Source organism: Lycorma delicatula, chromosome 3 (genome assembly GCF_047948215.1).
Source record: "Lycorma delicatula isolate Av1 chromosome 3, ASM4794821v1, whole genome shotgun sequence".
In the NCBI taxonomy this organism is placed as follows: domain Eukaryota; kingdom Metazoa; phylum Arthropoda; class Insecta; order Hemiptera; family Fulgoridae; genus Lycorma; species Lycorma delicatula.
Window position 1 is genome coordinate 107,127,396 of NC_134457.1, and position 576,716 is coordinate 107,704,111.

The 576,716-nt window shown below is 29.6% G+C and overlaps 5 protein-coding genes across 11 annotated transcripts in view; 3 read left to right on the plus strand and 2 right to left on the minus strand.

The window, feature by feature from the left end:
• Window positions 1-29,267: 29,267 nt before the first annotated feature.
• LOC142320959 (semaphorin-1A-like) lies at window positions 29,268-334,444 on the plus strand. Its single transcript, XM_075358947.1, has 19 exons — window positions 29,268-29,637; window positions 299,220-299,385; window positions 303,036-303,132; window positions 309,715-309,766; window positions 310,341-310,403; window positions 310,693-310,800; window positions 311,924-312,017; window positions 314,637-314,741; window positions 315,229-315,317; window positions 317,298-317,439; window positions 318,785-318,978; window positions 320,805-320,950; window positions 321,654-321,962; window positions 322,908-323,047; window positions 326,291-326,338; window positions 328,457-328,525; window positions 329,959-330,130; window positions 333,645-333,798; window positions 334,229-334,444. Exons 2-19 carry the CDS (start codon window positions 299,247-299,249, stop codon window positions 334,256-334,258), a joined length of 2,151 nt encoding a protein of 716 aa, XP_075215062.1. The 5' UTR covers window positions 29,268-29,637; window positions 299,220-299,246; the 3' UTR covers window positions 334,259-334,444.
• A 22,482-nt stretch (window positions 334,445-356,926) lies between these two features.
• PIG-U (phosphatidylinositol glycan anchor biosynthesis class U) lies at window positions 356,927-376,175 on the minus strand. Its single transcript, XM_075360334.1, has 7 exons — window positions 375,764-376,175; window positions 374,441-374,640; window positions 374,093-374,297; window positions 369,484-369,712; window positions 363,206-363,477; window positions 360,280-360,422; window positions 356,927-357,624 (listed from the first exon to the last, which is right to left on the minus strand). Exons 1-7 carry the CDS (start codon window positions 375,891-375,893, stop codon window positions 357,499-357,501), a joined length of 1,305 nt encoding a protein of 434 aa, XP_075216449.1. The 5' UTR covers window positions 375,894-376,175; the 3' UTR covers window positions 356,927-357,498.
• Window positions 376,176-379,148: 2,973 nt separating this feature from the next.
• Art8 (Arginine methyltransferase 8) lies at window positions 379,149-401,588 on the minus strand. 6 transcript variants are annotated; one of them, XM_075360339.1, is made up of 5 exons: window positions 401,572-401,588; window positions 387,674-387,730; window positions 385,910-386,024; window positions 384,301-384,422; window positions 379,149-380,016 (listed from the first exon to the last, which is right to left on the minus strand). In XM_075360339.1, the coding sequence occupies exons 3-5, from the start codon at window positions 386,010-386,012 to the stop codon at window positions 379,240-379,242; spliced, it is 1,002 nt and encodes a 333-aa protein (XP_075216454.1). In that variant the 5' UTR covers window positions 386,013-386,024; window positions 387,674-387,730; window positions 401,572-401,588; the 3' UTR covers window positions 379,149-379,239. The 6 variants fall into 6 exon arrangements, with proteins under 6 accessions (XP_075216454.1, XP_075216453.1, XP_075216455.1 ...); XM_075360338.1 differs by lacking the exons at window positions 387,674-387,730; window positions 401,572-401,588 and adding an exon at window positions 387,372-387,530; XM_075360340.1 differs by lacking the exons at window positions 387,674-387,730; window positions 401,572-401,588 and adding an exon at window positions 387,363-387,529.
• A 144-nt stretch (window positions 401,589-401,732) lies between these two features.
• On the plus strand, window positions 401,733-422,432 carry LOC142321872 (peptidyl-alpha-hydroxyglycine alpha-amidating lyase 2-like). Its single transcript, XM_075360341.1, has 7 exons — window positions 401,733-401,890; window positions 406,536-406,681; window positions 409,875-410,073; window positions 414,297-414,498; window positions 415,244-415,429; window positions 416,022-416,134; window positions 420,861-422,432. The coding sequence occupies exons 1-7, from the start codon at window positions 401,759-401,761 to the stop codon at window positions 420,996-420,998; spliced, it is 1,116 nt and encodes a 371-aa protein (XP_075216456.1). The 5' UTR covers window positions 401,733-401,758; the 3' UTR covers window positions 420,999-422,432.
• An 18,427-nt stretch (window positions 422,433-440,859) lies between these two features.
• LOC142321873 (uncharacterized) overlaps window positions 440,860-576,716 on the plus strand; it is a 220,921-nt gene continuing 85,064 nt past the window's right edge. Inside the window, exons 1-3 of one of the 2 annotated variants that reach the window (XM_075360342.1) lie at window positions 440,864-441,042; window positions 480,407-481,406; window positions 490,301-496,784. In XM_075360342.1, the coding sequence (XP_075216457.1) occupies window positions 440,982-441,042; window positions 480,407-481,406; window positions 490,301-490,412 (1,173 nt within the window). In that variant the 5' untranslated portion in view covers window positions 440,864-440,981 and the 3' untranslated portion in view covers window positions 490,413-496,784. Of the gene's footprint in view, window positions 441,043-480,406; window positions 481,407-490,300; window positions 496,785-576,716 lie in introns of those variants that run through there. The other variant, XM_075360344.1, reaches the window with a different exon arrangement.

Below are 576,716 nucleotides of genomic sequence, written 5' to 3' on the forward strand. Positions count from 1 at the left end.
GTATGTAGGTTTTACCTTTAAAAGATATTATCTGTAATACAACAGAGGAACCCCCAACACAGGTGATATCAGCAAAAATAGTAGGTCATTGGCTGAAAATTTCATTTGCTCCAGAAAATTTACCAGTGAAGGAGTTGTTTCATCTATTTTTATATGCATTTTTAGTTGTGAATATCATCCCAATAAAACTTTTATTAAAATATCTGTAAATTAAGATTTATATAAAGCATAATATTGATAACATACAGCACACAGTTTATTTTATATATACTCCAAATCAGATTCACACTTGCTGACATTATTTTGTAGTATATAAAAATGAAATCACTAACATTATTAACAATAAATATAAAATATTTTTTTACGTTAATAATAAAACATACACAAACAACAACATAATTAAATCAAACTACATCACCAATTTTAAAACAAAAAATTAGTAATACATTAATCTATATTCTATTTTAATTAAGTAGCAGAATAATAAACTAGTAAATTGGAATAATAATTAAAATAATATATAAACCCAATAAATATAGCACTACTTTTCTTAATTCATAAGTAAATAATAAAGTATTAAATAAAAAAATTCTGTCAGACTTGAGTGCTTTTCTCCTTAGTTTTCATTGTTTTCAATTATTTTTGTTTTGTATATGCAACTATGCAGTCAACAAAAAATGTTATGTTGATATTCAATAATAGATGCAGATAGTAGCAGGGTTGGGGAATGTCATAAAATTGAGATTTACGGCAGTAATAAATTTCCAATTAATATCTAGTTCAAAACTATTCTAAGACAAAAAAAATTGAACAACAAAATGTTTTTACATTATTGAATTAAAAGTGTACTTAGAAGTTAATTACAAATTTAATGATCCTTAAAAGTATGTTAGCTATAAATCTAATCAAAACTAAGATTAATTACTTGTAAATCAAAATTTATAATAAAAGTAATTGATATAAAAAATACAACTTCATTAATTTTTCCTTTTAATTAAGCAGTAATAGATAATGGTATAAAATGCTTAATAACTAAAAGAGTTTACTACATTTCACAAATGGATACAGTCAATACAGTAAGTTTTGATATGCTTGTTTGTTATAAACATCACTTCATATTTCTAGTTAAATATGTTTACAATTCTCTTTTGGAAGCCAGAAAATGTTTCCTTTATCTAATTATAGAATCAATTGAAACAAACTTCAATTGTCTCAAAATAAACTAGCAAAATTACAAGTAAATATTGTGTACTGCTCAATTTGAAGATTGTTTGATAGCATTTATCCAAGTAACTCTTTCTATTATTAACAATACAGAAATAATTTTTTTTTATCATTTAATATTCAATGGTAGTAGTTTTTTATTGTTAATATCAACAACCATTAATGACTGATCTTAATAAAATTTTTACCTTCATAGTATCATATACACAATTTATTAACTGTTGTATATTTTCTGTTTAACAGTTAATATTATACACTGTAACATTTCGGTAAAAATAAATTGAATAAAATTATCATTTAATTATACCCGTTATATATACATAGAATTACAAACAATAAAACTAAGTGTAGCACCAATTATATATTATACATGTATTATGGTACTTAAAATTAGCAATAGACATGAACAGATGCTGAAGAATGTGGAGCATATTTAATGAAATCTTAATATTGCATGTAATAAATTGGTTCAATATTCATGTTTACTGTTAACTAACAACACATAGTTTATGTGTACTTTCAAATGTGTAATCTTTGTCAAATACTTAAAAAATTTCATTATGCATTATATTAACCATTGAAAATCCACACTAACATAATGTTTACCTTTTTTTGTAATGCTACACAATTCTAATGATAAAGATGTAATATTAAACTTTTTTCCAATAAAGATAAAATGAATTAATTATTACTCATATAAGGAATAACATAATTAACTTATTCAAAATGAGTAAAATTTATTTATTTGTGAAAACTATGTTTTATAAAAAAAAAAATAAGATAGTAAGACACTACAATATTAAAAAAAAAAATCTATATAGTAATCCAAATCAAAATATGTTATGGTTAGGTTAAAATAACAACATACAACTTTTTTAAGACATTCAACTTAATTTTATACAAATTCAACATAGAACTAATAAACTTTTCACATAATAATGACATTTATATTTATTTACAAGTTATTATTTATTAACGAATCATTAAATAATTTGCTTTCCATTTAATATGTTAATTCTCTTAAACTTACTTAGGAAGGTAAGTTGTCAGTTTTAATACTAAACTGGATGTTTATCTCATTTTAATTAAATAAGAGTGTAAGATTTTGCATGGCCAGACAACTAGCCTCATCATGAATAATTCTTTTAATAATTCAATCCCAAAATAGGGGTTTATTACTTCCCTTAAATGTTCCTACACATTATAACATAAAAAAAATCAAAAAATAGTTATAGACATGTTATTTAAAGTCCAACCATTATAATCTGAAGATTGCATAATATCTAGAAAATCTCAGTAAGTAACATTCTAAAAATTAAAGGATGTAAAATATAACAGCAAATCTCAAAACGGTGGATAGTGGGCAAATCATAATTTACAGAAACGGGATTATGAAATTAAATAAACATTACTACCCAAAACATTGGTACAAGGTCCTTCCAGGCTCTGGGAGCCCATCCTATCCACAGCTATTTAATAAGTATGTGTATTCTTACTTAAGATGGGACATAACAGTACTGATTATTAATTACTGACTTAAAAGAATGTAACAAAAAAACTGCTTTTCTTTAAGCAAACTTTTCTCAAATGGCCGTTTTCAAAAAGATTCAGGATTCATTAAGCAAAACCCAAGCTTATCTCCTGAAAAGTTTTGTAATGTATAGAAGAATTCAGCTAAATTGTTAACTGTTGATTTGGATTTCTGCTGTAAGATATCTATGGGGAGGGCTATCTGGGAAGGTCAATATATTTTAACCATCTAAGCAAGATTCAAACCAACACCCATCCACACTAAGATTGGACTGTTTAACAATTCCAATCATCCCCCATCATTATATTAGTTTACAAATTATCGCATAACCAAATATGTGGTATAATTTTTATATGAATGGTAAAACAGTTTCTCTCATTTTTTTCTTCATTACGGGTTCCAAAATAATATTATGTTATAGTAAAATCATTATAATCAGCGCTTCTGCAAAGCAATATTGAGATGTCAATAAGCAAGAGTTATTGAGAGTGTGGGGCTCATTACTTTCTATATTTTAGACAAATAAAAATGTTTACTGCCGATTTAAATACACCAAGTTCTCCCTAACAAAAATTAATCAATTGTATCTCTGTAAAGAAACAATTTCATTACAAATTATACATTTTACAAAACATTTTTTTAAGAAAATGGAGAGCTTATGTTTTGACCTCCATGCATAGATTACTAGATTTATATTACTGGATGTTAAAAAAAAATTAGATAATGTAATACAGGATTCAGAAATTGTATTTATATACATTAACGGGGGCATTGTTTTTTTTTTAATTAGAGTTTATTGAATAACTACTTCCATAAAGTAACTGAATTATTTTTTGACATTTACTCATATTGTTTGGTTGCTGGATGGTAGCACATGCTTATGTAACAATCAGACAAAAAAGATAAATATAATGCTGTTAAAGCAGTAGCCCTTAAAAAAAAATTGTTGCAATATTCATACTTGAATTTCTCAAAAACATATTTATTAATTGTAAAAATAATATTAAAATATGTTTTAACAACAGTATAGTTCAGTAGTAGTATCAGTATAGACTGATGATATCTGCAAATAGATAAGTGCTGTTCCTGCAAATTATTTCTCAAGATCTCAAAGCACAATAATTAATCCCATCAAACTTATTTATTTTGATGGGATTATTTTGATTCATAATAATGAGTATTGTATTGCTACATTTAAATCAGCTTATTCTAACATTTCAGTCAACCACAGGTATAACTTGGTGAGTTCAGAGACTAGTGTACATGCACAAAACTTCACAAGATTATGTGGAAGTGCAAACACTTCACAAGATTATGGGGAAGTGCTTAGTTTGAATAAAAAAGGTTTCTGAACCACTTACATTTGTTTTAAAGGTGACAGTATGTCACAATAAACTTTCACAGAGATCCTCTAAGCTATTAATGAATTCTGGCAATATTGATCAACAAACAAAATACCAGAAAATAATTCAATTAGAGGTAAAACGTATGGAAACAATTTAAAGAATATATATATATATATACTTTAAAGAAAGATGAGTGATCAATTTTGTTCAGGTAAACAAAATTATACCTGATACAATGAGCATAAGCTGTTAAATGTTTTCAAGAGGGCAGAAGTTATTGCATTGCCTAGAAATATTTTTTAATTGATTTATGGTATGAAAAAAAACTAATTTGAATTAATATAAGTTTACCTCGAAAAAGAAAACCCACTAAAGTAAAAAAATGTGCAGCAATATTAGACTTTGAACACAAGGCAATTTGACAAAGAAAAACATATGTAAAAATTTTTACAACAGTAAATTAAGCATAATCACCTTTATTGGATAAAGCTAGAATGATACAGCTTGTTATAAAAACGTTACATATTCACATATACATCTCTGGCCATGAAAATGGAAAACTACAGATTTGGTTAGAAAATATAATTTTTTATTGCATGGCATGCATGATTGATAATATTTTATACATTAATTATTAATGAGTAATTTATACTTTTGAAATGGAAAAAATTAGCTTTGATCCTGTAATATTTTTTAAAAATATCTCTCTCTAGCACTGTCTAGTATTTAACAGCTGACAGAATTATATTAGGTTAAACTGCTTTCAAGCTGATAATAATATTTGTATATACTTTCTTTTAAATTAACATAGGTGATATACATAATTCAAATAACTAATTTTGGAATTAAAACTTACAACCATTCTGCCATGCAGGTTTAAGTCTATAGCTATAATGAAATTTTTTGTTTCATTCGAAGTACTTTTACTGTCTCGTAAAAAAGAAAAAAAATTAATACGTTAGCATACTTCTTATTTTGTTTAATAACTATTTATATAATTGTGTATCAATAATTTTTAAGGTCAAAGATAATATATATCAAACATTTTTAATGTTTAAAATTTTTATATGTTCCATAACATTTAATATGCAGCAGCTTTTGGTTTGAAAAATTCAATCTAGTTGACTATTTGATAAGTAAAGGTTGTGTACTGATAAATAATTTTATTCAAGTTTTCAATTTTTGAAAACTTGGAAAATAATCTGAGAATATTTTAGATTTAAGAGTTTGTTAAATCAAATATATTAACTTTTTTTTATAAATGCAAATCTTCCTGTTTAGAAAAAAAATATATAAGAAACATACATTTTATAAATAACATATATAATCATTAAAATATCTTGCTACACTAAAAATACTTAATACTCAAACTATAAATCAATTATAATATTCTACTTTCTTTGCACTAGTCCTATGCAGGAGTTGAAAAACATCATAAAAATTGGTCATGTGAAAAAAGGTTAAGCAGGGAAAAGTGTTTAAATCTTGATCTGGAGTCTCAATATATTAATAACATTTCATTGCACAGCCAAACTTAATTAAACCTCTCGTTTCCTTATAGTAAATAATATCAAATTAATACTTTTTAAAATCATAAATCAAATATAAAAAAAGAGCCAACATCACTACTTCTAAATTTAAATGTATATTACATCATAACAAAATAAATTACCTTACCTTACTTGTTCCTGAAGAAGGTTTACGTTTGTTTTGGCAAAAAGATTATATGAAGTGATCGGAGCAGCCCCTCCTTGACGTACAACTAATCATGTTTATTCACTATTTCAATATATGGTGGTGATGCACGAACATCCAAAGCACCTTCACATGATGAACACCATCACTGACCCGTAAACTAACTCTGCTTTCAACTACATCACATTCATGGCGAAATAAAACTTTCCCATCATACAAATCAGCCCGAAAAAAGCAAAAAAAAAAAAAAAAAAAAAAAAAATTGAATATTTAATTTACAGGTATGTCTTATCTCTAAAAGAAAAAAAGCCACAAAATATCAATTTGCGATGAATTGAATCCATCCTCCTTTCAGCTACACTGATAATATACAATTTAAATCACACAAAGTAATAATTAATGAATTGATGATGCATTGAGAATGTGTGCATAGTAACAGCTGCATGTACACAGACGCCCATACGATTGTTTACAAAATTACTTACAGTAGATAAGAATTCTTAGCATAATAATTTTTAAATAGTTCTTTTAATGTTTTTTTTAAAATGGATTTAATAATTATTTTATTTCCTAATGATGACATATTGTTATTGTCAAATGTTTTGTCCACTGAAGTTCTCTTCATACTACTGCAGGATATGTAGACCATTTCACTAATCACAGAGTGAGATGGTAGTTCATAGTCATTCTCTGGAGATTTTCTTTTGAATGATCTATCTATAAAGTTCTTATGTTACATTACATGTTTTAATCATCTTAGCTTTTTTTTCTAGTCATTGTATGAATGTTCTTTTTAAATTTATTTCTCCTAGCAGTTGCTTCTTAGCTTCCCTATGAATCCATTTCATTTTTGTTATCCTTTTCGATATCCACACCACTATAGCTTGTATTCTGTCATGTTCTGGTATTTCAAGAATTCAAAACCAACTTCCACATGGTAAAACATTATACACCAATATTGTAAACATGTAAACCAACAGTTTGGGGAACTTTTCCCTCAATATGAAACTCAGGAGTTAGTTAGCAACAAGATTAATATGATTTCTTATTATACTTTCCATGAGATATCAAGAGACTTAAAATTTTTTAACAAACTACTAGAATATCATGTTTGTTCTACAACGGTCAGTCAAATACAAATTGCATTTTTGTCTTCATGGCTTGCATATGAACATGAGAGGGCTGGTGCAGAGGAATGTTAAATGATGGAAATGTAAGGAGGAGTAGATTATCCAACAACCTTGGTATCTGTGTCTGGTCAGTAGTGACATGAAAAAAAGCAAAAGATTCCATTGTTGGTTATGCAACAAATTATCATCAAGTTTTATGAATGAGCATGTCAAATGCTCCAAAATTTTGTCTAGGCTGGGTATGCAGTCTGAAGATACGATGTTATCACAATTCAAACAGACATGAGCAAAACCATTGTTCTCTTAAAAAAATAAGAAGAAAGCTGCAGACAAACTAGTTTGACCAATTTATTAATAATTTTAAAATAGCAGTATGGAAAAAAGTTACAATGAAACTACAGCTATTGCTATGAAAAAAATTCAGAGAAGCTAATGATTTTATAATTATTTATATAATTTTAATGAAAAAATAAGATTCTTCCATGACACAATTAAAAAAATTCAAATTGATAATTTTGTATGTTTTTACTCTATTTGGCTTAAAAAAGATTCAATAAATATATAAAATGATGTTGATTTTCTGTTTTACTAAAATATTAACTAAAACGATTAAAAAAAAAACTAAAAAAGAATTATGAAGCAACAAAAAATTAATTGATAAAAAACCCTAATAAATAAAAGGTTCATTAATATATAATAAATTCCTGAGTAAATTGGAAAATAGGCGTGGATGGATGTTCAGCACTATATATACCATCATTAGGAATACCTCTTCGAGTATAAACAATATCATTAGGTGTACAATCAATATCTTCATCAACATATTTTAGATATTGCCCTGTTAATAGACGTTCACTACTCTGAATACACTCTCAACTGCTCTAACTGGGGCATTATCATTTGTTAAATTTACTTGTATAACCAACTCATCAACATACTGGAAAAATGTTATAAAAAAGTTATTGAAATACCTAAGACACATAATTCTAAACAAAATTTACAAAATAAATTATCTACTTCACATTTAATTATTTAGTTACTGTTAATTACTATTTTTAATATTTTTATACTAAGTTTTTAGAGTTACTCCACTCTTTAGGCCATTTATGTGTTTATAAATGCATTTATTTGTAACACTCTCCTCACCATTCGCGAATGTAATTCGATAACAGATGGTGAATCTGACGTCAGATTAGAAATAATGAAGATGGAAAACTGAATACAAAAATAGGAAGAGAAAAGATTATGGAGGTAGAAGTAAAAGGCTGGAGGTCAAAGTGCATCAGAAATGTAAAAGGCCTCGAGTCATTGTCTATGATAGGCAGTACCTCACTGCCGAATGCGGATCAGAGCAGAGAGAAGGGTATGTTTTTATTAGAGGCTTACTAACTTTGTAAATGTGTTTCTTGATTTTTAAGCAAATCAAGACGACTTTAAGTAAATTGAATTGTAGGACAAAACTATCGTTGTTGCAGTCAACACTTGTTTTGTTAGCATGAGGATAGTATTTTGTGTGAGACCTTCGGTGTTAGCAAAGGCCGGACCTAATATATCCCATTTAATAAAAAAATATTATGTATGGAAATTAATTTATAACAAAATTCATTTTATATTTAGCAATTTTCACTGATATTACCTCCTCTATGAATCATGAAACATTGCCGTTGGTGAGGGGGCTTGAGTGCTCAGGGTTACAGAGTAGCTGGACCGAAGGTGCAACCATATCGAGAGGTATCTGTTGAGAGCCAGAATAAGGAATGATTCCTGAAAGAGGACAGCAGCTCTTCCAGTAGTTGTTAAGGGCGTGAGTCAGAATGACTTAAACGGCCATATCAACATCACTCAGTCCTCTGAGTACTGCGCAGCTGAAAGCAATGGAAAACTACAGCTGCTTTTTTTCCAAGAAAATGTGGCTCTCTGCATTTTCATATAGCAATGATGGAGGCGCCTTCCTTGGTAAAATATTCCGCAGGTAAACTAGTCCCCCGTTCCGATCTCCGGGTGGGGACTACTAAGGAAGGGATCACCAAAAAATTAAAAAATAACATTCTTCGAGTCGGAGCGTGGAATGTTAGAAGTTTAAAAAGGTTGGTAGGCTAGAAAATTTAAAAAGGGAAATGGATAGGATAAATGTGGATGTAGTAGGAATTAGTGAGGTGAGGTGGGAAGAGGAAGGCGACTTTTGGTCAGGTGATTTTAGAATAATTAACAGCTTCAAATAATGGGCAGGCAGGAGTAGGTTTCATAATGAACAAGAATATAGGGAAGAGAATAGAGTAAGGAAAAAATTGTGTAGGCAGGCCACGTTTGGAATATGTAAAACAAATTGTTAGGGATGTAGGATGTAGAGGGTATACTGAAATGAAACGACTAGCACTAGGTAGGGAATCTTGGAGAGCTGCATCAAACCAGTCAAATGACTGAAGACAAAAAAAAACTGATATTAATTAACAAATTAATACCTTATGCTGTCTTGGAGAACATAATATTACCAAATTTTTTTTCTTAACAGAAAAAAATAAATATCGGTGCAAAAAACAAAAGTTCAGTTCTGTAAATTACATTTGAAAAAAAATTCTGTTAATTTTCGACTACATCGGCAATTCTGATGACGTAATTTGTTTTTATAAAATAATATTTTAACACAGGTAAAGGCAAAAAAAAAATTGTTTTGAAATTAGTTCCTTCTTATTATTTTAAATTTAGATTTATATTTTCAAGTGATTATTTACTCAAAATTACTAAGAAGTTATGTCGGAGGGATTCATTAGAACGATTAAACTGTAATACCATAGACCAATCAGAAACACAGAAAAGTAATTAACTTGTTTTTCAATTCTTTTGTCTATTGTCTATAGTTGTGTATTGTTTTAACTGCGCACGGATTACGATACGTCATGAGGGAGCGCTTGAGTCTCTAGCAACTACACAACTCCGATATGACTGACCAATCAGAAACACAGAACAGAATTCAGTTGTTTTTCAAATCTTGTAACGTCATACGAAGTAAAAGCCAGTCTTGTTTCAGTATCGCCGAATCCGTTCATCTGAGTGCTTGTCATCCGTGTGGAAGTTTGAACAATCTTCTAGAAAAACCACACAATTTAGGACATTATTTTAAGTGAGGAACATTTATTTTATTGCATGCAACATAGATTTTTTTTTTTTAATATATCGGTTTTAAATTAAACATTTCTTTCTTAATTTACAGTTTAATGAAAATGAAAATTTAACGTGGTTTTTAAAGCACGTTGTTACAGTTTATTTATTGAACTTTTTTACTGTAATTTTGTTTTTCAATGATTTTTTTTTAAATTTAATATCTATTATATATAAATAATAATCTTACATTTTACAAAATTTGTTTTATTTTTTAAAAAAACAAAAAAACAGGGGTGATGTAATCTTTTTTTTGAAATGGATACATCAACATGGAAAAAGTTTTATAAAATTAATTACTGATGAATTTTATGTAGGATCTAAAATTAATTTTATTCAACAAAATGCTATAAAATGTATTAATATTTTCAATAATTTTATAGGAATTGCCTATTTTTATATTGCATCTGGATACATTATCTGTATAAATAGTAAATGTAATTTATCTGTACTGAATAGACATGTTTAATCTTGCACTTCACTACCTTTGTCTACTGAAAATAAGTACAAATACCTTAGTACAATGAATATCTCCCAGGAAATATCAAATTTTATAGTTTGATGTATCGAATACTTTAATTATTATTGCTGAAACAGGAAATATTTTTTTTAAACTGCATTAAGAGAATAGTTTGTATTTTGAATTAGGAAAAAAAACAATGTGCAGTTTTATATCATATTTAAAATATACTTATTCCTTTTTAGTTTTTTCAGATCATAATAATTGTGTTATCATCCCCACTAGAACAATCAGAATCTTCTTTCATACAAAATCATTGAACTAAATCTTATTGGACATCCACACATTTTCACATCTATGTTGTTTAATTTCTTTTTTCTGTAGTTCTCTAGAAAATTCTAGAAATAAAAGCCACTTCTACAAATATTTTCCTTTATTGAAGATATATTCTTCATTTATTTCTCAAGAGTATATAATAATTAGAAATTATCTTTTATTTATTAAAGTTAATTTAAAATTTACTTTTGTTTCCTATGTTTCTAAATTTTTCCTGGACGTCAGTTGTAGTTAACTGCATTCATTTCTGGGTCTCTCAATTGTAACCTGATAAAGAAATCTTTTGTAAAGCTGTTGTATTGTGTAATCAACCAATCCTGTTTCAAATTTTTTGCCTAAATTTATTTTAATGTTGTTCAGTTCACTAATAAATACCAACAGAATATTTTAATCCAAATAAAACTTGTTCTAATCCATTTTTAATATTTTCATTTGATCCATTACCATGTTTAGTGAATTGCCAACCGGCACACAAATTTCTGAATACTTAATACAATCAAAAAAGTTTAATCATATTTTTTAATTATTTTCAAGCAGGTGCAAATTTTTTATTTTTCTGATTATACAGGAGACTAGGTAGAAAGAAAAATAAGGGCATAATTTTTTTAATTACTCATTTTTCTTCTAAATGAATTTTAGTTTATGCTTTAATATATTTTTTATGTAATTCTTAACTTTGTTAGGTTAGGTACTTTGGTGGTTAGGGTACTGATGTCCTATACCTCCCTTGTTGTAAAATTCATATAAAAAAGTTAGCCAATTATTTCAAATAATTTCTTCATTGAAATCATTTACAATTTTTTACTCTGCTTTTACTTTTCAGTTACGATTATTTTACTGAATTTTTTAATTATGTATAGCCGTTTGTAAAACTTCATACAGGAAGAAAAATACAATCCCATTTTATATTCATGCCTTTAAGTAAGTAGTCAAATGACCATATACTGTAAAGGTTCCATATATTTTCATAATAACAAGTAGTGCACTGTAATTTTGTTCTTTATATGAATTTTTAATGGTTTTTTAATGTAATTTAAATAATACAATTTTTTTTAAATATTAATAAGCATTATTTTCCTAACCTTTTAATTAAATATTTAACTTTAACCTCTTTGGAGAGAGATAAATGTTTTTACTATGCATATTTCATATGCAAATTATGTTAATGTGGTTTTGTTGGCTCATATACAGTAATTTTAATGACATACATAAAATAATTAGGTAGCTTGTAATTGCATGTACTTGTTATGTGGCTAGTAATTTCATGCATTTTTATGTAGCTTGTAATTGCATGTTCTTTTTATGTACCTTAGATATATAACTGTTTTATCATAAAAAATTGTTTTACTAACATTGACTAACTTAATTATACATTAACATTAATTATACTAATTGAAGTTTTGTCGATGGGTATTTTATGTATATCATTCATTCTGCTGTATTTGAGTTGAATATCTAAAGTTAAATATAATATAAATTGATTTTCAAGTATTAAATTAGAACTGTGTCTTCAAAGAGGTTAAACTATAATATAATTGATTCTAAGAAACCACTTAACAGGCTGTTTATTCAATTTCTGCTGTTTTCATTAAATTTATTATTTTTACTACAGTTTTTTTTTTAGATAAGCAGAATTTTGTGATTTGCTAATTCATAATATTGGCTTTTTTCAATCTTATTTGATCTGTATATGTAAAACAGCCACGCATCTTATTTTCTTTGTGGATTCAATTTCATTTTATAATTACACTAAGTAATTTCTTAAATAAACAACCATATTTAACAACAAAATTAATTCTAAAATGTCCCTTTGATTATCTACATATAAACAAATTTATGAATACAACACATCATCAGATTTTTTAGCTTTCATTTAAAAAGATCTTTATTTCACCCTAACCATCTAATGTTACATAAATCTAGTTTTGACACCATCAAACAGTAATTGAAGTATACTGGTCTTATGCAGAGAACCATCAAGGAACTATTACAGTATATCAGTCAGGAATAATTTTAGTTCTATTTAAAAGGCCCATGACCATTACCATTGATAATTTTTACAGGAATGTTAAACCTAAAAATGCACTACATTAAACCTTTCGTATGAGCAAACTATATATATAAACCCCATGGTTTTAGTCTTCTACAGTATATGCAATATCTTACTGGTGTTTATTCGCTGAAATTATTAGTTTATTTCTATAAATGTATATTTTTTGTAAACCATTTTCCAAAACCATGTAAAACTGAAATCGAGCACATTCTCTTTTCTTATACGAGATTAGAATTTATGATTTAATTGGTACCTGTCACCTGCTATTAATCATTTTGCACCTCCCACTGTTCACAGAATTTCATTGTAATTATATTTCATATTGTTGATGAAAAAAGACCTCCTTATGGATTACTGAATAATAAGATTTAATTTTTTTCTGTAAACCTACAGATAAAGGTAACTTCAATATTTCATTAAGTATTTTCAATATTTAATACCCCCTTTTCACTTGGATTGTCATCAATCACAACCTGATTCCATTTGCTATTCATTAGTAACTTTACCTTTTTTCAATAATATAAATTATAGACTTTTGTTTTTATAATTCCAACTGGGATTGGCCATATTATGCTGTAAAAATGCATTCTTAAGAGAATCTTAAAAGGGATAATTAAGAGGTCTGTTTGTAATGCATACATCTGCACAAGTGCAAAAGGGAAAAAAGAAATATGGAAAATACAAGTAAATTCATTATGATTAAAAACTCTCCGAGTAACTGATTTCTTTGAAAAATCTTCGATTTTTAATATTGAAAATAATAGAAAAATCCTGTAAGTTATATTTCATCAAATCAATAACATTTTTGTGTTGAAATTATAAAACAAAAATCTTATGGTTGATTCATATATTTCCCTAGTTCAATCTTCTAATTCGGTTTCATTTTTAGAAATATAGTTTCAAATTATGTTATTGTAAAAATACACATATTAGAGGTAATACATATATTACAGATAGCAAAATTGCAGATATACTTTGGCACAGTTCGGGTGTATTATTTTAGATTGTTACACAACAGCTAGCAAATCTGATATCCTCTGACAAATCAGGGTGTATTATTTTAGATTGTTACTCAACAGCTAGCAGATCTGATATGCTCTGACAAATCAGGGTGTATTATTTTAGATTGTTACTCAACAGCTAGCAAAATCTGATATGCTCTGACAAATCAGGGTGTATTATTTTAGATTGTTACTCAAAAACTAGCAAATCTGATATGCTCTGACAAATCAGGGTGTATTATTTTAGATTGTTATTCAACAGCTAGCAAATCTGATATGCTCTGACAAATCAGGGTGTATTATTTTAGATTGTTACTCAACAGCTAGCAAATCTGACAAATCAGGGTGTAATTATTTTAGATTGTTACTCAACAGCTAGCAAATCTGACAAATCAGGGTGTAATTATTTTAGATTGTTATTCAACAGCTAGCAAATCTGATATGCTCTGACAAATCAGGGTGTATTATTTTAGATTGTTACTCAACAGCTAGCAAATCTGACAAATCAGGGTGTAATTATTTTAGATTGTTACTCAACAGCTAGCAAATCTGACAAATCAGGGTGTAATTATTTTAGATTGTTACTTAACAGCTAGCAAATCTGACAAATCAGGGTGTATTATTTTAGATTGCTATTCAACAGCTACCAAATCTGATATGCTCTGACACAGTTGAGGGTGTAACCTTTTTAATTTTTCATCAACACATAGCAAATCTGATTAGCTCTGAAGCAGTGTAGGGTGTATATTATTTCACCTTTTGCCTTAACGGGTAGGAGATTCGAAGTGCTCTTGCACAGTTCGGGGTGTATTATTCACATCTTAGCTTATCAGGTACCAAATATGATACACAGTTATTATTAATTATAATTCTTGATTACAAATTGACATTGTAAATATCTATGTTGTATGCAATGAATAGTTCTCGCGATTGCCGGTTACATAAAACATTCGTACCGCGTTAACCTCGTCGCGACCGTATTTCATCATCCCGATATCGTTCATCGGGTTTCGGTTTGTGGCGGGGGGGAGGGGTGCTGTGTATATAAATGTGTCTATCTATTGGGGGGGGGGGGGTGATATATAAATATGTTAATGTTAGAAATAGTTTAGTCATAATATTTATAGTTATTGTCTGTTTGTTATGTTTCTTTGTCTCTTTAGCTCATCACTTCACTACCCATGGCTGAAGTCCTCCTTATAAATCAATTTACATCACGTAAAAATTACATTTGTAGTTTAAATTGCTTAATAAAACTTTATTTGAAATATTAATGAGTAGGTTTTTAAAATTACCATTTTTATTAATTATTTTAATTTTATTCATTTCATTGACAAAATTAATCATTTAAATAAGTTCAAGAAATTAAAAAAATAAGTAAAGATATAGAGGCAATTTCTTAATTAACTGTAGCTTTTAAATCTGGTTCACGTAGGATATAAAATATATTTATTTATATATGTATATATTTTTTTTTATATTTATTATATTACATAAGCTTTTTCTTATTTTTTTTTTTGGTAGGCGTTAATCAAATTGAAGGTTAGAGCATATTTATATCTAATTACAATTTAAAAAATTTTATTTTTTTCTTTTATTTGAAATATTTTAAATTTTGAATACCCCTTTGCTTTCCCCAATCAGCATTCAGCCACCTGCTTCAAAGAAGATGCATGCTTGCATGTTAGTTTAATTTTTTCAAACCAGGGTCAGCTGTACTAAGAGGTGCCATAATAAATTATTTCATTTTATTCATTAGTTTTTTTTTTTAAAATTAACTCACTTGCAAAATTGACAATTTTATTGTGGTAAAATCCTAAGTAGAATGATTATTTGAAAAATTCATCTAGCACAACAGTAATCCAAATTTCTTCAAAATTTAATCATTTATATATGTAATATATTTGCCTTGCATATTAAAAAGGCATGAACTGACCTTGGTTTTTAGTGTTAATTATTTTATTTTTTACGTATTTTGAAATTGTGGGGGAAATAAGTGATTGGTGTAAATAAAGTGTGAAATTGAAGTGTGATCAAGATCAAAGTGTGAAATTAACTTTATCTTCCTCACTACAAAAATTTACAAACTATAAATAAAAATGAGACTTGAAATAATACAGATTACCAGGTTATATTCAACATCTCATCAACTTTTCACTTCATCCTGCGTCCTATACCTTCAGAGTACCAAATCGATAGATTCTTTCAGCTGCTCGATGGATTTGATCCTTGGATTAGCCGTGGTGATGAAAGCTGTGTAGCCAAATGGTAAAATATTAAGGTACTACTAATTCTTTACTACATCATATATATTTCACAATAATACTAGTATTTATTAAAAGACTCCATATCCATTTATGCAATGTTTAGCTTCAGCTAGAGCAACCAAGTAATGGAGCTACTCACTCTGTGGCTTCAACCAGCCACTACCACTTACCTTGTACCAGGGGCCAGGGTCAGGGCTTTACCTCACCCGGTCTTGTCCAGTGGTTAACTCATCATTGCAAGTCAAATGATTTCAAAGTTGAGAGTTCTAAGGTTCAAATCCTAGTAAAGACTTTTAAATGGATTTGAATACTAGATTGTAGATATCAGTGTTCTTTCAAGGTAGGGTTTCAATTAACCACACATTTCAGGAATGGTCGACCTGAGACTAAACAAAACTACACTTAATTTGCATTCATACATATCATCATCCTCTGAAGTAATATCTTATGGTAGTTCTAGGCTAAACAGAAAAAGAGAGGGTCAGGGCAATGTTTTAGACCCCAGTTTACATCATCGATAGGTAACTTTCTCTTTTGATACTGCAGTTACTTTTATTCCTAACTTTTTTAATAATTTTATGTAGATCTGGCATTAAATGTCATGTGAAACACAGAATTTTTTGTGGCAAATTACAATATAAATGCAATAAAGGAAAAATAAGTATAATAAAGAAAAGAAATTTAGTAGTGTTGCATATCAAGATATGCCAGTATCTGGTCAATGCCTAATTTGTTTCTGATAAATATATTTTATTTGACATATAAAGTACAAAAACACACTAATTAGATAAGTTAAACTTGCCATATTAATTTCCATTGACTGTTTTTTGCAGTACAGATCTTCAATCTATTAACTTCTATTTTTATTACATTAAAACTTATTCTTTTTAATGATTTCTCTTTTTTAACATAAATTATAATGTTATCTATTGTGAAATTTTAAATGATATTATGAACATAAATGTAGTTGTGAAAATATTTATAAACACAAAAAAAAAAATACAAATCAATTAAAAAGTACAAGTTATAATTTAATACACACTGAAGGTGCAAGATACTGCACAAACCGGTTATTGGAAATAGATGGTAAGTATAACTAATCTAATTACTGTGTTTAGGTGGTTTATATTTCATATAATGTTAAATTTTATATATATATATATATATTATATATATATTCAAATTTTGTTAGTTACTGCAATGAAACTTCATAAGATTATCTTGTACATTTGTTGGCTTATATTTCAAGAAGACTGTTATTCATATTTTAAACCTATCTAATAATATTTTAAGTATTTGTCAGTTAACAGTACATCACTTGATTTTTTCATCATTGTTAATAAAATTGAAATGCAATATATACCATTAACTAAATTATTCTTTTTGTAGACAACAATTATTTGTTTATAATGTAAATAATAGTTATGAAAAGCAATTGATTTTGAGACATTACATAGTGTAAAATAAATGAAATAAGAATCAAATTATTGTCGTCAGTCAACTTTCACTTAGATACCCCCAAACATTTAATTATAATAAAAATGAATTTTATCTATGTTTACAGATAGAGAGCGGGTTTTGATTGATGAAACAAAGCGATATCTTCATTTAACAAATTATTTTAATAGAAGATATACTGTGTGAAAATTTAGAAATAGTTTCACAAGTTTTTTTTTTTACATGGAAATTCTGTTTAGTCCTTTATTGTTTTGCTTGCTTTGATGAATCTCTTGCCTGACAGTGGTTTGAAAATTGAATGAAACCATGCTCGCACCTATTTGTCAAAACTTTTGTAGAATATACTTACAAAGTAGATGGTACATAAATATTTCATGAATTTTAAATACCAGAACAATCAAAGCAAGTGGAAACCTATATAAAATTGTAAAAAATAATAAGAAAATAAATGATGCATTTCATTCTATAAAAATATTAAGTATGATTTAAAAAAAAATAATATAAAAATTAGTAAAAGGATCAGGTGGTATACCGATATCCTGTATTGATTTTTGTTACTATTCAACATTATTCTTAGCTGAAAATTTTAGCTCGGGCAAGTAGGTTCATATAACACACATTCCTGGATGCGATATAGATTTGTTACCATCTACATCAGTGAACCTTAATTCAGAATAATGTTTTTGCATTTACTCTTGGTAAAGCGCTCTGATCTTGTACGAGAGGAATCCTTGCTGCCTTAAAAGGAGCTTAGAATTTTTTTGAGCAAGTTGTCTTGTTTAGCAATCTTCTGTAGATTATTCCTTTCTAACCTTCTAACTTCCACTTTTTTCCTTTATTTTCTTCCACCTTGATTTATTAAAAGGGTGTTTTTCAATGATTTCTCAATGGATATCCAACGATGCGGGGTCTGTAAAAAATTCAATGTTCTTTGTATCTATCTAGTCTGGAGGAGGGTCTTTTCTTGTGTACCTACCTAGCTAGTGATTCTATTTCTGTAAAAAAAGTCTATATAAATACTTCTACCTCAGGTTAAATATTAAAGGAGTAAAAATGGAGCACCTAATCAATCCTAATAAATATTTTTGTTAGAAAAAGTTCAGTGCTATCATACATGAAATGAATTTAATAACTAAAACAAAACTATATTAATTTCACAACTGCTAATTGAATTTGTCTTATTTTCTTTTGTTTCAGGTAACTCAACGGTTCATTTAATATTCTAAGGGAGAGCTGCCATGTAAGTGGCCCTCCTTACATTGTGGTACTCCCTTTTATTGTAGGATAATTTTCTACTAAAGGTATTTACTTTTGTTATTATTGTTTAATATTATAAATTTTCATGTTAAAAATAAGTTGTGTAGTTTTAAAGTTGATAGTATAATATTCTTATAAAATCGCGGTAGGTGCCTAGTCCCAGTAGGGTCCCCTGATAGGAACTTTCCTGTAGGGAATTTTTTATGTTTATTTTTGTGTATGTATCTGTTTCAGGTTTTAACATAAATTTTACATTAAAATTACTTAGATAAGCAGTGTAAATTAAGTTTTATGAAAATAGATATAAATTTTGTATATGCTGTGTATGTTTTTTCAGGTACAACGTAGATATTATTTTATTATTAGTTACTTAAGTCGGGTCCGCGATCCCAATTCCTAGTCCCAGTAGGGTCCCCTGATAGGAACTTTTCTGTAGGGAATTTTTTATGTCTATTTTTGTGTATGTTTCTGTTTCAGGTTCAACAAAAATTTTACATTAAAAATACTTAGATAAGCAGTGTAAATTAAGTTTTATGATAATAGATTTAAATTTTGTATATGCTGTGTATTGTTTTTCAGGTACAACTTAGATATTATTTTATTATTAGTTAGTTAAGTCGCGTCCACGATCCCAATCCCTAATAGGGTTCTCCTCCCTAAGGGGGAGGTTTTTTAGTCGGTGAGGGCCCGACACTACCGTCTGTTGCGGGCGCAGACGGTGGCTGTTAGAGCTTTTTCCTCCTCCTACGCAAAACAAAAAAAAAAAAAAAAAAAATTAACTGTTCATATTATGTGCATTACTAATCGTTTACAAAGTGATTTTGAGTTGTAGGTGCTGTGCTGGGAGTATTTTTAAATTCATGGAAGCTGTGACAAAAAAATGGTTACCGATTCTCAAATGTAATATTGAAAGTGGAGAATTATTATGGAAAATTTTAATTAAAGTGACTATCAACCGTAGTTTCAAATCTGGATTGAATATTTATCTTGATCACTGAGTGCGCAATCAAAATTAACAGGGAGTTTTTATCGATTCATAAATAAGTTTTTCTTTGAGATTTATGCGTACATTTACCTCTAATGTAACAATAACCGTCTGGATGATTTGAGCATCCACTAACTTTTACAGAGACCATGTAGCAAATAAAAATGAGAAAAAAATCTCAGTATTATAAAGAAAATATAGTATTTATGAAAATAGCAAAACACTAATAACTGTGTGAATACAACACACAGTATAGACAATTGAAGCTAGACTGAATAAAATTTTAAGCTTTGTAATGGTAACAACAGATATCTGTATGATATCATACATGTCTACTTCCATGATACAATATACACATAATTTATTTATTTTTTCTTTATTTTTTATTTTTTATTTTTTAAAAGTAAAAATACAGAAACTATTCTGAATTATAACGAGTAGTTGATCAAAATGAATTTATTATAAAAAAAACATTACAAATTTATGATTTAAGTAAAACCTTAACATAGTAACACAATTTCAATGGCATATTTGAGATCAGCACCCAAATTACATTGAGGAAAGTTGTGTAACATGTTAGATACAAATTTTGCGTCGACAGTGTTATTTCAACATTTGACAATATGTTTAAATTTAAATAATGTTTTTATTAAAATTTAATAAAACGTTTAATTATTTAAAACAAATAATTTTAATTAACTATTTTACATCTGCAATGATATTACATTATAAGAATTAATTACATTTTTTGTAAGTAGAAGCAAAGTATATAATGCGCTAACACCAATCAGCTATGCATAATCTAATTACATGTTCACTCATTTAATGCTGGTAAAAAAGAAGTCGATGAAACACATGATGTTACTGTTCCCAACTGTGAGCACATTTCGCGAATCATTTTCTGTGACCTAGCAGAAGTTGTAAATTCAGTTACAGAATTACATAATCTGTCACAATCACAATGTAGTGATGAATATAAAGTACAAAAGAGGTAAGAGGTACAATTGCTTTCTATTTTATTAAGAATGATTTTCATACGCGACCAGTCCCACTGGTGAACGGAGTGAAGGTGTTGCTTGTAGAGCTGAAAGATTTCCTGCATTTTAGTGGGCTAGGCCTACTCTGTGTAGAAATGAGGGCAATTGCTTCAGCCCTCACTTTCCTTACTAAGCCCGGCATGAAATACTTTTTTCTTGAGAATGCCAATGCCATTTTGTGGGACATGCATCTCGTATCTTGTCGCATTCAATTTTTTGTTTACAGCAAATAACATATATAAATGATTATAATTATTTTATTGATTTATATTTTCAAAGTACAATTTCTTCATAAGTAACTAGAAATAAAAAAAAAAATATAACAGCTGCGGTTCCTCTATCGTGTTTTAAAATAAATATCTAAATATCAATCAGGTTTAAGGTTATTCTTGATTACAAATCATTATTCAGCTGTTCTGCAATTTTTGGACAAATTAATGAAAACTGCCAAGTTTTACTTTAGTGAAGATCTAAAGCTATCGTGAAAAGTCTCTAAAACGTATAGACAAATATGGCATGACCATGAATTTTGGTAAGAAAAAAAAAGTCTAAATATTTTATTTAGACCACTATATACACTATATGCACATATCTAAAAATGCTGCACTATCAGGCACTTGTTGCACCACAACAAACTTTTGTAGAAATGATTTTAGAAAACAACCACCCATCCGTTTCTGAACCCCTTGTTAGTTTCATTATACTGATTAACAGACAAATCTTTATCTTAATAAAGAGATGGTATTCAAGCAGAGTCCAAACAGGAGTAACAATAAAATCTCCAACTTGAACCGACAACTAAAGCCTTTGAGTGGCATTTAGCGTAAGGTTATGCGTTTTCATTCAGAAGAATAATCGCCATTGAGAGCAGTCTGCACAGTTTGATTTGTCCAAACTCCTTCAATTCATAATAAGACTCTGATATGGCTGCAGTCCCAAGATCCATCAATTCTGCTAGTAGATTCTTTTGTTCCCAAAACGTTGTGAAAATCATGTTTCAGTTCAATAATATCATCTGAATCTGTATGGCTCACTTCTCTCTGATTTTCTGGCATCATGACTATGTCACTCATAACATTAGTATAAACATGAGATTATCATCTACAGATTTTAGTTTCACTGTATGCTTAATCATAAAAATGAATTACAAAACACAGAATTAAAAGTTGGAAACAGCAATATCATCATGTCTATCATCAATTGCTCCTTTACCAGCACTAGACAGAATGAATAAGCGGTTGAACAAGTGATTGCATAATAAATTCCTAATCTGTGACTTCTGTGTTATACAAGTCATGTAAGATACAAGTGATACCATATAAAGTTGATTTCTTTATATTTATTATGACACGATATAACCATTCAATGTGAATAGAGTAAAAGGACCAATTTCAGGGCTGAATATCAGCTATAGTTTAGTCAGCTTCGTGCTGGTATGTAATAATTTTTAGACAAAGGCATCATTAAAACAATTAAAATATCCATTTTTCTCAGCAAGCCTAACTCGTGATGTTGAGTTTTTATTAAGACTGGCTCAGCGTTTTTTTTGGGAATAGATATGTGTCATGTCAGATTATCTGTTGAGTTGTGACACCTTCAGAGTCATATAAATATTAATTATTATTATTATTGTGAATTGGACTTCTTGAGTCGATTGGAATCCCTTTTCCTCAAATAAATTCCATGAATATCAATTACATCTTTGAACTTTGTCTTTGATAAAATTCTGGATTTATCTCTTGTACTGAGGCAATAGCTACTTTCTTAATGTCCCCTTAACAAGAGTGATATCTGTCTGCTTATGAAACTTATTTCTCAGGCAAATTATTCTATTAAAAGCACAACATACTAGACTTGGATATCTTGATGAATTAATTTACATTTCTTATAATTTAATTCACCGAATTTCTTCGTAACGTAAAGCATAAAGATAATTTTATTATCACTAAACAAATATAGTATAATTACTATACAACTTGTAGACTTGTTATTTATTTGCAATAATTTAATAACTAAACTGGTAATTTTTATTATTCAGCAATGTCAGGAGTACTGATATGGAGGACTTTTATCCCAGAATTTAATCAGAAATAGAATCTTCATTTTCATTAAATTAGATTGGAGAGGAAACGGTAAATCGGTGAGTTTTTAATTTATTATAATATATAAAATGTGGAACAGAATAAGTAAAAACCATTAAAAAATTAATGTGGAAAAGTGGTAACATCAACGTACATTTAAGTGTCCAGCGGCTGTTAGAGAGGGGAAGACAGTTGTAACAAAAGATTAGAAGGGCTCTAAGAAAAAAAAATTCCATAGGTTTTTTAAGTTCACAGAAATTATTTAAAGGATTATGAAAACTTGGGATTAACTCATCGCTTCTTGATTCTACAAATTTTTATTTATTTTATTATATTTGAAGGCTTAGTTCTATATCATAGTTTATAAATGTAATTAAATTACATTATATCAAAAATTATTATCTTGATCAATACAATATTAGTAATGAAGCGATTAATTTGTATAACATCGAAAGTTCCAAGTTAACTTCAAGTCTTTTAGATTACTTGATATAAGAGATGCAGCATATCCTGGTGGGTTTCAATCTACTTAATTTTAAAGGGAAAATTTTTTAAGTTTTTTGGGATAAGAGTGACATTTACACTTTCACTGTTGGGAAATTTTACTTATAATCACCAATATTCTTTAGCAGAATTTACAAAATTTACTGGAATATTATAATTTTCAAACAATATAAAAATCATTTTTTTTTTAATAAGTGTTAAGAGAATCAAGCTCATCAAATGAAAACACCTTTAAACCATTAATTCACTTTCAGGCATGATTTTTATTTGTAACTTACCTGTAAATTATGGTAGTAAATAATTTACTTTGTTATCCACTAAAAATTTCTGTACCTGCATCTTCATATAGAATCTGCCATAACTGTTTAAAATTATATTTTAATAAATGATTATTTTGTCATTATAAAATTTTTAACAGTAAAGCCCAAAAATATAATTTTAATAGAACATATGAGATGAAGAGGTAATAATGATTTGAAAATTAACATAATCACAGTTTACTTATTAACTAGTAAAGAAAAATTCTATTTTAAACCAGACTTTTGGCATTTTGTAGTGTTGTTCAGGACAGGTACAAAATGGTGGAAAAATTTCTGTTATCACACCATAATTTCTAAAAAAAATGAACAAACCTTCCAGCTGCTGTTGATGTAACCTATCATCGAAATAATCTGTTGGTTCCAATCTATTCTCAGCAGTTATATAAAATACACTTTCATGATTTATTACACCTTCAAATCTAACATTTTCCTCCGAGATCGTTTTGTTATTATGTAGCATTACTTTGTTCTTAGTAGTATATTAAATTCTTAATTTTTATAAATATATTATTTTTAATTTTACCTTCAAATAATTTTTGTGAACAAAAAAGAAAACAAAAACAAAAAAATGGGCATGTGGTGGTTGTAACTTTTAAAATATTATTAACATAAATTTATATGTAAATTACAATACAATACTATTGCAAACAATAATTCCATTTTACAATTTAATTTAATCTTCATTGTAGTTATTATCTCTTTTAATTATAAGAGTTTAATTTATTGTTAAATTTATTACAAAATCAAGCATTATTTGTCACACAATTATTAGTTTATCAGAAAATGTAATAACTATATAAAATATTATCAACATACCTCAAAACTTACTGAGAAATAATTAAAAAAAAAAAAAAAAAAATGGGAGAGATAATATAGATAGATACATAAAACTTTTGATGGTAATAAATGAACTTTTATTCTGTTTTTCATATACTGAATCTGTTCTTAAAGTATGCATTTCTTAAAGTTCTGCATTACCTATCTAAATGCTACTTGATCAGAGTAAGATGTGTATATTGCATACTTAAAATATCATACTCAAATGCGTGATAACTAAAAGAAAGTGTATACTTATACTGCTATGTTTATTCTTGATAAATATTATTGTGCAGTATACTGACAGGACAGCTTAACAGCAAGTGCACCATTATATTTATAAGGTAATCTAATTTTTATATTTCCATTAGCAAACATGTCTTAAAAGACGTAGCCATTTCCCAGATTTTGGAAAATATTTTAAATTCTTTAAGACAAAAAAAATTTCATTTTCAATTTTCTAAAATATAAAAACACTTATTGGTACTTACATATTAACGCCATCCCAGCTACAGCTTTATTTAAAAACAAAGTGGAAAATGAACAGCCTCTTTATTAATTTTAATAAATGGTTATTTATATTTATTTATTTTATAAATATATTTTAACCAAACTTAACCTACGCTCGCTAACCTTGACTAATTAACACTGTAATTTTTTGAGTATTTATTTAATAAATTCAGTAATTATTGCAATTATTTATTATTTAAATAATCAAAGCACTCCTGTTAATTAGTCAAGGTTAGCAAGCGAAGCGAGCGTAGATTAAGTTTGGTTAAATTATATTTATAAAATAAATAAATATAAATAACCATTTATTAAAATTAATAAAGAGACTGTTTTGAATCTATGTTAAACTAACTCTATATCGGCCCATTTTCCACCTAATTTAAACAAACCCTAGGCATTTTGTAACTAATGAATAATTAAAAGAAATAAGATTGTAAATATGTAATACACAATTATTCAGACACACAAATCACTCACAATGACGTGTTTACTGGTTCACTACTATCTCACAACTGGCATTGTTCTGATGAATGTGTGCTGCAGTAGATCACGCTTGTACATGTCTGAACTTGCACAACAGTAGCAATGGTTCCATCATATTTACAATGCTCTAGGTGCTTTTACTTGACAATTGACAAAAAGAGTTGTAAAATATTTAAAATAACAAAAAACTGTGGGTGATGGAGAAATTCCAAACACATATTTGAAAACAGGATAAAAAAACTTCATTAATTACACCTATTGGTACTTGACAAAAATCATGTTGGCCAGTGTAATTATTAACCTCTGATTGTAAAAAAAAATTTACAATAAATAATAATTCAATAATAACAAAAAAAAGACAAAAAATCAGAACTTAATGAAAGAAATATTTTTTTAACTTTTCATTTTAAAAAAAAATATGGATATATAATTTAATAGGTGTACAAGGAAGTCATATGGTGTCCACATAAGATTTTTTTTATACCTAAATGATATTTGATGTGATGTCATTCAGTTATTTAAATTATTTTCATGTGAAAATTCAAGCAAATTTGTAAAAAAACATAAACTCTAACTAATATATCTCTACATTTGAGAGAAGTTCACTGGCAGTCTGTTTACACTATTTCTTTGCATTCCTTTTCTTATTTTTACAAATAAGTTGTCTTTTTTTTCATTTTTTGATAGTTTTCCACCATTAAAAAAATAATGAAACTATAATGAAAGATTTCAATCAAGGTAAACGTAAAAAAAGCTTAAAAAAAATTACTTCACAATTCATAAAATTTTTACTTTTTGAAATTGAAAAGAAATTACAAGTTACTTGTTTTTAATTTCACCATATCATGCAAGTGAAATTTAGAGCATTGTAAACGTTTATTTTTAATCTTTAGAGAGTTTTTTGAATCAATATTATGTATTGTTAAAGTTTATTTCATGTTATATGTGGAATATCCCACTTACCCATTCCTAACATGATCTAATGCATAATTAATAATTGCTGATCTAAACAAAATATTTATTTTTTAATAGAATACTGATGCATGTAATTTTTTAAAATATTTATAATGAATAAAAACATGCTGAGGGCATGAAACTCTTTTCTAAGTGGAAGTATTTGTTTTTCAGGATAAGCAACTTCACATCTCATCTAAAAGATTTTGAATTCAAAACCTGATCATGCTTGCCTAATTTTATGTGCTAAAAAAATCATATTCATAAAAAAAAGGTATTTTGATTTCATCCTGTACTTACTAAAATGAATGAATAATTTTATAGTTTTAAATATTAATAATTAAAATTATTTATTTAAAATAAGCATTTATTTCTCCCTTATACATAAATAATATTATGTATTTTAGTATAATCTTTTTGTAAAACCAAAAAGGTTGTAGGCACTTTGACATGAGATTCAAGCCCTCCTAAAACTGACATACCAATTCTTAAGAAAACAAGCATCCCATTACAGGATTACGAAAGAAATTGAGTAATGAGGAAGTTTCCTGTTCTCTGCTTTATTAAGCCAAACATACTGTTGCACATTGACATGCTAAACCTACCGAAATGCAGATGTTCAGCTTCACAAGTGATTCTTTCTTTCTATTCATCTCGGAGACTAATTGTGTAGTGACTCCTCTCAGAAAAAGTAACTCCAATTAGTTCCTTTTGTATCTCAGATACAAAATATATGCTTTATAGGTGTCACATGATAAGAAAGACTGACACAGATAGTGTAAAGCATCTCATGTGTTTTATATTGTTCATTATATGCATAATAGTGATTCTTAATAACTATTACATTATAGTTATTATTAGTAAACTTACTTTATTTCATACTGAATTTCAGAGATTTAACTCTACAATGAAACTGAATTAATTAAGTACAAACTAAAATGTTGATCAAAAATGATTGTGAAATGTTTAGCCAGAATTAAAATTACTGGTTAATACAGGGAACTTACTTTATTAGAAGTACTACAGCATTGTTTCCAGGGACACCAGATGAATTTTGAGGAGTTACTTTCACTAATATTCCTATGTTTATTATTAAAAATATTTTATTTTTTTAAAATTATTCAACAATGTTAATATCTACAAAGTAATATGTACCGAGACCATTAGGTAATGGCTTGTTGGTAACTACGGCTAACAGTTTTCGAACAAATATACTGGGTACTATTTTAAAACAGTAAACTTATGAAAATTTATTATATGCCTATTATTTTGCTTGCTAACAAGGAGTATGTTATAAAAGTTCATAAAAATTGTAAATTTTTATGTAACATTTTTAATTGTAAAATTGTAAATTGTAAAAATTGAAATTGGAATGCATATTGCAATGGTTATAAAGCAAATGAAAACATTTTGAAATAAGTTTTTAAAGATGTTTTATGTACAATTTGGTTCAGCTTCACATTGTAAAAGTTTAAATTTTAAACAAACATCATTGTCAGCAATATTTATCATAGACACGTATACCAAATTTCATAAAAATGTAAAACTTGCTTGGTCAATTATTGTTTAAGTCTGAAGAAACAACTCCTAGTCTACTTTTATTAATCTGTTATTGACTGCTTTTGTTAAGAACTTCAGATGCCCATCGCTGATGAAAAGTAATTATGTTTTAAATTATAGTAAATAATAATTAAAAAAATTATCATTATTATAATATTTGTTCAAATAATTTATATTGAAATACTTTATAAGCAATGTTAAAAATTGTTTTCAAATTATGCAAATTTATCATAGTAATTTTCATTGAAAGGAATATGTTGTTATTCCTTTCAAATTTCACGAAAATACCACTAACAAAATATCTCATAGGTAATTATATGGCTCTATCAATCGCATGGAGTTATTTCAGAAATTGTACACTAACACTAAAGACATCTTTTAGAAACAATATTCTACTGTAATTTGAGTGTCACATCAACGACGATTTCAAAAATTATATCACCTTTTTTTTCGGCCAGGAATAAATCAATCAGTATGTATTTCTTGAAATTAATTTAAACTCTAAGATTAAATTGAACGCTTATAAAATAAAAAATTCAGAGCAAATATATGTATACTAATCTAAACAGGGATTTTGTTATGAAATATATCAATTGACGAATGTAACTGAAAATGAGGTGATTGTTAAACCCTGTTAAAAAGGATTAATTAATATTTTTGTAATAGATCTATAAATTAAAATATTAATTTAAGTTATCGAAAGATTTAGAAAACTTTAAAATTAAATAAAAAAATTTCTTACAACTTCGAAAGCCACAAACATTAGTTTTATTTTAGTTTCAGGTTTTGTCAATAGATGGCGTAAAAGTGAGTTGATTAATTCGTGAAGTTTGCGAGACGGTTCTAATCCTGAATAAAACACAAGTGAATGATATAATGTATGCAGATAATTCGTTTATAATAGGTTTTCATATTTAAAATCCATACCAATTTTTTTCAAATGAAAAAAAATATACGAGGTAATTATTGGGGTCTACGTTTTGAGTACTATTGAGAGCCGCCCATTGTAACTGGTCAAGCAAGTTTTTTCCCCCACTACCACCCTCTTAGCGACTGATGTCTCGAGCGCTGCAAGCGAGTGTGTGAACGAACTGTGTTGTTTAGTTTAGTTTTTTGGTAGTATACTATACGGCTTTTAAAAGCTGCTGTTATGAAGTAATACTAAATTAATCCTTTCGTTGCTGTTTTTGAGATAGTTAATTATCATGATTTAGAATAACATTGAACATACGAAATTTAAAGAAAACTGTGATTTTGTTTTGTCATTAATAGTTAACGTTGTAAACAGATTAGACTCATGCTTGTTACATACATACACAATTCGTGAAGTGAAAGTTAAATGCAATGACACTAAGTTGTTAAGTTTGCATCTGTTGTAAGCACCCGGTTTGAGTGAAAATTTCGTTTTTTTTTGTTAAATGACATGCTGCAAAGGATGTCAGTGAATTGTTATGGATTACAAATCTAATGGTAAGTTTTATTTTATACATTGGATGTATGTAGCTTGTATGTTTACTGTGGTAATATAACATTATAAGTTTATTTTTTATGGACTAGATGATACAAAACTTTTTCATTTTCTTGCTCAATATAGTCTATATAATATTTTCAAATTCAGTTTACTTTATATGTAAACAATGAATTTTATTTAGTTTAAATTTCCGAAAATTAGAAAACTGTTTACGAGTGTATAATCGTTTAAAAATCATTCGTTAGTTTCAGAATTTCTTCAGATAAAGTTTTGAGTAATTTCGTCAGTACAAATGGATACGTCAATAGTTTTATACTTATATATTTGTAATGACACTTTGAAATCATTCAAAGGATGAGATTAATTTCCTCGTAGTGAGTGTGTGTGTGATTTTATTTTAACAAGCTATCGTAGCTCAACTACTATTCATAAAGATGTAATGTTAGTAATTTATTTGATTTAAGTGTTTGAGCTACATCAAATAGGGTTAGGATATTGGTACATAAAAAAACGAATGGTCATTTAAAGTCTGGTATGCGATAAATATGACTTGTTTTTTTTTTTTTTTTAATTTAAAAATGCTAGACGTATTTATAGGATGTGAAAAATGATGTGGCCTATCAGTATTTCAATTCGTTTTCGTTTTTCTGTTGTTTATAAAATAGCTTCTAATGTTAAAATTTTAAAAAGTTTGGAAGAAAATGCAATCGATTTAAGATGATCAATTATAATTTAGTTAATATTATTACAAATTGCGCAGTGATTTTAAAACGTTTGTATAAAGTCATAACGTTTTTGTTGGTATGTGTTTTTTTTTTTTTTAGTGGTGTATTAATAATTTTCTTGTAACTTTCTCGAAAGTTGGAGTGACCAGTAATAGATTGAAGAGAAAATAAATTGAAGATAATTATTCATGGTAGGTGATACAATATAAAAATATTTCGGGTAGGTATTTAGGCGTATAAGAGGTCCAGCGAAAGGATTTGTCCACACTTCAATATTTTTGTCCTGTACCCGGTTATCTTAGCTAAAAATAACTTCCGTGCAATTTGAGATTCACATATAAAATTGAAGACAGGGAATCGTATTATCCTCTGTAGCTGAGACTTAACGAAAGTTTAACATCTTGTTCAAGTATAATATTAAAAAACTACTACTAAGTGACTTAATTGCTTACATGTTAAAACTAGCGTAATAGTTGGTAAACTACTAACTAGTAAAAAAACGAATAAAAGAAGTATTCATTAAAATTTATTGCAATTTTTCTGATATTGTAAAGTTTTTGAAGGTTTGATCACAGAATTTTGTGGTAAATGCAAAGATTTGATTGCGTTAGAGTTTTTTTTTTAATAATTTGTTACTTTGTTAATTTAAAGCAAATCCCAGTAAAATTGTATGCAGCATTATTTTTGTGTTTCCATCCTTTTAATTTTTAATATCATAAACCTATATGTTCTTATTTAACAGCAAAACATTAAACCGAAATTGTGTTATTCTGATTAGCATTATAACGGTAAACCATATTCTTAAACTGGCAAAAAAGATGATAAATTTGAATTTAAACTCCTAAAAAAAAAGCTGGGTACTTATGTATTAACGCCACCGCAGCTACAGGTTTATTTAAAAACAAAGTAGTCAATTGGATTTCGGTGGAAAATGGGCCGATATAGAGTTTAACATAGATTCAAAACAGTCTCTTTATTAATTTTAATAAATGGTTATTTATATTTATTTTTTTTATAAATATAATTTAACCAAACTTAATCTACGCTCGCTTCGCTTGCTAACCTTGACTAATTAACAGGAGTGTTTTGATAATTTAAATAATAAATAATTGCAATAATTACTGAATTTATTAAATAAATACTCAAAAAATTACGGTGTTAATTAGTCAAGGTTAGCGCGTACGGTATGTTTGGTTAAATTATATTTATAAAATAAATAAATAAATATAAATAACCATTTATTATAATTAATAAGGAGACTGTTCATTTTCCACCGAAATCCGATTGACTACTTTGTTTTTAAATAAAGCTGTAGCTGCGGTGGTGTTAATACGTAAGTACCAAAAGCTGATTAGGTATTATATTTTGTGCACACAAATGTTTCTTTTTTGATTTGTAGAATTTCTGATACTTTTGGTGGAGAATACCTCCTTGCTGTTTCAAGATGGCTCTGAGATCTAATACTATATTTAAAACCATCTCGTCTTTGTGTGCGCGTCTGTGTGTATTCATATGTTTCCAGAAATATCGTATTTATGATATTTTTGGTAGATAATGTCTGACTACCTGCATTTGTCTGTGGGACACTTTTGTTAATATTATTTTAAATTACTTGGGCATGGGACGTTAAGAGGATTGATTACAAATGAAATATTTAACAACGAACAAAACCCTGGCGAAAATAGTGCCCCTGACAGATATTCTTTACCGAGAAATTCATCTGACCTTTTCTAAACGTGCGTATATACAATAGTCACGCACAATGCAGCCGTGTCTGTTAATAATTATTATTACTTATATTTCAGTTGTAATGGAAGTAAATTTCGGTTGACAAGTGTAAATTTTAAATGAATTAAATTAACTTTACATTTATTGTACTGGAACTACTTAAAGTGTAATTAATTGTTCTGCATTTAAATTTCGTCGGAAACCATTAGGAATTATCTCTAAAATTTGGAAATTTTCTTGTTTGCCTTTTAAAAATTGTTATAGAATTAATGTATTTTTGAAAAACTCAAAAGAAATAAAAAACTACTGAAGGTGTATTTGTTAGTAGTTTTGTACCTACCAAAATTTATATTTTACCTTTGTTTATCTTTTCGTTATCGTAAAATTCTGAAGAGTAAAAAACTACTACTTTACAAAAATGTTTCTATTTTTCGCGATTATTAAAGGTTTGTATATTATTTCAGATTCTTTATAAATGTATCTAATAATTGAATTAACTGTTGTAAATTAAAACAAAATATATAAAAGAAAAGATTTATTTATATATATATATATATATATATATATATATATGGAATGTAATGCAAAGTTGGCGGGAGTTTATTTCTCCCTACAATCGCAGAACCTGGACAGAGTCCCTTGCTGCTGGATGATTCTAATCGGGCGTGTTTTAAAAGGTTTATTTTAAATGGCGGGTCTAATTTTTCAAGTTTTGTTTATTATTTAGTATTTTTAAGACGGATTTAGTTGCATTCCAATCCGTTGTTGAACCAGCGTTATCGAACCCATTTTATGGGCCGACCGCGGAAGGCTAGGCTTATGAAGCCTGTCCTCCCGACGTAATTCCCCTTATATATATATAAATTTCAGGGATAAATGCAAAATTTTATTATTTGTACGTGGTTTACAAAATTATAATTGTTTAGTACAAATTTCCCTATTTTTACCTTACATTAGTATGTTTATTTGTATTCCCATGACCCCGAAGAAATTGGTTTTACCAGTTCTCACGAGTAGCTATCAAACAATTCGTCCCAATCATACAAATGAGACGGGATATTTATTTAAAAAGAGAAATTTAAAATCTTGGATGTAATTTTATTTTTCTTTAAATTGAGAAAGCAAAATTTAAGAATATGTACGTATAATATTAATTTACTGTTTATTTAGTAAAGTAAAGCCTCGGAACATTTTTAATAGCTCTACTTATTAATATTAAATAAATTAGTTCAATAGTAGAAACAGAAATTTTATTAACCACTTAATATAATAGTTCTGTAATATTTTTTTGTTTTACCTGGATACATTTTCGAAACGTAAAATAAATCACATACAGTAAAATAATTAAGAGTTAACAATGAAATTATTGCAGTTAGAATCTTAGGGTTGTGCTAAAAATTTTTATTATTTTTAAGTTGCAATACAGATTAACTATAATTGACACTAATTGTCTTATTGTTTTTGTGTTCATACTAGAAAATGTCTACGAATGAAATAAAAAGTACTTGACCATTGTAATTTATTTATTAGATAAGAGCGATTTATTGTGTGTGCGCGCGCGGTTTGGGAGCAACTGGTAATACAAAACAAGGTCCTTTAACCTTTTGCAAAATATATAATCCAACCATTAGAAATTATGTTTTCTTCGTTCTGTTCTTTCATAACAATTATAATTGATTTATTTACATTTTAAATTGTAAACAATTGTGAGTGTACACGCCGCGTGTTCATTCATAATATTCTAGTAAGAAGCTGAATATGTAGGCGACATACCGTAAGTTTTGTCACCTGCGCAAGTTTATCGATACACGCGCACTACGTTTGACTCCCTCTACGTCAGTTTGATTCAAGTTTAAAAGGACATTACGCGCAGGTCAGAAGTAAGTGAATCATAAAACTTTCCTCCTTTTATTTATATTCGCGTGTATCGCCACTATGAACAGTCGACGAGCCATTTTAATTTGTGTCTTCGCTTTCGTGTTTGAATCCAGTCGGTCGCAATACTACTAAACTGGAATTCAATATTAGAAACGGTTAACTTAGTAGTTCATTTTTTTTTGTTATTGTGGTATTACATGCAATAAAATATAGTCTGCTTTAATGATCAATAAATTATTTATTCTTTAATTTTTACTTTCCCTTGTATCTTTTATTCCACGTAGGATATTACAGATATACACTTTTATAAATCAGTAATTAAATTAATATATCGCATACACGTCTTGAATTACTTATGAAGTTGGGGGTTTAATTTTGTTGATCATACGTGTAATGATAATTATAACTTCTTTTAATATAAACTAAGTTTTTTTCGCTTAATTATCTGCTTACTTTTTAATTAATTTTTTAGAATGGACAAAATTACTGCGGTCATTAGTCGCTAATTTCCCTCATCAGTCATCCAAAGTAAAACTACCATACAGTGATGTTCTTTACAGTGTTTTTCTTTACTTATTTTTTTGTATTTTTAGTAAATTCTGGGTGTTTGTTCCTATGATTTTACATATGAGATGGAGAAGTTACCAATTAACGATTTTTAATTTACCATTTTCCTTATAGCAACCGTGTGTAATTGTAACGTCATAAAATTGTCTTTTTCGTATTGTATTTCTTATAAGCGTATTATTTTTACAGTAAATTGCCGGTTTTTAATTCAATTTTTAGGTTAACTTACAGCATGTAGTGGAGAGATTAATAATTTTGGATCAGCTACCAGCTGTTCCAAATTTTGAGAAGGAAACGAATGGTTCTCGTTCACTATCTTTTAGAAAATGCGGACCCTGCATCATCCAACTGGGTTCTCAGGAAACAATCTCGTCGTAGAATAATTAGAAATAAAATTGTATTCGATCTTGATGACATCTGTGGTAGTAAGACGGATATTAACATCGCAGATATACAGACAACTCCTACACATGATAAATTGTGCCAGTCTTGCGTACCTCAAAAGAGTTGCGGACTCCCGTTCCTGTCTGTTACTGAATAACCTCTATCAAATCGTTACCAGGACCTCCCCGATGGAGAGTGATAACATTGAGAATTCTCGAAAGAACGCAGTTATTTCCAGCCAATAGTTCTATACGGCATTACCCATGTTATGCCTAGAAATTGTGATTAGTAAATGTGATTACAATATAAAGGTAATTAGCCCTAAGCAATTGTGATCTCGAAGGATGTTAACGTGTACAATAGGATAATTGATTCACAGTTTGATTCACGTGAACACAGTTTGATTGGTCACACGTTTACGAGGAAAGACAAGAAGAAATTTAGGATTTTTCTAAGGAAGTTACATGGCTTAGTTCCGATAGATATCACCAAGGGAGAAGTTGAAGAACACAGACACGTAATCCGAAGCATAATCAACGCTCCTCATCGGTTCACAAAGACGACGCTTTTCATCAATCTAGAGTAGAAAGATAACAACGAGATACATCGCGAATTGTGGGGTTACATTTGAGACACCCATAAAACTTCCTAGATTAATGAAATACATGCGATACCAACAGTCTGGCCACACTAAGAACAACTGCATTCGGCTTTACCGTTGTGTTATGTGTGCAGCTGACAGTAGAACTGCAGATTTTTCTAAAGACAGAAATTCTCCGGCTACTTGTGCTCTCTGCGAGTTGGGCCGTTCCGCTAACTAGTGAGTGTGCAGGGTTAATAAGGAAATTTTGGACAGGAAACAGTGGCAAAGGGTACAACCTTCTATGAAAAATGCTTCTCCACTATAGACTCGGAACAAACAGAGCGCTTCCTTTGACTTAGGCAATGCAAATTTCTCTTGGTAGTTTCACAGAGCTGTCATGGTTCGTAAGAAACAGTGAAATCCACGAATATCTGTGTTTACCGTATATTCGAGAAGAAATACAGCGATTCGGTACAAAATATAAATTTGGGCTAAACACCCGCGTGAACTATTTAGCTATTAACCTTCTAGACGGTAGTCAAGACGTTAGAAATCTAAAATGACTCTACGTGATGGTCCTTGGTCCTTGATGACTAAGTGGTTTGAGGTGGAAGTGCATCAACTTTGTGTTACCCATCATATTATTATTTCACTTCGTTAAAGTTTAGTTATTATTATTTCATTTTTAATTATTGTTTTATTTTCATTTTACCTTTTTTTAATGAATTTTTATGATTGTTTTTGTTTTGTGTTTAACTATCACTGTTATTAAAAAATTAATTAATTAATTAAAAAATTATCGTTATTAACAAATTAATAACGATGGTAATTCGTAAGTATGGAGATATCAGAAAAATTAATTACAGCTTCTTTGATTATAGGGCTCGAAGGTAGATGCGTCTCTGATCTAACTCTATGTGTGAACTTGCATTAATTGTTCGGTATAGGAATCTTAGTACGAATAAGTAATTTTTGAGGGGCTTCGATGGAAGCCTCTTTGCTTGTGATGGTATTATGATTTTTTTTTTAATGCTGTAACCAAATGTAACTTTTATTTTGAGACAAAAAAAAAATTATAATTGAGAGAACTAATAAAATGTTCTGTATCCGAAATTTAAGTATTTAATTTTCTAACAATATATAAGTTTTACAGAAATTAAACACCGTCTTATATCGAAAGAGGTATTTAGGATATGAAGAAAAACTGATTACTTAATAATTTTCATTGTTAATCGTATATATGAAGTATTGAAATAAGTATTATGCCGTATTAATGTCTCTATGCCGTGACAAGCATGAAAATCCGTGACATCCTAAAAAACGACACTTCAGATTTTGTGATCATCCATTTGGCCTGCTGAAAAGCATCTGCTGCATTCTGACAATAAATAATACAATATATTAACCCAATAATTTATTAACGTAAGGCTTGTTCATAAAAAAAAGTTTAAGTAAACAACTTTTCTAACGAGACATGAGAAAAATGTGAAAAATACAAATGAAATGAGAAAAATACAAATGAAAAAAAAAATTAATAACGATGGTAATTCGTAAGTATCGAGATATCAGAAAAATTAATTACAGCTTCCTTGATTATAGGCCTCGAAGGTAGATGCGGCCCTTGTTGCTGTGCTGAGTGTAACTATAGCTTGATACAGAATAATAAGTATGTATATAAAATAAAAACATAGATACCTTTTAATATATTTATCACGGATATGTTTTAAAAATTCATATAGCGGTCTAAAAATTTGTCAGTAGCTTTAACCGAGTATGCTTTTTATTTTGAATCAATCACCTGTGGAAACAAGAGGTAATATTTAGAAAATATTTTCAGTGCTAAATGAAGCAGAGATTTTAGATTTTCATCAGTTAACATTTAAGTGTGTGAAGATGATACTTGTTTCTAGTATTAAAGCGGTGAACAAATTTTAAAAAATCAAATTATTTATATTTTCTTTAATGTACATTAATACTGATTTGTCATTATATAACAACTAGTATTCTAAATTGCATAAAGCTCTGCAAATATCTAAATTAAGAACGATCTTGTTAGCTCGTTTTGAATATATTTTCATTTAAAAAAGCACATCTCTGGTATCAGAAACATACAAACCGTACATTGGATGATATTGAAACAAAGAGAATTGTCACCACATTAAATGGTACAATAGAATAGTCTCCCAATTTTTTTGAGGGTGAACAAAATGGACAGTTTTTTTCGAGGAGGAGAGGAATTTCTACCAGACATCCCCTGCCCACGCACAGGTGGTAGTGTCGGATTCTCACCGACTAAAACCTATCCCCTTTGCTAAATCACACGCGGACCGGACCCCCCTGAGCATTACTCAGTCCCCGGTGAGTCTTTCTGCCATAACTCGAGCAAAGGGTGGCGTTGCACAGGACCCCTGTGGAGTCCCATGTGCAACATCGACTACGTCCACCTACGCTGAAGCGTGGGCGAACGCCTCCGTAACTCGCAGGCTGTCCCAACGTCCTATGCCTTTGCCTCCTTTCTCCGGATGGACACTGGACAAAATGAAGATCTTGTTTCTTTTTCTGTTTTACCTTCCGGAACCACCGTAAGGTATTAACTTAAGATGATGAATGATGATGATGATATGTATGAATGTAAATGAAGTTTAGTCTTATACAGTCTCAGGTCGGCCATTCACTGCGCTGTAGAATAAAAAAATAAAATAAAAAATCAATAACAGAACAAAAATTTGCGTTTTTCTTTGCTATTTACTTTTATCTTAAAAATTGAAAATAAATAGCTTGGATTTGTTTTCAATTACATTTTAATGAAGATTGGTCCATCCGTTTATTTTCAATAAAATAAAAGAAAACAATTCTTGTTATACTAATATAATTATGATATAACTATTCTTGGATATCGTAATCTATAATTGCTAATTAATTATGTACTTCTAAATAATAAAGCCATTGTAACATTAAATTTAGTAGTATTTAGATATTACAGTAACATTTACTAACAATACATAGATTGATGTTCGTATATTAATCTTTAATTATCAGATGTATGAGTTGAATTATAGAGATTTTGTAAAATTGCAATTATGTTCGTATTCATTCAGTGTTCATGATTAGTAATGAATATCCAAGTAGCATGGTAACATCCGTACTTCTTGTAATGGATCCATAAAAGAATGGTGTCGGCGAGAGTCTGTAAGTACTGTTGGCGCTGTATATAATCCTGCCGTCAGCCCATACAATATGGAGTGAAATTGCTAACACACTGTTTGGATATAATAATGATAATATATTTTACTGTGTGTTAATATTTTATTTCAGTCCCCTTCCGTACATAAGGGTGTTATACGTTAAACAATGTATTTTTTGTGATTATTATTTTTAACTGAAGTAGTATTAATGTTATAAAGTAAATATATCAAATGTGATTTCTCTGCTGTACCGGTTTGATAGCAGACATAAGATTTCTTTACTGTAATATTCTATTAATATAAATATTGTAAATTACGAGTACCGCATTTTATAACGCATCTAATATTAAATCTTAGAATTTACTGTAACAAATTATTACATTTATTAAAGAAATTATATTTATGATCAATATTAATAATGCACGTATATAAGTTAATGAAATTTAATTAAATTTAAATGACTACGACAGTCATTTTATTTTTCGGTGCTATTAATATGTCCTAATCTAGTCAGGCCCTATCCGTACACCCTCACTCGTTTCGTGTTCTGGTTAATTATACTAATGATACAATTCAGTTAAATATGTGTTATTATTTTTAAAAAAAAGGTTCGAGTAAGGTTAAAAAAATTACTTCCTATTAAGATATATTACGGTCTGCCCATTCATTACCTAAACGATGAATATTTTTTACGTTATGAAATAAATTTAATGTTAAAGTTATTTTTACTTGCTCTTAATGAATGCAAAAAATAGAGAGTACTGTTATTTATAGCTATTAATATTACTAACTACTGGTATAATATTATTTAGTACATTATTTTTATTGTAGTACAGTAGAGAGTACTGTGTATTTTTTGTATTAATTAAAATTTTGCATTCGCTGAAAAAAAACCTACTTTTTACTTCCTTGGGAAGTATTGTAATCGCGAAATATTTCGGTTTTCAGATTTCAACGGAAATATCCATTTTGACTATCTCTGAATTCATTTTAACTAGTTTCGGCGTGACGTCTGTAAGTACTTATGCGTATCTCCCATAACTCAAAAATGATTAGCCGGAGAATGGTGAAATTTTGGATTTAGGACTGTTATAACACCCCCCGTTTTGATTGCAATCGATGGAACCATAAGTGTACAAAAAAATTGGTATTTTGAACTTTTTCTTAACTGGAGTAATAAGCCCTCATTGAGTGAGAGCTTAACGATATATTATAAGTGGTACTTATTTTCATTGGTTCCAGAGTTATAGCTGAATAAAAGTTTAATTAATGAAATATTTGGACTTAGGGGAAGGCATATCGGTTTAAATCAGACTTCATCTCCTTTTTTTCTTTAATTTAAATATATTTGTTTATTAATAATTATTAACCTCTCATTGTAAAACATATTTTACGATGAATAATAATTCAATAACAAAAAATATATAAATGAAAAAATATCAGAAGTTACTAATGGAATAAATTTTATGTAATTTAAAAAAAAATGAATAGATGTAATTTATTAGGCGTACAAGGATTTTTCGGTGCTAAATAAAAAATCTGATGTGTCCACATCAGATTTTTTCAATGAGTATAATCATTATAAAAAAAGGTTTACTTTTTCTTTATCAGATTATTTTTATACTATTCATGTAAGAGATGGTGTTTTATTCTTTCGAAAATTAAATAGAAAAATCAATGAAAATCTATTTGTACGGATAAAAAATCATTTATTCTTATCTTTCCTTATTTATTCTACTAAAGTATTTGTGGGACTGTATTTATGTGCATTATATATTTGTGGGGTTACGTAGGTTTTTTATTACGGAATTATAGATTATTTCTATGCACATCCTGATTCATAATTCAGCATTCTCATGAAATTCAAGATTTTTTATTAAAACTATAGTTGTACTACAGTTGTAATAAAACGTTAAACATTTTAAAAATATAAAGGTATACAATCTTTTTTTTTATTTTATTACTTACTGTTCCTCGCGTTATCCGGATAATATTCGCTTACCTGAAATTCTTCGTGAGCTTGATAAAAGTTATTTCTATAAAATAGTTTTATAGAACCCAACTGATTCGACATACTCGTAATTCAAAATTAAAAAAAAAATTACGTTCTGTTTGTACATTAAATTGCTTTCTACAAAAATATATTTTCCATGTTGTCTTTTTTAATCTCATGGTTATTATTTCTTTTATAAAATGTAACATGAATGAATCAAAAGTTAGATTTTTAAAAAAAATAAACCCCCCAAAAAATTGTTTATTTTTTAAAAGACGAGATTATTTAGTAGAATGTTCAAAAAGCTATGTAGGAAAAGATAATTATAATTTTCTTGATGCCATTCATCTTCCCCTCTTTTTTTTTAACTACATAAAAATTTATGGACAATTACTTAGGGTCTTATCTGACCGTTAACAAAACTATCGATTGATCTAATATGAGACAAAAATCATTGTAAGAAATATCTTGTTTAACAACATTTCTTGCCAGGCTTATTATGAGATATACAAAGTTTCCCGTTGCCAGTTTCATTAAGCTGAGTAATTTTTTGGGTATGAGGTGATAAATGTCATATCTACTTTGATTATCTCAGTGGGACGTTCATTTTTGAACTTAATTGTTGTTAGATAAAGGAACTGTATCAGGTGCTTCTAATTTACAGGGAAACTTTTGGCAGTATTAATAATTATTATTGAACATGATAGATTTATCATGATTTATATTATTTCACCCGTAATATTCAGACAGTAGGTTGCCTGAGAAGATCTGTCCTGTCTATAATGATAATTAATATAATACCGTATTTTGTAGAGGACTATGATGAAGTAAATACCACAATTTTAATATAAAAGTTTTTCTATAAACTTCATAGTTTTGGAATAACCTAAAGTTTTACTACTACTGAACATTAATATTTTTCAAAATGTGGGTCAGAGAAAATTTATTTTAATATTACTGTCTGAGAAAGCAGTTCTGATTGGTTCCTCTTGTATTTCAGGAGCTATACATGCGCCACAATCATAATAAAGCCTGGGAAAATATATACCAATGAATTATAATTTTCTGATCTAACGTGAAGTACAGATATCACTATTATTATTATTATCATCGTGTGGTTTCAGTGGTTTAAAGAGATTTCGATTAAAATAAGGCCATATTTGGTTACTTATCTGTATGTTTATTAAAGATTTATTTTAATAAATATACTCGTTGAAATGACGCTCATTAAGTTTTATATTAAATAATTGCTTTTGTATTTACATATTGGTTTAATTTTTTTTTTGTTTTATGTAACACGAAAGTATGATGTAACCGATACAAAATATCCATGGTTATTCTTAATGATTTTTTTTAAAATCTGTTACGAATTTGTATAATCTATAGGTTTTTTTAATTTCCTACATTCTGTTATTAAAAAATAATATAATTGTCATAAAACAAAACACATTCTTAAAAAAAAGAGTTAACTGTTTTAACTGAAAATTAGCGTAAGTTGAAATTGTATATTTTCATTATTAGCTAGTCTCCAAATTTAACCGTCACAATAACTTTTAAGTAGATTGTTAATTTCATATAACGATAAAATATTATGAATTTTATATATTTTTCATTTATTATTATTTTTTTAAATACTTTTATTTATAGTCGTATCAACAATTAAAGTCATTACCGACTTATCAGTGTATTGTAATTGTATCAGTAAATTTGTAGTCTTGAACGAAGTTAGGTCGGCTACTCCTGAGACGTGTGGTTAATTGAAACCCATCCACCAAAGAACACCGGTATCCACCATCTAGTATTAAAATCCGAATAAAAATAACTACCTTTATTAGGATTTGAACTTGAGAACTTCGACTTCGAAATCAGCTGATTTACGACGACGAGTTTATCAGTAGACTAACCCGGTGAGTTATATGTATTTTTTTGAAATTGTTCTATTATATTCTGTTGTAGTATAAATCATCAGGGTAATTCCTAATGTTGTTAATTAAATATCTAAAAATATCAAAATATATCAGTGACTGAAGTATTTATTCGCAGTTAAAACTATCAGAATTTGAACTTCACTGTTATAGTATCACATCATGGAAAAACTTACATTTTACGATGTGACACAACCAAAGAAATTTTTTAACCCATAATACTTTAAATGATTTATTGATTTACTTTTACTTGCTGGATGATTACGTCACAGGTAAAAGTATCCTTAGTCTGTTAAATAGTCTGTAAAAAAGATAATAATATTGAAATAAAACATTCTAGTGATCTTTTTATTATCAATAAAGAATCCTTATAACAATTTTTATAAAAAAAATGTTGTAAATATTATCAAACCACAGATCATTTAAATAAGTTCACGATTTAACAGTTAATTTAGGAATAACAATTAATAAAGGAAGTAAAAAAATTGTGGTTTTGTTGAAACTTGTGCAGTAATATAATTAGAAGAACGATGTGTCTACTTTCACTGAACATAAATTAGTTTTTTGTTTTAAGGTCGATCTAAAAATAAAAAACCGTTTGCAATGTAGAAAATAGGTGTAAACTCTTGTTAATGGTGTTTCTTAAAAAATAAACCGTAATAGTTGGTCGTTTGGCTGACTTAGTTATTTTTCTTATTATAATTACTATAATGATATTTTGGAAAAAAGATTTCTTTTTGTACTTGAGAATAATCCTATTAATTATTATTGCTTGTTTTTTTTATCACTATTTATATGTTATTACTCTTTCCTTACATATCGATCTCTAAATAACTTTTTAATTAGTTCTGCTAATGAGTTATTAATGACATAAAGTTAATGTTTTATAAAAAAAAGTTATTAATGATGTCATATGAACTTTTAAAACTGGTATATTTTTATATATTTCTGAAATTAGTTTTTAATTAATTAAAGTCATAATGCAAAGGATTTTTCTATGGTAGAATTTTTTCTTCTGATTTAAGTGTTTTAAGATCTAATTAAAATTTGTCAAATAATGCTGATGATGATAATGCTAATGATAATACTTCAGAGGATGAATGAGGATGATATGTATGAGTGTAAATGAAGTAGTTTTGTAGTCTTGTAAAGTCTCAGTTCGACCATTCCTGAGATGTGTGGTTAATTGAAACCCAACCACCAAAGAACACCGGTATCCACGATCTAATATTCAAATCCGTGTAAAAATAACTTACTAGGACTTGAACGCTGGAACTCTCGACTTCCAAATCAGCTGATTTGGGAATTTGAATACTAGATCGTGGATACGGTGTTCTTTGGTGGTTGGGTTTCATTAACCACACATCTCAGGAATGGTCAAACTAAGACTACAATACTACATCGCATTTGTCCCTGTCGGAAACCGTTGATAGTGGAATAAGATGTCGTAATCTTCTTCGTCTATAATTATCCTATCATTACAGAAATATTTAATCCCATTTATAACTTATTCACTTACAGTTCTTACTAGCGAATGATGAAAGTTGATAAAATTTATTCCATTTTATAATTGTTTTGTCGATCTATTTACTTTTTGCTTGCGTACATTTCGTCCATTGTTTCATATTGGAGTTTTAACTCTTAACAACTAATGATAATAAAAAAATAAATGAAAATGAAGAAAAAACAATGTAAATATTGCGAATAATCTGGTTTGTAATTTGCCTGGAAATTTTGTTTTACGAATGACTAAGACACTAAGAAGATTATAAGAAAACGTGTATTAGTCATGAAAGATCTAACCTGTAATCTTTGCAATCATCAATTCTTAGAACGGTTGTGTTTAGTCCGATCTTTGAAAGTATCTACCTGTTAAATGTCTACCATAAAATGTCAGTTTTATTGAACGTACTCTCTATTTTTAAACTAATGCATACGTGAATGCCACTTTTTTCAGATATCGCATGTAAATCTTGTTCTTTCCGAGTAAATTACATTCTTTTTTAAATTATTCTTTTATGGTAAATACTACATAACATTTGAGTTGTGTATATATTTGCACGTGACATGAGACTGATAACAATGTCAGCTCGTAACGAGAATCAAACCGGTAATCTTCTAATAAAACAGTTATATTTGTAATATTAGTTTATTATACAGAATATATTCCGACAAACTGGACTAATCGCAATTCCTTTATAAAAAAAAATCGTTTCCCATTAATTATTAATATTTCACAAAGCTGTGCTTCTCCACTTTTAAATTTTCGGTTACGTCTCTGGTCTTTAAAACACTTCAAAACTAATATAAATAAGATTCATATTTTACCATCTATGAAACATATTAAAATATTTTCGATTAAGTTCTTTGTCTGGTCTATTATTATTATTATTATTTTTTTAAAAATATCTATTGTTTTTTCATGGAATAGTAATTATCTTTGTGCCTTTCCGATTTTGTTTATTCGTTTTGTTTCTAATTTATTTGGTTAAATTACTAAACCAGCTTTAGAAACTTCATAAGGAAAACATTTGTTAAAATTAATTTATTAACTCCATACCGATTTGTTATAGATTGAAGTAAAGCTTTTGAAAAAAGCGTAAATTGCATCCTAACAAAATTTGGTCATTTAATAATTAAACACTGATATGAGATGGAAAGTTGTTGAAAAACATATTGTAAATGTTTTCTTGTTTCCATCTGTTTCTACAAAAAGAAACGTTTCAATTTGTTTTAACGGCATTTGAATGATTAAAGGAAACGCCAAATTATAGAAACGCCGATAGTTGACCTCAAAATGCCGCCGATTGGCTTGATATATATATATATATATATCACTCTAAAAAGATAAACAAAATCTCATTAAATCTTATTGCTGCTTTTCCGAGTGCTGAATAGTCTATTCATCTTACGAAGCTGGTGTAGCCGAACAGATTAAGGCGACAGTCGATTCATCTTCTCTACAACTTAAAATGCAACACATTGTTTTACCTGGTTTGATTATTGTTTATTTGAATGGTAATTGAATCTTTTTTACTTAACTATGTAATTATTTCAAATCTCTTTTAATTGCAGATATTATTATGTATATATACGAGTATATATATATTTATTCGAAAATGAAATAAACGAATATTAAGTACAATACATGAATAAAGGCTAAAAGACAAATTAAAATTCACAAAAATTGTTTTGCAAATTTTACTTGTTGCCTACCTTACCACTGACCAGAAGCTGCTTGCGCTAGATAATTGATTCTCAAAGATTTTCGCCCACATTAAACTTACCATCTGTTAAAACAATAATTGCAAATGCTGTTTTTAAGATGCGCTCTTAAAAAAAAGCAATTGCAATTATTGTTTTTAAACGTGGCATACCCTATTTCTGAGTTGGAACTTACATTTTAAATTAGAATAATTAAAACGCATATTTATTTAATCATATTTGGAACTACTTTTATTAAAATTGCTTTCAAAAAAATTTAAATTGTATCTATACAGTTATTTAATAACAATAGTAATAGCATATTTAATATAACAATACAATAATTAAAACAAAGTTTTCAATTGAAAAATTACACTTACATTAATGTGAAGGGCGAATGATGTACTTTAACGAGTTTGTTAATAACAGGCTCGAATTTACTTAAAAACAGCGGGAAGTCACCGCATTCGGTTACATGCAGTCGATTTTTCTTTTTTTGTTAGCAACGTTTGCTACAGCACTAAATCCACGTTCAAACAAATAAGACTATAGGAATGCTATCAGAAATCGTTGAACAGTCGAAGATAATACAGTTTCAGGATTGGCTTTTGCAGCCAAAATTCTTGGTAGCCTAACCCAATATTATTTCTGCCTTTTTTTTTTTTTTTGTCAGTCATTGCCCTCCTAGACCGCTTCAACGTCCCGAATTTTCTGTGAGCCTTCTACCGCTCCCCCGCTGAAGGCTTCCAGCGCCTACAACGGGGTGTTTCGCTCACATTGAGATGTAATGCGCTAGATAATGGGTAATTGGGCTCATTTTCGATGTAAATAAATTTTATGTGAATTTTCCTTTTTAGCGGTTGTAATTTTCTTCAAACAAACAAAAATTCAGCTATTGCTATAATTTTCCATTTAGTTATTGATAAAAAAAAATCTAATAAAGGTACTGGTTCTACTATCGATAGGACAAGGTTCTAGTGTTACAAGTAATTGTATTTTACAGAATTAATCACCTATGTACACGCTAACGCTAAATATTACTCGTATTTGTAGTATTTTCTTCCCTTTTCTATTTCATTAGTTTATTTACTCGATCACTGTGTACAGTGAAGCTAGTTTATACAGCTGACGCTACTGTATCTTATTGCTTTCGTGTGTTATTCTGTGTTGTAATAAGGAAACGCCTCCGTAGATGATCTCACTAACAGAGAGACGAGAAATTTATTTTGGCTTTCTTCCATGTAACTGAAATCGATAACGAATGAAAGAGCGAGATGAAATACGTAAGAAAAAGAATGTAGTAATTTACAAGTCTTGACATATCGTCTGTTATAATTATAATAATGGTAATAGTAGCGCCACCCCCTTTCTGTACGTTCCTTAACTTATATATTACCCGGACATGACGTCATAAAATACCGTATTTATGAGTTAAGTAACTTTAAATTTTCTTTACATTATTATCATATGATGATATTATTATTTATACATTGATTGTTGTAACCTAATATTTTAATTTTATGATCCTGTTAATATACATCGCCTACGTGAACAACCGTAGAACGTTTGATTTTCCTTTCATTTTTACCGATCGGATTTTCTTTCCTTCTTCCTTTCTTTGACTACTAGAATTATTCTTTCATAATTTTTTTTTTAAATGAAAAAACAGAATATTAATTAAAAATTTATTGTACATATTACTCCATGTTTTATAGCATAGAATGATTCACGAAGATTGTAACAATCGGGACATATTTAAACAAGAAAGTTCATAGGTTCAGAAAGCTTCGTTTGCTAATGACTTAAAATTATCTTTATTGCGTTATTTTTTTATAATCCTCTACGTGTAAATAAGCGATTCCTCACCAATTTAATCACATTTAACACCTTTAATTACATCTGTTTAAATCAAAATCATTTAAGTGCCCAGCGACGTAATTACGGAAAATGCTCCACCCAAAAAGACGAAAACTGATTCGTCTGAATTTTGGAAGGAAATAAAGGAATCGTTTGAAACTGTTATTTCGGATAAAAGATATAATTTTAATATTTAAAAAAAGAATTAATAAAACTGTTAAAAGATCGACACGACTGGATTTTTTAAATAAAACATTTCTCTTTTTGAATTTCAAGATAATTAATAAATTTAAACTTTAAAAGTTTAAATTTTAACAAAGAAACAAAAAAAAACACTAGTTAAGATAAAAATGTTACTTAAATATAAAGATAAGTTCGCACTAAATAAATGTTTAATTCACGTTTCTGATTACAATTAATTACACATATGTTCTTATATAAAGATTAAAATGTACCAGAAGATAACTTTACTTAACTTCAAATTATATTTACGTGAATATGAAAAAATATTCGTACTTATATATTAAACTAAAATATACAAAAAAAGAAATCAATAATAATCACTTGTTACATAAACATCATGTAAACTTTTCCTATAATTTATGGAAACATATCGTATCAATATTATTTGTAATTCTTTGTACTTTAAAGATTACTACAAGTACTTTAAAGATTGTAGTATAAGTGAACTTGTTAAACGATTGATAATACGTTATATTGCGCATAATATCAGCCGAACGACTGATATTACTTTTTTTTTTTAATCGTGTGATTTATTAGTCAATGACAAAAACAAGTAGAAGTGCTTCTATGGAGAATTTCGATGAATATTCATTTTTTGTTTTACTTATTTAAACTGAGGAAATCATTAGCAAAAAATTTAGTGATAGAGTCAGGCCGCCACTTTATATTATAACGGTTCAGTCCCTTTATCAGTATTTTCCTCCAAAATGATAAGTTCTTTAAGAAATTCGAGGGATAAAAAATATTATACTTCAATGAAATTCGTTCAATCTAACATCGAGTATGCCTGGGTAATCATACAAAAAGTTAATAAATGATTAAACACATAATAAAACAATAAATTTGTAAGTAGTTATAGTTATATGTTAGCAAGTAATAAAATCTTAAATCTTTTAATTTCACTCCCTTTAAATGTTTTTACACGATTAACATTCATACATTAAAAAATAGTCTCGACTAAAGACCGTAATTTTTACTACTTTGACAGGCATTTAAGTAAACTGTATTACCATATTTCAATTTAATGAGTTCTGAAGGAATGGATTTATAAAAAAAAGTTGTAGAATACAGGTAACAACAATTTATGAATACTACATTAATAATCAGAATTTTTTAACAAAAGGTTTTCTTTTGAAATTTCTAAATATATTTTAGTTTATTTTAATTATCAAATGGAAATTCACTTTTCCTTGAAGAACAGTAGATTTTCTCACTGTTCCTTCCATTAGCAGGATAACTCACTGGCTAATTGTTTAAAATAGATTAATACGTAATAAGAGACTATAAAATAATTTTATAAACGCTTTAACATTTTAATTTCTTATACTGCAAATGAAATGAAATGAAATTTTTGTCAATATATTATTCAGCATAGGTACTCTTTGCGCATAAAAAGTTAAAGAAAAGTATTTAATTAATCTCAACACCGCATTAGATTTTGGACTTTATTTGTCTGTCAACTTTCGTTTCACTAAAGAATTGGAAAAAATAATTGTTTAATTAAATTAGTATAACGAATTCATTTTAGACCTAATCGACTTCATCTTGAATTACATTACCAAAGGAGAGGGTTATTCCTTATTAGCAAAAAGTAGTTTTTTGACATTCAGTTCAGAATGCGTTAAAAAAAAAAAACATAAATATACAAAAATCAAAGCTCGTGAAATCTGCAAAATATTTTTAACGTACAATTTTTTTAGGCTCCAAAATTTCTTTCGGCAAAAGAGGTTTTAATCCTTATGATGAATTTTATTTAAAAAATTCAAAGGTCAAGATAGAAGTGAATAAAATAAAATTTTCGACTAAATTAAAACGTTATAAAAACATAAAATTTCATAAGTAACCTTTTGTTATGGGAATTTTCCCCCTTCCCAGGTAATATGAACTGACAACTGGGGGAACATCGTGGGATTCAGAGAATGTATTTATAATATAGATAAATGAACTGTCTTCAACTGCAATAAGTTATTAAACTATGAATCGTTTTTAAAGGAAGAACTCGTGTTTCCTCCACTCTCAACTTAACACATGTACCGTAATAGTAATATTTATATCAATTTAAATACGCCTCTGCGCCAAATGAAGTACTGGATGCTGACTGACAGTAGAAAGATTCTAATCGGACACATGTAGCGACTGATACATTTATCATATAATAAGGAAGTAGAAGGTTTTGTTGCTAGTTGTCTTCACTATCAACACGTCTTGTTAAACGTACAGGCGGTAACATGACCTGATTTTAAACTAAAGATGTTATTTCAGTTAAAACGTAAAACATTAGCCGAATGTTGGTTCATTTGTGCCTGCTGTTCGTCTCCCTTCGTTTCTGTTATTCTATCCTACTTAAAATAATCGTTTTCCGATTCGTCTTCTTTAATTCTATTGTAGTAAACGGTGTGCTTGTTGTTTATTTACATATGTCATAAACAAGCTAAAATTATGTAAATGAGGCCACTGACTGTAACTATTGTAAACTTTATTCCAAGGCATCAAATGAAACAAGAAAAAACTTTAATTTTACTTCGTTAATTTACTTTTTTTTTATTTTACTGATGATAGAAGGATTTTGTAATGTTACTTTAACTCCAATGACACAATTCTAACGCCTTTTTTTTTACACATTTTTGTTGTTTTATTATAATAATGACTAATATTTAATGATCGTTAATTTGTTGAATTAAACATTAAACATGACAAATAAACTGTCGTATTTTTGTAAAAAAAAAAAAAAAACATAAAAGGCAAGTAAACGCCTATCTATACATGTAAGTAACCTTTTACATCAAGAAATGAAAGTAACAGTAAAAATTAATAATCGTGATCAAATTTTATAATATTTCTTATACAAAGTTATTTTTATTCTTATTTTTTATACATTGAGTTTTTTTAAGGTAATATTCCCTCAGGGTAATTCATTTAATTATTTGAAAATTAATATTTCTTACCAAATTTAAAATTAATATGTATTTGTATAAAATAAATTACAATATATATATATATTTTATTTTTATTGTTTATACGCAATAAACACAATTTTAATCTACGCTGATTGACACCAACAACAAAATTACCGAAAATTAAATTAAATTAATTTTTTTTTTTTAGCAAATACGAAAAAAGATTTGACATCTTTAGAAAAAATAATAACATTAAAAACGAAACACTAGGCACTACAAACAAAAAAGTACTAAGATAAATAAACTATTATAATTTTTCAATAATTGAGGATGTAAACAGAAACACAACTATTAAGAAAAAATGTACAGCTACTAAAACACGAAGCTATAAGGTTTTTTTATAATAATTTGATTCTCTGTAATATTGAACATTTTGTTTGGTTTTATCGTGTATCTAATTACTAAATGCCACATTTTTGTATGTTTTGTTTTAATAAACTTCAAAATTCGTATGCTTGTATTTAATTTCTGTGGACTTTATTCGTAACATTTTACTCAGAATCAAATTCTCTACAAGTTTTTTTAAAACTTTTATGTGTTTATTACCATTTTAACAAAGTTAATCATACCAACCACAAAATAGTGCGTTTTTCGACTTCAATCTTTTGTCTTTTACCCCAATTTTCTTAGCAAATATAGTTTGGGACGTATTTGTTTTTCTTCAATTTTTCAGGTGTCATTTCCTACACTAAATTTATTTCTTAATTTCGATCGCAAGAATTATACTGTGATACAGTTTTACCGAAAACGCAGAAATCGCAGCGAAATGTTTCGCCAGCCGACACTCGCTAACTACGCGTTTCCGAACCTATTTTTAAATGAATTTCCTTCTATATCTTCATCAGTAGAAAATGTCCTGCAAATGCATAGGATCTTCTTTATAAAGTTACAAAACGTAATTAAAATGAGTTTCTTTTTAGTCACATTGTCATAGGATAAACTTACAAAATAATCTAATAGGTCGAGTTATAACAGTCGATTAATAACCCATAATGATATCTATAAAATTATATTATATGACTGCATTAAGGTGTGGTTTTAGTTATTCTATAAAATGAAATGTTTCAACAATAAAAATAAATTAAACAAAGCATCTACACATGCTTCAAATTTATGCATATCAACACCGGACGGATTTGATACCGCTGAAGAGAAGATAAATGAAACTTTATCAGCAACAACAGTATTATTATTAAATTTTGAAACGAGCTTTTAGTCAGAAATATAATTTGTTTACATGAAAAATTAATTTAAACATCAGGAAAACATTTTTGACAGTATATGTTTGGAGCGTAGATTTGTTTGGAAGTGAAACTTGGACGATCGGAGTTTCTGAGAAGAAAAGATTAGGAGCTTTTACATGCTGCTATAGGAGAATGTTAAAAACCAGATGGGGGGGAAAAAGTGAAAAATGAAGAAGGTGTTGCGGCAGATTGATGACGAAAGAAGCATTTGGAAAAATATAGTTAAAAGAATAAGAGACAGTATAAAAATATCAGAATGAGTTTTCAAAATATAAATTGAGTAAAATCATTATTTAACTCCCATAAATATCAGTCATGTTAATCGATATTTAAAAAAGTAAAATTTTTCCTATTTATTAATTTATTGTTATATTTGTTTCTATTTGATAAATAATTAAAATATAAAACCCACTTACTACAAATTTTTTAATGAGTTCTAGTGGTTTCGGAAACAAATTCCACTATCGACCACTTTAAACAGATTCGATACTGTGCCTATTAAGGAAAGTATGATTTTTTTTTGTCTTCGAAATTTCATTTTTTCCACCTAATGGCTAATGGTTGGTGATATGAAAAAAATTTACTTAGATACATTTTAGGCCCTTATCCAAAGAATAGTATGAACTTTAAATAAATTAATTATTTTACTTAATGTTATATTTTATGTATATGTAGTATATATTATTTATGTTTATGTTATATTTTATGTATCAATTTCAAAGTGACTGGTGCAAAATTACGGCAGTTATCGTTTCGACAAGAAAATGAAATATATATGTGTAAATGTAAATTTATATATATATATAAACTTTTGAACTGACAGTGATTTTGGGGTCTGGGGGATGAAACGCAAAGATATTCCGAAATTTTCCGGAAGTCGAATCATGGTATCCATTACAATTGGTAGCCTTCTTATGAAATCTACATAATAAAGATGACGTTTAGTGACGAAGATAAACAATCTTTCAAGTCGGCAGCACGGTGCGAGATGTGTTTAGAGCGGTTTACGAAGAAGCCTGTCAGAGAACACTGTCATATAATTGGGAGAATCAAAAATTCATCCCTATATTTTTACACAATGGTTCCAAATACGACTTTCACTTCTAGTGATGGAATTAAGTTATGACGATAAAAGAATAACCGTAAAAGCGAACGCGACGGAGAAATATATTTCGTTTAGTAAATATATTACAGAACAACTGTCGATACGATTTCTGGACTCATGCCGATTCATGGCTGATAGTTTGGACACGCTTGTGAGAAACCCCTCGTGTGAGATGTTCTATCACATTCGTAAATTCTTCGTCGAAGAAGATACGTAACAACTACGGGGATATACCCTTATGAATATACTGCAGAATGGAATAAGTTCAATGAAACGATTCTTCTCTTTAAGGAGCAAACTGACTGGACAGCATGAAATTTTAATATCAAAACTCTAGGCGAATACAGCGATCGCTGTCTCAAATGCGATGTGCTGCTATTGGCTGATGTATTAGAGAATTTCAGAAGTCTGTATGAGGGAGTAAGGGCTAGACTGCGCTTACTACTACACAGCTCCAGGATTTGCATTCGACGCCATGCTACTGAAGGCTGAGATCGAAAACGAGCTTATTTCTGATTATGATATATATATATATATATATATATATATATATATATATATATGTTTCTTATGAAGGGTATACGAGGTGGTATAACTACATGTGTGAAAAAACGCTGTAGCGAATAATCCATATGTATGAGTCTAGTCATCATATGAGGTTATGAGTCTAGCTCGATGATGAACTATCTGATGTTTGTTGACGCCAATAACCTTTACGGCTGGAGAATAAGAAAAAAACTTTTCGTATACAGATTTTGCATGGTTGCCATAAAGTAATAAAAATATATTGTAAATAATAAATGTTTAATATATTCCATCAAGTGGTAATATTAATATTATTATACATTTATTTCTCTTTTAAATTATGAAAATAATGGTTATTTTATTTTAATAATTATATCCACTTACGTTCCATTAATTTGTAATTTATCTGATAAGGTTATGGCAAAGTAATATATATTGTAAATATGAATTTTAAAATAATAAACATAAAATCTATTAATTACAACATTAACAATTAATAATTACTAATAAGCTGAATATTTTAATTATATACAATATTTAAAATCTAATAATTACTATTCTATAAATTAATAAGTACTAATAAACTATTATCAGCTTTAACAAATACTACAGTAGCGTTTATGAAAATGATAATTATAACATATTAAATGGAAATGAGATGAATAAACGATCACCTCTTACTAAGGCAGGAAGTCAAGGGTGTTCTCCACCGCTTCGTGATCCAAGTCTGATGGATGCGAACAGTGACCCCAAACGCTTAACCCGACTTTCATCACTGACTCTAACCTATAGGGGGTTACCCTATCAGTGTAACCCACTATAGGGAGACCCTAACCTAAGGGGTAAGGATCAGAGATCTGTGTCAAGCACCTTGACACTGACTTCTAACCCTGACCTTCTGACCACGAATGCTAACTTCGACTCTAACCCTTAACCTAAAAGCTACCCCAAACCCTAACCTTGACCTCTGACCCGATCTTGGCGTCGACCCACCATCCGATTAAGGATGGTAGTCGACGTGGTGGCGGTGGCTAGGAAGAAGACATCTGTTTCCAGACCTCATATTCCTCTGACTGCAAGAATGCCCACATTCGTCGCCGATTAAGGATGGTAGTCGACGTGGTGGCGGTGGCTAGGAAGAAGACATCTGTTTCCAGACCTCATATTCCTCTGACTGCAAGAATGCCCACATTCGTCGCATGGGCATAATCTTAGTATTGGTTTTTTATTATGATACTTAAAACACATAAACAATTTTTGCTTTGTCCTGCGACAATTATCGCAAGAACTTCGTATAATTTTTCCACATCTCCTACGAAAAATTGGGCATAATATGTATGGCATTGTTCCTTTTAGACAGAACGGGCAGTCATATAAATTTGGCTACCCATCTAGCGTTGATTTAATTTCCTGATAGGCTGTATCCAGAAGCGCGAAAACATTTTGAACCACATTTGTAACAGTCACCATCATGAGACTTGTCTTACTTCCTTAATAAACTAAAATAATTCTTAGTTTTTCAAAACTAAAAATCCATTACATTGGAAACAGATTAATTATCCACGTAAATGAATCGAATTATTTACTTAGTTTTTGGAAATTATTTGATTTAATGATTTGATATTATTTTCTTTGTTCCTTTCATAATCTGCCAAAATTTATTTTCATATAGTTTTACTATATCTTGCATCTCAAAATACATGTATATCCTTATCGTTGTTTATATAATATTTTCATATTCATATATTTTGTAGATTAAATTAAACTAAATTTAATAAATGTGAATTGCTTAATAACAAATGTAAAGGGATTTTTTCTTAAACACTAATGGATATAAATTGTTTCTAGTTTTAAAAAATCTCAAAAGTTATTCGACTTATAATAATAATTTTTAAAAATCCATTACGAAGATCTTACTCACAATCATCTTCACATTCATGAGATTAAAGCATTTCTAGTAGTGCTTTAATAAAAAAAGAGTACTGAAATCCCGAATAACATATAACCGTTTTAAGTTTAATTCACTTATACGCACTATACCAAATTTAACCTTTATTATATAACGAACGCACTGCTTTATAAACCAAACACTTAATTAATGGGAGATCAAGGAAAACTATTATTTATTAAACACTAGAAAAAAGGCAGGCCTACGACCCGTCTTAAAATTGTTACAGTTTATGTGTCATTACACATGATTTTGTTAAACTTTTGCAGCGTTTATGAATCTCGCGTACTAGCGACAACAAAACCCTTTACAACGAAAAGTTTCAAAATAGTATTTAAAAAAGTTGCAACAGCAATGAAAAAATAATACAAAGAACTCCAATAAATTTTCCTTATATTTTTCAATACAATAAACGGAATTTTCCAAAAAATGAAGCAAGTAAATGCAGTTTGCTATTTTGTTGCATTTTGCCAAAAAGCGCTTCATTGAAAACAAAAATGTGACCACATGCAGCAAACAAACCAAAGCAGCACGGTTCTTCATCTGGTTATTAGTTTAATTTGTAGAAGTGTGATATTTTCTTTTTTTGCATTGTAAAGGGAAACGTTTATTTTATTTAAAATTTCTACATAACAGTACTTTTATCTCTTTGTAATCGTTATCCTAATTTATTTCTGACGTATTTTACGAAAAGAATATGTTACTTTAATATTTATTATTTTTGTTTCTTCTGGAACGGATTTTTAAAATTTTTAATAATAAGCACACTATTATTTTTATATTTGAACAGTATTTAATGTTTTTTTTGTGCAAATAAATTACTGCTTTCAATATCTATAAACAATAGTACTTTGCTTAGAGCTATTATTGTTATCGGCGATTTCTGTTAGTTCGAAAAACTGGCACAGATGGCAAGAAACGCTCCAGCTAAGAAAAATGTAAATTTCGTTTGTTCAAATTCTTAAATCTCCGAAAGTTCTTCACCGATTGCTTTGAAATACTGACGTTGCATTGGAATACGCGCGTATTTTGTATACCGAAGATGTCACACTTGGGACAGGTAAAAACAAGCTTTTTTAAAAAATAGTGCTATCTGTTGGATGTAAAAGCAACACACGCTTTATTAAATATTTTACAATTCCATTTTAATGTTTCCGGTATGTGTGTCCGCTACAGAATAAAAAACTACTGGATTGATTTACGCGTGGGGAAAATGGGAGAAGAGGAAAAACCGGAAAAGGGGAAATAAAGGAAATAAAAAATGGGGAAAAGAAACGAAAGGGAAAGGGGGAAATGGTAAAAGGGGAATTTTATAAAATGTAGGAAAGAAATGGGAAGGGGAGTGTGGTAAAAATGAAATTGGGGAAAAGAACAGGGTGAAAAGGGATGGGCAGGAAAAGGGTAGAAGGGGAAAAAGGTAAAAAGGGAATGATTAAATTTTGTGAAGTTCCGTAACGTTCATTTTGTTAATGTTTTATCAAACTTTCAATAGTTCATTTAATCTATATATATATATATACTCAAATCTAGCAATAGCGAAGCACTGTCGAATACTACACGGAAGCGGTTGTTGCTGTAAAAAAAAAAAAAACTAAACTAAGAACTTTGAACTTTGAAAGGAGAAAAAAAATATTTTCCTTTTTTTTAAATCTTAAAATTTTTTAATTAATGCCCTTTTTTCTAAAAAGGGTAATAAAGGAAATAAAAAATGGGGGAGAGAAAGGAAACGGGAAATGGGAAAAGGGGAGTTTGATAAAATGGGGGAAAGAATGGGAAAGGGGAGTGTGGTAATTAATAAATAATTTAATACTTTTAAAAATTAATTAATAAATAAAAGTTTGTAAAAATGAAAATGGGAAACAGGGAAAAAGAACACGGTGGAAATTGAAGGCCAGGGAAGGGTAGAAAGGGAAAGAAAACCCTTCAAATGTTTTTAAATAAATAAAAATCATTTACATTATCTTACCGCCGTAACGATCCAACTGAAGGTTCAACATCGGATAGTTCTATCCATGTTACTAATTCTATCCGTGTTACTACTAAGATTAACTAACAATTTATGTAATGCACAAATTTTATTTTAAGTTTTTGGGTTGCAATGTCATTATTTTTCACAGCAAAACAACATAATTCTACTTTTAAAACAAGCAATAAAATACCTAAAACACCAAAATACCAAAACTAACTAAAATTAAATTTACAAAAATTAAATTAAATTTTGGGAAAACAGTAGATCTTCCACCAGAACGACTTCCGTATCGCTATAAATAATTCAGAAAATAATCTACATTTTAAAGCCGAATTAACACCACGTAACAAGTTTTAAACGTTAAAAAATTAAAGTGGAGTTTTAAAATAATTTTCGTGTTTGTAATAAGAAACAGTTACATTTTTTACCCTACGTGTTGGTAAAGATCAAAGAAAAATGTATATATATATTTTTTTAAATCTTATTTTGTATCATGTAACAAGTTACATAACCAACGATTGTAGATTCAGTATTTTATTTTGTTCACCGTAAACGTATTTCCGCGTACTTTTTTGAAATTCCAATAATTATGACAAACTAAGAACTGTATATCTTTTGTTCAATAAAATTTATAAGAATGACGATCACTTCGAAACCAAAGCAGAAAAAAACACTAAAAATTCAAGAGAGGGACGTTAAATATCACAATAAAAACATGTCATGTTGCAAGAATCTGATAATGCTACTGATTTTGAAGAAGGCGAGCCAGAGAAAAAAATACAAAAAATGATCGCACAGTTTAATAGGGAATAAAAGAGAGTAATCGGTACTGCAGCCAACAAACTGAATTTTTCTTTTTCAGGAAATTATTTTTACTGAGACAAAAAATCGACCGCAGTCTACTGTTGAAGTTAGAATTCAGAACGACATAGAGCTATGTAAGAATAAACTGAGAAGTCTGTAGATGTTCCACCTGAGCTCGAGCAAGAATTTATGTATTTCCGTAATTTTTTGTACAGTAACTCGGTAAATCCGAATTCGAGTCGAATTCCAGTACTGTACATTTTGAAAAATAATAACCAACCCGGTTACGGTATACATCCTCTTCTCAAATGCTGCCATGTTTATGATCAGGCTATAACAATAAATTTAATAATTAAAATCCCCTAATGATAAATACAGTGAGTAAAAATAAAATACATATTACCGAAGTTTTTAGATCGTTACACAAACTGCGGCCACTAAAACACTTTCGCTAGTTGTTTCTGATAACTGAACTTTAGTATACTTTAAGCTTTAAAAAGAAATGCTTTAAAAAATTAAAGTCACAAACGCAAATTAAAAACTCTCATAATGCTTTATTTTTGTATTGTAAATCCGGTTTACAATACATACTGACGATCGATACTGGTCGTATGGAAGTCAAATCGTGTTACAAGCATATGAATTTTGAATCTATTCAACACATACAAAAGTAATTTGAATTTACATAAACATCTGTTATAAAATCTACAAACATCGCCAAATCTCAAAAACAGCAAAGGTATAAAACAACGCTTGCAATTTTTGCGAGAAGCTTTAAGTCTATAATACGGTAATTGAATGAGCTTGTCCCAAAAATTAATTAATGATTTTGACATAAGTAATTAATGATTAATTATTTTATGGTGGAGGACATAAACAAAACGAACATGACAATGTATGTACGTACTATTGTCGTCAGTACTACACGGTCTGGATTATGCGACCGGTAGTACGACCTAGAGCAATGGTACACGCCACTGTGCATGCACGTTAATTATTTATATTTGTACATATTTATAAATAACATTTTTAAATTAATAAATTAAATCGAGACAATATATATTTTAATTCCTAAGTCACAGCTATAGATAACAGATAAAAATTTAAATAAATTATTATGTTTATATAACAGCCTACGATAATATGGAGGTAGTTTTAATATAGTGCACTTCCTAAACACATGTGCATATTATATATATATATATATATATATATATATATATGAATCATATTAATTAATTATCATCAACTTATAACATTATGTAAATTAATAATCAAATAAATCACATAATATTACTAATTTAATTAACATACTAGTGACAATATTATTAACCTAAACGGAAAAAGAATTAAAATAAAAAAATATCATCAGGTAAGGAAATCATCCACGAGTTTTTACTCTAACTCTTCCACGACCAGTTTTGTATTCTTCAAAAAATAACTGCCACTTCATCAATAATTATGAGTTTATAAGTAAGCAAGTGTTTTGTTTTGGGTACACTATGAAAACGAATTTACATTATAAACTAATGTCCCAGCTTAACCGATGTAATTATTTGGAAGGCGGGAAGTTTTTTATTAATCCATTTTGGAAAATCAGTTTTTTATGCCACAATCATATCGGTTCTTAAAATGTCTTATTGGAGACGATTGCTAAATAACATTACATTTAAAAACAAGGGATTAAAAAATACTACATCCGTTCGTTTTCGTTTACTGAAGCATACGGCTTAATTAGGAAAAAAACATTGTTTCCCACCGAAATGACTACATTAATTTGCTGCTTCACTATATCTGGCCGTTTTTATTACGGGTGACATAAGAAAAAACTATGGTAGAAGAGGTTATCAGTCAGAATCGAGTAGTGGTCATTATACGGCTAGTCACTAAGGTAAACAGGTATGAACATCCCATGCATTTCGTCTTGTTTGGCGTGCTGAAAAGAAACCTTTTTTTATTGCGCCTGTTTCGGCGGAATGAAGAAAGTGATGGAAAACTACTACATCCCTTATTTTTCATTTAATGTTGGCATGGGATTCGCTTATTCTTGGTAACGACTACACTATTTTCATGACTGATTAGTTTCGTACCAGGTTACGAACAATCAAAAATTTCCTTATACCTTTTAGATATTTATAGATAATTTTTTTCGTACAGTATTTTCATTGTCAAAACACACACACAAAATAACTACAAGATCCAACTATTAGACCACAAAAGTCATCGAGATAATTTAGGATAAAAAATCAGGGAAGATCGACCCCCTCACCCATATGACTTACAATCAACCAGAAAATTGCACGAATCGAAAATTGAAGTCTGGGTCGGTGTGAGTAGATCGCGCATTGTCGGGTCCAATCTTTTTTGAAAATACAGTTAAATTGATCGTTATATGCACGCTCGCTCGATCTCACTCCCCCAGATTACTTTCTATGGGGGCGGAGGGCAGTGAAGCAAGCAGTTTATCGCAACAGACCACACAATATTGATGAAATAAAAACCACAATAACGATATTCGTACAAGACATTCCAGTAGATCAACTGGTTAAAGTGTTTGAAAACAAATTGAAACGTGCAGCGTTGTATTGATGTTGGAGGAAGTCATTTTCAACACTTTTTTATAAACTTCCAGTTATTGTAATAGCCGTTTCTATAAAATAATAAAATAAAAATATAAAGTAATAATTAAGAAAGTTTCGTCATTACAGTTCGATTATCCCAGTGCACATCAACTTTCCGAAAGGTCTATAAAAGAGAACCGGTTTTATTTCATATTAAATCATAAAACTTGTATGAAGTAATATGTGAAGACTGTAAAACCTTTACAAAATAAAGTAAAAATGTTCAGTAGTGCTATTTGATACAATTTTTTTACTACTTAGCCGATCGAACTTTGTATGATTATGTAGAAAATTCAGATATATCTTAAAAAACTTATTGTTCAAATTATTATTAATAAAATAAAACTCATCTATTGAGAGTAATATTGTTTCTGTAAAAGGGAGTATTTTAATTGTATTTTAAATAAATTGGTCGGAAGACAAATAATAGAAATTGAAGCATAGCATCTTTTTTTTAAAAAAATCTATATATAAATATAAATTCCATTTAGAATTTGAATTCACTAAAAATCGTTCCGTATGAATCATATTTACTAAATTAAGAACTGACGTTTCCATTTTTGTACCCCGAAAATTCGTTGTGATTCTTTGAAGTAGCTCCTAGATATTATTATGTTTTAGACTAGAGTATATGTAGTCGATAAATATTCATCTAATGCTAAAATTAGTCATTAATACGTCTCAAAACAAAACTGAACGGTATGATTTTGTTACAAGAATGTAATCAAATTGACCGTTCCGACGAAAATTAATGATCTGTAGTGGTAGTTTACCAATAGTAGCTGGTGTTAGATTTGTATTTGCTCTTTTATCTTTTCAAATGGAAATTTATGGGTAAATCAAAAAATTTCGTCTGAGATATCGGAAATTCTTAAAAACTTACACCGTTTCTGTTTTTCTTGCAATACAAGAAATTGTTTTATTTTTCTTGCAATTTACTACGTTCAAATTTTGTAGTAACATTTTATTTAAATTACAGTAAAATTACAATTTTAAAATCAAGAAAGTTGTCGTAAATTTTTAACATTAAAAATGACTGATTTTGTTTATTTATTTATTCACTAAGGCAATGTTGTTATATATAAGTATAAATTTACAGAATTAAACTATTATTGTTATATCTGTGACTGTAATTTTGTTTATATAAATGTATTGTAATACGATTGCATATCACACGCTTTAATAGAATTAGAAAATTTTCTATTTCTTTGTAATAATAGTTCTGTATTAACATTTCTTGTTTTTTTTTTGTTCTTATTTTTATTGTATCTTAATCTCCTTTTTTTCTTTTTTTTTTTCAGTGAAAGCTTTGAGTTTTTAGTTCTTTTATATTATTATTTTTGTTTTTTTATTCTTTGCTGTAACTACTTAATTCAGTTAGTATAATTCAGCTGTTTGATCTATATTGTGGTAGGTGTTATTATTAAATCTTGTCGTAGAAAATGCTACTAAATCAATTCGTTTCGGCCATCAAACTAATTATATCCTTTTAAGTTAGACACTCTCACTTCTTCCATCTATAATTTATTTTGCTTTTTTGTTTTACTATTATTTTTTTTGTGTTATTGATTATTTGACTTTACATTAATTTTATGCTTTAGTTTAATTTCGTTTTCATTATTAAAAACCGTCAGTTTTTTTTTTAAATATTTGTTTATTAATTTTGGTATCGCATTGAAAAAAATAGCGCTTTAAATTATTATTTGTCTGTTACTGTAATAACAGTAAATTGTGTGCAGAAACTCTTGAATCTATTTTTAATTAATAGATTTATTGGTATCCTCTTTTATTTAGTAACAGCATGATTTCTCATCGGTAGAATTTTTTTCGTAGTACAGGAATTTCAGATTCAAATTCATGTTGGACGTATTGGTACAACATATATATAACCTTCTAACCTATCTTGTAAGCTGTTTGTTTACTCATCTCCATTAATGATTCGGAAATAAAGGATCCTATTAAGTATTTTGTTTAATCGAATTTGAGGCTAAATATCGTAGAATTTGAATGCAGGATTTTTATATAATTTGATCCCGTGAATTTTATGTTTGATAGTTGTCTTTAAAAAAAAAAATTGAAACATTATTCGTCATAATGTTTAAATAGATCTTGCTAATCTCAAATTACTAACTAATTTTTTACTTAATTTTTTATGAATTCTTTGAAGACGTGGTATTAATGCGACTACAATTACTACAGATATGGAATACACTATATCGATTCCGTTACGTATTAAATGTATCTATTATAATAGTAATAACTATTTTTTATAGTTTTTCTCATATTGGTGGATGCATCCGGAAAGGTAATGCGTAATGAATTTTTTTGGGCAAACAAACTTTTATATCTGCGTGGAATTTATATACTTTTAAATTCGATAGAAATATCTTTAGCTTGTAACACATCTTAGGTCTTCGATCTATTTTGGAATGGTGTTAAAAGAATTATTTTCAGATAAACGAATTAGAGGTATATATTTCAAAAACAAAACATTTAGTTTTAGATTTGGAAGCAGACTACAAAGTCTGCTTCCAAATCTAAAACTAAATTTTCCATCTTTTTTCCTGCTACATATTCCACTTATTACGTAGTTGTATCATAGAGTAAACTTTTTTTTTGTCAACTCAGTCATTTTATTTTCGATTGTAATCTCATTTTTCTTGTAATCGTAAGAAAATTTGAAGTTAAAAATTACCGATTCCGTAATTTTTCAACAAATTTTATAATTTAAAAAGAAATTAAATTGTGAAATGACTAATTTTTACATGCTTTTCTTTAACTCACTTTCGTTCCACGGTTAACGGATAGTAGTACACAAACCCAGAAGGTGGAGAGGAGTAGTACATATGCGCAGTAGGATTTTGGAATTTTGGCAATGATGTAGTCGATCAACCGACATAACTCTTCGAACACCTTTGTACGAGATATCGAAACCTTCCGTATTATATTCAGGTTTTCAAGATTTTCTATAACAGCCACAATACCTGCATCTTGCCTCGATGTAGGTAGCATTTGTGCTAATATTTAAATATTTAAACATCGTACTAATAAAAAGTATAAAATAAAATTAAAATTTAAAAACATGCTTTTACAAAAAATCTAAAAAATGGATTACCCAGCAAACATAAATAGAATTTAATTTTGTTTTCAACAAAATAATATGTGAAAAGTTGTCTATTTTCGCAAGACTACAATGAAAACCATGAGGCGCGCGTTCATATTCAATATCTATATGAATTCTTTAAATATAACGAAGGTTTTGATGCAAAACGGAATGATAGCTTCAGTATACCATATCTAGTAAATCTCTGGATAAACTAAAGTTAAGGTGCAAAATAGAACTGAGGTCGCGACTCGTACTTTTCATTGTGATCTTGCGAAAACAGACAACTTTATGCATTCTATTTTGTTGAAAATGTTATTACTAGTATTAAGTAGATTTCATAAGAAAGCTACCTATTGTAATGTGTACCATGTTTCGACTTCAGCAAATTTCGACATATTTTGGCGTTTCACATTCCCCAGACCCCAAAATCACCGTCAGCTCAAAAGTTTATATATATTTCACTTTCTTGTAGACACGATAACTACCGTAATTTTGCTTTCAAATTGTTAAATAAAATATAAAGACCCAAAATCTCGTTCGAGTTGGTTAATGGGCAAACTTGGACCATGGGAGTGGAAATGGGAGGACTTAAAAAAAAAAAAAATCGCTATAACTTTTTTATTAAGTAAAATATTGAATTCCTACTATTCGATAATAAAGTTAATAATAGTAAAGTTCCTACTATTCTTTGGATAAAGCCTAAAATATATCTAAGTAAAGTTTTTTTGATATCACCAACCAACCCATTGTAACACCAACCATTCGCCCAGGGGGTGGAAAAAATGGGGTTTCAAAGATTAAAATATTCATACCTCCCTTAATAGGCACAGTATCGAATCGGTTTAAAATGTTCGTTATTCCTCTAAACATTACCTAAAACTTTTGTCTGAAACAGTTTTTGATATGACCAACCCTTACGGCAAGGGATGATGACCAACATGTTGCTAGAATTGTAAGAAGGTGGGGCTTGTCGTCTAAATATGTGAAACTTTTTTTGACATGCAACCACTGTCGTATTGAGTAAATTTGAAGTTTTTCTTAACTTTAAGGTGGAAATGTTTTTATCCCCTACTTAGCACCGGTGAAATCTACCTTCGCCTTCCGGCATGCCGAAAGAGATTTTTTTAAATATAGTAAAGGGTACAAATTATGAAATACACTTGTATAATTATGTTTATAAATTTGATTTTTTTTTTTAATATGCAATACATAATTATACAGTTTGACGGTTTCCTGGATGTAGATAATTTAATTTATTATGCTTGTTGAGTATTGTTTAGCGCTTCCTGATTATTATGTATTTTAGAATCGCATGACTTTCCGTAACAGATAGTTTTTTTATTATTAGCTCTAGCTCACCGTTAAAATCTCTTACCGTAATGGGAAATCGAACAAAAGACCTCCAGTTTGTAGCTAGTGATATTACTAAGCTACCGTTATTTAATCATTCATATTTTGTTTTTTATAGTTGAGATTAAGAGTTTACGATACTAAATCATTTTATAAGTTTCTCACTCAAATGAAGCGTCTTTAGGATTCTGAAATTTAGAATTTATTCTAAACCTACTATATTTGAGCAAAAATAGACGTATTAAAGAAGGAAAGTCTGATGTAACAAAAACATTTTTGTCAGCCATTAGCATTAAGTATTACGAGATGAAAATCCTGAGCTCGATTCCCATTACGGTTATAGTTTTTTCTTAAAAATACAGTTCTTTTTTTTTTGTTCTCCCAATCTATAAAGTCGATTGTTTTAAATGTATAAAATCGATACACATAACATATCCTTATTATTCTTTTATGAATATATATATATATATTTATAATAAATAAAATGATATTTTCATAGATTTCCATCTGTTCGATTACATTCAGATTTAGGAGATCTTTGTCAACAGCTAAAAATTAAACTTAAAATGCGTTTAAAATCCACTTGAGATAATTAAACAATGAAATAACTATCATTACCATTCTCTGTATATGCGCGTGCGAGCATAAATAATACTTTTGTTTCGTAGATTCTTCTTTTAATCCGATCATAAAACCGGTATGAAATCAAAGGTGAAGGTAAAAGTATTACTAAAGTAATATGAACATAATCATTTTATTGCTATTATTCCATCTAATCGTAATCTATTAAATGTTAATGAACAATGCTGTAAATTATATTGTCTATCTTTTTTGTAATAGATCAATTATGTAGATAACCTGCTCTTAACAGACTGAAGGGTACCAATAAAAGTTTGTATTTTTTCCTTCACGTACGATCCCCCGAGGATCGTACGACCACAATTTTGCTTTTAGTACTTTTCTTATATCATTTTTTTGTAACCATCATTCGAAATTATTTTGTAAGTGCCTAAAGTATATATAATACGCTGTAAATAAAATTACCGCCCTTTGGAAGTGTAGCAAATTTATTTAGAGTAGAATTGAAGTTGAAATATTCTACATGTTAATACTTTTTAAAAAAGGAAGACCGACAACTCATTTGATAAATTATTATAATAGTAAATTTCAAACAGCACAATTGCAGTTTCATTCTTTTTGATGTAGGCTACAAATTTTTAAATTACTTCAGATGTACAAACTTATTAAATCTAAACCTTTATGGGAGCTGTATATTTTCCCAAAAAATATTAGACTTATTCTTAGGAACGAACGAGTATTATCACTAATAATTGCTGTTTAGTTTTTTTTAATTAAATACAATTATATTGAAATTTGGTTGCTGTATACAGAAAGAACTCCTATTAATTTATTTTTTTATGTGCAGTAAAACTTTCAACATTTTACTGTCCATTTAAAATCGAAAAAATTCAAAAACGATAAAATCAAGGACAGGGACAAAATCTAAAAGACTTTGAATTGATGTTTTTGGCTCTTACAGATGATTTAGTACTTTTAGCAAAAACAGAAGAAGTAAAACAAAAACTCTAAATCTTTGAAAAACACACGAATAAAAAAGGTTTACAAATTTCGCATGAAATAGTCCAGCGTTCAAATAAAAAAAACAAAGAAATTAAATTATCAAAAACCAATCAAAAGGTAAATAAATTAAAATATTTGGAAATAACCCCGACAAAACTAGAAGTAGAAGAAACCTACAGAAATTGGAAATAGCGTATCATTTAATTGGAAACCTGAACAATAAAAAAAGATCCATATTAAGAGAGAGAAAAGCCAAATTAAGAAACTATATACAGTAATCCTTGCAGAAGCTTTTATGGTTCAAAAACAAAAAAATAAATTCTCTAGCAAAAACTTAAACAGAATTGAGAAAAAGATGTATCATCAACTAAGAAAACATCAAGAAATAGAAAACATCAAAAAGAAATCTCAAGTGGAGGGAAAGAAAAAAAGCCAAATTATGTAATTGTGCTCCAAAGTTGGCCTGAACGAACAAAACAGTTTTCAACAGTGCGTAATAAAATAAATATTGGGAGCTGTTTTAATTTTTTATGAAATGGAATGCTACTGATGGATTTCTTGCTACATAACTGTAAAACATCTAGTTCTATTATTGTATTATAAAACTAATTAGAATTAATTCTAGTTCTGTAAAACGATTGTTATATATTTATTAACTAATTTTTGCACTTGGCATCTATTCTTAGTTGTTAAAAATTTTTAGATAGTTTTTAAGTGTGACATACAGGAGCCATATGCGGGATTAAAAAGTAATTTTTTTCTATCTTCGCGTTTTTCATTAGGAAAATATCATTTTAATCAATCGGTATTCCCTTGTTAACTTATCAAATTTGAATACGAGCGTGCGCGCGTGTGTTTGCGTAAGCATTCATTTTTGTTCCTGTAATGGCAATCTTTGACTGATGTAAATATTGATGAAAAGTAGTCATTAAAGGTAGACAATGTTTATGATGAGTCATAAAGTCGGATCCTTTTTAACAACAGAAGTACTCCATAACAATAGAACTCATTAATCCTCTCTGGCAAGTTTTTGCTGTTAAACAGCGGCGGCTTGCAATTACGTACATCAAGTTGTTAGCGATTTATGTAAGTGTTTTTATTCTCTTCTCTTCTTTTTGTTATGGAAAAGACCGGTTGTTGTTATATGCTTTACCTTATTTCATGTTAAATAGCTTCGCTTTTTTATGAAATCGTTCAAAAGATGTGGTGCGATTTTTTTTTTAAGTAATACGAACGTGATAATATGAGCTATCAGGTTTATGCTGATCAGAAACTAATTGTGTTTTTAAATTGTTACCGATTTCACCCAATAAAGCAAGGAAAAAAGCTGTTTTGCACAGGTAAGTTTTTACAACCGTACAATTTATAGCTGGATTATCTCATCACGTTTCTTCGATTATCAGTTCTGTTTATCGGTATATTTAATAAGTAACCTCCCTGTTCAAAACAACCTAAAATAAGCAGGTTTTTTTATAAAATCTCTTTCAATTTTTTATGCTTTATTTTTAAACTCGTGAATTATTATACAAGGGTGAATACCGCTAAAAAAAAACCTGTTAACTAAAGTGAGTCCTTCGAAATTTCAAAACTTTCGTGTAAAATAGGTAAATGATATATATCTACATGGAATATGCGTAAAAAAATTATAAAAAAAGAAAGAAAAACTTTTTTAGAGTTTTCCATTCCGAAAACATTTTAATTAAGTCATTTTCCATATTTCATTCACACTTGAATTAATGAATTTCATTAATTTTCAAGTTAAATTAAAGTCGGTTTTGGTAAATTAATTCTTATTCGTTATGTGATCGCTTTACCGATTACTCGATGATCGCCTACATCTTTGGCTGACTTATCTTGATCTCCCCTTCAACGAGAGAGAGTCTTCTTTTTTATCCACCGGAACGAGATGAAATTGTGATTTCATAGCGTGTGAAAAATAATGCCATGCCTCACCGGGATTCGAACTCGGGATTTTCGGATGAAAGGCGGAGAAGCTACCAATCGCGCCACGGAGGCCGGCAACGGGGGTCTAGTCTAGCCGAAGAGCTTTTAGTTCAATTGAATCGAGATGTCATACAATTCCAGGGATGGGTGAGATTCTTCCTTTAGAAATCCTATACCTATTCCCGGGGGACTTGTTTAATTTTTTTTAAGCAAAACAGTTTCAGTTACAGCACACGTTTAAGTTGATGAAAGGACCTTAGCTTTCCTCCGGGTGGGATTGTTTGTTTCGTGCTGGAAGGTCCTTAGCTTTCCTCCGGGTGGGATTACTTGTTTCGTTTTGCGGTTTCTACTAGGGAGAAGTCTTTTCTTATAACTCATCCCTTTTTCCTTATGTCTGATCTCTTATTCGCTTTTAGTTTTTTTGCTGGAAAATCGAACGCTGCTAGGTTCATACTAAGGATAGCCATGGAGGGGCTGCATGTGAGCCATTTCGAAGCTGAAGTGTTTATTATCTAAAGTGTAAATTATTTTTTATTATGTAATCCCACCTAAAAAATTAATTTTTAAGGCGAGATGTGTTAATTCTTTCATTTTTAATAATTGATAGAGAATATATTTTAATACATTATGTTCGATTTATTATAGTGTGGCCTATTTTAACTTGTTAGTTATTGAAAAGGTTAAATGATAATTTTCGTAATAGATTTTAATTATTCCGTTTTTCTTTTACAAAACACTTGTTTTTTTTTCTATTTAATAGAACAATTTAGGTTTTTAATAACTTTACAGATTGGAGATAATTTTTTGCGATTAGGTGACGCACATACTGCTGAACGATTTTCTGAAATTTTAAATTTGTTCTGCAATCAATAGTAAGAAATAGCGTTCCCGCTAATAATACTTATTTATTAGAACTTTTATTATGCTTTTAAAAGTTATTAATTACAGTTTTATGTTTAATACTTTTTTTTTTTACTTTGCTGGCATTCATTATAGCTCTAGAACTATGCCGAAAGAAGGAAAGTGTGGTAATCGGTCAAAAGGGAATGGGTTTTTTTTTACATTTTTCGATGTTTCATGACTCAGGGACAACAAAAAACAAAAGAATAGGTGGGGGCTAATGTTCGCACGTAGTATATACATGTTTTGGCGTATTTGAAGCTCAATAACTTGCTTAATAACTTTGATTGAATAAATCGTACGAATTGTATGTAGCCTCGTGTGGGCAATTTGTTGGTAAAATTTTGGGATCAATATCTTCAGGTGGTGAATAGGGGACATTTTGGAGGTCAGTTTTCTCAAAGTTTTGCAAACATAACCCGACTTTATATTAAGCTCAGAACACGTGTGCATGCTTATTTTACTATTAAAAAAATATATATATATTCGCCCCAAAATTCCCCCTTCACCAAAAATCGAAAAACGGTAACTTTTCATTTATTGTATATTTTTTAACCGATTTTTTTAAAATGTCTAGTAGTCTTTTTTTTAATAGTAGTAGTGCAAGTGACCCCAAAAAAATTCCTTTGAGATAATATTGGGAGTTGGGTGCCGATCAAAGTTTAAAGATACAGATTTTTTTTTTAATTTTTCAAAAGTTTTTTGGGTTTATTTAAACTTTTAGTAACAGTATTACTATAAAATTTCATCATAATTCACCCCCTCCACTCACAAAAAAGAAATCTTAGGTAACGTTTTATTGGTTGTACATTTTTTAGTGGAATTCTTTCTTTAGTTTTTTCCATTTAACTTAGTAAACATAGAAAAATTAATTATTTTTCTTGAAAAGTGATTTTGTAGGTGGGGAGCACAAAAAAATAGAAAACAGATTTTTTGAGTCTTTAATTTTTTTTATTTATTTAAACATATAATGATAATTTTACAATAAAACTTCATCATAAATTATCCCCACCCCAAAAAAAGAAATCTTAGGGAATTTTTCGTGTATGATTTTTTTTCCAGTAACTAAGAATAAATAACCAATGTCAGCAATGTATCACAGTTTTTTTTGTCAGAGTTTTTTGATTACTAACCTCTTTAGTAGTTTACTTATTTTGTACCCAAATCTTTTTTTTTTTTTATTTTAGAAGAATTATGTCTTTATCATGTTGATTGATTGTCAAAATAAATTATCTTAAATTTAATTTCAAATTAATTGTTGTTTCTGTTTATTATAAGCGAAAATGATATTTTATTGAATTATTCATAGACCGTTTAGGATAAATTTACGGTAGAGTGGTACTTGTGACGATCGCTCTTGTCACCACGTGGCATCAATATTGCTAAACTGGTCTATCGGATTATGCTGTGCGCTCTAGTAATTTTCCTCCTCCTAATAGCACATCTACGTTTATGCCAACAGCACGAATTATTGTTTCCACGATCGTTTTTTTTTAATATTCATTTTAAATTGCTTACATAAAATTTAAGGTCATTCTTTGTTGTAAATCTAATTTAAATAGTGTGTTACCTATTGTTACTGAATTTATTGATTCGAATGGATTTTACGTATTATTCTTTAATTTTGTTTGTATTAATAAAATATAAATATGTTTTATGGATTTTACTTGTGATGTTGGAGTTACATCAACCACTTTTATTGGTTTCGTTTCCATTTAACTGCAGTAAAAGGCTTCTTAAATCTGGGTTATATACTTTTTAAAATTTTCTCTATTGTAACTTTTTTAAATCTCTTTTCTGCCCTATCTTAGTAACAATTATTTTTAAATTTTACGTATCTTATGGTAATTTTAGAAGCTTGCTATACAGATATATATATTTTTAAAATTAAATTCAGAGTAGATTTTTGAACTAAAGTTATTTAAGAATTTGACTTGAGCAAAAAAACTTTTAAAAAAAAAATTGATTTATAATCTGTTTTTTAGGTATTACTGATATAATTAATCAAGATTTTTTATTAAGTCATTTCTTAATATTTAATAAAAAATTGATTCGTGTTCATTAATTAATCTTTTCACATTTAATTTTATTTAACCTTGTGAATATTAGTGCAAGGGAGACTGGATTTTTTCTACGTATTTCTTTCTTGTTAAAGTAGCTAAGTATTATATGTTTTACATTTCCATTGAATTTAATTCATACATAATGGATATGAAAGTGAATTTTTAAGGTAGTCCAGTCTTGTTTTTATTCTGTTTAATTGTAGAAATATTCTTAGATATTTATTTTTTGAAGCACTCGCGGATTTTTATATAAATTATTTCAAAATTGATCTACTTAAGATGTTTTTTTCTGATTTTAATTTAAAATTTTGCAGTCCTTTATTAGTGTATAATTAATTTTATTTAATATATTAAAAACTAATCGGTAAAGTTGAACTATACTAATAATACTAAAAATATTTTTGACGTAAAAACACATTTTATGAAGGATTTAAATAAGATTCTTCACATGCTTATTACCTAATAGATGTTAACTATGTATTCAGAAAAAGACGTAAACATTCCTTCTCCAATTTTAATTTTTTGATTTTAAACATTACTAATCGGTACATTCATTTTAAATTTATATTCACACTTTAATTTAAATGATTAAGTAAACGCAAGGTAATTTTAAAAAATAATTATTTTGAATTAGTATTTTATTTAAGAACAAAATAATGCTTAAAAAATAATAAGACGATAAAATTCTGAAATCACAATTTACCAAATTTCTAGTCCGAACCAGAACACATCCGAAACATATTAGTAAATAATTCGAAGAATTGGTAATCCATAATATACTTAAAAGTTTGAATTGTAACTATATATTGTTTGTTACTATTGAGTTACATTATTATTAAACTTTCCTCTCAATATCTGATTGATCGTTTATTGAAATTCATCCCAAAATTGTGACGTTGTCTGTAATTTAAATCATCTAAGCCGTTTTTGAAAAAGGACATTTTTTATTTTATAAATTTTTACCCGCGATCGTAAATATTTTTACCTTAGATTATAAAATCACTGTAATAAAGAAAAGTTCGAAGAAAAGTTAAATTTCTTTGGCGAGTAAATCGATAAATAGAAAAACACATTTTATTTAAATAAATATATTTATATATTTAGGGGCGTTCAAAATAAGCGCATAAAAAATAAACTCAGAAAATTGGGTTTATTCGAGTCCTCTTAATCGGATTTTTAATTTTGATTTTTGAAATAGAACGTTCTTCAGTAAAAATGACAGTGAACGTTCAATTTTTACTTTTTGGTTTTAGATAATATAATATTTTATACTTTTATATGTGGATCGTCTTTTTCTTGTAGCTAAATTTTTTTTTCTTGTAAGTTAAAAGAAGTTGTGATTTTTGTTTACTGCCCGGCTGTTTAAATACAGAGTTTGACAGTGTTTTCTCTGCTACTTTAACGATTATTTTTGTTTGCTGTCACAATCTTTTTTTTAATACTACTTTAATAAATTATTTTCTGCGTGCTATTTTCTTAGGTATATTTGAAATAAACTAGAAATACGTAATTACTGTCGACATTATAGATGGCATTCTTCTTTTTTTTTGGCTTTAGTTATTTTTAAAAGTTCTCTGGTTATTTTAAGTAATACCGCTTGCATTTTTTCACATGATCCTAGTTTTCACTTTATAAAACAAATACTGAAAGACATATACCGTCTTCACTTTTTGAAAAACGTTCAGAGACATCGTATGATATTTTTATAATAATGATACAGCATTTCGTAGATTCTTTACTTTCAACCGTTAACGGAAATTTTGAATCTTTATAATTATATATAATTTTTTTTAATTTTAATACGGTATGATTGATTAATGCGTTGTATGAGAATTTGTTTAAAGGATTGTGAGTCTATGATAAACCAGAAAAAAGAGTTTTTTGTTTCGTAGTTTCTCCCTATATTACTTGCATCAAACTTGTAACTTATTTATATAAGTATTATATATTACATAATATTTATTAATAAAGATAAAACACGTTGAATCTATTTGTTTAATAAAGATAAGTAATTAAATTTGCGCAAAACTTCAGTAAATTTATGTGTTTGAAAAGAAATTGTGAATTAAAATGAATATATAAAAAGATTTTCTTTAATTATTAAAATATAAAAAACTTAAAATTAGAATTCAAGTATCGACAACTGCGTTACTGATGGAAGTCGATCGCCCTCTCAATATAAAGAAATTTTTATAAAAAGAATATTTTTGATGTTTTGAAAAAGAGGAATTTCCCGTATTTTATTCCTCAATTAAGATACATATTGTTATAAACTTTATAAGGAAGTTTAAATCCGTAAGTTTTGCTCGCTTCTTTAATATGTTTAGCTCGGTCAATAAAAATTTTATGTATATTACAAAACTTATTTAAAAATAAATTTTGATTTATTATAAAAAAGGCAACCCTTCCATTTGTTATACTCGTATATTTTATATATACATAAATTAAATCTTGAAAAGATAAGAATCTTTCACAATAATTAATCACTATATTAATTACTGAATATCATAAATCTAAGAAAAAACTATGAAATGTTAGTATATAAATACTTTGTTTGGTAATTAGTCTCCGTATTTCTGATTTTTCTTTAACGGACATAAATTCCTTCTGTCTGAGAATAATTTTTAGTTAGTAAAAAGCTGAATATATTTAATTAGTGTATTCTTTATTTTGCGGCTCATATGCGAAAAGTGCTATCTAAGTTGGTTGATGATCTGTATTTCCGTGGGAAAGGAACAAGCCATAACTTTTTTTAGGGGAAATCATCTCCCTGTAGTTCACCTAAATTTTGGACAATAATAGTGATAACACTGGATAGGAAAATCAGTCCTTTGGGTGATGAATACAACAAGCATGTATATCGTAATTAAGTTTTTCAGTGTGTTAAAAAATTTACATTTTATTAAAGATTGTTTAATGTTCACCTTTCGATGTTTTTTGTTATCGCATTTTTTATATCATTACGTAATTTGTTTTTTATTTTGAATAAATGATTCATTTTCTGTTTTGTTTAATAATTATAATATTAATAATGGGCCTTTAGTTATAAGCTGAATAATTGAGTTGCGTAATTTGCTATTTTATTATTTATTGTGTTATGATTTTAACTTTATTTCGTAATATAATTTGTAAATGACATAATACTTGATTTCTTACAAGCCTATTGTAATTATTTTATTATTGCAATGATTTTTCTTACTATTACGCATCGTTATTCCGAACAAATACAATAGCTGTTGCCTTTTTTTGATAGTAGATTGTTTTTTAGATATTGAAGAATTATTATTATGTATAACATGACTAAATTACAAAGAAAATTATCGATTTCTAGTGTCGAAATTTTCCTTCTGATAAAAGTGTGTATATATTATATACATAATTGGTATAAAATTATGTTTATGTAATATAGAATTTTTACTTCCATGCGCGGAAATAAATTTAGGTAACGTATTGTAATATTTAATTTTTACGCAAGTTCAAATTTTCATAATCTTTAATTCCTTAAAACTTGAAAAAGTCGTTAATTTGTGAAAGGAATAAATTTCAATAATGGAAATTAATTTTATATTTTTAAACATGTAACTGTTCGATTTATATTGTTTCTTAGTACAGCAATGAATAAGCTTAATATAATCCCATTAAAACTACCAGGAGGCACGAAAATGAAAGCGCTTATATAATATACGCCGAAAGAAAATTTGCTTTCAACAAATGAAAAATAAGTAAGTTCTGATATTAGAAAGTTTTTATTTGATAAAGTAATTTATTTTGAAAATGAAAACTTTTCTATCTTGATGACAGTGTATAAAATATAAAAGTTTTTTTTTGTAATACATTAATTACGAATTTTAAATTCATTATTGTAGATAATGAATTTATGTAATATAGTAGACATATTGTGACAATTTCGGCTAGCTCCGTTGTTAAGTTGGCCTATCCAGCAGCGTTCTTTATGTTTTATGTAGTTGATATATTAGTTTTATGTTTTATTTGATATATTTGAAAGATAGACAAAATGTATTTGAAAGATGGTCAGATTACTATATATTCATATATGTGTGGTTCAAACATGATGTATACGAATTTATCACAATTAACAAAATGTGTGAGTAACCACTGTCCACAGTCACTTAAATAGTTGCTGAAGTTTTCCGGGAAATAAATTATTAGGCCTCTGAGTATAATAATTCTCGATATTTTTCAGCGTGTAGATTTAACCAGTTTGAACTATTTATCATTTTAAGTCCCAAACTCCAAAATATAATGGCAGTAATACTTTATACATACACAATATAGGCTTGCCATAATTTTTTATTGAACAATCGGGACACATGAAGAGCGTTGGAGGGGTATTAAGTTGAGATGGAAGGCTGGAGTTAAAAATGTACTGTATTCTAATACATTATAATTTATATATAAGGCATTTGGTCTATGTAATGTATAAATATATAATACTTAATACATAACAAAAGTGTAAATAAAAGAAAAGAAATTACAAATTGTGTTCAATTAAAAGATTACAAATACAAATTACATTAAGAATTTACAGGAAGGTGTAACTTAAACTTGTTTATTAAATTATAAACCAATCATATTTTTCGCTTGAATGTACCTTTCTCAGTATATCGTTTTTGTTTTTTAGTTTGTCAAAATATTCAGTACAAGTCTAAAATTTACACAGCATAAACGATTACATTGTTGACAATTAAATTAAACCTCTTTCATATGTCCAAGCGTTGTTCATCAATGAGAACACTCTCTCTACTGGAGGTGATGTTCCAGGAAGGCAAAAGATGTACTCAACTATCAGTCCAAGATTGCTTATTGAGATGTCATTTTCCTTAGTGTGGCTGAAGAATTGCAATCATTTTTCTTCCAGGATTGCTACTCATAAACAAATTTGTTACTTTTGAAGACCCGGGAGAGAATAAACTAATTTTGTATCTATTTGACTATAAATGGTCGTTTATGTCCAAATGACACTGTGAGAAACAGAAAATTCTCTTCCACACTTTTTACACTTATCTTCATCATCATGAGTAGTTACCTTTTTTAGAAAAAGAAATTCACTTTCTCGTATCTCGGTAAATTTACAAGATTTTTTTGGTATTCTTGAATTTAGAACTATACGGCAGGATAGTACAATCTAAACTAATGTAGCACTACACGCAAGCAGACTTCTTACTATACGAAAACCCTAACAGGCAACATCACTGCGTAACTACTAACAGAACTAAGAAAAAAAGCGTGTGTATTGAAGTTTAACTTAACGCGTTGGACTCGCCAGCGGTATTGATATCAAACCCCCAGTTTCGCCTACAAAACGATATTATTGGACCCGATCATTGTTTTTCTATGAACCGGATTCACCGACCGGGACATTTCGGCAACCGGGCGGAATACCGGGACAGCACTCTAAAACTGGGACGTTTGGCAAGTATATGCCAAGTTTTTTTTAGCGAAAAAAGAAATCTTATGGAAGTTAATTATTTCCATTAAAAATGTTATTACTTTAAATTTGAAGGCCATTTTGGAAACGAATTTGTTTCCAAAATGAGATAAAAGTTTTGATTAGATAAACTTTTCGTAAACAAACTTTTCAAAACTAGTAATAAAATATTTATTAAATCTAGCATGAGCAGAGATGTGAACTCTGCCCCCTCTGTCTTTCTAGTCTTTTGATATTCCTACTCCAGATTTTAATAACATAAATGACTAATGTATAAAAGCTATCATTTCGAATTTGAAGGTAGTTGGTTCCCAAGTTATTAACGCGTTGGATACCAAAATACTAACACATACGAAAAAAAAATTTGGCCCGATTACCAACTTTCTCAGTGATATATACATCACAATTACAAGTTTTGAGATAGGGAAAAAAATTCTTTGTCTTATTCTCGATCTATCTAGTTTGCCGTGTCTTCTTCTGTCTACTCGTTCTTATGGGCCTGTATTGAAGAAATGTTTAATTTCTTCGCGCCTTCTAATCAGCCTTTTTGCAAATTTTTTTACCCTACACGGTTGCTCTATATTTTTTCCTCGGAAATATTCACGAACCATATTTTTCCGATTACATTACTTTCAAAGATATTACGCGTACAACGAATCATAATAATCAATTTTATTTTCAAATGTTGGATTTACAGTTCGAATTTAGAATTTTTCGTTAATCATTTCTTACGGTTAACGATGAGGTTTCATTAAATTCGTGCAAAATTTATCGTAAAATTTTTCCCTCTAAAAGAATTTATTAAAAAAAAAACTTTTCATCGAATTTTTTTATTCGGAATACTTATAGGTATATAAAGTTCAAGTCTATTATATGTAATGGGAATTTCCATGAGTTCTCTTCTGAAGTGTCTGTGGCTTGTGTATCGTTGTTAACGTAAATTTCTGAGAACAGCGTACAATTGGTGGTAGTACTGGTATAGCCAAGAGGTTAACTGTATCGTAAACTTCTATGATACTATTGTCCAGTCGCCAATGAATGTAGGTTGGGATTTATCCAGTATTCACACTTTTTTCACGCTTTGTGATTTATTATTAATGTCAATGAATTATAATTTATTTATTATTATTAGATTGTATTATCTGCGGTTCATTTCATAAAATACAGTTACTTGCACGGATAAATTATAAAATAATATTTAATTATTTTTTATTCCGCTCTATGTAACAATTAACTCTGTACATGTCGTTACGGTACTTTTTTTACAGTTAGAAAAAAACGTATATTATTATAGGCAGTTTCAATTAAACCAGTTGTAAGGTAATTGAAGTTGTAATTTGTATTAAATTTATTACTATAGTGAAGTCGCAGTTAAAATATGTTTATATACGTTCATATAACCGGTTACACGTAAATATTGTTTTACGACTCAAATGTATGGAGAAAAAGTGAAGTGGAAAAAGATGTTGTTGAAGACGATTGTGATGATTATAATTTAAGATAATTTTTTTTTTGTCTGTTGCAGTGGTTGTGAAAGTTAAATAAATTTGGTTGCTACGTGACCACTTTTTCAAATTACAATATATGCCCTATGCGAATTTCAATTTATTAAACGCTTTCTGTATGTGTATAAACGTATTATCTTATTTATTTGCTGTAGGGAGTTTTATTGCAAATGAAAACACAATAAAGTATCATAAGGAAAGTTGGTGTTTGATTATTGTAATACGTTGTTAGCCGATTGGAAAAGAAGTAAATGCGAGATCGCCACTAACCAATATGATTCTTGAATCTGGTTAATCGATCATCGATGTTGCTTAAGACTAGTTTTAGTTTGTATTTTTATTACCTATACAGTACGGCATGCAGTTCGCATGTAACTTAATTATTTAAAAAGTTGTTTAATATTATTTTAATTATTCATCAAACGTGATCGTTAGTCGCTTAACTTTTAGGTAATAACACCGAATTTGCACAAAACTCGACCGATTACGTATGTGATTTTGAACATTTCTTTTTTCATTCATTGAACAATTTTATGTTTGATGGGTTGTTAATTTTTAATATTTTCATTATGGCAGTACTTTCACTACGGGTAATCGATCGAAATTATCCGGATATACCGTTGTATTTTGTGGGCCTTGAACTCCGTAGACTTGCGGGATTTTCAGAGTAGTCGCCATTTTGTTAACGCCGTTTGTCTCTTGGGTAATATACTAAAGTCGATAAAGATTAATTCCTTCGTTGTATACCGTGTAGTAACTTTTATTGCGCTAATAATTCCGTCGCCTGTTACGAAAGACTATCGTATACGGCTTAAGTGACACTCATTTAATTAGAAGTTTGCTTATTTTTAGATGATTGTGAATGGTGTTTCAGTCGTAAGTTTATTTATATAGTTTGGTTGAATACTTCTAAAAGGTACAAAATTCTAGGATGAACTATGAAGGCTTTCTTTTTCTTTATTAAGGAAGACTGATCCTGTTTTCAGGAGGATTTTTAATGACTGGAAGAAAAGTAATTTGTTGCAACGTATATTTAAATCGATCTAAGCAAAAACCATCGATCACGAATGTCCACTTCCCAGTTTAGAAAAGATACCCTGATCCTCCTAGGGTTTGTCGGGGATATGATTGTCCCCAATACCTTGAAGTACCCTTTTGGTCGGGTTGTTTATCTAGATTTACTTTGTGGGAAAAATTGTTCTTTGTGACCATCCACTCCGTCCATTTTCTTTATCCTTTCCTTCTCGGTTAAGATTCTGTGGGTTTTTGACCGTCACCGGCTGGATCCGTTTAAGGATACAGAGATCTCTCATCACAATGATGACGGCTGTGCTTGTTGATTTGTCGGAAACTGTTTATTTATTTCGAGACTTTTATAAATCCTAACTCGGAATTGAGGTAAAGGCAGACCTCTAATCCTTCCTGAAGTTATCCACCGTCTTTGATACGACACAGAAGATTCTTTTCCACATTCTTTATACGTTTATGGAAATTAGATTTTAGCACTTTCTATGTTGTGGCATTTGTCTTTCATTTGGCAGAATCTTGGTTAAAATAAGAAAATCAGATTTGCTTGAGCATTCTTCGATCTTTATCTTTTCAATATCAAATTTAAGAATTTTTTTATGCGACTCATTTGAAAAAATTACGCAACACTTCGGAATTTTAAGTTTTTAAAACTGGTTCCTTATCCTGATAATGATAAGACTACCTGTTTATAGAAAAAATCCTGAGAATCATTTCCTACTATATTTTTTAAAAATTGCATTCCTCAAACTCATTTTTTTTTTTACCTTGTGTAAGAAAATATTTTTGTAAAACCTTTTTTGAAATCGTACAGTGGTACGTGAGTGTATTAAAACATGAAAATATCTCAATAAAATTTATTCCTTTGTATTTTGGAAGATTTAATAGCTTGTGTGTGCGCGCGCGCGAGTGCGCGTAAAATGATAATAAATTAATTTTTTTTGCTGATTTATTTTTAATGCTGATGACTTATTTTTAAAATGATAAATATGTATACCATTTTATATCTAATAATACGGTAATTACAAAGGTTTTTATAATATTAATTGTAATTAATTGCTTTATTAAAAATTAATTAATTAAATTTGCGTATCAATATTTGTATTATCTGTTCGAGGCATAGATTAGGCTAATTAATAATAAATACGCTGTTATTGCAATATACAAGTTGAAAAATAAAAAATTATCCGTAAATATTGTTGGTATATTTTATCTAATGTATGAGTTATTTTAATGACTGCGTAAGTTTTCTGTATTGAAAATTTTGTGTTCGGTTTATTATACGCGTATACTATACCATTTTTTTTTCTTCAGTCATTTGACTGGTTTGATGCAGCTCTCCAAGATTCCCTATCTAGTACCAGTTGTTTTTTATTTCGATATAACCCTACAACTTACATCCCTAACAATTTGTTTTACGTATTTCAAACGTTGCCTTCCTGCATAATTTTTCCCATCTACCTGTCCCTCCAATATCAAAGTGACTATTCCAGGATGCCTGGAATAGTTGTGGCCTATATGTCTGTCTCTTCTTTTTGGTATATTTTTCCACATGCTTCTTTCTTTATCAGTTTGCTGCAACACCTGTTCATTTGTCACTTTATCCATGCATCTAATTTTTAACATTCTCCTATAGTACCACATTTCAAATTCTTTTAATTTTTTCTTGACAGGTACTGCGATCGTCCAATTTGCACTTGTATGTAAAGCTACGCTCCAAACATATACTTTCAAAAATGCTTTCCTGAAGTTTAAATAATTTTTTATGTAAGCAAATTATATTTCTGCCTAAAAGCTCGTTTCGCTTGCGCTAATCGGGATTTTATATAGCTCCTGCTTCGCCCATTAATTTAACTTCCCAAATAACAAAATTCTCCTACTCCATAATCTTTTCTTGTCCTACTTTTATATTCAGTGGTCCATCTACTTTATTTCTACTACATTTCATTACTTTTGTATTGTTCTTGTTTATTTTCATGCGATAGTTCTTGCGAAGGACTTTGTCCATGCCATTCATTGTTTCTTTTAAATCTTTACTCTCAGCTAGAATTACTATATAATCAGCAAATCGTAGCATCTTTATATTTTCACCTTGCTATGTTACTCCGGATCTAAACTGTTTTAGCATCATTAATTATTAATTCTATTTAAAGATTAAAACGTACGGGGATAGGGAACTTTCTTATCTGACTCCCTTTTTTATGACTGCTTCTTTCTTATTCTCTCCGATTATTACTGCTGCACTTTGGTTCCTGTAAATGTTAGCAATTGTTCTTCTATCTCTGAACCCTAATTTTTTTTTTAATTCTAACATTTTATTCCAGTCTACGTTATCACATGTCTTTCCTAAGTCTATAAATGCCATGTATGTCGGCTTGTTTTTCTTTAATCTTCCTTTTACTATTAATCTGAGCGCTAAAATTTCTTCCCTTGTCCCTGTATAAAATTCAAAAAACCAAACCGGAGAAACTTCTCATGATGTGGTTTTGTACTATTTTATTTTCTTTAATTTTCACAATGTAGAATGTTTTGCTGTAATCCACCTTGACAGTAATTTACAAGAAAAAATTATCAACCAACCGTGGGACGGGTTTAATTCTCATTCTATTGCGTTTATTTTTTGTTGCAAAGTGTTTGTTGAGCGAAAAAATTCGCTTTCTACGAAAAATAACGACGATCGCTCGCTAAATAAAATTATTGTACCGTAAAAGTTTTTGTTTTTTACAGATATCTTGCGAACAGTCTACCCGATTTCGATAAATGAAATATGAAAGTAGAATTCAATATTTATCGAAAATTCAATCGCTAGAAATCATATAGCAGTCTTTATATAATTTTTATATGCACTTGCATAGAAGTAATTTTGTCGGCGACCCAAAATACTACTGTATGAAACAAGACGCTTTAAAATTTGATACGCTCTCTATTTATGAATTACTGCTACCCAGTAATGAAGTTGTGTGAATAAATTTACGATTGAAACAGTTCTCAAATTTCAATAGAAACATCGGTAAAATAATTGTTCAGATTGACCTTAAACGACCAGTGGCAAGTACACTGTTAGAAAGCGTTTTCTATTGTTCTAAGAAAGCGGCATCGAAATTGTTGAATTGGTTCCGCAGTTATTATATTACAACCAGACGTGAGTAACCCTTTCTTTCTTTAAATAAAATTACAAAAATCCATTAACGATTAAATCCACCATGATGATGTAAACATACCTTTTTGAGTCCATATTTTCGATATGTTTAAAACTGGATATCTTGTCTATCGTCACATGTATTTAACGTAAACTCCGCTCGTGGATTTTTATGTTTATGTTTGTGAACAAGATATTTGTGCCACGATTTGAAATTAATTAATTAATTAAATAACATTTGTATTAATAACCATACTATCATTAATAGCCGAATAATTATGTTGTTTAATCATATTTTAATATTGCGTTAATGTATCTGTTAAATCTTTAAAAAAGAGAGCTGTTTTTCTTAAAATGTATAATTCTTTACTTTTTTTCAATTAAGTGGTATATTCTATTATTTCTCATATGTTTGTGCGCGCTTCTAAGCTTAAATGGACTTGACCCTTTAGATCACAGTTATATTTCCCGCCTCGACATACATGGTATAAGCTAGTATGTTTGCCAAGCCGCTAACCGGAAGTCGTGGACCCATTAAGGACAACCAGTTTCACACGTGCAGTTTGTATGAACGCTCTTGTGTATGTGTGTATGTTTATAGATTTTTGAGTGTGTAGTTTGTAGTTAAATCACCGTTGTTAGTTTGTACCTACTACTTATTTATTTAATTTTTTTTAAGGAAATTACATTTTAGGAATAATTTGTTTTTAGTGATGTGTGGCCTCATTGATTGTTAAATTTATGTATACACTTTATGTTAAACATAATATTAGATATTTACCTTTACTCGCATACGCACTCAAGTTCGCGCGTACATTTCGCATTTACACTTGCGATTATACTTCATTCGTGTACTAAAGCTATAAGAAAAAAATATAAAGGATTAAACTCATATTTTTAAGTTTGTTCAATTATGGAAATAGTCTCTACCCTGTAAATTATGTGATAAATAATAATAATAATTATATATATATATATATATATATATATATATATATATATATATATATATATACATATACTTTTAGTATAAAGTTTGCTTTATTTTCATGTATGAAGTACCTACAATAGTAAAGAATTAATTTTTTATGTTTGTGTTGCTTAAAATATTATTTAAAATTTCGATGTTTCATTTCTAATGAATTTTTCTATTCTTCAGGTGTTTTTATTTGCATTTCACAGTTAATATAATTAGACACGTGTATCTTTATTGATATTATTTATTTTTATTTTTTTAATGGTGTATTCTGTTTTAATTAAAACTGGTGAGTCGTTTATACGACTTAGGTGTACGGAAGAAAGTCGTTATCGGTACGTGGTGATAAATTCAGTGTCCGCCACTAAATTGCATTTGTCTATAAAATCTTTTGTTATAATGTAATGTGGACACCACATGACTCCTAGTACATCTATTAAATTACATACACATACTTTTTCAAAATGAAAAGTACATAAGATTTTATTTCATTAATAATTCTGATATTTTATCATGTTTTTTTTTGTTTTACTGTTGTTATTGAATTATTATTTATTGTAAAAAATTTTTACAGAGATTAATAATTATTAATAAATCAATATATTTAAAGTTAAAAAAAAGGAGATTAATTCGGATTCGAACCGATGTGCCTTCTCCTTGTAAGGTCCAAATATTTCATTAATTAAAGTTTTATTTGGCTATAACTCTGGAACCAATGAAAATAAGTACCAATTATGATATATCGTTGAAAGGCTCTCAATGAGGGCTTATTACTGCAGTTAAAAAAGTCCAAAATTCAAATTTTTTGATTTTGGGCTTTTTTGGGCACAATCGTTTATGAGTTATGCGAGATAATACGTACGTACGTACAGACGTCACGCCGAAACTAGTCAAAATGGATTCATGAATGGTCAAAATGGCTATTTTCTTTGAAATCTGAAAACCGAAATTTTCGAGATCACAATATTTCCTTTACTTCGTGCAATGAAGTTAAAATGAAAGTATCATCGGAATCTGCAATTTGTTTTATTTACAACTAATAAATCAAGAATATAATTTTAGGTTTTTCGTAAAATAAGTGCATAGATTAAAAAGGTCATTTTTTTTAATTAAAAAAAAAATTGAGTGTTTATCTATAACGGTTTAAACGAGATAAAACGTTTAAATATTTTTAGATTCAATAATCCATACTCATAATGTGTTTACACATTTTCATACATTTTTTATCCAAACATTACGCTTGTTTTAGTGTACAGACATTTTGCATTTTACTTTCGAACTTTTTTAAAAAGTCAAAATATTAAAAAACAAATTGTTTGTGCAGTCTTCCTTAAGTATTTCCCAATTATGTTTGCTTTATTTCAGTTAAATATTCTAAACTTTTAATAGGTCGTCGTCATCTAAACAACTCTGAAAAATGTTATAAAAACCTGTTATTTGCGTACGAAAATGCCTAATCTGCTACTGAGCCAGACAGAAAAAAGAAGTGTTGTATATATATTCTATCCAAAATCTCATTAGCTTGTGATCATATGTGATTTGATTTTATATATATTATGTGTTTTATAGTATATATATTTATTTAAGAATAAATATATATTTTTAAACAAACAGTATGTTACACATACTTTTATAATTAATCATCAATTAATCTATGGGAAATATTAAAAAATCTGCATATGTAACTAGTACATTAACTTTTATTTATCAAAGTTAAAATTATTTCTGATATGAAGAGAAAAAAGTCAAGCCCTTTTTTTGGAAATATTTTCTATTTTTACTTACGTATTAAAAAAAGAAGTTAATGTTTGGCTTAGTAATTAATGCCTAATTAAAAGGCATTAATTAATTGCCAAAAAGAACAAATAACTCTTTTTTCAATATTGCAGTGCGTACAATAAACAAAATATTAATTATGCGATGGTGTGTACGCAGCACCTAATTGTACATACTAGTATAGATAGATACACTCTCGGTATCGAGCCGATTGCATTTTTTAAATGTAATTTTTTGCTTCTTCAAGCTCCATTAGAAGCTTCCAACCTTTTAATATATTTTTAAAATATCATAATGATATCGATGATTATTTAATGTATCTAACGATCCCACTCTTCTAAGAAATATTAATTGCATCGCGAAATGCATGCATGGATTTAACCATCTCTCAAGAGAATTGAAATTGTTTATGACCGTTGCCAAGACATAAACAGTTACGTATTGCAATCTGCCATCACAATTACTTTAATAAACAACTAAAAATAGTTTAAAAATGTTTTCTCAGCTCATTTTTTGCTTGTTGATATTTGAAGTTGACATTTCCAAAACAAATCTTGAAGTTTTCTCTCTTCGTATTAGTAATAATTTTAACTTCGATAAATAAAAGTTTATGTATCGGTTACACGCAGAAATTAAAGCGGTTTTTTTTTAAGACAATAGTTTAAACACAAATGCCAATTTACTTCGTCCCTCACACTATTATGGAAATTGCTGACAAATAAATTTATTTAAATCTCGTGGACCGATTGGTTCCATAAAAATAAATCGCTTCTGTAGAAACTTTATTAATCTTACATAAGTACGTGGTGGTATGAATTATTCGTATTAGAAATATACAAGTTTACTTTTTATACAATTTGTGTTGTATCTTTGCCGATGAAGCTTATTAACTCTCTTCGTAAATTACTGTAAAATTCGACGGTAGTCTTAAAATTATTTACTGATAATTTTTATGTTAATCTACTCAGTATCATTAATTTAATTTTTGCATTAAATCTTGAAGGAAAACTAAAAAATCATTTTTATTACTTTTTGTCGCTACTCGAATTTACGCTCGTATGAAACACAAAAAGATTCTTTGCGTATTGCCTAGTCATTATTTTCTCATTATTTACGGCTAATTTAAATGTTTTTGGACCATTGATTTCCTGTTTATTTAAGAATTAGTTATTTCAGCCACAATAATTGCTTTTAAACCTTAAAATATGTTTAAGTTTGTTTTGATAAGCCGAGTAAAACAATCATTACTTTGTAAATGAAAATAAGATTTAATATTAAACGATTATGCGGGTAATGAACTCACGTAAAAAAAAAAATAAGAAAAAGTTACCTGGCAGATAATCTTACTAGCAGCGGATCACTATGCAGTCTACGTATTTTACAGTACTTTTTTCGTTATATTTTGAAAGATTTTTTTTTTAAATATCACTTTATCCTCGTCTTAGTAATGGTTAATTTTAATTAATATTCCCTTTTTTTACATGCTAGCTTTTTTTTTATAATCACTCCTGGCTGAAATAGTTGTTTCTTGGAAAATAACCTATTATTTAAAAATCTTTCGTTCAAAAATGCCCTACTTTGATATTAGGGCATAATTTCAAATTAGTCCTAATTTTAGATTAAGGAGCAGGTGAACTGCCTCTTACGATTAGTTGTAGGAGGCAGTTAAGAGAACATGAAAAAGTTTTCCGTCTTTCACTTTGGTATATGTTTTAGATTAATAACTAATAAAAAAAGAAGTTACCTTTACTTAGCTTTTATTAAGTTGTTGAATAGAGATTTAAAAAAAAAAAAATATTGCATAAGTTAATAATTAAACTTGTTCGGGTAATAAAATAAGACCAATATCCATTTTTTTTCAGTATTAAAAAGTGAATTGTTTAACCTTAAGCTAATCAGTAAAGATATAACGCGAATAGTTTAGATCCAGTAGAAGTGACCTTGTTTGATTAATTAAAGAAAATTTATTGCATTGTTGCTTTTTACAGTACTAAAATGATTAAAAATTATCATGGAATAACGAATGATATGCTAAAATAAATGTTAACTAATAACTTACTCGTATTTGTAAGTGCAAATCTGTATTGCAAAATCTGTTTTAATTTTTAACTACTTTACTGTAAAAAACGTAAGTTCTCGTAATTATTTTTTATTTATTTATTTTTACTTCCTTGTACGAAGTAAAGGAACTATTGTGATCGCGAAATATTTCGGTTTTCAGATTTCACCGGAAATATCCATTTTTACCATTCCTGAATCTATTTTGACTAGTTTAGGTGTGACGTCTGTACTTACATACGTACGTATGTGCGTATGCATCTCGCATAACTGAAAAACGATTAGCCATAGAATGCTGAAATTTTGGATTTATGACTTTTGTAGCAACTAGTTGTCCACCTCCTCTTTTGATTGCAATCGACTGAACCAAAAATGTCCGAAAAAGCCTAAAGTAAAAAAAATTAGATTTTTGGATTTTTTCTTAATTTAAGTAATAAGCCCTCATTGAGAGCTTTTCAACGATATATCGGAAGAGGTACTTATTTTCATGGGTTCCAGAATTATAGCCAAATAAAAGTTTAATTAATGAAATATTTTATCTTACAAGGGGAAGACACATCGGTTCAAATCCGTCTTCCTCTCCTTTTTTTAAATTTAAATATATTGATTTATTAATAATTATTAATACTATGATTGTAGAAAAATCTTTACAATAAATAATAATTCAATAATAATAAAAAAAAAAAAAAAAATATGAAGAAATATCAGAAGTTATTAATGAAATAAAATTTTATGTACTTCTCATTTAAAAAAAAATGTGTATATGTAATTTAATAGGCGTACAAGGATTTTATGGTGTCCAGATCAGATTTTTTTAAATAATTAAAAAACGTATGTTACATTGATTGTTTTAGCCCCACATATAATACATTGTTGAAATAACATTTTAATACTGATTCATCGAAATAAATTCTTTTATTATAAAAAAATTTTAGAGAATTTATTTTAAAAATCTAACGTAACAACCTCGTAGAAAAACATTAACTTGAATAACTGGTGAGTGTTTCACATTTTAACTACTCATGCAAAAAAATTATTATAATTTTACTAAGTATTATATCCCATTTATGCACATTGTCTTTATGATGGTATTTAAACATTTAAAACGAATATTCTTTAATAAAATATCGTGCCGAAGATTAAAACGTATTCACTAAAACTCCATTAAACTGTTTAATCAATAGTAGGTCACGGATTATGCAGTATCATCACGGTTTTCGTTAAAAGAAAATAGAAAAAAAAAGTTCAATCGTGCTTTAAAATTGATCTGTTTCAATGAGTGTTCCTTTGCAAAATTGTCGTCGTATCATGACAGTTAGATTTATTATAACAGTCTCTTTGAATTTTATAACATATCGCATACCATGGGTTTTGCTTGTGTTGTATGTAACTTATGCTTCATGGACTTTATGATTTTTGTGTCGAGTTCCAGTTATTTGTGTTAATTTAAAATCTTATTATAAATTAACTTTACATAATTCTTTATTGATGAAATTTTACCTTTCATTAGATTTTTGATATCGAAGAATTTTACTTTCTAAAAAGGAAAGGAGTATTCATATTTTTAACATATATTTGAAATTATTTTGAGCCCGCGAGAGTGAATAGTTTATTAATTTAATTTAATAATTTTTCGAATTTAAATTTTGCCGGGAAAATACAGTCTAAAACAGTACATGAAGCCAGAAGTTATTGAATTTAACAAAAACCTTTTTTTTATTTGAGAAACTTAATATCCACTATTAATCATTTGATAATAATCATAAAAAGCGTGTCTTCAAACGTCTCATCTGATTTTTAGTTCTTAAAAATCGTTAAATTTAACAGTGCGCTTTAAGTTTAGAAAGTACGTTAGTGGTTAATCACTAAGAACAATTGGGAAATAAGATATTGCATTGTCTTAATTGCAGGTTAAATTTCTTACAGTCATTTAAAAGTGTACAAATATTGCTTCCTTAAATTCTAGTTTTATTTTGTTTTGATTAGTTATAAAAGAAAATTTTATTTCGGAAACTAAAAACTGATTAAAACCAAAGGCCTTTTTCTTTTTCTAATTAATCTGTAACCATAATCTTTAATGATCGTATAAAGAAAGCTTTACTTAATATATTGGCGTAATTCAAAAGTTTATTTCAAAAATGACCTTATAGAGAAAATATTTTAAATTGATGAAAGTTATATTTTTAGTTTCTGTGCAAAATAAATGATGTTTGGATTTTTATTTTCTCTACTTCTTAAATACACGATGAATCGATTCGAAAAATATGACAATTAAGAACAATTTGTCTTTAATATGAACGGACATAATTATAAAATATGAAGGAATTAGGGTAGGTAAAATTGCAATACTGAGGAAAGCAGGCGTAAGACGGTACTTTTTATTGGTAATTCTTACAAGTTTTGTGAAATAAATTCCAAGTTCGTATACGTAAAAAATTAAAAACTTTAACACGGTATTCTATCCAGTAAGTTATAAGATACCTCTTTAAAAACAAGGTTTTCTTTCGTAACGTATATTTAATGCTTTTAATTACATAAATTAATAATTTAATGTATATATTATATAAATAAAATAACGGTTTCTAAACAAATTGGTCTGGAATACGACTCTAGACGAAGGTCTTTCATTTACCTCATATTTCTCGTTAAGTATATCCAGAAGCATGTCCGAGGTCATTAAAGAAAAGTACCTTTATTTTACTTCACTTCAATTTCCCTTAATGTAGATAAGTATTTTAAATAAAGAATAATTCAGTTCGATTCATGGTTCAGAAAGATAGTGTTAGTTTCTTTTATGAAGATTGAATTTGAAAATAATTAAGTCTGTTTTCGAAGGATGGGAAAGCAAGGCGAAATTTTTAATCATTTTTAAAGGAAGTGATCTATAAATGTTTTATTCTCATTATTTTAAATTAAGTATATTTTATAAACATTTTTTTACGCTGTGTGTTTATGCTATTTATTTTTTTACCGGATAATCAAGAAATAACTGTAACCGTTTGAACATTACTAAAGAATTTCTCTTCTTTTTTTAATTTTGTTAAAACAGAAAAATAACTTTTATTTACTGTTTTTTAGCGATATATCTTAATTATTTCCTTTAACTCTTGAACAGTAATTAACTTTGCTACGTGAAAACCTTTAAATTACTGTACATTTAACTTGTTATTTAATATTATCGTACTAAGTTGATACCATTAATTTAATCTCAGCATTTTTAAAATAATGTGTACAATTTTTTATCGGTTAACTTATGTTATTATTAAAGTATTTTTAATGTTCAATAACGAGTATTGCTGTTAAATGTTTTTCTTTGCTAACGATATTTTACAGTTAAAGAGAGAGACCAGTTTTCAACATGTATACAACCTCGTTTCGTTTATCTTTTTTTTTGTGCTTGTACAGTGAATATGTGTCGGTATCTTAGTTTTCTGTTAATCGGTATTTAACTTAATTGCAATTCTATATTAATACCTTGACCTAAATTTAAAAAAAATTAACAAATAATTTGATTGGTCAATCAATGTAATAATGTGTTAATTTATTACTTGTTTTCAAGGTTTTTTTTAACAGACACTTAAAAAAAATGAAAATCATTTTGTGGCATTTTTATGTTGCTTAAAATACGGGTTTAATTTTGTGTGACTTACTTTTTATATAGATTCGTTGATTTATTACATTTCTGAATTTTTAAATGATCGATACCGTGTCATTGATGTCCTTAGCACTCTAGGCAAGGTCTACCTTCTCATGTTTTAAATGTACGGATATAGTCATTAATATTTCTAAAAGAAAATTAATTTTGAGATTCTAATGAATTCTTGGAAACCCAAAGGACCGAGAGTTTCTTTTTATTATTATTATTTTTAATTATAATTATTTGATGTGTGAATATAACCAATTTATTTATAACGGTGCAATTATATCTACAATCTACTTGTAGTACAATACATAGACGTCTTAAATGTTTCTTATTTTAATCGGGAAGATACCTGTTTGAATTTTCGTGGTTTCTAGTTTTTCGTATCTGGTGATGAAGTGTGTAATTTTTTCTTGATTGTAGAAATGTTGTTCATTTCTTTTTATACTAATGTGTTGATGCGTACGATTATACGATTATCAAAATGTTTGATGTGTAGCTCAATGTTCCTGTGACGGTATACCACGTATTTATATGTTGTATTTCCAGAAAAAAATTATGATACCCCTCCCCCTCCATCGTAACAGTTTTCTTCCTTAAATATCCAATAAATATCCTACATATATATACTTATTGTTAAAATTTGTGGCTCGAAAATCTCCAAAACTACTACATAAATTTCATTGAAATATAGATATGCTGTTGTAGTATATAAATTGTGCATTTGGAAATTTGATGAAAATTGGTTTAGTTGTTCTTGATGTATTAACTAAACTAATTTTCAAGTTTAAGGTTGAAAAAAGATTTAAGGTTATCCTGAATGTGACGAGTGTATTTTTCATTACGCGCTTATGCAATGTCACACTGGTGAGTGAGTTTAAACTTGACGCTTGTGTGTAGGGGTCTACTAGTTAAACGAACGTATGTAGTGCCTTATACTCTGAAAATCAGTGCTTTTCTGACTGCGAATTAGTGAGGGCGTCGGAAACGAAAAGTCGGTTTTCTTGCGCAGAAATGGTCTATGTATTTATTTATTAATTTTTTTTTATGCCTGATGAATTAATTCCACACATAAGCCTGAGGCTTGTCCGTGGGAATGTCGAAATGGAATTTATAGCTTACGAAAATGCCATGCCTGACCGGGATTCGTACTCGGGAACTATGGATGAAAGGACGAGAAGCTATCATTTCGTCACGGAAATTGGAATTTTGTTTTATTTGTAATTTTATAATAATGTTTTCAATAAAAACGAAGTAATTAATCTCTACATTCACATTTAAAAAATACTTTGTATTAGAAAATTAAAATAATAATAGTAATAGTAATTTCATGTTTTAAACCATTTTTCTCGTTTATCTTTGGTATTTAGTCTCCACTTAATCTGTTTATATAAAAATGTTTGTTGAATCCACTGAAAGTTGATATTTTGTTTATGAATGCGTGTAAGAATTGATTGAATTTAGAACGTGTTTGATAACATGATATTTATTAAAGTTGTTAAAAAATAAAATCAAATTAATGTGCTCATACACCGTAAATAACAACATAGATCCATTTTAGATAAAACAATTAGATAATATACTACTCCATTTGTATTATAGTACCGCTAAAAATTGAAGATGATTAAGTTATATTCTTTTCGTTTATGAAGAACGAGTTATGTTAATACTCTATTCGTAACTTGTAATTACATAGTACGTTTCCACCAATTAACACCTTTTTGTTTAATGTTTTTGTTTACGTAATTTTTGTTAGACTTCGAAAATAATAATAATAATAATAAAAAGATAGCACTCATTTAGTTTATTGTTTATTGTTAGCTTACAAATTGTTAATCAAATTATTACCACCATTTTTTCGTTAACAAATGAGGATAGACTGTTGTTGCCTTCATAACATTATATTTTCAATGTTATAATTCAGTTAACTTTTAATAAGTCTAATGATTATAAATTAATTCCAATTTAAGTTGTTAAAGACAGTAAACATGATTGATATCTACATTCACATTTACCGAATATTAATATAATAAATAAATATGAATGTGAATATGACAGTAAATATGTCCTGAAGTAATATACATTAATGTCTGGTAGCGGTAATCATTTAAAGATGAACACATAGAAAATGTTACTTCAACTTTTTAGAGGTAAATTAATCAATTTTGCTGGAGCTATTTGATCTTAATTATTCGTAAGATTTAGGTATTCTTATTTTTAATATTTTTCATCTAGAGTAAAAAAAAAAATAAATTTCATTCATTAAAACAAAAGCGCATTTGTTGGTCAGAGATTCAAGTTATCTCCTAAACAGAATCATTTATTGACAAAATTATAGATATATTCTTATGACGTTTTGTGATATCCCAGGTAATCTTAATTGTCGTTTTTAAAATATCATAAATTTTTTTCAAAATGTTAAAATGGATTCTAAAAGATGTTAAGGAGGTTGAACCAGCGGGAGAATACCAGAACAGCCATTGTAAATATTTTTATTAGTTTCGAATGAAATTATTTTAAAATTATAAGTTTCATCTTTTGACTTTATAAATGTTTTTTAAACTACTTACTACCTCAGAAACCTTAACAATTTTCAGCAGGTGATAGATATAGCTGACTATGTTTTCTTATACATTATTTTAATGGTATACCTTTCCGTTTGCCTATTACCTAGCGGATTAATTTTAATAAAATTACCGATTCATTTATACATTTTACTTATTAAATACTTGGGTTTTGTCTCACACATGTATATTTTTAGTATTAAGATTAAAAAATTTGAACAGATTTACAAAATAAAACATCGGGTGTAATATTTCACTGTATTATAGGATGTCAAAAATCGAGTATTATCAATTTTTTTAAAAACTTCATCATTCATAAAATAAAAAAATACGTATCAGGATTCAATCATTTCTATAAATTGAAGTTTTTGAATATTCATTAATAATTCTATTAAATTATTGCTTATTGATTAATAGGAGATCCTTTCATTCTCTAAATGTAGCTCCCACAGGTTTATCTTGATGGCATTTTAATCCCGCATACTGAAAGTGTAAGGTACCTGGGTCTTCACCTGGATCGTCGTTAGACATGGAAAGTTCACGTGATGGAGAAGAGAAAGCAAATGTAACATGAAGTTCAAGGAAATGTACTGATTGCGGGGCAGGAGGTCTGAGTTATCTTTATCTAATAAGCTACTTTTATATATTGCTCTAGCGTAGAGATAACAGCAGCATTCCCATATTTTTCCTTAAAGAATTACAAACCGATTATTCCAACGCATGCTACTACACACCGTACAGTTACTTTAGTACTGTAGAGTGGTTTTAAATACGTCTCATTAAGGTTTTTTTGGTAGTCCAGTATCGAATGTTTTGCTTATACACATAAGTGGAAATGTGATTTATTATTCATTAAAATATTAAGAATAACATCTTCGTTTAAGTATATAAAATAGAAAATTTGGCGGGAAAATGTCGTACGATTTACTCCGAGGGGTTTATTTAAAGCCTCCACTACTTGAATTTGCATACGCGAATAAATTCTTATGAATAATCCTTCGAACAATTGGAATACGAAAATTCGAGTGAAAATGAAAGGCTGACCGTTCGGGCATCGTAGCACTGCAGTTTTACACATATTCCGGCATACATACATTCTTTGTTTTCCAGGAGGCTTTTTGTTCGACGCTAATCAGTTCCTACAAAATTCTGGACCCGACCTTAATGAAAATTCATCATTCCGATTGATGTCGCAGTGGCATCGAATTATTCTTTGAGCAACTTTAAAACTATCGTAATTTTTGTAGAATGCTTTAATCGCAAACACTGTACAGTTAATTCACCCATTGATCTGTTATAACCAAATGCAGTAAAAAGAAACTGTTGTGGGAAGGAAAAAATGTTTATAATGGCCCGTTTCAACGGTTAATTTATGCAATTTTAATAAAATTTTATCTACCGCTACGTCACTTCTGGGAGTAATGTTATCAGTAAACGATTTCCGACATCGTTGTTTGATGTGTTAATTAATTTACGCATTTAATTATTTTATATATTTTTTCAAATTTTTATTTACAATCAATTTAATTTACATTTTCTTTGGAACCTTAACTAAATCTTATTACATATATTTACATTATAAAGGAATCCCCATTGAGATTTCTTATATAGAACTTCTGAGCGTAGAACGTAGAATCGTACACAAGGTAGTTTTGATAAACTGTACTTTCAAAAGTATAATAGAAAACAAATAACAATAATCACAAAAATGGCAGATTGATGAAACACTTAGAGAAAAAAAATAAACCAAATAAGAAAAAAAGTTAAAACTGAATATGAAAACAGAAAGAGAAAGGAAGGGAATGTAATGCACAACACTCAGCGGGTGTAATTACTCTGTAGAGTTACGTCCAGAATGTGTAGTTGTTTAGGTCTTCTAACTTCCTCACCGTTAGCCAGAAAGTTTACGGAAACCAATTGGTTAACCACTTGGCCGAAGTTTAAATTTTAAACTAAAACGATGTACCTTGACGTGCCGTAGATCCAAATATTCGTGAATTTCACTGTTTTTAGAAAACCACGGCGCCTCAGCTATATACCTCGCTGGTTTGTTATGATTTCAACATTTATCTTCCTTGCCGTGCCCCATAATTGGACGCTATATGTGATTTCAAAATTGCTGAGTATAGCAATTTTAAGCGGTTTCAACAGGATCGGAGCTAGGCAATCGATAAATACGATTGATAAACGATTGTTTCGATATCACTTTACCTCCAGGCTAGGATTATTCCTTGGTCGTGAAATCGACTGATGTCACTTTTGTGATAAAGATTCAGTGATCCATCCCCGCGAAACTTTGAAGCACTCAAAGAAAAAATTCGTACGAAGTTACACAACATTAAAGCTCGATCTGAAATTTTATGAATCGAAATATTGACAATTTTCAGGATATGTTGACAATCTATTTAATAAAATGTTTAGGTACATTTAAAATACTACTACATATATTCCATTTAACAAATTCTTGTAAGTAAATGTATTTTATGAACTATTAAAGAACAGGCTATTAAATAAAATTCTAATATAAGCTATTTTTTAAATATATAAAAATATATATTGAATTTTTAAAATCGCCTGTTTTATTGGCTCACTCATTATACAGATTCAGGCTTAGTTTTGTAGGTTATTCACTTTAGAGGCCGTTACTCTTGATGTTATATTATTCTGCAAAAGATGATGGGAAAGTGTGTTGAAGCGGTACTAATATGTAAGTAATGTCAAAATTGGTCTTACAGTACGTTATGTTATTCGTGATGACTCTTTAGGAAGTGTATTTTTATCGAGGTTAACGCCTCGCCTCAGCGAAATTTCGATACTTAGTAGGAAAAATCGTAGAGCTTTTTGAAATATTTGTTTGCTGCATCAAAAATATTGCTGAAAGTTAAATAAGGTATGATAATATTCATTAGTTTTTTTTTAAGGATTTAGAGGAACTGAGAAGTTAATCTTAGAATCTTTTACAAACTTATTAATTCTAGTTCTATATTTCTTAAATTCTTCCTTTATAAATAACAAAATAGTATTAGAAGGAGGTTTAGAGTATAAAAACTTTAATGAAAGTTCTGATGGGGACACCATATGACTTCCTTGTACGCCTATTAAATTACAATTTTTTTCTGCACTTCATTTAAATTTATTTCATTTGAAAGTGAGATACGATTCTCCAATTCTTTAATGAAATGGACAGTTACAAAACTGCATTGTGGTGGCCTCAACATTGCATCACATTTTTTTATTGAGTCCGTATCAGCATTTTATATTAGTTTATATATTAATTTTGTTTCACGGCACTCAAGTAGATAATGTGGTGTAAGTGAGAACGTGTCGGATTCGTAATTACGCACACATCGGTTCGAATCCGACGTCATATTCACATATATTTTTTTAAATTTAAATATACTGATTTATTAATAATCATTAACCGCTGATTGTAAACATTTTTGAATTAAAATGAAAAGTACATAACATTTTTTCCCCTAATTTCTGAATTTTCCATATTTTTTTTTACTGTTATGGAATTATTATTTATTGTTAATTTTTTTTTACAATTAGAGGTTAATAAATCCGAAATTAATAAATCAATGTATTTAAATTAAAAAAAGAAAAGTTAAAAAAAAAGATGTGTATGAAGTCGGATTCGAACTGATGTTTTCTCTCCTTGTAAGATCAAAATATTTCATTAATTAAAATTTTATTTGGTTATTACTCTGGAACCAATAAAAATAAGTACCATTTATGATATATCGTTGAAAAACTCTCAAAGAGGGCTTATTACTGCAGTCAAGAAAAATTCCAAAATCCAAATTTATTTAGAGTTCTGACTGTATACACATTTTTGGCTCAGTCGACTGGAATCAAAAGGTGAGATGCATAGCTAGATGCTACAACACTCCTAAATACAAAATGTCAATATTCTACGGCTAATCGTTTTTTAGTTATGTGAGATACGTATATACAAACGTCACGCCGAAACTAGTAAAAATGAATATTTCCGTTGAAATGTGAAAAACGCGAATTTTTGCGATTACACTTCCTTTACTTCGTACAAGGAAGTAAAAACAAATGATAATTTGAGGACTGGAATGTACTAAATTTGATAAGATTAGATTGTCTGCACAGAAAGAAAAAAAATTAAAGCATTTTTTTTATAACCAAAAATTCGTTAAAAAAAACAGTTTAAGCTTAGTGATATCATCGATCCTTTAGTTAGCATTATGCTGATTTTTTTAAAGATGCTGTTTGTTAGTGAAAAAACAGTAATCTAATTTAATTTTTTGGTTAAATTATATTAAAAATTTACTACTATTACATTTAGCTTCATATTAAATTGTTAGTTCTGTTCTTTTTTCCTGTGACTAACATTTAATCCATCAGATAGATTTTGTAATCTCATTATGTGGTTTTGTTATTCATGAAATTTTTATTTTTTATTTTTTTTGTGAAAACAATAACAATAAATGCCATCATTAAAAAAATTATATGGTAAAGTTTTTTATTTTCATCAATGACAAATCTAAAAATGTTTGTAATTTGATTCGAACAAAATATTAAAAAGATACCTTTATCCTACGTGATCATTTCTTGTTTTATTTCTCCCGGATGATTTTTACGTTATTATCTTATAGTTGTCTTTACATTAAATCGGTTGCTTTTTAAGATAAAGTTTCTTCATATAAAATTCGTTTGTCCGTAATCATTTGTTATTATCTTTCCCTTACGATTTGGCTAGTAAGGTAATCGTTGTGTACTGTACACTACCAAAAACAATAATCATACGGTTTCACTTTATCTATGATAATTACGGTTACATTTTTGCGTTGATTCTCTCTAAAATGATCTACGTGTTCTATTAAATTATAATGGTGTATTTTTTTTTGGTAAGAATTGTTTTATTATTTGATTTACGAATACTGTAGTCTTAAAACATAGAATTTTTTTATAGTTTCAGGGCTTTTACTGTCCTAAATAAAACGAAAATAGTATATGTTTTAAAGTTTGTCACGATTATGAATTTTTACTCAAAATTATATTTTGGTATTCCGATATTTTTTTTAAAAGAAGGCTGCAGGCAATATTTTATTTTATGGCTTAGTAGTGCTTCCAAAAATTAGCAATTTGTTAGGTTATAATTTTTATTACTGGTTGGTCATTTTAAAATATTAGTCGTTTATATTTTGTTTTTATCGAACATCGCCGAAATTTGGGTTTTTTATATGATAGCTCACAGCCGATTCACTATGCCTGTCATTTTAGTTCAGTTGATGTTCGTGTTGGAGGTCTAATATCGAATAAAAATTTCTATTGCGCAGATAAAAGCGTTATGCTTCAGCATACCTGAAAGTTGTCATTGATCTTATCCTTTTAACAGATTGCCCAGCACAAGTTATTAATCGAACCCAAGACATTTTTAGATAATATTTGGTCGCTGTAAAAAGTGAATTGTACAGGTTCTCCATTTTTTCCTTTCATTTCTGCAGTAACCTTTTCAACGGGTTTGGGTATTTTAAGAATAAAATTTATTTAATTATGTTTAATTCAATACTACCCGTATACTTTTTGTATTTTTGTTCAAGTCTTACTGCAGTTAAAATGAACAAATTTCTTTGGTTCTCTTTTTTCCAGAGAATGTTTCTCTATTAGTTCCAAGGTAGGACCTTGTCTTGAAGATTTTTTTTAGAATATCCCTATCCTTATGTAACATTACATTATTATAGCGCAATAGCCTGAAGTTATTCTAATATTTAAAGTATTTTTAATATAAAGTTTAACAAAATTATTTGGAAATTCGGGGTAAAAATTATATTTAGTATTTCATATAGCTTTAACTCATGCGTGTTAGTAACTATTGAAGACTTCTTTGGATTCCTTTTCTTATCAAAACGCAAGATAACCGAATAATTATTCCATTCTCAACACAAATCCGAATAATCGTATCATCATCTGACGTAATCCACTCTTGTACAATTCCATCAATAGGAACCTATTGATGGAACCTATTGTTACCTTTTATATTTCTTGTAAACGATTTTTTTTCTTTATATGACCTTTGTTTTTTAAGGCAACCTATGTTTTAAGTAAAAGAAAAATATTCTTTAAATAAATCTTTTAAATAATTAAACTTTCTTTTATTACCTTATTCAATTCTGTAGATTTCGATTTTTTTTTAAGTCTGCGCTAAAATAAGGGTCGGTAAGTTTTTCAATTTCTTTATTTTTTATTTGGCACAACTAAAATGTAAATTTAGTATTATATTGTTGTTAATTTTAATATGGTTTTGAAAGCGGTTAAATATATACAGTTTCTTTTTTTACGAAATAAATATTTATATTTACAATTTTTTTGCAAACATATCTCATTTCCAATTCGTTTTTAATCTTTTCATTTCGAAGAGTGCTCCTAGCATTTGAACTTGTTTTTCATAATTTTTTCTTCGTCTGTCTTTTTTAATCTTACTGTCTAAATAATATAATTGAAACATTTCTTGTATACTATCTTATAGTTACTTTCCTGTAATTAAAATTTCATTTTCTAACTGAATGATAAATGATTAATGAAATAAATGATGAAGTTATTAATTTAATGATAAATCTATACCGTTCACTTTGTCTCATTCATTGTAATTTCAAACAAAAAAAGAAAGAAATATATCATTAAAGATTTTAAACTTGTTTTTTTTGCCCTTGGATTGTTAACTTTGTTTCAGATTTTTCTGTTTATTTTGTTGCTTCTTCCGTGTTTATATTAAAAAAAAAAATCAGTAAGATTATCCAACGTAGTTATAGTTGTTTCAATCTTTGTACTTGAGTTTGCCTTTCTTGGTATTTTTATTATAGTTTCTTCTTATTATGGCTACCTGATTCTTGTACTGATTGCAATTATTTTCCTTTTCTGTATTTCAACCTTATTTTTATTATTATTATTTTTTATATGGAACATTTATTTAGTTCCTTTTCAATATTTAAAAGTGCCACATTTTGATTACGATTATAGGTTTTAGCGTAAATTTTCAATTAATTTTATCTTTTTATCATTGATATATTTGTGTGTTAGTAGGTTCTAGGTAATAATTCATATATGTATACATATATATATATATATATATATATATATATATATATATATATAATAAATTGTATATATATAAATGAATGTTTGTTTGTCCCGTATGCGTTCCTAGACCATTCATCCGATTGCGAAGAAACTTTGGTGAATTGTGCGCACGCCCGCGAAGGTTTCTGAATTAGTTTGGACCCACTAGATGGCGCTGGGGTCGAGATATTACGGAAAATTGAATTTACGGTCCGATTGGGCTCGTATTCAGAATATGTGTTACTTATATGGAAAGAAATAGTTCTGCAAAAAATGGACCCGCTAGATGGCGCTGGAGTTGAGATATTTGGAAAAATTGCTTTTATTGTCCGATTTGGTTCGTATTCAGAATATATATTAGTTGTAGGAAAAGAAATATTTTTGCGAAAAATGGAAAGGTTCAATTTATATAAATATATATTTGTATATATGTATATGTTCAAATCTAGCAACAGCGAAGCATTGCCAGATGAGCTAGTTGCAAATAAAAAATAATGGTTTTTGAAAAAAAACAGTTATGAAATAATTGTTTTATTTAAGTGGTAACTCCCGGTTTCTGAGCGTTCTTTAGTTGTTATTTTTTACCTCATCGAATGGAAATTGAATTTTTTATTACATAAACAGAAATTAATATTCTGTATTACTTTTGCTAATGCAATAAAAAACCATTTAATTTAAACTACGGTTATAAACATTGCTATTATTTCATTAATTAAATTAACTCATATTTTGTAAGTTATCTTTTAAGTTAATATTACTAAACTTGATTGCTAAAACCACATAAGAGATGAGTTATTTTAGCTAATTGTACCGGTGTGTTATTTTCATTTCTTAATCTCATGTTATATAATGTTTATTTTGTATGTTGTATTTTGCTAGTTATTTCAAAATGTTTAATGGGGTATATAGTCGGCTATTAAGTAGAACTAAATTGTATCTAGAGCGTATATGTTGAGCGTATATATATATATATTCTAATTTTATTTCATTTCTTATTTTCCTTTTAAATGAACATGATTATTGTGTGTTTTGTTGCATAATGTCCGTATTTCTTAGTTTACATTTCTTTGAGTTTTTATTTCTTTGGAATTTCGGCTCTAGAATGATTGAATACCACAAGCTGTATTTATGTATTAAATGGATACGGCCATTTGGAATTTAACTCATTTTATTTCAATAAGTTTAATAGTTTTTACATTAACTCAACCTGAAAATAAGTGTAGATTAACGATTTTGTAGGATGGATCTATTTCATAAAATTTGCAGGGATTACGGGGAATTGTAAACAAAGATTACCCCGTTTTTCACCTCTTTTCTTGTTCAATTCTAGTTGTTTTCTAGTTCAATATGCTTGTCCCGTAACTTATAAGATACATGAAAATTTCCTGTTTTAAGAACTATATTTAAGAAGACTTATTTCGGTTATTTAAAAAAAAATGATGTCAATTTTTTATTTTTTATACGATTTTAATTAATTAATTAATATATATAAATAAAATTTCGGCTGTCAGAAAATGTAGAATTATTTTAAATTTTCTAACCTGTACTGAAATATATACTGTATATTAACAAAATTACTGAAACGCGCAATTATAATGTTATTTAATAACGATAGAAAAATAATTGTAAACAAAAGAAAAATTTCATTTCTTTTAAAATGCTTAGATTCTCCTCCTTTTGTTTGAAAAGAATAAAGTCGCTGCTCAGCGAAACAAGCGAATATTAAAAGAACGAGGTCTGCTTTTATGCTTATGTGTAGTGGTTTTTTTTGTAATTAAAATTTTTTCCTACAGATTTCTTTAAAAAAAATTAAAAAACTGTGGGTTTAAATAGTAACGTAAAGCATGTTCTAATATGGTGATACAAAACTAAATTTTTTCTTGTTGAGTAGTTTTTTTTATTTAATTATTTACGAACAAGGTGTTTATTTCCTGGCTTACAAGTTTTTTCTTTTCTTCGTAAATTTCTAGGTATAATTAAAAAAAAAAAGAGCTGGTTTTTCAAACAGAAATTATTATATAACCTTTAAATCTTCATTTACGTACTTTTCAATCTGATTTTATTATAATGATACATAATTATCTGTACTACCTGGTGCATATCTCATGTTATTATAGCCTAATTATTATTTTTTAACTTTTAGCATAATTATGTTTGAGGGAAAAAAAAATTACCAGACTAGTTTTTTTTAAAATTATATGCTGTATAATTAATACATATGAATGAAAAATAAATGTTTTTAGAGGTTATATTAGAATAAATAAATAATTTAACTATGAATGAGTTTAGACAAAATTTTTAATTTATTTCCTTTCGGAGGAAATTTTTATTCTTTTATAGATTCTGTTAAGATTTTATACAAAAATAAATCTTATTAATTTGAACAAACATTAAAAATTTATTAATTTTTGTAAGTTGATGACTTCGGCTGCGGCTCATCCATTAGGAATTTCCGGCCGTACAGGCTCTTGTAACACCTACGGTTGTCGACGTCGATGGCCTCTAAACGCAGGTTTTAGTTGTTATAAAGGGTGAACCGTACGGGAGATTTATTATCGTTTTCCGCATTTATATAATTTTTATTTTAATCTGCGATGTAATATCTTTCATTACGTTTTATTTATTGATATATTCATTTCATTTAATGACACCGTTATTTTTTTAATTTTATTTTAATGAATAAACTTTATTTATTTCTTAATTAAAGAAAACATGTTACTTTTAGCTGAAATTTAAAAGATAATAATGTGGATGCAAGATAATCCTTGTATACAACATTTTACGTAACATTAATCGAAACGTAACAGCACTGACTTGAGTCTGTTTAGTATAGGAAAAGACTAAGGGTTCTGTCAGTTATACGGAAAATACAATAACCGTGTCTATTTCTAGGGAACGTGTTTTATACATCGAAATTAATAAATGTAAGATTCTTTTGGTCAGAATATTTCTTTTTATATTTAAGATGAGCTGCCGAAATTGTATCTTTTGTACTTTATAATATCTAATTATAAGGTTAAAGGAATATTATTACATCTCATGGCGCGTCCATATTTATATCTGTATCATTTCCTGTTGTGAACGATTATTATGAGTAAATTATAAGCGTTATATTATTATTATTATTATTATTTACATACACATGTGTAAGACCATTCTTGCAAAATAGTTATAGAATTGACAGATCGGCATATAAATGCTTTTTACTGTTATAGTCATACTCTATTACGGAGATCGGGTAGAACGGTTTATCGTTCATTTGGGTTTTTTCTCAAGCAACATAGTCTAGGTATGTGAGAAGGATTACCGTAAGACGGCTTAATTCTAATACCACTTTTTAGATATTTTGTAGGTATATCGTGTGGTACTTTTGTAACTTGATAAAAAACAGTTTGTTGTAGCGTATATTTACTGATGACGCAAAATTGTTACCAGTAAAATAGTCGAGCTGATTTCCATTAAAGATTAAGATATCCCGAGGAACTGCGAGTTGGATGAGAAAGGATCTACTATTACCTGAAGAAACATCTACGTGAAGAGATCTAGAAGCTCTACTTCGGACGGGTTTTGTTTGTTTCGATTCAAGATAACTCAGTGAGCGGATTTTTTCTTACTATTTATTGTTTAATTAATTTCTCCTTCGTAATTTCTTCGGAATGTTCTGTGGGTTTTGGCAGGATCCCCATTGAATTTATGCTAAAGGACTTTGAGATCTATAGTTAGTAAAATCAGACGCGTCGATGCTATTTGATATTGTGCGGATTGAAAGAGCGGGTGTTCCAGTGGAACTGTCCGAGTGGAAATTTAATCTGGCGACAGTACAAAAAACCTAACTTGGGTTAGTTATTTATCGGATAAAGTTTGGCCTCTCTTAATACATATATACGTAAGTGTGAGCCATGAAATAAACTCATACATATTTTATTGAAAAAAAAATGGCTTTGACAATAGGCCTTTTTGAAGTATTAGGTTCGTTTTATATTGCGTATTAGAAATATATAATATTACTTATCTTTTTTTGTGAAATCTTTAATAGAGTACTTTAATCGACAAACCATAATTGGTAATTATTTTATCTCTGTGACATAGACTATAATTTTTTAATTTATTTTTTATCGCGTGCTAAAAATTGGTGTTCTCTAAGTGCTATGTGATTTTGATTACGTGTGAAGATATACATTTGGAATTTTGAGTAGTTGATTTATATAAAGGGATGCATGCGCAAGTTCAACCACATCGCGGCTTAAGGTAGAAATTCGTCAGGTGATTAGGCTATTTGTATTTTTTTTCTTTTGTTATGGCCGACTGTATTTGATAGAAAAACTATAACAACACAACGTTCGTTGTACGCGTTCTTATGTTGCATTATAATCAGCGCGTTCCGCGGTTTGTTACTGCTTCGAGGCAAGTACAGGTAGAATAGCTGGAGTGAAATGATGGTGATGGTGGTGGTGGCGGCATAGGTGAATACGTGTCAGATTTACTCATAGACTCGCGCGCAGCACCTTTAGTTTAGATTGACCTTGTAGCGAATAAGGAGAAAGAGAGATAAAGAATAAAATAGAGATGGAAAGAGAATTACATGTACGATGGAGCTACTCACTTTGATCTAAAATTCTTTCTTTAATCTGTCCGTTGCCTATTGCTTAATAATAGTGGACGTGAAGGGTGATGAATAAAATACAAGATGTTGTGAACAAGATTTTTGAATTTTATCTTTTTATATTATCTGTAATTTTTTTAATCCTAAGCGATTTTAACCTACCGTGAATCAATTTTAGTAATCATCATCGTTATGAATGCATGATCAAAAATGAATCGATCAATTTGATGCAGGCCTACTTAATTTTATAAATTCCTGATTTATCCTTTTAAAATCCTAACTTATGTTGTCTTTACAACCATATCACGTCTGCTTAAACGTTTTTTTTTGTTTTGTAATTATTAATGACAGAACATTATTATAGAGTTATATAACACTGAACATTTAATTTACTTTCTACATTTACTTATTACTTACACACTCATTCGTCAAGCTAAAATCAGTTGCTTGTTTTCTCGTATGACATCGTACAAATTGTCACGCAAACCATTGTCAATCGAAGCTAGAACCAGGCAAACGAGAATCCAGCATCTGACTTATAAGTCAAGTAGCGGTGTGGTAATATTTATTTATTTTCTTACATTATCGATTAGACTGTCATGGAGAATGTTCTATTATCGTGTCAAATTTGGATTCAGAATAAAAAAAAAGCAAAAAAAAACAACATATATATTACAACAATCAAACGTAGTCTACTCTATGTATTAGAGGCTTGGAAAATTACGCACAAATATAAGAAAATGTTTGAAGCCACCGAAATGGATGCACTTAGCCGATCAGTAAGGACTTAACGAGCGGTTAGAATTAGGAATAAAGTCTTCAGATTGGATTGGAGGATACGATTGTGGAGGAGATGGTGATAGTACAATTAATTTGGTACGGGAAGTACAGCTGTGTGGCCGACTGCAGATTACCTAAACAAGCAACGGCTTTATTCCACATCACAAAAAGAAAACATATAAACCCAGAAGAATCTGGAATGAGGACGTTAAAAGAAGACTTGCTAGATGGACGGTGGAACGACAGAAGACAGTGGCGTCTAGATATTGAAAAACGTCGACGTAAATTTTGAACTGACAGATGATGATAGATAAAAAAATACATTTTGAAATTGTTTATCCATGATTTTCCTTCTATCGAATAAATTGGACTGTCGTAGAAGTTACACCATTGAATTGATTACACTGAAATTTTATACTTTTTTTAATAGATGCTTTTATAATAAAATTTTTTGAACTATTATTAACTAACAAGGAAAATTTTAAATTTCATGATTTAAAGTATCTAATTAGTCCACATCCTTGTCCTACTATTTTTTTTTTTGTTTGGGTTTTAATTTTGTTCATAGTTTAAATCTCAATTTAATGCGTTTGATCATAGTAGACATTTGAGACATCATAGTAGATCATTAGATCTATGATCATCATTTGTTCATAGTAGATCATGAGACATTTTTTTCAACTACATCGGACGGGCTGTTTTACATGATGGACATTGTATTATGGTGAAGACCATTCAATTTAGGAAAAAGAAGAGCGTTGATACACGGGAGGTCATTTTCCTTCTAACTAATTTTAGAAGATGAGTTTAAAAATTATAAAGCTGACTGACTTTATTACGTTTGGAAGGTTTAAAAAAAATTTATTGTTAGAAAAGGTAAAAGGTATTTCATAATTTTAAGGAAGACAGCCGTGAAATATAGATGAAAGGTTATATGTAGAAATGGGCTAATTTATTAGAATAAAAGACTGAGAAAAGCAGTATTTAAATCAGGGAAAAATGATAATAGGGATTTAGGCTGTTTCTGTTGTTTTTTTAATTGTGTGTATAGAAGAAATATGAAATAGATATTAAAGGAAATATCTGAAAGCATTGTAAAAAATAAACAGAAAATAAATGATATGTACCTATATTTTTTGCAGAAATTAAAAATGAAAATGGATTTAACTTCCCATCCAGAGCACTGCTTAAAATGAAATTCAATTATGAAAAGAAAATTTATCTGATGTTATAGAATTTTTTTTGGGTAGTAAAATTAAAACGAATTGTTGAAATAAAGAAAAAATTAAAACCATATTAAAAACAACTGATTAACCAGGATAATTTATTCTGAAGAGTGGTATTATGAATATGTAAGTGAAAAGAAATTTTTAAAAGTATCTGTATGTAGTGCTTAGCAGAATCGAATCGTAGACGATAGGAAATCTGGAACGGAAATAAAAGGGAGTTTTAAAATGTGATGTCACATAAGGATGTTGAAAATTAGGTGGGTTGGAAATGAAGAACTTCGTTTTCCTGTTCTCAAGACGAACACGAGAACAAAGAAATTTGTGGTAAAAATTTCTTGTAAAGAAAGAATTATAACACTGTGGACGATTTATTAATATATCCAGGTTTGGTTAATTTTAATTCGGTAATTGAAGCATTTATGGAGGATATAAACTGTAACAGAAGTTAGAGTATGTAACGACATGACTGCTGTAAATTGAGGACGTTAATATGTGGAGGGAAAGGATTTGTACTGTACAGAAAGGAGTAGACCAAGAAACCGGTTGAATGACTGATAAGAAAAAATTGTGTTTATTATAAATACGAGTAAATAAAAACCGGCCAATTAATTTATTGATCTTTCTGTTGACTTCTCATTAGATTCATCAAACTGCTCATAAATGTTTTTTTATCATTCATCATGACAGAAAAAAAATTATAAAATTCCTATGTATGATGATTAATTTATCGCGATTAGCAAAATAAATCAATTTTTGTATAATTCATAAACCTGGATAGTCTAAACTTAATTACAGTGAGTCGTTTCAAGTTATGTAAAGTTTAAATTTTGCCACACCTTTTAATAAAAATAACTAAGTAAATAGGCTGCATCCTCTTCCTGTTGCGTAAGTATATCACGTCCTTTTTCCGGTTTTTTTCTTTTATTAATTAAAGAATATTCATTTTGGTTTATTTGTTTATTTAATGAAATGAATAATCACAATGTACCAATTAGTTGGGCAATGTATTTAGTTGTCATTCGTAGACATCAGTCAAATCAAAATCATTACTTTTTGTTCCACTGACTTATTTATATTAGTAGTACCCAGTTGTTAACAGTCTTGGATATAATTGCATAACTTTATATAATAACTTTTATTTTTGCTTATCTAAATTTATTTATTTGTATTCTGTTTTGCTGTTTTAAATGTTATATAATAATCTATCAGTATTATTTATTTTTTTTATGATTTATACGGTAGCATATTATAATTATCAACTTTTATTTGTTGTATTATTCAAGGTTTTCTTTCCTACTACAGATATAACTTAAAATTCGTTTATTGAAAGTAATTTTAATCCTGTCACTTAATTTTAGGAACTGTTGTATACAAATAGTTCTAGTGCAAGATTGAATTAACAAAACTGTTCCTACTCTGGTGATCCGACTTATGTGAGTTTCGTTTTTCTTCAAAAATGACCAGGTGTCATCAGGCACAAAAAAAATATTATTCAGTTACGAAAAATTAAAATTCTTTTCAGCTCATATACGATTAATTATGAACTAAAAGCTTATCTATAATTTTGTTTATGGAATACGGATGTTCAGACTTTATTTTTCATGCGTGGAAGTACTCGTTTTTCTATCTTATTCCGGCGGCTAATTTTCTTTCCAACGTAATGATGTGTTACATTCGCGGATAACAACTCGACTGTCGTATTTTTAAGTTATACATTCGTTAAGTATGTTGCCGAATATCCTTAATGTTAGAGCTAATCTTATAGTATTAATAATTAAAATTTAATCCATCGTTAGAGAAAAATATAAGCGAGAAATATCTTTAAAAATGGTGACGAAACAGTCTTAAGATTTTTTTTACAATGATGATGGTGATTAGTATTTTTAATATTAATTTGAGCAAAATAGTGTTTTTTAAATATTGGTAAAATTAAATTTCAAAGAATCAGTATATTTCCCAATGTAAGCGGGAAAAAAATAGAGGAGAAAAAGTGTCCGACAAAATTAATTACTTCAGTAAAATAGATATTATGAGACAATTAGACATTAGGATGTCAATTAATATTAGGATAATTAGATATTACTTAATAGTAATTAGTAGAAAGATTTATTCCTTTTTTTTCTTCGTCAAATGAGTTTTCTACACGCGTTTTAAAAATTTTAAAAAGAGTATATATATGTATGTGTGTATAAAAGAGAATAGACAATTCATATCCAATTTACTAGAATAACTGTTGTATAAAAAAAATTAAACAAATTTCTTTATGTTTGTGGTAAGAGAAATTTATGTTTTAATAGAAAGGAAATATATAATTTTATTGAAGCCAAAATTAATGCCCTTAATGGGATGTGTAAAGCTAAATGTTTTCAGTTATTGCAAGACATACACCGAATAAAGCGTGGAATGAATTGTAAACGTGTCCTTTTACAAAAATGTATTAAATTTTTATATTAATTACTACGAATTTTCATTTTTCACGCGAATTAGGCTTGTAAATTTTTAATTGTTAGAAGTATAATATTCATTAAAATCTGAATGAATGTTTACTTGATCGACTATACTACAGGCCTCAAATTTAAATAGAGGTAATTCTTTAGTGGATTCGAATGTTGATCCGTTGATGTTTTTGGAGCGGATTTTCATTGGGTAGTTCTCAAGTCGAGACAAAGTATACCGTTGAACTGTGATTTAGGTTTACAAACTGTTTGATGCAAAATAATATCGAAAATAACCTTTAAATGTTATTTGTTTTTGCAAATAAAGTGTATATTTTTCGTATGAAACAGTATATAATCAGATGCGAATAAATTATCAAAATCATGTAAGGAATTTTACTGTTTTATGTGAAACACCTTTAGATGTTTCTTTTGTAATTTTTTTATTATTAAATGAAAATTATCAAAATATTAATGGGTAGTGTCCTGTTCTTTTATCAGTTTTAATTGATTGATCAGTACTGTACTGTATGTAGATTACAAATAATCTTACTTAATCTCTGATGCAGAATTGAAGAAGGTTGTGATATTAGTAAATTAATATTTCTTTATAATATTGAAACAATATATTTTTATTACCATAAATGTTAATCCCGATTTTGCTTTTTTCAAATTTTGAAAAAATAACTTAAATTATGTTTGATGATAAAGTGAATCGTTAAATTTAGTTATATTATTGTCCTTTGGTATCCTTGTTTTGTTTATTTTTATTACTGAAGTAAAAATATTTTTTATTCTGCTCGTAATTTTTTAACTGATTACTTTTATTACTTTCTTTTAATTTTTATTCTAATTATTTTTGTTTGTTTCAGGTAAGCATTCAAACTCAACAAGCTGTCGGTAATATAGGAATATTTCTCTAAGAATCAGCGTAGTGATCCTGTTTCTTGAAGAATATGTACAATATTTAATTGGATAAACGGTATAAACTTGAAATTAATTCAGATTAAATTAATCAAAAACGCTGTAAAATTAAGCCAGACTGTAATATTAAATTAAGATTGTAAGGGTAAATTTAATGGTTTTAAATGAAATCTCACCAGAAAAATTGAAAAAACAAAAATAGGTTCCAGAACAGTAATTTTAGTAATTTTTGAAAAAATCTCATAAATCACACTATTTTTTGTTTGACGTAAAATAACTGTTAAATGGTTAATAAACACTTCAAAGTGTTGTTAGGTTCGTATTGTACTTTCTGTTAATTTTATTGATATCATTTACTCAGGATCAAATTCTCTACAAATTTTGTTTAAAAATTTAACTTGTTTACTACTCATTTAATAAAATTATTTTACGCCAAACATAAAATAGTTAGTTTTCTACCCCAATCTTATCTTTTATCACAAATTTCTCGAAAACTACTAAAAGTACAGTTCTGGAATCTACTTTGTTCAATTTTTCTGGTCAGATTTCATATAAAAGCAACTTACCCCTTAATTTTAGTCCAAAGAATTAAGGTCGCTTAATTTTATAGAATGTGCAAAAATCAGAGCGAAATGTTTCGCCAGTCGATACTTGCTAACGAAGCGTTTCCGAACCTATGAAAATTATATTTAGTGAACAAATTGAATAAAATGTTTTACTAAATTCAATATAAATATTCAATCTGATAATTTTTCAAAACGTATATATCTCATATTTTCATGTTTTCGTAATTTAAAAATGACGGCCTTTGTATTTTCGAATCATTAACAAACATTTCGCTATTTATTAATCCAATTAAATTACATTTCATTAGGTAAAACCTAAAGCACTTTATTTTTAACAAAATGACATTTCACTTAATTAAATACAATTGATAACAGACGAATTAAGGTAGAAATTGTTATAGTTTACATCTTCTAGATTTCAAAAGTATGTTAAGTATGAATAAGAAAATTAATAAAGGGTATTAAGATTTAATTTTGATCCAGATTTCGTTTCCCCTACTGTAAATAAAGTTATTCTTTTTTTAATAAATTAATTTTAAGAACTTATTGCTGATAAAATAATACATTTTTATTATAGATCTGATTATATGTTTAAATGTTTAAAATTTTATAGTATTTTTCCAGGATGTCTTGTAGCAACTGTTTGGAGTAGCTTCAGGGGTTTGAGTCTGTTTTAAGATACTTGTTTTAGCTTTGATATGTGTATCCTGTGAAGTATTTCTCTTAGGTTTTCAGATACTTATCTGTTCAAACATCCCCAATAAGTTAGAGATAAAGTATTTCTATCAATGTTAGTACCTATTTTGTAACGATACGTATCAAAGTGCTATTGCAATTTCTACGTAACTCATCTGCTTGAAATATTCCTTTCAATAAGTTAAGTCTCATTTTGCTATTAAAATATTTCAGATTTTTTCCTTATTGAACGTTATTTGATTGAACTATTTGTTAATGAAATATTTAAAAAATTGAAATATACATTTTAGAAAAGAGTAGTCATGCGATTTATTCTAAGAATCAAAATGTTATGTCCTAAGACAGTAATATTTCTTCTTTTATAGTCTTATATTTTGATTATAATTTTATCCTTGATGTGTAGTATTATAACTTTAATTTTAATTTGACTGGGTAACAGAAGTTCGTTACTAGAATATCAAGGGAACCAAGAGTGTTAAAAGTTTGAAAAAGCTGTCCTAAACTAAACAAAATTCATCGATCGAAATATTTGTAAAATTTAATGTTAGATTCTACTTTTACTCACTGGAATGAGGTGATATGGAAAACAGTTTTGTTTTTTTTTTTATATGCCCGGTTTACTACTCAAGTAAAGTAAGTTTCCCTTACGGTCGGGTTGTTTTGGATCTGTCCATCTGTAGTCAAGGAAAAAAATGGTGATTTCCGTTTTAAGTGGGAACGTTTTTACCACGGTTTTAGCGGCTTCTAAACTCACAAAAAGATTAGAACAGGAAATTTGATAGTATAAAATGGAAAAAGTTAATTTTATTTTTTTAAAAAATCGCACAAATTTGTTAGATATATCACATATTTTTGTTAGATTGAACATTTGATGTTCTTTTATTTTTATAGATTTTGCTGGTCTGTGTTATTGTATTAATATTGTTATTTGATACAGCGTATTAATTATTTTTTGTAAGATGTTCAAAGCTGCTCTGAAAAATTACGATTAATATTTTCCAGCTTCTGAGACTTTCATTTTCGTTTATTACAGTAGTTTACGGTATACAGTAGTTAATTTTGTGATAGAATTTAGGATTTTCTGTAAATTTATTGAGTAAATTACTTTCATACCTTCTTATGCATGTACTCTGCTATTTAAAATTCTTCATTCGGATATGTAAATGAATAAATTTCATCGTTCATCTTTTGAAAACTTTGTTATACAACTTTTGTTACGTGATGAAAGTTGCAATAACTATTTTTATAGTAACGATGATGTTAAATTATTATATTAATCTGTCAGACCAAAATATTTAAAAAAGAAATTACTTAGTAACCCTTTCACTATTACTTTTTGTTAAAATATTTCGATACACCTGCCTGTCACATTACCGCTTATCTACGCTAACCTAACGTCAGATTAAAAGAAGTAAATAATAATAAACTTTTCGGTCTGTTACTATCAAAAATGAAGGGAAAAAACACAATATCTAGACCTAATGCTTAGAAGTACATTTCACAATTTTCCGTTTATAATCTTTATTTTTTTTCATAATGTTTTACATCATGGCCCTTTTTTCTATTGTAATTTGTATACAATAAGGAAATTATTATACTTAATGTATTTTATGTTTAAATTGAATGTCTATTACGCATACGTAACACGATGTTATGTTTGCTTAAAAAAGTATTATAATAACGATCCGAAAATTTTTCACATTAAATTCGTGGTTAAGAATTGTTTTATTACATAATTTATCCCTTAAACAATTACTGTATTTGCATTATTATTTACAAAAAAAAAGTAGCGGATGGAATTTAATAAATAAATAAACAATTTTTAAAAAGATAAATATTTTATTATTACATTATTAATGCATGCGCTAAATTTTATACGTAGAAAATTCCTTCTTTAGTATATTAATTATATTTTTCCATTATGTTTATAGTATACATTGTTTAATTTTCTAATGTTATTATGAACAATGATGTAAGTAATGTTATTTTTTAATTAAGATTTTGTAATGTTAAGTAGGTCTGATTTCAATTAACAACCGTAACATAATTTGTAACGTAATTTGTTAACAACGGTAGCATAAAAACAATTAATTACTAGTAATTAATGTTTTGAATTTTACCAAACAAGACTTTTTTTAAATAAAAATGATACGTAAAATCCAAAAGAAATCATTTTAAAAAAAGTATTTTTGTGTATGTGTTTATTTACTGATGAATTTATTTAAATGATTTTAAATATATTTCGTATAGATGTATCTATTTATTTGTCTTTTCTTTCAATGTCATAGTCTGTGAAGTGTTGGGTTTGTTCTCTTTAATATATTGTAATGATATTTATTTTCCCAGGTGAGTTTAAATATTGCTGTCACAACAGACCTATAATAATAGTGTAAATAGGTCAGATAATAAAACAGTGGCAAATTTTAACATTACAAAACGCTTAGATAAGCGGAAGTAAAGAAAATGAATGTAACAAGTAAATTATCTGTTGTTATATATAAAAGATTTGTACGTAAGAAATTAGTCTACTCATATATTTTTTAAAAATATTTATAATAAATTGCCATGGTGTTTATTTATTTTTTGTAGATTTACAATATTAAAAATTGTTTATATATTAAATCAATGATGAAGTTTTTTTTTTAAATAACATTTAAAAAAATCATTTTAAAACGATTAAGTGCTGGTTATTTTCCATATTTGTTATTTTTCTTACAGAACAAATCTAAAAATATGTCGTACATGGTGAAAAATTTATATCTACTCAAATATTTGAAACTTCACGGAGGGATTTACGTACTTGGGACTACAGCCCAAGAGCGCTAAGTTTTATAAGAGTGCTTGAAAAATAGAAAAGTAAAGGAAAAAAATAATTTTTTATTTAAATGGCTGGCCTTTCTTCAAACGGCAATGAACCGGAAGTTCTCACAGTATGTCTGTTATAGTTAGTCTACTTAATGACTAATACAAAATTGTATGTACTGCATATAAACTATTTAATTAGCGTAAAACAGTTAAAAAAGCAGGTGCAATTAAATAATAAATGACATTGCAAATAAGTCATACGAAAGAAGCGTTAAACGAAGAAGATTTGTGACAATTTTACATCCTTTGTGGAAATACCTAATGAAGGGATAATTTTTATCATTTTCTCCTTTCAATAAGCTCTAAAAGTTTTTTTCTTATCAAGTAAAAACTAACTTGTAAATTAGTTTCAAGTTACGGTCTGTGATTGATTTTAAAACCGTGTTTACTTAACAGTAACACGTTTTATATTATTTATAAAAGTATCCGGAATTTTTCTTCATTTTATGCCAAAGTCTTTTTGAAATGAAAAAATATTGTTGGAGTTCTTTAAGCCAAATTCGTTAACAACAGTTGAAGTGTAATTGAGGTTACGTGTCATTCAGACTTTCACTGAGTAGGGCTTAGGACTTCTTAAGCCAGAATCAAAATTAACGCGATTATTCAAATAACAATTAAATTCCTTCAAGTAAATTATTTTTTTTAACTGAATTATAATTCAAGTTAGGGTTGTGTGGCTCACATGCGAGCTATTACTGCCGTAACAACTTAGCTGATCGGTTATGATTCTTACCACTAAAACGTCCTCGATTTAATCTGTTTTTTTTTTCAAAATATAGTAAACCTTTGTTTGTTAAAGTTATAAACTACATTAAAAAAATTTGGTAAAAGAACTGAAAAAATTACTTTTTCTGCAATTGCTCAGTAATTTCGTTGGGGGTCTTAAAACAGACATTACATCAGGACATAGATAACCGCATGCATCGACTACGCTCAGTCAATTATGACACGAGTTTTAAGGGAACATTGCTTTTCTCATACTCAAAGCCTTACCTTAATGGCAATCAAATTAAGATATCTCAGCAACTAATTACGTATTGATTTCGTTAGAGTCTTAACACACTCACCTCGTCAAACGCCATCAAATGAGTACACACCGACTTCTACACTCAGTTTAGATAAAAGTTTTGAGTGAACATACTCATTTCCTCACTCTTAAAAACACAAATAAACCGCCGTATCTCAGCAACTAAGATACAGAATTGTTTTGGTATTAAAACAGTTTTTAGCTATTGACAACTGTATGTTGCCCTATCGTGTGCAAAATCTTTTAAAAATGTGAAAATGGAGATGAAACCTAAGGTTCGATGCACAGCTGATGTTGTCTGATAGGAAATCTTATGAAACACAAAGTAAATTATCTATTAGAACTTAATTTATATACTGATGCTGCGGAACTCCACGGATCTCGTAGTTTTAATTAAAAGAATTAACATTCTTAAAACTTCAACCGACAAATAAATGTATTTGGGAGGGAAACTTTTATTCATTAATTTTATTGTTTTCCCGCATATAATAGAGATCAATTGAAAGTGCGGCTATCTGTTTATTAGATCACGTTATATATACCGTTTTTAAAAGACCGAAACATTGTTTATTTATTTTTTAAACTACGAAAGGAAAGGTTTTACGATTTTTTTTCTTTTTCTCCGTACTGTATATCTTATTAGTTATTTATGAGAAAATTCCCGCACCCTTCAAACCTTAAAATATATTAAGCATATTTAACACCAGCTGTTACCGCGTGTTGAATATGGACCGTTTAACTAGATTAGTGCATTGAATGATGGCTATTAAAAGAACGTTTTTTTAACTGGGGATTAAAAGTTGTCCATTTTTATCTTTACCATCTGTATTGTAATATTGTACCTGCCTTTTCAATATTTAGTGCTACTGTGATTTTTTAAAAGTTTTTTAAATCTTTTTCTGTTTGACGCACCTGAGACTAATACTCAGGTGTCATTGACTAGATTCATTATTTAGGTTTAGTCGTAAGACGTAGAGTTCTTTGTATATATTAAACATAATGTATTTTAATATTAATTTATTTAATAAACCAGTCGGTTTTTGTCATTTCCTTTTCTCTTTTTAGCGGGGTTTTACATTCTTTACGTCTCACCTGCGTAAGGTAAATTAACTAAATTAATTAATAGAAAATTAAATATTCTCTACGTGTGAAATCAGAAATAAAATTAACCTAGGTTTTTGTGTAAGCTCACCGGGCTGTTCTAGTGGTTAACTTGTCATCGAAAATCAGCTGATTTCAAAGTCGAGAGTTCTAAGGTTCAATTCCTAGTGAAGTCGGTTACTTTTATTCGGATTTGAATATTAGATCGGGAATACCGGTGTTGGGTTTCAATTAACCACACGTCTCAGGAATGGCTGTTATGAGACTGTACATGACTACACTTCATTTACATTTATACATATCATCTTCATTCTGAAGTAATACCTTATGGTGGTTCCGGAGGCTAAACATAAAAAGAGAAAGGTTTTTGCGCAGTGTCGGTGAAAATAGCTTACTCTGATGAAGGAAATTACCATCTACTAGTTTTATGTAGAATAGATGTTTCAGGTATTTAAAATAAGTTTTCGATGAGATAATACACGTAAGATATATCCATAAAGATATCAACTTACAGGCGCAGTGGCCATCATATACGACTTCACCGGTAGATGCGCCCGAATGGGTGTGGAAAGGGGGACGGGTGTGTATCTGTGAGGACACGAAGCAGGTGTACGTTATACGCTTGTTATGTGTCGCCAAACTGCACTGGCCAGAAATTCGAGGTATACCTTGCGAGCCTGAAAAGAAGTCTGCGATGGGTCGCAAGGGAAGTCTTAGTTTCAGGCGACTTCTCGCCTAGAAACTACACGCCTAAGGAAGGCTTAGTTTCAACGCGGTCGGGGGAGATCACATCAGCAAACGAGAAGACAAGCTGCTGGCTGTGACCAACTCCAGGAGTAATCACGGGAAGGGCGCCGACCTTCGTAGGAAGGGGACGGGGTCGGTTGTAGATGTCACCTTTGTGTCAGAGGGTGTATTGCGCAGAGTACTAGACTGTAGGGAGCTGGGCCTGGACTTCGCCAGTGATCACAGAGAAAAAAAAGGCATATCAGATCGTGACAGAGAAGTTTAGAAGGTGCCTGCCCACGCTTACAGTGGAACAGGTGGTAGCCGGCATGCGGAAACTGTCCCCCCTGCAATAACACGTCTGGGAGGAGGTGAGAACTGAAGAAGGTTCAGCATAGGGGACAACAAGATGAGTCCGGGGCCGGATAGAATATTTGGGATGATCGTGATGCGATTTGTAGAGTGCCAACCCTGACCGATGCTGGAGGCTATAAACGACATAACGAGTGGAAAGTTCCCGGCATGCTGGAGGAAGGCCAGGTTGGTAATCCTTCCAAAGCTATACATCCAGGCTGGAGAGCCTGGAGGATATCGCCCATTGTGTTTGTTTAATACAGTGGGGAAGGTATTCGAAAGACTCTTATCATATGGACTAAAGGAGGAGACAGCGGGAGGCCTCTCACCCAAATAGTATGGCTTCGTACGTGGAGGTCAGCGGTCGATGCCATCGAACGGGTGATTTCGTGGACCAAAGAGGGGACAGCGAGTATCTGGTACCGAAGGCGCATTCCAGCTGTGGTCTTACTAGACGTCAGCAACGCCTTCAACAGCGTCCCCTGGCAGATGGTAATGGAGGCTCTGGAGCTGACAGGCGTCAGCATGTTTCTGAGGACTGTGCTAAACAGTTATTTACATGAAAGGAGAGTAACAGCAAGAGTGGAAGATGGCGGCTATGACTTCTACATGCATGGAGGGGTGCCACAGAATTCTGTTCTGAAGCCCCTCCTTTGGAATGTATTGTTTGACGGGGTGTTGCGGTTAGAGTCGTAGACACGGAAGTCGTAGCCTATGCTGACGATCTCGCCCTGTTGGTTTCAGCGGCCAGTGAGTAAGAGGTGGAAGATGTGGGCAACGTTGCCATAATGCAAGTCAGCCAATGACTAATGAGTCTAAGGCTGGCCCCTGAAAAGACTGTTGTCCTGGTCATGGCTGGAAGAAGGAGCCTAAGGGAGATCACTCTGAATGTTGATGGGATTCCAGTGACACAGATTAGGAAGGCAAAATGTCTTGCAGTGTGGCTGGGTAGTAAGAGAAACTTCAGCGCACACATTCAGTATATTGTCTAAAAACGAATAGTACGGCAGCAGCGATAGGCAGGATCATGCTCAGAACAGGTAGTCCAAGAACATCAACACGGAGGTTGATAATGTCGGTGACCGCCTCAATCATAATATTTGCAGCGGCCGAATGGGGTGACGCCGTTCGCGTTGAAAGAAACGCGATTAAACTGGAAGCTGTGCAAAGCAGACGGCGTTGCGGGTAACAGCTGCATACAGGACGGTTTCGGGGGATTCGGTCCTAGTATTAGCTGAACTCCCTCGTGTAAGGTTGATGGTCTGATAGAGAACCCAAAGATACAGGGGCGTGGCGCCAGGAGAAGCCAAGCAAAAAATAATGGAGGAATGGCAGGACCTCTCGGATAGGTCGAAAGGCAGGTGAGCCTGGAGATTGGTGAGGAGGATTGCACCGTGGCACCGTAGGATGCAAGGGCAGCTTGGATATCATCTAACACAGCATCTCACGGGTCAGGTGAATTTAGAGTGTACCTTCACAGATTCCACGTAAGGGAGGATCCTGAGTGTATCTACTGAGGCGAGATGGACACACCTGAACATATCTTTTTCGTCTGTTTTTATTTCCTTAAATTATTGTAATAGATATCTTCTGTCGGACTGGCAGCTGAGAAAGTGAATCGATCAAGATAGTACAGAGTTGTCACTTTTTATTTTGTCTGATATTCTGTATGTTTTAAGTCTACCGATTTTCGATGGTTGTTTATACATGTAATTAAATTATTATTCTTTTTCTAGTTGCGTTAAGTTCTATATGGTTAAAATGAGGGGTATCCCTGCTTTTAACCATAGGAGGAGTGCTCCTGGCACCCCTTGGGGCCAAGTTTATGTTGAGTTGCGGATCCAGCTCCCAAGTGGTGCCGAGGGGGGGGGGAGGAGAAGTATCCAGAATAGTATGGTCGACCTTCTTTTGTTTCTGCTTTAAATTATCTTTTTTTATTTTAATATTTTTTCGATTTGTTTTTTTATTCTGTAAATATTTTTTTTTAATTCACTGTTTTGAAGATGAGTTATGGTATTTTGTTCTTAATATAAAAGTGACGTAAATGAAATGCAAATTATATTCAAAGTTTAGTTCCTTATTGTAAGCCGATATGTTTTTTCATAATCTAAAAATAATATCCGGAATTATTTTCTTCTTTTACATTTTAACAGGATATTATATCTTTTTTTACCCTAGTTTTTGCCTAACATGTATGTTGACAGCATGTGTTATTAGTTATTAAAAAAGAAGAGAGGCAGTATGACGTTACATATTCATTTGAGGACTTGATGTATATGCTATGTGCACAGTATGTGTTAATGCTTGCTTTCTTGGTTACTTGTTTGTTGCTGCCCCTGTTGCTGGTTGAGCAGAACATCTGTCAAGGCTAGCAGCTAGTTAGATATTAATCCACTAAACATTATACCTATATACATACTTTACTGTACTGTAGTGGACTTGTGTGGCTTTTACTCGATTAAAACTGTGTTTTTATACAACTAACATAAGAGGGAGTGGTCCATGTTGAAATGTCCTCGATGTACTATTCAATGTCCTCGGTATATTCGATTTCAAGAGTAACCAATGGATGTCTTCAACGGTTATATCGATGTAAATTAACATGTAGCCTAACTCTAGATACGTGTTATATTTTTCATTCCGAACCTGTTCTTGACATTTTTTTTTTATTAGTCTGTATAAAATAACTACATCTGTATGTTTTCTTTCCATATAGCCGACTGTAAGAATACCCACATTCGCCACACGATCACAGGCGGAGTATTGGTTCATTATAAGCAACCAATTCTCCGCCTGATTTTTTTTTTTTTTGATGTGTTTTAAAACACATCAAAATTTTCTGCTTCGTTCTGCGACAATTATCGCAAGAACTTCGTATAATTTTTTCACATCTCCTATCACAAACTGGGCATAATACATATGCCAGTGTTCCTTTTAAACAAGACGGGCATCATATAAATTTGGCTTATCTGGGGGAATACTATCAGACTGCCCATCTAGTGTTGATTTAATTTCCTGATAGGCTGTATAAAGAAGCGTGAAAACGCATTGAACCACATTAGTAACTGACGCCATCATGAGAGTTTTCTTACTTCTTTACTAAAATAATTCTTACTTTTTCAAAAATAAAATCCATTACCATATAAACAGATTAATTTTCCAAGTAAATGTATCGAATTATTTATTTATTTTTGGAAATTATTTGATTTAATGATATGATATTACTTTCTTGTTCCTTTTTATAATCTGTAAACCTTTATTTTCATATAGTTGTACTATACATCTTCTAAATATACGTATATCCTTATCGTTGTTTATATAATATTTTTATATTCATATATTTTCTTGATTAAATTAAACTAAATTTAATTAACTTAAATTACTAAATTTAATAAACGTGAATTGCTTAAAAGCACATAGGCGAATATTTCGAAATTATCTTCTGGTAATTTACTTAATTTTATCACCTATAACAGTATTATTATGAAATTGATTAATTATTACGAAAGGAATTCTTTCTTTCTTCATTTAAAACGTAATTCAGAAAATTAGGAATGCAAAGGAATTTTTTCTTAAACACTAATGGATATAAATGTTTCCAGTTTTAAAAAATCCCAAAAGTTAGCAGTTATTCGACTTTTAATAATTTTTAAAAATCCAGTACGAAGATCTTACTCACAATCATCGTCACATTTATGAGATTAAAGCATTTCTAGTAGTGCTTTAGTACTACAATACTGAAATAGTACTAGAGTACTGAAGTCCCATATAACATTTAACTGTTTTACGTTTAATTCACTGATACGCACTATACCAAATTTAAACTTTATTATATAACACACTGCTTTGTAAACCAAACCCTTAATTAATGGGAGATCTAGGAAAACTATTATTTATTAAACACTAGAAAAAAGGTAGCCCTACCACCCGTCATAAAAATGTTACATGATTTTTGTTTCATTACCCATGATTTTGTTAAAGTTTTGCCAATTGTGTAAGTAACAGCGTTCTTGAATTTCGCGTACTAATAACAACAAAAACCTTTACAACGAAAAGTTTCAAAATAGTGTTTAAAAAAATTGTAACAGCAATGAAAAAATAATACAAAGAACTCCAATAAATTTTCCTTATTTTTTTCAATGCAATAAAGGAAATGTTCAAAAAAAATAAAGCAAGCAAGCAAATAAATAAATAAATAAATATATATATATATATATATATATATATATATATATATATATATATATATATATATATATATATATATATATATATATATAATTTTATATATAAAATTTTTGAACTAACGGTGGTTTTACGGTCTGGAGATGTGAAACGCGAAGATATGTCGACATTTTCCGGAAGTCGAATCGTGTACCCCCATTACAATAGATAGTTTTCTTATGAAATCTACCTAATTGTGTAATTGTAAATTACACAGATTTTGCTATTCTGAAACAGAGATATCTCAGAAAGAAACGTATGTAATTTCAGGATATATTTTACTGGTGAAATAAATAAAACCGTTCATATTAATGTAAGTCCTGAAATGCTTTGTTTTCGAATTACGGCTTGCGAAAAATTTCGTCCAGTTTACTGCTACATTGGTAACTTTTTCTTACTGTTGGTCACGTATGTCTATATATTGAAATTCATAGGACACAAGTTATGGGGAAATTATCAGAGTTTTACGTTTTTTTACATGAAACAATTTCATTATTTTCATTTTAACATATATATTCAGTGGTTAAATTTTGTTTCTGTAAAATGTTTTGCATTATATCAAAGAAATGTTTTAAATCAAAGTCAAACTTCTTTTTAAATTTTTATTTGTCTTCATTTGATTTGACTTACATCAAATTTATTACAATTTTTTTATAAAGTGGTTTTACAATTATTATTGTGGTTTGGTTATTTATTATAGAGAATTTATCCTAACCTAAAAATTGGGTTTTTCTACTCCTAACTTTTTGGGTTCTACTACGACATTCTTGGAAGATAGTCTTGGATATAGTTCTTGGACTTAATTATTCATTTAAAAAAAAAATATAAAAAACGTCTGATTTTACACAACAATTTGTGTCCCAAATCTTTCAGTGTACTATCATTTTACAGTTGTAACAGAAATAAGGACGCAATTTTTTATTAAACGTAATTCGAAAAACAAAGCCTTTCCAGAACTTTGTTATATTTTATTTTTATCAGTAAAACATATTCTAAAACTATTTCAATTTCTTCCTGAGGCAGCTGTTTTTCTTTATCATGCTGTTACGAATTATTTACCACCAATATTGTTAATCGTTTTGTTTTCTATCATGATACATTTATGTTTTATTTATATTGGAATTACCAATTTTCAGTTTGATACTCTCTTATACTTCACGAAGAGTTAATAATTTTGAGTTTTATTACAGTTTTATTTACTGTTTCTTGCATAAAAAAAATTATAGTTTCGATTTCAAAACAAGTTTTTTATTTACGAGTTATATTAATTACTAAATATTTAAATCGTTAATTTTTATTTCGATATCTTAATTCCCAATGAAAACTATAATTACTATACGAAGGTCCGAGAGGTATGAAGATGTTTAACAAATTATGAGATTTATAGACTATAAGAAACATTTGTATTCATCATTTTATGTAAATATTTATTACTTACTTTAAATTTGCTATATTCGTTTATAATTACTAGTTTAATCGTATCTGCTGGCAGAAAGGTATGCATTTATTTATAGATTTCTTATTTATTCATTACCTTAAATTGTTGAAATGTTTGCATTAAATTGATTACTGTAATATTTAAGTGTTACTTAAATCTATATCTATGAACTATTATCTATGATTATAAATCTTTTCCTATTATACTATTTTCTGGAAATGTATTTCATTCATTATTAAATACTTAGAAACGGTCATTTAATATTTATTCGTTTCATGTCAACAGTAACGGCTACTATTGACATGAGAGTACTTTACCAGAGAAACATCTGGTATTTTTCTTTCAGCATTTTTCTCTGCGAATTACTTTGGTAGTTAAATTTTTCTAAGAACTGCCACATCTCATTTGAATTTCTAAGAACAATTGAACAGATAAGTAAAATAAAAGGAAAAACTATAAAATTTATTCATTATTTATGATTGTCAAGGTTTTCCTAATGTATTTATTAATCAGAAATAACATTCATTATTCATTAGTTTTTTAAATTATTAGTATTGAATCATTTTTTAACTGCAAAAGGTTTAGGTTACCCATATTGATGTTTAAAACTTTTAGTCTCATCAAATTAAACTGTTACTAGATTATACAAATATTAACATAAGTAAAAAGAAAAATATACATGATTAAAAAATGTATAATATCTTATCTGTTATTATTCTAATAAGTGAAAAAAACTGAACTATTTATGACTTAATTTTTTAGTTAAACTATCTTATATAAAACCAAAATTAAAAATTATCTATAATGGATCAACATAAAGCAACGATAAAGATTAAAAACCAAACAATACTTTTATTTTACTAATTTTGTGTATGCTATTTATTATTTCTACAAAAAATATTTTGTTATACTGAAAAAATCAAGAAATATCTTATAGTAACTTATGCGATGAATGCTAAAAGCAACTCGTTTGTGATTCTGTAACGACTTTGTTATTTTAAAAAAATTTGTGTGGATACCACATAACTTCGTTGTAAGCCTATTAAATTACATATACACATTTTTTGCTGCACTTCATTTGAAAGTGAGATACGATCCTCTAATTCTTTAATAAAGTGGACAGTTACACAATTGCTGAAATATTAGTTTTTATTAACTTTAAATATTTACACAATCGTTAATTCAACAATTGTTTTTCTTAAGCATATTATTTTTAATTCTGAAAGAAAATAACTATAGTGACCTTATTCTATAAAAGGTTATACCAGTATAAGACACCTAAGATCCATATATTACTGTTGCTAATAAGGGGAAGGCACGGACTTCGGGACAACGATTTGAACCATATTGCTTGTGTGAATAGTACATTGTGTACGTGTCTTCATTACAAAATACTAACACACAATATTCAGTTATACTCAAGAAAAATGGCCCTAAAAATTCCTCATCGTTTTAAATTAATTTATATATTAAGTTTCACGTCGTTCAAGTAGATATGCGGTGCGAGAACGTGTCGGTACCGTAACCATGGACACATCGGTTCGAATCCAACTTCATATGCATGTATATTTTTTTCATATACACATATTTAAACATTTTTTTAAATTTATATTTATTGATTTATTAATAATTGTTAAATTCTGATTGTAAAAAAAAGTTTCCATAAATAATCATTCAATAATTACAATACAAAAAGTTATTAGTGAAATAAAATTTTATGTACTTTTCATTTTAATTCAAAAATTTTTACAATCGGAGATTAATAATTATTAATAAATCAATATATTTAAATTAAAAAAAAAAAAATGTAAAAAAAATATCTGTATATGAAGTCGGATTCGAACCGATGTGCCTTCCCCTTGTAAGATCCAAATATTTCATTAATTAAAATTTTATTTGGGTATAATTCTGGAACCAATGAAAATAAGTACGACTTATGATATATCGTTGAACAGCTGTCAACGGGACTTATTACTGCAGTTAAGAAAAAGTTCAAAATCGAAACCTCACTTTATTTAGAGGTCTGGCTGTATATATATATATATATTTGGCTCAGTCGATTGTAATCAAAAGGACGGGTGCACAACTTCATGTTACACCAGTCCTAAATACAAAATTTCAGTATTCTGCGGCTAATCGTTTTTGAGTTATAAGAGATACATAGAGGTACGTACAGACGTCACGTCGAAACAAGTCAAAATGGAAATCTCCGTTGAAATCTGAAAACCGAAATTTTTCGTGATTACATTTTCGTCTTTACTTCGTACAAGGAAGTAAAAAAATTTTAGAATTTCCACATCGGGTTGGCAGATTTATCGCGGGAAAACCTTTTCAAAGTTTTTGAGTAAATGTAGTTTTTGGTTGATGGTTAAGAATTTCGTTGGAAAATCTCTACGTCTATGTACTTTTTTCTGTCTGGCAAAAAAATACAAAATAGTGTTTTTAAAAAGTTTATATTAATCGAAAATGTTTACTTCATGTAGTGTATTTTAACGCTTGCACTTCGATATTGTACCCCAGCCAACAAGGGAAAGTAGTAAAAGTGTGTACATATGCATGTGTATACGTATACACATTTGTATTTAATGAACTTTTGAACATAATATTATAACTCTTTTGAACTTTTGTATTGTAATATACTAAGTTTATGAAAACAGAGTTTAAATAAATAAAACGATTATTTAATCAAAAGATTTAAAAAAGACGAAACTGAAGACAACTTTTATACCTATTTATATAACGTACAGTAATCACATTGTTCTTTTCATTTAGCTACATTGATAAATTGTGGTGTCAGTGGCCGCTTAACTTTGGGGTGTATTTTGGTTAGGAATAGAATTCGGACAGCGTTTACAACGAAGTAATTTTCTGTTATTAACTGTTGCATTTTTTAAGCTGTAGAATATTCCTATTGAATGGCAGAGCCCGTTAAGAGCTGATGTGTAAAGTTAACCGAGTTATTATTTGTTGGGAAAGGAAATCGAGGTCTATTGAGGTTTAATTATCCTAGATGGAAAACTGTAAGAGTTCTTTGAACTTAAAATTACTATACCACTATACGAGGACATTTTATAATTATTACTAATTTTTTTTTTATACAAAGGCTAATTTAATCATTATTTTACAGGATGGTTTTATTAATTATTTAATACAATGTAGTGTTTATTATTATCATCCAAGATAATTTACCTTGTGTGTATTATTATTATAAAATAATTCGTCTTATGTGTTAATTAATATTATTCACATGCATGTTGTAATCCTGAGTTACATTGTGTTACGTCTGGGAATAATTTTCTTTGTATTTTTTTTTTATAACCATTGATCTATTTTTAGTCTTTCCATGTTCTTTTAAAAATAATTGTACTACTGTTGGATAGGAATATTGTATTTATTCAATAAAAATTAAATTTTGAAAGAAAAATGTGACTGTAGTTATTAAATATATATATTTTTTTAATAAAAGGTTAAATATTTTTGCTATTTCGTAGACCATTCAGATGGAATAATGGTGTTTATTCATATTATTATAGATTTTAATTTTCATGAAATTGACAGATTTTTTTAAGAAGTATTGTCGGAAAAATGGATTTCAAAATCAGTTTCTGTGTTGTTATAAAGCCTTAACAATTAAGTATTACTAATAATACAGCTTACAAATAACACTTGAAGTAATTTATTTTTATAGTGTACAATTAGATTTCTTTCTGGATTTTTTAATGGTACCTAAGGAAACTTTTTTCTTCCGGTTTTAAAAAAATATTTAATACTTATTATTATCATCATCATCCCATTTCATTGTTTTTTTTTTAATTTGTTTATTTTCAAACTGAATTCCTGTTTTAGTTATCGGTTTTTAACTATCAGTAATTACGATTTATTTCTTCTTTTATCGTAAGTAACAATATGATCAGCGGATTATAATGGTAATATTATTTTTATACAGTTGTTATTGATAGTGCTCGAATTATTTTTTTTAATATAACACGCACAAAATATGAACATATCGCATGTGGCGATCCAAACAATTTATTTATTCATAAAAGATTTTTATTTTATCTTTTTATTGAATACACAATTTTTCGTATTCATAATTAAGCTGTAAATTAATATTAATTTCTTTTTGTTATTAAAAATATGAAGCTCACGCAAGTATATTTACCCCATGTAGATTTATGTAATCTTGTTGCTAGTTTAAGAGGGAAAAAAATTGTAAAACTCTTTTTTAAAGAAAAAATATTTAACTTATAAAGGATTAAATCCAGAAATATAAAACTACGTAAATGTATTATTGAATTAATACAGAATATTTTAGATTAAGTAATTTATGTTTCCTGTACGTTTTATAACTGGCGTGCCCTATCAGACATGTTTATTTAAAAAAAATCTTGACAACATTCCATATAATTCAGTTTTCAGGGTTATATTATTATGTATTTTGTTCGTTTTATGTTTTTAAACTTAAGTACTTTATTTTTTACAAGGTCATTGTAATAATAATAATAAAGTTGACGTGATAGAGGTAACAGTAGCTTAAGTTTCGACCATGTCATATTTCATTAATAATGTCATAAACTACACAGAGTTGAATGAAAATAAAATTTATAATAAGTTATATTTTAACATCATCAGAAATTTGATACCGTTGTTTGTTTTTATTCATAGGTAAGAATATTTAAATGTTAACAAAGAACGTATAATTAATTTATATTATTATTTTTATCTTATTTTAATATAGAAATTAAAATACTCAGGAGTACATTTTACAAGAAAATGCAAATATAAAACTAAATCCGTATTTCGATTGTTAAGCAATCATTGCCAGAAGAATCAGGGAATATATTCCCTGATTCTTGTATATATATAAAATAAATAAAAACAAAATTTAAACAAAAGATCTTTTTATTATATTAATAAATAAGCAAATAAATGAATTAGTATAAGAAATTTACGAAACGCTAAAGAAAAATAAATTTAGTATTTATTTTAATTTACAATTATAATAACAAATAAAAATAAAACATAAATGATATTTATATTATTATTTTTATTACTTTTAGATAAACATAGGTAAGTAAATTCTTTTGTAGTATTCGCACGTATTGTATTTTTATTTATTCATACATTTATCATTTTTTAATATATCATTTATATTTTTTTTTCGTTTTTATTTTTAGTTGTATCTTTTTTAATTCATCTTTCTACTCTTATGGTGATTACTTAATATTCAAAGTACGCTTCTAACTTTAGTGCATTTTAAGTTTTATCTTTTAGTTGTAAATTTTTCAAACATTTTTATGTTAAGTTATATTTAATAAAATATTTTTCATACATTTCTTTATTGTTTGTAGTAAGTTCCAAAATAAGATGCGATGAACAAAATGTTCTTTATTTCTTACCTTTTTTGTCTCTGTCAATTGTATTTTGTTGGAAAATGTTTATTTCTTTTTCAGATTGATCATTTCATATAATTCTCAAATTTTTTATACGGATCCAAAATGTCCACAAAATCAAAATATACTAACATAAATTTACTAATAAGTAATAAATAAATACACTAAGTCAAAATATACTAATATCCATTTCTTCACGTTAAAGATTATTTCATGGAAATTGTTCCTTTCGGTTCTTATAGGCGAAAATTACAGGATGAAACATAAGGATCTTATGGTGTGAGTAACTTTGAATGGTCGAGATTTTTAATACTTCTTTATTTTGTTTGCTTATTGACAAAATCTATTATAATTTGTTGAGCATCCTCTTTATTTGTTTTCCTTGTTTTTGAGGTACTTAAAAATAAAATTACTTTTAAGAGCTTATATGAAACTCTGACATGTTAGGGAACATATTTAAAAATTATTAAAGATAATTTCGAATATTATGTAAACATAACATGGAACTACAACCGGCACAAGCGTGTGTATCAGCTTGCGTTGCTGAGTTCAAAGCCAGTCTTCATTTTATGACAGCTTGTGGGAGTCTTGTTACGTGGTGAAATGCTGACCTCTTAATTTAAATATTCTACGTTCAAATTCAGCTAAGTCACTCTTTAGAGTGACTTTTGAGTTTATAATCTGATGGATCTTGACTTCCGTCCCGTTAAACTGTAACGACTACGTTTTTTCGTCGGTGAGAAATTAGAGGTGAATGTGGTACTGTCTATATTACCCTTAGATATGATCGGCTGTGATGTGAGATACGTAGGTCTACTAGTTCGCTTAGATACCCTTTTCGAGTTAGCCGTTTATTTATAGCATTACTGTTAATATAATAATATGCATCGATAAAACGGGTAAAAAAGAATAATACGTTAACTTTTTATACGCTTTATTAGTTTTTGTATCGGATAAAATATTCATCGCTGCATCTATTAGTATTTAATATTGTTTATATTAATTATTTTTATCGTCGAATTTTATTATAACAAATGGAGCAAAACCTTAATAACATGGCAGTTACTTTCAAATTGATTTAAGATTTCTCAGAAGGAACGGTTATTTTCACGTCTTCGATTTGCCTGAAGGTTCACCGGACTAAGGTTTTATCAAGATTAGTAGAAATTGTCTTAACCCACAGAAGCAACCTGGATCTAATAACTTATCGGTTCGGTTAATGTAAAATAATTTACTGAACAAAAAAGTCTGTAAAGTAATATTACTGTATTCGTATACGGGTTGTCGTTTTGATATTCATTACATGCTGAAATGTTTGTTTGATGTTACAATGGATTAAATACTCTTTGTTACGCACCTCTATCTACCTCAGGAATGTGGAAGGTTCTTTTATCAAGATATAAAAATTTACTAACCAAAGAATATATAACCAACCCTTTACTTGCCCCTCCACTTATCTGTGATAGTGAATCCCAGATCGTTATTTTTTAAGTTGATCCTAAACTTTAATTCCATTTCATTAAATAACCTCGTCTATTTGTAGTAGTGTTTTTTTCATTTTTAGAAAGTTGTAGTCATGTTTCGTTTCTTAATTATAATTTTTGTTCTAATCTTTCCACCTTTAGTTTTTATTTACATCAAAAAAATCTGATGTGGACAACATTACCTATTAAATTACATTTACACATTTCTTTTTTAAATGAAAAGAACATAAAATCTTATTTCATTAAAATCTTCTGATATCTTTTCATTTTTTTTTTAATTATATTATTATTCATTGTAAAAATTTTTATACAATGAGAGGGGTCAATTATTAATAAATCAATATATTTACATTTTTAAAAAAAAGTTAAAAAAAAGGTGATTAAGTCTGATTCGAATCGATGTGCCTTTCCCTAAGATACAAATATTAAAATTTTATTTGGCTATAAATCTGGAACCAATGAAAATAAATATCACTTATCGTCGAAAAGCTCTCAATGAGGGCTTATTACTGGAGTTTAGAAAAGGTCCAAAATCCAGATTTTTTGGATTTTGGGCTTTTTTGAACACCTTTGATTGAGACGATTACAATCAAAAGAGGAGATGCACAACTAGATGTTACAACAGTTCTAAATCCAAAATTTTAACATCCTACGCATAATCGTTTTTGAGTTATGCGAGACACATACGTACGTACAAACGTCATGCCGAAACTAGTCAAAATGGATTCAGGGATGGTTAAAATGGATATTTCCGTTGAAATTTGGAAACCGAAATTTTTCGCGATCACAGTACTTCCTTTACTTCGTACAAGGAAGTAAGAATAAGTAAAACCACTCAAAAGAAGTTTAATTTTAATGAATGAAGATTGTAACAAGAATTCAAATCTACTTAAATTAAATCTGCCATTATTCTTTATTTTAAAGAATTTTTATCTCCCAGTTATCTTAAGTCCATGCTAAATATTTCAGAAAATTAAAACAGCATTCTTAAAATCGGAATCGGTATTTTTCAGTCAGTATTTTATACTTCCTTTTATCTAATAATTTTTCTTTTACCCCGTGAATCGTTTGGGTAGTCTTACCTTTTTCCTTTTATCTGATTTTCTTTCTGCCTTAACTATTTTTTTATCACTTTTTTATGTAAATTACAGAGTTTAATTTTAATGATTTTTGAATCATCAGTTGAATCAATGTTTATTACCTTCGTATTTTAAATTATTATTTCTGATTGTTTATAATGCTGCATTTCGGATTCATCTCTTGTTGAATGAATACGGTTTTTAAAATATATCTAAATGCTTACATTTTCGGTATATTATTTTTAATGGATGACGCTCCATGTGGAAGTGGATTTTTTTTGGGGGTAACGGAGATAATAATGCATGAAGTTAAATAGTAAGTGTACGGTAAGTTGACACAATATTGAAATTTTAATCCCAAATGTAGATCATTTGTAAATGTCTATATCGATAAAATGTTTGGCAGTAGGATTTGTAGAAAATTAAAAAAAATTGTTTAAAAGTTATTGAAAATTTTGTCATTAATGTTAAAGATCTTTATTGCATTAATTTATTAAATTAAGTATTTTACTGAGTATTATAATTAATCAAACCAATAATTATTATCATTATTAAGCTGCATCAAACCAGTCAAATGACAAAAAAAAAAAAAAAATTAATCTACATAATATTAAAGACTAAATGTGTTTAATGTAGTTAAATGTAACCTTATTTAGTACTTTTCCTTTTGCGGATATTTTCCTAAGTCAAACTCATCATGCTTTGTTAATTTCTTCTAGTCTTTTTTTAACGAAATACGAGGATTATCTAAAGTAAAGACCGCTGGGAAATTTCTCTCCTTAAGGTTGGCGAACCTGTGTCGTTCATGGCCACGCTAGTAATGTACACACTGCATTGTTGTCTGTAAGTTGTCGCGTTGCACTATCTTTGATTACGTGTGAGTTATTACGTTATAAAATGAAAATAGGAAAGTCGATGTTGCCGCCGACTGTAAAATACGTGGAGTCATAAGGTTTTTAAACCATCAAAACGTCAAGCCGGTTGAAATTCATAGACAATTGGTTGCTCTGTACAGTGATAATGTAATGAATGAAAGAAACGTCCGAAAATGGTGTGAAAGGTTTAGAAATAACAGTAAACTATGAAGAACGTTCGGGATAACCCTCGATAATCACTGAGGACTTGTTGAAACGCGTCGATGATGAAATCGGTAAGGATCGTCGCTCAACGATTTCCGACCTGGCCCTTCTTTTTACTGATGTTTCAAGAGCTGTTATCGGTCGCATTTTACATGACCAGTTTGGCTTCAGAAAGATTTGTGCATGTTGGGTGCCGCACGTCATAACGGAACGTCACAAAAAAATCCGAACGGGATCTGCTTTGGAATTTTTGATGCGCTACACTGAAAAAGGCGATGAGTTCCTTAATTCAATTGTTACCGGCGATGAAACATGGATTTCGTATTACACGATAGAGAGAAAACGGCAGTTAAGTGAATGGCGTCATCCTCAATCACCAACCAGATCAAAAGAAGGTCAAACCACAGTCATTTGGACGTAAACTGATGGCCACAGTCTTTTCGGATCGGTTTGACATACTGCTGATCGATTTCATGCCGTGTGGAACAACTATAAATGCAGAAGCCTATTACGAAACTCTACGTAAGTTACGGCGCGCCTTTCAAAATTGGCGATGTGGGCGGCTGACCGGGGGCGTCGTCCTGTTGCACGATAACGCACGTCCCCATGTTGCGGGTCTGACACGTGATTTACTGAGAACATTTGGATGGGAAATTTACGATCACCCACCATATAGTCCGGACTTAGCTCCTTCTGATTACCATTTGTTTGGGAAATTGAAAGAATTATTGAGCGGTAAGCAATTCGCGGGTGACGATGAACTTAAAACTGCCGTGAATCAGTGGCTAAATGGACTGGCGGCAGAAGAATACGACGAGGGTATGTTGAAGTTGGTGTGTCGCTGCGTTAAATGTCTTAATTCATGTGGCGATTATATAGAGAAGTAGTATAAGGTATGTAGTTTAAGAGAAATAGAAAATATTTAAGTTTTTTGCAATGAAACTGTCTTTACTTTAGAGATAATCTCTCTTAGAGTACAATAATAAGAATAAGAATCCTTCGTGACTAAAAGTAACATGTTAAAATAAATTTAGTTTTTTGAGTGACAGTAAAGAAAAATATTAATTAAACTTGTTACTTCGTGTTTTTTTAATTTTACTTGATATCTTGATGGAAGAAGAATTCAATTTTAAACATGCTTCAATGAAGCTAGTACAGTAAAAAAGATATAGTTTGTCATTAAAATGTAACTTTTAGGCGGTTTGATTACGTTTGATATCGGCCTGAAATTATACGAAAAAGAAACGATTCAAGAATTATTTGGATAAAAAATTACCTGTGGCATTGATGTGATCTTTGAAGCATGAAAAACGTGGTAATAGATTAATTTAATGAAAATGATGATGATGATTTTAAATTTAATGATAATTTTACGTTATTGTAATGTTTTCTGAGGTGAACTTCCTAGAATAAATTACTTTACCGTATCCTTTCTTGTTGATTGGGTTTATAAAATATTCATGAATTCACTGTATCTTTTTGAATTTCCTTTTAATCTGTCTCTGTTTTTATATTCATGTTCTCTCTTAGTTTTGTGCTTCTTTTTTTGTATCGGTTGTTATGTACTATTAATATTGTTTTGTTTGTATTTCCTGTGCACACGAATTTGTTATGTTAGGTTTTTTAAGATACACTTAGTATTACGACTGTATTCTAGATTCTTGATTTTAAAAACTCCGGTCGAGTGATCGCTCTGCTCGGTTGTGTTTAGTCGTTTCTTGCCTGTAGGCGGTTCCCCCATTTCATTCATTGCCTGTCCGGCTAGCTCGGTCGACTCAAGACTCACACACAATCTCTTTACAAAGAGAAGAGAGCCAATTAATCCAATACAGCGGGTTTCTCGCTCTCTCTCACGCATACGCGCGTACAAAACACACTAGTTCCTCTCGTTCGCCTCTACTCAACACTCCCAGGCCCTTTTTTCTAGTTACCGCACCCATGGGTTGCTCGATTCGACTGTGTATATGGCTGGTTGTTAAAGAGAGACTGCATGACGCTGTTTCAGTAGCCTTTATGTCTTGTGTGCTCTTGATCTGATGTCAACAATTTATTAATAATGCGTCGTACGTTTCTTGATGACCATCGATATGTATTTATTATAGTAATAATTACTTGTTTTATTACTCTTTCGCAGTAAACAGGTTATCACTTGTATGTGCTAATTATGTTTATTTTATTAAATAAAATAAAAACTTTAATGGATTATTTACAGAATATTGTAATGTATTATATAGAACTGGAATTTAACTTTCTTCGTTTCTTTTTCCAGACGTACCGGGTTATTGATTGTATGTTTTTCTTCTAAACAAAATTTGATATCTACCTTAAGTAATGTATCTAATTTTTTCGTTGTCTGAAACTAAAAATTTGAAATTAATGTAAGCTTTATCGGCTGTATTATCCGAATGTGATATGGCATCTTCTATTAATTAATTAAATGCCCAAAATACTAGTTTTAGCGAGTTGAACCTGTTTCACTAAGAGCGGCCTATTTATTAGATGCACTGTACCTGGTTAGGCTTTATCAATATTTTTTTTAACATCATTACTGTTCAGATGGTAATTCATACGATGAAAATCCGTAGGGTTTTCAAAAAATTATAATAAAATGTATTTTGTATTTAAAATTTAAAAATTCATACGTTATATATAAAAATTGAAGTAGAATTTATGAAATTCACAACTGATATACTTCAATATCAGTTGAAATTTATACTAATATTATAACTATTTTTAAGATCAGTCGATCAGGCTCAGGTGCAAGAAATCAAATCCAGTGAAATTTATTTAGATTATGTAATGCGATATAAGAAAAAGAAACTATGAAAACGTTATTTACACGGTATTAAAAATTATATAACTGCATGATTTCTTTGAAATTTGATAAATTTTAATTTATTTCTTTTATTTGTTATTTCAGATTATTATAAATTGGATTAGGTATTGTTATTAAACAGAAAGAAATGAGATGAGAATTAAGATTTTTAAAGGGCTAGGATAGTAGAAATCTCTTTTATAATAATCAAAACCACTGAGTACCCGTATAGCACAGAGAGTTAGCGCTCGTCTTTCCGTGCTGGAAGTTGAAAATCAGCCGGTCATATTTTAATTCTGTCGGTCCTCTATACTTTTTCCCGACCTCCATTCTACGATTTGGTTATTATTAATAATAACATATTCTGTCTTGACGATCTCAGGATTGTAACTTATTACACGTACACTTATCCTTCTCGAACAAGGGACGTAGGCGTCAAGTTAGGAAAGCCTCAAAGTAATAATTGTAATATATATCATATAATTGTAATGCCCAATTTAAGAAGTAATAATAAAATTGAAAGTTATATTTAGGATTTAGCTTTTTGGGAGAACTTATTTCTATGTGTATTAAATATTTTTCTTAGTACGGCTCCAACCGTATATCACGGACGTTCCTCGTTATGAAACGATAATAAAATATTAGCTAATAAAGCAGATATAAAGTGTGGTATTTTTATTTATTATTATTTTTTTTTTAGTAGTTTAAGTATATTTAATAAAAGGAGCGGCTAATTCATAATCTTATTCATAGTCTAATTCATAATATCGTATTAGAGGTTAACGTTTCGTTGAATAATGTTCTTTTCATTTTAGAATGAAACAGTATTTTTCTTAAGGTATTTTTTGTAATTTCATATGAGTATGATTATTTTAAAAATTATTGTGATCTATGGCTACTAATTTTGGCCAAACCTTGTTGCACTTATATATACTCGTATATATTATCAATTCTGAAATTTATTCTAGGATAAAATTAAAAATTTTTAATTAAATTTATTCATACATGATAAGAAAAGTTTGAAGATAAGAAATTACTAACTTTGGAATATATTTTCTTGTTTAAAATATTTAATATTCTTGTTAAGAATATTTAAAAATGAAAAAAAAAAGTATTTTCAGTATAAGTTTTGATTTTTCTTTGAATTTATTGAATTTATTCACAAGTCGTTGATTTAGTTGTAGTAAAAGTCAGCAACAAATCAGCTTTGCTGTTGAATACTAAAGCCATTGATATCGATTCGATTCCTGGGTATAATCTAGGAATTTTTTGTGAGATCAGACCACCAAAAAGAGACACATAAATTAAATATTACCTGTAAATAAAACATACATCGTAGTCGTTTTGAAAAGTTTTAATTTCATCTTTAGGGTAGGATGTTTGATATTACGATTTACACATTTCATAAACCTCTAAATTAATTCATTTGTCTTAAACATTTTAGTATCATATTTGTCATTCAGCAGCGACTAAAAATTATGTCTTTAAGGAAACAAAAAGCAGTTATAAATTGTTTTACATTTTAATTTCTGTCAAAATTATGAAATATCAACTTGTTAGACCTGTTATATTTCTGTTCTGTTTATAGAGATATTATTTTTGTCTTAATAATATTAACAACAACAGTGTGTTATTTATAACCTACTTTTAGCTGCTACGGAAAAATGTTGAAATTATTTTTGATTGATTGTAAAAGTGTGCATTTAAATCTTTAGTTTATCATGATTGAAACAGTTTTGTGTTATGTGTTTTTATTTATTGCTATGGAACGTGAAACATGACTAAAAGTTTGTTGTACAGCTTACAAGGGTTTGGGTCCCTGTTGTAAAACCTCACAATTCCATTCATTTAGAAAAGAGATGCCAAAAATAGAATTTATATATAACATTCTACGTGGGACTGTGATGTATTGTGATTTATTGTATGCCTTGTGACTGTTAGTAGATTACTTCTACACGTAGTGGGTGGTTCGGTCAGAATTATGACCGAGTGTAAAACCAGGGGTGTGTTTATAGTTTATAATTTTGTCCGATATAACTTTAGAAAGAGTTGGTCCATATTAATCTGGTACCATTTTTCTATTTTAGTTAGTTGTCTTTTGTTTATATTTTGTTTAAACACATACTTACTACTTTCTGGAATCCGCCGGGTTGGTCTAGTAGTAAAACTAGTAAATTAGCTGAATTCGAAGTCGAGAGTTTTCAGGTTCGAATCCATCCTAATAAAAGTAGTTAGTTGCCTTTATTCGGATTTGAATACTAGATCGTGGATACCGGTGTTCTTTGGTGGTAGGGTTTCAATTAACCACACGTCACTAACAAGGATACGGCTGTCTACAGGCTCCGAATCCAGAAAGCTGCATGGGAATCGGGAGAATTCCGGAATATAGATAAGCCATTGGAATATGTCTCAGAAGTCAGTTTATTGTCCTACTTATATTTGTTAAGTGTTTTTTTATGTCTTTCTTAGATTCTTTGTTAGATAATTATTACACTTTACCAGCGAGGAGCCCGTTTGTCAAAGCAATGTATACTTAATAGCTAATACATAAAAGAATTAAGGTATTGAATTTAATTTGCTCTTTTAAATTATATAAACGTATATATATATATGCTAGCTTCGCTCGCACTTCCCATCTAGCTAGGGGGCGGAGCCTCCTGGATCCGTGTGTTCGTTGTCCTCATGATTTTGAGAGTAATACTGATAAATGGTAATTAAAATATTTAGCCTTTATAAATACCTGGAAAAAAACTAAATTACAAAACACAGAATAATAGTATCTATGGTAACTAAAGTCACAGATCTTTTTCTATTTAGCCTCCGGAATCACCGCAAAGTATTATTTCAGAGGATGAATGAAGATGGTATGTATGATTGTAAATGAAGTGTAGTCTTTTAAAGTTTCATGCCAACCGTTCCTGAGATGTGTGGTTAATTGAAACCCAACCACCAAAGACCACCGGTATCCACGATCTAGTATTCAAAGTACACAGACCTATGATGAGGAAAGATTCACTTCCAAGGGGACTAGGGCCTCGAGTTATGACTTAAAACCTTCCCTGCGATAACAGAGATGTATGCTGAAAATTTGAAAGCCGTCGGTTGGTTGGTTCTTACGTGATGCTGTTCCAAACGGACAGACAGACAGAACCCGCCACAAACTTTCATATATATATATTTTTTTTCTTTCTATAAAGCAGTCTTTCTTATTTTGTTTTAGTCAAAACCATAATAGAATTTATGTAAAATTTAGTTGCTTTATTTATTTTTACAATTTGAGTGGATTAATGTTTGATTTTTCCGAATCTTTAGTATAAGATAGTTTCAAAAAATATATAAAATTACTTTTAACAACATATACCTTAATGTTTGCTAGAAAATTCTTTCAATACGTTTGATTTTTACATAACTAATTCCTTAAGACTAAAGTTTGACCTATGAATTTAATCTCAGAATTATGGTCAACATATAAAAAACAAGTTATAATTATATAAAACGAACGAAATAACTCTTTTGCCTGATTTAATTTTCTCTTTATGACGACAGATGTATGTTACATCCAAGTGGTTTAATAGATTATCATTTTACTCCCCATTGCGATGTAATTTTATTTTTCTGTAATCAATTACTATCGTGTAATCCAGCAAGTTATTCAGTCAGAATAACTTGCTCCGTAACATTTTCTGTTACGGATTCTTATTTGCTATATTTCTATCTTATTCTGTTTTATGATTTAAAAAATCTTAAACATCAATGCAAATATATCTGTTTGTGTCTCTCTCTTTTCATTTAACCAACAGGTTTATAGTTATTTTTAAATACTTTTAATTCGATTCCTATACTTTAAAATTTATTATTTAAAAACCATTTCATATAATTTTGTACGGGTAGTTAATTTTTTATTGAGACTGTGAAAAGATAATTTTTTTTTATTGATAAATCTTATTACCGTCTTAAAACAGAAATAATATATAAAGAGTTAAACATGTATTATTGTGTTATTTTCTTATTGTTGTACTTTTGTCTTTTTCATTTTTAACTCTGTAATTGACGGAAATGAAAGAATGTTAAAAACATTCATTTTGTTAAACGGAAAAAATTAAACCAGCCATTAAATAAAAACTATAAAAATTGTTTAAAAAGAAAAATTATTTTATTCGTTGAATCCTATGATAAAATGACAAAAATTAACAGCACGTTTAAATTATTAACGTTTAATTTTTAAATTACATAGATATAGTTGTTCCAAAGAAATTTTCGGAGGTAGTTATGCAGCCTCTTCGTCTTCTTCTACAGATTTACCGATAACAGTAATTATTTTTTGATTTTAATTTAGAACACGCCTAAAATATTAAGTATTATATTATTTTAATCATATATTCATATTTTATAGAATTTATTTATTAATTATGAAATAAAATAGTAATTATTATCAAGAGTGAAAAAAAGAGTGTTTGTATCTAAATCAGCTGCAGTTTAAAGTATTGGTTTTAAAGTCTTTTGTTATCTAAATTAGAGTTGTTAATTTTTTGTATTGTATTTTTTCTTTTATCGAAATTTTTATTAATTTATTTTGTAGTTATTGCTTATAAATTTATAGTTATTCATACATAAAAAATTATAAATTAAAGGTTATGTTTTCGTTTTTCCTGATAGATGATTCAGCTCATATTTTAAGAATATTTGGTTTCTTATGTATCAAAAATTAGAACTGATAATTTTGTATTGTTTTATTAAAATAACTTGTATATATTTCTAAAACATTAGCATTATTATCATTATGACTGCTTTTTGTCTTGTTTTATAAGTTTCTTGTGTATACATATGTTGAAGTAATACTTGTGACTTTTTATAACGTTTTGTGAGATTTGAGTGTACTCTTTTGGGGTTATAAGAAAAACCACTTAAAAAAATATATATCCGTTTCAATTTTGATGATTAGTACTCACTACAACATTAATCTAATTAATAATTCTTTATATGTGTTGTTTTGTGGTCAGTGTTAGAGAAAATTTTCTTTTATGATTATCTTTTTAATGAAAAGGTTAATTAATTAATTTAATTCTTAATTAAAACTATTAATTTAGAATTCTACTAATAATTTTACTGAAGTTTATATCAGTCTAATTTTATTTTTCGTACAGAAAAAACTTAGGTCGTTTACAAGATCTAGATTGGTCTAGACATGTCTTAACGGCAACTGATCTTTGGCATTAGTTAAGGGGAATGACATTAAACAGGTCATGTAAACTTAAATCTACTTAATGAAATGCATTTCAGGAATTTATACGGACGTAACTTAAGAATACGATAAAAATTCTTTGCAAATGAATCAAATCGGAGTCCAGTATTAGTAATTGTGAATTTAATATTTTTTTGTAGCAGACATTTTCAGAATTTTTCATAATTTATATAAGTAGTCGTGTCATCGATATTAACAATAAAAATTTGTTTATTTTAATAATGTTATTAGTTTTCTTCTTCTATAGAATTGAAATAAAATTGTTGGTAATTATGAAGTATTAAAATAAAACTAAACCCATTGAGTTGTGATCGTTAATGAATATAACAAGAAGCAGACTTAGAATGTTAAGAATTCTTGTTAAAAAGAAGTTTAGACTGTCTGCCAGGTTAACATTACTTAACTGTAGTATAAACTAATGATACACTAGGTATGTGGTGGTACAGTTAAAAAAAACGTTGTACTATCTGGATTTTAGCCAAATTACTTCTGGGAAGAGCAGCTACAAGACCTGTATATTTTATTTCTTTTGCCAAATAATAACATTAAATGTTAAATTTCTTGCTAATACTTTATTTATTGGTAAACTACTGTTTGATAGTTTGTGTGAATTTCTCCGTATAAAAATAATATAAAATAATAATGAAATGCAAAATAAATATAATTCTATTTTTCAATGTTTATTGTACCCATGTTAAATTATTTTAATGTCTTAAAATCTTTTTAAAGTATACAGGAACGGTATACAAAAGGAAAGGAACTGCAGTACCCCCCCCCCCTATTTAGATTTGATATTATCGATAAAATTTAATATAGTGAGCCCTTTTTTCTTTAATTCTTTGTTTACACTTGTATAATATGCAATCCTTAAGCTTAATGTCAGTAGCCATCCCCCAGTTTATGAAAAAGATACAAAAATCTTTGTATTGAACTGTGTGCTTAACAGTTCCAGCGGCGTGGTGTTTGGCAGTTGTGCGCATGCGCACATAGGAAACTGCACGCGAGAAAGAGAGAGAGAGAGTGTGAGAACACTGTCGCTTCTGGAGTGTCAACCCTGGCGTGCTAGTGGAGATAGTTTTTTTTTACTCCGCGTATGTACGGAACGTTTCTTGTTCGTTCTCTTTTCTATTTTAGTCTGTGGAAGGAATGTGAAAGTGGTTTAGTTGTTTTTTTAGTAGTGATCAGAAGATGGTGGAAAGTAAGGGCTCTGATTGCCACGTTTGTCCAAAAACATGCTGGAAGGGCGAAATAGAAGGTAATTAGTAAAAACTAATTATGTATTTGTTTCTGTGTACATAGAAATTTAAATTAAGCACTGTTGGACTATTGTGTTTTTAAGTGCATTTTATTAAGTTATTATCTAATAATAATAAAAAATATTATCTGTATTGACATTCTGTTATTTATTCGGTTAAATCGAATACGGTTTTTAATAATAGATTCTATACGTGATTTTATTATATATCTTTTTTTTTTGTAATTTTACCCTTTTATTTTATTTTTTTGATTTGTAAAAATTAGTCCCCTAAAACAATTTTTGAAATTATACAGTGCTAGTCTTAACATTTCTCTTAATGATACTTGTATGTTAGATTTTTTGCTTATAATTTTTAATTTTAAAATATTGATATACATGACGAAATCTCCTGAAAGTTATATTTATAATCAATATGATTGTAGGTAATTATGATTCCAGCCTGTGAATAATTTATCTAATTATCATAAAGTTAATTAGCTAAGCTAAGGTCTCTTTAGATAAAGGTATACTGGTTTAGAGTGATCTGAGATACCTGATGAAGGAAATACAGGCTAAACCAGTTTTCATGAATCTTCCTTTTTATCTTTATTGTTCGACCGACTTGTCCTGTTTTCTCTTATTAAAAAGGGTAAAAACCGTCTTAATCGATTCGGTTTAATGTTATTGGTGTGCTATGAATATTGTGCTATATTCAGTAAAGAAATTCTGACCAAGTATTAGTTTAAATGAAATGTCAATATTTACTCGTGCGTATCTATTTCGTGAGGGAACTTAACAGTTCTTAATTTTTTCTTAGTACATTTAAAAAAATATTAACGAAGAAGCATATGTGATCTTTCAAAATGACAGCAAAATCACGGAAATAACAATGATTTACATTGACGGAAATAATAATTTAAAATGACGGAAATAATATGTATTACATTTGACTAAATAATCCTTATAAATTATCTTTAGACGAATTTTACTGGATATAATTTTTTTTATTTTTATGTAGTATCAACTTGGATGATCATTAGTAAGCAATAAATGCCAGTAGTATTCTATAAACTGCACTTAGCTGTGTTTAATTTTAGTGAAAGATATTACACTTCGGTTCAACCGTTACAATTTTATTGATACTTAATAGAGTTAAATTTTTATGATGCTTTATCTCTAGCGAGATATCTTAAGAACCGTTAAATTAAAGGGAGATGTAGTTTATCGAGTTACCGTTCACCGTTATTTGTAATATATATTATCCGCGGAGCGTGACAACTGTCGTCTGATTTTATTGGATAAATAAAACATTTGGTGTTGTCCACCATAGTCATGAATTCTAACGAATACCCTTTTGAGTAATAGTGAGGACATGTATTGTAGTAGGAAATTCATGTTCAAGAACAGATGCCGGTAACGAATATGTGAAAATTGTTCATCTGGAGTCTAATGTTGTTGAACAACAGTCACTCAAAGGCTTTTCCGTCTATCCCCCTCGTTATTCGTTCACCTCCCACATGACGCGGCTTCGTGCATCTTCTTTCAACCCTAGCGCACGGTTTAACCCTTCACTCTGCACCGCCACTTTTTCTTTTCAACAATTGAAACAATACATGCTGGTGTGAGGGAACTATTAAAAACAGCGTTCAAGTGAGTATTCATTGATATTTGAAAGTCATTACCTTGGAACATTAAATCCAGATGAACATTTGATAATTATTTGTTAATTGTTGCCGATCATTATCGTTAATACTTGCAAGTCAACTGCCATCGTTGATGTCAAATAAACATTTGATTATTATTCGGCCAAATTTAAAATCAAATATTTGAGTGAAAGTTGTATTAATATTATCAACTCTTTTACAATCGGTATTAATGAATCATTAGCAAACGTGATTCTGCAGTGATTTTAGGAATTAATTAAGAAGCAAGTCAGACTTCAGCGGATCCCGCAAAGGAAGAATGATGATTGTTGAATAGTGTAATCGTATTATTTCACGTGATCGTTAATTTCTTACAGTTAATTTTTATTTTACATTTCAAACGACACAATTTATTAATATTCTGTTTTAGATTCTTCGGTGAATTGTATTTTGATGCCATTGTAACATGTTCATTCAGTTAACTCTAATTATATCGTTACAGCTTTCACTTCCAAGTCGTTATAAATCATATTTGAAGTTATAGGTACATCATGAAATATTCATAGTTGTTTTATGGATTCGTTATAATCTATCTACAATAATAGTATTAAATCCTATTTAACTGTCATTTCTTTTTAGAGAGATTTGGGCTATAATTAAAACTACGAGTTTATTGAAAGTACTTTGTTATAGTAGTTTTTTAACTATTAAATAGAAGGCGTGATATTTATTGAATTTTTCTTTGTAACGTAGTTGTATTATGAAACTAAAGATACCATTATAGAACGTAATATAATATAAAGAATATTTGGTTACTGTAGGAATTTTAAATTCCTATTAAATCGTTATTATATTGAACGTTGATAATTAAAACACAAAAAATAGTGAATATAACGAAACATAGTAAACTAAAAAAAAATAAATACTATTAATAATAATTAATTCTAGTTTTTCATTGTTAAGGTAAACATTTATTTCATACGATTATGTTTTTTGTCATGTTTTTTTATAATGCAAATATTTATTTTACTAAAAAAAAAAAATCATTCACTCGTAACTATTGATACATCTGTATAATGCAATTAAAAGCTTTAATTTTTATTACTTATTCATTTAAAGTTATTTAATTGTGTTCTTTATTAACTTGTTTCGTTTCATTTATATTGTTCAAATTAATAAAACAAATTACGAGCATTTTTCTCATTACGTATTACGTAGTTATTGTTCATCGTTTTAATGCGTATCCTTTTTTGAAAGTAATTCTCTTTTTATTGTATTTTCTTATTATAGTCCATGTTAGTTTTATTCGTTATTGTACTTTTTATTGCGTAATTTTATTATTGTTATTACTAATAATGATGCAGTTCACGCTTTGTCCTTTATATATTTATTTATGTATGTACTTATTCAACTATTTGTTAACTTAACAGGTATTGCAAAGTAACGCGTGTGGCATACACAGCGTTCAGTTGCCATAAGACATAGTTGTACGTGTATTAACTTTATAATGGTTTTTACATATTTTTACTATGATATTGTAATTGGTCGCGTGGCATATCGGAAATGCGAATGTCCCTATTTAATTGGTGTATTAATTTGTATACCTCCGTGGAACGATAGTTTCGATATCCTGTTTAATATTTGATTAGTCTGCCGTTTCAGTGAACATAAATGTTTGTTAGTCGAGATTTTTCTATTTTGTGGCGCTTTTATTAGTTCACGCTTCCTTTATTTCATTGTCTTTTATACTAAGTTTATCAAACCTCCGGTTTTTTATTAATGGGTATTTTATTTTATTCCTGAAAGGAAAAAGAAAAAGAAATTACTCTGTATTGATTTATTGGAAATTTTATTTACTAAGTTACAGTTTTATCGAATCGGTAAAGTACCGCACCCGAGGGAGTTTATGTTATGGCCTTCAAAGTAGTGAAATACGGACTGGTTGGATAGTTATTAGATAATTTTCAAAATGAGTAAGGCTTTGTAATGTATTTCTAACTACTTTTAAATCACCATGTTTATTTATTTATTATTTTATAGGTATAAAATAAATAATATTGTACATTACGCTATTTTTATCTTGTGTTAACGTTTTGTCACGTTCTTGTTTTATATTACTTATTCTAAATGCATTAAGAAATATAGATATAAAATTTCTTTTAAATGATCTTAAACATATCCTTTACGGCTGGGGCTTAGATACATAATGTATTTAATTTAGCCATAGTTCAGGTCGCTGTAGTTAATATACTTCAGTATGGTTGTTGGTGAACGGTTCATGTATCTAGAAAAATCCTATTTATTGAGACACATATATTTAAATTTTTCTATGAAAAAAGCGTTGATTATTATTAATATTTTGATTCTATCCTGGACAGAGATGTCTCGACAGCCCGAGGGAATGTTGGAGAAATTCTCCTCAAATGCCGAAAAGATCCACTGCCTTAACAAAGCCTCAGTTTCTCTTTGGATGGGATTATTTATTTCAATTCGTGATCACTGTATTAATACAGTGATCATTTATATACTTTTGGAACCGTTATTGACGTTCAGAAACAAAGATGTACCAAAGACATACATTTTTCTTTCTTTTTGAGCGCATTTATTGTCTTTATTTTACAATTTTCTTAGTTTTATAGTTCACATATCTAACACTTTATACTTACAGATAATTAATTTTGTTAAAAGAGTTACTTGTATAAATCGTTCCTTTTCACCGTTCACCCGTGTTTTTTTATCCTGTAACCTTTTTCTCCGGTAATTTTAGATTAGGTATCTTATGGATACGTGTTGTAGGAACCTCTTTGGGTTACTAGATGCGTTTGCGTGGTTTAATAACACAGCTAAATTTGTAGTCCTGTTCAGGAATTCTTTTCTATAAAATGTCCTACAAAGAGTACAATTGAGGTGAGTATCCGGTACTCCTGAATCTTGATTCTTTCTAATAAATACTTTACAAACGTTACAAAAATCGGTAGATCGATAAAAAGTTATTCAAGTTAATGTTTATAGTAATAATATAGAATTAAGTTTTCGCTTTTACTTTCATATTTTAAAAATTGTAGAGGTTCGATTACGGGTAAAATTAGAAATGTAATAGTTATAGATTAAACCTCGAACAGTATTTATCAGGGCATCTTTTTAAACCGATTTGTGAAAAATGGTTATATTTTTATGTTGAACGTATGAAACTTAATCTCAACGAATGCTGTTTTAGTATTGACTTTTATTAAAATTGTTATAGTTGTATGAAGGAGTCTAACAATTTCTTGTTAACTTTATTAAATAACTATCTGCACGATAGTTTGTAAAGTTTGTTACGAGATAGTTTTAAATAGCTTTTAAAGAAAATTTGCGGTATTACAAAAATTGAATGAAATAGTGTTATCAGATCAGTGTAAGTTCAGTTTTCCTTGTATACAGTGCAGTTTTTATGCATATGTAGATCACGAATAATTGTTAAAAGCTTGATTCCCGTGTTAATATAACGACAATTTATGCTGACTGCGAGTAGCCGGTAGTTCCCATTGATAACACGTATACCATATTTAATTTTAATATCGTACATGACTAAATGTGTTATAAATGAAAATGATTTAATAATTTTATTTTTCCACTCTTCTAAAATCTATTCTTTCATCAGTGAGATTATTTTTTTTTTTTGTTTTATAATATTGTAATTTTAATTGAGAGTTGAAATTGGATGTAGAGTTTGTAGGTTTCAAATCGTGGAATAAATAACTTCTTTTTTTAAATTTAAATAAGTTATTCTTAAGGAAAAATATTTTTAAAATGAACATTCCTTTTATTTATTAATAAGTGATGCTTTGTTTTAGCTTATTTAATTTTTATAATCTAACAAAAAAAAAGCAAAAAGTTCTGTAAAATTAAATTAAGATAACAAAAGAAATAAAAATAGATTGTTACGTGAGCTTTTTCTGTAGTCAGGTGTTTTTATTTGTTATATTTTAACATCCATCTTGTTTCACTAAAAAAATAATTATAAATTAAAATTTTTTAAAACATGAAATAATCGGGTATATTTTTCATGTATCTCTTTACATTAGCTACCTTGTTATTAAAAATAATCTTAATAGGTAGTTTGACAATTAAATGAAATGCATCGTGTTGTTATTCGATTTTATTTTAAACTAATATGCATGCTGAAGGCTGTTTAAATTACTTGGCAGTCGTTTAATTTAGATCATTTATATACTTTTGGAACCGTTATTGAAGTTCAGAAACAAAGATGTACCAAAGACTTATATTTTTCTTTCTCTTTGACCATATTTATTGTCTTTATTTTAAGATTCTTTGTTTTATGGTTCACATATCTAACACTTTATACTTACAGATAATTAATTTTGTTAAAAGAGTTACTTTGTAATTTAATAATGACACCTCATGACTACTTGAATTCCATTTGTACATAAATATTTATATATAATGTGTGTGTGTGTGTGTGTGTGTTTACCAATAATTTTGTGTTTGTATTTGTACCTATGTTTTAATATATTGTGTCGATTTCAGTTATTGTTATTTACAATAATTATATTATTACATCGATCTGTTTATTTATTTTTGATTATATCTTCGTTTAGCCATATTAATTTTGCTCTTTTTTGTTCTGTTCCAGGTCAGTAATGTTTGATTGCAACGGATGATCTTAATGATAATGGTAATTAAGAGTATAAAAACAACTTAATAATACAGTTAAATTATTGAGTTTGTCTTTTTATTTGCTTTTCTTATATGTTATCTAAAGAAAAAAAAAATAGTTACAAAGATATACTTTTTTAGAGTAATAGCGGCACAATATTGTCTGGAGAAAATACATTTGTTATTATCCTTACATTTAGTACTGTAATTCACATACTGCTTTTTTCTGTAATGTTGTGTGCTTAGGGGAGATTTACCGTCGAAAATGAAAATTATATCGATTTTTAGATTTTATCGTCAAAATAGGGTTTGAAAAGCCTGCTTTCCAATGGTGCCTAAATTATGTTTCTATGATAACTAAAAATATTTTTTATTAACTTTTTTAGCAACACATGTTTTCTGGATTTTTTCCTATTTTTATTTTATCTTTATTTTTATCTTAAATGTCTTCATGGTCTCACGTAGAATCCAAATGAGAGTTTTAGTTTGGACAGAAATTTCTAAAAATGTATTTATTACAATAAAAACTTTATTTCTTAGAGTGTATGATGTATTATCATTTAATGAAGGCTACTACAGTGAGCTTACAGTCTTAAAAAAATTAAACTTAAAATTTAGTAAACAATTAGTGAAGTCACTGTACACGCTTGATTCAATTCGCGTCAGGAAAGCAGAATATGCGCTCCAAGAACTGAATAATGAAAAAAGGAGACAAAGAGACAAGTAAAAAGAAAACTGCAGCCAGATGAAGATCCAGCCTATTTACCAGGAAAGTTTTAATAGCCAACATGCACTATATCTGGTAGGTAAACATAATCTTCAAAGCTGATTTCCCGTAAGTTTGATTTTTTTATACTTCGTACCTTTTTCTCAAAAACTAATGCTTGAAGGAGCATGAAATTTTGACAGTAGCATACTGGGGCTATTTTGCGTGACTGAAACGAAAAATCATAGCCGTATGTCAATATATAATATAGTTATGATAAAATCCATTAGAAAAATTAGCGATTTTCAGGGATATATATTTTTTTAAATTGTATAAAATGTAAATTTTAAGGCAGAAAAGATTTTAATTAGGCGTTTGTAACTAGTACCTTAAAATATGTGGTCAAAATTTGAGAGTTATACCTCAATCAGTTTTCTAGAAAAAGGAACACAAAGTTGGTTAAAATAACATTGTAAAACTAGGATGGTAAGTCCCCCTTAAATCCGCATCAGATGTAAATAAATGGTGTACCACTTCTTAACAAATATGTAATCGGTCGCTTCTAAACAGTGCAGTTTGTCGAAATCTGTTGACCGTAGTTCAACGGTGAATGAACATTCATATTCAAGTAAAGATTTTTACCTGAATCCGTTCCTGTTTCATCATTATTTCGGTTTTCCTTCTATAACAGCTAATTGAAGGTGATGCGAACCAATGAAATCAAATCTGTTATAAATTTAATTAATATAATGTTAATAATTGTATCATAATCTTTTTTACAGCAGGGATTACAAGAAAACAATACTTTTAGTGTCGTATTACTGATATCTCAGACACATCTCAACTTTTAATATTTATTAAGGGTGTGAATCATTCATTCCAAGTGACATAAGAAATGTTAAATCTTTAAATTTAAGACACAACTAGAGAAGATATTTTCCAAACGATTGAAAAATGTTAAAAAATATCTTAAATTAAAAAACGAGTCAAAAATATCTTAAATTTTGAGGCTGTTTCCGGATTAACAACAGATCGAGCACCTGCTTTGGTAGGTAAAAATAAGGGATCTGTAAAATTACTTATGAATAAGCTAGATTGCAAAGGCATTAAAACCAACGATATTTTTATTATTCAGTTTGATACATTAGCAAAATTTATGTGCTCGAATATTATCCATAAATCACGTTGTGAACGTAGTTATAAAGATAGTAAATTGCATTTGTTCACATGCTCTTCAGCATATTGTATACTTTACCAGTGTTAGATGGCTAAGTCGCGGAAAATGTTTAATACATGTTTTAATTTACAAGAGGGAATGTATATGTTTATGAACGAGAAACAAGAATCTGTTCCTGAATTAAGTGATGATGATTGGTTGTTAGATCTCTGCTTTTTAGTGAATGTAACAAAGAAAATAAGGCCTACAGCTAAATAAGGACTTGCAAGGGCAAGATAATTTCATAATTGATCTTGTAATTTCACCAAAGCTTTTAATAAGAAATTATTGTTATTTGAGTACCGACTTAAAAATAAATATGCTCAACATTTTCTACTGTTAAATAACTTCCCAACAAGGCAACCTAAGAATTTCTCCAAATATTCTAATGAAATAAAGAAACTTATAATTGCGTTTGATAGTCGTTTCTCAGAATTAGCAGAATATGATAAAATGTTTGAAATATTTTCATGCCCATTTCATGTTAACGTGAACAGTATTCCTGAAAATCTGCAAATGGAGTTAATTGAATTACATTGCAACAATGAAATGAAACAATTTTTTCGTCCACATCAAAAATTAATTTTTATAATTCTTATATTACATCCGAGAGATATTCCAACTTTAGATATTTTGCACGAGTTGTAAATGCTTTTGGAACCACATTTGTTTGTGAAACATTTTTTCCGAAGACGAAATTTACTGATGATGCGCTTCATTAACTAATGCCAATTTAGAAAACCAGCTAAGATGAGCAACGTCGAACGTAAATGTAGATGAACAAAAATTAAGTGAATAAAAGGATAAACAAATATGTCATTAATTAAGACTCGAGAGGTAATTATATTGAATCATATTATAACAAAAATTTTATTAATTTTGTATTTGTATTACATTTTTTAAGAAGCATTTTTACCTGAAGTGCGGCCCACTGTAACATAACGCGTCATCAAAGTAGCCCGTTAAACCATTTGGGTTGGCCAGGCCTGATCTGCGGAGTGTTTTCTTGGTGAATGAAACATTTTATTATTTCGAAATTCTTTGTAATTTTTTTTTACAAATTTTTAACCTCCTTTTAATATTTAGATCTGGGATGTTCTCTTATTTACCAATATGTTAACCCAGGTGATCTAGATTCTTCCAATTTAGATTCCAGATCTTCAGGAATAGGTTCATTTGGTAATGATTTTACTACCTTTATCTGTAAATCTATAAAGTTTTTTGTCATGAATTTCACTCAGTTTACGCTATTAGTTGGTTGCTGGACCCTTCCAATGGTGATCCCTTATTATTACCTTCTTTCCTTCTTTATGCGGGAAAATTTAACGACTATGTATCAGCGATGAGAAGGATAGGATTTTCTGTATCCTTGTTGAAAGTCGATTTAGTATTTTAAGAATACAGTTTCAAGACCTGTCCAAGGTTATATTACTTTAAACTGGTTGTATAAAAGCAAAATCCTTCTGCATACCTAGAATCAAGAATCTAATCGTGAATATGATTAATCCGTGGTGTTATTTCATCATCTTGTTCGGTATCATCATCTTTTGTTACTGGTACATGAAACTGCTCATTGTCTACGTCCATCGAAAATAAATTTAAATTCATTTGTTTTTATGTTTTTATTATTATTAGTTTTTTATAAAATCAAATAATAGAATAAAGTAGGCCATATAACATCTATTGTTACTATATTATTTTTGATTAATCTAAGTTGCGCTGAGTTGCACTATATTACAAATAACGATTTAGAACTTGTGGTTTGAGAAGACAAATAAAATCTAGGATCAGAAGCGTATGTGTGCCCACGTGGGCTCGCTCACGCTGTCTGTTAACCAAAATAGATTTGTACGGGCTTATATAATTAAGGATTAGCGGGATGATTCTAATTCTGCGGTAATTTATTTATCTACTAAAAGTACAGACAATAGATATACAGTAATAGATAATAAACGATGTTAAGTGTTTCATGCAAATAATTTGTTAACAAAACTTTTACCGGCCCGATTTCATTTATTAAACAACGAATATCACATTTACAGAAATAATACAATTCTTGTCTAATAAATGAAATCGGGCCGTTTTTAACAAAACGATAACAAACAAAACCGTTTTTAACGGTTTTATTTATATTACAGAAATTTTTGTTTTTTGAGCGGAAGAAATGATATCTACAAGACTCTTACCGTACGATTTACAATTTCATTGTAATTTTTTTGGATATCATTGCGTTTTGTTAGATTATTCTCTTATTTTTTTTATGAATTACTGATTTTTATCTTATGGATTTATTATTAAATTTTATTGCCTTTGTAGAACAAACAAATTGAAATTCACGGCCAATTTTTTTTGTTGATAGTCATATTCACTTCATACCATATTTTTTATTTTTTAATAAAACTAGTATGACTTTCACGAATCGAAGATCCGTGATGTTTATCTTTACGGATAATTTACGGATTTATCTAACCCTCGATTTTTATCTTTAAATTCGACTTTACCAATCTAATTTATTTCTGATTTGTTTACTCCTTTTTTAATAAAACTAGTATAACCTCTTGTAAACTAATAGTTTTTTGCTTTAAAGAAGTGATGGGAATTAAAAAATTTGTTTCATCTCCAGTACTTTCAATTACATAAGAATATTTACTATTAAAACAAGCTGCATTATATTTTCATTTAAATTTTATTATTTAAATTATATTATGGCTCCGCAGGAGAGCCGATTGTAATTATTATAACTGTTATCGAGAAGAAAAAAAATCAAGTTTTTGTACGCTACCTAGTATTATCAAGTACTGCTATCTAGCGGCACGATTCGTAAAATTACATTAAAAAAATGAATAAAATGACATATTCGGGTTCCCCCGCGGTTCATTAAATGGAAAAAAAGTTGTCTAACAAAATTCGAGGTATTTTTTGAAAGTATTCTTTATTACAAATCTAAAGGAACAGAAATATAATGTTTTCACGCTTATTTTTATTTTTTTTCAATTTTCATTTCACTGTTAAGTTAGGTCATGTTTAGAATCGTAGTTCGTTGACTTCGTCGTCTGTAGACTCTTACCGACGAAGTTCTAACGAACTCCGTGATTTAGTACTGCGGTTACTGATAACGTATATCTTTTATAATGCTTTCTTTTCTCTATTTTAACCTAATAATTCTATATTCTGATATTAAATTTACTAAACACATTTATATATCTTATTTTCAACTCGCATGTAATATGGTTTATCGTACTATTATAATAAAAGTTTGATTGCTCTTCTAAACCAGTACTTCAAAATTATGTAACGGAAAGAATAATGTAACGGAGAATAGAAAGAATTCTATTATATTTGCAAATCGTACTTTATATATTGTAAATACAGTTTACTTGTTCATATTTTTAATTATTATTTTAACACGCTAGATTAATGAAATCAAATAGATTACGTAGAATTTTTACCGTGTTTTCAAAATAAAATAGTTAAAAAAATTAAAGTAAAACCGATTTGAAAAAATTATGCGATTCTAGTTTAAGTTTCAAGTTTAGAAGTCAATACTATATAAAAAACAACTATCTAGAACTTACTCAACTTTAATTTATAGTGCCTTCTTAAAAAAAATTATGAATAAGCTTCTAACACGCAATATGTATGTGGCTATATACGTACGCACGAACATTATACCTCCACTTTTTGTTTTTTTTTGGGTCCGTGGTTCATGACACGTCGAGAAATGCAAAACTCGTACCCCACATTTTTGACTGATTACCATACTTTCTTTCTTGCAATACACCATTTCTAGAGCTGTAATTCCTGGAAAGAAAAATTGTGATCGAATTGAGAATTTTTTTTAAAAACTTGTTGCTAAAGTGAAAGTGAAAAATTTTACAACCTTTAACTGAATAAAAGCTGTACAATACCTCTGAAGTCACGGACTTACTGTAAATTTTTATCCCTAACGTAACATACACCAAGATTTGTATTTATTTCACCAGAATTTATATGAATTCTCCTCTACGCCCCTATTTTGGCCTTCGTAGGCAGTAAAAATTATGTTCATAAAAATAGAGAAAAAAAATCAGGGACGATTTTTTTCATCAGGGTCTGTTGAACCGTTTTTATTGTGAAAACTGTTGAATTGCATTCTACGTAATTTACATAGTAGAATAATTATTTTAATTATTCTATTTAAGTAATACAGTACATTATAAAGTTACAGTATTAAATTCTGCGTACTACCTCGGAATCTATGGCGGTCACATACTTTACCATTAGTGTATACTACTGCGTGTTTGTTTCTCTATATATTTTTAATAAAACATATGATATGCTCTTCAGCTACTCAGAGATGTTAGTTGCATACGATATATTGTTTTGAATTATGCAGTACGTGTATTACATGCTTGGCGCACGCGTTTCAGAAGAAGCATACACACATGTCCATGTACAAGTAAGTTGTGAGCATCGTTGGTGAACAGTAGAAGCTATTGTTTTAGTTGTATAAATCTTTCTTCTTTTTTTTTGTTGCTGTGGCCAGTTTTTTATTCTGATGATGGGCCTCATGTTTTTAGTTCCCATGTAATGTATTATTTGTTGGATGTTAGTTTACACGGAATACGAATGAATATTAATCTTTCTCTTTTAGCCATCCTTCAGTTCGTTCTTAAAAATTCGACTAATACCCTAATAATAATAAAAAATAATAAAATTGAAATTATACTGGGTACGTTCACATTACGGACAACATAGATGATTAATAAATTCTCTGTTAATAAAGATGACCGCATACAAGAAGTAATACACTAGATTTTTAATTGCAGTTCATTATTAGATGAATTATATTTGATCTGCCAGATATTGGGCAGGAGTGTACCAAGCTTAAATGCAATTTCTGGGTACCACCTTTCCAGCAAAATCCCTTAAAAATAAAAAAAAATATATTCTGACTTCCATAAAAAGTCACTAATGTGTTTGTCTAGAATTCTTGTTTATCATTTTCCATTTTGGCTTCAATTATCTTTCCATCATTTTTCTCGGCCGACGTATATTTCGTATGCCGATAATAGGCATAAAAGGATGTGATAAAATGATAATGGTAACCGCTTGACAATACTGTTCTTGCCGTTCTTAAAATACAGTCGTATTTTCTTTGACCCTTTTTGTGTATTCCGTTTCTTTCTTCCACAAACTGTAATTGTTAAATATTTCCATTTAATTTACGTGCTCCTAAAACTTTCGTTTCAGATAACAGAATCTCTTATAACCACTGTTTGTGGATCTGTCTACGTATCTCTCATTAACAGAGTTCTCATTATTCTTTTATTAAAACTTATAGTTTTAAAATTCATTATTATTTTTACGTAGGTAAAGTTTTTACTGCTGAGTAAAGATGTGTGTAAAATAATTTCATTACAGTAACGGAGACCGTCGGGCTGGTCTAGTGGTAAACTAGTTGCAAATCACTTGTTTAACAGCTGCGAAGTCGAAGTTTCTGAGGTTCAAATCATAGTATAAGTTAAGTTATTTTTTTATGGATTTGAATACTAGACAGTGGGTACTGGTATATTTTGGTGGATGGGCTTCAATTATCTACACATCTCAGGGATGGTCGGCCTGAGTCTATTACAAGACTACACTTCATTTAAATGTCGTACATACCATCTTCATCTCATTGGGCCAGGAAGGGTTGTTTTTTGTTCACTTGTTAAACAGATTGCAACTTACACATCAGAAATAAAATAAAATTACAGTAAGGGATACACTGAAGTATTCCCTTATATAATATAAATGTATTAAGTGTAGTTTTTCTCAAAAAGATATCCGTTCAAGATGTTCAAGATTTTTTATAATTATGCTCCATATGTTTGCAGGAAGTAGTAAAGCTCTCTTTAAAATTAAAGTTTTTTTTTTAAATCGCTAAGAGTATCAGGTCCGGTTTTGGTTCGGCGGCTTTTTATAAAAAAATTGCTTTGATACTGAAGATTAGTCGTTGACCCACAGCTCATAACTGCTAAATAATTATTGTACTCGTATATTGATACTAAAATAAAAGTAATGGTTATTTTCATATTTGCTCGTTACCTTATACACTTACTAAGATCGGTCATTAATATATTATTACGCTAATGGTTGACAGCACCGTGAACTAAATCGGTTTTTAATTATTAAAATCATTTTTTAACTATTAATTTTACTGGTTTTATTATTATTTTTTTTAATTTGAAATTTTATTCAAGGGTTTGTATTAAATGTTATAAAGTGGATCAATTTGAACGATATCTTGGCATGAAGGAAATGATTACGTAATGGGATGTTAATGTATTTTTTAGTACGCTTATCATTCCATTTGTTGAAATTACAGAGAACTATTTTTTTAGTTAATATATATTTGTAAATTTATGATAAAGATACATTTCAGTGAATTATTATTTTTTAACTCTAATATTGGAAATCTTAATTGAAGAATCAAGTGATCTTAAATAAAAGAAGAGAAAATTACTTTAACCAGACGAGGAAACTTGTACATATGGCTGTGATTAAAGCTTATCTATTGATCCATAAACCTACAAGGTTTTCCTAAAACCGATTTTTATATAAAAAAGATGAGAATTTTCGGTTCAAGGAACATCAGTATGTTGTAAAAAAGGCCGCTGATGCTTATAATGGAATCCTAAGAGTCATTCATTTCTATTGGGGGTTGAATTCCCGTACCATGTGTATCCTTTACAAAAGTGTCATTGAGGCTATTATGCTGCACCTGTTTGGGCTCACCGCTTGGCGTTTAGGTGTTACGCCGACATTTTTCTGTGGTCCCAGCGACTCCTCTTGCTGGCTGTTATAGAACAGTTTCGCGGGAGACTGTCTGGGTTATAGCCGGAGTCAAACCCATAGATATCTTGGCTAATGAGCGTAAGGAACGCTACATTTCCAAGGTAAATAACCTATTTGCGTCAGAACGAAAGCAGGAGATTGAAGACCGGGGCCTTGCATCTTGGTAGGTCAGATGGGACGAATACCGTACAGGTCGCTACACCATGGTTTATTTCCTATAGTGTCTGATTTAGGTGCGATTAGATGGGTTTCCTCAATCGGTATATCACACAGTTTCTCTCCGGGCATGGTGCCTTTCGGGCGAGTTTTGCTAGGTTTCGTTTACTGGATTCGAGTCAATGCCTGGATTGTGGGACTGATGATACAGTGGACCACGTCATCTGTGTCTGTCCCCGGTCGAACGTTCACGAGTTGTCAGGGAATTTGAGAAAATTGTGGGAGGCCCACGTGAAGGCAAAATTTGATTTGTATTTTACTGATTCAAATGTCTGCCGAGGCATGTTAGCTGTAGTAGCCTTATTTAAACTAGGGTAATAGAATACACATTTTTTTTGTTGGTCTTTTTATACTATTGTTTTATCTAATACGAGTTTTATTTAATTGAATTTTAGTTTTAAATTGATGCATCTAAAAAAAAAATTCTATTAAAATAAATTCTTAAAGCTTAGTTGCACATTTCTTCAAGATTCGCTTAAATCTTTTAATAAATCTACCAGCTATTATGCGCTTTCATTATTGAGTAATCAGATTTAAAAGGTATCCTTTCTTCATTTAAAGAATTTATTTTGTGCTCATTTTTATTCTTCTACGACGTATTTTTCAAACACAATTTCTTTTATTTAACTTGACGATAATACATTTAATAAGTGTCAGTATAAATTGTTCTATGATATTGAAGGACGCTGAGGTAACATATATCGGAAACCTTAGACTTACCTATTATATCTTACTGTATAAGCGTATCGGATAACATCCTGTCTAATTAAATATTCAGTTGCTTCAGAAACGGGAACTAAAAGTTTTCTTTCAGAAACACGTAAGATAGATTATATTAATGAAAATTTTATATTGTATTTACGAGAATTCACAGACATTTGTAAGATCGTGACAAAGAAGTTTTAAAATTTCATAACATTTTTAATTTATTACAACTAATTAATATAAATTAATATAAACAGCTAACATTACCGATTATTAGCCTTCACTCATCTAGTCGCCGCCTGATAGTGCTTTTTGTACTGAGTGTTTTGTAAGTACGAGTATTATTCTATGCTCAGAAGAAAATTGAAAATATATGTATTAAAAAAATATTATATTTATTAAAAAAATGGAGATATAGAAAAATGGAAGTAACTTCTCAACATTCAACATCAGTTTCCATGCAGGAAATTCGTACAATATTGCTAAAGCAGTAAAGTTACATTTGACATCAGTTAAATCTTCCACTATCAATTTTGATTGTCAATTTTATTGTATTTTAGTTTTACTTATTTACTTTCTTTTTAGAGCTCAGTTTATTAAATTCAGTCAAAATGAGGTATTTACTTCATCAAAATACTAGTTAATTAAATTTAAATGACAATATTATCGTCTACTTCGTCGTCAGGTTTTAGTTTTGGGCGCTATCTTTACATCAGTAAATCTAAACTGGACAACTGAACCTACAATCTTTTGTGAGACAGTTTATTGTTAATGATAGGTAATAAATTTATGTGGCTGTTTTCAGTTGATAGCGATCTGTTTTTCGTTTACTGGATTCGAGTCAATGCCTGGATTGTGGTTCAGTCTGGATTGTGGTTTGTCGTTCAGGAATTAATAATACGATTATACAGCTTTATTATTTGTTTTTCCTCCCCCGCCTGTTAGCTCTTTTTTTTTTACTAATACTACATTTTCAGTACTCATTAAATAATATTAAAAATTTTTTTTTATTTAACTTTTTTTGAACTTAATTTTATTCTGCGTTTCGTATGATAGATATGCTGTGTATTTTTATTTTTATATATTATTGGCTGATTTGTTTGAATGCTTATATTAACATGTTCAATGTGTGAAGTACGCGCAGTTTATTCTTTTCTTTCCTTGACCGATATATATGGTGATTTAATTTATTAAATTTCTTCACGAGTTTCCCTCGGTTTTTTCCTTGTAAAACGAGTTGAGATAAGTTAATATTACTTTTAAAATTAGATTATTACAGTAAATGAATGCAATTATTATTATTTTTTTAATTACTTAGCTATTAGTTTTTATTGTTTTACCGCAATATCATTTTATAGTTACTCAGGTTTACAGAGTTATCTTGTAAAAGTACGCTAGTCTATAATTATAGACTATGTAACGAGCGTATGTGCTAGTTAATTTTATTTTAAATTTGTACAATATCTTTTTCTTTATTAATTTCTCTGGTAAAGTATGATTTATTAATAATTTTGTGTTTAGTTATGAACAGTATGCCGCTGGTAGTCTGTTGCAACAAAATATTGAAATAAAATTGTTGTTTACCTCATTAATTGGTGATTTAGTTTATAATCTAACGCAGTAATTAATTTATAAGAAAATGCTTTATAATTTCTTTAAATTCTATTTTTATAATTTTCTTTACAACTGTTGAAGATCAATTTGTTTTACTTTGTAAAGGTAAGATTAAAAAAAAAAAAAAAAAAAAAAAAAAAAATTGAAAAAAGTGAATATTACATCGCCCCTGATAAATACTTATATTTGTCTTAAAAATAATCTCAACAGAACCTATCCGTTAGATTTTATTAAATAAAAGCAAATATGTAATATAATGCAAGGATATAAGTTTCACTGTTATTTATTAAGTTTTCGCTTAAAACCTTTAAAAAAAAAAAAAGTTTTACTCTGTTTAAATTGATAATTTAATATTTATTTATATTATTAATAATAATAATAATATAAGAATTACTCTGGTTGGTATAATAGTTCCTGAGATTTCATAGAAGCGAAGCGTATTGTGACGATTGTTCTCAGCGACAATTCGACGTCGTGTAATTAACTAATTCGCTTAGCTAGCATTTCCTAAAAGACGTGTACCAGTCACATAATTTTTTTTATGTAATAACTTTCAGTGGTACACCCAAATCAGTCCCCTGTTTGATTTTCATATGTATATTTAAAGAAACATGATATGTCCCGAATTATCAATGTGTACAACTTTCGCATCACAATAATCTCTAAAATCTTCATCATGCACGGTTATGAGTTTATTGAATACTATAGTATTTTCTTTTGGTTAATTACGTATATATATATATATATATATATATATATATATATATTTATCTAGAGAGAGAGAGAGAGAGAGAGAGAGAGAGAATTAATATCATGTGTTTATTCTTATAATTATACCCGAGATAATATTTTAGGAATTCCAGTCAATTCTGATAAGTTAAGACTATAAAAACTTGAAGTAAGTTAATTCATAATCATTAAAAATAAGTATTAGCAAAATTAATGTGCAAAAAATTAAAACCAAACCGTTATGGATAATGCTAAAATTATGAAAAAGTACTATAAACATATATACTTAAAAAAAGTAATTAAAATAATAATAACGTGTTTAACATTGCTTGCGAAAATTTAAGAAATTATATTAGGCAATTTAAAAAAAAAAACTATCCCTTAATTAGGATTTCAATTATTAAAAATTAAATTCTGACTTTTGTAATGTAGACCTTTAGGATTGACAACCGGAATTCGAAGATTTTATAATGTTATTACAGTAGATATAAAACTTGTAATCTAGTTTGAGTACGATAATAAATTTCAACTATATATTACCGAAAGTCGAAGAGAATATTGATCGTTAAAATTTTGGTAATTGGAAGGTTTGATGCAGAGAGTGAAAAAGAAAGATCCAGAACCGGTGGGCCGACTTGTCATGCCGGACTTACAGGCGATAAGCGGGGAGACCCGTTAGAATCGAAGGGACACCCCCTGGAATTGAGTATTAGTTGCTTGGATGCGGATCCTCTTCCTAGAGGGCAGAAGGATGAAAAAATAATTTTTTAAAATCCAGAAGATCAACGAGTTTCTAAAGCCAAACTATTTATCAGTTGTTGAAATAAAAAAAATCGATTAAAATAAGTCATTTTAGTTTGATTTAGTTCCATCCGAAAACTCGTAATTGTATCCGGTGGTCAGCCGAATTATATAAAAGTATTGATAGTTTTGTTTCTAAGCTAAGGTTATAAGAACTTCCTGTAAAGTGATAATTTGATCGTAATATTACAAATCGGTCGTAATGCATAAAATAGAGTGTGATGTTAGGAGTAGTGTCAAAAAAAGTGTAATTTATTTTGAGGCAGTCATATGGAAATGTTTAACTATAGCTAATGAAAGCGAATCAACATTTGCGTTTCTATAGCAGCAACTATTATTACCCAGTATTCACCTTTTTTACATCCCGAATGTCATTAAATACATCCATTTCAACTCGAATTAATAAAAGTGAATAGAATTAGTTGACATTGAAATTCATGGCTTGATTCAGTTTGACCTCCTAACATTAGTTTGTTAAAAGCGGTCTGCACAAAAATTTTCATTGTAATAATTACAATAAATTAAATTATCGATCGACTACTTTTTCATTTAATAAAATAAATTTAATCAATTTTAAGATGTTAAAAACTTTTTATTTTTTTTATCCGGCTTACATCGCTTGAAATCAAAACTGTTGAATATACCACCTCTAACTTTTGACAAGTTTGTTAGTGTTAGATGAAGGAACTAACTGTGGACTCAGGTCGTTGCTGATGACTCTCGATATATTTTAATAAATAAATGACTGTCGATTTGGCCTGAATTGAAGAATGTATTTTAATGATAAATTAATTTCATGTTTATTTAGATTATAGAATCTTATAGAGATTGTAAGTTTATTTATTTTTTATTATTAATAGAGAAATCGTAAATGATCTGGCTATTTTATGGTTACACATTCTAGTTTGTAATTTATCGACGTGAGCAGAATAAAACGAGTGAAACGTTCATTAACAAGTGAAACGAACGTTCATATAATTTACCGTTTATAAAATAAAAAGAGATAAAGTATAATAAACTAGGGAAAGGAGCATATGAAATAAACTAACAGACATAGATGTATAGACGTAGACAAACCGGCAGACCGATTGACTGATGGGTTGTACTGGAGAATAAAGTTTCTTAATGAATGGAAAGTGTGCGATGCCCATACTAGTTCATGTGGGTTTCTGTGTTATAATAATGTTCAACTATTTTGTACGCGAGATGATTATGTGAACTGTTTTCGCACTATTTCATGTATATTTATAATAGTTAACTACAAACTGTACGATGTAGCGTATCGTTGTGTCGGTGGGTTGGGCCTCTGGGCCTTGGGCTTTGGCTTCGGCTTATTATAATAATATACACTCTCTGCTCTGTTGTATTGTGGTTGTCCTTCGACCACCGCCTGCCCTGTCTTAGCACCTGCACTATCGCTTCGCTTGTTTTCTTGTTGCCGTTGATCGTATTTATTGTCGTCTTAGACATCGTCCGGTTCACCTCCGTACGCTTAACTTAAACCTTTTTACTAATACACTCGCTTAACTTTTTTCTTTAAAAACCTAAGCGAGTTATTATCTCCACTCCTCTTAACTCGTCACTGGTCTCCGCCCATCCCAGACTGTAGCCTAAAACAACGTTCTGCCAGACTTTATGTCGTCTTAATATATTACAGTATAATACGACCCTTTACTATGAAAGCTAACAATAAATAATTTTGAGTTAATATATACAATAAAGTTTTTCTTTGTGCTATTTTCCCTTTTTTGTAGTCGTGAATTTTAAAATTTATGAATGTTGTGATAAATCTAAAATTTCTTTTATATCGTAAGGTTTTTATTCCTAGAAAGTTGTTAATAGTTTTTTCTTGTATTGTATATGCAATCTAAAAACTAAATTGAATTTCACACTTGCTCTGCATTTTCGCGAGAAAATGTTTAAAAATAAATAAAGCAATGAAAATTTACAAAAAAAGATGATTTTTATATCAAAATATTATGTTAAAAAAACTTTGTATACAAAAAAATAAAATAAAATTTACTAGATGGTATAATTATTAAAAAGAATCGATATACAGATTATATAAAAAAGAAGACAAGACAGAAAAATTCTGAGGATGAATCGTAATGAAAATAATTTATTAGTATCTAACGTATAAACTAAAAACACTATAATAAATTTTTCTTACTGAAGAACTTTTTGGTAGCGGAACGTGGATAACCACCTGGAAGCTAAGACGGAAAGATGGATGGTTGTAAAATGATAAATTGGATAGGAAAAGTCAAGTTTGAAATGAAAAAAAATTTAGACGATTAGAGAACAGATCGTTCAATTGGTTTAAATATTCAGGATTAGTTTAGTTTTATTACGGAAGGAGATTTTTTTAGGATAAAATAGGACAAAAATTGTAGTACATGAACAAAGTATTCAGAATGTATTTAGTGATTATTATTTATAGAAATTAAAAGTTAAAAAGTACTAAAAGGAATAGTGAATTGAATTTAAAAGACAAACCTTTTTAAAAGTCTTTCTTTCTCCATAATCAGTTACGGGAAAGAATGTTTTACCGGTACGCACACCTATTAATGATATTTAAAAAAAAATATAATTACTTTTATTTTCTTTAATATTTTTAACGTTAGTATAAAAAACGCTGGAACTACTTAATGTTGTTAATTTTTTTAACAATTTATCTGTCTTTGATTAGGTGTACTTATGCGTTTTACTTTTTATAATATTATATGTACTTATTGGTAATTGCACAATGATAACAACTTACAGTTTAGGTTATTTTTTGTTTTCGCAGTAATGCAACTTAAAATTAATTTCAAATCTTGCTTTTTGTAAAATTCCAGATTACATTTAGAATAACTGTTTCTTTTCATACGGAGCGGGCTAGATAAAGTTAGGTATTTGCGTTCCGCTGTAAAATGAGTTTCACTTGTGGTCAGTTCAACCGACAATTAAACTGATATTTCTTTCTACGAATTGAGAGATTTTAGTTTTTTTTTATTACTATTTCTTTCCTTTTTCATTTGCGTACTTTTAATGTATTCGTTTAATTTTTTTAATAACATATACTAAAAATCTGATGTGGACACCACATGACTGCATTGTACGTCTATTAAATTACATGTACACGTTTATTGCTGCAACTTCATTTAACCTTATTTCATTTGAGAGTGAGTTCGATCCTCGAACTCTTTAATAAAGTGGACAGTTACACAATTGCATTGTAATGCACACCACATTGCATCACATATTTTTGTGGTGTCCGTATCAGCATTTTATATTAGTTTATATATTAATTCTGTATCACGCCGCTCAAGCAGTTCTGTGTTGTAAGTGAGAACGTGTCGGATCCGTAACCACGGATACGTCGGTTCGAATCCGACTTCATATACGTATATTTTTTAATAATTATTAACTTCTGTAACATTTTTGAATTAAAATGAAAAGTTCATAAAATTTTTATTTGACTAATAACCTTTTGCATTGTTATTGAATTATTATTTATTGTTAAAACTTTTTTTTACAATTAAAAGTTAATAATTATTAATATATCAATATATTTAAATTTAAAAAAAATTATGTATATGATGTCGGATTCGAACCGATGTGCCTTCCCCTTCTAAGATCCAAATACTTCATTAATAAAAATTTTATTTAGTTATAACTCTGGAACCAATAAAAATAAGTACCATGATATTTCGTTGAAAAGCTCTCAATAAGGGCTTATTACTGGAGTTAAGAAAAAGTACAAAATCCAAATCTTTTGGATTTTGGGTTTTTTGGACACTTTTGGTCCAGTCGATTGCAATTAAAAAGGGGAGGTGCACAACTAGATGTTGTAACAGTCGTAAATTCAAAATTTCAACATCCCACGGCTAATTATTTTTTAGTTGGGCACAACTCATACATACGTATGTATGTCAAACTTCACGCCGAAACTAGTCAAATTGGATTCAGGGATGGTGAATTTCAATATTTTCGTTGACATTTGAAAACCGAAATTTTTTGCGATCACAATACTTGTTTTACTTCGTACAAGGAAGTAAAAAGTATTGTAGCGTTTATTCCTTTAAAATGTTCTTTGAATTTTATATAATAAATATTTAATCTTTAAATGTGGTTTTTATTGTTGTTAAAATCGACCTTTTAGAGCGTTATTTGTAGAATTAGCCCAACCAAATTTCACTTAGAGAAAAAAAAAATTGTTACCTGGACTTTATAAGTGGAAATGGTAAAGGGCTTAAAATAAATCCATGAGCGTAGGTGGTAGTTGGGGGGGTTGAAAAAACTTATCCAGTACAAAAGTTGTTGATCGTGCAAACATTTACAACTTCTGTAGACATAACCTCAAAATTTCCGAGAAAAATCTATTTTTTATTTCCGCAAAAATGTCTTAATTTTGACGAAACTTAGAGAAGTATACCTTTCTGTGTCTTAAATAACCACAAACCTTTTTGACGTCAACGTTCGGCGGAAATCGCAATAATACCATTTTTCACCCCTTTTCAACCCCCCGAAATCAACCCTCCATCGCTCCCTCTCACGCACTTATGTTTTTTACGTTTATTATAAGCCTCTACCATTTACACTTAAAAATTCCAGGTAACAATTTTTTCCCCTTTAAACCAGTTATTTCGATCGGTCCAAATTGGATAATACTTTCTATATTTTATTTTGCCATTATTTATGAAGGATCTTATTTTATTAATGAATACCAAAAATTGTATTCAGTAGCGATTTTTATTTTTTAATAGCTTTTATTAATTATTTCAGATTTTGTGTAAGGAAGGAATTTAAAAGGAAATTTTCATCCTAATATTTCGATTAAAAATAAAATCGATAAATTACGTCTATAGTTCAAAGATCTTTACACAAATTCTTTTTAACTTCTACAAATTTCACCTTCTTCCAGCTAATCATTCCAGTTAACGGTTTAGGTAAATTGAATTAAATAAAACTAATTGTCATTGAGATAATCTTCGACATATAAAAATGTCTAAAAAAACACCTCTCTGAGATTGCATTAACAGATATTATATTTGTATTGTATATTTAAATATTTAAAAATACTTGAGGAATTAGAAAAAACATGTGAAATAAAGCAGACACAAAATACAATTTTAACTTGGGTGCAACGTAAAAAATTTCAACTAATGTTAGAATTAACATTAGTTGAAATTTTTACTTAGAATTAAGTGCAATGAAAACAAATATTTTTGAAAAAAATACATATTGCGGTAAGTTATTACTCCATTTTGTTTCTATTTTATTAATCTTTGATAACCGATAACTTTCTGGAGTTAAAAATAGTTCTGAGTGTTTTCAGAACACTCTTTTACGTTTGAAAATTAAATAAAATTATGGTCTGTAACGAAAGGCGCTCGGTAATAGCCCTATGTACATGTACCGGTGTGATATGTATACCGAATGAAATATCTCATTTTAACATTTCTCTATAAAAATTTATAGGACTACATCCAAGAATATACAGTTTATTAACCGTTACGTTTTCTTCTATTTTTAATGTATTTACGCTGAAATTGGTTATATAGTTTTCGCAGCTGAGACTTCATGGAAATAGTACAGACTGGCTATTTTTTTTTGTTCTTAACTTGGAAAGATTGTTATTTTATCGCTTTAATTATGTTAAGATTTTGTACAAAGACTAAGCCGTCTTCAACTTACACTTGCGATGGTTTTATGACATTATTATTCACTTCGTACAAAAGCTTTATTTTTCAAATTTTAATTTGTAAAATGTAATATTTCCTGATAGTGATTTATATATTTTAGCTTTGTTCTCTGCAAAAGTTAAATCTGAATTGTTTTTTAATCATTCCAGGTTTGTAAGTTTATGAGATTTATTTTTAGATTTAACTTTTTTTTTTATTTCATTCGTAATTATTTAATGTGGTGTACGTTTACAGTCATTTTTTCTACGTCTTTTTGTTATTGCTATTTAACAATTATATGTTTTTAATTTTAAGCAAAATATCCAAAATAAAAAAAAATTAGTCGAATCTTCCTCTAAATTTTCTTTTAAAATCCTAAAAATCACTTATTCTATACTGTCGTTCGTCTTTCCTACTGGTGTAGTATATGATAGTAAACCTAAACCCACCGGGTTGGTCTAGAGGTGAACGCGTCTTCCCAATCAGCTGATTTGGAAGTCGAGAGTTCCAGCGTTCAAGTCCTAGTAAAGGCAGTTATTTTATACGGATTTGAATACTAGATCGTGGATACCGGTGTTCTTTGGTGGTTGGGTTTCAATTAACCACACAATTCAGGAATGGTCGAACTGAGACTGTACAAGACTGCACTTCATGTACACTCATACATATCATGCTCTGAAGTAATACCTGAACGGTAATTCCCGAAGGGTGAACAGGAAAAAAGAAAGATATAAACCTAAGAAAAAAGGACGTCTTGGAGTAATATAAAATATTAGCCTTCAAATACCAACCTCCTGAGACTGGCGACGATTTAATTCCTTAATAACCTAATTGATAGTACGGAAGGTTGTTTGATAGGATTAAATCTCTTCTTAAACCCTTAGACATTATTAACTCTCCTTAAATAATCTCTCGGATTTCGGTAGATAGGTTATCTGATTGGTGTTACCTTAAGACAGTTTATTTATTGATAATAGCCTGTATCTGATTTATTATTAATAAAACGTTTGGTCTTATCCAATCTCAGGCCGAACAGTTCGTAGAAATGATCCTGACCGGTTATAAAAGATGATCGGTAATGCTGTTTTGCTTATGTAGGTATGGATTACGAAGCTAATTTTACCCGATAAGCACCTCAATCACACTGAGTATTTTTGTACAGTCACTGGAAAGGAACAGAACCCCGGAAAGGTGCATAGAAGAACCGACCTTACCAAAGTATTCAAAAATCGAGGGCGAAGTAACTGTGTTGCTTTCTACATCGTTAGGAAGCAACTGAAAATTAGTAGAATAATACTGGGGAAAATGGATGAAGAGATAGGAAAAAGAATGATAGTGAGAAATCTAAGACAGTGACTACTGTCTGAGTTTTTTAACTACTTCTGACTACTAGAAATAGTAGTAGTCGACTCCATCTAAAGAAATGCTTCAAAATTACTTCCAGTAAATGGAAATCAATCCAGTTTTGCGAAATATTGGAAGAAATTTAGAATGGCGACAGCACATTACTGATAGATTATTTTGTGTCGTTCGCCTCAGATACTTGTTGCAACTAATTGTTCTTCCTTCAGATATTATAGACTAAGAATAATTCCAGACATTCTTAAAAAACATTCTCCTTCTCAAAACTGTATGGCGTCTGACTGTAACGTAACCATTTGAAATATAAAACCTTCAACGTGACATATCCTTATGGAATTGTTTACTGACTAATAATGTTTGATTTTTGTTACCAGTCCGAAGTTGAATTTATTTAAATTGCAATTTTATATGTGCAGAATAAAAGACTGGGAAAGAAAGAAGTTTTATGACAATTACTTAAAGACAAAACAAACCATTAAATTTAGGAGTTTAATTAGTCTAGTGAATCACGTTATTAGTTTGTAGGAAACGGTTCGATGTTATTTAAATTACAGTAATTATCGGTTATAAATTACGTATACCTGATTTCGTTTGTATATAATAAATTAATAATGTCTAACTATTGTTGAACAATATTTAATGAATAACTATTAACAAAAATCAAGGTCAAATAAAATCTTTAACGTTGTGTGACACCCAGTAAAGTAAAGGATGTTCACTGTTCCATTCAAGATTGAAGGACTATTAACCATTAAGAGTGTATATCTTTTTTATATATGTACTTTATTGTTTAAATCGATCGTTAAATTGTTTCGTTCAAGGTTATTATTGAAAATAAATTACAGGATCCTTGTTTTATGGAACTATTTTTTCCCCTTTTTTCTTTCATTATCTTTCCTTTTGTTTTCGTTAATAATAATTATTATTAAAAAAAAAAAAAATTAAATTTTCGATTTTATGTTTACAAAATACTCATTATTAATGAGTTTTATTCATTTATATTACTAATTTCACCGTTCTATTTATTTTGATGTAAGTCACCATAGGCTTTTCTAGTTGTCAGTTTATTTTTTCCAGGAAAATTTGTGAAAATCGGTTATATTCTATTCTTTTCGAGATAATTTTCTTAATACCCCATTTAATTAAAATTTCATACTTATACAAAATTTCATACTTACAAGTAGACACTAGACAAAAGTTTATGTACGATAGATAACTTAAAAATAAATTTTTATTTATATTTCTAACAAGAAGAGGAAAAATATTAATCTTGGGATACTGTTTCAGTTTTCCCTCAATTATCCTACCGTATCTAGGTTATTAACTAACGTTTCGTTAATAATAAATAACCTTAACTATAGTTGTCTTTCTTTTTTGAAATACGTTTTTAAATTCGTGTAAAATCAAGTATACAAGTTACAGGTATGCTTGATATATATGAAGGCTTGTTTTTGTCATTTGACTGGTTTGATGCAGCTCTCCAAGATTCCCTATCTAGAGCTAATCGTTTAATTCCAGTTTGCCCCCTACATCCCACATACATAACAATTTTTTTTTACATATTTCAAAACGTTGCCTGCCTGTTCAATTTTTTCCTTCTACCTGTACCTCCAATATTAAAGCAACTATTCCAGGATGCCTTAATATGTGGCCTATAAGTCTGTCTCTTCTTTTAACTATATTTTTCCAAATGTTTCTTTCATCAATTTGCTGCAACTCCTTTTCATTTGCCATTTTATCCACCCATCTGATTCTTGATATTCTCCTGTAGCGCCACATTTCAAAAAATCTTTTCTTCTCAGGTACTCCGATCGTTCAAGTTTCACTTCCATATAAAGATACGCTCCAAACATATACTTTCAAAAATCTTTTCCTGACGTTTAAATTAATTTTTGATCTAAACAAATTCTATTTCTGACTGAAGGCTTGTTTCGCCTGTGCTATACGGCATTTTATATCGCTCCTGCTTCGTCCATCTTTAGTAATTATACTTTCCAAATAACAAAATTCTTCTACCTCCATAATCTTTTCTCTTCCTATTTTTACATTCAGTGATCCATCTTCGTTCTACTATTTCATTACTTTCGTTTTGTTCTTGTTTATTTTCATGCTGTTCATTGTTTCTTCTAAAAGATTTACTATATCATCAGCAAATCGTAGCATCTTTATCTTTTCACCTTGTACTGTTACTCTGGATCTAAATTGTTCTTTAATATCATTAACTGCTTGTTATGTAAAGATTAAAAAGTAACGGGGATAGGGAACATCGTTGTCGGACTCCCTTTCTTATGTTCTTCAATTATTACTGTTGCTGTTTGGTTCCTATAAATGTTAGCAATTGTTCTTCTATCTCTGTATTTGAACCCTAATTTTTTTTTTAAAATGCTGAACATTTTATTCCTGTCTACGTTATCAAACGCCTTTTGCAGGTCTGTAAATCCCAAGTATGTTGGTTTGTTTTTCTTTAATCTTCCTTTTACTATTAATCTGAGCGTTAAAATTGCTTCCCTTAGCCCTATACTTTTCTTGAAACCAAATTGGTCTTCTCCTAACATTTCTTCCACTCTCCTCTCAATTCTTCTGTACAGAATTCTAGTTAAGATTTTTGATGCATGACTAGTTAAGCTAATTGTTCTGTATTCTTCACATTTATCTGTTTCTGCTTTCTTTGGTATGGTGACTATAACACTCTTTTTGAAGTCTGACGGAACTTCCCCTTTTTCGTAAATATTACACACCAGTTTGTGCAATCTATCAATCGCTTCCTCACCTGCACTGTACAGTATTTCTGCAGGTATTCCGTCTATTCCAGGAGTCTTTCTGCCATTCAAATCTTTTAATGCTCTCTTAAATTCAGATCTCAGTATTGTTTACCCCCTTCCATCCTCTTCAACTTCTTCTTCTTCCTCTATAACACCATTTTCTAATTCATTTCCTCCGTATAACTCTTCAGTATATTGCGCCCACCTATCGGGCCTTTCGTTTCGTACTATAAATCGGTGTACCATCTATGTTTAACACATTATTACATTTTAATTTATGTACCCCAAAAGTTTCTTTAACTTTCCTGTATGCTCCGTCTATTTCACCAATGTTCATTTCTTTTTCCACTTCTGAACACTTCTCTTCCATTCTTCTTTCGCTAGTTTGCACTTCCTGATTATAGTATTTCTTAATTGTTGATATTTCCTTTTACTTTCTTCATTACTAATATCCTTCATTACAATGTATCCTCTGAAACCCAAGGTTTTGTACCAGTTCTCTTTGTGCCGCCTAAGTTCGCTTCTGCTGATTTAAGAATTTCCTTTTTAACATTCTCCCATTCTTCTTCTACATTTTCTACTTTATTTTTTTTACTACTTTTTTTTACTTTATTTTTTTACTCAGACCTCTTGCGGTGTCCTCCTCAAAAACCTTCTTTACCTCCTCTTCCTCTCTAAATTCCACCGATTCATCTGACACCTTTTCTTCAGGATTTTAAACCCCAATCTACATTTCATTATCACTAAATTATGGTCGCTTTCAATGTCTGCTCCAGGATAAGCTTTGCAGTCGACGAGTTGATTTCTAAATCTTTGCTTTACCATGATATAATCTATCTGAAACCTTGCAGTATTGCCTGGCTTTATCCATGTGCATATACTTCTATTATGATTTTTAAACTGGGTACTGGCAATTACTAAATTATACTTCGTGCAAAACGCTATAAGTCGGTTCCCTCTTTCATTCCTTTTGCCCAGCTAACTATATTTTCTTCCCCCACCCAACTACAACAATGTAATGGGTGAATTATATTCACCCACTATATTTCCTTCCTTGCCTTTTCAAATGCTTGCATTTCAATTTCCAACTATTATTAAATTTTCATCTTCTTTTATGGTTTAATTTTCTTCGTATACACACTCTCTCATCATCATCGTGGGCCTTGTAGGCATATAGACGTTAACAGTCGTTGTCGGTTTAGGTTTTGATTTTATCCTTATTACAATGATTCTATCGCTGTGCATTTTGTACTCTCTTTCCTACCTTCTTGTTCATTACGAAAACTACTCAAGCCTGCCCATTATTTGAAACTGAGTTAATTATCTAAAATCACCTGACCAAAATACGTTTTCCTCTTCCCACCGAACCTCGCTGATTCCTACTATATCTACATTTCTCCTAAACATTTTCCTTTTTAAATTTTCTAATCTACCAACCTTTTTTAGACTTCAAATATTCCACGCTCAAACATTCGACTCGTAGAATGTTATTTTTTAATTTTCTGGTGACCCCTTCCTTAGTAGTCCCCAGCAGGAGATCCAAACCTGGGACTAGTTTACCTCCGGAATATTTTACCAAGGTAGGCGCCTCCATCTTTGTTATATGAAAATGCAGAGAACTACATTTTCTTGAAAAAATGCAGCTGTAGTTTTCCATTGTTTTCAGCTGCGCAGTACTCAGAAGATTGAGTGATGTTGATATGACTGTGTAAGTCGTCCTGACCTACGCCCTAATAACTACTGAAAGAGCTGCTGCTCTCTTTCAGGAATCATTCCTTAGTCTGGCTCTCAACAGATACCTCTCCGACATGGTTGCACCTTCGGTCCAGCTACTCTGTATCACTGAGCACTCAAGCCCTCTCACTATCGGCAAGGTCTCATGATTCATAGAGAGAGGATGAAGGTTATCAAATATATACAAATAATATCGATAAATGAAATAAGACCTTTTTAATAGATTCATTTATATAAAAAATTTGATATGAACCGGTAATTTGAAATGAGTTTAATTGAATCTCTTGATCGTTTCAGAGAAATAATTCGAAAATTTTTATTGAAAAAAATTAATGAATTAGGGCTACAAATTGTAAATGACATTTCAGAGTAAGATAACCGCTTCATTAGAAATGATACGGTTTTCGTCGTTCTCACCCCTAATATAAAAATTAATTTACCCTTTTTGATTAATTTAATGACATAATTTAGTCATGATGGATTGTAATTGTATTTCTTTATTTTTTTTAATCTTTTTATGTGTATGTAAACATCTTATTAGAAATTTAGGAGTATATTAAAAATAAAATATTTTCTACTTGTTTTTTAAAGTAAAATTTAAAAATTGTCTTAAATTTTTGAAATTTTAATTTATTTTTTTAAAAGATTCAAAATTAAAAAAACAATTCCTAAAAATGTTTAATCAAGATTGGTTATGAATTGCTCAAGTTATTGTTGACAAACTGTAAGCAATGTTAGAATTACCAGCGTGTAGTATATGAAACTTCACATCATTCTGTCGGGTATTAAACCCTCCTTATTAGACTATGTATCTCATTGTATTGTATTCCTTTATTTGAATATAAACAATGGATCATTATTTAAATCATCTTCTGTCATAAATATATAGCTGCATATACTATTTCTCGGTATACTACCATTACGTTTGACTTAATCATTAATGTTCTGATTTTATAATACATTTTCTGAAAAACAGTTATGAAAACTGGTTTGTTTGGCATCTCCCTTTTAGTATAATTATATAACGAACTATCATTTTAATTTCATAATAAAAAAGTTGAACCGAAGGCATTGGATTTGTAGTATAACAAACAATACCCGATTTGGTTTGGTGGGAACATATAAACAAAATAATGGGATACTTTTCTACCCGATTTGGGTTGAGCAGCCATCAATACGATAATTATCACATTTTACCTGATCAGTCTTTGTATAAAAGAAGTCTTGAACTGGTCCAAGATGCTAAGAATCTTTTTCTTTGCAACATATAATAGAATTTTGATGTAACAGTAACAGAGCTTACCCGCTGGGATCTCCGCTAATGGTTATCAGGTACTATTACCTGACTATTGAACTGCTCAAAAATAAATACAAAGGGGTTTTAAGAAAAGAACGTTACGTCTCTTGGATGGCAAGTAATTCTATCATTTTTCCGAATGTAAACAAGCTACACCAGATGAATTCCAAAATTACATTCATTACATTATTATTGTTTTATCTATTTATATATATAAAATACGAGGCTCGGCTAATAAGTTTTGCACATATATGCGTAGCACGGGAATGAAAAGAGATATTGGAATGAATTAAAAAATGAATAAATGTACAATACAGCTACAAAAAGGCAGTATTTATTTTTCAATATAATTCCTGTTTACACTGATACACTTTTCTCATCGTGTGACAACTTTTTGCCATCCGTCACTGAAAACTTCTGGCGATCTTTCCAAGTGGCCACAGCTCCCTTCACCTCATCGGCGGTGGTGTAATGATTACCTTTGAGGACCCTCTTGTGTTGAGGGAAGAAGTGGAAGGCGGACGGAGGCAAATCCGGCGTGTATGGTGGACGCGGAATAGGCTCAAACTTTAGCTTGCGGAGAGCCATCAGAGTGTTTGTGCGGTACTCATCGTGCGCCGATTTTACGGTAGCCCAATTGCTCGACAATATGGGTTACTCGTTCTTTAGATATGCCTAACTAAATAGCGATGCGTTACTGGGTAATTCGCCAGTCACTTAGAAGCAAATCATTCACCTCCTTTCGATGTTTCTCATCACGCTGAAACTAATCTTCCGCTGGGATGTGCGTCCTCAATTGTCGCTGTACTAGCTAGACATTCGCGAAAATTCAACGCCCACCTATCACAGTATTCCTGTCAACAGTTTCACTACCGTAATCCGCGTTTAAACGATGAAAAATATTCGTAGGATTCACATTTTTTGCTGTTAAAAATTCGACCACTGCGTGCTGTTTTAACCGCGTTGACATATTGGTCGTACTCGACTACATTTTAATTGCTACTGAAAACAAACCGGTAAACAAATTTCAACGCATTATCGCAGCTTTGTAGAGGGCGATTTTAGCTATCGTGTGCTGCCACGCCCAACTCGATAGTACCTTTTTTCTCCGTGTAGCACGCTGGTGTGCAAAATTTATCAGCCGAGCTTCGTAAAGTAATTGCTAGAGTAAATTTCTGTGTTTGGATTCTAATGTTCCAATCTTTGTGTTTGTGTAATTTCATTTTCGATGTTAATGATTTATCATAGTAAAATTCACGTAAATATATTTCGTACTTCCTAATTCTAGGCACTTGTGTTTTGATTACTTATTTTTCACTGTTCAGTTTTTTGTTTTTGTTTCCAGTATCAGTTTTTTTGAATTTTGGTTTGAATTCTAATAATTTTTTCCGATATAGTAGTATAAAGAGCGCTAGTGTTTTTTTTATTTTTATTATAACACAAAATGTTGTTTATTAATATTTACAAAAAGTTATTTGTTGCTAGCATAACTTCACTTTTTATTAATATATAACTAAATCTCTGAATAAAACACTTCGGGGTTGAAAATATTAGATTAATCCTATTCTATTTGTGTCCTCGTAGAAGAATTATGGTTCATTTCCGGTTTCTTTACTATTAAAAGCATACATTACTAAATATTGATTAATGTATAAGCGGCTAAAAATGGAATTATCATAACTGCAACATCTTGTAATCGATTTAATTAACTTGGTTTACTGCCAGAAGGAATTTATTATATTAATTATGCATTTGTTTGTATATATAATTTTTTATATTTATGGCACAGAAAATTATCCAAATTCGGTTAGGCAGAAAAAAAATGTATTTTTTATTGTAATTATTCATTCATAAGTAAGCAGAAAATAAATGCAAAGAGCATTCCTGTGTCTTCCAGAACTCAATCTAAATCGCCAGACTTGATTTATTACTTATATTTGTAAATATATATAATAACATTTAATACCCCAGGAGTTGTTTTTATTACTCGTATGTAATTTACAGGCTTGTATAGTCGGGCGTAATATAGCGAAGGGGGGTTGGGCGTTGTGGACTATCCTTGAGGAACATTGTACATGGACGTGGGTTTATTAAATGGCGCGGTACTAGAAGAGGCCGCGGCCGATCCGTTCGACTTTAATTGTAAAACGTGTGTGGAAGTTAAAGAAAACAGGGGGAGGTGATTCTTACAAAAGGATCCACGGTAGATTAGTCGTGCTGCGGTGCTTCTGCTGCTGCTGCTGCCGCTGCCTTTGCTTTGCTCCTGTAAAGGTGCTTTGATTGTTTGTTTATTCTGCTTCTCTTTAAACAGCGCACTCTACGTTCCTGTGTTACCGATGACTAGCATTATATTACTTACTTTATGACAATAGAAGAGAGATCACATTGTTAATGCCAGAATATATTGTTATTATACAGATTTTAATCTAAAAACTGATTACATTATTTTTAATTTAAGCTGATAAATTTTTAATCATAATATATTAAAAGATATACCCTTTTTCAGTTGTTATTATACTAGGTACAGTATTATGCTTCCGGAGTAGAATGTTTGGGTCGAACGTGTTTAACACTTTAGTTAAATACTTATTTATTATTTTTACACAACAATAGACTGTTAAGATTTTTATTTCGTATTCATCGTGATTTAATCTAATAGGTGATTTATCACAGTCTTCAACCTATGATAACTTAAATTTGTGTATAAAACAAATCTTACTGATATACATGCTGTTTTCCACTCAAAGACCATTTATTTTAATGAATTAATACGAGGTGCGGCTATTAAATAACGAGAGTAACGCTGCTACAGAAGAACTGCACGTGCGCCAATTTCGTACGACCGACAGCTGTGTAGTGTAAAGCCTTCTTTTTCGATTGTTGCCACTCTAGTTTCTGTAGACATATTAGTCTGGTCGTGACCTTCGTTTGGGTACGTTCTGTTTTTTTTTTTGTTTTGCCGAACAAATGGTAAATGTTTTATTAGAGCAAAGAATTGTGAAAATTCACATGAAACTTGGAAAAACCGTACTGAAACTTATCTTTTATTAAAAAAAGTACATGGCAATGAATGTTTTTTGCCTGTGCGGGATTTTTGAGTGGTATAAGCGTTTCCAAGATGGCCGAGAAGACGTTGAAGATGATGTTCGCCCGGGTCACTCTTCTACGTCAAAAACGGATAAAAATATTGAAAAAATTTGTAATCAGATCCGATCTGGCCGTCGGCTAACTATTCTTGTCTTTATTCAAGTTTCTTGCTCAATTCCGTGAAAAAATAAGAAAAAAAGGCCCGAATTGTGGAAGATCAAGTTATGGGTTCTTCATCAGAACAACGCACCAGCTCACACTTCATTGTCTATCAAGACGTTTCTAGCCAAGTTTAACATCCCAGTGTTACACCATCCGCCTTATTCGCCTGACCTGGTACCATGTGACTTTCATCAGTTTCCCAAAGTTAAATCTCTATTAAAAAGAACAGATTTCAGATCTTTGAAGCTGTAAAAGAAAAATCGGCACTCGTCATGAAAGAGCTCACAGAAGAAGGCCTCCAGCACTGTTTCGAGCAATGGAAAATTCACATGCAGCGTTGTAGGGATAGAGGAGGGGCGCATATTGAAGGAGATATTAATTAAATATGCATGCATTTAAAATAAAATATTTTACAGCATTAATCTCGTTATTCAATAACCATACCTCGTGTGTAGTAAGCGATTTAAACTCGTAGTACATTGATAAAGTCAGGAATTGTTTGAATTATTTGGTCGTTTTTTTTATAGTTTTCTCGAGATTTTTTGATAATTTTATTTACTGACTACTTATTTTATAAAACAGTTTTTCAAGAAAGTGTTATTAAAAACATTAGTATAAAAGTAGAATTTTTTAATAAACTCTATTAAATGTAACATAAAAACTAAAATATTTTTATTTATTCGTTCTCAGCATCTATTTCATTCTTTATCATTACTATAATACTCTCTCAGTTGATGTAGAATATATTGATAGTATAATACTTCAAAAAACGTTATATTCAGTCGTGTCAAAATCAATCGCTGTTAAAAAATAAATGAAATTTTGAAGCTAGAAAACCCTGATTTTTTTGAGGAAGAAAATAACATAAATGCAGGCAGAAACAGCAATAAAATGTTGAAGAAGACGAAGAATTCTATGTACTTGAATATTAGTTTTATAATTTACATTATTTCTATTAGGATATTATTACTAAAATTAAATAAAGCATCCGTATGGGTGAACTTGTTAAAAGGAAGGCCCGCCTCGACTCTTACGCCTATTTCCTGGATACCATTTATTCTTTTAAAACAATCTTCTTTTAAATTATTAAAATGGGAAAAACAATTTTTTTTAATATCTGAATAGATGTAAGTGGTCAAAATATTCTATGATAAAATAATTATAGAACAGCTAAAAGGTTATAAATTGGTGAAAAATTTACAAATTTGTGTTTTTCCAAGGAAATAGCATAAATTACAAAATAAGTTAAAACAAAAATTTAATTCAGGATAAAGCGTTTTTGTATTTGGTGGGGGCGAAAAAGAACTTTTTCTATACATCACCACTTGTTTTTACTACTACTTAATTATCATAACTGCTGAAAAACTGGATTAACTGATCAAAATCAACCAGATTGGTCTACGAATATTGAAAAGGAATAATCTAATATTTTCAATTACGATTATCGTATTTATAGATTAATAAAAAAGTGAAGTAATACTAAAATAAGTAAAAAAAAAATAATAAAATATTATAATACGAGTATCTTAATATAAATTTAAATAACAGGTAACGCCAGAATATATAATGTTTGAGAACGATATTGTTCTATATATTTATTAATGTAAAAGAAAGGTAAAGTTTAGACAATTTTCAAAACCTTGCGATTTAAAAATTAAATTCACAGAAGTAAAGATTTATTTAGTTAACTTGTTCTGATAACTTTCTAATTAATAGACAACAATATATTTGTTCATAAAAACCGGCATAAGAAAGGTAAGTTATATCTGCAAATTTATAAATGTGTTCGACGAAGTCGTAAGGAAACATTACAACGTAATTACAAAAAGATCACAAGACAGTCATGTATTATGAAACGTGTAAAATTCGGTAATTTTCTCGTATAAATTCCACATATTAAAAATAATATATAGACTGAAACAAATATATACTGCAGGTTCATAAGTCATATTTTAAAACCTCCGTTTTATGTTAAAAATATTGTAGGTAAAGTCCAGTATAGCCCATGTACAGCCCTGAGGAGGGCTCCTTTAACTATGAAGAAAGATGGTATAATCAAAATGACTAATGGAAGCCGATTTGGGGACTAAACGAGTTAGAAGAAATCGATAGTGAAAGGGGTAGAGTGGACTATATCGCTGGCCTCGTGATAGAAGAAATTAATACAATTTTTATAGGACTGGCAAGGAAACTAGGAAAATGAAAATAAGAAATGGTTAAATGTTTCTGTTGATTAATAACGTACGTGAAGAAATATAAGTAAGAAGGTTTTTGTAATTTTCCTGTAATTATTTTCAATGATTTTTTTTGTTCGCCTTTGGTTTTCCCATGGTATATTGAAAGATTGAAGCAATACTACTCCAATGTTAACGAAGTGAAAGGATTTCTCATGATAAAATCCGCTTTGATTTTTTTATATATCAAAGATCATTATATATATAATGATCAATTCTAATTTACTTGATTGATGATCCTTGTATATCGAATTAAGTTCAGAGAAAAACTTATTGGCTTTTTTATGTTATACGTTCCGGGTGGATAGTGCAGTTTGTCGAGGGTAATATTATAAGAAGTTTTATTATTGTTAAATTGTTTATTAAGGGTAAATCTTTATTGGAAATCAGCTTATTTTTATTTTTTATCTGTTTTATTGTCATTTAAAGCAACAGTTTCTTTTTACGCAATTTGAATTACTATTATTCTAACTTATCTTAATAGCATATATCGGGATTAATTTGAAGAGTTCATTTAACCGCTCTGTTTCGAGAATTTCGCAGACTGGTTAAAAGTAATCGGCGAACTGATGTTTAGTTTATTAATTATTAGAAAATAGTCATGATTATAAATATAAAAATAGTGTTCATATTTTTAACTAGAAGTCTCTTTCTTATTATTCTTAGTCGTACTTTTTATAAAAATTGTAGTTTGACTTTTTCGTATCATACAGTTAAATTGATTTTATTTCAGATAAAGCCCGTTAATACCAGATCTTGTAGATTTTGGTTTTCTTTGCAAAGACCATTTGGCTTTGCAAATGGCCATTTGGTTTTCGTTGCAAAGCAGTCCTTGTAGGCTTGCTGAAGCAAAAATAAAAGAAAAGAATAACCAGAATTGAACTTAATCAGAATTGTAAGTTTGGTTAAAGAGATTTTTAAGCGGGTAGTCACCGCTTTTAGCTGGAAATTCTACTTTTATTGTTCATCATTTACCACGAGGGGTGATATCTTTTATAATCTTTTATCTCATCACCCTCTACAGAAATTCGGGCTTCTGGATAGTAACTTAGAATTGATTGTCCTTTATATATTAAATAACGCGCATCCACACACACATACCCACACCTACACACACAAATATATACACACACAAATACATGCGAACGCGTATGTATGTATGCATGCATGTAAACTAACTCGCCGGGTTAGTCTACTGGTTAAACTTGTCATCGCAAAATCAGCTGATTTTCGAAGTCGAGTGTTGTAAGTTCGAGATCATGTAAAGGCGGTTGCTTATGGATTTGAATGCTAGACTGTGGATACCGGTGTTCTTTGGTGGTTGAGTTTAAATTACACGTCTCAGGAGTGAGTCTTAAACCGCAGGACAAATCGGTGAAATTTTCTTCCTCGTGTGAAGAGTGTGTTCAATTAACCACACGTCGGCCTGAGTCTATTCAAAACTACACATTTAACGGTATATTTACAATTACACGCCAGAGTGCGCACAAATGTCTTGGCATCTCCGCAGAGTACTGTTGACATCATGTCACTGTGCTGTTATTCTGCATATATATATATACATACATACGCGTGCGTGCGTGTATGTATGTATGTGTGCGTTTGTAAATCTGTTATTTATTTTATAAACTTTATTTATTATTTTTATGTATAAATTGAAATTATTATGCAGATGGATCGAAACCAACTTTTATAAGTCTTCATCTAATCAATCTTTACCGAAATTCGGGCTTCTGGATAATAAGTTAACATTGATTTCCCTTTACTTACTAATTATTTATTTGTTTGTAAGTTTTATATATATATTTTTTATTATAAATTTTCTCAGTTAGTTTAATGTATATATTTAAATTATTATGCAGAATTTATCTGATAATAAAATTAAATAATATTTGATTTACAATGCTTTGTAAATGTAATTTGTAGACCTATTTTATGTGACCTAATAATTGAAAGAAACGTTTCTACGAACCATCAATTTAAATTAAATCGTTGTGCATAATTTAATTAAAGCTTATTATAATTTCTACCTGGTAGATAACTCGCGAAAACTGTGATTAGGTAATAATTACGAGCTGAAAGTTCAGTCTGATAACGTTTTGTAATCTGTAAGTTCGGGTTAATCGATCCTGTACAAAACGAAAAAATGTACATAAAATGCATTCCTTCTCATAGAATAAAGTACATTAATTTCCAGTTTACATTATTTACTTGAGATTTTATTTATGTCAATAAACGCTAGTAAAACATCGAACGTACAATCAGTACTAGACGAAATCGCTTTGTATGAGAATGATTTTCGTTTTATAGACGATCTGCTAGAAAGAATGGGATGCAGTACGATTTTTCACGTACGATTCCTTTTATCCAGTAGTTTAAACGATTAGTGCATTTTATAAAGAGGATAGATTAGAAGCTTATCGTTAAAATTCAAATTCGAGTGCAGTATTAATAGAATTGTGGTATTTTATTTATTAAACTTAAAGATTGTAAAATAGTAACCGAAAAATTTACAGCAGAAAATAATGAGGATGTAACTGACAGTCCTAGTTTTCGTTTGAATTTCTGGTAATTAATCTTGCCGCAGATAATATGTATTAACTTACTCATCGTTTTAATTTTGCACATGTCTTTTTTAATGATTCTAATTATAGTCGATTAATACATCCATTACAGTGATGTAATTTACTTGTAGTAGTGTAAGTTAGAAAGTACCCTACATGCATTATTGTATTATAAATTTCATAAACGTTTTCGTAATTTTTTTTTTCAATTGTTCACTAATTACGAGTGCTATTAATCTCATAACTTATAAACTACTTTTTCCTTTTTAAGAATTCTTACTTATGTAATATTTTCTCGTTATTATATTGTTATTAAATATTAAGGATGATTGTGATGATGTAAAGTATGAGCAGTATATAGCGGAATATACGTACAGTTTATAGTAACCTACGCTGTTAGTATGTGTAGGCGCGTTCTACGGCTACGTCAACGCGACTATCATACCAAGGTCAGTCGTATCTATGCCGCCATTGTGGCTGTAAACACTAGCCAGCCTGTCACCTATCTTTCTCCTCCTTTTTATGTGCGTATGTGCGTTTGCTTGTGCACGCGTTTTGTTAATGCTGAAAATAAAAAATATTTCTTTGAAATTAACACACTTATTTTAAGTAAATCGTTTTTCTTTTATTATTATACATTATTTACAATTTTGTAATTGCATATAATATATCCTACATCATTTTTAATTAGGATACGTTTTGAAAAGGATTTTTATTGCGACAGCTAAAACCGCAATTATATTGATATGTTTACGTATTTGTTAATTAGTTTGCGGTTTATGTTATGCGTATTTATTTACTTAAGTTTCAATTGTAGGTCCCATAAAAAAAAAATCTCTAAAATGTTTTTCAGCGGGATCTGTGTTGAAAAAGAAAAAAAAACAAATAAACAGATTGCTGTTTCTTCATATTAACAATATTATGTCAAAATTAATATGTGTCATAAACGTTTGTTTTTAATTTTGTGAGATTAAAATTTTTTTTAAAATAAACACCTTTAAATTAAATATTTTAAGATCTTAAAGCGTCTTTAAATTCATATAAAGCCATATTTCAGGAATTTACTTTTTTTTTAAATAGTTGTGGTTAAACGTAAGTATTATTAAATTATTCGTGAATTTAATTAGATTGTAAAAAGACTATTCTGCGGGTGGTTTGATCGACCCGAATTCTGTTATTGAGAGTAGCATGCCATCTTAACTTTTCTCTAAGAGAATCTGCGTTGTTTTCGTGACAGAAACAGATCGCTAGCCGCAGAATAAAGTGCAGAATTTATACGTAATTTATCAGTTAGATCACTTTCCTGCTATATTTCTTATGAGTCTCGTATCAGTTTCCCGATCGGAACGGATTATTTATCGAGGAAGTTTAATTACGAGGAAAACCTTGGTAATAATTTTCTTACTTTCGAGTTTGAAAGTAAGTAAGTAAGTAAGTAATACTAATTGATAGTATTGCTATCTGTAAAAATTTCGGTTTACAGATTTCAACAGAAATATACATTTTGACCAGGATCCCTGAATCCATTTTGACTAGTTTTGGCTTGAAGTCAGTACGTACGTACGTATATTTCTTGCATAACTCAAAAACGATTAGCGTAGAATGTTGAGATTTTGAATATAGGGCTGTTGTAACATGTACTTGTGCACCTCCCCTTTTGATTGCAATCGACAAAGAGTCCAAAAAAGTCCAAAATAAAAAAAAATTGGATTTTGGACTTATCTTAACTGCAGTAATAGGCCCTCATTGAGAGCTTTTCAGCGATGTATCATAAGTGGTACTTATTCTCATTGTTCCAGAGTTATAGCCAAATTAAATTTTAATTAATGAAATATTGGGATTTTACAAAGGGTAGTCACATAGGTTCGAATCAGACTTCATATACGCATATTTTTTAAAAGTTTTTCTTTTAATTTAAATACATTGATTTATTAATAATTATTAACCTCTGAATGTAAAACTTTTTACAATAAACAATAATTCAATAATAACAATAAAAAAAATATATATATGAAAAAAACCAGAAGTTATTAGTGAAATAAAATTTTATGTACTTTTCATTTTAATTGAAAAATTTTTACAGAGGTTAATAATTATTAATAAATCAATATATTTAAATTAAAAAAAAAAAAATAGGTAATAAAGCACGGATTCAAACCAATGTGTCCGTGGTTACGGATCCGACACGTTCTTACTTACACCACATAATTACTTGAGTGGCGTGAAACAAAATTAATATAAAATGCTGATGTGGAGACCACAAAAATATGTGGTGCAATGTGGTGTCCTCCACAATGCAACTGTGTAACTGTCCACTTTATTAAAGAACTGGAGGATCGTATCTCATTTTCAAATGAAATAAATTTAAATGAAGTGCAGCAAAAAATGTGTATATGCAACTTAATAGGCGTACAAGGAAGTTTTGTGGCGTGTCCACTTCAGATTTTTTTTTATTGTCTCTAATTAATTGAAAATAAACATAACAAAATTAATAATCAACTCGTAAAAAATGATTTTAAAATAATAATTTTTAATTTTCTTCTCTATAATGACAAAAATTGTTATCCTTGAGTGTTATCTTCTTAGTAAGATTTTCATAAGTTTCAGTTAGACTTTTTTTTTTATAACTTCAAGGAGCTATTTACTTTGAAATAAAAGTTACAATATACATTTAAAAAATGTTAATCTGAATTAACTTTAACCACACAACAGCAAACAGAAACACAGTATATGTATTTATATATTATATAAAAGAGAATGTCCTGATTCACTGACTCATAATCAACGTACAACCAAAACAATTTTCAAGGTACCTTCATATCATCTAAGTAGGCGTGCACTATGAAAGGATTTTGCGAAATTTTGATTTTAAGGGGTTGAAATCGATAACATACTAAGAGGTTAAGCAGAATTTTTTTTGTCGCTCTATGAACTACAACAATCGATATAGACTATATCTCTCGATATATACAATGACTTAAACTTAGTAAAAGAAGTTTTAGGTATTTATTTATACTTTTTTATGATTTTTGTAATAGTCAGATCGATAAGGTTTGAACTGTGGTAAACATGCCGGGAGTCATAAGAAAATTAATATTTTATTATTTTCATAATATAATTTGTCAAAGATAACACAGAATTTTATTTAATTCGTAACACAAATTTAACAATAGCGAGCATTGCCAGGTCCGCTAGTATATATATATATATATATATATATAATATTTAAAAAATTATATTATTTAATTCTCTCGTATATTCTTCAAAATAAAAATGGTATGGTTACATATGATATGATATAAAAGTAATGTTTTACTTTAGTCCGCTATGTGATACATATGACAAACATAATTTACTACTCGCTAACGGTTTTAAATTACTGGGGATCGGTAGATGTGTGACAAAGTAAAACCGTTCTGTGAGTTATTACTAAAAGTTTCGTCGCTTAAGCGCCCTATATTTATCGCAGGACAATGGTGTTCACTCTGTAATTAAAATATTAGCCGCATTCGATATTTTACAACCAAACCGCTCATTAAACTACTCTAATCTTACCGAAAACTTTGCTAATTATAAGATATATGTAGTTAATCATTTTATGCTTTTATTATTTGCTTATCTATTTGCGGTTAACTGCCGGATGTTGCCGATTAACTCTTTTTTTTTAAAGTTGTGTTTCCTTTATCAGTATTAATGTTTTGTTTGTACCTTTGTCACGTTTTTATGTAGATAATCAATTTTGTCTTAGTAAAAGTTTAAAAATATTATCTTTTACAGGAGTTTTAATTAACTGAAAATACTTCAACGCATATATTAACTGAACTTTAATACGTGCCTAATTAATTATCTTTATTATTGAATTAATTATATATTTTGTTAATTAATTCTACATGAGTAATACTAGACTTATATGTGTATTACTATGTAATTAATAGAATTCATTTATTATTTTAAAAATAAAGAGAAAAAAAAAACAAGATAAGTAATAAAAGTGGCGTAAACCGTGACATGTTCTGCTGGTTTTAATGTTAAGATACTTGTAATGTTGTTCATTTAAGTTAAAAGATTTCATCAGTTATATTAAATTTATAACGGGTTTTTTCCTCTTTTTTATGAATAGTTTTTATTTAAGAATTTTATTCTGTATTAATTAAATTAATTCAGTGAAACTTTCATAGGTTCTTGTTGATTTGAATCCTTGCTGGAAAATTCGCTTGTTTAATTAATGTGTTGCTGTATATTTAAGAATGAAATTTTTATCCGGCTTTGCCCGACTGAATATCGTGACTCTTGTAAATTACACGTCTCTTACAGATTCATCTTTTCTTTTTAGTGCGTACAATACATTTTCATTATATTTGAGGATATAATAATAATTACACTTATTTTTAAATCGATTTTAACTTGTAACATAAACTAGATTCGAATATAATTTTGTAGCAATTTACTTAAATTAATATGTTTTCAACGTATATTTGTAGTTATCGTCAGGGCATTTAATATTGTTGTGAAGAACAAACAGAATTGTTAAACATCAGTGCTAGTGTTACCAGTTTGACTAAAATCGTAGTTGAAAATGCATTTATAACGTTGTTTTCTAAATTTTTATTTAGTTAGTCATTATTTAAAATTTCCTATACTTTCTCAAATATTATTTCTATTTTTAATAATGAACTATCCATTTACATATTTTGGTGAATATATTTTTACATTTCTGTAATTTTTCCTAGCCACTGTGAAAAATGGATATAATAAATAGGTTTCAGTTGTTTAATATTCTGTTGCGAGACAAATATTTTGAATCTAATTTTTGTAATAAAAAATTATACGTTATATTTAAAGATATCCGTAGTTGTGATGATGGATCAACATATGATGGATATCCGTAGTTGTGATGTGTATATGAACAAAATTTCTCATATTTATATAGATTATTCCTAAAGTGATTGTGTTGTGCTAACCTGAGGTCGATGACGTAACGTAGTATCTATCTGTGGAATAACGTACTCTTGCCTTGAGAATGTGGTGAAATAATTCTGCCTGCCGTCTGCCCCTTTATCATTACTTCTTGTAAGGATTTCGAATGATTCGATCATGCGAAGAACTTAAGTAATAATTTTTGGGGAATTTGGTAAAAGTGAGCTTTCCTTTAAGGTCTAAATGTAGATAATTTCATCTGCTGTGAAGATAATATATAACAATTATTTTCCACAGAAAAGGAACATTGTTGTTTTACTCTGTTTGCTATAGGATGTAAAAAAGATCCAAAAAAACTACAATGAAATTGTAAACCGTACGGTAAGAGTCTTCGGAGATATCATTTCTTCCGCTCAAAAAAAAAATTCTGTAGTATAAATAAAACTGTTTTTAACAAAATGATACTGATATTAAAAAAGGTAAGACACTGCACTTTTATTATCAAAATCTGTTGTTAATTTAGAATTTTGTTTATTACTGAATATATTTTGTTTTATATAATTATATCCAAATGAATATTTTGATATAATTATATCCAAAAAAATTACAATGAAATTGTAATTTTTTTGGATATCACTGCATTTTGTTAGATTATTACTTTATTTTTTTATGAATCTGATTATCATACGGATTTATTATTAAAATTTATCGCCTTTCTAGAACAAACAAGTATACCTTTTTTGAATTTCACGGTCAATTTTTTTTTTGTTGTTCACTTAATATCATATTTTTACTTTTTTAATAAAACTAATATAATGAATGACCTTCACGAATCGTAGATCCGTTATGTAATATTGCACTTATTAGTTTGCCCTCCGCGTCGTTTCAGCATACTCTTCAGTTTCGACTGAGGCAGTGTTAGTCATTGTGGGCATATCTTCATTTAAACAATTAGCTGGGATGAGGATTGGGATTATCGGAGGAGCTGACAGGAGTGATATGCACAGGTGGTTGTTCCGAGAATGGCAGGTCCGTTGGGACGTGTCCTCCACGGGGCGGTGGTCACATCGTCTGATTGACGATGTATTTTACTGCACATCGGCAGATCGAACTCTGGATCAACCGCAGCTTTGGTGAAGTCAGCTAAGCTAAGCTAAGTCAGTTACTGGTTGACCCAATTTTTATCTGGTCACGGGGTGTTTCGGGTGTACTTACATGCCAAAAGGAGAGCTGACGAGTCCTTTTACCTTTCTTCCGGAGAGTTCGATACACCGGACTACGTCGTGTTCAACTGCCGGACATGAGCTACTGCGTCGCTCCTGTGAGTGGGGCCCTTACAGTTGACACAGTCATAGACTGTGTGTTGTCAGGGGCAGAGAGGTTTCGCGTGGTAACTTTGTAACACGGATACTCCAGCACAAAGCCGGGAGGATGGGTCGACGAGGGGTTGAGGGACAGCTCCCTGCGGAGCTGTCGTTCATCTGTGCTTGCACGGATGGGCGGCAGTGATAAGGCGCTGGTACTCTGTCATCCCTTTGCGAAAAAGATCGAGACCCGGTGTGAGTGCCCTGGACAGGTTGCTTTCACTACAGGCATTGACGTCAAGACCGAGTCCCGACTTCTGACGTGGGGTCCAGGACTTGGATAATCCGCTGTAGGGGTTAGAGACAGGCAATGAAAAGATCTAACCGGCGGGCTGACCTGTCGGATTATACTTTTAGGACCGGCGGACGGGAAGACCCGTTTGAGTAGACAACCCCCTGGGCTGGTTTTGCTTTGTTTGGATCCGGTCCAGGAGGTAGGGTGAAAAAAAAATTGTAAACGTATCCCTCGATTTTTATCGTTAATTTCGATTTTACCGATCGAATTTATTTCTGTTTTATTTATTCCATTTTTAATAAAACTACATAGTATATATTCTGTCGTAAACTAATACTTTAATTTTTTTTTAAAGAAGTGATGGGATTTAAAAAAAAATTTATCTTCAGTACTTAACATTTACACGAGAGCATTTACTATTAAAACAAGCTGTAGTGTATTTTCTTTTAAATTTTATTATTTCAAGTACATTATCTAGTTTTTGTACGCTACCTACTACTATCAAGTACTGCTATCTAGCGACGCGATTCGTAAAGTTAAATTTAAAAAAATGAATCAAATGACATATTTGGGTCCCGCGGTTCATCAAATGGAAGAAATGTTTTTAACAAAATTCGAGATATTTTTTGAAAGTATTCTTTATTACAAATCTAATTGAACAGAAATATAATGTTTTCACGGTTATTTTTATTTTTTTCCATTTTCGTTTCACTGTTAGGTTAATTCATGTTTGGAACTGTAAACATAGTTCGTTAACTTCGTCGTCTGCAGATTCATAAGTTCTAACCCACCGGGTTGGTCTAGTGGTGAACGCTTCTTCCCAAATCAGCTGATTTGGAAGGGTTTAAGTCCTAGTAAAGCCAGTTATTTTTACATGGATTTGAATACTAGATCGTGGATGCCGGTGTTCTTTGGTGGTTGGGTTTTAATTAACCACACATCTCAGGAATGGTCGAACTCAGATTGTACAAGACTACACTTCATTTACACTCATACATATCATCCTCATTCATCCTAAGTATTATCTAAACGGTAGTTACCGGAGGCTAAACAGGAAAAGAAAGAAGATTCATAAGTTCTAACGAACTTCGTTGATTATTATGTGCGCCCGCTTGCTCGCTTGCGATCTCTTGATTTCTTTTATGGATTTTTATTTTGATAATTTCTGTAGTTATGTGTATAATCTTTTCTCCCTCTTTTTTTTCTGTTCATATGCATTTTTTACGTTTTACTGTTAATAATCGTATGATCCGTCCTCCCGGAAAATGGGAATTAAATATAATTTCCATGCTTAGGAATGTATTCTCACTTTTGTGTGTATCTTTTATCTTTTGTACTGAAAGTATATTGTGTTAGAGTAGTAACTTTTAACGAGTATGAATTATGGTTCTGTTAATTGTTGATAGTACCAATACTGAAACTGTAAATACTGAACTATTGGTTCTATTAATGACTGATGTGTCTTATAATTTATTTCTCATTGCATTTAATTTTTTGCTTTGATGCATTATAAATTTAATTAGATTTTCCAGGTGGTGAAAATAAACTAATTTCAGGAAGTTGTAACAAGTTGTGTTACTATATAATACAATTTTCATTTAGCACGCTACATTTCTTGCAATATTTTACTTTCTTTAACTTATTTCATGGACTTTTTTTGTGGTTTATTTTGCTGATGTCGTGATCCTTAATTACGTACTATTATAGTGCATGACTTTCGGTTTCTGGAAGGAGTATTATTTTCTTTGTGTTTTACCCACACGCACACACACACACGCGCGCGCGCGCGCGCGCGCGCGGATTTATATATAAATATACATATATCCGAGTATATAATGTAATGTGTAAGTACCCGTTTAAATTTTTAATCTTGTACATAAATCATTTCCGTAGTGGTCTAAATATGATTAACCACTGGAAAATTTATGCTCTGATGTATGTTGCATGTGTTATACCTCACTTATTTTCCTTCAACGTCGTTGTATTTTGCGGTTGTTATAGCTTTAAATTTATATAATTACGATATATATATATTGTTTAAACAATTTCATGTCATTTAAACGCTTTTAATGTTATGCTCTTATTAAATATTATTTATTTAATTGCCTTATTAAGTGGATACTGATACAAGTATTAAATACTTGGAGTTACTATTTTTGCTTGTTTTACGTAATTCTTATTAGGAAAACCATAAAAAGGAACTTTTATTTTTCCTCCTGTTTCTTTTACTTCCTCATTTTTTCAGTTTTAACGATGAATGTTAGTATAATACACTGTCGTAAAAGTTATTATATTTTTTAATAATTTTATCTTGCTGCAATTATTTTTATCAATTATGAATGGAAAAAGTATGTGTTGTTTTTAAAATAAATTTTGACTGTCATAATTAAGTGTATAAAAAAATTTTAAAAATTAACTTATTGGATTTTTTTAAAATTAACTACTTCTGACTGAGACAGCCGAAAAAATCGAAAACCTGTTTCTTTTATTAATAATAGTAGCCGGTAACTCAAAAAATAAAAAAATAGACCGAGAGCAAAGAGAAGAGAAATTTATAATTCCTTAACTGTTACTACGTTTCTTGGCGGTTATTGGCCAAAATGTAGATTTTTTGGGCCACCTTATATTTAAACCATTCGTTCTCAAGGTGGGCGATAACGCCCCCTCGTGGGCGCTGGAGGCCTTCAGGAGGGAGGCAGTAGACGGCACACAGAAAATTGGGGACGTTCAGGCGGTCTAGGAATGCGGTGGCTGATTAAAAAAAAAAGGCAAAAATTATGTTTTTCTGATATTTCAAAATAAAATTAATTACTTAGTATATTAGTACAAAAAATTAAAAGAAATAGCGATAGCATATTCTATCACTATTGTTATATATATATAACTACAGTAAATATCGTTTATAGTGATCTCCAAGGGACCGACGATTTAAGGTCATTTTAACCGATAGTCACAATAACCGATGTTTAGGTAGCTTGTGGTACTACTTTAATATGCCGTCTGTTGTGATACAGTAATAATAATTATTAAAAATAATATAATAATTTATTTCAGCAAACATATTATAAAAAAAAAACTTTATCCTGAATATTTTTTGCGAAGTCATAAGTAAATCACTATTGAATGAATTACACAGGATACGTAAAATAAAATACTATACACGCACATGATACGCTTACAGCAAAATATTAATAATAACTGAATGTGACTGCTTCAGTTTACAATAATCTGCTACACGAAGTATTTGAAAAAACTACAGTACATATGTAAGAAAAAAGGACCGTCAAAATATTTCTGTAGCTACAATGTAGATATACTACGTCAATGATGAGTCACTTCTGTCCGTCATTGTAAACTACAAAATGTTGCATTTCAGTAGGAAATTATGAATTTCCGTTATGTCACTACAACCGATGTCATTATAAACAATGTACATACTGTATTTATGCATTAACAGCATACCAAACTAACCAAGAGACAAGTGTTTGGTCACCATATTCGATATTTCATTTTATCCGATGTCATTATAAACGATACTTACTGGTATTAACAGCACACCAAACCAATCAAGAAATAAGTTTTTGGTTACTATATCCGATATGTCATTATATCTGATGTCACTATATACGATACTTACTGTATACAGATATTGTATACAGTAATTTTTCGAAAGCAATTTTAATAAAAATACTTCCAAATATGATTAAATATGTGTTTTAATTGCTCTCATTTAAAATGTAAGTTTCACTTCAGACATAGAATATGCCACTTTAAAAACAATAATTCCAATTGCTGTTTTTAAGAGCGTATCTTAAAAACAGAAATTGCAATGATTATTTTTAACAGATGGTAAGTTTAAAAACTTTGGGGCGCTACAAAATCTTTTATTGTCACCGTGGGCGATGGGCGAAAAAGTTTGAGAATCGATGATTTAAACTGCTGAAAGCGTTCTACATTCATCACTTTAAATACACTATTTTTTCAGTTCCAGTTTATACATGCTACTCCTTTCGATTTTACATTTTTCGTGACAGTATCTATAATGAAAATGTACTTCAAATATTTTTAAATTGTATTCGTGTTGTTTTGATAATTCAATGAGAATAGAGGTGACTTATCCGCAGCGAGAGTAATATCGTATTGTTACATCGATGCTGTTTGTTATATAGATGTTTATAATGCGTTTATTCCTTTTGTTTTGCGTTCATTTTAGGTTACAGGCTGCGGGTGGGGTTACCATTAACCTCTGGTGTTGTTTACTATCGTAATAAATTTTATCGTTCATAGGCTAACATTTATTTAAAGGATCCGTGTTTTTAAAAATCTGTTAATTACGCTTCTATTAAACATAGCTTTCCGGCATACTACGTGAAACCGTTTGGAGAAATTACACGTGGAAGTAATCAAAATGTTATGTATAACAACCGGTTCACATCGGTACCGTCGGTGGACAGAATGCTGCAAGAATACGGCACTTTTGGGAACTACGCGTTAAAGTAAAAATTCCTCAAAATTTTCTTCCTATCAAGAAGAAAGCAGACCGTTCTTACAGTTTGTTTTTGATGGGAAAAAAATCGTCGTTTGAATTTCATTTAAAATAATTCAATTACCTTACATTTTAACAATGCATAATCAAAAAGAAATTGATGAGAAACTTCAATGAGAAGCATATCAGAAATTAGAAACTTGTATAATTTCATAAAAGGGAGAGTGGATAAGTTACGATATTATGACTCACACTTACGAACTTTTTCAGAAGTGGCTTCTTGTGATTTTTTTTATACTTGCAGAATTTGTTACGCTTTGTGCAAAAGTGAAATGTTTAAAAAATAAAAAATAGTTTTAAACGATTTTCACACTACGTTACTAAACTTATATTTACTTAAAAATATTTACCTCTACTATAACAAATTTTTTTCAGCAAAATTTATAAAGTTAGTAAGAATTAAATATGTCTGAGAATGAAGACAATATTGTGCTCTCATTCTGACTTCATAGAGATTATTTCATTATGTGAGAAATGAGATTCATTTCTGCTGACTCAATTTATTAACACTGTAGTAACTAGGTATGTTAAATAAATGAACAAATACTGATTTTAACACTTTAATAATGAAATATAATTTTTTTTTATTTGCAAAATTTTCAGTTTTTGCGCCAAGGCAATTTTTAATTGCCTTGGCGCGAGTAATAAAATATTATTATTGGATGATAATATTCTTTTCCTTTATTAAATATCTTAAATACATCTTTGTATTTAAATAATCCAGCACATATTTTTAGACAGTATCTAATTAGAATACATGCATGCTAATATACAACAAATAATTTTTACAATTAAGTATTAAACATTATAAAATTTCGGTAATTGAAAAAAAAACTATACCTGGTATTTTCTCATAATAGTCTAATGCTTTGTGAGTTTTTATAACACGTAAGCTAAGCTACTAGAATCTTAGAGATCTTCAAACTTAATTGGTTGAAATCTATCATAAACCAAATCTACCAAATAGAAACTGTTGTTTCTGTTTGGTAAAAACACCTGTCGTTTCTATCTGGAATATACTGTAAGGATCATTTTTTGCCTTCATACATACAATACAATTCAATACACTTTATTGCCAATAATAATTGATTTATTTACATTCATTTTTATTATTAGAATTACCATTATATAGGTCATTGACTGACGTTGGCAATTATCCAAAGTTATTTTTTGAAAATGTTGTATATTGCTAACTTTTGTAGTTATTTTCTTCTTTATGTAGTATTAGTTGGTTTAATTATTAAATAACAATGGTGTCGGGATTAATTTAAGTACTGTTAGTTACTTCTAATCTTTTTTAATAAATTTTATTGGATTACTCGTTTGCAACAAAGAATTTATTTTAAACAGTTATGAGTTAGTGAATGTTTTTGCTATTGGTAATATTGACAAATTAGAATCTGCTGAATTTACTGATAAGTCAATGTATTTAATTAAAACGACCTTGCAAAGTATTTTCTGTACTTTATCGAATCGAGATCACATAACATTTAACCGATGTCTTAAAAGTGTTTATGCTTTGCTTAGCTTTTCACTGGGTTTCAGCTAGAAACTTCGGTAACTTACTTTGGTTGATGCATATCTCAAACGCACATGTATATTTTAAACATCCTATCACATTCCCGTCATTCAAAGGCACATTTGCTTTCTTGCATTCAAAATAGCATTCCATATCTAGTCCACATATTTCCTTGCTGAAAAACCTAAATTAGGATTGAGGTTCGAAGCTCTGGGTTTACCTCTTAGGTAAATTTCCTCCCAAGTTTTTTCTAGGTGATCCCATGGTACAATTTATGTAAATAGTTGAATTACTTGGCGTTGTTCTTGTTTTGGGTGTATTTATAATTTATTAAATTCCTTACAGTTGAATAATTAGTAGTAATTATTATATATACTTATTAGTAAAAAAATATGGCTTTTCTACTTTTATCATGAGAACGCTTTCCTAATGATCGTCACTAATTAAATGATTTATTAAATTAAGTTTAACTTGATTTCTGACTTAAAAATAAATGTACTCTGTAATTTTAAAATTTTAACGTGAAATTTTTATTTAAAAAAAATTCTAATTAACTGGTGTTTGCCATGAAAATTCTTACAAGGCATGACGTACAAACAAAGCATGATCGCATATAGAAAATGGTCATCGGACTATTGTTTGAATGTTTATATAAAATATTATTTCATAACAAAATAATTAGATGTGATAACTTCAGAACGATTTGGATGTTTAATAAGCAGAAGTCAAGAGGTACCTGGCGTCAGAATGTTGGAAAAAATATCTGTTGCTTCATAATTTGTATTGAAGAATTGATTATTGTAAAGGAAAATATATTTACAGATTTTGTAAATCTATTGAATTTTCTTGTCTTTAGGTTAAAATAGTTGAAAGAGGAAAAAAAATCCATTTTTTTTATCATATACAATTAATCATTTCACAGGAAATGAGTAAATAAAATCTTTATATGAATGGGGCGCCAAATAGAATTCTAATTTTACAGAATTTAATGTTGTTGAAATAATAAATGAACTGCGTTAGTGTGAATCTTTTACTAGTTACAAGATGTTAGTTTTATATTTAATTTATTTTATGTTAGTAATTTCCTGTCATTAAAATTAAAGTGGTGGTTTAGTATCTTGAGAAAATATCTTGAAGATTTATTAGTGCTATCTTTTTTTATGCGGCTTAAAAATAAAAATCCTATTATATATATATATATATATATATATAATAATTAATTGATTAATTATTATATATAATTGTATCAAATATCATTTTATCACCCATATTAAGTCACCCCATGTCATTAGGATCCATAATAATTTTCCAAACCGCCCTGATAATAAGATAATATTTTATATACTTTTGTTATATAAGATAATTTATAGCTTAATAATATTAAGGCTGAAGTTATACTGATATTTGAAGTATTTTCACGAGTAACCTCAAGAAAATTAATTAGAAAACTTTAGTTAAAATAATGATATATATTTCTGCATATATATTTCTTTATACTTATTTTCTTACTTTTGGCAAGTTGTTTATTTCACGACTGGTTTTTCTTTTGACGGGAGGTTTTTTGTAATCTTATCCATATTTTAAACGAATTAGCATATTTTACATTAAATAAATCTTAAGAAATTAAACCGACTGCAGAAGAAAAAACGTACTAAAATTTAAAAACGTTAAATATATTATTCACTTTTTTAAGTCTGCGATAAATTAGAAATTTGTAAATTATTTGCGATGTGCTTTTAATTTTGTTCACACGTTAAAAAATCTAAATCTGAAAACTGAACAATCCTTTTTCCTGAAATCCGATTTTGAATTCATCTAAATTACACTTTCTATCTGATATTCGCAAATAACAAATAATATCATAAACGCAAACAACATATACAAAACCTACAAAGAAAGAGGTGATAAAAGACCTGAAATAGTCCGCTGCATTCCATTTCTTGAAAAGTAAAAAGTCTATCTATTTTACATTTGTGTTTTTTTCAAGATGTAAACTAAATATCTCGTTTTATAAAAAAAAATTGATTTATCCTTAAAATTTTGTTTCTTGCTAATATTAAAGAAGGTTTGGTAGTTGTTTTGAGTTTTAATTCCCGGAGTTTTAATTTCAGAAGTAGGCAAATATGTGTGAAAATTATACGACGGAAACGGATGTTATTTCGAAACATTATATCTGTAGTTAATAAAATATCTAGATAGTTAATCGACTCTAAAATATCTGAATCATTATAACTATTGTTACGTATCATTTTTTTTTTTTTTTAATAATACAAAATCGATTTACTCTTTTGACCTTCGTAAATAAATTTCAGGACGATTCCCGTTACATTCTAATAATGTGATTACAATAAATTTGGTTCATCTCCATATGTTACTGTTGAAGGGTAAGGAACTATAAGTAGTTAAATTAATGTTTTAGAATTGCGAATGTGATGAAAAACAGTAGCGTTTATTATGTATTTTAAAGCGGCAGTAAACTTTTTAAAATAATCATAATAAATACTTTGCATAACACGCAAGAATACATTACATTAGGTACAGATTTACTGCTCTATAACGTAGTTAATCTATACTAATTTTATTGCAGTTGCCAGATTTTTTCTTCAAATGTTCTTAAGGTACTTTAAAAAACTTTTCGTTGGCGTGTTTACATTTGGGTTCTTTCGTATAGAGGTTAGCAGACAGACGTAGACTGATGAACAGCATCGACTAAAATAACTTTTTTTTCAAACTGTTAAACCACCCTATCCTTCTCGTCTTTCCCAACAACTTATTCGATTAACTGTGCAGCAATAACCGTGTTTCACTATATTATCGGTAGTGTTATTAGTTTGCTCTAAGAATACTCCGCTATTTATTTATTTAGTTAGTTTCGTTCGCTTTAAATTACTTTTAGTGTAATTTCATTTTACTGTAAAATTTTCTATTAAGTGATTTCAATTATTTAATGAAATACTAATTTTTTTTGAGATAAATTAAACCATCGACATTTATTTCTCAACTTTTGTTTTTCTTTTTTTAAGTATTTACTTTAAAATTGAGCTCGGTCAAAAGGAAATAAAAAATTGGTGTTAATTTTAAACCCAGAATTTAATTTAAAAATATTTGGATTTTTAGTTTGTTTTTATCGTGTAATTTTATTATGTTATTTTTATAACTATTTATAGTTGTGATAATACTGTTTTATTGAAGACTAAACCCGATTCTACATGTTAACAGTTGTAATTCTCCTGATTAAGGACAGCTGATTTATTTCTTGTTCTTTAGGAGCAATTACAATGTCGGACAATTTACTTTAACTGCTAGGCTTTTTGTATAGGCAATGGTTAGGAAGATCCTTGGATTTTATTTTTGTGGACCTCTGAACAAATTCAGCCTTAGTTTTCTTAGCCTTAAGAATTAAACGGTTTAAGCAATCCCCGTATCTTCAGCGAAGATTTGCTTAAACCTACAGAATCCTAGCGAGAAAAAATAAATAAAAAATTAGAATATGTGATTTGCGAAGAGAAAAGATGATTTATCCGTTAAGGACCCGCATTACGGTGCAAACAATCCCACCCGAAGGAGTAAATACGTAAAGGTTCGTATCGAAAATCATCTTCTTTGGTTAGCAGCTCCTTAGCCTAGTTGGCAGCAGCTCTCCACTCTTCTCGCTTCTGTTTAGCTCCCAGTAAAAATCACAGTTCATATCGTCCATTATCTGTTTTACGAACTCCAATCGAGACCTTCCCCTACAGTTTCTCCCTTCATCTTTCCATCTTTATCAATCTTCTGTAACACCGTGCTTCAAAAGCCAAAAGTTTCCTCTTTTCCTCTCCTCCGAAAATAAGTACACATAAAAACTCAGAAAGTCGGGCTGTTTTTATTCGGGATTAGAATAATATAACATTAACAGTTTAGACGCAACAAAAATTTCTATTTTTGAGAAAGTAAACAACCCTGAGAACAGGTTGAGGCTCCTTTAAGAAACATCCTTGACTTTTCTTAGAATCTTAACATTTGGAGTATGAAACTGAATTATAAGCCGTTCATCCACAGCTCTCAGATGGTGTCAATTAAGGCCTTATACGGCTCGTTAAATTAAGTATACAATCATATCACTCCCCCATTCATCAATGGAATTTGAATGAGCGAACCTATGACGAAACAGTCTATTATTCTAAACATTTCGCATGAAAGCTTAACTGTACTTAATTTAAACTTCTCTTGAATTCAACGAAAATATATAGAAAAAATTAATCGAAAGAAGATCTTTCAGATAATCGGTAGTTCTTTGAGAGATATATGATTTAAGCGTATGGTACGTACCGTTTTTCCTGATCGTTAAATGAGCACTAAATTTTTCTGGATGTCTCTCCAAATGGAACAAAGTAATAATATTCATCATCGTTAATCTCTACTAAAATGAGCATCCTTAATCAGCTAGTACAACGACTTGTTTGTAAAGGACACTCATAGCGTATGAGCGCTCATATCGAATTAAAGGCACTTTTTATTGGATTTAAATTAGGATTCTGCAGCAGCATTAAACATATTTAGTTGTAATACTAGTCATTTTCTAAATTAACCTCGTAAATCAGCGGTTAAATCTCTAATAATAGTTTTAATATTTTATAAACAGAAGACATGACAAGAATCCTGTAATGGACTACCGTTTCGTGCTGCGGTTTAAGAACATTTTCAGCCAGTTGATATTTTATATTAAAGTAACATCAGATCCATTTAATAAGTGTTTCACAACGTGAAAATTCAGTTCTGATGTAAATAAAAAAACACAATAGTGAATTCTGATACGGCATTGTTTTCGTTTGTTTAGTTTCGACTATATCCTCTGAACATTCAGAATATGCCAGATACATTGAAGTTTTAATTTTAACGACCAGTTTCTTCGGTAATATTCGGAACCAAACAAAGTTAAGCGCGTTTTTAGATGAATTTGAATCCGGAACTTACGTTTTCGTAGAACAGCTGTTATAAAGGCGAAGATGCTATCTATACCTTTTCGAGTTTGAATATCCTTTGATGCGTTATAGAACAGCTGTTGTAACAGCTGCCCACCGATGATACATTCTGACCCATCGGCGATTTTTATTGTTTATTGCGAATATGATGATAAAGAAATGGAATATACTTCTCAGAATTACATCTTTAGTAATGTATTTGGTATAAGTCGACCTTTACGCCTTCGTTAAATGAGTTATACTTACAGTAAATATAAATTTGGAATCAGAAAACGTAGCTTTAAATTAATGTAGGGAATTTATGGTTATACGCATTTTTAAAATGCGCTTTTCTTTTGTGATTTTTTTATTAGTTTAATACAGCAAACGGTGATTTGTATGCTGATTTCGTAATTAATTTAAGAAAGAACATTTTGTATTGTTTTAATCACAATTCTGAATTCTAATGAAGTGTACACTTGAATCTAAGAGAGAACGGAATTAAAATAAGAGTGGTAGTATACAGTAGAAAGCAAACAACAAACGACCTCCCAAGTTGCATTTTCTTTATTTTATTCGTTTCTTCTTTCCCTCATTCCAAATCAGGCATCAGATTGACTTCGATGTATTCATTTATTAAATACCATTTATTATTAAAAATAGAGTAAAAAAAAATTAATAAAAACGAGTATTTTAATTAACTCTAATTCCAAGAATATTGACTGCTTACAGTCTTACACAATTTATCTCTTGAATCCTGTATCTCAGTGCTTTGTTTCTGAAGAATTAAGAAAAAAAAATTGAATGATATGATTGCAACAAATCATTTGATCGTATTTCAAATATAGGATTTTTTTTAGTATTATCTTATTAATTATTTTTTCAATTCATTATTTCTGCATAATTTGATCGTTATAACAAATTCTTATGATAAATTGCTTGTCACATTTTCCTTTACTTTAAATCTGTTATTTTTCAAGTTCACCAATAAGAAATTTCACGATCTGTCGTTTGGTTTAAGTCTACTTTAATGATAGAACGAAATTTATTCGAGTCGTGCCTTTTATTATTTTTTTTATTTTACCAAAACATCTTAATTAGAAATTAACTAACTTTACTGCACAAATTTACAAATGAATAGAGAATATTATTTTCTACGTTTTAAGAAGAACCTTTTTTTTAGTAATATATTATTACGTTTTCTATAAGGTTTTTTTGATGTTATAATCCCCAACTTAACACAAAGATATACACGTTCTTTTAAGTTTGTACATTCGTTAATATTTTTCTTATTCGGTGATTCCTCTCTTTGATTAACATTTCCTACTTCTCTCTTACCCCGTTAAAGTAGAGAACCTTTCGTTAATAGTTCATAAAATTTATCAGAATCGACTTTTTTTAAAAATAATTTCCATCTAATCCAAAAAACTTTTGTACAATATACATTTTTATGAAGAAAGAACATACAATATAAAAAAAAAAAAAATAGTTGATTCTACATGTTTATGGATTAGGTTAGGTCTGTTTTTATGATGATCAATGTTTCTTATGTATTTTTAGCTTATAATCATAATATATATTTATTATAAACCTTGCTAATTACAATTTTTCGTGTTATTATTATTATTACTTCCTGTTAAAGCGTAGTTATACTGTTCTTATGTTTTAGTCATTTATGTCATTTCATCCCATCTTGTCGATCTCATCCGTTACCGGAAACATTGTTATGTCGATCTAGAATATAGTCTAACCTATACTGTTTCTACGTGTGTGGGAACAAAATAATTTTTGATTACGTTCCGGATGTCATTAATGTGTTGAAACAGGAAAATTTCAATTTTCATTCATAAAATTTTATTTAAAAATTACTGTTGAATGCGTTAAGGTTATGTAGTTTATTTCTGTTTTCTGTTTAGGGAAATGAAACTGTAAATTTTATCGTGAAGGTTTATTTATTTTTCCCTTTGTTTGCCAACGGGTGGTTACCATTATTTCCACGAATTCGTCAAGGTTTATTTGTTATTCTGTAGCTAAATTTATTTGATAAATTATTACTGTATTTCACGATTTTCTGTTCTGACCTTATTGATTATCGGAAACACAAACAATTCTTTTAAAATTTTTCTTATGTTGACAGTTATGATTTTTTGTAGAGTTTTTATATTAAATCGCTGAGTACACGCTTCTCCTGATTTTTATAACTGAGTAGACATAATTTAATAATATATACCCATCATTATTTCATATGTATGTACTTTCGTTGTTTCTAAATAAATCTTTTTGTGTTTGATCGGCAAACTTTTAATTATCTCATTTTTGGTTAACCTTAATCTAAACTTCACGTATTTCATCGTTCTGTGTGATTTTGTATATAATAATTTAATAACATTTTTTCCACGTATAGATGAAGGTGAATTTTTTCTAACGTCCAAAAAAAATTAAAAAATGGATTAATTTATAAACTGTTATAACGTAAAAATATCGAAAAAATTTCAACCAACCAAAATCTCGAACTACATAAATCCGAAACATATACAAAAATAAATGTATAAATGTATCTCCCCACCAGAAAAAAATAGTGTAATTTAATGATTGTTTTCAATTTTTTTTTTACCGTTTCATTTTTACTCGGTAATCCGATCTGTTTTTCTATCTATCATTATGTTTTATTTCCTGATTATTATTATTGTTAAACTCTGTCAATTAATTTAGTCAATTTATAAATTATGTATTAATTTATGCGTTTCGTATTAGTATTACTAGGTAATAGTTTATATACATCTTCCTTTACTTCCACAGTTTTATTTAATTTTGAAGAGTATCGCTTGCCTTCTCGTGTGAAATGTTATTGGACGAAAACCTAGATGAACTAGTTATTTTTTAATGTTATCGCCTTTTCTTTACTGTACCTTTGATCACCATTCTGTTATTAGACTTTTGTTAAGAAAATATTCTAGTTGGGCAATCTTGGAATGTAAGAAGCTGCAAACTCATTTTACGAACAAAGACGCTGCTGCCTACGGACTCCATTTAATATTGCCGGACTAGATATCCTAGATTTCTGAAATATCACATGAATCAATCAGTCAGTTTGATATTAAGATATTGTTCTTGTGTTTGGAGTGATATGAATAGTTTTTCTGTTCGATATTGAAGTTTTTTATTTGGTCAATGTTTTGCTCTTACATAATTTCTGTTTATTCTTTCATATATTTTTTAATGGTTTTTTCCTTTTGGTTTTACTCAATAAAGTATCGTAATCATTTCCAGAAAAAAACGAGCATCCATGCCAGGCTTAATAGTAAAATTGAAGAGAGAAATGGTCTTTAAATATGTTTGAATGTTTTTAACTTTTTTTTTTAATTGGACTCCATTTATGATGTTAGATTTACAAATCTAATTAAAATTTTACTGCATTTACTTATTATCGTCTTTATACTATATTTTCTTTAATTCATTGCACTGATTTTTATTATTTTGTTTCAGGTGAGTTTGCTGTTATAACGTGCAATATGGTACTGAAATATTTCCTGCTTGTTTGAATCATTGTGAGTATTTCTATTTTTTTAGAAAAGAAATATTTATCGTTCTGTGATTATAAGGAATGTAGATATTAGACGACTGTGTACGTTTTAATATTAAAAAAAATTAAATTATTAATTAATACTCAAATTCAAAAAATAAATCTTCGTCTGCGGTATGGTGTTATGTAACCATCATTTATCAGTTTAGAATTTCTTCGTAGATTTTTGGAAATATTAGTAAGAAATTGCTTGATGGTGTTTCTATTCGAAAACGATATGTTAAAATTTATAAAAAGAAAATCTTTTTCGGTTTGTGTAGAAATTGTTTACTTTAATTACTTTTGTGAAAATGAAAAGTCTTTACGAAACTTTTTTTATGAAGTTAAAAGAACATAAGTTGGTAATCTTAAGTTTAAAGTTGCTTTAAGTTTATACTTTATTAGTTCCTTGAAAATAGTTTCCTTGCTTTAATTTGTTTTAACCCATTTGCTGAAATTATTTTATTTTGTAAATTGTTCTTTTTTCTTGTAAATTTTGATTTTTGAATATGAAAGTGGTGTACACAAAGTTATAATCACTAAGTTTGACGATTAAAACTTCAGTTTTAAATTAGTTTTACATGTTATAAGTATTGATCAAAACAGAACAAAATTTTACGTTATTAAATAACTTAAAAAAATAAAATAAAATATTTTTTTTATATTGTTGCTTTCTGCGTCGTATAAACATATCTCCGACTCGGCGACGTCTGTTTAGTGACATTTGGTGACATAGGCTGGCTGTATTTCGTAGTTGTACGCGAATAAATTTCACGGTGTTATATTTTACACTACCTAATTTCATTTACAAATAAACGAACCTTTTTAATATGTTATCAAAAGTAACTTTTACGCCAAAAATTATGACGTGTCTTTGATTATGATAGTAAATTAGATCCGAATTAGAAGAGAAAAGATTTTCACCTTTCTCAAAATAATTATAAAAATTCTATTAATTAAAAAAAAATAGTGCTTTAAACAGTTAAAAATTTTCTTTATTAATTTTGATAAGGGTTTTGAAAGTAGGTACTATAAAAAACAAAAATTACGAGGGTAAGTAAATTATTATCCGCAATGTAGTTATAAATTTTATTGCAATACAAATAGGAAACTTACATGTACATCATTTTTCAACATAGTCCCCTTGCATTTCAATGCACTTGGTCCATCGTTGCACAAGCTTCCTGATGCCCTCACAAAAGAAGGTTTTGGGTTGAGCTGCGAGTCAGGAATGCATCGCTTCTTTCACTGTTTCGTCCGAGGTAAATCGACGGCCCCTTAATGCCTCTTTGAGTGGACCAAACAAGTGGTAGTTAGAAGGAGCAAGATCAGGACTATACGGAGGATGAGCCAGTACTTCAAAGTTAAGTTTCTGGAGCGTTTCAGCAGTGTGGGCAGCAGAATGTGGACGGGCATTGTCGTGCAGCAACACAACACCTTTCGACAGCAGTCCTCGGCGTTTGCTTCGAATTGCAGGCTTCAGCTTGGCAGTAAGCATCTCACTGTAACGCGCACTATTTGTTATCGTGCCCCTTTCCTCATAATGTACCAGTACTGGGCCTTGTGAGTCTCAAAAAACCGTAAGCATCAGTTTTCCTGCGGATGGTTGGGTCTTGAAATTTTTTTGCAGGGCGAAATTTGATCCATTCCATACTTTGCCGCTTACTCTCCGGTTCGTAATGATGTATCCATATTTTGTTACCAGTGATGATTCTGTCTAAGAAGATGTCCCGTTCGTTACCATAGCGATCCAAATGTTTTTGGCAGATGTCCAAGCGCGTTTGTTTATGCAACTGTGAGTTGTTTTGGGACCCATCTTACACAGACTTTATGAAACTCAGACTGTTGTGGATGATTTAGTAGGCAGAACCGTGACTAATTTGCAGACGATGTGCCAATTCATCGATAGTTACTCGTCTCTAAGAAAACCACGTCACGTGCACGCTCAATGTTTTCCTCATTTGTGGCGGTAAACGGTCGTCCGGCTCCGACGTGCGTAACACTTGTGCGACCATTTTTGAATTTTTCAATCCATTCGTCGACACTCCGTTGCGACAACACACTGTTCCCGTACTGTACCGAAAGTCTTCGATGAATTTCGACCCCTGATACACTTTCCGACCACAAAAAACGGATCACTGAACGTTGCTTTTCTTTGATGCAAAAAGAAAGCGGAGCAGCCATGGTTAACGGCAGGGCAGCGATAATGGAATTAACCTAGCAACATCAAACCTGCACAGACATAACAACAATTAAACCACGCATGCGTCTTCTGCGCAACACGACAGTACTACCAAAATAAACAAAAATATAACTAAATTGGGGATAATAATTGACTTACCCCCGTACAAAGAGATAGAGTTTCTGATGAAATTTTCAAAACATGTTTTACAAAATATTATTTATATCATTTTTTTTTAAATTTGATGTGGACACCACATGACTTCCTTTTATGCATATTAAATTGCATATACACATTTTTGCTGCACTTCATTTAAACTTATTTCATTTGAAAGTGAGATACGATCCTCCAATTTTTTAATAAAAGTGGACAGTTACGTAATTGCTAAAATATTAATTTATATTAACATCAAATATTTATACAATTATTAATTCCATACCTGAAATATTAGGTTAGAATAAAAGTCCCTTGATTACTCTTTAAGTAAATTGTTTACCAAATAATCCAATAATAAAAACTGATTATACTACAACGTAAGGTGAAAATTAATATTTGTAAGTAGTATACATAATTTCACTAAACGGAATGCTAAATCCAAAATTTCAGCATCTACGGTTAATCGTTTTTTGTTTATGCGAGATACATACTCACGTACAGACGTCACGCCGAAACTAGTAAAAATGGATATTTCCGTTAAAATATGAAAACCGAAATGTCTCGCGATCACAATACTTCTTTTACTTCGTACAAGGAAGTAAAAATATGATTTTTGTTGAAATTATCCGAAATTTTTAATAGAATCTATAACCATTAAGAAAATTACAAAAAAAATATTTTTCACTCGGCGACGGACCACATATTGTTCATCAGGAGAGCCACGGAGCGTTGATGGAATTTCAAAAAAAAAAAGTCTTGTATTAAAACTGCTGGACGTGAAGTAAGCTGGTACACCATTCTAAAATTATTTACCTGCACACAGAGAAACAAGTTGTTTTACGGAAGTTTAAATAACTAATCTTTCCCGGGTGCCGTTTTAATACGACAGGAACGAGAATACCAGTCGATTCTATTTTGTTTTTAATTTAAACACGTATCAGTATAATGAAATATAATATTATAAGCTTTCTTTTGAAATAATTATAAACGACTTTAATGATTATACATGTCATTAACATTTTTCAGGGACCGTGTTTGAAAGTAACATTCCTTCTCAATTCCTGTAATATAGCTGGAAGAGGCATAATTTCATTATATTACTCTTCATCGTTCTGCATGTTCAAATGGTAATCACCGGTCCGGTCGACTTGACTGACCGCGTTGTTGCTGAGCGAATGAAATGATTTCTTATTTTTAATGTGTTTAAAGTTACAGTTAGTTATTAAGCGTGTCTTGTGTATTAAATAAATGATCTAGTTTATTTTGTCATTATGGTGCGGTGAAAGTATGACACATGATCAGGTATGATTTGTACGTTTATCATGATGGTCATAATAATGAAAATAATTATAAATAATAAAAAGGTAAGAAGAAGATAATAGCTAGTGCGGTAGGATAGATAATCGAGCATCCCTTCTTGCATTAAGATTTGGTAATTGGTAAAAATAATAGTATTCGATTTCTGAAAACAATCTGTAGATTATTTCTTAAATCTATAAGAACATAGACTATTATTTTTACAGAAAACTATATGTGCACATTGAAAACGTACATTTTCACTTTTTTTTTCTTTCATTCAGTTATAGAAAAACTTTCAAATGCATTAAAATGTCTTCTAGATTTTTTTTACTCCTTTAATATAAGGATTACAATTTGTATATATGTAAATATTTTTTTGTTGATTAGTTCACTGTATAAGCTTGATGCTTTTGCGTGGAAATGTCGTACGAGAATTTTTCATAGTACGAAAATGAAAAATAGCATGTTCGACCCGGAATCGACCCCTAGACCTTTCGGATTAGTAGTTTGGAACACTACTACTACTACTACTACTACTACTACTCCGCCACTGAGATCGGTATTTTTGCTAGGTGTCATGAGGACAGGAATAACTTATTTTTTGTGATGGCTACAACATCCAGACTTCTTATGTTAGTTGCTCTCTCTTTCTTTCTCTCCACGAGTGTTTTTTCTTTTTTTCATTTCTCGATGTTTCATTATCCAGGAACACCCCAGTAAACAAAAAGATGGGGGTAGTAATGTTCTCAATTACTTATGTACGTGTGTTGGCGTGTTTGAAGCTTAATAATTTTTGACTGGATAAACCAATTTTGATGAAATTTTGTACAGAAACTCGTGTGTACGGGCCAGTTAGTTGATAAAAGTGTGGGATTTATATTATCTTCAGGGGAGTTGGTTAGGTAGAACTTTTGGGGTGAATTTTCTCAAAATTTTACAGACAACCCCACTATATATTACGCTCACTATATGTATTCATGCTTATCTTACCATTTTTTAAAAAAAATTTCCCCAAAATGCCTCCCCAAAAAATTGAAAAAGCTATCTTTTTACTGCATTAATCGATTTTTTTTTTATGGCTTTCTAGGTATAGTAATAGTGTAAATGACTCAAGAAATACTTTGGGGGCCAATATTGTGGTGAGGAAACCGATCAGAGTTTAAAAATATCGATTTTGTTTTGAATTTTTTAATACTTTTTTTCGGTTTATTTAAACTTTTACTAATAATGTGATAAAATTTTATCATAATTCACCCCCTCACCAGCAAAAAATAAATCTTACGTAGCTTTTTATTGGTTGTACATATTTTACTGGAATTTTTTTTAGTTTCTTTTATTTAACATAGTAAACGTAGAAAATTAAAAAAAATTCTTGGAAGGCGATTTTGGTGCTGAAGAGCAGTAAAAAAATACCGATTTTTTTGAATTTTTTAAACTTTTTTATTTTGGTTTATTTAAACATATAATGATAATTTTATACAGTTCACCATAAATTATCCCCACCCAAAAAAAGAAATCTTAGATAACTTTTTTCATGTGTCATTATTTTTCCACTCTATCAGAATAATTTTCTCTGCCAGAAAAGTATTAAAACTTTGTTGTCAGCTTATTTTTAGTGATTTCTATTCATTTTTTTAATAGTGCTCTAAATTCATTCTTTTAAATATTTCAGATGTCATTATAATTACAATCAGCGATTCGGTCTTGTTGGTATTAATTTGTATAATGCTAAAAAATTGCATGTTTACATAATAATATAAAAATAGGCCTAAGTTATCGGTAATAATTTTAATGACGAAACAAGGAAACGTCATCATTATGTACTAACCTATAATAAATAGTCTTTTAATGACTTAGAAAAGTTGTTTTGAAATCTCTTAATGGTATACCTGAGGCGTCGAGGTAAAACTGCACATAAAACAGCAGTTCTCAGTAATTTTAATAGTTGTAATAATTTTACTAATGTGTTGTGTGTGTATATGTGCATACGCTTACATACACAAACACGCGCGCGGATTAAAACAGTGTTTTATATGATGACACCGAATTCTCAGAGTTATGTCAATGTATTTCTATAAATGTCATGTTTATTATAATATATATTAAGTGGTTGTTATCTGCGTTAAGCGTCAGGTTAAGTAATAAAAGAAATATATAATGATTTTGGATATGTCACGTTTTGCGCTCGCTAACGTAGCAAAAATAATTGTACAATAACATTTTGTATGTTTATTTATTACAATTAGACTATAATTATAATATTAAATAAATATTACCACTACCGTATGATCTGATGATTTAATTTCTTTTCTAAAAGGTTTATAACGATGTGTCCTTTTAACTTTCCTATTACATTAAGCTGGTTTCTGTATGTATCTTCTAACTTATATTGTTAAACTTTATTTTTTATATTTTAGCCTACTTTTCTATTTACTTTCTCTTTTGTTACTTTGGAACTTAATTAGATGCAGTTTATTTACCCAAATACATTCGTTTCATCAGCTGGAGATGATTACATACAAGCTAATCAATCATGGAAACATTTAACAACACGTACTGTTAAATAAACTCTTGTAACAGCTAAAAACATTGGTAAACTTGACACTCTGATCGGATTTGATCTTGGAACCTGCACCGTCGTATAAAAGGTTTAGAGAGTAACAGCTCCATAAGCGACGGTTTTAATTAGTACCAGGTGCTGGGAATGCCGATTAGATAAAGGGACTCTTGATGTTTGGTTGCTGGGTTAGAATATTTGCTGATGAATTGATTTTATAGATTTTTCCTTGATACAGCTGACTCCAAATTAAAATCCAGTACGATGTATTTTATTTTTAAATAAAATCATCTACATCTGTTATTAGACAGCTCTCGAGTTCGTAAATACCTTGGAGTGTGCGTGTGTGTGTGTGTGTGTGCGTGCGTGTGTGTGTGTATGTTATGGTCATTGTTGGTGTCGAGACGTTGTATTGTGGAGATCAAGCATGAACATTGTTGCAGCGTGTTTCATTCGGTAGTGACAGATTAATAAAATAAAATAATTTTGTGGTGCTACCAGCAGCTATATATTTTTCTTGTGCAACCCCGAACAACTTCGGTAAATATTCAAAACAACAAACCGATATACAGCATGAGAAAATCATCGAAAATTATGCGTGTGTTTCTTGGACACCGGTTCAAAATAGTAATAATGAAAAGTTAATCTTTATGTTATTAATATTTGAAAAATCGCTCTTCCTCCGGTGTTTAGACATATACCTGTATGTTTCATACGCGACTTAATCTGTTATACTTGATAATTTTGATTAAAAAGAAGAAAAATCATTATTGGATAGGATACGTTTTAATTTTTTTACAAACATTTTACGAAGGTGTTTAGCACTTTTAGTTAATAGTGCTTTTTTAGAGACCAATATCAATCAATGTTGTAGACGAATACTTATTATATTAGTTTTGATTGTTAACGTTATATGCATTTCTTGTATTGAATGTTTAGGAAATTAAATCTCTTATTTAAATATGTTTTACCCGAATTATGTGTTTTAAAGAGTGAAAGTTTGACTTTTGACGCTTAAGTCATTACTTTGTACTAATGCATTGTTGCTAATGCAGTGCACTAACGTGTAGTAGAGTGCCTACACTAATGAAAGGGAGATAATTAAATAATTCAGTGAATTTTTTTACCTTTATTTTGTTCTTAATAATAAATGAACTTTTCTGTAGAAGTGCATTATGTTTTTAAATAATTAAGGTTAGTGTTTACTAACTTATTTATGTTGGTAAAATCAGAATGATGATAGATATTTTTAAACTAAAACAATATCTAGTTAGCTTATCATTCTTAGTATAGTCGTAATTTTGATTCTTTCTGCTGAAACAATCCTTCTTATTAAAAAAAAAATCGTCTTTCTAAGGACAACCAGTCAGGGTGGAATTAAAAAAATTTCTAATTATTAGAAAAATAAATAAATAAAATATCTAGTCTGGTAGGCCGATTTATTATTGTTAAAATTTGCTATAAAAACAAACAAAAGTATTTTATTTCACTAGTTAAAAGTGTCTGCAAACTATAATGCAAACAATATATATATATATATATATATATTTATTTTTATTTTTTTATTCGGATTTGAATACAAGATCGTGGATATCGGTGTTCTTTGGTGGTCAGGTTTCAATTAACCATACGTCTCAGGAATGGTCGGCCTGAATTTGTTCAAGACTACATATTTACCGTACAGTTACATTATACTGATAAGTCGCTAATGACTTTAATTGTTGATGCGACTAAAAATAAAAGTATTAAAAAAAAAAATAGGCTTACAACATTAAATATGACCCGTATTTAGAAAACAGAATGTTTCTTTTTTATGTTTCCATAGTTGTGGGTCACGAAGACTAAATAGTGGAATAAATAATACTTCAAAGATAGAAGTGTGGAGTTAATTATATTTATAAAAGAACTGAATCCTTTTACAATAAAATGTTTATAAACACAGACATCAATTATAAAAATCTGTTTTAAGTATTTTTCTTTAAATTTAATTTTTCTAGCGTTCTCGTATTATTACTGAAATTTTAAAAGAAACAAGAAAGTTTTCTGTAATGTTTCATAATAATTATCGTATTCAGATCAAGGGTTGAAATTTAAATAGCTCTATTTAGAGTGACGTTCAAATTTAATTCTTGACCTATTTTACGTTGTTTATTGGAACATTAGTATAGAATTTAAATATTTAGTTTACAATAGAATATGTGTTTTTCTAATCGGTTTGAATTGTTTTTTTTTTTAGATTTGTTTCGCCTTATAACAGAGTGTAAAGTCTTTGAAGTTACATGTTTAAAAAATACCCCTTCAAAAAAATTTAAAGTTCAACTGAGAACATGAACGAAGAGGAATTTCTCGGATACTAATAACAGATTATACAATTTCTAGATTTTGTTTGCGTAACACATTTTGTGACTAATTCAGCAGATAACCTTGATATGTCACTTTCTAAAATAACCCACACACAGTCAGGTTAAAAGACTAAAAGCCAGGGCTACTGGTCAAAACTATTATGCGTAGGCGGTGTAGATCGGATCCCGTGCTGTTTACATATGGTTTTAACAAATCTATTCGTTAAAATTTGTTATTGATGAGGAGGTCTTTTTTATATCAATAATGCAATCGGTCCTTGTTGGACGGTTCGAAAAGCTTTAGTATTTTTCTGGAAGATCAGCTTTTAAGTTTTTGTGAAAATTTTATTTTTTAAAAATAAATTTGAATTTTTACAATTACTTTAGTGAAGTTGAAAGTTAACGTAATTTTCGTTTTATGTTTATATAATAGTAGTTTAATGTGAGATAAGATATTATATCAAAACATAATATACGGGTTTATTGTAAATAAACACGCATCTGTTTTTTTGCGATTAAATTTTTTTTTACATTCTGTTTTTTGATAACTGTTAAAAATAATTACTATGATAGAGACTTGTGATTTTGTTTAAAATCTATATTATTGTTACTATAAACTGAATTTTGAAAGATTGCTGTTTACTTGAAAGTATTAATCGAGCCAGTTGTTACTGCTGCTGTTCCTTGTGGAGTCGTTCCCTTGCTAGTTTTAATTGATTGTGTTGCTCAGCATATTCGGTTGTAAATTTCACTATTTTCAGTAAAGGATATATTGCGCGTATTCTGATAATGGTTTCCCCTTCTACAAACGGTCTAGATGACATTTGGTCTTGTAATAATATATATATATATATATATATATATATATATATATATATACGCGATTGTTATACCTTGAGAAAAGAATTGTAAGATTTAAAAAATATGAAGATTTAAAATTTAACCTTCACATTTTATCCTGTTGTGATGTAAAAGAAATTATGAAATAATACAGCGTAAGATGACAAATAAATAGTAAGGTACGCTGTAGTTTTAAGAATATAAGACGATTAGGCAATCTAGTAGGCTAATAAGCTAATTGTAACTTGTGGAATAATGGAAGATTTCGTAGATATATTGAAAGTTTTGGAGAGATCACCGGGACGAGAAATCCACAAAATATTTGTTATATTATATTTATAATTTGATTAAAAAAATAAAATTAATAGAAGAAATTTACCTGTGCTACCATTTTATTAAAACCTGAACAACGAAAAATCGAACAAATAAAAATTACTATCTATTTCATTGTCATTGCTACTTCTTATATATGAAACAGTTCTTTGCTAAAATTTGATTCTAAATTATGAAAAATTTATATTCTGAGAACTCCGATTTTGATTTATATTTTTTTATGTCGTCTGAAATGTTTCGCGCTTTTGAAAGGTCTTAATTTCATTTAGATATTGAATGAAATCGGGACCATTTCTGATTCTATTCCCAATCGATTTTTACAGACGTCCTGAAACCTAATTTTTAGCTTAGTTTAGTTTGTTGTTTGCTTTGTCGATATAGTCGTATGTTTTGTATTTACTACATTTTTAGTATATCTATTAAAAAATTAATTGACGTATATTTTTTACCGCCAAAGAGAGGTGCGAGTTAAGGGAGTTGTATCCTGATTAGTAAAGTGTTTGAATATTTTTAGACTGCTTAGATTTATAATTTTATCTTTTATTTTTGTATTTGAAAGGGTTTTTTTTATATCGACTGTACCTTGTTTAATTTGATTGAGACCTATAGATTTAAAAATATGGGTACTTTGATGGCGTTATTATAGTGGGGATTGCGCAAGCGGGCGCTCGTGTGTGCATATTTATGTTGCATAAAATATTATTTATATAAACGTAAGCATAGGTGTGTAAAAGTATGTTTACGTAAAACGTGCGATGAGGTTGAAGTACAGGTAGGTAGTAAGGCTGGGCACAGGTTGCTTTCACACAACCACAGATTCAGACTCAGACAAAATAAAAGCGACTAGTTTGTCCGGTTAACTAGTTTTACTTGGTCGGTTTGGTTCCCCTTTTTAAATCTTGATTTTTTTATTCTTCTTTACTCAGTTGGACTTGGCTTGATGACAAAACATTTTTATTTCATAATAACTAGGCTACCACTTACTTAATCATTCTCCTCTCTCCCCCTCTCTCCTTCATTACCTTTTTTAAAAATCTGTTTTTTTATTTCCTGTTTATTTACTCATTTGTTTTTCAATGTACTTCATATTATTTCTACTATCCATCCCTACCATATTTCTAAAAAATGCAAAACAACTTTTAAAACCTGCACATCGTAAAATATATATCAGTATAGTTTTTTAGTTAATATTTTAATTAATATGATGTATACCTAGCATGAATTGACGAATATTGTGTTCCATGTATTGATTATTATTATTCCTTATAAATAATAGTATAATATAAAAATTTATTTAAATTTATACATATTTGTTGTTGTTGTTGTTATTGTGTATGTCTTTCTACTTTCCCTAAAATTACTAGTTACGACCTTTTAGTATGAATGAACACTTCCTGTTAATTTATCCTCCAACATTAGACTAATAATAAATTCTATGAAGTATTGTTGACAATAACAGATACATTCACACACACAGTGCGCACACTGACACACAGATGTATATATATATATATGTATAAATAATCAAGAGATAGCTGAGGTTATTTAATTATTAAATACTTTACTATGAATTTATGATAAGCTTACTTAATTTTACGCGTTTAATTTTATAATTAATAAAAAACTTGTTTCTCGTTTATATTAACATCTTAAGTATTCATGGAATAGGTCTATTTATTTATTTGATCCCGGAAATTGTTGAGGCTTAGTTCAGACATAAGTTTTGTAAAACAGCGCCTGATTTTTACAATAAAACGTCTTGGAAATAGCTTATATAAAGTTTTTTTTTGTTCTTTCTAGATTTTCCTTCTCCCTTTGTCTAAGTGATGTAACTAGAGGTTTTATTGATTTTTTGTTCTTTTTTTATCCCTGTTTGTATTTTATATTATTATAATAAAATCATTTTTTTTTAAATTTATGTTTGGTCTATTTTTTAAATTTAATTAAATTAAAAGTTTTAACATTATCTAAAAAATATTTAGTGAATCCTGTATACCATTCATTCTCAAAGTGGATGATAACGCCCCCTTGTGGGCGCTGGAGGTCTTCAGGGGGGTGGCAGAAGGCCCACAGAAAATTGGGGCGTTCAGGCGGTCTAGGAAGGCGATGCCTGAAAAAGAAAGGCAAAAATTATGTTTTCCTGATATTTCAAACTAAAATGTAAAATAAAGCGTAAGTTTCAACTCAGGAATAGGATATACCACGTTTAAAAACAATAATTGTAAATTATTATTTTTAACAGATGGTAAGTGTAACGATTTTTAGGGGCCGCTAGAAAATTTTTGATTCTCAGTGTGGGCGGTGGGCGAAAAAGTTTGAGAATCAATACTGTACAGTAGTAAATTTGGTTTCTCTTTAAAAAAAAAAATTGTTACTTTAATTACGTATAAATCTGTTTTTAAGTTACGTTCTTCTGATCACAATCTGAAGCAGTTTTCAAACTGCTTCTGATTTTGTTTTAAACAACTCATCGATTGAATAATCATTTTTTTTTTAATTTATGATAAAAAGTTCCTGACAATCTTTTTTTGTAAAGTACGAATGTTCTCGTTATTGAAAAAATATAATCGATTTTTTTTAATTTCATTTTTTTATTCTACACATTACGTTTTTATAGTAATCCGTAACATTATTGACAATTTTTTTTGGAAAATATTTACGTCTAAAATGATTTTTCTAGCATTATTAATGAGCGAGCAGGCTTTTTCAAGTTGTTTAAAAAAGAGCTGAATTTAAAAAAAATAGATGATTTAAATTAATTTACATAATCTATTTTATAATACCACGATTGATCTAGATACCCCTGATTGTGGTTGTCTTGATACTACGACAGCCCTGGGTTTATGTTATAGAAAATACATATGTAACTGCGATAAGAACAGCCAATTCGAAATCCAATAGTAAAAGTACGGATTGAAAATTGAGTTTTATACTATTTTTAATAACTTTCCACATATTTTCGCAACGCTGATCTGTTTTTGTTGCCAATTAACAGAAAATTATGGGAAAACTTTGGTTTTTAAAAATATAAGTGTGTATAACTTCATAAAAAGATAGTACGGCCTCTTCAATTTGAAACGCAGCACTACAGTTTTGTGCATTGCAATGAAATATTAGCACTTTTTAACTCTTGTTGTTTCTAATATTTAATATTTATTATTCTTTTTACAAACTCCATTTTTAAAAAAGAAACAATAAATGCTTTGAAATAAAACTTTTGTGTTCTGTATTGTATTTTTATTATTTTATAATTTATTAACTAAAACCTAGACAGGATACTGAACGATTTGTAGCTTAATATTAGACTTGTTATCTGCATCAGTTTTTTATTATATTTACGTCGTAATTTCGTAATGAAGTCTTAATAATAATTACTTATTTAAAATATTGTACAATTGATTACTCAAATCAACGGCGCTAGATTACGCATTGCCATTTACTAGTTGAAGTTTTCATAAATCAGAAGCTGGAATATTGGAGGTTCAAAGCAATAGCTTTTCTTTTGATCTTGTTATCTAGCAGTTTAATTTTGAATTTCCACGTCCGGATTGAATTATCTTCATCGAGTTATTGTTTGAAAATCTTGTTATCTTCATTCAGCATTTTTGTAAGCCAAAATTTAATTCGGTACTTCAAACTTTTACGCAATATACGTAAACTAGAATTAATAAATATAATTAGAATTAGCATTCTGGTCGCGGCTTTGCCTGCGTTATATACGTATAGAACTTTTAAAACTGGGAAAACCTTTTTAATAATTATGTGTAGCATCTTACTCTCAGTGTTATCGCTATTAACAACTTATAGCATATTTCTCAAAAACTCGATTTTGAGCCGAATTTATAAGTTGCTTTTCAAGTCTTTGGGGAGCTCTAGCGTATATTCATGTTATCTACGATCGTAAATTCTAGAAGATCTTCCTATTTGTGATCTCGTCTACCTAGATATTATGAAAATATTAACACCAAATTGAAAGACGAATCCATGCCGATTAATTGTGTTAATTGTTGTATGGCTTATCCTGATGGAACTTCTTAGTTCAGGATATGAGAATCTACAGAGTGCCATTAGTTTTAGTAAAACACGTAATAACTGTTTGAAGAAGTCGATATTACGTAGATAATGATCGAAATAGACAGTGAAAAAATTCTGTAAAATACATTTTTTTGTTTATAGTAGTGAGATTGGTGAGGTTTGAACTGTGGTAAAAATTCCTGGGGATCATAGACATTAAAATTTCGTTGCACCTTTATATAATAATGAGATTAATAAGAAATTTCTATTTCTTCATATAATAATCCTTATTTTTCTTAATTCTTAATTAAGAATAATAAATCGGGTATAAACTTAAATTTACGTATTAATTAACATTTTTGTTAAACGGGTCCTTTTATTAATTTTGGTATAATTTTTTTTCAGATTACTGCAAAACCTCATATAGGGTGTAAATTTTATAAAATCACTAGCAAATATATCGGTAATTATCCATAAAATGGGTCTTTAACTGATTAAAATGGTAAGACTCACTATGTATTATTAAATTATTTTTTATTTATTCTTTGTTATTTATGAATAAATTTAAAATTCAGTAATAATTTACGTGTTTATGCGTGATTAGTTATGTTATAATTTTGTTGGGTTTATAAAATGCATGTACTATACAATACGTGAAAGATCCAATCATAGACGCGTCTATATCTGTATGTTTGCAACCGTAAACAATAATAGACTGCGGGTTGAGTAGACTGTGCCCTATATCGCCTGAGGCAAAATAAATATGATTCGGTTTAATTAAAAGGTTCTTATCTGTTCGCTGCCACAAAGAATTTAGGTAAAGGTAATTTAGATACGAAACCTTAACCCACCGGGTTGGTCTGATGGTGCACCGTCTTCCCAAATCAGCTGATTTAGAAGTCAAGAGTTCCAGCGTTCAAGTCCTAGTAAAGGCAGTTACTTTTATACGGTTTTGAATACTATATTGTGGTTACCGGTATTCTTTGGAGGTTGGGTTTAAATTAACCACGCATCTCAGGAATGGTCGAACTGAGACTGTACAAGACTACACTTCATTTACACTCACTCATATCATCCTCATTCATCTACTGAAGTAATACCTGACGGAGGCTAAATAGAAAAAGAAAAAAAAGATACCGAACCTTAAGGATCCAATTCGAGGTGATAAATATGTTCATGGTGTTTTAAAATTTATAGCCCGATACATGCCTTCCTTCATATTACTAATGTACTATTATTATCGACGTATAAAGTTTTAGACTCGTTACATTTTATTTACTGCCAATAATGACAATAATAATACCGCTGTGTGTTCAAACATAGAATGAGTTGTCGTTTTGCGGTCTAGTGTAGGTAATAATGCAACAATGAAATAACTTTTACTACGGTACACCTGTATATTATATTGTTTATAATCTTGTAACTTCCATTGTTTTGCATATAAAGGAATTATTATTTCTTATGTTTCAACCGATGCGATGCGGTGGTTAGAATTGTGTGAACAATTTAAACAATGCTGTGTTATTATTATTATTACTGTATTCAATATATGTATTTTTGTATCGCATTGTTTTAGCGTTAATTTTAGCGCTGGCGCGTACGTTTGTTCGTGTGAGAGCGCATACATAGCGGTAGCCTTCTACCGTGTGTATTTCTCATTGTACTGTTATTCGTAACGAATACACGTACTCGTATGCACACTCTTGACGTAACTTAAACTTACGTACTCCGTACACGACCGAACGGTTACTTCCACACACACCTGACTCGTTATATTCTTGGTATGTTTACAAACAGGCACAAAGACGAACAGAGACAACGAACGGATTGTCAGGTGGATTTCTGCCTGAAGAAGTAGAAACGAGGGCCTGAGGTAAATGCTTTTATAGAGAAAGGAAGATAGGGAAGTTACAGCAGGGCAGGGACCGCTAGGGTACTCCGTCCAATCCGGTTTTGCAAATTAACTGACCCGGGCGAGCCGGCGGCTTGTATAAAATAATCTAACGTAATATTGTAATTCCATATTATTTAATTATGTACACTGACACGTATAAATGAGTATTTTATTTATTTTTACGTAACGTCAAATTTTATAGTATTTTTTTATTTATTATTTAATAATTCTATGTGCGTGCAGTACTGTTTTATATTTAATAATTTCATAAAAAAAAATGTTATTGTTTAATGTATAAGTTTTTTCTGGATATAGATCAGAATTTCATTTCCGTAATTTATTTGTATTTCATATAAGACTGAAACAATTCATTCCGATTTTTTGTAATATATTCACAAGAACTACTGAACCGATCTAAATGAAGATTTTTTTTACGAGTATATTTTGACTCGGACTGGAATCTAGTCGATGTTTTCGTAATCACCGTCAAGCGAATACTAAAATTTCCTTTTCCAAATATATCTGTTCAAATATTTCTCTTCCTAATTTTCTGTTCCTATTTTATGTAAGACCATAACCGTCTGATCCAGGCCTGGCCAACACGCGGCCCGCCGGGCGATTTTAGATTTCTATGGAAACTTTTGTTTCTCGTTGTATGTATACAAAAAATATTAAATAACTGAAAATTTGCATGTATCATTGTTATAATGCGCATGTAGACTACGAATTCCAGTTCTATATTTAATATCCAGGAACGCCAAATGTTACTGAAAGAATCGGTTTCGTTAGGCAACCATCGGTAACGTTTATCTGTAATTTGAATGCAGTTATGTAATAAAGAATCAATCCACACATTTTTGCTCTTAGTAATGTATGAAAGTGGAGTGACGATGTCGAGCGGCGGGCAGCAGATTGTCCGTGAGAAACCGATGCGCTGTTTTGCGAGCCAAACGAGAGAGATGTACCATAGGAACGCAAACGAAGAGCACATGCGTCGCCCGCACAATTCATTTTAACTGTAATTTTAATTCTAATAATAAATATATATGAGTACATTACGTTCCAGTAATTGACGTTTGAAAAAAATTGGTTCCCTGTGAATAAAAGTGACATCTGAAGACATCAGATTTTTTTTCCAAAGAAATGCTGAAATTTATTCAAGTGAGTATATTGTAAAACTTAGTGCAAGTAAAATTAAATATTAGTAAGAATTTAATAAAATGTAACTGATAAAAGTTATTATTAATTTTCAAGTGTCAAGTGACCGCTGTTTGCATTAAGTTTAAAAAAGTTATTGTATTTTTACAAAATGTTAATACATTATAGAGAACAAGAATATGAAATTTACTTAAAAAAGTAAATTTTGTTGCTCTGTGTAGTATACCAATATTCTCAAACTAACATTTATTTGCAATTTTTTTTAACATTTCAGGATGAATTCAAAGAAAAGAAAAGTTGTTGATGAAAACAGGAAATTTAGTGATCGTTGGGAAAAATATTATATTTTCACAATGCAATACTCAAAATTAATGTGTTAAGTTTGTAGAGACACAGTCGCTGTACTCAAGGAACATAACGTTAAAAGATATCATGAGACAAAACATACTGAATTGTAAATTTCAATAAAGAAGGAAAAGGTTTTAAGTTAACTGCACTTAAATCGCATCTGAAAGCTCAGCAAACGATGTTTGGTTCATCATTACAACAACCACTTACCATTGTCAAAGTAAGTTATTTGTGTTGCCATGTTGATCGCAAAGAAAATGAAACCATTTTCAGATGGTTAACTGGTGAAGGACTGTTTGAAAGCAGTTTATAAAAGTTGTTTTCCCCGATAAATCAAATTATTTTCAAGTATTAGTCTATCCCGATCAAGCATGGCATTTTTCACACACGCTACAAAACATTCATCTCATCCTCTGCGGAAAATTGCTTGACTCCGGACCCGGAGGTTAAACAAAACAACAAAAAAAATATATTAATGTTTCACGCCAAACTGTATGTCGTCGCATCGATGACATTTCAGCTGAAATAGTAGTAACTTTGCGGGATAAAATTAACCAATTCAAAGCATATTCTTTGAAATTTGATAAAAGTGCAGATATCTCAGACACATCTCATCTTGTGATATTTATTAAGGGTGTGAATGATTCATTCAAAGTGACAGAATAAATTTTAAATCTTTTAAATTTAAAAGACACAACTGGATGAGATGTTTTCCAGGCGATTGAAAAATGTTCAGCCGAAAGCAGCTTAAATTTGTAGGCTTTTTTCTATATTAACAACAGATGGAGCACCTGCTGTGGTAGGTAAAAATAAGGGAGGTGTAAAATTACTTATGAATAAGCTAGATTGCAGAGACATTAAAACCAACGATATTTTTATTATTCACTGTTTGGTACATCAGCAAAATTTATGTGCTCGAGGAGTATCCACGAATCACGTTATGAACTTAGTTTTAAATATAGTAAATTACATTCGTTCAGATGCGCTTCAGTGTCGGCAATTAAAGAATTCTTAGCGAATTATCTTCTGAATATGTTAATATCGTATATTTTACCAATGTTAGATGGCTAAGTCGTGGAAAATGTTAAAAACATTTTTTAATTTATGGGAGGAAATGGATATGTTTATGAACGAGAAACAAGAATCTGTTCCTGAATTAAGTGTTGATGATTGGTTGTTAGACTATATTTTTTAGTGAATATAACAGAGAAAATAAGGACTACAGCTAAAAAGGACTTGTAAGGAATAATTTAATAATTGATGCTTGTAATTTCATCAAAGCTTTTAATAAGAAATTATTATTATTTGAGTGCCAGCTTAGAAATAATAATGCTCAACATTTTCCGCTGTTAAATAACTTCCTAAAAAGCCAACTTAAGAATTTCTCCAAATATTCTAATGAAATAAAGAAATTATAAATGCGTTTGATAGTCGTTTCTCAGAATTGGCAAAATATGATAAAATGTTTGAAATATTTTCATGCCCATTCATGTTGACGTGAACAGTGTTCTTGAAAATCTTCAAATGGAGTTAATTGAATTACAGTGCAACAATGAAATGAAACAAATTTCTTCATCCACATAAAAAATTAATTTTTACAATTCTTATATTACATCCGAGAGATATTCCAAATTAAGATATTTTGCACAACGAGTTGTAAGTGTTTTTGGATTCACATATGTCTGTGAATCATTTTTTCCGAAGATGAAATGTACAAAGAGTTCATCACGCGCTTCATTAACTGATGCCAATTTAGAAAATCAGCTAACATGTGCAATGTCGAACGTAAATATAGATTTACAAAAAATTAATGAATAAGAGGATAAACAAATATCTCATTAATTAAGACTCTAAAGTTAATTATATTGAGGTATAACAATAAAGTTTTATTCATTTTGTATTTGTATTACATTATTTAAAAGTGGCCGTTAAACCATTTGGGTTGGCCAGACCTGCCTCTGATCGATTCGTCTCGATTCTTTCTTTCTTTCTTTTATTCAAACGAGGAATAATTTTGTTTGTCAGTTTTCAGTTGTATATTCCACACGTACGTCCTAGCCGTTGGTGACGTTAACTTCTCAAACATCCGACATACGTTTTCGGTACTGTAATTTTTTGTATTCTTTCATTATTTTTCACTCATGAGTCATCATACTTTTACAGGTATATTTTCCGCATATTTTCCTCTCGGTCGTTGCGATCCTTTCCCTTTCACGTTCATTTGTCGTACAAGTTTCAAATTCAAAGCGTAATGATAGCGGTATGGTTATGAGAAATCTTTGTATTTTTGACTATTCTTTGCTTTTTAAAGTTGACCCATCGTTATTAGCGTCTTGTTTGTCGCTATTATATATATATATACATTGTTTTTTGTCTATCTTACGCTGACTTTGCATGAGCTATAGGTATATATTTTAAATCTCGAATTTAGGCCCTTGACTTCTTTCAGGTGAACATTTTTTCTAACAAAATAATTTAAGAATAACATTTCTTAAAATACGTTAAAATTAAGTTTCGTAGATTTTTTTGTATTTTATTGGGAAGTGTATAATATTAGTAAATTATTGGGATTTGTATTTTAATATTTAAAAAAATGTTAGAGAAATAGGTAAGTATTTTTGGTCAGATAAGTATTTCCTTATTAAAAATAAACCGCATACGTTCTACATTATTGATAACAGTTAAAATAAAGATTTGTGTAAGACTTCCGTAAACTCGTTATTTCCTTATTACGAACTTTCTTCCCTTTTGTATATGTTTGTGAAAGTTTGTTAAAATATTTTAGTCATTAGTAAGCTTTTATGAAAAAACTTTCGTTAGTGTAAGAAGATCGTCGCTGATTTTGTGAAAGATGTAAGGCTGTGCATCAGTCATTATTAAGGCCACTGTTCAAGGAAAACTTTAAAGAATAAATTAATTCTTTAAATTTTCTTCATTATAGTTTCAACATTAATTTAGGGCATGTAATAATGATATTATTTAGAACTGTTTGAGTAGATTTGTTGTGAGTTGTAATCACAGTCTTTAAAAAAAGATTCTCCATTTTACTCGTATGCGTTTATGGGAAAATAAGAGGCGGCTTTTTAGTTTGTTTGATTTTATATCTGTATTCAAGACGTATTTTTTTACGAAATGCACAGGTTTCGCGATTCTAAGGTAAAAAAAAATCAAACATTCCCATTTTCCAGAAAGAGCCTTAGTTCACGCTCTGTAATATTCTTATATGAAGTTCTTTTACAATGCTTTTCTTCTTTTTAAGGTTTTTTCTTTTGCGATTTTTTGAACTGTTTCTTCGTACAGGTAGTGATTATTTTATAAACTAACCCGTATTTTAAAATTAAAATTTAAAATGAATTTAAAAAAGATAATAATAAAACCGAGTTTACAAAAAAAAACTCAATTATTACATTTTTACAATTTTTAAGTAAGTGCCAAATTAAAAATAAAATAACTACCGGCATCATTGTAACACCTAATTTGGTGCCGAGGTATAAAAATCGGGATTGAATAATTAAAGGTTGTTATTTATTACATTTTAGTATATCTTTTAAAGTCTGTATTACGATTTTTTTAACGTTTTTTTGTACAACTTTACATGTATCCCCGTTGAATTGTTGTCAACAGAAGCGGTACTTTAATTTGTTGCCCCAATCGTTGCTTTGTGATATTTCCTATATCACTATGCATATCACTAATCAGAATTACTCCTCCGGAAATTCAGTTCGTGTAGTGATCAAATTGAACGTTATCACTCGTAGGGCTGAATATCCCCTGTATTTTAATGATTTGATGTGATGATATGAAATGTATATTTGATTCACTAAAAAAATAAACCACTTAAAATTTCAATTTTGTTTGTAAGCTCGGTGTAAGATGCTTGCTTTTCTCAAAGATGACAATGTATTTTTTAAACGATTACATTTTTGCTAAACGTTATTCTTATTCTTACAAAAACTTTTCATGGTTTTGAAGCTTTTTTGATATCTGTATTTTTATTTTAAAACACTATAAAATATTTTTAATGTTGTAACAGAAAATTAAGAATAAGTCAGGAAAACGTTTAGTCACTTATCTGATTATAAAAATTTAAGTCGGTGTAAAAAAATGATATAATTGCACATTATGACAGACGTAACTATAATAGCTCGTAATTTGTTTGAACATATGAATAATTTATCAAATGAAATCTATTTTGAGTCATAACATGTGTTTGAAACTAGTTCCATTAAAATTAATAGTTCAGTTTTTTAATCATTCAGTTTTTTTAATCAGACATAAAAATAACAACACTAATATTATAAATGTTCACATTAGTTTAAACTTTATTAATATTTTTATCCTAATTTGAGGTATGAATCAGAGAACATTAAAGCAGAATTTAAATGATTTTAATGTATCTTTTTTTTTAAATGTATAAATTATTATTTATATTTAATGTACACGATTAGCACTAATACAAAAGATATTTCCTGTAATATATATTTTTTTTCATTTGACCGCCCAGATATTTTGTGAGTTGGCTATTTGTCTCCTAATCTTTTTTTGACATATTTATTTTATCACTGATGAATGAAGTTTCTTCTCGAAAGTGTGACTTTTATTTTGAGAAGTAACAAATTAGTGTAAAATTCTTAGAAAAAAAAACACTAACAGAAAACTTAAAAAAAATCCTTTATTCTTTTTGTCATAAAATTTAGTAAGAGGTGACAAAAGATGTTTCTCATATTACAATCATAATTTATGACTTCTTTTTACAATATAAAAGTCAAAAGTTTATTTCACGCATAAACGTGAAGAAAAATATTTAATGGCATTTACAAAATATTTTTAAAATAAAATAAAAGATACCCTTGACTTGTGAACTATAAAATTGTTAATAAAATTTTTAACTGTTCTCAGTAATTTTTTTTATTTCATTTGTTACATAATAATGTGGCATTTCCGATTTTTTTAAAAAATGTAATACATTTCATTTAAGTACTTCAGGGAAAGCATTATGCTTTATTAAAATATATATTAATAAATGACAGTTATTATTATTATTATTAATAATAATTTCTTGAATGCTGCTGTTGTATTCTCATATGACAGTCTCTGTTTAACCTTGGACAATAAAACATCTCTTATAAAATCGTGATAAAAAGTACGTATTTTTTTTTATTAAATATTACTAATAAATTTTAATTTATTTTCAATATGATTTCACTTTCACGTTTTAATAATGTAAAGTCATCATCTAGGTGAGTGAAATCACGTTTAGGCTATTATTTATTATAATATTAATAGTACCGAAGAAAATACATACACATTTACTTTTTCTTAGATGAAAAAAAAATCATAATGAAAGAGAAGATGTGTTAAGAAGTTCCTGAAAAAAACATGTTATTGTTAAAAAATTTAACTATAAATTATTTAAAAAGTATCTTTTCTGTTTTTTATGCAGGCTATAATTTTTATCTATGTGCTGACTGATTTTGTTAGGACTATTTTTGACATAAAACAAATCATGAGACTTGCTTATTGTATATATATATATATATATACACAACTCATGCTTGTGAGAATTAAAATGATAAACAAAAATTAAGCATGTTCAATTTATAAAAACTATCAGTGTATTGTAATTTATTCAAAGCAACAGTTTGATCAGTACAGGACCTGAAACTTTGAATGATCTGAAGAATGCAGGTTTTAAAATAATCGGCCTCCATCTTAAAAATAGTAGTTATCGTTGGTTATCCGTAAATCATTTCTCATTTTTAAAAGTTTTTTAGTCAAGTAACCAATGGAGAGGAGCTGCTAGTTACGTCGCACATACAGTCGCAGTGGCTGTGTTGGTTGAGCCGCCGCGCCGTACACCGTCTTACTCCTTGAAAACTAAATAAAAAAAACCCGAAACGAGTTTTAGGTATTTATCTGAAGAGCATTTGAAAGCTCAAATCGAATTATCTCGTTTTGTATAGTCTGAAATTGGAAAATTTGCAATCGTTCTTCAAAATGTTTACCTTTATTCGCATCTGTCAAAGTTGAATTTTGAAAAATCTAGACATTTGTTTTTAGATATTCATATGAAGTTTATACACACCAAAAATTAAGTTGATATCATTTGTTTCCGAGAAATTGAAAAAAAAAATAGAAAAATTCAATGCTACTCCATTTTAACGCGTTAAACTCAGAATTTCAAAAGATCCTTTCTTAGTTTGCATTAACGCTGTAAGAAGAATGTATATAAAAATTTTCATCAGTTTATAATAAATTTCATAAATTTATCTTCAGTAGTTTACTGGGCGTTGATTGAGTCAGGATACGTGCTATTTTATAGGTAGTTACATATTTTTTTTGTAATGAATTTTATTCCGATAGAACTACAATAGGAGAACTATTATTTACGTAATCAAAATTAATTTCTTTTTAATAGCTTACATTTTTTTAGGTTTTGTTGAATTGAAACGGTAATACTTTTAGAAACTCTAGGCATACTTATGAATGATTTTTAGAAATAAAAACATTACATTCTTAGCATTTGTAAAAAAAAACGGTTTAAACAGTAGCATTGATAATAGATTATTTTTTATACAGTAGTAAAATAATGGATTATTTATTTAAAATATGGATTACTGATTCACACTGCTTTTTCGTATATTTGTAATGGAACTAGTAATCCAAAACGGATTACGATATTTTAATCCGTCTTTGTTTCGTTTAATCGTAAATCTTTCCTTTTTTTACCGGAGTTGGCATAAAAGTCAAGTTACGTTGTAGTTGCGTGCTTGTCTTTTTGTGACTGTATTTCTAAGTTTTTAACGAAAACTTTAATTTTTAGTAAGTTTAATCTTATAGTGTTTAAAAATTTTTAAATAACCGTAGCAAATAGGGAATTAATATTTTTTGTGCTCACTCACCTCCAAAATCACCTTCCAAGATAATATTTTGGTAACGGTAAGGTAAGCATGCACGCAATGACTGACCGCGCATGTGTACTAAAGTGGGCCAATTTACCAACAAATTGCTCCATTTGCACTTAGTCTCTACGTCTCTGCCAAATTTCATTAAAATCGGTTTATACAGTCAAAAGTTAAATTTCAAACATGCCAAAACGTATGAACATTTTTTTTTGTTTTTTGGGGGTTTTTCAGTCATGAAACGTCGAAAAATGAAAAAAAAGTGATACTTAACTTTTTTATTGATACTATACTTTTCTTCTTGCAGCATAACTCTAGGGCTATGAAGCTAGGAAAGTAAAAATTAAAAAAAAATAAAAATGAATTTATTATTAAAGTTTTTTTTTAATTTTCGGTGCTGTAATGTATAATAATATTAGCTGACTGTTATGTTAAAGATTCATTTTTGTTATTGTTGTACTATAATGGAGATTTGTAAAAACTGGTTATAGCCATTATAAACGAAAAGAATTTTTTTGTGATGAAATTAATCGTTATTTAAGTTCTCTAGTCTTAATGTTAGTACTGTTAAGAACATCAGTAGGATTTATGTAACTTCCGCATCAGTATTTGCTGCCAGAAAGTACTGATTTTAGGGTGGGCGTTCATATTATGTGATAATATTCGTATTTTATGTTAATTTACATTTTCGTGAAGCACAATTAGTAGATATTTTGTCGTATCACTAAATTATAAGCAATAAATTTATTTATATACTAGCAGACCCGCCAATGCTTCGCTATTGCTAGATTCGAGTATATATATATATATATATATATATATATATATTTAGATTGAAAGTTTGATAAAACATAAACAAAATGAATATTACGGAACTTCACAAAATTTAACCTTTCCCCTTCCCCCTTCCTCTTTCCCTGTTTATTTTTCTCCTTTCCCCTTTCCATTTCCTTTCCCCGTTTTCCCTTTTTTCTTTTTTCCATAAAAACACGCGCGTATTCGATTGCAACGTTGTGTCAAAATTTCAAAGCAATTGGTGAAGAACTTTCAGAGATTTAGGATTTTGAACAAACGAATATTTACATTTTTATATATACAAAGTGACTTACGGGAAACAGACGCCTCGTCTCGTTACTTCTTTGCCTCGTCACTGAATAGGATACTCTGTGGGAATGTAGGGTTGTTCTGATATTGACGTAATGCCCTCGTACAGAACTCGATATGTCTGTCTGGGTCATACTCAGAAAGTTTTTGCAGTATTTGGATCTTAAAGGGGTGCCATTTTTTTGCTATGAAGAATACGCAGGATGGAAGAACGACTCTGGTCTCTCTGGATGGCGTCTGTTGAAATCTGCTGCGACTCGACTGCTTCGTTCACCAGACATCAGGATCACCTCAATTCGCTCTTCCTTCGTCAAAGCCATCATATGTCACCTGAAAAAGAATAAGACTTTCAAACTTTTGGATGCCAATAACTCCTACACTGTAACGGTTATTTGAAATCTGATTGCAGAAATCAATTCCTGGTAAAATTTTGATACGTCATATGACCCCCTTCCCATTTAAGTAAATGGACGGCGATTCAAAATTGCGGCCATTGTTATGTTATGCTCCAAAGGTGGGCCCTCATACCTAATTTATGTTGGTGTATCCAAATGTTTTTATTTTCTTTACAACTTCTGAAATAATAGGCTGCATTGCGACTTTTGGACCGCTCTGTATATCCTCACCAGTTAGCGTCAGTAATCATTTTGACAATCGGTTGCAAACATTATGGTCGGGTGAAACTAGTCAAATTAAGCCGATTTTTGTAAATAAAAAAGAGTGTATATTATCAAGAAAACTTTTTTTTGTAATTTAGAAACGGCAAAAGAAATTTAATAGCTAAGTAAATGTACCATTAAAATTCAATTTAATGTATAACCACGGCGTATATGAAATAATTAGGGTTTTCTCGGCTTCTTAAGTCTACTGCATTTATATTTTATTGTGACTTGCCGTCATGTATATGATCGTCTAAATATTATTGAAGTTAATTATCGATTACTTTTTACGAGTGCACTTCATGCATTCTGTCAGCAAAAAAGCTAGATCGGTTGTAATTCTTCCAGTATTTTTCGTGATGTCAAGGGGCTCTTCTTTTTTTTTGGAATGTTGCATCGATTAAGAATCAATTGGGATTTGACCGAGATTTTATTTATAAATGCAGTCATTATTACTTTATATGTTTTTATAGAAATGGAAATGTTCTATTTTTCTTATCTTTTGAATGTCACTATTGTTATAAACATCACGAATATTGTGTTACGAAAATGTATACAAAATTATTTATAAACATTGTTCTTGAGACTTAAAAATAACTTCAGCCACCGGTGTTTGTTTTTGTTGTTAATTTATGGAATTATTAATTTGGAATGAAAGAATTGTACGTGGAAGTTGAACTGATTAAATTTAATACTGAAGTTAAGTTCTATTTTTAGATCTCATGAGTGCATATTTATTGTTGAAAACAGTAATGTACAGTCTAGTATTATTGCTGCTAGTACTACTTAACATTACAAAAATAGAACACCTTTAAATAGAATATTGTTGAATACAAACACCGATCTTGAACATGAAAACTGAATAATAATCGTGATTTTGTTATACGTATCACATTAATATTAAAGATTTAATATTGTCATATAACTTTCATTACAAAGAATGAACAATAGAAAAAGATTTTTAAAAATTCATGTGTGCGCATATAGGAAGCGCGCAAGCACAAATATATATATATATATATATATATATATATATATACATATTAAATGAATCAAATTAATACAGATTAATATTAAGAAAAGTGTGCTGTGAATAAAATTTTTATCATTCAGTTTAGGAGAGAACTGCTACATCTTATTTTTGACTAATAAGTAACTGTATTGCTGAAAGTACAATTCTGCAATTTATTTTTACCCTCTTCAATCTAGCTTTCACTGCTTTTTATTCTTTTAAACCGAATTAAGATTTTCATTAGAATCGGACTAGACTATAAAAGAAATAATCGTTAGATTTAATACAATAGTAATTTTGATATAATTTTATAACAAGTAATTTTTTTGTGAGGTAATAGAATTTTATATTTCAATTTTTTAGTTTGATGCTGTAAAAATGTACTTTTGAAGCAATGTCAAAACAAAACTTCTTTTCCTTACGAAGTTTTTGTGTAGTTTCGGAACTTTTATTCTTTCATATTAATTTACACGTTATTATGTCCTAATGTGCCAATTTTTGCTCATCCTCTGCAAAAGTAAGCGTACGAGTGCTTGTTTTATTTTATTAACGGTTGTTAATATAGCTAGAGACGTTGATAATTTTTTAACACTGTTATTAACAAATGTACAAAAACAAACTGGAGTCTAATCTGCGTTCTTTGATTTCGTACAACGTTTCACAGTTACCTTACGTGGTAGTAATCAGCTGCCCGAATACTAGCTGCATTATTATAGTTAACTCTCCAACGATTCCTAGAATTTTTTTCATGGCCATCGATTACTCTTAGATTACATTTTACTATGCGTATTACCCTGATGAAATTTAAGTATAGCACAATTATATGAAAAAGATGCATCATCCTATGGGTCTTGATTAGATAATGCCTCATCAAATGTCGTGAGACAAAGTAAATTATGTCTCATTTATGAACATATGAAACTTAATTATTAAAATCTTTAATCCGCTTATTTATTCTTTTGGCTATTTTTACGGCTTTTTTGGCTACAAATTATTGTCACTTATGAAAGATGAATTTATGTAACGTGTAAAAAATTACCACCTTCCAGGTCTTAACAGTATAAATCAAGTTTATTAATATGGAAAAGCGTTAATTTATTAACGCTTTTATGTTTTTTATGCACTTTTAATTTCTTGAAATCTAATTTAAAATAAAGTGTACTTAAAGAAAAAACTAATTCCAAGCTTGTGTTACTAATCATTTTAACGTTAGAGTCGAATCGAAACGATACGAAACCAAATTTATATTTATTATATTTAAAAAAATCAAATGATTAACTTTATATTACTTTTTTTACATGACTCCCTGAAAAGTGTAAAGTATTTAAATTGTGAGTCTCTTTGTTCTATCGCAGATCAACGTCTTAATCGAATTAGATCTATAATCCCGCATTGGAATACTTACGTTATCGGAAGTGCCATAGGCTGTGTGTGTGTGTGTTTAAATAAATTAAAAAATTTCTAAATAAAAATGATACGATATACAAATACTGTTACAGAATTGTCAGCCATACTCTCTTTAATTATCCTATATTAGTAATTAAAGAGCAATTTTTGTCAGCAATGGTTTTTTTTTGGGGAGTCGTGGTTTATAATTTTTATATTTACCCCTTGTTTATTGAATAAAAACAAAAACTACGATGTAAATGTTTTATGACAGAATAAACAGTAAAAATAAATCTATGTGGCATTTTAAATCAAGAAGTATTAGTATACGAGTAATTAAATATTTTTTAAAGTAAAACTTTAACAATAGATTTCAATATTTAAATAGCCATTCAATTCACCCATTTCCCAGTGCGGTGAGTTTACTTAAAATACATGTCCGTTCAATGAAACTATTCAAAAAGAAGAAAATTGTAAGCAGTGATTTCCCCCCCTTTTATTATCATTTAAATTACAATCATGGATTGAGTGACTCTTACTGTTTTTTTTGTGAGTGATGGTATACAATAATTTACCGGTAAAAAGTTAAATTATAATAAGTTGGTCGTATATATTTATATTTTACTAAGGGGTTATTACTGCGTATATACGTATAGCATAGATAGTTAAGCTGGAATATATAATAAAAGGTAGGAGGCGCTGATGACCCCGATCTTAAGACATAACGTGACGTAACATATTACATCTTTCTCACTCTTACTTAAGTAATACTTCAATATTGTTATCTCTCTCATTCATTTCGTTCACTCACAGAAAAACCCCTACCTTCAACCTCCTCCGTTTCAGTTGCTTTCACCTTTACATATTATTATTTTTATTATTATTACTACTACTACTGCAACAGTCTCTTGTACTGTTCCTTATAATAACAACTGCATTAAACTGCAGACAGTGACTCGGCGACGTCTACACTCATTTATAAGTAGGCGGCGAGTTGTATAGTATATCATTATTCCACGGGATTTAATTTTTAAAATACAATAGACAGATTTGAAAAAAAGATAACAGATTTTTTTTTATTATTTGAAAAAATAAAAAAATTAAACCAAAAAATTGTACATAATAAGAATGATTTTGCAACGACTATACAAAATTACAGACATTTTAAGTATTAACTAAAAAAATTAATAAATAAATATCTTGCAAGACTGCACTGGTTGTATGTTAGCGTAAAAATGCACTTGCAACTTATACTTCTGAAGACCATTAATCTAGAAGGATTCAGCAGATCCGACCGCTATACTTAGGAAAAAATAAAAATAATGAAGCAGGCTCAAAAAATGCAACTACGAAAGCATTCTGGAGACAAAAATACATACAAAGAAAATTTCTACACGTGAAGCGTATTCATATCTAAAAGGCTAAGCTGATAACAAGAACTTGACCGGAAATATAAACCTAACCTCCCACCCTTTATAATTTTTACCAGAAAAATGATAAATGTGGGAAGAAAGGAGAAAATAACCATCTGGTAGGATCATCTCAATTCCTCCCCGAGGGGAGAAGATCCCGCCTCGTAGCGTGTCAGGTCGCTACACCACCCCCTCCGTTCCTTGCCAGCAATGGCTTTAACGGAGGACATCTTCTTGCCCTCAAACTGATCACATTCCACAGTGTTCAGCCCGGCCACGGTGAGATGCCACCGATGCAGATGCCCCGAGGGACATCTACATCAGTAATCTGCCACGAGAGATAGTAATGAGTTCTGCCTTCCGAAGAAGACAGCTGACACCTAACGCTACCAAGTTGCCCTCAGGAACTAAGCAAAACGCCTACTCGCGGAAGAAAGAAGACCCCGCGCCTGCCACTTTAAGCCCTAAACTACACTACACCCCTAGTGCATAGATGCATCAAGTATGCCACGACAGCATATCAATCTGCAAAAATCAGTCACCCGCTACGGATTGTAATAATTTAAGCGATTGGAGCACAGCCGCTAGTACAATAAACCTAGTGCCAGAGGTTCTCAGGTCTGGTCCGTCGGGAGCTGAGTATAACCTCTAATCTCCCACTACAGCTCCAGTTTAGAGGGCCGCTCGGAATACACCCAGTTCGATCCCATCCAACATCACCCATCACCCTTAATAAGTGTGCACTCTAATTCCACAAATCGCTATGCTAAAGTATCTGGTAGGATCAACCACAACCTTGTTAGGATCAACCACAATAAATGTTAAAAATAATTTATGGCATCGATTTTGACATTCACAGTTTTAAAATTGACGCCAAACTTTTACCATCAAATTTCCTCATATAGGCAAGTCTCAGTATCAAATTTCACATAAATCGGCTTATCCTGTCAAAATTTATTAAGCTTCAAACACGTCAACACACGTACGTGTATACGAACATTACTTTTTTGTTTTTACTTTTTTTGGGGGGAGGGATCCCAGGGTCAATTGTAACGTCGAGAAAAGCAAAAAAACCCGTATCACATTTTTTTGACTGATACCGTACTTTCCTTTTTGCAGCATAGCTCTTGAGCTATAATTCCAGGAAAATAAAAGCAAAAATTATTGTAACGGTCCAAATTGGTTCAGTAATTCTTGAGATTATATCAGTACTTATCATACCTCCTTTTATTACATTAGTATTGTAGATTTGTTGTAAAATATATCATTTTTTTATCCTCATAACAATATTATTATTGTGATTTTGTTATTATTCTTATGTTTCAGGTTGGTGTTTCAATTGCTTTCACGTTCCTTTCACATATCATGCCGATCACAAGTATGTGAGTATAAGAAATACTCTTAAGAGTATTTCGAAATGCATACATCAGGCAGATAAGATTACCCAGAATTTTATTTTTATGTTGCTTGTATTTTATATATTTTAAAAATCTTTGTTTACTTGCTTTACGTTTATTCATATTAAATTAAATATCTGTTGTTTATAAATATTATTAATGAAAGAATTTCAGATTTTATTCTAGTGACCTATCGTCGCTTTCTATATATGTGAGAATCTTGTTTTTATGTTAATCTATTACAGCTTGGTATTCTGTTTTATTTTAATGTCATAGGTTATCTTAAATTTTAGCTTATAGATGAAACAATATACGTCACAGTTTTAATATTCTTCGCTTTAAATTGATTTCTAATATTGTATCTCCAACAATTAAGGATTTTGCGTCTCGGACAAATTGTAATATATTGCCGTAACGGTTATTTATATTGTACATTTTACTAATGAGATGTTAAATAATTTAAAAAATTGAATAATCATATTTTGTTATTATTGTTATTAGTGTGTGTGTGTGTGTGTATGTATGTGTGTGTGTGTGTGTGTGTGTGTGTGTGTGTGTGTGTGTGTGTGTGTGTGTGTGTGTGTGTGTGTGTGTTGTTTTTGTTTGTGTGTACACGCGCGTGTTTTATAGTTAATTGATAACCTGCTTATTATATTTAATTCCGCATTATAATGAAATTTCTTTTCAATAGATAACTATTATTTATTTGTTTGTTTATTAATAATTATAGAAAATTATTATATAAATATATAGAACAGTAGAAATTATAAATATATTAGCGAAAGTAAGCCTAGTTTTTCTTCTACCCCCACTTTTTCATTTGAAATAACTTACAATGTGATAATATACGTATCAATAATCTTATGTTGACATATACTTTTCAGTCACGTTTGGGTCTTTTATTTTTGATATTGTTCGTTCAGGGCTGGTTTCAAACTGTTTTACGTATACCAAAAGAAATTAAACGAAAGGGTTCTTAAATTTCTAATGCTTCACATTCAAATTGTATTTATGAATCTGGATAACGGAATAAAAATTTGTTTATTGACAATAAATAAAAAATAAAAACAGCCTGCGTAAAATACCCCCATTTACGTTATTTATTTTTTAATTACCTAATTACTTTATTGTTTTAGAGTATCGTGTATCTTTCTTCTTTAATCTAAGCTCGTTTGACTAGTGATGCCCTTCTATTCTTTGCGGATTACTGGTTCGATGATTTGTGTAGTATTCCCGAAGTCTCCTGACGACTAGTGCAGCTTTCTTCATTTGGGACAAATCGTTATCTGCGTCTCTTGTTCCTATTATGAGTATACTTGTAGCTTATTTAATGTGTTCTTAATTAGAACCCGCCAGAGGGAGAGAGTTTTATAGTGTACTTAGCAAAGGAAAGGATTGCTGAGGGGATCTAGAGCTCTGTTTGGATTTCTCTTGTATTTTGTTTTGTTTATGTTTTGTTTTATAAATTATATTTTTGCCCTTTGTTTTATTTGGTTTTTAAAACTCACTTTTACTTTCTGCGGGTAGGTCCTGGTTCAGTTAGGTCCGTTCAGTATTACTTAAGAGTCGGTGAGATGTGTTTTGTTTTGAGTTCATTAAATAGTAGTACAGCGATGGGAATGGCATTCGCATCGGTGGTATCCTGGCCGAGATAGACTGGAGTATGTCAAAAGCAGAGGTTTCGAAGATGACCTCCGGTAAAGCTCATAAGGACTAGGAACGGAGGGGTAGAAATTGAGGCCTTCCACTTTTTTGGAAACCATAAACACTTCACATAACTATAAATCATTTAATCGACCTATAGATTACTTTAAAATAAATAAAAACAGTTAGTTCTAAGCATTTGTGTAACTCCATTCTATACATGGACATAGACGAGTCTCCGTGTATGCCCATGGACGAATGGACATACACGATTCGTGTATGTCCATGCTTAGAATATTCCTTAGAATCAAATAGGCTAAAGAGAATGGGTATGAAAAGCAACGGTACCATGGGGCCAGAAGTCAATGACAGGGTAAGTGGTATGGGTGAGGGGGTCGATCTTCCCTGATTTTTTATCCTAAATAATCTCGACGACTTTTGTGGTCTAATAGTTGAATCTTGTTGTATTTTGTGTGTGTGTTTTGACAATGAAAATACTGTACGAAAAAAATTATCTATAAATATCTAAAAGGCATAAGGAAATGTTTGATTGTTCGTAACCTGGTACGAAACAAATCAGTCATGAAAATAGTGTAGTCGTTACCAAGAATAAGAGAATCCCATGCCAACATTAAATGAAAAATAAGGGATGTAGTAGTTTTCCATCACTTTCTTCATTCCGCCGATACTGGCGCAATAAAAAAAGGTTTCTCAATAGCACGCCAAGCTAGACGAAATGCATGGGATATTCATACCTGTTTACCTTAGTGACTAGCCGTATAATGAACACTATTCGAGTGTAACTGACAACGTTTCTAGCATAGTCCTTTCATATGTCACCCGTAATAAAAACGGCCAGATGTAGTGAAGCAGCAAATTAATGTAGTCATTTCGGTGAGAAACAATATTTTTTCCTAATTAAGCCGTATGCTTTAGTAAACGAGAACGAACGGATGTAGTATTTTTTTAATCCCTTGTTTTTAAATGCAATGTTATTTAGCAATCGTATCCTATAGACATTTTAAGAACCGATATGATTGTGGCATAAAAAACTGATTTTCCAAAATGGATTAATAAAAATTTCCCGCCTTCCAAATAATTATATCAGCTTAGCTGGGACATCAGTTTATAATGTAAATTCGTTTTCGTAGTGTACCCAAGTCATAAAACATTTATTTATAAACTCATAATTGTTAAGTGGCAGATATTTTTTTGAAGAATACAAAAACTGGTCGTGGAAGAGTTAGAGTAAAAACTCGTGGATGATTTCCTTACCTGATAAGTTTTTTATTTTAATCCTTTTTCCGTTTACGTTAATAATGTTGTCACTAGTATGTTAATTAAATTAGTAATATTATGTGATTTATTTGATTATTAATTTACATAATGTTATAAGTTAATGTTAATTAATTAATATGATATATATAAAATATGCACATGTGTTTAGGAAGTGCACTATATTAAAACTACCTCCATATTATCGTAGGCTGTTACATAAACATATTGTTTATTCAAATTTTTATCTGTTATCTATTGTTGTGACTTAGGATTTAAAATAGATATTGTCTCGATTAATTTATTAATTTAAAAATATTTTTTATAAATCTGTACAATTATAAATGATTAACGTGCATGCGCAGTGCCATGTACCATTGCTCTAGGTCGTACGACCGGTCGCATAATCCAGACCGCGTTGTACTGTCGACAATAGAACGTATATTGTCATGTTCGTTTTGTTTATGTCCTCCACTATAAAATAATTAATCTTTAATTACTTATTTCAAAATCATTAATTAGTTTTTGCGACGGGCTCATTCACTTACCGTATTCTAGACTTAAAGCTTCTTGCAAAAATTGCAAGCCTTATGTTTTTTATACCTTTTTGCTGTTTTGAGATTTGGTGATGTTTGTAAATTTTAAAACAGATCTGTATATAAATTTAAATTACTTTTGTATGTGTTGAATAGATTCGTAATTCATATGCTTGTGACACGATTTGACTTCCATATGAGCAGTATCGATCGTCGGTATGTATTGTAAACCGGATTTACAACACAAAAATAAAACATTATGAGAGTTTTTAATTTGCGTTTGTGACTTTAATTTTTTAAAGCATTTATTTTTGAAGCTTAAAGTATACTAAAGTTCAGTTATCAGAAACAACTAGCGAAAATGTTTTAGTGGCCGCAGTTTGTGTAACGATCTAAAAACTTCGGTAATATGTATTTTATTTTTACTCACTGTATTTATCATTAGGGGATTTTAATTATTAAATTTATTGTTATAACCTGATCATAAACATGTCAGCATTTGAGAAGAGGATGTATACCGTAACCGGGTTGGTTATTATTTTTCAAAATGTACAGTACTGGAATTCGACTCGAATTCGGAGTTTACCGAGTTACTGTACAAAAAATTACGGAAATACATAAATTCTTGCTCGAGCTCAGGTGGAACATCTACAGACTTCTCAGTTTATTCTTACATAGCTCTATGTCGTTCTGAATTCTAACTTCAACAGTAGACCGCGGTCGATTTTTTGTCTCCGTAAAAATAATTTCCTGAAAAATAAAAAATTCAGTTTGTTGGCTGCAGTACCGATTACTCTCTTTTATTCCCTATTAAACTGTGCGATCATTTTTTTGTATTTTTTTCTCTGGCTCGCCTTCTTCAAAATCAGTAGCATTATCAGATTCTTGCAACATGACATGTTTTATTGTGATGTTTAACGCCCCTCTCTTGAATTTTTTATGTTTTTTTCTGGTTTGGTTTCCAAGCGATCGTCATTCTTATAAATTTTATTGAACAAAAGATATACAGTTCTTAGTTTGTCATAATTATTGGAATTTCAAAAAAGTACACGGAAACACGTTTACGGTGAACAAAATAAAATACTGAATCTATAATCGTTGGTTATGTAACTTGTTACATGATACAAAATAAGATTTAAAAAAAAAATAAGATATACATTTTTCTTTGATTTTTACCAACACGTAGGGATAAAAAATGTAACTGTTTCTTATTACAAACACGAAAATTATTTTAAAACCTTTCCACTTTAATTTTTTAACTTTTAGAACTTGTTACGTGGTGTTAATCCGGCTTTAAAATGTAGATTATTTTCTGAATTATTTATAGCGATACGGAAGTCGTTCTGGTGGAAGATCTACTGTTTTCCCAAAATAACACGTTTGTAAATTTAATTTTAGTTAGTTTTGGTATTTTGGTGTTTTAGGTATTTTATTGCTTGTTCTAAAAGTAGAATTAGATTAATCTCAATCTATTTATTCGTACAGCAATTGAGCTCTGAAAAATAATGGCATTGCAACCCAAAAACTTAAAATAAAATTTGTGCATTACGTAAATAGTTAATCTCAGTAGTAACATGGATAGAATTTTTTTTTTGAACTACCTATGTTGATCCTTCAGTTCGGTTCGGCGGTAAGATAATGTATACGATATTTATTTATTTAAAAACATTTTAAGGGTTTTCTTTATATTTAAACTAAGATAATTTTAATTTATGTTAGTAAATCAAAGTTCTTAGTTTAGTTTTTCTTTTACAGCAACAACCGCTTCCGTGTAGTATTCGACAAGTGGAGATTTTGGATTCTAGTTAAAAATAACATCTCAGTTTTGCATGTTCATAGAGTGCGTGTGATTAGAATCTGTTCATTTTTACATCCAAAATTTTCGCATTGCTATAATGTATTTGAAAATGTATCAATTTATTATGCAGAATTTCGTTATTTTGTTATTCGTTTGAGTTATCCGTTTGGTATTTATACGAGAACTTAACCAGGTGAAGAAGAATGGGGTGTTGGTTTGTTTGCTGTATGTGTTCACGTTTTTATTTTGAACTAACAAACCCGCCAGTGGTTCGCTATTGCTAGATTTGAGTATATATATATATATATATATATATATTAAATGAGCAATTGAAAGTTTGATAAAACATTAACAAAATGAACGTTACGGAACTTCACCAAATTTAATCTTTCCCTTTTTACCTGTTTCCCCTTCTACCCTTTTCCTGCCCATCCCTTTTCACCCTGTTCTTTTTCCTTATTTTTCTTTTTCCCAATTTCATTTTTACCACGCTCCCCTTTCCCTTTCTTTCCTACATTTTATCAAATTCCCCTTCCCCCATTTCCCCCATTCCCTTTCGTTTCTTTTCCCCATTTTTTATTTCCTTTATTTCCCCTTTTCCTTTTTCCGGTTTTTCCTCTTCTCCCATTTTCCCCGCGCGTAAATCAATCCAGTAGTTTTTTAGTCTATAGCGGACACACATACCGGAAATATTAAAATGAAATCGTAAAGTATTTAATAAAGCGTGTGTTGCTTTTACATCCAACAGATAGCACTGTTTTTAAAAATGCATGTTTTTACCTGTCCCAAGTGTAACATCTTAGGCATACAAAACACGCGCGTATTCGAATGCAACGTTGTGTCAAAATTTCAAAGCAGTCTGTGAAGAACTTTCGGAGATTTAAGATTTTTAACAAACGAATATTTACATTTTTCTTAGATAGATAGGTAGAGCGTTTCTTGCCATTTGTGCCAGTTTTTCGAACTAACAGAAATCGCCGATAACAATAATAGGTCTAAACAAAGTACTGTTGTTTATAGATATTGAAAGCAGTAATTTTTTCCACAAAAAAAACAACATTAAATACTGTTCAAATATAAAAATAATAGTGTGCTTATTATCGGAAATATTTTAAAAATCCGTTCCAGAAGAAACATAATAAATAAATATTAAAGTAACATATTCTTTTCGTAAAATACGTCAGAAATAAATTAGGATAACGATTACAAAGAGATAAAAGTACTGTTTATGTAGAAATTTTAAATAAAATAAACGTTTCCCTTTACAATGCAAAAAAAAAAGAAAACATCACACTTTTACAAATTAAACTAATAACCAGATGAAGAACCGTGGTGCTTTGGTTTGTTTGCTGTATGTGTTCACATTTTTGTTTTAAATGAAGCACTTTTTGGCAAAATGAAACAAAGCAGCAAACTGCATTTGCTTGCTTTATTTTTTGGAAAATTTCGTTTATTGTATTGAAAAAAATAAGGAAAATTTATTGGAGTTCTTTGTATTATTTTTTCATTGCTGTTGCAATTTGTATAAATACCATTTTGAAACGTTTTTGAAACTATTTTGAAGGTTTTTCTTCTTAGTACGCGAAATTTATTTACTTAAAATTGGCATAACATTAACAAAATCATGTGTAACGAAACATAAACCATGTAACATTTTTATGACGGGTCGTAGGCCCGCCTTTTTTCTAGTGTTTAATAAATAATCGTTTTCCTTGATCTCCCATTAATTGTTTGGTTTATAAAGCAGTGCGTTATATAATAAACTTTAAATTTGGAATAGTGCGTATAAGTGAGTTAAATTTAAAACGGTTAAATGTTATTCGGTATTTCAGTACTGTTATTTTTTTAAAGCAGTAATAGAAATGCTTTAATCTCATAAATATGCAGATTGTGAGTAAGATCGTAATGAATTTTTAAAAATTATTATAAGTCGAATAACTGCTAACTTTTGAGATTTTTTAAAACTGGAAACAATTTATATCCATTAGTGTTGAAGAAAATATCCCTTTGCATTCCTAATTTTCTGAACTACGTTTTACGTTTTAAATGAAGGAAGCTTTTTCGTAATAATTAAACAGTTTCGTAATAATCCTGTTATGGGTGATAAAATTAAGTACTCATAAATTATCAGGAGATAATTTCGAAATATTCGCCTATTTGCTTTTAAGCAATTCACATTTATTAAATTTAGTAATTTAAGTTAATTAAATTTAGTTTAATTTAATTCAGAAAATAGATGAAAATAAAAATATTATATAAACAACGATAAGGATATAAGTATATTTTGAAGATGTAAGATATAGTACGACTATCTGAAAATAAAGGTTTGCAGATTATGAAAGGAATATTATGCCCAATTTGTCATAAGAGATGTGGAAAAATTATACGAAGTTCTTGCGATAATTGTCGCAGGACAAAGCAGAAATTGTTTATATGTTTTAAGTATCATAATAAAAAACCAATACTAAGATTATGCCCATGCGATGAATGTGGGCATTCTTGCAGTCAGAGGAATAAGAGGTCTGGAAACAGAGGTCATCTTCCTAGCCCCCGCCACCACGTTGCCACGTCGACCACCATCCGTTTCGTCGATTATCCTTAATCGGATGGTGGGTCGACGTCAAGATTGGGTCAGAGGTCAGGGTTAGGGTTGGGGGTAGCTTTTAGGTTAAGGGTTAGAGTCGAAGTTAGCATTCGTGATCAGGAGGTCAGGGTTAGAGGTCAGTGTCAAGGCGCTTGACACTTGACACAGATCTCTGATCCTTACCCCTTAGATTAGGGTCTCCCTATAGGGGGTTACAACTGATAGGTAACCCCCTAAAGGTTATGGTCAGTGGTGAAAGAAAATATTATCAAATCAGTAAATTAAATAATTTCCAAAAAATAAATAAATAATAAATAATTCGATGCATTTACTTGGAAAATTAATCTGTTTCTATGGTAATGGATTTTTACTTTTGAAAAAAGTAAGAATTGTTTTATTTTTTTAAAGAAGTAAGAAAATTAAGAATTATTTTAGTTTATTAAGAAAATTCTCATGATGGCTTCAGTTACTAATTTCGTTCAAAATGTTTTCACGCTTCTGGATTCAACCTATCACGAAATTAAATCAACGCTAGATGGGGAGGCTAAACCAAATATAGATGACTGTCCGACCTGTCTAAAAGGAACACTAACTGGGCAAAAAATATATGCCACTGTATTTTGCCCAGTTTGTAATAGGAAATTTAAAAAAAATTATCGCAGTTCTTGTGATTACTGCAAGAAAACGAAGCAAAAAGTTCTTATGTGTTATAAGTATCATAATAAAAATCCCATTTTACTCATTTGCCCGTGCAAGGAATGTGGACATTCTAACAGTAGGAAGAAAATGCCGTCTGGGATCAGACCCCCACGTCTACCACCATCCGATTAGTCCACCATCCTTAATCGGATGGTGGGTCGACGTCAAGATCGGGTCAGAAGTCATCCATCAGACACGGATCACGAAGTGGTGGAGAACATTTTTGACTTCCTGTCTTAGTAATTATTATTAGTAATAGTAATTATTAGATTTTATATATTGTTTATTAATAAAGAACTTAATTTATTAGTATTTATTAATTGATAATGAAATAATTAATCGATTTTATGTTTATTATTTTAAAATTCATATTTAATAAAAAAAAGTATAATTATAAAAATAAAATAAAAATAATAAAACCATAAAAATAACCATAATTATAAAAATAAAATAACAGATATTATTATAAAATAACCATTATTTTCATAATTGAAAAGAGAAATAAATGTGTAATAATGTTAATATTACCACTTGATGGAATATATTAAACATTTATTATTTGCAATATATTTTTATTACTTATGGCAACCATGCGAAATCTGCATATGGAAGGATTTTTACTTATTCTCCAACCGTAAAGGTTGTTGGCATCAACATACATCAGATAGTTCATCATCGAGCTACATTCATAACCTTCTACATACGGATTATTCGCTATAGCGTTTTTTTTCACATATGTCTTTGTACTCCCTCGTATACCCTTCTCAAGAAACATATATATATATATATGTCATAATCAGTAATAAGCTCGTTTTCGATCTCAGCCTTCAGTAGCATGGCGTCGAATGCAAATCCTGGAGCTGTGTAGTAGCGCAGTCTAGTCCATACTCCCTCATACACAGACTTCTGAAATTCTCTAATACATCAGCCAATAGAAGCACATCGCATTTGAAATAGATATCGCTGTATTCGCCTAGAGTTAAAGATAATAAATTTTCGTGCTGTCCAGTCAGTTTGCAATAAAACTTCTCCTTAGGCAGAAGGCTTGTTTCATTGAATTTATTCTATTCTGCAGTATATTCATAAGGGTATATCCCCGTAGTTGTTACGTATGGAGATCTTCTTCGACGAAGAATTTGCGAATGTGATAGAACATCTGACGCGGGAGGTTTCTCACAAGCGTGTCCAAACTCTCAGCCATGAATCGGCATGAGTCCAGAAATTGTATCGACAATTGTTCTGTAATATATTTACTAAACGAAATATATTTCTCCGTCGCGTTCGCTTTACGGTTATTCTTTTATCGTCATAACTTAATTCCCTCATTATGAAGTGAAAGTCGTGTTTGGAACATTGTATAAATGTTGGATTTTTGATTCTCCCAATTATATGACAGTGGTCTCTGACAGGCTTCTTCGTAAACCGTTCTTAACACATCTTGCAACGTGCTGCCGACTCGAAAGATTGTTTATCTTCATCACTAAGCGTCATATTTATTAGGTAGATTTCATAAGAAGGCTACCAATTGTAATTGATACCATGATTCGACTTCCGGAGAATTTCGATATATCTTTTCGTTTTATCCCCCAGACCCCAAAATCACCAGTCAGTACAAAAGTTTATATATATATTAATAAATTTATTTATATATATTTATATTTCATTTTCTTGTCGATACGATAACTGCCGTAATATTGCGCAAGTCACTTTCAAATTGATACATAAAATATAACAACCCAAAATCTCGGTTGAATTTGTTAATGGACAAAATCGGACCATGCAGGTGGAAATGGGAGCTTTTTTGAAAAAAACAAAATATCGCTACAACTTTCTTATTAAGTAAAATATTGAATTTATTTAAATTTCATACTATTCTTTGGAAAAGGGCCTAAAACGTATCTACGTAAAGTTTTTTTATATCACCAACCATTGGTCCAGGGTGTAAAAAAATGCAGTTTCGAAGACAAAAAAAATCATACTTTCCTTAGTAGGGGCACAGTATCGAATCTGTTTAAAGTTAGTCCTTTAAACATACCTAAAATCGTTGTCTGAAACAAGTTTTGATATGACCAGCCTGAACTGCAAGTGATGACGAAAATGTGGCTGGAATTGTAAGAAGATGGGGCTTGTCGTATGGTATACATGTAAAACTTTTTTAACATGCAACCATTTTATTTAGTAAATTCGGTAATAAAATTAATTTAGATTGACAAGGCGTATATAGCGTAAAATGTGCATATTGTGAATTAAAATTCATTGGCAAGACCAATCCGTCATTCTATATTAGAATACGAGAACATATCAACAGTATATAAAAAGGTCAAATGGAAAAATCTAATTTCGCTAAGCATATTATAAATAACGATCGTCATTAAAACCTAGAAAACTTTATTGACATTCTTGATTTTGAAAATAATATAAACATTACCAATAACGTAGAAAAGTACCATATTTATATTTTAAGTACTAAACAAGAACTATAGATTGAGTTGACCATTCCATTCTCCCACCATTCTATTTTACCATAACGGTGAAGACATTCATAATGACAGAATAAAGAATAATATAAAAATAATAAGTTACTGAAGATGGAATTCGTTTCCGAAAGCGCTAGAACTCATTAAAAAATTTGTAGTGAGTGGGTTTTATATTTTAATTATTTATCAGATAGAAATAAATATAACAATAAATTATAAATAGGAAAAATTGTAATTTTTTTTAAATATCGATCAACATGACTGATATTTATGGAAGTCAAATAATGATTTTACTCATTTTTATATTTTGAAAACTCATTCTGATTTTTTTATACTGCCTTTTCTTCTTTAACTATATTTTTCCAAATTCTTTTTCTTCATCAGTTTTCCGCAACACCTTCTTCATTTTTTCACTTTTTCCACCCATCTCGTTTTTAACATTCTCCTATATCACCACATAAAAGCTTCTGATCTTTTCTTCTCAGATACTTCGATCGTCCAAGTTTCACTTCCAAACATATCTACGCTCCAAACATATACTGTCAAAAATGTTTTCCTGATGTTTAAATTAATTTTTGATGTAAACAAATTATATTTCTGACTAAAAGCTCGTTTCATAATTTAATAATAATACTGTTGTTGCTGATAAAGTTTCATTTATCTTCTCTTCAGCGGTATCAAGTCCGTCCGGTGTTGATTAATTTTCGGTAATTTTGCTGTTGGTGTCAATCAGCGTAGATTAAATTTGTGTTTATTACATATAAAAAATAAAAATAAAATAAATATATATATTATTGTAATTTATTTTATAAATATGCATATTAATTTTAAATTTTGAAAGAAATACTAATTTTCAAATAATTAAATGCATTTCCCTGAGTGATATTACCATAAAAAAACTCAATGTATAAAAAATGAGAATAAAAAGAACTTTTACAAGAAATATTATTATAAAAATTGATCACGATTATTAATTTTAACTGTTACTTTCATTTCTTGATGTAAAAGGTTACTTACTTTTGTATAGGTAGCGTTTTCTTGCCTTTTATCTTTTTTTTTTGTCATAAAAATACGACAGTTTATTTGTCATGTTTAATGTTTAATTCAACAAATTAACTATCATTTAATGTTAGTCATTATTATAATAAAACAACAAAAATATGTAAAAAAAGGTGTTAGAACTGTGTCATAGGAATTAAAGTAACATTATAAAATCCTTCTATCATCAGAAAAATAAAAAAAAAAGGAAATTAAGGAAGTAAAATTAAAGTTTTTTCTTGTTTCATTTGATGCCTTGGGAATAAAGTTTACAATAGTTACAGTCAGTGGCCTCATTTACATAGTTTTACCTTGTTTATCACATATGTATATAAACAACAAACACCGTTACTACAATAGAATTAAAGAAGACGAATCGGAAAAAGATTATTTTAAGTAAGATAGAATAACAGAAACGAAGGGAGACAAACAGCAGGCACAAATGAGCATTCGGCTATGTTTTACGTTTTAACAGAAAAAAAATCTTTAATTTTAAATCAGGTCATGTTACCGCCTTTACGTTTAACAAGAGTGAAGACAACTAGCAACAAAACCCTCTACTTCCTGATTATATGATAAATGTATCAGTCACTACTTGTGTCCGGTTAGGATCTTTCTACTGTCAGTCAGCATCCAATACTTGATTTGGCGCAGAGGCTTATTTAAATTGATATGAATATTACTATTATGGTACATGTGTTAGGTCGAGGGTGGAGGAAACACGAGTTCTTCCTTTAAAAACGATTCATAGTTTAATAACTTATTGCTGTTGAAGACAGTTCATTTATCTTTATTATAAATTCACTCGCTGAATCACACGATGTTCCCTCCAGTTGTCAGTTCGTGTTACCTGGAGGGGGAGAATTCCCATAATAAAAGGTTTCTTATTATGAAACTTTTTGTTTTTATTACGTTTTAATTTAGTTGAAAATTTTATTTTATTCACTTCTATCTTGACCTTTGAATTTTTTAATAAAACTCATCATTAGGATTAAAACCTCTTTTGCCGAGAGGAATTTTGGAGCCTAAAAATAATTGTACGTTAAAAAAATTTGCGGATTTTCCGAGATTTGATTTTTGTGTGTTTATTTTTTTAAAACGCATTCTGAGCAAGTGAATGTCAAAAAACTACTTTTCGTTAATAAGGAATAACGCTCTCTTTGGTTAATGTAATTCAAGACATAGTCGATTAAGACTAAAATGAATTCGTTCTACTAATTTAATTAAAAAAATATTTTTTACAATTCTTGAGTGAAACGAAAGTAGACAGACAAATAAAGTCCCAAATCTAATGCGGTGTTGAGATTAATTAATTACTTTTCTTTAACTTTTTATGCGCAAGGAATCTCTACCTTTTGAATAATATATTGGCAAAATTTTATTTCATTTGCAGTATAAGAACTGAAAATGTGATAGCGTTTATAAAATTATTTTGTAGTGTCTTATTAGGTATTAATCTATTACAAACAATTAGCCAGTGACTTACCATTCTAATCCAATGAACAGTGAAAAAATCTACTATTCTTAAAAAAAAACTGAATTTCCACTTGATAATTGTATACACTATAATATATTTAGAGATTTCAAAAGAAAACCTTTTGTGAAAAATTCTGATTATTAATGTAGTATTCATAAATTGTTGTTACCTGAATTCTACAACTTTTTTTTTTTATAAATCCATTCCTTCAGAACTCATTAAGTTGAAACATGGTAATACATTGTACTTAAAGGTCTGTCAAAGTAGTGAAAATTTCGGTCTTTAGTCGAGATTATGTTTGAATGCATGAATGTTAATCGTGTAAAAACATTTACAGGGAATGAAATTAAAAGATTGCCACGGGTTCGAATCCTGGTCAGGCATGGCATTTTCACACACGCTATAGACCATTCATCTGGTTCTCTGAAGCAGTACCTAACGGTGTACCCGGAAGTTAAAAGAAAAAGCAAAAAAGCATAAAACGGTGGTAAGTGTGGGCAATGTCATAAGTGTGATGTTGGGTGACAGAGATGCTTGAATGAGAGTAACAGTGTCGGTGTCAGCCATAATTCGAAACATGGCAGCAGTGGAAAGGGGTAGGCAGGCTGGAAGACTGCAATTGACCTGAGGCGGAGCGACCGATGCCGAACGGTTGTGGGTGGCGGGACTCCTCGCAATCGACGTTCGCCGATGATCCCTGGGGACGTCGCTCTGGCTATTCTAATTCAGTGACAAGAGCGCCCGTGTGATTGCGCAGGGGCTGTGTCACCATGTGACTGTGTGATTGATAACCATGTGTTATCAATCGTTATCAACAGAACAGGTTAGATTGATGACAGCGGTTGCGTTTTTCTTGCTCCGTGGTTATTATTGCGGTTTTCCTTAATAATTCTGTTAATTTTTCGTTTTGTTGCTCGTTTGTAGTTGTTTAGTGATGTTTTTAGTAGATTTCTTGCGTTTATTTTGTTTTCTTTTTTTTTTTTTGTTGCGACACGTTTAGTTTAGGTCAAACTGAATTTTATAGTACGTTTATTTAGTTTATTTAGATGTACGTTTTGTTCTGTTATTTTACATTACTTTACGTGTTTTTGAAGTTAATTTTCAGTTTTCGTCGTGTTATTTTATAATATTAAATGTTTAGAAATTTAATTTTAATAGACTAGCCTACAGTAACTAGTTCTTATTTACCTAGATACTCAGCTGTTTGATTTGTTTACTCGTTTACATCGAAATGTGTTGAATTAATTACTTTTCGATTATTTTATGTTGATTTTTGTTATTATTTAATTTGCTTGGAATCATGACAGACCCAGAACGGTCAGAGGGTGCAATTCGACCCGATGAGGAGGGATTTTCTCCGGTAGTGGGATGACGGTCCTCCAGGAGGGGTGCTTCTCGTGTCCAGGAGCGGGAAGTCCTCTCCGACAGTAATGGCTGTGAAAGCCTAGCGAAGATGATAATAGAAGAGATTTGACGTGCAGATCGGCTGGTAACCAGGCGAAAAGAGAAGAAGAGGAGAGAAGCGTCGGTTCGGCGACGGCAGAGAGCTGTCGACTCACTGGTTGAGGCCTCTGAGGGTGCCTCGCTAGTGGGGCCATTGAGAGGAATTTTCTGTCCCTACCAATGAAGTTGGATGATAACATTGAGGACGATGGACCGAGACCTTCGAGGACGGTGTTGTTCTCCGTGTTATTCTCATAAATATTTTAAGTCACAGCTTAAAAGCTATGACTTAAAATATTTGAAACTAACATTTCAAATCAGCTTCTTCTGATATTTTATTTATAAGAGGTGCCTGCTGTTTTTTTTTTGTGAATTTTAGAGTAGGAAAGATTAATCTAATTTTTGCTAGTTTCCTGAGCCGCAATTTATGAAAAAAAAAGAAATCCTTTCATCTATAAATTATTATTGAATGGATGCCGCTATCGTTTCGTCCGGTTTTTCTACCCTCTCTGAGAATAAACAGCAATTTTGTTACTGGTTACTTTATTTATTTTTGTTGTGTTATTAGGATGTTGTTAAATGTTTTTTTAATTAGGTTAATTGATGGAATTTAACTATTTGAAAACATAATTTATGATTCTCTACGTTTACATCTATATTTTTTAATTAGCAGAAAAAAGATGTAATTTTTTTAATAAATCTAGATTGCGTATTTCATCATTTTTTCCGTTGACTTTAGAAAAAACCAGAGAGAATTAAAACCGTGAATAATTAAATGTAATGTATGTTCTACTATATGAATTAATGTGCTACTATGAGCACGAAAAGTTCATAAATCGTAAGAATAATAAATCATTTTAATTAAATTGTGTGAAATAAATTTATTTTTATTGTCCATTTTTATAATTTTGCAATCGAATATTAACCGTAATTTGTAATTTACTGGAAACGTTAAGAAATGTGAAATCTGAAATTCAAGATATATATCAATAAAAATATAGTATTATGATTTTATTGAAAGATATGAGGTAAACAAACAAATAAATATTAACGGAAGAACTTAGTGTCTATTTATATTTTTTATTGTTAATGCTTAGTATATAACAGCGTTTGTGCGCGTGTGTTAATAAGAGAGTGCAAGGCCGAAAATATTTATACCATATTCCATTATATTATATTTACTGCTACATACCATAGTTATTTATTTTTTAATATATTAAAAAAATAATCATTAATATATATATATATAATATAATAATACACAAGCATCTTGTACATGTTAGTCAAAAAGGTAACGGTTATAGGGGACGTGATATGAGTTCTTTCCTAAAAATGGCATATTTTTCTCAAGAAAAAATATCTTCCAATGGGAAGTGTACTATGGAAAGCGAGGAACTGGTTCTCCGTAACTTTTTATCACATAAAAATATCATCTTCACCATAGAGACCTGGTATTTAATCTTTGATGACTGATATATCTGTTACCTCCCGTTCTTATAATGCCTTACAGCTATAAAGAAGACTCGATAAAATCCTGTAAAACAACAAATAATTTTACACTTTTCTTTCGTGAAAAAATACATCGTGTTCATCGCTTCAACATTGAAGCCACCATTAAAATCATACGTATGCGTTAAATCGTGAATTGGACTATTTGCAATATTTTATTCAAATTTGTTCAACGTTTAGTGATAATTTTTGCAACCATAAATAATCTTATTTTTGTAGTTTGAGAATTTAAGAGCCCAAATTTACCCGATAGTCGCTACAACCGTAAAACGTATGGTATAGTCAGTCACCTTACTGGAAACAAAGTTCTCAAACTGGTTTATAGGGGACCATATTACAACCGTGTAACATAAATCACGCATAGTCTACTAGTCCCCCGATATCCTCGGCGTGGATCTATCAGACGTACTTCTGTTCTGGATGATGAAAATGGGATTAATGGAAAAATAAACGAGGAGGGTAGAGGCAGAAAAGGTGTTGTCATCGAAGGGTCTAGAGTACGGGACAAACTCCCACGTATGAAAAGCTAAAATCTCCTTTTTACAGTGGGCGCCCACCTTCCTTATAATCCTGGAAGAGATCGGTGCTGTATTTACGCAGACGTGAGATGTACGTCATTTATCAACGCTTTTTTATGTTAACCGACTTAAATAATTGCTGCAAAAAATGCTTTTCCTGAAATTAATGCTTTTCCTTAAAAATGCTTTCCAGAAATTAAAGAACTATCCAAAAATTTGTATATGGTTCCAGAGGTAGACTCATGATCATCCCTGGAACTGTAGTGTGTGCAATATCGATCTCACTAAACGTCTTCGCTATTGCTTCGTCGGATGACGTAAAATAATAATAATCTCCGTATCAGCGTCTTCTTCAAAGTATTTTCTATCCAGATATTAAGGTGTTATTTACATATGTATATGTGCGCGCGTAATTACTGTTAGAAGACTAAGATTGTAATAGAAATAATTAACCAAGCTTTAATTCCTTGTACTCCCTTCAGTCATTTAAACGTAATTTAAGCAAAAATCTTTATCCTACATTTAGTAAATAACGAATTGGTAATTCAAGATTTGTTAATTTTTATTTCTTTAATAGTAGTTATATTTATATGACTGGCATTGTTTAACTGAAATTAGAATATTATAAAATACTATTAGGCTAATGTAGTTAATTAATGTATATTGCTTCTGTATGATAAGTTTAAGATTTATTTATTTATTTTATTTCTATGGTTTTATTGTGCTGTTCATCAATACTTATTTTAGTAACTTACTACCTCCTCATATTGTTATATGAACGTTAGAAGAACGGTGTTTCAGTTTTTATAAAAATTCTTTTCTCCTTACTTTAAATTACTGAACAGTACAAGTTACTGCACTCGAAAAAATTTTTCTACGCAATCCAATCGGTAAGTTTAAAAAAAAAAATCCTAATATTATTATTTATATCTGTGAAATTAGAACAGAAATTATTTTTTCCTATTTGTTTACAAATGTATTTGCGTGCACCGAGTGAAGAAAAATGTTTCCTATGCCCGAAAATGTTTTTCGTGGTTTGATGAATTTCTTCTTCGTTCTCTCTTTAGTCCTAGTCAGTGTTTTTTTTTTTTTTACTGCCGTTTTGGTGGCCAAACTGGCCACTAAAAATATTTTATTCGATCCAACGACCAGACAGTTAATCCTTTAACTACAAGTGTTTCCGTAATCGAAACACCGTTTAGTTGGAATATGGCAGAAGTAAATTCTTAAACATTAATGTATGGGATAACGTGATATAACTCGTATTATATTTATCTGTTTGCTGTCACGATGTTGTTTGATTTTTTGAAGAAAAATACGTTTAAAGTTAGTGTTTTTGGTGTTACAAAAAAGATATATTATTTTGTGTGATCTTTTTTTAGGTTATTATGTAAAATTTGATTTAAATTTATTTGTAAATTAAATATCTAAAGCTAATCTAAAATTTAGATCTATCGGTAAGATCAGAGTACTCGTATTTTAAAATGTTTAGTTATTTTTCAGGCATATGAAAAATTTTTTATTAATTTTTCTTAAATTTTTCAAATCAAGACCTATATTATTATTATTTTTAATAATTTTTGTTATAATTGTTAGAAATAAGTAAACGATTATTTTATTATGAAAGATGTTTTGCTCTATATTTACATTATAAAACGTCTTTCGTTTTGTAGAAACCTTTTAAAAATGTTGATCCTTGCTTCAAAACGTTGATCGCGGTGTTCTTAAGGAAGTGCCTTTGATCTCTTGCTCTTCTTAATATTTATTTATTGGCCTTCCTCAAAATATAATACCGTAGATGATGAAACTAATTATCACGAAATAGTTATTTACAGAAATTTAGAAAATCGATTTTTTTCTTAGCAGTTAAAAAAACATTTTTACTGGATGGATTATTACTAAACATAGATAAAATCAATTTTATCAGTCGTAACCCATTGGTATTGATATATAAATTATTTATATCACAGTTTCCACATATCAACAATCTTTAATAGTATGTTCGAGCGCTTTCGGATTATTAATCCATCCTCAGGAACATTGATGTGTCATACATTATTTCATATTTACTTCACATATCATTAAGTGTACTGATTTGATTGTAAAAAACAAAGACTGTAAATATAGCAATCGATCATCAAAAGGTAAAATAATATTAACTATATCCGTCATGTCAGTATGAAGGTCTCAATTGTTATAAAATAATTGAGACCAATTGATAACAATTGAGATCTTCATACTGACATGGCAGATAAAGTTAACATTATTTTACTTTTTGACGATCAATTGTTGTTTTTATAATTTTTTTTCTTTTTTAATTCAGTTTAGTATAATTAATGATGTGTGAAGTAAATATTATATAATGTATAACACATAAATGTTCCTGAGGATGGATTAATAATCCGAAAACGCTCGAACATACTATTAAAGGTTGTTGGTAAGTGGAAACTATTAAATAAGTAATTTATGGATAAAATATTTGTGATTACCTTCTCTGTTACAAAGAATTGTGAATTGGGAATTGTGTGAAAATATTCCCATTAATGATGGTAATAATGTTTATTTTGCCCGAATTGTACAATTTTTATGGGTCTTCTTAAATTTGTGGGAATACTAATACAGATTAGTAAACCACCGATTTTGTGGGATGATCGAGTAGATTTCGTATTATGTAGCTAAACTAATTATATGTTATGTTTTGAAGCGTTTTAATCAAACTAAGTTTGACATCATAAAGGTGTAATGTTTTTTCTATTTGATTTTACAGTAAACTCACCACATACATAACAAAAGGCATCCACATCATTTACACAATTTCGAGGCATTATGACACTGCAGTGTTAACAGACTTATGACAGCAATAAAGTTGAACAAAATTAATACATTCCAAAATCCTAAATTAATACAAACAACACAGCTGTGTTTTCAGCTATATGTATTGACATGCACAGATATGATTAATCTTCTCCATAAAGTATTAGATATGATGCCATAATAGTCTTTGTCTAATATAGTTTATTTATAGCTAACAAATTATGTTAACAAAGTTAAACAATAAAAAGTGAGCTAACAAAATACAATATAGGAGCTTAAAATGCTAACTATACGTTGAAAAACGAAAAAAATTCTTTAATTAAAATTAAAATTTTGTTTAAAAAATGGTGGGTGATAGAAAGATTCTGAGTTGATATTCGTTTTCAGCATAAAAAACGGATTAAATCATGTATCGCATATTAGGAAACAAAATTGTCTTTATCAGTGTAAATTATTTATTTTTTTTTAATAATTCATTAAGTGATTTTTTTTTTTTAATTACAGGTTGTAAAAATTTATTACAAATCGTTTATTTCAGTTTTAATATTTTATAATATTATCTCTAAATATTAATTACACCGGTTGATTAATAATTTTTATTTAATAATATTTGTAATTGTGTAGTTAATCGCCGTATTTTATTATTGTAGTGTTATTAATACTTAATTTTGTAATCAAGAAATAATTTTTAATTACTTTTTGAATTAATAACTTTATTTAATTATTTGTTTTATACGAGTATATTTCCATCAACATTTATTTATCATGCTTTTTTTTCTATTTTCGTTTCTTTTATAGCTCTATTTATTAATAACGTAAGCGAGTTTTATTTTTTTGTATTTGTTAATAAATATTTATTATTTGCTGGAGTTGTAAAAAATATTTATGTGTGAATTTATACAAAAGAGAGTGTTATATAGTTGTGTTTTTATAATTTTTTTTTTTTAATTTATTTCATTCGTATTACTTATGTGGTTTCCTATCCTGTTCGAAGATCGTAACTAGTGATCCAAGAAAATATACCGTTGCTCTTTTCATTTTATTTAAAAACACAACAATGTTTTACAAATAGTCCTTGAATTTAGTTGAAATTACCATTTCCAATTCTAAAAAAAAAATCGGAAGAAATAGGTTTACTTTTTTCCTTATATTATAGCGGTTTATAAGCGGAAGTTAGTGGTAGTTTATATTTTAATCATGCTACGAACCTATTAGTTGGTTTGCTGTAAATCATTTTATAAGTTTTATTAAAATATGGGTCTTAATTGTTTATTAACTATGGTAAATTTGTTTTTAAAATATTAACGATATCGTATTTATATTATAAAGCTTTTTATAAAAAACATTTTAAATAACTCCATTGTCAAAAGTTATACACACAACCAACCATAATGAACGAAATGAAACTGGAAAAAATACAAAAATGAAATTGCACCGAAGAATTTTTAATGTAGCTAATATAAGTTTAAATAAAGATGAATATGAATTGCTAAATAGAGGACTAAAACGTAATATAAAAAATTGTAGCATTAAAAAAAAGTTGAACAAAACTTTATAGATAACGCAATAGACGCAATGGAAATGATACCAAAAGAAGAAAAGAAGCATGCAAGAAATTTATTAGCAAAATCAATTAAAAACGTATTAAACAAAAATGAAATATATGTAACAAAGAAACATACAGAAAAAATAAAAAGTAACATAAGAAACTAAAAGAAAATATTGCACGAATTACAAAAACAGATAAAGGAAATGCAGTAGTTATCATTAAAAAGAAAGATTATACAAAGAAAACAGAAGATTTTATAAATAAAACACAATGTACAATAAAAAAAATAATTAAATAAAACCGAAATATATCAGAAAGAGATTAAAGAAAATATAAAAATCTAATTAAAGAAAATGATTACAAGTATATTAACTTGAATCCTATTACACCAATTATGAGAACAGGTTAAAATTCACAAAGAGAATTTACCGATAAGACCTATAATAAAGTACACGAATGCGCCATCTTATAAATTACAAAGTATTTAGTAAATATATTAAAAGATAGGAATATTAAAAAACCAATATATCATAAAGAATAAATAAAGATTTCAGATCTAAATTCTATAAATAAGGGAAAGATTTTTGAAAATAGAATTCATTAACTAAACTAAACTAAACTATAGTGTTATTGAATAGCATTATATAAGTAACTTCGATTATTTTGAAGTGTACTATTTTGACGTGTGTGGATTTAGTGTGAGGCTGTTCAATTAACCACACATCTCAGAAATGATCGACCTGAGACTGTACAAGATTACACTTCACTTACACTCATACATATTCTCATTCATCCTCTGAAGTAATACCTGACGGTGATTCCTGGAGGTTAAACAGGAAAAAAAACTGTCAGGCTATTGTGACCCTGCTTTATCGAATATTGAAAGGCACAGGATAGTTGGATATAAGAATACCAAGTAAGTGTATGGGGAAAAGGTTTTTTATGGTTATACTTATACTATGCCTGGCATAGTATAGGCCATAGTATATGGCATAGTAGTTTTATTCCTGGCGTGCAGGCCTATACCAATGTGTGACCTCACAGTGATGTAAGAGACAATAAAAGGACTTAAAAAGAAAAAAGGAATATTTTCTGAAAAATTTGGTGGATAATTTTATTCTAAGAGGTGTGGATGTAGTGGAAGTTAATTTTAGCTGTAACGTTTTACTCGAGATCCTAAACGCTGAACGAGCTCTATGATTTGTTGCATTCTAAGATATCCATGAACAAATATACGCAGACCATCAGAGCGGACGTGGACGTAATCAGAAGGTCCTGAAAGAAGGTACAGTAGGAAGGAGGAGCTAGTGGATTTACTGGACAGAAGGTGGCTCTATGAGGTATACCAGTCGGTGGAGGAGGCGGATGAGCTGCCCCCAGAAGGAGAGGATGGTTCAGTGGTGTACATTCTGGACACCAAAAGGAGCAAAGAGAGCGATTACGCCAAACATGTGTGCGCCAGGGCCCCCGGAGTGTATGCAAGACTGAACAGGTGAAACACTAGATCCGGTATGATACTCAAGGATGTCTCCCTAGCAACTGTGATAGAGGAGAAGTCGGAGGAACTGGGGTACGCCACAACGTATGTACCTACGGTTGAAGGAAATGATAAGGACCTAGCAGCCAACATGTTGAAGGTATTGGAGAGGATCGCTAAAATGGATAAAGGACAGATAGCGATAGCGGTCACAAAGGATAAACTTGGCATACTGACCAAGAAGGTCTCGGAGTATTGCGGTGGAAGAAGAAGCTGTGGTGTTCCCTTCTTCATGAAGGAGACTTGCGGCTCAAAATGGGAAAAGCCTAAGAAGGTCCCCAAATCGGTCACTGTGGTGATGAAAAAGGTAGGGGACACCTATGCACAGTTGCTGAAGGAAGTTAAACAAAGTGTGGGTCAGGACCTAGCGGGAATATTCTTTCCGTTTGGAAGGGAAAGCTTGAGGAAGTGGAAGTGAGGATTAAAGAGGGAAGTGTCCAGCGGGACAACTTCAAGAGGAGGACGGGTGCCAGCATTGCGGACCTCGTTGGCGGATAGGGTCAAGAGGGAGAAGCTTGTCCCTATCCATGTCACGGACCTAGATCTGGACACAATCAAGGAGGAGGTGGCTGCCGCCATCACGAGAAAGCTAGGGACAGAGGTCAATCTGAGAGTGACGTCGATCAGGCCTGCATACGGGATACGCAGAAAGCTACTGTGGTGCTCCCACAGAAGCAGGCGGAAAGGCTGTGCCAGAAACAAAGAATATTAATAGGATGGTACTCCTGTAGAATGGAGATGCAAAGAAACGAGATGTGCTTCAGGTGTTGAGAGCCTGGACACAAAGCTACGGAATGGAGGGGCCCTGACAGGTCCAAAAAGTGCTGTAACTGCGGTGCTGAAGGGCACTTTAGGGCTGCCTGCAAAGAGCTGGCCAGACGTGCGGTACGTGGCAATTCGGGCCACAGAATGGGAAGCTAGATTTACAGCAACACTGAGCGGCGTCAATGAAAATCTTGCAGGTGTGGACAGCCTCATTAATGGGAGGTAAGCAGGGAAGCTCAAAAGATCGACTAGGTTGGGGGACCCCCTCGGGGAACTTCTAATTAGAGGAAGATAAGAAAAGAAAAGTCCCCGGCCGTTTGGGTGGTTGCGCTGGGAACGCCAAAGCCGGGCCTAGCGTGTCCGCCTTGGCGGTTAGAGGCCAAGGCACCTCCCAGGGCTGCGTTTAACGATGAAGAAACTTTTAAATGGTAATCTCTTACTTTTAATTGGTAAATTTACTGGAAAAGAAATTTTACCCAATTATACAATTCTTTATTAAATATTATATAAAAATGGCTGTGAATAAAAATAATCACTAAGAAAAATGTTTAATAGTAATATAGAAGAAAAAGATATAACAGTAATGGTACACAAAAAATAAAACGTACATGCAGTGCAACATACATTGGTCAAACGTGAAGAAAATTAAAGTTAAGATATAGCAATCATAGGAGACCTTTTAAAAATCAAAAACAAGATTCTAATTATGCATTAAAAAAAAAAAAATAGAGAACAATAAGTTTTGACAATGGAGTTGTTCCGATATCGTCAACATATAATAAAAGAATGAAGCTAAGAAAGGTAAACAGTACTCACCATAGAATTAAAAAAAAAATCATTTTCATTCTGTAATGCTTAGAATTGCAAACTATCTTTAATAAAGTTACAATGTGTTGGAATAGGAAACTGTAATTTTATCGGATATCTTTTTTTACTATATTCATTTAACGTCATAAGAATTTCCCCTGAACAATCATATTTCTCACTTTTCTTAACCTTAAGAAATAAAAATTGTAATTTTAAGAGCATAGTTAATAAAATTCTTATGAAATGCACAATTTATAAACTTAATGTGATATGAACGGAGTTATCATTTAGTTGCCGTTTAGTGTTATTATTATTTTATTATTTTTTGTAATTTTATGCTTGTCTTATGTATATTAAACGGTCAGTTGTATAATTGTCAATCGGTTTGAATTTTATATTTCCTTCAAATTAAAGATAAAAAGTAAAGGTATCTTACTTTACTCCCCAATCACTTACTGGTAAACCTACACAATTATATTTTGTTACTTAATTTTTTTTTAAACCAGTGTTAATATGTGGTGATAATTTCCTTACACTTTTCGTCTATCTTCTGTAATAATAATTTCTTTTATAACTCAGGAATAGGTGTATAACATGATACATAAAATTAATAAATAAATTTATTTAATTCAGTGTAATCTAAATAAACATTTTTTAAACGATTCTTGCATATAAAACGATATAAATAAATCGAATACTGTTTTGGATTTTATTTTTAAGAAGCCTTAGGCTCTATCTATCTATATATATTTCTTTTTAAGTTGTCATTCATTGACAACTAAGCTGTCTGAATGAAGTTTTGTATTCAGCGGCATGTAAAAGATGTTCACTAAAATAAAAAATGCATCTATCTGTGCCGTTAATGAACTATGACCTGTCTTTTAACGGTTAACGTTTTTATTAGTTTTATTTTTTATAAGAAATTTAACTCGCGTGTTCGTTAGAGGAAGAAATTAAAAAATTAATTAGGTTATAAATTTGTCGATAAGGATAATTAAGAACTTACCGTAAGTTTTTTTTTGGCATAATTGTGCTTTTAATTTTGTTTATCCTTATAACGTAAGTTTATAATTATTGTTACTAGAGTTTAGCAGTTTTTTTCTGGATAATATTTACAAAATTTTAACCTCGCTTTAATTACAGGGGAAATCTAGTTTCTCTATTGATTAACTCTTAAAAATCCTCTAAAAGTTTTATGAAATACTGTAATATTAACCTTTCACAGTAACTTAAATTTAATGATAAAAGCTAAAATTGTGAAGTTTTAATTAAAGTTTTAATGAATGAAACGTGACCGGAAGTTTGAAATTGTTTGTGGAATATCGGTTAATGTTAATTATCGTATAATAATCAACGAAATATTTTAATGATTTTATTGTTATATATGTATTACAGTAATTTATTTAATTAAAAGTTTTTTGTGTCAGTAATTAAATTTCATAAATTATGTTGTTTCTATTAAAAAAAGAACTCAAATGGTTCTCATTTTGCTCTAATTTTTACCGTTATAATAGCATTATCGGCCATCCCTTTATTTGTATCCCATATATTATATTTGTTTAATATATAAATACATATTTACGGCGTTGGCCTTATCTAACTTCAAATTTAATTGGCTTGGTGTGTTTCGCTTTTACCGGCACTACGGTTGTTTTTGTTGTACAATTATCTTTTATTAAGTTTTTGATAGTTGATTTTAATTTTTTTCTGGTGAACTGTACTTCACTGTGACTTCTAAAAATAAACTGTTAGAAATTTATTCTCTAATTTTATTAACGTAACAGATTTGATGTGATTTTTTTTCCAATGAAAAATGTGTTAGAAAAATTTAATTTAGATTTTTGGTAAACTGTGAAAGTGTTTTTGCGCATTGTTATTATGTTTTTATATATATTTTTTTTTAATTAGTGAAATTGGATAGCAGTAATCTAGTATAAAATAAATTAATATTTTATTTAAAGTTACCCTCTGCGGAGCCAGGTACCCTCAGATTGACCCACCGGGTTGGTGAACGCGTCTTCGCAAATCAGCTGATTTCGAAGTCGAGAGTTCCAAGTTCAAATCCTAGTAAAGGCAGTTACGTTTATGTGGATTTGAATATTAGTGGATACCGATGTTCTTTGGTGGATGGGTTTCAATTAACCACATATCTCAGAAATGTTCGATCTGAGACTGTACAAGACTACACTTCACTTACACTCATTCATATCATCCTCTGAAGTAATACCTGACGGTGATTCCCGGGGGCTAAACTGGAAAAAAGTTACCCTCAGATTTAATTCAGATTACAACATACGCTCACATTCATGTGACTGTAATGGTTTTGTGTCTTCTATAACTAGAAAAAGCTAAATGCGGTTGTATATTTTAATGAAGTACATAAACTAATGTAACATTCAGTTTTAAATGAAACCCGTAGCTAAATAACCTTTATCAATCAATTCCTCTTTAGAGAAAGAGGAATTGGTGGTGTAATTTCTGGCATCGATCCCAGTTGATAACTATATAAAAAAAATTAAAATTTGGCTGATCATTTAAAGTATTTCTATTTTAAAAGGGATTAAAAATACGTGCTTTATTCGATAAGGATCCCTAACCCAAGTCGGTCTTTTTTACATCTACCGGATCGGAAACCGAGTCTTCAGGTGGTCTACAAGCATAGACGCTTCTAACAAATAATACAAATGTAATTTAATACAGAGTATCACAGTCTTAGGACACTAGCCAAAACCCATGAAAAAAAAAAAACACCATTGTAAAAGAAATTAAGGATAAGATATAACTTTGACTGATATAATCTTGTAATTTTTAATTACAAAGTAATATAACCTTGTAAATTCTAATTACAAAGTTATATCAGTTGTCGATTTAATTTTTGTTTTTCAAATTGTCGTCTAGTAAGATGAAAAATTACTACGTACGCTGTTGGATGGCAGTGCTTTACAAAGCCATTAGCATTTAGTTAAGTATCTTGAATAGTCGTTGTAAAAGAAATCAAGGGTAAGAGAAATACTTGAAATAGGAGCTTACTGCGAAGCAAGATAAAAACCACTTTTGTTTGAAAGATTGAGGATCTCGTAAGTCGATGGACGACACCCATTCCGCTTACAATTGTTATCTCAATCTGGAGTGAGAGAGCAAACACATTACTTATAAAATGTTTTGTGTCGACGAGATAAAATATATGCAGCTACGAATTATTTTTCCACTTGATAGTAAAGAACCAAATGATTACAGATTAAGATTTCTTTAGCGAAAAACGATAACCTTAGAATTATGTGACGAGTAAATGTACCCGATTGAATTGTATAATATCTAGCGAGCTGTACCCTCCCGAAGATTTAGCAGACGTGAAGTCCTTAATTAAAAAAAAAACGAAATTCTATTTTATTCCTTCGGTCATCCAAAAGAGAATTTAATTTATTGTATATTCAAACACATCAAATTTGATTTTAAATATGGTATTATTTTTTACATTCGGTTAAATTTCATATTCAAATATTACCTGAAGAAAATCGAAGGAACCTGGAAATGGTAGTAAAGAAAATTCAATATTAAGCTTTATTAGGATTATTATTAATGTATTTCTTTACATATGGTGGCTTACGATAGGCTTTAAACCCAATTTAGGTTTCGGTAATTATTTATTCTTAATGTAGTGTACGCTATTCCTCTTGTAGAAAATACAGTATCGGTAATCGAATTTGAATGATCAAAGAATATATCTACACAGGAATCGATTTCACTTAATTATATTCCTATATTAATCAAACTTGAACACTGGGTGGCTTCAAGGAACATTTGTAATAAGAGATAGTCAGAGGGGATGGCTGTTCAATTTCAACTACGTTCAAAAGCGGATGTATCTTATGAAAATGTGAAAAACTTAATAACAATAGTATTAGTACAGTCTGTTTTATTATAAATACGAATTTATGTACGCTTGTATATATTTTTTTTTTGAAGCATAAATTAAATACTGGGCTATACAAGCAATTATCTCAGTACCGGCACTAGTAAAATTTTAAACCGTTGTTATTCGTTACGTATTAATTACTCTGAATCGGACTTGATACCAAACGGTCATAAAAAAATTTATAGTATTTTATCATCGTTTGATTGCGGCATATTGTTTTGGAATTTTTAATTTAGATCGATATCTTACATAACGATTCTTTCTTTTCTAAACAGAATCTCTCTCTCTCTTTTTTCTTGTTTAGCCTCCGGAAATTACCGTTCAGGTATTACTTCAGAGGATGAATGAGGATGATATGTATGAGTGCAAATGATGTGTAGTCTTGTACAGTTAGACCATTCCTGAGATAAGTGGTTAATTGAAACCCAACCATCAAAGAACACCGGTATCCACGATCTGATATTCAAATCCGTGTAAAAGCAACTGCCTTTACTAGGATTTAAACGATGGAACTCTCGACTTCCAAATCAGCTGATTTGGGAGGTATGAACAGCATCTGTAAATTTTAATGTTGCGCAATATTATTTTTTGGGTCAATACACCTTATTGTATGCAACATAATCGTTATCGATGGTATATAGGTGACGTCGCTTAAATTTAATGGCAATATATAGTGTAATATAGTAATGTGGAAGGGTTCAATTTTATTTGCGTAGGTATTACCTTCTTCATAATATTATAATAATATTTGTATAAAAAGGAGGGGTTGATTGTTTTGTTTTGCGTGGGTTTATTAGACTATCGCCACCAGAATAATAGATGGAATATTTAATCTGCACGGTCCTACTTCCCCGAAACATGCCCTAACCTACCCTTAAATCACGCTATTAAGGAATGTTCCGTAACATTCAGTTACTATTACTTTATGAATGTCCAAAGTATTTGTTATTCGTTTATTTATTTTTACTTTTTTTTTTTACATATTTTCTTTATTATACAATAACTTTATTGATCCTTCACTAGAATAAGGGTGGTTCAGTTGACAAAGAGTTAAGGAATAAGGGGAGGAAATGTTTAGTGAGTCAACTAAGCATTTGCATGCTTAGTCGTGGTTTAAACCGACGTAATCCACTCCCCTTTTTTAACAAATAAATACGGGTTATGCATGAATTTAACCCCAGTTCGTCATAAACTCGTAAGGTTGTCAGTAACTTAATTTTTGTCGTCTTCTTTTGTTAGTAACTTATATTGGATGCGGGTTTTCAAACGATCTACTATATAAGTTAAATTGATTGTCTGTTTATTTGGTAAGCTATTATCACCATTAATTTAAAAAATAAATTATTTTATCACCGTAATAAAATTGTCTTGATACTTATTTTTTCAAATTTTATTGAATTCGATGCACTGATATTGCATGGTACGCTATTGATAGATATAAAATACTTTGATAATCTTTTTAAATACTTATTAAATGTCAGCAGATTTTTAGTTAACTTATTAATAACCGAATTAATTATTGTAAGAATTTACCTGTTTTGATTTCTTTCTGCTCTTATTATAAGAATTTAAATTCTAATTGCAAAGTTATGTCTGTCGTCAATTTAAAGTTTTTTCATAAATTGTGATCTAAGAAGTAAAATTAAAAATTATCACCTGTGCTCTCGGGTGGGAGTGCTTTGCAAAGCTATTAATATGTAGTTAAAGTATCTTGAATAATCGTTTTTATCATCTAAAATTCAGAACATGCACATATGCTAGTCTAACTTCAAAAATTATATAGGTAAATATTCATTGTCGCTAATAGGAATCCGAGTTTCGTGCAGTAGGAGAATGATGTTCTGTTTATGCCGAAATAACTCATCATATTTTCTTCAAATAGAGTGCGTATCACTGATGAATAAAGAAATAATCAAAGCTAACCTAAATTAAACCATAATCATGTGTCGCTTGCGTTAAGAATAAAAATCAGTTTTTATATCGTTTAAAAAACTTTTATACCCGGACTCTTAACTTTACATCTCCTCGAGTCGTAGATGGAGGATTCGGTTTTAAAATACAACGGAGGCTGACGCGAATCAAATCGGCCGTTATGTAACGGGGTTGAGAACACTTACTGCTTATAAATATAGGGATTGAACTAAACAAGAGTAAATTGAACCTTTTTATAAAAGTGTAATTATCAGTTAATCACAAACGAATCACGTCATCGATCGGTACTTTCTAGTATTATAAATTAAATCTCTGAATCGGATTCTCTTTAAAGTGATATCACCCCTCCGAAAAATTTAGTAAATGTTTTACCAAAGGTCGGGTACTGAAGATTTCTTAAAAACCCTTGAATCAACAAATATATATTTTTTTCCCATTTATGTTTCATTAGTGTCATATTTTTGGTGGGTAATTTAGGAGATCACTTGTACGCACTTTATCAACCCGACCGAGTTGGTCTAGTGGTGAACTCTTCATCGCAGATCAGCTGACTTCGAAGCCGACAGTTCTAAGGTTCAAATCCTAGTAAAGACAGTTATTTTTATACGGATTTGAATACTAGATCGTTGATGCCGGTGTTTTTCGGTGGTTGGGTTTCAATTAACCACACACCTCAGAAATGGTCGATCTGAGACGATACAAGACTAACTACACTTCACTTATACATATCGTCCTCATTCATCCTCTGAATTAATACTTCACGATGCTTCTGGAGGTTAAACAGAAAAAGAGAAAACTTAAACATAGTACAGAACCTATGTTTTCATTGCATTTTTTTTAGTTATTTCCATATTTCAACTTGTAGTAAAACTTTACGTAACTTTTGTTACAATTTTGATGTAATCAGTCAGTCGCCTACAAAATGTTTTTGAGAAGGTTTTTTTTTTTTAGTTTAGAGTGTTTAATTTTCTTTACGTAAGTTAAATATATATCTCCTATTACATATATATATATATATATATATATCAGAAGATATATATATATATATTCTTTGTTAATAAATAATTAAAAATAAATGAAAGGAAATGGGATTTTTTTTTATTCAGTTGGAATAATTTGGACGATTCTTTTTCCTTAAAATTTCTTTAAAACAAATTTCTTATTTATTGACTTTTAAAAATTTTGTTATACCCGAACGAAACCGATGGATCGGAACCAGTAATGTTAAGTCTTCTCTAACAGGTCACACTAAAACACAAACCCTACCCTGGATTTCGTATAGGGTGTGGCCGGCCGGTCGTCATTAGTTATTAGCTGCTCTTGATTATAACCGGTTTTTTTTTATAATACTATAATTCTCGGTATCCGGAAGGTATACGTAATGATAATTCTTTACCGTTTCAAAAAACGTCAAATAGAAATTTATATATATATATATAAATAATTGTATTGTTGGATATTTTATTATAAAATTGGGCTCATCAGAATTTTATGATAAAAATTTCTATATAATATTACAATTAACGTCATGACGTCTTTGAATTGATATTAATTTAAAATTGGTTTACATAATTTTCCTTCATCTATTCATAAAAACCTTTTGTTTGTTCAAATAATTATTTTTTAACAAACATGAATGGATTCTCATGGGTTTTTAATTTAGCTACTTATCAAAATTAATTAATTACGTGTTGTTAGCGTTATTATTATTATTAACTAATTGCAATTTTTAATGTTTATAAATTGTTCTAAAATATTACTGTTAGTAATATACTATCAATAGTCGTTTATTAATTAAAGTTTTATTAGCGTATGAAAAAAGTGTAAGAGTAGCTAAGCAAAATCAGATTATTTAATTGTATTTTTAATTAGAATTTGCTTCCAGCTTGTTTAGATAAAAAGTTTCCTGCTCACCCATTTGAATATTAACGTAATCTAGTGTAAGAATAAGATTAATTAGTGAGAAAATTGTATTTTAAAAATACATTCATAGGTTAGGTTTAGTATTTATGATATCGTTTTCCTTTAATGAGCCAATAGCCTTGCTTTCACGAAGTGAAAAATTGAAAGTACATTGTTATGTAGACATTATTCTTGAGTAATGTATAAAACATTCCATTTCTAATTTTCATTTGTGTTAGTCTTTTTTCTTTTTAATTACGGCGAAAACGGCGAAATACTACTTGATCATGGAGGAGAAATGATTCTCGTAAAAATGTTTGCCCAAAGATAATTGATTTAGACATAAAAATTATACTCAAAATTCGTTAAAACCACTGTGTAATTCTTATCAAACGTCTTATAAATCTTATTTTATTTATCAAGAGGTATTAACGAATGAAAATGATTATTGACTTGGTCATAATTAGATATGCCAACTTTGCTACCTCCGTGGCAGAATGACCGACTCTGCCTTTGAACCGAAGAATTCAAATCTTGGTCAGGCTTGAAATTTTCATACTCTACAAAAATGTATCCCTAATTCATAAAAAAAATCATATATTTATGACTCATCGCATTATTTATATAATAAAACGAGCATCTCCATCGCGGCTTCGCTCGCGCTGTATGGTTATTTGCGTTTCCGGTCGCGGTCAGGAGATGTTTAACCAGTCACGGCTGGCTTCGCTCGCACATCCCGTCTAGCTAGGGGACTCTGATCTCTGTGTTCATTAAATACATGATTGTAATGATGATGACAATAATAATAATGATGATGATAAATAAAAATTAAAGCCTGTTCAATTTATAAAAACTATCAGTTTATTGTAATTTCTTCTGAGCAACGGTTTGGTCAGTGCAGGACCTACTAATTTGTTTTTAGATTTCCCGTTGCGACTTCGCTTGCGAAATACATCGCAAACATAAATTGCCTCACAATATTACCAAATCTCTTAAACATTGATTCAATAGCGGTAGCATAAAACGACAAAAATGTAAAAATGATTTTATCTTCTTTATTTGGTAAAGTATTAAAATTCAAAAAACCGAAAATTATTTTTATATATTTATCTGAAGAGTATTTATAAGCCCAAATCGGATGAGCATCTCGTTTAACGCAGTTGGAAATGGGGAAAATTTGTAATAATTGTTCGAAATTTTTTACCTTTCTTCACCACTTGCAAGGTTGAATTTAAAAATTCTAGAAATTGGTTTTTAGATATTCATATGAAGATACCACACACCAAAATAAAGTTGATATCTTCATTTGTTACCGGGAATTAAAGAATAAAAATAAAAAAAATTATTGTTACTCCATTTTAACCCTTTAAATTCGTAATTTCAAAAAATCCTTTTTTAGTGTGCACTTACTCCGTAAGAAGAACATGTATACAAAATTTCCATCAATTTATTTTCAGTAGTTTAGACTCGGCGTTGATTATCAGTTAATCAGGAGATGTTCTTTTATGTGTATAGAAGTAATTTTTTGTATTTGTGTATGAAATGTGTTGTAATTGGACGTGAGCTTGTTAAAACTAGAACAATAAATGTTTAAATTGTAATAATTGTAAACACCGAGTCGGTCAAAACTACGATTAATAATTAAATGGTATTTAAGTAAACAGTCAATTATTATTTGATCAAGAAATATCATTTATCTGTCAATTTGAGTCCTTTTGAAAATTAATACAGTATTTAACCTTTTTTTTGAAAACCAACCTTTAAAATTAAACTATCTTTTATTTTTTGAAAAATTAACAAGTGAAAATTATTCTTAAGCTTTTAGAAATAATAAACGATTCTAAAAACCCTATTTTCCAGATATTCTTAATTTTTTTTTCGGATGTAATTCTTTATTAGAAGTAAAAATAGGATTTTATTATATGAGTTCGAAGTGATTTACTTTTATAGAATTTTAAATGTTTGAGTTTTTAGCAATAATTTTTTTCGGATGGGCTTTATTTTTATATGTAACGTAATAATATCGGTGGGGAAATTTTGATGATGTTAATACGTTCGTAAGTATTTCTTACTTTTCACGGAGTGATGTGCTATTTGGCAATGATCGGATTATAAGTTCGTAAAAAAAGTTAATAAATTTGCAACGAAATGTCTTCGTTTTCATTTATCTCTTAGCACTTAATACGGTTTATATTAAATGTGGTACGTAGTCAAGTTGCATTGAATTATACAGAATTTATTACAGAACCATTTGTCAAAGTACCAAACAGGTTAACACTATACTATAGAGTGTCGCATATTTTTCCATACATAGAAAAATAAACATTTTTTTTATGGAAACCATTTTTATATATATTTGTATATTTTATTATTATTATTGTTTATTTTTGTATATTTTATGTATGGGGTAACTTATTGAACACACTGTAATTAAGTATATGATAGGTTGAGCCATTTATTAAACTTGCTGATCAATTGCGTTTTAATGACTAATGATACGATTATTGTGATGTGTTATTTATAACAACTATTTTCTGTTGTTATTATTATTTAAACTGAAATGACCTTTGACAATGTTGTATGTATATTAATAGCTTTGTTTAAAAATATTTCCGAATGAGATTTCCTTAAAAAAAGCATCTTATAACGTATTTCAAGGAGTTCACTTGTTCATTGAATGTATTTACGTAGTATTGTTAATGAGTATGAAATGATTGAAAGTGTAGAAACTATTTTGTGAATGAACTTTTTTTAAACCAGTTTTAATCGGATGACACCTGCTGTCCAGATGTTTTCTTCGTCTTATTCTCATGTAATTTATTCATTCTTATTTAACACCTACTTAACAGTATTAAATCTACATTATTATTATTTATTTAATTTTTTTTAGTGCATATAAAAAGATGTTCATTTCTGAATTAATACCGACCAAAAAGTTTAAATAGTTTGAATTTTTCAAATTAATTTAACGGGAGTGGTGCGCGCGAGCGCACATAAATGTCTTTGAACAGGACATTATTTCTTTATATAGACTAGAAGAAACTGTGCTTTATAAGCAATTATTATGGATGAAAAAGAACAGAAGAAAAATGTGATTTTCTTTTAATAGTTAAAATAAATAATAATGATTAAAAAAAAATTAGCACATAAAGAATAACTATTTTTAAGAATTTTATAAGCCCATTAACTGAGAATTACGGGATATTATGGTTTGACGATACACTATGATTTCCAGACTGCAATCTTACTGTGTATCGCCATTTGTTTTCAATATAAATGTTTTGTTAAGACAGAGATCCTGAGTTGGACGGTAGTTAGTGCTCTAGGTCTCCGCTTTGCGAACGGCTGTTACGATCGTTATTTAATAAATTTATAAAAACAGAAGACAGACAGCTTGATTCTCTTCGTTTAAAAATAATTTTTGTTTTGGACATCTTATACACAGTCTTTATACAAATCGTTCTTTATAGCGTCTTAATAGATTAAAATTACTTATACAACAAAATCATATGAAATTTGTAGGATTTTTGGTCTTACCTGTAAAAAATATCTCTTTAAAGATCTCTTTGGATCGATTAAAAGTTATAGGTAACTTATTTGAAGGACAGTTTGTTAAGAATTTTTTTAAAACTTAAATTTTTTTGTAAAAATAAATTTTATAATATTGGTAGAGGCGGTTATCAATGTTTTTATTTTTGTTAGAAAAATCAGAAATAGAAGTTGCGTGCACGGTTTACGCCTCACCAGTTTATTATTTTGTTTCAGCTTCTGTACTTTTAGTTAAAATTTATTCGTAATTATAAATCAAGGATTTAATTATATTATGAATTTATTTTAATAATTTGAAAGTAATTATTGACGCGGAGCAGGTGGGTGGTAGTACAAATAAAGGAGCCTTGATTTAGTAACCTCTTACAGTAAATTAAAAGCTGACAGAGGTCGAAAAGGTGTAAGGTTAAGGTCCACGATAACTAAACAGTGAGCGAGTTTAGTGAATATTCTATTGTGTGAAACAGTCGAAGCGAAGAACGAACGGTCAATAAAATATTATGACTAAATACGCTACTAACCCACTCACCATCACAGCCGGTGGACCTGTCTGTTTCTGCCCACCTGTTGCTCATGTTATTACATATAAAAACTGAAATAATGATTTTATTAGACCACCGTCCGAGACAACAAAGCAAGAGAAAAAGAATAAGAGAAAAATCGCTTATGCTCACACCTACATATAAAATTAATTTGGCATTATGTTTGAGAACAATCGTTCCATTACTTAAAACTATTTTTAAAGTTGATGTATTTTATCGTTATACTTTAAAAAAATGTTTCTTTTTTATCTTTGATTTGTTGGTTAATTATTCATTGTCAAATTTTATGAATTTAAAAAATAGTAAAAAAGATAAAGGTTAAAATATTTGATTTTTTGTTGCTAACGTTTTCGGCTGGGGTGTTATTTTATTAACTTCCATTTAATAATACTATTGAATGTTTGTTTTATAAAATAATTAAAAAGTGATAAATACCAGCATTAAAATCTCTCTAGATCTTTCGTTTCTTAAACCATCGTTAAGAAAGAGAATAAAATATTATAAAATAAAGTCAATTATTAAAATTAATAACAGTCATGACAGTGTGCTTGTCTACAGTATTCATGAGTATACTGTTCATGCAATTATGTACTTATTTCGATAAGTATATAACTTATTGAATTAATTAATCTGTAAAAAGACAACGTCATCCTTTTAATGTTGAAAAATCTTATAATTAAGCATTGTATTATACAGGCAGAATAAAATAATTAAAAATCAAAGAAATGTAACGATGTCAGCAGTAATCCAAATGTCGATTAATTGATATGACTGCGTAGATATGGTACAGCAATAAGCTGAAATGTTAGTAGAGAATCAGAATTTTTATTATTCTTCTGAAAAAAAAAAAAAAAAAAAAAAAAACATTTTTACGATTGAATTTATAACTTATTTGTATAAAGTTTACACTTGCCAAACATTTTTCAATAAATATGTCCTAGTACTTACGGAGTTACTACTCTATCATCAGGGATCTCATAGAAGATGCTAATTCAAAATTCATATGTGCAACTTTTCTATGTATAATTATATTTTAAATTAAAAATGTTATGTTCATAATAGTCGATCGTAAAAAAAAAATTATACGTGAATAAGAATGTAACGTCGTGTCAATATGATGTTTACAGCCCACCGGACTGGTCTAGTGGTTAACTCGTCATCGCAAATCAGCTCATTTCGAAGTCGAGAGCTCTAAGATTCAAATCCTAGTAAAGGCTTTTATACGGATTTGAATACTAGATCGTGGATACCGGTGTTCTTTGGTGGTTGGGTTTCAATTAACCACACATTTCAGGAATGGTCGACCTGAGACTGTGCAAGACTACAGTTCATTCATTCATATCATCCTCTGAAGTTAATATCTTACGGTGGTTCCGGAGACTAAACAGAAAAAGAGAGAGTAAGATGCTTACGACTATTATGAAATATAAGTGAAATAGTACCAACCTATTAATAATTAATTATTGTTTAATTTGTTTAGCATATCATTATCGAATTTGACTTGTTCGTTCATTAATTTACTATTATTCAAATTTATATGAAAATTTTCTGATATGCTGGTTTTATAATAATTATTAGTGTATTCTAATATTTTAATATATTCGTTAGAGTTATAATTATGATCAGTTTCTAAAATATGTTTACCGAAATTAGATTTTTCTTTATTATTTTTAATTATACAATTAATATTTTCTTTAATTCTTATGGCGAATGAACGATTTGTTATTCCAATATATTTAAGTCACAGTTTTTGCAATTAAGATTATTCACTCCTTGTTTTTCTAAATTATAATTATAATCATGATTTATTGTTATAGAAGGATCTTCATTTTTTACGTATTTATTATTTGTTGTATACGCCGCTGTTTTTAAATTAATGAATGAATTAAAAGGTTTAATTATAACTTATTTCTCCATCCTTACTACAAAGTAATTATAACTTAGATTAGAAGGATGTTTAACCAGCCACTTATTCTACTTCTTTTATTGTTTTGGGTTTGCGGTTTAGTTGACTTAATCTCAGGATTGGTTGACCCGGTAAAATCTAACGCAAAAGTCGTAATTGACTGGTTTTACTAATGTCTTATGAGGGGATAAAATCAATTAGAATTATAATCGCTTAATGAAAAAAAATCATATTGTCTTCACAATGCATAACCCTTAAACAAAGAACATTGTTGAAACTTAATTTGCTTTCATTACCCGGTTTTTCATGGAAATTTTTTGTCTATTTGATCACCTTCAAGTTGAGATTTTTATGCTGGTCTTGTAAAATATCTTTTTAGATTTAATCAAGTTTCTTCAAAATGATCAATTTTTCTTATAAGAATTTTCTCATCACAGATTTTCCTCCTCTCCAATGCCTCTTAAGACCTCTTAATTTTCGAATTATCGATTCACTTAATTTATAAAATCGTCTTCCTTCACTACATTTCAGAGGCTTCTCTGTTTTCCCCGTTTTCCACGTTTAACTTGCATAAAGGGCTTCAAATCACACATTTATTTTTAAAAAATGTTTTACAGTAGTTTGATACTGCCTCCACAATTTGTTTAAGTAGAGACCATCTGTTGGAGTATTACTTTTCTTGACTTATTCATTTATTTATTTCAGTGATAAATAATATATCTATTATTTATATAATAACAATTTTATATTTACGAAACATATCAGTTAAAATAAAATAAAAATCTATATAAAAGGTGGATAATAGTGAACCATGGATTGCATTGGGTAATAAATTTACCTGGAAAATTTTTTTTTCATTTTTAAGAGAAGTAAACATCGGTCTACGCTTTACATTAGATGTAAATAGTTGTAAGTTCAGTTTTCTGCATTTAAGACAGTTAAAAAAAAAGAAACGAAAGATAAATATTGATTTTTAAAATGGAATATTATTAAATAAAACTGTTTACGTTACTGCATGCCAGTATCTTAATTCTACTTGTCTTTAAAATTATATAGAAGATAAAATATTGATAAATAATTCTTAAAGATTTTTTATATATCCGAAATACAATACTATACCAATTGTTATATATTTTAATGGAAAACAACTCATTTATATGGGCGGAAGCGATGCTCCGTTCATAAAATAGAACAGTAGATACTGAATTCCCATTTACTAGTTGCCGATTCAATTTCCGAAGCACTATTAAAAATTGTTTATTACTTTCATTTTCTTTACTACAGTCTACTTAAATAACAAGAAATTTATTTATTCCATAGAAACAAGTTTTAATCGATAATTTCCTCCAGCTATTTTTTTATTATTGTTTCAAAAAGTAATAAAATGAGATTGTCAAATCTATTGAGTAATTTTTATTGACAGGTTTTATTTGTATTTTATAGAATTGTTTTACATGAAAGAAATTGCAAGTAATATGAAAAAAAATATATATATATATATATTTAAATCTGATTATGACTTATTTTATAATAATATTATTTTAAGATAAGCATTTTTAGTGGTTTTATGTATTGTGAAACATAGTACAATATATTTAAAAAGTATAACTTTTATTTTTGTTCTTACAATCAAAATGAAAATTTTATAGTTTTTTCTTCATTAAACTATATTCATAGTTATTGTAAATTTATTTATTTTAATAATAATAATAATGTTAGTAGTTGTTGTCTTCTTGGAAACTATACATCTGATGGAAAAAAGTAGGAAAAGAAGTAGTAACATAATATAATCCCCACTCTGACCGCAGACAGCAGTTCAAGGTTACACTTTCAAATTCATCTCAAGTAATCCAAATGAAAGATGGAAGATGAAGCCGCTTGTAGTTGTTTATCCATTCAGTTCAAAACTGGACTTAGAATCTTTATTTATTTTTATTCTAAATCATGTTAAAAAAATACACAATAGTTATTAAAATTATTAAATAAATCTGTTAGTTTTTTCTGTAATAAATCACGTCTGAAAAATTATGTGTCTGTAAAAATATATTAACCTGCATAAAAATTATTGGATACATATTATGAAAAAACTTGTGTGTTTATATGAAATAGGTAACGACGTAACCTTAAGTTTTTGCGCAAGTTCTTCACTGTGTAATTTTGTATTATTATTCTATAAGCGTATATGCATGTTTGCGGCTAAATTATACTGTATGTGTTATGTTAGCTAATATAAAAAAATAACGTTTTAAGAAAGATGAATAACGATTTTTTTTTGTTAGTGGCTTGTTACTATAACTTTAATTATACTGTTTTATTAATCAATTATTTTATTTAGACCTTTTTTAATTTCTAGATTTAAAAAATTTTTAAAACGTCTATCCTTCCTGTGAATCAAATTCAAGACTGACCATTTAATTAAAAGCCGGCACATTATAACGACATATTTTTTTGTTTTATATTATATATATTTAGTACGTTATCAGAATCCGTTCTACATGTAGCTATCAGTTTTATTCTTAAATCTCAGTGAAACGAGAAATTACAAAATCCTTTTATTTTGAAATCGGAAAAGTGTATAATTTGTATGGAATGTTTGTTTTTGCGGGTCAGTAACTTGTGCCCTTAGTATACGGAGAAAGTGAAGCACGCGAAAACTGTGTAATATAAAAAAGCACAAAAAAATATAACAATAAAAAGTACCACTTCTACATTTACTTCGATCATTAAGATGTAGATAAGGTTTTTGCAAATTGTTTCAATCGATTAGACGTTATAATACTATATTCATTAAAAGTCGAATGAGCAATACAGTTTGCAAAAAGGTAGGGTAACTATATGGTCGACGTATGTCATAATGGCTAAAGAAAAAATGGATCAGGAAGGAAGTAAAATACTGAAGATGAAGGATTTCAATCGTAAATAAATATCAAATTTAGGCTTGATTAGAGAACAATTAATGAAACAGATTTCTTTATTCTTGATGAATAATTAAGATGATGATATTGATGATATTTTCTTTTTGCCCCTTGGAGGAGAGAAACCTGAAAAGTTAAAAAGAAAATGTTAAAAGGATTTCATTGTAATATACTTGCAGAAAGATTGTTATAATTAGTTGGGCAATATTTGTAGTGAAGAAATCTAAGAAGAATTGAAGAAAAGGGAATTTATGGAAGAAACTGACAAATAAACTTGTAATATTTTCCTGGCATTTGTTATGTACTCTTATATAGAGGATAAATAATATTACATGAAAATAAACAAAAATTAAACTTTGATCGGTCCCCTCATCACGTATATTACCCCAAAGTATTTTTTGGGGTCACTTGCATTACTTCTATGCTTAGGAAGACAAAAAACATCCGGTTAAAAAATATTCAGCAAATAAAAAGATAGCTTATTTTGATTTTTGAGAAGGGGAAATTTTGGAGCAAAATATTTTTAAGTACGGTAAGGTAAGTATGCACGCATACTTCGGGTATTTTTTGACGCCAAAAAACTATCCATCACACCCCTTGGAGATTGTTTGTTTTCTTCAACCAATTTTCCAGCTACTGCAGAATCTGGATTTGTGTGAAGGCAAATGCAATTACCGCTTCCGGCCTGCCAGGCCTGAAATACCAGCAAATGTAGTGCAATATAAGTATAAATGTAGTCTGGAACAGACTCAGTTCGACTATTCCTGAGACAAGTGGTTTCTTGAAATCCAACCACTAAAGAATCCACAGTCTAGCATTCAAATCCATATAAAAGCAACTGCCTTTATAAAGATTCCAATCTTAGGAATTCTCGACTTCAGAAATCAGCTGATTTTGCGATGACGAATTTAAACACTAGACTAACCTGGCGGATTAACTCCTGGAGATATTGACCCCAAAATTTTACCAAGCAATTGCCCCATATACAGGAGTCTGTACAAAAATTAATCAAAATCGGTTTATACAGTCAAACGTTATTAAGTTTCAAACCGCCAACATACTTGTATACGTACTACTTACGAATACTACCCCCCCCCCTCCCACTTTTTTGGGGTGTCGTGAAACGACGAAAAATGAAAAAAACCCGTACTCCATTTTTTTAACTGATTACTATACTTTCTTCTTGCAGCATAGCTTAGCTCCTCCAGCTACGCTGCAAGATATTTATATAGATAATTTTTTTACGAAAGGAAGTAAGTATAAATTAAAATTTTTAAAACAGGTAGTAAAGATTTTGGTTTGTTCAAATAAACTGATGCTATTAAATTAGTGTAGAATGTAAGCGAAGATATATCTGTCGATTGAATGATAAAGAAAAATAATTAAATTAGTATAATTAAATTAATTATCTTAGTATATTTGTTTGTAATACCAGATAAAAATACAAACATAGAGCAGCACTCAGTATTTTTTTTTATTGTGCTGAAATTAAATTTATTCACCGAACATTTAAGTTATAATTAAAAAATAATTTTAAGAGCTGATGTAGACAGTTCGCGAAAGAAATTGCTATAGCGAGGATATACTTGTATGATGTATGACAAAAACATTTGAGATTGAAACTAGATATTACTAGACTTTGAGAACGAGAGAACTGGAATAAATTACTTTTAAAGAAATAAATAAAAGTTTTATTCTGATCGATAGATAATCCCTAAATACATTATATAGATTACATCCGGATATTGCGACATCTAAGAGATTACGACAGTTATAGCGATACGTAGATTGAATCCATCATATTCGGCTTTTTTAGTTTATTTTTTATGTAATTAAATTATATAGGCAATTATTTAAAGTAATTAAATTATAGATTCTTATCATCCGTAATTGTTGTTTTGAATTGCGGTATCTTTAATTGTACTATTGAAGAACTGGTTGCTTAATAATAATGTTAATGATTTCTTGTCGGTGTCCGACAGTTAATGATGAGAATAAAAATCATCGATTTGACCTAATATGCTATTAAATAATTGTTAGGCCTTTGTACTGTTGCTCGACCAATTTTATTTGTATTTGATATGTAGTAAATGATTAGTTATTTCAAGTATAATTTTATTTTTAAGTTACAATTTTTATATTACAAAAATATTGCTTGTTTTAATAACATTAAAACTGCTAAACAAAAAACACTAGTTACATAAGTAGTAAGCTAAATACATGCTACGTTTCTGTTAAATTAAATGTTTCGTATATACTATATAGCATAACAGGAAAAAATCAAGTGAATATTACGTATTAAATTTTAATGTAATTTTATAAAAATAACAGTGTTAATAATTGTAGGAGTGTTAATGATAATATGTTAATAAATGGTTATGTGTATTTTAACAAATATATGATGTTATTTTATTAATTGATTTCACTTTTTTATATATTGCGGTGGGGGAGCGGTTAAGATAATGTGAACGACTTTTACTGCAAACAATTCATTTTATCATTTCTTAATAGATTGCACTATTTGTGTCTCTCTCTCTCTCTCTCTCTCTCTCTCTCTCTCTCTCTCTCTCTCTGTGTGTGTGTGTGTGTGTGTGTGTGTGTGTGTGTGTGTGTGTGTGTGTGTGTGTATGTGTGTGTATGTGTGTATGTATGTATGTATGTATATATATACTTTTTTTCAATAGAAAACCTACTTGTGCATCATAGTTTAATTTACTGGTGTTTAATATTTGCTAATATTATATAACTTCAAGAAAAATCACATATGACAACCCAACACATACTTTTATAACAGTTTTCATTTAACATTTAAAACATTTTAATAGTATATAAGTTACTTGTTTCTTCTGTTGTTAGATTGGAATGTTTAAGTTAAGACACAAATCGTTGCAGTCCTTGGCCTGTATGTATCAAAAGACTGAATAAAATGTATTTTAGAACTGATTTTTTTTTTTTAAGATCATTGTAGCCGTTTATGTAATGCACGTAGTACAACACGAAAAAGCATTATGAACGTTTAATTTAATAAATCTAAAAGATATCAATGTATGTATTTTTTATTTTTATTTTATTATTGTTATTTTATTCTATTGAATGTATTATATATGTTGCATTTATATGCATACACACACGCGCGCGCGCCCACAAAATGCTGCAGTTGTATTTTAACTAGCTAACTTATCGTACAGTTCACTGTTAGTGAAGGAGGGTTTTAAAAATATTGCTTTCCATATTGACTGTACAGGTAGTGCAAGTTAATAATATAGTATTATATATGAATAAGACTGTACTGGAGGAACAAGTCTTACCTGCAACAGGTGTTCTCTGACTGAACCACGCCCGCCACGATCTGCTTGCTTCTTGCTCGCAACTTTTGCTCCCTTCATCTTCCTTATCTTCTATTTTATATATTCCTTTTCTTTTTTCTTTTTCTTCTTTAACTTATTCACCGGTCAACCAGTCACTTTACTCGTGTGTGTTTGTATATAAATGCATGTGTTTGTATAAATGACTTTAATTTTCTTTCTTTTTTATCCTAGTACGCTATATTTTATATTTTTATCACTTTTATTTTGCATCCTGTTTCATAATTTCTCTTATGTTTTGATTTCTTAGTTACTGTGTTATATACTACCTTCTGTAATGATTGTAAATAATAATTTACGTGTAAATTATGTAACTCTTCTTCTTTTCTTCGCGCACACACACTCACACAAGTACTTCACATCGGGCGACGTGTATGCTTATTTCTTTTTCTTCTCTTTCTTTATTGCTTAAATGAACGTCATAAAGATGCTCTTACTGGTCTTCGTTATCGGATTCGTTGTTGACAATCTCAAGGTTAAGAGTTCATTAGTTTCTGGGTTCGAGAACCGTAATATTTTTTTTATGTTACTCGTTTATTGTTCACATTACTACTTCACTGGCTATAATTTGAAATTAATTTAACTGAAAATAATCTACAGCATTTTTTGATCGTAGGAAAATTAACATTTCTTTAAATAAATTTTATATTGTATTTTCTGTCATTTATTGGTAAAATGTCGGAATTTCCTCATTTTGACGTTCAAAATTTGCTTTGTTTGCTATAAAATTCTTCACTTGATGTAAAGAAATAATATTTGTTTGAAAAAAAAGAAAAAAGCATTTATCTAAAAATGTACTTTTAAGGGAAAATTGTATCAACTTGTCTCGATTTGAATACTATGTTTCCCTGTTAGATGACATCTCGGTATCTGTTTTACTTTATAATTTTTAAAAAGGAAAGTGTATTAACTGAAATACAAGAAAATGAGAATATAATTTTAGACTTAGATATTTTATTTTACTTATTATTGGAAAGAGTTACTGCATTTTGAAAATCAAACCTCATTTTATGTTTTTTTATTAAATGGAATCGGTTGTTTCGATTTCAAAAATGTTTACTTCCTGATATTAGACTAAAATTAGGATTATTTGAAAAAAATGCCGAGAAAAGTATATATTCCACAATTTCAGAATGTTTTAATATTAGAATAGTTTACACTTTCATATTATAATTTATTCATATCTCCCAAATTAAAAGACTCACCAAAGTATTTGGTGAGATAAAGCAAAACCAGTTATTTATTTCCAACGGAACACAAGGAGAGGATGTGATCTTCTTCACTCCTTTAGTATAATTATTGTTAAAGGTAGGTAGCCATTATTATAGGCTGGCTGGGAATCATCTATCAGATGAAACTTTTTTGCTTTTGATCTGGTTTCGAACCAACTGTTGAAAAATAAACTTTGTGTTTTACCTTGTCTCCGTGTTTTCCTGTTTCTCTATGCATACTGATTATGTTATTTATTTTTTAAACATTTAATTAATGATTGTTTTTCACTAACAGTTAAATTGGCGTAAGAGGCAGATTGATCTGATATGATCTTTTTCCAGTTTTAAAGTAAACTTAGTTGTATAAAATAGTTTTAAAAAAAATTCCTACTTTTGATTTGTCCGTTTGAATTGTTTTCCGTGTAGGTTATTTCACTAAAGTGCGTACCCCGTAAAGTGAATGCGATGAAAAGATTGATTAGTAAGTATTGTGACGTTTAGAAAATTACTTTTTTTTGTTTTGGTACTGATTACTGGAGGGAGTTTACAAGGTTTTAAAACATTAAAACAATTCATTGATAGATCATCATATTATTGAATGAATCGGTTAAAAAATAAGTAATGTAGTATTCTAAGAATCATTTCCAAAACAAGTTATTGATAAATATAATCTTATTACGTAGTTATTCCATTCCAAACATCTAATAATTCTTTATTCAAAATGTTTGAAGAGTGTTGCGTTTACTGAATATTAATTAACAAATATCACTGTACAACAAGGAATCGTCTATCCCTTTAGGCGACCGAAGACTTGAGCGGTCCTTAGAATTTAGATACTTTTTCTGCCAACGTTATTTTTGATTATTAGCTTGACATCTTATAAAATGATATATAATTTCGATGTCAGACTGTATCGTTCAGACAACTTGTAAAGAAATTTAAAAAATTCTATTTTTAATTCAATAATTATTTACTGTTGCTATTTTATTCGTGTAATAAATACGATATCGTACATTAATGAGTACATAATACTTCTGATTGGTGAAATAAATAACTACGGTGTGTGTTCTCTTACAAAATCTGTCAAAGTTCTGAGATCTAGTGAATTATAGTCCGTTTATTTTATAAAATTTTAGATCTACACTCATAATTTTGTGTTAGAATCTTTGTTGGTAAAAAATAAAAAAATCAGTCATATTTGGATAAAAAAAATTACATTTTTATTTTGGATATGCAAAGGAAATGATAAAATTGTCTTCAAAAAGGTATTTTGAATAAGGTGATTAAATTATGATGTATTTCGTATAAGAGAGAGTAGCCCGATTTCACGAAAGAAAAAACCAAGAGTATATCATTTCAGAACTTTTTTTTTCTGTTTAGCCTCCGGAATCACGGTATAGGATGAATGAGGATGATATGTATGAATGTAAATGAAGTGTACTCTTGTACAGTCTGAGGTCGACCATTCCTGAGATGTGTGGTTAATTGAAACTCAACCACCAAAAAACACCGGTATCCACGATCTAGTAAACAATCTATATAAAAGTAACTGCCTTTAATAGGATTTGAATCTTAGAACTCCCGACTTCGAAATCAGCAGAAAATTTGCGATGACGAGTTAACCACTAGACCAGCCCGGTGGAATCATTTGAAAACTTTAGCTATTGTTAAGTTTGTTCTTTTCACAAAAAGATACATAGTCCAGTATTAATGTAGTATCGGAAGGAGAATTAGGATCAGCCCACGTTTTAATGGAGGTGTATTACTAAGAAGTGCCCACAAATAACACGTCTGCCTTATAATTAACAGTTCTTGTAGCAACGAATATCTTTCTCTAGCAGAGAATTACAATTATTGTTTCATCAAATCCTTTTTACTGCAATCGTTACAGTTATTGGTGATTATTTTACCCTCAGTTTTAATGAAAATGTATTAAATTCAATTTCTAGTGAATATATTAATTATTTTGTATAATTTTTTATGGGATACGTCGACATATTAGCTTGAATGTTTAACCGATACTTGTATGATACATTTAAGTCTCGCTATCCTTTAGCAAGTTGTTTATTTAATGTTTAATGAAATGTAGTCCCTTAATTTCCTGTTCCTTCCTTCTAACAAACAATTTTTTTTTTTTACCATCTGCTCTCCGGTCAGCTTCAGTATTCAGGAAAACATCTTGCCTATTTAATTTCATTCATACACCTGCTTTTTCTCATCCTTATTTAAACCGCTTTTAAATTATAAACGTTTTTTTTTATAATGCTTTAGCTCTTCCGATTTCATGTTTAAATAATTTACAAGCTGAAAAAGTAATATACGAAAAAATATTGACACTATATCAAGAGGTGAATTAAGATCTGTTAACGAACTATTTACCAGTAATGAGATGCATTGCTTTAAAATAATCTATGAATTTTAAGATAAAATTGATCGATTTATAAAAATCTCAAGTTTTATCTTATTAATCAAGATGGATTAATAAGGAATATGGATATTTGATGATGATAATCGAAATATATTGATAATAATTAATAATGATTAGAAGTAACTTTAAGGCTATTGCATACTTTTGCAAAAAATAAATTTTTGTTCAAATCACAGAAGTTTTATACGGATTCTTATCAAAGTTTTTGCAGCGTAATTTATTTTTCCGCTCCTATCGTATTAAATTTACGTTTTGTATTTATATAGGCGGATGTATACTTGTTTTGTTGATCTGTTGAATCAATAAAATTAAATATCTATATCCATAAACCGGCACAAATTTTCTGACTTGATTTTCGGGCTGGGCTAATTGTTTATTAATTTTTTTTGCTTTTTTGTAATTTAATTCTTAAGTCATGAGTTAATGATCAGTTGTGTGTAACAACGGCTAATAAATAAATGTAGTTGCAGTTCAGTAAAATTACGATAAGTTTTTGGCCGTAGCAAGAATTTTTTATTCTTGTTAGATGATAAATTTTAGTTTGATATTGAAATTGATCTCGTTTTCCCCAAAATCATACCATGTTGATTCAATCTGAAATATCTTAATCAAATGACATCACGTAATTGTTAAATATTTATTGCACTTTTCTAAACTTCTCTAATGTAAAATTATTATTATTTTTTTTTTAATTCTAAACGAGTCTTCAGAGTACAAAAATGGGCTGTTTCAGATCATAGATGTATAGACATATGTGATTCGTGTAATAGATATTTAATAATTTTTTAAAAATAACATTTTTACGGTTTCATATTTATGAATATGTGGATCTTTAATTTAAAAAGGAAATGTCACTTATTAAAAAGAAGAAAAAAATTCTTGTTACTCGGCGAAAAAGAAGTATACAATTTGTCAATTTATGTTTTTAATATTGTTCTAAGATCTGATCGATCTTTCTACTGGTTTATTTAAATTTTCCTAAAATATATTATTACTTTGTTGATAAGTTTATAAATACTTAGAATGACATGAAGTTTTTAATATTCGTTAACTCACCTTAAATACGTACAAAAGTTTTGTCAGTTAACGATTAGACTCTTTGAAAATAATTTTATCTAGTAAATTTTGTAAGTTCTTTATTTTAACAAACTTGTATTATAAAACTTTTATTTTCTAAATTAATTTTTTTCATTTAATAATTGTTTTTTTATTCATCAATTTTTTTTAATTTAGTAATACTGTTTTGATGATGATTACACGGTTTTCCTTGATCTGTATTGACAGATGCTCAAATAGTTCCTTTTTGTTAACCGTGAAATATCACATCCACCATTCCATACTTAATCAATAAAAATGAAATTATGTTCTGATCATAATTTATTAAGCCTATTTGTTTGCAATACTACAATCAAAAAAGAAGAAGATTATTTTGATTATTAAACATAAATGAAAATTTTTGATTTTATGAGATAAATAATTTGCGATTGTTGAAATCTATGCGAAGAAGTAATGCCAAATAATAATATACAAAAACTAAGTTTTCTGTGCGCTTTCTGCTAAAATGTTTCACTCTAGGTTCCGCCAAATTAAAAATCCAATGGTTGATCACTGGAGCTATATAATAATACGTAAAATATATCTTAGTTTTTCAATAGCAATTTTACTCTCAGTTTATATTATCTAACAGAATAATTAGATTGCTATGTCGAATCCAGCAGAGCGATAAATTTAATCATAATTTCCCTCTCCTAGAAAAATTTATTCGTATCGGATTTATTCCCAACCGTATAACTTCTTTTTTTTATTTTTCGACCACTTTACAGACACTTTTTACACGACTCATATTGTTACTATTATTTTTGCTTTATGAAAAAGAACGTTAATTTTAGTCAGTTTTTATAAATTAATCCAAATTACTGTAACTCCTTGTCAATTAACAGCTTTAAAAAAGTGAAAAAATACTGTGTGTTTTATTGTTAAATTAAGCAAACGTGTCGGTTTTTTTTATATTTATTTTATCGTATTTATATATTGAACATTTTAAAAACCTGATACTAATCAGTTATAATGAGAACATTTCAACAAACATAAATAAATAAAAAATAAAACTTACATAAACAGAGTAAAAAAAAAACAAAATTACGAAAAATAAAAACGTAAAACAACGATTAATCTATCGATAATTTACTTTTTTATTTTTACTTATTATTTTTTATCTTTTTTGAATAAATGGCCGCAATATTTACTAGTGTCTACTGCCTGTGGCTGTGTTATTTCTCTCTTAAAAAGAGATATCTTTTTAAAATTTTATACTGTTGTAGTAGTTAAACCTGTTATATTTTTCAAGTAGGAGACTTCGCCGTCGTCGCTTTTTAAACTTTCGAGGTCATAATGTACCTATATAAACTTTTATTAAATACTAATCTTTGTGTATGTATATATATATATATATATATATATATATATATATATATATATATATATATACAGAAGAATATATAATTCAGAATTATACATTCTTTCCCATTAATAATGTATTAAAATGAACCCCAACCTATATTAAAATCTTAAGTTGTTATTAATATTATTATGAAATAGCCAGTAGACTCTTCTCAGCCGGTGAAATATACAGGTGGGCGTGTGGTCCTAGATATTTCATGTCGATGAAATTTTTTTGAAAGTAATTCATTATCGTTAAAAAACTGATTGTCATTATACATTTTAACATTTATTTTAATTATCCTATCAGTATTTTATCTCTTTTAGTAGCTGTTAGTATTATTTTTTTTCAAAATTTCGATAAAATTTGGAATTGTACCAGTAGTAATTTAATTTTCTTTCTTAATATTTCTTTTATATATTACTAAATGTAATGTTAATTATTTTTGTCCATCAGCTACGCTATTTTTTGTCAACAATGTTTTGTTAAACATAAAAGGTAGACTAGCACAAAATTACTCGTAGTTTGACGAATAAAACATAATAGGTCAATACGCATAGTTATAACAAAAATACTGTAGTATTTAATGAATGGTAATTTTAAAAGTATAAATACTTATTATTATTGTATAAAAAATCGCTTACGATAAAATCCTACAATTATGATTGTTTTTACTTCACTATGTCAATTCATTTGTATGGAGAAACAGTGTTAAAAGTGTTACAATGAATTTCCAATTTTGATTGCCGTTGAACGGTCGGAACTTTAAAGATTTCTTGGAAATTTTAAAGGTGGTTCGTTATGATCCTACGGGTATTAACAATCATCGTCATTATCTTTTTATTAATGATGTATGCTCCCAGCTAAATGTGTGGATAGTGTACAGTTTCGGTTAAATTTCTACAAATTGTTGAGTCTACTGTTCTAAATATTGATAAAACATTGCGGATAAAATGGCAATTTAAAATATGAAATGAGGTTCTCAGTTCGACTAGTATGTATTTTTTCTGTTTATATGTCTAAGCCTTACTATTCACAAAAATCAATGATTTCAGTCCATATTTATTTTATGTCGTAGAGGAAAATTGTTTCTAATAGAGGAAGGTCCTGCAGGTAAGTTCCTTCAAATAACATCAATTTTTTAAGTGAAAAATTACATCGCGTAGACACAACTTAAAAAGATTTGTTTTGTTTGTCTTCATAATTTTTGATTGATTGTTGGAGTAGCCAGAGGTTATCCTAATATTCAAATTATTTTAACTTAAACAAATAAGTTTAAATATTTTAGAAATTAAAAAATAGTAAATATTTTTGCATTCCAGACAACCTTGGCTCGTGCTCACTTCTCTTTTATTTAACATCGTTTTTATTTGATTTAATTTTTTTTACAGGACTCATTTTTCCTTTGTTTTCTTGCTAACAGTTTTTTCCGTGTAGGTGAAGGTGGCATTTTTTTTTTAAGTGGATTTTTATTTTAAATAGAAGATAAAAACAAAAATTTTAAATAAATAAAATCTCTTATGTAAAGAGGAAACACTTATTTGTATGTTAGCAAAAACCTCGAAGAACCAGTAAACTAATCTGCTAAATTTTAACACTAGCTTCATTATGTAATCCGGAGTGTCATAGGCTATATTAAGATGAAAAGTTGTTTATTAAATCGTGTAAGTAACAAATAATCCGTTATGTTGCTGTACTTCTTATTCGGGCCGCTAGGTGACGAGCCGCTAAATTCTCATGCTCCTTTCTTATGGCGAGCCGCTGCTAAGATATTTTCAATAGAAGTATTATTGAAATTGAAGACAAGGTCAAGATAATGAAAAACCCCCTATATTATATACCCCTATGTATTCCGAAATTCTTTTAATATATCAATGAACTTCAAGAGTACATAAATATTAACCTTACTAAATTAGTACCAGATCAGCGCCAAGCATGTGCTACCATAACTCATAATATCTATAGTGACAGAAAAAATTATTTTTTTCGATTCTCCTGAGGCACTGGGTAAACCTTTTTGATTAATCTACTTTTCGCATATGTTCGATCGATAGGTAGCTTGACTCTTGGTGTAGTATCGTCAGATATCGCTGCGATGCTCCTCGCCAGTGTATACATATGGACAAGAGTCAGTTTGTTCTGTACGTAAAAATAGCTCTCTTGGTAAAATTTCCAAGATTCAGATCTTATTGTATGTGATGAATACTCCATGATTCATCGAGCTCATGTTGAAGCTCGAAACCGTGTTGAACGTACTCTCAGAGACCTTAGGACATGGGATAAGTTGATCGCAGGCATAACTTTTGTCTTGGCTGGAGAGTTTCAGCAAAATTGCCAGTGCGGGCAAAATAGCGACGGGAGATGCTAATTAAAAAGGCACAAAAAATAAAAAGCTTAATATTATTCAATTCTTTAAATTTCGATGCCTATTAAACCTGAAATTTCGGTTCAATAATTTTCTGTAGTTGTTTGTTTTTAATTTTGGATTTACTTCAAAGAGTGTAATTGAAAGGAGAATTGAATATCATTTTTATTTTGTTTTTTTAATTTTTAATGCGGTTTTATTATCTTTTAAGTTTATTTTCACACTTTGTATTATTGTAGTATGATTTTGAAAGGGGGAACCAGATATTACAGATTATAATTTTATGATTAATCGTTTTGGATTGACGTAATGTTTTAAGGAAAATTTGGAAATTGTACAATTTTGCCGTCTGTATTTCCTTCAATACGCCGCGGTCTTTGCTGTGGATGGATGGGAAGGGAAGGGAAGGTTAAATTTCTTCAATTTTTGATTTTATCTGACAGTTTGTTTTAAAAACTAAGTTCAATTCGTCATTAAATTAATTTTATTTATTTACTCGCTAGACTCAGTCTTTTTTTTTTGCTTGTATTATACAGGCATATTTTATCTTAGTTTCGAAATTAGAAGATTTGATTCTATGTAAGAAACTAATAATAATTTATATTTTAATTTTAATGAAATAATGTATTCATTTTTTTTTAATTCTCGTCGAATTTCCGATAAAATTCATTGATTACGTGAAAAATTGATTAGTTGTAATTTCTTACATAATCAATAAATTTTATTGGTTGCGTTGAGCTTTTGTAGTTGACAGAAAGCACGTTTTCAAGAAATTTTTCCTCAGTGAATATTATTCGTCAGTTTTCGTTTATGATTTTAGAGCTATAATTAATAAAGAAAAATAATACAATTTATATCTTCCGGGGAACTACACGACGTTTCACTCTATAATATTTATCAACGTGTTTTATGAAAATTGACTTGAGTATTTCAGATGCGAGACAAATAAAAGTTCATTAAACATTAGTTCAGTAATAACAGTTAATATTATTATTATTTATTTAGTAAAAAAATGGAGTTAATTAGGAAACAAAGAAAATACTTTTTGAAAATTAATATCACTTTATCTTGTAAGAAAATATTCTACTATGAAAAATTTTTGAATTTATTTATTTTTCAGATAATAGAAAGAAATGAAGTATGTGTTTGTGCGCGCGCGTTTATATATATATATACATACATGTTTCCCAATTAATATATTTATAACGGATATTAATAGACAACTGTATATTTATGTAACTACCACGTAGTATCCGGAAGAATAACTGTTCCGCTTTTAAACGGTTTCTTTCATCTTAACAGACATTTGTGATTATTTTTAAGTTAATTCTTTGTTGTTTTGTGAAAAAATTTGTTTATTATTACTAAAAAAGTATTAAAAAAAATTAATTCTTAATTCCTGAAAAAATTCTTCAAATTCCTTCGAGTTTTTCTTAATTTATAAGGTAATTCAGGTTGTGCTTAGATTAATTATTCTATAAAGAACCACTTAATCTTGTACTTATTGATTATAATTTATTTTATTTTACTTACTTTAAATAATTATAGTAAGCGTTAAATTTAACGAAATATATATAAATACTTATTTTTGTTTACTTTGATTTTGGTTGTTAATGATGTATATTTTTAAAAAGTCATCTGAAAAAATGTTTTAAGTTTTTTCATGTGTCACTTATCTTTGCACATACCTTAAAAGTTTAATTTGACAACTATTTTGAGATTTTTGCGATTAGATTATTATTAAAAATGTCTCTAATGGCTCCATTCAAATAAATGAAAAACAATCTGATGTCAGCCGCTCGTTAGGGATTGCTTTATCTTCATTTTGAAATCACGGCTCTTGTATTTTCTATTAAAATTCAAAACAAGAGCTACATATTTGAACCTGTCTTTTTTTTTCTTCGTCGCCACTTGTACTACAACTACGGTGGAGTATCTCTCAGCACAGGGGGATGTCCTTTAACTCAAACGGCCCTCTCCACCTACCGGCTGTACGTCCGGCATGGCAGGTCAGGCCGCCGGTTGGATCTTTATTTTTATTCCTTGTCTGCCTCTAACTGAGAGGACGGAGTAATTCCGGGTCCGGCTATACCGTTCCCGGGGCCCCCGCCCAAGCAGCCGGGACTCGGTCTTAACTTGTTTGTTTGCCACTCTAACGGGAGAACCATTTCTGGCCCTCCCACCGTTTGGTCTTTTCCGTTACCCAAGGCACCATTTCACTTAAGCTCAGGAGTCCCACCGCTTCATCGCCGCCGCCCACCCGTGCACGCACGGACGAGTAACGGCTCCACGGAGGGCTGTTCCTACCCACTCGCTTCCTGGTCCTTCCTTTGCAGTAAAGCCGTAATAAAGCTGCTTACTGTCCCAGATTCACGTTCCCCTTTAAGCATAGTCCGTATGATATTATCCACAGTAAGTCTGCCTACTCTTGCTTCACAATTCTGTCTCTTCTGGATCCAATTCCTACAATCCTACAACTAAAGACAACGTGTTCGGCCTAATCTTCCTCGCCGCAATACGGACATGCCAGGTCCTCTACCCTCCTTCTTCCACTGGTATGCCACTCTTCTCTCTATTCCCTCATATGTTTTAACCCTATATGTTGCCAAATGTTGTATCGGGGGAACTCCGGTGACGACAAAAATTGCCTCAATCGATACTGTACTCGCTGTATCGATCTGTACTCGCTGGAGACCTTCAACGCTATTCCTCTACTTACTCTCCATCATACGCCTATTTCTGTCAACCTCAAGGGTACAGAACCAAACCGGTACCCCATATAGTATTATCGAATTCACCACGTGGATGTATAACTTTCTCTTTGAGGCTCGAGGGCCCCCAACATTGCTCAACAATCTATTAAGCCTTTTCACCGTAACCTCCGCCTTGTTACATGTCTCGCTAATGTGAACTGTTTAAGACCTTCTCCTATGTAGCCAAATTCCGAGATATTTGACTGATTCGCACTGATTTATCAGCACTTGTGATACCCTCACATCAATTAGCCTTAACGTCTTCCGACCCGTCATCACTAACGGTTTAGTCTTATTTCGCTGGCCTGCATTCGCTATTCTTCTGTTCTCGCAGTGATGACCAATGACCAATGCGAAGTCATCCGCGAATGCAGTTGGGGTGACCCCCCTCAGGGTACTCCATCTCAAGCACCGCGTCATATACCAGGTTCCACAAAACGGGACCCAGGACGGAGCCTTGAGGAACCCCACACGTAGCCTGAACTTGTATTGTTGAGTCTCTCAAGTTATAACTAGTATTCTGTCTTGTAGGTATCATTGTATTATACGGCGAAGATAACAGCTATTTCCTTTTACTTTTAAGGCTTCGAAAATTGACTCTCATTTAACGGAGTTAAAGGCGTTATGTACGTCGATAAAAACGATCGCCGGTATGTTTCTAGTTCGCCAATCAGCTCATTCACTATCAGTCAGGTTACTAAATTAAAATTAAAGAATGTAAAATCCAGATAAAGAGGCTTTATAGACTAAGTGTTATATAGAGTTAATAAATTTCGAAATAAAATGGTTTTAAAAGAAAAAAAGAAGGTGGAAGATTCTGAAAAATTACCTTTTGTATTATTAGATCGGTATGTTGTATATTAAACTTCCAGGAGTTAATTGAATTCTCAAATGAAAAATGTAAAAAGTTGAAAATCTTTACGGGAGAAAAATATTAAACTCCTTAAGAAATTAATTTTTGAATATGCGAAATGATGCAAACAATACCTTATAATTAAAATGTTTACCTCTGAATACATCTTCATTGTCAAAATAGTATATTTGTTATGCAGATATCGTTTAGTTTGCAGTTTTTATTAATATATCACTATTATCTGTGTTCAAATACAATGAACAAAAAATCTACGGAAATACAGTATTTTCTTTTATTCTTAAATACAGTTTATGAAACGCGTGGAATGCAGTATTTTGTATCATTGCTTTGCGTTTTTCAAATATTTTTATTTATGTAAAAAAAAAGTGACGATTTTTGCTTGTTTTTAATCTAGAAACAATTTCCGTTAACGATGTTGCTAAATAATTACACTGTTATGCGGGTAATAGTAGTTTTAATTCATAAAGTTGTCGGAATTTAGATTTTATGTTACTTACTTAACATATTTATACGTGCACTCAGCAGGCTGTTTATGAATGATATACGTACAAATTTAAGATTAAGTATCGCTTTTTTTTTAACCTCCAAGACCACCATCAGATATTGCTTCAGAGGAATGATTTGTAGCATGTGTGAAAATGCCATGTCTGACCGGGATTAAAATCCGGGAACTCCGGATGAATTGCCGAGACGCTACCATTCTAGCCACGGAGGTTGGCTCTTAAGTATCGTTTAAATCAGAATAATTTAACAACTTTCTCTTTACTTTAGGAACTTTTAGTTATTAATATTTATTGTTTAATCGGAATTACATACTAATTTTCTGGTTTCTTATTTTCTAAGTTTTTTACTTTTATGTTAAAAGATTGGATGAGTTTCATTAACGTAATTTTTTATTATTATCTCCTCTATAATTTTACAGGGTTTTGGTCTATTGAAAATAATGATGTTTCTGAAAATGAGTACGGTCGAAATGTGAGTTTTCTTTGTATTTTCTATAATGATAACCGGTTTATTTTCTGTACGTTTATTGAATGCTTTTGTTTAAACCGCTACTTGAAAAGAGTATAGTGTATTTTTCCATTGCTCTTCTTTTGTAATGCTAGATCGTCTGCCGTCAAGAATTTCTATCCTAGATCCTCGCCTCACTTCATTTATACTCATACATATCATCCTCTGAAGTAATACCTGAGCGGTAATTTCCGGAGGCTAAACAGAAAAAAAAAGGAAAAGGTCCTCGCCTCAACTGTAATCACGAGGACTATCCAATTTACGTTCAATTTTTCCGTTCTTATTTTTCTCTTTTTTACTTTTAGTATTTATATTTCAGTTTATCAAATAATCAGCTTGAGGTACTGTACTCCTGGCGCGGTAAGACTATAGTTTTAACTGTCCTGGTATAGAACTCGGTACTGTTTCAGTAAATTATAAACGGTCGACTCACTTTTGCTAATTTTAGTGGTGTGAAGTCGACAACCGATCGGGTTACTCCGTCCTGAATTAAAGATTCGAAAGGAGTACGAATGCCCACTTATGCTAACAAAAAATGGTCTACCTGATTGGTTGGCATGTCGTTTTATTAGCTATTATACAATGCTGTAGGTCCCAAATATACTGATTATCGATTTTTGTTGGAAAATTTTATAAGAAATTAAAACGCGGTATACATTTTATTTTTATAAATGAATACAATTATTTTCTAGTATGTAGAAATAGAAATAATTTCTAGAATGCGAGTGAACTTTTTATTATATTTTCAAAAAAAAGTGTGTTAAAAAAGTCACGTATATTTGAAATTTTCATTACTTGAAAGTCACATGCAATAAATTTTCTAGAATTTAATTTTTTGTATTGCAAACATGTAACTAATTTTTCGGTTTTACGAGATTATACGAGTCTATTCTTATATTTTGGGATAAGCTGCCTCACGTTTTACTGTACAATATATCGTATGTACAGTTTGACATATAATTTCAGACTGATCGGTCCTATATGTGATGTTAATTACTCTCCTAGCACAAAAGTAATACTGGCTTTCAAATCTGATTAGAAGTACAATTTAACTTATTTAAACCTCATTCTTTCAGAATTATAGGACAGTTGAATTATTTAACCAATCCTGATCGATGTGAGCAAGGCACATTAATTTTATTACGGTTTCACTTAAGCACACGCAAATAATTATTATAAGATGAAGTTTAATTTACTGAGAAAATATACCGTTTCATTATGCGTAATATGTAATTATGTATCTAGGTATTATGTTTTATTAGAGTACGTAACCTGAAGACGGTGAATTTTATAGTGTTTTGTTGTATACAAATTTAAATTTCTTGTTGCGTTGAAATAACTGAACGTCTTGTCAGGTACCGTTAACTCACTGTCATAGGTTTAAATATCCAACAGCAAACATATGCGCTGTCGTGAGGTAATTTAAGTTTCCATTGACTCATTCGGTTATATCTATAGTATTTACTTTACTTTCAGCTACCTATTATTTATGTTTCAACATAAAACTTTGCTGTACGTGATTGTACCTTCATAAATAAAATACATAAAATGTTACAGTTAACCGTGAAAACAGTTATGTCTAGCCAGTTTCCTTTTTACTGCATTTAATGTTGAAATTAAAAGATTTGCACCATCGCTTTCTTCGCCACAAAACTATTGGCTAATTTCTTCTACGATATTATATCCTTAAAGTAAAACAGTACATCGGTTATTAAAGCGGTTGGGAAAATTTTATAATAAATAAATATTTTATCTTTTGTAACGAATACTCTTTACTTTATTTTTTTATAACGAAACGAACAATTTTTATGGAAGTTGATAAAACGGTTAGCTTCCTTCTTGATAAATACTATATTAAGTTTTGGTACGAATCGGAATGTACTTAAAGGAATTCTTTACATTCATTTTGAAAAACATTTCTATTTTTGAAAAAATGTGTTTTGCCAATTAAATAGATCGGGATTACTCAAGAATGTTTACCCGTGATAACAGCGATATAAGTCTTTGCGTAGATCGGTTTAATTTATATTCCTCTTGTTAATAAGGAATCATTTGAGACGAGGCTCAAGCTTAAGGAAAGGCCGTCGCCTAAACGTATGACTTATGAAAGTATACATATAAACCGCATAAACGTTCGACCGGAGTCCTCTAGATAGATAGTTGTCAGTTATATTTCAGCTCTCAAATACTCTTATCTAACTATGAGAAATACTAGTTATTTCTCATTAGGCCGATCTTACGTATCAGTAAATCAGTTGTACAGAAAAGTATAAAGTCATGTACCTTTATTATTTTTTTTAACAAACTTAAGAGTATAATCGAATCGACATCTACCATTTTGAAGCAAGTGTACTTTTTTCTAAGTGGCAACTGAGAATTCCTGTTTGCCAGTTTTAATAGAAATTCTTTCAGTCACAATTCTTGTTTCATCAGGTTGCTTACTAAAATTATGAAAATTTCATACAACATTGATGAAACTTATGGTTCAGTGAAAAAATAAATCCTTTTTTTTACTTTCCCGTCTAGATAGCGCTACAGCAGGATATAGCTCTAGCAGGGAAAGTATTGTAATTGATCCTATTTGGGCATAAGCAGTTTTCTCCGGATCTTGACGTTTTGACACTTAAGGAACCCAAAAAGCCGGATAGAAATTTTCTGGATGTTAATGTTCGACGTGTGTGTTCGGTTTTGGCCTCTAAATCATCTTATATTTCCAGAACTACTGGACCGATTTTGACCAAAACTTGGTCAGATTATTTCTGTATATTGGGCATTGATGCCACTCAATTTTCAACTTAAAAGATCAAGATGGTAAGACTGTAGAATAAGGTCACCCTCATTATCTCGAGATTTTGCCTAATTAAGGTCATATTTTTCTTAGGCATAATTGGTAACAATTAAAAAATAACAATAGTTGCAAAAAAATTCTGCAAAATCTCACCCGCATCCCAAAAAATGCTCTGAAACTACTGCTGTGTTGTGACGTCACAGATGAGCGGTAGAATTAAATAATATTTAAAGTATAAAAAAAGTAACTCTGTCTGGCTGGGTCTTGTACTCGATCTCGATCGCCTGGTTGACTTTGTTCCTGGTGCGTTAAGCCTCGCGGCTACAGCTATCTGCCGACCGTACGAAATTTGTTCTATGTAAGTTACGAAATAACAAAATTACATTATTTAGTTAGTGCCGACCGTCGCAGCTACTACCGCCACACCCGGGCGAATTAAATACGGTATGCGCGCGCGCTTTAGTTAGAATCATTGTATTAAATAAACGAAAAAATATTATATTTAAATAGAATTATGAATATTTTTAATTAAGCGCGCGCGTTTCTGATGATCAGCTGTAGAACTTCAGTCCTACAATTGTGTTGTCAGATTTCTTTAAAATGGTCATAATATATTAAGAGAGATCATTGGATTTTTTTTTAATACTTAAACTACAGATAAGATTGATCTTTAATTTACTTAAACACTAACTTTTTTATTTTCTCTCGGTGAAATAACGGAACATTTGAAATAGAAGTAACTACGAAATAAGCGTAAAAGGACTTATGGTAATTTTTCATAATTCCTACAAACTTTCAACAAATAAATTGAATTTGACAACCAAGGATTAGTATTCATGATAAAATCAAAATTTTTCCTTAGGTGGTTTGTATTAAAAATTTTTAAAAAGAAGTATTTTATTTCATGTCTCATACCAGTAGTTATTATTGTTATATTATACCAGTTTGGCGGAGAGATGGACCTCTTATTTTATCCAGAAGATTCTTATATTGAATCTCGGCTAAGTTAGGCATTTTTCACACGCTACAAAAATTCTTCTCTCAACGGTAAACTGTAATCGGAGAAACCTGTAGTCACTTATATGAATTAATAAATAAATCATATTTTCCATTTTTTTAATAATAAAATTTTGATCGTTTATTGTATATAACCCTTGCGAACATTTTGCTATAGCATTCTAATAACAAAGTTTAAATTTTTTGGGGCGATAAAATGGTTTTGTAGTTTCTTAGATTCATTATTTCACTATTATATTTTTTACTTTTTGAACTCCATTCTTGTTATCACAACAGTTTAGATAGGGTTTAAGTGCTAACTTCGCTGCTTATTTATAATTTGTATGCTCTATACTGTTCACGCTTAAATTATTTTATCAAATTTGACATGGAAGTCCGAGGCGCACAGCTTATTTACGTTTTTGGACACCTGTGCAATTTATTTTAATTTATTATGAACTTTAAATCTATTTTTTTTTCAAAAAAAAAATTATCAAAAAAAAATTGATAATGAAAATTGAAGTGTTTACTTTATTATTACATATTTGCCCGAATTACGTTATTTAAGTTTTAAAAATCTTTGAACTTTTTTCATTTTGTGTCGGCACTTTGTCAAAAAAAAAATTCGTTTTTAAATAATTGTAATTAGTTTAATTGCCAATTTAATAATTCTTTTGATTGCGGTCAGTTTATGAATTATGAATGTTAATATGTGAGCGCGCGCAACAACGGCTCTTTGAGATCGCGAAGCAATTAAGAAAGAATAAGAGAGATAGACCGAGAGGTTAGTCGTGGTTTCATTCTTCGTTCTCCTTTTAGTATCCGTAACCGAACCGATTCTGCATGTCGTTTGTTCAAATTGTACCAACCTAACGGCAAAAAACTTATTTGTTATATCTTATGGTTCACACAAAGTTCCGTTCGTTTAATTTCTACGGTTATGTTTGCAGTCCTGCTTTGTCAGGTTCGTTGAATATATTATTTTAGTGTTTTTATACGAATATAATGTACACCCCACCTTTTCTTTAATAATACCCGTGTATAACTATGACTCATAACATCCATGAAAAGGTGCGAATAATTAAAGTCTTAAGAAAATTTATTTTATTTTTTATTTACATATACCTTTTAAAAATTAAATTTAGTTATCCTTACTTAATTCATTCTACAGATTAATTCATCTTTTGTTACAATAAATTTATTTGAAATATGTATATTTCAAAATAAATTTATATATATTTATTTCAAATGAATTTATTATTTATTTAAATTTTATAATTTATTTATTATTTTCATATATATATATATATATATATATATATGAATTTTATTTTATTTATACAGTTAGCATGTTACCTGTGCTTTATACTTTTTTATGTTTAAAATGTATTTATATAAAAAAAAAATCTAAGGAAAGCCTTCATTTTTAGGATCCTAGAACTACCATGTTGTTTATTTTGGTTCTATTTTTAACTGTCCACCACTAGACGGTAGAACTTGTTTTGAAAAAGTCATTCTTATAATTATTTGCTTATGACTTTTATTAAATTTCATTTTCTCATAATCACTGGGGATATTGTAGCATTCAACCACCACAACATGATTTGGAGATTTTTAAAAATAACTTTTAAATATTAAAATACATTATTTACGCTTAATGTTAGTTTGGAAAATAGGATTTTTTTTCTGTTTACCAGTTCAACCTATATTTATACTTAGGGAATTGGAATTCAAAAAAAAGAAGACTTATTAGGAGACTTAAATTTTACAGATTCAATTTCCTAGGACAATGCATTCTGGAAATATTAAATAAATAAGTGACTGACTGGTCCTTAGCTTTTATATTTTTTATATTTACTTGTGTGTGTGCAGTATATAAATCTGGATTAGAATCCTTTTTTAACTGTAGGTTTTTGATTTTTTTTCTAAGAATTCTTTAAGTGATATCTTGGGTAAATTGTAGTATTCAACTTTCATGAAAATGAAGTGTTGCGAATGAGCAAGTGAATAGTATTTCATTTGTATTGTACAAAGTGAATAAAAAAAAATCAATTAATACATATAAAATCAAATCAATATATGCAGGTCAGAGTCATACCTTAACACCTTTGGCCTGTTACATGTAGGCTGTGACCCCCAACATAACATATTTATCCCAAATTTGGCATGCCTAAGATAACTTTACTGTCATTTTAATTGTGATTTTTAGTGACTGTAAAAATTAATCTTTTGTTTTGTTTATTTTTTTTAAACTGACTGAATTTTAAGATGTTTTCGAAAGTAGTTTTGTAAGTCTGTTGAATTTTTTTAATTCATTATATTTGCAAAATGAAAAGCCAGCGTTATGCTGTGTATTAAGCCATGTGAAGGAAGAATAGACGAGTACATAATAGTTCTAGGAAGTCGGTGAATTATATGAAGTACTTATTGAACTTAGCTTATAATTTAATGAATTATTTGAATTTTCATTTTATTTTATTTTTATTTTTATTTTTATTTTTTTAAATGCTTCAATTGGAAAAAAAATATCAATTTAAAAAAAAAATTGTTTTGTAACTGAAATTCAATTATTTGTAAACATAATATTAATAGTATAATGAGTTGCATTCTTGCAGCTGAATATAAATTTTGTTAATTTAACAATGCCAATTTTACAAATTTAAGTACCTTACATTTAAAAAAAATAATCATAGTACGAGCAGCAATGAATGTGTAGTTGATAAAGAAGTAAAATTTGAATAAAATAACTGACCTAAGGAGATAATTTTAATTATTTAAATATTCATAATTTACATTTAATAGTGATATATTACTTAAGTGATTTATTCACCGATTTTTTTATTAGATATAAATATAAATGTAGTATAAAAGCAGTAATTTCATTATCTGTCAGTAAATTATAGTAGCAAAAAAGAATTCATTTTCCTTCAATAACAAATTGAAAACTTTTATTTGTACAATTTTAAAGTTCTAACTATTGTCATAAAAAAATATGTTCTTAAGAAGCAGAAATCATCTGCTATGTCCTCAACAGAGATCATAAAATTGAAAAAAAAACAATAAGTGAAACAATTTTTTAATTAATTTTACAAATATATCTATAGAATCTTTTTTCCAAAAAAATATTCTCTAAGGAGTAGAAAATTTCTTATTTATTATTCTGTTTTGTATGGCCAATACTTAAAATAAAAACTTTTATTTGCTTAAATTTTTTTTTATTATATATTTGTTTTTCTGATAGTGAAATCTTTTTCAGATGTGAGCTCGTAAGGGAGCTGTGATAATGACTCGAAGCCGTCTTCTCTCTTGTTCAGCTACTTTCTTCTTCTCTTGCTGGTATAGCTGTTACCTACTTTTGTTAATCATTTTGAATGCACATGCTTGGGTTCAAAATGTTCCTGCTAAAATCACATTCCAGTACAGTAAGTATTTGAAAAAAGCTTTTTTTAACTAGCTTGTATAAATTTTAGAAGATATTTTTGAACATATGAAGAATATGGTATTGCTTATGTTGGAGAAAATACAAATTAGTTAAAAAATAATGTCTAGCTTTGATTCATACTATAACTGGTGTAATCGCTTGATGCAAAGAATTTAAGGTTTTACTGATCCCCTGAATTTATTTTCTATGGATGTTAGTTCAAGTAAGTGTTAAGTTTGATTTACATACTTAGATATAACTTAAATGGTTTACTATAAATAAAGATAAAGCCATCACTATGAACTTAGACTAAAGGATTTAAATATTCTTGACTACTCTGCAGAAAAAATTCCTATGATTGAAGGTTAACAAAATTCCCTGCATAGAATATGTCAATAACATCGTCAGCAGAAATATCTACTTGTGTGATCTGTTTGCTCTCTACGTCACAAAAATTAAAAAAGAAAAACAAACAGATATTCTTTGTATCTTCTCACATGCAGTATCATCTTCTTGATCACTCTCCAGCTTATGCTGGTATATTAAGCTTAGGGAAAGGATGTTAAAAATTCCTTTTAGACAAAAATTTGGTGAAGACTGCAAAGAATTTTCTATTTCTAAAGAAGAAAGTAAACATTTTTTTATAAGAACCAGGCAATTCACATGTATTGGAATAAAAATAGCGAAGAGAAAAATTTTCTGGACATCATCAGATCAGAGAACAGAAAAGCTTAAATTGCTGGGTCATAAAATCTTATCTTAATGATAATTCCAGCATTAATCTACAAAAATTTAAGACTAAAATCAAAGATTTCTTTTTTTTATTTAAATTCTTTTTATATATTCAATGAATTTTTATTATCTAAGTTGTGAGTCAGATCCATAAAAAGTAGTGCATATTATTTTTGATTATTTATATATGCATATTAATTTATGTATGTATGTTATTTAAGAACATTATGCTTGTGTTTATTTTTATTTATGTATATTACTTTTATTTTGTTATCCTTAAAAAAAAACTATAAGTTATAAGAGAATAAATATTGTTTCTTTAATTTCATTGGTGTTTTATATTTATTGATCTTCACTTTATCAATAATCTTCTGTAAATTAAAGAAGTCATTCAGATTTTCTATCTAGTAATAAGTGCAGAGATGTAAATCACCAATTGATAGGCTGGATTTTTGGCATATCAGTAACTAGTTAGTTATTGGTTCAATTTTCAGTAAGAATTTTGAGTATTTCATTCATCTGTATCCTTAATAAAATAGATTTTAAAATTTGTTCATGGTAATTTAATAAATAGTGAAAAAAATTGTGTTTAAAGAATTGTTTCTTCTTTTATACTTATTATTAATGTATTATTACTTATAATTAATTATAAAATATTTATAATTAATTTATACTTAATTTTATTTTAGTTCTATCTACATAAATTGTAAGACTTGCTACATACTTTGAGCTTAGGTGGTGAATTAATCATCATAAAATAAAATAAATTATTCAAAAGTAATTGTAAGTCTATTTTTACTTCCTTGTACGTGATCACAAAAAATTTTGATTTTCAGATTTCAACGGAAATATCCATTTTGACCATCCCCCGTATCCAATTTGACTAGTTTCTACACGACATGTATATGTACATATGTGCATATGTATTCCGCATAACTCAAAAATAATTAGCCGTAGGATGTTGAAATATTGGATTTAGAACTGTTGTAACAGCTAGTTGTGCACCTCCCTTTTTGATTGCAATCGACTGGACTAAAAGTGTCCAAAAAGGCCCAAAATCCAAAAAAATTTATTTTGGACTTTTTCTTAAGTGCAGTAATAAGCCCTTATTGAGAGCTTATCAACAATATATAATAAGTGGTACTTATTTTAATTGGTTCCAGATTTATAACCAAATAAAATTGTAATTAATGAAATATTTGGATCTTAATGGAAGGCACATTGGTTTGAATCTGACTTCATCTTCTTTTCTTTCTTATGTAACTTTTTTTTTTAAATCTAAATATATTGATTTATTAATAATTATTAACCTCTGATTGTAAAAAAAAATGTACAATAAATAATAATTTAATAACAATAAAAAAAAAAAAAATATGGAAATATATCAGAAGTTATTAATGAAATAAAATTTTATGTACTTTTCATTTAAAAAAAAAAAGAAAGGTGTTTATGTAATTTAATATGCATACAAGGTGTCTGCATACAAGGTTGTATGCATACAAGTTGAGTGGTGTCCAATTCAGATTTTTAAAAAATATTTTTCGCCCCAATTGGAGCATTTAAGTCTTTCCATGCCCTTTACGTCTTCGAAGAACCAACTATGAAGTTAGCTTGCTGCTGTCTCTTCCGTTCCCATATTAGTTTCATATTTTTCAATCTGGCTACTCCCATTTTTTCTGTTGTTATTATGTTCGGTTGTTTTCTTTTATTGAAGGAGAGTTATGTTAGCTTATTTTATTTTAAGATGTTCTTTTCTTCTTGTTTTTTTTGATAATTTCTATAGTTATAGTTAAACTCTTCATATCAGACCTTATTTCCTGGATCCATTTATTTTGGGTCTAGTTCTTGAGTTGACAGTTTAGGAGCTGTTTAGTGAGTCTTGTGTCAGGTGGTCTGTAGAGGTGACTGAAGAAAGCGACTCTCCTTTTTTGATTGTGTCTATTATAAATTCGTTTTCCTTGTAGACTATACTGTATGGATTATCCACCATTTACTTTAAACTTGGTGTTTAAAATTAATGGCTATTCTTAATATTCTTCTATTTTTTTAAGTTTGTTGGTTGTTGATTGGGTGTTTAGTTTGAAGAGAGTTTCACAGGCGTATGTGGCTTCTGGTTTTATTTACTGATTTATGTTGATTTTAGCATTGACGGAAAGGGATTTCTTTTTATTGGTGGGCCAGGTGATTTGTTTAGTTACTCAGTTTTCAATTGATTGCTTTTCATTGAGATTCCTTGCGATCATAGATTTATAGATTACGAGATATTTAGATTTTTTGACAAGTGTTATTTTGTTTCCATTGCCCAGTTGAAGGGTTTGGAGTTCTTGTCTAAAGGTTGGCATTATTTCTGTTTTCTCCATTGATATTTTGAGCCCAATTTCTTCTGCTACTTTTTGGAGGACATCGATTTGGTGAGTGGTTTCTTCTAAATTATTTGATAATAGTGCTAGGTCTTCTGCAAAAACAAGACAGATTACTTTGATATCCTTTCCAATTTTGATCATAGGTAGGCACTTCTTGTTCCATTTAAGTCATGTAAGGCTATCTATTTAATCCTTTTTTATGACAGAAGTTGCTCTTATTTAAACGTATGTTCATGTACAATAAAGATGTACAGACTAAAATCATTAACAATAAATATTCATGAGTTGTATGTACCATTCATAATGCTTCTGGAATATAAAATAACAAAAAATTTAAGTGAGCAGTTAAGAATGTTTCAGGCATTGTTGAAAAGGATAATATTGGATGTCTTTTCACCTGAAGAAAATCTATTTTTTTTTTAATTAACTTATTTGTGTCTTTATTTGTGAACTTGGGTCATCAAGTACATAACTATTTTTTATCAATTTCTTGTGTTTGTATTTTAAAGTTAAATGGTTAGAAATGATTGACTCTATTCTTATTATTTAATTTCAGAGGAAGAAACATTTGACAGATTTGCCGGAAGTGAGACTGATACTGATTTATTCAAATTACTTCAAATTGAATACAATTCTGTGCTAATTGGTGCAAGGTAAATTAATTAAGTCAACTAATTATGTGAGTTTCTATAACTCAGTCATTTGTACTGTAATATGATAGAAATTAATGATTTAATGACATCTGATTATTTGTATTGCATAAAATAAAGCGCAAGGTTAAATTAAATCTATCAAAAATAATACATTTTTCATGTATGATTTTTGTTAAATTCGTTTTTGAATAGTTTTTTCATTTTTATTTTCCCAGTCATACCTATATAAATGCTGCATAATTTTTTCATAGCTTAGCTTTCCGTAGGAAAAGTATGATGATCGATCAAAGTTGTGGGTGTGAAGAGTTTTTGCTCTCAAAATTTCATTACTCTCTTCTGAAGAAAAACAAATGCCCATGGAAAATTCAGGAGGGTTGTGTGTGAACATACATATATGTACTATATGTATGATGGCCTTTGTTTTGATAAATATTTCTGGAATGGCTAAAAATTAGAGCTTGAAATTTGGTTCAAATTTCTGTATATGGAGCATTGATGACATGAAATTTTGAACTTAGAAAGGGGATGGGTTTAAAATTTCAGTTTTCAATTTTTTCATAGAAAATTTAAATTCAGTACAGTAGTAGTATTATGCGAGTTCTTTATAGTACTGAAATTTTAAGTCAGTCAGGCTTGTGAGTGGGGGGTTTATAATTAGCTTAATTGTTTTAGAATTTTTGTTAAATATTTCCCAAACTTTCTAAAGACTAATGCAACTTGGAAAAACTATTTGTCTTCTAAATTCTAACTTCTGTTACAGTTTGGCTCCTATTCAACAAGGAGACACGGCCAACCGAAAATAATTATTTTTTAGATTGCTTAGTACTTAGAAACAAGTAAACCATTTAGCACCAAATTAGGCCAGTGTTTCTGTGCATGAGAAAATAGAAACTTTTCTTTACATGTACTTTATGATTAACACAGATAGATTTTAAGTTACATAAACTAGCATGATGGAAAATGATCAAATTGGCTTGTATGAAATACTCAGTTTATCTTGAAAATGTTTGCTTTTTTTAATAATATATTTAAAAAACCAATTATCCGAATTGCAGAAACATAATTATTTTTTTTTTCAGTAATTTCATTGACACCACACAAAGATTTACAGAAATACAGCAGTAAATAACATAAACAAAAACTGTTAACCTCCATGTTTCTGTTAATTTTGAAGGTATTTATACATGAATCTGCATTAGTAAATAAGGTAGTTTTTTGTGTACTATTTTATGCAATGAAAATTGGCCATTTAATTCTGAAAAATCATTTAAACAGATAATTTTATCTGTAAAGATTATTTAATAAAAAATAGAAACCGAGTATTTCATACAAGCCAATTTGATCATTTTCCATCATGCTAGTTTATGTAATTTGATCTATCTGTGTTAATCATAAAGTACATGTAAAGAAAACCATGATTCTGAAAGATGGATATTTTGTATCTATTGTTATTCATTTTTGTTACTATTTATTGAGTTTATCTATAATTACATGTAGAAGAGCATATATATATATATATATATATATATATATTGTAGTAAAGGTGGGTAGATAATAGCTTATATCATATTACTATATACTTCACTGATATTGACCCTATTGTTATTTGTTAGTTTGCTTTTGTAAGGTTTCAAACTGTATACTTCCTGTATTTAATATAACGATGATATCAATTACATCCCAAAAGGGTAATTCAAAAAATAGTTTATGTTGCCTCATTTCTGACTCTTTTATTGCTTTCCTATTATAAATTATTTAAATTCGCTTCTGTCACAGTTCTGGTATACATTTATTTTTTGAGCATGTATTTTGTAAAGAAAAAATTTATGTGCTTATTATTTATAACCAACACAGTATAATATATAAAGTAATGAAATGCACTGCATGATAGTGCTTTCACTGTTTATAAATCCTTATTAGTCTTCTTTACAGAATTGATAAGTTTCTTGGTACACATAAACTTTTCTGTTGTTGAAATTAATTTTATAGATCGATTTTTACCCAAGCATATTTTTTGCCGGTTAAGTTGTACTTTTTAATGTGCAAAAAATAGTATGTGGATACAAGTGAATTCAGTATGGGAAACATGTATGTTATAAATATGTAACATATTTTCTTTGTGTAATTTTTGTAACATATTTCCTTCTTATTAGGCAAATAAGAAAATATAACACATTTTTCTTATTTAATTGCTTAGTGGCTAGCCACCACTACCACCATCATTCAGATCATTATCAGAACAGAATTTAAATCCTAGTAAAAATGTAATATTATTTAAATGATATTTCAGTAATGGGGAAACTTTTTAACTTGTTTCAAAATTATTTTCAACAGTTTAATATATTTTACAAATACTTTGATCATTCATTAGTTTAATTCTTTATAATTACTTTATTATTGTTTTGAAGATGTTGGCTAAGTATCAGAATTTGATTATAAGCAGTTTGATTACTTATTGAATCTACATATGTATATTTTTTTAAATAGATTTCGTAACATCTATACATATGATTTTTAACATCACAACCTGCCTTGTGACGATTCTGTTCATCCCCCCCCCCCACCGTTCATAGCCCTGATGGGCTTTAACGGGAGACCTCACAGTAATAAACCAGGCCTCGGTTGGGATGCCACCAATGTAAATGCCTCGGTAGACATTTACATCAGTGGTTTTTAACTCAGCTTTTGCCTTTGCTGCAGGCCTCTTCTGGACATCTTGACAGTCCTACATCGTTTTCCTCTGAACTAACTAACTGAGTTCGCGAAAGCACGAACCCTGCGCCTAGATCTACATTTAAGTAAGCTACTTGTGGTTATAAATGTCTCATATCGTACGAGTCTATTTGGTAAATATAATTCATACCACCAGCAATGTTGATCACTACAACGGAATTTATTCCTATTTCCTTTACTGTTCTCATCTCTTTCTGATCTAAGCCTTCAATTAGATTATAACTACGGACTCCGATCTGGTCTACCAGGGAGAGGTGAACAGATTGCTGACTCCCACTTAGCTCCATTGCAGAGTCCCGTGTGACATTTACTTCATCACCTAAAACAACCATCTTCGAGATGGTGCTCTACCCCACTGCTGGATGGATACCCATGCCCCTGGCAGTGCAGTCACCATCCCGCCGACAGCTATATTGTTATTTATTTACTAACCGCTCTCGTCAAGACTGCGCTACACCTCACGGCTGTATGACTAACCATACCCTCAGCAGTGCAATCGCCATCTTGCCGACAGCTATTTTGTTACATAATTGCCAATATTTTGTGATTCTTTTCAGCTGTTTCACTTTAATATTTATTTTGTTTTTATAGCCAGTTTAGCTTAGCTCTTTCTTTGTGTGTAATTGTATTTTGCCTAACAAAAGTAATTCTATATCTGAATCATGATCCTTAATATAGAGGGATTTTCTTTTTTTATATTAAATACTGCTTTACTATGTAATAATAATTTAATTAAAAAAGAAACTGAATTACTATTAAAAAATGAAAATCATCAATGTATGATTTTTCAGGAGTGTTTCTGTAATACTCTCGAAAGTCATTAATGATTTTATGACTGATGAGTATGTTTTATTTCTCTAATCTTCTATAATAATAACACATTTATTATATTTCTGTTGTCTTCTTGGTAAATACTTCAAATCAATTTTTGTTTGTAGATGTCTCTTCTATTGTTTGAAATCAGTCAGTGGTAAAGTTATGAAATGTTTTCATAAAGGCCACTCTTTTCTATTTTTATATGTACATTTATTTAATTTTATGTGTAACAACTGAAGCTTTAAATTTTTATTTTGATGTTGAATTTGGCTTGGTGCCGTTTATGATTGCTCACAACATTTATCCTTAAATATAATCTTATTTAATAACTATTATTATTAAAATTTTAAGCAGAAACTACTGAATTCACTGTTATATTAAAAAAATGCTGTTGAAACTGAATTGCATTCTGTTGGAAATAGCATTGTTGGTGGTCCTACAATTTTATCTATGTATAATTTTTCCTATAATCTTCCAAAAAAAAATATTCTAGTATTGATCTTAAACTCTCCTAATAGGTTTTTATAGGGAGGAGGATCTACTTAAATTAACATAACTTTAGCCACTGACATTTCATTCTAACTTCATCTGTGAATTTTCAAAATCCTAATTTCTTAAATGTTCCTAATGGTTGTGAGACTATCAGGTATTAGATAAAAATTTGGACCAACTCAGAATTTTTATGATGCAAAATTTTTATGATCTTTTTAATTTAATTTGAATACTCATGTTACTAATTTTATAGTTTCTGAGGTTTAATTATTGTACTGCTGTCAACCTTTGTCTGAAGAAGACCAAATACCAAACATTAGTATTAATGATAGCTTATGGTGGCATCGGTCATTACAAGTTTTTCCATGACAGATAAAATGAAAAAGAAAAAGTGGTAATTAATAATAAGTATTTTAAAATCGTTATTTTAAGTTTGGATGAATTTTTGAGAATAATTGATTATTCTGCTCCTTAAACCAAAGAAAAAATCTTTTTTCTGAGATTTTTTACAGCTTGATTTATATGTATAGTATGTATGTATTCCTTACATTTACAAATGAAAATAGTTAAGAGATTATTTTGCATCTATGTGTTTCTTTCTCATGATTTAACTATGAAATCAATAAATGAAATCGATTTTCAATACTATCTTGAAATGTATTTAATTCTTTCATTTAGAATTAAAATTCCATTAACATTCTGTCATGAAATTTACCATTATGCTAGTTATTACTAGTAGCAGTACTATAATAGTGTTGCAATCTATAAAATTACAATTTTTTTTTTATTTCCACATTGTTATGTCATGGTTATTATTATTAACTTTGAATTGTTATAATTGTTTCAGTAATAAGTAATATCTACAATACTATTTATAATAATTATATAAATATATATATATTTTTTTAATATTTTGGCCTTGATTGATGCCGGCCTTTCTTGTTTCTTTTTGATTATTACTCTCAAAATTGTTATTAACATTAGTGCAGTATTTAAACAGCTGTTATTGTTGTTGCCAGTCTACTTATTTGTGATTATTTTCTATTCTATTGTATTTTATCATACTGACCTTCATAGCTGAACTTTTTAAGTGAAAGTGTACTACTGTTATGTATATTAATTTATTATAAATTAAAATGCCCTATTCTGGCAGTATTTCTTGTTTTTTCCTTTATTTATCTAATGAAGATGTTTTAAATATATAAACATACTGTACATAATTACCTATTACTTGTGTGTTTCTGTTTTTATTTTACTATATTTTTTATCGTTATTTTACTTCCTTGTGTTTTATTCTATACTGAGACCTTGTAGTATCCATTCGTTGATGCATGTGTATTTGTTTGTTTTCCTTTCGGTATGTTTTGTTCTCTTTTTCAACTGATTTTTAGATGATTGGTTGTAATTGAAGTCAGAATAATGAAAATTTTTGTAAATTAGCAAGTATTTATATAAAATAAACAAAAATTTGACAAATTATTTTATATTCAACACTTTATTTATAAAATTTTTAATTTCTTTTCGGCTGTGGTATGCAGTTTACCTTATTTTTGTTCATGCTTATCAGGTAATGTGATTAATTAAAAGTTATCTTATAAATAATTAATTAATTATAAGATATTTTTCATTGCAGAGCATAGAGTTTAATCATGTTCCATGTTCCAGTTGTGAAGGTTATTTTTCCCCTTACAATAATTTGTTATAATGTACTTTCTGATAATCATTGAACTTTAAAATCAACCCAAATTATGATATTTTGGATTGTTTGAACAACAATTTACTGTAAAAACTAATCTCTGTTTATGTTAGAGATTGAAAACTATTTCTACGTGATCGTATCATTTAGAAAAATAACAAAAAGATTCAAGTTTTCAAGATTATATATTGAACCAATAAAAGATAAATTTATGAACTTTTTAGGAACAAGTCATCATCCATTCATAGCAGTAAAACTTGTTTCTACTTTAATAAATCATTATTTGGAGAAATATTTTTTATTTAAATTTCAAGTTGTTCGGATAAATAAATGAAGTTTTTAAATATTATAAAAATGTTTTTTTAGGGTTTATATTGCTTTTTCAAATTTTTTTTTGGTTGTATTATATCTGATTTAATTTTACTGATATTATTTTTAGATCATGTAAAAAAGAATAATAATGAAAATGAATAAAATTTTCATAAGTCCGCACCACTTCCAGTTGTAATACTCTATCTCAGTATTCCCTAAACCATATTCTATTAAAAAAAAATTATGGATTCAGTTTCTGTAAGCTACTCTAAAATATTTAATTATTTTCTGTCTTAAATGCATTTATGTATTACATTTATAGATGCAGAATTCTGTAGCAAAGATTTTTGTACTTTTAGACCAGGAGAAATTTCAAAATTTTAAAAAATTCTAATATTCAGGAGGGTTTTTTTTACTGATAGCAATATTTCCCTTTATAATAAATTATAATAGCTAGAAAAGTAAAAATTATTCTTAAAAAGTATTGGATTTTATGTTGCAATTTTTTAATAATATTTTTAATTTCGTTTCAGGAATGTTATGTACAATGTTAGCCTTTCAAATTTGACTGAATTTACTGATAAGGTGTGTAATAATTTATATTATTCATTTTCTTTTATACTAGAAAATTAATGTAAGACATTCTATATTTATTTAGTTTGATTTGTAATATGCAAGTTATTTGTTTATTTTGTAGCATATTTGTATAGTGTCTTTTAATTTATCTATATTTTAGCTTAATTATATTATTCAACACTAAACACCAACCCTTTAATTATATAAAGGGTTGGTGTTTAGTTGACAACCTATTTTGTTTGGTAATATCAAATAAGATGATTATCATTTCATTTGCTACAATATGGGTTTATATTATTATATCCTTTTTTTTAAAAAAATAAAAATTATGTTGATGTAAAATAAACATTGTACTTTATAAATTATATATTTTTATAAAGTCATTGTGTTATGCGATATATTTAATAAAGTTGTGTATTCTACTCCATTTTTAGTGTTTTGTTTATCTGTTAACTGCCATGTTGGCGGTTGATAAATAATAATAACTGTTTTCATATATAAATAAATTGCTTTATTGATTATAAATTACTAGTTTGTTGTGTGGTTTTCAATTGAAAATTGATTATATGTTGTATTTATTCAGAGAATATCATGGGATCCTGAACCAGCCCACAAAGAGTTGTGCTTCCTGAAGGGAAAATCAGAGGTGAGAATTATCTAATTTCTTAATTATAGTTTTAATTTACAGTGTTGCATCTTTCATTATAAAGAATACGTAATGACATTCGTGAAAACAATATTTATTTTCTGATTTACCTGTCATGAATTGTATTTAACAAATAATGTGGTATTTTATGGCTTTTTAAATTTTATTTATTGTTTATAATGCATTTTATTAGTAGGTAATTTGATTTTTGTTAACCTTTATTGATTTAATGTGTGTTGTTGTATTTACTTTTAATCACTTGTGGTAATCTGTTTTCATTATTTTTCAGTACGATTGTCACAATTACATAAGGGTAGGAGCAAGGGAGGATGAAGAAACACTTCTGTTATGTGGCACAAATGCTTACAAACCATTCTGCAGAAAATATCTACTTAAAGTATGTAATTTTTAAAAATTTTTATCTTATTAATTCTTAATTTTAAAGAATATTTATAATTTACTGTCAAAATCATACATTATGTATGTTCTTACAGATCAATTATCACTAGTTTTGTAGATTGAGAGTGAAATGTTACAATGTGAGATTTTAACATTACAATCTCACCTGCATCATTAGATGCAGCGTCTGCTTAGCACTGTTGGGTGCCTGTGGGGGACAGACAGCCCTGTCCAAGAGGGTTGGGAGTCTCTGGCATCCCACCATCAATGATTGGCTGGGGACTCCTTGCAGCACCTTCGGGGAGGAATGTAAGACTGTAGTCCCGGTGGGGGATTCCTCATTAGAGGCAGGGTGTAAAGACCGGAGTCCCGATGAGGGCTCACCATTGGGATCCCCCTCATTAGAGGCGTGGTATAAAAATAAAGACTGTGTCTCGGCTACCTGGGTGGGAATTTGTTTCTACAAAGGCAGCTTGAGGCGATGAGCCAGAGCTGAGTTTATGCTTGGTTACGGGTCTAGCTTCGGAGGGGGCGGGCAGAATGCTGATATAAAAAAAATATTACAATCTCACATTGAAGTATTGACATACTTCATTAATACTTGTTATTTATAATAATCATATTTTACTGTTGAATTGTTTAATTTCATCAATTCATAGAACAACATTATTCTTTTATCTTTATAGATTTGATTCTGTATGAGGTTTCTTTATTTTACTTAAAAGGACAAATGAAATAAGAATCTTATTTCGTGTTTCTTGTCTTCAAATTTCATTAAATTATGCAAATTTTCTCAAGTTATTGTGAAAGTGGTGTAATGAATTTTTAGATATTGTTGAAAATAAACAGTCAATCTTAAGTTTACATTTAAGACTACAAACCGATCTTTTATTTCTAAAATAATAATAATTGTAATATTCTTTTTTTGTATTGATAAAGAAAAAGTCTATATTTTTGAACTTAAATAAATTTTGAATCTATTGTTTGATGACAACTTTATTACTTTCATTAGATTTATAGGATAATGATTTAATTTAATTTGGTGGTTTAAAAAAAAAATCTGTAATAAACATATTGTTTTTGTTATTATAAGAAATTGTAGTTATTTTTTTTTGTTATAGGATAATGGTATGGAAGCTCAAATGTTGAAGAAGTTTGATGGTACAGGATGGTGTCAATTAGATCCCAACCATAACAGCAGTTCTATATATACTGGTATGAATTAAATACCTCCCCCCACACAAGCATATATAGGATATACAATATATCTGTATGTCTGTTGCAATTTATAGTGTATTTAATATTTAAGTTTTATTAGGATGGACAACGTTATTGATTTTTTAGTTTTTTAAATGCATTTTTCACTGGAGAAATTGTTCTAGGTCAAAAACAGAATGTTTTGTTATAGATTACTTCATCTTTCAGTATATAGTAAAAATAATTATGACTGCATACAAGGCGAATAAATTAAGTGAAACATTCTACAATTCTGTAAAATTGTAGGTAAACCTAATACAACATAAGTAATGTTAATGTAAACATGAACATGTATTACATAGTCTATACAGCATAATTAATGGATTACAAAATATATAAACATTGAATCAAATAATTTAGGGATGAAGTATTGGCATGGTACATTCCAAATAATTCTTTTATCTGTTACACCCTGTTTAATGAAGGGGTTGCTATAACAGCACAGATTAGGTTATAAAGTGCGTTTGGAAAGTTGCTGTGTTCTGGAATTATGGAAGTGTAATGTAAAAACTTTCTTAATTATTATTTTATATTTTTAGTTCATTATTTTATAGAAATGGATACTACAGTAACTAGAATAGTTTATAAAAGGTGTTGAAATCATCTCTTCTAACATCAGTATAATACTGCACATGTTTCAATTTGTTTTCAAATACTCTAACTAGCGATCTTTAGTTCATCAGTCATGCATAATCTGTTGTGATATACTGTTTGTTTTGCTGCCCTCCATAGAAAGTAATCTGGGGGAGTCAGATTGGGCAATTGTGTGAAATGAACAAATCATTTCATTAAAAAATCATTGACCTTATCATGTTAATTGATCATTGATCTTTTAGCTGTGTGCACTGTGGTACCATCTTGCTGTAACCAACTGTGATTGATTTCCACTTCTGTTAACTAACTAATGAAGTTTGTTAAAACAGCACAATAACGATCACTATTAACTATATTTTCAAAAGAGATTGGGCCCACAATGTCCATTCTGTTCACACCAACCCAGACTCCAATTTTCACTTTCTGTAAAAATTGTTCGTGGAATTCATTGGGGTTTGTTGTCAACTACAGTCATGTATTTTGTGAATTAATACACCCTCCCAGATGAAAACCATGCTTCATTTGTAAAAAACGTAATGTTGAGGATACCTATGGACTTTTGGTCATAAAACATTTAAACCATTGACAGTAATTTAGTCTTTTGTTTTGATCTGTAGGTTTGAATTTTTGAACACACATTACCTTATAGGGAAAATGTTTCACTTCTTTTCTTACAGCTTTATGTGTGGTAGCAGGTCTGATATGTTGCTGCTTTGCTAACTTACACATTGACTTTGATGAACTTTCAGCCATAGCATTTGAAATGTCAAACAGTTCCTGTTTGTTTAGTTTAGGTGTTCTTCCATTTTATTCAGTGTCTTCAGCAGAGCCTGTTACCCTAAATTTTTTTGGTAGGAGTTAAGTACTACATTGCAGTGAGGACCAGGAGTATTTACTCCTGTAGAACCAAATTTTTTTTGATAAGATTCAAGAACTGTATTGCAGTGAGAAGCAGGAGTAACACCTTTCAGAAAATTTTTCAGAAAACTTGTGCTTCACTAAATCAGTATACTTGTCACTTTCATGAAAGATGTGTGTGTTCCTCTACCGAAAGAACTAATATGTTTCTCACAACTATTGATTCCAATAAACTAAACAACATAAAGTGAAACTAAGCATGTTCAATCACAGCTCAATAACTGACACCTTGGTTTATTACTGAGTAATGCCCAATGAATCCACAGAGCAACCAACCTAATGCTGAAAGAACAGAATGAACCACAAAATTCTTAAGTGTACTGAACAGCAACTTTCTGAACGCACTTTATCAAATTATATTTACAAAATGTTTGTATCAATATGCAAGATTATCATTATATATTCCTTTACAGATTATTATGTTACACACAGTTTATGCAAAATTGCTACTACTTATTTTTAGTATTAAAATAAACACTAATTAAGAAAAAAATAGTATTTAATAATTTGTAATAATGAATATAGTATCCAGTACTATGATTTAGCCCATTGAACCTGCTTGCATTCTGTGGCTTTGCTCTTCATATAGCACTTGTGTGGCACAGCCATCCTTTACTTCTTTCATTTATTTACAGAAAATTTTCTCCAAATGCTCTAAAATTTTCCTGGATTTTTCTTGCATTATTAATACAGTATTAATACTGCATTATTAATACTGTATTAATAATGCAATCTGTGTTAATAATTAACAGTTTTTGAAATGCTTTTTTTTTAATAAACTGTTTTTAATTTTTAACTGTTTTTCTTTACTCTTTGCTTCAGTAACAAAAAAAGGGAAAATATTTTTTCTGCAGAAAAGATATTTTTGCTATATGATAAAATAAATTCAGGCTTCATATTTTATTTTACACACTTTAATTAAAAAATTATCATATTGATGTTTAAAAATGTTTATAAATTATTGTACAAATTAAAAACAAGCAAAGTTTTACCTAGAATTATTGTAATTTAAACTGTAATTTTGTTTTAAAACTATAATATCTTTTTTATTTTGTTTTATAATAGATGGCCAGTTGTATTCAGCGACAGTTGCTGATTTCTCAGGTGTTGATCCTCTAATATATCGGAATCCACTACGTACTGAACGCTCTGATCTTAAACAACTTAATGGTAATAGCAAAAGTTATTTTATAACCTCATTTTTGATTACATAAAACTACATTAATTAATACTGAAAAAAAGGGTCTAATTTTTATAAGGAGATAGCATTTATTAACTACCACTGCCATGTGGTTACTATATTACTTATGTGGTTTTACTCCAAAGCATCTCATTTTGGTGATTAATCAGTCTATCAAAAGTGTGTTGCATAAAATATTTAAATAAATGATTGATTTAGTTGAATATGATTAAGAGGAGGAATTGTGTCACTTGTTATTTAATTTATTATATGATTCTTTAATATATTTTTGTGTAAATCCTTGAATAAAACATTAACAATTAGATGATATTCCTTGTTGCCTTTGGTTAATAATACAATAACAATTATAATTATATCAAAACTAATGTTTTATGAGTGTATATATTGTTCAATCTTTTACTGTCATATTTTTTTAATTTATTTTATATTTACAAAATTTACTATTTCTTGTTACAGAGCCTCATTTTGTTAGTTCAGTGAGTTATGGAGACTATGTAATGATTTTCTTCAGAGAAGCAGCCGTAGAATATATTAACTGTGGAAAGGTGTGTTTGAGTGTTATATTTAGCTTTTTTAATATGTTTAATAATAATAATTAGTTGAAAGTCTATTTATATATGCTAATGTTAAGGTTTTATTAGATTTTTTTTTTGTTTTCATTGAACCCTTAACATATTTTTATTTGAAAATTATCATTTTAGATAAAAAGTTTGCTTATTATGCTCCTGCCTGAAACAATTTTTAGTGACATATTTATTTTCTATATAGGAATGGTATTAAGTTATTTGTACCATAATGACAATATGGTATTGTATATTTAATATAATATTTTTAACTGAAATTCATTTTTATAAACTTATTAAAAAATTATTCTCTTTCCTGGCTTTACTCAAAACTCTTCTGATAATTAATTTGGGTTTTATAATAATTTATTTAATAAAAAAAATAATTCTTTACTGTACCCTATTGCCTACTTAAAATAACTATCAGTATTGAGAGTTAAAGAAATGTTACTGCTTGAAATTTAATTTATTTACTTGTCTCTTGGAATACTCTAACACAGGCATGTAAGTGAAGCAAGAAAACTTAAAACCTTGGTTATTCGGTTTGAGTCCGTTGAACTTGATGATGTTTGTCATTCATTTAAGCATGGTACAGTAAGCATGGAACAGTGGCTAGGTGCAGTGGTCTAGTGGTGAATTCGTCATCACAAATCAGTAGATTTCAATTAAGAGTTCTAAGGTTCAAATCCTAGTAGAGACAGTTACTTTTATACAGATTTGAATAGTAGATCGTGTACACCCGTGTTCTTTGGTGGTTGGGTTTCAATTAACCACATATCTCAGGAATAGTTGACTGAGACTGTACAAGACTACACTTCATTTACATTCATACGTATCATCCTCATTCATCCTCTGAAGTAATATCTTACAGTTCTGGTTCTGGAGGCTAAGCAGAAAAAAAAAAGAGCGGTCAGGTTCATATTCTGAGTTAAATTATTTTATAAAAATGATGACTCTTCCAACAATTGTAGAAAGGTTATTTTGCAGTTGGTTCAATATTCCACATCCTGAATGGGTACTGTCTGTTCATATAATTAACTTACAGGTTAAAATGTGTGTGGAAAATGTGTCCACATTAAATTTAGAACCGAGACACAGCAAAAATTGTTAGAACGCCAGAAAATGTTGAATGAGTTTGAACTGTCATTCATCGAAGGTATGCTACAGCTGTTACTACAGCCCTTTATACAAGCATGGTCACAAAATTTTGAGCCAAAAATTAGTTTAATCTTTACAAATTACTTGGTTTCAGCAAGATTGCGTGTCATATCACTTGTGGGTCTATCACTGCTTTAAGAAAACTCTCTCTGAATACATCACTTAAAAATGGGGACATTGTTTGGCTAGCTAGATCCCTTGAGTTATTTGCATCTATATACTATTGTGACATGTACTTTTTTCTTTGGGATTTACTGAAGAGCAAGGTCTATTGCTGAGCGACTACAAATGTAAATGGAACTAAATTAAATTTTCAAGAAGTGTGTTCATTACACCAATCTTGTTGTGACAAATAATGGAGAACTTTTGATGAAGACTGTAAGAGTGTATAAATCATAATGGTGTCCACCCGTCGAGCATTATTTTTAAAAAGTAAAATGGGATGTCTTACTTAGAAGAAAACTGTAGAAACATGCATGCTAAAATAAAAACTTATTTAAATGCACGAGTTTTAAATGTTCCCACTTCATTGACTTAATCTGTTTATTCATTCGATTTTATTAAAAATGTCTTTTATTATTTTGAATTAAATTATGATGGCCAGTTAATATTTTTTGTTTATTAGTTTTTTTACAAAGTAGTGCACTCATTTTAATTATCTACTGATTAACACTGAGATATTTTGCTTAATTTTCATTGCTTACTTGTTTTGTTTAAAAATCACATTATCTTAATCTTAATTATCAACAGATATGAGTGATAATACAATGTATTTAATATTTATTCTTATACTTTTTGTTTTAGATGATTTACTCAAGGGTAGCAAGAGTTTGTAAGCATGATAAAGGTGGTCCCCATCAGTTTGGTGATCGATGGACATCTTTTCTTAAATCTCGCCTTAATTGTTCTGTTCCTGGAGATTATCCATTTTATTTTAATGAAATCCGTAAGTTGATTTTAGTATAATTTGACTTTTTTGATGTAAAACTTAGTCTTAATTTAATTTACAAATATATTTCTACTAAACTGTGAAAGTGATAAAGGCAGGATTGTCTTAATAATATTATTAGAGGAGGATGCAAAACAGCAAAGGAAAATAGGTTGTTACAGAGATGTAGTGAAGTAGCAAAAAATGTAACTACTGGAAAGTAGAAGTAGCATGAAGAAAAATAGTACAAAACTTTGGAGAAATAAAGGGAAAGTGTATTATTATTAGATGTGCAGATGAAAACTGATGTTAAGAAGCAAAAAAGAGCTAACAAGGTGACAGGAATGTATAGCAAAACTATTCTGAGCGAAAGTTATCAGCGATGTTTCAGTGGAGGAAAATGAATTAATGGTGGCATTAGAGGTGACTTTTTTTTTGAGACTTTGATGAAGCTTTGAAAGATATTAATAGGAGTAAGGCAACAGTAATAGATTATATATCATTAGAATTATTGTCTTATTTAATAGTAGGAGGATTGAACATTAGATTAGAGTATATCATGGCTCTTAAAAACTAAACTGTATTTCTTAATAACAAAAAAAAGATAACAAAAATAGATAAATGTGAGAACTACTGCATTATCATTCATAACATTTTTGTATTGAAAAATACTCTCTAGGATAATTGAAAGGTGATTAGAAAATTTGGAGAAATAAAGGGAAAGTGTATTATTAGCAGAAAAATAAAGAAGCCATTCATATGGCATTTATAGATCCAGATAAGGTAAATAATAATGGAAAATGAAGCGAAATATTAAATTTTTTAAGGAAATTTGAACTGAAATAACAGGAACATGAGTGAGATAGCAGTATGGGGGAGAAGGCAAGCTCAGGTTAAGGCAAAAGTGACAAGAATATAGTCTTGTTTCCATTGATTTCAACCTGTACATGTAGAAGAAGCAATTAAATAAATAATAAGCAGAAAAAGTAAATATCCAAGGAAAAAAAATAAAAATGTTAATTGACTGATGACGTAGATCTGTTAACAGAAACCAAAAATGAGTTGAACCAAAAGCGAGTGCTTAAAAAGTTAGTACTGAAAAGAAATTTGCTTAATAAAAATGGTCACCAACACTGCAGTAATGCAATGTATAGAATAAAAAAAATGAATTTTATTGTGGATAACAAAGGAAAGCGAAGAGAGAACACATTTTTAAGTGAATGAAAGTGCTTTGCAGAAAATTTTCTTTGACAACCATATTAATAGGAAGTTTGTGTACTTGTTATTAACTGTGTATTAATGTACTGTGTTAGAAAACATTATTATATTTTTATAAAAAAGATGTATTTTATATTTTTTGCAGAGTCCACAAGTGAAGTTGTAGACGGAAAAAGTGGCAAAAAGATGTTGTATGCTATTTTCACAACACCTGATAACTCTATCGGTGGATCAGCAGTTTGTGCATTTACAATGGATGCTATAATGGAGTCATTTAAGGGTCAATTTAAAGAGCAATCTTCTATGAACTCAAACTGGTTAAGAGTTCCTCCATCCAAAGTAATTGTTCATTATTATAAAGAAAGCTTTTCTTAAATTAAATCATTGTTGATGAATATTTGTTTGCTTCTCATTATAACCATTTAAAATCATATGCTTGAATGTTATATTTAACATTCATTATACACTATAATCTCTAGAAAGTCACACTTGTTCAAAATTAATTTAATGCAACCTTTTGTGATTCAAAGTAAATTATATTTAATATCAGTTTGATCCAAGATTTAGACACTTAATATGTCATGTGATAAATTTATGTATATTTAGACAAGATATGGCCAATCAGCTTAATCACTTCTTAACACTATACTTCTCTTCATTTAAAACTGACCAGTACAAATGCTTTCTATTCTGTGAGCTTGTGAAAATCCCCTTATTTAAAGCCCAAACTGTTTACTTTCTTTTTTCTGTTTAGCCTCCGGGAATTACTGTTCAGGTATTACTTCAGAGGATGAATGAGGATGATATGTATGAGTGTAAATGAAGTGTAGTTTTGTACAGTCTCAGTTTGACCATTCCTGAGATGTGTGGTTAATTGAAACTCATCCACCAAAGAACATCGATATCCATGATCTAGTACTCAAATCTGTATAAAAGTAATTGCCTTTACTAGGACTTGAACGCTGGAACTCTTGACTTCCAAATCAGCTGATTTGGGAAGATGCATTCACCACTAGACCGACCCTGTGGGTCCCAAACTGTTTACTTGATGATATAAATCTTACTAGCTCCAATCATCAGCATTTCTTGATTTATTTTTATAAGCATCATGCTTTTATTATCATACAAATGCTCCATTTTCTTACTTACCTTGTTATATCTTTAATACTACACTTCTGCTGAAATTATTATTCTTTTATAAGAAAGAATTTCTTCAAAGAAAAAGGCTTGTTTATATTTTGTAAAAACTTTGCTTTTTGTGAGTGCTACTTCATTTAGGACTATCCAGTTTTTTCACATTTTTTTTCTGTTAAATTTATAGCAGTTCCTTAAGTTACTGGTACCATATTTAAAACAAATAGAGCAAATACACCTGTTAATGTTAGAAAAAACTTATACTGTTTTTTGGTGTAAAAACGTTTGGTATATAATTGTTATAAGATGATAAAATTATTAACTAATGTAATGTAATACACACTGTATAGTAATGTCGAATCTATGCTTTTATCTGGAAAGTTGTAAGGTTTGAATACCAGTCAGGCTTGGGATTTTTTATTCAATACAAGATTTTGATATCATAGTCCATGGATGAACTTCAAGCTTAAGTTGTAAGTTAAGTAATAAACAATTACAATAAATTCATTTATCAAAGTACAATCAGTTTTTACTTCAGGGTCCATTTTTGGTCTAATTAGCTATGATAATTTTTGTTTTTGTCCTGGACTAATATAATATTTTGTTATATATGCTGTATAGGTTAATAAAAAAGCATCTTTTAACCAAAAAAAAACTTATTTCTGCTTAGGTTTTTAATATTCCATTATGATGATTTTAAGTTAATTTGTTTTTAACTTTAGAGTTAATATGATATATCTTAATGTAGTTGATACATTTCTCTTATTTAACAGAATAATTAATAAAGCCAATTACTTAAGATTGATTAAATTACTTGTTAATAAATTATGTAGAATAGGTTATATATTATTTGTAGATCAATATGCATTGCTAATGAAGAAGCTTTACATTAACCAAGATTTTAGTTTCAGAAGTTATAACTCTTGTGAATGAATGTATGTTTTTAAAAAATGAGTTGTTTATTAGCCTTATTTTTAAATTTTATTTGGAATAATAATCTGAAAAAATTATTTAATGCATTTTTTTAACAGGTTCCAAAACCTAGACCTGGTGAATGTGTTAGTGACAGTAGAACTTTGCCTGATGTTTCTGTACACTTTATTAAATCTCATTCGTTAATGGATCAACCTGTCCCTTCATTCTATAATACACCTCTTCTAGTTCGAATAAGTTGGCAGTAAGTAAATTTGCACTTTACTGTTACTGTAGATGCACAATTAATGTTATAAATGTAGTAAAGTTTTTAATTGCTTTAACTGTAATTTGTTTTAAAGATGAAAGTTATGAAAACTTACTTCCTATAATTTTCATAGGTCTCATATATAATCTGAGCTAGCTGACTCCAAATTTTGGTTCTTCAGAGACTTGAAAAACTTTGACTTAGAGTAAAAGAGCTTATCCAGATTGTGCTAAAATTTTTATAATATTTAGCTATTTAATTTTATAGTATATTTAAAACAAAAATTTAAACTATTTATATTATATTTTAAAACTATATAATTAGTTTAGTTTCTAATAAAGCATAGCTTCTGTAGAAGTAATTTAGTTTCGCTTTTATTGATATATTAAAGTAAATAATAAAAAACATACTGTGTGATTTTAACTTTAGCTTCTGACCTATTTTTAATTGTTCATTAGTATATCGCATTGACTATACTTGTATACTTTTCAGGCTTAAACTCTCAAATAAAAATCCTAAATTTTTTATTGATCTGAGAGTTCTTTTTTTCAGTTATTGTTCTAGCTGTTAGTTTTTTCTGTTGCTTAAATATTAGGAATATTTAAAGTATCTTTTTAATTAAATACGTTTGTGATAATATAAATATTGTTGTAATATGTTGATAAAATGTAATTGATATAATTATTTATTTTTATTATAGGTACAGATTTACAGCAGTGGCTGTAGATCCTCAAGTTAAATCAGTTGTTGGGAACACTTATGATGTAATATTTATTGGAACTAATGATGGACGCATTATTAAAGTAATAAATACTGACAATGAACCAGAAGTTAAAACTGTTGTGATAGAGGAAATACAAGTTGTACCAGTGGGTGTTTCTATCCGTAGTCTTCATATTGTTAGGGTAGATCATGATAGTCAGCAAGATAAATTGCTTGTTGTTACTGATGAAGAAATGCTTAATGTACCTCTCCATAGGTGTAATGCTACTAAAGTAACTAGATGCGAGTAAGTAGTTAATTGGCATTTTTAATTATTTCATTGTTGTTTTCAGGAAAGGATCAATAGGGCAGGAATTCAAGAAAACTTATGTCTCTCAAATCTCCTACTTTTAATGAAAAATAGGGGCTTTATTTTAACTTTATTCAAAAGTTTTTATTTTTTATGAGAAGTATGTGATAAAAACCTTGAAATGTTACAATATCAGTATCATAGCTGATCTGTATTACATAAATATTAATAATAATCTATGAGAAATATTACTGTCTTTGCATGTTATGTGCATGAAGACTACCATTTTAGCAAAGTATTTGATATAGTAAATGAGTTGCATGAATGAGTTTATCATTAAATCAAATAGCCAATCAGTTGGTTTAGTGATTACTATAATTAGGTTTAGTAATAGTCTGGCATCTTTCTACCTATTTTTTCATCCATCTCATCATCTTCAGTAAAAAATACATGTTTGGGATGTCTGAGATCATAATAAAAAATTGAAAATTTAATTGTTTTTATATATATCTATATACTTTAACACATATTTCTGGTATAATCTGATATTGCTGAAATATATATAATAATAATAATAATAATGGAGACAGCAGTGGCATAAGAGATCTGCCACCAGGCAGAAAACTAGTTATTGATGATTTATATAAAATTGCTTACAGAACTATCTAAAAAGAAATTTCTTGATTAATCATTGATTAAACTTTACTAATTTGGTGATTCAGATGTGTAAACTGTTGCACACCAGTTCCTGGACTTCATCTGTAACATGAGTGAATTTTATGATGAAATAAAACTTAAATGAAGAAGACCTTCTAATCATTGAAGTAATTTTAGTATAATAATATATTTATTTTAGATGCTTTGTATCTATGATTTATTTTCCAAACACCATTATAAATATACCGTTTGAAATATAACTAAATTAATTAATACTTTTTGTAGGATTTGTATTGGTTTACAAGATCCATATTGTGCATGGGATAGTGGTGAAGAAAGGTGTGTTGCTGTTAGCCAATATATTGGTAGTAAAAAATTACTTCTTCAAAACATTCCTAGAGGGCAGCATAAACAGTGTAAATCCCGTAAGTTTCCTTTTTTTAATAGCTATATACAGGATACATAAAAAGTACCCTTAAAAATTGTGTATAAGATTATAAAATCTTTCTTGTGTACTTCGCTTTTCATGTTTAATTTCAGTAACAAACTTTATTTTAAATACAATTTTGTTGGCATTTCTACTTTAGTATAACATCAACTAATAATAGTGAAACTCTTATGAATTATAATTATTTTTAAATGTTTTATTTGTATTTGTATTAAAATTTCTTTATTATGAAAAAATGAGGCTTCTTTATTATAAGATTCCTTTCAGTTATAAAATCAAAAAAGAACTTAAACCTAATGCTAAGATATTCAAAAAACTTTATTTTCTTCATTTAATTTATGTAATATTAATCTAATGGAAAAAATGAGTCTCTGATATTGTTATGTTCTTGGAGAAATAAATGAAAAATTTTAAGGTTAATACTAAACCCACTGGGTTGGTCTAATGGTGAACGCGTCTTCGCAAATCAGCTGATTTGGAAGTTAAGAGTTCCAGTGTTCAAGTTCTAGTAAAGGCAGTTCTTTTATACGGATTTGAATACTAGATTGTGGATACCGGTGTTCTTTGGTGGTTGGGTTTCAATTAACCACACATCTCAGAAATGGTCAACCTGAGACTGTACAAGACTACACTTCACTTATACTCATACATATCATCCTCATTCATCCTCTGAAGTAATACCTGATGGTAATTCCCGGAGGTTAAAGAGGAAAAATGAAGGATATATACTAAAAATAATAAATTAGTCATTGCATTTATTCAGTAAAAAATTAATAATAAATTAGTTATTTCTCTTACACTAGATTATTATGATTACTTATGATCAGTGTCAAATGTTATATGAATTTCTTTATAAAGTCACAAGTGGCAGATTAAGAAAAAAACTTAATGTTGTGATCTGTGGGAAATATTTGATGTTTCAAATGAGATGTTTGGGAAGGGAAACAAAATAGGAAATATTTGATTGTTCTATGGAAATAGTTCATTGACTGGTATTAGCTGATCATTTTTTAAGGTAGACAACCGAGAAGGTTATTTCCTGAAAAGTATGAGTAAAAAAAGCCTCAATAAATGTAAAATAATACATTTCACAATTTATTTAAAAGAAACAGCAAAAAAATCAGTTTTTCTTTATTAAACCCTGATTGTATAAATTAAAAAATAAATTATATTAAATTAAAATATGTGAAGTATTTGTTTGATGTATAATTTTCTAATTAAAGATTATTATAATTTTTGAATTTAAGAGAGCACTAAAAGATTTGAATGGCAGAAAGGCTCCTAGAATAGATGGAATACCTGTAGAATTACTGCGCAGTACAGGTGAGGAAGCGATTGATAGATTATACAAACTGGTGTGTAATATTTATGAAAAAGGGGAAGTTCCATCAGACTTCAAAAAAAGTGTTATAGTTATGATACCAAAGAAAGCAGGAGCAGTTAAATATGAAGAATACAGAACAATTAGTTTAACTAGTCATGCATCAAAAATCTTAACTAGAATTCTATACAGAAGAATTGAGAGGAGAGTGGAAGAAGTGTTAGGAGAAGACCAATTTGGTTTCAGGAAAAGTATAGGGACAAGGGAAGCAATTGTAGGCCTCATATTAATAGTAGAAGGAAGAGTAAAGAAAAACAAAGCAACATACAACATTTATAGACCTAAAAAAGGCATTCGATAACATAGACTGGAATAAAATGTTCAGCATTTTAAAAAACTTAGGGTTCAAATACAGAGATAGAAGAACAATTGCTAACATTTACAGGAACCAAACAGCAACAGTAATAATCGAAGAACATAAGAAAGAAGCCGTAATAAGAAAGGGAATCTGACAAGGATGTTCCCCATCCCCGTTACTTTTTAATCTTTACATGTAACTAGGAGTTAATGATGTTAAAGAACAATTTAGATTCGGAGTAACAGTACAAGGTGAAAAGTTAAAGATGCTATGATTTGCTGATGATATAGTAATCCTAGCTGAGAGTAAAAAGGATTTAGAAGAAACAGTGAATGGCATGGATGAAGTCCTATACAAGAACTATCGCATGAAAATTAACAAGAACAAAACAAAAGTAATGAAATGTAGTAGAAATAACAAAGATGGACCACTCAATGTGAAAATAGGAGGAGAAAAGATTATGGAGGTAGAAGAATTTTTTTTTTTTTTTTGGTTTTTGTTATTTGGGAAGTAGAATTACTAAAGATGGACAAAGCAGGAGCGATATAAAATGCTGAATAGCACAGGCGAAACGAGCCTTCAGTCAGAAATATAATTGTTTAGGTCAATAATTAATTTAAATGTCAGGAAAAGATTTTTGAAAGTATATGTTTAGAGTGGTTGTTTTATATGGATGTGAAACTTGGACGATCAGAGTACCTGAGAAGAAAAGATTAGAAACTTTTGAAATGTGGTGCTATAGGTGAATGTTAAAAAAAATCAGATGGGTGGATAAAGTGACAAATGAAGAGGTGTTGCAGCAAATAGATGAAGAAAGAAGCTATTGGAAAAATATAGCTAAAAGAAGAGACAGACTTATAGACCACATATTAAGGTATCTGGAATAGTCGCTTTAATATTGGAGGGACAGGTAGAAGGAAAAAAATTGTGTAGGCAGGCAACGTTTGGAACCTACCGGGTTGGTCTAGTGGTTAACGCGTCTTCCCAAATCAGCTGATTTGGAAGTCGAGAGTTATAGCGTTCAAGTCCTAGTAAAGCCAGTTATTTTTACACGGATTTGAATACTAGATCGTGGATACCGGTGTTCTTTGGTGGTTGGGTTTCAATTAACCACACATCTCAGGAATGGTCGAGCTGAGACTGTACAAGACTACACCTCATTTACACTCATACATATCATCCTCATTCATCCTCTGAAGAATTATCTTAACGGTAGTTACCGGAGGCTAAACAGGAAGAAAGGCAACGTTTGGAATATGTAAAACAAATTGTTAGGGATGTAGGATGTAGGGGGTATACTGAAATGAAATGACTAGCACTAGATAGGGAATCTTGGAGAGCTGCATCAAACCAGTCAAATGACAAGAAAAAAATTTTTTTTTTTTTTTTAAATAAAGTTGTTTGTTTTAAGAAACAATTAACTGTATTAATTAACCATTTTTTTCTTTGGTATAAATTAATTAAAATTATGCATTGAAACAAGATTAAAAAAAAATTATATAAAGATTGGATTGTATATGTGGATTTGTTTTCTTTTCTAGCACATGTTGTTTCTGCTGTTGCTGAGAAACCACTTGAAAGAGAGCTTGGTAAGTAGTGTTGAAACAATTAAGTAGTTATCAGATATTTTAAAATAATGACTTAAATATTTCACTTTACTTTTTATGGATTTTCTTTAGTTTTTTCTAGGCCAATCCTACTCTTAGTTTTTATAAAATTGATTGTGGAATTTAATGACGGAATTGGAAATTTTGTAGTAATAATTTCTTTTCACCATCCTTTAGCTGTGCCATCTTACTGCTTATACTTAGATCTTTCCTCTTCTTCTTTCCTCATTTAGTATAAGGACTCAATACTTTGTTTTAGGTAAATAAAATACCTAAAAACACTTTTCTCATCCCCCCCCCCCGTAATTACCATCATTGATGACTCACTCCATCATATTTCAAACTACACTATTTTCATATTCTTCTTTTCCTTTTGTATATTGTGTCTTAAGATATCCATTTCAATGGCCAACAATCGATCATTATTTCTTTTTTCTCAATTTTTCTGTTCTGCATAACAGTTGGGGTGAATTCTTTGTGACTTCTCTTCTTGCTATTCTTTTTACTGAGAGCTGAAATTTGGCATAATTATTCCAAAGAGTTCCTGAGGGAAAGTAAGCAAAAATTATTTTGATTGCCAGTCCTTAAAATGTTAAAGTGATTAAATTAATAAAGTAATTAATAAGGAGTACAGATGAGCTGAAAACTTGAAATCAGGTTTCTTAAATCAGAACCATATTACCCTTAGATAGTAAGCTATAGCTGCGTACAGATTTTTTCCTCTTTTTTGCTTCCTCTTTACTATTTCCAACTTATTGGAATGTATCCCTAAACATTTCCTCCTCTCCATACTAGCTATCACCTCTTGCTCCAGCTATAAATCTTTCCTCTTACACTCACACATTCTCACATCTATATATGAATAGAGATGACATTTTTATGATCTTCCAACAATGTCTTGTAATAATTATCTAAAAAGTGAATATTTTATATTTCTCTATACAAATTCCCATACTTCTTTATTTTTGATACCATTTATCAAAACCATCCCAGGTATAGTTAAAAAACACAGAAGGTTTTATCTTCTACCCATAGCTCCTTAGGTAAGCTAAACTTTCTGTTGCTACTTTCAATTTTAATGTGTGCCGCATATTGATTAAATAACCTTGACAAGTTTCAGTATTGTATCCCATTTGATTAAGTTGTATTGAGCTTTATTACAGATTGGTTTGGTACACCATTTTCATCCTTTTACAATGAGTGAGGAATAAATCTGTATGCAGCTATAGCTTACTATCTAAGGGAAATATGGTTCTGATTTAAGAAACCTGATTTCAAGTTTTCAGCTCATCTGTACTCCTTATTAATTACTTTTTTAATTTAATCACTTTAACATTTTAAGGACTGGCAATCAAAATAATTTTGCTTACTTTCCCTAACGAACTCTTTGGAATAACTATGCCAAATTTCTGCTCTCTATTCACAGTAATGAACAATTACCGTAATATGATTTAGTTCATATGATATATTAAACATACTTTTTATGTACATGTTGGTTTTGTGTTCTAAATTTTCTGAACTTGATGTCCCTTTTCAAGTTCTGTATAGTTTAACTCTTGAGGAATAGTTATCAAAATAGTTTTTTGTTACTTCTAGTCTAAGGTGAAGTCTGAGATGAGTCAGAATAAATATTTTTATTATTAGTTATACTCATTATTTGTTGGCTTTATTATTCCTTGATGTAGTGTGTACTTTCATTATGATCATCACTTTATCAGAGGATAAACACAGTATTAAAAAACATACATATTGTACTTATTAGTACTGAGTTATTGAGTATATATATATATATATATATATACTACTAATTATTTACACAAACTTACTTTTATAATATTTAAATTTTAAATAAAATGTATATTTCAATTAACTTTTTTTTTCGTTGAACAAGTTTTGTAATTATTTTATAGTTATGTATTACACATGAACAACAGTCATCCAGATTGTCAAATTATTCTGATTGCTTTGCAGAATGTTTAATATTTTTGTAGGATTGAATTAAAATGACTAACATTAATGATATTAATCTTATCACAATTTGATATTCTAAATTATTACTTTATCTTTTTTATATTAATGACTGATGTTTTTTTTATTCAGTTGGTGATAGAGGAAGGGATGTCAATTGTCCAAAATGTTCCTATTGCAATCCAGCACCTTGTCAAAGTGGTATGTTTGCATTCCAATGTCTGAATGATTAAAATAAATATTTAGATTATATTAAATCATTGTGTAATTGCTTTTAAAGCAAAAAGTTAAATAATTTAATTTACTTTTTAAGCAATTTGAAATTTTTGTTGTTAATATTTTATCAAATTTATATTTAAGTAGTTTGTATACATTTAAAAAATAAATATTATGTAAGTGTTTGGTGTGGTCCAAACGTCTGGTGATTACAGTTTTTGCTGTTAATTTTTAACTGTTGACATGTATTAGAAATGCCATCTAATTACTTATGTAATATTAGAAAACTGATATTTTCTATATGCTTTGTAGCTTTAATTCAATAAGTAAAAAAAGTGTTAAAAATCAAGAATATCTGTTTGATTTTTATTAAAAAAGTTTTATAATTTAAATACACTGAAAATTCATTAGGCCAAGGTTTAATTGTTATTTAATGCTTTAGTGTGTTGTGACATGCTGGGTGCAGAACAGAAAACATTTGAAGTTGCTACAAATTTTTGATACGTATTGAATGTTTTCATATATACCAGCAGATATTACCTAGCTACTTCATATCTCTCACATTTGAAACAACTTAGAGAATAAAAAAAATTATTTTCAATGACTGTTTGTAGTAACAGTTGGTTTTTTTTATAACCTATAGGGTTTGTAGTTTTACTTATGCATGTCTTTAATGGTTGATGAATAGAGTTTTTCTTTATACACATGATTGTAAGCAAGTTTCAGTAACATTCAAACTTGTTTTAAATGTTTGTAATTATTTATTATTAATTAGTTTTTTTAAATATACATTTTTAATTAATTGTTTTAAAATATACCTTGTTTATTTAAAAATATTGTGAATTGAAAGAAAAAATAATGGTATTAAACTGAAACTGACTCATGAATTTTTGCATGAAAATTCATTAAATTTAAGTAAAATGCATGTTTTACACATTAGAAACATTTCAAAAATATTTCATTAAAGTATCCTTTTAGAGGTTGTTAAAAAACTTACTTATTAAAGGGCTAAAAAAACGTGTCGCCAAATCAGCTGCTAAGTTGAAGTGAAACAAAAAGAACAAATGAAAATGCATTAAGTTGATATAAATGATAAACACTTTTTGTTCATTAGTTGAGAAATTTCAGCCTATAGTTTATAGTGTTATTTAGTGTTACTTTCATTACTCAGAAATGGAATTTACATTTTTGTCATTGTTATATTTATTATTTGTAAAAATAAATGTTCACATTCTAAGAAGCTTATCAGTATATTGTTTTGTTTAATATTTTTCTGAAGCTGAAAGTCATCTTGAAATGAAAATAATGTTGTAAACAGCTGTTGGTATTTTTATAAAAGAAGATTTAAAGTTTTATTAGTACTCTAATTTATTGATTGTGTTTGTTTCATTTTTATATATCTATTAATTTTTTTTTAGATGGTGGCGAACCACCTCAGGAAAAAATTGTCATTTATACTCCAGATACATTAGGAATGGTTGTGGCTACTGCTGTACTGGCTACACTTGTTGTTGGATTTGTAGCAGGATATTTATTTTCACGTCATTATTCACATCTACCACTTGTGCACACTCATCATCAACTTAATAGGTAAAATTGTTGTTATAAATTAGAATTATTAAAATTCATGTACTAACATATTCTGAGTTAAAAATAAAAATTACTTATTATAATTAATAATAAAATGTCTATCAATTTGGAACTTCATAATAAAATGCAAAGTGAGAAATATTTTCAGAATATGAGTCCATATGAAACAATCTTCTTTTCTAGTAGCCCTGATTTTTATCGAATCATTTTCATCGCCAATAGTGTACGGTCTGTTGAGAAAGTCCTCTTACTTCTGGACAGTGACTCTAATCATGTTTCATTCACTTTTTATTACAAATTTTAAAGTTTGTAACAGATACTAAATTCAGATCACCAACTGAATGTATGAGTACATTATATTCTACATTTAATATATTTATATACCATGAGACATACATGTATAGTATAATTATGCCATTAGAACAGGTATATCTTACACGGGCGAGCCAAAAATTACCTATAATTTTGCTCGCCATAACACATCGTCAAGGTTTTCATACTGCCTTCTGTGCCTGTGTGCATAGAGTTATGACTGTGGTCATCACGTGTGTGATTGGTCCTGATTGGTCATTTGCCTTCCAGCTTTTACAGTGTAAACATATCTGCTCTGCTAGCAGTTTACATCAAAGAGGAGTAACAAGCAGTGATCCAATCTCTCTGATTGGAGGGTGTGAAAGAGGCTGAAATTCATCATAGACTTTTATCACAATATAGTGACAGTTCTTTACCATGTAAAAATGTTTTTCATGGATCAAATGTTTAAAAGTGCCCGGACAAACACTTTTAAACATTTGAAGAAAACACACACTTATATTTAAGTAGCTTTAACTCACACTTAAAGCAAGATGAAAGAGCAAGAAAGAGCAAGATTTCTGTCAACCTCAACCACCGACATCAAAATTTAGCAAGCTTGAGAGATGGTTCTGGCAAGTAGGCAAGTTATTGTTGATGAGATAGCATCTTTTTGAACATCAGTCATGGTTTTGCTCATCAAATCGCCCATTATGGCCATCACCAATGATGTCTATGTGATGGGTACCATGACAGCTTACTGCAGAACAATCATTTTGATATCTGCCAGTGCTTAAAAAAACACTTCAACAAGGAATATGATACATTTTTTGAACAAAATGGTCACCGGTGATGGAAATTGAATGTAGGCTCATCACTATAAGCCAGAAACAGAACACCAAAGTATGAAGTGGAAACACCCAGGGTTTCTGACAAAGAAAAAATTCAAGAGTGAACTAGCGGTGGGAAAGTTTATACTAACCATTTTTTGGAACAGTATAAGTCCTATACTGGAAAATTTCATGGAAAAGAAGACTAGATCAACCAGTGCACGTTACAGTGAAATGTTGGAAGATTAACTAAAGCCAGCAATTTGCAAAAAAATGCTGAGGTTTATTGTCCAAGAAAGTTTTGTGTTATATGACAATACTGTTCGCATACAGCTTTCCACACCATTCGAATCATCAACAATTGAATTTTTAGATTCTGGAACACCTTTCCTATAGTCCAGATTTTGCTCTCTCTGACTAATCTGTTTGGGCTGCTCAAGGATGCTTTGCGAGGTCCTTGATTTTCCACAGATTTAGACATGCAGGAAGGAGTGCAGAAGTGGCTTTGCGACCAACTGAAGACCTTCTTCTTGGAAGGAATACACAAGCTTATGGACTATTGGACCAAGTGCATTGACAAGGGAGGTGACTATATAGAAAAATTATTTACATGTTGACCTACCTTTCTGTAAATAATTTGTAGAACAAAATGTGTAAATAAATTTTGACTTGCCCTTGTATATGTTGCCAACAATTTCATAGTTATATTTAATGGAATTTTACAGTTGTTTAGTTCATAATATATTATGCAGCTGGGTAAATTTCTGTTGTATTATTTGCATCAGCACTTTGTTTAACAAATGTTGCGAAATTTGTATAAAGTTGAATTCATGTTATTTTGCATTAACTTTTGTCAGTGTGCAAGGTTTTTACTACAACTTCAGTTTACAATCAAAACCTACAAAATCACATGATGGGTAAATGTACAGTTTCCCATTTAAGTCTTCGGATTATATATTGATTCTGGTGGAGTTGTATCTCTTTATTCCTCCTAATTTTTTTCTATTTTTGTTTTAAAATTACAATTAAAACATGTTTCAAGATGTACATAAAATGAGATTTTTAGATATATAAGATGGAAAAAAAAAAAATTTACGAAGATTATGTATACAAAAAATACAATTTATTTTACCCAACTGATGCAAATGCCAACAGACTTTCTCTCTTTATTCCTTTAAATCTACTATATCTTTTTCCCAGCGGCTATAAATAATTGCTATTTTTTAATCTATATACAATGTTCCGGGATGTATTCCCTGAACTTCAGGTATTGACACCAAAGTGAGCAAAAAAGTTCATATCGACAAGTTTTATTTTGCTTTGTTTTCTTTCTGGATGCCAATTTGTGATTTTCAACAAAAAAGTTATTTCTCAGTAACAGGTAAACCAACTTTAATTAAATTTGGCAAATCTAAGACTACTAGTGTCTTATTCTACAAAATAAAAAATGTTGAATATGCAATATATATATTGCATTTTTTAGTACAAATAATATATTTTATTTACCAGTAGTAAATTTGATAATTGAATGATTTTCGAATGTAATATTTTTTGTATAAATTTAAACAGTGCAAATTCATATTAATAAAAAAATGCTTTATTATATTTCATTTAGTTTTTTTGCTACATTTATTACTTTATTTTAAAATCTTTTTTTTTATTATTTTTCAAACTAACAATATTGATTTGAATACAAGAAAAATTTCAAGAATGAAGAGTACAAAATTCTTCTTAGAGACTATAATTAAAAAAAGTAAAATACTTCTTATAAATTTCAGACCTAATTAAACAAAATTTTCAAATATAATTTTTTATTATATCTTAATAGTTTTTGAAATGGTTTAAAAATTATACACATTTAATGTATTGATGTTTTATAAAGATAGAAATATCAATTAATTTCAACATTTTGGAACATTAGAGCTACAAGAATTAAAAATAGCTTTGAAATTATGTTCTACTTTCAAGAACGTTTATAAATAAATGTATTTTTTAAAATAATTTTTAAATGGATGATAGCTAAATTCACGTAGTAGATTAATATAAAGATTATTAATATTGAAACAGTGAACTGCACTAAGATGATATAATCTGCCTACTCAAATAACGGGTGAAATCTGGGTTTTATCATCAGGTATAGAAAGGAGATCATGTGTTAGTTATATTTATTACCATTTATATTGATAGTTTTCCCCACTGTCTGTCATTAGCCTCTACTTGCCTTTTCACCCCCACTATGACCCAACTCCTACTGTGCAGTATACGTGTACACTACAAAATGTACAATATGAAAATACACAGTGTGTACATACATGTGTGTTGTGATGTAAGTTTCACTATAGTTTATTGAATATTTTATTCTTTAATAATAATAATTAAAAATTATATTTCAGGCTAACTGGAGAAAATTTAAATGCTGAAAGTTCTTCATATTTGGCTCCATGTGCAAATAATAAACCAGCTATAAATCTTGTACTGAACGTACCACCAAAGAATGCAAATGGAAAGAATGCCAACTCATCCACAGACAACAAACCGATTCAGAAGGTAAAAAAGACGTACATCTGACAGTTGGGAGATATATTAAATAAGAATTTAACCACCGTAATATCCTATTTAACTGATTATAAAACTGATAATCAGCCTGCTAATGTTTGATTGTATTTTTAGGCTAAAAGCTTAATGCTTTATCCGTTTTGTAATACTCTTTTGTAGAGTATTAAAGAATATAAAGTCAGGTTTAAATAACATATGAGGTCCATGGGCAAGGGTATTTTAGTGGAGTGAAGCATTTTATATAAGTTCTTTATTGTATTAAATTTTAAAACTATTTTTTTTTTTTTTGTCTGAGGCCATTGATGGTACACAGATGGAAATTGTGGAAGAATTGCTCCAGATTTCTTTACATTCATTAATGAAGATACTCTTCTTTAGAAGAAAGTTAAATGTTTTCTATAATCTTTGGTGGCATTTTCAGGGTACGTTTAACATATATAGTGAGAGCTAGCGAGTACGTTGCTGTTGATACATCTACATTATAAAGGATAAGATAATTAAATATGCGTTGAAAATAAGAAGATAATCAGGACTTTTTTTTTATAGAAGATTTATGAGCATTAATAGTTTTTATTGATAGAAAGTTAAATAAATATATTAAAGAATTTGCAATGACTTAGTGTAATTTTAAAAGAAATGATGCCATCAATTAATGAAATAATTATTAATAAATGTAAATAAATAGTTTAATTATATAATTATTTTAATGTAAATAGTTTATTTTTATGTATGAAACTATTTGTTAATACATCAGTATTATAGTAATGCACTGTTTTTATGGAAATTATTAAAATGATGTATGTGTATTGTGGTTATAATTTTTATTACCTAGTTTATTAGGTAATTTGTTACACAACTGTAACTAATGCACACTTTTTTGAAAATTGAGATAATTATGATTAGAATTCATATAGATTTTTTAAAGAGTGTGAATAAAAAATTAAAATTATTATTCGTATATTTGTTATAAAATAATTATTTGATTTTATGAATTTTTATATTATAAAATTAGAATCTTTTTTAATGAAATCAAGGTAGTATTACTTGAATGAGATCTGTGACTTGCAGAAAATTATGTTTGGTAATGTTTTTTGAGCATTAAATTTAGTCTCTATCACTGAAAATGATTAAATAATTTATGAAAAATCCTTAAAAAACTAGAAGGTATTCTTATTATTTTGAGATAGAAAGTAGTAATTATTCATTTTTCGTAATTGTTGCAATAAAACTATTAATTTGGGAGATAATCTAATGGTATATCTCTAACTTGTTAACATTACTTTATGATATATTAATCATATACATCATGGATAAGTGTTTATTGTTTTAAAAATCTCTGATTGTTTTCATTTAGTCTGTAAATTAGTAAAAATGAAGTATAGCCTGCTCACACGTATAAAAAGTTAAATTATATTCGGTCTTTACAAGGATTTGTAATTGCTTAGTCATATTCTCATTTATTACATCCACTAAAAAACGTTTTGTATTTTGTTATTGATGTCACAGTTCTCCCTTTTACTTTTCTACCTTCACACTGGTTATTGGTAAATAGAAATGATAAAAGGCCTGCTTATCAGGAAATGAATTATCTTAAATAGGTTACATGATTTTTCTATTAGATTGGTTGAATGCATGGCAGCGATAGATTAATACAGATATGTTATAAATGATTTTTAAAAAATACTGCAACTAGATACTTTCACAGTGTATCTCTGAAGATTTGTCTGTCAAGTATTTGATGATCAAGCAAAAAGAAAGATTGTTATGTTATTAAGTGCATTTATTTTTATTTATAAAATACTGAAAATAATACATAAATATTATGCATTATGTGTTATTTTATTAATAATATTTTTTTTACATTTAAGCCTGAATTGAAACATATCAATTTTATTTTTGTTTAATTTGCATATTACATATTTTTATTTATTACAAATGTATTTTATACAGATTATTATTTTGTTCATATAATGATTTATGCACTTTGATAATAGAACTCTTATTTATGTTTTAATTTTATATTATTTATTAATGCATTCAGCTTTTAATATCTGTCTGTCTCTTGTCCTGTTGTTGTTGATTTTGTTATAGTTTTATGTTATAAATTAATTTTAAAATGCATGTATATATATATTTGTACATATCGATCGTCTAAGTTAATTAGCTATAATTATTAATCTTCAGTATGTATCAGTACATAGGTGAAGTATGTATAAGTATAATTAAAGTTTTATAACCCTCTTTTAGTTACGGTAATTAAATATTATCTCTTTCTGCACCTGTTAGTTTTTTGAAGTGTTTTTTTTAACTATATTTAAATCTTCCATGAGCTAATTATGAATTACTTGAGATAATTATGTGTACAGAGGATCATCGTTCTCACAGACCAATAATTTTAAATTTCTGAGGTAATAATTAAGCAAGGTTTAGATGATTAGGTTTCATAATTTATATTTTTTTAATACATGCCCCAGTAATTTTTATACCTTGTAGTTGCAATTATTTAAGTATAAGTGATGTAATAATTTTACAGTTGGCATCTTTTATTCTTTGTATAAAATAACACTTATTTTCATAAAAACTGTAAATGGTGTATTATTTTACTCGGTTTTAAGATTTTTTAAATAAACATCTTTTAATTTAGGAAATTAAAATTTATTTAAAACAATTAGTTCAATTATATTCATATATTGTGAGTGATGTGTAGGCATGTAAATAAAGATTTTATCTTTAAATAACTGTTGATATATGCTTAGAAAAAATTAATTTCTTTTGTGATTTTGTCCATATTTTTATTTACATAAAGATATTGAGATTTAAAATTGTTCTAAAGTACTCTTTTAAAAGTTTTACAGTATCTAAAATTCACATTGAAAATAAAAATACATTTATGTTTTATGGCAAAACAGCTGTATGAAAGTGATCATTTGATTGTTCTACAATTATTCAAAGGTAAAGAAGTACACAGATATACTTTTACTGGGTCATTGTAGTATGAATGATAATTGCAGTAATTCATGTTTTCATGCATGTACTTATGTTACTCTTGATAGAAAATTTTATTTCTGATGGAAGAAAATCAGTATAGATAGTTAAAAAAAAAGGCCAGTTTTGTACAAATATTTTAGGTCAATAATAATATTTTTTCCTAAAATTTGAAAAAGGATAAATTTGATTAATAATTAATTAATGGAGGGTTTTAACTAATATGTATTGTATAAATCTGTAAATATATATATTATGATTAATTTGTAATATTATTAATAAATTTTACCAATAATAAAAAATGATTTGGTAGACTTATCCTTTGAATATTTATTAACTTCTGGCATAAAATTTTAGTCAATTATTGGTTATTAGGTAAAATTTTGAATATTATTTTAATACTGTTATTGTTTGTGTTCATTCCTTTGTACATTAGTGTAAGGAAAAGGTATTATGTTTATAATGAACATTCATGTTTAGAAACACTCCCTGTTTTCTAAAATAATATTATAATATATATTAATTATTATAATAATTATTATAGTTATATTAATAATTATAATTGATATATTAATTTAATTAATAATCAGTTGTATTTATACTAAAAATATCAATGTCTAAATATATGTTTTTAATGTTTTTGAACTGTAACTGCCAAATGTATGGTTACAAATATTTCTTTAAAACACAGTACAAAGTGGGAATTTTGGGCAGTTCAGATAAACCTGAGCTTAAATTTACTAATTTAATTTGTTCAATTTAATAAAGTAATAAAAAAAGACTTTAAAATAGAAATTATGATGTAAAACAGATGACTAATATAAACAAAACTGTGTTAACACTAATTTACGATGATCTTAAATTAGTATTAGCTGTCTGTGTTTTAATGTTTTGAAATAATTACTTATTTAACTGAACTATCCATCTATAAAAAAAAAAAAAACAGCACTATGTTTAGTAAAGTAATGATTATTCAGTTTTGTAACTGTTCCTATATTAACTGAAAAGAACCGTGTCAATATGGCGCCTGTATATTGGGCTGTGAGGAATAATGGCAGAAATTCCTACTTTGGCATAGAAAAAAAAAGTTTTGTTACTGGTGGTAGTTAACAACAGATCTTTACACAGGTTTTTTTTTTAAAACAAATCAATATTCCTTGAATTAATTATAAAAATAACATGACTTGTGAAAACATGACACGTAAAAAATATTTACTTTTTTAAAAGTTTATTTTTTTTTAATAAAATATTTACCTAAGTAAAATTTGTATACCTATGTATAAATATCTATTATAATATAAATTTTATATTACAGATGATAATAATATGTAATAGAATTATTATTATTATTATGTTTCTTTTTTATTTGAATTTTTTTTAAAAACTAAAATTGGTTATAATTTATTTAATTAAAATAAATTAATCTTAACATAAATAGTTAGAACCTGTGGTTACCTGTGGATAGTAATGTAGTTACTGTTTTTATTTAACTGCAATATTTTACGTAAATTATTGTACTTGTAATAATTAAATAGGTACATTGGTCCAATATATTTTTAGCTTCAATTTTGGTTGTTAGTTATACAAAACTGCTCTACATAAAAACATTATGTATGTTCTTTTTCTCAGATTTAATATTAATGTTGTTGGATTATACTTCCTGTAAAGCTGCTCTTAGAAACATCACATTTGATAAGATTTAAATATTTTTGTTTGTCTTCCCTTGAGTTGTTTTCCTATGAATTCTTATCAAATGCCTTCCTCAGTATTCTTTGGGCAGAATTTTTCTTTTAATGTCAGTAAACCATCTTAAGCTAAGCTTCATAGTTATGATTCCTACAATTTTAAATATATCTTTTATAATTTCTTTTTTTTGTCAGCAGGTGGGAAACCTTTTATAGGCACCATGTGGTCTCATACCCCATAATAGTGTGGGACTCTACCTTGTAGGCCTACCCACTAAAACTCTTCCTCTATAATGTGGGATGCCGGGCCCACCTTATGGTATTATTACAGCACCTCATGTGTCTTATCTCCATCTACACCTCCATTGCTGGCCCCATGCCTCAAACTTGTCAGGATCCTGTTTTTTTTTTAAATTATTTTTTGTTTGTTTTAAATTTTTTTTTTATAAAAGTTCAACATCTTGGGACCAGGAAGTGCTTCAAGCCCAGAGGTAGTTATTCACCCCTGGATATCTTTGATTACTTTTAACATCCTTTTTTCTACAATTTTTCTCTGAATTCCATTTAATTTTCTTGTTAATAATTTAGTTCAGTTGTGATGTAAATGTTCAAAAGTACATTTTAAATTATTATTTATTGCCTTTTATATTTATTTCCTTACTCTGTTTCGGATTCTTGCATTACGGTAAAAAACCGTCCTAGTAAATTTTTCTCTTCTCTCAGTTTAATAAACAGAGTTAATAATCAAAGTTTTAACTTTCTATTGTTTTAATACAAAAAAAAAAAAATGAAAATCTGTTTTGACTTTTCTGCTTATATTGTATTCTATTATTTTCTTTTCTCCTTTCTTTCTATATATTCACTTCTGTTTATTTTACTGTTATTAAAAGTTTTATTTTTCTTGTTTTATGTAAAAAAATAAGAAAAGAAATAATCTGCTTTTCTGTAATAAATCAATTTGAAGTTAACTGGATCCTTACACTAATGTGAATCATTTACAAATCTTTGACATGAGATTATTTATTATACTTTTTTTTAAAACAAATCAATATTCCTTGAATTAATTATAAAAATAACATGACTTGTGAAAACATGACACGTAAAAAATATTTACTTTTTTAAAAGTTTATTTTTTTTTATAAAATATTTACCTAAGTAAAATTTGTATACCTATGTATAAATATCTATTATAATATAAATTTTATATTACAGATGATAATAATATGTAATAGAATTATTGGTATGGTATTTTAAGAATATAAATATACTATTAAAATTAATATAAGTTATATTTTTATTAATTTTAGTATACATGACATTGTGTTTGATTTTTTTTAAGTATATGAGGAAATACATTATTTGACTTTTTTATAGGTAAAACTTTTGCATTTAATTAATACTTACTATGATTGATTATATTTTTCAAATTGTGTTTAAAATGTGTGGTATGTAGTTACATCCATTTTGAGAACAGAATGTCTATTCAAGATATATATTGGGAAGTTGCTTTTTTATTAGTAATGTTTTATGTTTGCTTGCTACTGTATTTAATAACAAAATTTTTGAGCTGCAGTTCCACTTAAAATTTATTCTCGCCCTTAATTATTGTTTCTTAATGGATGTAGTTTATGGTATTTTGTTATATATTATTTTCATGGTTGTAGTATGTTGCCGAATGCTTTTTTTTTATTAAAATTTTCTCAGTCCTGGCTAAAATAATAAATTTGTTATTAAAAATAAATGTTATTTACATTAAAAAAGAAGTTTATGAAAAGTACATGTAATATTAGATATATAGTAACATTATTTTACTTAAAAGAATTATATTCTTAATTAAATATTTTATAAAATTTTGTGATGTAAGAATTTTTTAAGTTGTATATAAATGTGCAAGTTTGAAAATTATTTTTGACTGTAATGAGAAAATTACAGGTTCCTTTTTTGGTCAGTCCAGCATATAGTCTCTGCTTTCTTTCATCAGTCCATACATTACTTTTTCCCTGCTATTTCTTCATAATTTCTGTGTATTTTTATACTTCGTTGATTATTTTACTTTGATAAAAAGTAAACTTTTTCTTGTTTACTCCCAAATATTATACTTCACTGACTTAGTGTCAGTTGTTTTTGTGAGGCTGGAGTGAAGTTAGATCCAGGATTCCTAGATTACTTATTTAGAAGTAATTGTGTAAAAATAAATAATTATTAATACTAGTTTGTAAATTAAATTGAACTTTTTTTAGTAATATTCCCAGTTTGCATCTGATATTTTTCTTTTACAATAAGTTTAAATCAATTCAAAACTGTCAGTTAAAACTGATTAAATGATACTGAACGTTAGACAAGATTGAAAGTTAAGTGTAAATCTCACTTTTTCATTTTTTTTTCAAAAAACTTAAATGCTTGTAACTTTTTCTCAGTTGCTTTAAATTTTATGAACCAACCATTAAGCACTTTTGTTTAAAACTTATTTAAAACATGATAAATGATAACCTGTTTGATTATTTTTAATCGTTTTGTTTTAAAGTATTATGTTTTGTAATTAAATTAATGTTATTTGTATAATTTAAACCGTTTTAATTAGTAAAAAAGTTATTCCACCAAATTCATGATAAACCCATGGGAATGTAAAGGGAGTTCTACGTCTCCTTTACATTTGATTCAGGAAAATTAGAATTACATTTAAAATATGTTTATTATTTAATTCATGATCATCACATACCAAAGGCCTTGCCGTGATATATTAACCATGCCTCTCTTTCTATCACAATATTCTTTAAATCATTTTATTTTTCAAAGGCTGTCTCTTTTTCAACACTTTTAAAGAAGCCTTGGTCTACCTCTGTACTTCTTCCTCAGTACATTTCCTTCAAATATATTTGTCAAAAAAATCATCATGTCTCATCACATGTCCTGTCAATTCTGCACTTCCTCTTCCAATAACCTTTATAAGTGATCTCTTCTCATTTACTTCTTCCAGCACTTGTTTATTACTTTATTACTTTTTTTATCCACCCAACTTGTTCTTGTCATTTTTCTTCATATCCACATTTCCATTGCCTCCAGCTTTTTCTTTTCTGCCTGTGTCCATGTCTCACATCTGCAAGTTAGGACACTCCGCACAAAAGTTTTAGCAAAACTTTTCCTTATTTCCTGGCTCATGTAGTTGTTTATTGGTAAATTATTTTTATTCTGAAAGACCAACTTTACCTTGACTACTCTTCTTTTTGTATCTGTCTCATATTTATTATCACATATTTATTGTGATTACAATAAACAACTTTTACAATCTCCTTTTTTCCTACCACCATACTCTTGTTTTTTAAATTAATTTTTATTTTAATTTTTTCTAGTATTTTAAATAAACCTTCTAGCATACTCTTCATTTCTTCTTGCGAGCTGGCAAATATTACTATGTCATCTGCAAAGTGGATACAGTGAATGCCCTTTCCATTTATTTTGATTCCTTTGGTTTTCTTTTTGATTCCTGACATAGTCTTTTCAATAAATAAAAAAATAAAAAAACAAGTATGGAGGTAGAGGGCATCCTTGTCTTACTTCTCTTCTTATTTTGACTTCTTTTTTGTTTCATTTTAATTTCAATTTTCTGCAATCTATAGAAGTTCAGAATCAATATTCTATCCCTCAGTAAAGTTTGATTTTCTTTGAATCATAGTTCCTAATCAGCTTATCAAAGGGTTTTTCCAAGTTTATAATAGCCAAGTATGCCTTTCTGTTAACTTCTATTCTCCTTTCCAAAATCATTCGTAATGCTAATATCACTTCTCTAGTTTCTTTTCCAGGTCTGAACCGAGATTGATCTTCTCCAGATTGGTCTCAATTTTCTTTTTATTCTGTTTTTAATAATTTTAATATAATTTATTTTAGAAGCGTGGGATAGAAGGGAGATTGTTCTGTAGTTATTAAAGTCTACTGAATTTCCTTGTTTGAGAACTATTATAGTTGTTCTATTGAGTAAATCTGGTGATACTATTCCTTTTTCATAGTAATCTTTAATAAAGCTATAAAAAGTATTCGTTTGCTTTTACCAAGTTCTTTTAATATTTCCTCTGAGACGTTGTCTGTGCCTATTGTTTTTGCTGTTGAGGGCATAGTTAAACTCTTCTTTTGATATTAGCAGCCCTAGAATATCTCTTAGCCATTGTTTTCATCTTCTAATATTTGTAATTGCTTCTCCATTACACAGTTCTTCAATGTATTCTTTCCACCTTTCACCTACATCAGCCAATTCAAAGCATACATTGCTATTTTTATTTTTAGCCACGTTTGTTCTGTTTCTTGGCCTTAACTGCAATAACTTAATTTTTGAGTACACGTCTGTTTTTCTTTCCAAGTCCTCCAGAATCTCCTTCATTTCTTTTTTGAATCCACCTTTCCTTCTCAAATCTTCATTTTTGTGTAACCAAGTATTTTATTCTTTTGTAATTCTCAAAGTCTTTTCCCTCATCTTATTCCTCTCTTCAATAGGCTCTAGCATCTTTTTCTTATTCATTTCTCTGACTGATGCATTGAAGTCACTCATAAAGAAATTATCTTTTTCTTTGACTAACTTCATTAATTCTTCAATTTGCTCACATATTTTCTTCCACTTCATATTTACTATTAGACAAGTAAACTGTTATTACATACATGTCTGCAGGTTTGGTTTTGAGTTAGTCATGATAATTCATTTGCTGTGGTGGTATGTGTTAAAAACGTTTTTCTATTTTCTTCTTAGAATTACTGTGATCTTGTTCCTCCAAGATTTGGAATTGACACTGTGAATAGTGCTAAAATCTTAAGATATAAATTCTCCATTTCCTGCCCATCTCGTTTCACAGATACCTGCAATGTCTGGTTTTGATTTCTTCATTGCCATTTTGACTTCTTGTCTTCCAGTTTTAAGAGTGTTTTAACATTTCATGTTCCTATTTTAAAATGTCTTTTCAAACTTTTTCTTTTCACAGCCTTATTCAAGGCATTCCACTCAGAGATCCGATTGCGGGAATTGAAATTCCAGAAAATTTTGTATTGGATGTAGCCATTTTAAAACTTGAGAATCCTGTATGTGATAATTAATGTAGCTGGTTCCTGTTTCCTTCTGCATCCTCATGATGTTGAACATTTTAGTGATTTTTCACCTTTAAGGACAATTCTCATCCCTAGGACAAGGACAAGGGCATGCCCTAATCCCTTACCTGCTCATCTGTCCTTGTCGGGCCATTGGCACTTGGTAAGGAGAGACTCCTTTTTCTGGACGTCATTGCCTTCTTAGTGAAAACAGGATGCACCAAAAGCATCTGCTACTCGTGAAAGTGAGGTTGACATTTGAGTGGGAGAGACTCTAAGAGATGCATTATCACTCCTTGCACCCCATTATTTAATCTATGTTTAAAACTAAATTAATGTTTTAATAAATAATTTAATTTTAAATATTACAAAAATATTGCAAATTTAAAAGTAACGATCATTAATTTTTATTTTCTTTTGTTTTTATATTTACAAAACACAGGACTAAAAATAAATTGTATTAGTAACACAAAAAGCAAAATTAAAGTTTCATTAATTATTACATAAAAAAGCGAAGTCCAATTATACCAATTTTCTATAAAAGGAAAGAAGTACAACACATTCATTTACAAACTCTTAAAAAAATAATAAACCTGATTTTATTCCTACAAAATAGTGCTACTATTTTTCAAAATATATACTAAAATTGAGACCCAGACCAAGGAAGGTTGGCCACTTATGACTACCACATTCACATTGCAGCTAAGAGTGTAGCTGGCATACACCTACCAGAGGAGTGATGGGAAGACCCATGTAGGGCCTGTTGGTTAATGGTGGGCTGGTGATGAGTCAATATCTACCCATTTTTACAGGTATGCACACATATGAGTACTAATTTTAAGGTTAAAAATTAGGTATATGTCTGATATTTACAGTTTCTTCTGAAAAAATTTAAATACTTGTAAATTTTTCTCATTTACTTTAAATTTTATTAACTGATCAGTAAGGATACGTACAACTTTTACTTATTTTAATTTTAAACATGATAAATGATAACCTGTTTGATTGTTTTTATTTGTTTTGTTTTAAAATATCACTTTGTATAATTATATTAGTTTTATTTGTGTAATTTAAACTACTTTAATTAGTAAAATGTTATTCCTCCAAATTCATAATAAACCCATGGGAATGTAAAGGAAGCTCTGATCCAAGGAGAGGTCTAAGGGATCATCAGTAGAGTTGAACTATAGATTTTTATTGAGGCAAGTAGTAAAGTTGGCATGGAAAAGGGAAGTGTTAAATCCAACTTTTATGAGATTTGTTTAATGTAATAAATATTGTACTGAGTTAATTGCTTCCGAACAGTAGTAGGAAGTTGTCGCACTGCTTCCTGCTATATAGTACATTCTCCAGCTCTGTACAGTACAATTACAGTGTACAACATATTGATTATGCAAGTACCCACATTTGCTTTGAAGTTGAAGTGGTCATTTTGGATAGAAAGTTTTCCAATAAGTTATACATTTTAATTCCAGATTCAAACCAGCAACCCTTAAACTAAAAAGTTAGTGTTCTGCTAGTAAGCCCTCACTGATTTCAGTTATATTATTTTTAAACTAATTTTTATTAAAATACATGAAAAATTTTTCTTTATTGCAATGTTTAATTAATTAGAGGCCCAACTCTATTGAATTAAGTGCTGTGATGCTAATGAGTGTCAAAAGCTCTTTAATTCCATAATTTTGTTGGATTCATTTGTTCATAATAAAATCAATAATTTTTAAAAATAATATAAAATCAGAAAGTTGTTTTGTTTTGGTAATTATAGAATATTGTTGCTTGTAGATTAGACTTTAAAGCATTTGAATAAGAGACGATGATATATTTATTAGTAATAAATAATAATACTACTTATATATCTGACACATTCCATTACTATTAAGCTCTCTATTATACTATTATAATAATTGTAAATTTTTAATAATGTATTATATTTTTATTATAGAATATAAATTATTAATTTAAATAATATTAATATATTAATTAATTTTAAATTTACGAAGATAACGTTGCCTTCTTAGAATTCAGTTAGTTGAATTATATACCACAAGTTAAAAACTGAAAATGAAGTGATTTGCTCTTCTACATTGTGCCTTAAAACGTTTTTATTCCTAAATTAAAAAAGTTTAAATTTGTGCTTAACTGAAGTTAAAAAATTTGCGAGACATATTCATAAAGTCAGGGCCATTTGGTCATTAAAAAAAATAACTCTTGAGAAAAGGTTTTTACTTACAGTTTTAGTTTACTACATATCTACTTCACTTTTCCACATAATCGCCATTCAATTCTAAGCACTTTTCGTTATGCTACAGCAGTTTCTTTACCCCTCTGCATAGAAATTTGCTGCCTTGGAATTGAACCAGTTGACAACAGCAGTCTTGAGTTCCTCGTCGTTTTCAAATCATTATTCACAAAGCCACTTTTTCAAATGCAAGAAGAGGAAGTAGTTGCTAGGTGCAAGGCCAGGACAACCTTATATGGAGAGTGGTCAAAAAGTTCCCAATGAAAATCTTGAACCTTCTTGGTTAAGGCAGTTGTGTGAGGATGTGCATTGTTGTGAAGGATGACCGTTTCGCAGTACATGTCAACTGTAATTGTTGATCAACGTTCCATGAAATCAACCAAAATGATGCTCTTTTTCATCCCAAAAACAGTAGCTAACATTTTTCGACTTGAGTATGGGGAAATTACTTAAATTTTTTCGGTTTTTGGGGAACTTGAATGGCACCACTGCATTGACTGTTGTTTTGATTCTGCGTTGTTGTAGGATATCCATGTCTCATCACTTGTAACAATGTGGGAAAACAAATCACCTTCATCTTGACAATAGCGGTTCAAAAACGCTCATCCACTGCACATTCTTTGCTGTTTGAGTTGGTCGGTGAACATTTTCAGTATCCACCTTACACACAAGTTGTGATATCTGAGCTTTTCTGTGACAGTCATGTAAATAGAGTGCATTCAACATGCAGAAATTCATCAGCCAGAGCAGTAATATTCAATCTCTGACCACATCGCAGTTTTCAATTCACTTGTTCAATGAGTTCGTCTGTCTGAATACTGGGCCTGCCACTCTGCTTTTCATTACGCACATTTATGCGGCGATTTTTAAAGTCTTGACACCATTGTCTAAGCTTTCCTTCATTCATTACTGTAGGTCTATATACCAGGCACAACTGCTGATGAATTTCAGCAGCTGAAGATCCTTTTGCATACAAAAACCTAATCACAACACGCACTTCACAACTGGCAGAAGAAATGATTGTCGCAGACATTGTGATCTGCATTCACCGGCAGGCAAATGGCTACTGAATCAAAACAACTGCAGTGGCTTTGTAAATAGCCGATAGATGGCCCTGCATGCGTGAAACTGTGTTCAGACCCGCTAATATTTAAATATAAGCTGATGGCCTTTATTTTATGAATATACCTCATAAAAGAATTGTTGAAATGTTACAAATATTTGTCATTTCATCAAAAAAATTTCATTTTAATTTTTTTTGGAAAATAAAATTTTTATTACTTTTTACCAATGCATGTATAGATTTTTATCGTTTCATTAAAATCTGTATGTTCAAATTTTATATTAATTGTGGGGGGAGCTGTAGCACAGACTGTACTGTATTTTACCTTCCAATCAAACTATTGTCAGGGATATAAAGTGGTTTTGTAATTGTTACATTTTAAAGGGTTCTTGTATAATCAGTAGGGTAATGATTATATTATTATTATTTGGTACTTTAACTAGCTGGGCAATCTAATCAGATACATCAGATTTTCTAAAAAATATATATATATATATATTATTACATAATTAATTTTTTTTTTATAATGTTTATTTTAAATATGTTGTGGTTGCATAAAATAGAAAATTGTAGTCATTTTAAATCTGTAAAGTTGGCAAATTTAAATTGGTTTGTATTTTAAATTTGTTTATTTGAACAGTTCAAAATTATTGACAGATTTTACCTTTTATTTTGTGTGTTTTTCTTTACATATTTACACATATTATCTTTAACTAATGTACATAGTATTTAAATTATGAGTATATGTCACTTCTTAATTCCATTAATTTTTTCTTTTGTTTGTTGTAAATTTTAAAAGTGCCTATTTCCAGCAGACGATGAAAATTGATACTAATATATATTAGTTGCCATAAAATATATGTTTTAATTTTTTAAAGGTCAAGTGTGCTAACAATTTTAATGTCTTATTTGTATATTTGCTTATTATAGGTAAATTTTATAAATGTGGATGTTTATTTAACAGTATATTTCTTAAAAAAATGAATTTGTATTCACGTTTGCATGTTCTCTTACCAAGTTTTATAGAATAGGATCCTTGAATTTGTAAATTCAGATTTTCTGTTTAAATATTTACAAAATAAGTATTTGTAATGTAAAATTATGATAATAATTTTTAAGTATCACAACCGTAATTTTATTTTGATCTCAGATGTGGTGGAGGTGTCAAGAGTTTTTTAATTAAATATGATTGTATATTTATAAAACCAGTTTGTACACACGATATACAGTTTTTTTTTTTGTAATTGTAGTTATGGTTTCAGTTTATTAAATAAACTGATTTATTTACATGACTTTAGGATATTTAAAAGAAATGAGATTACAGTAGCAAAAAGTTAATTGAAGAATGACAGTTAACAATTAATTGTGTTGACTTTTAAGCAGCTATAATAATCATTGAATGGCTATTTTTACAGCTTGTGCCTAAAAAATAGAGCAATTTTCATTAATCAATAGTTGTTACTCACCCATTCATTAGTTGCTTTGGAAATACCAAGTAGTAGAAACTCAGAAATTAGTTCAGCTAATAGGCAGCTGGTAATTAGTTCTATAAAATTATTAATGAAGTAGTCATTTGCTGATCATTATTAAAGTTGCTCAGGACAAAAACACGTTCTCATAAATTATTTTCTATTTAAAATTTTTGGAAACAGTTATCAGGTATTATGTAAAATGAATATTCCTAGAAAATAACCATTTATAATTGGTTGCTTGATTTCTTTTTTATTTCATTAATTTTATTAATCTAGTGAAATAAATTTTTGTTTAAAAGTGGATTCTTATGTTAGATAAAGTACAGAGTATTATTAATAAATGAAAGCGTGTATATTTTAACTATAGTTTTACTTCCTGTATAGTTTGACAATTTTATTACTAAAAAAAATTGTTGTTTACTGTATCACTCTTTAAAAGGAACACCATTGACTAAAAAAAAGTTTTATTTTTTTATGTAATTATTTACAGAAACTGAGATTTTTATTTGTGTTGAGGCTAACTGAAGTATATAAATTAACTATTTGCTACTGATATGATACCAATAATATTATTAATTTTTGTTTTCTATATGATATGGACAATTTAATGAAAGCCCTTCTGATATCTAGGTTATATTTTTATTAATGTAAAGAAGTTGATTTATCTAATAAGTATTTGATGTAGGATTCTATAGTTATTATTGTAAGTAGTCATATATTGTATGATGTAATTTTTTAAATGTTGTTAGATATTTGTAATATCAATTGTACATTATTTCTGTAACAAAAACAAAAGAAAAACGTTTCAAAAGATTGTAATAATAAATTATTTCATCAGTATTCTGTTATAGAAATTTATTTTTGTAAATGTTTTTAAAAAAATATATATTGTACAGATTTATATATAATTTTTTTAGTGATTATTTATGTTTCCTTTTTTCTCTTTCTTATTACTAGGTATTTTAATAACCTTTTATGATAGACTGATATTGATGACAATTTCACCAAGTCATTTTACATGAAGTCAGTGTGACTTCACATCAATCTGGTCACATTACTTTGTTTGATTCTAAGTAACAATGGTGCTTATTTCAGTAAAGTGGCACTATTAATAATGGCTATGTGCTCAGTCATAATAGCTGCCTCAGTCAAGGTTTCATATTTCTCTACTCTATCTAATATAACACTTTAGGGGTTTTTTCAATCATTTGCTATATTGGCTGTTATCTGGAGTCCTAGAAAATATCCAGTTTATTTTTCTGAAACAAAGCCATCTCATGAAAAACAGTTGTAAACAAAACAATCATTTATACATGGATAGCTTAAAAAATGAACAGCCAATAAAATAAGCTTACTTCTACATACTAAAAGCGTACAATCTCTTAGCTCACTCCTAATTTTTATTATTTTAAGTTTTGATGAATAAAAATACATTTCAGATATGTTTGAATTAATTGTGGGATCCCCAATCAGGGTTAATGTTCAAAATACAAATTGTATCCTTTAAACATATATCATGCTTGAAACAGTGTTTTTTTTTATTATTATTATTATTATTATTATTATTATTATTAATCAGTTTGATTTATTAGTTCATCCATGGAAATAATCTCAAAAAAAAATCTATAATTTTATAGAATAAAATTAAAATTAGGGGTTCAAAAACAAGATAAATAATATAAAAAACTGAATCAATTTTATGAAGAAATTATTTTTAAAATTTCCCAAAATTTTATTTTTTGACAAATTTTTATTATACTGTTTAATTCTGAATTGGAAGATAGTTTTTGGTGTCTAGTATATAATTTTCGATACCTTTTTGATATGCGAGGACTGTCCAGAAAGTAACTTGCGTTTTGAAAAAAAAACCAAATAAAAAAAAAAACATTTAATACATACATTTGAAAGGGGCAATCTTACACTATTTTTCTACATAGTCACCATTTATCATAATGATGCACAAGCTTTTCAATTCCTTCTCTGTAGAACTCTGCTGCCTAGATTTCAACCACTGGTTTACACTGACATGAAGTTCTGCGTCACTGTCAAAGCGCTGTGTTGCGAGCCAGGTCTTCATCGCTGGAAAGAGGTGGTAATTGCTCAGTGCCAGATCCGGACTGTATGGTGGGTGAACAAACACCTCCCATCCAAAACCATCCAAGAGCCCTTGGATACGATTAACTGTGAGTGGACATGCATTGTTGTGAAAAAACAACATTATTGAGCTCAGTCTTCCCAGACGCTTGTTTTAAATATCGCTCGCCTTAGTTTTGTCAATGTTTCACAATACCTTTCTGAGTTAATCGTTTTGCTATGTTCAACCAGAAGCACTCCCTCAGCATACCAAAACACAGTTGCCATAAGGTGGAGTGAGGCAGTGGCCTTACTCCATCTTCACACATTAGTCCATCTCCGTACATCTCACAAAGTTGCCGATGAATTTCAATTGGTTTGAGGTTATTTGCCAGTAAAAACCTAATCACTGAACACACCTCACAACTTAAAGAATTTTCTATTGAAAAGCACACATTTCAATAATTTACAATGAAAAAAAGTAGAAAAATCACAGTCCACACGCTACTGAGTGTAGAAACACTTTGACGCCAAGATGGTGGCTCTATTCCCACCCATCTCCATGCTAGGCACAAATGTAAGTTACTTTCTGGACCATCCTTGTATTTTTATTACTATTTTGAAGGATATATATTTTATAAAACAAACAACAACCTTACTTAATACACTAATAAACAATCGGTAAAACACGAGGTACAGCAACTGAATAATTGACATATGTTAAATGAAACGGCTAAATAAAATTATTTTATGAAATTTTTTAAATTCATTTACAATTAACAAAATTTAGAATTTGTAAGAGATTAATAGATATAATTTTATGCTTCATTACATGTAAATAATTACAAAAAATGAAGAATTCAGTCCTATATATTATTTTCTTTAATCTGACATCCAGCCATATTATTTGAAACTGTCTAAAATTATATATTTAAAATGCATTTTGAGTTTAATTTGACAAAAGATGTGTAAAATTGTAGTGGCAAGTGAGACTTTCAAGCTTACTGAACCTTTAGGATTTTAGGTGATTGCTGTGTACCTAGTTTAACCACTCTGGTACATATTGACATAATGGATATTTTATGTTTAACTGTTTACACTTTATGAAGAAGCAGCAATGAGAGATTGTTTTAATAAAAATTTAAATCAGTTGAGAACATAAATGTTAGGGTGAATTTTTAATCCAAACTATTCATTTTATTATCTTGTAATCTATTTATGTTCAAGAGATAAAAAAATGGACAATAAACTGTAAATCAGCCTATTTTACCTTTCCAGTTCAAAACTATTGTTAAAGCTAATTACCTGAAAAATGTTAATAAATATATTACTAGTTTTAAATATATATAAATGAAAACTTGTCTAGATATGACTGAAATTTTAAAACCTTAATGTATGGTTTTTAAGTGCAGGTTCACAACTTCAAATTTTAAATTTGGGATTGAAAAGATTTTAAATTTGTATTTGTATTTTAAAAGTGTATCTAGACATTTTTTTCTTGACTCTGCATTTTTTATTTTTATTGGTGAATATGACAAAGATTCTAGATAGGGGAAAGTTAATTCTGTCTTTTTCTTTATTGTTAAAATTTGAAAATGGCTAGACTTTTTTATGAGCTGATTTTAATGGAACTCATTTCTCTTTAATTTCCTTCAAGTACTTGTGTAATTTATTTATATATATATATATATATATATATATATATATATATATATATATATACCAGGTTACAGAGTAACAGAACAGTGATATGATGTAACAATACTCTGCAGAGATGCCAAGACATCTGTGCGCAGTCTGGCATTTAAGTGTAAATGTGTAGAACAGACTCAAGTTGACCACTCTTGAGATGTGTAATTGAAACCCAGCCACCAAAGACCAATAGTATCCACAGTCTAGCATTCAAATCCATATAAAAGCAACTGCCTTTACCAGGACTCGAACCTTAGAATTCTCGTCTTAGAAAATCAGCTGATTTTGCGATGACTGGTATTAATGGCAGTATTTAAAATTCTACATATTAATACATTAAAATATGTAAATGTAAACAATAAGTGAATTTATAAGTTAAATATTAAATTTTCATATTAAAAAAAGAATTCTAGTGTCAACCATGAAGGAATTTAGATAAAAAATGTTGTTCAATATAAATCTTTAAAGCAATTATTTTTTCATTTCTTCTTCTAAAGCTTCTGATTTTTTTTTTACTTGTTGAATAACTTTTCTTTTTTTCAACTGAATCTTCTTTATTTCATCTACAATGTTTTCTTTTTAACTTATGTTATCTTAATTTTACATCTTTTCTCTTTATTGCTTTTGCTTTAACTTTTGTTAAACTTCTACTTTCATTAATAAAATACTTTACTACAACAATTAATAAATTTTCAGCAACAGCATTTACTTTTTACATATATTGAGTACCTTGCTTTATTCTTTTTTAATAAGTTCTAGGCTAAATATTTTCATTTATTAAACAAATTTCCACAAGTTTTGAAAATAAAACTTCCTGTGTAATACATGGATAATGATGGATCCAGTTATTAAAAAAAAAAAATTAAGAACCATTAGATGACTTTCATCCTTTTGTACAGGTCAGACAAACTGCAAAGGCATCATTTTTTAATGTAAAATTCGTGGTGAGACAATAATTACTTTATTTTAAAAGGGTGATCAATAAAGATTTAATATCTGGGAGTCTAGTGATAAAACACAAATTAGCTTTGATGAAATCATTTTCTTAATGCTGCATTTCTGAAGGCTTTCTATCTGGCTTGTCCTTTAGTAAAAAAAAAAGAGAGAACGTTGAAACATAAAAAGAAAAACACATGAATTACTAAAGTAACCATGAAATTTAGCTCTATGCTAAATTTCAGCAAGTCATTTCTTCAGGTATGGGAAGTCCGAGTAATTGGTGTGAGCCAAATACTGTACATGTAGAAGTAATTCAAAGCATAGGTCATGGAGTTTTGCAACAATAACCCAAGATGGTTGTTGTACTGTTAAAGTAAAAGCACTTTTTCTTTGGCCAGTTGTGAATATTTAGCCTCAATAGCATCATTCAGTTGGTCCAGTAGTGAATCATAATTCTGTCTAGAGATAGTTTTGTCATTTTCCAAACACTAAACCTCAAGTCCCAAAAATCTATAGCCATAACTTTTCCTGTAAATGAAACAGTTTTCACTTTCTTTGCCAGATTTTCACCTGCTCTCACCACTGTTAGATCTCTGGAGTATAATGGTAAATTCATGTATCATCTAATGTTATGTATGATAAATGTCAAAGAAACAGTGGATTCATGTTTAAATAAGCCCACACTGTTGACAAGTATGTGATCATTTAATTTGGCATTGCATGTTTTTGTGATTATTTTGTTGATCAAAATTATATCCCTCTAACAAGTTTAATTAATGAATCTTTTCTATCTGCTATAAGATTTAATTTATAAAACTGTAGACCAATTTCTTATTGGCTGTATTTTATAAAGTATTTGACAAAATTATAAAAACATACTTTAACATTCTTGAAAAGTGTACTGACAAACTTTCAGCATAGTTTTAGGAAAACATTGCCAATTGTCATAGCCACAGTCTTCAAAAACAGTATTTTAAATAGTGTAGATAGCAAAAAAATTTAATTTTTAATAATCTCTGTAAAACATTCAATTTAGATCATTGATTCCCAAAGTGGTCCAGGTGGACCCCCAGGGGTCCATGGGAGACTCGACGGGGGTCTACATTGGCGTGACAAAAAATGGGGATTCACAATTCGTAAGCGGGGGTCCATGAAAATTCATCTGGTTTCAATAGTGAAGAACTAAAATGTTGGCTTGACTTTGCGTATCAATCTAGGCAGATAATGTTTTGAGAAGCTCAGCGACTGTTACTTGTAAAAACTAGCATATTCCATATTCAGTACAACGAATGTGTCGAGACTTGCAAAGCGCCGCCGCCGTCCGCAACGCTTGTTCAGACGTGCAAAGGGACGAAATACGACTTGTGGTAGTGTGCTAGCAATCTTGCATGAACTTGTTTGATTCTTCACTAATATAAATACGATTGCCAAGGATAAACGTTACTCATTTGTTTCTGGTAGAATGCCTTGATGAAGATATTCAGACATACGTTCAACATTTAACTGCCCTGCATGATGACTTCAAAATCAGATTTGAAGATATTCTGACGATGGAAATACCACAATGGATCATAAATCCATTTGATGAAACAGAAGTGGAGAATGTGATATTACAAGAGGAGCTACTCGAGCTTAGCACTAATGAGGAAGGTGAAATTTAAAAAAAGGTATCAAACATTTTGGCTGCAGGCAGAAATACCAGAAAAATATTCTGAACTGTGGGGAATTGCGAGAAAGCTTTTGATAGCGTTTCCCTCGTCATATCTTGTCGAAAAAAGTTTTAGTGTCGTTACAAACCTTTTATCAAAAAAAAAGGAGCAGATTCAATATCACAGAACGGGGAGATTTGTGCTTATTTCTAACAAAACTGAAGCCAAATATTGATAATTTGCTGTCAATCCATCAAGTACATCCCTCCCATTAAAATTGTAACTATTTTGCGATTGTCATTGTAGAAGTTACATTACATCATTAACGTTTAATTTTAATTATATTACAACAATTTTATTATATTACATTGCAATATGATAACAATAATAATTAATAGTGTAATGATTACATATTTGAATAAATGCAACACAAAAAATATACTATTTTTCTTTTGCTTTTTACCACTCTGAATAAGTTTTCTAAATAAAGTAAGTGAGAATTGATTGCTTTTTTGTGCTGTGAGTAGATGTCAAAAATGTAAAGTTGGATGGAAGCATTTTTTTGATTGGCCAACTTTACTTTTTTGATATCCACTCACAGCACAGTCAATCAAAAATTAACCAATCAATTCTCACATTTTTTTCGGAAGCTGTTAGTTCGTGGAACTCGGCCGTAACTCAAATTTTCATAGTTAGATCTAATCTTCACATTTTCCATCGCCTGGAAATATGGTAGAAATGTAGCTGCAGGGGGTCCACCGGAACCAGCAAAATTTTGAAAGTGGTCTATGAGAAAAATAAGTTTGGGAACCTCTGATTTAGATCAACATATTTTATTGATAAAACATTTTAGTAGCTATGGTATCAGAGAAAGGCTTAAGTCTTTCTGTAACAACCATAAACAGGCAGATGAAGTTTCGATTTTTATAAAAATAGAGATAAGGCTCACTCAAAGATGCAGTGTGGAGTGCCACAAAAACTTGTCTTTGCCCTTTTACCTTTCTTATTATTTATTAATTATCTGAATCAATATCTTGTTGTTGCTTTCTTAGCAGATTATATAATAGTTTTTATGCCTGAAAATAATTATTTAAAAGGAATTAAAAATTATCATGTGTTAACTTTCCCTTTGAAAATAATTTTTCAAATTTTTAAATGACTTGTTATGTAATCATTTTTGATAATGATAATTCTCTGTTCACCAGAAAACACAACTTTTTAACTTTTAAGCAACAGCTATACATAAGCTACTGTTCAATTAAACAATTTTGTGTGACATTTAGGAACATTCAGATATTTCAAACACTTTACATTTTTTTCTTTTGTTACAGGATTTTTAAGTTTTCAGTAATGTTTTATTTTTATGAAATATGAGGTCTGTTCAAAAAATAACAGAACTTTTTAATTACGTGCCAACAAAGATATTTAGTGACATGCGGTTAGCAGCACTGTGTTCCGCGTAACCTCCTCTGTAACCATATGTTCTTGGATTGTACATATCTCTTGTTTAGTTTTCACGTTATTGTTATTTGAGTGCAACATGTTTAAGTATTAGTAGTGATTTTTGTAATGTGCGTTTTCCGAGAGCAATGATACAACATAAAAATAAAAAACATAAAATATTGCGTGAAACTGGAGAAAACTTTCAAATTTTTAAACAAGCTTATGGGTCATATGCAATGCTGTGAATGGTTTTCACGATTTAAAAGTGATCATCAGTCAACTTAAGATGGCTTTCAATTTCAACTGATGACACACACGTTGAGAAAGATCTGGTATGTGCAAATCGCTGATTGGCTGTCAGAGAACTTGCAGAAAGAGCATCTCGATTGGATCATGCCATGACATTTTGACTGAAATATTGAACATGCATCGAGTGGACAATTGCAGACAACTCCAATAGGCCGATGACGATGAAACATTCATGCAAAGGATTGTAACAAGATGAAAGCTGGGTTTACGGCTATGACATCGAGACAAAATTTCATCCATCAAAAAATCACACCACTAAAAACCTCCATTGGCACGTAATTAAAAAGTTCGGTTATTTATTGAACAGACCTCGTATAAATTAGTAGACTTTTCAATGATGGGTATTAAGTGTTTCAAACAATGTGGTTGTGGTGTGGAATATTTTGCAGATCCTTTTGTACTGAATGAGATAATTGCTAAAAAAAGACTAATACACAAGGAAGGAAAAATATAAACAAGAATTAATAAAAAAAATTTATTACAAACATTGTCATAACAATGAGAATGTATTACAATAAAATCATTCAAAACTCTAAATAATAAACAAAGGAATTCAACAGTTATGAAAAATTAAGAAATAAAAGGCTTTGTAGTAAAGTATTACTGGAGTAGTGCAATTTAATGGAATTTCAAACTACCACAGTAGCAATGTTATTATAAAACTATAATTACCAACTAATTTATTAATAAATATTTGTAAAGGAAGCAAAGTATAAATAAATAAAAAATTACATATTACACTACATTATGTCTTTTATTATACAACGTACAGTAATAATAAATAAATATTAAAAGTAACAATACAGAAAAAGGCAAATAAATATGTTAGTTAAAAAAAATTAAAACCCTGAAAATAATTTATTACTAAATTTTCCTGGTAACACAAACTAATAAATTCTTTAGCTTTATTTTTTATTTATAAATTACAAATATATTAACATAAACATGAGTAAAATGAGTTCATTTTTGTTCATAAACAGTCAGTCTCTTATACTACATATTTTTCTGTAAGAATAAATTAACTATTTTCAAGACAGTTTATATTTGGTTATATTATATATTACAAAAAAAATTAATCAAATCCAGCTGATTCCAAGACAAGCTTTGCTTCTTTTCCATCAATTGTTCTTGGCAGACCATGAACAAGAGCATATTCCCTTTTTATATAAGCAAATAGCAGGTCTGTTACAAGAAATATCTGAAACAAAGGAAAAAATAAATCTTTATTTTTGGTTTTGTGCAATGAAACATTTTGAATGAGCTGAAGATGCTTTTTTTATCAACAACTTTGTTCTTTAAAAGAGTACAATACAATAACTAAATAATAAATCTATAATTGAGGATATTAAAATCCAAAAAATAAGTATTTATAAAATATAGAGAATTAGAGAATTTAGAACCAAAAGAACTACAAAGGTTTTTTTCTGCTCAAAAACAAAATTCAGCAAACAATGATCTGTTATACAGATTTATAAATAATTTAAATTGATTTATTAAGTTACCTTCATATTAAGATTTTCTACATCATGGTAACTTTTTCATTAATTTAAAAGTTTACCTTTCAACTTCTATCACCAATACTGGGAGCTTTCTTAGAGAAATTTATTTAAAATTATTGAAAAACGATACATCATAGTTCACATTACAGTTATTTTACTGGACATTATACGCTTAGGCTAATTTTTTAAAATAATGAAATACTGTCCTGAATATGTAGCAAAACTGGGAATAGATTCAAACAAATTTTCCTTAACCTGAATACAAAGAAAAGTTCCTATTGACACCCAGAAGTGCCTAATTTCTATCTGTTGGCCATTTTGTGTTTTTGAGATATATCTCAAGAAGAGATTGGTATTATTTTAATTAAAATTTTTTTATTACAAACATTGTCAAAACAATGAAAAAGTATTTCAATGATAAAATCATTCATTACTATAAATAATACAAACAGGAATTTGAGGTTAAATATATTTATTAAATTTTAAATCAAGTTATTATATCTTATTTAAATAAACATTCTCAATGATAAAATTAAATAATGGTAATTATATATCTTTAATCATTAAAATATCTATAAATGAATGGTCTTTTTTAATGTTTCCTTAGAAAAAATTTTTAAGTATCTTATCATGAAAAAATGACATCTCTTTTGTTTAAATGCATTAAAAATAACCAAATTATGGTAGAAATTACTGAAGTGAGTTATTTGGGATTATAATCCATTCATTTTATCCATTAACAAATTGAACAATAATGACTAATTGACACACCATACTGAACTCTGCCAAGGGATTGATGACGTGTTGAAGGGTCAAATCTCTACGTTATTTTATATTTCTGTTATTTAAACTCAGGTAGCTGGCTTGGGATAGTTTATGTTATGCTGTACCTCGGAAAGATTTTTTCAATATGCTCACTTCATCCTCGCAGTTTCCATAATTCTGATAATTATTTAAAGTTTATCCCTGTTTCTTTACTATTAAAAAACATTTAAATAATGTAACATAAAGAAAAAATATTATTTTGACTGGGCCAATCCATATTCTCCATTTATTACTCATTAATAGCTTAATGATTGAAATATTTATAATCAATTTTTATTTAGCATATTATTATTCTTTAAGTTAATAAATAAATGAAAACAATAATAATAATTTTTTCATTTTGCCTTTTTGCTTCAAATACATAAAAAAATTCTAACATAAATTATGATGATATGCAGCTACACTGGGAAAAAAGGTGACACATCAATGAATCATACAAGTTTTTTATGGACACATGCTCTGATTTATCACATTCATGTGATTTCCCAACCTGAAATAAAATAACACAAAAAACAGTAAAGTTATAAATATCAATGTTGAAGTTATAAATTACAGATACTATACACAATAACAAACATTTGATTACTTTGAAAATTGAAAATGAGTTTACAGTAGGTGCTCAATAGGTGCCTTGGACATATGGAAATGGTTATAACGTGAGAAATTTTCTACTACAGTTGCCTCATGTATTTATAGAAAAACTGCATCATTTAACAAATATTTTTAATATTACACCTTGAACCAATATTCAATACAACTGGTCTGTCAGTATCTTCCTTATCCACTGGAAAATGACAGGCAAATTTCACCACGAATTGCAGAATTAAAAAAATATTTAATTATTTGAATGAAATATAATTTAACAATACAATTAAAATAAATAATACAAAATAAGAAGTCAATAGCTAATTTTATTTTTAATTTATTTTTAAATTCTAATAAATTATATTGCTTTAATTTAAAACAGGTCAAAGCTTTTGGCTGAGGCACGCTTATGCAATAAATTTGACATATCTATGACTTACATGTACACGAAGTGCAAGCTTCAGTAAGTATTTTTAGATGCTGCTCAGCTATGTGTTTTCAATTTATTTTTACATTTAAAATACAAATACTTCATTCATAACTTCTTTAAATTTTTTTAATGTTATAAAAGTTTAAAATTCTTTCTAAACAAATGAAATTCTGTAAAGAAAGTTAAGTTCTACAAGATTTATCTTAAATGACTTTTTATTTATTTATTTTTTAAATTTTTGGACAGACATTTTTTGAGGCTCCTAATACTTAAATTTCCATATAATCAAAAACCAATAATTATATATTTAAAATAGTTAAGCAATATTTATTACATAAAAATAAAAGGAAAGCGTTTCTTCAGCATCTAAAAAAAATAAATGGTATCAAAAAGAAAAAAGCAATAATTAGAGGTAGGATTTATATTGTTTTCCTAATTGGATGATTAGATGTTTGTACTATCATGAATACCAAGCTTATTATCACATTTATATTTTCAGAATTAAACTGATTACCTGAGCTGTGGCAAATGCTAATGTAACACCAAAATAAAAATTTGCATTTGCTGAACGATTATAGATCCAAAGATGCCAAAATGTAGGTCCAAGAACTAGAGTAATAATAAAAAAACAACTGACAATGAATCCTTGCTGCATATCTGAAAATTAACAATTTACATTAATTGATAAGGAATCTTAAATGAAGAAACATTTTTAAAATAACAAAGACATATTAGGTGAATGATTTTTACAGTCATATATTAAATATTTAAATAATGTTTTCAAATATTTTTATTACAGTTTCTTTACATTTTAGTTACTATTACACTTTTTATACAGAGACTATTGATTAATTCTTTGAAGATAACCAATTAAATTTGAAGAAAAAAATGTTATTACACATCAAATTATAACAGTGAAATCAAGATTTAATGGGAGATAATATAGACAGAAAATCATGCAGTAAATTATCATAATAAACATTTTGAGGAATATATAATGTAGAAGAATGTGTGAGTTCAAAAAACAAAAGTTAAATACAAACCTATAAGGTTTGTATTTAACTTAAGTACCTAAGGTTAAGTAGAATAAAATTTAATTTTATATTTATTAAGTTTTTTTTAAATAAAAATTTTCAAGACCTTCCAGAGAATTTTATAATAAAAAAATTAACTTAAATATCAACCAAAAGACTTGTAACTATTAAACGTGTATTGTTGTAAAATGGGTAATATACCGTATTTACTCATGTAATTCACTGACTTTTTTGACCAATATTTTTTATCTAAAAGTAGACTCATGACTTATGGAAGGAAATGATTTTAGATAGGTTTATAATAAAAGTAAAATGTGATAATCACTGAGAAAATTGTATTTGACTGGTATTTATTAACTCTTTCTCAGAACCTCCTCCTGTAGTCCTCCTCTGATTCACTTTTTCACCCACATTTTCTTCAGTCTCCCATGAAGTATCATTCTCATTGGCATCCAGAGCAGTGGAAATTCCAATCTTCAAAAAAAATCAGAACAATTACGCATTGATCCACCTTGTCCTATGCCTTCACTACCCAGGAACACATCTGTTAAAACAATGGGCATCTTATCAATCAAGTTTATGTCAAACTGTGTCCCTCTTCAGCCATTCATTTTGCATACAAATCTCATGTTGCCTTTAAGAGGCTTGTTGACGGTGACATCTAAAGGTTGCAACACTAATGTAAAACTAATGTAAAAAGGGATAATGGCCAGAAGTCATAATCTCAGTAAGAAGTTGTTTTGCATCATCCCCTAATGACAGTGAAAACTGTCCCAGAGAAGAAGAGAGGGCTTCCAAAGCAATGCACCAGATAGCTTATTCCAAACTGTGTACAACCAATCATGAACTAAATTTACATCCCTTCAACCTTTTTGCCTGATGGGAACATGAATTTCTTTGGGTACAATTACCTAAGACAAGGTTTTATCTTAAAAATGATGTCAGGTGGTAGTTTTGTTCCTTCGTCCACTATTGAAAGCATCACAGTCCACCTTAATTATTCACACTGGTATACTTTTAGACCCTTTTTTACAAATGGTGGTGTTGCTTGGCATGTAAAGAAATGCCTGATGTCTGATCAGCATTGCCTATTTAAGACAACAAAAATTGTTTGTTTTCCTACATTAATGACATGCTTATGAAAATTTATAATTTTGGTCATTCAAGTCATTTGTGAAACATTGATACAATGGTGTTTGTTCACCTTCTCAGTGATAAGCCTTTCCCTTTCATAAAGCAACATGTCCAGCTTCTGCTTGCTTTGAAATTAGTAAACTGATGCTCTGCTCTTTATATTTCTTCAGGTTTCTTATATAGCCTACTCCTGCATCTTGAAACATATTGTTTCACGTGAAACACACAAACATAATTGTTATGCAATTCTTTAATCTAGTAAATAACACTTCTTCAAGTTGGGCAAACTTTCTAGTCTTCGAACTTCGGAATGCTTTCCTCGATAAATTAGTTTGGGAAGAGCCTGTTTTTATTTACTCCAAATTAAATTCAGGAATTCTGAACTCATGTCCAGCTGCTGTATTTCCATGTTTCTTTGCATATTAAATCACTTTTAATTTGAAACTTGCAGTATAAATAGAATATTCAGTACTGCTCTTAAGCATTTAAAAAACATTACTTTTCTCTATAATTGCCACTGGCAATGCAATGGTAATTACTGGTTCATGCCAAGAAAACAACAGTAAACTGTGTGAATAGTAGGTATTTACATACCCTCAGTAATGAAAAGAGAATCCTGCAAGGTCAACTGTTACCCTAGCAGGCAGTAACTGTCAATCAATGAAAAGAAAATTCCATTAACAGTAAAGGTGTGGGTGGGGGTGTTTGTAGTAGTATTTTTGGAATTAATCCGTTATTACTCTTACATTAACCACTTCCAAGAATCCTTCAAACAGGCTAACATACAAGTGAGATTGAAAATTCACCCCAAGATCTTGAAAATAAAATTTTCAAATGTATTAAAATGTTATTTTTTAAAAATATTGTTTAAGAATTCAGGTGAATGAATTAAGCGATGGTGTGATTACATGAATAAATATGGCATGGAAATTCTTTTAAAGTAAAGTATTTGCTGCTACAAAACCATGATCAAAAATAAAAATTTTATATATAGGAAACCAGGGATCCAGTTGATTACATCAAAATTAAATATTTTAGTGCTCCCCTTCCCACTGAGATGAAGTAGTAGCATTTTAGCCTCTAAGTACATACTGGCAACATATATAGAGTTTTTCATGTTTAATGTAAAAAAAAGTCTCACACAAAAAAATTCTCAGTAGCTACTCTTAGTTTCCAGTGTAAAAAATTGTCATGTGTACTAAATATTTCAATGAAGAAATATATAATTAAAAACACCTAAATTAACATATAGAAGGAAAGTATAATACTTACAATGAAATAAATGTTTCCACATTGGAAGTAATGCAAGATAGAATCCAACATCCCCAATACTAGGATATGACTTAAATATGGCAATCAATGTGGTAAGACTTGTTGCTAACAGCATTGGCTCTGCATGTAAACGAAATGCCAAAGGACCAAGGTAAAGTATACTAGCATTCATTTGAAAGGCACAAAGGAATAACACCCTGAAGTGCTCAAACATTTCTGTAAAAAAGTACCAGAAGAGTCCTATATTTGGTCTTAAATCAGGTACTGTTAAACTGCAAAACAAATAATAACAGAATTTAGAACATATTTAGTGTTTTACCAAATGCAATTATTGAACAAAATAAACAACAATAAGTTTAATTATAAATAACACAAACTTAGGTTAAAAAAAATTAAATAAATTGTATAAAACAAATTGTAGCCCATTAATTATTATCAACTATATCATTTTTAAGTGTGATGTATATAAATTCACCTAATCAAAATTAGTTATTTAAAATGGGAAGGAGGAAGAAGTAAAGGAAGCAATCTAATTTTGATATATATATATACATTGGATGCTGAAAAATAACTTACATCCTCCTCAAACTTTTGTTATAATTGAGATAACAAGATGTGATTTGCAGCTTTGTTTATGAACATATATTTCATTCTTTGATTTTTGAGTGACAACTCAAACATTTCAAATGGAACCAATGGTCATTTGATATATAATTTTAAAGACTTCAATGAGACAAGACAAATTATACAATTAAAACTAAATTCTGATCATCCAATCCAAAATGGAGGTCAACAATGTTTTAGTTAAAACTATGGTTGTATGCTCCCCTTTAATTTTTTTGTTATTTGAGGTATCCTGATTCTTTGTTTGGAAATCTTCTCCAATAAGAAAAGATAACTCAGTAAGGTCCAATTTAGAATATTTAGCCTTCAGGGGCAGGGGCAGCTTAAAACATTTAAATGTGACAAATGGTTATGTGATACTCTGTTGTTTTAAAGGCCTTTGCAAGGCAAATAAAACTGTATCAAAAAAAGTTAAATTCAAAAAAATTAAACCAAAATGGCAACCACAAATGTCATTATGAAAATAAAAATTGAAAAAATTACTTTACTTGTTTTTTTAACATTAATTTTATTTCATAAGAAACTTTTAAGAAAGTAATTATTTTTATTTCAGAAGTTGGCAATGTAAACACTAATTAAATAACAATTAAACAAAGGTGTTACATTTAAAAAAATCTATATTCATTGTTGATTTTGTGATAACCGGCTAACAGATGTTGAAGTGTAACTGCTTTAGTATTATTTTTGGATGAAGTCTTGTGTTTCTTTATTAGTCAGCTTAAAAAAGTTTAAATTACTAAGGTCAAAAAACAAAAAAAAGGTAAAAATCAAAATTAAAAAACTTATTTAAAATAAAAAAGTTTAACCTGACAGAAACCTGGCTTTGTTTTTTAACTAAATTAAAAAACCATATCGATAAAAAATATTCTTGGATAAAAAAATGTTTTTTGCAATTCAAGAAAGATTAAAAATATTATTTTTATTTGGAAAAATAAAAACATGGAAAGGAACAGCTAATGCACTTAATGCGCAGCATCTTAATTTATACAATTAAGATTGCAGTTGGAAGTTTAATAGAAAAATGTCAATGCTCTGATAGCATTTTAGATGATAAAATGCCTGGTCAACCCAGTACAGATGAAGTTACTGAAGAAGGAATATTACCAGAAATTTCTGTTAATAGTCTAACACCTCAGCAAGAGCGTTCACACAAAATAATAATTTATCTAAGTGGTCAGTGCAAAAATATTAAAAAAACATAAATACCAACCATAAAAGATTCAATTAGCACAAGAACTTATTGAAAATGATTTTGATACTTTCTATCAACTCCATGTTGAATTCAGTGAAATTTTGACAGAGATAAATGTTAAGAACTATTTTATGCTTCAGCATATTCATTGACGAAGAGTCTCATTTACTTTATATGGAGCTGTAAACAAGACATAATAGTAGGTACTAGTTCCAAGAAAATCCTCACTGATATCATGAAAGTTATTCCCAGCATCCAGAACTGTTAAATGTACGGGCTGGAATAATTGGTTATATATACACCTCTTGGGTCATTTGTCATAAATGGTAATATGTACTATGCTTTGCTAAACAAGCAAGACAATTCCAGCTCACAATAATTTGATTGAAAATAGCTCATAGACCTAACAGAAACCTTTATTCATGAATGAAGATATGTTTTTCCAGTTAGATGATGCTCCTCCACACTATGCTCACAGTATGAGAAATGCGTTAAACCAGCATTTCCAACAATTTCCAAATCTTTGGATAGGTTGACGTGGTAATATTGAATTGACAGACAGGTCACCTGACCTGAATCCCCTTGACTTCTTCCTGTGGGGCATTCAAAATCAACCATTTATAGTTCACAGCCAACATCTCTCAAAGAATTAAAAAAATGCAATGAGATAAATGTAAGAAGATTTCACCAGAAACTTTTGATAATGCGAGTGCTTTCAACCAGTATCTATATTATTATATGGAGGAACAGGGAGGGCAGTTTGAACATTTATATGAGGTGATGAAGCAAAACATTTTATTAGGCAAATTTTTAATATATGAAATTGTAAGATTTTTTTAATAAAAGGTAGGATAAATGAGATATAAAAGGTAATTAAACTTCAAACTGTTATTTACTTAAATTAAATTAAATTCTTCAATAATGTAAATTTAATTAAAAGAAGTATTTGAAAAATTTTTAATTAATATAACAGCATTTTTTATTGCCCTTTGGGTTTAAATAGTCAAAATTTATATTTTTTTTATAACAAAGTATCACATGGCCACATGTACTATTTAAAATTGTTGAACAACCCCTGGAGGCTGGCTGAATACTCAAAATTGGGGTTTACTAAGTTAGCTTCTCTTATCGGAGAAGATTTTCAAAGGGAGAATCAGGACACCTCAGATAACAAAAAAATTAAAGGTGAGAATACAACTGTAGTTCTAGATATCTGAAACAAACACATTGTTGGCCACCATTTGGATGGGTGATCAGAATTAATTTTAATTGTATCATTTTTCTCATCTCATTGAATTCTTTAAAATGATACATCAAATGACAGCTGATCCCATTTGAAATTTTTGAGTTTCCATCCAAAAATCAGAGTGAAATATATGTTCATTGAAGAATGCTGCAAACCATATCCTGTTATCTCAATTATAACAAAAGTTAGAGGAAGATATGTTACTTTTCAGCCACCTGCATCATCTTCTTTAACGTAACTGTCTACTCAGGTATTAAGCATTCTCCATGATGATCTGTTCTGAGCTTTTTCTTTTAAATTATAGTATCCTTGTCTCCCTTTCAAACCACCCTACGATCTTATCCTCCTTCCTCCTCCTCCCTTCACACCAGCAATCTTTCCTTTGATTAATACTTTTTGAATGCAGTCACACCTTAGGATGTCATCTATCCAATTACCGTTTTTTTTTGTATTGTCTAAATCAAACTCCTACTTTCATTTATATTTGTCAAGACCTGACCATTAGTTACTCTCTCTCTCGCCTGTTGATACCTAGAATTTTCCACCAGTCACATTTCAAAACTAACCAGATATTGATTTTCTCTTTTCTTCATTGTCCATGTTTCTGCACCATACAATACCACACTCCAAACAAAACATCTTGCAAATCTCTTTCTCAGATCAATAGGTATACTTACTGTTGTAAGCAGATTTATATTTTTGTTCTTGTTGAATGTCATTTTACCATTCGTAATTCTGCTTCTAATTTCCTCAGAGCAACTTCTATCAAACTTTATTGTGCCTCCAAGGAATTTAAAACAAATTGTTTCTCCTCAATAGTAATCTTTGTTGCACCTTACACTGTATTCCCTCAATATTCTCGTTACTTTGGATTTATCAGCATTTATTCTCATTCCGTGTTTTTCTCCCACATTGGTTTTTCTATCAATCATTTATTGTAGATTCTCTTCAGCTGTAGTCATTACAACTTGATCATCTGCTATTTAATTGTCTTTATTTTTTCCCTTCTACTGTCACACAGTCACCATCCTCTACGTCTTCCAAAGCTTCCACAATTAATTGGTCTCCATAAATTTTAAAAAGGATTGGTGACATGCAGCATCCTGTCTAACTCCTATTCCCATCTTAACTACTTCTGTTTCTTCTTCAATTTGAACCTGTACCTTTGTCAGATCAAGATATAATTTGACCTGACTAGCATATTTTCCCTTATATAATACACTGTATACAACATAACTATAAAATAGGAACACCATCAACAAAAACAATGACATTAGGAAAACAAAAATACCTTCCAATTTATTATGACATAATTAGTCTTGAAATGGTAAAAAATAAATATATAATTTTATTTTTTTAAACTTTATTTTAATTCAATAATATGATCACTATTTTTTAAATGCTGCATATTATAACAACAAGAAAAATGTGATACTTCAGGATCAAAGAGGTTATTTCAAAGAAACATCTTGTTAATATTAGTACATAACAAAAATTAAAATTAAAATTGTATATTAGTGAACAAAACAGCAATTAAATTCTGAGGTGAAAGTGAAAATTAAATTTTAATATAATAAATTCTTTCATACATTAATAATTTAGTCATTAGCTAAGCAAACATTAAACGTCTTGGGTGATTCCACCACCATCACCATTCATTCATCTCATTAGCTTTACATAAACAATAACTTAAAGTGTTGAGTGCTAATGACCCATTAATGCATCATACTGAACTCTATGAAGGGACTGATGATACATTGATGCTTCAAATGTATATGATATTTTACATTGTTTCCTTTCTTATTTTTATTGTTTCTTTTTTTTTTATAAAAAATAATTAAAATAATATAAATATAAAATAATATTTTGACCGAAATGATGAGTGTTACTTTCTGCGTTTCCTAGCATTGTCACTCTTAATCTTTGTAGTTTATGCACTTAGGAGTGTTTCTATTCTCAAAAGTACTTTTAGCACTCCATTATGCTGATCAAATGAAGGCCAGTAATTACCAGTTTGAAAAACACAGTATGTGGTATAGACGGAAGACAAGTTTAATATTAATAATTAATTTTTTTTCATTTTGCCAAAGTTATTATTTTTTTAATACAAATTTTGCTTCAAAAAACATGAAAATATGACTACGTAAATTATGGCATGAGGTACTGTGGAAAAAAGTAATTCACCATGGACACACATAGGTCAGACTTAGTGAATATTAGTGTTTCTGCACTGCACTGAGCAAATTAAGCATCAAGCATTATTAAAAAAAAAAAGTTAGAATTTCAATCATAACAAACCAAAGAAAGGTTATCAGTGCAAACTAGTTAAATATTAACATGCTGCATTCTGTGCATCAATGATGTGTAATGTCTTAAGCACTTTCAAATTCTGTGGGTAAAAAACATGTACACTGTTCATTTCTTTTCTTATGGAATGGGAATTTTATATAGGTATTAAAAATGACTTACTTACGATAATATTCAAAATAAAGTTACAAATTTACTTATTTTTTTATATATTCTTTTTTTTAGATTGGTGACTTTTTTTTAATAAAATTAATTAAATTTATTTATATTTTACAACTGAAAATATACTCAGTTTACAATTTTGGAAACTATTACAGGTACTTAATTTTTTATAACTGTTTGCTGAAATGTATATAAAAATAATGATGAGGAAATGATATATTTACACCACTTGAAGAAGAAATTACAAAAATTAAGTCAATATTATAAAATGAGGCATATAATTTACATGATACAAACTTTCTCATCACAAATAGAAAAATGTATTTTTCAATAGAACAAGGAAAATGAATCTCAGACCTAATTACAATGATTGGAGAAGGTGCAGTCACTGTGTAAATATTAATCCTTATAGGTACTGTGGAAACTGGATTAGCTTACTAGAACAATCTGGTAGCTGAGGCAGACATGTCGACTCTCCTAATAAACATTTTACTTATTGTCCTACTCTGTCTGAGAGATAACACAATAACTCCAACTGACAGTTGCTGAGACTATGTTAATTCAGGCTTCTTACTCTCCTAGTAATTAACATCTGAAAGGCAGATTTATTAGGAAATGTATGATCATGTAATTTATTCATGAAATTATTTTTTACTTGGAAATGCTAAATTTAAAATATAAATGATGACATCTTTCAAAGGAATAAAATAAATACATTCGTAAGTATGGCATTGTTTAATAACTTACATGAAACCATATGTAGAATAAAGAAAATCCCATGAATTAGTTATGTAATATGAGCAGCAAACCAGAGCAGAAAGTACAACAATAAAACACAAACATGTCATAGTCATATGAAATAATTTACTTTTCTTGTTTTGAGCAATGTACATGCACACAGGGACCAGGAGAATGATAGTATACAATGACTGTTGAGCAGAGAGCGCTAATGCAATAGTACATAAAACCACATTACCTGTAACAATAACATAAATTTTATTTTCATAATCACTTTACATACACAAGAAAAGGAAAATATGTATACAGTGGCAAAAAATTAAGAATGAAATATTAGTATAGCCACATGGGTTGCCATCAGCCATATTAAATATGTCACTTATTGACAGATACCATAAAACTGTATGCTATTAATAATAACAATAAATGACAAGTAATTTAATCTGTTATTTTAATATTTAGCAATTTAATACTTTCCTTTAATTTATATATATATATATATTTATTATCTTGCAACTTTGAATGAGTGAAGCTTTCATTGCAAAACAAGCTAATAAACCTTTAATAAGCAAGCATCTTGAAGTATATCAGTTTCTTTTCAAAATATTCACTGTAATTAAAAAAGGAAGTATTCAGAATAAATTTAGAAATGTAACCTAATCCACATTTTTGGTTTCAATCAAGCTTATTATAATTAATTATTAAATTATTTTCTTTTCTCTATCAGTATACATTTCCATTACATACTGTATCTTAAAATTTATATAAGTATAAATGTATTATTAACTATGGTAATTAATTTCATATAAAGTCAATTATTTTTACTACTAATGAAATATAATTTTAGTTCTGTACTGAGTAGGACCATCACACCTTACCCATTTTAACATAAATAACTAGAAAATGCAAGATCTGAGCTGTTCCAGTACTTCAAATTTTAACTTGTTAATGCTTTGAACAGTGTGGTGAGCAGTATGTGGGTGGGTATTGTAATGCAACAACACTTTCTTTGACAACAGACTTTATGGAAGCCAAGCTCATCATGGATGATATGATGGGTAGAACTATGACTAATGTTCAAAGAAGATGCTATCTCATTAATGATGATAACTCACCTATTTTCCAGAACCATCTCTCAAGATTACTGAATCTTGGGGTCTGTGGTAGAGGTTGATGGGTGTCCTGCTTCCTCTTCGTGCATCACACTCGTCTGGCCACTTTAAAACTTCTTGGTTCACAGAAAAAAAATTGTATGAAATTAAAGGACTGTTCCCATATTGTAATAAAAATCTACAACGAATTTCAGCCCCATTTCACAACTCTGACCAAAGAAATTGGATCATTGCTTATAGTTCCTCCTTGGTATAAACTGCTAGTGGAGCGGACAAATTTACACTAATAATTGGAAAGCAAATGATGTGATCAGGATCAGATTTTACAAATGTAAATGCAGTTGTTTCAATTAAGCATATATATGCAGAAGACACACCTTGAAGGTGTGTTATGGTGAAAGTGCAGATAATCCTTTACTCACCCTTGTATCATAGATTTTTAAAAAGATTTTATTATACCTGACTAAAATGACTGAAAGTAAAATATAAATAAAATTCATTAAATTTGGCAAGGTTTTTCATTAAAAATATGATTGATTCCAAAAGGGATTCTAATAAAAGTGGATTAAATCCAGACCAGAAATTATTTGTTTAATTTATATATTCAATTGTACAAAATATAATATTATATATATATATATATATATATATATATATATATATATACTCCACGAAAGTATGACTTTAATTATAGCAGTGATCTATTACAGTTACATTAATCATTTCACGCTAATAATATTAAATTCAAACACCTTTGATTATTACTATATGAATATTATCAAAGAGTTTATTGGATTCATAAATTTTCTGAAAGGTTGTTTATTATCTCTCTTCAAGGCTTTTTATTTGCTGTTACAAATTATGAAAATGTTCTTAAAGATTTATTGAAAACTCTGTTAGTATTAAAAAAAGTGTAATAATTACAATACAGAAAAGTGGGGTTATTTCCTCTCACATGCATTGCAATAAAATGAAAATAATGGAGAGTGCCATTTTATTAACAACAGACGTTTAATAAGTTGTCTGATGATGTTGTTTCATCCCTGGATTTAATAATCTATTTTATATTTATTTACATTATTACTCTTATGAATATAAATTACATTTACTGTTAAATTGACATTTTTTAAACTTAACTGTTTTCTTCTGTTTCTTTCTTCATTTTTCAGTTATCAACAATGTAATTTTTTTTATCGAGTCATGATTATTGAGCATTTATTGATTATTATCAGTCAAAAAGCCTATTTATTGGTAAATTTTAAGAAAAAAGCTACAAATTGATAATAAAGCTGTAAAGGTAGGCTGGGAAAATTATATGCAAGAAATTATAAGTCCACTACTTATTAAATAATAACACAAGTCGGTGGTCTTGGATTAAATGTTAAAATATTGAAAATCTCATACAGGAAAAACAATTTTGGGCAAGGCTGTCTCAGCAATAGGTGTTTGGGGGCATTTGTAGAGAGAATAAGGAATGTTTTTTTTAGTTACAGCAGAAAACAGAGCCACCAATGTTTTTGCTGATCATTCAGCAATCCAAATTGATTTGGAGAAAGAAGGGAGGAAAAGAACAGGGTAGTGGTGAGGGAAGTGGGGACAAAAAAAGATGATACATAATGATGAAGGAGACAAAGGATCCTTTAAGAAAAATGAAACTAGGCAAATCACCAAGAATTAATGAGGAAAGCACTGATGGTGAAGACTGCAGGAGTTTGTGATTTTCAGAGGCTGTGTAGACTGTACAGAAATATATGGAAAACAAAGGTGATTCCAGAAGAACGGAAAAAGAGAATAATAATCCCCATATTTAAAAAAGAGACAGCATGTTATTTCCACACAATGTTGCTTCCACGCATGGTAAAGCTGTTTGAAAGGGTATTGGAAAACTGCATTAGAAGGAAGATGGATGAGGGAGGGTTGGAAGAGGAACAGTTGGGATTTAGATATAGTAAGTCCATTACAGATGCTATATCTGCACTGAGAAAGTAAGTGAGAAGAAGTGAGATTATAAGAAAATGATAATGGTATTTCTGAACACAGTAAAGGCATGATAGTGTGGATAGGTGTGGCAGGTGCTAGAAGAAAGAAATGTGGATAAAGTGGATGTACAGATGGTTAAAGCTATGTGTGAGGAGGGGCAGAGATGTGTCAGGACATGGCTAGGGAAGTCAGACTGGTTTGAAATAAAGAATGAGTTGAGAAAAAGAAGTGTGATATCTCCACTTTTATTTATAACAATTATGGATGGACTCTTCAAAAAAGTTAAAAAGGAAATAACAGAAGGAATGTGCAACTGTTATTTGCAGACGACCTGGTATATAGAGAGGGCTGAAAGGGACATAGTGTACAACAAAGAAATTCAAATGTGTGGAATTCAGTTTAATGTTGAGAAAAGTGATAGAAAAGAAAAAAGACAGAAAAAAAGGAAAATTCAATGGACATTATGAATGGCAGGAAAATATAAAGGGTAAAAAAGTTTACTTATTTGGGAATAGTTTTTCTGAGGATGGGAGGCTGGTTAAAGAAATAAGCACAAGAGTACACGAGGCAAGACAAACTGAAATTGGGAAGCATTGTCGAGTTAATTGGAAGATCAAAGCTCAGGTGGTTTGGGTTTATTGAAAGGATGGATGAGAAAAGATTACCAAAAAGGATATTTGTATGTGGAGGAAACATCAAGGAGTAGACCAAGACTGAAATGGATAAATACAGTGATAGAGGAAGATGAAAAGATGTGGTGAGTGAAACTGAAGAGAGACGGTTCATGAATCGAGACAGGTGGAGAAATTTTGTAGAAGGCCCAACCCAAGGAAACTTGAATTATAGGGAAATTAAGATGATGATTCATCATCAAACTAGGGACCACAATTATTACTTAAATTTACCAGGCAATTACGTTCACTGAACTATGAACTACACAGAAAATTTTGTCTACCTATATCTGATGATATTAGATAAATGATAGATAGTATGTGAAGATTGCTAAATATTGGAATAAAGTGGAATGTGGGACAAGGCAGAGCACTCACGCTCATATCTTGCTGAGTTTATATGGCAGGATTATCATTTTAATGACAATTTACTTGATCTCTTTAAATATATTTATCAATGAATTATAAGATCTTCAAATTTATTTTAATAGTTTATGTTAATATTTTTATAATTACCTCAACTAAAAAATATTTTTATAAAATATGTAATACATGAATAGCTGTTTTCATAACTTAAAATTAGTTTTTTTAAGTTAGTTAGTTATAAAATATTTTACAGAGCCTCAAAATAACAGAATCACAACCTGCTTCATGAATTCTAAACAATTTGGTGGAATTGATTAGAAAATGTGGCACCTAATGAATCCAGGGTTTTTTCAAACTGTCATATTATTATATTCAACTGTCTGTTGTATTATTCATACAACAGAGATCAGTTATTTGATATCAAATTCTTATATATGAATCTTCTCTAGAGTTACAGAGGTCAAAACTATAAATTTTAAAAATACATACCTTTTAACATTGAATAAAAAGTCATGGCAAGAAACAAGTTTGCAAAAACAGTAGTAGTCTGTGCAGCACAAGACAGCACAATATATGGATTGAAAAGGTATGCAGAAGCAACAAAAACAGGACCCATCTGAACATCATCTGGGCTTACTAATAGCTGAGGACTAACTTTCGCATAATTATCCTTTTCTTTTTCTTGTCGAGATAACTGCAAAAATGTAATTAAAAGATATATTAACTGATTAAAAAATACTTAAAATGTTACTAATACAGTAAAGATTTATACAGAATTATTGGATGTGCTTCTCTGTACTTAGAGAAGAAAACTGATATAAACAAACTTATACTCACCAAGTAACAAATGAAATGTTTAGCAGTTGAAAATAACAGCTGTGCTGTAATAAGATCACATATAATAAATGCAAACATAATATTGTCTCCCAGATTTTGTAACATCCAATTATAAATTATAAGGCCCACAGGAGTTTCGTGAAGCATGTCTCCCATATATGGATCTGTTCCTTCATTGTATAGTGCTACTCCTTCTGTAACTAATTTAGAAAAAAACTGGAATTACTAATTACACATACAACTTTGTAAAGAATAACAAATTCAAAAACCTAACCCTCGCTAATCTTGTCAAATTAACTTTAAAGTGGTATTTAAAATTTAAACACAAGAAATATTGACATAAATTCAAAATGTTACCCTCGCCATTACGGGGATATGTAATTTTTTGATTTTGAAATCTTTACAAGTCAAAATGTACAACAAAACATTTCTTTTGTTTATTTACAATCAGTGTGGTGAACACATCATATGTCAACATTAATGACTTTTAAATGCGCTTGACCCTTCTAAATAATTACTTAAAACTTACAATATCTACAAGTAGATAAATTGAAAAAAACAATACGTTTATTAAAATCATTCTCAATATATGTACACTACCCAGAAATCAGTAGAACATTGTGAAAATTTAACTTTTCATATTATTAAGTCATATTCTTAAAGGTAGGAGGAGTATACATGTTCATAAAAATGATGAACAGTTCTTAGTACATAACGTCTTAGCTGACATTCTTACTATCTAATAACATATTTTAATAAATTAACAAACTTAAATTTCTTATGAAGCTGTTATTAAATTGTCAACAGACTATTCTAAGTTGAACTTTTGAGAATGAGTTAGAAAATAAAATGGTAAATACAATGTTAGCAGTCTAGTATACACTCACGTCTTATTGATTACTGTGACATCAGTATATAAGCAATAAGTCCTACGGTTTTCACAGGCCCAGACATAACACTTAATCACAAGGAGTAGGAGAATAATATTTTTATAAATCTTTATTGCTTCTTTTATAAAATAAATGTCTTTCTGTGATAAAATAGTTAAGTTCATGCAGTTTGAACTGATGATATATTATTTTCATAAATAATAACTGACGTTCAATCTCACACCAATGATACAGTAATCAAAATAAATAAAAAAAACTTGTTGAGAAGTATTCATTCAAAGAGTAAGTTATCATCACTTATATTACATTTGAAAAGCAATGAATTCAAGATACTTATTAGATACTAATTTAGGACTAGGTGAATACCAACTGGAAGAAAATTATGCAAACACATTTACAAATCGTTAAATTTAGCCTTTTCTTAATACATTACCTCTTTTCCAAGAATTTAAAGGGGTTGAAATTTCAACTCTGTCTGTTATAATTCCTTTATAATCTGAAATACTGAGCCATAGCCTTATAATGGCTGCTACAATATATTCTAATATCAGAAGGTTTTCCATAAAAGCTAATTTTTGGTTTATAACTACTCAATAGGTTATATTTTGTAACTACTTCATAGGTTATGTTTTGAATTCAACCTAAACAACAAACAGAAACCACAAAAATTAACATTTTCCGGACAACTTTTAGTAGGCCACACTAAATAAACGTTCATATTATATTCATAGTGAGAAGAAGGTATAAAAATTATTATATATCAAAATCATTAATGAACTTTCAAAATACGCCCAAAAAAATTTACTTTTTAACTTGAAACCCGGATAACTTCCGTTTTGTCTGCACACGTTAAGCAACATGAAAATTTACTACTGTTTGCAACTGAAAATACTATTTTTTATATTATATATATATATAAAATTTTCCATACATATATATATATATATATATATATATATATATATATATATACACACATAAAAGTACGGAAAATTCTTTAGCATTAATTGATGCAACTATCTCTAATGTAATTTTTAATATTTTTATAGTATAAGGAAGTTCAAAAATCGATTCAAGTCTAGTGCAATTGCCATACAAAGTTTAGGCACAAATCATCGAAGGTGAAGAAGTAGTAAACCTAGAAATTAAATATTTCGTATACCAAATGATTAACATTTTATATTTATACACCAAAACTTTATTCCAACCAAGTCTGAACTGAATCTTTTGCTTTCAGATTATGGTTATTATTATTAATGCATGATTATTTATTCTACGTATTTTGGATTTTAATAAGCAGACTTTCGTCTGCTTATAAATTTCACAATTCAATTGTATTGGGATGTTGGATTTATCTAAAATTAGCACGTTGTGGATATTGACTTGTAAAGTAAAAATACACCAAAAAGAGGGTGTAAAAAATAGTTAGAGGCCCTTCATTTAAAAAATAATTTTACTCACTAATGATTCTGTAGAAAACTAGTGAATAGGTTGTTCTGAAGACTGTTGTGAGGAAGCAAAATTAAGTTTTTTTTCTAATAACAAACAACTGTTAATTTTACCAAAAATGTATTAAACTTTGTCTAAAGCCTAACTATTCTTTTCCGTTTTATATTTTATGGTAGATTGTAACAAATTTACGAATTATTAGCTTCTCAAGAATATGTTGCCTACTTTTACTATATAACATGTGCGTCTTGTTGCTGTGATACAACAAACTTGATTTGTTTTGTTTGTGTCTGTATCTGTGGGTGAAGATATTCAGTCTGACCAATGCATTATTGAATGGAATCGCTGGAGTTTTGGTTAGTATAATACTAGGTTGCTGTGCTTATTTTGATGGTTACTGTAAAACCTTTCTCAAACAAAATGTCAGCAGTTCTTTCTTTGTCTGTTGGTTGATGTATGTCAATATTATGAATTCTATTACTGTAAGATTTTTATTTTCTTCTGTATTTTAAGTAGCACTTCAACTTTTGCAAAAGATGATATAACAAGCATTATTAAGTATTATCATACTGTTCAATAAAATTAAATTTGGCAAATGGATAGGATACCTCCATTCCTAATAAAGTCAACAACCCATTTAATGCCAGTGACTGTTCATAGCATGTTTGCATGCTTCCTGTTCATTGTTCTAGTGATGCCTGAGGATTGTAGATGTAAACCTATACTTCAAAAATAAGAATATTGGGCGAGTTAAGTATATGGATCTAGGGTATAAGGTATGTGATTATTGCCTTGCAATTCAACATTTTAACTGTAAAAAATTGTTGAGCATTTCAACATAGAGTACATGGTGCACTATTCCAGCTTGTTTTGAAAAAGTATTGCTCCATTGAAATCAAACACTGTAAAATTGCATAACATGGTCACTTTTTCATGATACAGAGGAATTTTATTTTTCCATTTGGGATAATATTCAGCTCAAAAAAGATTTTAATGAACAGTAAATGAGATTTTTTTAACAAAACAAATTACCGACATCCTCAGGAGTTTTAGGCAAAAATTAATGAAAAAAAGCTGCAGAATACAAATTTAAAGGGAAATAAGTCAATCAAATTTTTTGTATAATTTATTCATACTGTTAAGAGTGAAACTAACCTTTACGTAAAATTCAATGAACAATTTTTTTAAGAAGTTAAAACGATTTTGGTAAGTGTTGTTTACTTTAAATATTGTCGCTTGTCTCACATTTGATGGTTTATGAAATCTTTTGTTCTTTTATAAACATTAAAAACACTACTACTTACTTAAAATTTATGATTCCAAATTAAATTGCCAGAAATAATTTAGATTATGATGCAGTACTAAATTCACAATAAAAAAAAAAACTGACTTTTAAAATAAACAGTAATGCTTATTTAATGTAACACATTCCTGATTAATTGGATAAAAACACTGCAAAACTAAATAACAGATCAGCCCATAAGTTTATAAACTAGAAGATAATTTGTATAAAAAATTCTCTGATTCCCTATGTTTACAGAAAACTTGGATATTTCTTATTGCTGGCTGAATAATGAATAACACTTTTTTTACATGAAGCAATCATAATTATAATGATGCCATTCAACATATTCTAAGATTTACTTTAAAAATATACTGACATATTGCAAAAACTTTTATAAAGGATAATAATGTTTTAAAATATTCAGAGTGAATGATCAATTTATTTGCCTGAAACAGATTACCCTAAGTACTGAAATAGATTTATTTACTGTATGTTATGTACTTACCACATCTTTTATAATATAGACAATTCTCGATGACTTATTTTTAGAAAATAATTCTAATGAATATTAGCTGAAATCTAAAAATTGAATTTAATAAAAAGTACACGGTTAATTATTTGCTTAAATGATGAATATAATTGTTACAGAAAAAAAGTAGGCTGCAATAAAAAAAATATATAAAGCCCTAATTAAAGTAACAATATATTTTTAATTAATAGTTTACAATATAAAAAGAGGTAAAAAGTAACTATTTCTTCAAGTTTACTTCTCCACCTGTGATCCTAATATACACTCCTACTGATTTTAATGTCCATCTAAGCCATTAAAACTAAATTGCAGAAAAAATATAAATCAGGACAGTTAAAAGAGGAATATAAATCGGAAATTGTTTCAGAGCAAAAGTTTTTTTTTAATCAAATAGGAAATGCGATACACATGAAAGAATTCTATAAAAACAAAGTAATATCGTTACGTATATAACAAGAATTCTTTTACAAGAAAAAGATAGAAGAAAAGCAATTTTTTAAAGGTAAGAAAAAGAGAAGGTACATTTTTGTAAAGCAGAACAATAAAAACAATATCTACACACGAAAAATTAAAAGAATTATTTTTATTATTAGTCAAAAAAAATTAATATATCTGTTTACAAATCATAAATATTCTTATCCATTTTTTAAGTAGCAATATCATTTTCATCATTATCATCATCTTCAGGAGGAAGTTGTGAAAGATATGTTTTAATAATAAGACATTTAGGTCTATGACAATCACAAGGAATAGGATGTGATTCCTCATCTGGATCCAACATTGTTAACAGAATAGAATAAGATCTTGGTTTATCAATTAATCTTTGTAATGTTAACTCCCATGCAACTGCATCACCAGATTCTACAGGCAATTCCACAGGAAGAACAATAACAGTTTGCTTCCAATGTGTCAAGGGGTTATCAGGTTTTGTTGATAAAGTTACACAATCTTTACCATTAATGGATGGAAATTTAACACAGAACCACATACAAATCCCTTGATATATACCATCTTTAATACAAGCAACAACTTGTCTTTGAGAAATTCTATCCAAATCTTCATTTTTAACAAAATTTAAATTAAATTTTACAAATTCATTGCCTTCGTTTAATAAATTTTCACTTAATACTTCTCTTATTTCAGGTTTACCTTCAAATATTTTCCTATATTTTTTACCAAATGAATTCATCTTAATTCCATAAATATCATCCCAAAACTGATAAAATGAAGGTAACTGACAAGGAGCTGTATACAATATACATTCTTCTGGAAATAAAAGGCCATCTTCCTTAAGAAATCTATCTCTTGCACAGATAACACTATCTAACATACCTTCATGTAATAAATAAAAACCCATCCACTCAGATACTATAATATCTACTTTATCATCTAATTCAAAATCTTCTATTCTACAATGTGATACCTAGAACAAATACATAAACATAATTAAAATGCACAAGTAATTTATGTTAGATTTTATAAATTCAAATTTACTTTAGATTTTATTGATAATTACTTTACTGCACTTCATACATCTTTTATTATACCCTATGAGCATGAGAAATTGGTGTAGTGGTTAGCATGCTGATCAGTTGGTCTCAGATACAGTTCCATATAATGAATGAATCTATTTTTAATTTATCATTTCATATATCTCATCTTCCTTATTAAATAACACATGTAGCATATCAGAGATCATATTAATAAAATAAAAAAAAAAATAAAAATTTGTGTTAGTAAATGTCTTCTAAAACCTAAACACAATTTAAAAATCATAATAGAAGAATATACACTTGGAAAAAGCCAGGCGATACTGCAAGGTATCAGATAGATTATATCATAGTTAAGCAAAGATTTAGAAATCAACTCGTTGACTGCAAAACTTACCCTGGAGCAGACATTGATAGCAACCATAATTTGGTGATAATGAAATGTAGATTGGGGTTTAAAAACCTGAAGAAAAGGTGTCAGATGAATCGGTGGAATTTAGAGAAGCTTGAGGAAGAGGAGGTAAAGAAGATTTTTGAGGAGGACATCGCAAGAGGTCTGAGTAAAAAAGATAAGGTAGAAAATGTAGAAGAAGAATGGGAGAATGTTAAAAAGGAAATTCTTAAATCAGCAGAAGCAAATTTAGGCGGAATAAAGAGAACTGGTAGAAAACCTTGGGCTTCACACGATATATTGCAGCTGATGGATGAACGTATAAAATATAAGAATGCTAGTGATGAAGAAAGTAAAAGGAACTATCGGCAATTAAGAAATGCTATAAACAGGAAGTGCAGACTGGCGAAATAAGAGTGGATTAAAGAAAAATGTTCAGAAGTGGAAAGAGAAATGAACATTGGTAAAATAGACGGAGCATACAGGAAAGTTAAGGAAAATTTTGGGGTACATAAATTAAAATGTAATAATATGTTAAACAAAGATGGTACACCAATATATAATACAAAAGTAAAGTAAAGGTAAAGTCGATAGATGGGTGGAATATATTAAAGAGTTATACGGAGGAAATGAATTAGAAAATGGTGTTATAGAGGAAGAAGAGGAAGTTGAGGAGGATGAAATGGGAGAAACCATACTGAGATCTGAATTTAAGAGAGCATTAAAAGATTTAAATGGCAGAAAGGCTCCTGGAATAGACGGAATACCTGTAGAATTACTGCCCAGTGCAGGTGAGGAAGCGATTGATAGATAATACAAACTGGTGTGTAATATTTATGAAAAAGGGGAATTTCCATCAGACTTCAAAAAAAGTGTTATAGTCATGATACCAAAGAAAGCAGGGGCAGATAAATGTGAAGAATACAGAACAATTAGTTTAACTAGTCATGCATCAAAAATCTTAACTAGAATTCTATACAGAAGAATTGAGAGGAGACTGGAAGAAGTGTTAGGAGAAGACCAATTTGGTTTCAGGAAAAGTATAGGGACAAGGGAAGCAATTTTAGGCCTCAGATTAATTGTAGACGGTAGATTAAGGAAAACAAACCAACATACTTGGCGTTTAAGACCTAGAAAAGGCATTTGATAACGTAGACTGGAATAAAATGTTCAGCATTTTAAAAATATTAGGGTTCAAATACAGAGATAGAAGAACAATTGCTAACATGTACAGGAACCAAACAGCAACAGTAACAATTGAAGAACATAAGAAAGAAACCGTAATAAGAAAGGGAGTCCGACAAGATGTTCCCTATCTCCGTTACTTTTTAATCTTTATATGGAACTAGCAGTTAATGATGTTAAAGAACAATTTAGATTCGGAGTAACAGTACAAGGTGAAAAGATAAAGATGCTACGATTTGCTGATGATATAGTAATTCTAGCCAAGAGTAAAAAGGATTTAGAAGAAACAATGAACGGCATAGATGAAGTCCTACGAGACTTATTTTCGCATGAAAATAAACAAGAACAAAACAATAGTAATGAAATGTAGTAGAAATAACAAAGATGGACCACTGAATGTGAAAATAGGAGGAGAAAAGATTATGGAGGTAGAAGAATTTTGTTATTTGGGAAGTAGAATTACTAAAGATGGACGAAGCAGGAGCGATATAAAATGCAGAATAGCACAAGCTAAACGAGCCTTCAGTAAGAAATATAATTTGTTTACATCAAAAATTAATTTAAATGTCAGGAAAAGATTTTTGAAAGTGTATGTTTGGAGTGTCGCTTTATATGGAAGTGAAACTTGGACAATCGGAGTATCTGAGAAGAAAAGATTAGAAGCTTTTGAAATGTGGTGCTATAGGAGAATGTTAAAAATCAGATGGGTGGATAAAGTGACAAATGAAGAGGTATTGCGGCAAATAGATGAAGAAAGAAGCATTTGGAAAAATATAGTTAAAAGAAGAGACAGACTTATAGGCCACATACTAAGGCATCCTGGAATAGTTGCTTTAATATTGGAAGGACAGGTAGAAGGGAAAAATTGTGTAGGCAGGCCACGTTTGGAATATGTAAAACAAATTGTTAGGGATGTAGGATGTAGAGGGTATACTGAAATGAAACGACTAGCACTAGATAGGGAATCTTGGAGAGCTGCATTAAACCAGTCAAATGACTGAAGACAAAAAAAAAGTAAATGTCTAACAATAATAATGTAAATATAAGCTTAATTTTATAATAAAAATGAATGTAATATCAGATACTTTCTGAAAACTTGGAAAATATTTCCATACAATCTTCTTGGAATTATGAAATACCATAGTTTATTTCTGAATGACAACAAATAAATGTTTTTAATAGTGTTTGCTTTGAAGGAGTTTGAAACTTGTCAAATAAACAGTCAAACTGTGTATTAGATTTATTTTATTTCTTCCCTCTATTGAATACAGTATATAAAATATATTGTTAACTGAAGAGATGCATTAATTTGTTGCTTTACATTACCTATTTAAGACTTTTTTACAGTTGCGATGCAAATAAAGAAATACAAGAGATATCAGTCAGAGTTACTGTCTCTGAGAGTAATAATAGCCAGTCTGTCAACAGAATGAACGGTAATGGGACTTGGTACACTGATAAGGAAAAATATAATTGGTTCAGTGAAGAAGGCAATGGGAAAGCATTTCACTGCTTTTTTCCCCTCATAAGCCTGGCATAAGATTTTTTATTACTGAATCAGATCTTTTATTTAAGAGTTGCTTTGTTAGTTTTGGGAATGGCTTGTGACCTATGTTAGGTCTACAACCAGTACAGTATGGATCTTAACAAACATTATATGTTCATTCAATAGATGTTTTGCATCAAATTTAATCCATAAATTTAATTTTGTTGAAGTGTGTTGAGCTTTCACCCTTTAGGTACTAATAAGAAAGCAAATGACGTTAATATCTTTGCATGTGTGCCCAGGTTCTGTGAGGTAATTCACACATTTGATTTTGATATTGCATAGAGTGCTTGTATCACTGTGCGAATGCGTCTCCAGTTTACCAATGTAGTATTTTGTGCATCTAATTTGTTCACTTTTACATGCTCTGAAAACCTTAAAAATATATGCTGTTACCAGGTTAGTCCTTCTTACCTAAAAATGTTGGAAAATCTTGTATCTTTATAGATAAACTATCTAATAAAAATTTTGTATCTATTTGGCGTTTATCCAGTGTTTTTCAAACTAGAAGCTACATTGGCTTAAGTTATAGTCCTCCTGTAATTAGAGTAGCCCTCCTTAGACATTTGACTATTTTAAGAGGGTGGGATTGGAAGTTATTTGCTGCTTCCTGAAGCTGCAGAAAGTATTTAAAACTTATCCTTAAATTTTAAAAGTCTTCACTAATGCTCCTAATGTTTATGTGGATCTAAAGTACATACAATCTAGAAGTTAGAAATGTATGCTGTCCTTAGCTATTAAGTTTTGTTTTTATTTAAACATTAAGACATTTAACATTAAGGTTTTAAGATTAATTTATGTGGGTACATATTAATAATACAGTTATTACTAAAATAGACTGCTAACAGACAAATGATTACAGGCAAAAAAGAGATTCCTCTTCATTGAAAATCATATGTGTTCGACTACATTTTTTTCAATAAATATAATGTAAGAAAACTCATATATTTTATTCCACAATTTTCTAATAACACTTTTAACCAAAATATGTAAATTAATAATAAAACATTTTACATTCACAATAATATACCAATTTATTCTGATAGTAGTGTAATATGCATGATATAAATTAATAAAATAAGAAAAGAAACATACTTGAATAACATCAGTAAATCCATTTTCCTTAACAATTTCTTCTGCAAGGCTTGCAATATTACTAGCTTCAACAGCATAAACCTTTTTAGCACCAGCTTGGGCACAAAGTATTGATAGTATTCCTAAAATATTATGTAAACAAAAATACAAATACCTAATCTTCTCATCAAATGAATAAACTTGGTCACTTTACAATAATTAGTCATTTTGTTAGTATTTAAATATATATAATTTTCATTAATTTTAATTCTAAAATATAGGTGTCATTAATAAATGGTGTTTAAAATATATATATAATAATGATCTACATATTTAAGACATTTGCGGCTATAAAAAATCTTGATTCTTGTTAAAATAACCACCATGTAAAATTAAAAATGTTGAGCAAAACAAAAAAAATATGAAAAATACATATTTTAAAAAAACTAAAAAATCTGATTAAGCTGGTGGGGTGTTCAAATTCATTCAGCAGAGAATGAGTTTAAGTAATTTAATCAAAAGCTAAAAATGACAAAATAAATTTTCTGATGAACTGCTAATTAGTTATATAAATTTTTTTCCAAACAATTAATTTGTCTCTTCGTTGCAAACACTGTTCCTAAAATACACTGTAACATTTTACTGCAAAAATGAGTGACTTCATGGGACTTATTTTTAATCAAACGATTATAAAAATTTTCATCAACATGTGAAAACATAAGCAAACCTTTGTTTTTCTCAACCAAATTACATACAACAAAACTTCAAAATAGAGAACAAAAAATGCGTTGCAATGATGTATTTTCATCTAGAATGAAATTTGCTGAAAGTGTGTTAAACTGACACCAACCAGTCATGAAGTAAGTATTTATACTTTATATGATATTTATGCCATCAATAAATTAAAAAAAAATCATACAAAATTATTTGTAAAAGTGTCCTCTTGCTAAATTCTTTCTTCTTTCCTATCAATAAACCACAGTCACTGCAAATTCTTCCATAGAAATAATTCAACACCACATAACACATAGAGCAGAAATTTTATAGCTCTGCTGAATGGATGGAGTATAAATGAAAATTAAACTGTGTAGTTGTAGAATAGTTTTATTTTCAAGTAAAAATATAAATTTTCATAATGATATTGTTGGCAAATGAAAGATACTGATAAAAAATGGATGAATTTACATAAAAGTAATAGTAGAAAGAAGCAGTGAATGGATGAATGTGGTATTTTTCATATCCTCACATTTGTCGTTTTTTTATCATCAAGATTGAGACTACAGTTAGTAATGGTTGTGATCAGTCAACCTAACTAACTTATTTCAATTTTACATGTTTATGCATGTATGCACTTGCAGAATTGCATAAGCATGAGTGCATATACAACACACATGCGCGCGTGCACACACACACAATGTTAGAACATAATGTTGGAACATAATGTTAGAAAATATTATACATAAAAATATAGAAAAAAAGAAATAAATTCATTAAAAAAATCAAAATGAAGAAGACAACAGAACATGTAGTCAAAAGAGAATAAAAATCAAACAATTACAAAAAAGAAATCCATAAATATGCTTGGGCTGGGTATTAGCTTTTAATTTTTATTTTTAAAATAATATATTACCTGTTCCTGTGCCAATATCTAGAATAATTTTATTCTTAAATAAATCTTTATTTGATATTATAGCATTTTTATAAGCTATATTTCTTGGCTTATCTTCTAACATCAAACGATGAATCTGAAAATAAATAATTTATGTTTCACAGAAAATTATAAAACAAATCAAAATTAAAACTATATTTTAATAACTGAAATTATATTTTAACAAGATATTGAAAAACAGATTTGAAAAGTGAAAAAAGTTATTAACAACTCTTGTTATCAACAACATAAAAGAGTAAATTATAAGATCATAAGAGTAAATTTACTCTTATGATCTTATAATTTACTCCTCATAAGATAATTATCATAAGAGTAAATTAAATCATAAACATGTGACATTTGTGGTATATATTTTGTAAAACATACATTAAGCCTGTGCTAATCCTAATCAATGCTGTAATCAGCTAATATGCAACATTCAAATAACACTGGAAAAAGCTAAATTTATAGTTATGTTGCATGTGTTGAAGAAATAATGTATGTTGGGTGTTGTGTAAACCTACTTCATATATGGTTTACTTTTGTTTATAATACTTTCCAGGATGACTAGCAAGTTCAATGTTATAATACACAGCTACAGTTACTGTTAAAAATCAGTGTGGTAAGAAACTGCCATAGACAAAATATTTACAATGTAAAACACTGATTTACATTGTATATATCTAAAGGCTGTTTTATGTATAATATAATAATATTGTGTTTCATGCATGAGGATAAATAAATATAAGATATATAGGTTACATATCCTGCAAATAACGTGTTTACAATAATAATCAGGTAGAAGTACTTCTTAGTTTAAATTGTATAACTATGAAATAAAGAAGCAATAAAGAATGGGTTACAAGTTAAAAAAATCTGGTTTAAAAGAATTTTTTAGTAATATATGCGTAACAGTCTACTAAAATGGGTTGAAGTGTAATCATTTATCCCTTACTTCACACCACAACCTCTAACGGTTACTATATTATTCCTTGAGATATATCAGATATAGCAGAATCATTAAGTAAGAAGGTATGTTATGATCCCAATATGGTAAATTACAAGGGAATTTTTTTAGATAAGTCTGCTACTTAATAGTGTACACTCAATATAGGTAAGAATATACATTATTGACAATATTTCTATGGCAAACTCATCCTATCACCTTATTACGCATATTATTAATAATTATTGTAGATTTTAAAATTATTTTATTTCAGTATCATAGATTTTTTTCATCTTTCACATGAAATAATGAACAAATTTTAAAAACACTGATTTAAATTTTTAAACTTTACTTCCAAATCTTCATAACTGGAAAAATAGTTTTCAGCGTTATTGTGACCTGCAGTACATTCCATTTTCTTAGATACATAAATAATTAACAAATACTACCGGTAAGTAAAAAACGTCATAAAAGTGAGGTTAACGTAACTTGTTTCACCTGCGTGGTTTCACTAACACAAGAAATGTGTGCCTTTCTATTGATTGTAAATCACAGTTGATTCGATTAAATGATCCATAAAAAATATTGCGAAAGTGACACAGAGAACTGATCAAACGTGTATTTGGAATAAAAATTAAGTAATCAATAGACAAACAGAAAGAATAAACTGTCACTCTCAAGGACGAAATCTAAATTATATTTTCTGCAATCATTGATCAGTCGAAATCCATTAGAACTTAGAATTAGTTGTCTTTACTATTAGAATAGGATAAAATAAACTTTCTGTATATTGTTCTTACCTGTTGCAATGAATAGGTTACAATTTTACATTTTCATTACATCACTTATAAAAGTCTCTTAATAAACAGAAAAAAATTATTAGCATACCAATTAACAATTTTAAGAAAGAACAAAATATCAAGAAAACAAAACAAAAACACTCTTTTCAATCACTGTCTACTCAAAACTATAAAGATTCATTTATTGAATCTGATTCATTAATTATGAAAATTCGTAGCTTTAATGTTGTATTTACATAAATGATAAAGATCATTTAATTGTTTTACTTCTTTTCTTTTATATGTAGAATATCCAGTCAGAATTTAAATACAATGCTAGGCAGTACTTTCATATAATGCCTATGTTCTGGACACTTAAATAAGAAATTTACACTACAATGAAAATTGCCGTGGAAATTGCGTAGAGAACTCATAGCTAAGGTATTAATTAAATGCTGCTTTCTTTAAAGTAGACTGTGACAATCACTAGACAATTTCACTAGATGATCTTACTTTAGTTCACTTCTCTAATTTTTACCTGAATTAGAGTAGACTTCTCTAATTGTTCAATTTCAAATTTCCTTTATCTAGTCTAGAAAAGGTCGACACGCCACGGAGATGGGCTAAGTTTTCAAAATTTAATTTTCATTAAAATTTCCCTAACCTTGTACTCGTACCTTGCTATATTAGCTTTGTTAATACTACCTGGTTTATAAAAAAGAATATTTGTTATAATATTTGGTAAATAAAGTGTACAGTGAGGTTAATTTAAAGCTAGAATCAAAGCTCTTTGATTCTAACTGGGTTTGATTCAGTTTTAGTTGCATGCATGGCCATATATTGATTCCCTTTCTTTCTGCTTCACAGCGGAATGTAGCAAGGATGGGAACTACTGAATAAAAAGAATTCTGCCTTTTGCAGTTTGCTAAGTGTGAATCTGTCATTACATATTCTCAGTTTATTGTACGTTTCATTGAAAGTTTAATTGTCATCCTCAAAGTGGCAATAACATTCATCGATGGCATAATCAGTTTTAAGCAACTGGATGTCTTTTGCAAAAAAAATAAAACGGGATGACTGAGTGTGTCTTAAGAAAATGTTGAACGTGTCAGGGGGTCTTTCTTGCATAGTCCTAAAAAATCTATTAGGAAGGCCAGCTGCAAACTAGCAGTGCTGGTGATGACATTAAAACAAACACTTTCATATGCGCCTGTACCTTTTACATCTATATTAGGCTTTGAAGCCTGCCGACTACACTATGTGTGCTAACTTTGCAGTTGAAATGTTGCAGCATGAAGGTGACTTCCTTTATTGTATTATGTTTTGTGACAAGTCAACGTTTCATCTTAGTGGAAAAGTAATATACATAAAATGTTCATATCTGGGAGTCAGAAAATTCCCATGATCTGTTACAATGCGAAATGACTTCCCAAAATTAAATAGCTTGAGATGTATCAGGTATAGCAGAATCATTAGGTAAGAAGGTATGTTATGATCCCAATATGTTAAATTACAAGGGTTTTTTTAAAAATAAGTCTGCTACTTATACACTTAATACAGGTAAGAATATAGATTATTGATACTATTTCTGTAGCAAACTCATTTTATTATCTTATTATGCATATTATTAATAATTATTGTAGATTTTAAAATTATTTTATTTCGCCATAGATTTCTGTCCAATATCCCAATCATAAGTTTAGTAATGTGAATTTCCTTAAAATTGTCAACACCAGTTCTCTGACATTTTTCTCTTTAAAAAAGTTTAATATATTTCAATTATACAGTAAAAATAGGAGTGGGCTAAAAATCTCCTTGCAACAATCTTTTCATATGCGTATATACTCATGTTGCTCACTGCCATTCAATTTCTTTCTCATAAAGGCACTGTAATATTTGTATCAACTTCCCAAAAACCATGTTGCAAATAGTTTATTTCACAATTTCTCATAGTTTTTGGAATCAAATGCTTGCTTAAGATCTATAAATATCGCAATTATACCACACTGCTTTTAAACCTTTTATTAATACTTATTAGTATAAATATTAAATTCGCAAAACTTTGCTTCTTCTGAAACTCCTCTTCCTCTTCACGAATTATATAATTCTCCTCAGCCCAAGTCATAGAATACTAAAATAATTGTAAATATTTTTGTTATGTTGTTGAACAATGCTGTAGACTTATAATTACAATCCTTCTTGTCCTCTTTTTTGTAAATCAAACAAAATTTTACCATACCAATTTTTGGCAATTTCTTCATTTGACAGTATAATTTTGAATAAACACAACATAATAATGCTCTCACTCTGCTTCTTGTTTCTGTTACTTATTATTTCTTTGGTTATGGAGCTTTTTGTTCTTCAGATTTCTGGTGGTCGACTGTAGTTCTCTCAATTCAATGTCTCTATCGAAAACTGAGATCAGTCATCCAAGAAACTAAATTACATCAGCAACTCTATATTGGCGGATAAGTTGGTAAAATTTACCGATCCTCTATCGTCTACTATTTTTATTCAATCTTTTCTCATAAAATATCCAATCACTTTCCACAGTTGTCCTGAATCTCTAAAATTAGTAACTATTTATTAACTTCTTATATTTTTTGCTGAGATTTTATTACTTCTTAAATCTAAAAGAGTTTTAATCAAATTATTATACAGATCAGAAGTGCAATAGAATTAAAATATATATTACTGGAAGTTCCTAAATTGTGGTAAAAACAAGCTTGTTTACTTTCATTCCATTTTATACATTCCATTATTTGGATATTACATTTTTCATTGTTTACTTTAGAAACCTGTTGCTGAAGATTCCTTTTTGAGAAAACACTTATTTTACACATGTAAATATTACGTGTTTCTTTATCATTACTTACAATCTGATATTTAACCCATAAATGATGAATTATGTTTATTATTTGAGAATCAATAAATGCATATATTTTGCAGGCCTCTCTGATTCAGTTTGACCATTGCAAATATACCAGTTTCCTGCCATTGCTTTTGCTAGAGCTTTTCCTCTACTAAAAATGTCATCTCATTAAAAATTAGTTCATTTACCAACCAATCTGACATCAAAAAAACTTCAGTTCTCAAATAATTCTCTGGAAATGAGTTTAAATCGCGTACCCTTGTATTGAAGTCTCTTTGTATTAATAACACAACTGCAAAATTTGGGTAGTGGAATGATTTTTAACTTTAGATAATTGATTCCTATATATTTTTTAGTGCTGAATCTGAAAATAACCTTTATTTTCTTTCATCACCTCAGGAGTTTTTACAAATTTCAGAATTTTTAAAAAGTTGAAAAAATGCCATACTATAAAATAGACATAAAACTTCTTTTTTTAAAAATAATTAATATAATGAATATATTCACTTTTTTTGGCTTGTACAACATTCAAATATTGCTAAATAGTTGAATGGTCTGAAGAGGTGGGCGATACTCATGTACTGTGCAATTACTATCAGTGCTGTTTCAACCATCAGCGTGTGTAAATTGAGTTTTTGCCATCCTCTATGCTTGAATGCATTTTTGTTGGTGGAAAATATATTTTTCAGACCTTAAAGCAAACTTTCCGTTTTCAAAATGGTTTCAAGAGGCTGCAAAAATTCTGCAAATTATTTTTGTTACATTTTTGGTGAGATAATGGTGGAAAGGCAAAAGAGAAACATAAAAAATTTCATTTGACAAGTGTACCTCGCATATTTTGAAATGAAAGTAGGAGATCAAGACAAATCTTGGGCCCCCACTACATTTGCTACACATGTGTTGAAGGACTTGGAAAGGGTGAACAAAAAGCGTTCAGATTTGGAGTTCCAATGGTGGAGGAAAAGCCACAAAATCATACCAATGATTGTTACTTTTGTTCAACTGGTGTTCACAGTTTCAATTTGAAGAATAAAAAAAGAATTATCTATCCAAATGTGCCATATGTTTTATGCCTGATTTGTCATGGTCCATTTGAACCAGTGTCAATTCCACCAGAGAATTTATCTGAAATAGATGGTTCCACAAGTAATTTAAATGAAGATAACGTCGAGGAGTATGAATCCAGAAGTAACTGTGCACCAGAGTTTTATTCACAGCCTGAACTAAACGATTTGGTTTGAGACTTACATCTGACCAAAGAAAATTCAGAATTGCTTGGTTCAAGGCTTAAAGAGAAGAACCTGCTAGCAGCTGACACCTCATTTTCCTGGTTCAGCTACAGCGAAAAAGATTTTCTTCCATATTTTTCAGAAGATCTTTTACACTGATGTATTTTGACTTGATTTAACATTCTGTTTGAAATTACCGATTGGAGACTGTTCATAGATTTGTTCAAAAGAAGCCTAAAAATTGTCCTTCTTTACAATGTGAATACATATCCATCAATACCCATCGGATATTCTAACTATTTAAAAGAGGGTTATGATAATTTGGAATTTGTTCTTGATAAAATTAAATGTGATAATCATAAGTGGATTATGTGCGGTGACTTCAAAATAATATCAATGCTCCTAGGACAGTAAGGAGGATACACAAAGTTTCCTTATTTTTGTGTGAATGGGGTAGCAGAGACAAAGAAAATCATTTGATAAGTAAAGATTGGCCAAAAAGAGTTAATTAGAACCTGGAACCAAAAATGTTCTCCGAAAAGCTTTCATAAATCCAAATAGAGTTCTCCTTCCACTTCTAGGCTTGATGAAGCAATTTATCAAAGCCTTACCAAAATAAGGTAATTATTTTAAATACATCTGTGACAAATCTCTTTCACTCTTATCAACCCCCAAAATAAAGGATGATGTCTTTACTGTTCCTGACATTAGAAAAATCTCAAAGATAGTAATTTTGAGATACAAATGTTTCAAAATGTTACAAAAGTTTCTGGGCAATAAGAAGGATCCAGACTTCAAATCGATCATTGAGAACATGCTGCAGAAGTACAAAAATTTAGGCTGTTCCATGAGTTTGAAGGTTCACTACCTAAATTAACATATGGACTATTTTCCTGAAAATTTGGCTGCTGTTAGCAAGGAGAAGGATGAGAGATTTCATCAAGACATGAAAGAAAGGAAAGAAGGTATCAAGGAAAATGGACTATTACAATGATGGCAGACTGTTGCTTGATGTTACACCGAGATGATACCTATAGAGAACATAGAAGGAAAAGCGTGAAGCAGAGTATAAGCCGTCCAAAAAACTTCAACACATGAAATAAAATTGTAAATATTTTACATACTTCATCATTAAGGGTTAGTGAAGAGGGGGAGTGTTTTCCAAAAACATAATGCACCTCATAAAAATTAATTAAATAAATAAAAATAAATTAATTTAAAAATGCGCTATAATAGAAACTGGGCTTATTTTATAGCAATTTTCATTAGAAATTAAGGGGTCAACGACCCCTTCTCTTCAGATTGCTCAACTGTTTAGCTACAAGAATGCATAGTATAAGCCAAAAAAGTGAATATATTTATTAAAAAAAAAAACGTTTTATATCTACTTTACTGTGTCACATTTACGCAATTTTTCAACTTTTTACAAATTCTGAAATTTGTGATTTGTGAAAAATTCTGATGTGATGGAAAAACTGAAGGTTATCTTAGGATTCAGCACAAAAAAATACATAAGAGTCAATTATCAAAAACTAAAAATCACAACCATCACAGGCTTGTGAATCGGTACATTAATATTTACTTCTTCAATTAACTCAACTAATAAACTCTTAAACATTTCCAAAGTGGTATTTGTATCAATGCTACTGTACCTCACTATGAGATCTGCAACCTCATATCTGAAAGATACAAACTGCCAGTTATTGGTATTCACAGTTTCTCTTTGTACACCTTGTATAGCTTATTATTTCGGAGTTATATTACCCTTTTAATAATAACTACCGGGCGATGATAACGCCTAAGTGTTTTTCGCTCACAAACAACCAAAAAAAAAAAAAAAAACAGTTTCTCTTAATAAATTTTCAGCACATCTACCAAGCATTAAAATATTATCACTCTCTGTTTCTTGATTTTTATAGAGCAGCTTATATATTTTTAAATTAATATTCAACATTAATTTAAATTGCATTCATCATGAATTAATCATTTCTCTACAAACCAAAAAATTTCAAAATCTTTCAGAATTGATCCCTTTATTCTGTAGATATATTTTATTTTAATTTCATTAAGGTGAAATTCATAGTTATTATTGATCAATTGCTATTTCTTGACAACTTTACCACAACATTTCATTTACCTATTTTTTGTGTGACCTGTTGTTCATTCTAGAACAAACTAGAATTTGTTGATTTTAAAATTTCAACCAAACATTGTTTAAAGCTTAGAATGGGATCTTTCTTATATTTTTGCCTAGTCTTTTAATGTATTAATCTCAAAACCTACTTTAACTCTCAATTGATCTGAGAGAATTTTATATTTCTAAAAGTTACATATTTACCTTTTTGTCATTTTTTTTTTTTTATTATGAAGGATAGGTTGTTATTCCTACTCTCTCGGTAGATATTCAGATTAAATTTCTTTTAGCCAAACAATGTAGCAAACAAAATAACACTTCCCTGTGGTATTCCAGTTTCTAGTGTGAAACTTTCGGATATCGTCGGTCCATTTCGAACTCGAAAGGACCGATTATTAAGAAAATCCCTGATGAATGCAAGGAGTTTCCTTGTGTACCCCATTCATGAAGTATATTTAGGTTTCCTCTACTCCATGCCGTTTCATAGGCATTTGGAAAATCGAAAAATACAGCAACCACGCGATGGCGAAGTAAAAAGGTGTTTTGAAGAACAGCTTTCTGGCCTGACATGATAATAAACTACCTTGGTGGAAATGGCATTGTTCGGGAGCAATTAGAGCATTTCTCGCAAAGTACCACACTAGACGACGGTTTACCATTCATTTCAACACCATCCAGAGGATACTGGTCAAGGAGGTAGGACTATAACTTGAGAGGCATGATTTATCTTTACCAGGTTTCAGTACGGGAATCACCAATGCATCTGACCAAGAATCTGGAAAAACCTGGTGAGAGAATATTCTATTGTAGATACACAAATGTCGTAATGCAGTATCTGGTAGGTGTGATAACACACTGAACCTGATATTATCATTTTCGGGGGAAGTGTCACGAGAATTATTACACTTAGCTTATTAAAAGGAAAGGGTATGTTTAATTCATTTTCCGAGTCTGCAATCACGAACGAGATATTTTCTACCAGCAACTTATATCTCACAAACTCGGACGATACGATGATGTAAGTGAAACTGACCTAAACGACCTTCCAAACGTGTTCGTCACATCAGTTGGCGCGGTAACAAGGTCTCCGCTGCATTCCAGTCCAATTGGCGGCGGTGACTACCGATGCACACATGTCCTGAACCTTTCTCCAAACAACCAACGATGGAGTTGTCCTACAAATGGAATCGACATAATTCTCCATGATTTCCGTTTTGCACTCCGAAACACTCGTTTACAAACAGCCATCGCGCTGCGGAAGGCGCAGAGCAATTAAGTCGTAGGTTTTCGATTAAAATTACGTGCCGGTTCCTTATGCATGCTTGCCGTCTTCATCCAACCAAGCAACAGCAGGCCGCCTTGGCTTTCAAATGTTAAAGGGATGAATTCATTCGCGCTATCAAGAATTTGGTGTGTAAACTTGGCAAGTTGTTGGACCGCGCTATCATAATTGGCCAATATGACAAGAGTCATATTGGCCAACTTGTCCGATCCTGTCCGCTTTCTGAACCAGCCATCTGCGTGGCTGACTTTGAGGTAAATCAATATTACCGACTGAGATAACAACCAGTTTATGATCGCTTCCAAAGAAATTCTTTGAGACACGCCAGGTAAGACGTTGGAATAGGGTTGCTGAACATAAAAACAGATCTATGCACGAAAATGTACCTAATGAAAATAATACGAACGTGTACGATCCATCGTTCAATAAGCAGAAATCTATGTTCTGCCTCAGTCGATCAAATATAGCGTCTCGGGAAGAACATGTCATGAAACCCATGAATAGTGAAGGGCGCTGTACTCGCTAGTTACTAGGCAGGGTAAAGGAATCTGGGAAAACAGACTGGACAGATCATCTTCACTGATACTGAAATTTGGAGGAAGGTGCAAGTTGCAGATATTCACTTTGAATGGTGCCAGTATCTTTACTGAGATTGCAGGGATGTTTGTCACTAGCGGCGTAGTGGTGGCTATTACGATTTCCTTCAGGAAAACAGCTGCTACACCCTCATATCCACTCATGTCTTCAGTTTGATGGTTGCATCTTTTGCAGATGTAGCCGCGAAAGGATCCTGGTGACATCTTCTGCAAACATGGTATTAAAGGATTTTCTTTCTTTAGTAGGATTTCAATATCCTCACGGCGAAAACAGAGACCACAAACATTCCAATGAATAATATTGGTACCAATAAAAATATTCTTTTCCTTTTATATACAAAACTCTGCTTGGATATTATTTTCCAAATACAATCAAATTTTTTTTTTGCTGTTTCCAACTTTTAGGAAATATCTTTCTTTTTTGGGCGCTTCATCGGCCTCCATATTTCGAAGTGACTTCGAGATTGTAAAGGGAACTTGGAAGCCGGAGATACCGTACCAGGCAACGAGTTTTTAGTTGATACCCTCATAGGGATGTTGGTAGTTTGCTGTATTGTTGGTGCTTTATTTAGTCATGGGATTGATTGAAGTGGTCTTCGGTAAACCACTTTTGGGCTTTCTAGCAGAAGTTACCTTCTTGCTTGTACTCAGTACTAATAGCAGATGTGAGTGATTTTATTTGGGTCTGACAAGGCCTCTACCATTTTGGTTAATTCTTTGCATGATGTGCATTCATTCTCTATTTGTATTTTGTTAGAGAGAGCTTAGAAAAAACTAACACTGGGAAGTACTGGATCCCTCAAGCTGAGGGATTTTCTGTATTCCAATGAGCCACCGGAAAGGACACTTTCTGCTTGGTACAGATTTTCAGTATAGCCTTCTCTTCCTTATACAGAGAGCAGTCTGCAGACCTTGCAGAGTGTAGACTTTTACAACAAACACGTTTTTCTATTTCAGCACATGTGCTATCATCATGCCCCATACAGCCGCAATGGGTATATAAACTTGTTCCTTCCTGCAACCACCTTTGTTATGACCAAAACCCTGGCACTGAAAGCAGCGTCTTGGGTTTGGTATATACGTTTATACATGGACAGGTAGGTAGCCATTCTTATTCACTCAGGAACAGTTAGGAGTCAAAGAGATTAGGATAAGTGAGAACATTAGCACATCAACACCATTCTCCTTTCTAATGATCCTCTGCACAGATGAAACAGACTGCAGTTCTTCAGATATTTCTGATAATTCAGTATCAGCCAAGTCATGGCAGATCACTCCCTTGCTGAAATTCACGGTTTTGTCTTCCACTATCACTTCGTCCTTTCCTATATCTAAGGGCTAGGAGCTTCCAACTCTGTCCATTATTATTAACCTTAATCAGAAGAGCACAACTCCTAAGATTTTTAAAAGATTTTAGTGGGCCGCAAGCTGCTACGAAGCACTTATTTATAAGAAATGGAGAAACTTTATTAAAGGACTTACCTTCCTCTTTATAGCTAATTACAAGAAAACATACATTAGATATTTTACTTCTCTCTATTATGTCTGTTGTTACTTTATCATTTATCACATCTTTGGCTGACAAGATCGGTTGAGACCTTTTAAACTCCTGGGTTTGTTGGTTTTTTTCAAGTACACCAACAGTCATTGAAGTATTATAAATTGGGAGTGACAATACAGTTCACATGAATACCAGTGATATAACAGACCACTATGTTGTATGAAGCCCACTAGGGCTTCATACCTGGGGCCCAGAGAACAACGTTTGAGACTCATATAAATAGTTGGTTCTATGTATCATTATGTCAATCCATCCACCCATTGGTATGATAGTTTTCACCTTGAGTTATGGTTGTATTTTGTAAGGTTCACAACACCACCTAGTGTTAAGTATAACAAGAACAGTTCAGCAGCTCAGTGTGTAGTAGAAAGAAACGCTACATAAGATAGAGCCATGGGGACACCAATCCCCAAAGTGTTATTCTTTAACACTTTGGGGAAAATATATATTTTATATTTGTAAAAGATTTAGTTCCTGATTAAAAGAATTATAGATCAATTTCTCTTTCATTCACATTACAAATTATATAAGTTTATGTTGACATACGTCAGCTTGATTTTTGAAAAAAATTTCTGACCGGTAATTTCAATCTTTATAATGTATTTAATTAATACTAATAAAAGAAATGATTACGTATTCTATTTTTTGTCATTTTTTAATAAAATAGAAACTTAGTTATCATGGAATCAGAAAATCTGACATTTGAATTGCTCATGTCATTTGGTGATGCTTCAATATATTCCCTGCATAACTTATGAATTATATTTTAGGTTTAAATTTGAACAGAATTGGCGGTAATTTTTTTGGGAGTATTGTGACCAAAATTGAAACTTTTTTATAACTTTATTTAATTTTAGATAACTGATATAAAAATAAAGAAAAAGATAAAAATCAACATAAAAAATATGAGTAATACTTATGATGAACTTTGATAAATGTTATTCAGTTTTAATTCTTTTGTATTCTTTCATTTTTCCAGTAGCCTATGAACTTTTTCCAGTATATTGGTGATTTATTATGAAAAGTATTTATTTTTTTAAATTATCTTCTGAGGTAGATTCTTTACTTCTGTCCATTCCATAAGTTTTTGTAAATGGGCAACTCTTTACAACTGCTTGATCTCTTACTTGCCTTGTTAGATATTAAAAAATTGTTTCTCTTGAATACCATGTGGTGAAAGTATGGTTTTATGATGTAATTAAAACATGCAAACCATTTCTGAAAAGTCATGTCTAGTGAAAAGTACAACTGACTAAATAAAGTTTAATGTTTCATTAAACTGTTTTAGGTAATTTCAAAAATATGTCTTGGGTTGGATCCAAAAAATATGATAAGCATAGTCATACGACCATAAATTTGGTTTAGTAGTTAAATAACATACGGTATCCAACTAACACAATCTGCTGATTCAAGACAGTACCAGATCCTCTTCTCACAACTTAGAAACCAGTGATTGTAAATATCTACAAAAAGAATCCAGCATTGTATAACACTATCTCTGATGGTTAGCTATACGACCTTCAAAAACGTTCCAAGGTCATATGTGTTATCACGTATAACAATGTAAAATTTCTTGCTCTTTTCATTGGTGGGATCAAAAATTGGTCCATTTGAAAAAATCGTGCTAACCTTGAAATAAGGTTAAAGTCAAATCCAAGGTCAACATGAGGTGTCCGCCTCCAATCTGAGTATTTTTTGTTTATGCCATTTTTCTGTACTGTGCGCAGTTTACGCGTTTACGAGAAAATTAAACAACCTGAAAAAGTTGAATTATGGAAATACGAACGCTTAATAACGAAAATTAATAATGTGAAACGTACTACGAAAGAAATTCCGCTGAATTATTACTCAATAAACCAATCGACTTTAAAATTCTATAGTAATTGAAATCTTTAGTTTTAATAATAAAACGACTGACAATGAAAGACAAAAGTCGGAGGAGAAAAATGAAAAGCAGAACGGAGCAAATCAGAAGAAAAAATGCAAAGAGCGGAGAAAACAAGTTGTAACCAATAGAAAACTATAATTAATTTTAGTTTAAATGCAACATATCCAGTAATATTTTTTAAAGTCTCTTTGCTCTTAATATCAATGTAATACATGTATCAGCCTTTCCTGATAGCACAGATCTCGGCTAAACGTTTCAGATTCTGCAAATTCTTCTTCTTCTTCATCATTTTTGCAAACTTTCACCTTTTCTTTCTTTTTTCCTGTTTAGCCTCCGGTAACTACCGTTTAGATAATTCTTCAGAGGATGAATGAGTATGATATGTATGAGTGTAAATGAAGTGTAGTCTTGTACATTCTCAGTTCGACCATTCCTGAGATGTGTGGTTAATTGAAAACCCAACCACCAAAGAACACCGGTATCCACGATCTAGTATTCAAACAAAGCAAACTTTCACCTGTATATTTTTTAAAATTTCTATTACTCTTTTACGATTAAAAGGAACAAAAACTTCCTTAATTGATCAAATTTGATGACGATGATTATGGAGTGTAACCTATACAAATAATAAAACGAAAAATATTTCTGTAACGTCTTAAATTTTACAGTCATATAAGAACATTGTATATAAGAATGCAAAAACTCAAACCATAAGAGATTTCTAAAAAAAAAATAATAATTTTTTGATTTGTGCGAGTGAATTACTTCTCTTTCTTAAATGCACATTTTTTTTAACTTTTGGCAATCCAATATCGACAGCCAAAAGAAACAAATAAAAGTTTGCTAAATGTCCTAATCTAAGCTAAGCTAATTACAATAATAATGAACTAATAAAATAATTCAGATTACAGATTAGATTAGATTTGATAATTAGTATATTAATATTAGTATTAATTAGTAATTTATATTAGTATTAAATCAAAGTTTTTTGTCCATAACGAAGTAAAAGGATTATTGTTTTCCTTTAATGAATTTCTTTAGTATTTTAACCCCCATTAAGAATATCCTGATAATTCGTTTAATTCTAAGCTTTGGAAAAGGTTACTTGCCAAAGAAAGGTAAGGAATGCTTTATTTAACTTTCTCACGCAAATAAAGTGTTTCTCTATTTTAGTCCTTATCTCTTCAAAACGTCATTAATTCAAATAAAGAATTAAATTTTTAATTTAGAAACTTTAACATCTTCAAATTAATTATGTCACAAAGAATTACGACTACGGACAGCTGCAGAGAAAGCTGTCCGAAGAAAAAAACCCAGTTGCATGCCACTAAACTCATAAATGAAATCATAAGATTAAGGATGTTATTAAGGCTGCGTCACATAAATACAACCTTATCAAAGTCACCAGTGATCCATTTCTACTTCTTGACTGAAATATTTTAGGCTTCGAAAGTCACATGTGATACAAAAATTAAAAAGCTGTTAAATAAATATTCTGCCAATATAATTATATTATAGTGTCGACTACCTACGAAAATTTATATATATATATATATATATATATATAAATCAACATAAAACTGTAAAGTCATAATATAAATACTAAGTGTTATATCTGTTACAAAAGGTAACACGATTCTATAATAAAACTTTTTCCTAAACTTTGACAAACGATACTTTATATTTTTATTATATAGTTAAACAAGTTATAAACTGCAGTGAAAACTAATTTTACTGAATGCTTCATTTTAAAAATTTTACAAAGTATCAATCGAATGATTTATCACCTTAATGAGTTACATATGCATTTAGATAATATGCATATGTACAAAAATTTGTAACAAAGATAGAAAAGTAAAAAGAACAAAGTAATATGTACAAAGAAGTAGAAAACAGTTCGCAAATTATTGCAGTCTGCTTATTAAACAAGTGTCTTCGATTTTGCAAAGCAGTTCTGTTTGACACATATGGAATAGGTATTGCTAATGAATGTTGGTAGGTATATTAGAATGTTAAGAAATTTTTACCGTGATTTTATATAATATATGAACACCAATTGGCCGACCAGTAAGTGTAGTATGTTTAAGGTTTTAATACTAAAATGAAGTAAAAATAAATACTTAGATTTCGCTAGGTTTAAAAAGTATTTTTACCGGAAGTGTTCATAATAATAACAAAACCATTTCCTTGTTATGTGGTCGTTGCTTCTTAAAACCTATAACCACAAACTGGTCGAGGAAAAATGTTTCATTACGTTTTCGTCCACTAGTTTCTTTAATCATTCGACTACAAAATAAATGTTAAAAATTGGAGAAAATATCTTTTAAAATAAGAATAGATTAATCACAATTTCATACCCATAATTTATGCCTCAACCCGTTTCTAACTAAGTTCTGTGCACTTATTCGGTCTGGTGATTAGTAACAAAAAATGTAACTTTTCAGTTGGTAGTCTGTGCTACAGGTGCAAATATTGTACGCTTGCGCAAGAAACCTATGTTTTTTCAACATGCGCACACGAATCTTCCATCGATCACTCAATAAAATGGCGGGAGAGGCAGTGTTGACATTATACTTCATCCTTGCTTGTTGTATTGCAGTTGCTGTTGGAACATCATTAAGGGATATTTTCTACAATGAAATTCGTAATATTCTCGCCCGTCCGAGGTTTCCGAATGTAAGCTGTTTATTAGGTTGTTTACTTTTAAAATCTATTTTTTGTAATACTTTAGAAAACAATCTGTTTACGTTATGACGTCAATTATTTTCAGAAAATTGTTTTATTTTGTATTATTTTTTTTATTGTTATTACAAATTTAATATAGAAAAACGTTTTTGGTTTAACTGATTTCAGTAACTGAATAACTGACTGTCACAATCAAAGAATGACAGTGATAATAAGTAAAATAATAATAATTTACTTTTACTATATTAAAATTTAATTAAAAACGTTTTTAATTAATAAATATACCAAAAACTAATTGATCAATTTAATTAGAGGTAGTTAAATTATAACTGTTTTAGTGTTTCAGAATTTTTATTGATTATTTTAGAAATTTTAATCAATTTAATTAGAGGTAGTTAAGTTATAACTGTTTTAGTATTTCAGGATTTTTATTGATTATTTTAGAAATTTCAAAACGTAATATATTATTTTTTAATAGTTATAATGATAATAAATAATCTTTGTTTTTAATTAGACTATAGCTAAGTTTCTGTAATTCAGTATATTGTTTATAGCGAAATAAAAAAAATAATTACTTCATTATTATTCATTATCAATTAGGCCTTTATTCTAAATAAATAGTCTTGACTTATGCTTTCTTTCCTTATACTGTAAAATTATACGACGAAAGGATGAACAAATTATAATTTAGTGTACAACTTTCTCCCTAAAATTTGTGGTTAGAATCACACTGGATGAAATTGTTAGTAAAGACTATTTCCTTCAAACAGATTCTTACTCTCTTGAAAAGTTGTGTTTCAATTTTATTAATTAACTGTAATAGCAAATGCTATCGAAAATTTATTTTAACAGTAACTTGAGAAAATTAATACAATTTAATAATAAAAATTTAACTCGCTAAAAAATGTATTTCATGATTTTTGTTGACAGTAATGGTAGTGGCAATTTATCCAAGCAGTATAGGGTAAATTATAAAAAAAATAATTTTTGGGAATAAACTAACAATTAACGAAAATTTTCCCACATCGAATAGTCGTTCTACACGAGCAGTCTTTATTTGTAATCTTTTATGCAGCCCTCAATTTTGGTGAACGTTTAGCATTTGGTGGTTTTAACGCATAACCATCTATACTAAAGATTTTCAATCTTCACTTGCGTACCTCTTCACAGAAAGTTTATATGAATTTTACCTTTAAGATTGGCAAAATGATTATTTCATATTTATCTGTTGTAATTACACAAAACGAACACTCACAGTAAAAATTAAAATATCTAATTTATTAATAATTGAAACATATTTTAAAGTTTAAACGCCATTTAAACTTATTTCTTTTAAAAGTGAGATACGATCCACCAGTTCTTTAATAAAGTGGACAATTACACAATTGCATTGTGTTGGAATGGTGTAAATGAGAATGTATCGGATCTGTAATCATGGACATATCCGTTCGAATCCGATTTATGCATTTTAATTTATTTATCCGACTTATTTCTTTTAATTTAAATATATTGATTTGTTAATAACTTATTAACATCTGTAAACATTTTTGAATTAAAATGAAAAGTACATAAAATTTTATTTCACTAATAACTTCTGAATTTTTTTATTGTTATTATTGAATTATTATTTATTGTAGTCGGATTCGAACCTATGTGCTACCCTTGCAAGATTAAAATGTTTCATAAAATTTCATTTGGCTATAATTCTGGAACCAATGATAGTAAGTACCACTTATGATATATCGTTGAAAAGTTCTCAATGAGGGTTAATTACTGCAGTTAAGAAAAGTCGAAATTCGAAAACGGTCCAGTCGATTGTAATCAGAAGGGGAGGTACACAACTAGATGTTACAACAGTCCTAGATCCAAAATTTCAACATTCTACGGCTAATCGCTTTTGAGTTAAGCGAGATACATACGTACGTACTGATGCGAAACTAATCAAAATGGATTTAGGGATGGTCAAAATGGTTACTTCCGTTGAAATCTGAAAACCGACATTTTTTGCGATCACAAATCCTTAACTATCGTACAAAAAATGTAAAAGGAATAAATATGGAAAAGGTAAATTCTTGTGTAATTTTGCAATAAATTTGTAATTTTCACATTAAAGTAGATGTTCCCATAATTTATAGGTTTATTATAAAAATCAAAACTATATCCACTGTTAATTCATTCAGTGCTCATTCAAGTATCAAGTTTTCGATCACATCTTAAATTCACGTTTTTCTAAAGGAAAAAGCTAACTTCAATTTTTTTAAATATTGCACTTCATCTGTAAATAATATAGTTAACGGATTCCATCCATACAAGTATGGAATTGATGTAAATACAAGTTCGACTCGGTTATTGGTAGACTGTATTTTTTAAGCTGTTTGGCACAGCATATTCCTCTAAAATAGTTGGGCGCCCAATAATTTTTAATCTATGAAGGATGATAATAAAATTTTTTAGGTGTGAGAATGACTGTTACCGAATATGGAACCTTCCGATAAAAGGCTAAGAATCCGCCACGATCAACAAATTACGTATGATATTTTTTTAATATTAGGATAACAGTAACTATTAAATTGTTAATAGTAGCTTTACTTGTAAATAAGTTGATTTATTCCTTATCGCTGATATTTATTCAAAACATAAACAGATTATAACGGGTAGTGGTAAACCTTTGGAAGCATGTGAGAAAATTATTTGTTGTGAGCTTAAAATTTGGGTTTTTCGTAAAATTATGAAGTAAATAATTTAGAAATTAAGGTTTCGTATTTTGATTACAAATATGAGTTAAGTTGTTAAAAACTACTTTTTTTTAGTGAACGCAACACTGTTTTAAATCATTCTTATATTATTCTTTGCATTCTTATATTAATGAAAATCATACTTATGGCAATAGTATAAATAAAATCTTTGAATTTTCTTTAATTTGTGGCTGATATTACTTAATAAGAATCAAAAAAAAATATTTATATTATGGATCAGTTTATATTAAAATAACCTTGATTAATATATATTAACTTAATTCCCTATTATTCTTAAAAATAATGTAAAAAAAGTAGTATTTATTCAAAATGTAATGAGATTTTGGTTAATTTTATTTTAAAGGATAACTTCCTAAATCATGATAAATTATAAATGGAATCTCCCTTCTCCTCGAATCATTATGTATGGTTCACGATTAGTTAAAGATAATAAAACGAGACTAGTTATTAATTCACACATCTTTCTACCTTCTTCCCTCTAGGTTGCCTAATAATATAAACCCTTTTTAGGAACACTTACAAATATGAAATTTTAATGACGGCAGTTAAAAATAAACATTTTTTAAACACATTTAAGGGCTGAATAGCTTTCTGGGTTCTACTGAAATCTGTTTCTATAATTCACATCCTACCTTGACCTCTTAAAAAGTTACTTATAATTAAAAAATAATAACTCTTTGATAAACAACCCTTGTTAAGATACTAACTTGACCAAAATACTCTTAACTAATAAAACTTAATTGCTATGTCAGTAAGTGATTTTAAACTGTGCTGCTGTTTCTTTATTTATTGGTTAATCTTTGCCAATGGTGAATATTATAATTATAATCTATTACAATGAATAGATCTTCGTTCATCTTTGATGAAGTTAAGTTACTTCACATTTTAAATAATTCGGTTAGTTGGTTGACTATTACGCTATTGTACAACGTATTAACAATTTTATGTAATGATTATTCAGAACTAATGACATGTTTTCAAATTAGAAATGATCGTTTATAATATGTTAATAATTTTATTAATTTTTTTTGCAATTTTATTAACGGTTTTACGCATACCTTTTACTTGTGTAAAATAAAAAAAAAACTATTTGAGGGAATAAGTTAACATAAGTTAACCAAACTAATAATATTTTTTATTTGCCCTGAATAGGAGCCTAATAAAATAAAATACAATTATCTTTAGTGGTGCTCAGAAAGTTATCCATTAGTAACTGCATACTATGTTTAAATCTATGTATGTACAAATTAAAGGACCTGGTTTATCTCTCTTAAGTACCACAAAAGACAATGGTGACTTTTTAAAGTAACTTATTTTTCTGCAATAAGTATTTCAATGTTCAATATACTTTGGAAATAAATTAAAACATATCTACACATCAATATTATTTAATAATTGGAATATTCATGCTGGATTTGTATAGTTTATCAGTGTATGTGAGTGAGAGTGTGTGCATTTGTTAAAAGAAATAGACTGTAAAGAAATCAATAAAAAGAATAATAAATTTAATGATCCAAGAATTAGTTAAAATATAATGATTATACTGGGTAAATTGGCTGCACTTTCATTCATGAATACGATAAGCACTGCACATAACAAAATCATCTCAAGGTACTTGAACGATATAAAATATACAAGTGCCAACTTCAATGAAACACAATCTTAAAAAGACTACATTTCATACATTACTACTTTATTAAATCCTTAAGTGGTTACCTAATCGCTTCAGTAACTGAGTGATACCCTCAGATGCTATATGCTATATATGTTAACTCAGTTGAAAAATCTGAACAATAGCTCTGAAAAGATCTTGTGAACATATTGATTTTTAACAAAGTTTAATCCCACTTTACTTCAATGAAAATAATTTCACATTCCAGGAGTTGGAAGATGGGCCACCTCGGCCTGAAGAGGTGGTTGGATGGCCTAATGAAGAATTAAAAGTTGGTCAAGTCTCTGGAGTAGCTGTAAATAATGTTGGCCAACCTGTTATATTTCATCGTGGCAACAGATTGTGGGATTCCAAGTACGTAATAGTTTATTAAATTAATAACTTATAAATTATATTCAAAACAAAAATATCTTAATAAAATGGACTAGTTATTCATTTATTGCACATTTACCAAGTGTATGTATACCATCTAATATGTATTTATGCATAACAAGCTTATGTATATTTATATATTTATTATGTATATTTATATATTTATTATGTATATTTATTAAGCTTTATGTATATTTATGCATAACAAGCTTTTCATGGGTTAACCAAAAAAACGAAACCTTTGAATTGTTAAATTACAGACGATTGTTTGGATCTGTCGGTCTAATTATTATTAATCATGTGTTGTGATTATAGAATCTGAAAGTGGAATTTGCATTATAATAAAGATACTTATTGTGCATTTATAAATATTAATTGATTATAACAGTTAATAGATTATGAGTGGACTGATAAATCTCTGACAAAATGCAACTTCTAACTTGTTCAATGGTAGTGTAACATTAACTACCAAAAATGGTTCATTGTTTGTTTGTAAGAAATTACATCTTAGAATAATTTTAGACTTAAAAACCATAGATAGTAGTAGCATTTCACTTCATTTTTTAAACTTTGGTTAACGTAGCCATAGATTTTTTTTAAACACCATTCAATGGTTTTAAAAAGATTTTTATTTTACAACTCTTAATCAAAAATTCTATAAATTAATAATAATATATATTTATTCCTAAAATATAACTTTGCTTGCACACAAAACTTAAACCAATAAGTGTGGGAAAATATAGATATTAGATCATTGTATGTAAATAAAACTTATAAGTTTGTATCAATTTGGTTACAAACAAATAACTTAAAAGTACTTTTTTTTCTTTCGTGATCCGAATTATACTTTGCAAAAGATAAAGATAAAAAATGGCAGAATCATTTATAATATTGTAACAAGGCCAATATAACGAATCTGGATAATGGGTTCCTTCCAATTAAGAAGGTATGAGAAAATATTTATGAAAGGAATCCAGGAAGGTACTAAAAGAGATTCTTTTCTCAGGCTAACAGGTTCATTTAACAATCTTTCTTTGCAATACTGTCAATGGCATCCCTCCAACAGCTGTTGTTCAATGAGAAGGGTTACCGGACTGTAATAGGAATTCATGGGAAAATGTAAAGACAATGCCTATCTGTCTGTCTGCCACACAAACACACACACACACACACACAGAGAGAGAGAGAGAGAGAGAGAGATCGACTGTGTGTGTGTGATATGTCTATATCTATCAAATAATGAACCATAAGATCACATTACCTGATGATCTTATTGATCATCATGATGATATTTAATTACAAATATAATAAAACTACAATATAACAGTTGGCAGCAATGAGAATTAATAAAAAAACTATATTTTAAGAATTTGATTGTTTGAATACAATCAAACAGTGCGAGTACATATACTTTTACAATTTTATTTAAACTATGACAATTAAAAAATATTACAATTTCTGAAACAATGATAAATTATTAAAAGTAATGAGTTTTAATTAAATAAAACTAGAATTTAATACCACCTGAAGAAGTGGAATACCATAAAAACTAATTATTGAAAATTGATAAGGTTAGTTTTAAGTTGTATATACACTCATATTAAAAAAAATCTGAGTCTATTCCTTAGATATGAATTTATGCTGCACAAATATAAAATGGTTAACAGATTAAAAATCAGTCTCCAAATATAAAAAATATAGGAACTGTTTTTCTTACTTTGATGCAAGGAATTTTATTCCCAAAGTGTTTTCTACACATTTCTGGTATTACCTCTATTAGGTTGGGAAGAAAAAATATTCCTTTAGCTTTATAAATTTTTGATCGCAATTTTTATTATAATTTTTGTGGTGTAAGACTCATTAAAATAATATTTAAATGCTTTTCCAACTTGTAGGATGTGTAATTATATTATTTTCTTTTTTAATTTTTATGTTCAATAACAGTTTTTTTTCCTGGCTTTGGTATTTTTTATGATTATTTGGGTTTACATAGAATCAAACACATCAAGAAAATAATCTTAATATACTGGACTATTTAAAATACATTAAACCGGTATACTTAAATTTGCCTACAAATAAATAATATATACATATGTGTATAAAACCTTACTTAATGATATTGAAAAAAAAAATGTGTAAAAACCTCTAATGAAATAGCTAATGATATAATTAAAATATTATAAAATTTTCATTTAATGTAAAAGACAAGTGATTATATACAAATTGTGAAAACTCTTTCTCTCTCTAAAAGTAACTTTGAAATCTAAGATATTTAGATATTTAAATACTGACAGATCTAAATTATTTCTGTTTAGCAATGTATCCAAACAGAATGGTTTTTCTACAGGAATCCCTCTTACTAATTTGTTATATGAAATTTATCCTGAACAGGTAAATGGAAACAGTAATATTGAAGAAACCAATAATCTTGTTAAATTATGGTCATACAAAAAAACCTTGATTTGTAGTTTTTGTATGTTCTAAGTACCCTCTGAGTAACATTTAAGCTGCATTTTTACTTCAACTTTCAGAAATATGGAGATATTTTAAAATGATTTAAATGTAGTCTTTTTGGATTCTGATTATTTATTTAGAATAATCCTTTCAAATTCATTTGGTACAATTTCATCTTTATCATGGGTTTTAGAAGAGTCTAAATAAACTACTATCAAGTTGAGAAAGTAAATGGAAGTAGTGAAAAAATGATCTTGACTCTAACAATAACTAATCTAGTTGAATTTTAAATTAAAAATTTTTCTTATGTGCAGATAACAAGCTGGCCGGCCTCCGTGGCGTGAGTGGTAGCGTCTCTGCCCTTTATCCGGAGGTCCCGTGTTCGAATCCCGGTCAGGCATGGAATTTACTCATACTACAAAACATTCATCTCATCCTCTGAAGCAATACCTAATGGTGGTCCCAGAGGTTAAACTAAAAAAAGTAGATAATGAGCTGAAACAAGCTGAAATGAACTGACAATGAGAATAAAAATTCAAAGGAAATCAAATTAAATATTTTGTCATTTATTTATGCACTATCAACTAAACTTCTGATAAATATAGATTGTTTAGTATGAATACTGTGATTAACCTTGATGATTAACCTTGAATTTCAATATAGTGATGTAATATTATTTTTATTGGTGTTTGAGTAATACGTAAGACTATTTATATTTCAGGACTTTTGATGATGAAAATCGTTATTTGCATGAAGAAGATGGTCCAATATTAGGCGATACTATTTTAATTCTTGATCCAGCTGATGGGAAAGTATTAAGAAGTTGGGGAGGTAATTTTTTCTACTTGCCTCATGGAATTGCAATTGATCATGAAGGAAATACATGGCTTACAGATGTTGCAATGCATCAGGTTTTCAAGGTATAGTTATTTAATTTGATTTTCTTGACAAAGTAATGGCTTTTAAGCATAATTTATGAGTATAACCAGTTTTAGAATGAAATTTAAAATTTATTAGCAGTTGTGTGCACTCACTGTTCAGAAACCTCCTTTTTACATTACAGTAACTGCTTGGTTATTTGAGTGTATCTGGATTATGTTTTACTATAAAACAACATCAAATTCTGTTAATAAGTTACTATAGCTGATGTGGACACCATATGACACAAGTTTTATCGGCGGTTTCAATGTACTGACAGTTTAAAAAATAAAAAAAAAATAAAAATAAAATAAAAATAAAATAAAAAAAAAATAAAAATAAAATAAAAATAAAATAAAAATAAAATAAAAATAAAATAAAAATAAAATAAAAATAAAATAAAAATAAAATAAAAATAAAATAAAAATAAAATAAAAATAAAATAAAAATAAAATAAAAATAAAATAAAAATAAAATAAAAATAAAATAAAAATAAAAAAGATACGATTTCTATTCTCAGTAAGGATACTACTAAAAAATACTACTGTGGCAGGCAGTTTTGATTTTATAGTTTAATTTTAATTAATATAAGGATATCGAAAAAACTATTAGAAAAATTTTTTTCTGGAGGGAATCTCCACCGTACGTTAGAAAAGAGTACAGTCGCTTAACAGAAGAGATCAATACTACAAGAAAAATCTATAAATAATTACTAGTAACTTTAATTAATTTAAACAAATAGTTTTTAATTCAAATTAATAAATAATTAGTTTATCGAAATAGACTTAATAAATAATAATTTACAACGGCGACACGCTAACGCGGTAAAGTTTTGCGCAGCGGTGAAAAATATTATGCAAGAATATAGTAAAAAAATAGAATGAATCCCTAACGTTACGTCTCGAAATATTGTTTCACGGTAATCGCCTGAAATGAAATTTCTACCGTCGATGGAAACTATCAAATCGTTGAGGATTAAGACCTACCGAATTTTTTGCGTGCCACTTTTCACGAGTTAAAATTACGTTAATTCCAAGGGGAAACGATATAACTGCGGCGTAGAAGATAACTAACGGTACCAAAATGAAAATGTTATATATATTATCTAGATGATAAGTTATAGATAATAAATTATCTATAGATAAACGCAGCGTAAATAAAAGGATACCTTTTTTAAGAGAGTTAACGACCGCTGTAAAAAAAAACCTCTTCCGGTAAGGGGAAAAGGCTAATAGTTATCCGTGTAGGAAAAGATAAAGATAAAGGGTCGGTGGTATTTAACTCAACAGTCGAATTCCGACGTAGGGTATCAAAAAGAAATGTTGGGAAGCGCGCTTAAAGAATTACCACTTTCCAGACCAGTTAGCGTAATTGTAAGGTAATGCGTCATAACACCGCATTAAATTAGAACAAAATTCTTAGTAATTCCAGTAGATTGTCGGAAATAGCAGATGATTTCATAGTAAAAATACTGAAATTAACATTTAAAGACTGAACTTATAGATTTAGTAAACTTTATGAAAAAGTAACGTATAAAGTGTAAGGCTAACTATATAATGTATAGTGAAACATGTATATTGAATGTTGAATGTGTTCGGGAATGTTTTGAAAAGGCGTCTCTGGGATATAAAGGAGTAAATACGAAAAAGAATAAGTGAAGTCGAAACCAAAGAAAAGGGACTGCGATTCAGATTACGTTTGAGAAGAAACTGTGAACGATTTCATCATTAGATTCAATGAAGACCGAACGACTGAACATTTTGAGGGTACCTACTGCCCTGCCCAGCGTAGAAGAATTTATGTAGAAGTAAAGAATTTTGTATTATTAAATTATAGAACGAAAACTAAATGAATGGAAGAATTGTACTTTGTTGAAATACACAGTTAGTAAAATACAGTAATAATAAAACTAAATGAACAAGTACGGATACGCTTAATTTTGTTTTTTATAGATACATTAGTGTTATAAATATTGAAAATCTAACAGCCGGTGTTGTTTAAAGCGGTTTTCAAAATTCAAACGGGGTATTTGCTAGTATAATACAAAATCACGATGGAGCTGAACTACAACAAAAATTAATTGATGTACTCGGAAAAATCTTGTGGCCTGCAGTACATCGAGACCAGCTTGAGCCTGTCGAGCGCCCACAAACGGTCTCTGTAAAGTTTGATGACAGTACGATTAGAGGTAATGCAGTCGGCACCGGATTCAGGATCGAGCCCAGCAGTGGCGGCTCGCGTATAGGCACTGTGGAACAATGGGGATGGGGAACCCATCCCCATTTTTTCTACTTATTATATTAATTGTTATCGATGATATCAAGTTCTTTTTTCTTTAATTCTTTCTTTATACTTTTACAATATAATCCTTAAGCTTAATGTCAGTAGCCATTACTCAGTTTATAAAAAAAGATACAATAATCTTTATATGAAACTGTGCGGTTCACAGTTCCAGCGGCGTGTTTGGCTGTTGTGCACGTAGGAAGCTGCACGCGAGGGAGAGTACTGTCGCTCCCGCAGTGCCGACCCTGGCTGTGGGTGAAAGGTTCCATTAGCCCAACAGGGCAATGATCCGGGGGGGGGGGAATGTGTCGACTGGAACTTCACTAGGCGGGTGTCTTTCCCTACAGAGTTGGGATGTGTGTGGAAGGTAGTTTTTTTTTTACTGCGCGCGTGTATGGAATGTTCCTTGTTCATTCACTTTTTTAGTTGTGGTTTAGTTGTTTTTTCAGTAATGATCAGAAGATAGCGGAAAGCAAGGGCTCTTTGATTGCCAAAATTGTCCAAAACATGCTGGAAGGGCAAAAGAGAAGGTAATTAGTAAAAACTTATTATGAATTTGTTTCTGTGTACAGAAATTTAAATTAAGTATCACTACAATATAGTGTTTTTAAGCGGACATTTTATTTAGTTATCTAATAAAATTAAAAAATATTATCCGTATTGACAGATCTGTGTAAAAACAGAGTACCATATTCTTGAATGTGGTAATGCAGAATTAGATTGTTGTCCTGCTTCCAGCTATTCTATTTTGGCTTTGAAAAGGCCCAGAAAATAATTTTCTGGAGCAGCACACCCACTATTGTTGAATTTGATGCTTTAGGGGATAGGGCAAAGTGGAAAGGTTTATGCTGCTATTAGTATTGAGTTGGAATGTGACAGTGCATAAATTACAAGGGACTACCCACCCTAGATAGAGCTGTCATAAATCTGAGCACTCACCTCTTTGCCAAGAGGCAGGCCTACGTAGTACTGAGTCGCACGAGACAATTGGAAAATTTAGGCATTAGTTGTTAGGATCTTGGAAAAATTGCTGTATGATCTGCACGATAAAAAGTCTCCCAAGGAACACAATCACTTAAGAAATCTTAAGTCTAGATTGGTATGCGCCAATTATCTTAAGTCTAGATTGGTATGCACCAATTAAATAAATTGAAATGTTTTACAGTCATTTGGATCAGTGCATTGCATTAAATACGTTATATCGATAAGATTTCAAATTGACAATTTTTCACAATGATCACTAAAAAGTATTAAATAATAAAAACAATTATAAAAATTAAAAACATGAATGCAAAAACAAAGAAAATAAATTGAACTAAAAAAAAAGAAAAGAAAACAAGATATGGAAATAAAGAACTAAACATTGCTTTGCAGTATTTAATAAAATAAAATAATGGGTGACCAATCAATTTTCAGACAGTTATGTTTTATATTTTTCATACTGTAGAAGTAACAAGCATTTAAGGTTGTCTAAGTTCTCACCAGGTCTTACACAGAAAAACAATTTGCCCAACGAAAATATTTAAATGCAGTCGGGGGCTCTGAGTAGTAATTGTCCTATATTAAAGAGCTCTGAATAATAATAATTATTATATATTAAAGATATAAATATTTAAGGGATTAAATATTTTTTAATATTAAAAAAAAAATATATTTCACTCAAAGCTTTTCTCATAAAGCCTATAATAGAGTTGGCTTGCCTGGATATCTCAACAGCTACAGCAATAGTGAATTTATTTTGTTTCAATTTCTCAGTTGGGTTACACATTTAAAAAAATCCAATTACTGGTATACAGTTTACATTATTCTATTTACAGCTACTGTAATTTCTATTTACAGCTATTGTATGAGTAAAATAAATAAATACATTCTATATACACATGATTTTACTCCATTTTTTTTATTCAATTTGTAATGTATTTTTCTTTAAAATTTGTTGTAGTTTTCCCCACGATCTGTGAGACCCAGTTTAACTTTGGGTAAGCGATTTGAGCCTGGCAAAGGGGAGCTACATTTTTGTAAACCTAGTTCAGTTGCTATTGCAAGTAGTGGAGAAGTATTTGTTGCTGATGGTTACTGTAATTCTCGTATTTTAAAATATGATTCTGCTGGAAGACTTCTTAGAGTTTTTCCTCAAAAGCACGGTACTTAATACTTAAAAATTTTGTTATTTCTTATTGAAAATTTTAGTACTTGTGATAATGAACTAAATGTATAACTTTGCTACTTGTATTACTCATCTGTACAACTGTATTACATGTATTTCTACATCAAATAAAATTATAAAATTATCTATAATATACATATACATTATGATAACTACCTGTAAATAACACAGAAGAACTTGCTCCTGAAAGGTTTCATAATCATATCACAGTGATTTCAAATTTAAAAAAAATAATATAATACTGATATCTCAACTTTATCTGGAAATATGCATCCAGAAGATCTTTCAGAACTGCAGTTTATTTACTTAAATTGCATGAACTGCAGTGAGTTTACTAGGAACACACACACATATGTGCACGAAATACCCTCCAGGAATTACCTTTCAGGTATTCCTTCAGAGGATGAATGAGGATGATATGTACAAGTAAATTATGTGTAGTCTTGTAGTCTTAGTTCGACCGTTCCTGAGATGCGTGGTTAATTGAAACCCAACCACCAAAGAACACCGGTATCCACGATCTAGTATTCAAATCCATATAAAAGTAACTGCCTTTACTAGGATTTGAACACTGGAACTCTTGACTTCCAAATCAGCTGATTTGGGAAGAGACATTCACCACTAGACATTATGATACCTATAGATTATGAAAATTTGTATCCATTCATGTCAAATTTGATTAAAAGATAATATTTTTTATGGTAGTGTTTTATTTTTTTTAGAATTCCTATCACTTGAAGTACCACATGGTCTTGCACTGTTGGAAGAACGTGATCTCTTGTGTGTAGCTGATCGGGAAAATATGCGAGTTGCTTGTTTGTGTGCTAACTTACATCGTGCTCCATGTTCTACACCATTCACAATACAACAGCCTGATATGGGTCGTGTTTTTGCTATTGCTCCGTATGGTATGCAATCATCAATATTTATCTTGTTTACGCCTTTTCTCTTAAGACCTCTTTAGATTGGTTTAAAATAATGGTTTTATTATGAAAATTTGTATATAGGTAAAAACATGTTTTTCATACAGTCAGAGCTGGGGAAAATTAACTTTCACACAATTTGCTAGGTTAATTATAGATTCAGATTAAGACTAAGACTTTCACAGATATATGTTGAAAGAGAAAATTTGGGATTAAATTTATACACATAAATTGTTTATTTTGTTATTGAAATGAAATGAACAATTTTACTGTTATTATTATGGCCATAGACATAGATAAATATTTGAGTAAAATGAGATGGAAATGGTAAGTGAAAAAAAGTGTAGACACCATAATAAAAAAATGGTAAAAACAGTTTGTAGTCATAAATTAAGCAAGTATCTACAAGCCAGCTTATGAATCAAAATACCTAATTAGCTGGTTACTTGTTGGTTGGTTTATTTCTTATGATTAATGATCTTATTTATTTCTTATTAAACTACTCATTGAATATATTGAATTATTAAATTTGAATGGAAATTTGAGAATTCATTGAATGATTTATTATTTTTATCAGGTGATTATGTGTATGCAGTAAATGGTCCAACATCTCCATTGATTCCTGTACGGGGATTCACTCTTCATCCTTTAGCCGAGACAATAATTGACCACTGGGGTCCAAGCAAAGGCGTAAGTTGCTTAGTTTCATATTCACTATCTAGTAAACTTCAAGATTTTAGACAACTTGTTTAAAAATGCAACTATAGCTTATTGTGGATAATAATAGCTTACTATAATGATGTACAGTTTTTTTTAGGTTGTGTTAACTGTGTTAACACAACCTATATATATATATATAGAGGTTATATATATATATATATATATATATATATATATATATATATATATATAATCAATATATACAATTTTCAATTTTACAATTTTATCTTTTATAAATCTATAGTTTTAATTAAATATTTACCCACTAAAAGCCCAAAATAAGAAGAAAAATGTTATATTTCATTTTGAAAACCTACTCCCACCCCTCTTTTATACTATTTCAGTGTCACCAACCTCAACTTCAGCCTCTAACCAACCTCAATTTGAGTATGAAAATCATGAATAATGGAAAACAATATTGGGAAAAAATTATGTTGGAAAAGGGTTTTTGAAAATTAATAATTTTGAAAATTTTGCATTGAAAGTATTCTGTAACAGTAGGAACTTTGTCTACATTTGCAGTTACTTGGCAATGTAGAATTTCCTGTAGACTCCACTACTGTTCTAATTTTGTTCCCCTCAAATTTCTGCAACATGGTCTTCACATGATGAACTTAACTATAATTATCCTTTGAAGAATCTATGTAGTTTTTAAATTCTTCAGAATCCTTGGGAATGTCACACACAGGTTGAAAAAAGGATCACTATCATTCTATTCCACGACATCAACCCACCAAAACTGTGTAACAGAACAACGCTCATTGTAAAGAATCTGTTGCCCAACATAATGCCAGATCATCATGGCAAATGCTGCTGGAGAAGAATGCATTTATTATCTCTTGCATTCCATTGATTATAACTTGGAAGGTCCATGTGCTTTACACACAACCATTTTTATGTAACTTACTCTCTAGAGTTGGCATGCCAAATAACTTATCTGTGCTCCTGGGCAATGCTGATAACTGCATTAATTAATCTATCGTTGAATTTTTAAACTAGAGTAAAGAAGTTTAGTCTTTCTATAAAAAGCCTTTAAAAAACTTGGAAACTGTATAATGGACAAATTTTCTATTAGTTGGTTAAAAGCACTGCTTAGATGCAGGAGCTGTTTTGTTGGAGGATATGAATCTTGTTAAGTAATAAGAAGCAGCTGGTTTGTTTTTGGGCATTATATTACTGTAAGATTATACTTTTTTTCATTTTGTTAAGATTTCAATTTCAAATCTTCCTAAGACAATGTGTTATTTTGATTTAAATACCTATATTACTGGTGATTTTCAGTAAATGAGCTTCAATTAACAGCAGTATGTCAGAAGTGGTTTATAATCTTATCTGAATATAAACCACAAAGTAGTCAGTGACCCACTGACTATCAGACAGACTGATCAAAAAAAGAATCTGAAAAAAATGATTATTAAATTATTAAATTTTTTCGTTAAAGTTATATTATTTATGATAAGTCAAACTAAACTATGTGTAAAGAAATAATGAATTTGGTAACAGGTCAAATTACCCAGGTCCATTATCTCCTGACAGGTCCATTATCTCCTGACAGGTCCATTATCTCCTGACAGGTCCATTATCTCCTGACAGGTCCATTATCTCCTGACAGATCCATTATCTCCTGACAGGTCCATTATCTCCTGACAGGTCCATTATCTCTTATCCCATTCTTGCAGAAGCAGAATAGAATTCCAGGAAAAAATTATAAACAAGAGTAAACATTAAAAGAGTAGATATACATGAGTTATTTAGATACAGCTACTTTTCCCCTTTCAAATTTAAACAAATCTTAATTGTATATCTCAGCTGTTTTTAAAATAATTTCCTCTAAAAATGGTTATGTACTTCATAATATTACTTATTGAATGGATTGGAACAATTTTAATTCACATATTACTGTTTTTGTTTTATATGGTAAAACTTTTATCTGAACCTTTTATGAAAATTTTGTTAATACTTGGATAATAAAAACTACACTGTTTTTTTCTATAAAATGCTCTAACACCTTGACTACCATAGTCATGAAAACCTACATTTTGATGTTTGTAATATACCTTGTATTATACAATTAAGTTGTTTATCAATCCTAGACTTGTTTTTGAAAAAAAAAAAATTGTGTTCAACGGTGTTCTTCATGGCACCCTATTAATGATGTGTAACTAACTAGGTGCCGTAAGAATCACCAGTGATCTCAGATTTTTTATAGAAGATTTTATATTTATTGAATTCTGCTATATATAGGTATAAAAATTATTATATATGGTTACTATTTTATTATTACTAAATTTCTGTTAGTCATAATGGTAAATCGTTTTAGTTAGGTAACTTGTGTACATCCAAAATTTGTCCATGTCTGTTACAAGTTATACACATATTTGTCACAATCTGAACACTTTGTGGAAACTAATTTTAATCATTTTTGTGCTATTTCACTACCTTCCATGGAAGTTGATGCGTAGCAATCCAAGCATCTTCATCATTTAAAGATTTATACAGTCTATTTCTGTACTTTTTGGTAATATGTGTATCTGGTAATTGTGATGAATACTTTTTTGTCTCTCTTCAATTTCCAATATCTGGAGTAAAAGAGTTGCTAAAAATTTTTTATAGATAATTTTCTTCGCAGAAATGGTTGTAATAAGCCAAGAATTAATTAAAGATTGTTAATAAGCTGTGCTCAAGGAGCAGTTCGAAGACTACTTTATACCACTTTTGTCTTTCGCAGTGATAGCTTACCAATTGATCTGAAAGATCAATGCCTTGTTTTACTCTATTGTAATCCATTATTGCTGCAGGTTTTGTTACTTGTTCTCCAATCGTGTTTTGTAGTCAGGAAAAGAACCTCATTCTTGTCTTTCCATTTAGCAACTACCACTCCATGATGGTGTTGTTTCCCAACTATTTCCCCTCTTTTCATCTTTTCCCCAATAATGTCTTTTGGCAAATATTTCCTATTTTTCTGTAGAGTACCAATCAAATGTGTATTTTTCATAAAAAGTGTTCTTGTAAAGGGGACTACTCACCCTTTGGATAAAAATTTTTATGCCAAATCCAAAACCACAGTTTGACCAATATTACTTCACTACTACCACTATCTTGTCCTGTGTATACTGAGGCTTGAAGGGTGTAACCAAGTGGATTGCATAATTAAATTTTATATAGCCTATCCAACTTTGCTTATTAGCAGTTGAATTGTCTGCAAAATTTTGCACTAGTTTTTGTACAGTACTGACTCTCAATAATTTGAAATTTGGAGGCATTTGACAATTCCTGTGTAAATAATAATTGCAAAAAATCCCAACATATCTTCAGAATTTGTCTACCACCACTGATTTACTCAACTAGAACGAGATGTTACATTTTGTTGAATAAAAATATTGATGTAGATTCTCTTTTATTTGTTAGACAACTCATATTTTTCTGTTCCTGTAAACTGTATGGCAGGTAGTTTAGATACATCAACCTCTTGTCGATCAAAGACATTCAAATTGTTAGGATTATTGATATAGGTCTGTTGGAATCTGTGATTTCATCTTCTGAAGATGAAAATATACTTTCACATTGCACAAGATAGATCTATGTAATTTACACTTACCAATCATAAAATCCAATCATACAAAGCCTCAAATCAATAAAAATACATACTTTCTATAACCTAAATTGTATAATCCAATATTGAAACAAAACTTGATCAAAAGAATATGCAGTATGTAATAATATATGTAAAATCATTTCGCACATAAAATAAAATGACTCAATATTATCTAGATAGTTATTTCCCTGAAAATGTAACAACACTTTTACACTAAAACTCAATAGAATGAACTACTAACAAAAGTACTGAAGACTGTAAATGTTTACCAGCTGTAAACATTACAACAGATGTTTATAGTAAACAATGTATATTTACTTCCAAATGTCACCAGAAGATGCAATTTATGTATAGAAATAAGACAATCTAGAGTGCCATACTATAGCTTATTTGCTATGACACAAAGTTGTGATTCTCACAACCTGCCGGCAGGTAACAAGGATCACCAGTGATCCTCATAGCAGTCAAGATGTTTGGTGCTCTCTTTTTAAGATCCATTGTTTAATTGCCTTAAGTAAATGTACAAATCAAGTAGATGAATATAAATGAAAATGTTTATAAATGTTTAATTTATTAATCCACTTTTTCAATCTTAAAATGATCTTTTCCAATCTAAATATGAAGACGTTTTTAGTAATAACTATTACAGCAAGTTTTTAATAATACTACATAAGCAGTAAAAAAATCTTGCAGTAATACTAAAATACTAAATCTTGGAGTGCATTAACCACAATGAATTAACAGTTAGTACACAGATCAGAGTGATTACTTGGTCTGATTGGGATAGGATTGAACCAGTTATTCTGGATACCTTTTCTCGATGATTGAACTTTGACCTAGCAGCTTGTTGAGAGCACATTGCTTACTTTTATACTATTACTATGCATAATAAAAATCATAATAAATACTGGAGTGAAAATATCTGTAGGGTTAAGTAAATAGTTTTCTACTATTACTAGTCTTCCTCTTTAAACAAGTATTTCTTGTTACTGTAGGCAAACCTTTTTAATACAATAATCAGTGTAAATATTTGTCATGATTTTAAGATTATCCTGCTTGATTTTTACATGATTTTGCTTATTTTATATGTTTTTTTTGCAGGTACTCTCTAATCCACATAGCATTGCTGTTTCTCCAGATGGTAGAGCATTATACATTTCAGAAATAGGACCAAATAAAGTTTGGAAATTCAATTTGAAAAATTCAAAAAAAATTGAAAAATCAGAAGAGATGGCATAAAAGTTAGTTAAGATGTTAGACTAGTATTGATAGAACAATAATTTATTATATGACAACAGACTTCATAATACTGAATTTTGTTGAGGCATGTCTTGTTTATTGCAATTTTATTTTATTATGCAGAATGGAAGTAACATGTAATTTTTAGGCAATACTTAGTGAATGAAATTTGTTTTAATATTGGTGTGAGTATGTGTGTGAGCATGCATGTGCAAGACCAAAATTATGAGCAATTTTGTTTCATAAAATATTTGTTATGGTAAGCAGGTCAAGATTTCTTACTTCTCTTTATGGAGGCTACAGGATAAGGCAGAGGGATAAGGGGTTAGATATCCATACAGATCCTAACCAAGGTTTGAGGATATATAAGATTTATTTTTTAACCATAGTAGTTTTTCATTTTTAGTTGAAATAATGCATCATTCATCACCAAATCTTTTTGTCCTGGATTTAATAGAAACTTCTGAATCTATTTCAACACTAGTTTTACAGGCTGTGTTTAGATTAAGGGTTATTGCAGTTTTTGAATGTTCAGTATAAAAAAAAAAAATCAAGCAATTTGTATTGCTCAGAAAAAAAGTTGAGCTCAATGTCATCAATGACATTTTAGAAAAAAACACCCAAGTTTGTGCTTATTTGTGAAAAACATTTTATATGATAGTTCATTAATGAAAATGCTAATAATTGCTACTTCAAGAAGGGCTGGAAATACAGGATAATTAATAATTCACATTAACATATGAATTTAGTGTTAACATTCTGCAGAATGATTGGTTTTATTTGGATAACAAGGTTTTATCTGGATTCATTAGTTACATTTTAAAGTAAAATTTTGAAAAAAAGACACTATTGTATAAATTAAGTGGAAATTTAATTTATGCAACAGTGTAGTACTTATATTTCAAACTGTACTTATAAGTAAAAGCCACTTAAGTACACTATTTTTATTGCCGTTGTCATAGAAGTCTGACACCAATACCCAGTGTGAGCACAATTTTCAACAATTTAAGAGTTCGGTCACAGTTTCATAGACAACACTTCATATAGTGAAGAAATCGTATGTTCCTCACTTTTTCATCAACTTTCTGCACCAAATCTTCATTATTGACAGAAGGTTGTCTATTCCATTCCTCATTATGAACATTCTGGTGGCCATCTTTCTATTTTGGATCAAGCTCTGACCCATTTTCATACCATTCCATTGCTCAATGATTTCAAATTTTAGCCGCTTTCACGCCTTTAGCACAATCATACCATGCTTCACAGTTGGCAGGATTCTCAATCAGCAGAGGCATTTTAAATACTCGTAATAAGTCATGGCTTGCCAACAGATGTGGGTACACAGTGCATGTGTGGAATTGCTGACCGCAGCATAGCAGTGGCAGAATTTCAAAACTGTACTTAAATTACATACGTGTTTGTGACAGTATTTGTGATCTATTTTACACTTTTTATTAATGATAAATTGACTAAGAATTTTTAATGCTAGATATGAAGAATTAGCAGATTGTGTAAACAATTACTTTCATTATATTGTCAAATCAGTAGATCATGGATATTCTGTATACATTTTTTGTACAATACTAAACCTAGATCCACTAGCCATTCTTTGTAGTAAATTTGTATTAGCACTATCTTAAATCACCATAATTATCAAAATTTAATTGATTTATATTTGTACTGTCAATTATAGTAATCTAATGAAACAAAGCTAATATATAAAAATAACATATCAAGTAGTAGTAAAAAAATCACATGTGAAGAATTATTTTTTTAACAATTGATCTTAATACTGGGTATTCAAGATTCATAAACCTTGTGAACACTCAGCTCCAAAGTAATTATCTAAATTTTTGTAATTTTCTTATATTCCTGTAATAATTAGCTAATTGGCTGACTTGTGTGCCTCCTGTCAGCCTCTGTGTTCTGCTCTTCCTGCAGTCTTCTAAACCTACAATCCAATCGATGCCAGTGGGTAATTACTCAGTTACTGTTGCTGTTACTGTACTGTAGTTATATATATATAATATATATTACATACAATAAAAAAATATTTTATCATGCAGTTTGTTATTTATTTAACCCTAGGTTTCCTGTAATTATGTTGTAATATGACAAAACATGTCAAGATGCAGGACATACTTATTCAAGAAAGTTAAAAAATTATCTGTGTATACTGTAACACAACAGAAGGTACAAGTTACAAAGCGCTAAAAATGTTTCAGATTTACCTATTATGATTTACACATCAAAGACCTCCACATTAAGTTTCCTAACAGTGGTCCCAAGGATGGATAAAAATGGTCTTAAAATTGGTTTTAATAGGCGAGAGCTCCACACAATGGAAGTACTACATATATACATACATATACAATTTTCATATCATGATTTTGGCAGAAATGTATGAAATAAAACATGTTCAAAAAATTTCACCATAAGGCATTTTTTTATTTAAGACTTAACAGTTTTATATTTAAATTTGCCATTTAAGTTTATATTCAGTTTTCTAGGATTATTCAATACAATACTTATCACAAAACTATCATGAAAACATTTTACTTTTAAATAGGTAAGTGTGCATGCCAAATGTGCAAGGGATTTTATTATGACAGTATCAGTCATGACACTTTTTCATGGCACCCTACCCAAAGTAAAAGTATAACTACTTGTAAGTAAGAGTAGTCTATCTTCATATCCAATTATTCTAGATATCTAACTAGTCTTTTATCTTCATTATTTTTTTACTTTAATGTTAATTATCTATTTGTCTTGGTTCAATTAATTAAGAAGCTTTTACAATATTTTATGGCACCCCTGTGAAGAGACCATGGTGCACAGTTTGGTAATAACTAGATTTTCAATCTAGATAATCCTAATTTTTAATTCCTTGTATGAGTACAAGGAAGTATTGTAATCACGAAAAATTCTGGTTTTCAGATTTCAGCAGAAATAACCTTTTGACAATCCCTCAATTTTCACTAGTTTTGGCATGACTTCTGTACGTATCTATGTACCATCTTTCATAACTTAATGATTAGCCGTAGAATGTTGAAATTTTGAATTTTGACTGGACCAAAAGTGTCAAAGATTTTGGATCTTACAAAGGTAAACACACTGGCTAGAATTTTCATTTGACTAATTAAATATATTGATTTAAGATTTAATTATTAACCTCTGAAAACATTTTTACAGTAAAAAAAATATAAATCTTAAAATATAAACATTTAATACAGTAATTTAATAGGCGCACAAGGAAGGAAGACACGTGATGTCCAAATCAGAGTTTTACTAGTGAATAAAAGCATAAATAATTAGCCCAATGAATCCAGGCAACATGCCTAAAAAATAATCCAATGGAAAGACTATTAAAGTCAACAATCATGTCCTAATTATACCCTAATTTGCAGCTTACTTTCAGATTGTAAGTAATCAGGCCATTCCATAATGAAAAAATTCATCTTGCAAGTTAAAACAAGGATAGTTGCTACCATACATAAGGCTGTAAGAAAAGAAACTTTTCTCCTACAAAATGTGTTCCAAGAACTGAAACCTACAGATCATGCCAAAAGACTATTGTCAATGGTTTAAACATTTTGTTGAAATGTATCTTAGCTGTGCTAACTTTTGCTTTGACTCATGGACTTTCAGTTATAGCATCAGTAATATCAAGCAGCTTCTGTTCATTCGTTAGTTTAGGTGGTCTTCCACTGTGATCATAATCCACAAAGCCTGTTGCTACAAATTTTTTGAGAGCTCAAACTGCATTGCCATTAGTAGCAGAAGTATTTGAAAACTTTTCTATAAGTTTTCAAAACAAAAATGCAAACAATTTCAAAACAAAAATGCTTACCAAAAATAAACAATCACAATTTAACTCATCTTGGGTTATTACTGAGCAACACCCAACAAACCCACAAGACAACCACCAATCCAACACCAAAACAATGCACCACAATTGTGCATAGGTTACAAGTATTTTTAGCTGTACATCAGATTTCTTAATTTCATGTCAAAAGGCACCTGCTAACTCCATTAATGAAGTTAAATAGCAGAGTGGAGCTAAATAATAAGATCAAAATAATCTAGCAAAATGAAAGTTTATATGCAGTTTGAAAGCTCTGATCAAATTCTATAATTTATACAACATCGAAGAATGCAACTTTGGCAAATAAGCAGATTGACCAATAGTGCCTGGTTGTCGTGACCAACAAATCAGCATTATCTCCAGAAAAATAATGAGAGACAGAAATCAAATTCAAATTGTCTTATGACAAAAATGTGTTGAAAAGCGCACAAAAAAGTATGCGTCAACTTATGTAAATTATAAAAAAATGCAATTTAATTTAGAGGACCAATAAGAGTGTTTAAGTCATTAAAAGTCATCTAAGTGAAATTTTACAGCTACTGACAAGGTTTTCATCACACATTCAAACATTTGCTGGGAAATTTTACCAAGGAGGCTTTACATTTTTAGGCAAGTTAATAAAATCTATATACTATTTTAAAAAAAATTATGTAACTTTAAACAAGGCATTTTAGCTCTTTCCAGTATTTAAAAATAAAAGCCTTAATGTATTGGAAAATAAAAATTTATGCTTTTTTATGCAAAAATTTAATTATATTGTTTTATTTTTAACTGTAGTTTCTACAATTGCCAACTTTTTTCTGTTACCTGAAAATTGACCCTAAATTCCAGGTTACTCCTTGTGAGAAGTAACATTGTTGTCATTTTACATAATGTAAAATGACAACAATGAAACATTTTACTTATATTACTCTTTTTAATAGTATTTCATAACCACTTACTAGTGCTCAGTAGTCTGTATTAATTATTTATTCTTTTAAATTATTTTAATTTGCTTTACTATTTTGACTGATTAATATGTAAAACAAAGCAAGACAAATTAGTTTGAAAAACTAATAAATTTATTATTTATAAGTAGTTTTTGATCCCTGATTTACAAACATTGACTTTTTTGTCTTCTAGGAATTTAAAAATGTCTTATCGGCAACACATAATTAACATTTAGGTTTTGCACATGGATTAATTCTAAATTTGCTAGTTTTTATAACACAACAAACCTTCACTTTAGATCCTTTTCCAATTGGAGCTTTAGCAGCCGGACACGCTTTTAATTCAGGTTCACATGGTGGTTTGCAATATCCTAGATCATAGTATCCTGGTGTTGGTATAGTCAAATCCAATGAACAATCTTCTATTTTAGATTTTTGTGGGCATTTTATCAAATCCAATGGTTTTGGAGGGTTACATTTTGAACCACCCATTGGTTCATTAGCAGCCGATATTGCTGATGTTTGAAATGTTCTTGTAATATTGTAATTTGTTTTAATATTAAATTCTCTTTGAACTAGTCCTTTTACATTTTCTAAGTGAACTGGTGTTTTTAATAATTGAAGTATACGGCACATAATGTATCTTTTAAATATGTGTGTGTGTTTGTGTGTGTGTGTGTGTGTATGTGTGTGTACATGTATATGTCTGTGTATTAATTAACTAATGTCTTCACTGACCATGTTGTACCTTTTGTTTATTGTTGCCTTGGAGACAGACGCAAGCTCTGTTATTTCTTGATAACTTATTGTCATCTTTTATTTTATTGTTTTTATTTTATTTGAATCAAGAACATAATTACTGTTTAAATAAATAATAGAAATATCATTTGAAAAAAAATTAATGAATTGTTATTAATATAAAACAATTTGAATAAAATAAATAAAATTAATTTGTAAGGAAAATAATATTTGAAATAATTTTTAACAAAATTTGGATAAATTATATTTTAATTTTTGTTATAATATAAATGTTCTATTATTTTTTATTATTATAATAAAAAACATTATTATATTAAAACATTTTTAAATACATTATATATTATAAATTTAAGTAAAGAGTAAGAAGAAATTTTCAAGATTATATCAGTTATTAACAGTTGTTTTAAAATGTCGTAACGATTGATTAAGAGTTTTGTATATTTTGTTTTCTTTGGGCGCACAACTAAGCATCGTCATTAACGTCCGGACACAGTATTTATCTAGTAAGTAAATAATTATTAAAAATGAAATTAATAACTAAAAACCAATAATATAAAACTCATCATAAATAAAAAATACCTATGGCGTATGCTAAAAGCGAAATAAATCGCAATGGAATATTATTTTGATTATCTAAATTAAAACAATAAAATTACCACTGCCATACGCCAAATAGCATAAATAGCTGAAAAATACTACAGAAAACTCAAATATTTGAAACGGACGGCCCTAAGAAGTAGTAAAACATTCGGTAATCGTCTCATTGTTTACTAAGATAATTCGGAAGTTAGCCCCTAATTTAAACTTATGACGCAATGCTGCATAACAGACACAATCACCACAAGAATCTGCTAAGCAGAGAGTTGACAGTCGCAGGGAATAAAAATGGGTTCATCAGTCTTGAGTTATGAGATATCCATGAGTGAGTCTAGTGTGCCCTATTCGCAAACTGCAAATAATAAACTCTTCTCGACAGTTATTCCTACAAGAGGAGCTCCACGGTGACAGGATGAAGTTTATTGTTGATGGTAGCATTCCATTTACTTTGCCACTCATCACGGATCGCACTCTTCAGAGAGTAGACAAGTTGAAACAACACGATTAGTGAAAGGAGGCTGCAGACAAGACTCTTTTGCCGCACTGTCAGCGTGCTCATTGCCTGAAATTCCAATATGGCTGGGGATCCAGCAGAAACTCACAGTTGTGTTACGCTGAGCCATTTAGGAGATAGCAGACTGTGCATGTCTCTAATCACCTGTAAGACACTCTTGGAATCTGAACAGACAAATGTTGAAATAATGGGCTAATTATATTTAAGGCCTTATTAATAGCATGTAGCTCCAAAACGAAAACACTGAAGATGATGGGAAGGCGAAACATGTGTGTTCTGTTGCCACAACCAACAGAATTAACATTTCTAGAGCCGTCCGTACAAATTGTAACAACAGGATTCATGATATTTATAATATTATAAAATTTGTTTTGCAAGATAACCGGATTTGTGTTATTATTATATTGACAAAGATCAAAGCAGTAGTAATTAACGAGAGAAGGCTACTAAGGAGGGTAATAACATTGGACAACAGTAAGGACTGGAGGTAATTTTATATTTAGAGGCAAGAAAAAGCGGTGAATTCTTATGCCTAGTGGAGCAGTAGATCTCGGCCGTTATTGGTATCGAATCAGATGTTTGTTAGAGAACACCGCATCAGACGTTGGAGTATTTACGTTAGTACAGATCATTAGATCTGTACTAACGTAAATATTCGAAAGTGATTGCTCTATTCTCTACTAGTAGACTTACCACAGGGCTTGAACGAAAAGCAATTGTAGCAAGACGATGAATAAATTATGAACGGAATCTAACATTTTAAGAGCGGTGAACCGAGCGGACGAAAAGCTATACAACCGTAATTCAAGTGGGAATGGACGGGAGCTCAGTAGAAGCGCAACATACATACTCGATCAGCTCCCCAACGAATATTAGATAAAACTCTCAGAATGTCGTAATTTTTAAACATTTTACCTTCAGCTCCTTTAAATGTTTTACCCACGTTAGTCGTTGGTCAAACCACATTCCTAAAAATCTAACCCGTCTGCAAGTTTCAACTGGTTCATCATGTAAAAACACTTGATGGTCAGTATCTTCCCTCAAGCGTGAAAAGCAGATGCATTTCGTTTTCTCCGGAGAAAATGTCAATCATTTCGTTTTACAACACGATTCTAAACGTGTTATTGTATTTTGGAGCAGCCTCTCGCTAGTAGCTAAAGTCCGTCCTAGATTTTACGTAAAATGAGAAATCATTAACAAACAAAGATTACATAACGGGTTTTCTTGTTATACTATTTATGACTCGGCAAATAAGGTAACGCAGGAAACTTCCCTGTGGTATTCCGTTTTTAGTGTGAAACTTTTGGATATCGTCTTTCCAATTCGAATTCGAAAGGACCGACTGCTGATGAAACCTCTTACAAATGCAAGGAGATTTCCTTGTATACACCTCCATTCATGCAGTTTATTTAGAATTCCTCTGTCGTATGCCTTTTGCATATCAAAAAATACCGCAACCACTCGTTGGTGAAGTAGGAAGACGTTTTAAATAACAGATTCCAGAATAACTACATGATCGATAGCCGATCTACCTTAGCGGAAACCGCACTGTTCGGGGCAATTAGGGGTTTCTTTCAAGGCACCACACTAGATGACTGTTTATCATACGTTCCATCAACTTGTACAGGGTACTGGTCAAGGATACAGGATAACTGGAAGGGCATGATTTATGTTTACCAGGTTTCAGTACGGAGATGACCAATACTTCTAACCAGGAATCTGGAAATTCCTGTTCAGAGAATATTTTATCGTAAATAGACAAAAGATGTCGTAATGGACTATTTGGGAGGTGAGATAGCATAGTGAACCTGATATTATCATTTCCAGAGGAAGTGTCACGGGAATTTTTCAACGCATATCTTAGTTCATCAAGAGAAAAAGGAATATTTAATTCATTTTGCGAATCTCGATAAAAAATGCACAACTATCTAGCTTACAACTTATACACCTCATAAACTCAGGATAGTAGATGATGTTAGTGAAACTGACCTATACGAGTAACCGTACGTGTTCGCCACATCAATTGGCATGGTAATGAGGATGCCGTTGGTTTCTCGTCGTATCGGTAGTGAAGATTGTCTTGATCCACACAGGACTAGTGCCTTTCTCCAAACAACGGATGATGGAGTTGTCCGAGAAATGGTATCAACATAATTTAACCATGATTTCCGCTAAGCATATCAAAACACTCGACAGCATACAGCCCTTGCAGAGATGCAGAGCATTTTTGTCGTAGGCCTACGATTAAAATTACGCAAAGCCCTGCAACGATCCCTTAATGCCGTCCTGCATTCTTTGGTCCACCAAGGAACAGCAGGCCTTCATGGTTTTTTCAGATGTAAGGGGATATATTCGCACTATCAAGTATCAGGTATGCAAACATGGAAAGTTGTTGGATCGCGTAACCACTTTCATTGTACTGCCTAAATGATTCTTTGTACCCGATCCAGTTTGCCTTCCCAAACATTCATCTGCGTAGCTGACTCTCAGGCAAATCACTACCACCAACCAAGATAACCTTCCTTGTAGGATCGCTTCCAAAATGTTTTGGAAACGCGCCAGATAAGAAGTGGAATAGGGATACTGAACACAACCACGGATCGATGCACGAAGGTGTTCCTGATGAAGATGTTACAAACGTGCACGATCCATCGTTTAATAAGCAGAAATATCTGCCTCAGTCGATCAACTATCCTTCCCCGGGCAGAACATGACGATGACCCCAAAGAATGGTGATGGACGTTGAAATAGCCAATTATTAAGCAGGCTACCGAAATCTTTTTTTTTTCTTGTTTAACCTCCGGGAACACCGTTAGGTATTGCTTTAGAGGATGAGATGAATGATTTGTAGCGTGTGTGAAAAATGCCATGCCTGACCGGAATTCGAACCTGAGACCTCCGGAATAAAAGGCCGAGACGCTACCACCCGCGCCACGGATGCCAGCAGGGTACCGGAATCTGGGAAAACATACTGGATAAATCATCCTCACTGATGTTCAAATTTGGAGGAAGATATAAGTTGCAGATATTCATATTGAATGGCTCAACATCTTTATTGAGACTGCAGGGGTGTTTCTATTCAGGGGTAGCCGCGTGGCTAACACTACTTCCTTTAGGAAAACAGCCACACCTACTCGTTCTCTACCATCAATTTCATAGTCATACCTTTCGAAAACTATCCGTGAAAGAACACATCATCCTGGGGACGGAGGTGAATTTCCTGCAAATACAGTCCTAAAGGATTTTCATCCTTCATTAGGATTTCAATATCCTTGGCGTAACGGAGACCGCAAACATTCCAGTGTATAATATTTGTAGCCATAAATACTCCTTCCTGTTAACATTCAACAACTACGTGCAGATTATTTGTCAAACACTAACCGGTTTTTCATTTTTTGTTTAAGACTTCTTTAAGACCAGAAGCGGTTAGCTTCTTCAGACATTCCCGACATCTTGCCAAGTATGAATGCTTACAATTTAATATACTCTTCTATATCAGCGTATGAGCTGTCATCATGACCCATACGGTCCAACACGCAGAAACTTGTTCCTTTGTGCAACCGATTTTTTTGTGCCCAACCCCTGACACTGAAAGCAGTGTCTTGAGTTTGGTTTATATGGCCGCACACGGACAGAGAGGTTCGCTCAGGGACAGTGGAAGTAGAAAAGGTTACAGTAAGTGATGATTTGGTACATTAACACCATTTTACCTCCTCATTATCCTCTGCGAGGATGAAATAACTGATTGCGGGGATAGCTCTCCTGATATTTCTGCTAATTCATATTTTCACGGCAAAAGATTGCCGTGACTTGACCGAAAATATGAATTGCACGGGATACTATATACCTTTGGTATTTAGTGCCTGTGAGGTTCTACTATTACCTTGTCGTTCCCTACATTCTTAAGGGCTAGGAGCTTCCGACTCTGGTCATCATTCATTACCTCAATTATCAAGGCGCCATTCCTATGATTTTTAATAGATTTAGGAGAGCCCCAAGCCATAACTGTACATTTATTTATTAGGAAAGGAGAAACCTTAGAGAATGATCTACCTTCCTTGTTATATTCCACTATGAGAAACCGAACATTAGAAAATTTTGCATCACCTACTACATTTTTTGTTTCACTATCTCCTGATACATCTTCCGATGATAACGTCGGCCGAAGTCTTTGTAAACTTCCGGGTTTGTTGGTTTTTTCAAGTGGACCAACAACCACCGAGATTGTTTGCAAGTGGACCGAAATGTTTGCGAGTTTCCAAGTGGACCGAAGAGAGAATGTTTGGGACTTCCATGCGGTTCCCACGAGTAGTTCTACATGCGACACCGACGCGTTACGTACGTTTTTTATAGGCTCCGCGAAATTTGTATTTTGTTTATACTTTTATAATTTACGCCGTTCGTCCTTGTTGAATATTTTTTGCACGAGTTTGATTTGTGTTTTTGCTAGTAATTTAGGGTGTGAATCTAGGAGTTTTTAAATATTTACGGATTTTTGCTGTTGGGTAGCCTATAGGCTATCATAGTAATTAGGTTAGTAAGTGATTGTTTTGTTTAACCACCCTTACTGGGACTGGGCTTGTGCTGTATTATACTTTATTTGTGTTATTTTGCTCTTTATTTAATATTTTGTTTCAGATATCTGTTGCTAGGCAGACATCTTCTTTGTTAATTTGTTTATTTGCTAGCTTGTCATTGGCTTTTTGGTGGCTCTGGTTTGTTTAAGTTTATTATACTTAGTTGTTTTATCTGTTGTTTATTTATTTTTTTCGTTTTGAATATGAACAAGGTATCTGACAGGGGTAAGACCAGGCAGGTAAAATCTTCTGGTGTTGTAGTATTTGAAGTTCAGCATGATGATTCTTCATCCTTGTCTGGTGATGAGGGGCTGAGGGCTGGACTGTCAGGGGTCCCTGCTTGTGGGATTAAGGACTATGTGATCTGATTTCCAGAGGGCTATGGGGAGTGCTGGGAGTTTCCACTTCTCTTGTAAGAGCTTTTGATGAACATTATGCAGCAGCATTGCATGTGTTAGAGGGTACCAGTAGGACCAGTTAAAAGATCTTTACGTGAGGTGGTTGAGAAAGAGTTAAAAGAACTTAAAGTGATCATGAATGCTTTGGTGAATGGTTATGAGATGGTGGTGACTAAGCTTCCTGTGGTTAAGGATGTAGTTGTTAGGAAGGTTTTTAATGTTCCTACTCGGGTGCCACAGTCAGTGCAACCACAGCAATGGAGTGAAGTACTTAAAGGAAAGCATGGGGCTAGTTTATCTTGTTGGCAACCCGAGGTTCTGTTGGTAAATTTAAAGGAAGGGGCTGCAGCAACGACTAGCAAGAAGATAAAGGATGACTTTCAAGTCATCTTCTGACACAAGAAGCTGAACTTGAGGATTCAGAATATCAAAGAGACTCAAAAGAGGTTTGTTGTTGCAGACGACAAGGAGACTGTGAAGGTTATTTTGGACTCTCTAAAGATTGGTAAATCTGACATGAGAGTTGTCCCAAAACAACTGAGTTGCCCAAGAGTTTTCTATCATATAACGATATTGAGTGACGGCTACCTGAGGATGATCTGCTGACTCTTTTGAGGCAGTAGAATACTCAAATGGATGAGGCAACTTTTAAGGCCGGATGTCGGTTGCTATTTAAATCGAGTAGGCATGAGGCAAAGGCTTATTATGACATATTGAGGATACTCCTGACATTCTTGATAGTATTCATTATTATTGGCTACAATAATGGAGCCAATATGAAGGGGAAAGATGCTGCAGTACAAAATAGAATCCTCAGTTTGAGTCTTTGATCTTTTTTTGTACTGTGCAGTACTCAATCTCTTAATCTGGTTGTGAATGATGCAGCTCTTTCTTGTACTGAAGCTGTAAATTTCTTCAGTACAATACAAGAAGTATACAATTTTTTTCTGTTTCAACCCACTGATGAGATGTGTTAAAGAATCATGTAACTTCTTTGACACTAAAAGCCCTAAGTGAAACTCGCTGGGAGAGTAGAATTGACCACTGAGATACCAAATTGGAGAAGTTAATAATGCATTGTTTGAGGTTTCCAATTTCTCCAGAACATATGCCTACGGCAAAAACACTGCACTAAGCTTAGCCAAAAAAAATCAGGAATTTCAAGTTTGTCTGCTGTCTTCTGATGTGGCACTCAGTTCTGTTCAGAATTAATCTGTTCAGTAAACTGTTGAAAAAACAACAATTCAAGAGGAACTTCTACTTCTACGTACATGACAGAACAATTTCTTCTTTGGGGGCAAGATTCATTCAACTTCATAAACACCACGACAATTTTGGTTTAATGTATAACATTGAAAGTGAGGAAAAAGAAGGTCTTTTGAAAAAATGTTCGACTTACAAATCGCACCAACAGACAGAAGTCATATCGATACAGACAACTTTTAAATTTACCAAAATTGTTGGTTATTATATCCATCCTACCAAAAGGCTGTCTAAAGGGCCAATGGAAATATTAAAGTATTTAACATCCTCTCGTTTAAATGAAAAGTTCCCAAACTTGTATGTAGTCCTCAGAATTGCCCTCATTCTCCCAGTCACTGTTGCCTCAGGAGAATGAAATTTTTCAAAACTTAAACTCTTCAAGAACTACTTAAGATCAACAATGTCTCAAGAATGGTAGAATATGATGAAGTAATCAAAGATTTTGCCGAAAGAAAAGCATGCAAAGTGTTACTGTAATTGTAAGTTGGCCTATTTGATTGAATTCTTTATAATATTACATTATAGATATAAGCTGACTTGTGCTTTTTAAAATCATTATGAGACTTTATTTTAATATTAAGTTGTATGTTTTATTATTTATAAATTTTCAAGATCCAAAATTTTCGTTTATTCTAGTCAGTATTTAAAATAAAATTATGATCATATTATATAATTAATTTTTCTATTTAATAAATTTGCAACATTTATTGAAAGTGTTTACTGCACATTAGATTCCCTTACTTACAGGAAACACTATTTTTACAGGAACTATTTTTACTGACAGCGTAAGTTGGGTACTTCTCTTCGTCAAGATCAAGATGTCATACACAACATTGTGGTCATTCAAGCCGGATCACAACAAGATGCTGTACACAATACTGTTTGTGTTTATTTGTTCACTGTTACTGTAATTGAGGGGTTCAGAGTCAAAGGGTGTAAGTGATATTTTTTTAAAACATGGAATTAAGTGCACAAACTGTGAGAATGAGTATCAAACTGTTTACTGGCAAAGAGATGAAAGCACAAGTTCAGTATTGTGCTGCTATCTGTTGATCAACATACAAACTAGTCAACAAAACCACAATATGTCTGACAGCCAAATGGGTGTAAGTTACTTGCATCCCTTTGGCTATACATGTGTTGTTTGTTTACCAGTTCAGAGTTCAGAGTTTACCAGTTCACAATACTTTGTATTGTGTTAACTTAGTAGTTTTCCAGGTTTTCTTTCATAAAGTGAATCAAAATGGAAAGTCATGGCGATGATGAAGAAAACAATTGTTATTCTGAAAACATTAGTTATTCTGAAGGTGAGTGTAAAAGTAAGTACCAATAAGATAACCTATAAATTATTGCATGTAACTGTTCTACTGTGTACCTATGTATAAGTACCTAGTTATTAGTAGTAAACTGTTAGAATTTGGGTTCTATTACCATTTTTATTAAAGTTATTTCAACTTATCGTTTATTGAGTTATTAAAATTTATAGTTTTCCATACCTACATAACTTGTATTTTTGGTAGTGCAATCATTTTTCAATTTTTACAGAGATGAAAAATAATATTTATTTTTAAAGAACTGGAATTAAAACATTTTACCAAAAATGGTGATTTTTTGATCTTATGAAAAATATCTAAGCTGGTAACTGGTTTATAGGTACATGCATTTTTGTAACTGTTACTGTGTTGTATTTGACACTGATTTGCCACTGATTCAATTTTTGTTGTGACCTGCAGATGACAGTTATGCAGATAGAGATTATGAGCCAGAAGGAAGAAACAAGTGATGAAACGTCTCAAGCTGAAGGTTTTGAAAAACGTAAGAAACAACTGCGCAAAGAATTATGGATAAAGAGTCAATGGAAATCCCTTTAGAACCACAGAAAAGAGTATATTGGCTATGGAGGTAAAATAAAACAAGCCAGGTCAGTAAAGCAATATACACATACTTGTTGTTACCAATGTGACTCCTTCTCTACTGAAACACGTCAAAAGTTATTTGATGAATATTAGGTTCATGGAATTTGCAGACAGCATTTCTTAATTCTTGCATTAAAACTTCTCTTCATAACCAGAAAGTATCAATAAATTCTAGGAAATCTGTTAGTGTCAAAATTAACCTTCTTGGAAAACGAATTTGTAAGCATTTTTTGCTAAAAACTTTAGATGTAAGTGTAAAGTGTTATGACAATGTTGTTAAAGCCAAACGTACATCCTTGACTGGAGTATCACAAAAGGATCAAAGAGGTAAACACTCGCCTGCTAACAAAATTGGTCAGGATCAGATTAATATAAAGACCATATAATGTCTTTCCCTCTGTATACAAGCCATTACTCTAGGCATTACAATCCAAACAGGAAATACTTACCTAGCGCACTCAACATACACAAAATGTATGAACTATACAATGCGAAATGTAAGGAAATGAACAAAGTATCCATAAAGGAAAGCTTTTATAGCAAGATTTTTCGTTTAATATAGTTTCAAAAAGCCCCATACCGACACGTGTACAAAATGTGATGTTCTTGAAAACAGAATATCTCACTGCAATAACGCAGAAGAATTACAGACTTTAAAACAGGAGAAAGATTTGCATTTACTGCAAGCGCAAAAAGCTATAGAAGCGAAAAATGAGGCAAGAGATCAATACGTGCTGTTTGTTTTGATCTCGAAAAAACCCTCATAATCATGCCACATAAACAGGGTTTATGTGAGGGAGAAGGAATGAGAGGATCCCAAGAAATTGGCTCCTGCATACTTCACTTCATAAAAACATTGCTGCCAAGTGTCACTCACATTGTTGCTTTTAGTGACAACGCTGGTTGACAAAATAAAAATAAGAACATAATCAAGTTTTGGAGTTACATTGTTATGAATACCAGTATCAAAAAGTTGACCATAAATTTGTTATCTCTGGACACTCCTACATGGAGTGCGACCAAGATTTTGGTTTGACCGAAAAGCTAAAGCGGAAAACACCATACATTTTTGTTCCTAATGACTGGATGAAAATAGTTTCTCAAGGTAGTAAGAAATTCATTGTTGAAGAAATGAAAGGTAAGGATTTTGTAAGCATTCAAGAAATGGATAAAGGTATGAAAGACAAAGTGACACAAATCAGAGAGATTCAGTGGTTTCATTTTGAGAAGCAACACCCATATAAAGTATTTTACAAAAAGACAATATCATCAAACTTTCTATTCTTCTGTGTAGATTTAAAGAAAAATAAACCTGGTTGTCCAACAACTAATACAAACTTAAAACCTTTGTACAACAAGTCCTTGGAAATTAAAACTGCCGAGTACAGGATTTAATGCAGTTACTGGAATTTATATCACCTGTTCACCACAATTTTTACAAGGCATTAAAATGTGGCAACAATTCAGGCAGAGTAAGAACAGAAATTGGTGAAGATGAAATAATGGATGAAATGCTAGAATCAGATGATGACTAAATAAAGTAATGACTATTAATACTTATGTACTCAGTGCGGTGGTAGATAAAGAAAAAATGAAAAGACTAATGTGAAGTACTTTGTTATAAAGTAGACAATTTTTTTTTAGACTATGAAGTTAGTATTTTTATAATTTTTTATATTATACTTTTGTTCAAGTAATAGTTATTAATACACAATATGTATATTAACCAAGGTGGTTATTAAAATCAGTTTTTCAAATTATTCAGACTATTTTGTGTATTACTGAATTTTTTTTACTGACAAAAGGATGTAAGTAGGATTTTATCAGCCAAAATGATGTGACAACATACATTAAATATTTGGTTGGTATTATATTATTTGAGGAAAAAAGTCAACAAACCTTATATTATATATTGAAGAATGATCAAAAAATATAATTAATATGTCTAAACTTTATTGTGTCAATGAAGAAGTTTATAACAAAACAAAAACTTTAGAGGTTAATTTCTCAGGATCAGGTTATTTGCATTTACACCCCTTTGACTCTGAACCCCTCAATTGTAAAACTTTTAAATTTAAATAAGAGTTAACGACAGGTTTGGTACAGCATAACAATTTTCTTAACAAAACGTAATTCTAAATACACAGTCTAAACAAGCTGTGGGCACCAGTCAGCAGGCAACAAAACAACATTTCAGTAAGTGTTGGTCTCATCCCTTAATATTTTTAATAGATCCATATTTTTTTCATATTGAGTACATTAACATATTTTTTTAATGATTGATTATTTGGAGGCTCCTAGCTGCTATCCTGCTATATTTGTTAGTTTTCAGTATCAGTATGCCAATGCTGGTGTGGTTTTCGTTGCTGAATTATCCTTTTTAAAAGCTTTTATTTAACTCGCTTTAAGAATAATCAAATCTTGCAACTGCTATATCTTTTGATCTATCGTATGAAAATCAATGAAATTTGATATACGTATGTAAGTTCGATGTGTAAAAATAAATATTTTTACTTTTTTAAAAGCTTTTATTTTTATCTTAAAAAAATACAAAAAAAAATTACAAAAATATATTTGATTACATATAAAAAATTATTTTTTTAAAAAAGCTTTTATTTAACTAATATTAATATTAACATTAATAAAAAAAGGAAACAAATTAGAAAAAACACCCTCTAAAAAGTAAAAAATAAAAATTAAATCAAAGTGAGAATTTAAAAAAATATATATAATATATTAACAAATATAAAAATTCACAGAAAAGTAAAAAATAAATTATGTAAGTATCTAATAAATAACCAATAATTAAATGTTATAATTATTAAATTTTAAAATACTTATTAACTTATTTTTTTAAATATAATTTATTTTATTATTATTAAGAAAATGTAGGAGTTTTGGATGAAAGGAAAGGAAGACAATTATTTTCTTATGCAGGAGGCCAAAACACTTACATATATGTGCTAAAATTTTCTCAAATAAATCGTAGTTTTCATAGCGTTTCCTCCACATAAACTCACATAAATACGGGTCTGCGTGATTGCGACTTGTCCCTCATTCCGTCTGTTACTATCTGTAGCGTGTAGAAACCTAATGGAAAATACCCAAAATCTGTATAGAGTCGTACAGATTGTATAAAAATTACTGAGTATTATAAATAGTACATGGTACTACTAAATAACAGTCGCAAGCTGTACAGAAGGCATTCAATTATTTTATTTAGTTACTTATATTCATAGTTTGATTTTTCCAATGTTTTAGTCAATTATTTTGTTTTTGTCCTCCTTTGGATTTGGTACATTAATTCCGTTCATTATACTGTTAGCAGTGTAAATGCTACTTCAGACACTTTCAGACAACACTTCATTATTTTGGTAGAACTGCAGCGCATCTATGTGTTTCTACGCTTTTTAAACGATGAATGGTAGATTCACATACAAAATGCAAGTGATTTCATACGTATTATACAAAGGTACATAATTTTTTCTGGAAAATAATACGTGACTATATCTTGTATAACGAAAGGAAAACACTCTAGTTGGAGATGTAGAAAACAAATGAAAAAATCCCATTTTATAGCGAATTATTAATAATTCATTGTTAAGAAATCATATTGTAGTGTTATTAAATTGAACAAAAAACTTATTTTTAAGGCTTTTTTTGTGTATGCGATTTTTAAACTCCGTAACTTCGATGCTACTGCTTAGTCAATAATATGTTAAAATATGAAGTTTTGTCTTTATCCTTGTACATTTCGGCGATTGGTACCTTATTAAAAAAAAAAAAAATTATACCTACATGTACTAGTGATACATTTTTCCAAATAATAAACAATTTTACATCAGAAATTAAATATTTTTCCGTTTATAAATTTTGATTGAGTATTGAAAAGAAAAGATAATTAATGAAAAAATAATTCATATAAAAACTTTTAAACTAGCGTTGGGTACTCCAGTACTGCCACTGTTCAGTGATAAAAATATTAGGAGTGCTTAAAAACATAATCTAGTTTTAAGAGAAATTTTATTGTTGTCATGTTAATGACGTTAAAGTTTACTTTGTCACGGTGTTTTTTTTTTTTACTCTCGTATAATCTCAGAGTCTCTAGAATACAAAAATTTTAAAAGTTATGAACACTTTACATTTATGATTATAATTTACTTCTCTATTAAGTTTTTCATTTATTGTAAAACTATAATTTCTTACTATAATACTAATATTAAAAAAATCTGCCACCGTCGAAATAATGCAAAATTGAAAATCAAGAATTAAATTGAACATTTTGGTGAATCTGTTCAGCTATATTGTATTAAAGTGCTGATTATAAAGAAAAACATCGATTCTTATAAGTAAATTTAGTCTACAATATTTTATAAAGTTGGCTATTATTTACATTTGGGTTATAAAGTAAACATTCTAAATATAAGGAAGGAAAAGACAGAAAGAACCAGCATATCTAAAAACATTCAGCTCGTTATTCGTTTAATTTGAATTGAATGAGCAAATAAAAATGTCTGTTTACAAGAGGATCGGTAATTTTTTCATGTTCTTTAAGATGGCAATCACTAAGGAGACATAAAGATGGTGATGTATAAAATAGATACAGAATTGAAATAGAGCCTGTTCACTGTAGTGACGGCTAATGACGATGTCTATTACATAAACTTATATTCGTTTTTTTTTAGAATTCAGAGGTTTTTTTTAAGCCCACTAAAATGTGCACCTTCTCCACCACATAGATTTTGATAATCATTATCATAACATAAACTACTGAAAGTTAGTTTGTTTTGTATTAAAAAAAGAATAAAAATAATATTATTTAATTGGTACAAAAAAAAAAAAAAAAAACTTAAGGTAATGATTCCATTTACGTTTACGTTGTTCATAGTTACAGAAACCGCTAAACCTAGTTTTAGTCAGTGAACGGTCAGTGACCGGAAAAATCGCAAGTTCAAGACAGTTTGGAATTGGAAGGTCTAGTGGCAATAAATTGGCAACACTGATTGTTATTGGAGGGGATATTTAATCTGTTTTGTTGAGTGTCTTGGCTTAGCTGTGTTAATAGCAGCAGTTGGTAGTGAGAGTTGCTAGTAGTCGTTCTTTGTTGCGTTGTTTGTTGGGTGCATTTGTATCTTGTTTTTATTAATATTTTTCTGGTAGTCAATATGTTACTGTGGTACTTGTGGGTTGTTTGTATTTATTTCACAAAAAAAAGTTTTGGAGTGGGTAAGTCCATTTTATTTTATATATATATATTTTTTTAAAAATGAGAATACTAGACAAAAAAAAAATACTGGATGCAGTAGGAATTAAATTTACTATAAAACTAATTAAGCTGCTGTATTACACTTACCTACTTTGCACCAGTGTTATTTATCTGTATACAATTTTCCTTTAATATCACCATCCTTACAATGAAGGAAGGCCCCGGATATCGGAGATATTAATAACTCACTTTAATGTCAGAAAAACTATCTTTCACTTACTTTTAGTGCGTTGATTTATTTTACCTTTGTCGTACATCTTTTCATGAAACTTACTTAAGGATGAAGACAAAATTATAGGTAATGATTCCATTTGTAGGAAACCAGCTTCAGCCTTTGTTTCGTCATATTGTATGGGTATTATTTCAATTTGTGTTAAGTCTATGCATTTGTATATTTGCAAGCGGTCAAGGGCCAACATTCTTAGTTTTTGAGGAGAGTAACAGGAACTCTTTAACTTCTAAGAAGATTTTGTTTGATTCAACATTTGTTCACAGTTGTGCGAAAGAAATATTGTTTTAATGTACAAAATGCTTTATTTATAAGTCGCAATTTGTCAAATGTGTTAGTGCTTAGTTGTATGTCCGGCTCCAGGGAGGGAAAGAGAATTGATGTACTAAAAAAAAATCCATCAAGAAAGTGTAAATGAATCTCAGTTTATTGTTTACGGAATAAATAAATAAGGCTAAATTCGTACTACCGGATTACATTGTACAGCTGTAACTTTATTTAAAGGCAGATACATGATGAATAACGTTTTGTCTTATATTTTTTATGAAGGAGACTTAAGTTATCACTGGTGTAAGTTTATTAACATTCATGTATTGAATTATCAGATAATACGTATTTCCAGAAGGTGTTTAGTTTGGTACAACTCATAATCATTGTTATACTGTGCTGCATTATAAAATTACATGGGGGCTGCGTTATGGGGGTCGAATCATTTTATTCCAGCCAGCGACTGTCTATGATGAACGGATAATAAATAAAGGCAAGATATAAATTTTGTATTATTTTTATTAAACGGGTTTTTATTTTACAAAGTTAACTTGGGAATCAGCTTAAAAGAGGTTATTTAATACATTTAGTGTCAGGGGTGCACTCATACATTCTCCAGTACCGGACGTTTGATTTTATATTACAGTAGACCGCACGAATATGGTCTCAGCTACAGGCGGTTGGCTGCATGAAAATGTTATAAAAAATGCGATTTATTTCAATGTTTACACTGAATCTTTTCCACGTCAAATGCCCAACGTTTTTGTGAATTAGATTTTTAGCAATTTATTTTGTCGCAGTTAGGTTACGGATATCCAAAATCAAGGACCATTTCACGTGCAGTTTGATTTTTATCATTTAAGCTATATTTTTTATCGGTTTTAAGTTAAAACAATTTTTTTTGTGAAAGAATAGTTTTTTATTTTTCCCAAAAAGCAATACCAGAACGGCGTTCTGGCAATAGTGCAATCCTGTTTAGATTTCCAATTGAAATCAGCTTGAATTAGAAATAGAAATAGACGTCCATTGAATCAGCTTGTGTATTCCGAACTATATGTTTAGCTAGTTAAGTTTTTTGGGTTGCTGTACAAAATAAGAATACTGGCTTATCGTTAATATTTTAATTATTAAAAAAAAACTTTGTCTTAAAAGAGAGCTTATTTGTTGTTGCGGATATTTACTATCACTTATTACCGCCTAATCTTTAGCGTCATAATTTATAACTTTAGATTTATTGATATCTATCCAGCAGGTTTAGGGGAATAAAATACATTGATACCCACAACGTTATCACGCTATTAAACAGACATATGTAGCATATAATTGTTGGTTCATGGATAAAGGAATTACACTTTAAGCAAACTAACTATAAAAATGAAAAAAAAGAAAAAAAGAAGAAAATTGTGAACTGTATCCTGTGAAAGTTATTCTGATGTTTTGTGCAATAATTATTTCAAGAGATAATTATTACCTACGAGAGTGTAATCTTTCAAGGTGTACGTAGCGAAAGGGAATGTTGAAAATACTTTACTGTATTTTACTGTTACGAGAGGTGACTATTTATTCTCATCAGAATCGATTTTCCCAGCGGCTTTATTGTATTTTTTCTTCACAGGTCTATTTAACTTTTGAAATTATAACTGTTAAGTAGTTTTGTTTCTATTTTCACTAATATTAGTTGTTTTTCTACAATTATTTTAATTTTATTAATCTTTAAAAAAAATTAAATATTAAATTTTCAAATTTATTTTAACAATGTAATATTATTTAATGTTTCAATATTTATGAGTTTAATTTAAAAGGATACAAATATTTTTATTTTATTTATAATACTTTAAAATATAATGAATAACTTTATATTACATATTTTATTTTAAAGGAAGCCACACGTCTGTACCGCATGTCTATTATCTGGCTGAATATTTTGTTTTTTTGGATTGTGTGTATCGTTTACATTTTAAATTAATCAGTAGGAGGAATCATTTTTATCAGCTTAAGCTCTCATTGCACTACGTTACATAGGAATTTGTTAAACAGAAATTCTAATTAAAAGGTGTGTATAATTAACTGACTTTATTATACAGCGATAGCAAAGTGTGGGAAGTACCTCGCGCTCGTGATTGCGTGATCGAACAAACCTGTTAACACTATTTATGTGATTATACAAATGCTTCCAGTTAATGTAAAAATCCTATAAATGAATTTGTACGTAAATTTTTTACTCCCTTAACGAAGTTGTGGTTCGTTGAAATTACACTATCTGGAAAGAAAAAAAGTAGCAATTTTTATGAATAGCATTTTATAAATACCCCTGAATGAATTTGTTATAACTTTACGCGGTGAACATTAATTGCCTGGTTGAATAATTTGGTAGTGCTTGTACCTGAAGAATAAAAGAATAGTCCAGTTATTTTTGTAGTACTCTTATAATTTTTTTAAATTTTTTTCTTTGTTATGCGTTGGTGGAGGGGAAACTACACCATCCACCGCCCGTCGGTGCAGACGGTTTTAGTCGGGCTCTCGCCGACTAAAACCCCTCCCCTTTAATACATCATGCCCCGGATATCCTACATTCGGCATTACTCAGGGCATGCTGCACTCGCCGCGGGACTTCAGACCAGCTCAGAATCCTAGACACCTCAACAACAGCTGATTACTCCTGAGGGTCTGCTACTCCACGAACCTCCTTCTCCTATCAAACAAAGTCACTGGGTAATCCAAAAGTTCACCTCTCCATGACTTCGTCCTATCCAGCTCTTTATGTCAGGAATGAGCGAGTACGTCCATCTGCTAATGGTAGCTCGCCGCCACCTACCCTGCCACCTCAAAAGCAACATCTCTCTTACCTCCAACTTACTCATTCCTTCACTCCTCTCTGACCTTTCCAGAATTCCAAATTCATTGTCAGAATACCTGCTATGACTAACGCGGCTTCTAAGGAAATCCTGACCACCCGAAGTTCTACCCTTCTCTGTAGGCTTCTGATGTCTACCTACAGCGCTGTATTTCCATCGCCCTCATTCAGATCTGCGCAGCATACAGCACAACTGAAGAATTAACAGATGCAATTAACTTCTTCGAAGTTCTAGGAACACCTACATTTAGGACGGCTGAAGCCTTATTGTTCTTTTATGATGTAGTCCCTGCCTCCACCCAAACGTATCAAACGCCATCTCAATTCTTTTATAATACAGTACTAGGCTTTGTGTAATTACTGTAGTTATTTATGAGCGATAATTTTCCCTCCTTGTTATTTTTTTTATTTCCAACCGATCATCTTTCTTTCAAAAATAATTTTCCTTAAGCAATTCCTTCTCATATGTGTATCTACTGCGACCAGATTTTTTTCAGAATAATTTTCAAAATATTACATTGTTCATTTAATATTCTTCACTGGTTGGTTTAATATAAGCCAATATATATATATATAAAGTATGTATATCCTACGTAAAGGATAAAATTTTAGGCATTAAGGCTACTAAGTAACACACATTCATAATTTTACTGAAAAAAGTTAATGAGTCATCCATGTCTACAGATAGTGGAAAATCCATTTGTTGGAGAATACTTTTATCTTAGCTATGATTTCAGTGACGTCATAATGTTTCAGTATTTTTATCTAAGCTTTCTTTATTTTTCTATTCATATTTCTTGATAATAAGAATACCATATTTCCTTTTGTGATTGGTTTTGGATGTGTGATGTACATCGACGTAGCAAACAAGAGTGTCTTTCTCGCAAATATAAACGTTGTATAACTTAATTCATACAATCTCCTTAAAAAAGACTTAAATTTATGCCAACATTGCGTATTATTCAATTCAGTGTTATAGCATCGGTTGTATATACGATTGTTAATATAGTACAACCGGGTCATTTAATTTCGGTTCTCTTTTCCTACTTACCTTTCATCTCTTTGTCTATTCTTCTTTCATTCTTCTCACTTACTTAGTGTACTTTATTCAAACTACGTAATTCTGTTAATTGTAACTCAATTTTTACGCTCTAATAATAGCTTACTTTCATTGAGTTTTTCAAGATTGTTTAGAAAATAAAATATGTTGAAAGTATTACTACCCTTGTAATTATTACGTGCTGCTACAAATCGTTTTATTAGATTTTTTTAGTCTATGAATTTAATTTCTTATTTATTAGATGTTTATGGAAAAAACAAAAACTTTGAATCATCATACGAGGTCTGTAAATAAAGTAATGAGACTAGGTTTTTTTGGCAGCCAAAGTGGCAACACTGTAAAGTTACTAGTAAACATGGTTATATGAACAGCTGATTTATATTAGGCATTAATATTTTTAGTCTATTGTGGCCACGTGATACGTAAACAAACTTTTCGTGGAACGAGTTTTTGTTCTGCGTTACAAAAATGAGTAATACTAATTATGAGCAACGTTGTGCAATCAAGTTTTGTGTTAAACTGGGTGAGAATGCTACTGAACTTTCTCAAAGTTGAAAAGTGCGTATGGAGATGACGCTCTGTCACGAGCCCAAGTTTTTAAGTGGTTTAAAGCATTTTCAGATGGCTGGGAACAGTTGCGGACGATCCATGCTCTCTGGAAGACCGTTAACGTAAAAAACTGACGACAATGTTGAACGAATCTGACTTGATACGGTACAACCGGCGATGAACTGTCAAATGATTGCAGAACAATTAAATTTCAACCATACACAGTCCATCAAATTTTGACAAACGAATTGGACATGAAAAAAATTGTGCGAAATTGGTTCCAAAAAACATCACTGTTGAACAGAAAAAGAACAGGGTGGAACTGTACGGAGATCTTCTAGGGCGAATTGAAACTGATCCTAATTTTTCTAAAAAATGTTATTATGGTGACGAATCTTGGATATTTGAGTACGACGCAGAAACAATACCCCAGAGCAAGGAGTGGCACACTTCAAACTCATCAGGTCCCAAAAAAGCAAAAATGAGCAAATCAAAAATCAAAACCATGCTAATTTGTTTCTTCGATAGCATTGTCCATAAGGAGTTTTTGTCTACAGGACAGACTTTAAATCAATATGTTTACCGAGAAATTCTTGAAAGACTGCGGAAAAGAGTTGCCCGCGTGAGATCAGCCATCAAAGACAACTGAATGCCATCATGACAAAGCACCTTCTCACTCTGCACTCTCAATTAATGAGTTTTTGGCAAAGAAAAACATTCCTGTAGTTTCTCAACTATCTTATTCACTTGACTTGAGTAGGTGAAGACACCTTAACGGACACCATTTTGAAACAGTAGGAAAGATAAAAAAAAAATGTAACCGACCACCTGATGGATATTCAAGTCTCTGAGTTCCAACACTGCTATGAAGAGTGGAAAAACCGTTTGAAGCGTTGCGTGGCTTCCCAAGGAAACTATTTCGAAGGTGATAGTGTCCATGTATAATTGGATTGTAAGTAAAACGTTTTTCTGAACCAGCCTCATTTCTTTATTTACAGACCTCGTATAGCGGATTTTCTTCTTAAGTTTTGTGTACGCGTTCTCATTTATTTATTCTTGTTTTAGAAAGTTCACTTGACTTTGTGTAATTGTGTGTTTATTCGAGCACCGGAAAAATAGAAATGTTGAATAAAAATAAATAAGGATGAAATAAAATTATTCTGTTAACAAATGAAGATTTTTGTTTTAAGCACATCCCAAATTTTGTTAATTGAAGCGTATAAATGTTTTATCAGTAACCTTTTAAATTTCTTTGCAGATTAGGTTTTTTGTCTTGGGAGTCTGATTAGTTTTGAATAATCGTATGAAGAAATTATATTTTGTTGCCATTCATCGAGTATATTACTTTTGAAAGCATTTTTTTTGCCTCCGGGACCAATGTTAGGTATTGTTTCAGAAGATGAGATGAAATGATAATTTTGTAGCGGGCGAAAATTCTATGCCTGAACGGGATTCGAACCCGGATGTAAGGTCGTGACGCTACCGCTCGTGTCACAGAGGCCGGCAGGTTTCTTGTTACGTCGACAACTAGCAGCCATAAAATTGACGTCAACCCACAGAAATTTTGTAATCGATCTCAATTTTTTTGAAAATGTTTTTCTTCAAACTTATTTTTTATAAAACAGTCGAACACAAGCAGAATCATTCTAAAATATCACCGTTAATTTTAAGCCAAACCCATTTAATAAGATTTATTAACAGAGCTTTTTTGTCCATCTGTATGTTTAGTGTGCGAAATTAAACCGCCTAAATTATATTTAAGTAGAGCTTAAAAAAATAAGAATAAACAAACAATAAGGTGTGGTAATTTAGTAACGATGTAGGTTATTAGTAATATCCTGACCTTAGCTGCTGCTGGTTGCCCACTATTCTGATTGTTACTAATCCTGTGCTAACAGTTTTGTCTCAGACTGTTTTAATCCATGAGATTTTTCCATGCCTTCCAACGGTTTTTCATCGTAATTTAAATGTCAAAATGAAAAAAAAAATATTAAAGAAATTCTTGATTAAATCAATTTACCGTATAACCAGATATATAAAAAAAACGAATTTCATTTCAAAACGACCCAGAATCTGTAAATAATTTTAAAGGTAAATAATTTTAACACTAAAATAAAATTAAAGGTAAATCTTCATTATTCGGGGGAAAAAGATTAATTAACCCCGATACAAAAGGTTTTTGTGCTAAAAGGTGATTGTGCTAAACTAGTACTTTTATACAAAAATGCAATTTTCCGTGTACTTGTACATTTTTTGTAATCTATTTAAATATGCCTTAGTTGCTGACGTCATCGATGAACATATTGGGGTTCGCTGCTTACGAACGTAAATAGTATTGGTTTTTTCTAATGGCAATAATATATTTGGAGGTTCTGTCATTCTATTTTTGTAGCGGTCGGAAGTCTCAGAATAAGTTTTATTTTACAAACAAATCTACTAGCAAATTTGCTGCTAATTTAATCATCATTGATGACGATTTAAGTAAGCCCAGAATTATTATTTATAGATTTATTTTCTCAAAAAAAAAATAAAATGAAGAATTACGCAACTAAAACTGGCAATTAAAGGAATTTTCAGGCTCTGATGTTGGAAATTATAAATGAAATAATTTAAAATAATTTTGTTATCTTAATTGTTATCTTTATTTGACTGAACATTAAGTTGTTACTGTTATGTTCTTATCTGCTAAAAGGCATTCAAACATAAAATCTAAAAGAAGTCTGATTTGGCGGAGACGGTTTTAAAATTTTTATTTTACCTGGGTTATTTAATGGTCATGTTATACTGAACTTCTGTCATTAGAGAAAAATGAATGGTATTTTCATTTGTGATGGTTCTTATAAGATTAGCTGTCTTCGAATCTGAGCCACATATACTAGCATAAAGAGTATAAAATTAAACAAAACAGAGCAGTATAGAGTTAAATATCAGTGATGTCTTGGACTGGGACTCGGTAAGCAACACTTATGTCAAAACTTTCGAGGCTAATTTGTTAGCCTATATACTCGGATATTACATACTTTATAAGTAAATGAAAATTTTTTGTTAACTTTTTAGAATACTTCTTGAATAGTGTGTCTTTCATCAATATCTGTAATATTATTTATGAATATTTATAGAAAGTGGAAAGATTTCAGTTCTCTTATCGTTTTATAATTGCTGGCTAAGCTAAGGTTATTATTTTTAAGTGACATTATTATTTTTATTACTTCTTGAAGGGAAATGCAATAAAGTTAAATACGGATTATAATTGCATTGGCATATTGCCAAGATACATAACTTTCAATTCACGAACAGTTTACTTCATATATTGTTCAATTTTAATAATTTTTTTATCTTGTATTGTTTGTTTGGGTGGTAATACTGTTTTTATCGTAACAAGAAAAAATTTATCAAAAAAATATAAATATAAAAATTGTTATCTTAACATAGAGTAAATACTTACAAGAAATGCTGTATTTATGTTATTTTATATTTGCTATTTTACCAAGGAAAATTCTTTACCGTTTTATAGAAATTTTATATTAATAAAATTTAATTATCCTTATAAAAAAATAGTTTTTTTCTTTGTAACAGTTGATGATATTAATGCTTTGATTATAAATTCTTAAACATTAAGTGAAACTTTTCATGTTTCTTACAAATTAAAAGGGAAATGTCAATCTTATATGCCTACCCATCCATGCAGCGTACCTACCCGTGTGTGTATATATATATATATATATACACACACATATATATATATATATATATATATATATATATATATATATATATATACACACACACACACACACACACACAGTGTGGAATTCCTATAACTCGAATATTCAAGGAATAAAAAAAATTCTACTTACGGAAAATTCGAGTTAGAGAAACATACATGTTATGAAATTACTACCTGTTGTAAATTCACTCACGTAAAATGTATAGCACTATTTAAGAAAATATTGCATTTTTTACATATACAATCTTATTATATGATTGCAGTATTATTACATAACATGATTCAGCTTTATAAGTACAGTGTACTGTATATACGTACTGGTTAGTACGTATATGTGTATGTATGTAATTGGTAAGTTACCCGAAGAGTATTCTATTACCGCGGAAGATACTAAACAAAATGTAGGCTAATAAATACACACGAAAATATTGTACATTAATCACATTTTTTCTCACTGATAATTTATTGCACAATAATCGTAAATGAATGAAAAATACAAAAGGCTATACTTATGAATAATAAAAAATATCATTGTTGTTGTATATAAAAAACGGTCCAGTTTTAAATTCAAGCATTGTGTTTTTAGAAGTTTTTCAAATAAAATAAAAACAATGTTAAAATTATAAAAAATAAAATAAAAAGTGTAGAGTAATTGGCTCTTTCGTAAAGAAAACAAAATTTAATTAAAATCGATTAAAAAAATAGTTGATAGTTGTCTGACGTTTCTTCTGATGCAGTGTAGTCAACCATTTTTCTATATCTGCCACCGCGGGAAAAACCGATTCTAGTACATCTTTTTAGTCACGAATCGTCGAACAGACTCAATGTTATCTGTAACTTCATTAAAGTTGGTGGCGTACGCTGGGTGTTCATCAATGTCGTTATCCGAATCAGTCTCTATGGTGTCATTCTCATTTGCCTTTGCGTTAATCGTATTGGTTATAATATCTTTGTCAGTAGGGTATTCGACTACTACCAAATCTTAGACTATAGAAACATAATTTCGAAAAGTTACATCGTTGGGTACTTGCAAAACATCAGTAACTGACTGCCATTCATTGTCACCGTCATCGTCATCATCATCATCATCACCATCACCATTATTGTTGCTAGAACAAAGGTTTTCACTGTTAGTTTGTTCACATTCCGACAAAATAACGGGTTGTGGGTTTTTAAATCCAGCTATTTTAAAACAGTTAAAAACAGCTTACTCGCATCATTCCAAGATTTTTAATTTCCCATAGAAAAGGAAGAAGATTAATGTCTGGTATTTGTTTTTTTTCAATCATCTATAACGTTTTCATATAATCCTTTTCCTGCACATTTGCTAAAAATGTTATATAATGCCCTGATCCATTGGTTGGAGTTTAGAGGTAACATTTGATGGAAAGAAAACGCATTTTATCGATAACAATTCTTGAGGAAACGGTTTTGGATGTACTGGGCAGCTGTCAATGAATAGAATAATCTTTCTATCTTTCGAATGATATTAATGATCCAATTTGGTTAACCATTTTTCGAAGATTTCACTAGTAACCCACGTTTTTCTATTGGCTTCGTACTGAATAGGCAAAGATTTAACATTAGCGAAACAACGTGATTTTTTCGATTTACCAATTAAGAGAGGTTTCAGTTTTTCTGTTCCCGACATGTTCGCCCCTAAAAAACTGTGACGCGATCTTTACTTCGTTTTCCACCATGGTATTTATCACCTTTAAAAGTTAAGGTTTTGTCAGGTAAACATTTTTAAAACAGTCCAGTTTCGTCAGCCTTAAAAATATCCGATTCTTTGTATGTGCTGATAATTTCTTTTAGCGTATTGTTTATCCACGTATTAAAAGCTTCATTTACACTGGTACTTTCACCACAAACCTTTTTTAAAAATTATTCCATGCGTATCTCTAAACTTATTAGGTCAACACCCACACTAGCTTTGAGATCTGTACAATTGAACTCGCAAAGTACTCGGCTTTTTCACGTAAAGTCGGTCTATTGGTAGGTAAATTTTGATCGCGACTGTTTTTAAACCACTCTAAAACGCTTTTTTCAATATCGGGATACTTGACATACTTTACCTTTTTATAACGCCTGAGTTACGAAGGCTACGTACGATCTTTCAAAATTTTTTCACGGGTTTTGTTGTAAGCGTTTGGGTGGTATTCCGAATTCCGATGTAATCACGTTTTTCTTCTTTTTTCCCTCATATTCTTCCAGTATGAGCCTTATTTTATCATCTAATGACAATGCTTTTAAATTTGTATTTGAAATTTTTAAAAAAGAACAGAAAGAGTGTGAAAACAACTAACCAAACTGAATAAAAACTGAACCTAATTGAATAAATACTAAACACGTAAAAATCGTTGTAATGAAAGAATAAGTACACTCTTGTCCACAGTAACAAACCCAAACATACATACGAAAACTATGCATACGAGTTAAGACGGTTATTAAGACACACTATAAACGAGTTCCGGTGAATACTGACGCGTGACGTATATGATTTCGCTTCCCTCTTTGCTGTATGTTGATTCATCCTTTTTTGTTATTGCATAGTACAGGAAGTGAATAATGCTTATTTCATATTTCTGAACTGAAAATAAGATCGGTATTTTAGGCCTAATATTAAACTTCGGTTTTTTTATTTTATTTTGTGTAATAAACTAATCAAATTTTTACTTCGACTTATAGGAGCTTTGTTCGAGTTAAAGGAATTATATTTCCGTAAAAGGTAATACAGTACGGCCGGCAATTAGAATAAATTTCGAGTTGTAGAAATTTTCTAGTTACAGGAATTTGATTTTATATATATACATTCACAATCAAATGAAGTATAACACTGTATTATATAACCAGTATTATGAATTGGGCCCACTCGTTCGCTTATAGCTAGATAACTGGTGAAACAGCTAGAATATAATTAACGAAAGTAGTGCAATACTGCCTCCATTGCTTGAAGGTGAAACAGCTAGAATCTAATTAACAAAAGTAGTGCAATACTGCCTCCATTGCTTGAAGAACTACATATTTTTATACCATATCAGCAACTGTAGAGTTTACCAACTATACAGTAGCATTTGTTAATGTAAATTAGTTCTCTGTAATTCTACTTTGTTGCATTGTTATCTACCGCAGTTTAGCCTATATGTTGAATATAACCTATATGCAGTGTTATTTTGAATGTGGCTGACAATTTAGGATTTGTTGATTTTTGCACTGAATTTATGACTGAGAAATCTGAATTACAATAAACGGTCTAATGTCAGTAGTATGCTAATATTCATATAATACTTGACTGATAATATACATTTTAAGTGGTTTGTATAATAATGGGTGTTATATTGAATGGCTTGTTTCAATTTTCACTTTATTTTGATAAAATAGGTTGGGATTTGAAAGACCAGTATTTTTGTTTTTTAGATATTAGATGAACATTTCATGTACATTGAGAATTTACTGGAAATCTTGGAACTGTTTCCTAGTCATATTTCTATGTACTTGAAAAATCACTTTGTTGTGTTTAATAATGGGATTTATGGTCGGTCAGCCTTTTTGAAATGTATTCGTAGATATGAAAATTATATTAATTCAAAGGCAATGTTTTATGCTGATTTAAATTTTAGAATAGTATCCTTTGTTATGTTTATACTTCCAAAACAGTAAAACTAGAAGAGCTTCTTGATATGCTTTGTAATCATGTAACTTTATCATATCATGTATGGATAAACATTTGTATTCAATTAATATTATCCAACCAAAAACGCACCGGTGTGATAAAATCATAAAGTGCATTTTAATGTTGAAAGTGAAATTTCTAAACCTCTTCTATTACTACCAGTTGAGATAGAAGGGTAAAATGGATTAAATTTAAATGATTGTTAGTAAAGCAATTAAGTACATGAATGTAATTTAATCATTTGTAATATAACAAATAAATGAATAATTTAAATAAAGGTTGCAAAGAGAAAAAAGTTAATGATTACCTAATTAAAGCAAATAAATGCACAGTAAGGCATATGATTTCTTTGATATTCACTTGAACTTTCCTTTATAAAAAGAAAACGAGTAGTGCTAACCTGCTGCATACTTCAGGTATATAAGTTTGCTGCAGTATACTTCAGGTATAGTATTAGGTAGAGTGAAAACATTGATAATTCTATATTGTATACTATGAATTTAATTATGGTAAAGGAAGTAAACAGGACAAGTTTTATCAGGTGTGCATCTCAACCATTAGTTGGGCATTTTGTACCAGTTACTGGATCGGAAAAATAAATCAAACTGCAAAAAAAAACCAAGGACTCAATAACTTATACATGCCTTTACCTTGACTTGAACCAGTGTCCATAGATTATATTGATATAAAAAAAATTCAGTGTTTCTCTTTATGCAAATTCTCTAAATGCATCTGTTTTGATGTTTTGCATAATACATAATTATATATATAAAATTCATATCTCCTTTTTAGCTTAAAAGAAACTAAAAATAAAATTTATAAATTATATTCGTATAATTAATTGATATAAATATAAATGTATAATTGTATTATATATAATTACATTAATTAATAGTCCCATGTTGCATGCATTAGTACTTCCTACTTCCACTATGCATGTTGATGCTCACCTTTTATCAGTAGCCTCAGATACATCCACAATTAAAGTCCAGTAAATAACCCATAAACATATTAACACTCAACTTATTTTATCTGATTTTCTATATCTGAAGTATTTGGAGATATGTTCAACATATTTATCACATTATTGATGTGCATTAACTCTTTATCGGGTGTGAGGAGTAGTGTTACTAATACTAACATTATAGTGGAGAGAGAGGATAGTGTACAGGACATTGTAGGTAACAAGGAGCTAGTCACCAGTCCAGCATTCTACCTAATTAATTAATAGTCAGCATTCTATTAATTAATAGTCCCATGTTGCATGCATTAGTACTTCCACTATGCATGTTGATGCTCACCTTTTATCAGTAGCCTCAGATACATCCACAATTAAAGTCCAGTAAATAACCCATAAACATATTAACACTCAACTTATTTTATCTGATTTTCTATATCTGAAGTATTTGGAGATATGTTCAACATATTTATCACATTATTGATGTGCATTAACTCTTTATCGGGTGTGAGGAGTAGTGTTACTAATACTAAAATTATAGTGGAGAGAGGATAGTGTACAGGACATTGTAGGTAACAAGGAGCTAGTCACCAGTCCAGCATTCTACCTTCATCTTACGTCTTAACTGAGCTTTCTAAACATGGCGAGTAATAGAAAAGTTTATGAAAAGTCGATCGAAAGTATACTTAATCTGACTACTACTATTTGACCTAAAAATCAAAATTAACTAGATGGCCATTTTGATCGCAATTATCTTTATTAATTATTAAAAAAATAGTCTAAAAAATGATATGTGATATATAGATGAAAATGTTTTAGTAATAGATAATTAATAGTGAACAACTCTTATAAAACATTACAGAACGAATAATTCTACCATCCATTAATTAGATGGACCAAACAATTTGAACCAAAACAGTAAAAAGTATTGTTTTAAATAATCCCTACTGGAAATGTAAAGTTAGAGATAAGGTATACAAGAACGATAGAAATATGATGAACCATGACCCGTTCAGAAATTTATCCTTTCCGTGAACAAAACTTTAAATGGAAGGATAACAGTTTAATGATCTTGTGACAGAAAACTTTAAAAAAAGATTTTTAATAAAACCTAGGTAGTAAAATTAATAAATATAAGATTAAAAAAATTGAATGTACACAAAAAAAGATGATTTAAAGGGGTTTTAATCACAATTATGTTCAATGAATTTGAATGTAATTCTTTTATTTAAATAAATACATTATCGATGTGATTTTGGTTAAAATTGATTATAGTAATGAGATTCGCAGAAGAGATATGAGATCATACTTTAAAATTAATGAGAACTCTCCTCTTGATTTCATTCCCAAACCTAACAGGTCATTAACAGTAACAATAATTTATTTAAATTGGGAGGAGAATCGCAAGCTAATTATTTTGATAAGATCCTGCCATAAACTATACTACCTTCTAAAAATACACGTATAGATAATAAAGTATGAAATTTACCAAAAATGTTATATATATATATTTATATATATAAAGTAAAATAAAAAAAAAAATATATATATATATATATATATATATATATATATATATACTGCTTATAAATACTATATACAAAATTATTACCCGCACGCTCTTTATTATCCTATATTAGAGCAATGTTTGTTAGCAATTTTTTTTTTGGCAGTCGTGTTTTTTTATTTTTTAATATTTATTTCTTGTTTTTTATGTAATTAATTTTAAAAATGAGACTTTACAAACAGGTAAAATTGCAGAATTTTATTGCTAATATTACAAAACGAAAACAATGGAAATTTAAAGATTAATTAACCGCCCAGTCTACTGTTTATGTAAAGTAAAGAATGTTTAAGTTCCAACAGGTTTATTTACGAAATAAAATGCTTTCCAGTTTAATGCTTATTATATATACCGTAGATCCCTCGCTAATCTTTTCATGGATAACAAAGTAATGATATATAAAAGATAAATCTCTAGCAGATAAGGTTGAGATGTACGGACTTCTTCGCTCTACTTAAAATTTTTCTAAATCTTTATTTTTTATTTTGTGAATCTATCTTTATTATTATTTATTTTATTCAGTAGAATTTTTCTTTAATAGTTTAAAGATGATTATGAAATCTGAATCAAGGTACTGTTTTGATATCAATTTATTATTGAAATTATAATTAAATTCTAGTACTAAAAAATTTTTCTTTTTCTGTTTAGCCTTAAGGTATTATTCAGAGAATGAATGAGAATGATATGCATGAGTGTAAATGAAGTGCAGTCTTGTACTGTCTCAGGTCGACCGTTCCTGAGATGTGTGGTTAATTGAAACCCAACCACCAAAGAACACCAGTATCCACGATCCAGTATTCAAATTCTCATAAAAGTAACTGCCTTTACGAGGATTTGAACCTAGGAACTCTCGACTTTGAAATTAGTTGATATGCGATGACGAGTTAACAACTAGACCAGTCCGGTGGGCTCTAGTACTAAAAACTACCAGAATTTAGGCGCCAGTGCAGAGACTCTGTACCCAAAATAAATTCCTTAAAGGAGAATAATTCCTTTAAGGAATTTGCAATTCAAAATGTCAAAATTATAATTATAATCTATTTTGAGAATATATTCCTTTAAAGCATTTACTAAAGTAAAAATATCTAACAGTTTATAATCATCCGACATAACAGTTATATCCTGAGTTGACATGTTAATTGTTATACTAACCAACAGATTCCTCAAATTCCACACATTATATCCTACCGTACTTTATGTTATTGAATTAAATACAAGTAAAATATATTTTACACAAAATATAATGAACTCACCATTACTGGACGAATTTAACTTAACAAACCTAAATATTTTTTGTTAATTTGCATCAAATGATATAACGTTACAAATCGTTTACAAATTTGTGCCTCTTTTTAAAGAAGAAAACTTAATTTTAAAACTATGGAAGTTTTTTAAAATTTACTTGATAGTGGATATTGGAGTACAAGAAGTATTCAAATACTAAATATTAGAATATTCATTGTAATATATTCATCTATACTAGGAATAATGGAGAAATATTAGCACATATGATAAAAAGTCTACAGAAACTATTCTTAAAGTAGGCGCAACGATACTAAATAACAAACGCTGCAGTTAATTGAATGCTAGCATACGTAGTTATGTTATTACAACAGTACGTAACTACGTGAATAGGTTGATATTATTTTTTAAATAGTGCGTAACTAATTATACTACATTAACAGGATCCGGTTACATATATGTATCACAGGAATCAACGTTCCGGTTGGAAAATAAACAATAAAAAAAATACAGAACCAGAAGGATGTACGCAATACGCGTTGTTAAAATCAAACTATAACAATTTCAGAAACCAGCTTAATTTTATCAACTAAATCGGTTAAAATGTTTAATTTTCAATTTATTTTTATGTCGCCTTTTTAGAATTAAAACTATAAACTTCTTCTCGCCTATGGCTTCAGTAATAGTAGGATAAAAACTGAAAAAATGTTAAAAACAAAAACTGTCACAAATCTATATGGATAAGGCAGATTTATGTACCTGACTAGTGGTCTGTAACATAGCGAGACGAACCCAGGTCTCATCGGAATAAATACAAAACATACCAATCGTTGTACGAAGGTTGTACTATACGAAGGCTTTATAATATGATATCAAGCAAGACGTGCATGTATATATATATATATATATATATATATATATATATATATACACATACATACATACATACATGCACGTCTTATATACATACCGTCACACATAATTATTTGTGAATCTAATACACGTTACGTTCTTTCTACATTGCAGTACATTTTAATCGGATTGAAACAATATTCATCCTGACAGGACTTTTCAAATATTTGAGACCCTTCTGTTCCTAAACTGCAAAAATATTTACATAAGTTTTATTCCCTATCCTATTCAATGGATGCTGTACATAGTCTATTGTTGTTCTCCGAAAAGAAACTTTTTAGAATTGTGGTTTTAACCGATTTGTTCCGATCTTTTATAGGGTGACACATTTGTAACAGCTGGGGTTCAAGAAGCACTTGCCAAAATTACTTTCTTTGAGAGTAATTACGTTTATTACATAGCAAGTGGTAAATGAAGATGTCTCTTGTAGGACTGAATATTTCATGCACTTACAAACACAACAAATTTTATAACATTACATTGGAAAGTATGGTACTTTTCTTACCTTCTGGGCAAGTTTAAATTCTTAAACAAATCGTTCGTTGTTTAAGTCTGGTTAAACTTTAATTTTGAATTTTCTCCTTCCTACTCTTATCTCCTTATCCTTAAGCTCTGTCTCAGCTGATAGCATCGCACTGTCAAGTTTATCAAACATAATTTTATGTATGCTCTGTATTTCTATTTTATTTTTCAGTACAAATTTATTTCACAGTGAAGAAAAAACTAAACGACTAATTTTAAATTTAAATGTTTTACGTGTGAGTTGTTTGTAATGTGTTAGCCAACTTCTCAAATCAGCGTTCTAGAGTTAGTTTGCGACAAAACAAATAAGTGATGTCTAAAGCAAAGTCATTGTGTTTTGGTGAACATCTCATTATTATTTCGAAATTAGTATCAGGAATACCAATACAGAAATTTTCAAAGAACTATCGGTTTCATGTTTGGAAAAGTACAGAAAAAATTAAAGAAGTTTGAAAAGTATAACTTGTAGTTTCAAAAACGGAACATAACACTAAACGAAGCATTATTAAAGTGGTTTAAACTCCACAGAAATTCAAATTGTTCTTTTAATGGGCCTAATAATACTTACCAAATCCGAAGAATTTGTAGGGTAAATGGGAATACAAATAATTTAGTGGAATCTAAAGTCTCAGATTTTTTTTGTAGATTATACTATTATATTTTGTAGATTATTTGGAGTAGAACTACTCCAAATAGCTCTAATTTTTTTATTTATTCATTTATTTTATTCATTTATTATTATTTTTTTTTTTTTACTTAATGAACAAACATCACTTATTATTTACGGTAATTACATTTGTTTTTAAATCATTTATTTTGTTCAGTTCTGGAAATGTTGTACATGCATAATATGCATGAAAAGTACATGCACGCATGTTGTACATGCATAAATATATGTTTTTTTTACTTTATATTCCTAAAAATATTATTTGTATCATTAAATTTTCGTTATTGATTTATAGATAAATTTTTACTACATTGTAAATTAAGATTATATTTCATCCAATATGTGCATATAATGTTATATCTATTTTTTAAAATCTTTGTGTAAATACCCGATCGATTTCCTCGATCCATTGAAGTTCGTTATAAATTATTTTTACTGTTCTCAATTTTTTTCGGTTTTTACGCCATGTTTTAAAACATTTTTCAATTAGTTCATTATGCCTCATAATATGAGCCTTATCACGTGAGCATGTTTGTTTCCACAATATTTTATGTTTCCGTTAATATTATCATAATTAATTTGAGGGTTATTTTCTGCCCTTCCTAGTGTTGTCACTCTAACATTTGTAGTTGACGCGTTTCAGGTACCTCCGCTCTTAAAACTACTTTTAACACCGCGTTATTCTGAGTTGGGATCGTGAATCAACATTGCAATTAAAATCGCTACTTATTCGACGATCCAAACTCAAGAAGACAGTGCCTAAAGGTTTATGAATGCTAAAAGTTAAAGAAGTTAAGAAGTTAAAGAATTTAAAGAACGGAGGTACACCGAAACGCGTTAACTACGAATATTAGTAACAGTGCTAGAAAGGGGAGAAAATAACACTTAAAACAAGCATTTGTGTGTTACAGATAACATATGAAACTGTATATCACTGAATAATAAGAAAAAAATGTGTTTAGGCCATTCGTTCTCAATGTGGGCGATAAGCTCCCTTGTGGGCGCTGGAAGCCTTCACGTGGGAGGCGCTAGACGGCCCACAGAAAACTGGGAACGTTCAGGCGATCTAGGATGGCGATGCTGATTAAAAAATAAGGCAAAAATGATGTTTTCCTGATATTTCAAATTTAAATGTAAAAAAATTTAAGTTTCAACTCAGAAATAGGAAATGCCACGTTTAAAAGCAATAATTGCAATTTTTGTTTTTAAGAGCGCATCTTAAAAACGCAATTGAAAATTATTATTTTTAACAAATGGTAAGTTTAAAAATTTTGGGGGCGCTAGAAAATGTTTGTTTCTCAACGTGGGCGGTGGGCAAAGAAGTCTAGGAATCACTGGTTTAGACGTAGAAGAGCGTCTAATTAAGTCGGGGTGACACAGGTGTTCGCATCTTATTAATATTATAATAATGTAATCTAGGAGATAATGATTTTAATCTACGAACAAAGAAAACTTGTTACATAGATTCTACATAGAATGTGTGTGTATATATATATATATATATATACAATACTTTAAAGACAATGGACCAAATCATTTGACTTACGATAACAATGATAAATAATAATTAAACTTGATAGCATTACAACTACAAGGTCTCAGGGTCAAAGATCAGTCAAACGTCGCAAAAGAATATTAGCTACGATACATTGTTTAGTTCTTATGGTTAACTGTAACAAATTACTTTACATTTACGTAAAGTACGTCAGTAGACAAACTTATTTATTAGACTGTCACGTATTATTATTTTTTTTTAATAATCTTGTTTTAAAATTCTATCGGATCATAATTGAATGACGTCATAATGTCGAACGAGTAAATTAAAACGCTTAGTTGAGAAGAGTAAAAGTCTTAAATATTTCATAATCTGCTTGTGCTTGCACTCGTTTAGTGCATGCACAAGCATGACTTCGCCCTTATAGCAACAATGGCGAAGTCATTAAAAGTTACATTATAAATTATAATTAAATTCCTAGTTTTTGAGGAAATTTATTATGTTTGTTAAAATTACAAACGTTTAATTTTAACATGTTAATTTTGTTGTTGAAAGGTTTAATCGCCGTGACAGTTAGAATGCTAAAAATAGGAATTTAATGAAACTTTAATAGATAAAAAAAACCCGATAATTAAAAAAATATATTTATTTCAGTTTAGCTACGCGAGCTTTTCGATAATTATATGTCCCTTTATCCCGCTTTAATTTAAAATAATTATTTTAAATAAAACTTTTCACCTGGAGACGAATTTCGATAAATTGCAGAAAATTTTGAATATTTTTATGGGGGTTGACATATATTTATTGGTTCTAATTGTTAAAAAACAAACGAGATTTTAATATCTTTTGTTTATTTTGCTATCGTGTTCCCTATCGGTGACTGGGGCTGGCCTTGGGTGTAAATTACAAGCCTACAATGCAACTTACGTTACGATAAATTATTTGATACTGAAATTTCTGATGTTTATACTCTGGTTACGTGAGATGTAGTACAGAATTAATAATGATGACTTCAATGAAGTCGATCGTTATTTTAAGTCATGGAAACAAGAATTGGGTGGCCATTATTATATCGCTTACTAGAAATAAAAATTACGTCATTTTTGTTAAAGGTGTTATGACGAAACTCATATTTCTTGGTAAAAATAACTGTTTATTTCTTAACTGGTTATTTATTTTACTGCTGCATTTGAAACGCTTAACAGAAAATTGAAAGCTGCCGAACAAGTATTAATTTGTACAATTTGACTATGTTTACGAATATTGAATGAATAAATACGATTAAAGAAAAAATTACTTGGAATTATCTTTCTTCGAACAACTTCTATTACTTCAAATAATGTTTATTACTCATTTCAAGGTTATTTCTTGATTTATTGTGATACAAGTTATTATATATTTGATTCAATTTCCTTTGTAATAGCAAGTTTGCTGATGAAGGTTATAGTTGGGTAGGTGGGAAATTCACTATCTTTACAAGTTTCCGCACAAAAATCTTCGTAACGTTTATTCAGCTTGTTTTATGATAAACTTTGGTTAGTATCTTTTAATCGACTTCAAAAATGCAGAAGGTTCTCAATACAATCGTTTATATTATTATTATTATTTTTAAAAAATACGAGTTTGTTCAAGCCTTTTCATTAAATGAAACCGATTTCGATTATTCTTTGTTTATTTATATTTTTTAGGAAGTTCCTTTGATGGTCTCGTTTAAGTTTATTACACATAAATTAATTAAGGAAAAAAATTAACAAAAAAATTCATGATCTTGATAGATTATTTGAAGATTATTACTTTTTTTCTTTATCATGGTTAGGATTTCTATATCGTTTAGTTTAATGATATATTTATTGTCTGATGACAATCTGATTTTCAAAGAATTTTTCCATAAATTTCAAGAATATTAGTTGCAAAAAAGTACAAAAAATACATATTGGAAAGTCTTAGCTCCGGTATATGCTGTTGTAGTATCTCTATGTAGTTTCTCTGCATTTATTTTCTTATTTTTAACATTACGCGTTTCTTATAAAATTTTTTGTTTGTTTTAAACAAGCAGCAGTTTATATATACATATAAAACTGAAAACAGGAAAATAAAAATAAATTGGAAAAAGTATACATAATACAACAAAAAAACCTTCATCAAAAATTACAAAAATAATACTAGTTCAATAATTTTTTCCAATTTCTTTCTTCATTCGTCCTTCTTAAGTGTGAGAAAAATTAAGAGTTGCTGGTAATTTCTAATTTGGCGTCTACTTCTAAAAATTAAAATTTAAAGAATAATTGAAAAAGTATTTTTTTCTCATTTTTTGCGCAGATATTTTAAGACTGGTTTTGTTTATTTATTTATTTATTACTATATATTTTTTAAAAGTTTATCTTATCTCTTATTTAACTACGTTCTTATAGAATAAATCTTTCTTTCTGTATATTCTGGTTCGCTGATTTAGTGGCGGAGTAGTAACATCTCTGTCTTTCTTCTGGAGGTTCTGGGTTTGAGTCCCGATCAAATTGCAATTTTTTCACACAATAGAAAATATTTATTTATCATATTGTCAAATCTGCAGTTCTTACAGGCGGCCATCCAGAATAAACTGACTACAGAATAGAGTTAATTATTTTTAGACTTTCTCTCCACCAACGAAGATAGCCAAGTCATGAACATAAGCAATCACCTCCTATTGTTCCGAAAGGTGAAGTTTGAGTACTCCATCAAACGCTACCGACCAGAGGAGGGGGCCAAGCACGGAGCCCTTCGGGACCTCCTGTCATCTGAAAGCGTAGGTCCCCTTGCTGAGTCTCAAAAGAAACCCATCCCCTTCTAAAATAATCTCAAATTTGCTTTAATAGATAGAAACTGACTCCCTTCCGTTGCAGAGCGTCAAGAATGGCGTCCCATGGAACCACGTCAAAAGCATTGCAGACGTTCAATAAAATTAGCATTGGCAGTCGCCTCGTTCGCCAAGTGCTCCTCCTCATGCTCTTCCCCCAAGATGTGACCTTTAAGAGGACTTGAATGGTCGACTTCTCCTTCCTAAAACCAAACTGATTCCTATGTAGACCGGGACCGACGTTAATTTCATCAAGGCACATGGCCAGCATGCGTTCAAGGCCTTGTCCATATTGTTCAGAAGACATAGTGGCCGGTAGGTGTTGATCCGGCTACCAACGCTCGGCTTTGGGAAGAAGACCAGTCTGGTCTCTTTCTAGCAACCCGGAAAAATTCTTCCGGAAAATTACCATGTCCCACGGGGCCTTTAGTAGGAGACCCTTTAGTATTGCAGCTGGTATTTTATCAGGGCTAGGACTGCGGGAGTTGTGCAGTCAGCTCATGGCCATAGTCAACTCTAGGCAACGTGTACCGTCGTTACTCAAGGTCGGTGGGGCCTAACAACTCCCGTTCGACAGACGGGAACAGCCTTTTCAGCTCTATTCCAGCACGTTATTCCGTTAAAATTGGTAAACGTCTCCCAAAACGTTTAATGACCACTCAAAATGCTTGACTGCAAGGATCATCATTAATTCTGAGCAGAGTTCTAGCCATTTCCTCCTCTTCCGAAGGGGTCTTCATGGTGTTCCGAAGTGGTCTCTTGCAATGCAAATAATTTAGGGATACGAGATCATAGGCATCTCCATCACGTCGCCTAAGTCGTTGCGAGTCCTCCGATGTCGCTGGAGTTCCGTCCACAAATTACTGATCCCGGGGGTCCACCAGTAAGCTTGCCGATTACGGCGGTATCTGACACCCAACCGAGCAATCGACTGTTTAATAATGTCCTGCAGGATTTCAGGTGTGAGGTGTAGACCACGATGTATGTTATCTGAGAACTCCTCAACGATGGTACAAATTTCTCGAGATATCAGTCGTGTAGGAGGGTCTTGAATCCGTGGACGGAAGGAGGTATCCCCATGTTCGACCAGGGTAGCCAGATGGTCACTGGTAGTGTCATTTGCCAATCCACCGGATTGGTCTAGTGGTGAACGCGTCTACCCAAATCAGCTGATTTGGAAGTCGAGAGTTCCAGCGTTCAGATGTTAGTAAAGTCAGTTATTTTTACACGGATTTGAATACTAGATCGTGGATACCGGTGTTCTTTGGTGGTTAGTTTCAATTAACCATACATCTCAGGAATGGTGGAACTGAGACTGTACAAAACTACACTTCATTTACACTCAAACATATTATTCATCCTCTGAAGTATTATCTGAACGGTAATTACCGGAGGCTAAACAGGAAAAAGAAAGAAATTGTCATTTAACAGCACTCCCTAGGGAAAACAATCACGATTCTACCTCCCGTCGAGGATAGTGAGATGTAGCACTGATGAGTGTCCACGGGCAGAAAAGGTTGGCGTACAGTCAGTCGTTCACGCAATAAAGATCTAAAGTACTCATTAATTCATCTAACAGTTCGCCCCTTCTGTTAGTGTAAGCGCTACCAGCTTCCACAGACTTGCAGTTGAAATCGCCTACAAGCAAGAGCTTCTTCCTAGTCATAGGAAGAAATTCTTCCTACGTAATCGTCGTATGCAGTCGTGCCAGGAATGCTCCAAAATAGGCCAAGTCGTAGTTAGAAGAAACATAACCCCGCTAGACTTCGGAGCCTACACAGACGATCGCTGCTGGGAATCATTGCAGCATATAGGACTACATCATATGATACTGCCTGCGTGTCATCTGGTGTCCCACTCATTAATCTACTGGTTAAGGAGAGGACGGACAGGTATGCTGGAATGTCGGCTGACTTGGTTCGGGATGTGATCTATAATTTCTGGCAAGATAGGTGGCTGGCCAGGAAAACGGCATCCTGGATGAGGATCCTGATACCGGATCTTCGACTGTGGTGTTTAAGAAAGTTTGGTGACCTGGACTACTACACTACACAAATGTTCACACCATGGGAACTTTGGAAGCTACTTACATCGCATTGGGTGGCGTAACATCCCCAATTGTATTAACCACACCTTTTTTCAGTGCTCTGAATGAGAGGAACATAGGATTCGTGCAGGGATTCCCGGCATGACACCTGCATTCTTACTGACTCACATAATTACTTCTGCAGCCCGTAGGGATGCGTTTAGCATCTTTTCCCGAACGGAGCTTCGAGCTGAGATCTTGGATGTAGGTCGTGATGGAATCATGATTAGACGAGGATTGAATATGGATGCTTGGGTGATCGTAAGACCTGAAGAACTGAGTGCGAAAGACGGCAATAATACAATACTGTAAAAAAAAATCGCAATAGAAAAAATATATATAGTAATTTAATTTAAGTTTCATGGCAAAAGAGAATGGAAAGAAAATGGTGAGATATCACCATTTAAAGATCAAAGATCGTTTGATTTTTGATCACTGTATGTGGGATTTATTTGTTGACAGTGCGTAAAAAATTATGCAATGCTGCAATTATACTTAGCTTTTTATCTATTATTGCATGTTATATATGATATTTTTATCACGAACGTATTGGAATTTAATAGTAGTTAAAATATAAACAAAAGCTAGATAATGTTTCACTGTTACTTTCTATATCACAGAATAATTTATTTTTAATAACTTGTTATTACATCTCCATAATTGTTTTCCTCTTCAAGTTCTCTTCTGCGAAATTTGTTTTTGGAATGCAGTTGTGTCATTTTTTTATGTGAGAACTCCGCAACTGGTTTGAATCGTATACTCTCTTATCTAGTCTATTTCATACTCGAACGGGTCAAACGTATTTTTCTTATTGATAGTATTATAGAAATAACACCAAAAAAAAAAATAATAGATATTTTCTTCATGATAAACGAGTTTTGACTTAAATTTCTTCTGAAGTAGATTCAAACAACTAAGATATGCTGGCAAACAAAAAATAAATGAAAGGTATAAGTAAATTAATGTAATGTTTCATTCACTTAGTATTTTACTATTTTATTTTAATATAAATTCTTCTAGAGGGTCCTAGTTGACTAAATAGCTGTAATCGAGAAGGTATTTCATATGACCTACAATTATGGTAAAGGAAAATCATACTTAATATACTACTTTTTCGTTTTTAAATAAAAGTTTGCTATAAAATTATTTTCTTATTTGTCTTTTGTTTAAACAACGTTAGGTATTAATAATGTTTATGTTAAGTAAATAAAATTACTCCACCACTGCTGCTTTGTTATTTTTCACCACTTCTATCTTCTTTTAATCATGTTTTAAAAAAAGGCTAAACCTTTACATTTATGTTAGATTATGTAATGTATAACTTAAATAATGCTATATTATATTATTTTTAATGTCATTATCACTTTTTTATTTTTTATACTGCGTTGATGTATTCACATTTTCCTCACGATATTTTTGGTGTAGTCATGTTGTTAATTAAAATAATGTAAGATTAAAGTCCAACTGACGAGTAGTGTTGTAGTTGCTTAAAAAAACAAAATATTCTTCTACAGTTCTGCGCAAAAAGGCCAACTGTTCTTTATTTTATTTTGTAAACAATAGATACTGCAGATAAATTATTATAATATTATTATTACAGATTTTTCCATTTTGCTGACTCTGGATACCGTAGATAAAGAAACGTCAACTTTCCAACTTGCATTATAACGAACAACGCTTCTAATTTGTTCCGCTCGAAATTTTTTGGATCTTAACTTGAACATAACTCAAGAACAATAAAACTAGTAAAATTTTCACTTTAAATACATTACTACAGCATGTCTAAATTTCAATGAAATTTATCGAGTAGATTTGGAGATTTTCCAGAAACAAAATGTTATACATAGGCCTATAAATATACAAGGAAATTCCAATTTAAGTGAATAGTATTTTCGTACTTCTCATACCTCAAATCGTAAAAAATTCATTTTCATCCCCCACCCTCTCGCCATACGACCGAAAGTAATACCGTACTTTTCTTCGAAAATTCGGTAAAAATTACAAGATGTCTAGTTTCCTTACCGCAGTCTCAGTCAGTCAGTTTTTGAAACAGATTGGATGGACGTACGTCACAATTTATAAAATTTGATGCGATTGGATAACTGATAAATGTATCACACTTGGACAGAGGTATCAACCTCTGTAGTAGGAAAATATCAATTTTCCTACTGACTTATGCGATTACGATTCTGTAATAAGGTACCTCTAGCGATCACGCGATTGTCACATTCATTTTAAATTGAAGTGCAAACTTATTTTAATGATTAATTAACACTATTAAGTATGAAAGACCCTTGGGTCCTCAATTTAGGTTTAATAGTAAGGGATAAATTTATTTCTTCATTTTTTCTATACTAGTTTTTCTTGCTACTGTGATGCATTTAAATCATCTCAGCTACAGGCAGCACTTTTCAGAATTGCTTCTCTTAGACTAATTATTGTACTAACTATAAAGGAATATAAAAAGCTCTCAATGAGGACTTATTACTGCAGTTAAGGAAAGGTGGTCTAAAATCCAAAAAAAATACTGGATTTTGGGCTTTTTGGACAGTTTCGGTCCAGTTGATTGCAATAAAAAGGGGAGGTATACAACTATATGTTACAAAAGTTCTATATCCAAAATTTCAATATCCTACGGCTAATCGTTTTTGAGTTATGCGAGATACATGCGTACGTACGTACAGACGTCACGCCGAATCTAGTCAAAAAGATTCAGGGATCAAAATGGATATTTCCGTTGAAATCGTACAAGAAAGAAGTAAAAATTTTTAAAAACATCTGTTGAATTATTTTTTTTCGGAAAAAAGATGTATTTTTCGTACAATCTGTTAAGAAAAAATTAATTTAAAGTCTTTGTAAACTTAATTGATATAATTAACTATAAAGAAAAAAAAATAGTTTAACGGCTGAAAAAACTGGAAATGAATCAAGAAATATTATCCTCTTCCATCTGCTAACGTTTGAACGGAATATACGGGAAAGATATTGTGATTTTAAAGTTGTAACTCATTTTTTCTATTTAATGAGCGACGCTCTATTAATATTGCAGATATATAACAATTTTTACCTTTAACATATTAATAATTAAGGTTTTTTAATATTGCAAACATAAATTTTCTATTATTTTTGTAGTGTTATATTTTTATTTCTGAAAGTAATGTTTTTACTTTCTTGCACGAAGTAAAGGAAGTACTGTGATCGCGAAAATGTCGGTTTTCAGATTTCAACGGAAATATCCACTATGACCATCCTTGAATCCAATTTGACTAGTTCGGCGTGACGTCTGTACATACGTATCTCGCATAACTCAAAAACGATTAAATGAAAGATTTTTATGTTTTACTGTGTATCATACAGTTAATATTAGTATTTTAAAACGTCTACTTTTAGATGCAAGGTCAACGGGTTCTGGTTTAGACTTATATTTACTTGGCCGTACTCCTACACATTCATTGACAATAAATAATGATAGTGGTTGATATATATATATATATATATATAGAGAGAGAGAGAGAGAGAGATAGTGTGCATGTGTGTGTCCACGCGCGCACGTGTGTGTGATAACAGCGATTCTAATTACCACTTAACGAACAATAATAATCCGTAGAAAATATATACAATTATTAATATAATGTATCACTGGCTATACGATATTGTACTTGAAATAAGGCCAATTTTGTTTGGGAAGAGAAAAATAAAGCTGATCTCCAGAATCAACGGATCCTTCGGGGATATACTCAACTGATAAAATAGGCAGCGGCTCATTTTTGCTTTATAATTTGAATAAACAATGTGATGTGAATGGAAAAAGGTTGCGAAGGAAAGAAAAGTTTCAATTAATTAAACTACTTCCAATGTGGGTCTCTTAGAAAAAAAGTACAGTCTTTTTACGGAGAGTAGACAAGTGTAAAGACCTTGTCTGTACCAGTGCTTGGTGATGACACTGAAGTGATTTTATTCTTTACTAGTAGATGACCGAGATTGCCGTAATAAACCTGCAGTAATAAGCAGTAATATTCTGCAGCAATAATATTGTAGTAATAATTCTTTTTATTCAGTTGTTTATTGAAATTACGAATTGTCTTGTACCGTAATGATCTATGTGAAATGAGTGGAGAAGGCATGGCATATTATTTTTTCTGTGAGTAAGAGAATGATGGAAGCTAGGTTTATAACCATGGCAACAGAAAAACTTAAACCGAACGGAACGCAAAGGGTATCAAGGAATATTTTATCCTCCTACTATCCCTTCGCGGAGAGATTTGCATGTGTTATTTATCTGTAGGCTAAAGATTGTAAGATGAGGAAGGTAAGGATAGTGAATGTAGATTTAAAAAATTTTCTTCTTCTTCTTCTTACTTCAGCTGAGTCGAATTCGCTGTCGTGGGACGTCCTACTTGCTTCTTTCTTCTTTTTGCTTGACTCTCCGTGTTTGTTAGTTGCAAATATTTACAACCGTAACCTTAGAAAAATCTGTAATCCCTGAGAAGGGCATGACAATGGGTTCGTTCTCTGGTTCGGACGGTTGCTGGATTTCTTCTCATTCTTCGCCACTGCCTTCATTATCTTCTCTTTTGGTTGGATAAAGGATTGTGGAGAGAACTTACAATTAATATTAACTAAGTTGGTTTGCGTTCGCGAGGGTGGAAGCAACCGCATGTTGCTGAACTTCCACAGAAAATACCATCGAAATTATCTTTTAGACACACGGGAATTTAGAGGGATTGGGAAGACCGCGAAGCCAAAACGTGTTCTTATCAGATGTAGATGTTGTTGTCGGGTGCACTACCTGTAACAGATCTGAAACAGAAAAAAAGGAGGTGAAGGTACCTTATCTGGCAGTTGATTTTTATTGCGTATGCCCTATTCCAGTGCACTTAACTGTTCTTTTGCCTGACTTTGTGTTTGCTAGTTGTAATTATTTAAAACCGTAATCTTCATTTTTGATTCTTCATTTTTCATTCTCCATTTTTCATTCTTTCTTCTAGCGGTATTCATCGTGTCTGCAGTTCCTGTAACAGATCTGAAACAGAAGAAAGGAGTGGGAGTTACCCCATCCGGCGGTTGAGTTTTGTTATATGTCCTATTCCACCAGCTTTGATCATCGTGTGCTGGAGGGGGATGATAGATGAATGATATGTTCAAGAAGACAAACCTCAGATCTTACTTTCTAGTTAATCTTACCTTCTGGTGATTTCAGTTTGTGTTATTCCCGTACGTCGTCTAGATAAAGGAAAAAAAAGGAATAGAACACCCAATAGCGAGGCTTCTGGCATGGATTGGATTATTTGACATCTCGTGGCCTTACCAGTCACGGCGGTTCGTCAAGGACAGTTTGAGGTCTTTTCTTTTTGAGAAAAGAATATCTCTCAGATGCTAATGCTCAGTCACGGTCTCCCAAAAAATCTCCGTACATGTGGTATACCCATTCTATACGGTTTTTATACTGGTATCGTAGCATAATGTGGCTTTTCTGACGAAGCATTTCTGATGTTATGGTGCTCCAGATATCGTCCTTCACGCGATGTTTGGAACGGCTCCCAACTTTATCTGGAATCTAGAACATATCAATGCCCCCATGCCGGGTAGGCATAAATTAAAATTGGCAGCAAGTATAATCGGTAGATTAATATTCTCGTTGCCAAAGGAATGGGGCTTACTCGGTTAAGCAGTGGGTTTAAGGAGACCCTAGTCGTCTTTTCCTTCCGAATCACATAAACTATATGCTCGCCGAAGATAAGCCATTTGTCCAAGAGCACGTCCAGGTATTTAACTGTCGTCGCACAGGGAATTTTTCCCCCTGAGAATTCCAGTTGCCGGCCCAGAGCCTGTCGGTTGCATGCGAACAATACATCCACAGGTTTTCTCCGTTGACCCTGATTTTACACCAAGCTGAACTACGAAGGTTATTTTTTTCAAGGTCCGATCGGTCACGAAATTAAAATCACAGTGAAAATTTAAAAAAATTTATTTGTAACAAGTACTTACATAGTTGCGTTATTTTGCTACGTAGTCGCCACTCCGATTTGGACATTTGTCGTAGCGTGGTACCAACTTTCCAATACCCTCGTCATAGAACGGAGTCGCCAGTGTTTTCAGCCATGTTTCTACGCTGGTCTGCAGCTCGATGTCTGCGCCAAAATGTGTCCTCCTAGCCAGCGTTTCATGTGAGCAAAGAGGTGAAAATCGGATGGAGCCAAGTCCGGGCTGTATGGAGGGTGATTAAACACTTCCCAACGAATACGCTGCAGGAGCTTCTTTGTTATAGCTGCAGTGTGCGGCCGAGCATTGTCATGGAGAAAGATAATGCCTGATGACAACATACCTCTCCGCTTATTCTGAATTGTCCTTCGTAGACGTTGAAGAGTCACGCTGTATGAGGCTGCAGTGATGGTCGTGCCACGTTCCATGAATTCCACCAAGAGAACTCCATACCGGTCCCAGAACACAGTAGCCATACACTTTCTGTTTTAGAAGGTTCGCTTGAACTTCTTTTGTTTACTGGGAGAATGAGAATGCATCCACTGTTTGGATTGTTCTTTTGTTTCTTCAGTTTCGAAATGGACCCATGTCTCGTCCACTGTGACAATTTTGTTCAAAACATCTTCTCCTTCATTGTGGTAGTGCTGGAGAAACGTTAGGGAGGCGTCCATTCTCATTGTTTTGTGATGGTCGGACAGCATCTTGGGAACCCAACTCGCACACAGTTTGCGGTGCTGAACTCTCTCACTCACAATGGTGTAGAGAGCTGACCTTGAAATTTCAGGAAACGAATCACTCAATACAGAAATTGTGAACCGACGATTTTCTCGAATTGCCTCATCCACTCGCTCAACGAGATCATCGGTTGACACTCGCTTCCTTCCCTGACCGCCTGCATCATGAACATCTGTACGTCCTGCTTTAAAGTTCCTGCACCATTGTCGCACTTTGTTGTCACTCATTGAAGTTTCACCGTACACATTACTTATTCGTCGATGAATTCCAGCTGCATTACACCCCTCAGCCTGAAGAAATCGAATTACCGCATGCACTTCACACTTGGCGGGAGATGCTATTGTTGTAGACATGTTTACGTGCTAGCTGCGTATTCAGAACTAAACGAAGTGACGCGGCGTGATTGAAGGCCATACTAGAGACGCTGCGCAGCACATATGCGCAAAGGTTCATCCTATTTTTGCGCGGGTTTTTATTTCGCGTTTTTTTTATCGGACCTTGAAAAAAAAAACCCTCGTTTGTCCAGCTGTAGTTACTTTTATACGGATTTGATGACTAGATCATGGATACTGGTGTTTTTTGGGGGTTGGTTTTCAGTTAACCACACATCTCAGGAATGGTCGACCTGAGATTGTACAAGATTACACTTCATCTATATTCATACTTATCATTCTCTGAAGTAATACCTTACGGTGGATCTGAAGGCTAAACAGAAAACACAGGGCTGTCGTTGGAGTCTCGCTACCGCATATTCCACTTTCGGGGATTGGTAATAAAATGCCGTATCGTCAGCATAGAGGGCCGTGTTAACTTCTTCCCAGCACGGCATATCGTTTTTATTTGGCGTATACGGAAGATGTAAGAGCAAGGCCCACTGGGGGACTCTGGCGGTTATTGGTCGCGTGGAAGTCGCACGATAATTCTCGTGCGATTCGCGCGATGAATTATCTCCCCAGCAGGTACGATCAGAGCAATTTGAAGTGATGATCTGGGTCTGTCGACCGGACTAGTTTATATACTATAATTTAAATAACTAATACTTCGGTCATTCTTAAATATACTTTAAAAATATATTTTTATATTATCTGTAACTGAGATTATAGAAATATCACTTCTGGAAAAACGACAAAAATTGTTTTTTATAAGTAATTCTCGATTTTCTTCAAATAAATTTTAGCTTAAAACGGTAACGTAGAAAATATATTGTTATATTATAAAACAATAACAATGTCGGTGTGTGTAGTCTTCTACAAGCGGCGCACGACACTTCTACCCCCTTCTGCATCTGCTGTCCAAACTTACCTAAAAATAGATTTATCTATTTGCGTACATAAATAAAACCTTTAATTATGGGTTAAAATTGTAATTACTTTATTATTAATACATTTTTTATACTGTACAGTTAATTATAAAACTATCGTTAACTATTATTATTACTTTCTAATTTTTATATACAATATTTATAGTTTCATTCACATTCTATGTTGGCAGCAGGATTGCTTCAAATTACGCAACACTTTCTCTTCTGTGTACAGTATTACGGTTTTAAATAATGTTCCATTCTTGACCTGAATTTTGTGGGTAATACTTAATATTAAAATAAATTGGAATTTAATCGAATTTTTTTTTGTTTTAATTTTTATTCTTTTTTTCTTTTTTTTAGGAATACGGGTGTTTACCATTATTTAATCTATTTAGTTAACAGTAGGGATTTTATTTGCGCCATTTATAAACTATAAACTTAAATCTTTATTAAAAAAAATCTCAAGTCTTTTAAAAGTACCACTTTTTCGAGAATTTGCAAATAGAGTGATCGGCTGTAGCCTACAGCTGATGTTGAATTTTTTGTTCCGACAGTTTTAATATTTTACCGCATTTTTAACTGTTGTTGCTGAGAGTGTCATCAAAAATATATCTACATAAAAGTTCAAGCTAATAGAGTATTTAATAATTCAAAAACATTATTTGAAAGAATTCCTAAAGATTCTTTTTTTTCATCTTTTTCCCATAGTATTCATTTTACTAAACTTTTTTAAACATAAAAAATCCCTAATATATGCAATATTTCAAAAGTTTTTCCTTAAATTATTTTATGCAATCACAATCAGCTTTTTAATTACTTTATAATCTTTCTCCTTTTGTGAGAAAGGCTACTTTTGATGAATGCTTGTATTTTTGTTTTAAAATTTCTATATACATAATAAGCCATATTTAGCTCTGATACAGTTATTTTCTATAAAAATAAATAAAACAAACTATTTGTTTTCTTCCAGAAGATTTTTTTTAAAATTATAATTAAATAAATAAAAAAAACCTGACCTAAATACTTATTCAGATGATAATTTCTCTGGTTAACAAAAGCGAAGTACTGTGGCATTTGCCTGGGTCAATAAAATCATGGGCGCCGGCCTCTATGGCGCGAGCGGTAGCATCTCAACCTTTCATCCGGAGGTCTCGGGTTCGAATCCCGGTTAGGCATAGCATTTTTCATACACTACAAAACTTGTTATTCATCTCATTCTCTGAAGAAATACCTGAAAGGGGTCCCAGAGGTGAAAGAAAAAAAAATCATGGGGTAACAAAATCAAAATAGCATCATAAAATTTGAAATTATAAATAAATCAGAAAAGGTGTTTTCTGTAAAATTAATAATTGTGTGAAAAAATAAGTGAAGGTAATTCATAAATGAAATTATAAAGTAAGATTATAATTTTGAAAGCATTAATCGACAAATTTTTATGTATTTAATACGTGTTAAAGAAGTATGCAACATTTAACTAAGCATATATATTACGTATAAATCCTTTCCTTCTGGGCCAATTGATACAATATGTATCAATAGAGTTCTCTCATTTGATTTGAAAGATTTTTTTTTTATCTCCGGGTCCGCAGTCAAGTAATTAATTTTGCAGAGGATGAGTTGAATGTTTTGTAGCGTGTGTGAAAAATGCCATGCCTGACCGGGATTTGAACCCAGTACCTCCGGGCGAAAGGCCGAGACTCTACCAGTCGCGGATTTGAAAGATCTGGATTGTTATTTCTGCAGGAAAAACTATTTTTATTTTTTTTTTTAAAGATATTTGATATAAATATATGGAATTTCTAATTTACTCAACATCATCATTATACACACTTCATATTTACTGGGTTCAAAGATATTACTGAATGTTTTTGTAACCTGAAAATCGTTTTTGATTTTTTTAAATAGCCCAATGTTATTATTATATTTTAGAAAGAATAATTTCACTTATTTGTTTAATATTAAAATCATATAATCTTCTAATATTTGCAAAATTTATTATCCAGTTCCTATCTTAATATTGTTGCAAGGTGGAATTGATGTTTTTCTTATAATGCAGTAAATGATTAGGAAATCCTTTTACTAGATGGTAAAGTAATGTATTTTTGATCTCTTCTCTTTGTTCATTTGATAAACTATTTTTGTCAAATTTGTTGTGTTTTTAAGTTTCATATTTAAGTGTGTTGAATTTGTGGCCTTTATATGCTTAGTGAGAAATTTGCTATTTATAAAATTATATGCAAGAACAGTTTTGATGAGGTACAAGTAAAGGTCAGATTCTGATATATGGTATAATTGTATATTTTAATATTTATGAGTAATTGTTCTCCATTATACTCAGTGCACTATTTTATGCAGTTTTTTAAATTTAATTAGTGTATTCCTGTATTTCCTATATTGCTGAGTAAATTGGTGTGTATTTTTCATGTGTTCACTCTGTGATGGTGTGATTAGATAATAATGATAAAATTAAACATATATCTTGACAAACCAAGAAGATAGGTTCTCCTGACCACGCAGACTACAGTGTTACGAACTGCAGGCCATGTTAGATATAAACAACAGTTCTTTTCAGGACTTGCCAACAAGAAACCTTGCACTTTCGGTCCAAATTTGCCACATAAATATGGAAAGCATAACTTATTCTAAGAGCCAGTATTTATCGAAACTACTGAAGAACGACACTATTGATCTGGTTGCAATCCAGGAAATACATTGTAACGCTGAGAAAAGAAGCTAACATTTTGCAGAAAAGAGGCAAAATACCTGGATATGAATTACTTGGTGCCACATACCATGATGCGTACGGCGTCGCTACTTAACGTTAGGCACGATGTAGAAAACACCACTCTCATCTTTACCTCCACGGACAATGAAATTCATAATGTTGTAGTTTAAATCGGAAGTATAACAGTGTCCAATATCTATAAACCGCCAGCTGTATCATGGCCAACGTCAGTAATCCAAATACGACCTCATCCTGCGGTCAACTTGGGTGATTTTAATAGCCACCATGAGCAATGGAAATATAAGGATTGTGATGCAAACAATCCTTAATGGAAATATAAGGATTGTGAGGCTCTGGTGAGATGGACTGAGGATGAGAATCTTAGTCTTGTCTTTAATGCTAAAGACCGATTTACATATAAATCAGCGGCTTGGAGGCGGGAGTGTAACCCAGACCTTTGTTTCACCTCAACTGACAGCAAAAGTCGGCCGCTGCTAGTCACCCGAAAAGTTCTCTGCGACTTTCCCCACAGCCAGCACCGTCCAGTTATTATAGAGGCGGGTAGCCGAATTTCTCTCGTGACCTCTGTACCCCGCCCTAGATGGAACTTCAAAAAGGCTAATTGGGAAACATTTTCTAGGGATCTGGATAAATGCCTAGGCTGAATACCACCAATCAGCAAAAACTATAGCAGATTTATTGGAGCAGTAACAAGTACCGCTAAGAAGTGTATCCTTAGAGGGTTTCGCAGAGAATATATCCCAGGTGGTCCCAAAATAGCGAAGTTCTCTACTGAAGCTTCTTCGAGACGGACGATCAAGAGGTGGCAGACGAGTTTCTCCATAGCCTCGATGCTGCAAGACAACAGAAGTGGTCAGAAACGGTGGAAGCCTGAACTTTCAGAACTCGAGTCGTCATGCATGGACTCTGCTAAGAAAATTAGGAAGTGGATCTCCTATTCAGAGACCAAAAGCAAGTGTCTCCCCAAACACCGTAACATCCCACACAGTGGCAACATCCAGAGCACCAAGAGACAGGGCGCACACAATTGAGATAAAACGCGAACTAAGAAACTTGAGGAGGAAGGCAGGAGAGACTGAGTACGCTCACCCTTTTACACTTGAAGAGATTGAGTTGGCGTTCAAAGATGTTGCTCCAGGGAAAGCACCAGGGTTCGATGGTATCAATCGGGAATTTTTATTAAACTGCGGAAAGTACGCAAAACTTTGGCTGGCCAAATTCTTCACTGACATAATGCAGACCGGTAACGTGCCTAGGGAGTTCAAGCGATCGAAGGTAGTAGCTATTTTAAAACCAGGGAAACCAGCAAACTTACCTAAGAGTACAGGCCTATAGCATTGCTATCAGTGACATATAAATTACTAGAAAGGCTTATCTACAACAGAATCTGTCACAGGATATATGATGTTCTGCCAATTGAACAAGGAGGCTTTAGACCAATACGAAGTTGCACCGACCAAGTTCTCTCACAATGTACATTGAAGTGGGGTTCCAAAGAAATCTTAAAACCTCTGCTGCATTTGTTGATTTATCGACTGCTTACAACGCTGTCTGGAGAGAAGGCATGATTTGTAAGGTCCTCCATGTAATCCTATGCAAACTAACAGCTCGCCTCCTTGATAACATGTTAAACGACAGAATGTTCCAAGTTATCATGGGAATTTATCAATATAAGCTCACTGAGGAAACTCAAGAACGGCCTGTCACAAGGGTCGGTACTTACTTGCGCCTCTCCTTTTCAGCCTCTATGTTGCGGACATGCCAGAGACAAGACCTAAAAAGCATGGCTACGCCGATGACTGGGTGCTAACAATAAAATGTACATCATTTGAAGAGTCAGAGGAGGTCCTGATGGCGGACCTAGAGAAACTGGAAAGGTACTTCCAGAGATGGTGCCTCCAACCAAATGCTAGTAAAACAGAGGTGTCATGCTTCCATCTGAGTAACAAGTTTGCTAATAGGGAGCTTAAAATTCAATTCAAGGATTCATGGCTGTTTCACAAGAAGACACCGAAATACCTAGGCGTGACACTTGATAGAGCGCTTTCATTTAAGGAGCACCTAATGAAAACTGTAGGGTAATTGAAAGTGAGAAACAGCATTATACATAAGCTCTGTGGAACAACGTGGGGAGCATTGGCTTCCACTTTCCACACATTGGCTCTGAACCTGGTCTTCTTGGCTGCTGAATATTGTATGCCAGTGTGGCTTAACAGCCCTTATGTTCATAGAATTGATGCTCAACTCAATAACGCTATGAGAATGATTGCCGGGGTTATCAGGTCTGCTTCTGTGGAATGGCTCCCGGTATTGAACCAGATATCACCCCCAAACCTGTGTCGAATGAACGCTCTTGTAAGAGAATACAAGAAGAATATGGACAATCAAAACCACCAATACATGAGGACATTGAGGATGCCAATTGTGGTCACCTTCAATCTAGAAAGCCACCTATCAAAACAGCAATTGCTGCCATAGAGGACGGATTTAACCTAACTCACGCCTGGCCACAAGAATGGACCACAAAGCAGAATAACCAAATCCCAGATATTACTCAAAGGCTGTTGGGTTTTGACTTGCCATATAAGACATGGTCAACGCTAAACAGAATACGAACTCAGCATGATAGATGCACCTATTTCCTGTATAAATGAGGTAAAACACCGACGCCCCTTTGTGAGTGTGGTGAAAATCAAACTGTTAGGCACATCACAGAAGTTTGCCCTAGGACAGCATATGAAGGGAATCCTAAAGATTTCCTGATGGCGACTCCAGAATTAGTAGCATATATTAGTTTGTTTGTAATTTTGACTGTAATTGGTGTTGTGTTTTGGTGCCATATGCTAAATAAATGAACATATATTACTTAATAGTTATTTTTAAACACCTACTTGAGTTGGTAAGAATAATCTGGATGAACAGCTAGCTGCCCATAAATGAAGCATCTAGTCCTTAAAGAGAAATTGCTCATATTATTTAGGATTTTGCTAATAAAAAATAAGGTATCTTCTTTAATTGTATTCTGACATTTTTAATTATTTCAGTATCCCTCTTTGATTGTGGGGAGGTGAAAATCACAGAGTGCCAAATCTGATGAGTACGGAGAGTGTGGAATATGTCCAAATTTGAAACTTCACAACAGATGATAGATAAGGCAATCAAATACTTGATCTCATTATTTGAAGGATCAGCTTTTACTATGTGTACACCATTTTCATTTTATAGTGAATCTATTTCAAAGTGTGTTTCATCATTTTTATACCAGATCAAAACAGTTTGTATTGGCTACAGTAGTATCTTAAAGAATGCCTGTTATCATTAGAGTATTTTAAAATAGTGATCTGAAATTATAACTTGTTTGTTTAAGTTGTCACTCCTAATAACTAAAAATAAACTCAAATAAAAGCAATTAAAAAACTATTGTATGTAAATAATGAAAATTATTTAGTCTGTTAATTAAACTTGTTTAATTGAGAAGACTAACCTACTTTTGATTATGCTGATTACAGCTTTTGTGTCGATAAACTAGCTTATGAAAAAGCAAAAAAAAAAGAAAAGAAAAATCTTTAACTTCAACCATTCTCTTTAAAGAGAATTAATTTTTACGTATACTCAATTAAAAAAATATGTGATAACAGAGAAAACAAAGTGATAAAGGTCGTTTTATCCATGCAAAATAAAAATGCCTTGAAGGATTTATGCAATAATGAAATTAAAAATCATAACTTTTCTGACATGTAGAACCCAAATTGGTATCATCTGAACTTTGGCCTTGTTACTAACTGATCTTTGTTGTAATAAGATTAGAGAGTTTATGATTACGCGTTTTTGGATTTTTGAACCTATTTGCTTTTAATTTTAAATGACAACTGGTTTTTTTAATGAAATTGAAATTAATATATATTTATTTATTTTTGCAGTAATTGAACCAGAAATTCGTCTTATAAATGAAAGTACAATTCCGTTAAGTATAGAAGGACCTGTTCAGTCTCAAAACAGTAATGATACAGCTTCGTTTGAGGTACTTGCCCATAAACCTTCATTAGTATTTCCTATTAGGAAGAATAATAGTTATGCAATTCCAAATTCTCAGAAAGAAGATCAAGAGTTAAAAGAAAAGCATAAAGTTAAAGAAGACAGCATAAAAAAAAATGATGGAAAAAAAGAAACTGGGAAAAAGACTTTAATTGTTAATAATACCGGAAAAGGAAACAATAACACTGATGAAGTAACTGATAATGGTAATAATCCAAAAATTCCTGCTAAATATTTTCCAACAAAACTGGCACAATCTCTACCTGAACTAATTCATGAAGATATTGCACCTACTACATCAGTAGATGTTCTTAATACTGAGAAATCTCCATTATTAAGAATTGTATCTACACTAAATAAAACATCTACTTCTGAATTATCAGTTGTGAATAAAACAAAAGAATTATCTACAAAAAATTATCTACCACAAAAAGAAAAGCTAAAAACAAAAAATTTTGCCAGTGAGTCTGATGATATGAATAGTGGAAAACATTATAATGGAGAATATGAAGATCTTGGTGAAGCTGATAAAATAAAATTTAAGGCAGATTTATCTAATTCTACACAAAGTAAAGATGTGGGCAAAGAAAATACCACAAAAGAAATTCCCCGTGATCCAGGTGCAGAAACTCTTTCTGGATTTAATACAAGTGGATCATATTTAGCATCAAATGAAAAAGGAAAAGCAAAATTACAGAATAGTAATGACAATTATATTAATGTAAAGTCATCAGAAAAATTTGCATCAACTACAACTAAAGACATTAAAAAAGATGATTTGTCTTTTAAATTTACTAGAAGTGGTGTCACAATATTCATTATTTCATTAACAGTAATTGCTGCCTTTGTGTATTCTGGATTTATTGTACGGAAAAAATTAATGCTGTAAGTATTATAAATTATTTCTATGTTACACAGGATTATTATTTATTACGTTTATGTACACTAAGATATAAAGGTGATGAACTTAAGTAAATATTTGTGAAACTTGTAGTCTGTAATGTATTGGATGCAGTAAATTTAGTTATATATCTTTCTAATGAATCTATTATCATTCCAGCATGAAGGTTAATTTTTGTAGCCTACTTACATTTTTACTTATAATTTTGTAACTAGACTTTTCTTTGAAATATAATGTTTCAAATAGACTGTAATAATTTTTCTTCCTTGAAGTAATGTTTCGTACCTGAAAGGAATATTTTGTCAATCAGTTAAAGTTTTTTTTGAGAAATCCTCATTACATCCTTCCACATTAAAATACAATTAAGAAATTGAGTGATTTACAGTCTTTAGGATGATCTTGAAATTCCTGTCAGGATTTAAACAAATTATATAGACTTATCACTCACACTGTTTTCTACAACTGTGGGTCTTTTTCATAAACTGTTTACTTATACAGGGCAAATCTTTAACATGTAGGGTACAATTAATTATAACAAATTTACTCATACTTTAACTAAATTATTCAGTCATACATACTTTTGTTAGCCTTTCCTTATTTTCAGCTAGATGTTTGAAATACTTAATGAAATGTTCTAAAATAAAAAATTAGCTGGGACATAAGTGTACAAATTGTTTGCTCAAGGTAGCATTTACATATAGTTGCTAATTACAATTTTTGGATATAATAGTAGAAAATTTCTACGATTTCTCCATTATCAGAGTTTACTCTAATGTTTTTTCTTGAATATTACGTGAAAGTTAAGACTGAACTGTATTTACAATAATGTTTTTTTTGTTTGTGCAAAGAAAAATCACAAAAATATTATATGATTGACTAGTTTGATGTACATCTCTATTCTGTGCCAATCTTTTGGCCTCAACATACCTCAAACATACTCCTGCATCCTCAATTAATAACTTTTTCTTGCATTTTAGCTTTTGTCATTGTTAAATTATTTTTAGCCTTTCCTTTTTTTGCTAAAGACTGATTCAGAAATCCTCTATCGTTTAATATATGGTTTACCATCTTACTCCTCATTTTCCAAGATTCTACTAAATTATAAGATGAATGATGATGAAATTAAACAGAAAACATACAAGTTCTACAATGATGGGGAAAAGACTTTACTTCAAAAATGGCAAAAGGTGATCAGTCAAAGCAACACATTTGGTTTAATAAACTTCTTTTGAAATATAAAAAAAACTTGCTTTATCCAACCATGTTTGCATTGAAATAGGTAGAAACCTTTTTGCTCACCCCTATATACAATCTTTTTCATCTTTGATGATCACATAGGATCACTTTAATCAGTCCATTATCCAAATCTCTTTGAAGGGACTGTTTGGGCCTTATGGTCTTCCCAGTACTTTTTCATATGTTCTGATTTTCATGGCCTTTCTGGTGTTGAAAATTTTGAGTTATGAGTTTCTTTCTTGTGATTGTGAAGCAAGTGTTTTTGTCCTTGATTTTTCATTTAATTTTAATTGGTCTGTGGTTTTTTCTGATGTAGGCCAGTTTCCTTCAGATCCTCTCTTATTTCTCTGATCCATCTGCATCCTGTCTTGGTGTTTTTATAGTTGAGATTGTACTGTACCAGCTGTTTCAGAATTCTTGAATCATGCATCCTCATGATACGTCCAAAGAATCCTAGTCTCCTCTTATGATCAGTGATGGGTTCTAACTATTTGTACATGACTTTGTTGGGCACAATCCACCACTGCTTGTCTTTCTGGTACTTTTTGTTGATGCAGGTTCTGCAAATTTTTCTTTTAATTTTCTGGAATCTGTCGATTGTTCATTCAGGTGGAAGAGTGTTTCTGCTGCATATGTGGCTTCTGGTTTTATAACTGTGTTGTAAGGTCTTATTTTTGCGTTTATGAATAGACATTTTTTTACTATCTGTGTACCAGGTTAATATTTGTGCTTTAGCTAGTTTGTTCTTGTTTGGATTGAGGTTTTTTCCTTTAGGTTGTCTGTCATTATTTCTCTGATGAATCTAGATTGGGTTACTATTTTGAATTTATTATTGTTTATGTTTACTCCTTTTAATTGTGTTGGTTTTTGAGGCATAATTTCTGTCTTTTCAAATGATATTTTGAAGCCAATTTTATCTGCAATGTTTTGAAGTTCTGATAGCTGTGTTTTAACTTCATCAAAATTGTTTGCTAACAGTGCCAAGTTTCCCAAGAAACCAAGGTAGTTTGTGCATTTTTAGTTGGGTGCATTTTTTGAGTCATTCCCTCATTATGATTTCCAGATTGCAGTTGAATAGTAGCAGTGAGAGTCTGTTGAGCAGTCCTGTTTTGATCTCAAATGGTTCCGAGAATTAGCTTCTGTGTTTCACTTTTGACTTAGTGTTTGTGAGGATTAGTTTTATTAATTTGTTACTAAACTTTTGTTTATTAATTTGTTTATCATGTTATTAATTTGGGATTTAATTCGAGGTGCTTTAGAATTTTTAGTACAGATTTTCTGTGGTTGCATTCATATGCTTTCTTGAAGTTTACAAACGTTATCATCATGTCTCTGCTTCTTTTTCTGTTGTAATCCATTATTAGTTAGAGACTCATGATCTGGTCTGAACAGCTCTTCCAGGGCCTGAAACCTTCCTGGTAATCTCTTAGTTCTTTCTTGAGTTATAAACCGATCCTGTTGAGGATGATTCTTGAAAAAAGTTTGTATGTTGTGTCTAGGAGTGAGATTCCCCTGTAGTTGTTAGGGCCTGTGTTTTCCTCTTTTTTGTATAGCAGGTGGGTGAGGACTGTCATCCATTGTTCTAATAGTTCTTTTTTGATCCAAATGTTAACAAGTTGTTGATGAAGGATGATTTTTGCTGGTCTTCCTGTATGTTTTTCAGATCTCTACAAAGGTCTGATTTTCTCCTACCACTTTATAATTCTTCATCTCACCCAGTACGTGGTAGACTTCTTTTTTTATTATGAGAGGGTTGATGTTTTCCAGTGGTGTTATTATTGCGATGATAGTGAAGTTTACGAGTTCTGTTGGTTCTTCGAAATTTAGAAGTTGTTAAGATTTAGCTAGGATTTGCGTGTTGTCTTTATTATTATGGACCAGATTATGGTTTTCTTCCACATTAATATGGTTAGGGGTTAATATTTTTGGAGTTGTTTTTTGAAGGTTTTGTGGTAGACTCTTGACTGCATTTTGTTGAACTCTTCTTCTTCTGATTTCAGTGTGTTTTTATGGTGTCTTATTTTCCTTAGGGTTCAGGTAGTTTCTTTCTTGTTTCACTAGATTTTGGAAGGATATCTCTGACTTTTGCGATTGGTGGAACAGTCATGTTTCATGTCTCTTCTTCACTGTTTCATTGCATTTGTTATTCCAACATTGATGGTTTTTATGGGATTTTGTTGGGGCCAATTCTGCGATTTGTTTAAGGTTGTTGACAAGGTCTTCGACTTTATTCGTGATTGTTATTTTTTCAGTAGCTTTTTGATAATTTTTATTCTTGATTAGATGGGTAAGGTATTCTACTTTTGTTTTAGTTTTAGGGTTTGGTTTTATTGATTCCTTTAGAGAGTGAATTTAATCTTAATTTTGACTACATAGCGATCTAACCCTATGTCTACTCCTTGTAGGACTTTTATGTTTTAGATCTCTTTGTGGAAGTGTTTGTCCAAGAAGATATGATTTAGTTGCCATTCTCTTTAATGTAGTCAGAGTGTTTCCAGGTTTTGAGTTTTTGAGGTTTCCTATTGAAATATGTGGATTTCAAGATTCAGTTGTGGTTTCTGCAGAGATCGATGAGTCTCTGTTCATTTTTATTGTTCTCTTTTGGGCGGACCATTTTCCAATGATGTCGTGGTATTTCCTTTCTCTGCCTAGTTCAGCATTGAAGTCTTCAATTAGTTGTTAATGTGATTTTTGTAAATGTTATTTATGGTTTGCTGGAGTGGATCCTAAACCTTTTCTGTTTCTTTATGGTCTTTTGGAGATTTGTTTTTTATTATTAGTGGGGGCTTGAGCATTTATTATGGTATATATTTTATTAGATGCTTTTAGGGTGAGTACTGAGATTCTTGGAGATTGTGACTTGATCAATCCTACATATATATTTTTTTATTGAAAAAAAATCTAGTTCATGTTCATTCTCTTTAATTTAGTAAGTTTTACTCATTTTAACAACATGCATTAATTAGTTTCTAAATTGATCATTTTATTCAAAAACACATGAATTAGTAAACCTTTCTAATGAAAGGGAACAAGAATCATTAAGATGGAAACAAAAATTAATATAATATACCATACACAAATCACTCAAGAAATAAATGTTAGAGGGAATGGTTTCATTTTTAAGTATTTTATACAGAAAACTTAATTAAGGGGAAATTATTGCTATCATTTAGTTAAAATTTCAATAATACTTAAATAGTTTTAAATTAGCCTGTTCTTTGATTATGATAATAATTGCACAATTATCATTTCTGGTTACTGAAATTATTAGTAACAGGTAATTGTTGAGACAGTTTTTATTAGTGACTACATTTAAATCTTTATGATGACTAAATTTCATAGAAATATTTGATTAAATATTTTATTTTATGTTTTATTTTTATTTTAAATAAATAACCTAAAATATAATTTCCAGCTTTTATTATCACTAAGATTTCTAATTATTATTCATGATTGTAACATAATAACATTTATAATCAGGCTTAGAAATATTGTTTTATGACTTTCATTTATCATTTCTAGTTCCCTTTCTTTATTATTATGGGAAAACCATTTATTAGTTTAATTCAACCTTGCTTTCTCTTGATTTTGTTTGTTAATTACCATTTTTTTAAATCTTTTTTATGAAACTACATCATATGTTTTTATTCAAGACTTTTTTTCTCTGAACTTAATTTTGCTTAATTATTTTTGCTTTGATTTGTTAATTTCATAAACATTTGGAGTTAAAAGCTTATAGAATTGTATAAAAATATTTAAATGTGGTATTTACACATTTAGATTTGAAGAAAATTTCTAGTTGAAACTTACTGTCCTCTTTGTTGATAAGAAACTGTTGATGTATGTTTGTATGTATGTATGTATGTATGTATGTGTATATACAAGGTATGTTCAAAAAGTAACAAGAAAAATTTTTGTTTTTTGGGAAGAATTTTATCTCTTATCCTCTTCAAAATAGTTCCCATTAGACCGTTAAATATTATACACTTATGCCAGTGCTTTTTCCAATCCCCAAAACACTTCTGGAACTCAATCTTTGGAATAGTGTTTAGCTCTTTCAGCTATTCACTTTTAATCTCATCTATGCTTGTAAAATGATGGCCCTTTAAGGTTCTCTTTATTTTTTGAAATAGAAAAATGTCACACAGGCCATGTCTGGCGAATATAGCAGCTGGGATATCATTACAATGTTGTTTTTGGTAAAAATTGACTAACAAGCAATGGTCAGCAGGTGCATTATCGTGGTGAAAAAGCCATGAATTGTTTCGCCACAAATCTGGGCGTTTTTTTTGTATTGCTTCACACAAACGGCGTTGAACTTGTAGGCAATACTCCTTATTGATCGTTTGGCCTTGTGGCAAGAACTCATGATTCACTGTGCCGTTAAAATCTGAGAACACGGTGAGCATAACCTTCACATTCTACTGTACTTATCGAGCTTTTTTCGGTCTTGGTGAGCCAGAATGTCTATACTGGGACGATTGAGCCTTGGTTTCGACATCATATCCGTAAACCCATGTTTCATTACATTTCTTTCACTTTTTCCACGTTTTCTTCAATTGTTGATGTGCTGGGGCGTCCAGGGCGCTCATCATCTTCAATGTCTTCACAACCTTCTTGGAAACGCTTATACCACTCATAAGCTCTTGCTTTACTCAAAGCAGATTTACCAAAAGCAATATTTAATATTTTTAAAACATTGCTACACTTTATTCCATTCTTATAGCAAAATTTAATATAAATTCTCTGATCCATTATTTATACAAATAAAAAATCGCCGATCATACCAAAACATGCGTTATCCTTTTGACAGCTGACAACAGGCTAAACATCCAGTATGACTAAAAATGTGTAGATACTTTTCAGACATGTTTACCAATATAACAACAAAAAAATCTCAAGAAATGGACTAATACAAACCGTGAAATTTCAAAAATCTCGTTACTTTTTGAACACATCTCGTGTATGTGTGTGTGTGTTTATATACATAATATATAAATTATTGTTAAATAATTTATAGAGTTGCTACTCCAGCACAGTAGAAAAGTAAATCCCTTGTAAATTTAGTCTAATCTTGACATTTAAAAGGTCCAGATTATAGAATATCTTAATAATCATAAATGCTTTCTAATGCTCATGAGTATCAGTTTTTTCTTACACTGAGCTATCATTTATTCATTATAATTTATTATATGTTGCATGCGAGAAAAACTCATAGATTTTCTCAATTTCAACATAAAAATTAAATAAAAGGTAGATTTTGAAAGCTGTGTATAAACTATATTTATATCATACTGGAAATGTTCCTTTTAATATTGGAAATTGAAGATATCTACTTCAGAATTATGCTACTTATCAGGTGAGAAATTCTGTTAAAAGGAGTTTTATAATAATTTATTCATTTTAGACTCAATATTGAAAAATAAGAGACATCAATTGTTTTGTATGCTTCTACCTGGATGGATGATATCCAGAAGCACAAGAATGAGGTACTAGCTGGTCAGTGAGTTAGACAGTGTTAGAGATTAAAAACTTTTTTTATATAGTTTGAAGTTAACTTACATTGTGAAAGAGATTTCATACCGTCTGTCACACCATCATAACACTATTCTATGGTAACTAAGTTTTTCCTAACTTCAAGAAAGTGTAAGCGTAAGTGGTTAAATTTAAATCTGAAATTTCATTAGCCCTAATAGGCATTTTTGACAGTTAAAGTTCTAAATCCCTAATAAATTCTTCAGAAGTTAGGTGAACTTAATATTTCTTGACAGTGCAGGATCATTTTAACTCATGTAAGATAGTTACCACTCAAATTTTAGTTTATTTAATTTATCTTTAATTCACATTATCCATTGTCTAATTGGTTTAAAATTTATTATTTAGAAAATTATAAAAAATGTTATAATTAAAAAAAAGCATGTTAGTTAAAAATAATAATACTGATAAGCCTAATTTTAATGTTTTCAAAATTTGTTCTTTCTATATGTAAATAATATTTTTTTTTTACCATTAATTAATATTTTTCTTCATCTTGTTTAATTATTAAGATTTCTAACTCAATGACTCATAACTACATATGTTTTGTTTATTGTAAATGTCTTTATATAATTACTTTTCAGATTACTTTTGTTTATTATCAAATTGTTAAATTATATGACACATATGAAGTATTTAATAACAAAAAAAAAAAAAAAACATCAATAATTGCTATTAATGAATAAGCTCAACTGTTTTTTCTTTTACCAAATTTTAAATATAAAACAATCTACTTGTATAATTAGTACAAATTTACAAAAAATTAATAAAAATAATTACTTTTTTAATTTATATCAAAATTTAATTTTTTTATTCATAAAAAAAATTGTTTCCACTTACTGATGTATTTCATCCTTCCATATTTAGTACTTTTTCAGAAATTTCAGAATGTTTTGTGGAAATTAAATTAAAAAAAACATAATTAAAATATTTTAAAGTAGAAAGGATTTCCTGACATCTCCATCACTGGTATAAAACTAAATATTAGGCAACTGGAATTAATGGCAGATAGAACAAATGTTCTTGTTACCATAATTTATTTTAAATTAGGTTGTATAAGTGATTTAAATTTGTTGTTATTTATTTTTAATATTAATATATTTTCTATATTGAAAATGTCTTTTTTCTTATCCCCAATTATTATCCTAGTGTAACTAGATTTCTACTTGTCATTCTCATGTAAAATGTTTTTTACTCTTCACATTCTAGTTTATAAGTAGATGTTTCATAAATTTATATTTAATTAAAAATTTTTTTATTAGTTAATTTTATCTAATTTTTTATTGTTAATTTTAAAGGCAACTTTATCATTTGTAGTTTAAAAAAAATTATAGATGTTAGTAATTTCATTTAAAGGGATATAAAATTTTTTTGTAGCTTAATGTAATAAGTTTGTTTATTTTGTTTTATTTTAAATTGCTATTTGTTATATAGTTCATTAACATCCTTTTTATTACAAACAAAAAGTATATGTTGTATTAAATGTTGCAGTGACTGAACAGTTACTTTCAACATAACCAAACATCAGATGTATTTTGTCATCAACTGATTTTTGATGAAAATGTGTAGGCATTTGTTTATTATTAATTTTTATTACTGATAATATTAGTTTTTGATAAACAAAGGCCTTCATCGATTTTTATTCTTCTTATGCTCATTCCTAAAAAGTGAAATGTATTACTTATGTCTTCTAAAATGTGTTCAGTATTTTTAGGAAAACATCTTGGTTTTGTAATATTACAAAAAGATATAATGTTTTAAATTAATTGTTAAATTCTACCAAAATCTTATCAACATATCTAATCCATAATTTTATTTTCATTGTTAATACTGGTTGTACTTTAAAAATATTTCTGCCATTATGCTACTCAAATGTAAGCCCATTGTTAAGCCTTCTTTGTAAATATCCATAAAAATGTTACGGGGAAGCAGAAATTTCTGAGAAAGTTGATTAAAATTTGATTAAATTTAATTATAATTCTTAATGGGGTAGTAGGATGCAGTTTGCTAGATTACTTCCCAAATGAATGCTCAAAATCTAATTTACAGTCATTTTAAAAATTCATTAGATGGAATATGTTGTTAAAAGTTTTTATTTTTTTTTCAGAAGACAATATAGGAGAGAGATTCTTATTAATGAAGAAGAATTTTGTGAAGACTGTACAGATACACATCAATTTGAAATGGATCAACAACGGAATATGAATGTTATAATATAAAAAGTTATTTTAAACATTTATGATAAACTTTATTGTTTTTCTTTAGGTGTTTTATAATTTCTTCATGTTACCTTTGAACAAAAATTGCTCTTTAAATATGTGATATATATAGTAATGTTTATTATAAACTTTTCTGAAATCCTAAGCACAAGAATATTTATAAATTCATTTTAATAATATTAGTAATGGTTATGACTGATTTATATTTTCACTTTTAATCAATATTTCAACAGTTTTCATCAATTATTTCTACTTTCTAACGGATATAATACCGTAGTTTATAATATATATAGACTATTTCTTTCCTATTTTACTATCATGACAATTGTTTTACTGTCACAACCATAATCTGTTAAAAATTATTTTTATAATTCAATTTTTATTTATTTACTATTTTATATATACTTTGTGTGTGTGTGTGTGTGCATGTGTATATATATATACACTATTTCAGTAACATTTATTACTGGTAAATTGATTAGCCTACCCATAAATCATAAATTTATGTATATATTTGAGTTACATTAAAATTATAGCTTCACTTATTTATAAAAATAAGTCAATTTTAATTAATTATTTATAAAAATTAAAATAAGTTCTAGAGATTTATTTTGGCCTTAGTGGTCGACAAGCAGAGAACAGCGCTATCAATGTACACCATGAAGCACAACCAAATGCCTTACCTCCCGCCATCATGATGTCAACCATATTGTTGATTCTATAGTTACCATCCATATGGCTGGTAAAATACATTCAGTCTTTTAATACCATAATTTTACCTCATTCACTTGTAGAAAAATAATTCTAAATATTAATAATATTTTAAGATTAGCTATTGGTGAGATTAAGTTTTGCTAAAGTGTTATTAATATCTTTGTTTTTAATTAAAGTGCAAGTTTTTTTCTTTTATTTAAAAAATAATTTAATTCAGTTACTATTATTTTATGTTTTTTATATTTAACTTTTTTAGCTTTACTGTGCTTTTTTATCCCCAAATTCATCACCTAGTAGATCAGATAACATGCCTATATGTTAGGATTAGCTTCATGTTTTGGGTAATGTTAGTTGTGCCTAATATTATTTAATAAAAACTATAACTCTTAAGTCATCACTGTAGATCTATTTTTGGACAATGGTTTACGGAGTCCTGTCCTAAAGAATAACATAAAGTACACTACTATCCTTAGTTGCTTCTGAGTGTCCTCTGTCATATCATTGCATCATCGTCTTTTTTATTTCAAAAGAAATACATTCTTTTGGTATGAAAGCCATATATCTGTAATGAAGTTTATACTTTGCTATACTTATTATAGTATCTAAGATATTATCATTTCTTACCTTTTTACATTTGCCTGCTACTTCTCAGAAAAATGTTAAAACCTTAAACCTTTCTTTCTCTTAAAAATCCCAAAATTTGTTTTTTTTGTTTTACTCGCTTCATATTTTAAAGTGAAATTAGGTTAATAACTGAATGTTTCACATAATTTTTAGTCATATTAATTATCTTGCTTTTTCTCATGACAGATGTATAGCTAATCAGCAATCTTAGATTTAGTGTTATGTGATAAATCCTATTTGAAAAATATTAACATAATTCATCATAAAATTCCATTACTTCACAGTTTTTAATATTATTGTTCACAAAACTTTTATTCTTTTCCCTTTTTATTTATAAAATAAGCAATATTTTATTAGAAAATTTTGAATTTTCATAAATTTTTGCTTGCATGTAATAATAAAATAAATTCAATATTGTTAATAAATGGTCTTTTATTATATTCTTTAAAAGTATTAAATAATATTTGGAATTGTATGAAATACTTAAAATTATTTAATTAGTTTAGTTATGTTGAGAAAATATTGAAATTTTTGTAAAAGTGAAAAACAAAGATTTTATACAAAAATTATGTCAATTATCATAAATAGTAAACAGTTTATCAAAATTATAATTGTTTATCAAGTTTATTTGCCCATACTTTTAGTGATGGTTAAAGAATTTTTCATAATTATCTTACAATGAAATAATATGCTTTCAAAATTATTCAGTATGAAATTATGTCTATTCTATTGCAAATAATGGCTTCAAACCAGATAATAAAATTTCAGTTACTTAAGGTAATCTGGTTGACTTTTGTGATTACACTTTTACACAGCTGGTTTAACTAAAAATATGCAAAGCTTACCTCTGACTTATACTTTATAATGTAGACATATGATAGGATTTTTCCTTTTTTGATTTTCTGAAGACTGACTGAATTAAGTGTGAAATTACTATATGTATGAAATATGATTGTTACAGAGGTAATAGGAAAACAATTTCATAATATAGGAAAACATAACAGTAATGTATTTATATTTGCATTTTCACGTAAGTGTAAAATCAAATCATGGTTGCTTCATTTACTAAAAAAAACAGTTTTCATATTATCGGAAATTTAATTTAATGTTGAATATTATGATATTTTTAAAGCAGACTATGGAGGATCAATAAAAGTATCAGACATATTCACATAAAAATAAAGAATTACTTAATTCTGTCCAGGATTATGAACTTTATAATATTATAAATTATTCCTTAAATCTAAATGACCAATACTTTTTAATCAAAAAATAGAAGTACCAAATGTTCCATAAAAAATTGTTTGTTAACAAACTGCTGTAAATAGAGAAGTCTGGTTTGATTTCACATCCAAAATCATCATTTTTGTTATGGTCATCAATATTAACCACTATCAATATAAATGTTATATGATCGACTAGTGACTTATAGCATATTTAAGAGATTTCTGCCTGTGTGTGGAATGCCATCTTTAGAGAGATGGTTGCAATAGCAATTCTCAAATATACCTTAAACACAGTCTGTTAATACAAAGTTATATATTCTATTTTTGACATTAATCCACTAGTAAAAATTAAACACTACCTTAATGTGTGTGGTGACCATGATTTCAGGTCATTCTATCTTTCCCATCACATTTTGTAAAGGTTGTATCAAGGTAGGTTTTGACTTCCAGTCCCCTAATGTGGTGTAACTACATTCTGCTAAAAAATTAATTTCATAGTTACTTTATTGGCTGAGGAGCAATAAATGACTGCCCATATCTTGATCGATAGAACTTGCAATGGTACATTTATTACAAATTTAGCCCATTTTCTTTAAACTTGTCTGAGTGCTTTCTTTAGACTGCTTATTGTTTTTTCTAACACAGCATTCTTTCAAATATGCTTGCTGCATATTTGTGCTTTCTGTACAAATGATTGTAACTGTTTGTGATTGTAGAACATGGAACTTGCAATTTACACTTGGCATGACAAATTAATTACTTCAGATTCCTAGTAATGTTACTTGTTTTAGAATTATCATCCGTCATTGGTCAGTGATTTCATAAACTTTGCAGATGCATCTCCTCTTAATTTTATGAACCTCTCTTTAATGCTTCTCATATCAGAATTCTATATTCAATCTGGAAGTTTTATTGAAATATTTTTTGAGATGTCTCAAAATACCATAAAACTTATTCTTTTATTGATTTGAGAAATTATAATTGAATAATGCATCTTCCTCAATTAAGCCTGATCATTAGAGCCAAGAACATTCAATATCCTCTTAAGTTTGCTGATACTACCAACTGCATATCTATCTTCAAGAGAATGTTTATTATACTGTTATGTATCGGAAACAATTATAACATTCTGTATATTTTTAGTAAGCTGAATTAAGCTTGGTCAAAGCTACCAATGATTTAAATAAACTTGTCATGCATTGATGATTTAGTTGGTTGAACAGATATCTGAGAGAACAATGAACTGTTATTTCAATACTTGGAAGATGATTCTCAGCCTAAGCTTTTGAGAGTAATAACTTAATTTGACTAAGTGTAAAAAAAAAAATTATCAAAAATTTCAAATCACTTGTGTTACAAGTCAATCATTAATAATAAATTTCAATCATTAATTAAAGGTAAAAATTGTAAGTAAAGTAAGAAAACATTCATTTCTAAGCAGTAATCAATTTTAACGTAATACTAAAATAAATAAATTAATCTGTGTTAATAATAATAAAATTAATGTATGGAAATTGTTAAATTATATGTTCTTTTTAAAAGAATTAATATATGAAAGAAAAAATCTAGATATGTTTGTAATCAAGAGTAACAGAATTACCTACGTTATAGTTGAATGCAGTTTATTCCGCAAAATTTATTCATAGATTTAGTATTTTAATTAGTTTTTAAATACTAAATTTTTCAGTTTTATGTTTTTCCTATTAAAATAAAGTATCTTATATTATCAGTTTTATTAATCTTTTCTAAAGAGTTTATGTATCATTTTTTATAAATTTTAACATCAGTTTTAAAATTAATTTTTTTATCTGCTAGTTTACTTTCTACGTAACTCTAACACTAGATTAGATTCAGAAAAATAACTAAAATTTTATTTACAAAATTATTATTATCCATGAAGGTGCTATAGGATAAAAATAAATGTTACAGACTGCTATAGGTATTGTTAAAGTTTTTCAGATGTATTGAATTTAAGTCTATTCTATAGATTTGATGTAATAAAACAGAGCTTCACAATGGAAAGGTAAAATTTTACACAATTAAATGTTGTTTTACTGTCAATACCAGTTTTTTCATGGCTGTGGTGCATAGAAATGTGTAAAGCACAAAAGGTGTAATCAGAAAATGATAATAAATGGGAAACTACTTTGCTCAATTTTTAAAATGTATTGAATGTGTGCTATTATCGGATATTGTGTATGTCAGATGCTTACCATTGTTGAGCATGACTGTATTATCATCTTTGGGATTGATTTGAATTTTAATGCCTTCATACAATTTTAATTACAGCCATAAAAGAAGTGTAGCTCATAGAGGACATTTTTACTGAAAAGAGTGGAGATGTTATAATTAAAATAACAAATATTTAAGACTAATTTTTATTTGAAATTCAGTTTCAACATAATCAAAAATTTAATAGGATTTTTATTTACCTCCACAGTCTTTATGTTACTATTGATTAGAAACATATCTAAATTAGTTTTCCTTTCATACATTAATTCTCTTAAAAAGAACATGCTAATTAACATTTTTCATTTATCTTTATTTACAAATTATGTCTTTATACTGTTGTAAAGCAGCATAGACATTGTTTAAATTTGAAGAAATGTGTATTAACTGATAACCTAATATAAATTTTGTTGCTAGATACCATTACATTGTGTTTTAAATTATTTAAAACTAAATTCCAGTTTTCTTTGATTCAATCTGTAGCAAATTTGTTAACCAACTTATCCTATAAATATTTAGCAGATTTTAAATTCTTGTTTAATATTTTTCTGATATTGTCTACAAATTAAGTATATATTTTTTAATCAGTTTAAAAAATTAGTAATTTATACTGTTCTATTGATTATATAAAATTTCATAGGATTTAATAACACTTTTACTTTAACATTTAAAATATGTATAATGTATTAAGGAATTGCAACTTTCAAATGAACAAAATGCCAATGGTTCAATAACCTAATTTTGGCCAGTATTTTGGTAGGAAATATCCTATTAAAAACTGATTCCTTTAAGATCATTTAAGTTAATCGGTGCTGAATCATTTCTCTGAGCAACTGCACAGTGTTTGCATAGTTTTTCTAATGGCCTTAAAGTTGATGCTTCAAAATACAATTATCTATGTATAAAATGAGAAAAAAAGGATTTTTTTTTTCATAAAATACAATTTTTTAAGTAATATATTATGTGTATTTCTTTTTATAGCATGTTGAACTTGTTTAATTAGGAAAGTATTTTTGATTGAAATAAGTTGTCATATGAAGTAAACTATGGTATAAAACAATCTTAATTATTTTGTGTATTGCTGTTTCTATTTTACAATTATGTAAAACAAAATAAAAAAAATATAAATGTTTGGACAACTGTGATAATATTTAGATTTTAGTAATTAATTTTAATACTGTTTTGATACATTTTTAAGGCAGTACATAAATATATGTTTTTTATAAATATGTACAAATTTTTTAGTCATAAATAATATAATGTTAATAAATAATGTGGTAAGCAATGCTGGTGCCAAATGATTTCCTTTTTACCAGTTACTGAAAATGTTTCTTTAAAAATTACAATAGTGCTATATTACCTCTACAAATTACATTACAATAACTATAAGGGTAGTTTCAGTTAATTTAACTATAATTTAATTTAGAATTAAATTATACACTTCAAAACTCAAGATTTATTTGTTAAATTAAGATATTTGTAGTTTTAATTAAATTTTATGTTAAGTTATGTAATATAAATTATTTTAATAATTGTTATATGATATTTTTTTCTAAAGTCAATAAAAGTATATTTTGTATTTTTTGTTTCTATGAATTCCTTTAATAGGTCAAACTATAGGGAAATTACCTTGTTTTTCTTATAAACTGCTACAATATTTCTAGTAAAATTATTTCTAGTATGGTGACTGAACACCATACTTTAGCTCATCAACTATCCTTCTGATCATAGCTCTTGACATCCAAGTTAGATAAAAATAAAATTAATCAATTTTTTGGTAACACTTAATTCTCACCTGTTAAATCTCAACATTTTTATAATAGTCTAACTTAGCCTATCTTATTAAAATTGCAATTAGACTGTCCATTGGGGCACTAAACAATCTGTTAGATTATGAAACAGATTACGTTCCCTTTCCTGATATCACCCAGTAAAAATTGACCGAGTCCTGAGTTTTACAGAAGATAAGACTATTGCACTGCAGAATCCAATTCTGTTATCTCATTCCTTGACACCTAAAAGAACAACATAATTTCATTGTTGTTAAGATGTAACCTTTTACACTCAGAAAGATTTCTGGGACAATTAATCTTATTCTTCTTGAAATAAATGTACCAAAAAAAAATAAAAAAATATTTTGCTTCTTTCAGTTTTGTATATAATATACATACATTGAATGATTCAAAATTGCACTGCAATCTCTCAGGAGATGATTCTATAGCAAAAAATAAAAAAAAGTTCATATAAGCATAGGTCAGAAAATGGTTCGTTGTGAGCTCACGAAACATTTAGCCCTGCTTTCTGCTCCCTCTGTTAAATTAAATCGTACTAATGTTCTTGGGGTAAATTTTATGCATCCTTATGGTTGTTGATCTATGAAATTGAATAAAAGTGGTTTCAGACTTCTATCTCACTTAGCTTTTAAGAAAAACACGGTTAAACACGAAAAGGTTTTGTCAGAAAATACACTATTTCAGGTTTGGAATCAAATAATTCAGTTCTTCTTGTGTGCCAATACGAGCAGAATAGATTATCAATATCATCCAACCCCAAAGAAAAAAGTCTGCTGGCATGAGATGTAGAGATCCAGATGACCATTTTACTGGTCCATTTCAATGGACCATGTCTTTGATCTGGAAGTAACAAAGACTTGTTAAATTGTCTATCTAGAAGAGAGGGGTGCTACACTGAGTGACAAATTAAAAAATTATACTATTTTCAAATTCTAATGATGGTATTCCAAACGATAAAAAAGAAACAAGAAACACTTTTTGCCTCTTGTGATTATTTTCAAAAAAATAACCATTTTCTGGATATAAGCAAAAAATATGCTCCACAATAGAAAACAGAAATGCATCATAGCTACCGCCTACCTGAGTACTGTTGTATATTGCTGGTGTGTGTTGCATTGCATTGCATACCAGCAATGGTGGAGTGTAACAGGTCAGAACCTGTGTGCAATAGCTTACCTATTATCATTATATGAGAAGTTAGAACCTCTGAGAAATCACTCGTCAAATACTGAATCAACAAAAGAAAATAAATAAATATGTTATTTGATTTTCACAAAGTTATTTTAAAAATTACAACAGCTGCTTCAGTACTCAGTAATTGCTTTAGGTTATACAAACAGAATACAGAATTGATGATTATTTGAAAAAGTACTAAATTTAATTAAAGTTTACTTCCGGGGTCTAGGTATTAGGAAAATTAAATGTGAATACAAATAGGAATACTATGTATGTGCTCATGTACTATGTATATGAATAGGAATATTAAATTTCACATTGCAGACTAACTTACTCTATCATGAAAAAATGCCTGTAAGAAAATATACAATTAATTTTAATGTACAAAAAACTGCTTACCAACAATTGAATTTGATGCGTTCAAGCACTTTCAGAATTAAATTCCATCTTCAGGAACTCTCATATTTGTCCTGTTTGTAATATTAATTAAAACTTCACATGTAGATTATAAAAAATCTGATATTTGTTAAAACATAACAAACAGTTTGTCGTCATATGTTATAAAATTATATCAATGTAAACGTTCTGTCAATTTGGTGGCCTCAACTGTTGTGTTAAAATTGATGTGCATTTTTGTATATTAACTTTAATTATATAGTTATACTGACAGGCCATGCTTATCAAAATTATAAGAGTATATACGACTAGCTGATAAGAACCTGATGGTTCCAATCACCTAGTTCCTATGATGCCCTAGTAAGGTCAATTCAGCTCTGATGTGCTATAACTAGAGTTCATAAATGATGTAAATTGTGAATATTATGAAACATAGTAATAATCGTGAAATGGTAAACCAAGTGTCTTGCTGAATTAATGATTGTGAGATTTCAGAGATTCAAAACTCCAAGAAACTTGATCACTCTGAGCATTCTGTCTAAACCAATGTGAATTATTGTTGTACTGTTATACTGGTAAGTTATCAATGTTAACTGCGAGACTATATATATAACTATTATGTTATAAATGTGAACTACAATATCATTGATGTAAACTGTAATATTATATAGAGGGTTACTGATATAAACTAAAATGTAATTGAATCAAACTGTAATGTCAGTGATGTTAATTGTAGGATACTGATGTAAATTGTAATGCTATTGTAGATTGTAGAATTATTGATGTAAAATATAATGTAAACGAAGCAGTGTTACATATTGCTAATATAATCAACCTCAGCCCTGCCGTCCCCTTGTTACCCCTAGTTACTACTGTACCAGACTGAATGAAGCAGTCTATAATGTGTAAAAAACATTTTGTAGGTAAACAATAATAATTTTTATAAAACATATACATTATACATACTTACATTACTGTTGATTGATTTCAAATTTCTATTTAAATAGTACATTAAAAAAAAAAATAGTATCATGATGTTATCTAGATGACCATTATTCTCGTATACATATGCTTTATATTTTCTTAATGAGTATATTGCAATATGTTCAACTAGTAAAAATAAGCACCTCCTTCCTCATGGCCAATGTAATGAGGATATTTATGTATGATATGTAGATGAGGTATATGTAGTCTTGCACAGACTCAGGCTGAGGTAGTTGTTAATAGAAAAACTAATGATATCATTAGCAATTGCAAGAAAGCTGTTGAACAGTTAGATGCTAAAGAAAAGGAATATGCCTTTTTTAGATAAAATGAAGAAAGAATTAGTGAAAGAAATGAATGTAAAGCAAAAAAAAAAAAAATGAAGACATGTATACAGTTGAAATGTAATAACAGACATGAATATTAACAATAACATTTTAAGGAAAAATACAAAAAGTCACTTGTCCCATGGATTGGGAGCCTAGTTGAAAGCAATAGGAAGTATCTCCTGATTGGAGTAGGCAAAGATATTAGCATGATTGTTAACTATGAGTAAGGAACAATCCAGCAACAATCAGCTGTAGTAGTTTAGATGGACCAGTATACTTAAAAAATGCAACAAAGAGATGATTAATGCAAAATGTCTTTAAGTACAAGAGAGGCCATTCAGATTAATTTTAGAAAACAGGCCTAAAAAGAATAAATTCATTCGCATTTGATGTATAAATCTAAAGAAAGTATTTGATAATATAGAATGGAGTAAAATATTTAAAATTTTAAGGAAATTTGAACCTTAATATCTTCCTGACATCTGATTATTGTACAAATTTACAAACACTACTCCTGATATTAAGGTTTCAAATTTTCATAAACTAAACACATCATTTCATAAACTAAATTGTGATCAAAATCAATTTCTACATCTTGGAGCATTTTGCAGACCATAATTTGGTTCTAAACTATCTGCCTAACCACTACATTACCAAAGCCAGGACCTCCTGGTCTCATCCATGTATGTCCATATCACTACTTTTTACTTATTGTAAAGCTATACAAGTCTAGTTCCTCTTTAATTTTTTTTTGGCAAAGTCTATAATTTCCATCAACTTCTTTCATCCCCATTCCTCTCCCATTACTACTAAATAATCACCTTTTTCACAATTAAATCGTCTATTTTTTCATATATCCTTTTTACCTCATAATCTTTTGTTGAAGACACTGGCATATAAACCTGCACTACTGAGTTAGGTTCGGGCTTTGAATCTGTGGACTAAAATAATTTTTTCTTTGTATAGCTTGTAATAATATAGTCATGTCTTATTTTCACAATAGCTTATTTACACATGGCCAATTGTTGTCCCTGGAACAGATAATCATCTGTTTTGTTGCATTTTCTCCTCTTATCTAGCTTACAGATCTAAGATTGAATGGTGGAAAGGAAGGTGTGACAAATAATGAATAAACATTTAAATTATCTATTCTGATTTATTGTTAAATATTTTCTTACACTATGATATATTTCTTTTTCATTTCAAAACATTTTTAGATCATTGAAATTCAACAATACATTTGTAAATCATTACAATTTACAACAATATGTTTTTTTAATACAACACAGTTACAGTAATATATTTTTAATACAACAATACATTTTTACATCATTGCAGTACAATTTATATATTCGTACCATCCCCAAAATTCAATCTTTTGTTAGACTGCACATATGTCAAAGAGATCATTGGCAAATACCGTGGAGTATGACCATGTGTGTTGAGATGGGTCTCTTCAACTGTCATGATATTGCAGTCATGACAGAAGAGTCTGCGGGTATGCTGCTGCAGAAGGAAGGAGAGTTTGAAGGTAAAGGTAGCAGTTACAGCTGTATAGCTTAGATGGTCTTATGTGAGAATTAACAAGAAGACTCCCGAAGAGGATTATTGTTCTTTCCCTTTCCAAAATCTATTTCAGTTAGAAAAGCAGTCATCAACCATCAGAACGATGATTGGTTCTGTTTCAGATCAGTCATTTTATGTAGAAAGGTTGAAGGATGGATCAGAGATCGAGTTGATAACCGATATTATGATCTCTCCAGTAAATTCGATTTTAGTATGATTGGTATTCCAATTTCCATCAATCAGATAAGGAATTAATTTAAAACATCTATCTATTTGTTTTAGCAATGACATATAAATTAATTATCTTAACAAACAATATATTTTTATACAAAGCTATGGAAAAGATTAATCCGTTTATCCAAGATGATAGTGTAGCAGCTATTTTAATGAGTTTACTAGAAATTATTTGAAATGGGCTGAAGAAAAATTAGTTTCTAACCTGAGTCTGTAGTAGTTATTGACAAAGCTCTGTATCCCTGTATAATACCCTTTCTGATAAACTTCTAGTGTCATCAAGCAAAAATAAAGACATGACTGTTTGGCTACAGAAACATCATATTCCATTTTAGTCTCAAATGCTTAAACCACAATTGCATGAACCAGTTAAGTTGAACAAAAATTACAGAAAACGATACCAATTTGACAAGTTGTTGGAAACAAATGGGCATCAAGTTCTGCAGTTTTCACCTTACCATCCTGATTTAAATCCAATCAAAATGGTATGATCAGAAGTAAAAAGACATGTTGCAAGCCACAACACAACGTTTAAGATGTCAGAAGTGCAGAAACTATGTGAAGATAAAATGAATTTGATGAGTGATGAACACTGGAAACCTTACTGTGAAAAGATTAAAAATATTGCAGATGAATATTGAATCCAAGAATCGTTAATACATTCTCTAACAGAATCTTTCATTATCTCTTTATGTAGTAACAGTGATAATAGTGACAATTACACTGAAGATAGTGATGGCAGTGAGGAGAGCCTTCTAGCTGAGGAATTAAATTGATAATCTATTTTCCAGGAAAAAATTAAAGTTATAATAATAACCTTCCATCATAATACTTATTGTGTTATTATTAATTAGTATTAAATATATTTTGTCATCATTATTATCTAAACAAGAACAGAACATACATACTCTAGGAGTTTTATGGAACAAGTCAGATAAAAAAAAACCAAATATCTCATTCTAATAGTTCTAAAATTTATACCAAAAGGAATATTCTTTCCATCATAGCATGTGTCTATGATCCTTTAGAACTCATTGCCCTATTATATTTTTATACAAACAGTTTATGCAGTCATAATGACAACTCAAAATTGACTGGGATGAAATATTTCCCACACCATTAATAAATACAATGGCTTTCATTGTATAATCAACTATTTTTATTTGAGTCACTTGAGATAAGTAGAACTATACATTTTAATAATAATAGTAAAATTCATTCTATACATGGATTTTTTGATGCCTCTATTAAGGGCTACGGTTGTTGCCTTTACAGCACCTTATTCGCCAACATTTAATCTACTATGTTCTAAATGAAAACTAGCCCCCTTAAACCAAATCACATCACCCAGACTTGAACTCTGTAGTTGTTTAATACTTTCACATTTATTCGTGCAGGTATCTACTACGTTAAAGATACACTTTGATGAGATACACTTACATGTGGATTCCACAATAGCACTTTGCTGGATTCATGGACGTTCTTTGAGTTGGAAAGTACTTATAAGTAATAGAGTTTCTGAAATTCAACAAAACACTTCAATTACCAATTGGCATTACAACAAATCCTTTGATAATCCAGCAGACGCATTGTAAGTTGCTCACCAAGCAAATTACTTGATATGTCACTGTGGTGACATAGTCCTCCTTGGCTATTACAATCTTCTTCCCACTGGCCAACAGATTGTAATATTACGTTTAATTATGGTAATTTAAATCCTGAATGTTTATTAGAAAGGCGTAAAACTGTATTAATTTCATGTGTATCTAATGTTGTATATGATTACACACAAAGGTTTTCATCTTTACATGCTTTATTATGAACATTTAGCTTCTGTTTCAGATTCATTCGCAATATTAAAGCAAAACCATCTAAACGTAACTTTAGTACTCTAACCACTAAGGAATTAGATCATACTCTTTACTTTTTTATATGTCTGTAAATGGCTGTAAGTTGAAACCAAGAAAATTGGAGAAAGGTTGTAGAGTTCATAAGGTCAGTCCTTAAACAAAAAATTATAGATGAAAGGAATATGGATTTTTAGATTGTAGTTTGGGTGGACAGCTTCAGCGGTGAGAGCCAGCATGCTGAGGTGTGCTGGTTTCGATGAGCCGCTGAGGACTCCTTGGGTTGACTGTTAGATTTTCTTAAGTAACTTAAAAAAGGGAAACAATCTCAAAAGAGCCAACCGGTAGACCTGACCTGCCATGCCGGTAGGTGGGGAGGGCCTATTAGAGTAACGGACACTCCCCTGGGTGGCGTAATACCATCAAGTCGGTCCGGCCCAGGGGAGTAGAGAAGTTAAAAAAAAACCATCTTAGTCTAACCACTAAAATGCTATAACCTGAAAGCAAAATAAATTTCTTTACCGTATCCAAATTATTATGCTGAGTAACGCGAAAATAGTTATATTGTCCATTTCGAAAGATAGATTAATATTATTATTTTTTAGAAATAACTGCTCACATTTTTATCAAAGATAGATAGATATTCATAAAGATTCTCGTAAACGTAAAAAAAGGTTAGAATTTTTTACTAAATATCAGCCTATATGACTCGGATTAACCGGTATCAAAGAACTGACAACTCATTTTGGTGTATTAAAAGTTCTTTGACATTTTGATAAAGCTGGAATTTAATGATATATTTTAAACAGGAATAAGAGTCTCGTAACATAATAAATATTTAATGATCTTGAAAAGTATAAAATGAAACGTTGAGATGAGAAACAAATTCCAACCAATGGGTAGTAGAATTGAACTAGTGATTTCTTAGCTTACTTTTTAATGTTCTTATGGTAATACGTGTAAAAACAGTAAAAATGAAATGAAATAAAGAAGAACGCACCCATATTAATTTAATATTGTATTTTTACTTTTAGTTGTAATATTTTACAGCCTACATACTCTAAATACCGTTGCGAACAACTAAAAATTATTTTGATTAATAGCTATTCTAGTTCACTTATATCGTTCCTATAAAAAATTAATGTCGGCTTGCCATCCCGATGCACACTTCCTTCACCTCATTAATCACTGTATTCTACCTTCCGTTATATACTAAGCTTATATTTATGTTATAAAATATTATTTCCCCTTTTACAATGTCCATAATGTATTGAGAAAATTAATTAGCTACAACGAGTTTCATAAATTTTATCACGTGATTTTACATATTATACAAATATATTCACACCGATCGTAAAACTGTATTACGGATACCACGTACGTGTACTAGTTAGATGCATTCAGTAAATTTTTCTATAAAAATTTACTGGGAATAATTGTTTTTCTTTACATTCCGCTATTAAGTAAAAACTATCTAAATTACGACTCAGGAAGAAATTAAAAAAAAACCCGTATTTTATACTAACCAATAATTAAGTAGAAAGACAGAATATACCACTATATTTTGGAATAGATCCAAAACTAACCTAGTTTAATTTATTTTAGAGCATGGTTTCTCTTTAGGAAATATCTTCAGAAAGAACAAAGTGAGGAACGAACCAAGTTCTTCAACCTCACAAACACGAAATCGGACGCAGAATAAAACACCACGGATTATGCCACTGCGTAGTCAAATCAAATTAAACATGTCGATAAATTGTTAAAATATCTATTAAAACTTTAAAAAAATAGTGATATCATCCTACTAAATAATTACTAACAGTAAAATATAGACATTGTTGAATATAATGGGTATAATTAATAAGAAAAGAATGAAATTGCATACTTTGCCTATAAAAACATTATATCCTAAAAAATGAAAAATTAAATATATCACTTTTTGAAATAAGCCCATTTGGGTCTTCAATAAAGAATAAGACGATGACCAGGTGTGTTCCGATATCCAAAATAGTTGCCAAAGAATGTTTAGTAAAATTTTTTTTTCTAGAAAATAAAAACAAAAAATAAAAATAAAACAATATTTAATTTACTTAACTGCTGTAACCACGTGTACGGGTTTTCAGCTGAAAGAAGCAAATAACACACGTACATTAATTACAAATTGTAACATATAAATGGTAAAATACAAAATAGCTTACGTATGTAATAAAATAGGATACTTTCAGTTATGACCATGTATTCTTTAAACGTTGTATGAAAATATTGCATAATATTAAAATGTGTGTGTGTGTGTGCGCGCGCGCGCGCGCGCGCAATTTATTCAGAAAATTACATTTGTGGTGAAAATTCCTATAAATTAGTAATTATTTAAGTAAAATCATTTTTAATTATTTACGTTATTTAATGTTTACACATAGTATTTACTCACTATTTCTAATTACTAACGTTAATTACTGTTTAATATTCTATTTATTCAATTACTAAAAAATAAGTGTATTTTTAACACGTCTGTGTTAATCTCACTCAGCAGTTCCCTATTTACGTTTTGTAAATGTTAATTACTTACAATGTGATGTTGCCAAAATTTAGGGACAGGCTATAAAAAATACATATGTTAATTTATTTACAAATAACACTTTAAAAATTATTATTTTATTCTGCATCAATTTTATATATTTACTAGCTAACCCGGTAATGCTTCGCGATTGCTAGATTTTATTGCTATTGCTCAAATCCAGCAATAGCGAAGCACTGTATGTATTTAAGTATGCATGTACGTATGTCTGTGTATATATATATATAAATTAAATGAACGCAAATGAAAGTTTGATAAAACATTAAAAAACTGAACATTACGGAACTTCACAAAATTTAACCTTCCACTTTCTAATCACAACGTAAAAAAATGCAATTGTCAGAACAGCACTACCTATCAGATTTAATTCAATCTACTCTCTAAACACAGTAGTTTGTTCAAAATACCCCTAACCTTCTTTTTACTGTTCATATCGAGGATTTCAACAACTTTAAACTTTCTCCGGACCATTTTGAAAAATTCGCGCATAAATCGGTCCAGTAGTTTTTAATCTATAGCGATACACATACGAACATTGCCTTTTATATATATAGATCTTCACATTTTTGCTGCGTGATAAAATTGATAATTATAACGTACAGAGGTCCTCAGTTCGGAATTTTATTCTGTATTCAATGAATCTTTTTTTATTAGCGAAAAAATTCTATGGTGGTCCGTTAGGAAGTTTTTCCGAGATAACTTAAACAGAAGATTTTTTGGGTTCAGTGTTTAATTTAAATCAGTTCCAAATTACCGGAATTATAAGTAAATTTGAATAGAAAAAGAAATGGCATGAAAAGAAGGGCTTCAATTGAAATAACTGGAAGAATGTAAACGTATCTTGTACTGTACACATAAACATAAATAATTACATACAAAGATGAAACCAAAGAAAATTAATCAAGTTCAGAACATAACAGCATTAACATCAAAATTAGTATTATCAATTACACAAATCTACATCTATTACATTAATCAAACAAAGAAACAATCAAAGAACCATCAAAAGTAAGTGGCGAAATAAAATGAAAACAATGCACAACATCTTAGGGTAGTTGATTCATCTCAAATTCCGGAAAACTCACAGATTTAATATATGCAATCCTTTCGTAGCCCTGCAGGCCGTGGTACGTGAATATTTGTATAACCATACGGCTATGTTTAAGGATACGCACCTAGTTGTGGAAAACTCCGTTACCAGGGGAAGCCCGCAGGGTTCCGTTCTCAGTCCTCTTGTGTGGAACCTGGTATTCGACGGATTTCTGGGATTGAAATTTCCAGAAGGGGTCACGGCCCAGGCTTTCGCCGATGACTGTATCCCTTTAGTTTGTGGTAATTCACGATCTCAGCTAAAAGACTGGGCGCAGGCAGCCTTATTAACCGCAGAGAGCTGGATGGAGATACAAAATTTAAAGATTTCTTTGCCCAATACAAAGTTTATGATTCTCAAGGGTGCAGAAAAATTATCGTACAATCGTAACCATCCTATTAAATATCAAGGCTGTGTAATCAGCCGATTTAGAGTTCATAAGTGTTTTGTTTGATGAAAAGTTGCTGTTTAGGAACCACATTAGGCAAGTAGCGGCAGAAGCCATCTTCGTGATGCACAAACTTAGGAGGATTGATCGGAAAGACTATAGGTTATCAGGCTGTCAAATGTACATGGTGTTCCGAGGTACGCTGCGCCCATTTTGGCGCATAGGTTGGATATGAAGAGAGCACTTCTTTAAAATTTAAGGAGTGCCCAGCGCATAGCCTTAATTGTATGGTGTTTTTAGAACAACCTCCTACGAGGCTACCACCGTATTGGGAAAGGCTCTCCCAATCGATTTAGTGGTGAAAGTTCAGGGAGCCATGTGGAGATTGCAAAGAGGCCGGGAGGCTGAGATATTTGGGATGCGGTTTCGAGCCCGGGCAGTTCCGGAGCGGAACGGTAATCATAATACACCAAATCTAAATTTCGTTTAGTTGTCCATCTCCCACCTGCGGAAGAGGCTGCAGAGCCTCGCGATGGAAGCATGGCAGCTGCAATTGGACACCACGACTAAGGGAAGATCTTTAAACAAGTTTATACAGGATCTGGGTGGACGGTATGCTTCGAGCTCGTTTCTAAGGGGAATGGCTGCCCAGATGCTCACGAACCACCTCAACTTGAACCATTATCTGTATCGGTTCCGCCGGGCAGCTGATGAGCTGTGTGTCTGCGGGGAGGTCCAGTCAAACGAACACCTGATTTTTGACTGCCCTGGTCTTGGGAATGCCAGAGACCGTGCCACCCTGGAACCTTGAGATCAAGAGGAAAATTGACCACTGACAAGCGGCGAGTCGATGTGGCGAGAGCAGCATTGACGGACCGTGTGGGAGTTCCTAAATGCGGTTGCTTGTTCAACCGGCATCCGTAGTTTACTTAAGGGAAAGACTCTTACCGCACTGCCGTGGGAAGCTAACCCTGGGTATAGCTGACCACCAGCCAATTATTATGCCACGTAAGCCGGTGGTGTATGGCATCGTGCTTAATCCGCTCACGCTTTTATGTAACTGTAGCAGCTATGTTAGGATACTGGTCGCTAAACTGCTCCGAGGCTCAGTTGCCGTTTGTGGCACAGACATTCGGTCTTACGCTTAAGGTTGACCAAATGGGGTGGTGGCTGGAGACATGCCAAACACACCAATATGCTATCGCTTTCGGTGCCTTACGTCCTCGCTGTTATCCAGGAGGTTAACTGCAAGCCAGTTCATATGTCTGTTCAGTCTCATTTTGTATCTTGTACCGAATCGCCGCATCTCCTCTCGAACGGTTAGCCCCCAGACAATCGTGCATTTCAGTGTTTTTTGCACACCACTGTGCTTCTATTATATTTCAGAAGAGTTCGATCTGGAATCTCTGTACGACTTCAATGATACTCTCGCTTGTCGTACCCACAGTTGGAATCCATAGGTCCAAATCGCTGAGTACAGCAGTTGTTTATTACGTAATGATATTTGCGATCTTCTGCTTTAAAAAAAAATTTACTTAATAATCTTCGTAATGTATAGGAATTTTCATCACAAATTAAATTTTTTTCAATAAATTGTGCGTGCACACTCCCCCCTCACACAAACACATTTTAATAATATACAGTATTATCATACAACTTTTAAAGAACACATGGTCACAACTAAAAATATCCTATTTTACTAAAATGGTGTAATAATGAAATTTACTATTTTGAAATTTCTCCGTAAAAAATAAATATATCATCTTGATTTTTGGTATATGCATAATAATAATCTAAGTAACTATTTTTATAAACATGTAAAAAAAAATATCTTTTCAGTCTGTCTGGTGTAATGACAATTTTTTTTTTTTTTAATTAAAATATAAGACCAGCAATCTCCAGAGAAATGTTTTACATATTACGGTACGCTACCTTAGGGTAATATCTCGTATCTCAATTATTTTGTTTAAAACTAAGTACAATTCAAAAACTATAGCTAATATAAAACTATGTAAGCCACACTAGTTAAGAATCCACTGAAATAAATAAAAAAATTAAACAAAGTAGGAGCAGATAAATGATAAATGTGACAGCTACTCCACCATCCACTTGAAATCTAATGTAGCCACACTACACCATCTAGGATAGTTTATAGTCACCGGTATATTCGATGAAGATGGTTCATTTTCACAAAAAAATTAAAATACAAAGAAAACATTTTTAATTAATATATTTGTCATCGAAATCAAGATAGAAAAAAGAAAACGCTACCTGGTTGAGATTACGATGATCCTTATACATTATTAAATGAAACAGAATGGAATAAATTATAATACTTTTACAGAAAATTGATTGAAATATAGAAAAAGAAGTGTTATTTACAATCTACATAAGAATAATGTGCAAATAATCAAAGGCTCAGGAAAACCAAGTAACACTGCTTAAAACAAAATTACCTGGTACTTTACAGAACATCTTACATAAAAGAAGTGGTGAAAAATTGAAAGAAAAAATAAATCTGAATAAAATTAAAAAAAAAAAAACTTTTTAAGATACGCCTTTTGATAATAAATAAATAATCGTATTCTGAATGCAGAGATTATAAAATTAAAAAAAAAAAAAGCTATGAATAGGCTTGTTCTCGTTCCAGTCAGGAGTAATTAAACAGTATGAATATATTGATTGAATCATGGAATAAGGTGAAACGTATGTTGTCACGCAATAAAAACATTCTGCTTTACCATTACAATCACGTTTTAAAGTGATTGTAAAGGCAATTCAACAACCAGAGGTTTATTTTATGCATCTATTTAGTGCACTAGCACACGGTTTTACATGTGACAACTTATTCACGTAAAACATATGATATTTTGTGCTTTAAAAATTAAAAGACAAATGTTTGTCGATGTGGGGTGCGTAAGAGAGCGCAAATATACTTAAGTCTAATAGCGTATGCATGTATCCAAATGCATCTCAACAAGTGGCAGAAACATAAACGTTCTTCAATGCGTTTAGACAACACCAGTTTAGATTGGTGTTGTCGTAGAGAGAAGAATTTTAGCCTTTGCGCCATTGCTGTCATCTTAACCTAAAGCAATTTTCATTAAAACAGATTTAAATAGATTAAATTACTTCTCCATCAAAACGAAATTAGTTTTTTTTTTGTTGAAAATTACAGATTATATAACAAAGTAAACAATGTAAGCTGTAAATTCGACTATGTTATCAAGTTATTTCAGTTATTCAATCCAGAAATTCTAAGAGTAGAACAGTATTAAAAGGCCAAAAACATTTGTCTTTTTGATTTTTTTCTTCTTATATTGAATCCGAAATTAATAGTTATTAAAATATACTAATAATTTTGAATTGTGTCAAATAAAATAACTGAAAATAACACGGGAACATTCAAATTACAAGACAATAATGGTCTATCAAACTTCTTTACTGTACACAGAAATATACAATTAAAACCAGTAAATATAATCATTAGTTGTATGTAGGTGCTATAAAAAGAATAGGAACAGTGAAGAAATGTAAGAGAAAAACTATAAATAACTTTAAAAAACCCTTATTTACAGATAATCAACATTTATACTTTTAACCTATACAGTATAAATACCACTTTTAGCCTGAACTTATAGATTATAATTAATGGATTTCGTTCCTGTATAATTAATTATTTACGTAGGAAATAATATAATTTGTTTTATATATTTGAGTCACCTCAAAGGGAATTTTTATCACAAAAACTATTGTGAATAATTTACTCAAACATCTTGGTTCTTTAACGGTTCAAACTTTAACGTCTTGGTTCCCACAAAGTCTTTGTTGCCTAGCTTTAAAAATAAAACAGGACGTACTCATTGCGATTCCTACGTCTTTTTTTTTAATACAAAACTTCCTCAAATCTTACTCCTAACCAAATTCACTAATTCCGATTATTTTTTTTATGAACAGAAAATTCCACCAGTAAATATCTCTCAGATAACATCAATGAATGGATATTAAAAAAAAAAGTATCGGAACAAAATGGTATTTTTTTACTTTTTTTTGTTAACGATTACTTTCTACTGCAATATTATGGTATAAAAATCTGATGTAATAGCACCACATGAATACTTTGAATGCCTATTACATTACATACGAGTATACATACACATTTTTTTTAAAATGAAAAGTACATTCAATTTTATTTCATTAATAACTTCTGATATTTTTTCATATTTTTTTTTTTTTTTTATTAATATTACTGAATTATTATTTATCGTGAACTTTTTTTTACAATCAGAGTTTAAGAACTGTTAATAAATCAATACATTTAAATCAAAAACAAAAAGTTAAAAAAAGGAAATGAAGTCTGATTCGACCGATGTGCCTTCCCTTATTAAGATCCAAATATTTAATTAATTAAAATTTTATTTGGTTATAACTCTGAAGTAAAGAGTTATTTAACTCATAAGTGGTACTTATTTTTATAAAGCATAAAAATACTTATATTGCATATATAATATATATATGCAATATTATATATTATATATTATAATATATAATATACTTAAGCATATATACTTATAAAAAATACCACTTATGATATATTGTTGAAAAGCTCTCCAAAAGGGCTTATTACTGCAGTTAAGAAAAAGCCCAAAATTCAAATATTTTTGGATTTTGGACTTTTATGTACACTTTTGGCCAGTCGATTGCAATCAAAACGGGAGGTGCACAACCAGATGTTACATCAGTCCTATATCCAAAATTTCAACATCCTACGGCTAAATGTTTTTCAGTTATGCGAGATATATACGTACGTACGTAGTACGTACAGACGGCACGCCGAAACTAGTCAAAATGGATTCAAGGATGGCAACATGAATATTTCCGTTGAAATCTGAAAACCCAAATTTTCGCGATCACAATACAACAGTCAGCAGCTTTTCTGCTACTACTTTCAATGGATCTATAAAAAATAATACATTAGAATTTTTTATTACATACGAACTAAATAAAGTATTTTTATTTTTTATTAATAAAAATTAAAATAATAATTAATTAAACAGTGTTCAATTCGTAACACAGCAACGTCATGTAATTTAAATATTTAATTCTATTCAAATATCTAATAAAAGTGCATGTGTAAAATTTCGGTTAAAAACTAAAAATAATTACAAGTTACATAAATTAAAAAATAAATTTTATAATAAGTAAAGAAAACAAAAGCTTCAAATAAGGTAAAGACGTCATAATCAGACCTGTAAAAGACAAGTGGTACACATTTACAACATTTATAATGGGTGTTTGTTTTAGAGTGATAGAATTTTGAATTGAAATAAAACACATGAAAAGGTAAGTTAGAAGACAATTTTGTTTTTATCTCAAAGATAATTTTTCCGTTTAATTTTTGAAAATAATTTCCGGCATATGTCAACCACGATGAGTTAGATTCGATAATTCCAATTTTGAAACAAATTAAAAGTAATTCAGGACCTATGCTGTTAATAACAAGAGTTATGTTTGCTTCCAAAGCATGAATTGTTGTTGGTTTATCAGCATAAACAGAGAGCAAAACATCTCCAAAGAAAATAATCCACTGGTGTTAAGTCACATGAGCATGGAGGACAATTCACTAGAACATTACGTCAAATAATTTGGTCGCAAAATTGTTTAAATGAATGGAATAATTTGGTAGCAGTATCTGGTTTAGATATTTCCGATCTTCATGAAGTATCACTGACAACACCGATATTTTCGTCTGTACTTACAGGTCTTGTTGGTTTTTCATGTAGTAGAAAGAATGTTTTTCAAAAATGATCAACATTCGGACGAATAAGTTGCTCTGATGGACAATTACGTGCACCATAAAAATTACGAAGTACTCTACAAGTTTGGCTAACAGAACATTGATTTTTGAATTATAAATGGTGTAATAATAAACATATAAAATTTGTTGCGGCGTAAATTTTCCATGATAGTTTTCAATGCTCATTATTACAATAATTCATGAATAAAGAAGTGAACAGTAACACAAAAATGGATGAATAACATGGTTATTCTGGGAAGGTGATAAAGTGAGGTGGGGAGGAGGGCCCCCACCACTAAAAATTTTCATTAATTCATAAATCTGGAAGTGAAGAAGAAACAGAAATGGATGAATAACTTGGTTATTCTGGGGTGGTAATAAAGTGAGGTGGGGAGGAGGGCCCCCACCTCTGAAAATATCCAATAATTCATAAATTAAGAAGTGAAGAGGAATCAGAAATGGATGAATAACATAGTTATTCTGGGGTGGTGATAAAGTGAGGTGGGGAGGAGGGCCCCCACCTCTAAAAATATTCAATAATTCATAAATCAAGAAGTGAAGAGGAATCAGAAATGGATGAATAACTTAGTTATTCTGAGGTGATGATAAAGTGAGGTGGGGAGGAGGGCCCCCACCTCTAAAAATGTTCAATAATTCATAAATCTGGAAGTGAAGAAGAATCAGAAATGGATGAATAACATGGTTATTCTGGGGTGGCGATTAAGTGCGGTGGGGAGGAGGGACCCCACCTCTAAAAATGTTCAATAATTCATAAATCTGGAAGTGAAGAAGAATCAGAAATGGATGAATAACATGGTTATTCTGGGGTGGCGATTAAGTGAGGTGGGGAGGAGAGACCCCACCTCTGCAAATTTTCAATAATTCATAAATCTGGAAGTGAAGAAGAAACAGAAATGGATGAATAACTTAGTTATTCTGGGGTGATGATAAAGTGTGGTGGAGAGGAGGGCCCCCACCTCTAAAAATTTTCAATAATTCATAAATCTGGAAGTGAAGAAGAAACAGAAATGGATGAATAACTTAGTTATTCTGGGGTGATGATAAAGTGAGGTGGGGAGGAGGACACCCACCTCTGAAAATTTTCAATAATTCATAAATCTGGAAGTGAAGAAGAAATAGAAATGGATGAATAACTTTGTTATTTGGGGTGGCGAAAAAGTAAGGTGGTGAGGAGGGCCCCCACCTCTAAAAATTTTCAATAATTCATAAATCAAGAAGTGAAGAGGAACCAGAAATGGATGAATAACATGGTTATTCTGGGGTGGCGATTAAGTGAGGTGGCGAGGAGGGCCCCCACCTCTGAAAATTTTCAATAATTCATAAATCTGGAAGTGAAGAAGAAACAGAAATGGATGAATAACATAGTTATTCTGGGGTGAAGATAAAGTGAGGTGGGGAGGAGGGCCCCCACCTCTAAAAATATTCAATAATTCATAAATCAAGAAGTGAAGAGGAATCAGAAATGGATGAATAACTTAGTTATTCTGGGGTGATGATAAAGTGAGGTGGGGAGGAGGGCCCCCACCTCTAAAAATGTACAATAATTCATAAATCTGGAAGTGAAGAAGAATCAGAAATGGATGAATAACATAGTTATTCTGGGGTGGTGATAAAGTGAGGTGGGGAGGAGGGCCCCCACCTCTGAAAATTACCAATAATTCATAAATCAAGAAGTGAAGAGGAATCAGAAATAGATGAATAACATAGTTATTCTGGGGTGGTGATAAAGTGATGTGGGGAGGAGGGCCCCCACCTCTAAAAATATTCAATAATTCATAAATCAAGAAGTGAAGAGGAATCAGAAATGGATGAATAACTTAGTTATTCTGAGGTGATGATAAAGTGAGGTGGGGAGGAGGGCCCCCACCTCTAAAAATGTTCAATAATTCATAAATCTGGAAGTGAAGAAGAATCAGAAATGGATGAATAACATGGTTATTCTGGGGTGGCGATTAAGTGCGGGGGGGTGGAAGGACCCCACCTCTGAAAATTTTCAATAATTCATAAATCTGGAAGTGAAGAAGAAACAGAAATGGATGAATAACGTAGTTATTCTGGGGTGAAGATAAAGTGAGGTGGGGAGGAGCGCCCCCACCTCTAAAAATGTTCAATAATTCATAAATCTGGAAGTGAAGAAGAATCAGGAATGGATGAATAACATGGTTATTCTGGGGTGGTGATTAAGTGAGGTTGGGAGGAGGGACCCCACCTCTGCAAATTTTCAATAATTCATAAACCTGGAAGTGAAGAAGAAACAGAAATGGATGAATAACTTAGTTATTCTGGGGTGGGGATAAAGTGTGGTGGGGAGGAGGGCCCCCACCTCTGAAAATGTTCAATAATTCATAAATTTGGAAGTGAAGAAGAATCAGAAATGGATGAATAACATGGTTATTCTGGGGTGGCGATTAAGTGAGGTTGGGAGGAGGGCCCCCAACTCTGAAAATTTTCAATAATTCATAAATCTGGAAGTGAAGAAGAAACAGAAATGGATGAATAACTTAGTTATTCTGGGGTGAAGATAAAGTGAGGTGGGGAGGAGGGCCCCCACCTTTAAAAATATTCAATAATTCATAAATCAAGAAGTGAAGAGGAATCAGAAATTGATGAATAACTTAGTTATTCTGGGGTGGCGATAAAGTGAGGTGGGGAGGAGGGCCCCCACCTCTGAAAATTTCCAATAATTCATAAATCAAGAAGTGAAGAGGAATCAGAAATGGATGAATAACATAGTTATTCTAGGGTGATGATAAAGTGAGGTGGTGACGAGGGCCCCCACCTCTAAAAATATTCAATAATTCATAAATCAAGAAGTGAAGAGGAATCAGAAATGGATGAATAACTTAGTTATTCTGAGGTGATGATAAAGTGAGGTGGGGAGGAGGGCCCCCACCTCTAAAAATGTTCAATAATTCATAAATCTGGAAGTGAAGAAGAATCAGAAATGGATGAATAACATAGTTATTCTGGGGTGGCGATAAAGTGAGGTTGGGAGGAGGGCCCCCACCTCTGAAAATTTCCAATAATTCATAAATCAAGAAGTGAAGAGGAATCAGAAATGGATGAATAACATAGTTATTCTAGGGTGATGATAAAGTGAGGTGAGGAGGAGGGCCCCCACCTCTAAAAATATTCAATAATTCATAAATCAAGAAGTGAAGAGGAATCAGAAATGGATGAATAACTTAGTTATTCTGAGGTGATGATAAAGTGAGGTGGGGAGGAGGGCCCCTACCTCTAAAAATGTTCAATAATTCATAAATCTGGAAGTGAAGAAGAATCAGAAATGGATGAATAACATGGTTATTCTGGGGTGGCGATTAAGTGCGGTGGGGAGGAGGGACCCCACCTCTGCAAATTTTCAATAATTCATAAATCTGGAAGTGAAGAAGAAACAGAAATGGATGAATAACTTAGTTATTCTGGGGTGGTGATAAAGTGTGGTGGGGAGGAGGGCCCCCACCTCTGAAAATTTTCAATAATTCATAAATCTGGAAGTGAAGAAGAAACAGAAATGGATGAATAACTTAGTTATTCTGGGGTGATGATAATGTGTGGTGGGGAGGAGGGCCCCCACCTCTAAAAATATTCAATAATTCATAAATCAAGAAGTGAAGAGGAATCAGAAATGGATGAATAACTTAGTTATTCTGGGGTGATGATAAAGTGAGGTGGGGAGGAGGGCCACCACCTCTAAAAATGTTCAATAATTCATAAATCTGGAAGTGAAGAAGAATCAGAAATGGATGAATAACATGGTTATTCTGGGGTGGCGATTAAGTGCGGTGGGGAGGAGGGACCCCACCTCTGAAAATTTTCAATAATTCATAAAGCTGGAAGTGAAGAAGAAACAGAAATGGATGAATAACTTAGTTATTCTGGGGTGGCGATAAAGTGTGGTGGGGAGGAGGGCCCCCACCTCTGAAAATTTTCAATAATTCATAAATCTAGAAGTGAAGAGTAAAACAGAAATGAAAGAATATAGAACTAATGTAATACCTTAGAGACTAAAACCCAAAGGAAAAAATTATTAAACGGAAATAAACCAGTTAACATTAATAATGTAAGAAGAAAAAGCTATTTAATTAATAAATAAAAAAATAAACAGAAATAAAACCATAATGATAATGGAGGGCCACCATGCTGACAATTCAAGATCTTAATGAATTATTTTTTAATGAAAGTACCTAATGAAATTGAAGACATTTATTCGAAGCTGTGAGATTATTTGTATTGAAAATATTTTACTTTTTAATAAAATTTTTAATATCTTCTTAATTTTGTACTAAATTTTTAATTAAATTATTTTGCAATTCAGTTAATTTACTTTTATAAACCCAATATATTTAATAAAGAGAAAAATATTTATACAAGTTTGATTATTCTTAATTTTTAAAAAAAATCACTTTTAAATGTTGAACCAAACGTTTAAACATCAGGGTTTAATTTCTTAACATTTTTATTTTGTTGGTACGTCATTAATTTTCGAAAGGCTGATAGTTTTCAAAAAAATTTTGATTAAATTTCATCCATTTTTCTTCCATATCTTTTTTTTTAAATTCGTAAATATAGCAGTATAATAAAAATTAGGCTTATTTTGTGGCAATTTTCATTAGAAATTAAGGAGTCAATGACAACCCCCGCCATTCTCTTTAGGCCATTAAACTATTTAGCTACAAGAATGCACAATATAATCCAACAAAGTAATTTTTTTTCTTTCTTGTTTAACCTCCGGGACCACCATTAGGTATTACTTCAGAGGATGCGATGAATGATTTGTAACGTGTGTGAAAATGCCATGCCTGACCGGGATTCGAACCTGGGATGACAGGCTATGACGTTACCACTCGTGCCACGGAGACCAGAGAACATATTATTTTAATTTATTACAAAAATTCATTGTTATATCTACTTTATTGTATCACATTTTCACAATTTTTTACTTTTTAAAAATTTTGAAATTTGCTATTTGCGAAAAATTCTGATGTGATGGAAAAATTGAAGGTTATTTTCCGATTCAGCGCTAAAAAATACATAAGAATCAATTACAAAAAAATAAACAACACAACCATCGCAGGCTTGTGTAATTAGATCACTAATCTTAAGACCAATCCCAGGAATAAAAAACCCAATAAAAATCTTTTTCAATCTTTCTTTAAATCTTACATAGTCATCAATTTCAAATTCATCTTTAATAATTATCTCCTTATCAATACCAAACAACAATTTATATTTATATACTTACTGTTAATACTTACTTCTCAGGACATTTTTTACCCCTCTGACAACATTAAATTTGAAAGAGATTAACCGTAATAAAGCAAAATAAACAAGAATTTACTTTTTGATATTTCAAAACAGTGTATATTAATTAGTATTGTCGTGTGTATATATACACATGACAATACTAATTAATATATATATAATATAATAATAATTCAGTAATTTTTCCATTGTATACTGAGCAACACGAAAAAATTTACTTTTTACATTTTTCAAAAATTGCTTTTCATAGTGAATTTCATGTATTTCCCTCGATAGAGGAAAATTTTTTGTTAAAAACATATATTAACATAATATATGATAATACACGACATAATATATAATAACATATTATATACACGATATTAACGTGCATTTATTATGGTATATATTTTATTAGATGCTTTTAGGGTGAGTACTGAGATTCTTGGAGATTGTGACTTGATCAATCCTACATATATATTTTTTTATTGAAAAAAATCTAGTTCATGTTCATTCTCTTTAATTTAGTAAGTTTTACTCATTTTAACAACATGCATTAATTAGTTTCTAAATTGATCATTTTATTCAAAAACACATGAATTAGTAAACCTTTCTAATGAAAGGGAACAAGAATCATTAAGATGGAAACAAAAATTAATATAATATACCATACACAGATCACTCAAGGGAATGGTTTCATTTTTAAGTATTTTATACAGAAAACTTAATTAAGGGGAAATTATTGCTATCATTTAGTTAAAATTTCAATAATACTTAAATAGTTTTAAATTAGCCTGTTCTTTGATTATGATAATAATTGCACAGTTATCATTTCTGGTTACTGAAATTATTAGTAACAGGTAATTGTTGAGACAGTTTTTATTAGTGACTACATTTAAATCTTTATGATGACTAAATTTCATAGAAATATTTGATTAAATATTTTATTTTATGTTTTATTTTTATTTTAAAAAAATAACCTAAAATATAATTTCCAGCTTTTATTATCACTAAGATTTCTAATTATTATTCATGATTGTAACATAATAACATTTATAATCAGGCTTAGAAATATTGTTTTATGACTTTCATTTATCACTTCTAGTTCCCTTTCTTTATTATTATGGGAAAACCATTTATTAGTTTAATTCAACCTTACTTTCTCTTGATTTTGTTCGTTAATTACCATTTTTTTTAAATCTTTTCTATGAAACTACATCATATGTTTTTATTCAAGACTTTTTTCTCTGAACTTAATTTTGTTTATTTATTTTTGCTTTGATTTGCTAATTTCACAAACATTTGGAGTTAAAAGCTTATAGAATTGTATAAAAATATTTAAATGTGGTATCTATACATTTAGATTTGAAGAAAATTTCTAGTTGAAACTTACTGTCCTCTTTGTTGATAAGAAACTGTTGATGTATGTTTGTATGTATGTATGTGTATATACAAGGTATGTTCAAAAAGTAACAAGAAAAATTTTTGTTTTTTGGGAAGAATTTTATCTCTTATCCTCTTCAAAATAGTTCCCATTAGATCATTAAATATTATACACTTATGCCAGTGCTTTTTCCAATCCCCAAAACACTTCTGGAACTAAATCTTTGGAATAGGGTTTAGCTCTTTCAGCTATTCACTTTTAATCTCATCTATGGTTGTAAAATGATGGCCCTTTAAGGTTCTCTTTATTTTTTGAAATAGAAAAAAGTCACACAGGCCATGTCTGGCGAATATAACAGCTGGGATATCATTACAATGTTGTTTTTGGTAAAAATTGACTAACAAGCAATGGTCAGCAGGTGCATTATCGTGGTGAAAAGCCATGAATTGTTTTGCCACAAATCTGGGCGTTTTTTTTCGGATTGCTTCACACAAACGGCGTTGAACTTGTAGGCAATACTCCTTATTGATCGTTTGGCCTTGTGGCAAGAACTCGTGATTCATTGTGCCGTTAAAATCTGAGAACACGGTGAGCATAACCTTCACATTCTACCGTACTTGTCGAGCTTTTTTCGGTCTTGGTGAGCCAGAATGTCTCTGCTGGGACGATTGAGCCTTAGTTTCGACATCATATCCGTAAACCCATGTTTCATTACATTTCTTTCACTTTCTCCACGTTTTCTTCAATTGTTGATGTGCTGGGGCATCCAGGGCGCTCATCATCTTCAACGTCTTCACAACCTTCTTGGAAACGCTTATACCACTCATAAGCCCTTGCTTTACTCAAAGCAGATTTACCAAAAGCAATATTTAATATTTTTAAAACATTGCTACACTTTATTCCATTCTTATAGCAAAATTTAATATAAATTCTCTGATCCATTATTTATACAAATAAAAAATCGTCGATCATACCAAAACATGCGTTATCCTTTTGACAGCTGACAACAGGCTAAACATCCAGTATGACTAAAAATGTGTAGATACTTTTCAGACATGTTTACCAATATAGCAATGAAAAAATCTCAAGAATTGGACTAATACAACCTGTGAAATTTCAATAATCTCGTTACTTTTTGAACACATCTCGTGTATGTGTGTTTATATATAAATTATTTAAATAATTTATAGAGTTGCTACTCCAGCACAGTAGAAAAGTAAATCCCTTGTAAATTTAGTCTAATCTTGACATTTAAAAGGTCCAGATTATAGAATATCTTAATAATCATAAATGCTTTCTAATGCTCATGAGTATCAGTTTTTTCTTACACTGAGCTTTCATTTATTCATTATAATTTATTATATGTTGCATGCGAGAAAAACTCATAGATTTTCTCAATTTCAACATAAAAATTAAATAAAAGGTAGATTTTGAAAGCTGTGTATAAACTATATTTATATCATACTGGAAATGTTCCTTTTAATATTGGAAATTGAAGATATCTACTTCAGAATTATGCTACTTATCAGGTGAGAAATTCTGTTAAAAGGAGTTTTATAATAATTTATTCATTTTAGACTCAATATTGAAAAATAAGAGACATCAATTGTTTTGTATGCTTCTACCTGGATGGATGATATCCAGAAGCACAAGAATGAGGTACTAGCTGGTCAGTGAGTTAGACAGTGTTAGAGATTAAAAACTTTTTTTATATAGTTTGAAGTTAACTTACATTGTGAAAGAGATTTCATACCGTCTGTCACACCATCATAACACTATTCTATGGTAACTAAGTTTTTCCTAACTTCAAGAAAGTGTAAGCGTAAGTGGTTAAATTTAAATCTGAAATTTCATTAGCCCTAATTAGGCATTTTTGACAGTTAAAGTTCTAAATCCCTAATAAATTCTTCAGAAGTTAGGTGAACTTAATATTTCTTGACAGTGCAGGATCATTTTAACTCATGTAAGATAGTTGCCACTCAAATTTTAGTTTATTTAATTTATCTTTAATTCACATTATCCATTGTCTAATTGGTTTAAAATTTATTATTTAGAAAATTATAAAAAATGTTATAATTAAAAAAAAGCATGTTAGTTAAAAATAATAATACTGATAAGCCTAATTTTAATGTTTTCAAAATTTGTTCTTTCTATATGTAAATAATATTTTTTTTTTACCATTAATTAATATTTTTCTTCATCTTGTTTAATTATTAAGATTTCTAACTCAATGAATCATAACTACATATGTTTTGTTTATTGTAAATGTCTTTATATAATTACTTTTCAGATTACTTTTGTTTATTATCAAATTGTTAAATTATATGACACATATGAAGTATTTAATAACAAACAAAAAAAAAACATCAATAATTGCTATTAATGAATAAGCTCAACTGTTTTTTCTTTTACCAAATTTTAAATATAAAACAATCTACTTGTATAATTAGTACAAATTTACAAAAAATTAATAAAAATAATTACTTTTTTAATTTATATCAAAATTTAATTTTTTTATTCATAAAAAAAATTGTTTCCACTTACTGATGTATTTCATCCTTCCATATTTAGTACTTTTTCAGAAATTTCAGAATGTTTTGTGGAAATTAAATTTAAAAAAACATAATTAAAATATTTTAAAGTAGAAAGGATTTCCTAACATCTCTATCACTGGTATAAAATTAAATATTAGGCAACTGGAATTAATGGCAGATAGAACAAATGTTCTTGTTACCATAATTTATTTTAAATTAGGTTGTATAAGTGATTTAAATTTGTTGTTATTTATTTTTAATATTAATATATTTTCTATATTGAAAATGTCTTTTTTCTTATCCCCAATTATTATCCTAGTGTAACTAGATTTCTACTTGTCATTCTCATGTAAAATGTTTTTTACTCTTCACATTCTAGTTTATAAGTAGATGTTTCATAAATTTATATTTAATTAAAAATTTTTTTATTAGTTAATTTTATCTAATTTTTTATTGTTAATTTTAAAGGCAACTTTATCATTTGTAGTTTAAAAAAAATTATAGATGTTAGTAATTTCATTTAAAGGGATATAAAATTTTTTTGTTTCTTAATGTAATAAGTTATTTTGTTTATTTTTTGTTTATTATTTTATTTATTTTTTGTTTTTTATTTTATTTGTTTTATTTTATTTTATTTTTATTTTGTTTTATTTTATTTATTTTATTTATTTTTTATTTATTTTTTGTTTATTATTTTGTTTATTATTTTCATATTTTTTGTTTATTTTGTTTTATTTTAAATTGCTATTTGTTATATAGTTCATTAACATCCTTTTTATTACAAACAAAAAGTATATGTTGTATTAAATGTTGCAGTGACTGAACAGTTACTTTCAACATAACCAAACATCAGATGTATTTTGTCATCAACTGATTTTTGATGAAAATGTGTAGGCATTTGTTTATTATTAATTTTTATTACTGATAATATTAGTTTTTGATAAACAAAGGCCTTCATCGATTTTTATTCTTCTTATGCTCATTCCTAAAAAGTGAAATGTATTACTTATGTCTTCTAAAATGTGTTCAGTATTTTTAGGAAAACATCTTGGTTTTGTAATATTACAAAAAGATATAATGTTTTAAATTAATTGTTAAATTCTACCAAAATCTTATCAACATATCTAATCCATAATTTTATTTTCATTGTTAATACTGGTTGTACTTTAAAAATATTTCTGCCATTATGCTACTCAAATGTAAGCCCATTGTTAAGCCTTCTTTGTAAATATCCATAAAAATGTTACGGGGAAGCAGAAATTTCTGAGAAAGTTGATTAAAATTTGATTAAATTTAATTATAATTCTTAATGGGGTAGTAGGATGCAGTTTGCTAGATTACTTCCCAAATGAATGCTCAAAATCTAATTTACAGTCATTTTAAAAATTCATTAGATGGAATATGTTGTTAAAAGTTTTTATTTTTTTTTCAGAAGACAATATAGGAGAGAGATTCTTATTAATGAAGAAGAATTTTGTGAAGACTGTACAGATACACATCAATTTGAAATGGATCAACAACGGAATATGAATGTTATAATATAAAAAGTTATTTTAAACATTTATGATAAACTTTATTGTTTTTCTTTAGGTGTTTTATAATTTCTTCATGTTACCTTTGAACAAAAATTGCTCTTTAAATATGTGATATATATAGTAATGTTTATTATAAACTTTTCTGAAATCCTAAGCACAAGAATATTTATAAATTCATTTTAATAATATTAGTAATGGTTATGACTGATTTATATTTTCACTTTTAATCAATATTTCAACAGTTTTCATCAATTATTTCTACTTTCTAACGGATATAATACCGTAGTTTATAATATATATAGACTATTTCTTTCCTATTTTACTATCATGACAATTGTTTTACTGTCACAACCATAATCTGTTAAAAATTATTTTTATAATTCAATTTTTATTTATTTACTATTTTATATATACTTTGTGTGTGTGTGTGTGTGCATGTGTATATATATATACACTATTTCAGTAACATTTATTACTGGTAAATTGATTAGCCTACCCATAAATCATAAATTTATGTATATATTTGAGTTACATTAAAATTATAGCTTCACTTATTTATAAAAATAAGTCAATTTTAATTAATTATTTATAAAAATTAAAATAAGTTCTAGAGATTTATTTTGGCCTTAGTGGTCGACAAGCAGAGAACAGCGCTATCAATGTACACCATGAAGCACAACCAAATGCCTTACCTCCCGCCATCATGATGTCAACCATATTGTTGATTCTATAGTTACCATCCATATGGCTGGTAAAATACATTCAGTCTTTTAATACCATAATTTTACCTCATTCACTTGTAGAAAAATAATTCTAAATATTAATAATATTTTAAGATTAGCTATTGGTGAGATTAAGTTTTGCTAAAGTGTTATTAATATCTTTGTTTTTAATTAAAGTGCAAGTTTTTTTCTTTTATTTAAAAAATAATTTAATTCAGTTACTATTATTTTATGTTTTTTATATTTAACTTTTTTAGCTTTACTGTGCTTTTTTATCCCCAAATTCATCACCTAGTAGATCAGATAACATGCCTATATGTTAGGATTAGCTTCATGTTTTGGGTAATGTTAGTTGTGCCTAATATTATTTAATAAAAACTATAACTCTTAAGTCATCACTGTAGATCTATTTTTGGACAATGGTTTACGGAGTCCTGTCCTAAAGAATAACATAAAGTACACTACTATCCTTAGTTGCTTCTGAGTGTCCTCTGTCATATCATTGCATCATCGTCTTTTTTATTTCAAAAGAAATACATTCTTTTGGTATGAAAGCCATATATCTGTAATGAAGTTTATACTTTGCTATACTTATTATAGTATCTAAGATATTATCATTTCTTACCTTTTTACATTTGCCTGCTACTTCTCAGAAAAATGTTAAAACCTTAAACCTTTCTTTCTCTTAAAAATCCCAAAATTTGTTTTTTTTGTTTTACTCGCTTCATATTTTAAAGTGAAATTAGGTTAATAACTGAATGTTTCACATAATTTTTAGTCATATTAATTATCTTGCTTTTTCTCATGACAGATGTATAGCTAATCAGCAATCTTAGATTTAGTGTTATGTGATAAATCCTATTTGAAAAATATTAACATAATTCATCATAAAATTCCATTACTTCACAGTTTTTAATATTATTGTTCACAAAACTTTTATTCTTTTCCCTTTTTATTTATAAAATAAGCAATATTTTATTAGAAAATTTTGAATTTTCATAAATTTTTGCTTGCATGTAATAATAAAATAAATTCAATATTGTTAATAAATGGTCTTTTATTATATTCTTTAAAAGTATTAAATAATATTTGGAATTGTATGAAATACTTAAAATTATTTAATTAGTTTAGTTATGTTGAGAAAATATTGAAATTTTTGTAAAAGTGAAAAACAAAGATTTTATACAAAAATTATGTCAATTATCATAAATAGTAAACAGTTTATCAAAATTATAATTGTTTATCAAGTTTATTTGCCCATACTTTTAGTGATGGTTAAAGAATTTTTCATAATTATCTTACAATGAAATAATATGCTTTCAAAATTATTCAGTATGAAATTATGTCTATTCTATTGCAAATAATGGCTTCAAACCAGATAATAAAATTTCAGTTACTTAAGGTAATCTGGTTGACTTTTGTGATTACACTTTTACACAGCTGGTTTAACTAAAAATATGCAAAGCTTACCTCTGACTTATACTTTATAATGTAGACATATGATAGGATTTTTCCTTTTTTGATTTTCTGAAGACTGACTGAATTAAGTGTGAAATTACTATATGTATGAAATATGATTGTTACAGAGGTAATAGGAAAACAATTTCATAATATAGGAAAACATAACAGTAATGTATTTATATTTGCATTTTCACGTAAGTGTAAAATCAAATCATGGTTGCTTCATTTACTAAAAAAAACAGTTTTCATATTATCGGAAATTTAATTTAATGTTGAATATTATGATATTTTTAAAGCAGACTATGGAGGATCAATAAAAGTATCAGACATATTCACATAAAAATAAAGAATTACTTAATTCTGTCCAGGATTATGAACTTTATAATATTATAAATTATTCCTTAAATCTAAATGACCAATACTTTTTAATCAAAAAATAGAAGTACCAAATGTTCCATAAAAAATTGTTTGTTAACAAACTGCTGTAAATAGAGAAGTCTGGTTTGATTTCACATCCAAAATCATCATTTTTGTTATGGTCATCAATATTAACCACTATCAATATAAATGTTATATGATCGACTAGTGACTTATAGCATATTTAAGAGATTTCTGCCTGTGTGTGGAATGCCATCTTTAGAGAGATGGTTGCAATAGCAATTCTCAAATATACCTTAAACACAGTCTGTTAATACAAAGTTATATATTCTATTTTTGACATTAATCCACTAGTAAAAATTAAACACTACCTTAATGTGTGTGGTGACCATGATTTCAGGTCATTCTATCTTTCCCATCACATTTTGTAAAGGTTGTATCAAGGTAGGTTTTGACTTCCAGTCCCCTAATGTGGTGTAACTACATTCTGCTAAAAAATTAATTTCATAGTTACTTTATTGGCTGAGGAGCAATAAATGACTGCCCATATCTTGATCGATAGAACTTGCAATGGTACATTTATTACAAATTTAGCCCATTTTCTTTAAACTTGTCTGAGTGCTTTCTTTAGACTGCTTATTGTTTTTTCTAACACAGCATTCTTTCAAATATGCTTGCTGCATATTTGTGCTTTCTGTACAAATGATTGTAACTGTTTGTGATTGTAGAACATGGAACTTGCAATTTACACTTGGCATGACAAATTAATTACTTCAGATTCCTAGTAATGTTACTTGTTTTAGAATTATCATCCGTCATTGGTCAGTGATTTCATAAACTTTGCAGATGCATCTCCTCTTAATTTTATGAACCTCTCTTTAATGCTTCTCATATCAGAATTCTATATTCAATCTGGAAGTTTTATTGAAATATTTTTTGAGATGTCTCAAAATACCATAAAACTTATTCTTTTATTGATTTGAGAAATTATAATTGAATAATGCATCTTCCTCAATTAAGCCTGATCATTAGAGCCAAGAACATTCAATATCCTCTTAAGTTTGCTGATACTACCAACTGCATATCTATCTTCAAGAGAATGTTTATTATACTGTTATGTATCGGAAACAATTATAACATTCTGTATATTTTTAGTAAGCTGAATTAAGCTTGGTCAAAGCTACCAATGATTTAAATAAACTTGTCATGCATTGATGATTTAGTTGGTTGAACAGATATCTGAGAGAACAATGAACTGTTATTTCAATACTTGGAAGATGATTCTCAGCCTAAGCTTTTGAGAGTAATAACTTAATTTGACTAAGTGTAAAAAAAAAAATTATCAAAAATTTCAAATCACTTGTGTTACAAGTCAATCATTAATAATAAATTTCAATCATTAATTAAAGGTAAAAATTGTAAGTAAAGTAAGAAAACATTCATTTCTAAGCAGTAATCAATTTTAACGTAATACTAAAATAAATAAATTAATCTGTGTTAATAATAATAAAATTAATGTATGGAAATTGTTAAATTATATGTTCTTTTTAAAAGAATTAATATATGAAAGAAAAAATCTAGATATGTTTGTAATCAAGAGTAACAGAATTACCTACGTTATAGTTGAATGCAGTTTATTCCGCAAAATTTATTCATAGATTTAGTATTTTAATTAGTTTTTAAATACTAAATTTTTCAGTTTTATGTTTTTCCTATTAAAATAAAGTATCTTATATTATCAGTTTTATTAATCTTTTCTAAAGAGTTTATGTATCATTTTTTATAAATTTTAACATCAGTTTTAAAATTAATTTTTTTATCTGCTAGTTTACTTTCTACGTAACTCTAACACTAGATTAGATTCAGAAAAATAACTAAAATTTTATTTACAAAATTATTATTATCCATGAAGGTGCTATAGGATAAAAATAAATGTTACAGACTGCTATAGGTATTGTTAAAGTTTTTCAGATGTATTGAATTTAAGTCTATTCTATAGATTTGATGTAATAAAACAGAGCTTCACAATGGAAAGGTAAAATTTTACACAATTAAATGTTGTTTTACTGTCAATACCAGTTTTTTCATGGCTGTGGTGCATAGAAATGTGTAAAGCACAAAAGGTGTAATCAGAAAATGATAATAAATGGGAAACTACTTTGCTCAATTTTTAAAATGTATTGAATGTGTGCTATTATCGGATATTGTGTATGTCAGATGCTTACCATTGTTGAGCATGACTGTATTATCATCTTTGGGATTGATTTGAATTTTAATGCCTTCATACAATTTTAATTACAGCCATAAAAGAAGTGTAGCTCATAGAGGACATTTTTACTGAAAAGAGTGGAGATGTTATAATTAAAATAACAAATATTTAAGACTAATTTTTATTTGAAATTCAGTTTCAACATAATCAAAAATTTAATAGGATTTTTATTTACCTCCACAGTCTTTATGTTACTATTGATTAGAAACATATCTAAATTAGTTTTCCTTTCATACATTAATTCTCTTAAAAAGAACATGCTAATTAACATTTTTCATTTATCTTTATTTACAAATTATGTCTTTATACTGTTGTAAAGCAGCATAGACATTGTTTAAATTTGAAGAAATGTGTATTAACTGATAACCTAATATAAATTTTGTTGCTAGATACCATTACATTGTGTTTTAAATTATTTAAAACTAAATTCCAGTTTTCTTTGATTCAATCTGTAGCAAATTTGTTAACCAACTTATCCTATAAATATTTAGCAGATTTTAAATTCTTGTTTAATATTTTTCTGATATTGTCTACAAATTAAGTATATATTTTTTAATCAGTTTAAAAAATTAGTAATTTATACTGTTCTATTGATTATATAAAATTTCATAGGATTTAATAACACTTTTACTTTAACATTTAAAATATGTATAATGTATTAAGGAATTGCAACTTTCAAATGAACAAAATGCCAATGGTTCAATAACCTAATTTTGGCCAGTATTTTGGTAGGAAATATCCTATTAAAAACTGATTCCTTTAAGATCATTTAAGTTAATCGGTGCTGAATCATTTCTCTGAGCAACTGCACAGTGTTTGCATAGTTTTTCTAATGGCCTTAAAGTTGATGCTTCAAAATACAATTATCTATGTATAAAATGAGAAAAAAAGGATTTTTTTTTTCATAAAATACAATTTTTTAAGTAATATATTATGTGTATTTCTTTTTATAGCATGTTGAACTTGTTTAATTAGGAAAGTATTTTTGATTGAAATAAGTTGTCATATGAAGTAAACTATGGTATAAAACAATCTTAATTATTTTGTGTATTGCTGTTTCTATTTTACAATTATGTAAAACAAAATAAAAAAAATATAAATGTTTGGACAACTGTGATAATATTTAGATTTTAGTAATTAATTTTAATACTGTTTTGATACATTTTTAAGGCAGTACATAAATATATGTTTTTTATAAATATGTACAAATTTTTTAGTCATAAATAATATAATGTTAATAAATAATGTGGTAAGCAATGCTGGTGCCAAATGATTTCCTTTTTACCAGTTACTGAAAATGTTTCTTTAAAAATTACAATAGTGCTATATTACCTCTACAAATTACATTACAATAACTATAAGGGTAGTTTCAGTTAATTTAACTATAATTTAATTTAGAATTAAATTATACACTTCAAAACTCAAGATTTATTTGTTAAATTAAGATATTTGTAGTTTTAATTAAATTTTATGTTAAGTTATGTAATATAAATTATTTTAATAATTGTTATATGATATTTTTTTCTAAAGTCAATAAAAGTATATTTTGTATTTTTTGTTTCTATGAATTCCTTTAATAGGTCAAACTATAGGGAAATTACCTTGTTTTTCTTATAAACTGCTACAATATTTCTAGTAAAATTATTTCTAGTATGGTGACTGAACACCATACTTTAGCTCATCAACTATCCTTCTGATCATAGCTCTTGACATCCAAGTTAGATAAAAATAAAATTAATCAATTTTTTGGTAACACTTAATTCTCACCTGTTAAATCTCAACATTTTTATAATAGTCTAACTTAGCCTATCTTATTAAAATTGCAATCAGACTGTCCATTGGGGCACTAAACAATCTGTTAGATTATGAAACAGATTACGTTCCCTTTCCTGATATCACCCAGTAAAAATTGACCGAGTCCTGAGTTTTACAGAAGATAAGACTATTGCACTGCAGAATCCAATTCTGTTATCTCATTCCTTGACACCTAAAAGAACAACATAATTTCATTGTTGTTAAGATGTAACCTTTTACACTCAGAAAGATTTCTGGGACAATTAATCTTATTCTTCTTGAAATAAATGTACCAAAAAAAAATAAAAAAATATTTTGCTTCTTTCAGTTTTGTATATAATATACATACATTGAATGATTCAAAATTGCACTGCAATCTCTCAGGAGATGATTCTATAGCAAAAAATAAAAAAAAGTTCATATAAGCATAGGTCAGAAAATGGTTCGTTGTGAGCTCACGAAACATTTAGCCCTGCTTTCTGCTCCCTCTGTTAAATTAAATCGTACTAATGTTCTTGGGGTAAATTTTATGCATCCTTATGGTTGTTGATCTATGAAATTGAATAAAAGTGGTTTCAGACTTCTATCTCACTTAGCTTTTAAGAAAAACACGGTTAAACACGAAAAGGTTTTGTCAGAAAATACACTATTTCAGGTTTGGAATCAAATAATTCAGTTCTTCTTGTGTGCCAATACGAGCAGAATAGATTATCAATATCATCCAACCCCAAAGAAAAAAGTCTGCTGGCATGAGATGTAGAGATCCAGATGACCATTTTACTGGTCCATTTCAATGGACCATGTCTTTGATCTGGAAGTAACAAAGACTTGTTAAATTGTCTATCTAGAAGAGAGGGGTGCTACACTGAGTGACAAATTAAAAAATTATACTATTTTCAAATTCTAATGATGGTATTCCAAACGATAAAAAAGAAACAAGAAACACTTTTTGCCTCTTGTGATTATTTTCAAAAAAATAACCATTTTCTGGATATAAGCAAAAAATATGTTCCACAATAGAAAACAGAAATGCATCATAGCTACCGCCTACCTGAGTACTGTTGTATATTGCTGGTGTGTGTTGCATTGCATTGCATACCAGCAATGGTGGAGTGTAACAGGTCAGAACCTGTGTGCAATAGCTTACCTATTATCATTATATGAGAAGTTAGAACCTCTGAGAAATCACTCGTCAAATACTGAATCAACAAAAGAAAATAAATAAATATGTTATTTGATTTTCACAAAGTTATTTTAAAAATTACAACAGCTGCTTCAGTACTCAGTAATTGCTTTAGGTTATACAAACAGAATACAGAATTGATGATTATTTGAAAAAGTACTAAATTTAATTAAAGTTTACTTCCGGGGTCTAGGTATTAGGAAAATTAAATGTGAATACAAATAGGAATACTATGTATGTGCTCATGTACTATGTATATGAATAGGAATATTAAATTTCACATTGCAGACTAACTTACTCTATCATGAAAAAATGCCTGTAAGAAAATATACAATTAATTTTAATGTACAAAAAACTGCTTACCAACAATTGAATTTGATGCGTTCAAGCACTTTCAGAATTAAATTCCATCTTCAGGAACTCTCATATTTGTCCTGTTTGTAATATTAATTAAAACTTCACATGTAGATTATAAAAAATCTGATATTTGTTAAAACATAACAAACAGTTTGTCGTCATATGTTATAAAATTATATCAATGTAAACGTTCTGTCAATTTGGTGGCCTCAACTGTTGTGTTAAAATTGATGTGCATTTTTGTATATTAACTTTAATTATATAGTTATACTGACAGGCCATGCTTATCAAAATTATAAGAGTATATACGACTAGCTGATAAGAACCTGATGGTTCCAATCACCTAGTTCCTATGATGCCCTAGTAAGGTCAATTCAGCTCTGATGTGCTATAACTAGAGTTCATAAATGATGTAAATTGTGAATATTATGAAACATAGTAATAATCGTGAAATGGTAAACCAAGTGTCTTGCTGAATTAATGATTGTGAGATTTCAGAGATTCAAAACTCCAAGAAACTTGATCACTCTGAGCATTCTGTCTAAACCAATGTGAATTATTGTTGTACTGTTATACTGGTAAGTTATCAATGTTAACTGCGAGACTATATATATAACTATTATGTTATAAATGTGAACTACAATATCATTGATGTAAACTGTAATATTATATAGAGGGTTACTGATATAAACTAAAATGTAATTGAATCAAACTGTAATGTCAGTGATGTTAATTGTAGGATACTGATGTAAATTGTAATGCTATTGTAGATTGTAGAATTATTGATGTAAAATATAATGTAAACGAAGCAGTGTTACATATTGCTAATATAATCAACCTCAGCCCTGCCGTCCCCTTGTTACCCCTAGTTACTACTGTACCAGACTGAATGAAGCAGTCTATAATGTGTAAAAAACATTTTGTAGGTAAACAATAATAATTTTTATAAAACATATACATTATACATACTTACATTACTGTTGATTGATTTCAAATTTCTATTTAAATAGTACATTAAAAAAAAAAATAGTATCATGATGTTATCTAGATGACCATTATTCTCGTATACATATGCTTTATATTTTCTTAATGAGTATATTGCAATATGTTCAACTAGTAAAAATAAGCACCTCCTTCCTCATGGCCAATGTAATGAGGATATTTATGTATGATATGTAGATGAGGTATATGTAGTCTTGCACAGACTCAGGCTGAGGTAGTTGTTAATAGAAAAACTAATGATATCATTAGCAATTGCAAGAAAGCTGTTGAACAGTTAGATGCTAAAGAAAAGGAATATGCCTTTTTTAGATAAAATGAAGAAAGAATTAGTGAAAGAAATGAATGTAAAGCAAAAAAAAAAAAAATGAAGACATGTATACAGTTGAAATGTAATAACAGACATGAATATTAACAATAACATTTTAAGGAAAAATACAAAAAGTCACTTGTCCCATGGATTGGGAGCCTAGTTGAAAGCAATAGGAAGTATCTCCTGATTGGAGTAGGCAAAGATATTAGCATGATTGTTAACTATGAGTAAGGAACAATCCAGCAACAATCAGCTGTAGTAGTTTAGATGGACCAGTATACTTAAAAAATGCAACAAAGAGATGATTAATGCAAAATGTCTTTAAGTACAAGAGAGGCCATTCAGATTAATTTTAGAAAACAGGCCTAAAAAGAATAAATTCATTCGCATTTGATGTATAAATCTAAAGAAAGTATTTGATAATATAGAATGGAGTAAAATATTTAAAATTTTAAGGAAATTTGAACCTTAATATCTTCCTGACATCTGATTATTGTACAAATTTACAAACACTACTCCTGATATTAAGGTTTCAAATTTTCATAAACTAAACACATCATTTCATAAACTAAATTGTGATCAAAATCAATTTCTACATCTTGGAGCATTTTGCAGACCATAATTTGGTTCTAAACTATCTGCCTAACCACTACATTACCAAAGCCAGGACCTCCTGGTCTCATCCATGTATGTCCATATCACTACTTTTTACTTATTGTAAAGCTATACAAGTCTAGTTCCTCTTTAATTTTTTTTTGGCAAAGTCTATAATTTCCATCAACTTCTTTCATCCCCATTCCTCTCCCATTACTACTAAATAATCACCTTTTTCACAATTAAATCGTCTATTTTTTCATATATCCTTTTTACCTCATAATCTTTTGTTGAAGACACTGGCATATAAACCTGCACTACTGAGTTAGGTTCGGGCTTTGAATCTGTGGACTAAAATAATTTTTTCTTTGTATAGCTTGTAATAATATAGTCATGTCTTATTTTCACAATAGCTTATTTACACATGGCCAATTGTTGTCCCTGGAACAGATAATCATCTGTTTTGTTGCATTTTCTCCTCTTATCTAGCTTACAGATCTAAGATTGAATGGTGGAAAGGAAGGTGTGACAAATAATGAATAAACATTTAAATTATCTATTCTGATTTATTGTTAAATATTTTCTTACACTATGATATATTTCTTTTTCATTTCAAAACATTTTTAGATCATTGAAATTCAACAATACATTTGTAAATCATTACAATTTACAACAATATGTTTTTTTAATACAACACAGTTACAGTAATATATTTTTAATACAACAATACATTTTTACATCATTGCAGTACAATTTATATATTCGTACCATCCCCAAAATTCAATCTTTTGTTAGACTGCACATATGTCAAAGAGATCATTGGCAAATACCGTGGAGTATGACCATGTGTGTTGAGATGGGTCTCTTCAACTGTCATGATATTGCAGTCATGACAGAAGAGTCTGCGGGTATGCTGCTGCAGAAGGAAGGAGAGTTTGAAGGTAAAGGTAGCAGTTACAGCTGTATAGCTTAGATGGTCTTATGTGAGAATTAACAAGAAGACTCCCGAAGAGGATTATTGTTCTTTCCCTTTCCAAAATCTATTTCAGTTAGAAAAGCAGTCATCAACCATCAGAACGATGATTGGTTCTGTTTCAGATCAGTCATTTTATGTAGAAAGGTTGAAGGATGGATCAGAGATCGAGTTGATAACCGATATTATGATCTCTCCAGTAAATTCGATTTTAGTATGATTGGTATTCCAATTTCCATCAATCAGATAAGGAATTAATTTAAAACATCTATCTATTTGTTTTAGCAATGACATATAAATTAATTATCTTAACAAACAATATATTTTTATACAAAGCTATGGAAAAGATTAATCCGTTTATCCAAGATGATAGTGTAGCAGCTATTTTAATGAGTTTACTAGAAATTATTTGAAATGGGCTGAAGAAAAATTAGTTTCTAACCTGAGTCTGTAGTAGTTATTGACAAAGCTCTGTATCCCTGTATAATACCCTTTCTGATAAACTTCTAGTGTCATCAAGCAAAAATAAAGACATGACTGTTTGGCTACAGAAACATCATATTCCATTTTAGTCTCAAATGCTTAAACCACAATTGCATGAACCAGTTAAGTTGAACAAAAATTACAGAAAACGATACCAATTTGACAAGTTGTTGGAAACAAATGGGCATCAAGTTCTGCAGTTTTCACCTTACCATCCTGATTTAAATCCAATCAAAATGGTATGATCAGAAGTAAAAAGACATGTTGCAAGCCACAACACAACGTTTAAGATGTCAGAAGTGCAGAAACTATGTGAAGATAAAATGAATTTGATGAGTGATGAACACTGGAAACCTTACTGTGAAAAGATTAAAAATATTGCAGATGAATATTGAATCCAAGAATCGTTAATACATTCTCTAACAGAATCTTTCATTATCTCTTTATGTAGTAACAGTGATAATAGTGACAATTACACTGAAGATAGTGATGGCAGTGAGGAGAGCCTTCTAGCTGAGGAATTAAATTGATAATCTATTTTCCAGGAAAAAATTAAAGTTATAATAATAACCTTCCATCATAATACTTATTGTGTTATTATTAATTAGTATTAAATATATTTTGTCATCATTATTATCTAAACAAGAACAGAACATACATACTCTAGGAGTTTTATGGAACAAGTCAGATAAAAAAAAACCAAATATCTCATTCTAATAGTTCTAAAATTTATACCAAAAGGAATATTCTTTCCATCATAGCATGTGTCTATGATCCTTTAGAACTCATTGCCCTATTATATTTTTATACAAACAGTTTATGCAGTCATAATGACAACTCAAAATTGACTGGGATGAAATATTTCCCACACCATTAATAAATACAATGGCTTTCATTGTATAATCAACTATTTTTATTTGAGTCACTTGAGATAAGTAGAACTATACATTTTAATAATAATAGTAAAATTCATTCTATACATGGATTTTTTGATGCCTCTATTAAGGGCTACGGTTGTTGCCTTTACAGCACCTTATTCGCCAACATTTAATCTACTATGTTCTAAATGAAAACTAGCCCCCTTAAACCAAATCACATCACCCAGACTTGAACTCTGTAGTTGTTTAATACTTTCACATTTATTCGTGCAGGTATCTACTACGTTAAAGATACACTTTGATGAGATACACTTACATGTGGATTCCACAATAGCACTTTGCTGGATTCATGGACGTTCTTTGAGTTGGAAAGTACTTATAAGTAATAGAGTTTCTGAAATTCAACAAAACACTTCAATTACCAATTGGCATTACAACAAATCCTTTGATAATCCAGCAGACGCATTGTAAGTTGCTCACCAAGCAAATTACTTGATATGTCACTGTGGTGACATAGTCCTCCTTGGCTATTACAATCTTCTTCCCACTGGCCAACAGATTGTAATATTACGTTTAATTATGGTAATTTAAATCCTGAATGTTTATTAGAAAGGCGTAAAACTGTATTAATTTCATGTGTATCTAATGTTGTATATGATTACACACAAAGGTTTTCATCTTTACATGCTTTATTATGAACATTTAGCTTCTGTTTCAGATTCATTCGCAATATTAAAGCAAAACCATCTAAACGTAACTTTAGTACTCTAACCACTAAGGAATTAGATCATACTCTTTACTTTTTTATATGTCTGTAAATGGCTGTAAGTTGAAACCAAGAAAATTGGAGAAAGGTTGTAGAGTTCATAAGGTCAGTCCTTAAACAAAAAATTATAGATGAAAGGAATATGGATTTTTAGATTGTAGTTTGGGTGGACAGCTTCAGCGGTGAGAGCCAGCATGCTGAGGTGTGCTGGTTTCGATGAGCCGCTGAGGACTCCTTGGGTTGACTGTTAGATTTTCTTAAGTAACTTAAAAAAGGGAAACAATCTCAAAAGAGCCAACCGGTAGACCTGACCTGCCATGCCGGTAGGTGGGGAGGGCCTATTAGAGTAACGGACACTCCCCTGGGTGGCGTAATACCATCAAGTCGGTCCGGCCCAGGGGAGTAGAGAAGTTAAAAAAAAACCATCTTAGTCTAACCACTAAAATGCTATAACCTGAAAGCAAAATAAATTTCTTTACCGTATCCAAATTATTATGCTGAGTAACGCGAAAATAGTTATATTGTCCATTTCGAAAGATAGATTAATATTATTATTTTTTAGAAATAACTGCTCACATTTTTATCAAAGATAGATAGATATTCATAAAGATTCTCGTAAACGTAAAAAAAGGTTAGAATTTTTTACTAAATATCAGCCTATATGACTCGGATTAACCGGTATCAAAGAACTGACAACTCATTTTGGTGTATTAAAAGTTCTTTGACATTTTGATAAAGCTGGAATTTAATGATATATTTTAAACAGGAATAAGAGTCTCGTAACATAATAAATATTTAATGATCTTGAAAAGTATAAAATGAAACGTTGAGATGAGAAACAAATTCCAACCAATGGGTAGTAGAATTGAACTAGTGATTTCTTAGCTTACTTTTTAATGTTCTTATGGTAATACGTGTAAAAACAGTAAAAATGAAATGAAATAAAGAAGAACGCACCCATATTAATTTAATATTGTATTTTTACTTTTAGTTGTAATATTTTACAGCCTACATACTCTAAATACCGTTGCGAACAACTAAAAATTATTTTGATTAATAGCTATTCTAGTTCACTTATATCGTTCCTATAAAAAATTAATGTCGGCTTGCCATCCCGATGCACACTTCCTTCACCTCATTAATCACTGTATTCTACCTTCCGTTATATACTAAGCTTATATTTATGTTATAAAATATTATTTCCCCTTTTACAATGTCCATAATGTATTGAGAAAATTAATTAGCTACAACGAGTTTCATAAATTTTATCACGTGATTTTACATATTATACAAATATATTCACACCGATCGTAAAACTGTATTACGGATACCACGTACGTGTACTAGTTAGATGCATTCAGTAAATTTTTCTATAAAAATTTACTGGGAATAATTGTTTTTCTTTACATTCCGCTATTAAGTAAAAACTATCTAAATTACGACTCAGGAAGAAATTAAAAAAAAACCCGTATTTTATACTAACCAATAATTAAGTAGAAAGACAGAATATACCACTATATTTTGGAATAGATCCAAAACTAACCTAGTTTAATTTATTTTAGAGCATGGTTTCTCTTTAGGAAATATCTTCAGAAAGAACAAAGTGAGGAACGAACCAAGTTCTTCAACCTCACAAACACGAAATCGGACGCAGAATAAAACACCACGGATTATGCCACTGCGTAGTCAAATCAAATTAAACATGTCGATAAATTGTTAAAATATCTATTAAAACTTTAAAAAAATAGTGATATCATCCTACTAAATAATTACTAACAGTAAAATATAGACATTGTTGAATATAATGGGTATAATTAATAAGAAAAGAATGAAATTGCATACTTTGCCTATAAAAACATTATATCCTAAAAAATGAAAAATTAAATATATCACTTTTTGAAATAAGCCCATTTGGGTCTTCAATAAAGAATAAGACGATGACCAGGTGTGTTCCGATATCCAAAATAGTTGCCAAAGAATGTTTAGTAAAATTTTTTTTTCTAGAAAATAAAAACAAAAAATAAAAATAAAACAATATTTAATTTACTTAACTGCTGTAACCACGTGTACGGGTTTTCAGCTGAAAGAAGCAAATAACACACGTACATTAATTACAAATTGTAACATATAAATGGTAAAATACAAAATAGCTTACGTATGTAATAAAATAGGATACTTTCAGTTATGACCATGTATTCTTTAAACGTTGTATGAAAATATTGCATAATATTAAAATGTGTGTGTGTGTGTGCGCGCGCGCGCGCGCGCGCGCAATTTATTCAGAAAATTACATTTGTGGTGAAAATTCCTATAAATTAGTAATTATTTAAGTAAAATCATTTTTAATTATTTACGTTATTTAATGTTTACACATAGTATTTACTCACTATTTCTAATTACTAACGTTAATTACTGTTTAATATTCTATTTATTCAATTACTAAAAAATAAGTGTATTTTTAACACGTCTGTGTTAATCTCACTCAGCAGTTCCCTATTTACGTTTTGTAAATGTTAATTACTTACAATGTGATGTTGCCAAAATTTAGGGACAGGCTATAAAAAATACATATGTTAATTTATTTACAAATAACACTTTAAAAATATTATTTTATTCTGCATCAATTTTATATATTTACTAGCTAACCCGGTAATGCTTCGCGATTGCTAGATTTTATTGCTATTGCTCAAATCCAGCAATAGCGAAGCACTGTATGTATTTAAGTATGCATGTACGTATGTCTGTGTATATATATATATAAATTAAATGAACGCAAATGAAAGTTTGATAAAACATTAAAAAACTGAACATTACGGAACTTCACAAAATTTAACCTTCCACTTTCTAATCACAACGTAAAAAAATGCAATTGTCAGAACAGCACTACCTATCAGATTTAATTCAATCTACTCTCTAAACACAGTAGTTTGTTCAAAATACCCCTAACCTTCTTTTTACTGTTCATATCGAGGATTTCAACAACTTTAAACTTTCTCCGGACCATTTTGAAAAATTCGCGCATAAATCGGTCCAGTAGTTTTTAATCTATAGCGATACACATACGAACATTGCCTTTTATATATATAGATCTTCACATTTTTGCTGCGTGATAAAATTGATAATTATAACGTACAGAGGTCCTCAGTTCGGAATTTTATTCTGTATTCAATGAATCTTTTTTTATTAGCGAAAAAATTCTATGGTGGTCCGTTAGGAAGTTTTTTCGAGATAACTTAAACAGAAGATTTTTTGGGTTCAGTGTTTAATTTAAATCAGTTCCAAATTACCGGAATTATAAGTAAATTTGAATAGAAAAAGAAATGGCATGAAAAGAAGGGCTTCAATTGAAATAACTGGAAGAATGTAAACGTATCTTGTACTGTACACATAAACATAAATAATTACATACAAAGATGAAACCAAAGAAAATTAATCAAGTTCAGAACATAACAGCATTAACATCAAAATTAGTATTATCAATTACACAAATCTACATCTATTACATTAATCAAACAAAGAAACAATCAAAGAACCATCAAAAGTAAGTGGCGAAATAAAATGAAAACAATGCACAACATCTTAGGGTAGTTGATTCATCTCAAATTCCGGAAAACTCACAGATTTAATATATGCAATCCTTTCGTAGCCCTGCAGGCCGTGGTACGTGAATATTTGTATAACCATACGGCTATGTTTAAGGATACGCACCTAGTTGTGGAAAACTCCGTTACCAGGGGAAGCCCGCAGGGTTCCGTTCTCAGTCCTCTTGTGTGGAACCTGGTATTCGACGGATTTCTGGGATTGAAATTTCCAGAAGGGGTCACGGCCCAGGCTTTCGCCGATGACTGTATCCCTTTAGTTTGTGGTAATTCACGATCTCAGCTAAAAGACTGGGCGCAGGCAGCCTTATTAACCGCAGAGAGCTGGATGGAGATACAAAATTTAAAGATTTCTTTGCCCAATACAAAGTTTATGATTCTCAAGGGTGCAGAAAAATTATCGTACAATCGTAACCATCCTATTAAATATCAAGGCTGTGTAATCAGCCGATTTAGAGTTCATAAGTGTTTTGTTTGATGAAAAGTTGCTGTTTAGGAACCACATTAGGCAAGTAGCGGCAGAAGCCATCTTCGTGATGCACAAACTTAGGAGGATTGATCGGAAAGACTATAGGTTATCAGGCTGTCAAATGTACATGGTGTTCCGAGGTACGCTGCGCCCATTTTGGCGCATAGGTTGGATATGAAGAGAGCACTTCTTTAAAATTTAAGGAGTGCCCAGCGCATAGCCTTAATTGTATGGTGTTTTTAGAACAACCTCCTACGAGGCTACCACCGTATTGGGAAAGGCTCTCCCAATCGATTTAGTGGTGAAAGTTCAGGGAGCCATGTGGAGATTGCAAAGAGGCCGGGAGGCTGAGATATTTGGGATGCGGTTTCGAGCCCGGGCAGTTCCGGAGCGGAACGGTAATCATAATACACCAAATCTAAATTTCGTTTAGTTGTCCATCTCCCACCTGCGGAAGAGGCTGCAGAGCCTCGCGATGGAAGCATGGCAGCTGCAATTGGACACCACGACTAAGGGAAGATCTTTAAACAAGTTTATACAGGATCTGGGTGGACGGTATGCTTCGAGCTCGTTTCTAAGGGGAATGGCTGCCCAGATGCTCACGAACCACCTCAACTTGAACCATTATCTGTATCGGTTCCGCCGGGCAGCTGATGAGCTGTGTGTCTGCGGGGAGGTCCAGTCAAACGAACACCTGATTTTTGACTGCCCTGGTCTTGGGAATGCCAGAGACCGTGCCACCCTGGAACCTTGAGATCAAGAGGAAAATTGACCACTGACAAGCGGCGAGTCGATGTGGCGAGAGCAGCATTGACGGACCGTGTGGGAGTTCCTAAATGCGGTTGCTTGTTCAACCGGCATCCGTAGTTTACTTAAGGGAAAGACTCTTACCGCACTGCCGTGGGAAGCTAACCCTGGGTATAGCTGACCACCAGCCAATTATTATGCCACGTAAGCCGGTGGTGTATGGCATCGTGCTTAATCCGCTCACGCTTTTATGTAACTGTAGCAGCTATGTTAGGATACTGGTCGCTAAACTGCTCCGAGGCTCAGTTGCCGTTTGTGGCACAGACATTCGGTCTTACGCTTAAGGTTGACCAAATGGGGTGGTGGCTGGAGACATGCCAAACACACCAATATGCTATCGCTTTCGGTGCCTTACGTCCTCGCTGTTATCCAGGAGGTTAACTGCAAGCCAGTTCATATGTCTGTTCAGTCTCATTTTGTATCTTGTACCGAATCGCCGCATCTCCTCTCGAACGGTTAGCCCCCAGACAATCGTGCATTTCAGTGTTTTTTGCACACCACTGTGCTTCTATTATATTTCAGAAGAGTTCGATCTGGAATCTCTGTACGACTTCAATGATACTCTCGCTTGTCGTACCCACAGTTGGAATCCATAGGTCCAAATCGCTGAGTACAGCAGTTGTTTATTACGTAATGATATTTGCGATCTTCTGCTTTAAAAAAAAATTTACTTAATAATCTTCGTAATGTATAGGAATTTTCATCACAAATTAAATTTTTTTCAATAAATTGTGCGTGCACACTCCCCCCTCACACACACACATTTTAATAATATACAGTATTATCATACAACTTTTAAAGAACACATGGTCACAACTAAAAATATCCTATTTTACTAAAATGGTGTAATAATGAAATTTACTATTATGAAATTTCTCCGTAAAAAATAAATATATCATCTTGATTTTTGGTATATGCATAATAATAATCTAAGTAACTATTTTTATAAACATGTAAAAAAAAATATCTTTTCAGTCTGTCTGGTGTAATGACAATTTTTTTTTTTTAATTAAAATATAAGACCAGCAATCTCCAGAGAAATGTTTTACATATTACGGTACGCTACCTTAGGGTAATATCTCGTATCTCAATTATTTTGTTTAAAACTAAGTACAATTCAAAAACTATAGCTAATATAAAACTATGTAAGCCACACTAGTTAAGAATCCACTGAAATAAATAAAAAAATTAAACAAAGTAGGAGCAGATAAATGATAAATGTGACAGCTACTCCACCATCCACTTGAAATCTAATGTAGCCACACTACACCATCTAGGATAGTTTATAGTCACCGGTATATTCGATGAAGATGGTTCATTTTCACAAAAAAATTAAAATACAAAGAAAACATTTTTAATTAATATATTTGTCATCGAAATCAAGATAGAAAAAAGAAAACGCTACCTGGTTGAGATTACGATGATCCTTATACATTATTAAATGAAACAGAATGGAATAAATTATAATACTTTTACAGAAAATTGATTGAAATATAGAAAAAGAAGTGTTATTTACAATCTACATAAGAATAATGTGCAAATAATCAAAGGCTCAGGAAAACCAAGTAACACTGCTTAAAACAAAATTACCTGGTACTTTACAGAACATCTTACATAAAAGAAGTGGTGAAAAATTGAAAGAAAAAATAAATCTGAATAAAATTAAAAAAAAAAAAACTTTTTAAGATACGCCTTTTGATAATAAATAAATAATCGTATTCTGAATGCAGAGATTATAAAATTAAAAAAAAAAAAAGCTATGAATAGGCTTGTTCTCGTTCCAGTCAGGAGTAATTAAACAGTATGAATATATTGATTGAATCATGGAATAAGGTGAAACGTATGTTGTCACGCAATAAAAACATTCTGCTTTACCATTACAATCACGTTTTAAAGTGATTGTAAAGGCAATTCAACAACCAGAGGTTTATTTTATGCATCTATTTAGTGCACTAGCACACGGTTTTACATGTGACAACTTATTCACGTAAAACATATGATATTTTGTGCTTTAAAAATTAAAAGACAAATGTTTGTCGATGTGGGGTGCGTAAGAGAGCGCAAATATACTTAAGTCTAATAGCGTATGCATGTATCCAAATGCATCTCAACAAGTGGCAGAAACATAAACGTTCTTCAATGCGTTTAGACAACACCAGTTTAGATTGGTGTTGTCGTAGAGAGAAGAATTTTAGCCTTTGCGCCATTGCTGTCATCTTAACCTAAAGCAATTTTCATTAAAACAGATTTAAATAGATTAAATTACTTCTCCATCAAAACGAAATTAGTTTTTTTTTTGTTGAAAATTACAGATTATATAACAAAGTAAACAATGTAAGCTGTAAATTCGACTATGTTATCAAGTTATTTCAGTTATTCAATCCAGAAATTCTAAGAGTAGAACAGTATTAAAAGGCCAAAAACATTTGTCTTTTTGATTTTTTTCTTCTTATATTGAATCCGAAATTAATAGTTATTAAAATATACTAATAATTTTGAATTGTGTCAAATAAAATAACTGAAAATAACACGGGAACATTCAAATTACAAGACAATAATGGTCTATCAAACTTCTTTACTGTACACAGAAATATACAATTAAAACCAGTAAATATAATCATTAGTTGTATGTAGGTGCTATAAAAAGAATAGGAACAGTGAAGAAATGTAAGAGAAAAACTATAAATAACTTTAAAAAACCCTTATTTACAGATAATCAACATTTATACTTTTAACCTATACAGTATAAATACCACTTTTAGCCTGAACTTATAGATTATAATTAATGGATTTCGTTCCTGTATAATTAATTATTTACGTAGGAAATAATATAATTTGTTTTATATATTTGAGTCACCTCAAAGGGAATTTTTATCACAAAAACTATTGTGAATAATTTACTCAAACATCTTGGTTCTTTAACGGTTCAAACTTTAACGTCTTGGTTCCCACAAAGTCTTTGTTGCCTAGCTTTAAAAATAAAACAGGACGTACTCATTGCGATTCCTACGTCTTTTTTTTTAATACAAAACTTCCTCAAATCTTACTCCTAACCAAATTCACTAATTCCGATTATTTTTTTTATGAACAGAAAATTCCACCAGTAAATATCTCTCAGATAACATCAATGAATGGATATTAAAAAAAAAAGTATCGGAACAAAATGGTATTTTTTTACTTTTTTTTGTTAACGATTACTTTCTACTGCAATATTATGGTATAAAAATCTGATGTAATAGCACCACATGAATACTTTGAATGCCTATTACATTACATACGAGTATACATACACATTTTTTTTAAAATGAAAAGTACATTCAATTTTATTTCATTAATAACTTCTGATATTTTTTCATATTTTTTTTTTTTTTTTATTAATATTACTGAATTATTATTTATCGTGAACTTTTTTTTACAATCAGAGTTTAAGAACTGTTAATAAATCAATACATTTAAATCAAAAACAAAAAGTTAAAAAAAGGAAATGAAGTCTGATTCGACCGATGTGCCTTCCCTTATTAAGATCCAAATATTTAATTAATTAAAATTTTATTTGGTTATAACTCTGAAGTAAAGAGTTATTTAACTCATAAGTGGTACTTATTTTTATAAAGCATAAAAATACTTATATTGCATATATAATATATATATGCAATATTATATATTATATATTATAATATATAATATACTTAAGCATATATACTTATAAAAAATACCACTTATGATATATTGTTGAAAAGCTCTCCAAAAGGGCTTATTACTGCAGTTAAGAAAAAGCCCAAAATTCAAATATTTTTGGATTTTGGACTTTTATGTACACTTTTGGCCAGTCGATTGCAATCAAAACGGGAGGTGCACAACCAGATGTTACATCAGTCCTATATCCAAAATTTCAACATCCTACGGCTAAATGTTTTTCAGTTATGCGAGATATATACGTACGTACGTAGTACGTACAGACGGCACGCCGAAACTAGTCAAAATGGATTCAAGGATGGCAACATGAATATTTCCGTTGAAATCTGAAAACCCAAATTTTCGCGATCACAATACAACAGTCAGCAGCTTTTCTGCTACTACTTTCAATGGATCTATAAAAAATAATACATTAGAATTTTTTATTACATACGAACTAAATAAAGTATTTTTATTTTTTATTAATAAAAATTAAAATAATAATTAATTAAACAGTGTTCAATTCGTAACACAGCAACGTCATGTAATTTAAATATTTAATTCTATTCAAATATCTAATAAAAGTGCATGTGTAAAATTTCGGTTAAAAACTAAAAATAATTACAAGTTACATAAATTAAAAAATAAATTTTATAATAAGTAAAGAAAACAAAAGCTTCAAATAAGGTAAAGACGTCATAATCAGACCTGTAAAAGACAAGTGGTACACATTTACAACATTTATAATGGGTGTTTGTTTTAGAGTGATACAATTTTGAATTGAAATAAAACACATGAAAAGGTAAGTTAGAAGACAATTTTGTTTTTATCTCAAAGATAATTTTTCCGTTTAATTTTTGAAAATAATTTCCGGCATATGTCAACCACGATGAGTTAGATTCGATAATTCCAATTTTGAACCAAATTAAAAGTAATTCAGGACCTATGCTGTTAATAACAAGAGTTATGTTTGCTTCCAAAGCGTGAATTGTTGTTGGTTTATCAGCATAAACAGAGAGCAAAACATCTCCAAAGAAAATAATCCACTGGTGTTAAGTCACATGAGCTTGGAGGACAATTCACTAGAACATTACGTCAAATAATTTGGTCGCAAAATTGTTTAAATGAATGGAATAATTTGGTAGCAGTATCTGGTTTAGATATTTCCGATCTTCATGAAGTATCACTGACAACACCGATATTTTCGTCTGTACTTACAGGTCTTGTTGGTTTTTCATGTAGTAGAAAGAATGTTTTTCAAAAATGATCAACATTCGGACGAATAAGTTGCTCTGATGGACAATTACGTGCACCATAAAAATTACGAAGTACTCTACAAGTTTAGCTAACAGAACATTGATTTTTGAATTATAAATGGTGTAATAATAAACATGTAAAATTTGTTGCGGCGTAAATTTTCCATGATAGTTTTCAATGCTCATTATTACAATAATTCATGAATAAAGAAGTGAACAGTAACACAAAAATGGATGAATAACATGGTTATTCTGGGGAGGCGATAAAGTGAGGTGGGGAGGAGGGCCCCCACCACTAAAAATTTTCATTAATTCATAAATCTGGAAGTGAAGAAGAAACAGAAATGGATGAATAACTTGGTTATTCTGGGGTGGTAATAAAGTGAGGTGGGGAGGAGGGCCCCCACCTCTGAAAATTTCCAATAATTCATAAATCAAGAAGTGAAGAGGAAACAGAAATGGATGAATAACATAGTTATTCTGGGGTGGCGATAAAGTGAGGTGGGGAGGAGGGCCCCCACTTCTGAAAATTTCCAATAATTCATAAATTAAGAAGTGAAGAGGAATCAGAAATGGATGAATAACATAGTTATTCTGGGGTGGTGATAAAGTGAGGTGGGGAGGAGGGCCCCCACCTCTAAAAATATTCAATAATTCATAAATCAAGAAGTGAAGAGGAATCAGAAATGGATGAATAACTTAGTTATTCTGAGGTGATGATAAAGTGAGATGGGGAGGAGGGCCCCCACCTCTAAAAATGTTCAATAATTCATAAATCTGGAAGTGAAGAAGAATCAGAAATGGATGAATAACATGGTTATTCTGGGGTGGCGATTAAGTGCGGTGGGGAGGAGGGACCCCACCTCTGAAAATTTTCAATAATTCATAAATCTGGAAGTGAAGAAGAAACAGAAATGTATGAATAACTTAGTTATTCTGGGGTGGTGATAAAGTGTGGTGGGGAGGAGGGCCCCACCTCTGAAAATTTTCAATAATTCATAAATCTGGAAGTGAAGAAGAAACAGAAATGGATGAATAACTTAGTTATTCTGGGGTGATGATAAAGTGAGGTGGGGAGGAGGGCCCCCACCTCTAAAAATATTCTATAATTCATAAATCTGGAAGTGAAGAAGAAACAGAAATGGATGAATAACTTAGTTATTCTGGGGTGATGATAAAGTGAGGTGGGGAGGAGGGCCCCCACCTCTAAAAATATTCAATAATTCATAAATCAAGAAGTGAAGAGGAATCAGAAATGGATGAATAACTTAGTTATTCTGAGGTGATGATAAAGTGAGATGGGGAGGAGGGCCCCCACCTCTAAAAATGTTCAATAATTCATAAATCTGGAAGTGAAGAGGAATCAGAAATGGATGAATAACATAGTTATTCTGGGGTGGTGATAAAGTGAGGTGGGGAGGAGGGCCCCCACCTCTAAAAATATTCAATAATTCATAAATCAAGAAGTGAAGAGGAATCAGAAATGGATGAATAACTTAGTTATTCTGAGGTGATGATAAAGTGAGATGGGGAGGAGGGCCCCCACCTCTAAAAATGTTCAATAATTCATAAATCTGGAAGTGAAGAAGAATCAGAAATGGATGAATAACATGGTTATTCTGGGGTGGCGATTAAGTGCGGTGGGGAGGAGGGACCCCACCTCTGAAAATTTTCAATAATTCATAAATCTGGAAGTGAAGAAGAAACAGAAATGGATGAATAACTTAGTTATTCTGGGGTGATGATAAAGTGAGGTGGGGAGGAGCGCCCCCACCTCTAAAAATGTTCAATAATTCATAAATCTGGAAGTGAAGAAGAATCAGAAATGGATGAATAACATGGTTATTCTGGGGTGGTCATTAAGTGAGGTGGGGAGGAGGGACCCCACCTCTGCAAATTTTCAATAATTCATAAATCTGGAAGTGAAGAAGAAACAGAAATGGATGAATAACTTAGTTATTCTGGGGTGATGATAAAGTGTGGTGGGGAGGAGGGCCCCACCTCTGAAAATTTTCAATAATTCATAAATCTGGAAGTGAAGAAGAAACAGAAATGGATGAATAACTTAGTTATTCTGGGGTGATGATAAAGTGAGGTGGGGAGGAGGGCCCCCACCTCTGAAAATTTTCAATAATTCATAAATCTGGAAGTGAAGAAGAAATAGAAATGGATGAATAACTTAGTTATTTGGGGTGGCGAAAAAGTAAGGTGGTGAGGAGGGCCCCCACCTCTAAAAATTTTCAATAATTCATAAATCAAGAAGTGAAGAGGAACCAGAAATGGATGAATAACATAGTTATTCTGGGGTGAAGATAAAGTGAGGTGGGGAGGAGGGCCCCCACCTCTAAAAATATTCAATAATTCATAAATCAAGAAGTGAAGAGGAATCAGTAATGGATGAATAACTTAGTTATTCTGGGGTGATGATAAAGTGAGGTGGGGAGGAGGGCCCCCACCTCTAAAAATGTTCAATAATTCATAAATCTGGAAGTGAAGAAGAATCAGAAATGGATGAATAACATAGTTATTCTGGGGTGGAGATAAAGTGAGGTGGGGAGGAGGGCCCCCACCTCTGAAAATTTCCAATAATTCATAAATCAAGAAGTGAAGAGGAATCAGAAATGGATGAATAACGTAGTTATTCTGGGGTGGGGATAAAGTGAGGTGGGGAGGAGGGCCCCCACCTCTAAAAATGTTCAATAATTCATAAATCTGGAAGTGAAGAAGAATCAGAAATGGATGAATAACATGGTTATTCTGGGGTGGCGATTAAGTGCGGTGGGGAGGAGGGACCCCACCTCTGAAAATTTTCAATAATTCATAAATCTGGAAGTGAAGAAGAAACAGAAATGGATGAATAACTTAGTTATTCTGGGGTGGTGATAAAGTGAGGTGGGGAGGAGGGCCCCCACCTCTAAAAATATTCTATAATTCATAAATCTGGAAGTGAAGAAGAAACAGAAATGGATGAATAACTTAGTTATTCTGGGGTGATGATAAAGTGAGGTGGGGAGGAGGGCCCCCACCTCTAAAAATATTCAATAATTCATAAATCAAGAAGTGAAGAGGAATCAGAAATGGATGAATAACTTAGTTATTCTGGGGTGGTGATAAAGTGAGGTGGGGAGGAGGCCCCCCACCTCTAAAAATGTTCAATAATTCATAAATCTGGAAGTGAAGAAGAATCAGAAATGGATGAATAACATGGTTATTCTGGGGTGGCGATTAAGTGCGGTGGGGAGGAGGGACCCCACCTCTGAAAATTTTCAATAATTCATAAATCTGGAAGTGAAGAAGAAACAGAAATGGATGAATAACTTAGTTATTCTGGGGTGGTGATAAAGTGAGGTGGGGAGGAGGGCCCCCACCTCTAAAAATATTCTATAATTCATAAATCTGGAAGTGAAGAAGAAACAGAAATGGATGAATAACTTAGTTATTCTGGGGTGATGATAAAGTGAGGTGGGGAGGAGCGCCCCCACCTCTAAAAATGTTCAATAATTCATAAATCTGGAAGTGAAGAAGAATCAGAAATGGATGAATAACATGGTTATTCTGGGGTGGCGATTAAGTGCAGTGGTGAGGAGGGACCCCACCTCTGAAAATTTTCAATAATTCATAAATCTGGAAGTGAAGAAGAAACAGAAATGGATGAATAACTTAGTTATTCTGGGGTGGTGATAAAGTGAGGTGGGGAGGAGGGCCCCCACCTCTGAAAATTTTCAATAATTCATAAATCTAGAAGTGAAGAGTAAAACAGAAATGAAAGAATATAGAACTAATGTAATACCTTAGAGACTAAAACCCAAAGGAAAAAATTATTAAACGGAAATAAACCAGTTAACATTAATAATGTAAGAAGAAAAAGCTATTTAATTAATAAATAAAAAAATAAACAGAAATAAAACCATAATGATAATGGAGGGCCACCATGCTGACAATTCAAGATCTTAATGAATTATTTTTTAATGAAAGTACCTAATGAAATTGAAGACATTTATTCGAAGCTGTGAGATTATTTGTATTGAAAATATTTTACTTTTTAATAAAATTTTTAATATCTTCTTAATTTTGTATTAAATTTTTAATTAAATTATTTTGCAATTCAGTTAATTTACTTTTATAAACCCAATATACTTAATAAAGAGAAAAATATTTATACAAGTTTGATTATTCTTAATTTTTAAAAAAAATCACTTTTAAATGTTGAACCAAACGTTTAAACATCAGGGTTTAATTTCTTAACATTTTTATTTTGTTGGTACGTCATTAATTTTCGAAAGGCTGATAGTTTTCAAAATAATTTTGATTAAATTTCATCCATTTTTCTTCCATATCTTTTTTTTAAATTCGTAAATATAGCAGTATAATAAAAATTAGGCTTATTTTGTGGCAATTTTCATTAGAAATTAAGGAGTCAATGACAACCCCCGCCATTCTCTTTAGGCCATTAAACTATTTAGCTACAAGAATGCACAATATAATCGAACAAAGTAATTTTTTTTCTTTCTTGTTTAACCTCCGGGACCACCATTAGGTATTACTTCAGAGGATGAGATGAATGATTTGTAACGTGTGTGAAAATGCCATGCCTGACCGGGATTCGAACCTGGGATGACAGGCTATGACGTTACCACTCGTGCCACGGAGACCGGCGAACATATTATTTTAATTTATTACAAAAATTCATTGTTATATCTACTTTATTGTATCACATTTTCACAATTTTTTACTTTTTAAAAATTTTGAAATTTGCTATTTGCGAAAAATTCTGATGTGATGGAAAAATTGAAGGTTATTTTCCGATTCAGCGCTAAAAAATACATAAGAATCAATTACCAAAAAATAAACAACACAACCATCGCAGGCTTGTGTAATTAGATCACTAATCTTAAGACCAATCCCAGGAATAAAAAAACCCAATAAAAATCTTTTTCAATCTTTCTTTAAATCTTACATAGTCATCAATTTCAAATTCATCTTTAATAATTATCTCCTTATCAATACCAAACAACAATTTATATTTATATACTTACTGTTAATACTTACTTCTCAGGACATTTTTTACCCCTCTGACAACATTAAATTTGAAAGAGATTAACCGTAATAAAGCAAAATAAACAAGAATTTACTTTTTGATATTTCAAAACAGTGTATATTAATTAGTATTGTCATGTGTATATATACACACGACAATACTAATTAATATATATATAAATATATATATATATATAATATAATAATAATTCAGTAATTTTTCCATTGTATACTGAGCAACACGAAAAAATTTACTTTTTAAATTTTTCAAAAATTGCTTTTCATAGTGAATTTCATGTATTTCCCTCGATAGAGGAAAATTTTTTGTTAAAAACATATATTAACATAATATATGATAATACACGACATAATATATAATAACATATTATATACACGATATTAACGTGCATTTATTATGGTATATATTTTATTAGATGCTTTTAGGGTGAGTACTGAGATTCTTGGAGATTGTGACTTGATCAATCCTACATATATATTTTTTTATTGAAAAAAAATCTAGTTCATGTTCATTCTCTTTAATTTAGTAAGTTTTACTCATTTTAACAACATGCATTAATTAGTTTCTAAATTGATCATTTTATTCAAAAACACATGAATTAGTAAACCTTTCTAATGAAAGGGAACAAGAATCATTAAGATGGAAACAAAAATTAATATAATATACCATACACAGATCACTCAAGAAATAAATGTTAGAGGGAATGGTTTCATTTTTAAGTATTTGAAATATTTGATTAAATATTTTATTTTATGTTTTATTTTTATTTTAAATAAATAACCTAAAATATAATTTCCAGCTTTTATTATCACTAAGATTTCTAATTATTATTCATGATTGTAACATAATAACATTTATAATCAGGCTTAGAAATATTGTTTTATGACTTTCAGTTATCACTTCTAGTTCCCTTTCTTTATTATTATGGGAAAACCATTTATTAGTTTAATTCAACCTTACTTTCTCTTGATTTTGTTCGTTAATTACCATTTTTTTAAAATCTTTTCTATGAAACTACATCATATGTTTTTATTCAAGACTTTTTTTCTCTGAACTTAATTTTGCTTATTTATTTTTGCTTTGATTTGCTAATTTCACAAACATTTGGAGTTAAAAGCTTATAGAATTGTATAAAAATATTTAAATGTGGTATCTATACATTTAGATTTGAAGAAAATTTCTAGTTGAAACTTACTGTCCTCTTTGTTGATAAGAAACTGTTGATGTATGTTTGTATGTATGTATGTGTATATACAAGGTATGTTCAAAAAGTAACAAGAAAAATTTTTGTTTTATCTCTTATCCTCTTCAAAATAGTTCCCATTAGACCGTTAAATATTATACACTTATGCCAGTGCTTTTTCCAATCCTCAAAACACTTCTGGAACTAAATCTTTGGAATAGGGTTTAGCTCTTTCAGCTATTCACTTTTAATCTCATCTATGGTTGTAAAATGATGGCCCTTTAAGGTTCTCTTTATTTTTTGAAATAGAAAAATGTCACACAGGCCATGTCTGGCGAATATAACAGCTGGGATATCATTACAATGTTGTTTTTGGTAAAAATTGACTAACAAGCAATGGTCAGCAGGTGCATTATCGTGGTGAAAAGCCATGAATTGTTTTGCCACAAATCTGGGCGTTTTTTTTCGGATTGCTTCACACAAACGGCGTTGAACTTGTAGGCAATACTCCTTATTGATCGTTTGGCCTTGTGGCAAGAACTCATGATTCATTGTGCCGTTAAAATCTGAGAACACGGTGAGCATAACCTTCACATTCTACCGTACTTATCGAGCTTTTTTCGGTCTTGGTGAGCCAGAATGTCTCTGCTGGAACGATTGAGCCTTAATTTCGACATCATATCCGTAAACCCATGTTTCATTACATTTCTTTCACTTTTTCCACGTTTTCTTCAATTGTTGATGTGCTGGGGCATCCAGGGCGCTCATCATCTTCAACGTCTTCACAACCTTCTTGGAAACGCTTATACCACACATAAGCCCTTGCTTTACTCAAAGCAGATTTACCAAAAGCAATATTTAATATTTTTAAAACATTGCTACACTTTATTCCATTCTTATAGCAAAATTTAATATAAATTCTCTGATCCATTATTTATACAAATAAAAAATCGTCGATCATACCAAAACATGCGTTATCCTTTTGACAGCTGACAACAGGCTAAACATCCAGTATGACTAAAAATGTGTAGATACTTTTCAGACATGTTTACCAATATAGCAATGAAAAAATCTCAAGAATTGGACTAATACAACCTGTGAAATTTCAAAAATCTCGTTACTTTTTGAACACATCTCGTGTATGTGTGTGTGTGTGTGTTTATATATAAATTATTTAAATAATTTATAGAGTTGCTACTCCAGCACAGTAGAAAAGTAAATCCCTTGTAAATTTAGTCTAATCTTGACATTTAAAAGGTCCAGATTATAGAATATCTTAATAATCATAAATGCTTTCTAATGCTCATGAGTATCAGTTTTTTCTTACACTGAGCTATCATTTATTCATTATAATTTATTATATGTTGCATGCGAGAAAAACTCATAGATTTTCTCAATTTCAAAATAAAAATTAAATAAAAGGTAGATTTTGAAAGCTGTGTATAAACTATATTTATATCATACTGGAAATGTTCCTTTTAATATTGGAAATTGAAGATATCTACTTCAGAATTATACTACTTATCAGGTGAGAAATTCTGTTAAAAGGAGTTTTATAATAATTTATTCATTTTAGACTTAATATTGAAAAATAAGAGTTACATCAATTGTTTTGTATGCTGCTACCTGGATGTATGATATCCAGAAGCACAAGAATAAGGTACTAGCTGGTCAGTGAGTTGAGACAGTGTTAGAGATTAAAGACTTTTTTTATATAGTTTGAAGTTTACTTACATTGTGAAAGAGATTTCATACCATCTGTCACACCATCATAACACTATTCAGTGGCAACTAAGTTTTTCCTAACTTCAAGAAAGTGTAAGCGTAAGTGGTTAATTTTAAATCTGAAATTTCATTAGCCCTATCAATTAGGCATTTTTGACAGTTAAAGTTCTAAATCCCTAATAAATTCTTCAGAAGTTAGGTGAACTTAATATTTCTTGACAGTGCAGGATCATTTTAACTCATGTAAGATAGTTACCACTTAAATTTTAGTTTATATAATTTATCTTTGATTCACATTATCCATTGTCTAATTGGTTTAAAATGTATTATTTTGAAAATTATAAAAAATGTTATAATTAAAAAAAAAGCATGTTAGTTAAAAATAATAATACTGATTGATAAGCCTAATTTTAATGTCTTCAAAATTTGTTCTTTCTATATGTAAATAATATTTTTTTTTTTACCATTAATTAATATTTTTCTTCATCTTGTTTAATTATTAAGATTTCTAACTCAATGACTCATAACTACATATGTTTTGTTTATTGTAAATGTCTTTATATAATTACTTTTCAGACTACTTTTGTTTATTATCAAATTGTTAAATTATATGACAGCAGGTATGAAGTATTTAATAACAAAAAAAAAACATCAATAATTGCTATTAATGAATAAGCTCAACTGTTTTTTCTTTTACCAAATTTTAAATATAAAACAATCTACTTGTATAATTAGTACAAATTTACAAAAAAATTAATAAAAATAATTACTTTTTTAATTTATATCAAAATTTAATTTTTTTATTCATAAAAAAAATTGTTTCCACTTACTGATGTATTTCATCCTTCCATATTTAGTACTTTTTCAGAAATTTCAGAATGTTTTGTGGAAATTAAATTAAAAAAAAACATAATTAAAATATTTTAAAGTAGAAAGGATTTCCTGACATCTCCATCACTGGTATAAAATTAAATATTAGGCAACTGGAATTAATGGCAGATAGAACAAATGTTCTTGTTACCATAATTTATTTTAAATTAGGTTGTATAAGTGATTTAAATTTGTTGTTATTTATTTTTAATATTAATATTTTTTTTTAATATTGAAAATGTCTTTTTTCTTATCCCCAATTATTATCCTAGTGTAACTAAATTTCTACTTGTCATTCTCATGTAAAATGTTTTTTACTCTTCACATTCTAGTTTATAAGTAGATGTTTCATAAATTTATATTTAATTAAAAATTTTTTTATTAGTTAATTTTATCTAATTTTTTATTGTTAATTTTAAAGGCAACTTTATCATTTGTAGTTTTAAAAAAATTATAGATGTTAGTAATTTCATTTAAAGGGATATAAAATTTTTTTGTTTCTTAATGTAATAAGTTTGTTTATTTTGTTTTATTTTAAATTGCTATTTGTTATATAGTTCATTAACATCCTTTTTATTACAAACAAAAAGTATATGTTGTATTAAATGTTGCAGTGACTGAACAGTTACTTTCAACATAACCAAACATCAGATGTATTTTGTCATCAACTGATTTTTGATGAAAATGTGTAGGCATTTGTTTATTATTAATTTTTATTACTGATAATATTAGTTTTTGATAAACAAAGGCCTTAATCTATTTTTATTCTTCTTATGCTCTTTCCTAAAAAGTGAAATGTATTACTTATGTCTTCTAAAATGTGTTCAGTATTTTTAGGAAAACATCTTGCTTTTGTAATATTACAAAAAGATATAGTGTTTTAAATTAATTGTTAAATTCTCCCAAAATCTTCTCAACATATCTAATCCATAATTTTATTTTCATTGTTAATACTGGTTGTACTTTAAAAATATTTCTGACATTATGCTACTCAAATGTAAGCCCATTGTTAAGCCTTCTTTGTAAATATCCATAAAAATGTTCTGGGGAAGCAGAAATTTCTGAGAAAGTTATTCAAGTTTGATTAAATTTTATTATAATTCTTAATTTGGTGGTAGGATGCAGTTTGCTAGATTACTTCCTAAATGAATGCTCAAAATCTAATTTACAGTCATTTTAAAAATTCATTAAATGGCATATGTTGTTAAACGTTTTTCTTTTTTTTTCAGAAGACAATATAGGAGAGAGATTCTTATTAATAAAGAAGAATTTTGTGAAGACTGTACAGATACTCATCAATTTAAAATGGATCAACAACGGAATATAAATGTTATAATATAAAAAGTTATTTTAAACATTTATGATAAACTTTATTGTTTTTCTTTAGGTGTTTTATAATTTCTTCATGTTACCTTTGAACAAAAATTGCTCTTTAAATATGTGATATATATATAGTAATGTTTATTATAAACTTTTCTGAAATCCTAAGCACAAGAATATTTATAAATTCATTTTAATAATATTAGTAATGGTTATGACTGATTTATATTTTCACTTTTAATCAATATTTCAACAGTTTTCATCAATTATTTCTACTTTCTAACGGATATAATACCGTAGTTTATAATATATATAGACTATTTCTTTGCAATTTTACTATCATGACAATTGTTTTACTGTCACAACCATAATCTGTTAAAAAATTATTTTTATAATTTAATTTTTATTTATTTACTATTTTATATATACTTTGTGTGTGTGTGCATGTGTGTATATATATATATATATATATATATATATATATATATATATACACTATTTCAGTAACATTTATTACTGGTAAATTGATTAGCCTACCCATAAATCATAAATTTATGTATATATTTGAGTTACATTAAAATTATAGCTTCACTTATTTATAAAAATAAGTCAATTTTAATTAATTATTTATAAAAATTAAAATAAGTTCTAGAGATTTATTTTGGCCTTAGTGGTCGACAAGCAGAGAACAGCGGTATCAATGTACACCATGAAGCACAACCAAATGCCTTACCTCCCTGCCATCATGATATCAACCATATTGTTGATTCTATAGTTACCATCCATATGGCTGGTAAAATACATTCAGTCTTTTAATACCATAATTTTACCTCATTCACTTGTAGAAAAATAATTCTAAATATTAATAATATTTTAAGATTAGCTATTGGTGAGATTAAGTTTTGCTAAAGTGTTATTAATATCTTTGTTTTTAATTAAAGTGCAAGTTTTTCTTTTATTTAAAAAATAATTTAATTGAGTTACTATTATTTTATATTTTTTATATTTAACTTTTTTAGGTTTACTGTGCTTTTTTATCCCCAAATTCATCACCTAGTAGATCAGATAACATGCCTATATGTTAGGATTAGCTTCACGTTTTGGGTAATGTTAGTTGTGCCTAATATTATTTAATAAAAACTATAACTCTTAAGTCATCACTGTAGATCTATTTTTGGACAATGGTTTACGGAGTCCTGTCCTAAAGAATAACATAAAGTACACTAATCCTTAGTTGCTTCTGAGTGTCCTCTGTCATATCATTGCATCATCGTCTTTTTTTTTCAAAAGAAATACATTCTTTTGGTTATGAAAGCTATATATCTGTAATGAAGTTTATACTTTGCTATACTTATTATAGTATCTAAGATATTATTATTTCTTACCTTTTTACATTTGCCTGCTACTTCTCAGAAAAATGTTAAAACCGTCTATTTCTTTCTCTTAAAAATCCCAAAATTTGTTTTTTTGTTTTACTCGCTTCATATTTTAAAGTGAAATTAGGTTAATAACTGAATGTTTCACATAATTTTTAGTCATATTAATTATCTTGCTTTTTCTCATGACAGATGTATAGCTAATCAGCAATCTTAGATTTAGTGTTATGTGATAAATCTTATTTGAAAAATATTAACATAATTCATCATAAAATTCCATTACTTCACAGTTTTTAATATTATTGTTCACAAAACTTTTATTCTTTTTGCTTTTTATTTATAAATAAGCAATATTTTATTAGAAAATTTTGAATTTTCATAAATTTTTGCTTGCATGTAATAATAAAATAAATTCAATATTGTTAATAAATGGTCTTTTATTATATTCTTTAAAAGTATTAAATAATATTTGGAATTGTATGAAATACTTAAAATTATTTAATTAGTTTAGTTATGTTGAGAAAATATTGAAACTTTGGTAAAAGTGAAAACCAAAGATTTTATACAAAAATTATGTCAAATATCATAAATAGTAAACAGTTTATCAAAATTATAAATGTTCATCTAGTTTATTTGCCCATACTTTTAGTGATGGTTAAAGAATTTTTCATAATTATCTTACAAAGAAATAATATGCTTTCAAAATTATTCAGTACGAAATTATGTCTATTCTATTGCAAATAATGGCTTCAAACCAGATAATAAAATTTCAGTTACTTAAGGTAATCTGGTTGACTTTTGTGATTACACTTTTACACAGCTGGTTTAACTAAAAATATGCAAAGCTTACCTCTGACTAATACTTTATAATGTAGACATATGATAGGATTTTTTTCTTTTTTGATTTTCTGAAGACTGACTGAATTAAGTGTGAAATTACTATATGTATGAAATATGATTGTTACAGAGGTAATAGGAAAACAATTTCATAATATAGGAAAACATAACAGTAATGTATTTATATTTGCATTTTCACGTAAGTGTAAAATCAAATCATGGTTGCTTCATTTACTAAAAAAAAACAGTTTTCATATTATCGGAAATTTAATTTAATGTTGAATATTATGATATTTTTAAAGCAGACTATGGAGGATCAATAAAAGTATCAGACATATTCACATAAAAATAAAGAATTACTTAATTCTGTCCAGGATTATGAACTTTATAATATTATAAATTATTCCTTAAATCTAAATGACCAATACTTTTTAATCAAAAAATAGAAGTACCAAATGTTCCATACAAAATTGTTTCTTAACAAACTGCTGTAAATAGAGAAGTCTGGTTTGATTTCACATCCAAAATCATCATTTTTGTTATGGTCATCAATATTAACCACTATCAATATAATTGTTATATGATCGACTAGTGACTTATAGCATATTTAAGAGATTTCTGCCTGTGTGTGGAATTCCATCTTTAGAGAGATGGTTGCAATAGCAATTCTAAAATATACCTTAAACACAGTCTGTTAATACAAAGTTATATATTCTATTTTTGACATTAATCCACTAGTAAAAATTAAACACTACCTCAATGTGTGTGGTGACCATGATTTCAGGTCATTCTATCTTTCCCAACACATTTTGTACAGGTTGTATCAAGGTAGGTTTTGACTTCCAGTCCCCTAATGTGGTGTAACTACATTCTGCTAAAAAATTAATTTCATAGTTACTTCATTGGCTGAGGAGCAATAAATGACTGCCCATATCTTGATCCATAGAACTTGCAATGGTACATTTATTACAAATTTAGCCCATTTCCTTTAAACTTGTCTGAGTGCTTTCTTTAGACTGCTTATTGTTTCTTCTAACACAGCATTCTTTCAAATATGCTTGCTGCATATTTATGCTTTCTGTACAAATGATTATAACTGTTTGTGAAAAATAAACTGTTTATGATTGTAGAACATGGAATTTGCAATTTAAACTTGGCATGACAAATTAATTACTTCAGATTCTTAGTAATGTTACTTGTTTTAGAATTATCATCCGTCATTGGTCAGTGATTTCATAAACTTTGCAGATGCATCTCCTCTTAATTTTATGAACCTCTCTTTAATGCTTCTCATATCAGAATTCTATATTCAATCTGGAAGTTTTATTGAAATATTTTTTGAGATGTCTCAAAATACCATAAAACTTATTCTTTTATTGATTTGAGAAATTATAATTGAATAATGCATCTTCCTCAATTAAGCATGATCATTAGAGCCAAGAACATTCAATATCCTCTTAAGTTTGCTGATACTACCAACTGCATATCTATCTTCAAGAGAATGTTTATTATACTGTTATGTATCGGAAACAATTATAACATTCTGTATATTTTTAGTAAGCTGAATTAAGCTTGGTCAAAGCTAGCAATGATTTAAATAAACTTGTCATGCATTGATGATTTAGTTGGTTGAGCAGATATCTGAGAGAACAATGAACTGCTATTTCAATACTTGGAAGATGATTCTCAGCCTAAGCTTTTGAGAGTAATAACTTAATTTGACTAAGTGTAAAAAAAAAATAATCAAAAATTTCAAATCACTTGTGTTACAAGTCAATCATTAATAATAAATTTCAATCATTAATTAAAGGTCAAAATTGTAAGTAAAGTAAGAAAACATTCATTTCTAAGCAGTAATCAATTTTTCTAATGTAATACTAAAATAAATTAATTAATCTGTTTTAATAATAATAAAATTAATGTATGGAAATTGTTAAATTACATGTTCTTTTTAAAAGAATTAATATATGAAAGAAAAAATCTAGATATGTTTGTAATCAAGAGTAACAGAATTACCTATGTTATAGTTGAATGCAGTTTATTCCGCAAAATTTATTCATAGATTTATTATTTTAATTAGTTTTTAAATACTAAATTTTTCAGTTTTTGTTTTTCCTATAAAAATAAAGTATCTTATATTATCAGTTTTATTAATCTTTTCTAAAGAGTTTATGTATCATTTTTTATAAATTTTAACATCAGTTTTAAAATTAATTTTTTTATCTGCTAGTTTACTTTCTATGTAACTCTAACACAAGATTAGATTCAGAAAAAATACTAAAATTTTATTTACAAAATTATTATTATCCATGAAGGAGCTATAGGATAAAAATAAATGTTACAGACTGCTATAGGTATTGTTAAGTTTTTCAGATGTATTGAATTTAAGTCTATTCTATAGATTTGATGTAATAAAACAGAGCTTCACAATGGAAAGGTAAAATTTCACACAATTAAATGTTGTTTTACTGTCAATTCCAGTTTTTTCATGGCTGTGGTGCATAGAAATGTGTAAAGCACAAAAGGTGTAATCAGAAAATGATAATAAATGGGAAACTACTTTGCTCATTTTTTAAAATGTGTTCAATGTGTGCTATTATCGGATATTGTGTATGTCAGATGCTTACCATTGTTGAGCATAACTGTATTATCATCTTTGGGATTGATTTGAATTTTAATGCCTTCATACAATTTTAATTACAGCCATAAAAGAAGTGTAGCTCATAGAGGACATTTTTACTGAAAAGAGTGGAGATGTTATAATTAAAATAACAAATATTTAAGACTAATTTTTATTTGAAATTCAGTTTCAACATAATCAAAAATTTAATAGGATTTTTATTTACCTCCACAGTCTTTTTGTTACTATTGATTAGAAACATATCTAAATTAGTTTACCTTTCATACATTAATTCTCTTAAAAAGAACATGCTAATTAACATTTTTCATTTATCTTTATTTACAAATTATGTCTTTATACTGTTGTAAAGCAGCATAGACATTGTTTAAATTTGAAGAAATGTGTATTAACTGATAACCTAATATAAATTTTGTTGCTAGATACCATTACATTGTGTTTTAAATTATTTAAAACTAAATTCCAGTTTTCTTTGATTCAATCTGTAGCAAATTTGTTAACCAACTTATCCTATAAATATTTAGCAGATTTTAAATTCTTGTTTAATATTTTTCTGATATTGTCTACAAATTAAGTATATATTTTTTAATCAGTTTAAAAAATTAGTAATTTATACTGTTCTATTGATTATATAAAATTTCATAGGATTTAATAACACTTTTACTTTAACATTTAAAATATGTATAATGTATTAAGGAATTGCAACTTTCAAATGAACAAAATGCCAATGGTTCAATAACCTAATTTTGGCCAGTATTTTGGTAGGAAATATCCTATTAAAAACTGATTCCTTTAAGATCATTTAAGTTAATCGGTGCTGAATCATTTCTCTGAGCAACTGCACAGTGTTTGCATAGTTTTTCTAATGGCCTTAAAGTTGATGCTTCAAAATACAATTATCTATGTATAAAATGAGAAAAAAAGGATTTTTTTTTTCGTAAAATACAATTTTTTAAGTAATATGTTATGTGTATTTCTTTTTATAGCATGTTGAACTTGTTTAATTAGGAAAGTATTTTTGATTGAAATAAGTTGTCATATGAAGTAAACTACGGTATAAAACAATCTTAATTATTTTGTGTATTGCTGTTTCTATTTTACAATTATGTAAAACAAAATAAAAAAAATATAAATGTTTGGACAACTGTGATAATATTTAGATTTTAGTAATTAATTTTAATACTGTTTTGATACATTTTTAAGGCAGTACATAAATATATGTTTTTTATAAATATGTACAAATTTTTTAGTCATAAATAATATAATGTTAATAAATAATGTGGTAAGCAATGCTGGTGCCAAATGATTTCCTTTTTACCAGTTACTGAAAATGTTTCTTTAAAAATTACAATAGTGCTATATTACCTCTACAAATTACATTACAATAACTATAAGGGTAGTTTCAGTTAATTTAACTATAATTTAATTTAGAATTAAATTATACACTTCAAAACTCAAGATTTATTTGTTAAATTAAGATATTTGTAGTTTTAATTAAATTTTATGTTAAGTTATGTAATATAAATTATTTTAATAATTGTTATATGATATTTTTTTCTAAAGTCAATAAAATTATATTTTGTATTTTTTGTTTCTATGAATATCTTTAATAGGTCAAACTATAGGGAAACTGCCTTGTTTTTCTTATAAACTGCTACAATATTTCTAGTAAAATTATTTCTAGTATGGTGACTGAACACCATACTTTAGCTCATCAACTATCCTTCTGATCATAGCTCTTGACATCCAAGTTAGATAAAAATAAAATTAATCAATTTTTTGTTAACACTTAATTCTCAACCTGTTAAATCTCAACATTTTTATAATAGTCTAACTTAGCCTATCTTACTAAAATTGCAATCAGACTGTCCATTGGGGCACTAAACAATCTGTTAGATTATGAAACAGATTACGTTCCCTTTCCTGATATCACCCAGTAAAAATTGACCGAGTCCTGAGTTTTACAGAAGATAAGACTGTTGCACTGCAGAATCCAATTCTGTTATCTCATTCCTTGACACCTAAAAGAAGTACTGCAACATTAAAAGAACTTACAATTTTGATATTCAATTATGAAAATGTTTATTTTTTCATTTTACAACTCTACATAATTAAATGGTGCATACATAATCAGAACAAAAGAGAATAAATGATAAAAACACAAATTACCCTAAAATAGCTGTAAAATTTGTTTAAAAATTATCTGTTTATAACTGTTATTGCAAAACAGTATAATAGGTTTTTTTTTAATTTTCTTTAAATTATTAAAAAACAACATTGTTTACATCACAAACTACAACATAATTTCATTGTTGTTAAGATGTAACCTTTTACACACAGAAAGATTTCTGGGACAATTAATTTTATTCTTCTTGAAATAAATGTACCAAAAAAAAATAAAAAAAATATTTTGCTTCTTTCAGTTTTGTATATAATATACATACATTGAATGATTCAAAATTGCACTGCAATCTCTCAGGAGATGATTCTATAGCAAAAAATAAAAAAAAGTTCATATAAGCATAGGTCAGAAAATGGTTCGTTGTGAGCTCACGAAACATTTAGCCCTGCTTTCTGCTCCCTCTGTTAAATTAAATCGTACTAATGTTCTTGGGGTAAATTTTGTGCATCCTTATGGTTGTTGATCTATGAAATTGAATAAAAGTGGTTTCAGACTTCTATCTCACTTAGCTTTTAAGAAAAACACGGTTAAACACGAAAAGGTTTTGTCAGAAAATACACTATTTCAGGTTTGGAATCAAATAATTCAGTTCTTCTTGTGTGCCAATACGAGCAGAATAGATTATCAATATCATCCAACCCCAAAGAAAAAAGTCTGCTGGCATGAGATGCAGAGATCCAAATGACCATTTTACTGGTCCATTTCAACCAATCCATTGCTTACTAAATGTGTTATTTAAATGATTCATCTCATCATGACAGTATAATTATCATTATATCTGATAATGATTTACTAGAATTTGTAACAAACCTAGGGTTCCTATAGCTGTTGGTGACAATTAAGCTATTGAGAGAAAAACAATTTTACTACTGAAAATAGCATATAGATCTTTCATTAACTTTCTTTAAAATTACAATCAATCATTTATGATTGTAATTTATCTATTAATATGGCCATTAAATGAGATTTCTTATAATTTAAATGCAATTTATTATTTTTAAACCATAAACATGTTTAAAATTATTGATTACATCAGTATCATTTTGCAGAAGTAGAAAATCATTACTTCATTTAATTTCTTTTTAAATTTTGTTTAATAATGTTTTTAATTAGTATTGCCATTGAAAATATAGACTACTTATGTCAGAAAATATTAAAACATGTAATGGTCTTGGAATTTTAGGATCCCTTGTTCTCTAATTTCCAACCTCTAACAGCCCCTAAATTTCAGCTTCTCTAGATCAAGAAAAACTGAAGTGTTGGGTTATTTAAATTGTACTTTTTAAAGATTTGTGTAAAAAAAAACACAAAAGCTATTAATCTCATTCTCCAAAACTGTTCTATTACAGAAACGTCCAGATGTAAAATGGTGTTACAGGTCTCTGTTTATTTTTTTGTTGAATGTGCGGTAATGTGATTGTTTCACTCACTTAAGTCTTACTCTAACAAGTATTAGCTGTTAGTTCAGTCATGTATAAGGCAGTGACTGTAAGAGTACCAAATTCATGGAATAGTGGCTTGTGTAATTCAAGTGACTGGCTCCAACCAATTTTCTGATATCCTTTTTATCCGACTACATTCATAGGAGGAGTGGTAATATATTTAATGTGTCTGGTAATTTAACTGTTATGTATATTTATTTGTTCGCTTCTGTAGTTTTACTGATCTAACCAATTACAACCAAACTTTGTGTAGTAACATGTCTTTGATCTGGAAGTAACAAAGACTTGTTAAATTGTTTATCTAGAAGAGAGGGGTGCTACACTGAGTGACAAATTAAAAAATTATACTATTTTCAAATTCTAATGATGGTATTCCAAACGATAAAAAAGAAACAAGAAACACTTTTTGCCTCTTGTGATTATTTTCAAAAAATAACCATTTTCTGGATATAAGCAAAAAATATGCTCCACAATAGAAAACAGAAATGCATCATAGCTACTGCCTACCTGAGTACTGTATATTGCTGGTGTGTGTTGCATTGCATTGCATACCAGCAATGATGGAGTATAACAGGTCAGAACCTGTGGGTAGTAATACTTGAAAAAATTTAGATATGCTTATAGTCAACAGTTGCAGAATGTCTTATAAGTGCTAGTAGTTTAATCTGCTAAATTTATTCATAGATTAAGTAATTTAATTAGTTTTTAAATATTTAATTTTTGCAGTTTCATGTTTTTGCTATTAAAAATATAGTAGTATTATCTGTAGTAATAGTAGTAGTATCTACATTTGTTATCAATTTTATTATTCTTTTCTTAATATTTGAAGTATGATTTTTTATATATTTGAACATCTGTTATATAATTATTGATTTTTTATCTGCTACATTATTTTCTGTATAACTAAAACTTTATTAGATTCAGTAGTATAATGTATAAACTCTAAAACATTAAGAACAAAAATTATTAACTATGGAGGAGTTATTGAAAATAAATGAATGTTACAGATCACTATAAGTATTGTTAAAGTTATCCAGCTGTACTGAATTTAATTCATTTGAGTCGATCTGGTGTAATATAATAAGACATATTATCACAATGGAAAGGTAAAATTTCACAAAATTAAATAATGCTTTTATACTCTTAGTACCAGTTTTTCGTATGGCTGTGATGCATTGAAATACCTAAAGCACAAAAGGCATTATTGGAAACTGACAATGAATGAGAAACTACTTTGCTTATTTTTAAAAATGTGTCAGATATTGTGATATTGTTTACTGTTGGTGAGTATGACTATATTATCATCTTTGGGATTGATTTGAATCTTATTGCCTTCATACAGCTTTAATCACAGTACCTAAAAAAAATTTAATACACTGAATACATTATTTTAAGTAAAAAAAGTATTAAGCAAGCGTTATCGCAGTTAAAATATTAAATATTTCAGATATAAACTTTAACTTGAAATTCAGTTTCAACATAATCAAAAATTTAATAAGAATTTTATTTACCTACACAGTTTTTCTGTTCGTTTGATTACCAAAATATGTAGAATCTTTTTTCTTTCATATATTAATTCTCTTAAAAAGAACATGTTAATTAATATTTTTCATACATTTTTATTTAAATTATGTCTTTATACTATTGTAAACCAACATAAAGAAGATATTAAGTTTGAAGTAATGACCATTAACTGATAACTAAATATAAATATTGTAGCTAGATAGTATTACAGTGTACTTTTTAAAATTATTTAAAAGGAAATTCTATTTTCCTTTGACACAGTTTGTAACAAATTTTGGTTTAGTATTTGTCTGATACTGTAAACAAATTATGCATAAAATATCTTTTTTAAGCAGTTAAAAAAAAAAATCAGTGTCATTTATATTTCTATTGATTTTACTAATTTCATAGGATTTAATAACATCTTCACTTTCTGGTTTCTGTAATAATTAAAAAAAATATTATATGGATCTTTGTTTGAATGAAAAAGTATAACTAAAATGTATTATGACAAGGAACATGAAATGAACTAATTTTCCTCATAGAATAGCTGATACAACACGAATTAAAAAAAAATATGATCTTTTAGTTAAATGTTTAAGGAATTATAACTTTAAAATAGAAGTGTTTAAAGATAAAATGTCAATAGTCCAATTACCTAATTTTTTGTGAGTATTCTAGTAGGAGATATCCTATTAAAAACTGATTCCCTTAGATCATTTAGGTCCACGGGTTCTGAATCATTTCTCTGAGCATCTGCCGAGTGTTTACATAATTTTTCTAATGGCCTTAAAATTGATGCTTCAAAATAAAATTTATACATAAAATGTGGAAAAAAGGATTTGTTTTTTACAGAGTAAAATATAATTTTTTTAAGTAAAACATTAGATGTGTCTATGCTTATAAATACCATTCAGAACATGTTTAATGAGGAAAATATTTTTGATTGACAAATAAAGTAAATATGGTATAAAACAATCCTAATTATTTTATGTATTGATGTTTTTATTTTACAATTATGTAAAATAAAATGAAAAAAATAAAAGATGTTTGGACAACTGTGATAACATTTAGATTTTAGTAATTAATTGTAATACCATTTTGATAAATTTGTAAGACAGTGCGTAAATATAAGTTTTTTTATACAGAGTACAAGTTTTTTAGTCATAAATAATATAATGTTAAATAATGTAGTAATCTATGCTGGTGCCAAATTATTTCTTATTACCAGTTATTGAAAATGTTTCTTTTAAAAAATTAGTGCTATATTACCTCTGTAAACTATATTACAATAACTATAAGGATAGTTACAGTTAATTAGTTTATTTAATTTAGAAGGTATTCTTTTTAAAACTCAAGATTTATTAGTTAAATTAAACTATTTGTAGTTTTAATTAAATTTTACATTATGCAATTTAAATTATTTTAATAATTGTTGTGTAATATTATGCTTTTTTAAAATCAATAAAAGTACATTTTATATTTTTTGTTTCTATGAATATCTTCAAAATGTCATGTGTATAGAACTTGTCTGCTTGTTATGATTAAGATTAAATATAATTTTACTTTCATAATTAAAACATTAAACTTGCAGTTTTTACGACCAAATGACCATAATTTATTTTATCCTTTAACAAAAATTAGAATATTTAATTGAAAGCCAACACTTGTTAAAAAAATTTATCTCTGAACTATGGGTTTTACAACAACAATAAGATGCTTCAAAAAAATAATAAAAGATGGAAAAAAGGATTTGTTTTTTACAGAGTAAAATAGAATTTTTTATATTATTTACTAACAGACCCGGCAATGCTTCTCTATTCCTAGATTTGAGTATATATATATATATATACAATTGAAAGTTTGATAAAACATTAACAAAATGAACATTACAGAACTTCACAAAATTTAACCTTTCCCTTTTTCCCTATTTTCATTTTTACCACATTTACTTTCCCCCTTTTCCTTTTATTCACCATTTCTGTTTTCTTCTTTCCCCTTTCCATTTCCCTGTTTTCTCCTTCTTCCCTTTTACTTTTTTAATTTTTCCCCGCACGTAAATCAGCAGTGGACACACATATCAGAAACATTGAAATAGAATCGTAAAATATTTAGTATGTTTATATTTAGTATTTGTTGCTTTTACATCCAACAGATAGTGCTGTTTTTAAAAAAAGCATGTTTTACCTGTCCCAGATGTGACATCTTAGATATATAAAAACATGTGCATATTTGAATGCAACGTTGTGTCAAAATTTCAAAGTATTCTGTGAAGAAGAACTTATGGAGATTTAAGATTTTGAAAAAACATTTACATTTTTATTTATATAGATGTGCTTATATTATACATTTATGTGTTTATATTGCATAAATATCTATATGTACGGGATATCTTATTTTACTTATTTATTTATTTTTTTTACAAAGAGAGGTTCAATGAAGTTTGAAAGTATTTTTGTGGTGACTTTAATATGAGAAATAATGAAATGTTTCCGGAATAATTTACTAGTATATTACAACATTTTAGAAAACTCTACCCTTAACAAAACACTGTAAGAATCTTTGTTAAGAATTATATGAAATATTTTTAAAATTAGAAAAATATTAATGGAAATACTGTAATATTTGTTGTAGCGCTTAAAATTACCTGCATCTAAAAAAGATTATTCAATACATTTTTTATGAAAGTGATTTTAATATTTTGGTGATGCAACGCAGTGTATTGATTATTTAATCTGAAAATGGTGTTTATTACAGGGCAAGAATCTTTTTATGAATATAAATAAATTGCATTAAAATCAACCAGTTTGTTGTACAGAAATATACAGTTGACTGATAAGGTGTCAGAAAAATATTTAAAATAAGAGTTTAATAGAAAGTAATTACTAGATAAATTTTAATATGAGTGATGACTACGTACCATGTTTTAAATTTTCAGCTATCCTTCTGATCATAGTTCCTGGCATTCAAGTTTGATAAAAAGAAAATGTAATCTATTTTTTTGGCAACAATCAGTTTCTCAACATTTTAAATCTCAACATCTTTCACATCAAAATCTAAATCAGATTGTCCGCTGGGGCACTTAATGAAAAAACATACCTAACTAAATTGAAGAAACAATCTAACTATTAGATTGTAAAACAAATTATGCTCCCTTTCCTTCTATTAGCCAATAAAATTAAGCCAAGTCCTAAGTTTTACAGAAGATAAGACCATTGCACTGCAAAAGTCAGTTCTCTTATCTCATTCCTTGATACCTAAAAGAAGTACTGCAACATTAAAAGAATTTGAAATTTTGATATTCAATTATGAAAATGTTTATTTCATTTTTCAATTATGTAATTAAATGGTGTGTATATAATCAGAACAAGACAAAAAAATAAATGCTAAGAAACTGATTACTCCCCAAAATGGCTTTGATATTGGGTTACTTAAAAATTGTCTGTTTTGTTTGCAAAATTATACAATTGCAATTGTTTGCAAAACTATACAAGTTTTTTAATTTTCTTTTAAATTCTTATAAAGCAACTTTATTTACATAAAAAAATATAACATATTGTCACTGTCAAGAAATTACATTTTACACATAAAAAAAAATTGATAGGTTGACATATTAAAAAAAACTTGTAAAATAAGCAACTTGTAAAAACATGTTTTTCATGATGGAACAATGTTGAACAACTAGAAGTAACTTATCCATTAAATCAATACAATCTACAATATTATTCAACATTTTATGTCATAAATAAGAAAGCAAATTTCTTATATTTAAGCTATGAAAATTAAACTTGTTGATAATAGTCTGGTTGAGCATTCTCTGGGACAAAAAACTCGTATTCTTCTTGAAATAAATGTACCTAAAAATAAATATTTGTATATATGTTACATATAATATATAAAATATATGAGGGGCATTCAATAATTAAAGAGACAAATTGATGTAGAAAAAAATGTGTATTTTTACAAAATAAGACTTTAACTACTTCTCAACATAATCTGCACCAATATTAATAAATTTATCCCAATGGTAAACTAGTTTTTTTTATACATAATGCAAAGAAGCCTTTGTCTTGTTTGATCCACTTTCCCACAAATCTTTTGACCTCCTCGTTGCTGCCGAACTTTTTCCCACGTAAGTAATGCCTCCTTGAGTGGATCAAACAAATGGAAAATACGAGGAAGCCAAATCTGGACTGTAGGAGAGATGAACATGACTTTTCCCGCTGATCTTGCGTTCTGAATTTCTTTCGGACAGGTGAGCTGGTGCGATTCCATTACGTCTTTTGGACTCTGGTCCAAAATGGTAAACCCAAGTTTAATCACAGGTTAAAATCTTGTTTAGAAAAGGGTCACCTTTCCTTTCATAAGCGTTCTTTCAAGTCTGTACTCACAGTTTTGTTTCCTTGTGTTGTTGCGTTAACTCCCCCACTTTGCACTTTTTTTGCTGTACTTCAGCTTGTTACTGATAACGTTATGAACTATACCAACACTTACTGCAAATTCTTTTTGCTATATATTCAACTGTAATACGTCAGTCTTCACGAGTAATGTCGTCAATGCGAATTTCAAGCGAAGGAGTTGACACTTTAACTGGCCGGCCAGGACGTTGCTCGTCAGTCACTGAGGTTCGACCATTTTTGAACTGTTCTACCCACTTATAAAAATTTCCGCAGTTCGTACAACTTTCACCATACTGTAAAATCATTCGAGATACGATTTTAGCCGGTTTTTCACCTTCAGAAAGCAAAAAACGGATCACTAAACGTTGTTCAACTAATGCGGATACGCCATCGTTAAATGTAATATTGAGGTTACAAACAAAAAATTGTTATCTGTCAACTGTTCTCAGTTCATTCCAGTGATGCCAACCTAAAGTCATGAAAGTACAAAACTCCTACAAACTGTTCCATTTCTACATCATATTTTCTCTTTAATTATTGAATAATGTATAAAATATTATATTATAAATAAATATATTTTAATAATTTAAAATATATTTTTAATATTCAAAAATATATTTACCTAAATTTTTATTTTTTTTGATGATGTAGGAGAATACCAGTCCCGTATAGGGGGCAGTGTCGAACTCGCCACAGTTCCGGTAGGTATTAATTAAAGTGTGTTGTGTTCCTGCGTCCTACCGACTAAAACTAAACCACCTCACCATACCTATGCAAAATTAACCTTTATGTACATATACTTCATCAATATGATCTCTTCTTGTCTATAAAATAGAATAAGAACAATAACATTCTATGTTAATATACAATACATGCCTATAGTACATATTTTCCTATTTAAATCTTCCCAAGTAATATAGTACGTCTATCTAATAAATCTTATAACAATCATAGATTTTCTATGCTTATGCGCGGTATTTAATTTTTTGACTAAAATATAAGTAACAAATTTTTATTTCATCATAGACACAAATTACTTATAACTTTATAAATAAATAAACTAACCTTCATAGATAATATCCCTTTATAGTCTATCATTTATAGTTTTATTATATATTAGCAGTTATCATTATTGGTATGATTTTAAGAAATGGTTTAATGAATTTTATGCCATTAATATTTATTTTATCTATGCAAGACTCTGAAATCTGAAAGTTTTTTTCGGGACGTACAATGAAATATCGTTATCAGCGCCCAGGTACGATATTTATAAAGAAACGTCCATAAATATTTAAAAGAAACGTTTAAAAATTAATTAAAAACAAAACAACAGAGCTTAGATGGAACACACCATGATGTATGTTAAAAGCGAAATAAAACCACAGTAAATACAACATTACAAAACAACGTTAAAAAACAAAATTAACATCTAGCATACGCCAAATGGCATAAGCAGACGATAAAGACCGAATGAATATTCAAATTTTTGAATCAAGTGCCACCTTTACAAATCGCAAGACATTCGATTACATCATTGCTTTGTTCCCCAACATACTTCGCATTCGTTTAATTGGGATTTCTCCCTCCATCACTCTATTTGGTCGCCCTAAAACATGAGACCGAATATCCTTTGGCTAAGTATGCTTATTTTACTAAACTAATTTTTTGTTCCTTTATAAAACTGCCCTTTTCTTGTAAATTATTCCTGTGACTTTTTTTATAAAGAAATCTCTTCTTTTTTTAATTAGAATATTGTCTTATTGACATGTTAATTTTAATTTATTGACATGCTGGTATTTCAATAAAACCGAAAAACTTATTATTAGATAGGGACTTAAAACATAAAGATTTGAATCAACGTTTTAATAAAGTAGTAAATAAATTTTAACTGCAATAAAGAAAGTATTAGAGCTTTATTTTATAGATACTATCCTACACATTTTTACACAGATTACAAATTTTCTTCCTTATTTTGATACGAGGAATTTATTTCCAAAATTTCTCACTCTACATCAGGCTTACTCACGCTCTCTCTCTCTTTATCTCCATAAGTATAAAAGATTCTTATTATTATATCTGTATTTTAATCTTAGTAGATCAAAAGCCTTTATATTCTGTGATCTACTTTATTAATTATTCCATTCGTCTCTCCAAGTTTGGAATTACAAAGAAGAATTCTTAAAATTTGTTATATTAATACACTTTCCCTTACTGATATTAATCATATTTTATTTATTCCATTCATTTTTATAATTTACATAAATGAATTTTAATGTTCACCTAATTTCAAATGAAGTATAAGAAATTGTTAGTTAAGTAAGCATTAAGAATTATCAGGTTGCATGGATGGGTGACAGTGATGATGCACGGGTACTCTGAAGACACTGAGCTTGAAGGCATCTCCTGGGGCTGACTAATGCTGAAATGTGGTTTTAGGCCTTGAGAGGGGGGCTTTGAGATAGAGGTTTTTGTCGGTAGGGCACAGCTGCATACGCAATAACATCTGCAGAACCTGTTAGTAAGTCCAACACTTTGTCCGTAAATGGGATTACTCCTCTCACCAGAGAAGAAAAAAAAAGAATTTTCAGGTGGAGTTGTTAACAAACACAATAATCTGCATTTAGGACAGTGTCGATAAAAAAAAAAAAATGTTTTCTACAATAAATAAAATTGTATAGTTTGGTAATTTTTATAAATAATTAATATTATTATATTAATATAATTATTTTTCTGTGTTCTTCCATTTCCAAAAGAAATTTATATTTTTTAAACTGAAGAATTGTTTTGTGTTTTAAGTAGTAAGAATAACATGGTTGATGATAGCTAATTAAGTAATTTTATTTTCTCTGTTGTAATATTATGTGTAGTATACATGGCATATTTTTAATTCTAACCTTTTATAATTTACAATTATTAACCAAAAAATATAGTTTACTTTTCTGGTACTGAAACTTTTTTCTCAGTAATTTTTTTATTTTTAATTTTGCTCCCAGCTGACAAATTGTAACTCAATCTGAGTAAAATGTACATAAATTCTTTTTATAAAACTGGGAAAATAAGAAATAAAGCATTTTTTAATCTATTGTGTCTGTTTGGTTACGTATTTGACAAATTATATTGCTGTCTTCTTTTAAGGTTCACAAGCTCTCTAATTGTGGCAACCAGGGAATTATATTATTTCTGATTTTGAGTTCTTTCCTGTTATGTTAAAGTGTTACCTGTAAGTAAGGGACCTAATGTGCCGTAAACGCTTTCATGCATTGATGCAAATCTATATAATAGAAAAATTATGATATATATGATCGTTATTTTATTTAAATAGTGAAAAGTTCTAGAATAAAGAAACTTTTGTTGCAAATACAAAAAAAAATATTTTTTATTTATTAAAACCAAATTTTCTTTACAGTCTAGATAACCCTCCTAAATAATTTAGTATAATCCTGGTCATGGTAAACTTTCAGTTTAATTTACGATAACTATTCAGTACGGGAAAGAAATCTTACGGTTTTGCCATTCATCTAAAATGGTGATAACTTTGGTTTGAAGTGATAGTTCATAGCACTCTCTAAAAGTTTTGTTGTTAACATTTTTCAAATTTCTCATGTCGATTTTAAGAAACACTATTCTCAGTAATTTATATAGATAAAAATAAATAAATAAATAAAATAAATATGGGGATAATATGTAATTGTTTCATAATTTGAGGAAGGTGGCAAAATTTTTCTGTTATAAAACATCCTTTGTGATATTCATTAATGAATATTTTCAGCTTTTAGAACCATGATTTGTAGACCACTCATCACATCGTCCATCTTAAAATCATAATATCTTAGACTATAAAATACATAGTTCACAAAAATGGATATTAAATCTCAATGATTTACATAAAAATAAAAAAGAAACCAAAATAGCCAAAGAAAGATAGCCAACACTAAAAATACATTCCTAAACAATGTCTCAGAAAAGATAGCTCCAATGTCACTTTTGAGATAAAAATAAATAAAACGTACCATAAACCATGTTTAATCATTTATTATGAAGGTAAAGTAGAAATCAAAGAAAGGTGATGTCAAACTGACAGTACATGAAGCCTGTGTAATAATGAAGAAATGGTAAAATTAATTATAGATTTATTTAATACAGCGTGAGTGATTATTTTGTTCTACAACTTACAAGAACAAATAAATTAAAGTACTATTTAAATGTTATTATTTTAATATTATGAAATGGAATTAATTTTATGCAATTAACCCAATTTTATGCAATTATTTTGTTTTGTGCACTAATTCCCTCCGTTATATTGTTGGAGTAACTTTGACATTACTTCAGGCACTTTCAGACATTGCTTCATTATTATGGCAGAACTACGGTGCATCTATGTGTTTACACTTTCTAAACTTTTAGTAGTAGTAAATTCGCACCCAAATGCAAGCAATCTCGTACGCGTGTTAATACATACTTTACTAAGTACATAGTTTTTTGCAAAAGAATATGTGATTATAGTTTGTATAACGAAACGAAAACACTAGTCTGAGACGTAGAAAAAATTTTGAAAATACTTCATTGCAGAATTATTAGAAGTAATTTAAATCACAAGGAACTTTTTTTTACTGCTAAATCAAATTGATGAAAAAAAATTATTTTTAAGCCTTTTCATTTTGCATGCGATTTTTTAAACTGCATATTTTTGGTGCTATTACTTACTCAATAATAACGTTAATATGTGAAGATTTGTCTTGATCCTTGTTTATTTATTTCGGTGATAGTAACCTAATAGAGTAGCATACTACAGTACTGCCACTTCTGTGATAAAAATATTTGGAGTGCTTATAAGCATACTCTAGCTTTAAGAGAATTTTAATAGTTGTCATGTTTATGACATCAATGTTTACTCTAATCGCTGTACGTTTTTTAATCTCGCACACCTCAAAGTCTACAGAATACAAAAAATAATTAAATTTATAGAAAACGTTTACATTTTATGGCTATAATTTAATGCTCCGTTAACTTTTTCATTTATTGTAAAACTGTAATTCCTCGCCGTGATATTTATCAAAAAAATCTACCATCGTCGAAATAATGCAAAATTGAATATCAAAAGTTAAATTCA

Coding starts and splice junctions, on each gene's coding strand:
- LOC142320959 (XM_075358947.1), top strand. CDS start 299,247: ATGACTCGAAGCCGTCTTCTCTCTTGTTCAGCTACTTTCTTCTTCTCT. Junction 315,318..317,297: donor AATATATTAACTGTGGAAAG/GTGTGTTTGAGT, acceptor TTTTTGTTTTAG/ATGATTTACTCAAGGGTAGC. Junction 317,440..318,784: donor ATTTTATTTTAATGAAATCC/GTAAGTTGATTT, acceptor TATTTTTTGCAG/AGTCCACAAGTGAAGTTGTA.
- PIG-U (XM_075360334.1), bottom strand. CDS start 375,893: ATGGAAAACCTTCTGATATTAGAATATATTGTAGCAGCCATTATAAGG. Junction 369,713..374,092: donor TTTTTATTCAATGTTAAAAG/GTATGTATTTTT, acceptor TTATTGTTACAG/GTAATGTGGTTTTATGTACT. Junction 357,625..360,279: donor TAGCATTTGCCACAGCTCAG/GTAATCAGTTTA, acceptor CCTTTGTTTCAG/ATATTTCTTGTAACAGACCT.
- Art8 (XM_075360335.1), bottom strand. CDS start 387,288: ATGGAATGTACTGCAGGTCACAATAACGCTGAAAACTATTTTTCCAGT. Junction 384,423..385,909: donor AGATATTGGCACAGGAACAG/GTAATATATTAT, acceptor ATAATATTTTAG/GAATACTATCAATACTTTGT. Junction 380,017..384,300: donor GATTTACTGATGTTATTCAA/GTATGTTTCTTT, acceptor TATTTGTTCTAG/GTATCACATTGTAGAATAGA.
- LOC142321872 (XM_075360341.1), top strand. CDS start 401,759: ATGGCGGGAGAGGCAGTGTTGACATTATACTTCATCCTTGCTTGTTGT. Junction 406,682..409,874: donor AACAGATTGTGGGATTCCAA/GTACGTAATAGT, acceptor TTTATATTTCAG/GACTTTTGATGATGAAAATC. Junction 416,135..420,860: donor ACTGGGGTCCAAGCAAAGGC/GTAAGTTGCTTA, acceptor TTTTTTTTGCAG/GTACTCTCTAATCCACATAG.